This window comes from Pan troglodytes, chromosome 11 (genome assembly GCF_028858775.2).
Source record: "Pan troglodytes isolate AG18354 chromosome 11, NHGRI_mPanTro3-v2.0_pri, whole genome shotgun sequence".
Classification (NCBI taxonomy): Eukaryota; Metazoa; Chordata; class Mammalia; order Primates; family Hominidae; genus Pan; species Pan troglodytes.
In genome coordinates this window covers 68,195,530-68,772,245 of record NC_072409.2, presented here as the reverse complement: position 1 = coordinate 68,772,245, position 576,716 = coordinate 68,195,530, and the positions used below count along the sequence as shown (strand labels likewise).

General features: G+C 39.4%; 2 protein-coding genes and 3 pseudogenes across 16 annotated transcripts; 2 read left to right on the top strand and 3 right to left on the bottom strand.

Annotated features, from left to right (window-relative positions):
• Positions 1 to 10,025: 10,025 nt before the first annotated feature.
• Positions 10,026 to 55,060, bottom strand: CEP78 (centrosomal protein 78). 13 transcript variants are annotated; one of them, XM_016960991.4, is made up of 17 exons: positions 54,480 to 55,044; positions 50,876 to 51,048; positions 50,707 to 50,779; positions 49,274 to 49,377; positions 47,438 to 47,612; positions 44,301 to 44,414; positions 42,728 to 42,792; positions 42,210 to 42,321; positions 39,038 to 39,176; positions 37,805 to 37,850; positions 36,125 to 36,253; positions 28,220 to 28,297; positions 26,888 to 27,054; positions 25,653 to 25,824; positions 25,297 to 25,344; positions 24,500 to 24,761; positions 10,026 to 10,118 (listed from the first exon to the last, which is right to left on the bottom strand). In XM_016960991.4, exons 1-17 carry the CDS (start codon positions 54,730 to 54,732, stop codon positions 10,075 to 10,077), a joined length of 2,154 nt encoding a protein of 717 aa, XP_016816480.3. In that variant the 5' UTR covers positions 54,733 to 55,044; the 3' UTR covers positions 10,026 to 10,074. The 13 variants fall into 13 exon arrangements, with proteins under 13 accessions (XP_016816480.3, XP_016816482.3, XP_024201472.2 ...); XM_016960993.4 differs by lacking the exon at positions 10,026 to 10,118 and adding an exon at positions 18,834 to 20,359; XM_024345704.3 differs by lacking the exon at positions 10,026 to 10,118 and adding an exon at positions 18,834 to 20,359 and having other exon boundaries at positions 39,038 to 39,173.
• A 16,215-nt stretch (positions 55,061 to 71,275) lies between these two features.
• Positions 71,276 to 72,126, bottom strand: LOC472964 (cyclin-dependent kinases regulatory subunit 2-like; annotated as a pseudogene).
• A 39,341-nt stretch (positions 72,127 to 111,467) lies between these two features.
• On the bottom strand, positions 111,468 to 112,857 carry LOC472963 (argininosuccinate synthase-like; annotated as a pseudogene).
• A 27,138-nt stretch (positions 112,858 to 139,995) lies between these two features.
• Positions 139,996 to 141,323, top strand: LOC100608928 (putative synaptogyrin-2 like protein; annotated as a pseudogene).
• Positions 141,324 to 259,422: 118,099 nt separating this feature from the next.
• On the top strand, positions 259,423 to 571,735 carry GNAQ (G protein subunit alpha q). 3 transcript variants are annotated; one of them, XM_063787785.1, is made up of 9 exons: positions 344,110 to 346,789; positions 348,627 to 348,691; positions 359,461 to 359,558; positions 368,956 to 369,140; positions 476,257 to 476,411; positions 494,423 to 494,551; positions 497,479 to 497,608; positions 559,319 to 559,472; positions 566,488 to 571,735. In XM_063787785.1, the coding sequence occupies exons 4-9, from the start codon at positions 368,994 to 368,996 to the stop codon at positions 566,676 to 566,678; spliced, it is 906 nt and encodes a 301-aa protein (XP_063643855.1). In that variant the 5' UTR covers positions 344,110 to 346,789; positions 348,627 to 348,691; positions 359,461 to 359,558; positions 368,956 to 368,993; the 3' UTR covers positions 566,679 to 571,735. The 3 variants fall into 3 exon arrangements, with proteins under 3 accessions (XP_016816477.1, XP_054514850.1, XP_063643855.1); XM_016960988.3 differs by lacking the exons at positions 344,110 to 346,789; positions 348,627 to 348,691; positions 359,461 to 359,558 and adding an exon at positions 259,423 to 260,134; XM_054658875.2 differs by lacking the exons at positions 344,110 to 346,789; positions 348,627 to 348,691; positions 359,461 to 359,558 and adding an exon at positions 319,965 to 320,110.
• The last annotated feature ends 4,981 nt before the right edge of the window (positions 571,736 to 576,716 follow it).

Genomic DNA, 576,716 nt, shown 5'->3' with positions numbered 1-576,716 from the left:
GGGGCAGATTTCCCCCATGCTGTTCTTGTGCTAGTGAGTAAGTTCTCATGAGATCTGATGGTTTAAAAGTGTGTGGCACTTCCCCCTACCACCCACCACCACTTTGCCATATTAAGACGTGCTTGTTTTCCCCTTGCCTTCTGCCATGATTGTAAGTTTCCTGAGGCCTCCCAGCCATGCCTCCTGTACAGCCCATGGAACTCTGCATCAACTAAAACTCTTTTCTTTATAAATTACCCAGTCTCAGGTAGTTCTCAGCAGTGCGAGAGTGGACGAATACACCAAATAATTCACCTCCATTCAGCTTGCACTAGATGCAGTCACACTTATCTGAATTTGCACAACCACTCAAAGTTCATGGCAGACAATGGCAAGTTGCAGGTTGTTGAAGGGATGTATTTTGTGGAGGGAGAATAGTTAGTTAGAGAGCCAGGCCCACAGGGTAGCATATGTTTGTTTCTCAAACTCACGGAACTGGGAGGAATCTTGGAATGTCATTTAGAATCATCTACCCATGCATTCTGAGAACCAGTCTCTCCCAGCATTGTCCTGAGGCAGTGGGAAGGAGAAATTACATTGCCCTGTAAATCAGTACAAAGCCATTCCCAGATGACTGCCCAAGGATTTGGGTGGAGGTTTGCAGAACTGAGGAGTGAGATGAAAGAATTTTTAAAGTAATAACATTTATGCTGATTCTGTATATCCCAGCATACTTTAACTTTCATCGCCAAAATGGAACCCTTAGGTAACATAGAATGACTTGGTGTCCCCAGGCTGGCCCCAGTGTCTCAAGTCGTTAAACATGCATAAACTTCCTTGGACAGCCAAAGATGATTAATGAATCTTAATCAGGTATACTAACCATGTGGAATTAAGGAGCCAAAAGGAACTCTGTAAGCATTCTAAACTGTAAGGTTAGAGATCAAAGAAAATCACCAAGTGTGCTTATGACAAATAATGTCAAGAGCACCCACTCTCTTCCAGACAACACAGGGTCATTTTCATGTATGAAAATATGAAGTATTTCCAGTGTGTCTTACATACATTTTGGGGTGTTTGTGATTGAATTATCCAATTTGACTCACAAATCTCAGGAGTTTAGGCCAACTCCTTCACTTTCTGATGAGAAAAATGGTGCAAGGAGGTAAAGTGATGCTGTGAGGCTGGGCCAGTTCTTCCACCTGTGGCTTCATACATGGACGTCCTGGAACCTATTGGTAACGTATTTTTCCATTTCATAGAAAGAAAAGCCAAAACTCAGATCCAGGATTTGTCCAGGATCACCAGGAGTCTGTTCTGGGCTTTGAACCACGGAGAGAACATCAAATCACTGCATTTCCATTCCAAAGAATACAACTCTTTCTGTTAGGCACACTGCCCTATTTTAAAAATGATGTAAAGGTGTCAGTAATTTAAATTGTCCCAGAAGAGAGCAAGCTCCGAGTAATACAAGCTGAACCTGAGCAATCAGATGGGATCTAAGAAGTCAAGGGTGTGAGCCGAGAAAGCTGTTGCACAAGCGTGTGACATGCCCTGTCTTGCCCTGCTGCCTGGGGATGCTGCCGCTCCCTCAATAAAATGCTGCATCCTTTCCAAACGGGAGACAAGGGCCTCAAAGAGTGCTCCTGTGGCTTTTTGCTGGTGATGCCCTTCTATCCCTCCACCCCCAGATTTTATCCAGAGTCTCTTAAGCAGCCTGGGTTAAGGTTTTCCATTTTTCTCTGTACGTTTCCTCTTTTCATGCTCAGCTAATTCTTACCTCTCATTGCCTAACATCAAGTTAGTTGTTGCCATTGTCCTGGACTTTGATGTTTCTGCGATTGCTGAGTGCCATAGGGAAATGTCTAACCATCCTAGGGGTATGGCTCAGAGGAGAAGCTATTGGTTTGCAATAAAAATCTTGAGATGTGTTTATGTAGAAGACCCAGTGAACGGAAGAGTCTCTCTCCTTCTCTAACTGGTTGAACTTGACATGTTTATACACTGTCTAGTACCTGTTTCTTCAGGTACTAAAATACTTTGCCTTTGTTTTTCTAGATCTCCTTATGTAGGAAAAATGTTAATAGCATTTGTTGTTCCATAACTGTTTTATCCCTTTTAAGGTTTCCTGAGGCAAATGTGACACATGATCACTTTTTTTTTTTTTTTTTTTTTTTGAGACGGAGTTTTGCTCTGTCGCCCAGGCTGGAGTGCAGTGGCGCGATCTCAGCTCACTGCAACCTCCGCCTCCTGGGTTCAAATGATTCTCCTGCCTCAGCCTCCTGAGCAGCTGGGATTACAGGCGTGTGCCACCATGCCCGGCTAATTTTTGTATTTTTAGTAGAGACAGGGTTTCACCATCTTGGTCAGGCTGGTCTCGAACTCCTGATTTCGTGATCCAACCACCTCGGCCTCCCAAAATGCTGGGATTACAGGCGTGAGCCACCATGCCTGGCCACATGATCACTTTTAAATGTTCAAATACACAGAAAGTTGGAGTGTAGAAAGGGAAGAACCAGAAAGTAACTCACCCAAGATTAACCACACATTAACGGTGGGAGTGGAAACCAGATCTCTCTCGTTTGCTCTTAGTCTAGGGTTCAAGATACTTTTCGTGCTACTCCTTGTTTTCTCATGAAAAGCAGGCAATAGCCTAGTCTCCTCCACCCTATAGGAATGCTGGGTGGCCTGAGCCTAATGCCCTGAGCTGTACCCCTGGACTCTTTTAATTGAAAGTGACAGATATCCAACTCCAACCAGCTTGGGCAGAAGAGAAATGGATCCAGGCATGGAACCTGAAACCAAACCTCAGGGTGGGCGGACAAGGGTAAGTAAGGCTGCACTTCTAGGTCAACCCAAACAGAAAACCCAAATGCTGTGAGGTATGCATCTCTGTATGTCTTTATTTTCTGTTTTGTTTGTTTGTTTAGAGACAGGGTATTGCTCTGTTGCTCAGGCTGGAGTCCAGTAGCATCACCACAGCACAATGCAGCCTTGAACTCCTGGACTCAAGCAATCCTCCCACCTCAGCATTCCAACTGGCAAAGATTACAGGCACATGCCACTGCACCTGACCATCTGTGTATGTCTTTCTTTGGTTTTGTTTTTTCTCTTTTTTCTTTCCTTTTCTTTTTTTTGAAACAGGGTCTTACTCTGTTGCTCAGGCTGGAGTGCAGTGGCGCAACCTCAGCTCAATGCAAACTCCGCCTCCTGGGTTCAAGTGATTCTTCTGCCGCAGCCTCCCTAGTAGCTGGGATTACAGGCGCCCGCCACTGCACCTGGCTAATTTTTGTATTTTTAGTAGAGACAGGGTTTCACCATGTTGGCCAGGTTAGTCTTGAACTCCTGACTTCAGTGATCCGCCCGCCTTGGCCTCCCAAAGTGCAGGGACTACAGGCTTAAGCCACTTTACCCAGCCTATATCTTTCCTTTCTAACTTTGCTTCTCTCTTCACATCATTTTATCCACTCAAACTGGCATTCTCCTCAAGCCTATAACCATGGCCAGTGATTGTATCATCTTTGCTGTGAGAGAAGAAGGGACTCTCTTCCCTTGTTTCCAGGTTAAACATCATCTCTCAAGGATTTCAATGCCTTTGAGTCACACACCCATCCTGTACCCAGGAAAGCAGAGCAATCAGATTGGGACCCACTGAACCACAATACTGAAGTGAGGTAGACACAGTTCAATCCTAAAAGGGGATGCTCTTGGCAGAAGAACCACAGAGGGCTGGGAAGGCAAATGCTGTATGTACCTCCCCTTCCCTCCTCCTTTACACAGCTCTGCCCAGTGACTCCATTTCAAGGGTAAGGCTGCACTTCTGGGTCAACCCAAACAGAAAACCCAAATGCTGTGAGGTATGCATCTCTGTATGTCTTTATTTTCTGTTTTGTTTGTTTGTTTAGAGACAGGGTATTGCTCTGTTGCTCAGGCTGGAATCCAGTAGCATCACCACAGCACAATGCAGCCTTGAACTCCTGGACTCAAGCAATCCTCCCACCTCAGCATTCCAACTGGCAAAGATTACAGGCACATGCCACTGCACCTGACCATCTGTGTATGTCTTTCTTTGGTTTTGTTTTCTTTTCTCTTTTCTTTCTCTCTCTCTCTTTTTTTTTGAAACAGGGTCTTACTCTGTTGCTCAGGCTGGAGTGCAGTGGCACAATCTCAGCTCAATGCAACCTCCGCCTCCTGGGTTCCAGTGATTCTTCTGCCGCAGCCTCCCTAGTAGCTGGGATTACAGGCGCCTGCCACTGTCCTGGCTAATTTTTGTATTTTTAGTAGAGACAGGGTTTCACCATGTTGGCCAGGTTAGTCTTGAACTCCTGACTTCAGTGATCCGCCCGCCTTGGCCTCCCAAAGTGCAGGGACTACAGGCTTAAGCCACTTTACCCAGCCTATATCTTTCCTTTCTAACTTTGCTTCTCTCTTCACATCATTTTATCCACTCAAACTGGCATTCTCCTCAAGCCTATAACCATGGCCAGTGATTGTATCATCTTTGCTGTGAGAGAAGAAGGGACTCTCTTCCCTTGTTTCCAGGTTAAACATCATCTCTCAAGGATTTCAATGTTTTGAGTCACACACCCATCCTGTACCCAGGAAAGCAGAGCAATCAGATTGGGACCCACTGAACCACAATACTGAAGTGAGGTAGAAACAGTTCAACCCCAAAAGGGGATGCTCTTGGCAGAAGAACCACAGAGGGCTGGGAAGGCAAATGCTGTATGTACCTCCCCTTCCCTCCTCCTTTACACAGCTCTGCCCAGTGACTCCATCTCAATTTTCATCAATAATCTGAATCCTGAGGTGTTTTGCTGATATACACTGTCTCCCAGACAGTCCAGTTCATCATCCACACAGGAAGACTACTTAGAATGAGTTACTAGCCCAGCAGAAATCTGAGTTTCAACAGAAAATCAATGATTAACATTTTATCCCAAAGTGCTAGGTAATATTACAAAAGCAAGAAGTTTTTATTTTAAAATCACTGAATCCTTATTGCTCTGAATTGCACATGACCTCAAACGGCTGAACTCAAAAGACCATACCTCATTGAGAAATATTTACCATGCAAGAATTCTTTATCTATCCCAGAGCTTTAGCAAAAAGCCCATCTTTCCTGCACTCCCTGTCCTGTCATCTCAGATTGTACTACTGAGATTTATTAGTTTTATATCTCTGACTAGGACAACTCAAAAATAATAAATATTTCACCTCTTTCTTTTGTTAGAAAACTACAGAATTGTTACTTCTGCAGAAATCTCAATGAATCTTCACTTCCATTTATGAATTGCATTGTTACGGATATTTTTCAGCCTCAGGATTCGAGCTTCCCCACATCTCAATAGTTTCAAATTATATGAAGGTCAGCAGTAGTGAACATTCAATGCTCTTCCCTCCACATGAATGCGGGCTCCTGTGTTCTGAGCTCACTGCCTGTTGGCCACGATTGGTTGCTTCAGGATGGATCTCCTGATCCAGGGGGTGTTCATCAAAAATCTTTCCCAAGATTTTTGTTTTAATTGTGGTAATAAACACCTAACATTAAATTTACAACTTTAAACATTTTTCAAGTGTATAGATCCGTTGTGTTAAGAACATTCACATTGTTGTTCAATCAATCTCTAGAACTTGTTCATCTTGCAAAGCTGAAACTCATTAAACATTAAAGCTGAAACCCATTAAACACCTCTCCATTCTCCTTTCTCCAGCCCCTGGCAACCACCATTCTACTTTCTGTCTCTATGAATTTGACTACTCTAGGTACCTCCCATAAATGGTATCATATAGTATGTGTCTTTTTGTGACTGGCTTCTTTCACTTAGCATAAGGTCCTCAAGGTTCATCCATGTTGTAGCATGTGTCAGAACATCCTTCCTATTAAAGGCTGAAAAATATTTCATTGTATGTATTGTATATACCACATTTTAAAAATCCATTCATCCATCAGTGGACACCTTTGGGCTCTTGTGAATAATGCTGCTATCAACATGGGTGTACAAATATCTCTTCGAGCCCCTGCTTTCAATTCTTTTGGATATATACCTAAAAGTGGTATTACTGAATCATATGGTAGCTCTATTTTGATTTTTTGTTTGTTTTTGCATTTAAAGAAGTTTAAATAGACATAAGGTCTCACTTTGTTACTCAGGCTGGTCTCAAACTCCTGGCCTCAAGTAATCCTCTCAAAGTGCTACAATTATAGGAATGAGCCACCGTACCCTGTTCTATTTTATTTTAGTTTTTTAGGAAGCTTCATACTTTTTCCCACAGTGGCTACCTCATTTTACACTCTCATCAACAGTGCACAAGGATTCCAATTTCTTCATACCCTTGCTAACATTTATTGTCTGTTTTGTTTTGTTAATAGTAGCTATCCTAATAGATGTAAGACACTTTCCCAGGATTTTAAACTGGAACTGAGAAAATCAGTCTTTCCTATGACAGAAGGTATGCTGTGGAAGTGGAACTCTACAGTTAATTGTTATGTTTCTTTTTCTTTTTTTTTCTTTTTTTGAGTCAGCATCTCACTCTGTCGCCAAGGTGGTGCAATCACACACAGCTCACTGCAGCCTTGACCTCCCCAGGCTCGGGTGATCCTCCCACCTCAACCTCCCAAGCAGCTGGTGAGAGGTGAAGCTGGCTAGGCTTCTGGGTCAGGTGGGGACTTGGAGAACTTTTCTGTCTAGCTAAAGGATTGTAAACACACCAATCAGCGCTCTGTGTCTAGCTAAAGGTTTGTAAACACACCAATCAGCACTCTGTAAAAACACACCAATCAGCGCTGTGTCTAGCTAAAGGTTTGTAAATGCACCAATCAGCACTCTGTAAAAATGCACCAATCAGCACTCTGTGTCTAGCTAAAGGTTTGTAAATGCACCAATTAGCACTCTGTAAAATGGACCAATCAGCACTCTGTAAAATGGACCAATCAGCAGGACGTTGGCAGGGCCAAATAAGAGAATCAAAGCTGGCCACTGGAGCCAGCAGCAGCAACCCCACATGGGTCCCCTTCCACACTGTGGAAGTTTTGTTCTTTCGCTCTTCATAATAAATCTTGCTGCTGCTCATTCTTTGGGTCCGCACTACCTTTATGAGCTGTAACACTCACCGCGAGGGTCTGCGGCTTCATTCCTGAAGTCAGTGAGACCACAAACCCACCGGGAGGAACAAACAACTCTGAAAGAGCCACCTTTAAGAGTTGTAACACTCACTGCGAAGCTCTGCGGCTTCACTCCTGAAGTCAGCGAGACTCCTGAAGTCAGCAAGACCATGAACCCACTGGAAGGAAGAAACTCCAGACACATCTGAACAGCTGAAGGAACAAACTCCGGACACACCATCTTTAAGAACTGTAACACTCACTGTGAGGGTCTGCGGCTTCATTCCTGAAGTCAGCGAGACCATGAACCCACCGGGAGGAACAAACAACTCTGGGTGAGCCACCTTTAAGAATTGTAACACTCACTGCGAAGCTTTGTGGTTTCACTCCTGAAGTCAGTGAGACTCCTGAAGTCAGCTAGACCATGAACCCACTGGAAGGAAGAAACTCCAGACACATCTGAACAGCTGAAGGAAAAAACTCTGGACACACCATCTTTAAGAACTGTAACACTCACTGCAAGGGTCTGCAGCTTCATTCCTGAAGTCAGCAAGACCACGAACCCACTGGAAGGAAGAAACTCCAGACACATCTGAACAGCTGAAGGGACAAACTCCGGACACATCATCTTTTAGAACTGTAACACTCACCGCGAGGGTCCGCGGCTTCATTCTTGAAGTCAGCAAGACCAAGAACCCACCAGAAGGAACCAATTCCGGACACACTGGGACTATAGGTGTGTGCCACCACACCTTCCTAATTTTTGTGTTTTTTGTAGAGACGGGGTTTTGCCATGTTGCTCAGGCTGGTCTCAAACTCCTGGGCTCAAGTGATCCACCTGCCTCTGCTTCCCAAAGTGCTGGGATTACAGGAGTGAGCCACCATGCCCAGTCACTGTCATATTTCTTGACATGTGAAGGAAGATGATCCATGTTGAGTGTTTAGGGTACTAATTAATACTAATTTAGAGGGGAATTTAGGGTCCCCTCTAAAGTTCTGAATTTAACTGAAACCTGTTCACAGCAGCACAAGAGACTCAAATAAAGATGGTAATAGCAGCTTCAGTCCTTTTTAAGGTGGATTGGAGGCTGTGACTGGAAGCCAAATCCAGGTTGGTCTTCCCATTCCTCTTCCCCCAGCAAATGGAATTTACTTACAAGGCACTGACAAGTCTGTTATGTCCTGCCTTGCAACAGAGGCAGAGAAGGCCCCCATGAATCAACTACAGAAAATGAACAAGACCAAAGGGAAGACTGCATGCTACTTGGGGACAGGCAAGATCCAAAAGAGAACCAGAGGAAGGAGGCCAGTCTGCATAATGAGACTTTAGCAATCTCAGCAGCCTGAATGAGTCACTCCTTCATCCTGCAAGGATACAGGGAATCTGAAAAGAAGAAGGCTTAGTCCCCAAAACATCTGAGGAAGCCAACACTCATCTTTATGGACTTAGGCTGACGTCTGAAGAGAGAGGGAAATGTCCCTCTCCCTTGCCTCCCCAGTGTTTGGCTTATGTTTGGCTTTCTTAGTTTTTGTTTTTGTTTTGGAGATTGGGTCTCGGTCTGTTGCCCAGGCTGGAATGCAATGGTACCATCACCATTCACTGCAACCTCCACCTCCCGGGCTCAAGTGATCCTCCTACCTCAGCCTCCCAAGTAGCTAGGATTACAGGCGTGGACCACCAGGCCTGGCTAATTTTTATTTCTTATTATTTTTAAAATTTGTATTTACTTTAAGTTCGGGGACACGTGCAGAATGTGCAGGTTTGTTACACAGGTACACGTGTACATTTTTAAACTTTTTGTAGAGACAGGGTCTTGCCATGTTGCCTAGGCTGGTCTCAAACTCCTAGATACAAGCAATCCACATGCCTAAACCTCCCAAAGTGCTGAGATTCCAAGTGTGAGCCATGGAGTGTTGGTGTGCTGGCTTCGTTTGGCTTTCTTAACCCCTAGGGCGCAGCACAGCCAGATGCAGCTGTTCCCCCTGGGTAAAGGTGCTGAGTGTCCCTGAGCCTTCCCCCTCACCTGGAAGCCTGCTCCGGGCCATCATCACGACTCCTTCAGGAGTCCTCCTGAGGTCAGTGATTGGACCCTGAAGGTTCTGAAATGGGTAAGAACAGAACATTGGCTGCATTTACTGAAGGTCATAAATGCCATAGGTTGGAAATTCACTGCGTAGTCTGTTCTTCATTTTACATTTCCTCAGGTAGGACATTCAATAGAGCTCACTGGAGATTATGCAGTGAACTCAAATGAAGGCATAAAACTTCTCCAAATAATAAATGCCAGCAATATTAAAATGCCCTGATTTGAACTATATGAAATACTTCACATTATTAAATTCTCAGGGAGGTATTAAGGTCTAAAAAAAAGCATTTTTCTTGAAAATTGCAGTCTAAAGAAATTTAAAGTCCCCAAATTATTCTGTCCAATTTTTTTTTTTGGTTTGGGGTCAGCCAGAGGGCTCATTTAGCAATGGTGGTAGACTCTGACTCCTTCTGCACAGCTGCAGTCCCCTGCAGAAGAACCTTGGCTTCAGGCTCTCCAAAATGCCACTCAAGATCTTGGGCAGCTGTCCTAAGTCCCTGACTTATGAACTTAACTGGGAGAAATCCTGTCTTGTGAAGTCACTCCTGCTGCTGTGGGGCCCTCCCCAACCCTGGGAGAAGTCCAGGGCTGGCTGAGGCCTGTGTTCCTGCTGGGGTAGCTCTCCTCTGAAGCTGCGGCTTCTCAAAACCATTAAAAGTAAACCCAAGAGGCTTCTCTGCCTCTTTTGAGGTAAGACTTCCCCAGCTCTAGCAAGCACCTGCCTCATCCACGTGGGACTGTGAAGTCCTTGGAGAAATGAAGTTATTTCTCATTTCCCTGGGAGTTTCTCTTGATAGGAGGCTCACTAGTGCTTCAGCCTGCAGAGCTATGACAGATATAGGAGGCCAAGGACCAGCAAGGCCAATGCTTTCCAACTAAGGCCAAAGGCATGAGGCTTTCCTTCTAGAGAGAACAGGTGAGATAGAATAGCCAGATGGGGAAGAATCCTGTTATGGTAGAGAAAAATCACAGTTTCCTGATTACAAACATGGAGAAATCCTAAATGATTATAATCTTTGTAAACTGTGAAGATGATTTAACTCAGATTTGTGGAAAGTTTCATCATGGTCCTCTTTAAGAAAGCAATCACTTGAAAAGCATGCCAAAATCACAGGCAATTGATGGTGGTGCCCGCCACCACGGCTGGCTAATTTTTTCTATTTTTAGTAGAGACGGGGTTTCACCATGTTAGCCAGGATGGTCTCGATGTCCTGACCTCATGATCTGTCCCCCTCGGCCTCCCAAAGTGCTGGGATTACAGGCTTGAGCCACCGCGCCCGGCCCAAATCTACTCTTATTAGTGAGAGAAAACACCGCACTGTAGCTTGTCTATTATATTCAACCACTAGGCCTTAAATACTATGGACATCACATATAAGACAACTGATTTCCGGCTGGGCACAGTGGCTCACGCCTGTAATCCCAGCACTCTGGGAGGCTGAGGCAGGCAGATCACAAGGTCAAGAGATTGAGACCAGTCTGGCCAACATGGTGAAACCCCATCTCTACTAAAAATACAAAAATTAGCTGGGCGTGGTGATGTGCACCTGTAGTCCCAGCTACTCGGGAGGCTGAGGCAGGAGAATCGCTTGAATCCAGGAGGTGGAGGCTGCAGTGAGCCAGGATCATGCCACTGCACTCCAGCCTGGCCACAGAGCAAGACTGTCTCCAAAAAAAAAAAAAAAAAAAAAAAAAAAGACTGATTTCAGCGAAAAGTTATTTAATATTTTTAAATATTTAATTTTTAAAAAACAAAAATGAATGGAAAGCCATAACAAAACATTTTGAGGCATTAGCCAATTTAAACTTGTAATTGTTATACCAACTAAATTGGAATTGGAGAAGAGAGCAACTGTAGAAAGTGATATAAGCCTAGGTGTCCCTAAAGAAGAGAAAATGAATACCTTTTTTTTTTTTTTTTGAGACAGAGTCTTGCTGTCACCCAGGCTGGAGTGCAGTGGCGTGATCTCGGCTCACTGCAAGCTCTGCCTCCCGGGTTCACGCCATTATCCTGCCTCAGCCTCCCGAGTAGCTGGGACTACAGGCGCCCACCACCATGCCCGGCTAATTTTTTTGTATTTTTAGCAGAGACGGGTTTTCAGCGTGTTAGCCAGGATGGTCTCAATCTCCGGACCTCGTGATCTGCCCGCCTCGGCCTCCCAAAGTGCTGGGATGACAGGCGTGAGCCACCGCGCCCAGCCAATGAATACCATGCCTCACTTGCCATTCCAGCCAGGCATCACAAAAACGGCCTGCAGTTTACTTGACTGTGAGCAGCAGTGTGGACCTGGGTAGAACTCACTCCTGCAGCCTCTCTGATACATAGTTCTGTTCTTTTGTTATAGTCGGTGACAATAAATATTTGTGGAATAATATTTGTGTGGGAAAGATGCAAAGGCCACATGGTGAAGGAAGAAAACAGGTTTGGAAGTCAACAAATCCTGCTTCTGCCTTGTGCTACTTGAAGCCCTCAACCAAGTGAATCAATACCTCTCAGGCCTCATTCCTTCTTCTTTAAAATAATAACACCTTTTACTCCTTGTAGGTTTGCAATATTTGGAATAATATACAAAAGTGTCTCCTATCTGGTTACAATAAGGAACTCAAATCTTAAGTAAGATTTAGGTAAAGTTTGGCTTTGGTATAAAGAAATTAGAGCTGGTTATTTGGCAAACTGATTTTAGTGTTTTCAAACCCTACTCAAATTTTATCATTTAAGCTAGGATTATCGAGCTTTCAAGATTTTGTGGAGTTTTCTTAAGGAGATAAAAGCCGCCTTCACATTTCAAGGACTTTGAGGACCATCTTTCTAACACATTAAATAAACCAACTAATCTTCACTGGTCTCTCTGGAACAAGCTAATTATTATTTAATCTATAAGTGGGTCCTTATCTATTTCTAAACTACCAAGGTGGCCTTTTTTTTTTTTTTTTTCCAGTTCACAGTGGTTTAAAATGTACAAACTGTACTAAGAGAACTCGGGCATTCTCTGAGCCCTTTCAGCCCCTATCACTCACTACGTGCCTTTGTGAGCAGCCAGCCGTACCTTCTGAGCACCTCAGTCACAGGGCAAAGTCTTATTTTTTAACTTTTTGACCAAATTATATGTGAAAATTCTCAGGTAGATGTATCAGTTTGAAAACTCAGGTTTTCAGTGTCACAAAAGGGTTCTGAAAAGGGAAATCTAAAGAAAATTACCATAAGACTATAGAGAGTTAAAGAGCTCAAGGAAGGTAGGCTTTGGAAGTAATTTGCAAATGCAGAAATGACTTTTAGCCATAAAATAAAACAAATGTGGGAAAGATTTGTATTGCCCCACGAGTAGCAGTTTTGTCAGGGGTAAACAGAGCAGATGTTTGAAACACTCTAGCCAGTGTTTCCAAACAGTAGGACATGACCCATTAGTGGATTGTGAAACATACTTCATGAGTTGCCAACATAATTTTCTTTAAAGGCAAGGAATAGAACAGAACATGAATTAGTCACTAGAAGTACAATCAGAGTTGTTTGATGCAATTTTCCATTAATTATACGGGCACACAAGGAAGGTGGGGCCAGGACTACTACTTTTAACTTTGCAGAAAACTTCATTTTTACTGTGGGTTGTGGTTAAGTTAAAAACATTTGACTATGCCATGTAGGCGACTCCAACACTTCAGGAATACAAAGCTCTGAAAAGAGGTTATGTAGCAAAGCTCATTTTCATTCACATTGATAAGGAAATAGGTCAGACACATTTTTGAAGAAAAAAATGGACAGAGCGTAAAGGATAACAGAGTACACATTTTCATTTTCTATGATGAAAAGGAATTTTAAAAATTGTCTGTTGTACATAAAAACTTTTTTTTTTTAAACCAAACAACCTAGAATCAAATGGAGTAAAATGTGAGAAGCCCCCCTTTTTTCCTCCTTCAGCAGACAAAACCACTGTCAATAGCTTGGTATGTGTTATCACAGACTCTTTTCTAGGGTGCACACACACATATATGCTACGTATAGGTAAACAGGTTTTAACCATACAAATGTAAACAGGAGTGCGTGGTTACTGTGCAACTTCTTCCTCCTGTCAATGTCTTAGAAATATTTTCATGTCCACACTAGAGAGCTATTGTCTTTATCTGCTGCAGTGTTTTATGTCAGAAATTGGTATGTACTAATTCAACAATTGCTGCATTTCTGTACATTTATGCTGTTTCTAATTTTTTATTATCTCAAAAAACACTTCACACAGTCTTGTATCTGACTCTTTGGGCACTTCTGTGAATATTTCTTCAGGCTGGATGCCTAAAATTAGTCATTAGATCAAAGGCTGGAGACATTTCACATGTTGATACACACTGTCAAACTGTCCATCCAAAAGCTGTATCAATTTCTACAATGACTGAGAGTACTCCTTTCCTCACATTATCTCCAGCACTATCACCAATCTTTAATAATCTGCCATTTCAATGTATTGAAAAATAGTATCTCATTTTAACTTTAATTTTCCTGATTGCTTACGAGGTTGAATGTTTATGTTTATAGTCTGTATTTCTTATTTATAAAATATTTTTATAGCCTTTCTCCAATTTTTGTTTTGTTTGTAGGTGCTCTTCATATTATCTTAAATCTTCTGTTCTATTACATGTATTTTCCCACTCCTTTATTTATGAAATCTAATTTTATCAAAGTTTTGTAAAAAGTGAAAGGTTTTACTTTTTAAAAATGTAGTCAAATCTATCTTTTTTTTTCATGGCTACTGGGTTTTGTGTCTTGGTTGGGAATGCCTTTCTTACACATTTATTACAATTTTTTCCAGTATTTTCTTCTAGTTATTTTTAGATTTCCATGTTTAATTCATCTTGATTTTTTTCATCCATGATATGAAATAAGAAAAAGTAGTAAATAACCTCAACATCATTTACTGAATAGTTCAAACCCTTCTCTACTGACTTGTGATGCCATTTTTAAAATACATATATATATACATTGCTCTGTTCCTAGGTTCTCGGTTCTATACCTGTGATTATTCCTGTGTGAACAGCACATTTACCCTAACTCCATGGATTGTTTTGAGATGTAATCAAAATTGCTTTATGCCTGATGTCTTTCAGATTAATGTTATAATCAGGTTATTACATCCATTTAAAAAGCTTTACTGTGGTTATATGAAATTGCTTTGAATTTATAAATTAATTTGGTAGAACTATTTGTAAGTTCTACCAAATTATAAATTTGGTAGAACTTATAATTCTACCAAATTATACAAGGCATACCTCTATTTTTGTGTTTCTTTTATACCCTCTAGCATAGATTTATCATTTTATTTATATAGGCCTTACATTTCTCTTGTTAATCTTATTTCTAGATAATATTTACTTCTTGCAGCTATTGTGGATGCGAGTCTATTTCCTCATACATTTTCTAATTGTTTATTGCTGGTGTACACACTTTTCATACCGGTGTGTTGGTGTTGTGCACAGCCTCCTTACTCAGCTTTATTAGCTGTAATAGCATGCCAGTAGATCATCACAGGGGGGTTTTTGTCCAAAAAAAAAAAAGACCCCATATTTACAAATAACGAGAGCCTTGTCTCATTTCCCAAAATGTGTACTTTTTAGTACCGTTTTTATCTTAGCAAAAACTTTTCACCAAGTTTGTTTCCTGTGGATTTCTGTTAGGTATATTTAATGAAGCCAAGAAGCTAAGCTAAGGAAGTTTCCTTCTATTTCGAGATTGTTAAGAATACCAGAGGATGTTGAATTTATCACATGCTCTTTCAGCTTGTGAAGATGACTATACTTCTTTAATCTGTTAATTTAGTGAGCTACAGTGAGTTACTCTTCACTCAATCTTGCATGTTTTGGTATAAATCTTCCTTGAAAATGATATATCTTTTGCTACAATGCTGAATTCAAACTGCTAGTTTTATTTTGGATTTTTGCACCTACATTAATTGAATTTGGTTTAGTTTTCCTTGTGTTTTATTTGTGCAGTTTGCTATAAGGATTACGCTAACCGTATGGAATGAATTAGGGAGCTTTACATCTCTTTTCTATCCTCTGGAATGGTTTACAAATAAATGTGCCCCTGGAAGGTTTTTATCTTTTCTTGAGTCGGAGTCTCACTCTTGCCCAGGCTAGAGAGCAGTGGTGGCATGATCACAGCTCACTGCAGCCTCGAATCCTGGCCTCAAGCGATCCTCCTACTTCAGCCTCCTGAGTGGCTGGGACTACATGCACGCATCACCATGCCTGGCTAAGTTTTGGGTTTTTTTGTTTTGTTTTGTTTTTTAATTTTTGTAGAGATGAGGTCTTGCCCAGGCTGGTCTCAAACTGCTGGTCTCAGCAATGTTCCCACTTTGGCGTCCCAAAGTGCTGGGATTACAGACATGAGCCACCACACCTGGCCCCTTTAAAGTTTTTCTAACTGTATTTTTTTTTTTTTTTTTTTTTTGGAGACAGAGTTTCCCTCTTGTCTCCCAGGCTAGAGTGCAACGGTGTGACCTCAGCTCACTGCAACCTCTGCCTCCCAGGTTCAAGCAACACTCATGCCTCAGACTCCTGAGTAGTTGGGATTACAAGTGCCCGCCACCACGCTCGGCTAATTTTTGTATTTTTAGTAGAGACGGGGTTTCACCATGTTGGCCAGGCTGGTCTTGAACTCCTCACCTCAGGTGATCCGCCCACCTTGGCCTCCCAAAGTACTGGGATTACAGGCGTGGGCCACCGCACCTGGCCTCTTTTTAAAAATAAGTTCTTGTCCTATTTTTTCAATTTCTCCTAAGATGTTTCGTTTATTTACATTTTCTATTTTTTATCAATTTTTACAATCCATATTTTTAAACAGTCACGTTTCACCTAGTCTTTCAAATTTACTGGTTTAACACTACACAATTATTTATGGTAAATTATAAAAGTGCTCTCATAATTAAAAATATCTCTTCTAGTTGTAGGTATCCTTCTAAAATTATTCCTAATGCTGGCAATTTTTGTTAATTACTTCTTGCTTTTTTTTCTTTATCATATTTTACAAAGGTTTATCTTTCATTTTTAAAAACCTGTGTTTCACTGATCAAAATTTGCTATTTTATTCATTTCTGCTTTTACCAATTCCTCACCTTTCTTTTGGTTTATCTCTTTCTTAGCTTTAAATGTTTAATTCATCTCTTTTGTCTTCTTTCTTCCTGGAAAGTAAATCAAAATCTATACAATTTCCTCTAACACCTATTTGGTAGAATTCCTCAGCTTTAGAGAAGTTTTTATTAATTCTAAATAATTTGCAATTTGTTTTGATTTCTCCTTTAAATGAGTTATTTAGAAGATCATTTAAAAATTTCCAAGTGGACAGGCCTTTTGTTACTATTATTACATTATACAGAGCACATGATCTGTACGATCTTTGAATTTTGTAAGTTTACCTTCATAGGAATCATTTATATGAATGTTCTATTGGTTTTCCAGGAGAATATACTTTGTATTCATCATGGATACAAAATATTTATGTTCAGTGGTATCCTTCATATCCTGATCTACTGATGGGCAAGAGGGATGAATTTTTTAAGCTCTAATATTATTATACAGTAAAACTAATTTTTTTGAGAGTATGCCGTTCTATAAATTTTAACATATGTATAGACTCATGTTGCCACCACCACAATCAGGATACAGAACTGTTCATCACCAAAACAAACAAACAACAAACTCCCTTGTACAGCCTCTTTGTAATCAACTCCTCCCAACCCCAACACCTGGCAATCTCCAATCTGTTCTGTCACTATAGTTTTGTCTTTTCAAGAATGCCATATAAATGGAATCATACAGAATGTAGCCTTCCGAGACTGGCTTTTTCACTCAGCATATGATGTTGAGATTCATCCGAATTGTGGCATGTTTGCCACCATATGGATATATCTCTATCCATTCACCTGTTGGAAGACATCTTGGTCACTATGAATGGAGCTGCTATAAATATCCATGCACAGGTTTTGTGTGAACTAAGTTTTCATCTCTCTAAATACCCAGGAGTGGGACTGCTTGGTCATATGGTATGTGTATGTTAGCATTTAAAGAATCTGCCAAACTGTTTTGAGTGACTGAGTCATTTTGCATTCCTACCAGTTGTGAGGAACTCCAGTTGCTCTGCATATTTATCAGCATTTCAAAATGTTAGCCATTCTAGTGTGTGTGCAGCAGTCGATCCACTGATTCTGAAAAGAGATGTCTTAAAGCTTCTCGTTATAACTGGTTTGTCCATTTTTCCTTGTATTTCTAAATTCTTACCCTATAATTTTAAGATGAAGGTTTTTGTTTGTTTGAGACGGAGTCTCCTCTATGGCCCAGGCTGGAGTGCAGCGGTGCCATCTCAGCTCACTGCAAACTCCGCCTCCCAGGTTCAAGCGATTCTCCTGCCTCAGCCTCCCGAGTAGCTGGGATTACAGGCATGCGCCATGACACCCGGCTAATTTTTTTCTTTTTTTTCTTTTCTTTTTTTTTTGTATTTTTAGTAGAGACGGAGTTTTGCCATGTTGGCCAGGCTGGTCTTGAACTTCTGACCTCAGGTGATCCACCCACCTCGGCCTCCCAAAGTGCTAGGATTACAGGCGTGAGCCACTGCGCCCGGCCTAACATCAAGTTTTTAAATTGCAGATATATTTTTTTAAAAAATCTTCTGCAACACTGTACTTATCAGCCAAAAGAATCTTTTGTCCCCTTTACCAATTTTCACCTTGGGTTCTATTTAGTCTGCAGCTAACACAGCCACATTTACTCTTTAGCATCTGCCTGGTATATTTTTATTCATCTCTTTATAATCTATGATAGCATTTAGATTTTGCAAATAGCACACAGTGGGATTTCATGTTTTTACTCAAGCCTAAGGATTCCAGAATTTAACCTGTTCATGTTTATTATGAGTCAAAAACTTGATCTTGCTATATTGTGGATTTTTTATTTCTATGTAGCTTGTTTCTTTTTCTTTCCCGTCTTGTTGGATCTAAAAATTCCATTCCCTCTTTCCAGGTAATTTAAGTTGTTGACATATATTTGCTTCCCTCTCTTCTCATGGCAAATGGCAATTCTGCACTTCCCTGGTCTGTTGAACTCAGGCATAACCATGTGACTTTCTTTGGTCAAAGAAATGTGAACAGAAGTGACATATGTCACATCTAGACAGAAGCTTTAAGTCACAATATATGCTGCATCATACTGTCTTTCCTTGGACACTGCAACCAGCAATGTTCCAAATAGTGACGTTCCACCAGCCTCGCTTCCAGATTGAGGTTGATGTTGAATAGGGGCCTCTAGCCAATCTGCCAAAGGCAAACTGCATGGGCACAAATAAACCTATGTTGTTGAAAGTAATTAAAATTTGGGAGCTGTTAATGCAACATCACCTAACCTATCCTTACTAACATACCCTTAACTTTATATATATTTTAATATATTTTTTCAATCAACACCTAGAATCAAACACTACCTGTATCCTTCCCATGAATAAGACAATATCCAGGACAGGCTTTCACTTTCTGTGTCCTGCCATGCCTCCATTCATGTTCAAACCTAGAACTTTGGTTGGACTTTGTTTTCATGTCATTAGTATTTATTTAGACTTTTTCTGACTACAGGCACCTCTGGTGATTATAAAAGGGGATTTGCAGGTCACAAAGCTGAAGTAGTTTGTCTCATATCTTTATCAGTTTATTTGATCTAAACATCTTTCATGGGGCTGGGCACAGTGGCTCAGGTCTGTAGTCTCAGTACTTTGGGAGGCCAAGGTGGGAGGATCATTTGAGGCCAGGAGTTCAAGACCAGCCTGAGAAAGGACCCATCTTGGCCAGATGCAGTGGCTCATGCCTGTAATCCCAGCACTTTGGGAGGCCGAGGCGGGTGAATCACCTGAGGTTAGGAGTTCGAGACCAGCCTGGCCAACATGGTGAAACCCCGTCTTTACTAAAAATATAAAAATTAGCCAGGCATGGTGGTATGTGCCTGTAATCCCAGTTACTAGGGGGGCTGAGGCAGGAGGATCACTTCACAGTTGCAGTGAGCTGAGATCGAGGAGGTTGCAGTGAGCTGAGATTGTACCACTGCACTCCAGCCTGGGCAACAGAGCGAGACTCCGTCTCAAAAAAAATAAAAAAATAAAAAAAGGAAAGAAAGAACCCATCTCTACAATAATTTTTTAAAACTTCGGCATGGTGGTACACTGCAGCTACTTGGGAGGCTGAGGTGGGAAGATAATTTAAGCCCAATGGTTCATGGTTACAATAAGCTGTGATCCCATCACTACACCCCAGCCTGGGTGACATGAGTGAGACCTTGACTCAAAAAAAAAAAAAAAAACCCAAAAAACAAAACCACACGTTAATGGATTCATTGTTCATTTTGCTTAGTTACTCTGAGAAAGATTTTTTCTAAGTAATTAAGTTGCTGATGAAACGTCTAAGACCAATTAATATCTTCCATTTCATGAATTTAAGCTTCAAATGAATCCATTCTGCTGTGTAGTCCATCTTCGGAGTGTTTCAGTTTTATAATCAAATTTTTAATTTCCAGAAACTCTAAATATTTTTTTCATGGCATCCTATTCTTTATGAACACAGTATCTTTACGAATTGCTGAAGATTTTGATTCATTAATTTAAAAATTTCATGTTTCTCCTAGTAACTATCTTCTTGAACAGGTTAATTTTAATTTCATGCCTCCTTTTATGTTACTGGTTTTCTTCAAATTTGATGATTCTTGGTTGTCCATATTTATAAATGAGGGCCTAAGATTAAAGTTGGAAGTGTTGTTTTTTCATCCAAATGGGAATTCTCGTTCACTTTTAATGAACACAAATGATTACAGGCACTTATATGGTGATTATAAATGGAAGTGGCAGGTCATCATAGTTAGAGAGATCATGGGGGCAGCTTAACTTCAGTTCCTCTTCGTAGCCATTTTGGATAATTCCCTTATTCTCCGATCCCAGCATTTCTTGGGTCAGAGCTCCCACTTCAGATAGCTGCTTTCTTAGCCTGGTGGCAAACTCCAGAATCAGATGCTCCAAAGATGAGTGGAATGGCTTAGCTGTTCCACCCTTTAATTAACTGGTACTTAAATCATCTGCTTCTTATCTTCCAGAAATTTCACTGTTCAAATTTCTGGTTTTCCAACTCTGCTATTATTTTTATTTTAATATTTCTCCAGTCATTTCAATGGGATTCTAGAAGCATAAAAGAATGTGTTCAGTTATCCATGTTAATGTTCCAGCATGTAGTTTATAACCAGAATTTTTCAAAAAACCAATCATCTCCTATCATGCCGATCCTCTGAAAATCAAGTGTTACTGTCTTGAGATTAGAGATTCTGTAAATACCCATTTGAAATTGGACGAACTCATGATTGGATAGAGAACTGGATGGGCAAGCAAGAGTGATGATTTTTGACCACTAGTAATTATGTGTGAATTTAAGACAGGATGACAAGCTCTTTGCTACAGTATCACATCTGACTGTTTTCTGAAAAGGGTCCTGTTTGCATACAGATTGTATATGTGCTGGTAAGTACTCAGTAAAGGTGCATAGTAATTTCTCAGTAAAGGAACACACTTGTACCTTTCTCTAAACCAAATGAAAATACCATATTTCAAAATTAAATGATATTATTTCAGGTATATTGAAAGTTTAACAATTACTTACAGGGCTAAAATTGTATATATTAAGCAGCAAAATATCCACATTTATAACTCTTAATGTTATGGTTTTAAATGTTTGATAAAATATATGTAAAATATGGAAGAATTTTAAAACTATAATTATGTGATTGTGTGTAGGTCTTGTAAAAATCCATGGTTAAAGAAAACTGGGGTTATCAGGTATAAACTCATTTAACTTCTAACTCTTCCCATTTTTGTCTCTGTCCACACTTCCCAGGATCCCCCAACTCTACAATAACTTTTACATATTTTACAATGTGACCCCATCCCTGATTTTATTTTCTAATCCATATTTCTTTCCCAGATTCTCTAAGTTACTTATCTAACCATTTTGCACTACATGTATGGGAGTCATCTCAAGTTCATCAAGAATTCAAATATGTACATCCCCATCTGTTCAGATCTGTTTCTTTTAGTCTTAAGAACATTAAAGTATCTCATGTCCCTGCTTGTCTGAGATCCTGCTGCATAAATAAGCCTCTCCTTCTTTACTTGGTTCCTTCCGTTCACCTTACAAACATTTAAGTCCTTCTTAGTCTAAAAAATTCCTCTTCAGCTAACTCCATTTCCTCTTATCATCCAAACTCCTTCAAAGAGTAGTCCTATACCTAGTCTTCATTGTCCCCTCAGGGCATTCCTGCCCCTCAATTTACTGCAATCTGGCATTTTCATCAACCAATTCAGTGAATTGCTCTCATTAAGGTCACCTGGGACCTAACTGTCAAAATCCCGTGGACACTTATCTCTGCCGTGTGACACTGTATTCTACTTCTTCCTTCTTGACACTCTTATCACTTGTCTCTCTCAGAATCCTTTCTTTGCTTATCACTTAAACCTTGACAGTCCCCACAATTCTGTGTTCTCATCAACTTTATGATTTTAACTACTGCTTATATGTGCTGATGACTTTCAAATTCTATATTTCCATGTCTTCACATGCACATCCAATCATCTACCAGTCATTTCCTCCTGAAATCTGCAGGTGATGTATTCAACCTGCTCCAAACTAAACTCTTTTTTCCAAAGCAGTTCTTTATCCCATATTCTCAGCCTCAATGATACCACCACCCAACCTTAGTCACAGAAACACAAGTCCACCCACTGCCCCTTTTTTCCTTACTTCCCATAATCAAATCTTATTTAATTGCCAAAATAAGATTAAAACTTATTCCCTCCCTTCATCTATACCTTATTTTAGATCCCTTTCTCTTCTTGCTAAGTCGTAAGTTACCAAATTGGCATTTCATGGCACCAGTTGTTAGGCACTCCTATTAAAAAAGGATTCTATAAACAAGTATATTTGAGAAGGGCTGCATACCATATGCCTGTCTTGAAGACTCAGAATGAACATTAGCCTCTAGCACCCTTGAGAAGTACTACTGTAAAGAAACCTGCGGCCGGGCATGGTAGCTCACGCCTGTAATCCCAGCACTTTGGGAGGCCAAGGTGGGTGGATCACGAGGTCAGGAGATCAAGATCATCCTGGGTAACACGGTGAAATCCCGTCTCTACCAAAAATACAAAAAATTAGCAGGGCATGGTGGCGGGCACCTGTAGTCCCAGCTACTGGGGAGGCTGAGGCGGAGTTTGCGGTGAGCCGAGAACGCGCCACTGCACTCCAGCCTGGGCGACAGAGCAAGACTCCATCTCAAACAAAAAAAAAAGAAAAGAAAAGAAATCTGCTTAATTCTATTTATGTGAGGGTCTCCTTTATGTTTGTCTAAAAATTATTTCAGTAGGAGAGGAAGTGGGAGGATAAGTCCCATTTAAAAATTAAAGACAAACGCTCTTCAGAAGAGTGTGGAAAACTGATCTCCACACTTCTTCAATGTATCAGCCTAAAGCTAATGATCTAAAATGCAAGCCTGAGCATATAATTTCCATTCTTTACTAGCTCATTATTTACTGAAGAAAAAGAACCAGCTCCATGCAACGTGGATTATAAGACTCGATCTTGTTCCCCTAGCTGCCTCCTTGAGCGACATCTGCCAGTGCCTGATGACATTTCGGTAACTCTCAACTACTTGTGTTTGTGGTTCCTCAAACGCACATGCTCACACTCACGGCTCTGTACTTCTGTTCATGCTATTCCCTCTGCCCTGAGTATCCTTCCCCTTCACCTTCTTATTCACCAGCCTGTAACTCATTACTTTTAAGACTTAGCTTATAAATTAACATGACCTTTGGTCTCTAGTTGGCCTTTCTTGGCCCCACTGCTCTCCTCCTTCTTCCCCAAACACTGACTAAACTCCCTCAGCATTTCCACCATAGAATGTAATATACGGTATTACGACATCTGCTTGTGTATCTCCCCTTCACTCAACTGTTAAAAAGCCAAGATTACATCTTGTTCATTGTTTCATTCCCATAACAGTCAATCCATGATTAATGAACTCAGTAGTATTGTAGTAGCCCTTTTGATAACAATCAGGCAAGACCATCCAGAAGAAATCTGACACTCCAGCTTTTCTCTCATCTCATCTCTCAAGTCATAGTCTGGTTGTAGGAAAGGACTTATCTATGCATATTTTACCAGGGAGGGGTATTTACTCCAAAGATTTATATCCATACTCTTACTAACTCTGCCTTTAAAAAATTCAACCCAGGTGTGCTTTCTGATAGCCCCACTCTTTTCTACTTACAGTGTTCATTGGCTTTTTTCTCGGAATCTTCCTTAAGTGGTTCCTCTCTTAACAGTGAAACAGGATAGCTGATTAAAGTATGGGTTCTGGTTGAGATCCCAGCCCTACCACCTATTTATAGCCGTGCAACTTTGAGCAATTCACATAATCTGTCTCCTCAGACACCTCATCTATAAAATGGGCATAATAATATTAATAGTTCCCTATCTTATAGGGTTGCTATAATCCAGGAACATGCTTAAGCATCTAGACATGTTTGCTGCTCTGGTTATATATTAGAATATGTCAATGGCTTCTGGCCATGTGATATATATTTATTTCCACATTTAACCAAACGGTAAAATTATTCCATTTATTCACTCCCATCCCTTTCTATTCATCGTACTCTGCTTTGTTGTTCTGTTTTCTCCCTCCACAGAATGTTAGTTCCTTGAGATTAAAGGCTTTGTTTTGTTCACTGCTGAAAGCCATAGCACCCAGAATGATATTATACATACTAGCCCCTCAGTAAACAATTGCTGAATCAATGTTGTAAACTATCAAAGGGAAAAACAGACCAAAAATTTCACTATAATAAAAAGTATAGAGAAATCTTCCTTTAGTGGCTTCCAATCCTATATTTTAAGACACCATATGCCATAATAAAAACATAAGAAAATTTATTAAAATTTAAAGGTAAAAACATAGTTTCAAAAGATTTAGTCATATGAAAGGTGTGATAGAGAATGGATGCTTTCTTGAAATTCAAAATCACATCCAAGAGTATCACTTTCAGAATGTTCTAGTGGACTGGATTTACTTTTATTTGTCTTGGATGAAACAGTCACTATTCTATTTTCTTTCTTGACAGAAACGTATTTTTTCAAAGACCTACTTTTAATTGGTTCATTAACCAAAGAACTAGTTTCCCTAGTTCCTTTGCTTTTCTGGTTTTCAGGACAGTCAGATCAGGAATGCAGGTCCTTTCTAGGGTGTTGCTTATCAGAGTGTTTTTTGGTATATTCACCTGTTTTGGTCTTTTTCTCTGAAGAAGATCTGCTATTTCTGGACAACTCCTCTTCTTTTCTTTGACTTCCAGTTCCAGAAGTCGCATCTGGTGAAGGAGAACACATTCTAGCAATGAATCCTTCAAAAGACTCCTGCCGCTGCTCAGTAGCTGGGACTCCTAGGTTGTTGCTGGAAGTTCCTAAGCCCTCTGGAGTAGAAACTGGGACAGGAAAGGAGTCGAGAGGCAAAGGAATTCTAGCATCACCTGTAATTTTCTGAAACTAGAAGGAAAAACAAAACAAAAATTTAGTGACAAACAAAGCCATCCATTAAAAAATCAAGTTCAAAACGTCAATGTTATTCTGTGATCTTAGAAGATTTCCAGGTCATTTTTCCCCTAATTATATCTTGCCAAGTGATTGCCAACTTAACTTAGCTATAGCCAGGAGTAGGTCCAGCACATTTTCAGACTTCCGTGTTTTGTGTAATTATTACTAATTTATCTCTCCCTCATTAACAAAAATAGAACCTTATCCTATAAGAAAATTAGTATCTTTCCTATCCTCTATGCTCATGTAAGCAGTATCCAATTTATAAGTAGACTGAGTTTTCAAGTCGTCAGTTGCCAAGACCAGTCTGAGACTGGCTGAGATGGGAGATGGGGGCTCCAAGTAAGGCCAGAGGAAAAGCAGCAATGGACTCCTGTGGCAGATAGGTTTGCCCCTCCCATTCCCATAACTAGATGATGCCTATAATATACTGCCTGTTATATATGAATTACTTATTCTGAAAAATTATCTATATCAGTACTTGTACCTTCATTAGTGTTCCTTCATTGTAAGCTGACTGCATACAAATAGAAACCTAGATGAAATATGAATAGAATAGACATTTATAAAATTGAAAATCGTTTCTCTAATCTTTCATTTCTTCACTGAGGATAGTCTACTTTAAATCATAAAGTTTCAAAAGAACTTTCTTATTTTTTATTTACAACAATACAATATAATGAAATGGGCACAAACGTACTAATCTCAGTCTTGGAAAGGACCCCAAAGATGCTTCTGGTCCCTGAGCATGTGAACAGATCATTATTCTTTTCTCTCTGACTTAGTCATTCCCTTTTTTGCTAATCACTTGTAGAATCACTAAGTTCTGTTCTATTCACTTACCTGGATATTTTGCATTTGCCCTAGGGCATTCTGCTTTGGTTCTGGTTTTTCATCTTCAAGTGCCTTCTTTTCTTCTTTAGGTGGATTACTAACAGTAGAAGTCATCTGGGGATGACCTAGTAATTGAAAATCTGACTGATCTATCCCAGCCATTGTGGCAAGCTGCCCAAGCCTGGTCAAGAGAAGAAAAGGAGGAAAAGGCAAGGATTACTAGAAGCACATAAGAACAGCTTATATTTCCCCAAACCTACAATCATTAAATACTTCTAAAATCTTAAAACCCATTATCCTACTCCAGACTACACCCCCATCCCTCCCAATTTCTCAGACCTTCCCACATTTATTCTCTGAGACAAACCATATCATATCATCCAATCCTTTAAGCACTGTCTCTTCCCCCAACAATGTATTAGATACCTCTTGACTTCATTTCCTTACTTATTCCGTATTTTACATACTGTCTCAGTAGAAGCTGCAATTTCTACCACACACCTACTGCCTCTCACCTTCATCCCCACACATCTATACCACCTTTCCTCCAGTCCTCAAGAATATGTTTGTTCCTTTCCTCACCAAACCGTTCACCTACAAAACATAACTCTATCAATTATCTATGTCCAACTCTTTCTTTCAGTATATTCTTTCAGAAAAATCATTCTTGGTTGAGGACCACTGATCCATATCTATATCTGTATCTACCCTGCAGATCAATAACAATTTTAATATCTCAAAGTTAATTTTAATTCAAACTTATTTAACAAGCAAAGTGAATAAAAGAAAAATTCCTATACATTCCTGAATACTTTCAATTAAAACTACCTTCAATTTGGTCTTTAACAAGAATTACAGCTACCAATTACTCTATCTACAAGTTACTCTTTTTTTTTTTTTTTTTTTTTTTTTTTTAAGAGATGGGCTCTTGCTATGTTGCTCAGGCTAACCTTGAATTTCTGGGCTCAAGTGATCCTCCTGCCTCAGCCTCCCAAGTAGCTGGGATTACAGGTGCAAACCACCAAGCCAGATAAATTTACTCTTTCATATTGGGCCCTCAACCAAGGCAGGTTTGTCATTTTGCATTTCTTTTAAAATTAATTCCACATTTAAAAAATCAAGTGTATTACTTATAATTACACAGTAAATATGACTTCAGAAAGCTATAAAAATTGCTCAAGTTCCTCAGCAAAACACCATTAAAGTCATGGAGGGACGAATGTCATAGGGAGAAAGTAACTAACCCAGCATCTTTAAGGAGATCCAAGAAAGCATGAAACTTCTGAAAAGAATTCTCAATGCTGCCCAAAACACCTTCATCATCCAGGATCATATTTGTCAATGACTGTGCATGAAGGGCTTCAGACAAAGAGAAATTTATATTTCTTAACTGGGCATTTTCATGTTCCAGCTATAAAAGAAGATTGAAAATGTGTGACATGATTTTCTCTCATTATCACCAAAATAGTTTTTATGAAACTAAAATAAAACATTTTAAAAATGTAATTAATTTGCAGTTAATCTAACTCTCCACCAGTAAAGACAGACCATATTAAATAACAATCAAAACCTGGAGATAACTGACAAAACCTCCTACATAAATAATATAAATAGTATTTCATTAATTATCTTTCAAAAAGATCACATTTCTAACAGGTTAAATACATACCTGGATCATTCTATATTTAAAAATTAGCTGTTTAAGGTTTCCCTTAAATTAGACAATGAAATAAAGAGTAAGCATTTTACAATTTGGCTGTTAAGGACTAATTTTTGCCAGTAAAATACTTAATATATACATTTAAAAGTCCTAAATCATACCCAATTTACTAACTGTACAATTACCAATACTCCCCCTTTGCTTCTTGAAAATATGTACTCTCCTGTACACCAAATCTATTTATCTAATACTACACATAAGTCTAACTCTAGTATTTCTCAGAAAGGCCATTGTGTTCACAATGCACCTTTTGCCTTATACAATCAGGTGCTCAACCTTTACTGAATGATTAACTGTCTTTCAAACCAATGCATATACTTTCAAAAATTCCTCCTTAAACTTGCTTTGTAATAATAAATTATAGTTATGTAGAACTTTCTAGCTTATGCCCTGCTCTTATGCACATTCACCTAATTTAGTCCTCATGGTATAGATTTTTATCTTTCATTGCATTCTTACCGGTTTTCCATTATCTTTTACCTTATTTATTCATTTTCCTAATTCACCTTCAGTAGACAGTCTCATCCCCATCTTTTACGCAATTGTATATACAGTATAAGCCTAATAAATGCATTCTTGAATTGATGCATCATGAACAGAAAATAAGCTCCAGTCATATAAAAACAGAGGAAAAGAAAACAAACTACAATTTTTACATTTTTAAAAAACATGCTTTTTGGAATACAGATCACACGGTCACCAAATATAAGTAAATACAAACATTAACATACTGTGACCATTTGCAATACACTATATTTTCTCACTTTAAAGTTTATAAAGTGTGTGTATATATGACTTAAAGTTAAACCAAAACCAAAACAAAAAACTCTCAAAAGGTAAGAAAACTTTTATTTACCTCACTGACTCGTTTATCAACCTTAAGCCTTATCACTCTTTCTTCCTTTAACTGCTTTAGGCACTCCTCCAGTTTTTCCTAGTATTAAGTAATAAAGTAAATATTATAATTAATTCCCAATATGATCCCCAAAACTCTTCCAGCTGTTGAGCTCATCAAGTCTTTAGGGACAGAGCCAGAAGTGAACTCAGATATCAGGATTATAGCCTACTGCTTGTATAATATCATACCATGCTAGGGAAATTAATTACCAAAAACATCAGATTCGCACATTACAGATTTATTTCCACTCTTTCCAAAATAAATTTATGACAGCTCACCATAGAAGGCATACACATATATTTATTGAGTCAAATAAAAATTAAGGCTATGAAAAAGAAATTCTATTCTTATTTGTGGATCCCTTATAATAGGAAGCCCTAGTAACACACTTAACACACCTGAATTATGTAACAGCAAATTAAAAGTCAAGTAACCAATTAAAAGGGACAGGGCTCTTTCTGGTAAAGATTGAAATACAAAAGGAATTAGACATGATGGAGATTCTCCAATTCCCTCCAGAGTGTTGAGGGAAGGAACTCTACCATATACTTACATTAGAAAAGGAAATTGGTGCCACTTTCTGGAGTAATCTTTAGTAAATACTACCAATTCTATGTCTGGGAATTTACCTTAAGGAAATCACCAAACATGTGGACAAAGATTTATCTACCAACATAATGTCACAGGACTGTTTACAACTAAAAGCCTCCAAATTGTGATTGGTTAAAAAAAAAAAAATAGCACATCCCTATGATGAAATGCTCTATGGAGCCACTAAAAACAATGATATGGGTCTTAACCAGAGTTAATGAATGGTCGTTTTTCTTGGGAGATGGTCCATAAGCTAAGTAAGTAAGATTCTCTGATGTGGAAGAGCATTCAATGATGTGACAAAATATTTTGATATCTTTTTAAGATAAAAGGGCAAATTACAAAATATCCAGGTGTGTGTACCATGCAGAGGTGGTTTTTATTTCCCTCAATGTGTTTCACGATTTTCAAAAATTTTCTCAAAGGGCATATATTTTTATACTCAGAACACATTTGAAAAATCAGTAAATGCCCTAATAACTACAAATTCTTTAATGTTTCATTATCAGTTAAAGCCAACCAAGTTTTTATGGGAAAAAGGAAAAAGAAATTGCAAAATTCCTCTACTTATTATTTATATAATGGTTTTAATATTTAGAACTGTTATCAAAGAACTTCTAACCAAACATGGAAATAAGCAAAAAACTTATCACAATTGGAGAAAGAAGAATAAAATCCTTCATTCCTAACTAGTTCTAAAAATCACATCAAAGCACAATTACATGAAATTGTTTCTCCCTCTAGTGGAGGAAGTGAGAACATAATGTTACATATTTATGAAAGTTCCCTCCTCATTACTCCTTTAAAGAGTAATTCACGCTCCTTAAAGAAAATAAGGAAATATGAAATGAAACAATTAGAAAGTAAAATCACTTAACATTCCACTACTTAAAAATGACTAATGATAAAGTGTTGTAGTAATTTTCCTCCCTGACAGCTGCTCCCCTTCCTCCCTTCTACACATGGAAAAGTTTATATTTTTTCTGGAACACAACCCCAGAAATATCAAATGTTATCCTGTACAACAACCCTTGAATATCAAGGGCTTGAAGTATGCAGGCCCATTATATGCAGATTTTTTTCAACCAAATGCAGATCAAAAATACAGTATTCTGGCTGAGCACGGTGGCTCATGCCTGTAATCCCAGCACTTTGGGAGGCCGAGGCAGGCAGATCACAAGGTCAGGAAATTGAGGCCAACATGGTGAAACCCCGTCTCTACTAAAAATATAAAAATTAGCTGGGTGTGGTGGTGTGCACCTGTAATCCCAGCTACTCGGGAGGCGGAGGCAGGAGAATCACTTGAACCCGGGAGGCAGAGGTTGCAGTGAGCTGAGATTGCACCACTGCACTCCAGCCTGGCAACAGAGCGAGACTCCATCTCAAAACAAACAAACAAACAAACAAACAAACAAAAACAAGTATTCTCCAACGCAAAAGTTCATAAGGAGGACTGACTTTTTATATACCCTGGTTCCACAGGCCAACTGTGGGGCCTGAGCATGCCTGCATGGATTTGGGTATATGCTGGAGGATGGGGTCATGGAATAACCCGAGTATGCTGAGGGAAGACTGTATATCCAATTTTATGTTAGACATTCTTCCATTTAACACTGAATCAGAGAACTCATAACTCTGACTTTTTTTTTTTTTTTTTTTGAGACGGAGTCTCGCTCTGTCGCCTAGGCTGGAGTACAGTGGCCTGATCTCAGCTCACTGCAAGCTCCACCTCCGGGGTTCACACCATTCTCCTGCTTCAGCCTCCTGAGTAGCTGGGACTACAGGTGTCCGCCACCATGCACAGCTAATTTTTTGTATTTTTAGTAGAGACAGGGTTTCACCATGTTAGCCAGGATGGTCTCGATCTCCTGAACTCATGATCCGCCTGCCTTGGCCTCCCAAAGTGCTGGGATTACAGGCGTGAGCCATCGCGCCTGGCCAACTTTGACTTTTTTAGTGGGCTAAATAAAATATTCCACTGAGCCAGCTTACTGGTTCATGTAATCATTCCTTTATGGCTAACAAAACTGTTTCCAACTTTTCAACATTATAAGATAAAGTAACCACTTTTAAGCATGAAGGTTTTGTTCTCCCATATTTAGAATAATTTTCTTGCAATAAATAAAAAAGGAATTTTAGGTCAAAGCAAATAAACATTTTTAAGGCTCTGCAATACTTACATCCCAATTGCTTTCCAAAAGATTTCTAAGATTTTATACTGCTACTGGCAATGAAACAGTCTATCACTTGGATATATATCACCTCTACTCTAACTGTTGGCTTACCTTCCCACTTAAAGTGCAAGACATTCAAGAGAAGGAAGTATATTTTATTAAGTGTTTATCCCCAGCATTTATGTGTACCACAAAGCAGACAACCAATAAATAATTGCTGAATAAAGAAAATCCCTGCCAATATAAGATTTATGTGTGTGTTAAAGACAGAATGTGTGTTTTTCTCTAATAGATAAAAGGTTACTGTCTTCCTTAAATGTGCACTGTCTTCCTTAAATGTGCATTTCTTTGCTTACTAATTAGTACTTAAATTTCTCTTTTAGGTTATTTTTTGGAAATTCAGATCCTCTGAGGCAAAGTTCTGGCCCTACCCATCAGCTGTATAACCTTGGGCAAGTTCAGTAACTCTAGGTCTTAATTTCCTCATCTATAAAATGGAGATAAATTCATGTATCATAGGGCTCTTGAAATGAGTAAATTAATTAACACACATATAAAACTGAGAAGAGTGCCTGGTGTACAAAATATGATCAACGCAAAATGAATAAACATACGAATAGAATTAGTAGAGAAGAGCTTAAAATGAAAGTTAATCTCCTCCTCACTCACACATCCAGCTTCCCAGAGGCAACCATTTCTTTAAGCAGGTTTTTTAAAATCACAAAATATGCTATACATACTGAAAAGTGCATAAAACACACTATCAGGGAATACTCATGTAGCCATATACCCAAGTTTGCAAGTACAACCAGCTAGCATCTCTGAAATCCCCCATATCTTCTACTCATCACAAGCCCCTCTCCTTCTCCCAGAATTAAACACCATCCTCATTTTCCTAATGATCATTTCCTTTATATGCATGCATCCCTAACAATCTATAGTTTTGCCTACTTCTAACTTTATGCAAAGGGAATCATAGTGAATGCAGACTTCTGTATCTTCTGTCTTTCTTTCAACATTGTTCTTACAATTCATCTGTTGTTGCCTGTAGCTCTTGTTCATTCAATTTTATTACTTTTATAGTTTTCTCAGTGTACAAATGCAATCTAATTTTTAATTCTTAATGGACATCGGGTTGTTTTCAGGTTGGACTATTACAAATAATGCACGTGGACCCTTTTGCACCTGTTTTTCTGGTGCATATACCCTCGGATGACTTGTTGGGTCCCAAGGTATTTATATACTTTCCATTGATAGACAATGCTAAACGTTTTCCAAAGTAGGTGTGCTCACTTATACTTCCGGTGTAAGCAGGGTGGAAGATTCTTATTACACTCCAGATCTACAATACCTGCCACTATAAAATTTTATTTTTTGCCAATCTGATAGGAATGTAGTTGCATCTCATACTGATTTCAGCTCATTTTTCTCTGATTACCTATATGGCTGAACACTTTTCCATACTTATGGGCTACTTGGATTTTTTTGTGTGTGAGGTTTAAGTCAACCATTCTTCTTTTTAATCCTTCTCTAGTTCTAAATAACGTATTAGGTAACTACATGACCAGATTTTAGACATTATTTACTAACTTCCTGCTTTACTAAGTAAGAGTTTGGTTCATTCTTACTTATTTACTTGCTTATAGCCACTCCTCTCAATAAAGTTGTTATCACCATTAGTTTTTCCATTGGTCATGATCTCTTCAACTTCTAGTGATATACATTACTTAAAAATTTAAATTGTTTATCAACTCTAAATTCTCTCAATGCCCTGCTTTGTAAAATAGGGACATATATACTTTTGTCCCTTCTTTCCACCTGTGTCCACCTTCCAAACTTAGCTTTTACACTGTTAAAGTTAATATTTATATTCTGTTCTATATGCAGAGCTGTTTGTTTTTTGAGAGACAGATAGATCAGTGTTTAAGAGAACAGGCAGAAAGCTTAAGCTCAAATCCCTGATCCAACTCTAAATTTAAGTACAGCTTGGGCTTACTTAAATTTAGCTTCTTTTCTGAAAAGTAGGACTAATAGTAACACCTACCATAGGTTATTGTGAGGATCAAATGAATTAATATAAGCAAAACACTTAGAACAGTGTCCAATATGTGCTAAATCTGATACAAGTTAGTTATTATTGCTATCACATGCAAATTGATAATCAAAGCTGCAGACCACGGCAGTATTTCCATTACTACGATTAAACTAATACTGCCTACTGCAGAGTTATATTGTAACTCTTGTGTATATACAGGTTACACCGCCTTCTATACAGTTTCAGTGCCACAGCCCTTGTATAGAGTGACCACCTATCTTAAGTTGCCCTGGACTGTTCCAGTTTACAACCCTTGTCTTGATGTTAGTGTTAACAGCACCTGCTTACACTATTAAAAAGTGTTCTGGTTTGTACAACAAATTAGATAGGTGGTCACCGACTGCTGTGCCACTGAAAAGGGCGGACAAGCTCAAGTGGATTTTTTTCCCTTTTGTACATCAGTGGTAGCTCAAAAATCTGCCATAGTTTGTTTTATGTTCATGCCAACAGAACTTTCTCCTCTGGAGTTTGATTCCCTCCTTCCCTCTTTTCTTCTCTCTCTTTCCCCCTCCCTCATTCTAACAGTGCCTAATACATAGTAATATGCTTCAAGGATTTTTTAAGCTCTCAGTCACACAACCAATGGAAGCCTCTCAAATCCAGACCCGCTGCTCTCCACACTGAAACCACTGATCCCTGATATCCTATTATCTTCCTTCTTGGTTTATACCCTCATTTTGCGGGACTATGTTTTCAAATAACAAGAAAAAGTATAGCGCAGGAGGTCCAAAACGTCCTATTCAGCCCCAACTTAGATTGACAGTTTGGCTGGATGGGAATCTCCAGGTTGTCAATTATTTTAAAACTTTGGAGGTATCTTTCTAATTCCAGGATCCATGGTAGCTGATGAGAAGTATAATAAAGTCTGGTTTTTATGGTTTTTAAATGACTGGTATTTTTCTCTTGGGATTTCTTTCTTTCCTCAGTATCTTGAAATTTTACAGTGAAGACTGTCTACTTACATGTATCTATCTAAGGCAAACTTTCTTAAAAATTTTTTTTTTGTAATTTCCTTCCATCCATTTTTTTCTGTCCTCTGAGATTTCTTACAGTAACATGTTAGACCTCCTAGATGCAACCTCACTAGCATATGATTTCTGTCGTATTTTCCATTCCTGCCTTTCTGTTCTATCTACTGAGAAATTTCCTTAATTCCTACTGAATTTATTTCAACCATTATAATTTCCAAGAGACCACCCTTGCTTTCTGCTATTCCTTTTTAAACAACACCCTATTTCTTTTTTACAGGCACTGTATCTTTCTTTTGTACTTGTGCTTAACAAACCTAAGGATGTTAAGTAGAGTTTTTTTCTTAAAGTATTTTTGTTCTTTTAATCAGCTCTGGTCCTATTAGGACATATTTTTCATCTTTTATTTTCCCTGTCATGTTGTGAGTTTTACTCAACTCTCAAGTGAACCATGGTTATTTTCTATTTAAGAATAAGGGAGCAGAGGATCACTGGGAGCTGATGACTAGCTTCTCTTATGCATGAAGAAGTGGGTAGCCAGTATGGCAGGATATCCTCAGCTACCCTTTTCTAGGGTGCAAAATCCACACTATCTACCCTAGTTCTCCCCAGTTACTTTACTGTTTTTCAAAGTCAAATGATCTCATTTCAGGAGAGTGAAGGTAAGGCTAGGAGTCAACTCTTCCATATACAAACTGTCAAGGAGCTTCCTCCATGTTAGTCACATTTCTAGCTCCCTTCCTTTTTCCTATATGCATATCTGTGTATGGAGCTGTTTCTGGAGTTAGATTAGATTCCCTCTGAGCTGTAGGCTTCCCCTGTGTATATTCTAGGCGATGGTTTTCCTCTGTTCTACTGCATCGGTTTCATACTCATTTCCATCTGTCATCTCTATTTCAAAAATATGTTGAAATCTCTTCAATTATCTTGATTATTGTAGGCTTACGTATGTTAGAAATTTTGATAACATCATTTTATGGAGTTCTTAAAATAGAAAAGAGCTAAGAGAATTCTCACTGCATCTTGAATCAGAAATTCCCAAGTTATATTTCCTAACCTTCTTGGTCTCCCCAATGGCTATAATCACTTTTAGAATAAAATTTCCTAATCCCCTGGTGAAGAAAATAAATACAACACATTTAAAACAATAATGAACATGAATCAGACATTCTAGGATTTTGTTTTTCCTCTGGAACTTAGTAATAAACCACTTAGGTGCTACAAACAATAGGTGCTCATTTATAATAGGGACAATTCTACATTATCTATAGATTTTTCCCTCTAATATTCTATCATTTTTGTAATTATCTTAAAATTTCTCTATATAAATATCACTAATTTTAATTTAAAAAATGAAAATCAGGCTTCATTTTTTGAAAATCAAAAAGTGATTTCCATAGTCACATAAAAATAAGATAACTGCCCGTGGTTCCACCATGTGAGGACATGGTGAAAAGCCATCTATGAACCAGAAAGCAGGCCCTCGCCAGACACCAAACCTGCCTGAGCCTTGATCTTAGACTCTCCTGCCTCCAGAACTGTGAGACATACATTCCTGTTGTTTATAAGCTACATGTAACTATATAAAAAAGGGATAATTACTTCTATATTTGTAAGTTTCATATAAAAGAAAATTGTATTAATTTTTAAAAATTAATTGTGGACTTCCAGCACACACAAAAAGATAAGGCCTCCCAAAGAGCCCTGAATCAGCTGGTTACATTCATTCAGTGCTTAATTTCTTTGAGTTTATCTATGATTATTAAGGCCTTCCCTAAATCTAATTAATATTCTATGATTCTAAGGAAAGGAAAATATATTACTGATGACATGTTTCAATTTTTATTTCTTAGAGTGCAGACGTCCTCCCTTTTACCTTGTTCTACGATAAAGAACCATTCAAGGGATATGAGATAGAAGGAAGGCGAAAACAGAATTCCCATGCAAGCTGTCCAGTGCATAATCAAGCTTTCACCAAAAACTAACTAGAGTTTGAAATGATCTTCTCCATATCTTTAAAGTGATAGCTTTGTACCTGTAATGCTTCTTGTTTTATACTAGTTTTCTCAGGCACTTCATGAACACTCTCTGAAGAATCATCAACCTCTTCAATTTCAGAGGATGAAGGACTCTCTACTGTCACAGTCACAGGAAAACCTGGTTGCTTAAAAAAAGAGGACAAGATTGTATAATAATATAAACCGAATACCAAACACTAAAGGACATCTAATCAAAGTGATCTTTCTGAAGTGTTAAGTCATTCTCTATAAATGTCTATCACTACTCCTTAGTCTAACACAATCAATAACAAAGTAAAAAGACACTAACTTATTCTTGCTATGTCACTGAAATAATTCTCTCATGTAAGGTTTATAATTAATACTGGAATCGCCCATATTATTTTTTTTCTTTTTTACATAAAATCTTTCCGAAAATAACCCATATTATTTTATTACACTTTTTTCACATAAACCAAGTGAGGAGGCAGGACAAACATTTTTTCTCAGATCAACTGCAGATGAGAAATTTATTCTGTACCATCACACACAGTCTTAAAGACAGGATGATTTTTAGGAGAAAAATTCATCCATGGAGGCCTCACAAAGAATTGGAAGAATAATTTAAATTGTGAATAATAAACACTAGAATGGCCTGTAATCCCAGCACTATGGGAGGCCAAGGCATGAGGACTGCTTAAGGTCAGAAGTTCGAGACCAGCCTGGGCAACATAGCAAGACCCTGTCTCTACAAAATAAAATAAAAACTAGAATTAAAAAAAAAAATTAACCAAATACATGCACACAACTAAAACTGAGTCATCAAAAACCTCATCTTTTCCTCATTCTTAAGCCAAAACTACTGTAATAACAACGCAATTCTCCTGTCAAGTTTCAATGCCACTGGAATGTTGTCCAATACGTTTCCAAATATTTCAAAATTGACTGTGTCACAATCCCATAAAAAGTCCACAGATCAAAAAGAAAAGTGCCGGGATACATAACTGTACAGAAGAGAAGTCACGAGAATGCAGTATCAACTACAAGCATAAATCCTGCAGTATCTGAAAATCCTAGACGGTAGAATGAGATGCACACCCCTACTTTAGGCTATGCGAGGGGCAGTACGGACGCACAGGTGCTCCTTCATCTCAGTAGTGCTATCTTTTCCAGAGAAATTACGGTCTCTAAAAACAACTGAAAAGGAAAATCTGATACTCTGACAGAATTCACTTGCTCTAATACCATGATGCAGAATGACAGGGAATGTGTTTGATCCTGACAAGGGAGAAAGAAAAGCTCTGAGAAAGCAGAGGCTTTAGGACTGGTTGCTTTGTTTTAGCTTTAGAATCTGGAATATATATAGTATGTATCCCCCAAGAACATTTCTTTTAAACTTAAGGACATTCTTGACTATGATAGCTCCATGTGTCGGGTGAGAAATGGTGGTCAAATTTGTTTTGCTGGAGGCAACAGCTGATTTGTGGACCCAGAGAAATGACTTCCTGTCTACACAGATGAAACCACAAGGCCTCCATTGTGTGACATATCCACACGACTATACTGTGGCACTGGGAGAACCCAGAAAATTTTAAATGAATTTACTTCAGGGAGGGAAATGTTTCTTACGACTCTATTCAGTTTAAAGAGCACAGAGAATGATCTTCCACCCTTCCCATTCCAATCCCCTACATATTATAAACATGGTAACTACGTACCTGCAACTGATTACATATATCACGTGTTTTGATTAATGGGAAACCCCTAAAAAGATATCGATAAATTAAGTTATATTTTGATGTAAGTACACCACCAGTTAACACTAGGTAATAACACTTGCTAGTATTATGTATACTATCCATACATAACTGTGCATAGAGATAAATCACCTCCAAATAAGGGCCTGAAAAGCTCTGCTATGGAGAAAATTGAACAATTTAGCAGAACGGCTTTGGGATAAGACTCTGAAGATGCAGGTAGTTCTTGTGTTTAGGATGGTTCAGATTTCCAATCTAACTTCTTTAACTGGTGATATTAATTGTTCTCTAATTCACAACTCCTTGTGACCAAGATGGGACTTGAAATTAGTAAGTATCTCAAGAAGATACGAAACTGTGAAGTTATTAAATGAAAGTGTAAAGACTGGGGCCTCAGCACTATAGTTTATGCAATAATAATTCACATTACCAGTTGTGAAATAAGTATAGTCATCAGTTGCCTAATAAAGATTATACATATTCAATTTATCTGAGCAATTGAACAGATATTTGACATAGCACCTATTTCCAGTCCTATTTAAAATCAATCCTCTTTGTTTTCTTAAGCAATTGTTAATCTCCAATTTCTTGAATACTAAAAGTCAGTCATTTGAAAATAATTTATAGTAATCTAATTCATTTATTAAGCATAAAATTATAGTACAACATTTTTAAAAGACTTTTCTGACAAAAATTACTATGAATAGCTATCCCCTAGGTAACTGGCTAAAACTAGTTATATCTGGTTTGATTCACTAAAATGAGTTAGGCCAGTTGGCTGAGTTAGATTAAGTCTAATCAATACTTCCTATCATTTTGCATTGAACAATTTCCTATGCTTTACAATGCCCTTTCCCCAGTCTTAAATATCCAAATTCCTATTTCTGCCCTATAGGACTTGGTTTAACTGCACATACTTTAAACGAAACCTTTTCTCACCTGCACAATTGGAGATAATTTCAGTTTCCTCTGGACTCCTACAGGGATACAGCTTGCTGTGACACTTAATAACTTGAAACCCTACTTAGGATTATTTTTTGTTTTTCTTCCTTAAAGCATTCATGAGGCAGAAGCCACATGAGTCATTTTTACCCTACAGACATAAGCAGAGAACTCTCACATAATAGAAGCTCCAAAATAAAGAATTTTGAATCCCATTTTTATCCTAAAATATAGGAAATAAAAATACCCTACCTGTGTCTTTTTGCACGTTCTGCAGTACGCCATGGCAAGAAACCAGACACACCAGGTGGTAGAGGCGCGGGCGCATAGTATTCTTTACCAAGGGAGTGTTTTCTGCCACTACTTACAGGTTTCTTTGTAGCCAATCCTACTTGAGAAGTGTTAAAAAGAAAGAATCAAGATGCACTAAAGGTCTACAGATGAATAGGCACATGTGCATACTCTTAAAAGAATACAAATGGGCACCTAATAATGACACCAAGTCCATTAAATCAGGATCAATTTGTAAATACCTTTTTACACAGGCCAGTAATAAATATAAGAATAAATATATTTTTAATATACTTAAATATAAGTAATAAATATATAAAAATATAAGTTGTCTAGAGTAACAAGTTATCACTTTAACTAAAATATAAGTTGAATATATGAGACATGCAGAGCACGCAAAGGTAAATAAAACATGTAACCCAAAGAATGAAAGATTATACATGATACATTTCATTATGCATTATGCAGAAATTTTAAGTTATTAAATCTCAGAATATTTTTGGCATTCCTGAATCTCAAGGACAGAACATAGATACACCCATGACTCCTACCAAACAGAACCTTCTGAATTGGAAAAAAATTTCAATTTGAGATTAATTTTATCATGTAAAAACTATCCAAGTTGTAAGACTAAAGGTAGCTGGATTAATTTTATCATGTAAAAACTATCCAAGTTGTAAGACTGAAGGTAGCTGGGTGGTAGGTGAGCCAATGTTGCCGCCTATAAGTCTGTCCACCTTCAGTGTTCATTTGCTTTTATGGAACACAAAGAAAACAAATGAAACCTACTGGATAATAGAACGAAGTATAAAGTCTTATCCTACATTTCAGTTTAAAGAGTCAAGTTTTTTTAAAGAAATATTTGGTAGCAAAAGCTAGACCTACCTATTAATAAAATTCACATTTAAATATATAATTGTTTCTGATATCACTGAGAACAAATAATATAAGTTTATTAAAATGGTTATATTTATCCTTCCAATCTATTTTACTACGTAAGATCTACTTTAGCAGCTTTAGGACAGCATCTACAAGAACGTGTATTTGGTAATACAGGACAAATATTTCCCGTGGTGTAACTTATTGATAATTACCACATCGTGCTGTGCAATTTCTCTGGACAAATTTATATACGTCTTATAAATATATAGGAGCTCAGTTCATTGTGTGCTGTTTTTAATTATCCTAAAAAAAAGTTACTGTGTATTGTTTGTGGTATGTGTAGAAAGTAATGAAAATATAAATTTTTTTTTTCTTTGGAGACAGAGTCTTGCTCTGTTGCCCAGGCTGGAGTGCAGTGGCACAATCTTAGCTCACTGCAACCTCCGCCTCCCAGGTTCAAGCAATTCTTCTGCCTTAGCCTTTCGAGGAGCTTGGATTACAGGTGCACGCCGCCACGCCCGGCTAATTTTTTGTATTTTAGTAGAGACAGGGTTTTACTGTGTTGCCCAGGCTGGTCTCCAACTCCTGAGCTCAGGCAATCCACCCGCCTCAGCCTCCCAAAGTGCTGGGATTACAGGCATGAGCCACCGTGCCCGGCCGCAAATATAAATTTTAATTAAAACCAAACTAATTTACTTATCTTGTTAGACGAAAAAAATTATAAAGTTTCCTATCTTCTGTCTGTACACGTAATTGCAATATGAATGTGATATAATTTACATAAATTATATAACCCTTATACTCACTGACACCTAACTATTAAATATAAAGCCAGACACTGATTTGGCTTACCTCTGTGTCTCCAAATTACTGAGGCAAATACAAAAAAAGCCCGAGAAATAAAGTTACTCTTAAAATAGCTCAGTGAGCTTGTAAACTTCAGTCACATTTCCAATTTCTTCAATCATGCTAAGAAAAAAGATTTTTGTTTTTTATTCTCATTCAATGATGTCCAATTATACACCACTAGCTACTAAAATTATAGAATTTCTAATGTTTTATATTTTATGTTAAATTGTTTTATATCTTAGCCATTTTTAAGTGTACAGTTCAGTGATATTAAGTCAAGTGATATCCTTTAAAAATTTAAAGTAGCATCCAAATAAAAGATTATCTGGTGTTAATTGTTTGGTGATCTTAATGTACAGGGTATGAACTAAAGTCACCACAGATCTTTTTCTGGGAAACTGGCAGATTATAAACATAAAAACATTAATTTTTTTCTCTGTAGTAGTCTTCATGGTTTTACTGTTTCAAAATTCAAAGTTACTTACAAGAAAAGGTCACTTTCACATTAGATTTGGCTTAACTTATTCCACAGTCACTCATTCTTATCAGTAAGAAAAGGCTACTTATGACTAAAGATAATGTGTTCTACAAAAGTTAAAGACTCTTTAAAAAAAATGTGAAAATATCAGTAGAACTAGATTATACCAAATTTATGTATTCAGGAGAATGTGAAATTTATGCCATTAGCTGATAAACAGTTTATAAAGTCTTTTTTCATTATTCTTGGTCACAAAATTATAGACAATTTCAAAATTCTAGACTATTATTTGGCAGATTAAATAAACCATAAATAGCAAACATTTAGGGAATGTTTGTCTAAAATGTTCCATCTCTGGGTAATAAACTTACCTGCAGTATTGTTTTACAAGGATTACATATATTTTAAGGTTATTTCATCATTGAAAGAAGCAAGGTGCTACCTAATACAACAACTTTGGGTAAGAATTTGCAAGGAAGGAGGAGGAAACAAGGGAAAAAAAATGGAACTGGGAAGAAATTTTGTTTTCTATAGTATGAAAGGATAATTCTTCATTAATAACAACAACAACAAAATCATACAAAAGCACTGCTAAAACTGTCATCAAAGTGCATCCCAAATTTCAATTGCAAAGTATCAAAAGTAATCATGAATCAGAAAACATATCCAAAATGATGAATATTGTATGAAAAACAAATAAGGGTAATTTTTTAAATGGAAGCACTAGCATCCCTTTCCTAATGATTCATTTACTATTTCTACATTCCATAAATTCTCATAATCTTATCAGAACAATTACAGACCTCATAATATGCAGGGAGTCAATATTGGTTGTTACTGTCAATATCATACAATGAGAAGAGATTTTAATTTTAACACACTAGAACACTAGTAGTATTAAAAAGCCAAGACAGAAAAGGTTACCAATTCTAATAGTAGCTTTTCCTTTGTGACCACTTCCTAGAATTATAGTTCTCTTTTTCTGTTTAGCAGTTTTGGATGGTTCCTTCACTGATGGAGAAGTTATCCACTGGTACTAAAAGAGAGAGAATAAACACTATATTTCAGTTACAGATCATTTATGAGGGCTACATCTTAAATGGAAATTGTTAAGATACTCTAAGTTAATAAAAGGTTTGCAATCAGCAGTTCTGGGACCCAAAATTAAAGAATCATACGGTATTTACAAAAACAGAAAAGACATTTGATTTGACTGTAAATTTAAGATGGCAGAAAAGTGCCTTAATAGTTTCATTTTATTAAAAACAGACGAAAAGCTGGGCACAGTGATATATACCTACAGTCCTAGCTACCTAGGAAGCTGGGAAGGGGGAAGATCACTGGAGCTCAGAAGTTTGAGGCCAGGCTGGGCAGTACAGTGAGATCCCAGAAGAAAAGCAATTAAATAAGAATTCTTTCTGGAGAAATAAAACACGATATACCTCTGATTTGGCACTCCTTCCATTCTGGAGAACTTTTTTGATAACTGCTTTCATCATAGAATGATCTAAAGTAAAATAAAAATTGAAATTATAGTAATTATTTCCCAATGAGTGGCTATTCCCATTTAAAAACAAAAGCCAACCAATTATTGCTTTTTCCCATGAAATTGAATATGAATTCCATATAATGTAATTATATACCTTTTCCCCCTTTGAGTATTCTAACTTATTCCTCAAAAACAAAGTATTCCTACACAGATATTGTCCCTGATGGCTACTATTTTGGCAGCAGCAAAGATCAAATGTAAACACTTTGGAACTAAAGTAGCTTTAGATACCTCTAAATAGGAAATCAAAAGCCTAAACACTGTCCAGATACTTAGATGCTTAAAAGGCACCTAACATACCCAAATCAAAGTCATGATGCGCCCCCAAAGCTGCTCTTCTCCACAGCCTCCTTTTCTCTATAAACAGTACCACCCAGTTGTATGCAAAATCACCTAGGACTTTTTTAAAAAATTACTATTTCCTTTATACCCCACAAGTCTTGTTAGCTACACCTTGTTTCAACCACTTTTTACCACCTCCAACCTCCCACCCTAAGCAAAGCCATAGCCATCTCTAACTTGGACCAGTGTGAGTCTCCTAACTGGCCTCCCTCTTTCCCTTTTATAGCCCCCTACAAGTGTATTCTCCACACCAAGTCATCTGATTGAATTACTACTTGGAATATAACCCTTACCAGCTCAAAATCCTCCCATGGTTTTCAGCTCATTTAGAATTATCTAAGTCCTTACCGTGACCTTCAAACCTTATCAGATCAGGCCCCTGGCTAGTTGTCTGACTTTGTAGCATACCAGGCTCTTCATCACTCAGTGCGCCAACCATGTTGGCCTTCTTGCTTTTCCTTAAATACTCCATCCATCCTGCCACCTATGTACCTACATATTCATTGCTTCCTCATCCTGGAAGGTACTTTATCTGCATCTTCCATGGGTTGTTCCTCTCCTAATCAGGTCTCTGTTCAAATCTCACTTTTTTAGTGAAGCTGTCCCCTAAAAAACCTATCTAATATAGTCCCACCTGCCCCCATCTGTCTTCTTACCTTAAGGTATTTTTGCACTTCCTACTATCTAAATTACATTACCTATAACTCCCCAACTAGAATGTAAGCTCTATGAGACCAAGAATTTCTCTAGCTGGTTTACTGCTGTATGTTTAGTGCTTAAACCAGTATCTAGCAGATAGAAGTATTCAAAAATTACTTGTCAAATCAACAAACGAATGAAATACTATTTCCAAGAATTCAGAAGTTCCACAAGAAGAAAATAATGCACTTGGTGGAAGCAGATTTATTATCTAGGTTCACTCCTATTCAGAGTAGCAGCCAAGAGCAATTTAAGTATAACTCTTTTCATCAGTAAATTATCTACTAAAAACATAAGAAAGTGCAAGATTACAAAAGTGTAAGATTAGGGAAGGAAACACATTAAGTTTTCGAAACTGTCAATACATGAGAAATTCTTTTTCTTTTGCTATTTGTTAGTCAATAAAAAATATTGTAGCGACATACCAATGAGTGGATTTTTTCTTATATCCAGAACGACCAGAGTTGTATTGGTTTCAAGGGCCTCTAGCAAAGCCTTTGCTCCTTCATTGGTGAGGCCGCACTGTTGCAGGTCAAGAGCTTTCGATGAAAGACAAAGGGTCACTTGCTAATTCTATACAGATTTTTGTTTGTTTGTTTGTTTGTTTGTTTTTTGAGACGGAGTCTCACTCTGTCACCCAGGCTGGAGTGCAGTGGCACTATCTCCGCTCACTGCAAGCTCCGCCTGCCAGGTTCACGCCATTCTCCTGCCTCAGCCTCCTGAGTAGCTGGGACTACAGGTGCCCGCCACCACGCATGGCTAATTTTTTTGTATTTTTAGTAGAGACAGGGTTTCACCGTGTTAGCCAGGATGGTCTGGATCTCCTGACCTTGTGATCCGCCCACCTCAGCCTCCCAAAGTGCTGGGATTACAGGTGTGAGCCACCTCGCCCCGCCAATTCTATACAGATTTAACATACAGACAACTCCCACTTATTCATGCCTGGAAGACTCCTGCCCAAGACTACTCATGGCCAGTTTTTAATCTTGGGTATTGAAAAAATAAAAATAGAAAACCATATGCACACACATAATACAAAAAAGAAACCCTCTTCATAGATGTGTCATGATTACCCTCCCTTTAGTACCAATAAATTACCCAACATATTTTTACAATTACAGAGTTGAAAAATAACTCTACATAAAACATCACAGAATGAATATTTGTTCATAATTAACAAGGATGCTAGTGGCAGTGTAAACCTCATAGGCAAAAACTGGGTGGAGCTCAGAAATTGCACTAGATGCATCATCAAATTCAAATTCGAACTCCAAGTGACTCTCAAAAAATTACATTAAAAAAGGGAAAAGAAAATACAAAAATGTAAGAACTGTTAGTTTTAGAATAAAAATGACAAAGAACTCTAAGGAGATGGAAATAATGAATCCAAAGAATGTGTGAATAGAGATTATAGAGATTATATACTAAAAACCTATCATGAAAAAATAATGGTCAAGAACTCTCTCTCAAGTAAAAGGTCAAAGAACTAAACAAATGCTCATGAATACTAGTAATACTGAGGCTGAACAATCTACTCATTTCAACTCAAAAGGATTATCACAAAAGTACAGGCATAAAAAAAGATTACATCAGAGCAAAAGCACGTGTATACCATTACATTAAAATAACTGAAGTCTTTCAGAACCTCATTTTATGGACTACATGTCTGTATTCCCCAAAAATGTATATTGAAACCCTAATCCCCAACAGGGTAGTAGTATTAGGAAGTGGGGCCTTTGAGAGGTAATTAGGTTTAGTTGAGGTCTTGAGAGTGGAGCCATCATGGGATTAGTGTCCTTACAAGAAAAAAAAAGAGACTAGAGTTCTCTCTCGCCACCATTTAAGGATATAAAAGCCTTCCATAAGCTAGGGAGAATGCCCTCACCTGACACCTATCTACTGGCATCTGGATCTTGGGCTTCTCGGATTCCAGAACTGTGAGAAATGAATGTCTTCTCTTTAAGCCACCCAGAATATAATTCTGTTATATGCTTCCATAACGGAGTTATATAATATATACTATATATAATATAGAATATTCTATGAAGCCCTAACTAAGACACCACAAGACACACAGAAATAAGTCAGATATATGGATCTCATAGAATATGGTAAAACCTTTACAAACTCTTGCTGCAGAAGAATGAGCATAGGATGTAATTACCCAACTAGCCAAATTAATAAAAATAGCCAGTAAATCTCACTAGTAAATCAAATGAATATAAACTAAAACAATTAAATGTGATTATGCTTCTATCAGATTGGTGAAGGTCACATTTTAAAAAAACCTTTAAAATGTGCAGACTCTGTTAACACAGCAACTCTCCTTCTAAGAATTTACCAGAAGGAAATTATAAGAGACACGGGCAACAACACCTATCAAAGTACTGTTTATAACAATGAAAAACTGGAAATAGCTTATATATCTAATAGGAATGGATAAGCCAAGTGTACTATTGCATATTAACATAATGGAACCCTGAAGAGTCACTAAAAATGATATGGTAAATGTAAACTTATTGATTTAAGATATGCTAGACTGAGTGAAAAAAGTTATAAAATTCAGAGACCAATCCCATTTGCATTAAAAAAGAAAAAGCAGGGGAGTTCTCATTTTTGTAAAGTTTAAGGTTTTAAAATAGACACAATCCAGCATTTATGAGACTATAATATGGCACAGCATTTCTGGAAAGCAATTTGGTGACATGCATCAAAAGTCTTTAAGAAATATATTATACTGAGTTACTCAATTTTAGTAATTTATCCTACAGGAGTAACTTCAGGCTGGGCACAGTGGCTCATGCCTGGAATCCCAGCACTTTGGGAGGCCAAGGCAAGAGAACTGTTTGGGCCCAGGAGTTTGAAACCAGCCTGGGCAACACAGCAAGACCCTGTCTCCACAAAAATTAGCCTGGCGTGGTGGTGTGCACCTGTAGTCCCAGCTACTCGGGGGGTAAAGTGGGAGGATACTTGAGCCAGGAGTTTAAGGCTACAGTGCGGTATGATTACACCATTGCACTCCAGCCTGGGCAACAGAGAAAGACCTTGTCTCAAAAAAAAAAAAGCAACTTCAATGGACACAGAGATGTATACATAAGGAGTTTACTACAGAGTTGTTTATAACAGGGGAAAAGCACAAACTGCCTAAATATCAAATAGTAGGGAATTAAACTATTATGCCTCAATGTAATAGAGTACTACACGATACATCATTAAATAAAAAAAGCAGGGTTACAAAATGGTAAGTGCACTATAGTTCTGTTCTTGTAACTCTAAGCACACAAATGTATCTGCAGGAAAAAACAATACTGACAGTGTATACACCAAAATGAACAGTTTATCTCTAGGCATTGAGATTATATGTACTTTTTTTGTTGTTGTTACTTGGTATTTTCTATAAAGAATATATATAACTTTTATAAAGGCTTAAAAACAAAATAAAACCTATTAGAAAAAAGAGGCTTTTTAAAAAACCTTAGGACAACATTACTGTGCCAAGAGTTAAGCATATTTAATATCAAAAAATTCAATATTTTCCATCTTACAAGTTCATTTAACTTACCTCTCAGCCATAAATCCTCACTGAGAGAGTCTGCAAAAGCACTTGCACCTAGGTCACCAATAAGTGTGTTGCAATTCAGTGTGATACGTCTTAAGCCAGCCATACAGTCAAGATCAGGTCTCCTATAGCGAAGACTCTCAGCCCAGGTTTCTTCATGCCTTCTCATGGTCTGATACTTCAAAGATTTAATAAGATGAAATTAATACACTTGGATAAAGAGATAGGAACACTAAAAGGAACTAAGTACAGCTGATTACATCAGAGCTTTACACACACACCAGGTACATATGCCAGGTGGGTTAATCTGACAGACTGATTAAATAGTAGATTTTGAGTAAGGAGTCCAGTGACCCAGATACTAGTCTGTCACTGACTAGCTGTGTGACCCTAACCACTAATGACCTGTTACCGACTGCTTTATGTAAACTGACAACTTAGTTAACTTCTAAGAATTTTATTTTCTTTATATGCCAAGTGAAGGTATTGGTTCTAAATTCTATCATTGCTGAGCCTCTAAATCATATCATTCTGTCCTCCAGTGGTCTCTAAACACTTGACCGGACATCCCACAAGTAAACATTTAACATGTAAGTTATTTATTAATAAACGATATACAGGAAGTTCTATATACATATTTTATGTATATTACAAATCAAACAGAAACAATAGGTATTTTTTAAATGATATAAAAATATAGAGGTTAATATTTTCTTCTCCTAACCCAAGGGATCTCACATATTTCTTAGGGTATGCACACCAAATTTAGAGGCCTAGAATATACAAAGCAAGGTTGATACGCCTTCGGAAATTGGTGGTTTGAGTTTTAACCACAGGTATTATCTTACAGACATAATCACTTCTCTATATCCATTAAGTAAATTTTGGTAACAGGGAACACTGATTTTAAGAGAAAAAAAATCTCATTACATTCTGAAACAAAAGAGTCAAAGCTCCTATGACTCTGTCAAATGAAAACTGTCAGTGTCATTTGCTATTCATAATAACTGTATAAAAGCAATAAGAGGAAATAACAGCAAACACTTAGATAGCCAGGCACTATTTTATACACATTAGTTCATTAAATCCTAAGAATGACAGACACAGTAGGTTTTCTTATTATACACATTTTATGGATAAGAAAACTGAGGAACAGAGCGGTTAACTAATTTGCCCATGGTCACAAGTCATTAAATGGGAGAGAGCTCGGGTTTTAGCCTAGGCCATCTGGCTTCAGAATCCACATGCGTAACCATCATCTATCCCACGGAGAGTGGGCTTGCGCTGTAAAGGCCCCAAAATAAACATTTTCAGCTTTGTGGGTCATATAGTTTCTTTTGCAACTACTCAACTCTCCTAGTGTAGGGTGTAGCAATAGTTAATATGTAAACAAATGGGCATGACTATGTTTCAAAACTTTATTTACAAAAATAGATGATAGGCTAGATTTGGTCCACAGGCCATAGTTTGACTACCCCGATCTATACCATCAAATTACTAAAAAGGCTTCATGTCACATTATTACGTAATTTTATCCTAAATACAGTAGTAATAACCACTATAAAGTTGTTAAGGCACCTTTAAAATTACTGTTTTACAAACCATATTTACAGAAAAATCTAATTATTATATTTTAGGTCTTTTATTTCTAAGATTAAGCATACTACCTTTACTAAATGGTAGAACCCCAGGCTGAAAATTGGTCACATTCTTTAAACAAAACTAAAACTGCAATGCCCGTATGTATCAAAAGACAAAAATAACTGCTGTCTTGTATCAAAATATTAATGTGTGGCAATCATATAACACATTTTCATGAAAGATGGAACATAAAGTTACCTTTAAGATCTTGGCCATGTGATCTGCTCCCTGCCATGTCAGATTACATCCTGTGAAGTTGACTGTCTTAAGAGTGATAGAGCTCTTTATACCTTGACAAATAACTAAAATGGAAAAAAAACCACATACAATAAGATAAAGAGTGTATACAACCTAGTCAATCTTGATTTATTTGCTCTTCTATCTTTTCTATTTTATAGTTGTATTCTTAAAATCACTATTTACAATCTACCTAAGCAACTGATTGGTACATTCTAAAATATGTCAGTAACAAAGAGTTACTCCAGTTTATTGCAATAGTTCAATCTATTTAGATGCCAAAATTGAATAGACTGAATATTGCAAATTTACTCCCGACCACAGTAAAGTTCTATATACTTTTTGAGACATCTGAAAGAAAAACATAAAAAAAAAAAACTCTTCCTATTTTCATTTCCAAGAGCAGACCTCAATCTGTTATTAACCAACAATTCAGTGTCAACTATAAACCCAGAATTTTATTAGCTGTTATACTAGAGCACCTAATGTACCAGAACAATAGAAGACAGAGGCCTTTTAACTCTTTGCTCCCTCAAATTGAAATGCAGGTTTCCTTACCCCTCCAGACCACTATTCCACACAACGAACACAAGACTTCAGGATCCCAACCAACAGTCACCATCTGTGATTATTTCCATGATCCCAACCCTTTCCCCCCAAGTATGTCAGCCTTTTATATGCTCCTATACAGCACTTTGCTTATATTTCCTATTTTGGAACATACCACAGTGCATTAAAATTGATTGTATATATGTTTTAATTATTTAAAGTAATGATGATTTTTTTTTTTTTTTTTTGAGACGGAGTCTTGCTCTATCGCCCAGGCTGGAGTGCAGTGGTGTTATCATGGCTCACTGCAACCTCTGCCTCTCAGGTTCACACCATTCTCCTGCCTCAGCCTCCTGAGTGGCTGGGACTATAGGCACCCGCCACCACGCCTGGTGAATTTTTTTGTATTTTTTTAGTAGAGATGGGGTTTCACCATGTTAGCCAGGACAGTCTCAATCTCCTGACCTCATGATCCGCCCACGTCGGCCTCCCAAATTGCTGGGATCACAGGTGTGAGCCACCACGCCCGGCCTCTTTACATCTTGCTATTTCCTTCCCATAAATATTTCTTGAAGAAAAACTCTAAAAGATGAACAAACACAAAAAACAGAGAATACCAGATGGTATATATTTGTGTGGTCTGTGGTTTAACACAAACTTAAGTAAAGTTAGTTCAGATTACATTCAGCATGCCAAGCTTTCATGGTAGACTTGAGACTGGACCAAGGTTTGAACAAGCACATGAGGCAGTAGTAAGAAAAAGGTACAGACAGGAATTAACATGGCATGTAGGGAAACATGAAACCAGCCTGATAGGACAAGAGTTAAATGAGATTTAAACTCACTTTCTAAACCTCCATCTCCAATTGGACAATTTGCAAGAGACAGGTGCACCAAAGAAGCCGATTTATTCAATCCCTTTAATGAGGGGGAAAAGTTAAAAATGTTATTGAGGTTTTTTTTCCTCTAAAAGCAACTATCAAATGTCTACAGGCCAAATGAGACAAAGCTTACCTTTGCTAGAATAGTTAAATCCCTCTCTCTCAGAATTAGTCCATTTAGCTCCAGGTTCTTTAGCACACTTGATATACTTAAACAGCCTTTAAGAGCTTTACACAACTGGAAGGTCACATCTTTGTATCTTATCGCAGGAACACGACTTCTGCAAAATTTATTCATGTCAGAACCTAAAACAAAGATAAAAGAAAGTTAGTGACTTCAATCACACAATGTATCATTCAAAAACATCTGCTCTGTGCTAAGACATAGAAATGAGCCATGTCCTTTAAAGTCCTCTTAAGCACAGACACATGTAAACTCAAGCCACATGGGATATACCAAACTACGTACATAGAGGTTCTTATGGAAGCAAAGAAGTTGCACTGAAAGGATGGCTTCAAGATAATCCTGAAGCTGAATCTAGAAAGATGAGAATGACAACATGGGGTGAGAGTGGGTGATGCATTAACCAGAGGGAGCAGCGAGAGCAAAGGCATCTAAGCCTGACACCTGCCGGGCACTGGAAAACTGCAGGTGGATCCGACTAAAGCCCAGAGCTGTAGCGGGAAGAGTCAGAAATTTACAAAGAGGCAGGGAGAAGCAAGCCTAGGAGAGTTGACTTTTACCTCACAGGTGATGAAGACCAGGGCTACCACTGACACATTAAGGATACCCCTAGCAGGTTAGAAAAATGTACCTCACTGTTGGAGTATCAAAGAGATAAAGGAAACGAGAAAAAGCTCCCTTTCCTCAAGACCAGCTAACCCCAGGAGGCTTAAGAGAACACAGCTAAGATTTCAGTGCCTCTGTGCAGAACACAAGCAACCAATACACACTGGTCCTGCGTGGGCATGCCACTTTAAGCATGTCTTTTCCTTTTTGAAAGATCACTTGAACCAAAGTAGGCAGATGAACTGAGAAAAACCAAGCTCGGGGGCAGCAAAACTAGCTAGGAGCGTCTGCAATAGTCCAGGCAAAATGTAATTAAGGATAGACAAGCAATATGTAGGAGGTTAAAATCTACAACCTAGACCCACTGGATGCAAGAGATAAAGAAGGTTCAGTGAAGAATATCTGACGAGAATGGTCTGTAATACATTTTTCTTACATTCAGTGCAAAATATTAGGCAAGATCTAGTAGGCTAGCCTTGACTCTGAGGTCCCTCCCATCTTTAATTTATTTTGGTTCCTGGTTTTTTTATTTTTTGTGGGGGGAGGGTCATGGACAGGGTCTAGCTCTGTCACCGAGGCTGGAGTACAGTGGCAAAATCATGGCTCACTGCAGCCTCAACCTCCTGGGCTCAAGAGATCCACCAAGCCCAGCTAATATTTTTCACTTTTTGTAGAGACAGGAGTCTCACTATGTTGCCCAGGCCAGTCACAAACTCCTGGCCTCCCAAAGTGTTAGGATTACCCGCGCGAGCCACCGCACCTGGCCTGGTTCCTGATATTATTTTGGTTAAGTAAAGTCCATTCAGAGGTACAGAACAGTTCCTGCACCTGAATGAGATGTAGAGAATAATCTGACTTCTTTTCAGAAGCAGATGTGTTGAACTGTCCTTGCAGAAGAGATGGTGCTAACCCCAGAGCCTAGAAAAGGGCCGGGCACACGACAAGTGGTCAGGTTGTTTTTAAATACATCAATAATCATTTCCTCTCCCAGATCGCATACCCTCCCTCTTTCTCTCAGCTTATAAACATGTTCACGTCCATATCCACTTAAAAAACACCTTTCAGACCTACAATTATCTGGATCTTCTTTGTGGGTAATCTAGGTCCCTCCCATGCCTTCAAATACCTGTCCTCCCACAAAGCCTAAATCTTGGGCCCAGATCTGCCTAGCAGACACATTTGGATGCCCCACAGGCCCCTCTTAAAACATTAAAGACAAACTGAGATCCTCTTCCCACCCCCAATCTCATTCGAGTTAACTCGGCTGTGTGTCATGGAAAGACGCTGCTGTTGTTTCACTTACAGACGCTGCTGTAAACTGTCACCCATACTTGCTGCCCCCCTCTTCTAACTAGTCACCACGCCCCATCCATTCTCTAAGATATCTGAAATCCTACCCTTCTTTTCTTTTCTTTTTTTTTTTTTTTTTTTTTTGAGACAGAGTTTTGCTCTTGTTGCCCAGGCTGGAGTGCAACGGTGCAATCTCAGCTCACTGCAACCTCCACCTTCTGGGTTCAAGCGATTCTCGTGCCTCAGCCTCCCAAGTAGCTGGGATTACAGGTGCCCGCCACCACGCCCGGCTAATTTTTTTTTTTTTTTTTTTTTTTTTGTATTTTTAGTACAGATGGGGTTTCACCATGTTGGTGAGGCTGGTCTCGAACTCCTGACCTCAGGTGATCCACCCCCCCCCCCCCACCCCGCCCTTGGCCTCCCAAAGTGCTGGGATTACAGGCATAAGCCACGGTGCCCGGCCCCAGCCCTTCTTTTCTATACCTTAGTTTGGGCCATTAGATTACATTCACCATCCTTCCAATTTTAATTTGTCTTCCATATGGAGGCTAGACTGAGCTCCTATGGAAATTCCATCTCATCATCCTACAGCGGTTTCCCAAAACCTTCAGGATAAACATCCAACTCTATGACAGGACAAACGAGGACCCTCCCTGTTTGGCCCCCACAAGGTTTCCAGCCTCAACTCTCTCTGCTCTTTCTCAAACCTAAATTCCAGTCCTGTAACTCTCTCCTATTTCCAAAACTTTTGCACAAACTGTTCCTTCCTGTTACCTAGCTAGCTTCTATAGGAAGCTGCCTCCATTATGTACAAAATGCTAAGTGCTCAAAGGAATAACAGCATTTTGTCATATATCATAGTTGACCTAACATATTTTCCGAATAATCAGAGCGTCTGGATCCCTAATTATACCACTATACATTTACAAATGGCTTATATTTGTAAAGCACTTTACAAACTTCTTATATACACCTTAAAAAATGAAGACAGGCCGGGCGCGGTGGCTCATGCCTGTAATCCCAGCACTTTGGAAGGCCGAAGAGGGCGGATCACCTGAGGTCAGGAGTTCGAGACCAGCCTGGCTAACATGGTGAAACCCCATCTCTACTAAAAATACAAAAATTAGCCGGGCATGGTGGCGCGCGCCTGTAATCCCAGCTACTCGGGAGGTTGAGGCAGGAGAATCACTTGAACCCGGGAGGCGGAGGTTGCAGTGAGCTGAGATCTCGCCACTGCATTCCAGCCTGGGCGACAGAGTTAAAGTGTCTCAAAAAAAAAAAAAAAAAAAAAGACAAAGGCTGACATGTATTAATTTCCTACCTGCTTAGTTCTCTATCAGGCAAATCAAAGTCATTCAATAAAATAGATAACATCTGTCAAATGTTTAATGATGTCCCAAACTGTGCTAAGAGCTCTGCAGGCATCAGCAGCGCAGGGAATCCTTGCGAAGGCGCACATAACCTGGGTCTCGTTATTAAGCCCATGTTACGGATGAGCACACTGAAGCCCTAGAGACCTTAAGCCACTCACCTAGCTCGTGAGTGTCCAGGCCGCACACCCCGTCTATTGCACACATACCCCGGCAATGGACACCACTCACCTAAAAACCCACTTCGCCGCACCGACTGAGGGGCCCTGGACGCGGGAACTACAAACCTGTGTCCCCCAGCCAGGGCTGGAAGAAACTCTTGATGGAGACCAAGGGCAGGTCTTTATTGATCTTGAGGGTGCTCAGCAGAGGCGCCCAGTCCACCCCGCGGAGGCGGTCGGCGTTGAAATCCAGCACGCCCTCCCGGAGACAGGCGCGCACGGCGGGCAGCGGCACCGAGTCCTGCAGCGCGCACAGGTACTCGTAGTGGGAGAAGAAGTCCGCCGCGCTGTCGCGGCGCAGCTTCACGGAGTCGATCATGGCCCGAGGGCGGCCTCGGGGGATGCCCGCCGCGGAGACGCCGCCCGCGCCCACCCAAGAACGCTGAGTCGCAACCCGGCCGCTCCGGCACCCACGGCCAGGCGATAGCGGCAGCCCAGCACCGGGCTCAGGAGCGGCGATTCGGTCGGAAGACGCAAGGCCAGAGCCCCAAGCTAGGCCGGCCCCTCAACGCCCCGCTCCCGCGCTGCCTCCCGCCCTGCGGCCCATGCAGTTAGCGCCCGCCTCATAGTCCTCTGAGGCGCCGGGATTCAAGCCGGTGGGCGGTGCCGCGGAGCAGTGCGCCAAGACGTCAACGTGCTCGCTGTGCGTCGGCACGCAGGCCCCGCCTCCTGAGGACTGGTGAGTTGGCTGCTACCTGAGATAGTGGTCGGGAGAGTTTGAGGGTTTGCGAAAGAGTTTACTGATCGATCCGAATAAAAGTGAAATGTGTGGTCGGGCGCGGTGGCCCACGCCTGTAATCCCAGCACTCTGTGAGGCGGAGGCGAGCGGATCACCTGGGGTCAGGAGTTCGAGACCAGCCTGGCCAACATGGCGAAAACCCGTCTCAATTAAAAATACAAACATTAGCCGGGCATGGTGGCGGGAGCCTGTAATCCCAGCTGAGGAAGGAAAATCGCTAGAACCCGGGAGGCGGAGGCTGCAGTGAGCCGAGATCTTGCCATTGCACTCCAGCCTGGGCGACAATAAGCGAAACTCCGTCTCAAAAAAAGAAAGAAAAGAAAAAGTGAAATGTGGATGTAACAACGCACTTTTAAAAAAAGTCTAAACATCTGAGGAATGTGTCTGTGCTTGCAGTGTCCAGCCAGCACAGAGACTGCACTCAAGGGATGTAGGAACGGCTGATTGAACGTGAACTGCGGTCATTAAATCTTTTATGTCTGTGTTAATGTCTACAAATAAGCCTTAATCTCTGTAGTTTCTGCATATCTCACACGGTTCCTGGCAAATTGAAGAGTGTTTCATGAATTCAGGACTTTATTGTGTTTGCTGTGAATCAGTTTGTTTTGTACTGACGATGATGTTGGCTAACTCCCTTGTAACTAGTACTTACTTGAAATAATGTCCTCGGGATTATTTTAAGCACTGTTTAAGTATGAAATCATTTCATTCTCCTAACATCTCCTCAAGGAATATACTATTATATTCTACTTTACAAAAGGGGAAACTGAGGAACGGGGAAGTTAAGTGGAAGCTAAGTGGAAGAATCCAGATAATTGACCTCTCCTTCTATTGGTATGCAATTGCTAGAGCAATGATAGTCCTCCGGTAGAGCCTTAGACATTGTGTTTATTGCATTCCTCTTCCACCCACTGCATTCCGGATACTCCAACTTACTTCCAACACACACATGCAGGCGCCTCTAAAATTCCGGAGATATGGTCACCAATTATTTTTATGTGCGACATGCTCAAATCTTAATATAGTAAACGCTTGTACATTCATAAACCAGCTTAAATAATGAAACATTACCATTCCTGTTGAAGAGCCTTGTGTAACCACCTTCCCAATCACGACTACTCTCTGACTCTGAGATAACTGCTCTTCTGAACTTGGTATTCATCATTGCAATGTATGTCTTTATATTTCTGCTACATATGTAAGTAAGCAGTATATAACATTCTATATTTTCTTTTCCTACTTTACTTATCGTTACCTTTACTAGGTCCATCCGTGTTGACATATAGAGATATTCATTTATTTTCCCTGTTGTTATATGGGAGTTCCATGTAGAAACATACAGTAATGTGTCTGTTTTTCTGTTGATGGTAATTTAAATTGTTTCCAACTTTACGATTTCTTTGTTGCTCTATCCATTTTCTTTCTAGTCTCCAGCATCAATTAATTATAGTGTCCATTACCTTTTTAAAGCTCCCTCCTCCCTGTTTCCCATGAAGCCACCTGATTTCTTTTTCTTTACCTCTCGAATTTCTTCTTCTCAGTCTCATTCTTTGGCTTCTCTTGCATATCCACTCTAAATATTGCTGTTCGTCAGGTTTCTACCCTCAGCTTTCACCCCTTCTGACATTTTACAGTTTCTCTGGGTGTTCTTGTCTTCTGCTCAGCCTTAACTTCCCCACTCTAGGCAGATTACTTCTAACACAGATAGATCTCTTCGTCCATTAAATTGCCCCCTAGAAAGCCAAGATTTCTCATTGCCCTCAGTGTCAGATCTATGTCACGTAGCTTGACATACAAGCTACTTCATAATTTGACTATCTCTGTTGTCTCTCTCCTTGCTACATTCTTCTTGGCATGTCTTCTCTAGATACACAGAACTGCTTGAACTTTCTGATGTCCTATTGTTGCTGTCTGGGTCTTTTCATAGGCTGCTCCTTTATTTAGTCGGCTAACTTCCATTCTTTTCCCAGCCTTGGTTTGGGGCACCTTCCCTAGAAAGCCTGTTTCTCTCTAACCCTCATCTCTCCTCCCTTGCTTGTTTAACACCTCACTGCTGTGCTCGCTGACATCCCTGTAGCATAACACTTAGAATATCCGATGATAACATCTTTTTAGTTGGTTTTCCTTCCAGAGTCTGAAAGCCCTTTGAAGGCAAGAACCATGTCTCCCATATTCATGCTTACATTCCCTATGCCTAGCACAGTGTTAGCACAGAGAAAGTGCTGACTAATGACTAATTGTAGCAACATTCTTCCCTATTATCCCCACAAGCTATTGCCAGCACCCTGTAGCCACTGCCTATGAATGCAGCTCAGAGAAGTCTTCCTCATATTAATAATCATTTAACATATTCATTTAAAATTTATGTTTCCTGTGCTTACTTATTTTTAGTGTGGCAAGATTTCTTTCAAGGCTTGCCTGATAATCTCTTCTCTGCTTCAGTTAAATTATGACTTAATAGTTGCTTCAAAAAAAGAATGGCTCCAGTTCTCCTTTCAGCATCTGGTGGGTTCACCCACACACTTCCCTGAACACTGAATGAAAACTGTCTCTCTGTGGCACCTCTGGGATCCTCTGACAAACCAGGCTCACACCTGGCCCAAGACAAAATGCCTTGGCTTCATTGCAGATGCATGACTTGGGAGGGACGTTCTACTGGGTGGTATAAGAGATGAGCTCTCCTCCTTCAGGGGATCTGGTGAGTGAGTGTTTGAGTAGAATACAGGTAAATGGTATCATTTAAGCACTTGTTCACTGTACTCTACTCCCAGTCAATCCAGACTGTTATACCCCGACTTCCTAGCCCACTTACCTCTCCATAGAACCACAATGCCATATCATCTGCTCATCTCTAACATTCATCCTCTCTGTACTTGCTTCCAGAGCAGTGAGGTTTGATGGATCCAGGCACAGAGCAATGTCAACCTGGCCAACAACATAAGCTGTCTTATGTTAACGGACGTGTGGTCCCCATTTCTTTTTCCCATTACCTTCCTTGTGGCTACTCACAGTGGTTGTTCCAATTCCTTCTCCTTCTTTCTTTTCATGTTGCTGCTTGATATGGTTTGGCTGTGTCCCCACACAACTTTACCTAGAATTGTAATAATCCCCACATGTCAAGGGCAGAGCCAGGTGGAAATAATTGAATCATGGGGGTGGTTCCCCCCATACTGTTCTTGTGAAAGCGAATAAGTCTCACGAGACCTGATGGTTTTATAAATCAGAGTTCCCCTGCTCAAGCTCTCTTGCCTGCCGCATGTAAGACGTGCCTTTGCTTCTCCTTTGCCTTCTGCCATGATTGTGAGGCCTCCCCAGCCACGTGGAACTGTGAGTCCATTAAACCTCTTTCCTTTATAAATTATCTAGTCTCAAGTATGTCTTTATTAGCAGCATGAGAACAGACTAATACACCATAACACTTCATTCTACATCCCTGAACAGGACACCTCTTACTTCACCAGGGAAAACAGTTCCAAATGTAAACTTTCTTGTCTTCTTTCTTCTGACTTCAGCTGCCTTCCAATCCATGCTCCACACTGCAGCCACCACCACCTCCTCTGCAAATCCTTCTATGACTTCCCTTTGCTCTCGGGATAAAGACAAATTTCACAATGGTCTCAAATAGTGCTCCACTCAATGTGGAGTCCACAGACTAGCTATTGATTTTAGAACTGTTACTGTTCTTATAAGATGAGAAGCTCAATTCAGAATGTATATCACACGTGCACTAAACATACTGCTTAGACTTTTTTCATGAAAAGAGCAGTGTATTGCGTTACATTCTAGAATAAGCTCCTTATCTCATTGTCCAGTGGCACTTTGAGTAGCACTAGTCTCTAGGGTGCTGCATCCTCAGGGCATGATGGAGTATGATCTCTGCAGCTTTGTCTTGTATCCTAGTCTTTCATTCTCAGCAGTCCAGCCTATGGTAGTCTCCTTTCAGGCCTGCACACTTAGAATAAACCACTGTCCATGCTGTCTGCTCTGCATGAGATGTCCTTCCCTTCATTCTGCACCTAATTAGTGCCTCCGCATCTTCTCATCTCAGCTCATGTGTCACTTGTTGAGGAAGCATTTCCTCCCTCCCTGACTCATCACATTCCCTATTATAAGCTCTCATAATACCACGTAACTCTTGTTGATAGCCTTCATGCTATTTCGCATTCATTTTGAAATAAATGTTTACCATATGGTCCTTGAGGAAGGGATCGTGTCTGTTTTGCTTATTCTGTTGTTTTTGTTTTGTTTTTATTTTTTCCGAGACGGAGTCTTGCTCTGTCACCCAGGCTGGAGTGCAGTGGGGTGATCTCGGCTCACTGCAACCTCTGCCTCCCGGGTTCAAGCAATTCTCCTGTCTCAGCCTCTCGAGTAGCTGGGATTACAGGTGCGAGCCACCACGCTTGGCTGATTTTTGTATTTTTAGTAGAGATGGGGTTTCACCATGTTGGCCAGGCTGGTCTCGAACTCCTGGCCTCGTGATCTGCCCACCTCAGCCTTGCAAAGTGCTGGGATTACAGGTGTGAGCCACCATGCCTGGCCTGAGCCACCACACCCCGCCACTTATTCTTGCATCCCCAGTAGCTAGCCCAATTCCTGACAATATTTGTTAAATGAATAAATGGATGTATCCAACCAATGACCAAGACTTCACAGTTTATCCTTTGTAGCATCTCTCATACTCTTCTTCCCTTCCTTCTATTTGCATTGCCATTATTCAGTTTTACCATTTATTATTTTACACATGAATTAAAATTATTGCTTCAGAGAATAGCATGTCTTCCTACATTCAGGCTGTCCCTACATCCCTTATTACACCTCCCATGGTTCTTTGCTTATGCCATTCCTTTGTTCCAAACCTTCCATGACATGCACTGCCAACAGAATGTAGCCCAGATTCTTAAGATTGACATCCAAGACCCTCCATAATCCGACTTTTATTGAACTTTCCAGGCTTTTGTATCTCATGGGTCTAATTATATCTACATCTTTGTTCCCTTCCAGCTTTCTATAATACTATACATTCTTCTGGTTGCTACCCTTATATCTCATTTTCTGAAAAAATTTTACTGTGTATCCAAGCAAGATGTGGTTACCTTCTGTCTTCTGGACTTGCAAATGAGTGAGTGGAACACATCTGAAACTGCCACGAGGCATCTCTGTCTTATTTCCCTCTCTGGACTCTCAACTCCCTGAGAGGTTTGATCTCTGTGTTCTGTGCAGTCCTCAGTATGGTATTATATACATAGTCAGCCTGATTAGTAAGTATTTCATGAATGAATGAATGAATCTCTGTGAGAAGGTATTCTCTGGCTCTTTCTCTATTTTTTTTATGTTGCAGTTTCTGTAGTTCGGGCTATGTGTGGACAGTGTGCTGCTTCATAGCAACACAATGCCCAAACTCACAGACAGTTGCAAACAGCTAAGAGCATTCCTTCGCCACGTTAGAACAGCTTATTTTCCCTCTCAAGTCAAGAGAGCAAGATCCAGTATTTTTTTTTTAGCAAGATCCAAATTTTTTAAGTGCCTTTGTTCACTTGGCATTTAGAGACACCGGGTGCACCAAGGCTATACACTCAGTAAATGCCCATTTTAATTATAATTTTAAGTTATAATTATAATTATAATTTCCCCTGTGAATAACTTCTATCTACAAAGATATTCCTATACAATTTTTTTATCCTTTTAGATTTATTTTTTTAAAAAACATTTTATACAAGGAGAAACTGAATAGAAATAATTATCATATTTAACAAGAATTTATGAAGATGTTTTTATGGCACATTACCAAATTCATTTGGAGAAACCTTTAGCATATGAAATGTTGAGGAGGTGCCAAGAGTTTAAGAATTCTCAAAAGTTTAAGAATTCTCAAAATTTCTAAGTACACAGTTGCTTCACATACAGGCATGGTGGTGACAACCTATGTAATAATAATTTGGAAGATGTATTAGTTAGTCCTTGTTGCAATAATGCTGTGAAACAAACCACCCCAAAATGCAATGACATATAAACAGTAAGAATTTGTTTTTCTTAAATCTGTGGGTTAGCTGTAGTGACTCTGCTTGAGACCCCCAGATAGCTGGGTTTTGCTCCATGCTTTGGGTCTGTCTTAGTTCTGTTCGCACATCTCACTCCAGGGTCTCACTATGGGGCAACAACTCCCAGGGCATGCAGTAGCTGAACCATACTCATTAAACACAAGAGGTGAGCCCAAACATGCAAGCCCATTTAAAGCCTTTGCTGGCATTACATCTGCTCACACTCCATGGGCCAAAACCTGTCACAGATATAATTTGTATTTACAGTATGTGTGGATATTTCAAGTGGCGTGAACTAACAGAAGAATATTGTATCTTGGACAATGTTACCATAACCTTTTCAAACGTATTTGCAAACTTGACAAACTTGGTGTAAGCTTTTTCACTTTTGAAAACGTTTTGAACTTGTGGAAGAATTTCTATGGGGAAAGAGAGAAATATACTTTGGAATTCAACTATTGCTATCACAGTGTTGGGAAATTCACTGACACCAGTTTGTAACTTGAATCTACAGGAAGAAATGAAGAGAGCCAGAAATGACAATAAATGGATTAACTCAACAAACTCCATAAATATTTATTTTTTTCCTTTCTTTTCTCAGCTCCTTTAAAAGATGTAAGATGATATAAAGTAATAATAATAACAATGTACTGTTGGATATGTAAGATATATAAATGTAATAATGGCAAAAATGGTGGGAGGGTGTCAGGCGTCATGGCTCATGCCTGTAATCTCAGAACTTTGGGAGGCTCAGGCAGGCAGAACACTTGAGCCCAGGAGTTCAAGACCAGCCTAAGCCACATGGGGAGACCCTGTCTTTCCAAAAATACAAAAATTAGCCCAACATGGTGGCGTACACCAGTAGTCTCAGCTACTTGGGAGGTGGAAGGATTGCTTGAGCCTAGGAGGTTGAGGCTGCAGTTAGCCGTGATTGTGCCACTGCACTCCAACCTGGGTGACAGAGTGAGATCTTGTCTTTAAAAAAAAAATGGTGGGAGAGAATGGAGCCATATAGAATACAGTTTCTATATTTCACTGGAATGAAGTTAGTATAAATCTAAAGTAGATTCTGATAAGATGAATACCATAAGCTTTAGGGCAACTATTAACTAAAGAAATACAATTAGAGATTATTAACACAATTACATGTTACACTAGAAAATATCCACTCAATATAAAAGGAAACAGGAAAGGAAGAATACAGGAACAACAATAAAGAAACCTGTAGAAAACAAAAGGCAAATGACAGACATAAATCCTACCATATCAATAGCAAAATTAAATGTGAATGCATACACAATTGAATCAAAAGGCAGATATTGTCAAATTGGATTTTTAAAAGATCAAAATATATGTTATCTGTAGAAGACACACATTGCATTCAAAGATACAAATATATTCTAAGTAAAAGGGTGAAAAAATATATATCAGGCAAGTGGCCAAAATAAGAATGCTGGAATTGCTATACTAATACCAGAAAAACATAGATTTTAAAATGAAAAATATTATTAGCTATAAAGAGGAACATTTTATAATTAAAGAAGATCACTCCATCAGGAAGACACAAAAATTGTAAACATATATGCACATAATAAGACAGTACCAAAATACATGAAGACCACTAACAATAGAAGGATGAAATAGATAATTCAATATTAGTTGAGGACGTCAATACACCACCGTTAGGGCTAGGCATGGTAGCTCACACCTGTAATCCCAGAGATGTGAAAGGCCGATATGGGAGGGTTGCTTGAGGTCAGGATTTGGAGACCAACCTGGGCAATATAGTGTGATCTCATCTCTTAAAAAAAAAAAAAAAAAGCCGGGTGTGGTGGTGTGCACCTGTAGTCCTAGCTACTAGGAAGGCTGAGGCAGGAAGATTACTTGAGCCCAGGAGTTCAAGGCTGCCACTACACACCAGCCGGAGTGACAGAATGTGACCCTGTCTCTAAATAAATAAATAAAATAAAAATTAAAAATACACCGCTGTAAATAGATGATAGATCAAGTAGGCAGAAGATTAACAAGGTTATAAAAGACTTGAACAACACAACAAATTAACTAGACCTAGCAAACATTTATAGAACACTCAACCCAGCAATAGCAAAATATTCTTCTCAAGTGCATATAAAACTTTCTCCAGGATAGATCATATGCTAGGTCTTTAAAAAAGATATTGAAACCCTCATACATTGCTGGTGGAAATGTAAAATGGTGCAGCCATTTTGCAGACAGTTTGAGGGTTCCTCAAAATGTTAAACATAGACTTACCCTGACCCATCATTTCAACAGCTAGATTTATACTCAAGAAAAATAAAAACCTGTGTCCACACAGAAACATATACAAAGATGTTCATGGAAGTGTATTTATAATACCAAAAATGGAAATAACCCAAATGTCAATCTACTGATGAATAAACAAAATCTATCAATGAAATATTACTCAGCCATAAAAAGAAAATAAAGTATTGATATAAGTGACAGCATGGATGACTCATGAAAGCATTATGCAAAGTAAAAGAAGTCACTCACTGAAGAACATGCTATATGATTCCGTGTATATGAAATGCCCAGAATAAGCAAATTTCTAGAGACAAAAAGTAGATGAGTGGTTGTCTAGGGCTGAGAAGGTTGCGGAGAATGGGGAATGAGCGTAATGTTTTTCTTTAGGAGGAGGATAACAATCTTCTAAAATTGGATTATGGTAATGGTTGCACAGCTTTGTGGATATAGTAAAAACCATTGAATTGTATATATTAAATAAATAAAATTAAGGTATGTGAATTATAATTCAATAAAACTGTTAAAATTACAAATTTTGTGCTTTTCAATTGGAAAATTCATCCAAAATTACAAATTCTTAAAAGAATGCAACCTAGCTAGGAGTGGTGGTGGGCACCTGTAGTCCCAGCAACTTGGGAGGTTGAGGTGGGAGAATCACCTGAGGCCAGGAGGTCGAGGCTGCTGTGAGCCATGATCACATCACTGCACTCCAGCCTGGGCATCTGAGTGAGACCCCCGGCTCAAAAAAAAAAGCAACATAACAAAACTGACCCAAGGAAAAAAAAGAGTGTCTAACAATCCTATGTGTGTTCAGAAAATTGTTCGTGTGTGTGTGTGTGTGTGTGTGGATTTTTTTTTTTCAGGTAAGGTCTCACTGTTGCCCAGGTTGAAGTGCACTGGCTGATCACAGCTCACTGAAGCCTTGATCTTCTGGGATCAAGCAACCCTCCTTCCTCAATCTCCTGAGTAGCTGGGACTACAGTGCGTGCCACTACACTTGGTTAATTTGTTTGTTTGTTTTGTTTTGTTTTGTTTTGTTTTTGTAAAGACAATCTTACTATGTTCCTCTGGCTGGTCTCAAACTCCTGGGCTCAAGCAATCCTCCCGCCTCCACCTTCCAAAGTGCTAGGATTACAGGGATAAGCCATAGCACCCATCCTAAATGCTTCCTGATGAAATAATATGCCACTGTCTATAGTCTTTCTTAAGGATTAATCAAGCCTCTGGATCCAGTTGTGACTTTACAGGAAATACAGAGGACAGAGGAACGTGCTGAACTGCATCATGCATATGTATTCAGCAAAATCCCTGTTGTGGAAAACTCTACAGGTCAAATGGCCTGGATTTAGAAAACTACAGGCCAAATGATGTGACAAATTTAAGGGTAATAAAGGGATGAAGGCTGAGCTATAGATTAAAAGGAACTTGAATGTCATTATTAAAACTGGGCAAAACTAAAACATACTGTCTAGGGAGTCAAACTCAGGTGGTGCATTTATACAGAAATTTAAGGAACAGTTAATTACAAAAGTCAGGAAGTGTCATGCCTCTTGGAGGAGAGATTGGGTTATGATTGGTTTAGCACACATAGAGGGACTTCAGGCAAAGTTTTATTTCTTAACTTTGGTGGAAATGACAAGGGTGTTTGTCTTACAATACTGTTAAGCTACAAATTTGTCTTTTGTGTTTTCTGAATCTGTGTCTTATTTTACAATACGATGTTTTTTTAAATGTGGCCCAGCATGGTGGCTCACACCTGTAATCCCAGTGATTTAGGAGGCCAAAGCAGGAGGATTGCTTGAGGTTAGAAGTTCAAGACCAACTTGGGCAATATAAGAAGACTCTGTCCCTACAAAAAAATTAGCTGGGCATGCTGGCAAGCACCTGTAGTCCTAACTACTTGGGAGGCTGAGGCAGGAGGATTACTTGAGCCCAGGAGTTTGAGGGTCCAGTGAGCTATGATCATGCCACTGCACTTCAGCCTGAGTGACAGAGTGAAACCCCATCTCAAAAAAAAAAAAAAAAAAAAAGGAAGGAAGGAAAAAAGAAAGAAAAACACACCTAGGAATAAATATAACAAAGAAAACAAAAAAAATTGTTTACAAAAATTTTATACATAAAACTAAAAAATTTTTTTGAGAGAAATCAGATCAGACTTAATTAAATGGACAGATACATCATGGTCATTGATTGAATAATTCAATATTGTAAGTCAATAATCTCCAAACTTCTATTAATTCAATGAAAGAGCAATCAAAATTTCTTTAGCTCGTGTGTGTGTGTGTGTGTGAATTGACAAGCTAAATCTAAAATGTATACTAAAATTTTGAGAGAATATTAAGACATTGAGAAAAAGTAGAACAAATCTGGAGGACTTACACCATCAAACAGCAAAATTCATCAAAGCTATAATAATTTAAACAATGTGATATTGGCACAAGAATAGAAACAGAGCAATGAGACAGAATGGAAGTTTCAGACACTGACCTACACATATATAGTCACTTCATTTATGAAAAAGCTGACACTACAGTGGAGAAAGGATAGCTTTTTCAATAAACGTTATGTCGATGTTCTCATGGAAAAAATTAATTCTGATTCTTCTATTACCCTGTACACAAAAATCAATTCCAGATAGGTTGTTGATCTAAACATGAAAGGTAAAATAATAAAGCTTCTAGAAGCACACTCATGAGACATTTTAATAATCTAGGGGTAGGCAAATATTTCTCAAGCAGAAAATAAATCTTAACTATAATGGAAAATCTACATACATTGCAGTGCATTTAAAAGAAGAAATACTGGCCAGGCACAATGGCTCACGCCTGTAATAGTCCCAGCACTTTGGGATGCTTAGGTTGGCAGATCACTTGAGTCCAGGGGTTCCAGACCAGCCTGGACAACATGGTGAAAACCCATCTCTACAAAAAAATACAAAAAAAAAAAAAATTAGTCAGGCATGGTGGCATGCATCTGTAGTCCCAGCTACTTGGGAGGATAAGGTGGGGGGATTGTTTGAGCCCAGAAGGTCAAGGCTGCAGTGAGCCAAGATCGTGCCAATGCACTCCAGCCTGGGAGAAAGAACAAGATTCTGTCTCAAAAAACAAAAAAGAAGAAGAAATATTAAGCACCACTAAAGAGTAAAAAGGCAAGCCAAAGAATGACAGGAGGTCTTTTCAAAACCTATTTGTGACAAGAAATTGATTCCAGCTTATGTAAGAATCCATTAGGAAAAAAAATGACAGTCAACTCAACAGCAAAAATGGGCACAGCTTGAACAAGCACTTTGCAAAAGAGAATATCCAAAATAAAAGACATGAAAAGGTGCTAATTTGTATTTCCCTAATGAAGGAAATGCAAATTAATTAATGTAATTAATGGAAGTTTTAAATGAAAAGTAATTTATTAATCAGGGAAATGAAGATTAAAACCATAATGTCACACCACTACATCCCCACCAAAATGGTTAAAATGCAAATGCCAGAGCTAATGAGGATGTGGAGCAACTGGAACTCTCATGAACTTCTGGTGGGAGAGTAAATTGGTGTCCGCACTTTAGAAACTGCCAGCAGTGTGCATAGCCTATGATCTGGCAATCATACTTCTAGTATATGGTCAGGATATGTGTGAACATATGCATTCCAAAAGGTGCAAGGAAAAATGTGTAAAGTAGCACTAGCTATGCAACCCCAAACTAGAAAAAATTCAAATGTCTGTCAAGAAGAGAATAAATAAATAAATTGTGACAAATTCATAAAATGGAATATAATGAAAGTGAATGAACTCTTGCTATATGCAAAAATATGACTGAATCTCAAATTTAATGTTGAATAAAAGAAGCCAGACACAAGTGAGTGCATATTATAAATTAGCTATCTATTGCTCCACAACAAATTACCACATAACTTAGCATCTTAAAACAATAAACTTTGATTAACTCAGTTTCTGTGGGTCAGAAATGCAGGTGTAGGGTAGCTGGGTGTTTCAGCCTCAAGATTTCTCTCAAGGCTGTAATCAAAATGGCGGCCATAGCTGAGGTCTCATTTAAAGACTCAAACGAGGGAGGATCTGCTTGTAAGTGCACTCCTGTGGTTGCTGGCAGGATTCAGTTTCTCCCAGGCTGTTGGACTGAGGGCTTCATTTCCTCACTGGCTGTTGGCTAGTGACCTCCCTCAGTTCCTTGCCACATGGGTTTCCCTATAGGACAGCTGATGACATGGCAGCTGTCTTCCGTCAGAGCAGCAAGCAAGAGAACAAGAAAGGGGTTTTTAATAACCCAATCTTGGAAGTAACACCTTGTCACTTTTGCCACATTCTCTTTTGCAGAAGTAAATCACTAGTTCCAGCCCATACCAAGAGGAGAGGATTACACAAGGACATTAGTACTAGGAGGTAGGCATCACTGGGACTCATTTAGAACCTGCCTACTACATGACATGATTTTATTTTTGAAGTCCAGAAATAGGTAAAATAAATCCATAGTGATAGAAGTTGGGATTATAGTGAATCTTGGTGGGGCTCAGGGTTGCTGGTAATGTTCTGAGTTTGGAGTGCTAAGGTCTGGTCACACTAGTATACTTTATAAAAATTCACTGATTTAAATTACTTCAGATTTTTGTATTTTTCTGTAGGAATGCTAAATTTCTATTTAAAAGCTTACTTAAACATAGGCTGTTATGGTGGCTCATGCCTATAATTGCAGCACTTTGGGAGACTGAGGTGGGAGGACTGCTTAAGGCCAGGAGTTCAAGACCAGCCTGGACAATATAATGAGACCCCTTCTCTACAAGGAAAAACAAAACAACCAAAAAGTAAAGAATTAGCTGGGCCTGGTAGTACACACCTGTAGTCCTAACTACTGGAGAGGCTGAGGTGGAAGGATCACTTAAGCCCAGGAGTTTAAGGCTACAGTAAGGTAAGATTGTGCCACTCTTCTCAAGCCTGGGTGACAGAGAAAGACCCTGTCTCAAAAAATAAAATAAAATAAATAAAAACAAAAATTTACTTAAAAAATAAAGAGTTCACTTTGGGAGATTGAGGCGGGTAGATCACTTGAGACCAGGAATTCGAGACCAGGAATTCGAGACCAGCCTGGCCAACATGGCAAAACCCCATCTCTACTAAAAATACAAAAATTAGCCAGGCATGATGGCACACGCCTGTAATCCCAGCTACTCAGGAGGCTTTGGCTAAGTTTTGTATTTTTAAATTTAAAAAACAGCTAATGTTCTCTTGCAGAGGCCCATCCTGCTGACAAGCAACTTTCATTGCTCCTGTTCACTAGTCACTTCCCCTCTTCTGGGCCAGGCAGTGAAATCCAATCCCAATTTGTACTCTGCCTCTTAAAAATCTAATAAATTTAGCAAAAGTGCAGGCAGCACTGTTTATGTTTGGAAAAAATATGAGCTGAGGAGTGATATGTTTTGGCTGTGTCCCCACCCAAATCTCATCTTGAATTCCCACATGTTGTGAGAGGGACCCTGCAAGAGGTAATTGAATCATGGGGGCAGATCTTTTCCATGCTGTTCTCATGATAGTGAATAAGTCTCATGAGATCTGATGGCTTTATAAGGCAGAGTTTCCCTGCTCCAGCTCTCTCTTTGCCTGCTGCCATCCAGGTAAGACGTGACTTGCTCCTCCTTGCCTTCCACCATGATGGTGAGGCTTCCCCAGCCACTGGAAAATGTAAGTCCATTAAACCTCTTTTGTAAATTGCCCAGTCTCAAGTATGTCTTTATCAGCAGTGTGAAAACAGACAAATACAAGGAGTCAGACCCCGGTTCAAATCCTGGTTTTATCACCTACTGATTGTGTGGCCTTAGTTTTCATTTTCCTCATCCGTATTCTTGGTGTGATCAGAGGACAGCATGGCAAACTAACAGCTGGAAACCATACAATATACACGTATTGTAAAATAACCTGAAGTTCCCCCAAAGATTTGTACTGATTTGTAATTGCAACATCTGTTCAACCTTCATGCTCATTTTGGCCTGACTCCCAGACCTTTGTTCATCCATACCCAGACAGAATGTTCCTGAAACATTCTCTTAGGTTTAACATCGGGCAGACTGCTCTACTTATCTCTACACATCTTCATCCTAAAATAACCTTCTTTTGATTTGCCTCAGAGAATATACTCACACTAATATCTAAGGAAGTTTTTTGCTTCATTTTCTCCTCCAGTATTTTCTTTTAGAAATCAGTGTTTAATCAATAGGGAAAAGGTTAAACAAATTATGCTATCTCCATTTTATGGAATAGTATGTAGTCAATAAAACAGCAGCAGAGGATGTGGGAGGCAGATGAAAGTCTTGGCAGAGCTGGAAGGGAATTAGGATGTTCTATTTTCATTCTTGGGCAAGAAGTCTTTACAGTGACACCCAGATCACTCTCCAGCCAGGGACACAAAAATTTCCTCCTAGCCTCTGCCAGCTCACTTGACCATCCACCCATGGCAACTATGACAATAAAGAATATCTTTCTGAAAACTGTCTCTGTTTTTGTATTCTGGCAATCATAGCCGATGTGCAGTGTTCTGGTGGGCCTTGGGTGAGGGTGTGTGTTGCAGGTGGGGTGCTGTTCTGGTGTGGCTGGAAGAGCCCAGGCAAAGCCTCAGAGGAGGAGCTGTCATGTCTGGAGTTTTCATCTGTCTGGCAACCCATCTGAACTCAAGCATGAGGTCCCTGCTGGCTAGGCATCTTCTCAGAGGGGAGGCCCTCCTCACAGAGTCCTTCCATGGTGCCTGGATTGGTGACTTCATGCAGAACAAAGGGATCACCCATCTCTCTATGGTGGGAGAATTCTCAGAGCAGCCACACGGAACCTGCAGGAAAATGAGAGAGTAAGGGAAAGATTGATGGATTGAGTGGGAAAGGAAAAGAGGTGAAAAAGAGAAAGAATGAGGCAAGAGAGGGAAGGTATTAGAATGTCCCCATCACATTTAACATGTCTCCCATTGTGTCTTCCCCTGCCCACCAAACTTGATCCAGGCCACATGACTTTGTGCCTGACCCAATCAGTGTGCATCACTTGGGTGCTGTCCCGACAGGGGCGTGAATGGCTTTATATGTGAATGCAACCATAACATCTGCATGCATGGATATTGTCAGACCAAGCACTGACCTGTTTGGACAAGGTATCTTGGTGGCTTTTTCTAGCCATGCTAAATGACAGTACATCAGATCTTGTCCTGGATGCAAACTGTTTACTCATCTGGGTTGAGTCACCATCGTGTGGTCTTCGTGAACTTGGAGGAGTCACAATAAATAGCCCCCAGGACTCCTGTAGCTGATTTGAACTGTGCTGAGGGCTCGGTGGTCCTGGACTAGCCTGGGAACCCTACTCAGCAGACGCCAGAGTGTCCAAATGCATCCCAGTGCTTCCTCATCCTCATTCACAGCTGCGTTGTCTGGGACAAAGCCTTAAAGGGCTGAGTGGAGCAATATCTCTCAAAGATTTCAAAGAGGATGAGGCTACCAAAGAACAAAGCAAAGTTGGTGTGGGGGCCTCCATAAATGTGCGATGAAAGAAGCCACAGGAGCCACCTTTTGTTCTAATGCTGCCCTTTCCTCCTAGAGGGGTGAAGGAGTTAGGACAGTGTGGCCCCTCCTGTCTGCCCCCAGCCTGTCTACCTGACCTCACTCCTGCATGATAGTCCTAGAAAAAGGCACCTTTAGCTTCCACTGAGTGGGGCAGGCTTGGAGAGCAAACAAAGACTAGAGTGTAGGGAGATTAATTTCTGGCTTAATGATCTATTTAATAAAACTGAATACCCATCATTGAATTTGATTTTTCCAAATTGAAATTTAAAGTACTCAGTCACCCATTAGAAGAAAAGCCAGGACTAGAGACCTCAAGGGATGAGACTCCCAGGCTGTGGTTTTTTTCATGTACCTGAGGCTCAAGGACTTCTCACCAAAGGAGCGTTTGTGGCTTGAAAGAGCTCAGGGAATGCCCTTTGGTGACATAGACAGTCATTTCTGTATCCCATATCTTTTTTTTTCTTTACTGCAACATACAAACTTTATTGAACAAAAGTAACAGGTAAAGTCAAACAGGCACTTAAGAGAAAAACTGACTGGAAGAGCTTTTATCTTAAACATCTTACACTAACCTACTTACAGTTGCATTTAACTGAGCTCTGTTGCTGTGAAGAATACAGCTCATGCACAGGTATGGATGAAAGATTTGTACGTTTCTCAAGTGTTCACTGAATACTACCTTATATACACATATACATTAAATTTGAAAAAGATTTGACGATCCCCAGATAAACTTCATTTTTGTTGATCTTTTGGAAGAGGTCCTCTGAAGAGAAGAATATGTGGTTCTGGCTCATGAATCATGTAATGAACCCGGCCTAGACGCCATTGGACACAAGTCTCCTCCACTCCTCTTCAGACATCAGATGAGTTTCAGGTGCTTGTTTGGAAAGTTCTCTGGGTAACATAACATGCCGGTACTTGTAGTGCTCGTCGAAGTACTTGTCCGAGCAATAGATGGCTTGTGGGCTATCCTGCTGGCGCACTGCAGGAAATGAAATGAGAGAGCGAGAAGAGGGGGCGCAGCAGGCAACATGTCCCCATCCGGCCAAGGCAACGACTCGCCAGAGACTAACTGGATCCCATATCTTTGCGGATCCCCACAGATGCATAGCAGATGAAGCAATCAGACAGGATTTTTATGCTCAGGGAGCTAGTATGAGACCTGTCCCCAGTGGAGATGGGCACGTGTCCAGGAGAGTTGTTTCAGCGCTGTGCTCCCTCCACTTCCCCAATGCCTGTCCACATGGGAAAATGTAAAGGCAGAAAAGCTAACCAGCTGAATAATGGTGAGGGACGATCTTTTTACTAGGGAAACTCGTTAGTGCTTTGTGCACAAACCCAGGGCTCACAGAGGTATTAACCCAGGCGCTATCATTCAGTTTGCCAGGGTTGTGCAGAAAGCGCAGAAGTTGCACCTCAGCGGGTGTCACTGACATTGAACACAGGAATGGGACTCCCTGGAGTTCTATACCACCAAACCTCACATCTCATACTAATGTCAGGGCAACCAGTGCGTGAGTTGGCAGGCACCTTGGGAGGGAAGAGCCCTCAGCATCCTCATAGCCCAGCTTCCTCACAGCCCAGCTTCATGGACCACAGATTTATTTAACATAGCATAGGCAAGTGGATGATTGTTCTAGACTGTCACTAGTTTTATGTCAAACCATATCACTGAAGTCCATTCAAAGCTCTCTTTGTAGCAACAAACACACATGAAAAACATTTGCAGCTCTTGTTGCCTTTGGGTATATGTATTCCCAGAATAAACCCCTTCCTATGAAACTAACCTTAGCACTTAGCCTGGGCAGAAAGGAATTCTAACTCCAGTACCTTTCAACATGCAGTTAAGAATATACTAAAACTTAGACAGTTACATGCTGCATTATGACTTTTCAGCCAAAAATGGATGGCAAATATGATGATTACAATGGAACTGGAAAAGTACACAATCATGTTTTATGATTGTGTCTATGACATTACTTGTACACTACTATAGACTTTATAAACATTGTACATACACCTCACGTGTCTGTGGTGATGCTGATATAAAAAAACCCTACTGTTCTAGCTATGAATGTATAACACATACAATTACATATAGTATATAATACTTGATAATGATAGTAAATGACATGTTACTAGTTCATGTATTAACTATACTATATACTTTTTATTGTTATTTTATAGTATACTCCTATTTTTTTAAGTTAACTGTAAAACAGCCTCAGGCAGGTCCTTCAGAAAGTATCCAGAAGAAGGCATTGTTATCATAGGAGATGACAGCTCCATGCATGTTATTGACCCTGAAGACCTTCCATTAGGACAAGATGTGGAGGTAGAAGACAGTAATATTGATGATCCTGACCCTGTGTAGGCCTGGGCTAATGTGTGTGTTCATATATTTGTTTTTAACAAAAATTTTTTTAAAAATTTAAAGAAAAGTAATAAAAGAAGTTTGTAGAATAAAGATATAAAGAAAGAAAATATTCAAAGTATTTGTGGTGTTTGTTTTTTTGTTTGTTTTTGAGACAGTCTCATACTGTCACCCAGGCTGGAGAACAGTGGCTTAATCTTGGCTCACTGCAACCTCCATCTCCTGGGTTCAAGCAATTCTCCCTGCCTCAGCCTCCCAAGTAGCTGGGATTACAGGCGTGTGCCACCACGCCCCGCTAATTTTTGTATTTTTAGTAGAGATGGGGTTTTGCCATGTTGGCCAGGCTGGTCTCGAACTCCTAACCTCAGGTGGCCTGCCTGCCTTGGCCTCCCAAAATGCTGGGATTACAGGTGTGAGCCACCGTGCCCAGCCTTTTGTGTGTGTGTGTGTTTTTTTTTTTTTTTTGAGACAGAGTCTTGCTCTGTTGCCCATGCTGGAGTGCAGTGGCGCGATCTCGGCTCACTGCAAGCTCTGCCTTCCGGGTTCACGCCATTCTTCTGCCTCAGCCTCCCGAGTAGCTGGGACTACAGGCGCCCGCCACCACGCCCGGCCAATTTTTGTGTGTGTGTGTGTATTTTTAGTAGAGACGGGGTTTCACCGTGTTAGCCAGGATGGTCTTGATCTCCTTACCTCATGATCCGCCCACCTCGGCCTCCCAAAGTGCTGGGATTACAGGCGTGAGCCGCCGCGCCCGGCCGGTCCTTTGTGTTTTAAGCAAAAAATCCAAAAAATTAAAAAAAATTAAAAGTTTATAAAGTAAAAAAGTTAAAGTAAGCTAAGGTTAATTTATTATTGAAGGCATTTTAAAAATTAACAAATTTAGTGTAGCCTATGTGTACAGTGTTTATAAAGTCGGCAATAGTGTACAGTAATGTCCTAGGCCTTCTCATTCACTCACCACTCACTCACTGACTCACCCAGAGCAACTTGTAGTCCTGTAAGCTCCATTCACAGTCAGTGCCCTATACAGGTGTACCATTTTTAATCTTTTATGCCATATTTTTACTGTCACTCTTCTATGTTAGATACACAAATACCATTGTGTTACAACTGCCTATAGGATTCAGTACCGTAACATGCTGTACAGGTTTGTGGCCTAGGAGCAATCTGCTGTACCAGATAGCCTAGGTGTATAGTAGGTTTTACCATCTAGGTTGGTGTAAGTGCACTCTGTGATGTTCTAACAATGGTGAACTCACTTAATGATGCATTTCTTAGATTCGATCCCCATTGTTAAGCATGTATACATGCACACAATCATGTTTTATGTCCCAGGATATAGCCTGTATTTTCTAAAACTAACCATAGCACTATTTCCAGTTCCTCATTGTCTTCCAGAACTTTGCTACCCTCCACCAGATGTTGAAGACATATTACCTTTCCTTTAGAGTTGGGTGGAATCCATTGCTGTCTCGGTGAATAGAATGCAGCAGACATGAGTGCATTCATTTCCTAGAGCTCCTGCAACAAAGTGCCATAGATTCGGTAGCTTAAAAAAAAAACAAACGGATTCTCTTACAGTTTCTGAGGTTAGACAACTGAAATCAAGGTGTCAGCAGGGTTGGTTCCTTCTGAAGCTGCTTAGAACAACGGAAATTTATTTTCTCAGAGTTCAAGAGGCCAGTAGTGAGAAATCAAGGTGTCCACGGAGCTGGTTCCCAGCTTTCCCTGGAGGCTCCAAAGGAGAATCTTTTCCATGCCTCTCTCCTCGCTTCTGCTGGTTGCCAGTAATCCTTGGCATTCCTTGGCTTGTAGATCATCATTCCAATCTCTGCCTCTACTGCCACATGACGTTATCCCCCATGTATATTCTGTGTCCAAATTTTCCTCTTCTTATAAGGAAACCAGTCATTGGATTAAGGCCCATTCTAATGCAGTATGACCTCATTTTAACTTGATTATATCTGCAAAAATGTGATTTCCAAATAAGGTCACCTTCACAGGTTCCAGGGGTGAGATTTCTAAGGTTAGGTCATAAAAGAAAATCCCTCTTCTGCCTGAATCTCTCTCCCAATAGATGATCACCATTGGAACCCAGCTACTATTTTGTGGGGAAGCCTAGAACATATAAAGAGGCCACATATAAAAGATCCAACTGACAGCCCCAGCGAAGGCCCCAGCCCACAGCTAGACATTTAAGGGGACGGGCCTTCAGATGATTCCAACCCCAGCCAGCTGAAGCTCAGTAGAGCAGGGAGGAACCACCCCCACTCACCCCTGCCCAAAAATGCAGATTCATGAGCAAAATATATGTAGTTGCTTTTTTAATCCACTAAATTTTAGAGTGGTTTGTTATGTAACATTCAATTCCTGGAACATTACCCAATGTCCACAGACCTACCTGAGACATTTGGAATCTCCTGTGGTAGGGTCACCTTTTGTCATGCTATCACGACCTGGTGATCTTGCTATGGGTTTCTTTTGAGTTCAACCATCCTTCTCTCTGGACATAGTATGAAGCAGTTTGGCTAGATACATAGGTGTTACCAGCTTCAGCCTGGCTTAAGAAAAGATGTAGCTAAGTACTGAAAGAATTTAACTACTTCTTTTGCTGGTAAGGTAGCTCTCCGGGCCTCTGGAAGACCAACCAGTGGCACAGAAGTGTAACTCTGACACTTACTAGTTGTGTGATCTGAGCCAAATTCCTCAAATTCTCCAAACTTTATTTTCCATCTGTAAAATGGGCATAATGATACCTATCTCATTTATGTAAGCTTGTAGCTCAAGGTCTGGCTTATTTTAAGTGTTCAAGGAGTAATAGGTGACTGTTTTAATTGAAAGTTAAAATGTTCAAATTTTTTTTTCTCTTAATATGTAAAATAACCTCATTGATGGAGGTTGAATAAACTTGCAAAACACTTCCATACTTAGTAACCAACCGTAAGACTACGCTACTCTGGAATCTGGATTTTTCAGCATCAAGTAAGGGACAGTAAATATTTATAACAGCAACACAATCCTTGTTGCCACAGCTCACAAGGGCCTATTTATTAAAACAGGTGGCACTAAGCCAAGAGTGACTATTAAATTTGTAAGTTGAATTTTTTTGAATAGTGATAGCCCCCTTACTAAGCAAAAGAAGACAAAAAAAAGCCCTACTTCTAACACTTGGGAATTTCTAACTAAATAATTTCTTTTTTGTGATGGCAAGATTTATCCCTTATATTAGAAACATACGTGAGACTGTGAGACCATGAATCCATGGTATGGGTTTTAAGACTGCAGAATTAGCTGGACTTAGGGAGCACTTAGTTGATCCTCGGATCTCAAGTGGGGGCCAAATTTCATGCTTCTGAGTAAGGTTATTTTTATATATGAGATTCTATGTACTATTTACTAGTAATTTTTTTCAGCTTTGTGCATGCATCGAAAACTCAGTCATTTTACAAATTGCAACATAAATAGCAATTCCATCCACACAGTTTTTGGCAGAAAGAAGTTTCTTTCCACAAAGTCCACTCAGTTTTGCTTGTTTTATTCTCCTATTTGCCAGTATATACTAAGGAGAATCCATTCTTACTGATATTGCTGGCCTTTTAAAAAGATCCTTCCCACTTGCCTCTTACAAACTGAGGCTCTACTGACAAATGGCTTTTTCTCCCTGCATTCTGTGGAAAGCTTACAAATGCTGAATGCTAAGTGGAAGGCAACCAAAACCCAAATTCACAAACGTATGCACTTGAAAATGTGCAGTTGGAGTCAATCCTTTGTCTGGAGCCCAGAGGAAAATACTTGATTCTGTTGCTAGGTGGCAATGTTCCTTTACCAAAAGGGTGGTTATTAGCGTCTGCTCTAAAACAGAAAGGAAAACGCTGCCTTCTTGACCCATCCTTAGCAACTTTTTAATCAGACTTCTTGGTTTAAGACCACGAAGAGACATCAGTAATGTCAGAAATTCCAAGGTTGGAGTGCACAAACGAAAACTTATTCCCCTGGTCACTGTACATTGCAAAACTCTATGATATAAAGCACATGGTTGCTTCCAATGACTGTAAAAATCCTCTCTAGGCTGGGACTAGAAGTGTATTCCAGGCCTTAGTGAACAAGTGATATAATCTCACTTGTCCAATGATCAGTGGTATAGTATTAATTTTATTTATGAAAAAACAGCCCTTGCATTGAGGTTCTTTTTAAAAAAAGGAGTTTCTTCCATCCCATTATCAGTTAGGGTTACCAGATTTAGTAAATCAAAATACAGGACAGCTAGTTAAATTTGAATTGCAGATAAACAATGAATACACTTTTTAGTATAAGTATGATCCTTGCAATAATTTGCCGCTACTGATACTAAAAAAATTATTTGTTACTTATCAAAAAAAGTTCTGAATGAGTGGGCCTGGTACCTACATTTTAAAAAAATACGGTGTTTTCCGTACAGATAATTCTCAGATCACACTTTCAAATAGCAAGAGTCTGAAGCTGTGAGATCATGAATCTCCTTGAGAATCAAGTCTTTTCCCAGAAAACACTCATATAAACTCAATACTTTCACACAACTTCAGTGAAAAGAACTGAAATTCAGAATTGGCTAGAGCCTACAAACCTCATGAACCCCAAGTTAAGCACTAGCCTTAGTAATCTCATGTGATTTACTGAAAAGCTTGGCTCTTCCACAGAAGTGAGACGAGAACAGGCTCATTTTGAGCCCTCCCACTTGGCCTACTCTTTGTCCTTCCCAACACTTCTCAGCACAAGGAGAGCATTTTTTTTTTTTTTTTTTACTTTCCACAAGAAATAACCCCCTGCAACAGTATGAGTTCCCTACTTAAGTGACATGCTTTTTCTTTAGTGCCTCCCAGTTACCTCTGTAAAAGGATTGTTTGGAAATAGGGTCTGCCTGAATGAAGCCTAGAGGCTGTAAACAAAATTCATCTGTATCAAAGATGCAGGTAAACAATTCTGGGCCAAACTGAACCACAGAGAGGTCATCTTAAATGCCCATCAAGCCATAAAAGGGTAGCCAGGAGATTGAAGTTTTACACCTGTGTAAGGCAGGGAAGTAATACTGAAGTTAAAATAAAATAGCAGGCTCATACACTTAAAGATGGTTATTAAGCAGAGGTTGTCACCTTATCTCTGTGAGAACTAGTCTTGCAGATGCCTTGAGAAGAAGGAGTCCCAGCGTGGGACTCTGAGGGCCTTGGTGTGCTGACCCTGTGGCAGGGCCATTGCCCACTACACACTAGCTTTGGGTGGGAGGTGTAGAAGTTGCAGTGAAGTCCCACACTCATGGAGCAGCTGTGGTGCTGAGAAAGTGTATTAGAAGGCATAGGTTGTGTTCAGAGATAAGGCACCCATGATACCCTTCTGAAGTCCCTTTAAGGTGCTCATCCTGCCACCTGTAAAGCATCTAAGGCACCCTGGCCCCAGGTCGGGGGATGGAACCACAGTAAGGCTGTGGTATTACTGTCCCTTGGAGCTGAAATAAGTGCTGGGTAAGATGGCACTGGGACTTGGTTGGGTCACTAAGGTAGAAGTCCCAAGGCCCTCCATTAAATTTCTCCCACCTGAAAGTCCAGGCCTCATGAAGGTAAAAACTGCTACACAGGGAAGGTGTCTCTGAAGCTGCTGGAGCTCCCTGTTGGGCTGGACCAGAGCCCTTCCGTAACCTCGGCACTCTTGCAAGAGAAGGCAACCCCACTGTATTATACTCTCATGGACTGGAATAGGCCTGAGTCCCAGGCTTTAGTGCTTTGGGTTTATAGGGATAACCACTTCTCCAGAAGTACCATGGTTAATTTATTTCAATGACTCTATTGGCTAGCCTCCTACTGGCTCTCAACCTAGCCTCATGGACCTCTTTAATTCATAAAGGTAGGCTGGCCTGGGGAGAGTATTGCTCCATTTTCCTTTGGAGATGGAAGTCTTAGTATATCTTAATTACCAGACAATGGAGTCTTCATTCCTTCTTCAGATTTGCCTAACCAAGAAAACCTCAGAGTAACATTCCAAGAGCAAAGATGAACATCTATCCTGAAAACAAATAAACAAACAAGCAAAAAAGCTGCTTTCGACTACAAAGCTACAGCAGGACACTTTCTCTGCAGGGAAATGACTGAGTCAAAGGATACGGGCATTTGAAAAGCCCTCTTTTGTGTAGCCATTATGTGGAATAAAGACAGCTCATGTGATGTAACTGTAAAACAATTTCTTATTTCCCAGTGCCCCTTTAACTGTTTCGTTCTTCCTCTCTCCTGATTGAAAACTCCTATAGTCCCACACGATGATCAAAATTTTAATCTTCATTCAAAGGTCAATCATCCTGCCTTTCCCACTGTGGTACTGTTTCAGGACAAGGTCGGCTTCTCCATCCTACCCGTAGCACTTTCCCTCCATCTGCCCATCAAGGCTATGATTAGGCCACCTGTAAAAGGCTGTCTTGGCTTCCTCAGGCTGGAACTGCAAGGTGGGAAAGGAAGTGAAAAGGGCGAGGAAGTTCTTATTTGATTGATGTTGTCAGTGGATGGCTTCTGCTTGCTGGAGCGTGAAGCTGTTTTTTTCTCTTATGTGCATTTTTTATGGGTTCTCATGAAAGCTGCCATTGTTGGGGGACGCTTCTCTTTCCGTTTCTTTGATGTGGGCAAATGATGTCTCTTCTAGCTGGTCACTGGCAACTCCTCTTGCGACCTCTCACCATCCAGTGACCCACAGCTAGCTTCCTTCTGCTGATGTTCTCTTAGTCTTCAGATAGCCCTCAGAAAGATTCTTGATGCTCCCAGACTGCCTGCCTCTCAAGAGTGGTACAAACCTCTTCCTCAGGAAATACACTTTCTTTGGCCACAGCCACCTCTCCTAGATCAGCTTCTAAATACTTCTATCTCACTGTGTTTACATTTCTTAGTGGGAATCAGACACAAGTATAGTCCCCTAAATCAAGCTTGTCCAACCTGTGGCCCATGGGCTGCATGCAGCCCAGGATAGCTTTGAATGCAGCTCAACACAAATTCATAAACTTTTTAAAACATTATGATATTTGCTTGCAAATTTTTTTAAAGCTAATCAGCTGCTGTTAGTGTATTTTATGTATGGCCCAAGACAATTCTTTCAATTGTCTTTCAATTCTTTCTTTTGGTCCAGGGAAGCCAAAAGATTGGACACTACTGCCTTAAACTGAATGTAGCACATCTTGAATTCTCTATGTGGGCTCCTTAAAACCGTTAAGTGGGAAACATCTTCTATTCCTCACCCTTATTGAGGTATCCAGCACTCCAACATCTATCTCCAAAATCCTCCTCCCAGTTTCACCTTCAACCTCTATGTACTTCATCCTCTTTGTATTTTTAATGTGTGTGAGGGATGAGTTCTGTCATTGGTGTTTAGATATTTATTTTGAAAATTTGTATTTTGTTTTAGCAACTCACTTTGAAATGCAATATATATTGTATCTTGATTCCTCAGTCAAAATCTTCAAGGAACAGCCAATGGCATAAGAAAGATTTGCTCTTGTTCTCACTCATAGGTGGGAATTGAACAATGAGAACACATGGACACAGGAAGGGGAACATCACACACCAGGGACTGTTGTGGGGTGGGGGGAGGAGGGAGGGATAGCATTAGGAGATATACCTAATGCTAAATGACGAGTTAAAGGGTGCAGCACACCAACATGGCACATGTATACATATGTAACAAACCTGCACGTTGTGTACATGTACCCTAAAACTTAAAGTATAATAATAATAAAATTAAAAAAAGAAAGGTTTGCTCTTGTCACATAATCATAATTTCATATCAGGTATAAACCTGAAGGATTTGCAGGTGATATCATTGCAACTGCCATTTACTAGCCACCCGCAATATTCATTTACTCTTGAGATATTATTCATTGGTGGCCCTATGGAAACCAGATCCTCATTTGATTTCTCATTGATGTCGTCATTACTAAATCTTTGAAGGTATGGATCAGCTTTTCCACTTCTTCCATGAACTTCTTGGGCTCATCCACAGAGGCATAAAAGTACTGAGAAAACTGGTTGATATGGTTACTATTTTGCTTACACCCTCAAAAAATTAAATACAATGTGTTTGTTAAAGCAAAAGTTGATTGATGACTTACATGTAATAAAAGCCATACACATTTATCACAAAAAGCTCAAATTGCAAAGAGAATTAGAAAGTGGAAAAAAGTAATGCGTGGTCCTACCACCCAAAGAGGTAATGAGATAGTCGTTTTACTTAATTGTCTTCCTTTTTTTCATAATTGTAATAATAATGTACTGATCCCTGGGTCCCACCCCAAATATTCAGATTTATTTGGTATGGGGGCATGTTCTAGACTCAGTGTTTTTCAAAAGCTCCTTAGGTGATTGCGACATGTGGCAGTTTGAGAGCTACTGCTCTAGGCGCCTGCCATTGACTTGTTCTCCATGCTTTTTCTGTATTCTTGGTTAATTAGGCCATGCAGAATGGATCGTAGAACCCACTGAGAATCGACTGTAATCATAAGTGTGTGTCAGCATGAGAGGGAACAAGTCTTCTAATTACTAGTTCATACTGGATGGACATCTACATCTGGCCACTCATGATGAAGGATAATGATGGATGGGGATAAGTTGGTTTCCTTATCACCATGAGGATAGCCTTACTGCTTCGCCAACCCCCAACTCTCTCAAGGCTGGCATCAGAGACTAGTTAGCTTTCCATGTGGGAGGATTTACAGCGAGTGAAATCACTGTGGCAGTCTGACTCTCTAGTAGTCACAAGTCATAGTTACAAGGGTTTTTTAAATCTAGTGGCAACTTTTAGGTTGCACTGAACTGTGAGAAAGGAATTGGAAGAGTCTTGGGGCTTATTTTATGAGAAGTCTCAAGGAAACTTTTATGATTGGTTGCACCCATAAACAACTTCATAATCAAAATGACTTGCTCCATCATAGTTTCAGAGACCTTGGAGGGGAGGACAGAAATGGTCAGCACCCTTCTCAATGCTTTCTCTTCTCAGGAGTCCACATATCAGAAACAGATGTGTTAGCCCTCAGATTGATGGTGGGAAAACGTGTCAGGAGACTCAGAATGAAGGCTCACGTGCTCACATCACATACTGGTTTTGCAGATAGCTTGTATTATAATTTACAACAAAATTATGGTAGTTAGCCCAGCTGCTAGATCTTGTTATTTATTAATAAAGCAGTACATATTACATATTATTTTAATATTTTGTCAACTGTATTTCAATGTTACTGGTATAATCCTAGGTTTTTATAATGTGTTTACAAACATGAACAGGCTTTTGTTTCATATTATTTTGATAAGTGATGCATGTCATTTTCATTTTTAATTTAGAGGTGATTGTCGAATTGGGAGGAGAAAACTAGCAGAGATAACTAGGAAATTTTACATTGTTATAGCTTCTTTTTTTTAATTCTATACTTTATTTCCTGTGTTTCCAGTGTACTTTTTATCTGATATTATGGCTTACTATGCTCATTTGTTGCCACATTTTAATTACCTTTCCCAGTGATTAATTATTTGCTTCCAGATAGTGGGCTGGTACGATTCCCGCTGGTTCTATTTTGGAACCAATGATAAGGTACATTAACGAGGCTCAGAGTTGCTCCCACGAGACTGTTTTCCTTTTCCCATTGATGTGGCCTCTTCTTTTCACAGTATTAGAAATTGTAACTCAGGCACAATGCTTATTAGCTTATTCTCTTATCCCCAGATCACAGATGGAGATGCGGTTTTTAAAATATCTCATATTAAAAGTTCCAAAATCAAGAGTAGGGTGATGTACCACCACCCCCAGGTTGATATTCTAGGAATAAATGTCAAGAATAGAGATAGAAATTACCTATTACAAGCGGCCTAATCATAAACATTCTCAGGGCTGTTTTTCTTGGGTAATGTGCTGCAACCCTGCTCCTGAATGATTTTCTCAGAAGTACATAAGCGAGAATGGCATCTTAGAGCTTTGTTCTACCAGATAGAAGAGAAAATGAAATTTATATTAGCACTAGTGAAAGTTAATATTCAAAAAAATAGTGAAATATGTTTATTTTTGTACATTTTAACACCTCCCCATCTAATGGAGAAAACTGTATTTCCACCATATGCAACATCAAATGCACCACCATACACATGCATCATGATGTATTGCATCATTTTTCAGTCGTGTGTAATTTCCTTGCAATTGTCCTGGTATGATACAAGGTCAGCTCATTTCCTATTCAACACATTTGATAAAATATCTAGAGACAAAACAAAGGGTGCAGGGGCAGATTCATATGTCATGCTATGTAGCTAAATACATAGCATGCTATGTAGCTAAATACATAGTTCTTTTTTTTTTAATTATACTTTAAGTTCTGGGATACATGTGCAGAACATGCAGGTTTGTTACACAGGTATACATGTGCCATGGTGGTTTGCTGCACCCATCAACCCTTCATCTACATTAGTTATTTCTCCTAATGCTATCCCTCCCCTTGCCCCCCAACCCCTGATAGGCCCCAGTGTGTGATGTTCCCCTCCCTACGTCCAGGTGTTCTCATTGTTCAACTCCCACTTATGAGTGAGAAAATGAGGTGCTTGCTTTTCGTTCCTGTGTTTGTTGAGAATGATGGTTTCCACCTTCATCCATGTCCCTGCAAAGGACATAAACTCATTCTTTTTTATGGCTGCATAGTATTCCATGGTGTATATGTGCCACATTTTCTTTATCCAGTCTATCATTAATGGGCATTTGGGTTGGTTCCAAGTTTTTGCTATTGTGAACAGTGCTGCAATAAACATACATGTGCATGTGTCTTTATAGTAGAGTGATTTATAATCCTTTGGGTATATACCCAATAATGGGATTGCTGGGTCAAATGGTATTTCTAGTTCTAAATCCCTGAGGAATTGCCATACTGTCTTCCACAATGGTTGAACTAATTTACACTCCACCAACAGTGTAAAAGTGTTCTTATTTCTCCACATTCCAGCATCTGTTGTTTCCTTTTTAATGATCACCATTCTAACTGGCATGAGATGGGATCTCATTGTGGTTTTGATTTGCATTTCTCTAATGACCAGTGATGATGAGCTTTTTTTCATATGTTTGTTGGCCGCATAAATGTCTTCTTTTGAGAAGTGTCTGTTCATATTGTTTGCTCACTTTTTGATGGAGTTGTTTGTCTTTTTCTTGTAAATTTGTTTAAGTTCCTTGTGATTCTGGATATTAGCCCTTTGTCGGATGGACAGATTGCAAAGATTTTCTCCCATTCTGTAGGCTGCCTGTTCACTCTAATGATAGTTTCTTTTGCTTTGCAGAAGCTCTTTAGTTTAATTGGATTCCATTTGTCAATTTTGGCGTCTGTTGCCATTGCTTTTGGTGTTTTAGTCATGAAGTCTTTGCCCATGCCTGTGTCCTGAAAGGTACTGCCTAGGTTTTCTTCTAGGGTTTTTATGGTTTTAGGTCTTACATTTAAGTCTTTAATCCATCTTGAGTTAATTTTTGTATAAGGTGTAAGGAAGGGGTCCAGTTTCAGTTTTCTACAGGTGGCTAGCCAGTTTTCCCAACACCATTTATTAAATAGGGAATCCTTTCCCCACGGCTTGTTTTTGTCAGATTTGTCAAACATCAGATGGTTGTAGATGTGTGGCATTATTTCTGAGGCCTCTGTTCTGTTCCATTGGTCTAAATATCTGTTTTGGTACTAGTACCATGCTCTTTTGGTTATTGTAGCCTTGTAGTATAGTTTGAAGTCAGGTAGCATGATACCTCTTTTTGCATAGGATTGTCCTGGCTATACGGGCTCTTTTGGTTCCATATGAAATTTAAAGTAGTTTCGGCCGGATGCGGTGGCTCATGCCTGTAATCCCAGCACTTTGGGAGGCCAAGGCAGGCAGATCACAAGGTCAGGAGACAGAGACCATCCTGGCTAACATGGAGAAACCCCGTCTCTTCTAAAAATACAAAAAAAATTAGCCGGGCTTAGTGGCGGGCTCCTGTAGTCCCAGCTACTTGGGAGGCTGAGGCAGGAGAGTGGCGTGAACCAGGGAGGTGGAGCTTGCAGTGAGCCGAGATCGCACCACCGCACTCTAGCCTGGGCAACAGAGTGAGACTCTGTCTCAAAAAAAGAAAAAAAAAAGAAATTTAAATTTAAAGTAGTTTTTTCTAATTCTGTGAAGAAAGTCAGTGGTAGCTTGATGGAAATAGCATTTAATCTATAAATTACTTTGGGTAATATGGCCATTTTCATGATATTGATCCTTCCTATCCATGAGCATGGAATGTTCTTCCATTTGTTTGTGTCCTCTCTTATATCCTTGAGCAGTGGTTTGTAGTTCTCCTTGAAGAGGTTCTTCACATCCCTTGTAAATTGTATTCCTAGGTATTTTATTCTCTTTGTAGCAATTGTGAATAAGAGTTCACTCATGATTTGGCTCTCTGTTTGCCTGTTATTGGTGTACAGGAATGCTTGTGATTTTTGCACATTGATTTTGTATCCTGAGACTCTGCTGAAGTTGCTTATCAGTTTAAGGAGTTTTGGGGCTTAGATGATGGGATTTTCTGAATATACAATCATGTCATCTGCAAACAGAGACAATTTGACTCCCTGTCTTCCTATTTGAATACGCTTTATTTCTTTCTCTTGCCTGATTGCCCTGGCCAGAACTTCCAATACTATATTGAATAGGAGTGGTGAGAGAAGGCATCCTTGTCCTGTGCAGGTTTTCAAAGGGAATGCTTCTGGCTTTTGCCCATTCGTTATGATATTGGCAGTGGGTTTATCATAAACAGCTCTTATTATTTTGAGATACATTCCATCAATACCTAGTTTATTGAGTGTTTTTAGCATGAAGCAGTGTTGAATTTTATCGAAGGCCTTTTCTGCATCTATTGAGATAATAATGTGGTTTTTGTCATTGGTTTTGTTTATGTGATGGATTACGTTTATTTACCTACATATGTTGAACCAGCCTTGCATGCCAGGGATGAAGCCAACTTGATCGTGGTGGATAAGCTTTTTGATGTGCTGTTGGTTTCAGTTTGCCAGTATTTTATTGAGGATTTTTGCACTGATGCTCATCGGGGATATTGGTCTGACATTTTCTTTTTTTGTTGTGTCTTTGCCAGGTTTTGGCATCAGGATGATGCTGGCCTCATAAAATGAGTTAGAGAGGAGTCTCTCTTTTTCTGTTGTTTGGAGTAGTTTCAGAAGGAATGGTACCAGCTTCTCTTTGTACCTCAGGTAGAATTTGGCTGTGAATCCATCTGGTCCTGGGCTGTTTTTGGTTGGTAGTCTATTAATTACTACCTCAATTTCAGAATTTGTTATTGATCTATTCAGGTATTCGACTGCTTCCTGGTTAAGTCCTGGGAGGGTGTATGTGTCAAGGAATTTATCCATTTCTTCTAGATTTTCTAGTTTATTTGCATAGAGGTGTTTAAAGTGTTCTTGGATGGTAGTTTGTATTTTTGTGGGATCAGTGGTGATCTCCCTTTTATCATTTTTTATTGTGTCTATTTGATTTTTCTCTCTTTTCTTCTTTATTACTGTGTCTGGCAGTCTACTCTGTTAATCTTTTCAAAAGCCTACCTCCTGAATTCATTGATTTTTTGCAGGGTTTTTCGTGTCTCTCTCTCCTTCAGTTCTGCTTTGATCTTAGTTTTTTTCTTGTCTTCTGCTAGCTTTTGAATTTGTTTGTTCTTGCTTCTCTAGTTCTTTAATTGTGATGTTAAGGTGTCAATTTTACATCTTTCCTGCTTTCTCCTGTGGGTATTTACTGCTATAAATTTCCCTTTACACACCACTGTAAATGTGTCCCAGAGATTCTGGTACGTTGTGTCTTTGTTCTCATTGGTTTCAAAGAACTTATTTATTTCTGCCTTAATTTCATTATTTACCCAGTAGTCATTCAGGAGAAGACTGTTCAGTTTCCACGTAGTTGTGTGGTTTTGAGTGAGTTTCTTAATCCTGAGTTCTCATTTAATTGCACTGTGGTCTGAGAGACTGTTTGTTATGATTTCTATTATCTTGCATGTGCTGAGGAGTGTTTTACTTCCAATTACGTTGTCCATTTTAGAATAAGTGCCATGTAGTGCTGAGAAAAATGTATATTCTGTTGATTTGGGATGGAGAGTTCTGTAGATGTCTATTAGGTCCGCTTGGTCCAGAGCTGAGTTCAAAACCTGAATATCCTTATTAATTTTCCGTCTCATTGATCTGTCTAATATTGACAGTGGGGTGTTAAAGTCTCTCACTACTATTGTGGGGAGTCTAAGTCTCTTTGTAGGTCTCTAAGAACTTGCTTTATGAATCTGGGTGCTCCTGCATTGGGTGCATATATATTTAGGATAGTTAGCTTTTCTTGTTGCGTTGATCCCTTTACCATTATGTAATGCCCTTCTTTGTCTTTTTTGATCTTTGTTGGTTTAAAGTCTTTTTTATCAGAGACTAGGATTGCAACCCCTGCTTTTTTTTTTTTTTTTTTTTTTTTTTTGCTTTCCATTTGCTTGGTGGATGTTCCTCCATCTCTTTATTTCGAGCCTATGTGTGTCTTCACGTGCGAGATGGGTCTCCTTAATACAGCACACAGATGGGTCTTGACTCTTTATCAAATTTACCAGTCTGTGTCTTTTAATTGGGGCATTTAGCCCATTTACATTTAAAGTTAAAATTTTTATGTGTGAATTTGATCCTGTCATTATGATGCTAGCTGGTTATTTTGCACATTAATTGTTGCATTTCTTCATAGTGTCGATGGTCTTTACATTTTGGCATGTTTTTGCAGTGGCTGGTACTGGTTTTTCCTTTCCATATTTCAGTGCTTCCTTCAGGAGCTCTTGTAAGGCAGGCCTGGTGGTGACAAAATGTCTCAGCATTTGCTTGTCTGTAAAGGATTTTATTTCTTCTTCACTTATGAAGCTTAGTTTGGCTGGATATGAAATTCTGGATTGAAAATTCTTTTCTTTAAGAAAGTTGAATATTGGCCCCCACTCTCTTCTGGCTTGTAGGGTTTTTGCAAGAGATCTGCTGTTAGTCTGATGGGCTTCCCTTTGTGGGTAACCCAACCTTTCTCTCTGGCTGCCCTTAACATTTTTTCCTTCATTTCAACCTTAGTGAATCTGACGATTTTGTGTCTTGGGGTTACTCTTCTCAAGGAGTATCTTTGTGCTGTTCTCTGTATTTCCTGAATTTCAATGTTGGCCTGTCTTGCTAGGTTGAGGAAGTTCTAGATAATATCCTGATATGTGTTTTTCACTTGGTTCCATTCTCCCTGTCATTTTCAGGTACACCAATCAAACGTAGGCTTGATCTTTTCACATAATCCCATATTCTTGCAGGCTTTATTCGTTCCTTTGCATTCTTTTTTCTCTAATCTTGTCTTCACATTTTATTTCATTAAGTTGATCTTCAATCTCCGATATCCTTTCTTCTGTTTGATTGATTTAGCTATTGACACTTGTGTATGCTTCATGAAGTTCTCATGCTGTGTTTTCAGCTCCATCAGGTCATTTATGTTCTTCTCTAAACTGCTTATTCTAGTTAGCAGTTCCTATAACCTTTTATCAAGGTTCTTAGTTTCCTTGCATTGGGTTAGAACATGCTCCTTTAGTTCAGAAGAGTTTGTTATTACCCACCTTCTGAAGCCTACTTCTGTCAATTCGTCAGACTCATTCTCCGTCCAGTTTTGTTCCCTCACTGGCAAGGAGTTGTGATCCTTTGGAGGAGAAGAGACATTCCAATTTTTGGAATTTTCAGCATTTTTGCACTGTTTTTTTCTCATCTTCATGGATTTATCTACCTTTGATCTTTGCTGTTGGGGTTCAGATGGGGTTCAGATGGGGTTTTTGTGTGGGCATCCTTTTTGTTGATGTTATTGCCTTCTGTTTGTTAGTTTTCCTTCTAACAGTTAGGCCCCTCTTCTGCAGGTCTGCTGGAGTTTGTTGGAGGTCCACGCCAGACCCTGTTTGCCTGGGTATTACCAGCGGAGGCTGCAGAACAGCAATGATTGCAGAACAGCAAAGATTGTCTGTTCCTTCCTCTGGAAGCTTCATCCCAGAGGGGCATCCGCCAGATGCCAGCCAGAGCTCTCCTGTATGAGGTGTCTGTCGACCCCTGCTGGGAGGTGTCTCCCACTCAGGAGGCACGGAGGTCAGGGACCCACTTGAGGAGGCAGTCTGTCCCTTAGCAGAGCTCGAGGGCTGTGCTGGGAGATCCGCTGCTCTCTGCAGAGCCGACAGGCAGGAACGTTTAAGTCTGCTGAAGCTGTGCCCATAGCCGCCCCTTCCCCCAGGTGCTCTGTCCCAGGGAGATGCTGCCTTTCTTTCAGAGATGCCCTGCCCAGAGAGGAGGAATCTAGAGAGACAGTCTGGCTACTGCAGCTTTGCCATGCTGCGGTGGGCTCCGCCCAGTATGAACTTCCTGTAGGCTTTGTTTACACTGTGAGGGGAAAACCACCTAATCAAGCCTCAGTAATGGTGAACGCTCCTCCCCGCACCAAGCTCAAGCATCCCAGGTTGACTTCAGACTGCTGTGCTGGCAGTGAGAATTTCAAGCCAGTGGATCTTAGCTTGCTGGGCTCCGTGGGAGTGGTATCCACTGAGCAAGACCACTTGGCTCACTGGCTTCAGCCCCCTTTCCAGGGGAATGAACGGTTCTGTCTTGCTGGCATTCCAGGTGCCACTGGGGTATGAAAAAAACTCCTGCAGCTAGCTCAGTATCTGCCCAAATGGCTGCCCAGCTTTGTGCTTGAAACCCAGGGCCCTGGTGGTGTAGGCACCCAAGGGAACCTCCTGGTCTGCAGGTTGCAAAGACTATGGGAAAAGCATAGTATCTGGGCCAGATAGCACTTACAGCACAGTCCCTCACAGCTTCCCTTGGCTAGGGGAGGTAGTTCCCTGACCCCTTGCTCTTCCCAGGTGAGGTGACGCCCCACCCTGCTTCTGCTCACCCTCCATGGGCTGTACCCACTGTCTAACCAGTCCCAATGAGATGAACCGGGTACCTCAGTTGGAAATGCAGAAATCGCTCGCCTTCTGCATTGGTCTTGCTGGGAGCTGCAGACTGGAGCTCTTCCTATTTGACTGTCTTGCCAGCCCTACCCCAGTAAATAGTTCTTTACCTCACTATTCCCTTCATCTTTTCTTGGGTCTAGGACCTACAAGGAAGCTACAAACATATCCCGTCTACTGTTGGCATTAACCATGAAAAAGGATTGAGGATGACTACATGGCCAAGGTCTGGAATTTCTTCTAGGGTATATCACTCTGCTTATTTTGGAGGAGGTTATATTTCTCCCATAATCTATTTTACACCCTCTCCTTTGTAGACACAATAGGGTATTTATTTTCATTGTATTAATGCATTCAGTTTACATATGCTTAAATTTAAACAACTCCAAATTTAATGGAGAATGATCATGGTGAGGTAGTGTTTTCCATAATTTATCTTTTGTTTTCAACAAAAATAGCAAAAACAAAAACAAAAACAAAAACAAAACAACAAAAAAACCCCTCGTTTCCAAACATTTACTGAAATAACTCTTTGCACAGGATTCTATTTGAACAAACCAATTCCTTTTGGACTTCGACAGGTGATAATGTTGTGAAGAAACAATTGTGTATGTCAGTGCATATCTCTGCAAAAGGCAATATGCTACAAGCTGCAGAGTATTCAAGGATGTTTGCTGCCTTGATGACCTTCGAATCTTGTAATGGAGAAGAGATAATACAAAAACAAAACACAAAGCAGAGGGAGGTAAATGACATAAGGAAGATATATGTAAAGAACTTTGGGAGTTCCAAGGAAGATGAACCTCAAATTCCAAGCCTCACTCACAGAAGCTTATTTAGAAAGTTTGCAATGTGGCCCAAAATCTGTAATGCATTTCATAGCATCTGAGGCAGGTGGTCCTCAGACCACCCTTTGGGAAACACTGATCTAGTAGTCTTTTAACAAAGATAGCTTTTATGGGGCAGGGAAGAGTATCTTTTTATGACTCAGTTTCAGAACACTATCTTGAAGTAATTTTTAATGTTATCCAGAACACAGCACTTATATACCATGACAGAAAAAGCTGTTGCCGTACCTTAAAAATTACTTGTAGGTCCAAAATCTCTTATCTGAAAACTTTTTGGACAGATATGTGTCAGAATTCAAAACTTTTCTTAAAAAGTTCCTAAACAATTAATCTTTAATAAAAATGTTAAATTACATTCTTCTATCAGCATGAAAAATCTTCAGGATCCATAACCTCTCTCTAATCTTCCCAATACAACCCTACCCAAGCACTGCTTCCAAGACCATCCATGTTTTTCTGAAATGATGTAGAAATTTAAGTTTAGTTATCAAATTTTCTTTATATTATACTTCTATTTATATTGACATTAAGCACTCCAGGCCTAGGCAACAAAGCAGGACTCCATCTCGAAAGAAAGAAGACTGGGCATGGTGACTCATGCTTGTAATCTCAGCAATTTAGGAGGCCAAGGCGGGCAGAGTACCTAAGGTCAGGAGTTTGAGACCAGCCTGGCCAACATGGGGTGAAACCCTATCTCTACTAAAAATACAAAATTTGCCAGGCATGGTGGTGCACGCCTGTAATCCCAGCTACTTGGGAGACTGAGACAGGAGAATCGCTTGAACTTGGGGGGCGGAGGTTGCAGTGAGCCGAGATGGTGCCACTGTATAACAGGCTGGGCAACAAGAGTGAAACTCCATCTCAAAAAAAAATAAGAAAGAAGCCCCAGTTTTTTAGATATAGTGATATATTTTTGCTCACTACTGCTTCTTTTCTTCCATGTGTTACCTCTCTTTATTCTTCCTGGAGCACATTCTTTCTTAATTTTTTATGAAATAATTACGGATGATAAATTTTTTGGGAAATGTTTCTTCAGCAATCATCCGTAAATACTGCTTTAGATTAAAGAAGAACTGTGGACCACAATTCCCACAGAAATTTGAGGACATATTCCTTCTCCCTCTTGCATACTGTACTTTAAATGAGTTACAGATCAATTCGATTCTATCTCCTTTGTAATTTTTTATTCTCTCTGAGTAACATAGAATATTCATTTTGTACTTAAAATTTTACTAGGCATTTGTAGGTATTTTCACTATTTTTATAGGTATTTTTAATTATTTTTATTGCTCACCATTTAGTAGACAAACCCTTCTAATCTGAATGTTCAAGGCTTTTCCCAAGGCAGGAAGATTTTTCCATTCTTTGATTCTTTCTTTCTTTCATTCTACTCCTAAAGCTGAGACATTAGAGCACCAGGGATCTATCCTCTGAGTCTCTTATCTTTTCTCTAACATCTTTCATTTTTTATCTTTTACACATTCTGCACAAATAAGGTAGATTGACATTCCACTTTACTAATTCTGTCTTCAGCAGTGTCCTTCCTGCTACTCAGCCCTTCATCGAGTACAATTTTGTGTTTCAGCAATTATGTCTTTAATTTACAAAATTCCTGAGTGCTTATTTTTCACAATAGCCTTCTTTTCCTTGATAACATATCTTGCCAAGTTCATCTAAAGTTACTGTCTATATTCTTCATCTATTCTCCGTGTTGACTAATTCATGGAGATTCATCTAATCTCCATGAAGATTAGTTGTATTTGTTGAGTTTAGAGCCTCTTTCATGCAATCAATTTTCTCATGAGTAACTCTTTCTCTTAACTACAACTATTTCTGAGTTTGGGAATATTCCAAGGCTCTTGTAGTATTCACTTTTTTTCTCATAGGAAGTTGAGAGTTGCTTAGCTCTCATGGGTTTTGTCATCAATCTTTTCCCTCTTGGATCTTCCAGAAATCCCTGAGGGTTTTTGAAGTATTGTGGCATATCTTCAGGCCTGCACAATACACAAGTATAGGTTTATGGTTGTATATGATTCTTGCTTCTATTTATATTGACATCAAGCACTCCAGGCCTGGACAACAAAACAATAATAGAAAATTATTTTGTTTTCTATTTGGTTATTGCTTCTTGCATATATTTGGTCTGAAGTCCCACAAGGGGGAGAAGTGAGCATCCGGGAAGGACCCTTTGATTCTTGGCAGTAATGCCATCATTACAGCATACAAAATCCCTCCTTCCCAAAGCCCATACATATTGACTACCAGTGAGGGTCATGTGGATATCTACATAAGAATGAGTATTGGGGGCAAAGTATCACATAAGGAAGAATGAGGTCCTTGGTGCACCTGTGACAGCTGATACTGTAACTCAAATTAATAATAGATTTTAGGAAAAGAGACGCTTTGGAGCCAGAAAATGCTCATCTCAAAACGGAGCTTCCATATATAAGTGTTTTAGGTCTGGCAAGCGGAGTAATTTTTAAAGAATTTTTCACCAGAGCTTTTTTTCCCTTTTATTGTATTTCTCAGGCAGGATGGTGGGCCAGTATTTTAATCTGTAAAAGCCATTTCATTCCTAAGGACTAGAGAACACTAATGTGTAAAATATTTGGAATTTAAATTCTCAGTACACTAGAATGTTAGTTCCAAATCTAGTTTCTCTTTTTGCTGTTTTGAAGAGAAGTCAAGGAAAAGAAAATCACTGTGGAATTCAGCTTTGGATTCAAGTGGCTTGTCCCTAGGTCCTGAAATTTACCACCTGGCCCCTCCCCATCATGGTCTCCACCAGCATATGGTCTCGTGCCGGTTCTAACTTGTTCATTTCATAAGCTCAAATCTTAGATGTGAGTCCAGTCTGTGGGATAAATTGTGGTGGGCTGGAGCTAGGGGTTGGCATAAGGGTGATCTTGTTTTAAATAATGAATATGTAAAGAGAATTGGAAACCCATATATTAGTCAGGTTGATGTAGAGGAAAAAACTCAGTGTCATTCTTAAAAATTCAAGAGCTGAAGAGGAAATTTAAAAGCTTGTGCCCAAACACTGTGCCTCCAGGATGCAGGTTTGCTTCAAACCCCAAAATGGAATGTGATCATCTCATGAAACAGGTGTTCGTCATACAGTCAAGACAGGCAGAATCTGAAACATGTCTTCTATTTTCTCTCTCTTGTTTTCTTTGTCTACCCACCTTTCCCAAGAAAACACTGAGTGTCTGCTATGTTCTTTGACTGCCAACAGCAAGGCGGTCTGGGTTATACCATCTGCTGAAATCTAGAGAAATAACTTTGCTTGGAAGCAAACTGCTATCATGACTCCTTATTCGCTTTATTTTGTGGGCATAGGCTAACCCACTGATGTTCTTGCATGTTCTGCTGACCCTTATGAGTGTCAGAAAACCAGAGTGGTGAGACAAATGGGTTTGGATTAGTCCTGTTTTAGAGGTGTTTGAGGGAGCTCCACCCATCCCAGCGGAAGATGTTCCAGGCCACAGCTTCTGAAAAAGGAATTGAAACTCCATCTGAGTTTAGCAACTCCAGCTGAGAGCGAAGAAAATAAGAAGTGAGGATGGAGAGAATAAGAGACCATAATTTCTTTTAGATTTTAATTTCAACCAAAGGAGATAGATTCTGTTTCTCAGCTTTAATTTCTCTCTAGTGAATTAAATGGGAGAATGTTCATATTGTTTCAAGTTTGGGGCATTCTTATTGCATTACTTAGGCTTGTGGAATAAACTCCAGTGAGCCAGTCTGAACATCATGATTGTGCACAGGAAATAGAAAATAGAATAGGAGTGAATTTTTTCCCTTAAATAATCTGCAACCTTTAAGTTAACTTAATATACTGTTGTGACTCACTTCAGGGACTTCTGGGGGCAATAGTTAAACAGATTCTAGGAGGGTTCTAAGGGATAAGAGATGACATAATATAATGTCATCTAGTGGGTAGAAGCCAGGTATAATATTGGGGAAATTTCTCCAAGTCTGGTGGAACCACGCTACTTTACAATACTGTAGGGCTCTGACCAACTGATCCTGTTTGCCTGGGACTTTTTCCTTTTTTTTTTTTTTTTTTTGAGATGGAGTCTCGCTCTGTCTCCAGGCTGGAGTACAGTGACGCGGTCTTGGCTCACTGCAACCTCCGTCTCCTGGGTTCAAGAGATTCTCCTACCTCAAACTCCCAAGTAGCTGGGATTACAGGCACGCGCCACCACGCCCAGCTAATTTTTGTACTTTTTTAGTAGAGATGGGGTTTCACCATGTTGGCCAGGCTGGTCTTAAACTCCTGACCTCGTGATCCACCCACCTCGGTTTCTCAAAGTGCTGGGATTACAGGCATGAGCCACCACGCCCAGCTGCCTGGGACTTTCTTAATTTTAGTGTCCCAGGAACCCTCACCCTATCCCTGTATGAGTGGAGGATAGCCCACTGTCCATGGACCTTAATCTGTTTGCCATCCCTGGGGGATGAGAGGCAATAGGAAATGAAGATGAACGTGGAGGGGACTCTTTAGCTATCTCTGCCCACCTGTTCCCTCAGAAGGATAAAGGGAGGGGTTTTTTCATGGTCTTCTTCTTCAAATTTTTTTATTTTTATTTTTTTGAGAGAGAGAGAGAGAGACAGGGTCTTGCTCTGTCACCCAGGCTGGAGTGCAGTGACACCATAAGAGCTCACTGCAGGCTCAACCTCCTAGGCTCAAGGGATCCTCCCACCTCAGCCTACTGGGTAGCTAGGACTATAGGCATGAGCCACCGTGCCTAGCCAAGAATAGAGATTTTAGTCAACACGGTAAGACCCCCCTGGGCTTTCATCAAGTGGTGTTTTGTTTTGTTTTGTTTTGTTTTTGAGATGGAGTCTTGCTCTGTCACCCAGGCTGGAGGCTGGAGTGCAGTGCTGCAATCTTGGCTCACTGCAACCTCCACCTCCCAGGTTCAAACAATTCTCCCGATTCTCCTGCCTCAGCCTCCCAAGTAGCTGGGATTATAGGCGTGCACCATCATGCCAGCTAATTTTTATATTTTTAGTAGACACAGGGTTTCACCATATTGGCAAGGCTGGTCTCGAACTCCTGACCTCAAGTCATCTGCCCGCCACGGCCCTCCCAAAGTGCTGGGATTATAAGCATGAGCCACTGTGCCCGGCCATCATCAAGAGTCTTTTTACTTGTGGGTAGAAGTACTGCATTCTAAAAGTATGCACCCACAAAGGAACTATTCTCTTGCTTTCCTGCCTCAGAACAAAGTGGAATCTACTTCCCAGAGACCCGCCAACCATTCTGTTCTCCTCTAGTTTCCGGGGGGATTTTGGCCCCCAGGGGACATTTGTCAATGTCTAGAGATATTTTAGGTTATCACAACTGGGAGAGGTGGGTGTGCTACTGTCATTTAGTGGGTAGAAGCTAGGTATGCTGCTGAAAATCCTACACAGAACAGGTCAGTACTTCCCCACCTACCCCAACAAAGAATTATCTGCTCCAAAATGTCATTAGTGCCAATTGTGAAACACTGCTCTTCACTTTTTTCTATGCCATGAGAATATGTATGTAAGTGAACCGGGGTATGGGCCATACTTCCTTTGCAAATACACTTGAGTGTGTTGCTTACATGTGAGGAAGCAGGAAGTCTCACTTAGGTTTCCAGGTCTTAGCCATGATTTTGAACATAGGTTTTGGGAAAGCCTTGCATTGGCTATTCTGTGTAATGATTTAAGAAGGAATAACAGGTTTCCCTTTTGCTGGTTATTCTTCATATTTGGTTCCCTCTTGTTATGATATCCCAAATCTCATATTGAATTATAGCTCCCATAATTCCCATGTGTCCTGGGAGAGACCGGGTGGGAGATAATTGAATCCTGGTGGTGGTTTCCCCCATACTGTTCTTGTGGTAGTAAGTCTCACAAGATCTGATGGTTTTATAAGAGGAAACCCCTTTTTCTTGGTTCTTATTCTCTCTTGCCTTCTTCCCTGTAAGATGTACCTTTTGCCTTCTGCCATGATTGAGAGGCCTCCCCAGCCGCATAGAGCTGTGAGTCCATTAAACCTCTTTTTGTTTATAAATTACCCAGTCTCAGGTATGCTTTTATCGGTAGTGTGAAAACAGACTAATACACCTCCATTGGGAATTCTGTAGGGAAGAGTGATGAATATCAAGCTATGACATGGGTATTCCTTGTTCCTGGGCTATAGTACCATCATAATATCATGAATACTTTGCCTCCAGCCATAGCTCCTCCTCTATCCATGTAGCATCAACCTTTCTCTCTATGCAGAGTCTTTCCTACGAGTGGGAAAACATGCTCGTATTTCCTCCAACTGTTTAGCAAATAAAAAAAAATTAAAAACACAATAAAAAGCCCCTTTTCTTGATCTCACATCCTTATTCTCTTCTTCATTTAATAGTGAAGCTTTTTAAAGTTAGTTGAGAAATGGCAAATTTAACACAGCCAATAAGTGTTCCATTAGTATGTGGTGACTGATGAGGCGAGCCCGTGCTCAGACACAGACCAGATATGTGGCCACAAGCAAAGCATAGGTTATTGCTTTCATGCAGCCCACCCTTAGTAAATATTGCTAAGGATGAATAAAAAAATTAAGCGTTGAATCACCTTTCAAAGCTCTTGCTAAAATCTGGACATGAAAACATTAAGAAAGTAAGGAAAATTCAAAAGTTCAGGATCTTCTGGGTTGGGAACAGATACTTCCAACTCTGGAAGCCAGATTCTCACCTTCCCTGGTTCCTTTACAACTAGAACACAAACATTGACCTACAGCTCAGCAATCAAGTGCTCGGAGTCAGACTTTGACTCAGTAACTAGCAACACAAAGAGTCAGGAAATCAGCGACTGTGCATAGTCAATTATCAGGATTGATCCTGGGAGAGCCCCCTCCACCTTCCAGAGGCAGTAGTGATATTTTCTTTAGCCAGGTCAAAGGTCCAGAAAGGGTGATGAGACTACCACTGGCTAAGTTTCTTATCCAGTAGTGAAGGCAGTGTGGACTATGGGGGATCACTTTTGTGGACTTTGGATGTTTCTTGCTACATAGCCTCTAGATCTGCTTCTTCAGCTTTCCTGGATATGAAGAAAGCTTCCAAATATCATTTAATACATTAGTTTCTGACTCAATTGCCCAAAATGTGTTTCTATTGTTTGCCACTAAGAACTCTAATTGGTACCCAGCTGAGGCTCCTTAGCCAAGTGGCAACCAAATGTGGTATAAATATGACACTGTCAGGCCCTGTTGCAAAAAGGGCAGTCAAGCTAATTGTTGAATAGCAACACCATATTTGATTAATTCCATTTCATCCCTGATTTTTCCTTCTCTGTTCACTTCTTCCCTTTTGTGGTAGCTGTATCTGTTAGAATAAGAGTGGTATCACTCTTTTTTTTTTTTGGATCTTAGGGTGAAATTTCTTCTTGTCCCTTAAGCTATACCTAAGCCTTGGGCACACAGTAATAGATGAATAAAAAGAAAAGAAAAAAAGGCAAAAGTAATAGGAAAATAAAGGAGAAATGATAAGAAATATGGATGTAAACTGCTCAGATTTCAATATTCTATGTCAGGAGTCTACAAGCATTTATTGTAAAGGATTAGTAAAGGGTTGCTATAAATATTTTTGGCTTTGTGGGCCATAAGTTTTTGTCACAATGATTTAACTCTACCATTGTAACATACAAGCAGCCATAGATAACACACAAACAGATAGGTACTGTTGTAAATAAAACTTTATTCACGAAAGCAAGTGGTAAGCTAGATTTGGCCCCTGATCATTGTTTGTTGACCCTTGCTCAATGACATGGTAGGTGCTAGGTTTTCTTTTCTGTTTATATTTAGGGTGAATACTCTTATATTCATTCATTCATTCATTCATTCATTCATTCATTCTGGAATCACTTCTTGAACACCTATTTTGTCCCACTGTCCAAGATTTCTATAACTGAAGGAGCTCACACTCTGGGATGGATCAGGTGGCAGTAGTGCCATGTCGATGCCCTGTCCATGTTCCCTCAAGCTTAACTCTTCAGTGCATGCAGACCCAACTTCCTACTGCCAGCATCTTCATTTCTTTGCCTGGGAAATTTCTCTGGCCATGATTGTATACAGTTGTATTCCTCAAAATATTCCAGTGTACTTCTCTTGAAGGTGGATGGGCTCTGTGACTATTTTGAGCAACGGCATATACAACAATGAGTCCATGTACTATTTGGTCCCAGGCTGGAAAGGGTTAGCAGCCCATATTTCCCATTTTGGGGAACATTTGCTCTTAGAGTCTAGCCACCATATTGTAAAAAGCCCAAGCAGTTGCATCGAAAGACCCATGTGGAAAGGACTGAGTATCAACTTGCTAGCTTTGAGAATAAACCATTTGGGAAGTGGATCCTCAAGCCCTAGTCAAACCATACCAGTTAAAGCTGTGTATGAATAACAAGGGTAAATTATCCCCACTGAGCCCAACCCAACCTGCCGATTCATGAGCAACATGTATGCATAAAATGTAGTTGCTTTAAGCCTGTAAATTTTCAAAGTGTTTTAATGCAGTAAAACCCAGGACACTCACCCTAGCCTACAAGCAGTTATTATTATCAGCCCTTAACAGATGAAGGATAGGAAGTTTAGAGAAAATAAGCACACCTTTTTCCAAGTTCTTCACAACTAGTAAATTACAGATTAATTTACTAGTTAATTATTTCAAACTCAGGTCTTTCCGACCCCAAAGCTCAGACTCTTTACCCTGTTGCCTGTCTAAGCCAGAAACTAAACTGAAAAGAAATGAAATAAGATCAAATGAAAGAAAAGGAGGTAATATGAGTCAAGTCAAGGTGATGATAGGTGCTTGCCAAGCCAAGGCTGTCTGGTGCCACTTTTTTGGGAAATGTTCCAGAATGTTGCTATCCCCATACTTCAGTCCTGCCTGTGTTAACTCTATGCCCCCATTTTTAAACTGCTGTCCTAACACTTATCACATACTTTATTGTCCATCTCCACACTTGGGTAAAGCTCTTCTAGATATCTTACATCTATCACTATGCCTGGCCTCGTTGCAGATATTCAATAAATATTTTGGGGATGCATGAATGAATTCTGGAATAGATTGCGGGTGCACAAAGAACCTTATCAATTAGACTAGAGACACAACTATTAGACTTGTGCTGTCTATAACCTGGAGAACAATGCAAAGATGTTTAAAGAGTTCATAAGCTCTCCCACTCCATTCGTCCCCACCCATACCTGCCTCCCCAAGGTAATCCATGTTAATAATCTGGTTGCATCTCTCCACACCTTTCTTCACAGTCATACAAATTTATACAAACACACTGTATGATTTGGGGGGTTGTTTATTATTATTCAAATGTTAGGTTACTTTCTATTTCTCTGAAACTTGTAAGCTGGATAAAAAGCACAGGTTCTAGAGTCAAACTGATTGGGCTTAAATTCTGGGTCCTTGTTTACTAGCTCTGGTATCTTTGGCAAATTATTTAACCATCTTTGTACTCAGGTTTCTTATCTATAAAGTAAAATGGGGGAAATAATTGTTCTCACCTTATAAAACTGTAAAATGCACAACACTGCCATCAACAGGTAAGGATCTAACTCTTCTAAAATAGCTGCATAATATTCCACAGAATAGAAGTACCAACATTCGTTTGACCATTCCTAATCATGGCCATTGGTTATTTGGTTATTTCCAGTCTTGTTACTATTATAAACTTTGCTTCAGTAAACATTATTGGACTTAAATCTTAGTGCTTTTATTTCCATAGAATAGATTACTCAAAGTAGGATTGCTGTGTCAATTTAATTGAACAGATTTATACTTGGCACAGGGAGAAGTATATCTCAGGGAGAGTGATATGGTTTGGCTGTGTCCCCACCCAAATCTCAACTTGAATTGTAGCTCCCATAATTCCCACTTGTGGGAGGGACCCAGTGGGAGATAATTGAATCATGGGGGCAGTTTCCCCAATACTGTACTCATGGTAGTGAACAAGTCTCACGAGATCTAATGGTTTTATAAGGGGTTTCTGCTTTCACTTGGCTCTCGTTCTCTCTTGTCTGCTGCCATGAAAGACGTGCTTTTGCCTTCTGCCATGATTGTGAGGCCTCCCCAGCCACGTGGAACTATGAGTCCATTAAACCTCTTTTTCTTTATAAATTACCCAGTATCAGGTATGTCTTTATCAGCAGCATGAGAACAGACTGTTCGAGGAGTGTTTGAGGAGTGTGGTCAGAGACTGGGCAGTCATTGTCCACAGAAATCACATGAATTGCTATGAGTCATATATCCATCTGACTTTTGGCTTGAAGTTCATGTAAGTTCCTTTGGTCTAGGATTCATGAGAACTTTGTCTTTTTTTGGAGTAGATTTATTTTAATCACCATGCAGTTGAGAGTATTGAAGAAATGCTCAAAAACAAAATCACACTGGAGCCACCAGTTTCTCTAGCTTAGTAAAGTGGCTGTAAAAAATTTAAAACTCAGAATGAAATCATAAGCCAATCCCCTACAAATTGGGTATACCACATTACTTTAGATCTCTTGTTTTATGTGACTCAGTTTATAACTGATCTTCCACTTGGGAACCTATTGGTAATTCAAACACCTCTCAATGAAAAGGTGTGCTGCCTAATACAAGATCTGTGTCCGGTGATTCTTCAGCAGAATAGGCTCTCTTTTTTTCTAAATCGGGTTCTTTTCCTTCTGTATTTTTCATTTCCCCTTTCCTTTGTACTTAGATGTCTGATCCTTGGTAGGTTCACAGTACCAACACTAAGACTTAGAAATAGATTATTTTCAAATTGCCGTTTCTTTACCACACAAGAAGATTTTCTGATTTCTTGGGCGTTAAGCACTTCCAAATGTCCGGAGACAGAATATGCAATATTCCTTGACATGTTCCTGCTTATCACTGATCTTCCCTCCTAAATATTTTTTGGAAATACTTATTGCTCCCCCTCTGTGGGACAAAATTGATCTGGCTTCTTTCTGCTACTTTCTAATGGAAATGAATAACAATATGCCTCCCAAAATAAATAGGCCTCAGTCATCCAGGAACACAAAAAAAGCACTCAACCATACAAAGGTATTTGAATCTGTACTCAGCAGCAATTTTTTTGCCGGTGTACAAATAAAACAAAGAGGCCAAGCACAGAGTCCTGACTTACTCCTGGCTGCCTTTTGTCAAACTGAAACTGAGGACATGGGACCACACATACAAGAAGTATGAGGGAAAATGAGGGATTCTAACACACTGGTTTACTTTACTGTTTTCTATGAGAGACTTCTTTCATAGAAATATTCTTTAGTAGAGAGGCCATTTGGCATTATGGAAAGTGACTGGACACTGGCATCCAGAAGAAATATTCTTTAGTATTCTAATACCAAATACTCTTTAGTATTCTAATACCAAATACTCTTTAGTATTCTAATACCAAATACTCTTTAGTATTCTAATACCAAATACTCTTTAGCATTCTAATACTAAATACTCTTTAGTATTCTAATACTAAATACTCTTTAGTATTCTAACAAACTGGTTTACTTTAGTATTTTCTGTGAGAGACTTCAAGAACAACCATATGGCTTTCAGAAGCTTATCAGAGCCCTAAAATGGAGAACTGGTATTATTTGCAGGCATGTGCCACCACGCCCAGCTAATTTTTGTATTTTTTGTAGAGGCAGGGTTTCACCATATTGGCCAGGCAGGATTACAAGCATGAGGCACCGTGCCTGGCTGTCTTTCTTTTCTTTCTTTCTTTCTTGTTTTTTTTTTTTGTTTGTTTGTTTTTTGTTTTTTTTGTCTAAACCTCTTCTTTCCTTGACCTCCTTTGTATTCTTACTCTGACTTCAGGCTCTCCCCACATTCCCTTTACTTTTTTTTTTTTTAACCTGCTTATTCTCACTTCTGGTTTCTGGTCTTCAAGGCAGAAGGGAGGGAAGTTGGGAGGCTGCCCAGGACTCTTCCCACAGCCTGATGCGTGCCTACTGAGCACAGCTCTTCAAAAGTTCCTTAGATTAGGTCTCTTTCCGGGATGTCTTTGCCTCAGCCCAATTGTCCAAATTGTAAATGGACTTAGCAGCCCTTCTGAAATAAAGACAAATGGGCCACTTAAAACTTCTCTAATTTCTTGTGAAAAGACAAACTCTTACTTATGCCAATTTGTTTCTTCTTCTCTTTTCTGATTTCCCTGCTTTTCAAGGCCACTTTGTACAGATGTAAAGAGGAGGTGGCATTCTATAAGCAGGAAGAATAAAATGTCCATAATGAAAGTCCATACTGGCTTTCCAAAAGGGTTACATAAAAGCAAAACAAAACAGAAAGTTAAAATAAAAGGAAGGACAAAGTTATTTCGTTAGGTGAAGACTAACAAAAAACAAAATGAGTTACAATATTTAGTTAAACATATAAAAATTAAAAAGCAAAGAATTAAACTAAGAAGGGTTTATTGAGAAAAGGTAGGATCCTCCAAGAAGATAAAAGTTACAAACCTTCATGCCCCAAGTGACATAGAGCCAAAATACATAAAGGAAATACTGTTAGGAATGCTTTGAGAAAACGAAAAAGGGAGGACAAATGTGCAATTGTAGCAAACTGTAACATATCTGTCAGAAATGATCTGCTGGGTGCAGTGGCTCAGACCTGTAATCACAGCACTTTGGGAGGCCGAGGTAGGCAGATCCCCTGAGGTCAGGAGTTCAAGACCAGCCTGGTCAACATGGTGAAACCTCATCTCTACTAAAAATACAAAAATTAGCTGGGCATGGTGGCGCATGCCTGTAGTGTCAGCTACTCTACTCGGTAGGCTGAGGCAAGAGAATCGCTTCAACCAGGAGGCAGAGGTCGCAGTGAGCCGAGGTTGTGCAGCTGCACTCCAGCCTGGGTGACAGAGTGAGACTCAATCTAAAAAAAAAAAAAAAAAAGAAAAGAAAATTGATATATCAGTTTCAAGTACTCAAAATTTAAATAAGAATATAAGACATTGCAAATTAAAATATCCAATTAGTAAGAATGATTTAACAGCTATATTCTTAACTATGTTCTCAATGAACAGAAAATTATGTTTTTGTTTTTTTGTCTTTCAGCCAGAACCACCATCTTCCAGTAATTCGCCAAAATGACGAACTTCATGTGCATCCATGTGAAGAGACCACCAAACAGGCTTTGTGTGAGCAATAAAGCTTTTTAACCACCTGGGTGCAGGCGGGCTGAGTCCAAAAAGAGAGTCAGAGAAGGGAGATAGGGGTGGGGCCATTTTATAAGATTTGGGTAGGTAAAGGAAAATTACAGTCAAAGGGGTATTGTTCTCTGGCGGGCAGGAGTGGGGGTCACAAGGTGCTCAGTCGGGGAGCTTTTGAGCCAGGATGAGCCAGGAGAAGGAATTTCACAAGATAATGTCATCAGTTAAGGCAGGAATAGGCCATTTTCATTTCTTTTGTGGTGGAATGTCATCTGTTAAGGCAGGAACCGGCCATCTGGATGTGTATGTGCAGGTCACAGGGGATATGATGGCTTAGCTTGGGCTCAGAGGCCTGACATTCCTGCCTTCTTATATTAATAAGAAAAATAAAACAAAATAGTGGTAAAGTGTTTGGATGGCAAAAATTTTGGGGGATGGTTTGGAGAGATAATGGGCGATGTTCTCAGGGCTGCTTCGAGCGGGATTAGGGGCGGCGTGGGAACCGAGAGTGGGAGAGATTAAGCTGAAGGAAGATTTTGTGGTAAGGGGTGATATTGTGGGACTGTTAGAAGAAACATTTGTCATTTAGAATTATTGGTGATGGCCTGGATACGGTTTTGTATGAATTGAAAAACTAAATGGAATAAGAGAAGAAGGAAAACAGGTATTAAAGGTCTAAGAATTGGGAGGACCCAGGACATCTAATTAGAGAGTGCCTAAGGAGATTCAGCATAGTCCTGCCAGCAAAGATTATTTATTTACTTCAAGAGTTAAGAGTGGCAGTTTGGGGATAGCACCAGGAGATATCAGCTGTGATGGCTTGGAGAAACAGTGTAAACTGACGATGTAAACAAGAGCATGTATGAGTAGTTGAGAACGGTGAATAGGAGTATGACTAGACAGAAGATAGTAGGGATGACAAGTGTTTTGGGGCACAGTCCAAGTTGGTCTGGTGTCTGAAATGAGACTGGGGCCTAATAAAAAGGAGCGTCTATACAGGATCTCAAATGGGCTGTACCTTGTAGCATTCCGAGGACAGGCCTGAATTCTGAGAAGGGAAACTGGTAAAAGTATTGTCCAGTCCTTTTTAAGTTGGTGGCTGAGCTTGGTGAGGTGTGTTTTTAAAAGACCATTAGTCTGTTCTACCTTTCCTGAAGACTGAGGACTGTAAGGGATATAAAGGTTTTACTGAATACTAAGAGCCTGAAAAAATGCTTGGCTGATTTGACTAATAAAGGCTGGTCTGCTATCGGACTGTATAGAGGTGGGAAGGCCAAACCAAGGAATTATGTCTGACAGAAGGGAAGAAATGACTGTGGTGGCCTTCTTACACCCTGTGGGAAAGGCCTCTACCTATCCAGTGAAAGTGTCTACCTAGACCAAGAGGTATTTTAGTTTCCTGACTCGGGGCATGTTGAGTAAAACTAATTTGCCAGTCCTGGGTGGGGCAAATCCTCGAGCTTGATGTGTAGGGAAGGGAGGGGGCCTGAATAATCCCTGAGAAGTAATAGAATAGCAAATTTGCCAGTCCTGGGTCGGGGCAAATCCCTGAGCTTGATGTGTAGGGAAGGGAGGGGGCCTGAATAATCCCTGAGGAGTAGTAGAATAGCAGATGGAACACTGAGAAGTTATTTCCTTGAGGATAGATTTCCACGATGGAAAGCAAATGAGAGGTTCTAAGAGGCGGGCTAGTGGCTTGTACTATATAGCATAGCCTGCCTTTGCTGGTGTGTGGCGATTAGGCCTGGTGAAACTGCCATCAATAAACCAAGTGTGATCAGGGTGAGAAACAGGGAAGAAGGAAATGTGGGGAAATGGGGTGAACGTCAGGTGGATCAGAGAGATGCAGTCATGAGGGTCAGGTGTGGTATCAGGAATAATGTGGGAGGCTGGATTGAAGTCTGGGCCAGGAACAATGGTAATTGTGGGAGACTCAACAAAGAGTGAGTACAGCTGAAGGAGCCGGGGAGCAGAAAGTATATGCGTCAGGTGTTAGGAAGAAAATAGATTTTGGAAATTATGAGAGCTGTAGAGAGTGAGTTGAGCATAGTTTGTGATTTTAAGGGCCTCTAAAAGTATTAGGGTGGCAGCAGCCACTGCATGGAAACATGATGGCCAGCCTAAAACAGTAAGGTCAAGTTGTTTGGACAAAAAGGCTACAGGATGCGATCCCAGTCCTTGTGTAAGAATTCCGACTGCACAGCCCTGCGCTTCAGCTGTGTGTAATGAAAAGGGTTGGGATGAGTCAGGGAGAGCTATGGTGGGGGCAGTCTCTAAAGCTGTCTTCAAGGAATGGAAAGAGGAGTGGGGAAAGGATTTAGGATCTATGGGGTCAGCTAGGTTTCCTTTTGTGAGTTTATATAATGGTTTTGTTAGGATGGCAAAACCAGGTATCCAAAGGCAAAAATATTCAACCATGCCCAGGAAGGAAAGGAGTTGTTGTTTTGTAGAAGGGATTGGGGTTTGGGAGATTAGCCGGACATGATCAGCAGGGAGAGCACATGTGTTTTTATGATAATTATGCCAAGATAGGTAACAGATGAGGGAGAAATTTGGGCTTGACTGAAGTAATGAGGGCTGTCTGTGAAGACTTGTGGCAGTACGGCCCAGGTAATTTGCTGAGCCTGAGGGGTGTCAGGGTCAGTCTAAGTGAAAGCGAAGAGAGGCTGGGATGAAGGGTGCAAAGGAATAGTAAAGAAAGCATGTTTGAGATCCAGAACAGAATAATGGGTTGTGGAGGGAGGTATTGAGGATAGGAGAGTATATGGGTTTGGCACCATGGGGTGGATAGGCAAAACAATTTGGTTGATAAGGTACAGATCTTGAACTAATCTGTAAGACTTGTCTGGTTTTTGGACAGGTAAAATGGGGGAATTGTAAGGAGAGTTTATAGGTTTTAGAAGGCCATGCTGTAACAGGCGAGTGATAACAGGCTTTAATCCTTTTAAAGCATGCTGTGGGATGGGATATTGGCATTGAGCAGGGTAAGGGTGATTAGGTTTTAATGAGATGGTAAGAGGTGCATGATCGGTCACCAAGGAGGGAGTAGAGGTATCTTATACTTGTGGGTTAAGGTGGGGGGATACAAGAGGAGGACGCAAAGGGGGCTTTGGATTGGGAAGAAGGGTGGCAATGAGATGTAGCTATAGTCCAGGAGTAATCAGGGAAGCAGATAATTTAGTTAAAGTGTCTCAGCCTAATAAGGGAACTGGGCAGGTGGGGATAACTAAAAAGGAGTGCTTAAAAAAGTATTTTCTAAGTTGGCACCAGAGTTGGGGAGTTTTAAGAGGTTTAGAAGCCTGGCCGTCAATATCCACAACAGTTACGGAGGCAAGGGAAACAGGCCCTTGAAAAGAAGGTAATGTGGAGTGGGTAGCCTCCGTATTGATTAAGGAGGGGACGGACTTACCCTCCACTGTGAGAGTTACCTAAAGCTCGGCGTCCATGATGGTCTACGGAGCTTCCGAGGCGATCGGGCAGCGTCAGTCTTCAGCCACTAAGCCAAGAAGATCTGGGAAGGAGTCAGTCAGAGAGCCTTGGGCCAGAGTTCCAGGGGCTCTGGGAGTGGCTGCCAGGTGAGCTGAACAGTCCGATTTCCAGTGGGGTCCCGCACAGATGGGACACGGCTTAGAAGGAATCCCAGGCTGTGGGCATTCCTTGGCCTGGTGGCCAGATTTCTGGCACTTGTAGCAAGCTCCTGGGGGAGGTGGTTCTGGAGGATGCCTGGCACTGCAGTTTAGGCTTTTGGAAGTTCTCATGTGCTGGAGATGTGGCTGGGGTTTGTCTCACAGTGGAGGCAAAGAATTGCAACTCAGAAATATGTTGCTATTTGGCTGCCTCTACTCTATTATTGTACACCTTGAAGGCAAGGTTAATTAAGTCCTATTGTGGGATTTGAGGGCCAGAATTTAATTTTTGGAGTTATATTTAATGTCGAGAGCAGATTGGATAATAAAATGTATATTGAGAATAAGACGGCCTTTTGACCTTTTAGGGTCTAGGGCTGTAAAGCATCTCAGGGTTGCTGCCAAATGAGCTATGAACTGGGGTGGATTTTTTTATTTGATGAAAAAGAGCCTAAATGCTATCTGATTTGGGATAAAGAAAAAGGAGCATTAACCTTGACTATGCCTTTAGCTCCAGCCACCTTTTTAAGAGTAAATTGCTGGCAGGTGGGGGAGGGCTAGTCATGGAACGAAACGGTAAGCCGGACTGGGTGTGAGGAGGGGAGGTGATAAAAGGATTATAGGGTGGAGGAGCGGAGGCTGAGGAAGAATTGGGACCTAGCTCGGCCTGGCAAGGAGGGGAGAGGTCAAATGGGTCTGTAGAAAAGGAAGATTAGAAAGACTCAGCGACACTTGGGGTTGGGACTGAGGGGACAGGTGGGAGGGAAAGAAGGAGGATTTGGGAGGAATTGCACTGGGAACAGAGACTAGGGAGGGAACGAAGTGTGAAAAATGCCTGGACGTAAGGCACCTCAGACCATTTGCCCATTTTTTGACAAAAATTATTTAGGTCTTGTAGGATGGAGAAATCGAAAGTGCCGTTTTCTGGCCATTTACAGCCATTGTTAAGTTTGTATTGGGGTCAAGCGGCATTGCAGAAGAAAATAAGACACTTAGATTTTAGGTCAGGTGAGAGTTGAAGAGGTTTTAAGTTCTTAAGAACACAGGCTAAGGGAGAAGAAGGAGGAATGGAAAATGGAAGCTTGCCCATAGTGAAGGAGGCAAGCCCAGAGAAAAGACAGTAGAGACACGAAGGGGTGGGGGGTTCTTGCCCTCCAGAAAAGCAGAGAAGCGGTCGGGGCACAGAAATAAGGGGTTGGGGCACAGACATAAGAGGTCGGGGCATGGAAATAAGGAATTGGGGCACAGAGATAAGGGGTCAGGGCATGGAAATAAGGGATCAGGGCACAGAGATAAGGGGTCAGGGTGCAGAAATAAGGGATCGGGGCACAGAGACAAGGGGTTGAGGTGCAGAAATAAGGGATTGGGGCACAGAGATAAGAGGTCGGGGTGCGGAAATAAGGGATCGGGGCACACAGATAAGAGGTCAGGGTTCCTGCCCCTCCCCTAGAAAAGTGGGACTTGCCGCTAAGGGTGAAGGAGAAGGGGTTGAGGGGTTCTTGCCCCTCCCCCAGAAAAGTGGAGAAGGGATAGAGACATGGAGAGAAGGGCTTGGGGTTCTTGCCCTTCCCCCAGAAAAGTGGGACTTGCCGCTAAGGACCAAGGCAGGCGTCCCTGCGTGGTCTGACACCTCTGAAACCTGGGTGAATAATCAGAGAGGTGTCCCTGCAATGATTAAGCACCAAGGGAAGGCTGCCTTCCCAGTCCATGACCGGAGCTGGAGTTTGGGGTCCACGGATAAAACATGTCTCCTTTGTCTCTACCAGAAAATGAAAGTAATTGAAATTAAGAGAAGGGAGAGATAGAAGTGTGGTGCCAAGATTGAAAGGAGAAAGAGGTTGAGGGATAGTGAGGGACGTTGGAGAAGAGAGTAAAAAGAGGCTGCTTACCAGATTTGAAATTGGTGAGACGTTTCTTTGGCTGGTTGGTCTGAGGACCTGAGGTTGTAGGTGGATCTTTTTCACAGCACAAAGAGCAGGAGGACAGGGGATTGATCTCCCAAGGGAGGTCCCCTGATCCGAGTCACGGCACCAAATTTCATGTGTGTCTGTGTGAAGAGACTACCAAACAGGCTTTGTGTGAGCAATAAAGCTTTTTAATCACCTGGGTGCAGCTGGGCTGAGTCCGAAAAGAGTCAGAGAAGGGAGATAGGGGTAGGGCCATTTTATAAAATTTGGGTAGGTAAAGGAAAATTACAGTCAAAGGAGGGTTGTTCTCTGGCCGGCAGGAGTGGGGGTTACAAGGTGCTCAGTCAGGGAGGTTTTGAGCCAGGATGAGCCAGGAGAAGGAATTTCACAAGATAATGTCATCAGTTAAGGCAGGAACAGGCCATCTGGATGTGTATGTGCAGGTCACAGGGGATATGATGGCTTAGCTTGGGCTCAGAGGCCTGACAACGAACACAAAGGGAAAGAGGAGAGGCACCCGATATATGTTCTCTAGTCCTTTTAGAAAATGTGGAGTTGTTTCTTTGGCCATGTATATGTGAATCTACGAGAAAGGTGATATCGTAGACATCAAGGGAATGGGTACTGTTCAAAAAGGAATGCCCCACAAGTGTCACCATGGCTAAACTGGAAGAGTCTACAATGTTCCCCAGCATGCTGTTGGCATTGTTATAAACAAACAAGCTAAGGGCAAGATTCTTGCCGAGAGAATTAATGTGCACATTGAGCACATTAAGCACTCTAAGAGCTGAGAGAGCTCCTGAAACGCGTGAAGGAAAATGATCAGAAAAAGAAAGAAGCCAAAGAGAAGGTACCTGGGTTCAAATGAAGCGCCAGCCTGCTCCACCCAGAGAAGCACACTTTGTGAGAACCAATGGGAAGGAGCTATGAGCTGCTGGAACCTATTCCCTATGAATTCATGGCATAATAGGTGTTAAAAAAGAAAAAAAGACCTCTGGGCTGTTTTCTGAATAGCCTTGAAAAATATATAACTCTGGACCAAACACTGGGCTATTTAAAAAACTCAGTAGATTCTAGGGAAATATACTAAGTTACGTTCTTTGACAATAATCAAATATAACTTAAAAATTAATATTAAAAGGTATTATATGTCTATGTTTAAGTCAGACATACAACTGGAATTTAAAAATAGTTTTCTAAGCAAATCGTGGTTTGCAGATTTTAAAAAGCTCAATTACCAGTTAATTGTAAATAAATGATTATCAGAAGCCCATGTGCTATCAATAGGATATGGCCAAAGATACAGAGAGAAACACATTTATTACTAAATAGTAATGATTAAAAAATAAAAGCAAAACAAGGCAAAGAAAGGAAGTGATCAATAAAGATATGAGAAGAAATCAATAAAATAAAAAGGAAATTAGTAGTTCTCTTTTTCCTTTTAATTGTAATTTTATAGCTCCCCACTCCATCTGCCCCCCTCTTCCCTTCAATGATGACGTTTGCAGGTTTCAGGGGGACCAGGGAACAAAGCTGGAGCCTGGCAGCCCCACTATGCTGCCAGCCGGGGAGAGCAAGTCACAGTTACAAATTATCACAACAATTAGCGCCTGTACTTGGGGGATCTGCAAATTGAGGAGACCCCAACTCCTCATTGTACAGGGGTCTATTTGGCAGTGACCTTGCTCTGGAGACGATGATATTCCCTCAGCCTGAGGGAATTGATGTTGATGAACCTGATGGCATCAATTGGCTCATAATCATCCTGCACTTTCATGCTCACCAGCTCCTGGCTGTAGAGAGACAGTGGGTACTCCCAGCTGAGGATGTACACCTGGCCCTTGAGGACGGACACCTGCACTTTCCCTTCTACTCACTCCTGGAACTTGGCGATGCAGTGGCGGACAAATTCATACTCTGGGCTGTGCCAGAAACCGGTATACACCAGCTCAGCAAATTCCAAGCCCAGGCCTTGTTTGATTTTGCGCACTTCCAGGTCCATGGTGAAGGCCTTGATGTCTAAATGAGCATGGTAAAGGATGGTGCCTGCTGGGGTATCCTAGATACCTTGGGACTTCATTCCAATGAAGCGGTTCTCCACGATGTCAGTATGGCCATGCCCTGCTTGCCCGTGACTTCGTTTAGGTACATGAAAAGGAGGTACCAAGGTACCAAGGAGGTCTGGTGGGTGGTGCCATCCTTGATGTTGGTCACCTTCACAGGGACCCCGTTTTGGAACTCGAGAATATCAGGGGTGTTGGGGGCTTTGGCCAGGTCCTGGGTCTTCGTGTAGAGACCTGGAGGCACTTAGTTCTTGGAGTTCTCCAGGATTCCAGCCTCACAGCTGATGTGCATGAGGTTCTGTTCCATGGTCCATGGCTTCTTGGAAGTGACCAGGATGGGAATCCCGTGTAGCTTTTGTGTATTCTTCCATCAGGTCATTGAAGGCCTTGAACCAGTTGTAGAACTCGGGCATCCTCCAGGGAGCAATGACCTTTATCTGGGGGGGGGGCCAGTGAGTAGCAGGTGAGTTCAAATCAGAACTGATTGGTCCCCTTTCCTGTGGCACCGTGGGACACATACTTGGCCCCCTCCTGCTGGACAATTTCCATTTGTTTGCAGGCAATGCAGGGCCTGGCAAGAGAGGTGCCCAGGAGGCAGTGGTCCTCATACAGTGCCCTGGACTGGATGGCCGGCCAGATGAACTCCTCCACAAACTCCCTGCTGGCATCCTCAATGAACACCTTTTTGGCCCCAAGCTTCAGTGCCTTCTTCCTGGCTTCCTCGAAGTCTTCCTGCTGGCCAATGTTGGCTAGGTAGGCAATTATGTCATAGCCTTGTTCCTTCGGCCACATGAGGATGCAGGAGGTGTCCAGGCCCCACTGTAGGCCAGAACCATGAAGTCTTTGCTGGACATAGCGTCTAGGATTGGAAGCACCAGTTGCCAGCATCTGGAATCTGTCTTCATGGTGCAGTGAACCACTCAGGCTTGGGCAGCGGTGGCAGGTGACAGAGCAGTGGAAATTAATAGTTCTTAAAAGGAAACTAAATGCTTATTCTTTGAGTATAATAAAACTAAATAGACAAACTTTGTTAAGATTGATCAAGAAAAAAAGGAAGAAGGGACACACACATAAACTTATTAGGAAGGGAAATAGAATATAAATACAATCAAGAACATTTAAAAATTAAAAAGAATAATATGTTAAGCTTTATGAAAATAAATATTAAAATTTAGAGGAAACAGATGATTATCTAGAAAAATATTAATCACCAAGCAAAACAAAAGAAAGGCCACAGATAAAACTTCAAGATAGGCTGGGCGCAGTGGCTCATGCCTGTAATCCCAGCACTTGTGGAGACCAAGGTGAGTGGATCACCTGAGGTCACGAGTTCGAGACCAGCTTGGCCAACATGGTGAAACCACGTCTCTACTAAATACAAAAAGTTAGCCAGGCATGGTGGCACACGCCTGTTGTCCCAGCTACTCTGGAGGCTGAGGCAGGAGAATCACTTGAACTGGGGACAGGGAGGTTGCAGTGAGCCGAGGTTGCGCCACTGCACTCCAGCCTGGGCAACAAGAGCGAAACTCTGTCTCAAAAAAAAAAAAAAAAAAAAAAGAGAAAAGAAAACCAAAACAAAACAAAAACCTTCATGATAATCAAAACTTCATCCTCTTTCTAATAAAAGGCCCCAGACATAAATGGTTTTATAGCTGAGTGCAAACAAACATTCAGGAACCAGGTAACCTCTGTGTTTGTAAGCTCTCTCAGAACATTATTAAAAATATGAAGTTCCCCCAAATTATCCTGCAAGGCTGGCATAACCCCACTACCAAAGCTCACAAAGACAATAGAATTAAAATAAACAAACAGAAATACAGAATAGTATGACTTATGAACAGAGAGGCAAGAATTCTTAATAACTTTCTAGCAACTAAAGTATAGCAGAATATTTTTAAAAATGCTTCTAATTAAATAAGTAGATTTTCCACCAAGAATTTAAGAATGGAAATCTAACAGTATAATTCATTACATTTTTGACCAATAGAAGTGAAATTTATGATTATCTCACTAGACACCTAGTAAACATTTGATAAAATTCAGTGCGATTCTTTTTTGTTTTATAAACTCTAAACAACCTGGAGGAAAAGAAAATTTCAGCCTGCGTTATCTGAAAGCAGATGCTGAAACAGCATTCAATGTGCAAGATATTTATTAGGATTCACTCCCTGTGGAAGGGAGAAGGCAGCAGGATTTGGCAGAAAGAGAGAGCCCATCAGCGGTGTCCTGCCCTGAACCTATAAAATCTGGCTTTTATACCCCTGCCTCGATCAATAATTGGATGCCCAGCACTGCAGGAAGGGTGTACTCTTGGCTGAGGCAGCTCCCTGTAGTTGAGGAAAACCCCGAAGGAATTGTAGCAGCAAGTCATTCCTTGGAAGGGGATGGGCAGTGCATCTCCTACCCATCACAATTTGATTAAAAAAAAAAAAAAAGCAACTTAGAATCGCCTCCAGTAAAGGTAGATGTATTGATCGCTAACACCACTACTATTCATCATAGAAAATCATAGACAATGAAATAAAGCAGAAAAGAAAACTGGTATGAGGTATACACATCGGAAAATGGAGACAAAATTATTATTTGCAGGCAATATGACTGTACAGAAAACCAACCCCCCAAAAATTGAACTTTAATTTGTTCCACAAGATACACAGAATACAAAATCAACAGACAAAACTTTTCTAAGTAGCTTTTCTAAATATCCACACCCCCAATTATCATCTGAAAAAAATAATTATTAGGTGGATTAAATGAAGTTTTTCAAAAAAGCTTTAAAAACATTTTGTTAATATGGTAAATGAACTAATATGGACCCCTCTCCCTCAATCACAAGCACATTGAACTGCTGGATAAAATATGGGTTAAAAAAAATGTCAATACTTAACAGCTCAAAACAAAGAGGAAATTCTCCAGACAGCTCAGATGGAATACAGTTTCTAGAGGCTACAAGCACCCACCAGCCTAGAGGAGCTACAATATGATGTGAATGGCCACCATAGCACAACTCCCATGGGGATCAGATTTCCTTAGATTTGGGCAAGAAAACAGCCTTGTTGAGAAGGATAATTCTAGATAAAACCAGGATTCTGGAAGGGCTGCCACTTCTGGAAAAGGAGAACGGAAAAAAACTATGTACCTGGTTCTGGGTGACCAAAAGAGCACTTGACCCTATGAGCCTCCAGGTAGAAATTAAACATGTCTACTGTAAGAAATCAAAGCCCCACATTTGGACCATGCATAGGGTGGAATAAAAATGTATATTACATTTAGTATGACATTCCTCACGTTGAAATGTTAGTATAAAAACAGGTTTCAGGCCAGGCGTGGTGGATCACACCTGTAATCCCAGCACTTTGAGAGGCTGAAGCGGGTGGATCACCTGAGGTCAGGAGTTTGAGACCAGCCTGGCCAACATGGTGAAATCCCGCCTCTACTAAAAATACAAAATTAGCCGGACATTGAGGCGCACGCCTGTAGTCCCAGCTACTTGGGAAGCTGAGGCAGGAGAATCACTTAAACCTGGTAGGTGGGGGTTGCAGTGAGCGGAGATCATGCCATTGCACTCCAGCCTGGGCAACAAGAACAAAACTCCATCTCAGAAAAACAAATAAATAAAACAGGTTTTGGATTAGGGAAACCTCAGCTGAAGTAAACATTTAAACAAACATAATAAAAACACAGACCACTTTTATGGCTCTGTGCTTATAAAATTCCCACCAGGGAAAACAATTGCTATGCTCATTATAAGAAAATTACATGCCTCATGGGGAAGTGATTGACTCTGAGACAGTCAAAAGATAATGTAGGAGGATTATGACATTAAGAATATGACCCTAAGTAATAAAATAATCTGAACAATTCTTTAAAAGAAGTATTTGTTAGTATTTATATAGATTTTTCTAAAGGAATAAATGCTATAATAAATACTATTGATTGTTTACCAAACAGTTATTTCTCCCAATTTCTGGCTTATCACAGATGTTATTATACTTTTGTTTAGATTTTAAAGCAGCTAGAGCTTCAGGGGAGCCTGGGTTCCTGCCCAGTCAGAGGAGACAGATCGTGATTGGTGTAAATCCGTCATGGTAACTCCATCTCCTTATAATTTAAGAACAGTGTGTGGCACAATTGTAGTCAACAAGACATGAGGAAAAATCTGTGAAGTTTATGGAAAAGTCTTCTTGGTTCATATACAGGGACATTTGAAGTGATATCCTCTTTCCGCCACTAGACAATCTATGTGAGGATGAGGTGCTTGGAGCTGCTGCTGCAGCTATCTTGTGAACCATGAGGGGAAAGGCCCAAGGCACAGCCAAACATTAAGGATGGAGAACAGAAAGATGGAAAGACCCTGAGTCCTTGATGATATAATTGATCCACTGAATTTAACTACTCTGGAGCTGCCCTATCTTTGAAGTTTTTATTGTGTGGAGTAAACTTATGGTTTAAATAATTTGCACTTGGTCTTTTATTACTTAAAGCCCAGATCAAACCAACTGATAAATTATACCAGGAAAAAGAGGATAATGGGGGCAGGGTGGGGGGGAAAGAACCGGCAGGTTTGAAAAGAACCAAATAATACTTACAGAAATGAAAAATGTGAGGTGTTGAAGTTATAAACTTGTTGGGCAGCTTAAACATCTGATTTCTCACAACTGAAGTGACAACTAGGTAAACGGAGGACAGATCTGAGAATTCACACAAAATGCAGCCTGAAATAAAAGAAATATGAAAGACAGTCGTAAACCGACAGATAGAAGGAAAAGGTCTAATTCACATCTAGGTTCTCCAAAGGAAGAAGATAAAGAGAATAATGAGGCAATATTTGCTTATTTAATAGTGGGAAATTTTCAATAATTAATTAAATACATCCATATCCAGATGAGAGAGAAATAACGAATCCTAAGCAGGATAAAAATACTTCCTCAATGGTTACATCATAGTAAAAGGGAAAAGAGGGAAACCTTAAAAGTAACCAGAGAATAAAGTAGGATTATCTATGATGAAAAATATAATGGCCCCCTCGCCAACAAGTATCTTCCTGACTCCACATACCACTGGCCTTCTTTTGAAAAATCTCATTAGAATGCTGATTTTGTTCAGATGTTGAATGAAGGTTTCTTGATCTCAGGAAAGGTACACTTCATGTGGGAGAGGGGCTCTTGCCAATGAAACATGAGAAATTTCCAGCCATGATGAGATCATTGGTACCTAACTATACTCTCATGGTTAAAAACAAAACAAAATAAAATTTATTGTGACTGTTTTTAGACATTTTCAATAGGTATTCCAAAACTGTGATCCCTGAGAGAAGGGAAATAAATACAGTGAGACCCATAAACACCCTGGATTTCTGCACAGACACACATTCTGCATATTGGTGTGAGGATAGGTGGCCCAGACAGAGCACAGCAGTCTCAAGGAGGTGAGGAGAAAGAGGCCATAATTCAAGAACCCTGAGATGCCCAGAATTTTCCTGGAAGAAGAGAGTGGTGTTGAAAAGAAGATCCGGAAATCTGCATAGTAGGCCAGACACTGAACTGGTCATGCACAGGGTTACTGCACCTGCCCAGGAAAGAACTATTACCAGGGAAAGAATGACTGTCAGTGTGCTGTGAGATGAACAATTTCCAGGGCTAGTGAAAGGGTCAGGGACATTTGAGTCCTGACCACCCCGAGCAGAGAGAATGTACTGAACACCCAGAGCACACAATAGAGGCCTGAGAAAGGCTATAACTTAGGAAGATGGCTAATTTAGCATGAAGGAGGGAAGCACCACTTAAGACTTTCCCAAACAAATCTTATAAAGATGACTTGGAAGGATTAAACTAATTCTCAAGTAAATTGCCTGCCTTTCAGAACAGAGCTCAAAACCCTGTTGAGGAATCAACAAAATCCAGATACTCAAGAAAATAGCAGCTAAAATCCAGTATACAATGCAAAATTTCTACTTATGTGAAGAAGTAGGAATGTTTGAACCATATCTAGGACAAAAATCAATAAAGTTTGAAGAAATTGCCAAGAACAGCTCGGTCACGGAGACCCTAACCCAGTGGCGCTAGAGGAATTAAAGACACACACACAGAAAAATAGGGTGTGGAGTGGGAAATCAGGGGTCTCACAGCCTTCAGAGCTGAGGGCCTCGAACAGAGATTTACCCACATATTTATTGACAGTAAGCCAGTGATACGCATTGTTTCTATAGATTATAGATTAACTAAAAGTATTCCTTACGGGGAAACAAAGGGATGGGCCGAAATAAAGGGATGGATCTGGCTAGTTATCTGCAGCAGGAACATGTCCTTAAGGCACAGATCACTCATGCTATTGTTTGTGGTTTAGGAATGCCTTTAAGCAGTTTTCCACCCTGGCTGGGCCAGGTGTTCCTTGCCCTCATTCCGGTGAACCCACAACCTTCAGCGTGGGCGTCATGGCCATCACCAACATGTAAGCAGAGAAAACAGTTTATTTTTACTCTTTTTAAAAACATTTTACTTATTTATTTATTTATTTTGTTTACTTGACAAATAGTAACGATAGATAGATAGATAGATAGATAGATAGATAGATAGATAGATAGATATAATGGGGTATAATATGATGTTTACATATGAATATATTGTGATATGATTAAATCAGGCTAATTAATACATCTGTCACCTCACCAGCTTACTATTTTTTTGTGTGGTGAGAACATTTAAAATCTACTCTTCTAGCAATTTTGAAATATATGACACATTATTATTAACTCTAGTCACCATGCTGCATAATAGATCACTAAAATTTATTCCTTCGGTGTAACTGAAACTTTGCACTCTTTAACCAACCTCTCTCCTTTCCCCATCTTCACCCCCAGTCTCTGGTGACCACCATTCTACTCTCTGCTTCTATGAATTTGACTTTTTTTAGATTCCCCATGAAAATAAGACCAAGTATTTGTCTTTCTGTGCCTGGATTATTTCACTTATCATAATTTCCTCTAGGTTCATATGTGCTTGCAAATGACAAAATTTCTTCTTTTTAAGGCTGAATAGTATTCCATTATGTGTATATATCATATTATCTTTATCTATTCATCTGTTGGTGGGTATTTAGATTGCTTCCACATCTTGGCTATTGTGAATAATGCTGCAGAGAACATGGAACTGCAGATATCTCTTTGACATTCTAATTTCAGTTCCTTTGACTATATACCCAGAAGTGGGATTGCTGGATCACATGGTAATTCTATTGCTAGTTTTTTAAGAACGCTCATGCTGTTTTCCAAAATGGCTGCAGTAATTTACATTCTCACCAGCAGTGTACCAGGGTTCCCTTTTCTCCACATCCTTGCTAACACTTATTATCTTTCATCTTATTTATGATAGCCATTCATTCTAACAGGTGTGAGGTTATACCTCATTATGGATTTAAATTGCATTTCTCTAGTGATTAATGAAGTTGAGCATGTTTCATATATTTGTTGGCTATTTGTATGTCTTCTTTTGAGAAATGTCTATTCAGGTGTTTTGCCCATTTTTTTACTGGGTTATTTGTTTTCTTGCTATTTAATTGAGTTTCTTACATATTTTGTATATTAGTTGCTTTTTACTCTTAACAGTGTCTTTGGATGAACAGAAGTTCTTAAATTTAATAGGTCCAATCATCAATATTTTCATTTATAAATCGTAGTTTTTGCCCACCTCAAGCTCATGAAACTGTTTTGTTTTACAACAGTTATCATTTTATGTGTTATAGTTCCTGAGTGCTTGATTTTCATTCTCAATATTCTCATGTTCCCAAGATACTTGCTGGAACACCAGCAATAGTGTACACATGCCTGGTAACTGGAAGAAATGGAGTGGGAGGGACAAAATGGTATACCAAGACATCTACACATATTTGAAGCATCTGTCCCAGAAATCTCTCCTATCAATGTCTACATATAGTCTACATATAATTACATGACCATAGCAAGCAGCAAGAGAGCTTTTTAAAATTTCAGTTAAAGGTATTGCTCTCTTAAATAAAACTTGCTTCTATTATTAAAGATGGGAGAAATGAATATCGGTGGAGACTTCTGGCTGTTTACTGAAATCCAATCTTACCTTTTCCTTGGCACATGGCTGCTTAGCTAATGGCTATTTTCCTACCATATTTTATTGTTTTCTATGGCCTTGTCATTAAGTTCTGGCCATTGTAATGTGAATGGAAGTGGTGTGTGCAACATTGGCTTTACTTAGTTAAAATAAAATCTTTTACCTTGGTAGTTTCCTTTTCTTCTTCCTGTGAACTATAATATAGATATGCCTGCAACCCAGCTAAGAAGATGCATTTGAGGAAAACCCTTTAAAGATGGAAAAGAATTGAGATGAAAGGAAAATTGGTTTTCTCGTGTAATGAAATAATGCCAGATCCCTACCTCATACCATCTAAAAATATAAATGCCAGAGGGATCAAAGATGTAAAATGTGATAAAACAAAATTTCAAAGACTTTTAGAAAAAAATCTTTATGGTCTCTGGATCAGAAGAGATTTCTAAATAAAATACAGAAACAAAAGAGAAAAGATTGAAAATTTTGACAATACTGAACTTCAAAACTCCTTGATGATGGAGGAAAATATAAACAAATTTAAAAGACAAGATAGACTTGTGGCTAATCTCTAATAAGCAAACTGTTTTTACCCATTGACAAAAATTAAATTGCCTAAATAGAAATATAGACAAATATTTGCACAATTTAGAGACAAGAAAATTCTAAATGGCCAAGGAACAGAAGAAGTTAGCTTGGCCTTGCTGTTGATCAGGAAATGCCAATTAAAGCACCAAGGTATTTTTCCTCATAACAAAGATTGTAAGGACTGCAAATATCCAGTGCTGTCACAGAACAAGAAAACAACCTCACTACAAATACAGAAATCATTGCATAAATCGGCAAAGATTCATGCTACAAGATATTATGCAGTTATTAAAAGAATGAGGTAGCTTCATATTTAGAGATCTGTTTCTGATCTTTTTAAATGAAAAAAGCCTGGTACAAAATAAGAAGCATAGAATGATATTATTTTTATAAAATCAGATGACCCTCCTTCTTGTAAGCAAGCAAAACAAACCTCTGTAAATGTGTGTAAAAGAAAAACATTGGTTGATATTAAGTGGGTCCATTTACTAAGGCAATTCCTGCATTACAGTATGAGAGCTTTCAAGCAGCTGTGAGCAATGCACTTTTTGGCTATTGGCACTGCTATCCCATTTACTTGTTTTCCATTATTTATAAAACCTAATATACAAGTTTTGGCTTTTATGGTAATACCATTCCCAAGGGCACATTGATAAAGTAGATGAGGGCTTAGCCAAGCGACATGCACAGGCTTGGATGTTGTTAGTGCTTCTTTGATATTTGCATAAATGCTTCTGAAACCTTTTAGCAGAGTCAGTGGGCAAAAATGTGCTGCCTGTGCCCGTTTGTATCCAAATCTTCAAAAGTTGAATCTGCTGCGAATTTTGTTCTCAAAATCATTTTTATGTTATTCTGAAGTTGCAATAAACCAGCTTTTTGAAAAGGCTGTTAATCTATGAGGCAGAATCTGCCATGTAGCCAAATCACTTTTTTTCAGTATGTTTGACACTTGGGTAGAAACATTAACTTGTTCATGCCATTTAGGATACTATTATTTAGTGCACCAGTAATAGCTAAATGCTTCTCTGGGTAACACTTACTCCCAGGGAGATTCTTGAGAAGAACAGAATTCATTATGTTCACTGATGCTGTGACATTAGGAATCAACAGAGAAACACAGCAATCATAGGGAGATACACAAGCCAGGGAAGGACAAGGACACAGGCCACATAATACAATAGAAAATACGCTCTGCTTGCTGGGGCTGGAGACCTGTACTGTAGACCCAGCTGTGCCGTTAGTTGTCTAACTCTCTATGCTGTCATCTTCCCATCCAAGAACAGGGAGCTTGTCTTAGATTGTGGTTTTTTAGGTAATGTTTCTCTAATTCGTAGGCTTCTCGGGGGTGACTGTGGGAGATGTACGTTAGTACGTTAGAAGTACTAATGAAGATGGGGCACTAATCTCAGGCCTGGTGAAACCAGAACAGTTCTGCCTGTCTTTGCTTTTTTGTTTTGTTTTGTTTCAGACAGAGTCTCATTCTGTCATCCAGGCTGAAGTGCAGTGGCTCAATCTCGGCTCACTGCAACCTCCACCTCCTGAGTTCAAGTGATTCTTCTGCCTCAGCCTCCCGAGTAGCTGGGATTACAGGCACCCACCACAACTCCCAGCTAGTTTTTGGATTTTTAGTAGAGACGGGGTTTCACAATGTTGGCCAGCCTGGTCTCAAACTCCTGACCTCAAGCGATCCGTCCCCCACTTGGCCTCCCAAAGTGCTGGGATTACAGACGTGAGCCACCGTGTCTGGACTTTTGTTTTTTATATTAGTGTTCTATGTAACATTTGGTATGAAATAAAGTTTGAAAACCCCTACACCAGATTATTTACTTGCTCTCAAGCAGTCCTCAAAATTCTGTGGTTTTAAGTACAGATGGAAGGTATTACTGTGGACTTTCTTTAATGTACAGTCTTTACTTTGTCAACAGGAATGTTTCCCAAAGTACATTCTTTGGAACTCTGTTTGGTGTTAATAGAAAAAAAGGGGAGGGGGCTATTATGTAGACAAATATGTCTCATAAAATCTTCATCGCAGGACTTCTCAGTCCAATGTGATGGGATCCCTTAAACGCTTTTCCCCATATTTCTTTGCACTTTATGTTTTTGATCTGATTTCCACTGAGCTCCATCTTCCCACACTTTTCCACTATGATCCCAGGAAGCTGGAAGTTAGGACTTCTACTTGCGAATTTGGATGCTGGATGGGGGACCACAATTCAGTCCATGCCAGGAGTCATTTGTTACTGGGACATAGCCTAGTGTCTCCTCATATACCATCTACCTGCTTGCAGACACCAATATTTGGATATAATATATATATTTGGATACCAATATATTAGCAAGTCCTGTAATATTTATCTTTTAAAGATCTCTATAAAATGTTCAGCATCGGCTGGGTGCGGTGGCTCACACCTGTAATCCCAGCACTTTGGGAGGCCAAGGTGGGCAGATCACCTGAGGTCAGGAATTTGACACCAGCCTGGCCAACATGACAAAACCCTGTCTCTACTAAAAATACAAAAAATTAGCCAGGAGTGGTGGTGGGTGCCTGTAATCCCAGCTACTCAGGAGGCTGAGGCAGGAGAATCACTTGAACCTGGAAGGCAGAGGTTGCAGTGTGCTGAGATCACGCCACTGCACTCCAGCCTGGGGAATAGAGCAAGACTCTGTCAATAAATAAATAAATAAATAAATAAATAAATATCCTTTTCAGTGGGAACTTCCAGATCCCTGGTGAACACTGCTCTCTTGAGTATTGAGAATAGATTTGAAAAGAGTGAGGAAAGAAAAAACAAAAAAAAAACAAAAAAACAGTGCATCAAGTATAAGCCTGATCACTTCTCCAAAGTGGGCTGGACAGATTCCGCGTCAGATCACCGGGGTGGGGCTTCCCGGTATGCTAACAGGCTGCGGCACCTCAGACTATGTCAATAGAAGAACTTCAGGATTCCAACAGCCACCTGGCAACACTAGTGTTTTCTCTGGAGTAATCTGATCCTGCCATAACATAAGTAAGTAGCAACAATAACTAAAGCCAATGCAGATACAAAGACTCCAGAAGGAAACACAGCAAAATGTTAACTATTGTTTTCTCTAAGAAGTAGAACTAAGAAGGAGTTGTTGCTTCTTTTGTTTGTAAAACTTTCTGAATTGTATGACTTTTTTCTTTTTCTTTTCTTTTTTTTTTTTTGAACAATAATAGGTTTCTGTTTTAAATCAGACAAATAAAAGTGTCTCAAATTTGGAAGGCAACCACTGTCACCCAACTCAATACAGAGAATGGGTAATATGATATTTAGCTTAACCAGAAAGAAAATTTCTTGATTAGCTGGTAAATAAAAACAAAATAGAAAAGTGGGCATTAATCTGCCCATTTTACTAGCATTGATTATTAGATTTCTGTGTTTATTACAAGGCTGTACACTATAAGCTTACCACGGATATACTGAAAAGTTTCTATGGCTTCAAGGTACAGAACATCTGACTAAAATGGCTTAAATCATAGAGGTTTATTCTTACATAACCAGAATGTGCAGGTAAGTAGCACTAGCTTCAGCTTCTCTGCTATTCTTTTGGCCTGTCCTCATGGCCTCAAGATAGCTGTTGTAGTTCCAAGCCTCATGCTTTTGTCAGGGAAAAAAGCAGGAAGAAGGGGAGACCTTCTACGTTATTGAAGAAGAAAATCGTTCCTAGAAGCTTTCCTACCACATTCCTCTCAGTTCTCATTAGCCAGAATTGGGTCACTTGCCCATTCTCTGACAGCAAGGGATGCTGGGAAACAATATCTGGCATCTTCCATCTGTGGTAAAAAGCAGTCTCTTCCCACTAAGGGGCATCATGAGCACAAAGGGCAGATAACTTGGAGGAGAGAATCCAGAGATAAATATATCCAGAAATATTAAGTCCTTTATAAAATCTTTTATAAGCATCTGAAATTTCTTAGCTTGAGTAAAAGAAAACTAAAGATCAGATTAATAACATGCTTCAACAGTATGACATTTTTATGTCACAGTTATCTGCTCACTATCTATCCTATGCAAAGGATGATTCTCAATGCTTTAAAAAAAGTATGAAAGTGTGATAAGGGGAGGAAAAGTACCTACTACATGCTTACTCTAAGTCAGGCACTGTAGTAGGTGATTTAAATATATTATTTCAATTACTCCTTTAAGAGAGCTACTGGATTTATTTTATAGATGAGGAAATGGAAGCCTCAGGGAAATAGAGCATTTTTGCCACTTTCCCTTCCTGGGACTTTACACCTCATACCAATTCTACAGTTAGCAAGACCTCTTCTAGGAAAAAACAACAACAACAACAACCAGATTACACAGGTATGCACAGAATATGACTAAGTAAAACCGTGAGTTTATGCATTGATAAAAGATAGCGGAGGTAAATATGAATGATCTCAAAGCTGGTTAGGCTTTGATTATTTTCCCTTTAAATTTTCCTAATCCAGGCTGGGCACGGTGGCTCATGCCTGTAATCCCAGCATTTTGGGAGGCTGAGGCGGGCAGATCACTTGAGGTCAGGAGTTTGAGACCAGCGTGGCCAACATGGTGAAACCCTGTCTCTACTAAAAATACCAACAAACAAAAAATCAGCTGGGCATCGTGGCACACACCGGTAATCCCAGCTGCTCGGGAGGCTGAGGCAGGAGAATCACTTGAACCCAGGAATCGGAGGTTGCAGTGAGCCAAGATCATGCCGCTGCACTCCAGACTGGGTGACAGAGTGAGACTCCATCTCATAAATAAATAAATAAATATTCTTAAGATTAATGATGTTTTAAGAGCTTGTTTGGAGGTTCTAGCAAGGGAGTACAGCTACTTGTACACGCTTGACAGAAGAACAGTCCTCTTCTATGGAGGAAGGATCTGATCAATCCCAGGGCTTTGGTTAGGATGCACCTGGAGCAGTGAGGTAGAAAGGGGACACCCACCTAGCTAGCCAGATCAGCTGAATCAACCCTGCCAATCAATGAGGTGACAGATGTCACAGCCAGATTGCCCTCACATCCCTTAATGGCGTTTTGAAAGTTGAAGGAGCTTTTGAAAGTTTTTGTATAGGTCCAAGCTAAGATGTAAAAGCACTGGAATACTATGCAGCCATAAAAAAGATGAGTTCATGTCCTCTGCAGGGACATGAATGAAGCTGGAAACCATCATTCTTAGCAAACTATCACAAAGACAGAAAACCAAACACCGCATGTTCTCACTCATAGGTGGGAATTGAACAATGAGAACACTTGGACACAGGGCGGGGAACATCACACACCGGGACCTGTCAGGGAGTGGGAAGCTGGGGGAGGGATAACATTAGGAGAAATACCTGATGTAAATGACGAGTTGATGGGTGCAGCAAACCAACATGGCACATGTATACCTATGTATCAAACCTGCACGTTGTGCACTTGTACCCTAGAACTTAAAGTATAATAATTAAAAAAAAAAAAGATGTAAAAGCACTGTGTTTGGCTAACTGTGAATAGTTCATTTCCATATTTATGTTGTTTCAGTGGTTTAAAAATGGGAGTTTTCACCTTATATATATTATGTTCTTATATTCATTAGCAAGTGGTATGTCCCATTATTAATACTTTAGTTTGTTTAGTGAACAGTTTAAAGATATACTTTTTGCCCAGATAAGTAAAATACAGTTGCTTAAAAGGTTGAAGTATGTTATTTTTCCTCTTAAAAATGTATTCATGTAAGTTATAGAAACTTTGTAATTAGAAAGAAAAATAATCATCCATTTCTTACATGATATGAAGACACTGAATTTATCCAGAATTTTATTTTTATTTTTTATAAAAGACTGTTTACTTTTTTAATAAAATAAAACCTCTATAATGTTTATAAAAACGGCCATCTATTCCCCACACTTCTACTTCCCAATTTTTGTTCCCCAGGTGCAATTATTCTAAATTTAACTTTTTGTCTTCTATTTTAAAAAAAAGGTTAGATATTATCTGTTGACTTTCTCCTATGGAAGACGAAAGTTCACACCTTTGTTTCTTTCCTGCCCCTTGCCTCCCAAATATGCACTTCTCCTCCCTCAATTATCCCCACAGAATTATATCACAACTCAATACATATATTCCATAAGTATATTATTATGACTGTAAAAATAATATTCACAACTAAGCCATGAAATTAACTTTGATTACATTTTCTTTATTGTACAACTTTTTGTATTACACAGTGTAAATATTTTCCTTGATTTTCTGCTTGCTTCATGTTCTATGTTGTTATTAAAAATTCTCAAATTATCTGAAAGAAGCAAAATCTGAATTTAATTAATTACATCAGGAAAATCTATCTACTTTTTTTCCTTTACTCTTTTCTTTTCCTTATTTTGTTGTTTTTTGGAGTCACCCTTCCTGAAGCCCTTTGTCCTCCACATCCAATCTAGACTCTCTGGTCTCCTTTCAATTGACATTTGGGATGGGTATAAAATTCTAGGTTGAAAAGTCACTTCCCTTAGAATTTTGAAGCCATAGTTTTATAGTTTTCTAGCTGCCTTCTAATTCCCATTTGTATGTATGGACCTGATTTTTCTCTCTGAAAGCTTTTAGAATTGTAGTTCTACCCCTGATAATCTAAAACTTTTGATGATATCTTTTGGTGTGGAACATATTTTTCATCTATTATGCTGGGCACCCAGTTGCCCTTTCACTCTGAATTTCTATCCTTCAGTTCTGGAAATTCTTATTTGGATAATTCCTTAATAATTTTCTCCTCTTTACTTCCTCTGTTCTCTCTTTCTAGAATTTCTGTTAGATGTAAATGTCTGATCTTCCTGTCTGATCTTCTAATTTTCTTATCTTTTCTCTTCATTTCCATCTCATTGTCTTTCTGTTCTAATTTCTAGAAGATATCCTCACTTATTCTGCAGCCATTCTATTGACTTTTACATATCAGCTATTATATCTTTAAATTCAGTACAGCAACCTGACCCACTTTTGAATGTAATAACTTTTCTCATATCTCTGAGGATGTTAATGATTTGGAGTCTTCTTCTGGTTTTGGTGTTGACTACTTTTGGTGTTTCTTTTTATTTCCATTTGATCTGGTCTCTATGCTTAATTGCAGGGGTTGTTGTCAAATGGCTGGTGATTCTTGGCTTTCCAAACATGTTAATATGTGAAGGTCTCAAAAGCTGACTGGAAGCTTTTTGTGAAAGTGGGTGATGGGCTTTCCTAGAAGACAGCCTGGCTGTTCTGTGAGGGAATCTCCACTTGTCAATATCTTAGGCCTTTTTTCATAAGCCAGAATAGAGAGGAATTCAGCCTTCAGTCGTAAAAAAGTATATGATCTGACAAACTGTGTTCTTGGAGATAAGTAGAAGAAAATAAAACAGGAGTGATCTTTCAGTCACTTAACAGCTCTCTTTTTCTACTATGACCCATTCAATAAATTATCTGAATACCTTGACTTCCCCTAGTTTAACTTTCTTCTCAATAAATCTTGTCTTTTACTAGGGATTGTCTCCTGACTGTGAAGGTAGCAAGGATACATAAAGGGTCTAAATGTTTTTAAAATAGACTTTTAAGCAATTCTGAACCTCTGCCATCAAAGATGATCAGCTTTGTCAATTCCTCAGTCTTTTATAGAGTGTGGAGGCATGAACTGGCCTCCTTCTTATTTCTCCCTTATTTCCTCAGCTTTCTCTGGTTTTTCAATTCAGTTACCCTTGTGTATCTGCTTTCCAGAATCTAAAATTTAAATGAAGCCTCTCATCTTCTAGCATCTATAACCACATTTTCTTTGACTTCTTGGTTTATTGTTTGTTTGTTTTTAAACAACTATTTTATTGTTATTTTACTCTGGGTTCAGGAGGCAGCACAGGAAAATGCTCGCATTCAGTTTATAATATTTAACTGAAGTCTCGTCTAATATTCCATATGCTTTGGGTTTGGTTTACACAGTTTTAATCATATTGAGGAATACAATTTAGTGTCCTGCCTTTAAAATGTATCATTTATCATAAGCATTTCCCAAGATAATATGTCAATACTTTTTGAACACTAGGATGATATTTATAAAATTCATTCTTATTTCAAGTATATAGCTAGTCTAGTCTCTAATAAGCCACGGTGTTCTTCTCTGTGTGTGTGTGTGTGTGTGTGTGTGTGTGTTTTGCATATGCACAATGGTCTGGGAAATGCTACCAAATCATTTGAATATAGCCACTGAGTTACAGAATATCAAATAATAATCTCACATCTGTTATATAGTATCATGGAGATAATGTTCATGTTCCTTGAAGAGGGAGAAATGAATTTCAGTTCATTAAGCATTAGGGAAAAAAATGATCTCTTATCTAAGAAAAAAACCTCACACTCAGTAATTAAAATCAATCATGAACATGTCCTTAATGATATAGGAATGGCGAAAGCTACTAATTTCACTACTTTGCTCAAACACATGGAGAGCTTTCCATATATTGAACATATTTCTGAGTTTGAGCAAAAAAAATCGAAAGACAGACTAAAGGCCCTGTTTGGCTTTTAAAATATCCAAATTAGCACCTAGGATGCTTAAATATCAGTATTGATTATGTGTGTGTGGCAAGAGGTGTAAAGGTTGCTGGTCTTATGTGCTTTTTTTAAAAAAAAAAACTCCGTATTTTTGTACCCACTTTAGTTTTCTGCTCTGATAGCTTTCTGTACTCCAGTCTTCCAATCTGCCTGTCAGCATTTGGTCCTTTCACATTTGATATATAGGACACACACAACCAGATACTTTTTAATACAAATGTACACATTCCTTTTCTATAAACTTTATATACATCCCCAGAAGGAGTCAATATGTGTCTGATATAAAATTACGGTCATGGAAAATCTAATGCAGCTTTCAAATCATTAAGACTTACAAAATTCTAATCAACAATAGAAGCATGGGCCCTGTTTATATTTACCAGATGCCCAAAAACAACTGCTTCCACTCCTGTTTTCCTCCATTTACATTAACAAACCATCTTTCGTAAAGCCTGAGACTTTTTCCTCCTAATCAAGGGGGTGATGGCTGTTGGCACTGTTGTCTATATTTTGCTGCCTTACTCTTGCCACGTAATATAATAAAAGGCAAGGGTTCTGAGGAAAATAACAGATAATCATTATTCAACTATGTCTTCAATGATGACACATTGCTATCTAGAAAGAGCTTTATTCTATACTAAAGCTATTTACATATGTCTATTCCATCAGTAAACATCAGTAAAATTAATTCAGAAGCCATTTGGATGAAATTAAATAAAGAGACAAATAGGGTGAATGTTATAAGAGAATATATTTTATAAACTGCCTCAAAAATGCTTCGCTCATGCAGACGACAAAATTGGACTAGAGACAAGATATAAAAAGGATGGGGAGCTTCTCACGAGCAGATAGATGTCTGCTCAATGTCCCATTCTTCTAAAAACAGAGCACTGGTAAATTCTGCCCTGATGATCACTTTCTTTCAAAGTGTGCTGTGGAGGAAGTGAGGGCAAAGACTAACTTGGACCTAATTCTTAAGAACAAGGAAAAAATTATCGTGAAGTAGAATGATAGAATTCTGAGTACTATCAATGTGAAGAGTATCCGGATGAAGGACGGGAAAGCTGAGAAATAATCATGCGTATCCCTTAAGACTGTAAAAAAGTAGTTTTAAAAATACAGAAAAAAAGATAAAAGCCCAGAGAACAAGGGATTCTATAAATAAATTTTTTTCTCTCTAATCTGGAATGTTTTTAATGCAAAAGAAAGTTCTTAAATGTACTTGATGGTATAGAAAGCCAATTGTGAGTTTATAGTTTAAAAGAATATGTGGCCGGGCGCGGTGGCTCACGCCTGTAATCCCAGCACGTTGGGAGGCTGAGGTAGGCGGATCACGAAGTCAGGAGATCAAGACCACCCTGGCTAACACGGTGAAACCCCGTCTCTACTAAAAATACAAAAAATTAGCCGGGTATGGTGGCGGCCACCTGTAGTCCCAGCTACTCGGGAGGCTGAGGCAGGAGAATGGCATGAACCCAGGAGGCGGAGCTTGCAATGAGCCGAGATCTCACCACTGCACTCCAGTCTGGGCGACACAGCGAGACTCTGTCTCAAAAAAAAAAAAAAAAAAAAGAATATGTACAGAAGTTATGTCCCTTATAATGCTTGAATTCCAGGAAGGTGAGACATAGATTAGTACATAATTGCAGTAGCTAAACTTCTTAGGTTAGGAGTTTTTACTAGTTATTAGAATATCCTGCTCATTTTTTCTTCCAGCCATGAGGCACTAAGAGTCTGCAATTAACCTTTCATCACAAACAACTAGAAAGATGAATGAAATTTAGGAAATATCTATATTCAGACATTAAACAAAAGTAGCAATGAATTTTGATTCCTGAAAAAAGAGAAATAAAAGAAGTGAACCCTACCATTGCCTAGGTTTTTTCTCTCCTGGGATAGGTCTTGAACTGTGACACAGAAAGAGTTTGGCAATCTTCAGAAATTAAGGAGACAGAGATTATATTTCAGGCAACTAGAATTTGAACAGAGTACCCAAGAGGACAGATATACACAGAGAATAAACTCTATAAATTCACATAGATGTTTCCTCACATTTTGATAAAATATTTATCTGCAGAACTATATGATGAGAGCCCATGGAGCTGGGAAAGAACAACTCTGGAGGAAGAAACAATTACTGGGGAGCTGTTAGATGAACAATCCCCAGACTCACACATAAATTATTAGTGTTTTTTACAACCAAACTGGAGAGACACTGCTGAGTACATTTAGTACCACTCAGATGCACCTCAGAAATGGGATGAAAAAAATTATTTCCAGAAGAAGGCTCTTCTAGAGCCACTCTGAAAGAGTGGATCTTAAAACAACCTCAAAAAGTTCAAGCCAAACTGCCAATAACCTATCAGCAAGAAAATATTCAACATTTTTAAAGGAATACAACATTCAGCCTTAACAATATAAAATTTACCATGTCCAGCATCCAATCAAAATTACTAGACATATAAGGAAGCCCAAAAATGGGACCTGTGAGAAAAATTATTTACTAAAAATAGACTCATAAATGGTAGAGATAATATAATCAACAGAGTAGAAGATTAAAATAGCTATTATAAATGATCAATGTTAAAAAAGGTAACACACAAACATGATTAGGAGACAAATTGATAATACTAAAAAAAAACATGAGGCCGGGCATGGTGGCTCACACCTGTAATCCCAGCCCTTTGGGAGGCTGAGGTGGGTGGATCATCTGAGGTCTGGAGTTCAAGACTAGCCTGACCAACATAGAGAAACCCCATCTCTACTAAAAATACAAAATTAGCTGGGCATGGTGGCACATACCTGTAATCTAGTTACTCAGGAGACTGAGGCAGGAGAATCACTTGAACCCAGGAGGCAGAGGTTGCAGTGAGCCGAGATCATGCCATTACATTCTAGCTTGGGCAACAAAAGTGAAACTCCGTCTCAAAAAATAAATAAATAAATGAAACAACTATAAATAAAATCAAATAAAAAATCACATTGAAAACTATATTAGATAAAATTAACGGATTATAGACATTGCAGAAGAAAATAAAATCAGTGAACTTGAATGCAAGCAAGTTTTTTGGAGCACAGAGAGTACAGAGAAGAAAAAAGTACCAGGAAAAAAATGCACAGAGCATCAGTGAGCCCTGGAAAATATAAAAAAGATGAATATATATATATATATATATATATATATATATATATATATATATTTGAATTCCAAAAAGAAGAGGAATGGAAAAGGAAGAAAAAATATTGAAAGAAACTTTAGTCAAAATATTTCCAAACTATGAAAACTAAAAACTATAATTTTAATAAAATCAGTGGATAGCAAACAGAATAAAGAAAACTACCCTGAGGCACACCAGAATCAAATTGCTGAAAACAAATGATGAAGAAAAAAATCCAAAAAGCTGCTTTAGAAAAAAAAAGACTCTGTATGTACCAAGGATCAAAGATAAGAATGACCTCAGATATTTCCTCATATGTTTTGCAAGCCAGGAAACACTGTAGCAACATATTTCAAAGAAAGTAAAACACTGTCAACTGAGATTCTATAACCAGTGAAAATATCTTTCCAAAATGAAAACAAAATAAGGAAAGTTTCAGAAAAACAAAAGCTGAGATAATTCACTGCCATTTGTGAGGCTCTTGCTATATGCAGGAAGTTGTATGATATTTGAAGGTAAAATGTGACAAGATAAATATCGTAAACCCTAGAACAAACCTAAAAACATAAAACAAAATGTTATGTTTAATAATGCAATAGTGGAAATAAAGTGGAATCATAAAAATACTAAACAAAAATGTGCTGCCAAGAGAAGGCTGGAAAAGAGGGAAGAAATAAGGAACGTATTCAAAGAGAACACAAATAACAAGATGGTAGATTTCGATGCAATCATATAATCAAATGTAAATGATTTTAAAACTTCAGTTGCAAATCAGAGATTTTACACCCCATAAAAAAGTAATATCCAATCATAGATATCTACATAAAAACTACTTTAAGTATAAATATACAAATAAGTTAAAGGCAAAAATTTGCCAAAGGTTAACCATATAAACACTAATGAAAAGAAATTTGGAGAGGCTATATTAATATGAAAGTACATTTCCAACAAAGATAATTCTGGGGATAGGAAGGAACATTTTATAATGATAAAGGGATCTAATCAACATAAACACTTAGTAATATTAATGACTATGCACCTACAGTTAGAGCCTTAAACGATGTGAACAAGAAACTGACAGACCTGAAAGAAAAATAAACAAATCCACAATTCTGTTGGATATTTTCATAATTAAGTAATAAAACAAGCAAAATATCAAAAAGGCTATAGGAGAACACTATTAACAACTTGACTTAATTGACATTCATAGACTATTCTACTCAATGACAGGAGAATATGTATTATTTTCAAATCAGATGGAACATTCATCAGGAAATAACATTTCCTGGGCCATGACACAGGCTTAAAATTTTTTTAAAGATTGATACCATACAATGCAGATTCTCTGACTACAAAGCACTAAACTAGAAATCAATGAAAGAATGATAGCTTTAAAATTATCTGGAAATAAAACAACACCCTTTTACTAACCTATGGTTGAAAGAAGAAATCACAAGGGAAATTAGCAAATATTCTGAACTGAATATTAACAGACACAACCTACCAAAATGTATGCAATACAGTTAAGACCCTGTTAAAGGAAAATTTTAGCATGAAATATTGATATTAGAATAGAAAACAAGGTTAACATCAATTATTTAAGCCTCTACTTAAAGAAACTAGAGAAAGAAGAGCAAATTAAACCTGAAGAAAGGTTAAAAAATAATAAAGGGAAAAAAACAAATGAACTAGAAGACAGAAAAATAATAGAAAAATTGAACTAAAGCAAAAGTTGATTCCTTGAAAAATCAGTGAAATAAACATCTAGCCAGATTAATCAAAAAGAGAGAAACCACAATTGTTCAATATCGTAGATGAGAAAGGGGACATCACTACAGATGCCAACAACCTTACAATTATATTAAAGGAATATCGTGAATAATTTTATGCCAATAAATTCAATATCTTAGATGAAATGTACAAATCATTTGAAACACACAACTACTAAAGTTCACTCAAGAAAAAAAGAATAACTTCAGTAGCCCAATATTAATTAAAGATATTAAATTTATAGTTTAAAAACCTTCATACAAGAAAACTTTAGCCCCAAATTGCTTTACTGGTAAATTCTACCTAATATTTTCATTAAAAATTTCACCAACCCTACACTAACTATTCCAAAAAATAGAAGGCACACTTCCCAACTCATTTTATCAGGCTAGCATCACCCTGTTATCAAAACTAGACTGCAATATGACTAGAAAAGAAAACTACAGTCCAATATTCCTCATGATCATTCCCTAACAAAATATCAGCAAACTAAATCAAAAAAGGAAAAAATAATAGTTCATTACCAAATGAGGTTTATTCCAGGAATGCAAGGTTTATTTGATGTTTGACAATCAACCAGCGTAGTTTACCAGGTTAATAGATTTCAAAACTCATGTGATTACCTTAAGATACACAGAGAAAGTATTTGACAAAACTCAACACCCTTCATGGTAAAAACTGTCAGCTAACTAGGAATAGAAGGGAACTTCCTCAACCTGAAAAAGGACATCTACAAAACACCTATAGCTAATATTACATCTAGTGGCAAAAACTGAAAGCTTTGCACCCAAGATGGGAGAAAGGTAAAGATGTCTGCTGTTACCATTTTAATTCAATTTGATATTGGAGGTCTTAATGCCATAAAACGAGAAAAAGAAAAAAAGGCATACAACTTGGAAGGAAAGAATAAAACTGTCATTATTTGCAAATATCATGATGCTCCTAAAGAATCTTAAAAATTAAGAAAATACATTACTTAATATAAAGTATGATTTTATGTTATAAATTACAATTTATAATTGTCATATATGAGCAAAACATCATATATTATATTATAAAATTAATGTTAAATAATTATAAAAATATAACTATAATTAAAATTAATAATAGGAAATTTTTTTTAACTTTTATTTTAGGTTCGAGGGTACGTGTGCATGTTTGTTAAATAAGTAAACTTGTGTCACAGGGGTTTGTTGTACAGATTATTTCATCACCCAGATACTAAGCCTACATACCTAGCAGTTATTTTTTCTATTCCTCTTCCTCCTCCCACCCTCCACCCACAAGTACGCCCCAGAGTCTGTTGTTCCCTTCCGTGTGTTCATGAGGTCTCATCATTTAGTTCCCACTTATAAGTGGGAGAGCACGCGGTATTTGGATTCTGTTCCTGTCTCAGTTTGCTAACGATAATGGCCTCCAACTCCATCCATGTTCCCACAAAAGACATGATCTTGCTCTTTTATATGGCTGCATGGTATTCCATGATGTGTACGTACCACATTTTCTTTATTCAATCTGTCATTGATGAGCATTTAGGTTGATTTTATGTCTTTGCTATTGTGAACAGGGCTGCAATGAACATTCATGTGCATATGTCTTTATGGTAGACTGATTTATATTCCTCTGGGTATATACTCATTAATGGGATTGTTGGGTTGAATGCTAGTTCTGTTTTTAGTTCTTTGAGGAATAGCCACACTGCTTTCCATAATGGTTGAATTAATTTACTCCTGCCAATGGTGTAAAAATGTTCCCTTTTTTCCACAGCCTCACCAACATCTATTTTTTTTTTTTTTACTTTTTAATAATAGCATTCTGACTGGTGATAGATGGTATCTCACTGTGGTCTTGATTTGCATTTCTCTAATGATCAGTGATATTGAGCTTTTTTTCACATGCTTGTTGGCTATATGTATATCTTCTTTAGAAAACTATCTGTTCATGTCCTTTGCCCACTTTTTAATGGGGTTGTTTGTTTTTTTCTTGTAAATTTATTTAAGGTCCTTACAGATGCTAGGTATTAGACCTTTGTGAGATGCATAGTTTGCAAATATTTTCTCCCATTCCGTACATTGTCTGTTTACTCTATTAATAGTTACTTTTGCTCTGCAGAAGCTCTTAAGTTTAATTAGATCCCATTTGTCAATTTTTGCTTTAGTTGCAACTGCTTTTGGCATTTTCATCATAAAATCTTTGCCCATTCCTATGTCTAGGATAATATTGTCTAGGTTGTCTTCCAGGGTTTTTATCATTTTGGTTTTATATTTAAGTCTTTAATCCACCTTGAGCTGATTTTTGTATATAGTTAAGAAATGGGTCCAGTTTCAATCTTCTGCATATGGCTAGCCAGTTACCCCAGCACCATTTATTGAATAGGGAGATTTTTTTCCCCATTGCTTGCTTCTATCAGCTTTGTTGAAGATCAGATGGTCATAGGTGTGCAGCATTAGTTCTGGGCTCTCAGTTCCATTGGTCTGTGTGACTGTTTTTGTACCAGTACCATGCCGTTTTGCTTACTGTAGCCCTGTAGTAAGTTTGAAATCAGGTAACATGATGTGCCTAACTTTGTTCTTTTTGCTTAGGATTGCCTTGGCTATTCAGGTTTCTTGTTTGGTTCCATATGAATTTTTAAATGTTTTTGTTTTCTAGTTCTGTGAAGAATGTCACTGATGATTTGATAGGAATAGCACTGAATCTATAAATTGCTTTGGGCAATGTGGCCATTTTAATGATATTGATTGTTCCTATCCATGAGCATAGGGTGTTTTTCCATTTCTTTGTGATATCCCTGACTTCATTGAGCAGCGCTTTGTAATTCTCATTGTAGAGGTCTTTCACCTTCCTGATTAGCTGTAATCCTAGGTATTTTATTCTTTTTGTGGCAATTGTGAATGGGATTGTGTTCCAGATTTGGCTCTCAGCTTGACTGTTGTGAATGTATAGAAAGGTTATGACTTTTGTACATTGATTTTGTATCCTGAAACTTTGCTGAAGTTGTTTATCAGCTGCAGGAGCTTACGGGCTGAGACTATGGGGTTTTCTAGATATAGAATCATGTTGTCCACAAACAGGGATAGTTTAAGAAAAATTTTTTAAATGCACCAAAACGTATGAGTTTCACAAGGTCAGTATATGAAAATCAATATTATTTCAATATAAGATCAATGAGCAATTAGAAATTGAAATTTCTAAAAAAACAGCATTAACTATAGCACAAAAACATGAAATACTTAAAGTTAAATGTAATAAAATATGTTAAGACCTGTATACCAAAAGTTGATTCTTTGAAAAAATCAATGAAATAAATATCTAGCCAGACTGATCAAAAAGAGAGAAAGCACAATTTTTCAGTATTACAGATGAAAAAGGAGACATCACTACAGATGTTAATTACCTTAAAATCATAATAAGGGAATATTATGAATACCTTTATACCAATAAATTTAAAATCACAAAAAATTACTAAGTTAAGAGACCTTAACTTAGGAAAAGGGGAGATATACTATGTTCAGGAATCAGAAGACTCAGTATTATTAAGATGCCAATTTTCCCTAAAGTGATCAACAGATTCTCTCCAATCACAATAATAACAGCAGTAGGATTTTTGGTAGGGATATTAAGCTGGATCTAAATCTTATATGGAAACACAAAAAACAGAATAAGCAAAACAATTTTGAAAAAGAACAAAGTTGGAGATATATTACCTGGCTTAAGGCTTACTATAAAGCTTCAGTAACCAAGACAATGTGGTATTGCCATAAGGATAGACATATGTATATGTCTAAATATTTATATATCTATCTATATCTGTACATCTTCACAGACCAGAATAGTTTTCAAAGAACAGAATACATACATATCTGTCAATCAGTGTCCATCTACCTACCTACCTACCTACCTATCTGTCTACCTACTTATCTATCTATCTAACTATTCACGGAATAGAATAGAAACTCCAGAAATAGACTTATACAATTGATTTTTGGGGGGGACAAATGTTCTAAGGTAATTCAATGGGAAAAGTAGAGTTTTTCAACAAGTGGTAATAATAATTAGGCCAAAAAAAATGAGCTTCAACCCTTATCCTCACACCATATACCAAAAATAATTCCATATAGATCATAGACCTAAATATTAGAACTAAAATTATAAATATAGGCCGAGTGCAGTGGCTCATGCCTGTAATCCCAGCACTTTGGGAGGCCAAAGCAGGTGGATCACTTGAGGCCAGGAGTTTGAGACCAGCCTGGCCAACATGGTGAAATCCTGTCTCTAATAAAAACTACAAAAATTAGTTGGGTGTGGTGGTGCACACCTGTAATCCCAGCTACTCAGGAGACTGAGGCATGAGAATCACTCGAACCCAGGAGGCAAAAGTTGCAGTGAGCCAAGATCATGCCACTGCGCTATGGCCTGGGTGACAGCAAGACTCTGTCTCAAAAATAAATAAATAAATAAAATAAAATTATAAATATTCTTGAATAAACTACAGAGGGAGATTTTGTGATCTGGGGCTAGGCAAAGATTTTTGGTAGGACACAAAAAGCATAAACTTTATTAAAAAAATGGATAAGTTGAACTTCTATATGTTTGCTTCTGAAAAGACTCTGCTAAAAACATGGAAAGGCATACCACAAGCAGGCATGAAATCTTTACAAAACATATATCTGATGAAGCATCTGTATCCAGAAGTATGCAGGACTTTTATTATTCAATAACAAGAAGAAACTAGTTCAATTTTTTTGATGTACAGAAGATTTGAACATACACATCACAAAGGCTATACAAATAGCAAATGAAAAGACACTCAATTTCTTTAGTTATTAGAGAAATACAAACTAAAACCATAATGAAATACCATTACATATTCATTATAATGACTAAATTTTTTTTTTTTTTTTTTGAGATGGAGTCTCTCTCTGTCACCCAAGCTGGAGTGCAGTGGCCGATCTCGGCACACTGCAAGCTCCGCCTCCCAGGTTCAAGCCATTCTCCTGCCTCAGCCTCCTGGGTAGCTGGGACTACAGGCGCCTGCCACCATGCCCGGCTAATTTTTTGTATTTTTAGTAGAGACAGGGTTTCACCTTGTTAGCCAGGATGGTCTCAATCTCCTGACCTCGTGATCTGCCCGCCTCAGCCTCCCAAAGTGCTGAGATTACAGCCGTGAGCCACCACGCCGAGCCTATAATGACTAAAATTTAAAAGGCTGACAATAACAACATAGGCAGGAATATGGTGCAATTGGAGTTCTCAGACATGGCTGGTGGAAATGCAAAGCCACTTTAGAAAACAGATTAGTCATTTCTCATATATTTAAACACACGCTTACTACATCACCCAGCAATTTCACTATTAGGTATTGACCTGACTTAAATGCATACAGATGTTCATACAAAGAATATAAAGGTTCACAATGGGCTTTATTCATAGTAGCTCCAAACTAGAAGCACCCCAAATGTCCAACAGGCTTAATGAACAAACAAATCTTGGTTATCCACAAAATGGAATACTAGTAAACAACAACAAAAAAGAATATGATTTATGCACAAACATAAATAAATCTCAAAACCGTTAAGCGCAGTGCAAGAAGCCAGACTCAGGAGACTACATACCATATGATTCTATTTTTATGACATTCCAGAAAAGGCAAAACTGTGGTGACAGAAATCAGATCAGTGGTTGCCGAAGAGTGGAGGTGTGAAAACAGGGTCGAATGTTATGTGACAGAAGGCAATTATAGTGGGTGATGAACATATTCTATACCTTGATTGTGGTGGTGGTTACATGACTACATGCATTTGTCAAAACTCATCAAACTGTACATTTAAAACACATGAATTTGGCGGCGGCGACGGCAACATGGAGAGCGGGGCCTATGGCGCTGCCAAAGGCGGGCGGCTCCTTCCACCTGCGGGCGCTTCCTGACGCAACCGCAGGTGGTGGTGCGCGCTGCGTGCAGGGTCTTCGTCTTGATCGTGTTCTCCTGCATCTATGACAAGGGCTACAGCAAGTCTAAGCAGAGGTACTGCGTTTTCAACCATAACGAGGACGCCTTCCGCTACCGCAATGCCATCAGGGTGCTGGCCTTCCAGGCCTCGGCCTCCTTGGTGGTCGACGCTTATTTCCCCCAGATCAGCAATGCCACTGACCGCAAGTACCTGGTCGTGGGTGACCTGCTCTTCTCAGCTCTCTGAGCCTTCCTGTGGTTTGTTGGTTTCTGCTTCCTCACTAACCAGTGGGCGGCCACCCAACCGGCGGATGTGCTGGTGCGGGCCAACTCCGCGCAGGCAGCCATCACCTTCAGCTTCTTTTCCATCTTCTCCTGGGGCGTGCTGGCCTTCCTGGCCTACCGGCACTACCGGGCTGGCGTGGACTTCATCCAGAACTACGTCGACTCCACCCCGGACCCCAACACTGCCTACGCCTCCTACCCAGGTGCATCTGTGGACAACTACCAGCATCTGCCCTTCACCCAGAATGCGGAGACCACTGAGGGCTACCAGCCGCCCCCTGTGTACTGAGTGGCTGAGTGCCGTTCGGGGTGGGAAGGGGGGGCAGAGACGACCCTCCCCTCTGCCCTGGACTTTCCCACGAGCCTCCTGGAACTGCCAGCCCCCCTCCTTCGCCTGTCACGTCCTGTGCGATTGACACACAGCTAAGGAGCCTCCCAGCCTCGGGGTCTGGCAGAGCCACACCCCAAGTGCCCGCACCCAGATGGCTTCAGTCAGCCACTCACTCTTCCAGGACACTTTTAGGAAAGGGTTTTTAGCTAGTGTTTCTCCTTGCTTTTAATGACCCCGGCCCCTCCTGGAGTGGCTAGAAGCCAGCAGGCACCCATGTGCTACTGACAAGTGCCTCAGATTCCCCCCAGCCCAGGTCAGGCTGTGGGAGTCGCTGTTATCTGCGTTCTCTGCCAAAGACTCGGGAGAGCCCTCACACCTGCCCTGTGCAGTGGGGCGGGACCAGGCTCCTGCGTCCTCACTCAGGTTTGCTCCCCCTATCCCCACGGCTGTATGATCTGGGGGCCACCACCCTGTGCCAGTGGTCTCTGGGCTGCCTCCCATGGTGTGGGGGTGGGGCCGGTGCCCACAACACTTCCTCCTTGCTCCCACTCCTGGCAGCAGGGAAGAGCTTTGCCTGACAACACCCAGCTTTATGTAAATATTATGCAGTTGTTACTTAGGAAGCGTGAGGAGGGCAGGGGTGCCCCATGGCTCCCAGACTCTGTCTGTGCTGAATGTATTATAAAGCCTTGGGGGAGATGCCCCGCCCTGGGATGCTGTTTGGAGATGGAATAAATGTTTTCTCATTCAAAAAAAAAAAAAAAAAAAAAAAAAAGAACAAAAACATGAATTTTATGGTTTTTTAAATGTGTTTATACCCAATAAAGCTGATTAAAATTTCTAAAAATATTCTGTTCATTTCTACCTTTTACTCCCCTCACATTCTGTAGTAGTTATTAGTGCTGTTCATCAAAGATTCCCAGCTCCCACTTTCCAAGCACATAATGGGTTTGCACTTCTTGGTTCTCTTGTGATTGGGTGGAGCCATGTAACTAATTATGGCCATTGAGTCGTGAGAGAAGTGATATCACTTCCCTATGGGAAAGCTTATATGACCATGCAACGAGCTCCAGGACGCTCCCTATCCGTAGGCCAACAACCAGCAATTTTGAGATTATGGCTGCTCTGTCAGCATGAGCTTTGATAGACTCCAAAGTTTCCTTCTGAGCTAAATAGATATGGAACATGAATAAGAAATAAATTCTTGTTGTTTGAAGCCACTGAGATTTTAGGATTGTTTGATGCCACTGTATAATTTTTATTTTCCAGGATGATAAAGAAGATGGTACCTAGAATTGCTGGGGGTGCCATTTAAAGAATTATATACCAGTGTACGTATGTAGATAGATACTACTTACATACATGCTTAGGAGAGGCAAGGAATTTTTTTTTTTTTTTTTTTTTTACCAGAGTCTGGGAGAATGCTTTCCAGATTTATATGAGGGTGAAATATTTGGTTAACTGTTACCTAAGAAAACTTGGAAGGCAGATTTATGTTCTGAATTAGTTCATAGGCCTGGGGAAGAGGTTGAAAAACAGAAGGCATTTGTTAATTATTATTGTTATTATTATTATTTTTTTGAGATGGAGTTTCACTCTTGTCACCCAGGCTAGAGTGCAATGGTGCAATCTCGACTCACTGCAACCTCCGCCTCCCGGGTTCAAGCAATTCTCTTGCTTCAGCCTCCCCAGTAGCTGGGATTACAGGTGCCTGCCATATTAATTATTATTAAATGCATTTGAGAAACCATTAAAATAAAGGCAAGAGTTCAGTTTATGAGAAGAATAAAAGAGAATAGAGAGAGTTCAGAAATTCAGGGACTTGAAGATTTTGAAAAAGTAACTTTCTCATCCGCAATTGGCAAAAGAAGAAATCAGGAAGACCTTTGGGTGAAAGTCCAAACAAAAATTTGACGCCCCAGTTTCTTTTAACCGAACAACATTGCTCAGGAAAAAGATAATGACAGCATGACTTTCCCACCAGAGCCTGACAGACTCATGTACCCACAAGCAAATTGAGAGAGACATGAGAATGAGAAAGCCTGGGAATAGTGCAAATGTAACATGCATGTCTAGAAAATAACTTGAGTGAGGCTACTGGCACATTGGTGTTGATAGGAGTCAAACAGATAAAAAGCTTGGTACATTTTTGGAAGCATCATGAAGCAACAATCTGGGGAGGGACTTGTTCTTCACATAGAGGGCACATGGAACAGTGAGGTAGCACACACTTTGGAGTTTGCCTGTTGTGGCCGTTCTAGAATATGGCCACACATTCTTTGACCCTCTTTTTATCTGTGCTTGTTACTGTTTCAACCAATAGAGCACAACAGAAGTGACACTATGTTCCTTGTTCACTGGAACACTCATTTTTAGAGCCCCGAGCTGCCATGTAAGAGGCCCATCTTACCTGAAGAAACCCAAGTCACAGGGGAAGCTACTCATCTAGCTGTTAGGTCAACAGTGCCATCTAAGCACATCCTGCAGCCATTTCAGCCCAAGCATAGAATACATGAGTGAAGAAGCCATCTCTGAGGTGAATCCTCCAACCCAGCTCTTTATCAGCACCCCACCATTCAATCCATCCCAGCTGAGACCCAGATATCATGGAGCAGAGAAAAGAATGGCACACAGTGCTCTTTCCAAACTTCTGACCTACAGAAACCGTGAGCAGAGTAAAATTTTGTATTTTACATCATTTGTTGAGGTGATTTTTTAGGTAACAATAGATGTTATGGGCTGAAAAGTGAGTCCCCTAAATTTATATGTTGAAGCTCTAACCCCTAGTACCTCTGACTGTAACTCTATTTGGAGATAGGGCCTCTAAAGAGGTAATTAAGTTAAAATGAGGCCATTTGGGTGGGCCCTAATCCAATTTGACTGGTGTCCTTATAAGAAGGAAAGATTAGGGTGCACAGAGAGGCACCAGAGATGAGTGAATACAGAAGAAAGAGCATGTGAGGACGCATTGAGAAGGCACCCATCTGCACACCAAGGAAAGAGGCCTCAGATGAAACCAAACCTGCCAATGCTTTGATCTTGGACTTTGATATAGTTTGGATATTTATCACCTCCAAATTGCATTTTGAAGTTTGATGCCCAGCCAGCCAGCATGGTGACTCATACTTGTAATTCCAGCACTTTGGGAAGCCAAGGCAGGAGGATTGCTTGAGGCCAGGAGTTCGAGACCAGAGTGAGCAACATGGCAAGATCCCATCTTTACAGAAAAATTTAAAAATTAGCTGGTCATGGTGCCATGCACTTGTAGTCCTAGCTACTTGGGAGGCTAAGGTGGGAGGATGCTTGAGCCCAGGAGTTCAAGGCTTCCGTGAGCTATGATTGTACCACCACACTCTGGCCTGTGTGACAGAGCAACACCCTGTCTCAAAAAATAAAAAGAAAGAAATTCAGCCAGGTGCAGTGGCTCAAGCCTGTAATCCTAACACTTTGGGAGGCTGAGGCGGGTGGATCACTTGAGGTCAGGAGGAGTTCAAGTCTAGCCTGACCAATATGGCAAAACCCCATCTCTTCTAAAAATACAAAAATTAGCCAGTCATGGTGGCATGCACCTGTAATCCCAGCTACCCAGGAGGCTGAGGCACGAGAATCACTTGAACCCAGGAGGCGGAGGTTGCAGTGAACCGAGATCGAGCACCACTGCACTTCAGCCTGGGCAACAGAGCAAGACTCTGTCTCAAAGGAAAAAAAAAAAAGAAAAAAATTTTATTCCCAATGTTGGAGGTCATCATGAATGGCTTGGTGCCATTCTTGTGGGATTGAGTCCTTATTCTTAGTTCCTACAAGATATGGCTATTAGAAGGAGCCTGATATCTCCTTCTCTCATTCTCTCCCTTGCTTCTTTCCTCTCACCATGTGATGTTGGCTCCCCTTCACCTTCTGCCATGAGTGGAAACTCCCTGAGGCCCTCACCAGAAGCAGATGCTAACAACATGTTTCCCATACAGCCTGCAGAACCATAAGCCAAATAAACTCATTTTCTTTATAAATCATCCAGCCACAGGTATTCCTTTATAGCAACACAAACAGACTAAGACAGACTTCTAGCCTCCAAACTGTGAGAAATAAATTTCTAATGTTTAAGTCACTCAGTCTGTGATACTTTGTTATGGCAGCTCTAGCAAACTAACATATACAGATAACTGGAACCACTGCCAAGCTCAAGAAAAATCTTTTCTCCCCCATTTCCAGCCAACTCTGCCAAATACACTAAGTGAGACTTCAGTATCCTTTTTTTTTTTTTTTTAAACTATGTGACCCTCATCCTTAACATTTACTTAAAATCTAGGCTTGGGCTCATTACTAAAGCTTAAAGAATGGGATCCTCTCAGATGGAAATTGGTTTTAGGATTCAGAGAGAACTAGGGAATTTCCTCAATGTGGGCCCAGGAGTAGAAAAATCAGAGGTGATCTCACGGAGCAGACACTCAGGAATACGCAGGTAAAACCGACTGGGCAAGTTCTCTAAAATTTTTGCTTTTTCTAATCTAGTAGAACTTTTTTGAGGGGCAGTTATATTCAGTCTATTCTGAGAGATAGCCAAGCATCCTTATTGTAAACTCTCAATCTTGGTTAAGTTAGCTCCAGTTGGTTTCTGTGACTTGCAATCAGGAAATCCTAAATAATCCAAGTGCCAGTTTGGGCCTAATAACTGCAGACATCCATGGGATGGGGGCCTAGACAGAAACATGTGAGGGGACCCCTATTCCCAGCTCTCAACTCACCCCTAACATGCCCAGAAATGACTGGAGAGACCTTTGGGGAGGTCAAGAGGTCTTACAGGAGCACGTGGGCAAGATGGGTCAGAGAAATTTGAGTTATTACGGTAAATGTGACCTTATTTATCCTCACAGCCTTCGGAGGCCTGAGGAAATTTGAGTTACAGAGAGATAGATGAAAAAAATTGCAGGAATCTGTGACAACAGTGCCAGGCAGACTAAAACCCAGAATGAACTGGGGTTTCCAAAAAGTGCTAAAGAAAAAAGTCACTTCAGGAAGAAACACAAGACAAATTAAATCCTCTGGCAGTGTACTATGAAATGGCTGGCCACGATGAAAAATCAATAAATCCATCAAAAATTTTTCAGGAAGAAGCTTCATGAGCCAAAAAGGAAGGCCTCTGATCCAGCTGCTAATAGGAGAGGAAAAGGAAGCAGACCACAATTATTCTTTGTCGAGCCTGACCTAAGCTTAGTCAGGCTATAGCAGGCCCAGACTCCACAATGGATTGGTTCTGTGATGGGATGAGAAGGAGAAATGCTGGAAAGCCTGGCTTGGAGAGAATCCCAGAGGTCAATACACTAGCCAGCAACTCCATCCTAGCCAATGACTCAGAAGCTTCTTGTCCCTTTGCACTGACACATATATCCTGATAGAGAAGCAGACATGTCCTGATAGGCACATATACCCTGATAAAGAGCTACATATTTCCTGATAGCATCAACACATATGGTGAACTTAATGATCATCTCTGAATACTCACATCCTGGAGAGGACAATGTTTTTCTGCACCATTGATTCCAGGCCAATCCATGAGATTTGCTCTGGCCAGTGAAGTGTAAGCAGAAGTGGCATGTGTCATTTCCAGACAGTCACTTTTAGACTTGGTGTGTGGTTTGCTATTTCTCCCTTTTCTCAACCACAAGACTGGTAATGTTCTAGATAGAGGTCTATCCATCAGCCTGTGTCCCAGGGTGAAAGGAATATGAGCAGAGCTGCAACAATTTGTAATAATCATGAAATGTAGTGAGAAATAAATCTTTGTTACAAGGCATTGCAATTTGGGGGATTATTTGTTACTGAAGCATAACCTAGCGTATTAGTCCATTTTCACACTGCTATAAAGATACCACCTGAGACTGGGTAATGTACAAGTAAAAGAGGTTTAATTGACTCACAGTTCCTCATGGCTGGGGAGGCCTCAGAAAACTTAAAGTCATGGCAGAAGGCAAAGGAGAAGCAAGTACCTTCTTCACAAGGCGGCAGGAGGAGAGAGAGTGCAGGGGAAATGCCAGACACTTATCAAACAACCAGGTCTCATGAGAACTTGCTCACTACCGTGAGAACATCATGGAGGAAACCGTCCCCATGATCCAATCACCTCCCACCAGGTCCCTCCCTAGACATCTGGGGATTACAATTCAAGATGAGATTTGGGTGGGGACATAGCCAAACCATATCACCTAGCCTCTCCTGGCTCTTACAACCTGCAAAATCAATAGCACGGTGATGAGAATAGAGCACTTCTCATTACCAAGAAGAATCTACAGGCTTCAGGGGATGGCAGTGAAAGTGTATTACAGGAAGTACTGGGGCAGCCCATCAGAATTTCAGGAGTAAGATACATGTGAGAATTTGTTTGTAAAAGCACAGCCTCAGAAATCCCCTGAATAGCAAATATATTAGTTATTTTTACCCCAACTGGAAAAATAAAGGGCTGATGAAGTCAAATAAAACAGAGGTTATATTATATTACTGAAAAGGATTTGGGGAGATTTGAGATTTTGTTTGTTTTGCTTTGTTTTTTAGCTAGGTTTTGGGCCAAAAGGAGATAAAGTAAAGATTAACCTACTTAATTGAGGAAGAAGATAAATGGTGACAGATTGTGAGAAACAAACTCACCCCTTTAAAACCAAAGAATGAACTCAGAGACCCAGAGAACAGTGAAAGTGAGACTTTTAATGACAGTTTTGCAAGACTGGGTGTTTGATGGGCAGGCATACCCAGCACAGTTTTAACAAGCAATTTATCCCCTAGTGTGCAAATCCCTCCCCTGTTCCTTATAGGCTGAATACTATGGGGTCACAGTCTTCCGGACGTTGCTTACTGATTGTTGGGTAGGGGCTTTAGATGTTGTCTTTAGGGTTGTCTTGCTGCATTTTGTTGCAGCCCACAATGCATTGCAATCCTAGTTAGCTCAGGGGCTCTTTAAGTATTTGACTTATGACCTAAGTAGCTGGGCAGGCTGATAAGAACAGAAAAAGCGAGCTATTTGCAGGCTAGTAAACTTTCATCTTAGACTAAACTTTTTTGGTTCGGGTGACAGCAACTAAGGTGGGGGCTGGGGGCTGACAAACAGGCATTGGCTATGCAAGCAGGGGCCTAGTATATCCTGTTTCTTCTTTAGTTTGCTGACTTAAACTGATTTAAGGCACTTTGTCTTGGAAATGGACTACTATATGCATTATCTCCTTCACAGATGCACACACAATCCCTAAAACTACTGTTGGTTTTGGGTAAAATCTTTTGGATGTAGGACTCAGGGTATGGTACTCTGCTGATGGCCCAGGCCATAGTCCATTAGATGTGACTCCTTTTCACATACTGTTTGTGTCTCCATTATCAAAAAGCCATTTCTGGCTCCCTATTTATTTTTCTATTCTTCACAGCAGCCTTATCTTGCTTTAAGCAGCTCCCTTTCTTGGGACAGGAAATGTGTCCCTGAACCTTTGCTTGGGGGCAAGATCCCAGTTTCCATGGGTCCCAATGTCCTTTTGCTGTCTACCTGCCTCCTGGATTCTGATGTTCCACATCCAGCTTACCGCCCACTTGTGAAGACACCAGTACCATCTTGGAATCTTCTGTCTCCCATCTCCTTGCTGGCCCTTTGCCTGGAATAAAACAGAAGTGGTTGGAACCGTAGGTCATCATTCTTTCCTTGCTAACCCGAGACTCTGTATTTGTCTCTATTGGGGGAACCCACCCCCAATATTTCAACATAGGTTCTTTAAATTTTCCATAAGTGTCAGCTGGCTCAGAAATAAACAGAGACAGTACAAAGACAGGAATTTTACAGCTGGGCCACCAGGGGTGACATCACATATTGGTAGGACCATGATGCCTGCCTGAGTCTCAGAACAGCAAGTTTTTATTAAGGGTTTCAAAAGAGGAGGGGGTGTAAGAACAGGGAGTAGGTACAAAGATCACATGCTTCAAAGAGCAAACAGTAGAACCACTAATAAGCATCTAACAAAGATCGCATGCTTCTGAGGGAACAGGACAAAGGGCAAAAGCAGAACCACTGATAAGGGTCCAACAAAGATCACAGGGCAAAAGGCAAAAGCAGAACCACTGAAAAGGGTCTGTGTTCAGCGGTGCACGTATTGTCTTGATAAACATCTTAAACAACAGAAAACAGGGTTCGAGAGCAGAGAACCAGTCTGACCACAAATTTACCAGGGTGGAGTTTTCCCAACCCTAGGAAGCCTGAGGGTTCTGCAGGAGACCAGGGCTTATCTCAGTCCTTGTCTCAACTGCACAAGACAGACATTCCCAGAGCGGCCGTTTATAGACCTCCCTCCAGGAACACATTCCTTTCCGAGGGTATTAATATTAATATTCTTTGCTAGGAAAAGAATTTAGCAATATCTTTCCTACTTGCACGTCTGCTTATAGGCTCTCTGCAAGAAGAAAAATATGGCTCTTTTTGCCTGACCCTGCAGGCAGTCAGACCTTATGGTTGTCTTCCCTTGTTCCATAAAAATTGCTGTTATTCTGTTCTTTTTCAAGGTGCACTGATTTCATAGTGTTCAAATACACATGTTTTACAATCAATTTGTACAGTTAACGCAATTATCACAGTGGTCCTGAGACGACGTACATCCTCAGCTTACAAAGATAACAGGATTAAGAGATTAAAGTAAAGACAGGCATAAGAAATTATAAAAGTATTATTTGGGAACTGATAAATGTCCATATTAAGATGAACTCTTCACAATTTATGTTCCTCTGCCACAGTTCCAGCAGGTCCCTCCATTTGGGGTCCCTGACTTCCCATAACATGTCTCAACATTAAATCACCTCTGTGTTGGTCCTACCCAGTAGTAACTCTTGTGTCCAGCTCTTCTCTACCATTATGAAGCTGTGCTTGTCACAAATCAGAATGACAGCTGATATAAATTAATGGGAGACTCAGTCTTTAAAATGACTTCAACTAGTTTTCATGAGTTATCTGTGAAAACTAGCCTGCAAAATAGCTCACTTTTTCTGTTCTTATCAGCCTGCCCAGCTACTTAGGTCATAAGTCAACAGAAAAGACTCCACCTGGAAAGTTTACTCTTTTTTTTTTTTTTTTTTTTTAAAGAGATGAGGTCTCACTATGTTGCCCAGGCTGGGCTCTAACTCCTGGGTAGAAGTGGTCCTCCCACCTCAGCCTCTCCAGTAGCTGAAACTACAGGCTTGAGCCACCACACCCAGCAATGAGGAAGGTTTTGTAGGCACACTCAAAAGTGGAATGACATTACTCCATGATGGGGAAGATCCAGCTGTCTGTTGTTCATAAGAAATGGGCCTGAGGTATAATCAGATTGACCACAGGAACCAGTTGTGTAGCCGCCAAAAAGCTTTCCAAAGAAAACAGGAATTCATCTCTCTTTAAAATATTTTTGCCTATGTCTGGAAGAGGCTGCAGGCTCTTACTTGTGAGGCTGAGGTTGGGCAGAATAGCTGGATTAAAACACTAACTTGAGGCCAGGCATGGTGGCTCATGCCTGTAATCCTAGCACCTTGGGAGGCTGAGGCACTGGATTGCCTGAGCCCAGGAGTTTGAGATCAGCCTGGGTAATATGGTGAAGCCCAGTCTCTACTAAAAATACAAAAAATTAGCCGGGCATGGTGGTGCACGCCTGTACTCCCAGCTACCCAGGAGGCATGAGAATTGCTTGAATCCAGGAGGCAGAAGTTGCAGTAAGCCAAGATTGCACCACCAAACTCTAGCCAGAGTGACAGAGTGAGACCCTGTCTCCAAAAAACAAAAATAAAAAATAAACATTAACTTGAGCAATGCCATAAAATTCATACAAAGATGGAGGAACTATTCTAAATTAAAGAGTCATGAAAAACAAATGCAAATGTGAGATCCTTTATTTTATTCTAGATTTTAAAAATAGCAGAAAGCATTATTTGCATAATAGGAAAATTGTATATGGTCTGTACCTTATGTATTATTAAGTATATTAAATTACTGTTAATCTTCTTAAGTGAGATAATGATATTGTGGTTTTGAAGACAATGTCCTTGTTCTTAGAAGGCACACATTGATGTGATTTAGCATGAAATGGCATGATGTTAGCAATTTACTTTCAAATGATTCAGCAAACATTTTATATATGTGTCTTATATATGTATAAAATCTAGGTGAAGGGCATATAGGTGCTGATTGTACTAGTCTTCACATTTTTGGTAGGTTTGCAAATTTAAAGGGAAAATTTTATCTTGAGAAACCATTAAAAGAAGAGATAATTTTTGCTTAAAGAAATGAAGAATGAAAGAAGTTAAGGTTGCTCTGTCTAATTATGTGAGGAACTGCATCAGAAAAAAAGGGATGGAACTTCAGAATGTCTCCAGAGAACAGAGGTAGCATCTAGGCCTGAGAGAAACCAGAAAGTAGATTTTGGCTTAAAAGAAAGAAAACTGCGTAATAAGACTCTTGCTCCTTGGCTACAGCCAGGCACTCTAGTAGCAGAAGAGAAGACATAATTTTAAGGTGAGAATGTGTTTGTCACTAAATACGATCTTTGCATTTTTATTACCCAGGAATGACCAGAAAAATCATGGGAGCTGCGTGAGAATTAAGGGAATAATTTCCCCACTGAATAAAAGTTAAAGAAACAGTGAATATTTGATACGGTTTGGTTGTGTCCCCACTCAAATCTCATCTTGGATTGTAATCCCCATAATCCCCATGTGTCGAGGGAGGGACCTGGTGGGAAGTGATTGGACGATGGGGGCTGCTTCCTCCCTACTGTTCTCATGATACTAAGTGAGTTCTCACAAGATCTGATGGTTTTATAAGGGGCTCTTCCTCCTTTGCTTTCTCTTCTCTCTCCTGCTGCCATGTAGGACATACCTTGCTTCCCCTTCATCAACCACCATGATTGTAAGTTTCCTGAGGCTTCCCCAGCCGTGCAAAACTGTGAGTCAATTAAACCTCTTTGGTTTATAAATTACCCAGTCTCAGGTGAAAGTGTGAAAATAGACTAATACAATATTTTTAAAAATATTCTTGAGTAGAGCTTGTTCAAAATACTGAAAGCTTTTGTTCATAATTTAGTTATTGTATACTACATTAACTGATTTTCAAATGTTAAGACAACATGGCATTTATGGGATAAATGCACTTAATCATGATATATAATCACTTTTATAGTTGCTGAGACTCATTTTCTTTTTTTTTAATTATAATTTAAGTTTTAGGGTACATGTGCACAACGTGCAGGTTAGTAACGTATGTATACATGTGCCATGTTGGTGTGCTGCACCCATTAACTCGTCATTTAACTTTAGGTATATCTCCTAATGCTATCCCTCCCCCCTCCCCCCACCCCAAAACAGGCCCCAGTGTGTGATGTTCCCCTTCCTGTGTCCATGTGTTCTCATTGTTCAATTCCCATCTATGAGTGAGAACATGCGGTGTTTGGTTTTTTGTCCTTGTGATAGTTTGCTGAGAATGATGGTTTCCAGCTTCATCCATGTCCCCACAAAGGACATGAACTCATCATTTTTTATGGCTGCATAGTATTCCATGGTGTATATGTGCCACATTTTCATAATCCAGTCTATCATTGTTGGACATTTGGCTTGGTTCCAAGTCTTTGCTATTGTGAATAGTGCTGCAATAAACATATGTATGCATATGTCTTTATAGCAGCATGATTTATAATCCTTTGGGTATATACCCAGTAATGGGATGGCTGGGTCAAATGGTATTTCTAGTTCAAGATCCCTGAGGAATCGCCACACTGACTTCCACAATGGTTGAACTAGTTTACAGTCCCACCAACAGTGTAAAAGTGTTCCTATTTCTCCACATCCTCTCCAGCACCTGTTGTTTCCTGACATTTTAATGATCACCATTCTAACTGGTGTGAGATGGTGTCTCATTGTGGTTTTGATTTGCATTTCTCTGATGGCCAGTGATGATGAGAATTTTTTTCATGTGTCTTTCAGCTGCATAAATGTCTTCTTTTGAGAAGTGTCTGTTCATATCCTTCACCCACTTTTTGATGGGGTTGTTTGTTTTTTCATGTAAATTTGTTTGAGTTCATTGTAGATTCTGGATATTAGCCCTTTGTCAGATAAGTAGGTTGCAAAAATTTTCTCCCTTTCTGTAGGTTGCCTGTTCACTCTGATGGTAGTTTCTTTTGCTGTGCAGAAGCTCTTTAGTTTAATTAGATCCCATTTGTCAATTTTGGCTTTTGTTGCCATTGCTTTTGGTGTTTTAGACATGAAGTCCTTGCCCATGCCTATGTCCTGAATGGTATTGCCTAGGTTTTCTTCTAGGGTTTTTATGGTTTTAGGTCTAACATTTAAGTCTTTAATCCATCTTGAATTAATTTTTGTATAAGGTGTAAGGAAGGGATCCAGTTTCAGCTTTCTACATATGGCTAGCCAGTTTTCCCAGCACCATTTATTAAATAGGGAATCCTTTCCCCATTGCTTGTTTTTCTCAGGTTTGTCAAAGATCAGATAGTTGTAGATATGTGGCATTATTTCTGAGGGCTCTGTTCCGTTCTGTTCTGTTCTGTTCCATTGGTCTATATCTCTGTTTTGCTACCATACCATGCTGTTTTGGTTACTGTAGCCATGTAGTATAGTTTGAAGTCAGGTAGCCTGATGCCTCCAATTTGTTCTTTTGGCTTAGGATTGACTTGGCAATGCGGGCTCTTTTTTGGTTCCATATGAACTTTAAAGTAGTTTTTTCCAATTCTGTGAAGAAAGTCATTGCTAGCTTGATGGGGATGGCATTGAATCTATAAATTACCTTGGGCAGTATGGCCATTTTCACAATGTTGATTCTTCCTACCCATGAGCATGGAATGTTCTTCCATTTGTTTGTATCCTCTTTTATTTCACTGAGCAGTGGTTTGTAGTCCTCCTTGAAGAGGTCCTTCACGTCCCTTGTAAGTTGGATTCCTAGGTATTTTATTCTCTTTGAAGCAATTGTGAATGGGAGTTCACTCACAATTTGGCTCTCTGTCTGTTATTGGTGTATAAGAATGCTTGTGATTTTTGCACATTGATTTTGTATCCTGAGATTTTACTGAAGTTGCCTATCAGCTTAAGGAGATTTTGGGCTAAGACGATGGGGTTTTCTAGATATACAATCATGTCATCTGCAAACAGGGACAATTTGACTTCCTCTTTTCCTAATTGAATACCCTTTATTTCCTTCTCCTGCCTGATTGCCCTGGCCAGAACTTCCAACACTATGTTGAATAGGAGTGGTGAGAGAGGGCATCCCTGTCTTGTACCAGTTTTCAAAGGGAATGCTTCCAGTTTTTGCCCTTTGGTATGATATTGTCTGTGGGTTTGTCATAGATAGCTCTTATTATTTTGAGATACGTCCCATCAATACCTAATTTATTGAGAGTTTTTAGCATGAAGGTTGTTGAATTTGTCAATGGCCTTTTCTGCATCTGTTGAGATAATCATATGGTTTTTGTCATTGGTTCTGTTTATATGCTGGATTACGTTTATTGATTTGCATATGTTGAACCAGCCTTGCATCCCAGGGATGAAGCCCACTTGATCATGGTGGATAAGCTTCTTGATGTGCTGCTGGATTTGGTTTGCCAGTATTTTATTGAGGATTTTTGCATCAATGTTCATCAGGGATATTGGTCTAAACTTCTCTTTTTTTCTGTGTCTCTGCCAGGCTTTGGTAGCAGGATGATGCTGGCCTCATAAAATGAGTTCGGGAGGATTCCCTCTTTTTCTATTGATTGGAATAGTTTCAGAAGGAAGGGTACCAGCTCCTCCTTGTACCTCTGGTGGTATTCGGCTGTGAATCCATCTGGTCCTGGACTTTTTTTGGTTGGTAAGCTATTAATTATTGCCTCAATTTCAGAGCCTGTTATTGGTCTATTCAGAGATTCAGCTTCTTCTTGGTTTAGTCTTGGGAGGGTATGTGTGTTGAGGAATTTATCCATTTCTTCTAGATTTTCTAGTTTATTTGCATAGAGGTGTTTATAGTATTCTCTGATGGTAGTTGGTATTTCTGTGGGATCGGTGGTGATATCCCCTTTATCATTTTTTATTGCGTCTACTTGATTCTTCTCTCTTTTCTTCTTTATTAGTCTTGCTAGTGGTCTATCAATTTTGTTGATGTTTTCAAAAAACCAGCTCCTGGATTCATTGATTTTTTTGATGGGTTTTTTTGTGTCTCTTATTTCCTTCAGTTCTGCTTTGATCTTAGTTATTACTTGCCTTCTGCTAGCTTTTGAATGTGTTTGCTCTTGCTTCTCTAGTTCTTTTAATTATGATGTTAGGGTGTCAATTTTGGATCTTTCCTGCTTTCTCTTGTGGGCATTGAGTGCTGTAAATTTCCCTCTATACGCTGCTTTGAATGTGTCCCAGAGAGTCTGGTATGTTGTGTCTTTGTTCTCGTTGGTTTCAAAGAACATGTTTATTTCTGCCTTCATTTCGTTATGTACCCAGTAGTCATTCAGGAGCAGATTGTTCATTTTCCATGTAGTTGAGTGGTTTTGAGTGAGTTTCTTAATCCTGAGTTCTAGTTTGATTGCACTGTGGTCTGAGAGAGTTTGTTATAATTTCTGTTGTTTCACATTTGCTGAGGAGTGCTTTACTTCGAATTATGTGGTCAATTTTGGAACACGTGTGGTGTGGTGCTGAAAAGAACGTATGTTCTGTTGATTTGGGGTGGAGAGTTCTGTAGATGTCTATTAGGTCCGCTTGGTGCCGAGCTGAGTTCAATTCCTGCATATCCTTGTTAACTTTCTGTTGCTGAGACTCATTTTCTAATATTTTGCTAAGAATTTTTCCACCTATATGCCTGAGAGATATTGATATATTGCTTTGTTTTCTTGTCTTTATATACATATCAGTGTTTGAGTTGGAAACAACATTATATATGTGCACCTTGAGATCAGGAATACGACAGTGAATAACATAGACCTGGTTCCTACCCTCAAGAAGTTTACAGTCTGTTGGGGAAAGTTAGAGATAACAAAAGAAAATAAGTGTATGTATTTGTACATTTACAATTACAGTTGTGATAATGCTATAAAAGAAATAAATGATGTTATATGACTTTTAAAGTAATGGAACCAAGTAGGGAGGGGTAGGGGGACTTTCTTAAGGGGATGATAAGGAAGTTCTCTCCAAAGAAAACTAAAGAATGAGTCAGCTCGGGCCAGGCGCAGAGGCTCATACCTATAATCCCAGCACTTTGGGAGGCTGAGGCGGTGGATCACTTGAGGTCAGGAGTTCAAGACCAGCCTGGCCAACATGGTGAAACCCTGTTGTTTAGTAGAAATCTCTACTAAACATACAAAAAATTAGCCAGACGAGGCAGTGGGCACCTGTAATCTCAGCTATTTGGAAGGCTGAGGCAGGAGAATTGCTTGAACCCAGAGGCAAAGGTTGCAGTGAGCTAAGATTGCACTACTGCCCTCCAGCCTGAGTGGCAGAGTGAGATGCTGTCAAAAAAAAAAAAAAAAAAAAAAAGAATAGGTCAGCTGGAAAAGGAAGTAGGGGTATGAAATATTTCAAACAGAGGTAACAAAAGATACAAAGGCCCCAGGCAGGAAAAACCTTGCAAATTAGAGAAACTGAAAAAGATGTGCTTAGGGCATGATAAGTGACCTTAAGACAGATAGAGAAGGAAAGACAGCCAGCTCAGGCAGGCCATTCTAGTCCACAAAGGATTTTGTATTTTATTCTAAGTGTTATGGGAATCCATCAGTGAGTTCAGTACAGGAACATGGTTGGCAGAGTAGGTTTAATTATTTTCATCTTACAGATTGTGTTACTGAGTCTCAGAGAGGTCGATTCATTCAGGATCACACAGTAAGTGGCTGAAAACAAAAATAATTCAACTCCTAAGGTAATACTCCTTGGACTATCATATTTTGATTATTGGTCTTAACGATGACCTCCACTTGATGCTGGGGCCTCAAACTTGAATTTGTCATATCTTCTACCTGTGAGTTATTTGCTTAAAAGGCCCACATAGAGGGGAGCCTGAAAGCTGGTTTACAGTGAGGCTTGGCACCGTCTGTACATTTCTCTTACCCATTCTGCCTGAATAATAGAGAACTAAGCACTTTTCAGGGAAAGATGCAGATGGATGAAGGAGGTAATCTTTATAAAAATTAATACTAAAATACAATTTTTCCTTTAATGGTGAAATCAACTTAAGATTTATTTTCCAAAATGGTAATCCAGCACCAACATAGGAAGATAGAATTTTGAGCATTGCAGGCGTAAGTGTATTAAGGGCTGTGTGAGTTTATGGGGACTGGCAGGGGCAAGACTTGGGAAGATGAGCTATTTTTCAGACCTAAATATTAAAAAGCTCTTTATTGAGGGCACAAGAAGAGAAAACTGGATTTTACATCTAGGAAATTTAGACTTTGTCAAATACCACAAGAATGCTATGAGGGACCTGGAAGGAAGGCACCATGGTGGCTTTATAAGAAAAGTGGTGACTTGCTTCTTGGGAGGTCACAGCCTTCTCAGGAGACTGCAGGTGAAAAGCTACTGGACCAAAGGTCAGAAAACCAGGGGTCCGAGTCATCCTTCCACAAACCAAATGTGTCACCTTTGGCGAGTTTTCTGGTCTTGGCTTTCTCATTTGTGAAGCCAGAGTTTCAAAATAGTAGGTCTTTAAAGACTCTTTCAGGTCTAAGATACTACAATTTAGAACTTAGAGTTCAGTTTTCTAGCCTGTATATTCAAACCATACTGTCAAGTCTAATTTTTTTTTTTTTTTTTTTTTTTGAGACAAGAGTCTTGCTCTTTCACCCAGGCTGGAGTGCAGTGGCACGATCTCGGCTCACTGCAAGCTCTGCCTCCCGGGTTCACGCCATTCTCCTGCCTCAGCCTCCCGAGTAGCTGGGACTACAGGCACCTGTCACCACACCCGGCTAATTTTTTGTATTTTTAGTAGAGACGGGGTTTCACCGTGTTAGCCAAGATGATCTTGATCACCTGACCTCGTGATCTGCCCACCTTGGCCTCCCAAAGTGCTGGGATTACAGGCCTGAGCCACCACGCCCGGCCTGTCAAGTCTAATTTTTTAAGCAGTAGAAGAATTTAACAATTATCTAGTGATTTTGAGTGTAACTAACCCAAATAAATGATGGCAAAATAATTGACTGAGTATTTCAGACTGCCGCTAGTGCTTGCGCAGGTCCTGGTATTACTTTGGCTAAATAGTAAGTTTCAATTCAATTCAACCTCAAATTTTCAGTGTTATCCTTCTTTTTTTTTCTACTTCTTGCAAGGTCATCCCAACCTCTATAACTATTTCATTTGTAGAGAATAGAAGTGGAATTGTAAATATCTGTGGGAATTTAAAAATAGAAGTGGCACTTTGGTTTCCTTTATTTTCACATTCTTTAAGACACGAATATTTATTGCAACCCCTTCCAAAACACACAAAACGTACATCTACATACACACACATTGACCAACACCTAGATCTCTTCACATTTAGTAAAGCTTAACCTATTCAGTGGTCATTAAAGATTTCAGAGCCAAAGATATGAATGATTAATGACTGGCCAAGAGGGGATATTCGACTGAAACGTTAAAAGGCCCTACTTTGTATTCTAAAAGGTATTGAATTTTACCCTGAGAAAAATGAAAGTGAAAGTGCTAACTGAAGAAGTCAAATGGTTTCCTGGATGGAAAGATAACTTCCTATCCTGTCTTCTATATCACTGTGTAGGTTCTTAGAGGCCAAATGGGATGGTACATTGACAAACGTTGAGACTGACCTGGTCAAAAGTGACTTAACAGGTTTTTCAAACGTCGTACACACCTAAGCCCGAATAAGGGAAGCCTGCCCACTACTATTTGCTGGAAATTCTTGTATAAATAGTTCAGTGTGGCTTTTATTCTTTGATGCTTCTAAGGGTTTTTCTGGCACTTGAGGAGTTACATACCCATTCATCTGTCAAAATTGAAAGAGGAATGTTATTCAAGAGAGTGTTCACATGTCTGAATAAATGCAGCAAAATAAGACAAGTGAAAAATGGCTCAGTCCTAAGTGTCCTAAGCATTCTGGAAAGCGCATGTACATTTTAAAACTGATTGCTTTTTTAATTTTCTGTGTATCATGTTCATGGCTTTTAAAAAAAATTTACTGATTTTCTTGATGAAGAGTTTAGCAAATGCAGAAATTGAATCTTACTTTCCAAATGCTTTGATTGCTTCTAATTGCCTTTAGTTTTTTTAATGTGTGTTAGTTTAATACCACAGAAAGCTTTAGAATCATTAGCTCTAGAAACATAAGCCTGCCACTTAATCACACAATGAGTGAATCACTGGCATCCAGGCTAGCCAGAGAGCCAGATCTGGAGCTGTCTGTTCTAAGCCTCAACTGGGAGATTCATCTGTCTTAGGCTGCTCAAATCACTTCTTGTCTAGTGGAAATTTTCAGAATGCCCTCACAGCTATAAATTTCCAACATGGTATAGAAATTCATTGGCCCACCACAACGGACTATTCTAGGGAGTGGAAGAAGCTTTTAGTTATATTCATTTTCTGAAACAAAAAGAACTCTTAACGGCCTCTTGTCTATCTGTCTCCTCTCCTTTGCTACCTTACCCAACAGCAGCAATGGTATAATGCGAAGATAGCCCCCAAAATTCCATGTACCAAAGGTTATGAATTGGTCTTGTATTAAAAGCACAAACCTCAAAATTAGACCTGGATTCAAATCCAGCCTCCCCACTTTTAGTTGTGGGCCCTAGGAAAAGTTATTTACTCTCTCTTAGCCTCAGTTTTTTCATCTACGTAATGGAAGAAATAATCTCTACTTCAAGTAGTTGTTATAAGAATCAGATAAGATAATACATAAAAAACAGACAGCTCCTGGCAGGGACTAAGTGCTTTTTTTTTTTTCTTTTGAGACAGGATCTTGTTCTGTTGCCCAGGCTGGAGTTCAGTGGCATGATGACGGCTCACTGCAGCCTCGACCTCCTGAGCTTAAGCCATCCTCCCACTTCAGCCTCCCTAGTAGCTAGGACTACAGGCACGCATTACCACGCCCATATAATTTTTGTATTTTTTGTAAAGACGGGGTTTCTCCACGTTGCCCAGGCTCATCTTGAACTCCTGGGCTCAAGCAATCTGCCCGCCTCAGCCTCCCAAAGTCCTGGGATTACAGGCACGAACCACTGCGCCTAGCCATAAATGCTTATTTAATGGGAGCTGTTAATGTTGTTGATGTTGTTGCTATTGTTGTTGCTAAGTTCTATCTGCGAATTATTCTACATTCCCAATAATCAGTGGAAGTCTTTGAATCTTATCAGTGGAAAGGAGTTTAAAAATCTTATCCCCCAATCCACTTAATTTACAGATCAAGAAACTCATGTTTCTGTAAAATATTCAAGAGACCACACACTTGTCCAAGGTCACACAGAATGACCTGAAGGATGGCAAAGTCTCTTGATTTCCAGACCACAGTTTATTCTGCATGCAGTGCTCATGTACAATACTTTGATTGTTCTTTGGTACATGCAGGATTATTTCTCCTGCTTTCATATTTTTCTGATCACTTACAGTTTTAGTTCCAGCTTGCTATTATGTGGAATCTTACAATATATGCATCTGAAAAAATGTGAAAATAGTGCAATTTAATTAGAAGCCAGTAAACCTAATCAGAAGAGAAAGAATTTGAAAAAAGTGCGTAAACAGTGCAAAATAATTTAGAATACCTATCCAAAGAACTGTTGTAGGAGAATAACGACTTTGTTATGAATAATGATAAACAGTTTTCTTTTTGATTTTCTGAAGAAATATTGCCAGGAAAAATGGTGTTAGATGCAAAGTCTAATATATGTTCTCCATATATATATCTGTGTATATATTACCAAAAAAAACTACATTTAAAGTTTTGTTTTTTCTTCTAAATGTTTCAGCTAAACAAGAATGAAAGTTTTGGAGAGAGGAAGGAAGAGAAAGAGACCTAATGTTATTTTTCTCCTGCTACAGGAGGGAATTTACCAAGAAATAGAAAATAGATGCCTTATTGTTGGATTGTGGCTAAGCAGTTCTCATTGCTGGAAGGACTTCCACTGAAGCCCAAAGCAGAAGAGGGAATTAAGTAAGCGACTCTTGCTTAAGCTGAATCTCAAGTATCTTGCTGGTAGCTAGAATATAAAAGAGGGAGTCGAGGCGAAGCTATGACTCCACACTCCTCTCTTGTGCTAGCATTGGCTCAGCTTTGTTCTCTTTGGCTGGCAGCCTCCTGCCCTCAGTGCCTCTGACCCACCCCTGCCTTAGGAGGAAGGGCATTGCCAAGGATCTCTTTTAGCCCATAGGCGCCCCCTAGGAAAGCTTACTGGACCCATGACAAAAGTCATAACACCGCTGTGGTTCCTGGATCCTATTAAAAAAGATTCCTTTTATTCTTATTCATACAGCAAAATGCGCTTGTCATAAATAATATAAATAATGTGAAACATAGAGGGTAGAAAACTAAGTACTCTTTGGCCATAGTACCTAATTTTTGCTTTTTTTCACTTGACATATGTCTTGGAACACTGTTCCATAGTCAATAGAAATCTACCTCATTTTTAAAATAATTTTTTCAATACTGTATTACTTTCAATACAGTATTCCATAATATAAATAAGCGATAATTCATTTAGCCATTTCCTGATTGAGACAAATTTCTGTCCCATTCTTATTTTTCTTTACTAAAGATAAAGCTGCAATGACCATCCATGTTTATTTACTTTATAAACGTGTGAATATTTAAAATTCTTAGAAATGGAATTTAAGGACTTGAAGGATATGCTTGTTTTAAATTTGGATAGATATTTCTAAATTATTAAAAAAAGCTTGTACTGATTTACACCCTTGGAAGCTGTGTGTGAAACTGCCCATTTCCACCTGATGATACTGGTAGCAATCTATTGAATTTTTAACGAACTGATTAGTTGGTAATAAAGTATATCTCACTGTTTATTTTGCATTTTCTTTGTCACTTTTGAAATTAAACATCTTTTCATATTTTATTTCTTATTTTTTTGTGAATTGTCTCTTTGTCTCTTATGCTAATTTTATATTTTATATCTTTTCATGATAATTTTAGGTGCCTTTAGTATATTTTGTATATTATATTTGGTTTTCTATATATTACAAAGACTTTCACTGGTACCTTCTATTTTGATGTCTTTTGTCATGCAGGTCTTTTCTTTTCTTTTTTTTTTTTTTTTTGGCATGTAATCTGTTGGTCTTTTATCAATGGCTCCTGGAATTTGTGTCTTTCTTCAGAAAGCCTTTATCAACCCCCAAAATTATCAAAACTGATGTGCAATATCTTACTCTGGTTCTTTTCTGCTGTTTTTTTTTATTTGATGTTTAGAATTTAATCCATTTGGATTTTTGCTTATGGTGTGATATAGGTATCTAATTTTTTTTTCAGAAACTACAACGTTCTCAATATTGTGTGTGGGTTTTTTACTGTTGTTGTTTGTTTGTTTGTTTGTTTGAGACACAGTCTCACTCTGTCGCCCAGGCTGGAGTGCAGCCACATGATCATGGCTCACTTCAGCCTTGACCTCCCAGGCTTAAGTGATCCTCCCCTCTCAGCCTCCCAAGTAGCTGGGACTACAGGTGCGAGCCACCACACCCAGCTAATTTTGTATTTTTTGTAGAGACAGGGTTTCCCTAAGTTGAAATGCTATCTTTTTATACTCTAAATGTTCCTTTATGCATAGCTTTGTTCCTGAATTGTCCTTTTTGGTTCCATTTGTCCATGTCTTTATTCTGAGCCAATAAAATATTGCTTAATTAATATAAGCTTTGTATATTTTGATAACTGAAAAGTCAGGTTTTTCCTTGTTTTTCTTTTTTTTTGGTAAATTTTGTTGCTTGTTCTGAGGTATTCTTTCTTTTGAACTCTAAAATCAGCTTTTCAAATTCTATAAATCTCTTGTTAAGATTTTTATTAGGATTGCATTGAATTTATGGATTAATTTGAAAAGGTGACATCTTAGGAATATTGACTCTTTCATCTGGAAACATATATAGCTTTCTGTCTTTTCATGTCTTCTTTTATATCTTCAATAAGATTTTATAGTTTTCTTCATGCAGACCTTGCATAGTTCTATGGGATTGTTTTTAAGTCTCTATTGCCATTGGGAATGAGATCTCTAGAATTTACTTTTCTGAAGAGAAAGGGGTAAAAGAAGAAAAAAGAAAGCAGGAGTTGAAAGAATATGATAGAGAAGGAAAAGAGAAAGAAAAATCAAAAGGAGAAGATGGAATGGTACAAAAAAGGAAAAAGGAGAAAATTTTATTTTTATTGAACATCTATTATGTGACACACACTGTGTTAGAGGTGTTCACGTGCATCATCTTGTGTGTACTTTCAACCACCTGGCTTGTTTGACAAAACTGAAGTTTAGAAAGATCAGCAAGGGATTATGGAACAGGAAATGGAAAGAGAACAGGTTTGGAATGAGACCTGGGAACCGATCCCAGATTCTGCTCTCACCAGCTGTGTGATCTTGCTCCCTTTACCTAATTACATTCCTCATTTGTAAAACTTGGATTATATCTGCTGAGGTGACTGTGAGGACCAAGTAAAATAGTGTATCTAAAGTGCCTGCCACATAAGGAGCTCACCGTAAATGCTGGTTCCCACCCATCATCATCTCTTCTGACCCCATGGCCTTTCTGCCCCCTGCACCAGCCTGCCATGGAAATCCGAGTCTGCCCAGGACAACATGGAGCCTTAATATAAATGTGCTATGAGATGTTGATTCCATGAGTGTGTAACACCCAGGAACACATACCAACAGTTCTTAAGAAACACTATAGGAAAGACAATTGTTACGAGTTATGATTTGATTTGAAAAAAAGTCAAATAAGCCTGAAAAAAATAAATCACTCAGTACAATAGGAGGCATTGTTGAAGTGTGGATCCTTATTTAAGCCTAAATCCCCAGTGAGAAACACCCTCTATTTCTACTCAAACAATGGTTTCTTGTTTGGGAGACAATGCTGGCTGCATAGTACTGGAAAGCATCAAATCCCCATGGCAATGGCAATGGTCTCCCCTGCAACACTGAAACAGTGTCTGGAGGAGCAACTGCACCACCTGACCAGGGCCTCAGCCATTGGACAGAGGCTCCAGTCTCAGCCTGAGCTGCAGGAAAACAGAACTGGCCCAGACGTCTTGGCTACACCTTATATTTGCTGCAGGGGTCTGACCATCCAGAGGAGTTGTGCTCATGAAATGGGAGCATGAAGTAGAAAGAACGCTAAAAATAAGACATAACTGAAATGCCCCAAATGAATGTTCTCTTGGAAGCATGTAAGTTTGTTCCCAACACCTCTTGATCATGAAGGAAATTCATTAGCCAGCCTGGATTTAAATCCTCCCCCTCTGCAGCTGGAGGCTCTTGAGGAAATTTGTTCACCTCTCCGAACCTCATTTACTTCATCTGAAAAATGGGGTTAATAACACAAACTGCAGAGAATTCCTGTGAGAATTAAGTCACACAAATATAAAAATGTGCTCTGTAAAAACCAGAATTGTTCTTTCATCATATAGGGAATTGCATTCAGAGCCTATGAATGTCTTCGATGCTTCTGAGTTTCACTTTTCAGGGAGAAATTTGAGTTCTTTAGTAGCCAAATGTCATATGATCCCAGGACTAGTAAATGATGTATGTGATAAAAATTTTTTTTTTAAAGAAGTGGACTCTCTTAAATACTGAGCCTGGTTTCCATATGTGACTTGTAACGTGATCTTGACCCATTGATTCTATATTCAAATTGTATCTAGAACCCAATCACTTCTCACCACCTCTTCTGCTACCACCTGGTCATATCAAAGCCATCACCATCATATTTTTCCTGGATTATTGAAAGTAGTCCCCTAACTGATTTTCCTGCTTCAACTCTTGCCAGAAACATATTTTGAGCAATGGCAGTATCCTTGGAATAAATGTATCATCTCCCCAGAGGAGAGCCTTGGCCATCACTGATTGAATATTTATCTATTCAGCAAATATTTACAGAGCCTCAACCAGATGCCAGCATTGTTCAGGCTCTGGAAAAAAAAATACAGCAGGAAGCCCAACAGGCACATTGCGGAGCCTCACGGAGCATATATTCTTGAAGGGCACAGTGACCAATAAACAGACAAACAAGCAAAGTATACCCTGTGCCAGATGGTGATGGGTGATATGCAGGAAAATAATACAGAGTAAAGGGAGGAGAGGGGCACAGGCACAGGGGGTGGAAAGTAGGGACTGTTATTTTAAGTATAGTGGCTGGAGAAAGCCCCCTCTAACAAGCTAACATTTTGAGTAGAGACCAAAAGGAGAAGAGGGAGTGAGCCCTGTGGTCAGGTGGGAGGAGGGAGAGGGGAAGGTGTTGTAGACAGAGGAAACAGCAGGTGCAAAGGCCCGGAGGCAAAGTGAAGGGGCCAGGATGGCTGGGGCACGGTGAGTGAAGGGAGAATAGAGAGAAAGGGGCTTACGGGAATGGGAAAGGGATCACGGTGGGCCCTGTGGGCCATGAGAAAGACTGAGGATCTTACTGAAATGAGCTGGTAAAATCACTGGGAAATTTTGAGGGGAGAAATGGCCATGATCTGAAGGACTTTTTAAAAGAATTATTTGGCCACTCTATACAGCAATGGTTCTCAGACTTGAACATGTATCAGAATCATATTGGAGGGCTTATTACAACACAGATTACTGGACCCCAGAGTTTCTGATGGACTAGGTCAGGTGTGGTCCAGGAGAATTTGCATTTCTAGCAAGCTCCCAGATGATGCTGATGCTGCTGGTCTGGCGCCACCCGGTAAAGACCACTGGTGTAGATAATCATTTGTAAGGGGCAATTGTAGAAGCAGGGAAACCACTTAAGGGGCTATTTGCAATAAATCAGATGATGATGGCTTTGATAAACCAAGTGGTAGCAGAGGAGGTGGTGAGAAGTGATTGGATTCAGGATACAATTTAAATATAGAGCCAATGAGATTTGCCAAATGATCAAATATGGGGCATTATGAGAGAAAGAAATGAATCAAGAATTCTAGATTATGCAACTAGATGAATACAATTGCCATTTACTGAGATAGACAAGAAAGATGGTTGGGGTGTGGAGGAAGAATTTAGGAGTTTAGTTTGGGAAATGTTAAATTTGTTATGCCTGTTAAAGATACCCAAATGGAGGTGTCAAGTAAGCCTTTCTTTAGAGGAGTCTGGAATTCAGGGGAACGTCCTGGTCTGGAGATAGAAATGCAGGGATCGTCAGCATACAGATAGTATCAGAAAGACTGAGCTCATCAATGGAGGGAATGAAGGTAGAGAAAAGGTTCAAGGACGGAGCTCTATGGCAATCCAATGGTTAGAAGTCTGGGTGATGAAAGGAACCCGTAATGAGAGAGAAGTGGCCAGATAGGTTAGAGGAAATCCTGGACAGTGTGATGTCCTGGATGTCAAGGGAAGCAAGTATTTCAATAAGTTCAGGTTTCTTTGCTACAAAGCCAGCTTGTCATTACAATTACCACCAAGAATCCACTGTGAAGGAGGAACTACTGGCTATGATAAGCTATGCTACATTTTGACCTTATGAAGAAACAATTCCAACCAGAAAAGATGGTCACTAACATTGAGATTTATTTTCTTTTTCATATACACTTTTGAGCTGATTTTATTTTGGCAACCAAAAAATACAGCATTGACCCAATGTAATCACTGAAATGGACTGGAATATTTTCTTTCACCTTCAAGTGTTCTGTGTAATTGACATTTTTCCTTGAAGCAAATCCTCCAATTCTGAGAGATGGAGCTATAAATCTGAGTGGTTATATGTGTGGTCAGACTGCTGGGAATTTGTATGGGTAAATTTGATAAATGTTTCCAGAGGTGCAGTGCAGGCACTCTTTTTCCTACCCCTCTCCACTTATTCTCTGACAGTGGTTCTTGGAATTCTCTGTTTATTCAACAGTAAAAACAAATTAATACTTCAAATTGCTCATTCATTATCTCTGTGCAATCTGGTCTTTAATTTCTTACTTTTTCTAAGCAGGTTAGGAGCAGCCATGCCTGTAATGGCTGGGGAAGACTAGAGGTGGAGCCTGGGTGGGATTTGGGGTTGGTGACAATAGGTGGGAAGAAGAGGATCTGGATTTCTTTTGGAAGCCTGAAGCTTTGGGAGCAATCTACTATCAGGGTTGAGATAGGTTCTGCCATCCATCCACGTGGGTTGGTCTAGCCAAGTAAAGGAAATGAAGAACACATGGCCTAGAGCACCATGCTGCTCATCCTGGTGAGACACAACTGCAAGCACATCAGCTTTGCTCTCCACACTGAGTCCCCAACGTTCTCACTGCAAAGAACTGTCAGGCTTGCTTCCCTGAAAAATACAATTGCTGGCAACTCAAGATGCACAAAGCAGGACCATTTGTTGCATCTCTTATCAAGGCATATCTGATGACAAGTCAGCCTTACTCAGCAAAATCTCATTACAGGAAATTCATCTCACACAATTTTATACTGCTTCATTTTGTGAGTTACAACTTCAGAGGACTCATCTTTAAATTTAAGTAGTATATAAAAACATACACCACAGACCATGTATTGCTTCTTACTGTGAGGAAAAATACCACTTGTTAAGTCAGCATTATTTCCCCCAAGTAAATTAGGTAAATAAGACAATGCCCAAATCTGTGCATTGCAACTCTGCAGGTGATACAACTGCTGGGGACTTGACTTCAGAAGAAGTGGATGAGGACAGCACATTGCTGTACGCTATTTCTCTGGGGAAATGTAGGTGTTGGTATTCAGCACTGCTGCATGTAGAAGCTGCCCAAGCACAGGCTTCATGGAGCTATAGTTTGCTTCTCTATAAGGAGAAAACAACTGTTGGTTATTCAGGTTTTCTTCTCAAATGAGTTATTGAAATACTTATGGCTTGCAGTATAATCTCTCCATGTCTTGTTCATTCAACAAGAATTGCTTTTACATGTCAGACACTGATCTATGTGCTTGGAATATGTTACAGAAACATACAAAAATACAAAAATTCTTGCTGCCTTGGAGTTCATATTCTAGTTGGGGGAGAAAAAGTAACTAAAAATATAATAAATAGTTAAATTATATAATGTGTTGGAAAGCCATAAAATGACACAGGAAAAGTGAAGCATGATAAGAAGTTTGGTACAGAGAGAGCAACAGGTTGCAATTTGAAGTGGAGGAGACAGAGTAGCTTCATTGAGAGGGTGACATTCAAGAAAAGATTTGCAGGAGGTGAAGTAGTAAGCTAAGTGAATTTCCTGGGGAAAGTGCTCCAGGCAGATGAAAGAGCCAGTGCAGAAACAAGCCAGGCACATGTCAGGAAGAGCATGGAGACCAGTATGGCTAGAGTGGAGTGAATAAGGGAGAGAATAACAGGAGTTGAGGTCAAAGAGGTGATGGGGCCCTGCTTGTAGAAGGCCTTATTGGCCATCTGAGGGACTTGGCATTTAGTTTGAGTGAAATGGGAAGCCTTGGAAAGATTATAGGCAGAGAGATGATATGATCTGAGTTACATTTTAAGAAGATCATTCTGGTTTCTATGTTAGGAATAGTCTCTTGGAACACAAGTTTGACAGCAAAAAGACCAAAAGGAGGCTGTAGCAATACTCCGGGCGAGAGAGGGTGATGACTCAACCCAGGGAGGGAGTGGCGGCCAGCAGTATGAGTGAGAGGGTCAACAATGACACCAAAGATTTTAGTATGAGCAATTGGGAGCTTCTATCATCTGAAATGGGAAAACCCTCTAATAGAGTAGATTTGTGGGAGAAGATGAGAACCCCATTTTTGGACATGTTAAGTTTAAGGGGTCTCCGAGAAATCTCAGTGGACATATCAAGTAGGCAACTGCACATATGAATCAGGGATTCAGGAGAGATGTTAGTTACAATATAAAAAATTGGGGTTCATTGGCATATTGACAAAGGAGTTTATTAGGAAAGTGACTATAGGGAAAAGAAAACCAAGGACTGATTCTTGGGGCAATCCAAATGAACTGATCTGGGAGAAGAGGGGACTACAATCAAGACCAAGAAGGAAGAATCAGTGAGATATGAGGCAAATGAGAAAGAGTGTGGTGTCCTGGGAGCCAAGTTAAAAAAATATATTAAGGAAGAGGGTGATCAGCCATGCCATTGGATTTGCAGGTAAATTTCCTCCTCTATAAAATTCAGGTCATATGTTATTTGGATATTGGGGTATCCTGTTTAAAGAATTTCCAATTAAAAGCTTTTTATTCATTAAAAAATAAAATAAAGGCTGGGCGCAATGGCTCATGCCTGTAATCCCAGCACTTTGGGAGGCCGAGGCGGGCGGATCACCCGAGGTCAGGAGTTCAAGACCAGCCTGGTCAACATGGCAAATTAGCCGGGCATGGTGGTAGACACCTGCAATCCAAGCTATTCGGGAGGCTGAGGCAGGACAATCGCTTGAACCTGGGAGGTGGAGATTGCAGTGAGCCGAGACTGTGCCACTGCACTCAAGCCTGGACAACAAGAGTGAAACCCTGTCTCAAAAATAAAAATAAAAATAAAAATAAAGTAAAATAAAATGCAGGTAATGATAGTGTCTGCCTGATAGGCTTAAGTAAGATACTATATGTGAATTGCCAATCACAATACCTAATGCTAGTATGGGTTATTATAATAATAAATAGTATACTATTTATTATTTTTATTCCTAACATCTCTGAAAAATCACTTATCACTATAAAGCTGTTCACTCACCAAGCTAGCCCCAAGGGGGCGCTCAAAGCCTTCCCTTCTTCCCCATCACTTTTCCTACAAAAGAGAACTCAAATTTAGATGTAGGACCAAATGGACTCTCATTGGCAACTGAACCATTTTGTAGCAAAGACTGGAAAACCCAGTGCAGCGAGTGTCAAACTTCAGTGTGGATAAGAGTTACTCGAGAAGCTTGTTAAAATGCAAGACCACAGCAGGCCCAACAGATCAAATAAATCGGAAGGGAACCTGTTTTCCCACCCCAGGTGATTCGAATATATGTATTCTCATGATGCTCTAGTATGGGGCAGGAGGGTGGTAAAAATAATAACTAGCCTGGAGTAAATATTCTCTTCCTCTCTTCTTCTTGGGACCTTGAAATGAGTTTTGCTCCTCCTTTTTTCCTCTCTTCCATGTAGCCAGTGAGGTAAGCCATCCCTGATGCTTCCTTGGACTGGGAGGTCCCGGCAGGACCAAGATGTTTCTACAAAATGCACAGTGGAGAGGGCGGCTTGGGCTTGCTTTTAGTTTGTCCACATCAGAGGACACAAAGTGATGCCTGCCAGTCCACATCTGGCCCCCAGATTTGTTTTATTTGACCTGAACAGAATTGGCCTATCCAGTGCTTTAATAAAATTTGAATTTGTTTTCAACATTTAAAACTCAGGAGACTTCACATACAAACCCAGATTTCCTGCTTCTCTGGAACAATAAGAAGATGTGAAACCTGGCCCCGTGTTCCTATACGGCAAAGCTGCTTCCTTTAGATGGGTGTGGACTCTGGAATCTGCCGCCATCCCCTTCATTCTTTATTGTTCTCCCCAAAGTCAGGTGTCAGTTGCTATTTATCATCATACATACACTCCTATCTTCCTTAAAGTTGAAGAAAAAGAAGCATTTCTTTAGAAAATGAGGATATAACAAGAGGAGCTAGTGTTTTTAAAAGTAAATTTTCTTATACCAGACCCCTTTTCTCGTTTGCATTATGGGCCTGTCTTCTCTAGGCATTTAAGTTTGCTATTGCAGGTCTAGCTCTTAATCCAGAGGTGAAAAGTTGTCTTTATATTAAAGAATGATGTGGAATATCACAGCAGTAAAAAGGAGCAGAACTACTAATGCACACTAAAATTAATGAATTCCAAAAGTTAGGCTGAGCAAAAGAAGTCAGACACAAAAGCATAATACTGTATAATTCCATTTAGATGAAAAATTCTAGAAAAGTTGAAACTAAGCTATAGTAACAGAAAGCAGAGCAATTGTTTCCTAGGACAGAGGTTGGCTGCAAAGGGCATGAGAAAAAGTTTCTGGAATGATGGAAGTGCTCTATCACTTAATTGTAGTGGGACTTATATGCAGAGATATATATTTGTTAAATCTCATTGACGTGCATTGTATTTTATTTTATTATTTTTTTAGACAGAGTTTCTCTCCTGTTGCCCAGGCTGGAGTGCAATGGCCTGATTTCAGCTCACTGCAACCTCCACCTCCTGGGTTCAAGCGATTCTCCTGCCTCAGCCTCCCGAGTAGCTGGGATTACAGGCATGCACCACCACACCTGGCTAATTTTGTATTTTTAGTAGAGACAGGGTTTCTCCATGTTGGTCAGGCTGACCTCAGGTGATCCACCCACCTTGGCCTCCCAAAGTGCTGGGATTACAGGCGTAAGCCACCATGCCCAGCCTGATGTGCATTTTAAATAAATGTTTTTCTTGCATGCCTATTATACCTAATAAAGTTGATTCTTTTGTTACCTAATAGAATTGTCCAAGGAAAGAGATGAAATAAAGTGGGCCCTTGCCTGGGGCTCTTTTTTGCATATCGCTGTCTGGAATTTACTATAGTAGGTGGGAGAATAGAATAGAATAGAATTTCAAGATTCACAGGCATTGTGACCAATATTTATGTCTCCTGGAGATGTAAATAACATTTGGCAGAAGGCAACAGACCCAGTTGAGAGTTCAGTTGGTAGAGGAGGCATGGATTGTGGCACAAGTTCCTCCAGAGACTTTAAACTGCTGGAAGACCTGCTCTTCAGCCTCCTTCCATGTGAAGAGAGCCTCCTGTAGGCCCTGGGAGAGGAGCTAGTAAGCTGCATGAGGCGCTGGCAGAAATGTGGGGGCTTTTCTTTGTTCCCTTCTTTCCTTCTTCCTGCTCCTTCTTTGATAAACTCACACTCCAGAACCTCAATCTGCAAAGGCATCTTTTATTCGTGGTGGGCGACATTCCTTGGTGAGAAAGCAAAATCTGGTATGGGCGACCCTGGATATCCTCCTGGAGGACCAGGGCAGGCTCACCTCCAAATACACAGGGCTTTGGGGTGTAGGCTTTTGGCTTGGTTGTATCTGACATTGCAGGCAAATGCCCCATCTTTCCTCCTTTCTTGTGTTCCTTAGTCAGGCTTGAGAAACTGACTTGCGCTGTAAAAAATGCAAAGCAATAGAATTTTTATGGTTGACTTGGCCAACTTACAAGTACCTGACAGAGCTCTCAGTAAATTCAGAACTGAAGAACTCATTACGTGGGAGTATTAACAGATACTGTGGGTACTCCACCCATATTCTCTTGCCCTTACCACTTCCTCATAAGCTGTTTGATTTCAACAGCAGCACCTGCATTTCTTTGCCTGAGGGTTTTCCAGTGAGGTTGTACCATTGTGCATTCCCACCAGAAATATCTGAGAGTTCCAGTTGCCTCTCATCGTCAACAGCACTTGATATTATTGTCAGGTTCTTTTTTAAAGTTATTCTAGTAAGTGTAGCATTGTCTCATCATGGTTTTAACTTGCATTTCCCTAATGACTAATGATGTTGAGCACCTTCCATATGTTTATTGGCTACCAATGTATCTCCTCTGGTGAAGTATCTGTTCAAAACTTTGCTATTTAAAAAAAAAAAAACTTGGTCTTTTTTTGGTTGAGTTTTGATAGTTCTTCATATAGTCTGGCTTCAAGTTTATTGTCAGAAGAGTGCTTTACAAATATTTTTTCTCTGTGGCTTATCTTTTCTTTTCTTTTTCTTTTTCTTTTCTTTTTTTGAGACAGGGTCTCACTCTGTCACCCAGGCTGAAGTACAGTGGCACAATCTCAGCTCACTGCAACCTCCACCTCCCAGGTTCAAATGATTCTCCTGCCTCAGCCTCCCGAGTAGCTGGGACTACAGGGACTACAGGCACATGCCACCACACTAAGCTAATTTTTGTATTTTTAGTAAAGACAGGGTTTTGCCATGTTGGCCAAGCTGGTCTCAAACTCCTGAGCTCAAGTGATGTGCCTGCATCAGCCTCCCAAGGTGCTGGAATTACAGGTGGGAGCTACCATGCCTGGCCCGTCCTTTTGTAATGTCTTTCACAGAGCAAAAGTTTTGCATTTTGATGAAGTTCAACTTATTGATTGTTTTTCTTTTATGGCTGTGCTTTAGGTATCAGATCTGAAACTATTTGCCTAATTCAAGCTCACATTCAGAATCAACACCTGTTTCTGATTCATTTTGAGTTAATTTTTGTACATGGTGTGAGAAATGAATCAAAATTCATTTATTTGCCTAATTCTTCCAGTTATTTCTTGATAATATATTTCATATAAGGTCTTTTTCCAATATTACTCCACTTGTTTTTCCTTTCTTTGCTCCCCAGGCATAACCAATCTCCAGATTTTTGTGCATATCCTCCTGATGCAGCTTTTACACATTTGGGTGTAAATATGTGTCGGCCGGGCATGGTGGTTCATGCCTGTAATCCCAGCACTTTGGGAGGCTGAGGCGGTTGGATCACAAGGTCAGGAGTTCAGGACCAGCCCGGCCAAGATGGTGAAACCCCGTCTCTACTAAAAATACAAAAATTAGCCAGGTGTGGTGGCAGGCACCTGTAATCCCAGCTACTTGGGAGGCTGAGGCAGGAGAATCGCTTGAACCCGGGGGGCGGAGGTTGCAGTGAGCTCAGATCAGGCCACTGCACTCCAGCCTGGGTGACAGACTGAGACTCTGTCTCAAAAAAAAAAAAAATTGTGTCACTAAATACATACAACATAGTATTTATTTTTACATGTTTTAAGCTCTATTCATCTTGATATGCATAGATCTAGTTTATTCCTTTTAACTGCCATATAATATTGCATTATATGAGTATACTACTTCCATCTCTTAACTGATGGACATTAAGGTAGAATCAATTTTTCAGGAGTACAAATGCTGCTACAATAACCATCCTTGTACACATTCCTTGTGCTCATGTAAGAGTTTGTCTAGGGTACATAATGGAAATTCAGTGGCTAGGTAGTAGGATGTGTGTTTTTACTAAAATGGCTGAACCAACTGACAATCCCACAGCACAGTATGATTTACAGTCCCACAGCTTCACCAGATCACAAGACTCTGAAATCACTGCCAATACAATAGGTATGAAATAGATTTTTTTAGAAACTGGCATTCATCTGATTACTAGTGAGATCAAGCATCCTTTTAAATGTTTGTGGTTCATTTCTGAATTGGCCTTTTCTGTAAGTTTCTTTCTCACATAAGTTTTAAATTTTGATAGATATTTCTGAATATTTTCTATATAGAACTTTGTCTTGTTTAAGAAATACTTTTCTACTCTGAGCTCATAAAGAGATTTTCTTATTTTTTCCATATATAGTTTTTCAGTTGAGTAATTGCCCCTTAAGTTGTCTACTGAGATAAACCTTCATACAGTGAAATACACAAACCTTAAGTACAGTTTCATCAGTTTTGACAAATATATACTTATGTAATCCATACCTCACTCAAAATACAGAACATTTCCGTCACTGTAGAAATTTTCCTTGTACCCCTTCCCAGTAACCCCATTCTCTGAAGCCACAACTGTTCAGATATTTTTCTAACATATTTGCTTATTCCAGAAATTAATGTGTAGAATCATACAATATGTACTCTTTTGTGTCTGGTCCAGCTTTTTTCACTCAATGCAATAGTTTTGAGATGTATTCATATTGATGCATGTATCAGTATTTTATTCTTTATTGCTAAATTGTTCCATTGTATAGATGTATTAGTTTGTCCTTCTGATGGACATCTGGGCTGATTCCAGTTTGGGACTGTTATGAAAAAATTTACTATGAACATTCCCATACAAGGTTTCTTGTGGACTTAGTTTTTCTCTTCCCTTAGATAAATATTTAGGGGTGAAATTGCTTGGTAGCCACTTGCATTTTAAGTTCACAGGTGATGGTCACTGGGCAAATGGCTTTGACTGATAGCACTTGGTGAATAAAAACCAAGAAGTTTTCCTCTTTTTTTCTCTTCATTTTTCTCTGCCTATTCCTTCTCAGACTCCCTCCCCTTCAAGATCAACAGCTATAACAGCAATATGATTCTTAATTATGAGACATTTATTGGAGTCTGGGAACACTACTTCAACTTGGAAAACACCGTTTTATAAGGCAACAGTTTTCAAAGTTTTGCAAAGGGAGTGAAACCTACTTTCCAGATGAAATCTTCTGAGGAGCCCCAATATAAAAAAATGCTTTTTAAATATGGGGCTACTTTAGTTTTGGGAGGATGCCACTCTGCTTGTACCTACCATACCATCCTTGTTAAGCAATTCCTTAATTTCTATAGAACATATTTTGAAACACTTTGGTCTAAGGAAATTCATACTTATGCTGTGGCTAATTTTGTGTTGTTTAAATTTTATGGGTATGGGTTGTTATGATATTTTATGTGTTCAGTTGATACTGTGAACTTTTAGAAAAGTGATATGCATGAGAGACTTAAAATTGGAATTCTCTAACACTGGAGATTCTGAAAGAGCTACTTGTTTCTAATGGAAGCCCCCCCTGGCTAGAGCTGTTCCAAGAAGAAAATTTGGTGTTTAAATGGAACTCCTCTGCCTTTTGTAAAACTTTAATTTTTCTATGATAAAGAGAAATGGAATCATTAATGACATGTACGTGTGGGTGTGTTACTGAGTTATCTTAATACTATAACATCATACTCATGAATACAATGTATTGTTTTGCTATAAAATCTAATAAAGTAATTTTTTGTTATGCTTAATAGATGGGAAAGAGACTGGGGGGGCCTCCTTTGTTTAGTGCATAATATGGCTTGAAGTCCATAATGTGACTTGAAGTGAGTCACATTCGAAAGCATATTTCAGATACATTAAAGCATCATTCACATATGGACTTGAGAGCCTGAGTTGTCCAAGCCGCTGGTGTCAGATAAACAAGGAGACCGATGGTACAGGTTAGAAAAAGCTGTTCTCTTCTGACATTCAGCTGATATTCCTTTGTGGGGTAGTAGCAACCATGTCAACTCCGGTTGGTCTACAGTGCAGCTGGGTTAGTCCAGGAAAGATCAAAATAGAAGGGAACATTAGCCCCACATGCAAACCCCTAGGGAGCACTGAAAGTTTTATATCTTCCCTCACCATCTCACTATCCCCCCTAGGGGTGGATATAGGTCAAGGACAAAATATAGGTGGATATAGGTCAAGGATAAAATGGACACCAAGGATGAATTTAAGTCACTGTACTAGGGAACAGAGTTCTAGTGGAAGGAGAAAAGGGATTATAAATAAGATAGAAGTGAGGCAAACACACTCTTGGACCTCTTTGGGAGTGTTTTACCTTAGAACTCATAAAGATACATGAGTCCTTAAGCTCCTTTTTATGCTTGAAAAGATGTGCCCCACCTTTGAAACAGGGTCTGCCTTTGCTCCCACCTGGCTCCCATTCAGTTCAGCTTTTTGCCTTGGATTTGTCCTTTTCTGTTTGTCTTATTCCTTATTCCTGCTCTTTGGACTTGCTCACTTACCTTGATTTCCCTGACATTCCTCTACATTCTTGACGACTTAAGTTTGGGTTCACACTTCCGAGCCTCTCCTTTCCTTGTCAACTCAGGAAGCAACTTCAGTTCTAGTTTGTTCCCCTCTCCCTGACCTCAGACGCTGTCATGAATGCACCTGGATAAATGCCTCGCTTGGCTGACTCTTCTTGATTTAGACACCAATAGGGACTTCAAATTCCATGAATACTTGTAGCAAATTTTGAAAAATAAGCATTGTTTTTGTCCTTAAAGGATTACAATAAAATACCAAAATAAAAGATTGCGTGTGACGTCAGCAAAATCATGTAAAGCAATTTCTTTTTTCTTTTTCATGAAACCCTGCTCTAGAACATGTAAAGCAATTCTTATTCAGGGTAAATCTAACCTGGTTTGCCAATCCTAGTGTTATCTGAATTCATTTATTGCCTCGGAGTCATAAGATAGCTAAAATTAATTAAATGCTTAAGTAAACTGGCATTGTGGTAGCATTTATTAGAAAAAAATTTGATCTGTAATTTCAACACATCAATAAAAGAGTTATAGCTGTATAGCAGAAAGGATTCTTTGAAAACACTTTTAAGGAAAAGGTAATTCTCAAATTTAGATTTAAATCAGAAGAGAATGTGTATCAGCATTCAATTATCAATTTAATGAAATGACAAATATAATATTATTCGGGTTTTGTGGGGTTTTTGTTTTTGTTTTTGTTTTTGGTAGGAACAGGGTCTCACTATGTTGCCCAGGCTGATCTTGAACTCCTGGCCTCAAGTGATCTCACCTCGGCCTCCCAAAATGTTGGGATTACAGGCATGAATGAGCCACCACACCCAGCAGATAATATTATTTGTGGTTATTATTGTGGGATCAAAAAATTTTATCAAATTCATCTAGCCCTTAGATGAATCTCTTAGCCCTTACAACAGACATTGGTAATTACATGACACACTTGGTCAAAGTGAAGCTTGAACACAGGTTCTCCTCCTAAAACCAAGAAAATTAGAGCTACTAATATGGTCTGTGATGATTATTTACACAACTAGGTGCAATGAAATGAGAGAAAACCATTTGGAACTAAATTTACTGATTATTTTCGAGATGCCATCTAGCAAGGTATACTTCTCCTTCCCCTTTAGTTTCACCTAAATTAACATGCATTCTGAATTTTCGACAAAATGTCTTCTAATGATTTTCGGTAGGCCCAACTAAATAATGATAACTAACTCCAAATGTGTTATTTGAGGTGCAATATAGGCTGGGTGCAATGGCTTACACCTGTAATCTCAGCATTTTGGAAGGCCGAGATGGGCGGATCACTTAAGGCCGGGAGTTTAAGACCAGCCTGGCCAACATGGTGAAACCCTGTCTCCACTAAAGATACAAAAATTAGCCTAGTATGGTGGCAGATGCCTATAATCCCAGCCACATGGGTGGCTGAAGCACAAGAATCAAGTGAGGTGGGAGAATCATTTGAACCAGGAGACGGAGGTTGCAGTGAGCTTGAGATTGCACCACTGCACTCCAGCCTGGGCAACAGAGCACAGACCCTGTCTCAAAAGAAAAAAAATTAAAAAGGTGCAATATATTTGCTCCCAGGATACTACTAGAAGATCAGAGAGTTGAATCATAGCCTTGTGTTTAGTTCCTGAAGTGTTTCAGGTCAAAAGAACTCTAGCAGCCTATCAACCCATTTTCAACTGGTTTGTACCAGGTTATCTCTGAAAAATCTCTTCTCTATTCAGTTCTTGTTCAAGAAGACTCCTAAATAATGATTCAAGCTCAGTTGGAGGAGGAACACCATGACCATCTGAACTGGTTTTCCATTCAAACTCTCATTTAATTTCATCTTCTCCCTCACATGCTGCAGGACCTTTATTAACTGACCAAATAGACTTAAATTGTTGAACAAACATGAGGTTTAAAGTATCATAAAAGATAAATCAAGTGCTAGAAACCAGAGCATTCAATAATTTTTGCAAGCACACATTAGAAAAAACAATACACTTGCTTGTTTTTCCTTCCCATGTATTTTTTTTCACGAACTGTCTGTTTCATTGTTCATAGAAATTTGCTTATCAACTTTGATTCTAGTTAGAACAATTTATCTAAAATTTGATTAATCTTTTACATCTGCAGTGTCAACCACCCCTATTTTTCTTACAATTCAAACATTATAAAAGATACTAGCATGTGTTATCTAATTTCCTGATCTTTCTCATTGTGACATCCTGTAATAATTGCAAAATCATCGCTAAATACCAATATGATGATGCCATTTATTGCTTTACAGTTTGTTAACTTGGTGGTACAAAAAACATTTCCAAAAAAATATATTTACATACAAAACTAAAGAGCAGTCACAGGAGTGTAGAATTTTAAAGTAAGACAAGACGTTATGAAGAGCATTGAGTCCAACATCTGCATTTTACAGATGAGAAAAATGAACAGAAAGTGTAAATGACTAGTTCAAGATCTTTCAACGGTCTTTAAAATATTCTTCATTGTATCCAAGAAAGTTACAGCAGCATTTCAACATAGCCCAGCTCACTCCTCAGTTTCAGTATCTCCCCATGCCTAAGATTTAATCTATCATTAGATCTTACGCATTTCACCTATTGATATCTCCCAAATCTGTCTCTTTTTTCCATTTTCAACATCACTGTTATATTTTAGGTCATCATTGGCTTCAAGATAACATCCACACTGCTTGCCTTGGTAAGAGCCTTTTGTGGACGTAACCCTGTCAATCTCTCAACTTTTACGTCTTCACCTCCCTCTTTCATTCTATACCCCAAAAAATGATTAACTAGTTATAGTTCTTTGAGTAGGCCATGCTCTTTCTCATTTTAGTTCCTTGTACTTGTTTTTTCAACATACAGTTGCATCATCATCTTCTTTCATCCATTTATCGTTTTGATCTTAGCTGAGCTATCTCTACCCTTCAACCTATTCTCATTTGAGGCCCTTTTTATGTATTCTCATGGCACCCATATTTTTCCCTCTTACGGCATTCAGGACAGTCTATTGTAATGATCAGGTAGCTTAACAGATCTACATTTAGACAAGGACAGATTGTATCTTGTGAGTTGTTATGCCTTCAGAATCTAACCTAACCAAAAAAAGTAGATATTCAATAAAGAATAATAGCAACCACTGCTCTCTAGCTGAAACTGGATCCCTTCCTTACACCTTATACAAAAATTAATTCAAGATGTATTAAAGACTTAAACGTTAGACTTAAAACCATAAAAACCCTAGAAGAAAACCTAGGCATTACCATTCAGGACATAGGCATGGGCAAGGACTTCATGTCTAAAACACCAAAAGCAATGGCAACAAAAGCCAAAATTGACAAATGGGATATCATTAAACTAAAGAGCTTCTGCACAGCAAAAGAAACTATCATCAGGGTGAACAGGCAACCTACAAAATGGGAGAAAATTTTCACAACCTACTCATCTGACAAAGGGCTAATATCCAGAATCTACAATGAACTCAAACAAATTTACAAGGAAAAAAAAACAACCCCATCAAAAAGTGGGCGAAGGACACGAACAGACACTTCTCAAAAGAAGACATTTATGCAGCCAAAAAACACATGAAAAAATGCTCACCATCACTGGCCATCAGAGAAATGCAAATCAAAACTACAATGAGATACCATCTCACACCAGTTAGAATGGCAATCATTAAAAAGTCAGGAAACAACAGGTGCTGGAGAGGATGTGGAGAAATAGGAACACTTTTACACTGTAGGTGCGACTGTAAACTAGTTCAACCTTGTGGAAGTCAGTGTGGCGATTCCTCAGGGATCTAGAACTAGAAATACCATTTGACCCAGCCATCCCATTACTGGGTATATACCCAAAGGACTATAAATCATGCTGCTATAAAGACACATGCACACCTATGTTTATTGTGGCACTATTCACAATAGCAAAGACTTGGAACTAAGCCAAATGTCCAACAATGATAGACTGGATTAAGAAAATATGGCACATATACACCATGGAATACTATGCAGCCATAAAAAATGATGAGTTCATGTCCTTTGTAGGGACATGGATGAAATTGGAAATCATCATTTTCAGTAAACTATCACAAGAACAAAAAACCAAACACCGCATATTCTCACTCATAGGTAGGAATTGAACAATGAGAACACATGGACACAGGAAGGGGAACATCACACTCTGGGGCCTGTTGTGGGATGGGGGTAGGGGGGAGGGATAGCTTTAGGAGATATGCCTAATGCTAAATGATGAGTTAATGGGTGCAGCACACCAGCATGGCGCATGTATACATATGTAACTAACCTGCACGTTGTGCACATGTACCCTAAAACTTAAACTATAATAATAATAAAATAAAAAAATAAATAAAAAAGTAAAAGACAGTGGGGTTCCCCAAAGGGAAGAGCTTATCTACAACATGGTTTAACATGCATAGGTTAGGGAGTGGGTGTGGAGGTTCCTGCAGCTCTGAGAGCTAACTGATGCAGATCATTAACCACTATCTCCAGTGTGTTTTGGGGGTATGTTTGGAAAGGGTGGAAATTTTCATTAAAAAGTAAAAAAAATATATAATAGCAACTACATCAATAATAATAGCTAATTTTTATTATTTATTTCCCATGTTAGACACTGTGGGAAAATTGCTACCTGCATTATCAGTACTGCTTTCATGATGGTTAATTTTATGTGTATATTTGGCTAAGCCATGGTGCCCAAATATTTGGTCAAACACATCTGAATGTTGCTGGAAGGTATTCTTTAGATGACATTAACATTTAAATCAGTAGACTTTGAGTAACAAACGTGAGTTCACCTCTACAACGTGTGTTGGCCTCATCTACAGTTGAAGGCCTTAGGAAAAAGACTGATCTACCCCTAGGTAGAACTGCAACATCAGTTCTTCCATGAGTCTCCAGCCAGCTGGACTACCCTGTAGAGCTTGGACTTTTCCAACCCCATGATCATGAGAGTCAATTCCCTAATACAAATCTCTCTCTGTCTCTCTCTGCCTCTCTCTATGTCCTCTCTCTCTCTCTTTTCATGTGTATATACACACACACTATATATATACATCCTTTTGATTCTCTAGAGAAATCTAAAACACATTTCAATAGCCCTATGACGAGGATAATATTATTGTTTTCATTTAGAAATGAGAAAAGAGAGCCACAAATAGGTCAATAATTTAACTTTCCAAGGTCATTTATCTAGTGTGTGGAGAAACCAAGACTTGAATCAAAGTCTATTTGACCATAAAAGTAATGATCTTATCTACAGTAAGCTAGGAATAAATGAATTATTAAATGAATGAATCAAACACTAAATGATACTGGCTAATTCTTCATGTCAATTTCATAAATAGTTAAAAGTAATATTTCTAAATGCTGTAATGATTCACAATCTTCTATCCAAAATACATCTACAAAAAATCATCTAGTCACTCAATCTGTTGTTTTACTGATGAGAAAACTGAGGCGCACTGTTGCTATCCAGTTAGTGAGTTTCTTGAGAGTTATAAAATCCAGGTCTCTTGAGGGTCAATACTAGAATCTTTCTATTCTAGTATTGAATAGAATCATGACCTCTTGCATAATAACATTTGGTCATCAACTCCAATTTTCTATGAGAAATCAAGGATATAAGCAAATGTTCCTGGAGCAGGATCCTGGGGCCACCATGCTGCTCAAATCCAGGGAGCACCATTTCTTCTCTTCTCTCCAAAAACTACCAAACCAGAGTTCTAATACATGAGAATTCCAACATAGCCAAGGCATCCCTCAAACCACAGTATGGTTTAACATCTGGGGCAAAATAATGTCATAAAAAGGAAGAAACTTCACAATACCAAATTAGACTCACTGAATTCTTCAGCCACAGTTGATAGCTTCCCTTGTTCATTTTCCACAGACCTTAGAACAGAACTCTAAAATTTTATCCATCACAAAGGCTTTTCATCTTTTGTTGACCATTAGGGTAATGGTGCTTAATGGTGCCTGTGACATTTTCAGTCTTCACAAAATATACACTCAGTGAATATTGATTCAACAAATGCCTATTCAGAAATGATGGCTGAGACTATTTGACTGCTGGAGATTTCAGTATAGTAGGTAGTTTCACCTTAACTCCCCAAACATTTTTTTTCTCTCACAGCCATCAATATGAGTGCCTTAAAGCTGCCCAAATATTAAAGAGAGCTCATGGAGATATGCCAGAAGGAGCATCTTCCCTGCCTTCTAGAAAAACACGTTGCAATATTTTCTTCCTTGATTATTCATTACAGTGTTCATTTCTATAGTATAATGAGATCTCTGGTCTTTGTGTTTAAGAGATAATGAATGAAGAAAATCAGACTACATATTGTAGACTATATATTATTCTAATATGTAGGCTAATTTACATGACTTGTTATTGCCCCAATAACAATGTTATTAGAAATGGAAATAAACTGAAGTGGCTTATGCCTGTTGACTCACAGTAAAAAAAAAAAAAAAAAAAAAAAAAGAGATAATGTAAGTGTGGTGGGAACAATAAGATGCAGTTACAAGAAGAGGAAAACTGATAGCAGTTTAAACTCTCTGGGAAGAGAAACAGGAACTATCTCAGGGGAAATTTTATCTTTCCTTTAGAAAGATGCTTCCATGTTTCTGTTGGTGGTGAAAGAGCCGGCCCAGACTAGCAGAGTTGGAGATATGCATAAAAAAGAGGCTCAATTCCTCTCCATGATAACATAATAGTGAAATCCAGATGGGACCCTGGTACTCTGAGAGAAATAATTGGGGCAAAGGCTCACAACAGAAATGATCGGTTCCCAGCCTGAGTAACATGGCAAAAGCCCATCTCTATGCAAAATACAAAAATTAGCCAGGTGTGGTTGTGCCCACCTGTAGTCCTAGCTACTCAGGAGGCTGAGATGGGAGGAATGCTTGAGGCCAGGAGGTCAAGGTTGCAGTGAACCATGATCGTGCGACTGCACTCCAGCCCGGGTGACAGAGCGAGACCCTGAAAAAAAAGAAAAAGAAAGAAAGAGAAAGAAAGAAAGGAAGGAAGGAAGGAAGGAAGGAAGGAAGGAAGGGAGAAATGATAGTTCCCAACACATAGCCAACATAGCAGTTGACAGAGATATGAAAAGTGGCAGCCTGAAAGAGATTCTCTCTGTCAGAGAAGGGCAAGGATTTTAAGACCAGTGATGTCCACTCTCCACTGTTGGTTGTTTCTTATCCTGAGGTACAATTCATCTCCATTATCCCTACTCTTAATAAAACCTGAAGCACACAGAGTATGGTGATAGTTGTGCTTCAGGGCCTGATGGAGAGGGAATGAAAGAACATGGAAACACAGAGCTGCCCAGAAGCAAGCAGAGGGCATGAAGGGGAGGCCAGAACATCCGCTCAGAAGGAAATGTGAGTGCATCACCCTGCTAATCACTCTCCAGAATTCACAGGAGGTATGGGACATTTCACCACTACCCAGGAGATCTCAAGTATAACCAAGGGTTACTTGAGCTGCCTGGAGACCTTGAGGACTTTATATCTAGATAACACAAAGTATCATTTAAGATGGATGTATTAGTTCATTCTCACCCTGCTATAAAGACATACCTGAGACTGGGTAATTTACAGAGAAAAGAGGTTTCACTGACTCACAGTTCCACAGGCCATACAGGAAGCATGGCTGGGGAGGCCTCAGGAAACTTACAATCAGGGCAGAAGGCAAAGGGGAAGTAGGCATGGTCTTCACATGGCAAGAGCAAGAGAGAGAGAAAGTGAAGGGGGAGGTGCTGCACAACTTTCTTTTCTTTTGTTTTCTTTTTTTTTTGAGATGGAGTCACGCACTGTCACCTGAGCTGGAGTTCAATGGCATGATCTCGGCTCACTGCAACCTCCATCTCCCAGGTTCAAGTGATTCTCCTGCCTCAACCTCCCAAGTAGCTGGGATTACAGGTGCCCGCCACCACACCTGGCTAATTTTTTGTATTTTTAGTAGAGACGGAGTTTCATTATGTTGGCCAGGCTGGTCTCAAACTCTTGACGTGGTGATCTGCCCGCCACAGCCTCCCAAAGTGCTGGGATTACAAGCATGAACCACCACGCCCAGCCACAACTTTCAAACCACCAGATCTCATGATAACTCTACCGTGAAAACAGAAAGGGGGAACTCCACCCCCATGATTCAAGCACCTCTCACCAAGCCCCTCCATCAACACTGAGAATTCTGATTCGACATGAGATTCGGGGTGGGGACAAAGAGACAAATTGTATCAACGACTATTGTAATTTAAGGCAGAATTCTGGGTAATTATTTACTTGTCTCACTCCACAGCAGTGAAAAAAAAAAATCCTTCCACTGTGAAATAGAGAAATGGGGAGACTCGCAGAGAGAGACAGCTAGGGAGAGAGAGTATTCCCTCTTGGGGAGCTGGGGTGTCTCTCTTGCCACAGGCGAAACAGGGATTCCTTTCTGCCCATGGCCCTCACTTTCTACTTAATAACCAGAAAACTTCTCATCTTTCTCTCCTGTAAGAGGATAATAATACCTACAGTGCAAGATTGTTGAAAGAATTAGAGCTGAAATACCTTTCATAACGTTTGGTACAAATAGATACTCAATGAGTGCTACCTATTGTATTTTCTAGTACCATTTCTAAATAAAATAATAAAAATAGCAGTCTGGCCTTCTGAGCATGAAGAGAGCTGGAGGAATAAGAAAACTCTTTCTTTGCTTGTTTCTGGAGCCTCTTTTTGTCCTTTGGGACAATTAAGGAAAATAACAAAGAAAGGGACGGGGTGGAGGGGAGGCACTCTAGAGTAATAGGTATAATGAGTTTAGATTCTAGTCTCCAGGAGTTGCTGTGAAATACTTCTGTCCTGGGTTCACACCATCAGTCTCATATTCACTAGGACAGATCATCTCTGTTTACATAGGCATTATTCTTTTGTATTTCTGCTCTACTTCTCTCCTTGTTGGGGTTGCAATGCTGGCCAACATTTTCAATTAGCTTGAACAGCTATTAAAACTCATCCATTAAAATTCACTTCCCCACAGAGCTAAAGAGTAATTTTCTGCATAAACCTCTTAGGGTTGTTACAAGGATCAAATTAAAGAAAGTGTGAAGAAGCCTTGTGCAGGCTGCTCTGCTGAGAGGGCAGAGAAGTAGAACATGGGCTTTAGAATCAGAACTCCTTTATTCAAAGCCTTCTGATTGCTTCCTTTGTACTCTATTCCTTGATTTTCTTGCTTAAAAATAATAATGATAACTACCATTTATTGGGTGGCTTCCATCCCATTGATTAAATTCTGGCCATGCTATATGGGTCAGATATATCATTTGGCACTCACACTCTTCCTAAGAAGCATGGTTCTAATACTTTTTCAGGTTTACAAATGAAGAACTGATGGTAAGAGAGGTTAGATAACACTTAAAATCACATAGCTGTTAAGTGATATAGCCATGAGTCCAATTTGATTTGTTGGACTTCAAAATCATGCTGCTTAGTATCCTGTTGTAAAGACCAAGTGAAATAATGTATGTGAAAGACCATTTTAACCCGCAAAGCTTTATGGCCTTGATAGCAATTATTATTCTAGTTGAAATGGCTTATCCTCAAGTGAAACAAGGTGTTCAGAATCAGCCCTGCATAGGCAGAAGAAAGAAAATTCAAAATAAAAGGTCCTGTGCCTTAAGTTAGTTTACATAAAAAACAGAAGACTCTGACTTGCTGCAAGCAGGTACACTTTTTTAAAGTCATAGATTCATTATTATCCCATTGAATGAATATTCACTGTGCCGCACACTGTAGAGATAGTGTAGGAAATGGGATCTAATTAGGAGAGAAGACAAGCAAATATGAAAAAACACAGGGATATGCAAAACACAGCAAATTTTCATAACACAATGCTAAGGCACACACAGTGAGGCCGACTTTGGATGATTAATAATCAATGGTGTCTTATGGAAAATTCTGGAAGGTTTTGAACAAAGACGGCTCAGTGTGAGAAATTGTGGACAAGGCATTGGGCACACAAAATGACCCATGTCCCAACACCAGGAAGATGAAGGGAGGGAAGAAGGGAGCTGATATATAAGAGCAGCTAGGATGAGTTAAACACTGTAATATTTACTTTATTTGTGTTGTCTCATATATTCTTCACGACCACCCAGGAGGCAAATGTGTTCATTAATTCATCCATTTTCCTAACAATTATTTATTAATGTCTATTATATGCCAGGATTTGTGTGAGGTATCAAAATACATAAGATGAATAAGAAACAACTACAAGAAACAGCAAATCTAAACACATAAGATTTATTTTGATGTCTCTATTTTGATTTTCTCCATTTCCAGTGAGGAAACTGAGGCTCAGGGAAGTTGTATAATTTGCCCAAGTTCACCCAATACTGTAAATTATTACCTGAACTAGGATTAGCACTGATGCTCACATCTTCATTTTCATGAACTTAATGTGAGCAGTAACTTACCCCATGGTAAAAGGTGAGGTGCCTGCCACTTGCTTAATGGGGCAAAGTGTGAGGATTCGGCAACACTTGGTGGTGGTGAAAGAAGTCTTCCTTCCTTATTCTCAATAATTGTTCTCTGAAAGGTTACATAATGAAGAAGATATTTTTAAAAGTGTGCTTCGTAACCTCAAGTACAACCTGGAAATGTTGCCTTCATATCATGGATCAAGTAAGTTAATATCATCAGACATCTGCTGTTTAAAATAAGGAAGCATTTGGTTTCTGTTTCTGAGAGAGGATCTAGAACGATATGGCTTTAGATGGACTAGACTCAGAGTAGTTTCCTGAACGGAATGAAAAACTTGTGATCACGGGCTCTGCGGTGAAAAGAGTTCCACTGAATGCAAGTGACAGAAACTCATTTCGACATACATTAAGCAAAAAATGAAAGGTTATTTGCACACCTACTTGGACATTAGAGGTGAATCCAGGGACTCAAGTAATGTTCTCAGGACTATTTTTCTCCCCTTCTCTAGTGGGCTTTAATTTCTCAGTCTAATTTTACACAGCAGGATTTCTCTAGAGTGGGGAAAGTGGCTGCCAGCTTTCCCACGTTTTCATCATCACAGCTCTATCCACATATCAAATCTCAGGGAAGAACACTGATTAGCTATGCTAGGATCATATGCTTTCCCTTGGACCAATCACTATTATCCAAGCAATATAGCACCATGATTGATCAGGCCTGGGCATCATGCCCACCACTGTAACCATTGGTGATTGAGAGCCTCAACAAAATTTCATGGAAATCTTGTCCCAAAGAAGGAAATGATGGGAAGGCAAATGAACACAACAAAACAAAAAATCTACGATAAAATCTCTCTTTAAAATCCTATGGCCTTTGAGGCTGGGCGCTGTGGCTCACGCCTGTAATCCCAGCACTTTGGGAGGTCGAGGCGGGCAGATCACGAGGTCAGGAGATCTAGACCATCCTGGCCAACATGGTGAAACCCCGTCTCTACTAAAAATACAAAAATTAGCTGGGCATGTGGTGCGCACCTGTAGTCCCAGCTACTGGGGAAGCTGAGGCAGGAGAATCACTTGAACCTGGGAGGCAGAGGTTGCAGTGACCCAAGATCGCGCCACTGCACTCCAGCCTGGCGACAGAGTGAGACACCATCTCAAACAAACAAACAAATAAACAAACAAAAAACGATGGCCTTTGAAAGTTTGATTTAGCTAAAAGTGAGAGAAAAACTTCAGTGACTTGAGATTTACTGATTTTTAAAAATTGTGTAATGTTTATGAACTGTAGGAGGGAGACTACTATACAACTCAGGGGCACCATTCACATTATCTACAATTAGTTATATATTGACTAAAATGTGATTGGTGCCCCCTGAAGTTACGCAGTGTGATGGACCTGAACAAGAACAAAGTGATTAGAAATGGGTCCAATTGATGTTCAAAATTTTGTTTAGCTGATTGCATATACATATAAACTAAACATGCTATTTGTAGCTTTAGTGCATCTGATTGGTTGTTGACAACAGTGTTTACATCCTGAGAGAGCAGAAGAATAAACTGTTGCATAGATTGCTGTCAAGTCTGAGTTATTCTAACAGCAGAGTTATTTATTGACTATAAAAAAATCTTGCTATTTCCATCTGGCTGTCTGCTTGATGAAACATATTTCCAAATAAAATGTAAGCAGAGGAAAATCCCTTTTGTTCCACCTAAAAAACATCATTGGCTTCTAGAACATGAATACTACGCTCACAAGTAAACCTGCTCCAAGGGATACTTCTGAAGATGGTTATTTAATAGCTTTAGCTTTAGAAGAACAATTAGGGTGGCCATTAGTTTTCAATATTTCAAGCACAAATCTTTTAAATAGCATCAATCTCAAAGCAATGTAGAAACTACCCATTTTCTTGAGCTTTTGTCTCAATCAATGCTGTTTAAAATAGTTAAAAAAATAAATTTCATTGAACATGAATTAAGTCTTAAATCAAATGATTTGCAGGATATGAAGGACTTTTATCCATTTAATAACTTGCTAAGATGAGACTATGATTTACTTGGTAAAAAAAATTATAGCCCATGAATCACTGGGTTACCACTCATTAATTATTATTGACTGTGTTAGGATAGTATTTTACAGAAGAAAAATATCGTGACTTTCACAGTAAAGTAAGCATTACAATAAGAATTACAATTTGTTCATGAAAACTAGTAGCAGAATTGAAAAGGGCCTCTGGGGCAATTGAGTTTCTCCCCAAATTTGTTGACTGAATAGCTGCCATTATTCTTCAGGGCTTTCTCAACAGGTGGCTGTCAGATCCAGGTCTGCCTGTTATTTGTAACAGCATTTCTTCAACATCAGCCAGCATCAGGCCCCATTATCTTGAACTCTTTATAAGCTTTCTTTCCTTCAGCTTCAAAATTTCTTGCGTTAGTTCATAGTCTTTCTTGCTTTTATAGGAAATTCCAGATCTCTGTTTTTCTAAATCAAATTTGATCTGTTAATAACATATAGCATGTACCTATTTAGAATGTCATCTTCCCCTTGCAGACTTTCAGTAAATATTTTATTGTCAAGGTTTGCCCACATTTACTCCTATCCAAATCTGATTAATCGACTTGCTGAATGGTATTCACTATGAAAACTTGGTCCTCAATGTTGAGTCTTTAAAACAAATATATTTGTCTAGTTATTTGTCCATCGATTCACCCTTGCATTCCCTCACACACACTCAGAAATTGGCACACAAACTGCATATGCATAGCTTCTAGAGGCTTGGAGAAAGCATCAGTTAGAGCCTGCTCCCCAGAGCTGCCTTATGTTGTGATGTAGATGCACATCAAGTTTAGAATCAAGAATGTTAGAGTGAAAGTAACCAGTGAAAAACTGAGGTCCAGAACTGTTACTGTGATGTGCCTGAGCCACGACCGCACTGAGTGAAACATGATGCACCTCACCTTCTAGGTTAGTGCTTTGTCTTTCTGCCCCCCTTGTTTTCCTGTGTGAATTTGATCTTGAAAATTAGCTATGTGTGAAGCAAGCCTAAATCAACACTCCTCTGTAAAATAGACAAGGTGAATTCAAGATTACTGTGACTCAGCTCTTAAATTCTGTCATTTAACAATCAACATTTCTGTGAAGTAAATAATTACTCCTTAATTCATATTCTTTTTTTTTTTTTTTTTTTTTTTTTTTTTTTTTTTTTTTTTTGAGAGGGAGTCTCGCTCTGTTGCCAGGCTGGAGTGAAGTGACGCGATCTCAGCCCACTGCAACCTCCACTTCAAGCGATTCTCCTGCCTCAGCCTCCCGAGTAGCTGGGCACTACAGGCGTGTTCCACCACACTCAGCTAATTTTTGTATTTTTCTAGAGACGGGGTTTCACTATGTTGGCCAGGATGGTCTAGATCTCCTGACCTTGTGATCCACCCGCCTTGGCCTCCCAAAGTGCTGGGATTACAGTCATGAGCCATATATTCTTTTTTAAAAAATAGAATTTTAGTTTAGAATATCTTTCAATGTACTTAATTTTTGCAAAGATAGTACAGAGTTCTCATACACCCCACACCCAATTTCTCCTAACATTTTTTCCTGTGGTATATTTGTCACAATTAATAAACCAATATTGATATATTATTATTAATTTTATTTTATTTTGTAACATTATAGTTTGGATTTACATTAAAGGAGATGTGCTATCATTTTTTGAAGGGAGTATATAATCTTATCTGATATATTACATGAAAATTATCAGCAAGTCATAATTATTTAACGTTATTCTTCATATTTCTGACCTCGTGTCCTTTTTTCCAATGTACAAAGCTTTCATCTATTTGTTAATCAAATACTTATATTGTGTTTACTGTGTGTCAGACACTGTTCTAGGTCCTCTATAAACAGTAAGCATTTAATCCTCATAACATACCTACATATTATTATCATCCTCAATTTGGAGATGGGAAATTGATGCTCAGAGAATTTAAGTAACTTGCTCAAAGTCACACAGTGCAATCTAGCTCCAGAGTCATGTTCTTCGTCTCACATGTGCTCCTATGCTTCTCTAGGGGACAGAATCCAGGCTTACCTAGTTTATTTCTATAACCCTTCGCCAACTCCTGCACCATAACTTGCAAGTGGTGTGGTAGATGTATTACTCTGCTCAGGCTGCTGAAACAGAATGCCACACACTGGGTAGCTTACACAACAGAAATGTACTTTCTCACAGTCTTAGAGGCTGGAAGTCCAAAATTAAGGTGCCAGCAGGGCTTGTTTCTGGGAAGACCATTTTTCCTGGCTTGGAGATGGCTGCCTCCTCTCTGTATCCTCACAGGGCCTTTCCTCTGTGCATGATGACTCCTGATACCTATTCCTGTTCTTGTAAAAATGCCAGTCCAAGGCTGGGCGCGGAGGCTCACGCCTGTAATCCCAGCACTTTGGGAGGCTGAGGTGGGCGGATCACAAGGTCAGGAGTTTGAGACCAGCCTGTCCAACATAGTGAAACCCCATCTCTACTAAATATACAAAAATTAGCTGGGCATGATGGCACATGCCTGTAGTCCCAGCTACTCGGGAGGCTGAGGCAGGAGAATCACTTGAACCCAGGAGGCAGAGGTTGTGGTGAGCCGAGATTGTGCCACTGCACTCCAGCCTGGTCAACAGAGCAAAACTCCATCTCAAAAAGAAAAAAAAGAAAAAACAAGACAGCCCTTTTGAATTAGGGCCCTACACTTGAGCTCTCATTCAACCTTAATTACCTCTTTAAAGACCCTATTTCCAAACAGTCACACTGAGGGTGAGGGTTTAGGGCTTTAACATATGGATTTTGGAGGTGGGAGATGGGGGTTGGAACATAATTCAGTCCATAAAAATAGGCAATCCCAAATGTCTGCTAAATTGAATTTACATTTTGAAGCAATGCACCCAATATCCAGTCAAGCAGGCAGTTTTTGTTGTTGTTGTTGTTGTTTTAATTTCTTTTGAGACAGGGTCTCACTCTGTCACCCAGAGTGAGGCACATATCACTATGCCCAGCTAATTGTTTTTTCTTTTTTATAGAAACAAGGTCTCCTTATGTTGCCAGGCTGGTCTTGAATTCCTGGGCTTAAACCGTCCTCCCACTTCAGCCTTCCAAATTGCTGTGATTACAGGCATGAGCCACTGTGCCCAGCCAGTTGTTTTTGTTTTTAATCACCTCAGATGCACATTTGCGATAATATTACAGTTATATCCCAAGTCTTTTATTGTGCACACCATCATCTTCATAGTTTATCTCCTATTCTTTCCAAGTCATTTCCAATAAACAAGACATTTGCCATTGAAATTGTTACGACCACACGCATTTGTAATTTTTTCCTCATAAGCTTTTATAAACACATCATAGTGAGATCAAGGCAGTTAATTTATCATTATAAAAAAAATCACTGGGTGCAGTGGCTCACACCTGTACTCCCAGCACTTCGGGAAGCCAAGGCAGGTGCATCACCTGAGGTCGGGAGTTCAAGACCAGCCTGACCAATATGGTGAAACCCGGTCTCTACTAAAAATACAAAAATTAGCTGGGCTGTGGTTGTGCGCACCTGTAATCCCAGCTACTTAGGAGGCTGAGGCGGGAGAATCGCTTGAACCTGGGAGGCAGAGGTTGCAGTGAGCCGAGATCGCGCCACTGCATTCCAGCCTGGGCAACTAAGGAAGACTCTGTCTAAAAAAAAAAAAGAAATCATTATGCTGTCATTTAAAGCAATTCACTTTTGTATTTTAGATGCTAACTGATGATTTATTTACTTATTATCTTTAGGAGCCATCTTTAAATTTCAAAGGTAATGAATTGCAAACAATTCAGACAAAATAGAAATATGTAAAATAAAATATGTCATCCTTCCTCATTGTCTCCATCCCATCCTTACCAAATTCTCTCCCGTTTTAACCACTATTAGCAATTAGGTGGCATTCTTCCAGATTTTGCTATGCATGCTACATAGATAGATAGATAGATAGATAGGCAGATACATACATACATATAGTTTTGTTTTTAATCTTTTTTAAATGGTCATACTACACTTGTTGCTCTGCAGCTTTCTTTTATTAATCAATGATACATCAAAGCAATGGTCCCTGTCATCCCATAAAGATCTGCAGAGCAGGTTATCTGAACCAGCCCTAAGCACATGTCTGTGGATTCCATTGACCACACATTTCTTTTCCAAACCAGAACATCAGGACCTGTAAGGGAGGTAAAAAAAACTCTTAGAGATTAAGGTCTTCGCAAACTGAAAATAAAATCAAATTTGTTGCTTTATCCTGCTCCCCAACACCTCTTCCAAATTTTTCATGTATTTAATTATGTGTGGCTTGTGTATATATGTGTGTATTTAAGTTTCACTTGCTTCACAAATGATTTTTATGAAGCTTGTTCTCACTTATCATGGAAAGCAGACTAATTCCAGCTTCCAGAGCAATTCCACCTTCCGCACTGTGTACTGCCACAGAAGGAGGTGCAATAAGGAGCAATAGGAACCAAAAAGCATTTAATTATCACAACAATATCCCTCTTAATTTGACTGCTGCACAGCTGTCAAAGAAATTGCCTAGAAAAATAGGAAACGAATTTAGCGTAGATAGAAAGCTGAAAGGCATGAACAGATCAGGGCATCTCTTTTCTGCTTAACAGCAAGACAATGAGTCATTAGCAGCAATAACCAGCCAGTTCTCTCTCTTTTTTCCTGCCTGATGCTCACAAACCCCCTTTCTTGTGGAAATGCAGCTGTAAGGCAAATTCACGGAAGAGGAACTGATGAATAGAAATGAAAGTGGCAGCCTCCAAAAAGCAGAATACCGCCATTGACTTTGGAGTAGATGGTTATGGATTAGCAAATTGTATAGCTTGCTAAGTTCTATGAATCTACTCCAAGGTGGTGATATCAAGCCATCCCCACTCTTTTGAATGATTCTTCCGCTCTGTCAGGGGTGTATTGTGCTCTTAGACCTTGTTTTTTCTTTACTTCTACTGCAGTTCCTCTTCCCCTGTAAGTTTCCACAAAGTTCAACGTTCTGCTACAGTCTGTGTGCTTCAACTCCACTCCATCTGATGGAGGTATCTCTCTTTTCCAAATTCATAGCATAAGTTACGTATACCAAGCACTTGCCAAATATGTAAGCATTTTTGACATATATAGTTGTCTTGTAATGGGATTTAATTTTTACCAGTTTTACTTAATTACCTAACTATGATACAAACTTTCTTAAAGCTTTGCACTGTGTGTTTTAGAAAATTCTGATAGTTTCCAGTGGGCTTCCTCGAGGACCAGCTCAAAAAGTATATTTTCTGTGAAGGCTTGCTCAAGCAATAGGGTGAGATTCATGGCTTCCCATTTCACCATTGTGAACTTGAACAGTCCTTCTGAAGTTGGAAATGAGAAATAATTGCATTTTTCTTAAATGCTTAAAGATGTCAAAGTTTAAAGTTGGCAAAGTAGAATGATTCTTGGCCACAATTTAAGGCTAACACCTAGGGAAAGCATGTAGTAAATGACAAATTATGATTTAATGGGCAGCTAGTCAATGAAACACAGAGGCTTGCAGACTTGGAAGCGGGAGGTGAAGATAGAACCAATGTGTTCCATTGGCACACAGGTGGCATCCACTAAAAGAAGATCCTGCTGTTTATCTTAGGACCATGTTTCCATGAACAGCAGTCCACTTACAATTAGACACCATGATCTAGTTGGGCCATATCTCAGCTAATGCAGGAGAATTTTCTCCTTCCTATTTCTTCATGGTACATAAATATATGAGCTTAGAAATGGCCACACACACATACACTTGTGTACTTACACACATACATATATGTATACTCTATATGGTCATTCTGTGACTTAATCAAATTGAGATTGAGTTTCTGTGATAACACCACCTTTCTCCCCTCAAAGCATATTTGTTCAACCACTAAGTACAGTAAGTCATTTTCTCCCATTGCTTGACAGTTTACGTTGTTTGATTACAAAATTTCAATGATTTTCTTCTATCTCTGAAAATATGAACAATTTTATAGCTTTTTAATATGCAGCTTTCATGTAGAGTAATTCTCTATATATCATAGGCACACTAAGATAAAAGAAAGCATCCTAGATCATTTACCCTCTAAATCATGGTTTGGTTTTGTTTTATTTTGTTTTGAGATGGAGTCTCGCTCTGTTGCTCAAGCTGGAGTGCAGTGGTGCAATCTCAGCTCACTGCAACCTCTGCCTCCTGGATTCAAGCGATTCTCCTGCCTCAGCCTCCCATGTAGCTGGGACTACAGGCATGTGCCACCACGCCTGGCTAATTTTTGTATTTGTAGTAGAGACGGGGTTTCTCCATGTTGGCTAGGCTGGTCTCGAACTCCTGACCTCAGGTGATCCGCCTGCCTCAGCCTCCCAAAGCGCTAGGATCAGAGATGTGAGCCACGGCACCCAGCATTAAGTCATGTTTTTTAAAACTTCTTGTTTAAAACAAATCACAAAAAAAAAAGCAAGTGTCCCTTCTCTGAGAGCATACTGCTAAATTACACATTGAATTATAGTTCACAGGATTTAGTAGACCCTCAGTATTCAAGAATGTTAATATTTGTGGTTCTAAATACTTACAAGCTTTGGGAGGCTGAGGAGGAGGGGGTCACCTGGGGTCAAGAGTTCAAGACCAGCTTGGTCAACCTGGTGAAACCCCGTCTCTACTAAAAATACAAAAATTAGCCGGGCGTGGTGGCTCACACCTATAATCCCAGCTTCTCGGGAGGCTGAGGCAGAAGGATCTCTTGAACCTGGGAGGCAGAGGTTGCAGTGAGCCGAGATGGCACCATTGCACTCTAGGCTGGGTGACAGAGTGAGAATCCATCTCAAACAAACAAACAAACAAACAAAAACTTACAAGCAACCCTGAACCCTGAAAGTCTGTGACCTGTAACTATTTATCATTTTATCTGACACACAATTTTGACTTTTGAGAGTTATGAGCCTGGCATCCAGAATCAAATCATTTAGGTAATCAGTGAGATTAACCAATGCTCAGCACTGTTGTTTCAACATGACCTCATGGTTTTCTACTTACTACAATTGCCGTATGTGATGATTCCTATTAAGTAGGTGTCTTAGTTCATTCTGGCTGCTATAAAAAAAAATCCCATAGACTCATAGCTTATAAACAACAGAAATTTATTTCTTACAGTTTTAGAGGCTGAGAAGTCCAACATCAAGGTGGTGGCAGACTCAGTGTCTGGTGAGGGCCCTCTTCCTGGTTCATAGATGGCCATGTTTTTGCTGTGTCCTCACATGGTGGAAGGGGCAAGGGCTCTCTCTGGTGTCTCTTTTGTAAGGGCACTAATCCCATTCATGAGGGCTCCACTCTTCATGTAATCACTTCCCAAAGGCCTCATCTCCTAACACTATCCCACCAGGGATTAGGCCTTACTTGTGAATTTAGGGGAACACAAACATTCAATCTAGAGCAGTGGAATAATAATACTTCCACAGTCTAGGACATCTTAAATTCCAAGGCTCTCTTATTTCTCTTGTTATTGGAAGGTAAGTTCCTGTAGTGTAAACATATTAGGCTTTAGCGCTATGGTAACCCCTGGTGCTTAGCACGCTGCCTGGAATACACATATTAGAAAACTAACCTCAGCCTCCAAAAGACACACAGTGGTGCTCACATGCACATTCGTGCACACACACTCCCACATAATCTGTATATAATAGAACCATGATTTCAAAATAAGCTGCTCTTTTGGAATCTATGTGCCTCTGCTTTATTCCATTAGGATGGACTATTGAGAATTGATTTAATATTGCCAGGTATGATCATTTGCATTGCTTAGCATGTTATAGGGCTGTGGTTCTCAAATGTAGCTGTATGTTAGCACTACCTAGGAAGTTTTATAAAAATCAGGTGTTTAGGCTCTACCCCAGATCAAATAGTCAGGTTCTCTGGGGACAGGACCCAGACATTAGTATTTTTAATGCTTTCCAGGTGATTCCAATATGCTGCCAACATTGATCACTGCTGTAGTAGAGATTCTCTCATAACAAGTGGAAAGAAACATAAAGGCAACATCTGGTGTGCTGGAAAGAATGCTGAAGAGAACCTGGATCTAAGCTCCAATTCTACTTACAAGCTGCATGACATTAGGCAGTGATCCGGCTGCCTGCTCCAGTGTAAAAACTACCCCCAAAATCAGTAAAGTAAAACAACAACCATCTCATTATGCTCAGAAATCCCATGGTTAGGAATTCAAATAGTTCACCGTAGGCATGGCTTGTCTCTGCTCCAGAATATCTGAGGTCTTGGTTGGGAAAACTTAAATAGCTGGGACTGGAATCATCTAGAGGCTTCTTCACTTACTTGTTGGCTACCTGGGCTGGGGCTCAACTGTGAGCCCCTGGGCTGTGTACTGGTTCCTCAATGGCTTGGGCTTCTTTATGGCACGGCAGCCTCAGAATAACTGGACTTTCTACACAGCAGCTCAGGGCTTCAAAAGTGAGTACTATTTCTTTCCTTCCTTCCATTCTTTCTTCCTTCCCTCCTTCCTTCCTTCCTCCCCTCCTTCTTCCCTCCCTCCCTCTCTTTCTTCTTTCCTCTTTTTCCCTTCTCTCTCTCTCTTTCATTTTTTATTTTTTTGACAAGGTCTTGCTCTGTCACCCAGGCACAATCATGGCTCACTGCAACTTCAACCTCCCAGGCTCAAGTGATCCTCCCATTTCAGCCTCCTAAGAAGCTGGGACCACAGGCGCACACCACCACACCCAGGTAATTTTTTGTTATTATTATTTTTTGTAGAGATGAGGTCTCATTGCATTGCCAAGGCTGGTCTCAAACTTCTGCACTCAAACAATCCTCCTGCCTTGGCCTCCCAAAGTGCTGGGATTACAGGCAAAAGCCAGTATGCCTAGCCCAAAAGTGAGTATTTTAATCAAGGTAGAAGCTGAATGGCCTTCTACAACTCAGCCTTGGAAGTCACATAGCATGACTTCCAGGATAACCTATTGATGAAAGCAATAAAATGCCTGCCCAGATGCAAATAAAGGGGACATAGAACTCACTCCTGGATGGCAAGAGTGTCAAAGAATTTTTTACCGTGTTTTAATATTTCCACAGATAGGTTACACTCTGCCTCAGTTTACCTCTGGTATTACTTATCTATTGCTGCAAAACAAATTGCCACAAATTTACACATTTGTTAAATGTTTACTAAACAATAAACATTTATTATCGTGCAGTTTCTTTGGGTCATGAATCTAGGCAGGACTTAGATGGCTTCTGTACTTCAGAGTCTCCCACAAGCTGTAATCAAGTACTTGGCTGGGCTGTAGTCATCTCAAGGTTTCACTGGAGAAGGATCCACTTCTATGCTCACATGGTTGTTGGTAGCATTCAGTTCCTTGTCATGCGGGCCTCCCCAACATGGTAGCTTGCTTCCTGCAAGAATGCAAGCTGAGAAGCAATGAAGAGAATCTGCTTCTGCGATACAAAGCACAGTCTTTTCTAATCTAATCATCAAAGGGCCATCCAATCACCTTTGCTATATTCTCTTCATTAGGTATAAGTCCCTAGGCCCAGCCCACACTCAAGGGGACAGAATTACACAAGGACATAAATGCCAAAAAGTGGGCATCCCTGGGGGGACAATCTGAGAAGCTGACCTGCCAAACCCCTCTATAAAATGCAATATTAACCCTGGGCCTGCCCAACTCACGGGGTTTTTCTAAGAATCCAGTAATCTGGTATGTTTGACAGTGTTTTACAACACGTGTGTCACTATAGAAAAGTGAGTATTTTTCAACAGAGAATAGATTGTGACTGTCTCACATCAGCCTTTCATCCGAGAGGGAGGGAGTCTGTTAATGCGAACTGGCACATTCAAAGAGTGGGAAGGGGATTTAAGTCCTTTTTTAATCAGTGATTTCTGTGTGATTTACTTATAGCTACCTAACATTGTTCAAATAAAGAATATGACCTCTTATCCCCAGGAGAAATGGAATTTATTTTTTATTAAAAGCATTTACTAATGCTAAGATCCATCATATCTTGTGCATTTCCAAAGCAAATTTAGCAAAAGGTCAATGTAAATGTTCCTATGAATCAAATTCTAACGTGTTCACACCCTATAAAGGCCAATCTGGAGATAAAACTGCTGAGAAATTCTTGTTTTAAGAAGTGGTCCTTTCTAGTTCTTAAGCTAGAGAGAATTTCTGAGGTCCAGAAAATATTGACTAGTATGTTTATGTGTGTGTACCTATTTTTAAAAGGTAAATAAATGCTCCACTTTTTTTTAACCTAATAGCTCTATTTGCAGATGTCAAATACCATTAATAAAATGTTATACAGTGTATAAACTGAAGTCTTAAAAGTCAATCTTTAAAATTTTTTTTTTCTTGAGATGGAGTCTTACTTTGTTGCCCAGGGTGGAATGCAGTGGTGCAATCTCGGCTCACTACAACTTCCGCCTCTCAAATTCAACAGATTCTTCTGCCTCAGCCTCCCAAATAGCTGGGATTACAGGCATGTGCCACCACGCCCCACTGATTTTTGTATTTTTAGTAGAAATGGGGTTTCACCATGTTGACCAGGCTGGTCTCGAACTCCTGACCTCAGATGATCCGCCCACCTCGGCCTCTGAAAGGGCTGGGATTACAAGCGTGAGCCATCACGCCTGGCCTAAAAATTTTTTTAAGTGAAAATCAGCGATGATAAGGTATAAAAACAAAGTTATGCATTAAGATATACCATGTGATTCTAATTTTTTACAAAAAGTAGATATAACTTCTATCTATACATAGGCAAGATAGACACCAAAATGCTAAAAGTGATTATCTCTAAATACTATAATAAGGTGTTGGAATATTTTTATTTTATTCTCTTTGTCTTTTTGTGAGTTTTCTACAAGAAATATTTTTATTTTTATGGAGACAGAAAAGCTGTAAAAAAAATAAATGGAAAAGAGCCTATATATTTCCAATTCTAAAGTAATCATGTCTGGTCAGAGCAGTATGGTTACAGAAGGATGCAGTTTCCCCATGGTGATGGAAAGAGGAGTAGGCTCTAGGCCCAGGCCACTCCTGCCCTCCAGAAGGCCTGGAGGACCCTGGCTGTACCCTTGGGATGCTTCTCAGCACCGGTTAGAGCCCTGTGCAGGCAAACCAGAGCTAGTAAAACTGAAAAATACCACCCCCGTCCATTTTTTGGTTCTGATTTGGAAGTAGACTTCTGAAAGCACTATCACGGAAAGAACTACCTCTTGAGCCACTTCTGGTTAATACTTAAAACTTTGAGTTGCATTCATTTCAAACATCTCTGAAGTTGAAAGTGGATAAGATAGGTTTACTCCAGGTGGCTGCTGTTCCTTCTCTAGTGTCTATAGTGTTAAGGTGATTTGTTTCACATCTGCTCCCAAATCAGGCCACAGCAAAGCCTAGCCCCCTCTTAAGATTACTCCTTGCTACTGTATGGCAACTGTACTGCTAGTTTTGTTTCTCTAAAGCACAGCTCTAGATTTGAGAGGTGAGAGAGCAGAATGTGTCTGCTTCATAGAACAGGATAAACTGTCTCTCAACACCAATGGGCTGTTCTCCACCAGAGATATCTCTCCCAGGCCATGACTCTCCACCATGTTAGTCATTCTCCTCTTTCTTCTCAGCTGCCCTAGCACAACCCCCAAATGTCTATTTATTGTTTCATATAAAGCAGTGGCACCCCCAACTACCTCCCTCCCCTAGCAGCACCCCTGAGTCTAAATTGGTTTTCAGGCCCACACTCGCACATTCAAAAACTTTGTAAAATAGCAAGAGTCACTTGCTCTCTGTCCCCATCCTTAGCCATACAAAGAACCCGGAATAACTTTGAAATTAGTGGGGCATCCATTTATTTCATTCACTTTGGGTTTTTGTTGGCTCGTTTGAGATTTTTTTCACCCCAATAATGTATATACCTGGATCAAATTTGTACACAGAGCTCCCATCCCGTCTTGACTAAGAATAGATCCCAATGGTGAGGGTTTCTCATCATTGTATAAGCTTTGCCTTCTTCCCATTGCACGAGGTCTTTCTGACATATGGCTAATAAGTCAAAAACCTTTAAATAATAATAATTACAACAAGTATTTTTTGAGCAGTTACAATGTGCTAGGAATTGTGCTAATCCTGAAAACAGCCCTAGAAGTTAGACGTTACTACTTTGGGTTTCCAGATGAGGAAAATGAGAACAGAGAAGTCAATGGACTTTCAAAACCACAGAGATTCAGTAAGAAAACTTGAATCCCAGATTGTCTAGCCTCAAAGCCATCACTTTTCTATGATATCAGATTTAATTAAAAGCAATTATGGGATTGAGGGTCCAAATTGAATTCCTTTCTTCCTCCCAACGACATCTTACTGAGAGGATGTGAACCTTGTCCCTAAACGTCTCTACAGTTAATTAAACCAGTAGAACTCCACTCTTGGTGCATAAAAAATTATCCTATGGGTTCAGTCAGCAGCATGAACCCTGTACCACATCAATTAATTACCATGAGATCCTGCTCTGCACAGCAGTGTGGAATCCTGGGTTAAACTCTAGAGCTGGATTCAAGATGATTCCTTCAGGGATAACACCTTAGGATACTCAGTTAAGCCACGTGCACCTTGAGTTCCTCATCTGTAAAGCCAAGTTTCTGGATAATGTCTAAGAACTCTAGTTGGTCTTGATTTTGTGCATATCATTTGCATAATAAGTAGTTTTTCATTCTGTTTCCAAAGATCATTGTTGTGAGAGAATTCTATGTACCCCTGGGGACTTCACAAGAAAGAAATACTTTCAGTTTAAAACCCAAAAGGATTATATTGAGCGGTCCCCTTCCAATGGGACAGGACAATAAAGAAAACAAGGAGTTCAGGGCACTGTTCACAACAGTTAAAATACTAAATGTGTTAGATTGAACTATATTATATTGCTGATAGCCATTTTTTATTTACAAAAGCAGCAATTTCATATAGCTCAACCTAATAGTGAGATAATCATATCAATAATGATAATCATAATAGCTTATGTTTGCTGAGGACTTACCATGTTCTAGACTGTGATGTGACGGTGAATTCCAGCAAGACTGAAATCGCCCTGACTTGTTTTACTGAAATAGGAAATATACTTGCACAATGCTAATGCCTGCCCCAGGCATGAGTTGTTTTTGTTTTTTTTTTTGTAATTATGGGTCTGAGGAATTTGGAGCATGGCTTGTCAGCATTGTTTATTGCTAATAATGAGATAAATTATTTGTATCTGATCTTGGTGAGATACCCACCCCATCCCGCTCACCACCACTGTATTAGTCCATTTTCACACTGCTATAAAGACATACCCGAGACTGAGTAATTTGTTTACTTATTTATTTATATTATACTTTAAGTTCTAGGGTACATGTGCACAACGTGCAGGTTTGTTACATATGTATACGTGTGCCATGTTGGTGTGCTGCACCTTAACTCGTCATTTACATTAGGTATTTCTCCTAATGCTATCCCTCCCCCATCACCCCAACCCCATGACAGGCCCTGGTGTGTGATGTTCCCCACCCTGGGTCCAAGTGTTCTCATTGTTCAATTCCCACCTGTGAGTGAGAACGTGTAGTGTTTGGTTTTCTGTCCTTACGATCTTTTGCTGAGAATGATGGTTTCCAGCTTCATCCATGTCCCTCCAAAGGACATGAACTCATCATTTTTTATGGCTGTATAGTATTCTATGGTGTATATATGCCACATTTTCTTAATCCAGTCTATCATTGATGGACATTTGGGTTGGTTCCAAGTCTTTGCTATTGTGAATAGTGCCGCAATAAACATACGTGTGCATGTGTCTTTATAGTAGCATGATTTATAATCCTTTGGGTATATACCCAGTAATGGGATGGCTGGGTCAAATGGTATTTCTAGTTCTAGATCCTTGAGGAATCACCACACTGTCTTCCACAACAGTTGAACTAGCTTACGTCCCACCAATGGTGTAAAAGCATTCCTATTTCCTGACTTTTTAATGATCGCCATTCTAACTGGTATGAGATGGTATCTCATTGTGGTTTTGGTTTACATTTCTCTGGTGACCTGTGAGGATGAGCATTTTCTCATATGTCTGTTGGCTGCATAAATGTCTTCTTTTGAAAAATGTCTGTTCATATCCTTTGTCCACTTTTTGATGGGGTTGTTTGATTTTTTCTTGTAAATTTGTTTGCATTATTTGTAGATTCTGGACATTAGCCCTTTGTCAGATGAGTAGATTGCAAAAATTTTCTCCCATTCTGTAGGTTGCCTGTTCACTCTGATGGTAGTTTCTTTTGCTGTGCAGAAGCTCTTTAGTTTAATTAGATCCCATTTGTCTATTTCAGCTTCTGTTGCCATTGCTTTCGGTGTTTTAGTCATGAAGTCCTTGCCCATGCCTATGTCCTGAATGGTAATGCCTATGTTTTCTTCTAGGGTTTTTATGGTTTTAGATCTTACATTTAAGTCTTTAATCCATCTTGAATTAATTTTTGTATAAGGTGTAAGGAAGGGATCCAGTTTCAGCTTTCTACATATGGCTAGCCAGTTTTCCCAGCACCATTTATTAAAGGGGGAAACCTTTCCCCATTTCTTGTTTTTGTCAGGTTTGTCAAAGATCAGATGGTTGTAGGTGTGTGGTGTTATTTCTGAGGGCTCTCTTCTGTTCCATTGGTCTATATCTGTGTTTTGGTACCAGTACCATGCTGTTTTGGTTACTGTAGCCTTATAGTATAGTTTGAAGTCAGTTAGCTTGATGCCCTTGGCAATGCAGGCTCTTTTTTGGTTCCATATGAACTTTAAAGTAGTTTTTTCCAATTCTGTGAAGAAAGTCATTGGTAGTTTGATGGGGATGGCATTGAATCTATAAATTACCTTGGGGAGTATGGCCATTTTCACAATATTGATTCTTCCTATCCATGAGCATAGAATGTTCTTCCATTTGTTTGTGTCCTCTTTTATTTCTTTGAGCAGTGGTTTGTAGTTCTCCTTGAAGAGGTCCTTCACATCCCTTGTAAGTTGTATTCCTAGGTATTTTATTTCTTTGAAGCAATTGTGAATGGGAATTCACTCATGATTTGGCTCTCTGTTTGTCTGTTATTGGTGTGTAGGAATGCTTGTGATTTTTGCACCCTGATTTTGTACCTAAGACTTTGCTGAAGTTGCTTATCAGCTTGAGGAGATTTTGGGCTGAGACGATGGGGTTCTCTAAATATATAATCACGTCATCTGCAAACAGGACAATTTGACTTCCTCTTTTCCTAATTGAATACTGTTTATTTCTTTTTCTTGCCGGATTGCCCTGGCCAGAACTTCCAACACTATGTTGAATAGGAGCAGTGAGAGATCGTTTCCCTGTCTTGTGCTAGTTTTCAAAGGGAATGCTTCCAGTTTTTGCCCATTCAGTATGATATTGGCTGTGGGTTTGTCATAAATAGCTCTTATTATTTTGAGATATGTTCCATCAATACCTAGTTTATAGAGAGTGATATCCCCTTTATCATTTTTATTGCATCTATTTGATTCTTCTCTCTTTTATTCTTTCTTAGTCTTGCTAGCTGTCTATCAATTTTGCTGTTCTTTTCAAAAACCCAGCTCCTGGATTCATTGATTTTTTGAAGGGTTTTTTGTGTCTCTATCTCCTTCAGTTCTGGTTTTATCTTAGTTATTTCTTGCCTTCTGCTAGCTTTTGAATTTGTTTGCTCTTGATTCTCTAGTTCTTTTAATTGTGATGTTATGGTGTGGATTTTAGATCTTTCCTGCTTTTTCCTGTGGGCATTTAGTGCTATAAATTTCCCTCTACACACTGCTTTGAATGTGTCCCAGAGATTCTGGTATGTTGTGTCTTTGTTCTCACTGGTTTCAAAGAACATCTTTATTTCTGCCTTCATTTCGTTATTTACCCAGTAGTCATTCAGGAGCAGATTGTTCATTTTCCATGTAGTTGTGTGGTTTTGAGTGAGTTTCTTCATCCTGAGTTCTAATTTGATTGCACTGTGGTCTGAGAGACAGTTTGTTGTGATTTCTGTTCTTTTACATTTGCTGAGGAGTGCTTTACTTCCAACTGTGTGGTCAATTTTGGAATAAGTGTAATGTGGTGCTGAGAATAATATATATTCTGTTGATTTGGGGTGGAGAGTTCTGTAGATGTCTATTAGGTCTGCTTGGTGCAGATTTGAGTTCAAGTCCTGGTTATCCTTGTTAATTTTCTGTCTCATTGACCTGTCTTAATATTGACAGCAGGGTGTTAAAGTCTCCCAATATTATTGAGTGGGAGTCTAAGTCTCTTTGTAGGTCTCTAAGAACCTGCTTTATGAATCTGGGTGCTCCTGTATTGGGTGCATATATATTTAGGATAGTTAGCACTTCTTGTTGAATTGATCCCTTTACCATTATATAATGGCCTTCTTTGTCTCTTTTGATCTTTGTTGGTTTAAAGTCTGTTAAATCAGAGACCAGGATTGCAACCCCTGCTTTTTTTTTTTTTTTTTTTTTTTTTGGCTTTCCATTTGCGTGGTGAATGTTCCTCCATCCCTTTATTTTGAGCCTATGTGTGTCTTCACATGTGAGATGGGTCTGCTTAATACAGCACACTGATGGGTCTTGACTCTATCCAATTTGCCAGTGTGTGTCTTTTAATTGGGGCATTTAGCCCATTTACATTTAAGGTTAAAATTGTTATGTGTGAATTTGATCCTGTCATTATGATGTTAGCTGGTTATTTTGCCCATTAGGTGATGCAGTTTCTTCCTAGCATTGATGGTCTTTAAAATTTGGCATGTTTTTGCGTGGCTGGTACTGGTTGTTTCTTTCCATGCTTCCTTCAGGAGCTCTTGTAAGGCAGGCCTGGTGGTGATAAAATCTCTCAGCATTTGCTTGTCTGTAAAGTATTTTATTTCTCCTTCACTTACGAAGCTTAGTTTGGCTGGATATGAGATTCTGGGTTGAAAATTCTTTTTTTTAAGAATGTCGAATATTGGCCCCCACTCTCTTCTGACTTGTAGAGTTTCTGCCGAGAGATCAGCTATTAGTCTGATGGGCTTCCCTTTGTCAGTAACTCGATCTTTCTCTCTGGCTGCCCTTAACACTTTTTCCTTCATTTCAACCTTGGTGAATCTGACAATTATGTGTCTTGGAGTTGCTCTTCTCGAGGAGTATCTTTGTGGTGTTCTCTGTATTTCCTGAATTTGAATGTTGTCCTGCCTTGCTAGATTGGGGAAGTTCTCCTGGATAATATCTTGAAGAGTGTTTTCCAGCTTGGTTCCATTCTCCCCATCAGTTTCAGGTACACCAATCAAACGTAGATTTGGTCTTTTCACATAGTCCCATATTTCTTGGAGTCTTTGTTCATTTCTTTTCACTCTTTTTTCTCTAATCTTCTCTTCTCGCTTCATTTCATTCATTTCTCTTATCGCTTCAATCACTGATACCCTTTCTTCCACTTGACTGAATCGGCTGCTGTAGCTTGTGCATGCATCATGTTCTCGTGCCATAGTTTTCAGCTCCATCAGGTCATTTAAGGTCTTCTCTACACTGTTTATTCTAGTTAGCCATTCATCTAATATTTTTTCAAGGTTTTTAGCTTCTTTGCGATGGGTTTGGACATCTTCCTTCAGCTTGGAGAAGTTTGTTATTACTGATTTCTGAAGCCTGCTTCTGTCAACTCATCAAACTCATTCTCCATCCAGTTTTGTTCCATTGCTGGCGAGGAGCTGTGATCCTTTGGAGAAGAGGCGCTCTGTTTTTCAGAATTTTCAGATTTTCTGCTCTGGTTTCTTCCCATCTTTGTGGTTTTATCTACCTTTGGTCTTTGATGATGGTGACCTACAGATGGGGTTTTGGGGTGGATGTCCTTTTTGTTGATGTTGATTCTGTTTGTTAGTTTTCCTTCTAACAGGTCCCTCAGCTGCAGATCTGTTGGAGTTTGCTGGAGGTCCACTCCAGACCCTGTTTGCCTGGGTATCACCAGTGGAGGCTACAGAACAGCAAATATTGCAGAACAGCAAATATGGCTGCCCGATCCTTCCTCTGGAAGCTTCATCTCAGAGGGGCACTAGCTGTATGAGGTGTCAGTCTGCCCCTGCTGGGAGGTGTCTCCCAGTTAGGCTACATGGGAGTCAGGGACCCACTTCAGGAGGCAGATTGTCTGTTCTCAGAGCTCAAACACTGTGCTGGGAGAACCACTGCTCTCTTCAGAGCTGTCAGACAGGGACGTTTAAGTCTGCAGAAGTTTCTGCTGCCTTTTGTTCAGCTATGTCCTGCCCGCAGAGGTGGAGTGTACAGAGGCAGGCAGGCCTCCTTGAGCTGTGGTGGACTCCACCCAGTTCGAGCTTCCCGGCCACTTTGTTTACCTACTGAAGCCTTAGCAATGACAGACACCCTTCCCCCAGCCAGGCTGCCACCTCGCAGTTTGATCTCAGACTGCTGCAGTAGCAGTGACCAAGGCTCCATGGGCATGGGACCCACTCAGCCAGGCCCAGCATATAAACTCCTGGTGTGCCGTTTGCTAAGACCTTTGGAAAACCACTGTATTTAGGTGGCAGTGTCCTGATTTTCCCGGTACAGTCTGTCATGGCTTCCCTTGGCTAGGAAAGGGAAATCCCCTGACCTCTTGCGCTTCCTGGGTGAGGCAATGCCCCGCCCTCCTTTGGCTTGTCCTCTGTGGGCTGCACCCACTGTCCAATGAGTCCCATTGAGATGAACCGAGTACCTCAGTTGGAAATGCAGAAATCACCCATCCTCTGCGTTGATCATGCTGGGAGCTTCAGACCAGAGCTGTTCCTATTCAGCTATCTAGAGACTGAGTAATTTATAAAGGATAGAGGTTTAATTGACTCACAGTTCCGAGGAGCCCTCAGGAAACTTACAATCACAGTGGAAGGGGAAGCAGGTACCTTCTTCACAAGGTGGTAGGAGAGGGAGAGCCAAAGGAGAAGAACCCTGTATAAAACAATCAGACCTCATGAGAACTCACTCACTATCATGAGAAAAGCATGAAGAAAACCATCCCCATGATGCAGTCACCTCCCACCAGGTCCCTTCCTCAACATGCAGGGATTACAGTTCAAGATGAGATTTGGGTGGGGACACAGAGCCAAACAATATCAGCCACCCAAGAGGGCTTTGCTGTTGAATTGCTTAGTAACAAACAAAGCAAAACAAAACAAAACAAAACAAAGCCTAAGTGACCAGCAGGGTATAAGAAGACCCTGCCAGGACTCCATTTTGGTGTTCCTGTCCTCAGGGTGTTTTGTGCACATGCTAATTTTTCCTAATCAAAGAGAGAAAGAGCCTACCTTGGCTTTCATGGAGGGAGGTCAGGAGCTCACACCTGGCCTCCCCAAACCCCTCTGTGAGGTAGCCTTTGGTTGTAATGCATATCTTCAATGCTGTTGCTATGTTGTATTCTTCTATTGCAATACACTGTAGATGTGCAAGCTTGGTCATTTTGGGTCCTATGAGTCTTTTTCAGCAATTGAAACTCTCTGCTTACCACAATTAGTACATATACACTTTACATACTAATCTCTTAGCCCTCACAAAATCTCCTGAGATAGGCACTCATTATCTCCATTTTATGAGGAGAAACCTGAGGCACAAAGTGGTTAAATGACTTTTCCAAGACCATATTACTAATAAAGAATAAAGCCAGGATTTTATCCCAGGCAGTGTATATTATTCAGAGGAGGTGAAGCCAGCAAAGAAGAGGGACTAAGAAAACAAAACTTTAGAAATAAATATAAGAAGAAGAAAGAAAACAAAACTTTTATGGGGAAAATGACTATAAATAAATATAAAGGTACAGTAAGATGAATGGAGAAAGAAAAAAATTAGTTGATCAAAGTGAAGGGAATAAAAGAAAAATAAGTGACTACAGATTTTTGTAGTATATATTATAGCTAGAATGATGACAAGAAAATAATAATAATAATGTTTCATGTGTAACAGCCAACTCCCGTTTTGGGAACTGGGAACTGTGTCCATTCCTGCTGCTATAGCAAAATACTACAGACTGGGTAATTTACAAATAATATAAATTTATTTCTTATGGTTCTGGAGGCTGGGAAGTCCAAGACCAAGGCACCGATAGGTTCAGTGTCTGTCTGACGAGAGCCTGTTCTATCAGTGATGTCTTTTCATGGCAGCATCCCCACATGGCAGAAGGGGGAACAGCAAAAGGGACAAGCACTGCACCTTCACATGGCAGGAGTGGAAAGGCAAAAGGGCCTACCTAGTTCCCTCGAGCCCTTTTATAAGGCACTAATCCCTCATGAGGGCAGAGCCCTTAGGACCTAATCACCTCCTATGGCCCCACCTCTTAATATCATCATCTTGGGGTTCAACTTCGAGAACATGAATTTTAGAGGAACACGTACATTCAAACTGTAGCAGCCACTATCATAAACATACAATACAGAGCCTATATTCACTTAACACTTTCCATCCTAATGCACACCAACTCATGGCTCCTAATTACAAGCTCCTGTGACTTCGCCCAAGGACTTCCTCTGGCTTCAGGAGCCTGTCAGCCCATGCCTCACCCACAGGGTGAGCCAAAGTGCCAGGAGTTGATGTCCCTAGAAGCAGCCCTCAACCAAAACCAAAAGTGAGAATGACTACCCCAGCACTCACACCTCTAAGGTACATGTTATACAATATTTCCCAGAATTCCCCAGTGGTTGGAGCTGGGGGTACTGGGGAGACACTGTCACAGGATACAAAATTTTAGCTAGACAGAAGGAATAAGTCCAAATTATCTACTGTATATCATAGTGACTACAATTAACATATTGTATACTTGAAACATGCTGACAGAATAAATATTAAGTGTTCTTATTCAAAAAATAATGGTAAGTGTGTGAGGTAATACATACGTTATTTAGCGGTTCCACAGTGTATACATATTTTAAAACATCATGTGGTATATCATAAATATATGCAATTTTTTTTTTTGGAGACTGAGTTTCGCTCTTGTCACCCAGGCTGGAGTGCAACGGCTCAACCTCAGTTCACTGCAACCTCTGCCTCCTGTATTCAAGCAACTCTCCTGCCTCAGCTTACCAGGTAGCTGGGATTACAAGCGCCCACCACCATGCCCAGCAAATTATTGTATTTTTAGTAGAGACAGGGTTTCACCATGTTGGCCAGGCTGGTCTCGAACTCCTGACCTCAGATGATCCACCTGCCTCGGCATCCCAAAGTGCTGGGATTACAGGCATGAGCCACTGTGCCCAGCCATATATGCAATTTTTATTAGTCAGGTTTTTTTTAGTTTTTTTAAATTTTTTTTTTAATTATACTTTAAGTTTTAGGGTATATGTGCACAACATCCAGGTTAGTTACATATGTATACATGTGGCATGTTGGTGTGCTGCACCCAGTAACTCGTCATTTAACATTAGGTATATCTCCTAATGCTATCCCACCCCCCTTCCCCCACCCCACAACAGGCCCCAGTGTGTTATGTTCCCCTTCCTGTATCCATGTCTTCCCATTGTTCAATTCCCACCTATGAGTGAGAACATGCGGTGTTTGGTTTTTTGTCCTTGCGATAGTTTGCTGAGAATGATGGTTTCCAGCTTCATCCATGTCCCTACAAAGGACAGGAACTCATCCTTTTTTATGGCTGCATAGTATTCCATGGTGTATATGTGCCACCTTTTCTTAATCCAATCTATCATTGTTGGACATTTGGCTTGGTTCCAAGTCTTTGCTATTGTGAATAGTGCCGCAATAAACATACGTGTGCATGTGTCTTTATAGCAGCATGATTTATAATCCTTTGGGTACATATCCAGTAATGGGATGGCTGGGTCAAATGGTATTTCTAGTTCTAGATCCCTGAGGAATCGCCACAATGACTTCCATAATGGTTGAACTAGTTTACAGTCCCACCAACAGTGTAAAAGTGTTCCTGTTTCTCCACATCCTCTCCAGCACCTGTTGTTTCCTGACATTTTAATGATTGCCATTCTAACTGGTGTGAGATGGTATCTCATTGTGGTTTTGATTTGCATTTCTCTGATGGCCAGTGATGGTGAGCATTTTTTCATGTGTCTGTTGGCTGCATGAATGTCTTCTTTTGAGAAGTGTCTATTCATATCCTTAGCCCACTTTTTGATGGGGTTGTTTGTTTTTTTCTTGTAAATTTGTTTGAGTTCATTGTAGATTCTGGATATTAGCCCTTTGTCAGATGAGTAGGTTGCAAAAATTTTCTCCCATTCTGTAGGTTGCCTGTTCACTCTGATGGTAGTTTCTTTTGCTGTGCAGAAGCTCTTTAGTTTAATGATATCCCATTTGTCAATTTTGGCTTTTGTTGCCATTGCTTTTGGTGTTTTAGACATGAAGTCCTTGCCCATGCCTATGTCCTGAATGGTATTGCCTAGGTTTTCTTATAGGGTTTTTATGGTTTTAGGTCTCACATTTAAGTCTTTAATCCATCTTGAATTAATTTTTGTATAAAGTGTAAGGAAGGGATCCAGTTTCAGCTTTCTACATATGGCTAGCCAGTTTTCCCAGCACCATTTATTAAATAGGGAATCGTTTCCCCATTTCTTGATTTTGTCAGGTTTGTCAAAGACCAGATGATTGTAGATGTGTGGCATTATTTCTGAGGGCTCTGTTCTGTTCTGTTCTGTTCTGTTCTGTTCTGTTCTGTTCCATTGGTCTATATCTCTGATTTGGTACCAGTACCATGCCGTTTTGGTTACTGCAGCCTTGTAGTATAGTTTGAAGTCAGGTAGCGTGATGCCTCCAGCTTTGTTCTTTTGGCTTAGAATTGACTTGGCAATGCAGGCTCTTTTTTGGTCCCATATGAACTTTAAAGTAGTTTTTTCCAATTCTATGAAGAAAGTCATTTGTAGCTTGATGGGGGTGGCATTGAATCTATAAATTACCTTGGGCAGTATGGCCATTTTCACAATATTGATTCTTCCTACCCATGAGCATGGAATGTTCTTCCATTTGTTTGTGTCCTCTTTTATTTCATTGAGCAGTGGTTTGTAGTTCTCCTTGAAGAGGTCCTTCACGTCTCTTGAAAGTTGGATTCCTAGGTATTTTATTCTCTTTGAAGCAATTGTGAATGGGAATTCACTCATGATTTGGCTCTCTGTTTGTCTGTTATTGGTGTATAAGAATGCCTGTGATTTTTGCACATTGATTTTGTATCCTGAGGCTTTGCTGAAGTTGCCTATCAGCTTAAGGAGATTTTGGGCTGAGAAGATGGGGTTTTCTAGATATACAATCATGTCATCTGCAAACAGGGACAATTTGACTTTCTCTTTTCCTAATTGAATACCCTTTATTTCCTTCTCCTGCCTGATTGCCCTGGCCAGAATTTCCAACACTATGTTGAATAGGAGTGGTGAGAGAGGGCATCCCTGTCTTGTGCCAGTTTTCATAGGGAATGCTTCCAGTTTTTGCCCATTCAATATGATATTGGCGGTGGGTTTGTCATAGATAGCTCTTATTATTTTGAGATACATCCCATCAATACCTAATTTATTGAGAGTTTTTAGCATGAGCGTTGTTGAATTTTGTCAAAGGCCTTTTCTGCATCTATTGAGATAATCATATGGTTTTTGTCATTGGTTCTGTTTATATGCTGGATTATGTTTATTGATTTGCATATGTTGAACCAGCCTTGCATTCCAGGGATGAAGCCCACTTGATCATGGTGGATAGGCTTTTTGATGCGCTGCTGGATTCGGTTTGCCAGTATTTTATTGAGGATTTTTGCATTGATGTTCATCAGGGATATTGGTCTAAAATTCTCTTTTTTTGTTGTGTCTCTGCCAGGCTTTGGTATCAGGATGATGCTGGCCTCATAAAATGAGTTCGGGAGGATTTCCTCTTTTTCTATTGATTGGAATAGTTTCAGAAGGAATGGTATCAGCTCCTCCTTATACCTCTGGTAGAATTTGGCTGTGAATCCATCTGATCCTGGACTTTTTTTGGTTGGTAAGCTATTAATTATTGCCTCAATTTCAGAGCCTGTTATTGGCCTATTTAGAGACTCAACTTCTTCCTGGTTTAGTCTTGGGAGGGTGTGTGTGTTGAGGAATTTATCCATTTCTTCTAGATTTTCTAGTTTATTTGCATAGAGGTGTTTATAGCATTCTCTGATGGTAGTTTGTATTTCTGTGGGATTGGTGGTGATATCCCCTTTATCATTTTTTATTCCATCTATTTGATTCTTCTCTCTTTTCTTCTTTATTAGTCTTGCTAGTATCTATCAATTTTGTTGATATTTTCAAAAAAACCAGCTCCTGGATTCATTGATTTTTTTGAAGGGTTTTTTATGTCTCTATTTCCTTCAGTTCTGCTCTGATCGTAGTTATTTCTTGCCTTCTGCTAGCTTTTGAATGTGTTTGCTCTTGCTTCTCTAGTTCTTTTAATTGTGATGTTAGGGTGTCAATTTTAGATCTTTCCTGCTTTCTCTTGTGGGCATTGAGTGCTATAAATTTCCCTCTACACACTGCTTTGAATGTGTCCCAGAGATTCTGCTATGTTGTGTCTTTTTTCTCATTGGCTTCAAAGAACATCTTTATTTCTGCCTTCATTTTGTTATGTACCCAGTAGTCATTCAGGAGCAGGTTGTTCAGTTTCCATGTAGTTGAGCGGTTTTGAGTGAGTTTCTTCATCCTGAGTTCTAATTTGATTGCACTGTGGTCTGAGAGACAGTTTGTTATAATTTCTGATCTTTTACATTTGCTGAGGAGTGCTTTACTTCCAACTATGTGGTCAATTTTGGAATAAGTGCAGTGTGGTGCTGAGAAGAATGTATATTCTGTTGATTTGGGGTGGAGAGTTCTGTAAATGTCTATTGGTGCCGAGCTGAGTTCAATTCCTGGATATCCTTGTTAACTTTCTGTCTCATTGATCTGTCTAATGTTGACAGTGGGGTGTTAAAGTCTCCCATTATTATTGTGTGGGAGTCTAAGTCTCTTTCTAGGTCTCTAAGGACTTGCTTTATGAATCTGGGTGCTCCTGTGTTGGGTGCATATATATTTAGGATAGTTAGCTCTTCTTGTTGAATTGATCCCTTTTTCCATTATGTAATGGCCTTGTTTGTCTCTTTTGATCTTTGTTGGTTTAAAGTCTGTTTTATCAGAGACTAGGATTGCAACACCTGCCTTTTTTTGTTTTCCATTTGCTTGGTAGATCTTCCTCCATCCCTTTATTTTGAGCCTATGTGTGTCTCTGCACATGAGATGGGTTTCCTGAATACAGCACACTGATGGGTCTTGACTCTTTATCCAATTTGCCAGTGTGTGTCTTTTAATTGGATCATTTAGCCCATTTACATTGAAGGTTAATATTGTTATGTGTGAATTTTATCCTGTCATTATGATGTTAGCTGGTTATTTTGCTCGTGAATTGATGCAGTTTCTTCCTAGCCTCAATGGTCTTTACAATTTGGCATGTTTTTGCAGTGGCTGGTACCGGTTGTTCCTTTCCATGTTTAGTGCTTCCTTCAGGAGCTCTTGTAGGGCAGGCCTGGTGGTGACAAAATCTCTCAGCATTTGCTTGTCTGTAAAGTATTTTATTTCTCCTTCACTTATGAAGCTTATTTTGGCTGGATATGAAATTCTGGGTTGAAAATTCTTTTCTTTAAGAATGTTGAATATCGGTCCCCACTTTCTTCTGGCTTGTAGAGTTTCTGCCGAGAGATCAGCTCTTAGTCTGATGGGCTTCCCTTTGTGGGTAACCTGACCTTTCTCTCTGGCTGCCTTTAACATTTTTTCCGTCATTTCAACTTTGGTGAATCTGACAATTATGTGTCTTGGAGTTGCTCTTCTCGAGGAGTATCTTTGTGGTGTTCTCTGTATTTCCTGAATTTGAATGTTGTCCTGCCTTGCTAGATTGGGGAAGTTCTCCTGGATTATATCCTGCAGAGTGTTTTCCAACTTGGTTCCATTCTCCCCATCACTTTCAGGTACACCAATCAGATGTAGATTTGGTCTTTTCTCATAGTCCCATATTTCTTGGAGGCTTTGTTTGTTTCTTTTTTCTCTTTTTTCTCTAAACTTCTCTTCTCGCTTCATTTCATTCACTTGATCTTCCATCACTGATACCCTTTCTTCCAGTTGATTGTATCGGCTACTGAGTCTTGTGCATTCGTCATGTAGTTCTCATGCCTTGGTTTTCAGCTGCATGAGGTCCTTTAAGGACTTCTCTGCATTGGTTATTCTAGTTAGCCATTCGTCTAATTTTTTTTCAAGGTTTTTAACTTCTTTGCCATGGGTTCGAACTTCCTCCTTTAGCTCAGAGTAGTTTGATCATCTGAAGCCTTCTTCTCTCAACTCGTCAAAGTCATTCTCCATCCAGCTTTGTTCCGTTGCTGGTGAGGAGCTGTGTTCCTTTGAAGGAGGAGAGGCACTCTGATTTTTAGAGTTTCCGGTTTTTCTGCTCTGTTTTTTCCCCAGCTTTGTGGTTTTATCTACCTTTGGTCTTTGATGATGGTGACGTACAGATGGGGTTTTGGTGTGGATGTCCTTTCTGTTTGTTAGTTTTCCTTCTAACAGTCAGGACCCTGAGCTGCAGGTCTGTTGGAATTTGCTGGAGGTCCACTCCAGACCCTGTTTGCCTGGGTATCAGCAGGGGAGGCTACAGAACAGTGGATATTGGTGAACAGCAAATGTTGCTGCCTGATCGTTCCTCTGGAAGTTTTGTCTCAGAGGAGTACCCGGCCGTGTGAGGTGTCAGTCTGCCCCTATTGGGGGGTGCCTCCCAGTTAGGCTACTCGGGGGTCAGGGTCCCACTTGAGAAGGCAGCCTGTCCATTCTCAGATCTCAAGCTGCGTGCTGGGAGAACCACTACTCTCTTCAAAGCTCAGTTGGAAATGCAGAAATCACCCATCTTCTGCATCACTCACGCTGGGAGCCGTAGACTGGAGCTGTTCCTATTCGGCCATCTTGGCTCCACCTATAGTCAGTTTTTTAAAAAAGGAATCCCCCAGTGAGATTTCACATCAGATGGCCACAAGTTACATAGTCGGCCCTTTTTTTTTTTTTTTTTTTTTTGCTTCCTTCCCTTAACTGTCTCACTTTCTCACTCCCTTACTGATGGATCCTGGAATCACCTCAAACAGACTACCTGAAATCACATCCCATGACAGCACTTTTTCTGGGAGACAAAAACCTAAAATAGAAAACTAAAGGAACAAAGCACTCCTACCAATGGGTGCGGCAAAACGTTTCTAAAGCACTGGCTTAGAGAAAGGATGCTTAGCAAAAGTTTGCTTTAAAGTTTGAAAAGTATATTCAGCACTAAATAGATGCTCCCACAACTGATATGGCTGCCTATTGCAGCCAGTAGTCCTCTATTTTGCAGCCACATCAGTTGCCTTGGATTACGTCATCTGTGGTGATTGAGGCTGCAGCCATTAGGTTACGCTGTCCATGTGGCTTAACTAATGTAAAGGGATCCAAATCCCAGGCCATTGCTGTCTGGTTAAATTTTTCTTTTTAATCAACAATTGTTCCGAAACAAAAGACAAAGACCAGCAAAGGAAATAAGATAACAAACAGTTATGTGGGTTTTTGTGACAGGAAGAGGGCAAGAGAAAAGTGTCTTTGAAAGGAAGATTCAAAGCATGATTCATATCTCTAAGCTAAGTAGATGATGCAGCTCCTGGCAAGTGACTTCCATTTAGGACAACTCCACGAATGTTTGCTGAGTGAGTGAGTGAATGGATGAGGGGATGTGTGAATTCATAAATAAGTGAATGGATGTTTGCTCTGCCAAAGAAATCCTCTTATTGCCCATTTCTGGAAGATGAAGAGAGGAGGAAAGAACATGGTTACCTTCACAGTTAAAGTCATGTAGGAAGCTTTATGAGTATCTCAGGGCAGGGTGGAGTTGAAAGCTCTCTCTCATCTTGATAAGGCCAGGGTCAATGTTCACAGAGAATAGAGCCAAACTTCTGAAAATTAAAAAAAAGTTGAAAATGTAAACCTGACTAGACATGGGAACAGGTTGTAAGAAAACCTTGAGAAATGAGTGGTGCATGACTTCAGATGTTCTAGGGAAACTTTATGGACTTCTGGACAGTGAAGAGCTATAGCTGGAGACATAATCTTTTTGATCCTCTGATCTACCCATAGAGAAACCAGCCTCACAGATTACACTTAAAATAGTCTTTATCCCCCAACCTAAACTATTTCTCTCCACCTTTCCTCCCTCCCTGCTTCCCACCCAGCTTCCTTCTTTCCCTCCCCACTTCCTTCCGCCTGTTGTTCCAGTTCCCCTCTTACCATCCCCCCTGCTTTCTTCCTTCCTTCTTGCAAATAGTTGAATTACAGTTAAGAAAAATGCCTGTTGACTTAAGTGAGATGTCAAAAGAAGAAGAAATCGGGCTTTAGAGAGGAGCAGTAGACCAGGAAAGAACAATTTGTAGAAAAGTCATTTGAGGGGATCATCAAATAAAAGTTCTAAAGGGAAGACCGAGGAAGAGAATTGCAGAAGGAAGTGCTGAGTGTGCGAAGGAATGGAGGAGCTGTCCAGGGCACAGGCTGCTCCACGTGGTGAGAGTAAACGATGAGCGTGGGTAGGCGCAGAGGATGATGTCAGAGAGTTTACAGGAGCCAGATTTTAAAAAGGCTCACGCCTGACACCATCAATAGCTGTTCCCAAATGTGAACAACTCCTGACCCACACCCCACCAAATTCTCTTGTAAGTGTACAAACACATGGACTGGCACACCCTTGTTTCAATATGACCGATACAAATTCATATACTATTCCTGATGTCAGGGCACCTTGAACTATACCGTCTATGGTGATTGAGGCTGCAGCCATTAGGTGAGCTGTCCATGTAGCTTAACTAATGTAAAGGGATCCACATCCCAGACTATGACCCAGCAGTGCCCCTCAGGTCACATGTTTATATGTCGGGGAAGAAGGGCCGTGGAATGTCTCTCCACTGGGGATGGGGTTGGCCTTTTGATCCATCTATTGTCCCTTGTAATTTCTGGCAATGACATCAAAGATCAGCAGCTCAGTCAATGGAAGGATTTTATACAGGAATTTGATGTAATCAGATTTGCATTCCAGACAGAAAATTTCAGACAGTTGAGAGAACAGCAACTTTAGTTTAATTTACGCTCAGACTTTAGAACTGAATCCCCTTGTAAGATGTGACTTCTTAATCCTTACAACCACAACAAGAAAGAAAAAAAATCTCTTAGCATGCATTAAAGGTACAGAGGTTTAATATTAATGAAACCAAATAAACACTTTGGAACTCCCCACCTATTCACCATCAACACACGGGAATTGAGAGTCATCTTAAAGCTAGCCTGGCATGACCACTCGGACATATGGACTTTCTTTTTCTTCCTGCTTTGATGTTAGCTCAGTAGTTCTCAAACTTTCATGTTTAGTTAGATTGCATATGCGAAACCATATATGCTGTGCTAGGTGGGAAATGTTTGAGTCATTTTGACTCTTTGAGACCTTTGCATTATATACTCTCTAGCCTCTCCACCTAAGTTTAAGATTCTCATCTCTAGTCTTGAGCAATGGTCCAGGAAAGAGATAAGAACAGCAGAACTCAAGGTAATGGCTGCAGGAATGTGAAAAACATCTATTCAGGAAACTGGAGCTTTGCTTCCTAACTCTGTCTCCGGATCTCTGGTCTCATCAATCCCACTTCTTGCTTTTGACCTACATTCCCTGTGCCTTCACTCTGCCCCACACTTCCTAGCTGTTAGGTTAGATTATGAGCCCTGATGTGGATACACGTTCATTTTTCTCTCCCTTCTCTCTGTGGAAACCTGGTGCCTATGGCAAATTCCTGATCTCAGTGGGTTGACTCATCTCACACAGATTAAACTAAACTGGAATGGATCTCCTACAATGAGTATAATCTTTTTAAAATTTATTTTCCAATTTCCTCATCGATGAGCTGGGCATAATAATAATACAGACTTCATGGTTGTCAAAGGATTCAACTGGATAATGAAAAGTAAAATTTTCGGCATACTAACCAGATAGTAAGTTCTCAATACATCTTAGCTACTTCTTCTGCCCTAATGTCTATGAGTTTTTAGAGAATAATACACTTATTATTTTTCTTTAAAATTTTTATAGATACATAATAGTCACACTGCACTTATCTTTAAGTTTATGCAGAAGAGTAATATTTTCAGACAATGAGTATAGATACACTTATGTTGACTTCTGCCTTGATATTCTGCCAAAATTTGCTCTTTGGCTCTGGTTTCAATCTTTGCCTTTGGAAAGCTAAAAAGCTGATTGCTCTTTTCACTCTCATTCCTCATATTTTTAACGACGTCAATGACCAATGATCATATATTCAGGTACTTCACCATCACACATAACCAGCATAACAACTTCAGTTATGCCAATAAGACCTACCACTCAGATTTTTTTATGACTGTCTAAATATTTTCTTTCATTCAACATGTAACTTAAAGTGAAAATTACCCTTATGTGCTTTATATATTGGAGTTTTATTAGTTGAAATAAATGCATATTTATTACAGTAAGTTACCATGCTATGAGAATTAAAGACAACTGTTAATGTCACTAAAATTATATACAAAAGCACAAAACAATTTTTAAATACTTAGATGAACAGGAATATAGATTGATGCTTAAGAATATTAAGAGAGGAAAATAGCTGGAAACATCCAAGAAGAGTATCATACTTTTTGAGCCAATATATCTTATAAAAATTTAAATAATAAAGAGCATGTTATTCAAGATTAGATTAGACCATAATTGTAATATCTGCAAAATTGTTTGATATACTTTTGTTTATAACTTTACAGAAAATAACGTTAAGTTATTACATTCTTAAATTCTTAAGAATTTGATGTAATCCGATCCATTGTCATTTGGGCCATGAATATATATACAGGGAGATTCTTGTTTATGAATTCTCATCTTATAGGGGAAACTAAAAGTAGAATACTGACTTTACACTTCAACATTTCACAGATAGGAATATTTTTAAATTATATATAATAACACCCATGATGAGCCAACTTTAATTCCAGAGGTAATAAAGAATATAAAGAAGGCTGAGCATGAGTGGTTCACGCCTGTAATCCCAGAACTTTGGGAAGCCGAGGCAGGTGAATCACCTGAGGTCAGGAGTTTGAGACTAGCCTGGCCAACATGGTGAAACCCCGTCTCTACTAAAAACACAAAGCCGGATGTGGTGGCAGGCATCTATAATCCCAGCTACTTGGGAAGCTGAGGCAGGGGAATCACTTGAACCCAGGAGGTAGAGGTGGCAGTGAGCCAAGATCATGCCATTGCACTCCAGCCTGGGCAACAAGAGTGAAACTCCATCTCAAAAAACAAAAAAGAATATTAAGAAGAGAAGAAAGCAACAGAGAAAATGCCTATTTACAGACCCCACATAGTGAATGGCACTACTAGTATTGTGTAGTGTATAACCTGTGCAACTGTATATGGTGGTCATATATGTTCAGAGTCAAAAATGCAGACAAGTGACAGGCTGGCAGTGCTGAGAAACTTTCATTCCTACACTGTAATGTCAAACATTTTGATTACTAAGATTGTTTAAAACAAAATTTTCGTAATAATGACTTTTAAGTTAATATTCTTGGATTCATTTTTAGAGGCCAGAGGTTCATCCTGAAATATGATTGCTGTCCTCAGCAGAATATCTATTTTACCCCATGGCCATTTGGCAATTAGCCAAAATGTGTATTCAGCATATCTCTAACTACATGAGGATTTATTTTCTGTACTCTTTTTCTTGTTACCATGATGATAATCATCTTAATGCAATATACACGTGCAAAAATGTGATTCTTTATTTTTCTCCAATCAAACTGAGCCCAACTCATATGAGCTTTAATTACTTCTAATAGAAGAAAAGGTAATCTGACCAATTCAAAGCAAACACAACTCCTTGTAGGTTAAAATTTCAGCTTCTTCCAAGAAAGTGATTGGTCCAGTTGCAGGCTTCTACACTCTCTCCTCTCCTTTTCTTCCTAGGAAAGATCTGAGATCTAGTGTACCATTTGGCAATGCTCAGGACTAGCCAATTGTCAGCACTAGGACTCAGGGTTGCCCAGTCATCTCATATAATGAGAGAAGGTGGAGATCTAGAATTTTATATAAAAATGCTTGCGGCTGGGCGCAGTGGCTCACACCTGTAATCCCAACACTTTGGGAGGCTGAGGCAGGTAGATCACCTGAGGTCAGGAGTTCGAGACCAGCCTGACCAATATGGTGAAACCCTGTCTCTACTAAAAATACAAAAATTAGCTGGGTGTTGTGGTGGGTGCCTGTAGTCCCAGGTATTGGGGAGGCTGAGACAGGAGAACTGCTTGAACCTGGGAGGGAGAGGTTGCAATGAGCCAAGATCGTGCCATTGGACTGCAGCCTGGACAACAGAGCGAGACTCCGTCCCAAAACAAAACAAAACAAAAAACAAAACTTGCATTTGTAATTCTGGATCTGTTTCTGCTCCAGCTCTGTGTCGAGAGGCTGGCTTTTAGGGATGGCATCAATGGACTTCTTTGCCTCCTGGCTTCCTGTTGGGCTTCTCCTGTGGGAGTCATCAGTCATGGGTCATGCAAGGGTAGAGGACACTGAAGCAGGACCCTCTCTGCAAGGCATTGGATTGGACTGGGCTGGCCATGACTGTCTCCTCTACCAAAGGCTTCTGTCCAAAGCCCTTCCAGACATGGAGGTTGTGACTGCTCTTGGCAGTTACAAGCACCAAAGTGTTTTTGCCATACTTTGTTGTCTTCTCTTAACTCTGTTCAAACCTTTAGGAAAAGCTTGTTTGAGAGTGTCATCTGTTTCCCACCAAAACCCAGATTGATTCATAGACTACTTAATATTTTCTTTTTTTTTCAACTCTATGGGTCAAATAAAACATAAAAGACTGGGTGGGCCAAGTAAAACCATGTCTATAGATCAGATTTAGCCCATGGATTATAAATATTTTATTTAGAACACCTCCTAAGATATATTCTTGCCTTAAAAATTAATCTGAATTCAATCAGAATGTAAATCTACATTCTAGTTTAGGGGAAATAAGAGAGATAGAGGAACAAGTTAAGTGACATTATCCGGAATATGGGACATTGCTCTACAGGGCAGATGACTCAGCTTCTCCAACAAACCCAGGACATGGGAAAAGGAAAGCTGGGCAAGAATAAACTATAGAATAAAAGAAATTTCAGCAACAAAACTACCAAAATCAACATGTGATTCTTGTTTGGATCTGAACCAATGCCTTTGAGATTATCATGGAATTTTAATATAAACTTAGTGTAACATAACATTAAATATCATTGTTAATTCTTCAACTTACTTATTAATTAGAGATACTTCATAAAGTACCAGCTAAAGATGCATGATGAAGACTATGAAATGCCTGATGTCTGCGGTGAGCTTTAAAATACCCCAGCAAGAATAATAGATGAATAAGTATGCGCAAGATAAATGAAAGAAGAATGGCAGAATTGTGACAATTGTTGAAGCGAGGTGATGATACATGGGGGTTATCATTTTCTTCCCCCTACTGTTCTGAGTGTTTGAAAATTTTCAAAATAAAATGTTTTTGGAAATGGGAAACAAAGATTTACTTGTTTTTACTCAAGCAAAATTCTGCTAGAGAACAATGTCATAATCCACACTCTGTGCCAGCTTTCGCTCTTTCTAAGAAAAGTCCCTATGGGCCCCACAGCTCAAAGAAGCCTCTCCTCCTTCCATGCAGCTTCCATTCAAAATTTGCTTGCTCAATTCTGATGTCCCATATCATATTCTTTTGTTTGCTACCTTGCTTTCACTTCTCTGCCCAACTCACTGAACTGACCTTTCTCTCTGTCTCGCTTGATGCTGGGCTTATCCCTAGATATTGGGTCTTCCTACACCTTGACCTCTACTATTTGGGGCAGGAGTTGGAAAATACCATGTAACCTAAGAGGCTATCAAGTTAGCAAGAGGCCATCAAGTCTTTTCTTTCTGGGATGATGGAATTCCTATGTAAGACTTCCACATCAATTTTTATGACACATTCATTTTCTTGTATTAGCGTGCAAAAATCAGTATCATCTTCATTTTATAATTGGAAAACTGAGAAATATAGCAAAAAATAATAAAAAGCTTGACTGAAGACAACAAATAAATCTTTAGAAATGTTGATACTATAAGTCAAGATGCTTTAACCATCAGGCATTATTTATAATCCAATTTTAAAAATCAGTAAAAGCCCAGATCTACGCCTTAAGGCCACTTACTGCCCAGTAAAATTTAAAGCTGCGCAGTTTTATACACACACATGCATACACACACACACATGCATGCACACACACACATGCATGCACACACAGATGCATGCGTGCACACACACACACATCTTTTACCCTCCCTTCTAGTTCAAGTAGCCTTTTTAAGGATTTATTTTTACTCTTTGAAATATACCATTTTAAAATTATCTATGCATAGGTCATGTTATTTGTAAAATATTATTTCCACAAAGGCAACCTGATATGGTTTGGCTCTGTGTTCCCACCCAAATCTCATGTCAAATTGTAAACCCCAATGTTGGGGGAGGAACATGGTGGGTTGGATCATGGGAGCAAATTTCCCCCTTGCTGTTCTCGTGATAGTGAGTTCTCACAAGATCTGGTTCTTTGAAAGTGTGTAGAACTTCCCCTCCCAGCCCCGACTGCTGGCCATGTGAAGATGTGCCTGCTTCCTTTTTGCCTTCTGCCATGATTGTAAGTTTCGTGGGGCCTCCCCAAAAGTGGAAGCCTGTACAGCTCTCAGAACTGTGAGTAAATTTAACCTCTTTTCTTTATAGATTACTAAGTCTCAGGTAGTTCTTTATAGCAATGTAAGAATGAACTAATACAGAAAATTGGTACAAGGAGAGTGGGGCATTGCTATAAAGATATCTGAAAATCTGGAAGCAGCTTTGGAACTGGGTAATGAGCAGAGGTTGGAACAGTTTGGAGGGCTCAGAAGAAGACAGGAAGATAAGAGAAAGTTTGGAACTTCCTAGAGACTTGTTGTATGTTTGTGACTATTAACCCAAAATATCTGACATGGGTCCCAGTCAATTTAGAAGGTTTATTTTGCCAAAGTTAAGGACGCTCCTGTGACGCAGCCTCAGGAGGTCCTGATGACATGTGTCCAAGGTTGTCAGAGCACAGCTTGGTTGTATACATTTTAGGGAGACATGAGACATTAATCAATATATGTAAGATGTACGCTGGTTTGGGCCAGAAAGGCAGGACAACTCGAAGTTGGGAGGGGGTTTCCAGGACATAGGTAGACAAGAGACAAACAGTTGCATTGTTTTGAGTTTCTGATTAGCCTTTCCAAAGGAAGCAATCAGATATGCATTTATCTCAGTGATCAGAGAGATGACTTTAAATAGAATGGGAGGCACGTTTGCCCTAAGCAGTTCCCAGCTTGACTTTTGCCTTTAGCTTAGTGATTTTGGGGTCCCAAGATTTATTCTCCTTTCACATGACCAAAATGCTGATAGTGATATGGACAGTGAAGTCCAGGCTGAGGAGGTCTCAGATGGAGATGAGGAACTTATTAGGAACTGGAGTGAAGGTCACTCTTTACTATGCTTTAGCAAACTGGCTGCATTGTGCCCCTGCTCTAGAGATCTCTGGAACTTTGAACTTGAGATGATTTAGGGTATCTGGCAGATGAAATTTCTAAGTAGCAAAGCATTCAAGATGTGGCCTGGCTCCTTCTAACATGTTAGCTCATGTGTGTTCAAAGAGATTATCTGAAACTGGAACTTATATTTAAAAGGGAAGCAGAGCATAAAAGTTTGGAAAATTTGCAGCCTGACTATGTGGTAGAAAAGAAAAATCCATTTTCTGGGGAGGAATTCAAGCCAGCTGCAGAAATTTGCATAAGTAAAGAGGAGCTGAATGTTAATAGCCACGACAATGGGGAAAATGCCTCCAAGGCATTTCAGAGACCTTTGTGGCAGCTCCTCCCATTACAGGCCTGGAGGCCTAGAAGGGATGAATGGTTTTGTGCATCAGGTCCAAGGTATAGCTCAAGCTATGGCTTCAGAGGGTGCAAGCCCCAAGCCTTGGTGGCTTCCATGTGGTGTTAAGCCCATGGGCAGAGGGCAAGAGTTGAGGCTTAGGGGCCTCTGCCTAGATTTCAGAGCATGTATGGAAATGCCTTGATGTCCAAGCAGGGGCTCTGCTGCAGGGGCAGAGCCCTTAATGGAGAACCTCTGCTAGGGCAGCATGAAGGGAGCATGTGGGGGACTATGCTCTCTGGATTTAGTCATGCTTTGCCACATTACTATATTTGATAATACTCTACAAAAGTCATTTGACTTGGGTCAGAAGAATTCAAGCTTTGGTTTTGCTGATTAGCAAATATGAAATAGCCCATGCCTGTGATATGACCTCAGGCATCTTCTTTGACCAATTTTTCTTAGTTTCTACATCTATAAAATGCAAGTATAATATAATATGTCCAACATTTAGTTAAAATACAAAAGGTGTTTGGCACATTGGAAACATTCTCCTGTGTAACTCTCAGCTATTATTATATATATATGAGCTAGTCTTTTCTTTGAATCTCATTTTTCATCATGGCAATGAAGACAACACCTCCTTTACTTGTTAAGAACTAAATGAAATAACACATAGGAAAGTATGCCATAAACTATATTTGCTTTGAAAATGTGGGTTATCATTTTGATCACATGCCAAGATTCATGCCCAAACATGTCTTTGACAGTATTTTCTGCTCTGAGGAAAGAGAGATGTAGAAATTGAGAAGGAGGATTTTTTAACCAAACACTCGAAACACCTTTTGTAAACTAAGCCTAAAAAATGACCAGCCATATTGTCTCTTAAGTGATGAGTGCTTCTAAAGCAATGCCTTGCTGGAAGATACATATATATATATATACACACACATACAAGGGAGGTGGGGACTGGTTTTGGTGGGGAAGGGTTGAGTTGGTCTGTCTGAGTCAAAGAGTTTACAGAGGAAATAAGTGAGCCCATTGATAACATCAATATGTGCTTTGAGTATGTACATTAAACATGACTCTTTCAATTGCAAGTGGCACAAGCCTACCTAGCTCAAATTGGCTTCAACAAAAGGAATTTTTTTGGCTTATGTAACTGAAAAAGGCTAGGGTTAGCTTATCTCTAAGCATGACTAAATCAAGAGAGAATTGTTTCCCCAAGGAAAATCAGCAATCTGGGCACCAGAAGATTGATGAACAAACACTGGGGAACCAAAGCAATATACATCCATGACAATAAGAATTCCAGAAATGGTTTAGAATGAGAACAGTGGAACTTATACTCTATCAATATATTTGATGGACACACTGATATTTAAGTCTTGAAGCCATATCAAAGTTCTCATAGAGGACATAGATTCCATGATGATATCATTGGGCCAATTTTTATTTTAGAAGACACAACTATTCTCAGGATAATAAGTACAAATCGACTAGTATGAGACTTGGTGCATCATTATATAATAGTATATTATCTTCCTTGCTCACCCTCTTCTATGCTCACTGGAAAGAGATTTACTCTAAAAAAATCAATGAGAATACTTTTGGTTACAAGCATCAGAAAACCAACATGGCTAAAGATAATTGTGCCACAGCTCCCAATAATTTTCATCTCCCCAACTCAAGAGGCCATTTCAGTCCTGAAATGGAAATTTCAGCCCCTATTGCAAATGATCAGGAAAGCCTCTGACTGGCTCTGTATGTACAGAAGCTAACAACAATCCACCAAGCAGTGATGGCCAGGGAGACTGGGTCACATGCTATGAAAATGACATACATGCCCACCTTTAGGCCTCTGAGTGGAAAAGAGCAGATATATTCAGAGAAGTGGAAATCACTGTGAGAAGGAAACACACCCAAAAGTGTCTGTGGGAGACTATTTTTAAATGCTAATGAAAGACTCCTCTAATGAGGCCCTGTCACTTTAATACTTTGGACATATCAATGGATTCAAAACAGGGGCTGGCAAGGATACCATCAGCATTTCTCCTCCATTTAGCTACGGAAATCTTCAGGCTGTGAATTGGCCTGGGAGAGTTAGCAATCTGCCATATCCAGGATGGCAGCCAATTCACTGGTCAAAGGCAACTGAATGCCAAAGAGCCAGAGAAACAACACGACAAGAGAAAACGTAGCATTGTATCCAGGGGACCTGTAAATACTCCATCTGCTGTACACAGGAACTCTTTTACTGCAGTGACCAATCTTATAAACTAGAAATAGATGACAAATAACCTTTTTCTACCTAGTAAAGGGCAAAATAATATAAAAACAAATGGAAAACAAAAGCAAATCACCTCCTTTCCTAAGTCCTAGCTTTTTAAAAAATGAACTTTTTGTTTTAGAATAGTTTTAGATGGATGAAGCTGGAAACCATCATTCTCAGCAAACTAACACAAGAACAGAAAATTAAACACCGCATGTTCTCACTCATAAGTGGGAGTTGAACAATGAGAACACATGGACACAGGGAGGGGAACATCACACACCTGGGCCTGTCGCGGGATGGGGGCTAGGGGAGGGGTAGCATTAGGAGAAATACCTAATGTAGGTGACAGGTTGATGGTACAGCAAACCACCATAGCACGTGTATACCTATGTAACAAAACTGCACATTCTGCACATGTACCCCAGAACTTAAAGTATAATAAAAAAAATTTAACTTCAAAAATAAAAAAGAATTGTTTAAATGTACAGAAAAATTGAAAAATAATAGACAATTTTCATGTACTCTGTATCTAGTTTCTCTTATTGTTAACGTCTTACATTAGGATGCTATGTACTGAATGAAGTCCATATTTTATTCACATTTCCTTAGTTTTTATTTCATGTTCTTTGTCTTAGGATCCCACCAAGGATACCACATTACATTTACTTGTTATATTTTCTCAGGGTTTCCAAGACAGACAGTTTTTCCAACTTTCCTTATTTTTGATGACTTTGACAGTCTTGAGAAGTTCTGGTGACAGATGATGTAGGATGTCTATTTTGTGGTTTGTCTGATGTTTTTCTCATGGCTAAAATGAGGTTAGGGTTTGGGAGAGGAAGACCACAGAGGTAATGTAGCATTCTTATCACATCATGTCAAGGGTTCATACTATCAACATGGCTTATCACTCATGATATGAAAGTTGTTCGTATGGCTGAAGTAGTGTCTGTCAGGTGTCTCTACTCTAAAGTTACTCTTTTTTGCCTCTTTTTTCTTCACCTTTTGGAAGGATGTCACTCTGTGCAGCCTATAGTAAAGGGATGGAGAATTAAGCTATCCTTTCTTGAAAGGGCAGTATCTACATAAATTATTGGGAATTCTTCTGTACGAGAGATTTAATTATTCTCCTTATTTGTTTATTCATTCATTCAAACATTTATTTTGATGAGTATGGACTCCTGGGTATTTATTTTATAGTCTGGGTTGGATTGTGTAATAATCCAACACTACCTTATTTATTTTGTTGCACAAATTGTTCCAACCTTGGCTATTGGGAGTTCTTTCAGTTGGCTTCTACGTTCCTTTGACATACCCCCATCATTTTGTTGTTGTTTTTGGTACTTCCTTACTTTCTGGCACTGCAAGATGCTTCAGGCTTATCTTGTATATTCTCTGCCCCAGCCCTAGAATCAGTAATTTCTACAAGGAGCCCTGGTTATTGGAAAATGGTATTAGAAACCAAGACCTGGCTAGTAGATGTGCTTGTTGCTATTGGGGTGTTATTTCTAGGCCCTTCAAGTGAACAGAGCTTGAAAATACATATGTGTGTCCTAACTTGTGTATACACACATATCTATAGTTACTTCTATATTTATCCATCTGTATGTTACACTAAGCTAAATGTGAGTTCATGCTGATGTCTTCAACTCTAATTCAATACCATATGGTTTATTCTAGCCTCCTCTATGTGAGATGCCTAGCTACCACTATTTATTATTCATTTACTTATTGTTTAATCCCAGGTTTGCATTTGAAAATTAAAAATATATAAATATACACTCAGATGGGAGATGAATATTGGCCCAAATAGGCCTCGGAAAAGTCTGTCCTGAGGAAGTTTATTTGTTCTCTCATTCTTATTGCTTAATCTGAAATTTTCACAGTTCTTTTTTTTTTTTTTTTTTGAGATGGAGTCTTGCTCTGTCACCCAGGCTCGAGTGCAGTGACATGATCTCTGCTCACTGTAACCTCCACCTCCTGGGTTCAAGTCATTCTCCTGCCTCAGCCTCCTGAGTAGCTGGGATTACAGGCACACACCACCATGCCTGGCTAATTTTTGTATTTTTAGTAGAGATGGAGTTTTGCCATGTTAGTCAGGCTGGTCCTGAACTCCTCACTTCAGGAGGCCTGCCTTGGCCTCCCAAAGTGCTAGGATTACAGGCATGAGTGAAGGCGCTTGGCCAGAAATTTTCATAATTCTTGACCTCCCAAAATGTGTTGTGGAAACAAATGCTTAATCAGAGGGCAACTGGTTATCTGATGATACTCTCAGTTTTTAATGGGAATAGAGTTGAAATTGAGCATACTTACTTCTTGTTTTGTTTTGTTTTGTTTTGTTTTGTTTTGTTTGTTGCTGTTGTTGTTTTGAGACAGGGTCTTGCTCTGTCACCCAGGCTGAAGTGCAGTGGTATGATCATGGCTCAGTGCAGCCTCAATGTCCTGGATTCAAGCAATCCTCCCACCTCAGCCTCCTGGGTAGCTGGTACTATAGACACACACCACCACAGCTAATTTTTGTATTTTGTATTTTTATTTTTGGTAGAGATGGAGTTTCGCCATGTTGCCCATGGTGGTCTTGAACTCCTGGGATCAAGTGATCCACCTGCCTCAGCCTCACAAAATGCTGGTATTACAGGCGTGAGCCACCGTGAAGAGCCCATAGTTACTTCTAATTGGACCTTATAGGGCAGCCAGGAAATCAGTAAATGTGCATTCTAGAGATATCTTTGCCACTACTTATACGACTATGATAGTCACTTTACCTGTCGAGGCCTTAGTTTTTCCATCTGTAATTCATTCACTTAACAGACATTTACTAGGTGACTATTCTTAGTCATTAACTGTGTAAGAAGCTCTGCAGAGAAATGTAATGGAAGGCCCAGTAAGGTGGCACTCAAGAGGTTTAAGCTAGGAAATTGCCATTTGAATCTTGTTAGCAAAAATATTGAAGAAATAATGTCCCATGAACCCATCAATTTCACTTCAAGGTATCTGCCCTAGAGAAGCTCTTCAAGGACATCCACTGCAGAATTGGTTGCGAGAGGAAAAAAAAATTAAAACAACATAATTATTTAATTTTAAAGTACCAGATAAACAGACGTTTAACTGTGCAGTAGGTTACTATACAGGAGGTAAAATGAATGAAATATATAGATATATATGAACATGGCTATATCTTAAAAACATAAAATTGAAAGGAAAAAACCATTTTCAGAACAATACATACAGCACAATGGTATTTCTGTAAATGGTAAAACACATAGAACACCACTATAGATGGTTTATGAAATCATACATTTGTCATAAAAGTATAAAACTCTGGATAGGGAGAATACAGATCAAGTCCATCTCAGTGGTTACCTCTGGGGAGAGAAGAGAATGAATTCAGGAAAGAGAACAGAGGGGTTCTCACTAGCTCTGTAAAAAGGTATATATTAAAATGATTAAAAGTTCAGAATAATATAGAATTAGATGTTGATAGCTGTTAATTCCGGGTTGTGCAGGTACATGTATATTTAATGCTCTTCTCTACACTTTATTCATTTGCTATGTTGAAATATTATTTTCCAAAAAGTGGCATACAGTTTGCATCAAGCAATGGGAATTCAAGTCACCATGGAGACAATTTTTTTGTGGACATCTGAGGTCAGCCATGAAGATCATCTCATTGTCCCATCATCTCAAGAAGTGCCCATTTTCTGCCACCTGTTTGGCTCCTCTCTCTGGACTCTCCTATCTGCTCCCTCTTCCTCAAGACCTAAAAACAAATTTCTCTCCCTTTTTCTTTTTTTATTATACTTTAAGTTCTAGAGTACATATGCACAACATGCAGGTTTGTTACATAGGTATACATGTGCCATGTTGGTTTGCTGCACCCATCAACTCATCATCTACATTAGGTACTTCTCCTAATACTATCCCTCCCTCAGTCCCCCACCCCTTGACAGGCCCCAGTGTGTTATGTTCCCTGCCCTGTGTCCATGTGTTCTCATAGTTCAACTCCACCTATGAGTGAGAACATGCGGTGTTTGGCTTTCTGTCCTTGTGACAGTTTGCTGAGAATGATAGTTTCCAGCTTCATCCATGTCCCAACAAAGGACATGAACTCAGCCTTTTTTATGGCTGCATAGTATTCCATGGTGTATATGTGCCACATTTTCTTAATCCCATCTATCATTGATGGACATTTGGGTTGGTTCCAAGTCTTTGCTATTGTGAATAGTGCTGCAATAAACATAAATGTGCATGTGTCTTTGTAGTAGAATGATTTATAATCTTTTGGGTACATACCCAGTAATGGGACTGCTGGGTCAAATGGTATTTCTAGTTTTAACTCCTTGAGGAATCGCCACACTGTCTTCCACAATGGTTGAACTAATTTACACTCCCACCAACAGTGTAAAAGCTTTCCTATTTCTCCACATCCTCTCCAGCATCTGTTGTTCCCTGACTTTTTAATGATCATCGTTCTAACTGGTGTGAGATGGTATGTCATTGCGGTTTTGATTTGCATTTCTCTGATGACCAGTGATGATAAGCATTTTTTCATGTGTCTGTTGGCTGCATAAATGTCTTCTTTTGAGAAGTGTCTGTTCATATACTTTGCCCAGTTTTTGATGGGGTTGTTTTTCTCTTGTAACTTTGTTTAAGTTCTTTGTAGATTCTGGATATTAGCCCTTTGTCAGATGGGTAGATTGCAAAAATTTTCTGCTGTTCTGTAGGCTGCCTGTTCACTCTGACAATAGTTTCTTTTGCCGTGCAGAAGCTCTTTATTTTAATTAGATCCCATTTGGGTATTCTGGCTTTTGTTGCAATTGCTTTTGGTGCTTTAGTCATGAAATCTTTGACCATGCCTATGTCCTGAATGGTATTGCCTAGGTTTTCCTCTAGGGTTTTTACGGTTTTAGGTCTTACATTTAAGCCTTTAATCTATCTTGAGTTAATTTTTGTATAAGGTGTAAGGAAGGGATCCAGTTTCAGCTTTCTGCATGTGGCTAGCCAGCTTTCCCAGCACCATTTATTAAATAGGGAATCCTTTCCCTATTTCTTGTTTTTGCCAGGTTTATCAAAGATCAGATGGTGGTAGATGTGTGGTGTTATTTCTGAGGACTCCGTTCTGTTCCATTGGTCTATATATCTGTTTTGGAACCAGTACCATGCTGTTTTGGTTACTGTAGCCTTGTAGTATAGTTTGAAGTCAGGTAGCGTGATGCCTCCAGCTTTGTTTTTGTGTTTAGGATTGTCTTGGCAATGCATGCTCTTTTTTGGTTCCATATGAAATTTAAAGTAGTTTTTTCCAATTCTGTGAAGAAAGTCATTGGTAGCTTGATGAGGATGGCATTGAATCTATAAATTGCCTTGGGCAGTATGGCCATTTTCACAATATTGATTCTTCCTATCCATGAGCATGGAATGTTCTTCCATTTGTTTGTGTCCTCTTTTATTTCTTTGAGCAGTGGTTTGTAGTTCTCCTTGAAGAGGTCCTTTGCATCCCTTGTAAGTTGTATTCCTAGGTATTTTATTCGCTATGTAGCAATTGTGAATGGGAGTTTACTCATGATTTGGCTCTCTGTATGTTATTGGTGTATAGGAATGCTTGATTTTTGCACATTGATTTTGTATCCTGAGAGTTTGCTGAAGTTGCTTATTAGCCTAAGGAAATTTTGGGCTGAGACGATGGGGTTTTCTAAATATACAATCATGACATCTGCAAACAGGGACACTTTGACTTCCTCTTTTTCCTAATTGAATACCGTTTATTTCTTTTTCTTGCCTGATTGCCCTGGCCAGAACTTCCAACACTATGTTGAATAGGAGTGGTGAGAGAGGGCATCCTTGTCTTGTGCTGATTTTCAAAGGGAATGCTTCCAGTTTTTGCCCATTCAATATGATATTGGCGGTGGGTTTGTCATAAATAGCTCTTAATATTTTGAGATACATTCCATGAATACCTGGTTATTGAGAGTTTTTAGCATGAAAGGGCTGTTGAATTTTGTCATAGGCCTTTTCTCCATCTATTGTGATAATCATGTAGTTTTTTGTCATTGGTTCTGTTTATGTGATGGATTACATTTATTGATTTGTGTATGTTGAATGAGCCTTGCATCTGAGGGATGAAGCCAACTTGATCTTGGTGGATAAGCTTTTTGATGTGCTGCTGGATTCGGTTTGCCAGTATTTTATTGAGGATTTTTGCATCAATGTTCATCAGGGATATTAGTCTAAAATTCTCTTTTTCTGTTGTATGTCTGCCAGGCTTTGGTATCAGGATGATGCCGGCCTCATAAAATGAGTTAGGGAGGATTCCCTCTTTTTCTATTGATCGGAATAGCTTCAGAAGGAATGGTACCAGCCCCTCTTTGTACCTCTGGTAGAATTCGGCTGTGAATCTATCTGGTCCTGGACATTTTTTGGTTGGTAGGCTGTTAATTATTGCCTCAATTTCAGAACCTGTTATTGGTCTAATTGGAGACTCAACTTCTTCCTGGTTTAGTCTTGAGAGGGTGTATGTGTCCAGGAATTTATCCATTTCTTCCAGATTTTCTAGTTTATTTCCACAGAGATGTTTATAGTATTCTCTGATGGAAGTTTATATTTCTGTAGGATTGGTGGTGATATCCCCTTTATCATTTTTTATTGAATCTATATGATTCTTATCTCTTTTCTTCTTTATTAGTCTTGCTAGTGGTCTATCAATTTTGTTGATCTTTTCAAAAAACCAGCTCCTGGATTCATTGATTTTTTGAAGGGTTTTTTGTGTCTCTATCTCCTTCAGTTCTGCTCTGATCTTAGTTATTTCTTGCCTTCTGCTAGCTTCTGAATTTGTTTGCTCTTGATTCTCTAGTTCTTTTAATTGTGATGTTACACTGTCGATTTTAGATCTTTCCTGCTTTCTCTTGTGGGCATTTAGTGCTATAAATTTCCCTCTACACACTGCTTTGAATGTGTCCCAGAGATTCTGGTACATTGTGGCTTTGTTCTCATTGGTTTCAAAGAACATCTTTATTTCTGCCTTCATTTCGTTATTTACCCAGTAGTCATTCAAGACCAGGTTGTTCAGTTTCTGTGTAGTTGTGTGGTTTTGAATGAATTTCTTCATCCTGAGTTCTAATTTGATTGCACTGTGGTCTGAGAGACAGTTTGTTGTGATTTCTGTTCTTTTACATTTGCTGAGGAGTGTTTTACTTCCAATTATGTAGTCAATTTTAGAATAACAGTGATGTGGTGCTGAGAAGAATGTATATTCTGTTGATTTGGGGTGGAGAGTTCTGTAGATATCTATTAGGTCTGCTTGATGCAGAGCTGAGTTCAAGTCCTGGATATCCTTGTAAACCTTTGTCTCATTGATCTGTCTAATATTGACAGTGGGGTGTTAAAGTCTCCCATTATTATTGTGTGGGAGTCTAGGTCTCTTTGTAGGTCTCTGAGGACTTGCTTTATGAATCTGGATGCTCCTGTATTGGGTGCATATATATTTAGGATAGTTAGCTCTTCTTGTTGAATTGATCCCTTTACCATTATGTAATGGCCTTGTTTGTCTCTTTTGATCTTTGTTGGTTTAAAGTCTCTTTTATCAGAGAGTAGGATTGCAACCTCTGCTTTCTTTGTTTGCCATTTGCTTGGTAGATCTTCCTCCATCCCTTTATTTTGAGCCTCTGTGTGTCTCTGCATGTGAGATGAGTCTCCTGAATACAGCACACTGATGGGTCTTGGCTCTTTATCCAATTTGCCATCTGTGTCATTTAAATTGGGGCATTTAGCCCATTTACATTAAAGGTTAATAGTGTTATGTGTGAATTTGATCTTATCATTATGATGTTAGCTGGTTATTGTGCCCATTAATTGATGCAGTTTCTTCATAGCATTGAAGGTCTTTAAAATTTGTCATGTTTTTGCAGCGGCTAGTACCAGTTGTTCCTTTCCATATTTAAGTGCTTCCTTCAGGAGCTCTTGTGAGACACGCTTGTTGATGACAGAATCACTCAGCATTTGCTTGTCTGTAAAGGACTTTATTTCTCCTTCACTTATGAAGCTTAGTTTGGCTGGATATGAAATTCTGGGTTGAAAATTCTTTAAGAATGTTGAATATTGGCCCCCACTCCCTTCTGGCTTGTAGGGTTTCTGCTGAGAGACCCACTGTGAGTCTGATGGGCTTCCCTTTGTGGGTAACTCGACCTTTCTCTCTGGCTGCCCTTAACATTTTTTCCTTCATTTCAACCTTGGTGAATCTGAAAATTATGTGTCTTGGGGTTGCTCTTCTCAAGGAGTATCTTTGTGGTGTTCTCTGTATTTCCTAAATTTGAATGTTGGCCTGCCTTGCTAGGTTGGGGAAGTTCTCCTAGATAATATCCTGAAGAGTGTTTTCTAACTTGGTTCCATTCTCCCTATCACTTTCAGGTACACCAATCAAACGTAGATTTGGTCTTTTCACTTAGTCCCATATTTCTTGGATGCTTTGTTTGTTGCTTTTCACTCTTTTTTCTCTAATCTTGTCTGCTCGCTTTATTTCATTAATTTGATCTTCAATCACTGGTATCCTTTCTTCCACTTGACCAAATCGGCTACTGAAGCTTGTGCATGCATCACAAAGTTCTCATGCTGTGGTTTTCAGCTCCATCAGATCATTTAAGGTCTTCTCTACACTGTTTATTCTAGTTAGCTATTTGTCTATCCTTTTTTCAAGGTTTTTAGCTTCCTTGCGATGGGTTAAAACATGCTCCTTTAGCTCGGAGAAGTTTGTTATTACTGACCTTCTGAAGCCTACTTCTGTCAACTCGTCAAATTCATTCTCTGTCCAGTTTTGTTCCATTGCTGGCAAGGAGCTGCAATCCTTTGGAGGAGAAGAGGCTCTCTGGTTTTTGGAATTTTCCACTTTTCTGCTCTGGTTTCTTCCCATCTTTGTGGTTTTATCTACCTTTGGTCTTTGATGTTGGTGAACTACAGATGGGGTTTTGGTGTGGACATCCTTTTTGTTGATGTTGATGCTATTCCTGTTTGTTAGTTTTCCTTCTAACAGTCAGGACCCTCAGCTGCAGGTCTGTTGGAGTTTGCTGGAGGTCCACTACAGACCCTGTTTCCCTGGGTATCACCAGTGGAGGCTACAGAGCAGTAAATATTGCAGAACAGCAAATATGGCTGCCTGATCCTTCCTCTGGAAGTTTTGTCCCAGAGGGGCACCCGCCTGTATGAGGGGTCTGTTGGCCCCTACTGGGAGATGTCTCCCAGTCAGGCTACATGGGGGTCAGGGACCCACTTGAGGAGGCAGTCTGTCTGTTCTCAGAACTCGAACACCATGCTGGGAGAACCACTGCTCTCTTCAGAGTTGTCGGACAGGGATGTTTGAGTCTGCAGAAATTCCTGCTGCCTTTTGTTCAGCTATGCCCTGCCCACTGAGGTGGAGTCTATAGAGCCAGTAGGCCTTGCTGAGCTGTGGTGGGCTTCGCCCAGTTCGAGCTTCCTGGCCGCTTTGTTTACCTACTCAAGCCTCAGCAATGGCAGATCACCTTCCCCTGCCAGGCTACAGCCTTGCAGGTCGATCTCAGACTGCTGCATTAGCAGTGAGCAAGGCTCTGTGGGTGTGGGACCCACTGAGCCAGGCACAGGAGGGAATCCCCTGGTGTGCTGGTTGCAAAGACTATGGGAAAAGTGCAGTATTTGGGCAGGAATGTACCATTTCTCCAGATACAGTCTGTCACGGCTTCCCTTGGCTAGGAAAGGGAAATCCCCTGACCACTTGCACTTCCTGGTTGAGGCGATGCCCCACCCTGCTTTGGCTCACCCTGCATGGGCTGCACCCACTGTCTAGCCAGTCAGAGATGAACCACGTACCTCAGTTGGAAATGCAGAAATCACCTGTCTTCTGCATCAGTCTCACTAGGAGCTGCACACCAGAGTTGTTCCTATATGGCCGTCTTCTCTCTCCCTTTTTCATGCCCTGCAATTCAGCCATCTCCTCTATACCCTTGACCCTAGCTCTCAGTGTCTTGCCATTAACCCAACAGATTTTCATCAGATTTTTTTCCATGACAATTTTCCTCCTATGAGGAATTTTGGTCCAAACTGTGAAATAATAAAAATTTCGCCAGCTTTGCATTTGCATAAGAAAATTCACCAGAAGGAGCAGTTTTTAATATGTAGGTGTGCGTACAGTCACTGCTCTGGGGGAAGGAAATATCCAGAACTGTTCTGCCATAGCAAGTGCCCCAGGTGGCAGCTCAGAGAGGGAGCTGTGGTAGCCAGGATGAGGCACTACCCAGTCCTTCTCAAGGAAAGACTTGCTGCTCAGCTTCTGAGAGTGCTGTTGTCAGTGTTCTGCTGTCAGCTCCTTCAGAGACTGCATCAGCCACAAAAAGCCACCTCACCCAAGGTCACACCCTTTCTGAGGGAGCTCTCACCCACTGACTGATAATGGCAAGTGTATAAAGGCCTGGTCATTTGGCCAAATGTGGAACATTACTTATGACCCATTTTATCTCTAGAGCTCCCAGGAAGTCAGCTGAGGCTGTTGTCAGGCTGGCATTTTAGTTTCACCTTTTTCCCACACCCAATCCTGCTTCCTTATCTCCTATCCACAGGTATTGGTTCCCAAGGGAACTCTAATAAGCATCTTGCACACTAAGCTCCATCAGGTACCTTCCTCTCTTTCCTCCATACTCACTAGTTATGGAGTGCATTGGTCAGCTATTGCTGCACTAATGTTGAGTAACAAACAACTCCAAACATCTCAGTGGCATATAACAACAGACATTTATTTATTGTCATCAGTCTGGAGATCAATTTGCCTTTGCTAGGATTGTTGATCTTGATTGGGTTTAGCTGGACTTGGTTCCAGGCCACAGTTAAGTTTCAAGTCTACTCCACTGATCTTTCATTCTAAAAGCTAACCTAAAGGAGTAACAGCTACTTAGGACATGTCCCTATGAATGGATGGCATAGCTGTTGGAGGAGTCATAAGACGTCAGCTCAGGCTGGGCGTGGTGCTCACACCTGTAATCCCAGCACTTTGGGAGGCCAAGCCAGGAGGATCACTTGAGGTCAGGAGTTAGATACTAGCCTGGCCAGCATGGCAAAATCCCATCTCAACTAAAAATACAAAAATTGGCTGGGCATGGTGGCATGTGCCTGTAGTCCCAGCTACTTGGGAGGCTGAGTCAGGAGAATCACTTGAACCTGGCAGACAGAGGTTGCAGTGACCTGTGGCACTACACTCCAGCCTGGGCAACAGAGAAAGACTCTATCTCAAAAAAAAAAAAAAAAAAAAAAAAAAAAAACCAAAAAAAAAAAACCTCAGCTCAGAGCTGAAACTGTCACTACTACTTTTGTTCCACTGGCCAAAACAAGTTATGGCCAAGCTCAGCATCCTTAAGGATGGGGAGATATATTCCACACATAGCAAAGGAAGGCAGGGACAAAGGACTGTGAGCAAAGAATGCTGTCCACCACAAGGAGCCTGAGAGATGGGCAGATTTTCCTAAAACCAAGGAGCTTTCTGGGAAAAGAGGGGTTGCGAGTCAGGCTTCTTTACTTGGAGATTCAGAATTACTAAAGCACTATTGGAATGAACTTGGATGGTCCTAATGAAGGCCAGGTGTAAGAAGGGACAAAAAGCCCCCTTATATAAAAGACCATAAGAATAGAAATAGATGAGATTAGTGGAAGCTAATTCTATGTACACATTTGGCTACTACTAGAACACTTCCTGAACATCTTGGGGGGACTGATTCTTTCTATGTTATAAACTGTCCCTAAATTAGCTTTCACATTGGGAGTCCCAGCCCATCTTCTGCATCCCAGCACCTGTGGAGAACCAGGCAAGGCTAGTGTGATTAATGGTGATGTGGGCATCATGTACCCTCGGTGACACCACTGGGCAATGAAAAGACCCATGGAGATCTGGCTGATTTTCCCTTTCTACTTTCTGAGGCAATAGTAAGCTAAATTGACCCTTTAGCATAGTAAGCACCACAACCCTAGAGTCTTTGGCCTTAGCATGAAGTACTTGGGGAGCAAAGACATGCTTACAAAACAAGAGAGTTTCCTTCTCAGAGGGGTTACAATGTAAAGAGTCTAAGTTATTTTGCCTGCCAAGTACAAAGAAGCAAGTCCTATTGATTAGGTTAAAATAAGTAAGACATTATCCCTGCCCTCTAGTATTTTACAGTCTTTATAGAAAATAAGAGTGCAAGTATATATATTTAGCATCTCTTCCAGCTCTACAATTCTATAATCTTAAGATATGCTGCATCTTCTCTGTATAATACTTGTTTAGCAGGCCAAATGTGCGGCGGAGTGCCACATTTAACAAGCTTCATGCCAATGTCAGCACTCCCTATAGGATAAAGATTTGAGTATCTACTGATCTAAAACATCAACTACCTGATTGCAACATCAAAGAGCAAGCTGGAAGACTTGCCAGCTTCTATGAGAAAGTACCTGACATTTCAAAATGTATAGCTCTGGGCAAGGCTGAATCCAAGGACTGACATCTAATGGGATTAATTGCTCTTATGACAGTAGACAAGTCCCTGTTTTACTCTATCGACTAAATTAGTATTTTAACACCAGAAAAAGAGGTGTGTGAAAACAAAGGCAATATTATTATCAGTCCTCTGCTTCTTGGCATTGTCAGTGCTCACTCAGCCAAGCCCCATGCAGTCCCTAAGTTGTTTGGGAGCACAACAGTGAATTCACTACAGTCACCATCCATATCAACAGTGGGCCCATGAGCTACTGTGTTTGCTATACAGAAAGGTCTGACTTTCCATTACTTTTATTACTTGATTCCACTCTAGGTCCTCTGAGGGGACTTGGATCTTAGGCTTAAGTCCATGCCATTTGCTTGGTGCCCAGCTCTGTCCAGCTTCCTTTCTTCAAAAGTTAGCTCCAACTGTCATAGTTCCAGGTGATGAATAATATTCTGCTGAAATTCAGAAGCTTCGTGAGCCCATGTATCTTTGAGTAATAGTACTGCCAGGATGCCCCTTCTGTAATATTCTTCTACTACCTGAGCAGATCCCTTGGAGGGAGAAAGTCTGAATCAATACTGAATTAGCCACATCACTCTTGACTCTTCTATCCAATAATAGGGGCAAATAGTATGAATAGCAGAGTCCTTCCTAGTCTCAGGGCCAATACTGAAGTCCCAGCATGCTTCCAAGCAAACCCATTCAAGTTGGGAAAACCACATCTGCATGTGTCTTCACAAAGAATAATAAATATACTCATGTTAAGTAAATACAATACTATTGGCATCTTATTTTTTCTTTTTCCTAATGCTGTGTTATCATCAGAAATGACAGAACTCTTAAGGTTTATGCATGTGACTGTTTTTGCCCCTGGATTCTACTGAAACATTTATTGGAATCTTGAGAAGTTAGATCCCCAAAATGCATATGGATTATTTATTAGGATGGTGAAATTATTTAATCAAAATGTAAAAATGTAAAAATGATGAGACTTGGGACTTTTACTGAATCAGTGATCAAATTACTGTTACATAATATGAAAATGATCTGCTTGAAAATTTCTAGAGGTTGCTGTCAGGCACTTCATGCAGCATGGAGTAACCAAGGGGTAATTGTGGAAATGAATATTTCAAAAGCAGGACTGTGGCTGGGAACAATGACCTTTGTTTTGGTTAATAAATATATTTTTTCAGGATAATATTTTAATCTATTTTTTTCTGTGTTTTAAGAATGAGCCAATAGCTGAGCACAGTGGCTCACATCTGTAATCCCAGCACTTCAGGAGGCCGAGGCAAGGGGATCACTTGAGGTCGGGAGTTCAAGACCAGTCTGACCAACATGGTGAAACCCTGCTTCTACTAAAAATACAGTAATTAGCCGAGCGTGGTGGTGGGCGCCTGTAGTCCCAGCTACTCAGGAGGCTGAGGCAGAAGAATCACTTGAGCCCAGGAGATGGAGGCTGCAGTGAGCCAAGATTGCAGCCACTGCACTCCAGACTGGGTGACAGAGTGAGACTCTGTCTAAAAAAAAAAAAAAAAAGAGCTAACATTGATATAGTATTATTAACTAAAGTCCATAGCTTACATTAGGGCTCATTCTTTGCATTGCACATTTTGTGGGTTTTGACAAATGTATAATGACATCTTTCTCCATCCTTACAGTATCATACAGAAAATTACATTAACCTAAAAATACCCTGTGCTCCACGTATTCATCCCTCCCTTCCTCCCCTGAATCCCTAGCAGCCACTGATCTTTTTACTATCTCCATGATACTGACTTTTCTGGAATGCCATATACTTGGAATCATATAGTATGTAGCCTTTACAGGTTGGCTTCTTTCACTTAACAATATGCATTTAAATTTCCTTCATGTCTTTTCATGGCTTCATAGCTCATTTCTTCTTAGTGCTGAATAATATTCTATTGTCTGGAGGTAGCAGAGTTTGTTTATCCATTCACCTGCTGAAAGACATCTTGCTCACTTCCCAGTTCTGGCAATTATGAACAAGGCTGCTATAAACAGTCATGTGCCGGTTTTTGTGTGTACGTAACTTCTCAACTCATTTGGATAAATACCAAGGAGAGCAATTTCTGGAAATAGTAAGACTGTTGTTAGTTTGAGTTAGTTTTGTAAGAAACTGCCAAGCTGTCTTCCAAAGTGACTGGACCATTTTGCGTTCCCACCAGCAATGAATTAGAGTTTGTATTACTCTGCATCCTCGCCAGCATTTGGCATTGTCAGCATTCTGGATTTTGGCCGTTCTAAGAGGTGTGTATCATCTCATTGTTTTATTTTGTGTTTTTCTGATGACATAGGATGTGGAGCATCATTTCGTATGCTTGTTTGCATCTATATATCTTCTTTGGTAAGGTGTCTGTTCAGATCTTTTGCCCAGAGTTTTCTTTTTGCTTATTCTTAAGAGTTCTTTATATATTTTTGGATACCAGTCCTTTATCAGATATGGGTTTTGTAAATGTTTTCTCTCAATTTGTGGTTCTTCTCTTCTCTTCTCTTCTTTTCTCTTCTCTTCTCTTCTTCTTCTTCTCTCTCTTTTTGAGATGAAGTCTCGCCCTGTCGCCCAGGCTGGGGTGCAGTGGCGTGATCTCAGCTCATGCAACCTCTGCCTCCTGGGTTCAAGTGATTCTCGTGTCTCAGCCTCCCAAGTAGCTGGGATTACAGATATACACCACCAAGCCCGGCTAATTTTTTGTATTTTTAGTAGAGACGGGGTTTCACCATGTTGGCCAGGCTGGTCTCAAACTCCCGACCTCAGGTGATCCACCCTCCTCAGCCTCCCAAAGTGCTGGGATTACAGGTGTGAGCCACTGTGCCTGGCCTGTGGTTTGTCTTTTCATCTCTCAACAGTGTCTTCTTCACAGGAGAAGTTTTTAATTTTAGTGAAGTCCATTTTTTTCTTTTATGGACCGCACTTTTGGTGTTGTATCTAAAAAATAATCACCAAACCCAATAAGGCCACTTAGATTTTCTAATAAATGTCTTTTTATTGTGATAAATATATATGAATGGTTACCGTTTTAACCATTCTTAAATGTACAGTTCTATAGCATTCAGTGCATTCACCTTGTTGTGCATCTAATAAATGTTTTTGGGTTTTTTTTTTTTTTTTTTTTGAGACGGAGTCTTGCTCTGTCACCCAGGCTGGAGTGCAGTGGCACGATCTTGGCTCACTGCAACTTCTGCCTCCTGGGTTCAAGCGATTCTCTGCCTCAGCCTCCTGAGTAGCTGGGACTACAGGCGCGTGCCACCATGCCCAGCTAATTTTTTGTATTTTTAGTAGAGACAGGTTTCACCATGTTAGCCAGGATGGTCTCAATCTCCTGACCTCGTGATCTGCCTGCCTTGGCCTCCCAAAGTGCTGGGATTACAGGCGTGAGCCACCATGCCTGGACAAATATATTTTAAAAAATTTATTCGGGGGGGTGGGCACGGTGGCTCACGCGTGTAATCCCAGCACTTTGGGAGGCCGAGATGGGTGGATCACCTGAGGTCAGGAGTTCGAGAGCAGCCTGGCCAACATGGCCAAATCATTTCTCTACTAAAAATACAAAAATTAACTGGGTGTGGTGGCGTGCGCCTGTAATCCCAGCTACTTGGGAGGCTGAGGCAGGAGAATTGTTTGAACCCAGGAGGCAGAGGTTGCAGTGAGCCTAGATCGCACCACTGCACACCAGCCTGGGTGACAGAGTGGGACTCCATCTCAAAAAAAAAAAAAAATTATTGGAGTATTTTTCAAATTTCAAAAGTAAAATGGTTTTATTTTGAAAATAAAAATACAGACGAGCAAAAAATATGAAGTAAAAATTACCCACAATCCCCCTCCTGAGAAATACAGCGGCTGATATTTGATGCACAGCCATCTAAGCACATGTATGTACTCCTATTATGTATATGTGTATATACAAATTTTTAGAACATAATTAGGATCATTCTTTCACATCATTTGACACCTACTTTTTTATTTAACAAAGAATTTTATCTGATATTACTTTTTCCACTATCATTAGGTATTTTTTATGTGGCATGATAATTACTTCATATTCCATCATATGGATATGGTATAATGTATTTAGTCTGTTCTCTAATATTTAACTCCTGGGTTGTTTCCATATTTTGTGTAATCTGTTTTAATTGTGATAAACACTCCATAAATAAATATTTGTTCACATCCTGATTATATCCTTCAGATAAATTTCTAGAAATGTCGCTGGTAGGTCAATGGATATGTGTATTTTTCAGGCTTTATTTTTCTGTTGCCAAATTTCTCTCCAGAAAAGGAATGCCAATTTATAAGACAAGAGCATGCCCATTTCTTCATACTATCACTAATGCTTGACAATTAATTTAAAACGAAAAATAAATCTCCACCAAAGAATATGAATTGATACAGTTTGCAAGATGAGAATAGGAGGACGGGAGATTATATCCAGGAACCGAGAGATCAAAATTAAAATAAACATCTTCTAAAAGCACCAAAAACATGGAAGAAATTAAAAACCTCAGCTGAGAATATGCAAAATAAGAACTATCCCCTTTAAATAATAACATATTTTTAAGGAAAGCCTTACTGCATCAGTCTGTTAAATGTACTCAATTTTTAATTTCTTGGCTATAATTAGCCCATATTTTTAAATCTCCAATGTTTTAAGCTGTATCTTTTTCAACAAACCACTGAGCCATTAAAGTACAGAGCCATGAAAAATGTTAGTGCTTTTTGAACTTGTTGATGCTCCTAACTACAACTACATTTTCAATGAATTGGGCATACGGGTGTGACACATAAAACAAGATTTCATTGTCTCCAATTTTGCAACAATTACTATGAGATGGCTGTATCATCATTTTCAGTCCCTGCTTGAGAATAAATGATGCCAGAATTGTTTTTCTAGTATGAACAATATTTGTTACATGAAGATACAATGTCACCAAAGTAAATTATAAAGTATAAGACTTTCTACTTTTGGTCAAATTAACTCAATTGACCATTGACAAGTAGAAAAAGGCCTCTGAGGGCATTTTCTTCCCTTTTAAAGACTTCCTAAGATTTGCAAGAAATTCATCACAAAAGTTTTTCTGGAAATACATTTGTATTTCTTCAAATTTTTAATAAATGTCAAATATTTCATTTATATCATATACATCTTGTTTTGAAAGGATAAAATTTATAAACAGTTCTTATAGCTGAGCAAGAAAGGGAATAAAACATTTTAAAGAACAAAGTGCATTTCTAGGGCTCTTCATTTTCTCACACTTTGTTAAAATATGCAAACACTTATTACTTGGCTCACAGTTAATTAAATGATCCCATGCAGACAGAAACTGAACCACATACTTACTCTGGTGAAGCAGTTCACCACAATCTATTCAAGAAAAAAGTGTAGTGTTGACCATGAAGCCTGTTTTCATAACCCTAACCTTTTGCAAATCAGTTAAGAAGCTTGACTTGTAGACTGTATACTGTTAATTAGCCAAAATACATCCCATGTTGGAGAATGTTTATAGCTCATACTTTCTGCTGGCACTGACATGACATTTGCATGGTGCTATAGTAAAATAAATAATTTCTGCAGAATTTACTTGATTCTTCCCCTCCCCTCTCTTTAGATTGGATGAACTACATTTAAGTTAGAAATCTCTTCATTTAGAAAAGCTTATTAAGGAGAGAAAAGCCACAAGCTTCTTTCTTGTTAACAGGAATGTGAAACCAGCATTTTTCTGAAACTTCCTGAGATCCTCCAAATTTGAACTATGTTTAAAATAAATGCCTTGGTAAGTGAGCACTTACTTTCTCTTGTCATTTTGCTGGTATGACTGCGTAATTGCTGAAGGTCAGGAGCTGCACCCTGCACAGTCCCAGGAGCACAGCAGATGCCCTACAAATATTTGGGCATTATAAAGTGCCCAAGAAGCCCCTCCAGAAATGAAGAGTCTGTGGTTTTGTCATTGTCACCAGGAAGAGTTGACAGGGTGGCTTTTTACTTACCTTACTTAAAACTAAATTTCCCAAATTCATCTGAGATAAACATGCCTTTTGATATCATTCAGCTGTTTGACATTATTATGTATTTGAATGCACGCAAATGATTTTATCCCCCAGGAGAGCTAAATTATAATAACCCTGCTTGGGGAGTGTCAGTTCGCCAACAAGTATCTAAAAGTACGAGTTTGAAGAAGAGGTAAGGTGACCACCCTAACAGCCAAGGCATGCTTAGAATTCCTTGGATTCAGTCATGAGCTCAAGGTGCCACTGCCGTGGAGCTTCTGTAATGACATCATGCCACAGAATCAGCCCTGTCATGTCCGTGCTCCTCCTTCTCAAGCTCTCAGTTGGAACAGGACTCCCAGTCTGCTGAAAATTAAGCCCCACCAGAATTTCCAGAGAAATAGAAGTTTGGACTCCAGGTAAGCTATAGTTAAATGTCTTGAATTTTCTCCCCTTTACAGCATCTCCTCTTTAGAATTTAACATTTGTCATTACCTGGTAGCCACTGCTAATGCTCATGGAAATTCCCATTTCTCATTTCTCCCATTTCCAGTCACATGGTCCACTGAAGTTAAGCATGGCCATGTGACTTGCTTTGGCCAAGGAAATGTGAGTGAAAGTGAATGCATCCCTTCCAACTAGAGCATTTAAGTGTTGGTGCTGCACTATCCAGTCCCCTCATTGCCCTTTCCCTCAACTGTAGATGATGTAGATCATTAACCTGGGATTCCAGGGTGAGGACAATGTGGTTTGGAGCCCTTCTGTGACATGCGGTGGCCAGGCAGCGGAGGAAGAAGTACAATTTTGTTGTAAGACATTTAGATTTCAGGATTATTTATTACTGCAGCATAGCCTAGCCCAATCTAACTGATACGCCTCCCCCTAACCGAGATTTGTGCTCCAGGTCATTTCTTCATTTACGTGAGCCCCAAGTCAGCACTTTTTCTCATTCGGTAAGAGTGGTCCCAGGCCTGAACCTGTTTCCTTGCTTCCGTGTCTAACTCTAGCCACTTCCTGTTTGTACAGGCTGGCTCCCTGCTTCTGAACTCTAGCCTCAGCTAACCCTATGGACGATCTTATGTATAATTCCTGTCTACCTATTCCTTCCAGAGTACTCATTCTTGATTCCGCCCAGCCGGCTCCTTCCTTTTGCTAGAGTAATGCTACCTTTACTTAATTAAGCTCCTGTTCCCTCCCATAGCCCTGTATGGTCACAGCTCCTGCTGTGCCCGGGGGATGCTGAATCTGATCACAGCTGTGCCTTTATGCTCAGTCCTGCAGCTGGAACGGCTCCTGCAGTGCACACCTAGTGTCCTTCAGTGGTTGTAGGTCTGGGCCTTGGCTTCCTCTGCTGTTTGCCCTGTGCTACCAGGTGGCATTTCTTCCAGAGTAAACACCATAAGCACAGCAGTGGCCAGGTGGGAGGAATGAGACATGAAGACCAACACAGCAAGCCATGGCAGATGGTAAGAATCAAGGAGTTTGTTTAAGATGAAGAAACAGGACTATGCCCTCTGTTTTGGTAAATTTCCAGTTTTGAAATAAATCTATAAAAGTATTCTATATTATGATGAGAATCCTCCATCCTACTCTTTACAGTTCTGACTGGAATATCAATTCGGGGATGCTCACAAAGATTTAAGACAAGGGGCTGGGTGCAGTGGCTCACGCCTGTAATACCAACACTTTGGAAAGTTGAGCCAAGAAGGTGACTTGAGCCTGGGTGTTTGAGGCCACCCTGGACAACACAGTGAAACTCCACATCTACAAAAACTAAAAGTAAAATCTAGCTGGGCACGGCATATACATATAGTCCCAGCTACTCTGGAGGCTGAGGTGGGAGGGTAGCCTGGGCCTGGGAGGCCAAGGCTGCACTGAGCTGTAATCGAGCCACTGCACTCCAGCCTGTGTGAGGAAGCAAGACCCTGTCTCAAAAAAAAGATTTACGACAAAGGATGTTCATGATAGTGTGTGCTACTTATAATAGTGAGAAGAGGAAGGGCACGGTGGCTCACATCCCAGCACTTTGGGAGGCCGAGGCAGGCAGACCACCTGAGGTCGGGAGTTTGAGACCAGCCTGACCAACATGATGAAACCCTGTCTCTACTAAAAATACAAAATTAGCCAGGCGTGGTGGTGCATGCCTGTAATCCCAGCTACTCGGGAGGCTGAGGCAGGAGAATCGCTTGAACCTGGGAGAAGGAGGTTGAAGTGAGCCAAGATCACGCTGTTGCACTCCAGCCTGGGCAACAAGAGTGAAACTCCATCTCAAAAAAAAAAAAAAAAAAAAAAAAAAAAGGTGAGAAGAATAAGTCAATGTGCACCAAAGGGAGAAAGGTAAATATAGATTATTAAATGCTCATATGATGAAATAACATCATGTTATAAAATATGGATAGATAAGAAAAAAATGTTAGATTACTGAGTAAAAAGAGCAGAAATTCAAAATATGTATTTAATTATATTTTTAAAAATTCATGTTTACTTTGTAAGCATAGAACAAGATAGACAAGTGATATATATATAGCAAAATACTGACCATGATGGTCTTCAGTGTATTTTATTTCCTCCTTAATACTTCCATATTTCCCAAAGTTTGTGTAATTAGCATGTGCCATTTCTAATCAGAAAATCCTGTTATGCAATATGATAAGAAATATGGTATTTACTTTGGATATGGTCTCCACTATTATGCTGAGACTTATTCCCCGTCTGCCTTTCCTTTACAATCGAGTATCATCAGATTTTCTAACAGGTTCCTTTCCTTTTTTTTTTTTTTTTTTTTGTCTTGCTCCACTTTTCACAAGAAAATTTTTAAAAATTATTACATACTAACAATTATCATACAGAATAAAATATGGAGAGTTCCAGGAATGTTTTTCTGGGGTTGCATTTTATATCCTGGAAGCAATATCAATACTTTTGAAACTTCATGGTTTTTTTAAAAAAACTCACTTATGAGTAAAGCTTTGGAACAATATATCCATTTGGGTTTGGTATTTTTTTAGTTCAGAAAAGTCTTTATTTGGAGAATAAACAAAAGGTGAGGACCAGGCACGGTGGCTTATGACTGTTATCCCAGCACTTTGGGAGTCAGAGGCGGGTGGATCACTTGAGGTCAGGAGTTCGAGACCAGCCTGGCCAACATGGTGAAGCCCTGTCTCTACTAAAAATACAAAAATTAGCCGGGCACGGTCGCGCATGCCTGTAGTCCCAGCTACTCAGGAGGCTGAGGCAGGAGAATCCTGAATCCCTTGAACCCAGGAGGTGGAGGCTGCCATGAGCTGAGATCGCACCACTGCACACCAGCCTGGGCAACAGAGTGAGATTTCGTCTCAAAAAAAAAATTATAAATGTTTAATATTGAACAAATCTAAAGTCTTTGGAAACTTGTTTTAAGTCAATCCAGAACTGGTAATTACTAAGCTGACCGTGCTTGCAAAGGGAAGAAAAGAATTGTCAAGCACAGATCCTTCTGCCAGCTTCCTCCAAATAGCACATGGGGCCATTTGGTGCCCAGTGCAGGTATGGCCCGTCTCCAGCTCCCATGACCAATTCAGGACTGGCTGACTCTAGCCCTATTTTCTGGGGATCAGCATCAGATTCACTGTGATGTATCTCAGCTCTGAGGTAGTACACCAGATTTGGCCCCTACCTGTGAGTTCTATTCTGCTAACCTGCCTTGAACTTAATCTCCTAGGGAATTTGGCTTGTCCCAGGAAATAGAGCCAGGTTCCAACCTTTTTGTCTTGTGGCCAACCTTTTTTTTTTTTTTTTTTTTTTTTTTTTTTTGAGACAGAGTCTCGCTCTGTTGCCCAGGCTGGAGTGCCGTGGCACAATCTCAGCTCACTGCAAGCTCTGCCTCCCAGGTTCACGCCATTCTCCTGCCTCAGTCTCCTGAGTAGCTGGGACAGCAGGTGCCTGCCACCATGTCTGGTTAATTTTTTGTATTTTTAGTAGAGATGGGGCTTCACTGTGTTAACCAGGATGGTCTCGATCTCCTGACCTCGTGATCCGCCCGCCTTGGACTCCTAAAGTGCTGCGATTACAGGCGTGAGCCACCACGCCCGGCCATGCTCAACTTTCTTGATACTACTTGAGTCCTTCCAATCACAGACTTCTTCCTCTTTCTATGTTCTGACCTGTTATAAAATGGGTGAGTATATATATGAATAAAATGACTTTATACATGCATAATAAAAAGAATGAATGGGGTTATTTGAGCTGTAAGCTCATATGGTTGTAATTCTTACACACTGTGTAATACTGAACTGCCATGGGCAGAATCTACAGCAGGATCTATCTTGTTATGCCTCAGTGGGCAAACTAGCATGATCCCTGACTCCCGTTGAACTCTCTCCCATTATCTTGATACTAAGTCTACGGGGTCCTAGTAATCCCATAGTTAGGTCAAAGAGGTTGAGGTTCCTTTGCAAAGAAATGTCTATTTTAGTCTAAGTTGACAAATGTGGCCTGAGAATAAATAACATTAAATCATTTGAATATGCTGCACTGGGGAGACACAAGTTATTTCCATTTTACCAATATTCGGCCTTCTATATAGTCAGGGCACCAACCTCCTGCAGATCAACCCGACATTGAGGTATTTCTCATGAAGAGAAGAGAATGATCCTGGAATCCTCAGATAACCTTTCTTTTTCTACTCCTGCCTTGAAGAAGTTTAGAATCTGTAGTCCTGGAATTGCAGTTAGTGGAAATGGCAGCCTTGCACCCATCCCTGCAGAAAGATGTACACTGAAATAAATACCTTTGGCACAATGACATGGCTTAGATGGCATTTCAGAGCTAACAACAGGCATCTGAGCAATCTGCCATCTCATTGACATTCCACCACATGCCTCGAAATTCTTCAGACAGGCCCTACTAAAAAATCTTGCAAGACATGTACTTCAGGTAAATTCTAACCATAATTTAGGTGCATTTGAGTGGTTCCAAATCTTCAGATATTCATCACTTGGCAGGACAAAATGTCCAGAAGAAATGGTGTGTGATGACTTTTAGAAGACTTGAACAGTGAACGGTCAGAAAGAGTTCCCAGGAAATTGCTTTACTCTTACTTAATCCAGCTCCTAGTTTTTAAAATTAATTCAAATGTACTATATTTGAAGATTTCCCCTACAAGTACAGTAGTAGCAAATGCACAGCATGTAACCTGTGACAATAATAAGATAGATATTAAAGAGGACTCTATATCTTCCTGGGGAGCAATTTTTCCCCCAAGTAATTGGTAACATCCTTTTCTTGATCTCTGCAAGATGTCACCATTGAGGTTTAATCTTCATGAAGCTGAGCACTTTTCTTGAATTGCCTGTGAATGAATGAAAGGGAAGGTTTAGCCAGTAGAATTTTTATTTGCTTTGGGCAAGCTACACTCTTAGATGCAAAGAGTTAAAAGGGTATATGGGGCATCTGCAGAATAAAGTTTTGGAAATGCCTGCAGAACAAGCTCAAGGTTTTCCTAAACTATAGGGTCTGGTGGATTTGTGTTAAAAGAAAGCCTGGAATATTTTGGATTGTACTGTCAAGCAGACTTTTCACTGAATTATGGGTTTTATTAGAACTCCCCAAAATAAAGAGCAGCTCATGCTTTAGACTTCCAGCTTTTAAAAACTCAGCTTTAGACATATGGTTTACTATTTAGTTATAATAAAATCCTGGTCACAATGATTTGTAGATAGACACATAGATTTATTAAAGTCTCTGAAATTATTAAAGCCACAGAGTAGTTTATAATGATGGAAAAACCTCCCAAAATTAGTTAGAAAAAAATCACAAGCATTTTGACACAAACCCATTCATAATTTTACAATCAGTACTTGTATTTTAGCAAAGATGGGGGAATGAGAGCTTTTATATGTTGCTGGTGGGTATAAATTGCTACCAACTTTCTGGAGAACAACTGGCATTATATACCAAAAGCCTTAAAAAAGTGCATGTTCTTTGGCCCAATAATTCTACTCTGTGGAATTCATTCTAGGGACATGAAGATACACACAGATTGATATACAAGTATTGTTCATTGCAGCATCATTCATAATGAAAAAGAATTGGAAACAACATAAATGTCTAGCAATGCAGTATTGTTTGAACAGATTATTATAAATTCAAACAATGGAACACCAAGCAGGCACTAAAATAATCTTGGAAGCATATTTAATAAATAAAAAAAAATCATGGGAAGAACAAAGGACTAAATGCATAAATATTTACTATAAAAGTACCATAATACTCGAAACAAATATCTATCAATAATGGACTGGTTGGGCCCAGAAGTTTGAGGCTTGAGCCCAGGGGTTTGGAGGCTACAGTGAGCTATGATTGCACCACTGCACTCCAGCCTAGGAAAAAGAGCAAGACCTTATCTTAATAATAATAATAATAACAATTATTATTATTATTATTAACCATGGACTGGTTAAGAAATTGTGGGGAATCTGTAATAGAATACTACGTAGTGTCAAAAAGAATGTATATGATATGGACCCATCTCTGATACATTGTGAGTAGGAACAGTAAATTACAGAATAGGTTGTATAGTATGCAACGATTTCTGTAACTAAAAGATATAGTTATATCTATCTATGCACAGGAATTTCTGGAAGTCTGCCAAAGAAACTAGTCACACTGGCTGCCTCTGGGGAAGTGAGAGGTGGGTTGGGGGTGGGAGGGAGACTTACTTCTTGTGTAAAATTGAAAAAAAATGGAAAAAAATAATGCAGAGGGGGAAAGCACATAAAAAATGTCTCAAGGTCTAATGGGACAGCAGGTGGGGAAGGGGAGCTAGCTTGGTTCCAGTGAGCACTGAGCCTAGTACTGGCCTAGTCCTAAACGGGACTGCCTTTACTTCCCTGTCTGAATGTGTAATTATGGCTACATCATCCGCTTCCTGGCTGAGGCGCGCACATGTAATTAGTTTTATTGCTGTAACTCAGTTGTTCTTAATCTTGCTTGCATACTGGAATACCTGGAGGCATAAAAAAATACTAAAAACATACCAAGCTCTACCCCAGACCAATTAAATCCAAGTATCTGGGGTAAGAATCTGGCATCCAGTATGGTTTAAAGGCTCCCCAGGTGATGCTAATGTGCAGCCAGGGGTCAGAACCATTGTTTTAATCTGGGGCCTTGATTTGATTGAAATTGCAAATGCTCCTACAAGGGCAGTGTAATTTATTATCAGTAAGTTACGGACTTCCTGAGAATAGGTAAAAAGTTAAGTGAACATTGATCTTTTCAAAAAGATGAATACAAATGTGGAGGTCAGGAAAGCTGGAGACCAAGGAAGGAGCATCAGGAAAAGAAAATTCAGAGTGAGATAACCCATGTCCTAGTCCAACGTCTGGCACTTCTTTTTATTTTTATTTTTTTCGAGACAAGGTCTCACTCTGTCATCCAGGCTGGAGTGTGGTGGTGTGATCTCAGCTCCCTGCAGCCTTGATCTCTCAAGTTCAAGCAATCCTCTCCCCTCAGCCTCCTGGGGAGTTGGGACTATAGGCACACGCTGCCATGCCTGGCTGATTTAATTTTTTTTTTTTTTTTTTTTTGTAGGGATGAGGTCTATGTTTCCCAGGCTGATCTCAAACTCCTGGGCTCAAGGGATCCTCCCACCTCAGCCTCCCAAAGTGCTGAGATTACAGTGTGAGCCACCACACCTAGCCTCTGCCACTTCTTGGCTGCATGGCCTATATCAATTTATAGACCCTCTAAGTGTGATCCTCTGTGGCAGCCGGATTAGTGCAGAGGTTTTGAAAATGGCCTCAGAGAAGAGGAAAGAGGAAAGACATGGGGATTCCATGTCACCTTTACCCTTTTATAGACTGGCTTTTCAGTAGGCTTTATTTTTAATAAATGATTGCCAGATTAAAAAAATTCCCAAATCACATAGCCTCTGACGTCTCTTTAGTCTAAGATCTTTGCTTCTTAATGTAAGCCAAATAGTGAGCCTAAATGTAATGCTTTCTATATTTTTCTCATCATTTTCTTTTGAGTGTTAGAGAGACTGTGGAAACTTCTACTGCTTTCATTTGGACAACCAATGGCTTTTCAACCCAGTTCTTTTGCTCTAGTTCCACAGGCAGCAATAATATATATTTTTAAGCTGTAAAGAATAAATAATCCCCCACTGCTCATTCCTTCCCTAGAGTGAGAAGTTCTCCAGTTTGTAGGCCTATTCATGCATGACTTCTATACCAGAGCTGGGACTGGGTGAGGTATTTGCCTTGGGTGCAAAATTTAAGTGGCATCAAAAATCTCAGTAATCAGGATAGGTAATATTTTAATGCAATACTTTAAAAATCTATATTAATGCAAAAACCCCGTGATGAACAAATAATCAACATTTTATTTATTTATTTTTTTGAGACAGGGTCTCTACCTGCCCAGGCTGGAGGCACGATCTCGTCTCTCTGCAATCCCTGCTTCCTAGGCTCAAGCAATCCTACTGCCTCAGGCTCCAGAGTAGCTGGGACTACAGACATGTGCCACTACACCTGGCTAATTTTTAAATTTTCTGTAGAGACGGGGTTTCACTACGTTGCCCAGGCTGGTCTTGAACTCTTAGGCTCACGTGATCCACCCACCTCAGCCTCCCAACATGCTCGCATTACAGGCGTGAGCCACCATGCCCAGTCCAGCATTTTAAATAGAGACAAGATCACTAACAGTTCTGTGCCATAACAGACAAAGCCTAAGCCAAAAAAAAAAAAAAAAAATCCTCACTCATCTCATCTTCTTCCAGGCCCTATTCCATATTGTCCAATGCACTCATCTCAAATCCGATGCTTAGGAATTTGTATAAGAATGGAAAGCTGGAAAACATCAACAAGTTTGGAAGAAGTATTTGGAAATTTTGTGGCTCAAATTGATTTTGGTAGGCCTAAGAGATAGAAAAGGACAAGAGAAAAAATAAGGCAATAAAGAACACTTTAATATCTAAATTTGTGGTTAGGAGAGGATATTTCATATTTATCTTAAAGTTAAAAGCGATTACCTTTTTTAACATCTTGATAAAATTCAGAATGGGAGGTTGAAAAATTTACAAGGATAACAAATTGAAAAAATTCATATGAAGACCATTTCAATCATTGAGAAGGCAGAACGGGCACTTTAATTACTTACGTGTTTTCCATCAGCAAGTGCTGTGTTTCATTAACTTATCACACAATGAGCAATTAACAACTCTGACTATATGTCTTGTCAAGATCTTCAATGTATAACCTGCATGTGGTCTGAAATGAATTGGTAATAGGAATATCAACTCTCCTATAAAGTTGATTTAGGTGGAATTAATATAGGCTTCCATCTGGGTTTTGAACAAAAATACTGCTTCCCAACTTTCTGAATACTCTAGTGATGGCTAATTTTCCTTGGTGAACGCATTGGAGGCAAGATTTTGAAGCACAGGGTGGAAGAACATTTTACAGAGGGAGCCAAGCTTTGGTGCACACAATCTGGCTAAGGAAAAAAAAAAAGAGAGAGAGAGAGAGACTGTCATGTGGTCAACATGTGGCTTCTTTCACTGGAAGATCTAATTTTCATTCATTTAACAAATGTTTATTAAGCATCTATTATACTCCTGGCATTGTTCTAGGTGCTGGATTCAGGAGTGAACAAAACAGACAAAAATCTCAGCCTTATTGAGCTTTACATGAGAAATCATCAAAAGGAAATGAACGTAATGGGTTCATTTGCTTATTCATTCATCAAACATTAGCTTCTCTGACTGAAACACTATTCTACTCAGCTTTAAATGAGCTCCCATCTGACAAGCCTTTTAGAGTCTTCCAGTCTACCGGGACTTTGGTGGCCTTCAAACTGTAAAGTACAGTACTTCCCTTGATATTGCTAACCCTGGATAAGCACAAGGTAGACACATTTGATTGGAATCAGAGTATTACCCGGGTACGTTTTTTGAGCTTGGTAAAGGAAAGATGTCACTGAGGTACTACGCTTCGTTTAGATTCTAGAATATCTGCTATATGATTTGTAATGTGGGTATTTTCTCTTTTAGAAGATGTGCTTCGTGCCTAGTTTTTCATCTTCAACATGTTGGCCCTGCTCTTCTTTCAACAGGACAGTTCCAATTAAGAATCTCAGTTTTTCTGCTGTTATAAGAATGTTCCTGTAGGTGGCGCCATTTGCAGCTCTCAGCGTCTCACTGGGTCGGCTTCTTTTTCTTCCCCACGAGCAAGTCCACTTTATTACTTGGCCAGACATCACTTTCCCAGCTCTTGTAGGATCTGCGATGCTCTTCAGGCTGATTTCTAAAAGGTCTTCTGGGTGACCAGCGTGTGCTTCCTCATACTCTGGGTTAATTTGAATGGCAGCTTAGGGAAGTTCAGCTTCTCTTGAACTTTGTTAGCAATCCGTTTTCCATACTGTATGTTAGCAACGAGTGTTTCTCATTTTGTATTGTTTATTCTTTGAAACACATGGCCTGTCTCACCAAATAGATTATGAAGCCTTTAAGGGCTTTGTATGCCTCAGGCATCTGGCATAATACACTGCCTGGGACAGGCAGTCTGTAAGTGTGTGTTTGTTGATGATGTAGGTGGTAGCATTCTTTTGTTTATTCATTATTTACTGAGTAGCTGTTCTAGGCTAGGCTGTCTTTCTGGTGCCTTGAAAACAGTTATGAAAAACATGGTCCCTGCTCTCAAGAAGCTCCTAATTCACAGGGGGAGGGGGTAGAGAGAAAGAGAACACAGAGAATGACAGTAGTATGGTGCATATGAAGCAGCCATGCTAAGTGACTGGGAATAAGAGAGGTACTGTATATTGCCTGTGTCTGATGACCTCTATGGGCCTTTCCTTCCCCAGGAGATCCTTTTAGAAGAGCATGGCCTTTTCATTCTTTGACTGCAGAACCACTTCTTAAGACTAAACTATGCCTTTTACTGTTTTTCTTTTCCAGTCCCCAAAGGACAGGGTGATATGATTGTGGGGTTGGAGATCCATCTCAGGATACCATAGAAAAGGTGACAGTCTTCCTATTTTTCTCTGAAGTTCAATTTTCCTTGGGTATTGCAATTTGCTTTTCAGCTCATTAGTAATTGTCCTTGAATTCTCAAAATGGTTTATCATCTTACTCTCTGTGTGGGGTGACTTGGAATTGCTGATTTACTTTGAGGTGATGTAGGTACCTATTTATTGAAAACCTTTTCATTCTTTAACATGCATGTCAATGCCCCTTTTCCTGCCATATCTTTTCCAGTTCTCCCCTTCCTTTTTATACCTTTATGTTGTTACTTCCACCCCAAATTTTATACAAATTGATTTTAGTCTTTTATTATAGCTGCTTAGAGCCTCATTATAAGACTATAAGCCTATGGAGGGTAAGGACTGTATTTTATTCATTTTAGTATCTCTCTTATCCTGCACCTTCACCTGTTATTTACACATAGTAGGCAATGAATAAATGCTTGTTGACTGAATGAACTGGGATTTTGTAACATAATCCCTGTTTAGTTGCATGTTTTAGAGTATGTGCTTGTAGAACATGGTCAACTATCAGTTGTTTCTGCATGGGTTCTATTTGTTTGACTTAGTCTCTAGGAATATTTGCTTGGCAAATGCTCTCCAGATAATATGAAAAGGTTTTTGGATAGATCTGGGCTCAGACTTGGAATTTCTTTTCCTGTTTCCTTCTTGACACCCATATATGGCTTTATCACTGTAGAGTGTTGGTTTTTCTTACTGCCTGATTTCTCCCCAATACTTGAAACATTCTCCTATTGATTCATTGCATCCATTTAAGTATCTAAGTTGCCAGGGAGTGTTCATGATGTTGGGGGGATACAGGGGGGACAGAACAGACTCTGACTGTATCTATAGCCCGCTGAAACAGATGAATTCATCAAATAATAGGACAATTCAGTCAAAACATATTACCTGATAGCCTGATGGCTCATTTTAAAAGACATTTTTAAAAGTCTCAGAGGATCCCTGGGTAGGTAACCAGAGACTTCAAGCTTTCTGTCATTTGGTTTTCCAGTGTTCTGTGTCTCTCCAAAGCTCATATACATACATATATTCGGAGGATGCAAACTTAAAATTTTTTCTCCTGAAGCCACTTTCTATTTTTGCATACTGAATTTCAATCTTTAATTTCTTTAGTCACTTGATTTTAAATTTTAATTTCATAGCAAGTCTAGCTGTTCTCTGTAGGCATTCACATAAAAGGGCTGAGGTTTGCCCTCTCTGCTCTCCAGGGCAAGGTGAAATTTAATTATTTTCTAGGTTTTAAACAGAGAACCTAAAATATACATTTATATCTTGACTTGCTTGATTTAAATCGTGGTTTAGAGTGTATGTGTGTGAAACGGTGGAGTAATGGCAAATGAAAGAAAGAAGGAAGTTACACACCTGTTGTCTAAGAACTCTATATGAGTTCTTGATCTGTAGCAAAAGCAGAGTCATGACCGTACCTTACACTCTGGATCAGCAGGTTGCACCAGGGACACTTCAGAGAACACATGAAACGTGAAAAAGCGGTTCTCTTCATAAAAGACAATTTTCTTTGAAGACCTCAGGTTCCTTTAAGGCAGGAAGCAATATGAGTTTCATCTCCTGGGCCTGATTAAACAAGATTATTTTCGTGTGCTATTTATCAGTAGACGATCACAATGAAATGTGCATACGACAGTTTACTGCCTCAATCACATATTGCAAATCAAAAAAACTAGAATGCCGTTTTGCTGGGGCCGCCTTAGTTTCTCTTTTATTTCATTCTTTCCTTTCCTTTTATTCCACATTATTTTACATTTTCCCATAAGTCATCCATAATTCAATCTCAGTCTAGAAGAGTAAATTCGATTACTCGGCGGCTAAACATCGTGTGCCTTGTCAGAAACAAGAGAACTTGTAAAACAAAAACAAAAACAACTTAAAAAAACAAAAACAACCAACAACCACCAAAAAAACAAAGGCATGAAAAGTTGGAACCTATCGGGAGGCTCTTGGAAACTTGGGCAGCTTCCTTTCTCTGCTCAGGATTTAGATTTCTATCTCACGTTACTTTGCGAACAGCTTCGCCTGTGAATCTCCCCCTACACCTCTGGGCACCGGTGCCAATTCCTTCCCTTCCCCAGTAGCCCCACATAGTATAGAGGAGCTTATTTTCTAAGACTGCACCGGTGTCAGAGGTGACGTGAGAGTTTCTAACCGAATGGCGTTTTAGAAATAGGAACGGGAAACACACAAACGTCTGAGGAGCGACCCCGTGGAGCAGACAGGCACAGCCCGGGAGCGGCGGACGCCAGCGCCGGCGCCGCAGGGAGCGCGTGCGGGGCTCCGCGGGGCCGCCTCCCGCGACTTCAGCAGGGGCCGCGGCCGCGCTCCCGGGCCGGTGGGCTGAGGCAGGCAGAGGCCGCCATATTCCTGTCTCACCACGCCCGGCCGGACGGCAGCCGCAGGTCGGCTGCGGCCCTGGCACGCAACGGCGGCCGCCGGCTCGGGCTGCGCGTCGGCGGCCGGGTCCGGCCCCGACTTCGGCCGGGGGCGGCCGTGACTGCTGCGCCCGCGGACTCTGCCGAGGGTGCGGGAGCAGTAGGCGTCCGCAGAGCCCGCGGGGGCCGGCCCAGCCCGGGAGCCGCGCGGGCGAGGCGAGAGCCGCACTGGGAGGCGCGCCGCGGCGGCCGCGAGCCCAGGAAAGCCTTCCAGGAGGGGCCGGGCGGCACCGCCTCCCGGCTCCCTCCTCCCGCGCCCGTCCCCTCCGCCTCTTCCCCCTCCTCCTTTCGCCGCCGCCTCCTCCCTCCCGGATCTGTGCTCCAGTTCAGAGAAAGAAGAAAATGTGTGTGTGTGGCGAGGGGGAGGGCGCGCACTGAGCAGCCGCTCCGCGCCTGGCAATCGGGGCAGGGGGTGGGCGTCTGGCGGGGGCGGGGGCGGAGGCGGAGGCGGAGGAGCGCGCGGTTGCCGGGCGGGACGGGAACCGGGTCTGCGCGCGAGCCGGGCGGTGGGCGCGGACAGGGCCGAGGGCGCCCGAGAGCCGTGTCAGGCGGCGGCGAGGAGCGGGCGCGCCGGGCGCGGGGAGCCGTCGGCGGCCGCTCGCTGCGGGGACACCCCGGTGGATGAGCTCTCGCCGCCAGGCGCACGGCGTAGGGGAGCCTCGCAGGCGGCGGTGGCGGCGGCGGCTCGGGGGGCGAGGCGGGCCGCCTGTTCCCGGGGAAGGAGGCGCGGGCGTCTGAGCGAGGCCGGGCGCGGCGGCCTTCTCTCACGCGCCCCCCGAGCCAGCGCCCGCCTCCCGCGCCCGCCTCTCTTCTCCCGTCGGCCCAGACCATCCGCTCCCACCGCGCCCCCGGCCCACCTGGTGGCCCCGGCCCTGGCCGCCGCCCCCGCGGCGGTTCCCGGAGCTCGTCCCGGACGCGCGCCCGGGCGGCGGGGGCTCGGCGGCCACCGCTGCCTCGGGGGAGCGAGGGCGGGAGGGTGTGTGTGCGCGCTGTGAGCAGGGGGTGCCGGCGGGGCTGCAGCGGAGGCACTTTGGAAGAATGACTCTGGAGTCCATCATGGCGTGCTGCCTGAGCGAGGAGGCCAAGGAAGCCCGGCGGATCAACGACGAGATCGAGCGGCAGCTCCGCAGGGACAAGCGGGACGCCCGCCGGGAGCTCAAGCTGCTGCTGCTCGGTGAGTACCGTCCGGGGCCCCGCCGGGCCTCTGCGCCCCCAGCCCACCATCCTTGGCCCTGCGGGGCAGCTGCCTTCGGCGCCCCCGCCCCCCGGCGCCCGCGGTTCGCCCCTACCCTCCCGGGCGCGCCCCCGGCCACTGCCTTCACCCGCGCGGGCACGTTACACACAGACACACAGACACACACACACACAACGACAACACACGCAGCACAGGGGTCGGGGCTGCCCTGCCCGGTGCCTTGGCTTGTTCCTTTTCGTGTCCCTGAGGGCTGTGCTTTATCTGCTGTGCATCTGCTAAATGGCAGATCACTCCGACCAGAGGCGCGGGGGTGGAAAGGTGGGCAGAGGGGTTGAACTTCCAGTGTCGTGGCCGCGGCACCCCATGGGGTGGTGGCGTGGGGAGCCGTGTGTGTGGCCCAGCGGGTGGCGAGCGGAGCCGGGGCACGTTGGGGGATGGCCTGCGGTGGAGTGGCCGGTGTGCATCCATTATCAGTGCCCTATGGGGTCAGGAGGGAATGGGGGAACGGTGGGCAGACTCGCAGCTGGATTCCCGGAGCACTCATGGTGAGGTAGCCAAGTGGTTGGCCCTCCAAGGAAAGGGTCTGTGTACTGGGGGCGAGGCGGGAGGGCAAGCCCAAATGTGTCACACAAGTGCTGTTCTCTAGCCACCAGACCATCGAAAGGAGGGAGCCTAGAAGAGTTTCTTGGCCAGTGGATGGTGACAGGCGTTATTCTCGTCTGCACCATTCCTTCTAGATAAAGATGAGGGTAGGGGAGCGTTGTGCTGTGTGGTTGTTGACAGCGACCGGTATCTTTTGTTTAATGAGGCAACCTAGATGTAGGCCTCAATTCACAATAGTTACTACCGAAAACCAGTGCAGTCTCTCAGTTACTCTCTTGGCAATAGAAACCTTTTGTTTAACACAGATAGCATTTTAATATCTTTGGAATCTGGGCTAGAAGGAAAAACGGGAAGCATACAGGAAAAATTTCCCTCTAGTCTTGAAAAAAAAAATTCTGCTTCAACACTAAGTTAGCAAGAAAATGCCATTTCTCAAATAGAAATTTATTGATGATTATCTCTGGGAGGATGTTCAGAATCAAGCGATCAGGGTTCATATACAAGCCACAGTGACAGAACCCTGAGCTATTGTGGCAGGAAGAGCAAACAGCTTTGCAGTAACAGGCCTGAAAAATGTCTGCACTTGTGTTCTGGGTATTTGCATGTATAATAAATGTGTTTCTCAAACATTTCTGTAAGAAAAGAATATTGTACTGTTAGTTGGTGTTTGTGAGAAGCATGCATTTTCTTTCTTATCTTGAGCATTCCATTTGCTGGCTCAAGGAACCAATTGCCTTTGGGAATGAACTGCTTATGTACTGGATCATTTACAAGCAGGAACAAAATATACTGATCACACACATAGTTACTAATAGTTAATTCACATGACATGCTTTCTTTATGTCTTCATTTTGAAACTCAATTAGATAAATGTGCACATGTTTATAAAGAGCAGAAGGCAAAGCACTAGATGAAAGAGTTGGGCTTAGGGGAATGAAGCCAGGGAGGAGGCAAACTGCAATTGGAAAGTAAAGATTTTTTTTTTTTAATTCTCATTTTGAGCTACTTCTAATGGCTGAAAACAGGCAGTTGAATGTTTTCTGAGTTCTCAAGGTTGAGAAGAAAATAAAGAACAAAAGAAATACATAGAGTGTTTTAAGTGTATAATTAAGGGGAAACGCACGTATTTTAGAGAGACTTGTTTTAAGAATTGTGTTTTTTTTTTTTATTTCATTGCCCTGTTGACAGTCTTTGTTTCTGTTTAATTGTGAACTGGGCAGTTGAGGTCTCTCCAGCCAACCCTATTTGCCTGAAAAGTGACAGCTCTGAGTTTCCCAGCAGCTAAGAGTTAAAGCCCAGGGAGTTTCTCAGTGGGCCTAGGTTTGAATGTCTAAGGGAAATACACTTACATGGATGCTTAATTCCATACTGTGTATTTAAATAACACTGTGCTTTTAAAAATGAACTTGGAGATAATTTTCTGAGAAAAAGTGTAAACCAATTTTACTGCTAAAGTGGTGGTAGTGTGGAGAACTTTTTTTTCCTCTTATTAGCGGAACATCATGCAAGAATTGCTACTGCTTCATGTTCTTGGTATATTGCTTTTGCAACATGAATACTACAATACTTACACTATTTCTGTAGTAATATACGCTAAATGTGGATTTGTGCGTGCGTGTATGTGTATGAGTGTGATTTCAGGAGTTTTTGAATCCAGGACGGTTGATTTCAACAAGGAAGATATTAGGGAGGGATTTCATTTGAGGAATTCCTGATTTGCTGCTTTGATGAGTACACTGAATGTTCTGGTTCCTTCTATCATTTAAACAAACCTATCTAGAGGAGATTATAAGATGTATCCATTCATAGTTTAAAGATCTACTAATATTTTTAACTAGTTTATGGAGGAATAAGTATTTTGAAATGAAAATCAATGTAAAATTGTTTTCAAAGTAAATTTTAGTTCAAGGCTTGATACCATTTTAATGGAAGAGGATTTGTTTGACAGGGATAAAAGTGGGTACCCTTGCATTTGCTCATGTAATTATTTACTTTTGTATATTAATAATATGGAGACATTTAAAAAGACAATTAGTGGGTACCTGACTAGATGAAAGTATGACAGTAAAATTTGGGCTATTTTGATTTATATTCGGCAACTATGCCAGTCTTCCAAATTTATTCCGTATGCTTATATATTATATATTTTTATTTTAACTTTAGAAACGTGAACCCTGAAATCTACCACTATAAGAATATTACATTAAATTTTGAATTATTTTCTTGTTGTCTTTTAACTTATTCATTCTTTGAATTCATTTAAAGTTTGACACTCAAAACTTACTCTTTGTATTCTATGTAGATATACAAGAGCATACTTCATTTTAACTTGGTTAATGTTTTTATATATTTTGTAGGTATAAAGCACATATTTTCTTTAATTGATTAATTTTCATGAATATTCACTAAATATTTCTGTTGGTGGTACATAGATAACCTCATTTAATATAATTTGTAAGTCTGTGTAATACAAGTGGCCTTGAATGCCTGCTTCATGTTACATATAGTTATCCTGAAATTTTTTTCAGTTCCTAGAAGAAACATTTTTTTCCTGTTAACCTGTTCTTATTTTACACGTTTTTGAAGTCTTTTACTCTTTAGATCTTAATTATCAAATAGGAAGATTTAGTAAACCCCTTTAATTGATTGAATTATCGCTGTTGAAACAGGCAAAGTTTAGGCCAGTCTTTTTTTTTTTTTTTGAGATGGAGTTTTGCTCTTGTTGCCCAAGCTGGAGTGCAATGGTGCGACCTCACTTCACTGCAACCTCCGCCTCCTAGGTACAAGCGATTCTCCTGTCTCAGCCTCCCAGGTAGCTTGGATTACAGGCATGCACCACCACGCCCGGCTATTTTTTTTGCATTTAGTAGAGCTGGGGTTTCAACATGTTAGTCAGGCTGGTCGCGACAGGCCAGTCTTAAATGGAAGACCTTAAATGGTCTTGGTCTTCAGAACTGAATTTTATATATGAGCACAGATTTTCTTCCTGTTGTACACTGCAAACATATGAGAGTAGGGGTTGTGTCTGTTTTGCTCACTATTAAATCCCAGCTTCAAGCACAGTATCTAACTCGTAGAATGCTCTCAATAAATATTGGCTGAGTAAATGAATTTATTTATTACCCTCCTGCTGGAAATTAGACCAGACAATAATGAATAAATGTATAGAAACATAGGAATATATGATGTTTTTATCTGTGGCAGATAAAATCAGGATCTTAAAAAAATTGTGTGTAACTCTTTGAGCCAACTGATTATAAATGCATTTCAGGATAGGAAGTGTTAATGTAAGATGTTGCATCACACATTGAACCAGTGTATTACAGTTCTATACTGGATGTGTTTGAGAATGGTAACAGTCATGCTTAAAGTATGAAAGTTTAAAGAAAAGAAAAACCATTCTATATTTTTATTACTTTTTATTGTGTAGAGGCTAGTTTAACCCTCTCATCTTTTTACCATACATTTTTCTCCATGGTACAGGGCTCAGTGAATTTTTAATACTCTGTAGAGCACAGGTGATGACTAAATGGGTGTTTGTGATTGACTTATACAATAACGTGAGGAAAACCACCATAATTAAATACAGAATTTCAGGAATTGCAGTTAGAACATTTTTAATATGAAGGATATGCATTTGTACTGAAAGCTATACAGTTTTAGACCAAGAAGGGGCTTGGAAGGCTGGAAGTGCTGTAGCCAATTTAAGCTGTATGGGAAGTTAATTTCTACACATCTGGAAAAGAGCACGCTTCCCACTGCTCCTCAGTAGGGTTCACTGGAGTGGGTATGTTGATTGCCTGAATTAACCTAGAGGTCAGTGCCGTCTAGGATGGTGACTCAGAACCATTGAGTGAAAGCCTTGGTCTAAGTAACCTCAATAACAGCAGCTCCCTAAAAATAGCAAAATATGGTGTTTATGAGACTGCTTTAAGGACCAACAGGTTTTATTTTTTGCTACTCTTTTAGCTTCCAAGTGTTGAATATGTTTCTGAATGTCAGGATTTATTTGGATACAGTTCCGTTTTTTGTTGTTGTTGAAACAAAGTACTTATAGTTTATATCAGAAGAACAGAGTGGGAACATCCCTCATAAAAATCAAAACTGTGGCTCTGACTGTATAACAAAGCCTTCGGAGTAAGATTTTTGCATTGAACTACGTAGATTCATCGTCTGGATCTCCATATAATGTCCCATCCTTACCCCTATATGCTATTTCTTCATATGGCAAATCTGACACAAATTAAAACCCTGCTGAACAGTGAAAATATTGCAGGTTTATCTATTCACATATTCTAAAGTAAGTTTAGAAAGGAGAACCAGAAGACTAATTTAGTAGCCATTTTAATATAAATAAATTTGATAGAATCTTTTTCATTAAAAAAGAAAACCATCTCAGCTCTACTTTAGGAGAAATGGCTTATGTTCAGTTTTCAGAAGTGCCTATTAAAAACAGTTACGATTTTTATTACCCATGAATTTTTTAGGACCTGAAACAGCCTTTGCAGTTGTGAGGCTGCGTGCTATGCTAAACTTAGCAGAAAAAAGGAACAGATTTTTCTTTATGATCCAGGCACACTTACACTTGAAAAGAAATTAACAAGATTCTCTAAGGAAGGTTTTGATTCCAGCATTCATATTAATTTTTCTTTAAGGGGAGTTATTCTACTAATATTCTGTTAATATTAATAGAAATGTTGATTGGATGTTGTAGAGGGAAAATAGGGAGCTCAAAGGGTACATCTTGGAAGAGACAGAAGCCATTTTATAAGGAGGTTAGGATTGGTTTCTCCCTGAGAAGGTGGAGGGAATCTGTTTCCTCTGTATTGGGTTGAGGAAAATACAAGTTTGTGAAGCAACAAATTTAAAAGTCAAATTTCCTGGTTGGAACGGGAGGCAGTCACATTTTTCAAAGGAAAACTTTTGTAATGCCTTTTAAGTTATGTTAAGATCTCTGCAGACTTAATCCTAGTGAAGTGTGAAATAGCAATAGAAGGTAAAATGTGCGATTGTTGGTAATTAAATCTGTGGCAATAACTGACTACAGTAAACCGTGAACGTTTACTCTTGTTCTGCCGAATGGAGTAACATTAAAGAAAGAGCTGCTCTCAGACCCAAACACTATTTTGTGTGAATAGCTGTTACTGATAAAATTATAGGAAGTTGTTCAACAATCACCTTTGATTTGTTACATTACCGATATGTAAAAAATAAAATTATAGGAAGTTGTTCAACAATCACCTTTGATTTGTTACATTACCGATATGTAAAAATCTGTCTGATTTCTCATCTAACATGTAGTAAAAAGGACCTAGGCATACTGATGAAATGAGTTAACACATCCTAGGTGGTCATGAATTTGGGCTTTACAAACAAAAATAAATGTCCATGTTGCAGTGCCGAGAATCCCAAATTGGATTAACTATACAGCTCTGTTGTTAACCTTTATACATAGCCATAATCAGTGCAGAATATTTTGTTAAAAGCCTTTATGGTTAATTTTAAAGAACAAAATTAGTATTATTTAAAAATCAAATTATGAAGATATCTCAAATCCATTTTTTCAACATATACTTGTCAGTTATTAAAAAATATTTCCTCTAATTTTTTTTTTTTTACCAGGCATAACTTAAGAAGGAACAGTTTCATGCAGAATGCTAGTCAAATGAACAAATATGAGCACCTCCTATGTGCCAAATAATGTGCTGTGTGAGATGCTCCTTATGTCTTATTTGCCGACAGGAAAGACTAAGCACTTTGCACAGTTCTTGTATTGTAGCTGATGTCCTCGTACTGACATGCCCTTCTGACTTTATCCTTCCTGGCTTTGGCTTTTCTATTGGGTTTTCATACACAGAAAGAGACAAAATAATCTGAAGGCCATTGTAGGAGCTTCCTGGGGATCACAGGACTGGGGAATGTGGATGATTTTACCTTGTGTTTCTAAGTGGATTGGAAGTTCCGTGAAGGCAAAGATCCTTGCTCTTGTGTCTTTATCGCAATTCCCGATGATTCTATTATCAGTAACTAGGGATGTGTGTGGAAAGCTGGATTCCAAAAAGAATGGAGGGTAATCGGAAGAAGTGAATTTAAATTCCCTGCTTTCTTCTAATAGGCATCATCCATATGTTCTCCATTTTCCACTCCTCTTTGCTGTTTTGTGGGCCACCGGGCGCACAGTGAAAGGAATTCCGTTTTAAAGATGGAACAGTTTTTGCCTTCTTGCCTTCCTCTCATTTGTTCTCTTGGGACAACGTTTCGGTTGAACATTCTCATATTGTTTCCAGTTAAAAGCCAATAGCAATTGATCCAGCTGTTCCAATGGAAAGCTGTTACACACACAAGTTCTTTGAAATTTGACAATCTGTGCACCTTTATTACAGGATTAATCATGGATTGTGAACAATATGTCTGCTTTAGAAATAAAATAGTTGTTTTCAAGTAGTGGATTGTGGTGCAGTTGGGAACGAAAATGTTACTAATGCCATTATAGTGTGTGTGTGTATATACACACACACATATACAATATGTGTGTGTATATACACACACACATATACAATATGTGTGTGTGTATATACACACACATACAATATGTGTGTGTGTATATACACACACATACAATATGTGTGTGTGTATATACACACACATACAATATGTGTGTGTGTATATACACACACATAATTGACCCACAAATTAAAGAAAAAGAGATCTAGCCAGACTTTTTGGCTCTGTTACCGGAAGTGAACAGTGATGTTTAGACACATAGTTACATATATTTCTAGGAGATAGCCTCATTTTTTTTCCCTTTGGAAAACTAAAATCATGAATTAATTGTGCTTTCCAAGAATTTTTTTTTTTTAATCAGCATCACTTGCTAAAAAATAGAAATAGAATTTTTTTGTTTCTTTTTTATGTTGAAAAATTTTTTTCATTTTTATTGTTTCTTTTCTACATTTTCTTTTATTGTAGGGGTAACAGGGTGATTGGTGAGATCTTCTACCACCATGTATTTACTGGTAACTGCAGGCATCTAGTTGCTTCTAAAGAGGAATGCTTCTGTGATTTACCCAGTCACTTTTCAGTCTACCAGTGATTTCTGTAGCCCCCCTACCCATCCCTTTCATGTGAATACCACCCACCCATTTAATTCCTCATCACATCTTTCTTAAACAGATGCTAAAGAGGTTCCTCAGATTCTCTGACTTGCACATTTCCTTACGATTTAGAGAACTTCCAAGTTGGTGCTTCTGTGAGACATCATGTGGCTGTGAGCTGGTGAGAGGGGAAGTTGGGTGCTTTAATATATTCAAAGGAAGGAATTTGTGAGTGTGTGTTTAGGCGATGATTAACTTTCTTTTGCAATACTTACTCTGGTCCGTAAAGCAAAAATAAATTGTTACTGAACACAATGTAAAATCCTCCTTCCTTTTCCAGAGGGCAGGGACTTGAGATTGGTTCATGATTACCAGCAGAGAGTTAGTGAGCCAGTGCTGGATAATCTATCACGGACCAGTGGGTTTCAGAATCGGATGCAGTGCGTATGCTGGAAGGGGAGAAGGTGCTGTAGGCATGTGTAGGCATCTTCCTCACTTAATGATTTGAAAACCCTCTTCTCAGTGACTTGCAAGCCTTAACATCTTTTTCTGATTGTATTTCCATACAGATAGTTAAGGGTGATGGCAATAGCAGTGGCCTTTACTTTTGTTATACCCAATCAGCCTGAGTACATTTTTGTGGAGGGTTTGTTTTGGTATTTTCTTGCCATGTGAATTGATATTTAGGACCTGTGCTTTGCAGAGCTCCTTCATTATAGTATGCGTTCTTTCTGCAGATGGCAAATGCAATTTTCCTCTTGTCCTAGAGAGATGACCCATTTCCTGTGACTTGTTCTAATAATACAAGATGACTTTAATTTTTGTTCAGTTTGCCTTTAAAAGTTTGCCAGGTTTAACTCTCTTGTCTCTGTAACTCTTGTGATATATTTTTGAGCATTGGTAAGACATGTAATAATTTAAAAACAATGGCAGACTAATTTTGTGAAAGTTTTTTATTTTTTATTTTTGGCTAAATAAGCACCTTTTATGGCTGTGCATTTTGGATTCGTTACATATGTCTTTTCTAAAATCTGTGACTGAAAGTGGGGTGAAGTATTCCTGCCCTGCTTACTGAATCTTTTTTTCCCACATAACTAACCTCAGGGTATTTTGATCATTTGCTTTTTCTATAAAAACCTGTAGAATGAGGAGATTGCACCAGATGATCTCTAAGGACCATTTGAACTTTGAATTTTTTTCTCCTTCCCCTTTGCAGCTTTGGCGTCTCGGCCACTTTCTGCCCAAACTCACCCCTGGATGAGGGGTCTAAGCTTGCTGCCGTCTCCAGCAGTGATGGGCTCTACTAGGAGGCATTGCCAGGTCTGGTGGGCTCCTTCGGGCTGGCCTGGCTCTTCTCTTTGACCTCTGTAATAACTCTGAGTGCCCTGCAGTGGGGAGCACTTTGAGGGGGGCCTGTGAATGAAGCCTTAGCAAGTCTGTCCAGAGCTCCCCTGGTGCCGCCTGGCATGCTGCTGATAGTTTGCAATGTCTTCACAAGAAATGGTATCAGAAACCTCCTGTCATATCAGCATGGGTCTCTTGCTTCCTGCAGGAAGGGCGATATCCTGGGAGGCACAGAGGTGGAGCCCGAGAGACGCAGTGTTCCAGCGCTGCTCGGCTCAGGACTGGGTCTTTTCTTCCGTATCCTCAAGCAGCTTCCTTTGACTTACTACTTCTTTTTGTTTGTTTTTTCTTCATTGGGCTTTAAGCGTTGCTTCTCTTTAGTGTATGTGTGACTGAAGCCAAACACAACATTGCTTTCCCTTTGCCTGCAAATAATCTTGTTGCCCAAGCCCATCTCTGCCATTTTCAGTGACAGCTGGCTGGCCAATGAGCCTGAGCACTGGGAATGCCCAGCAGGGCACATCGAGGGGGCTGCTTTATATTTGGAGCTAGCAGGTCTCTTTTCTAGGGCTTTCCAGGAAAGATTTAGAATTAAACATTGGATGGATTTTGTGTGTTCATTTCTTTTTCCATCACTGTGCCTTTATTTTCTTGGGGCTTTCATTAAAACCAGAAAAACAGATAATGGTAGAAACATCTATAGCATGCATACAAAGAAGTAAAATATTTTTATAATTTTTTGCCTTAAAATATATCTAATGCTATGGCCTCTGAGCCATTCTCAGTTGGTATGACCATGATCAGAGAAACCTTAAGAAATCAGCTTTGCCAGGTGTAGTGGTTCACGCGTGTAATCCCAGCATTTTGGGAAGCCAAGGCAGGCAGATTGCTTGAGCCCAAGAGTTCGAGACCAGCCTGGGCAACATGGTGAGACCTGGTCTCTACCAAAAATACAAAAATTAGCTGGGCGTGGGTGCCCATGCCTGTGGTCCCAGTTACTTAGGAGCCTGGGTGGTCAGGGCTGCAGTGAGTTGTGATCGTGCCACTGCACTCCAGCTTGGGTAACAGAGTGAGACCTTGTCTCAAAAAGAAAAAAAAAAAAAAAAAAGCAGCTTCCTGTGTTCCTCGTTTGCATTCTGGACAAAGACTCTGTGACCAAAGAAAGAGCAGCTGGACTCTCATGCTAGTTCTGGAGAAATGTAAGAAAAGCTTAATTCCACTGGAGGTGCCAGGCAGGCAGTTGGCATTCCTAGGCCCACTTTACTCCTGGCCCAGGGCCTTCTCCTCATCAACTTATCAGCGTTGGGCTTCCTTACCTTGACCTCACATTTGCAGTTGAATGAGTGCCAGGGAAAAGAACAGACATAGGGTAAAGTAGAGTAATAGGGAGTCCCGTGGGGCTTGGAAGGGCAGAGGGTGTTGTTGCCAATAGGGGTAGCGCCGTTGTGTCTTTGCTGGGCTCTGGAGAGAAGGAGAGAAGAGCAAAGGAGAGGTGCCTGATGCCTTGGATTGATGTTCTCAATCAGGAAGAGCCAGACCAATGCTGTCTCTTCTGGCTGCCTCCACCATCCTACCACGTGTTTTCATCCTCATTGTCACATCCACTGTGCCCTTCCTCACCCAGATGGTGGGTTGGGAGATGAGCAAGTAAGTGTAGACGCCTTGGTGGAATGGGAGTAGTTTGTGTTGCATGTACTCATTCCTGTCCTTTTGTTCCCAGAGGTGGTTAAATAGGTGAGCATAGAACTCTCATGAAGCTGTGTCCCGAGAAAAACCCTTGACAGAGTATAAAGAAAATTTGCAACATGTTTCCTCCATGTTTTTTTTTCTGTCAGCTGTTTCAGGTGATAGAAATGCATCTATTACTGTTTTGAGAACTCTGCTAATCCTTTGATGTGTTATGAGATGTCTCTTGAGACATCCTTGCTCAGGAAATCTGCTTTTGCTTGGCTTGCATCTCCTATAGTAAAATGGCTCTCAGTTTCCCACGGCAATAAATAAATAAGCAACTTGCCAGGTAGATTCATGCAAAGTGGAGGCATGTAATGTAGAAATAACACCTTTTAGCTGAGAAAAGGCACCTGTCAATTGGATGTATTCTCTTGTGTCTTTTTCATGTTCTGGGCCATTACATCCAAGCCTAAGAGCAGACTTTTTCCCTAGGATTTTTAAAGGTTCCTAAAGTCTCTTTTCTTTCTTTTTTTTTTTTTTTTTTTGAGACGGAGTCTCACTCTGTCACCCAGGCTGGAGTGCAGTGGCGCGATCTCAGCTCACTGCACCCTCTGCCTCCCAGGTTCAAGTGATTCTCCTTCCTCAGCCTCCCAAGTAGCTGGGATTACAGGCGCCTGCCACCATGCCTGGCTAATTTTTTGTGTTTTCAGTAGAGACGGGGTTTCACCATGTTGGTCAGGCTCGTCTCAAACTCCTGACCTCAGGTGATCCACCCATCTCGGCCTCCCAAAGTGTTGGGATTATAGGCTTGAGCCACCGCACCTGGCCTAAAGGTTCCTAAAGTCTCTAATTATGACTGACATTAAAAATGAAGCTGCATATGTTTTGGTTAATTTGAATAATTTTTAATAATTTGAGAGAAAAACTCAGTAGTGCAGAAACAAAAGGTACTTGAAATGAACCTTTATATTTTTATTTATCAATTACTTCCTAATGGTCCAAGAATTAATGAATTGGCAAGCACTATCTCCTATTGGAGTCAAGTTTGGCTCTGACATGGAGTCTGGAGGTGGAAGGTTCTTGCTGTCTTTCAGAGCTAACGAATGGGTGTCCTCTGAACATTCTACCTTCTCCTGTTTTGCCATGGGTTACCATCTAAGATGTTATCCAGATCACGTTAGAAACGATTACAAATTTTGGGCACATACCACTTCTTGTAGTAATGAGTCCCATGCATTTTCTCATCTTATATGGGAGAAAATACCTGTATATTGCTTTATCATTTTCAGAGAAACAGTTTGTGTTTCCTTATCCAATACATCTTGGTAAAGAGTGGCATTTTAATGGAGGAAATTATAGGACTTCATCAATATTTCTTTAGGGAAATCCTGATTCAAAGTATATTTTCATGAAAATCACTAGCTCTGTCCTTTGAGAAACGTATTTTTTGTAGGGCTTTCTACTCTAGGCCATGCTTGTTATGAGAACAGATTCTTCTGCAGCGGGTGGGAGGATGTTTCTAAACCCCTGGAGTCTACCTATGAATTGCTACTCAAATTACAGTGTATCCATCTCAGAATTAATGTGTTGTGCATGCCTAGTCCTTACTTGTGGGTTGACACAATGATTTCTATTAAAAATATTCTTTATGTTTTATACTATAATGTATCCTTAAGCAGTATGCTGTGGCCTGAATTTACGTTGTCTTTTATTCTCTTTTTGGAATGAAATAAGAGCACTTGAGATACTGTCATTTGGTGGTTTGGTTGTTTGTAAAATAGTAAAAAAAAAAAGTTTGGTAAGGAGAAAAGCTATTGTGCTTAATAGACAGTCCAAGTTTGAGTCGAGAAGAAATGTTTATTTTCTTCCACTTAATGTTCTGACATTCTTAAGAAATACATTATGTTGTTTTCATGCTAGTCTTTGAAAGAATGACAACCCACATTCTGTTATTTAATTACATTATTTTTTATAGCCTGTTTTTCAGTGATTTTGAAATTTTACAAATAATGCAAGTTTTTTTGCACAAAATTTAATAAAACTTTTAAAAATATTCATAAATTTATCAAAAATACACCAGTCTAAACTAAGAACCATGCTCTCTTCTTGCACATTCCTTTATAGTCTGTTTTATTTTTATGTTTTTTACATAGATGTGATCATACTGTACAACTTAACATTAGGTTGTAAGCATTTTTTATGTGGCTATGTAGACTTCATATTAACATTTGAAAAGACTGTATAAGATTCTTTTGAGAGGATGTATATTGTTTACTTGTTTACTCTTTTTTTTTTGTACATTTAGGTTTCTCCCAATGATTTCATTTTTAAAATAATGCTGTGATGAAGTTCTTGGTGGAGATAGCTTTTTAAAACATGCACACACATAATTTTGTTAGAATAGATTCATGGAAATGTTATTTCTAGGTCTGAGGATATGAAAAATTTTACAACCTTGGTTATACACACCCAAAACATATTCTGAAACGATTGTATACAGTTTCCAGCATCATGAACAATATTATTAGAATATCCGTAAGTTAGGAGGCAAAAATGGTACATAATTCTAAACTTTTCATTGATCATTAGTGAGAATGATCATTTCCCCATGTTTGTTTCTAGTTGAATTGCTTCTTTTGTGAATTGTTTCTTCATTTCCTTTGCCTATTTTTGAACTCCAAACCTACAAATGAAATTAGCCTTTTGTCATTTTTATTGCCAAAAACTTAACCCCAGTCTGTTGTTTTCCTTTTGTTTTGTATTATTTGATACAGAAGTTTTCAATTACTATCAAGCCAAAACTGTTGATCTTTTGCTATTCTGTTTTAAAATAAAAATCATGATCTGCTTTAGATATTCCATGAAAGCTAGATTTACTGCCATTGTTATGGGCAAAACTAGATTGAATGTAGTGTGTTATACATCTCTGATGTATGGTTCTTTTTCTTTCAAAATGAAGGTGAAATGTACATACAAGTTTCAGTGTCACAGATGACACAGCATAAGCTGTTCTATGTGTAATTGGATTTTTTTCATTCAGTAATATGTAGGATGTCTTGCCATGTTAATATAAATCTTTTGGATCATATTTATGGCTTTTTAGTGTTTCCTCCGTGCATTTTGAATCATACAGTGCTGTGATGCAGCTAGTTTGTACCTGCTCACGAAAGCCAGTTTTGATCATTTTTTTGTCTCAACTTTACATTTAGCGACCGAACTTTGGTAGCTTGAAATCAGACATGTTGCTAGGGTTTACACCACAGAAATTGGCAGATATAGATTAGGTCTTACTCCCATCTCTGGAAGAACTAATTGTTAAATATCAGCACAGTACCATTTATACCTGATACCTTTTAATGAATATTTACTTTGATTCTATTAAGAAGATGTTATAATCAGTGCTACAGTGAACATTGTTGGGTATTTTTGCATGCTGTATGATTCTTTTCATGCACATTTTTTAGAGTTTGATTATCAGCCGTTTTGGTCCGTAACGTAACGTAACGTAACGTAACGTAACACAACACATAACAGTTTTAGCTGTCCTTGGATTATGTCTATTTAATGGGTAAAAAAAAGACATGTCTTTGTTGTGTTTATTTGCATTTCATTGAATCAATATTCATTTTACAGTTTTTATTTTCTAAACTGCTTACAAAATATACTAACAAAATTACAAAACATGCCTACAAAAATAATTAACAGATGCCTGAACTTATCATTTGAATTAGATTTTCTATCACTTTTAGCTTTCACTTTATTTCTGTATTTCTTTTCTTTTTTTGAGACAGAGTCTTGCTCTGTCGCCCAGGCCGGAGTGCAGTGGCGTGATCTTGGCTCACTGCAACCTCCGCCTCCCGGGTTCAATCAGTTCTCCTGCCTCAGCCCTCCCGAGTAGCTGGGACTACAGTAGCTGGGACGCCTGGCTAATTTTTCGTATTTTTAGTAGAGACAGGGCTTCACTGTGTTAGCCAGGATGGTCTCGATCTCCTGGCCTCGTGATCCGCCCACCTTGGCCTCCCAAAGTGCTGGGATTACAGGTGTGGGCCACTGTGCCTGGCCTAATTTATATATTTCTAAAACTTTGATGGTTTTCTTTATGGAAGGATGGAGTGCCCTAGGACAAATGTCTCCAAGGGGGAAAAGAACAGAACTGATAAGATTAAATGATAGGTTTGGCTATATGCAGAATTGTTCTGAAGCGCAACAGTTTTAAATGGTGATGAAGTCCAGTTTATCTATAAGAATTGCTTCTGCTTTTTGGTCTCATATGGAAGAAACCATTGGAAAAATCCAAGGTCACAAAAATTTACGTCTCTTTTCTACTAAGAGTTTTGTAGTTTTAGGTCTTACACTTTGAGTTGATTTTTGTATGTGGTGTGATGTGGGGTTTCAACATAATCCTTTGCGTGTGAATATCCAGTTGTGCCAGCACCATTTGTTGAAAAAAACGTATTCTTTTCTCATTGAGTTGTCTTGACATTCTTGTTAATTTTTCTTATCTTTATTACTTTTTTCTTGCAATTTTTCTAAGTTTATTTTTTACTTTTTCTTGAATCAAAATTCTTAGATTATTTTAAAAAATACTTTCTCAATTTGAATTAGTAGTGTTTAAGGCTTTGCATTTTATTACATGTCCCTATGTAGCATTCTTAACCTTTTACAGATATTCTAAAATTACAATTTTTATTTTTGTTTTTGAACCAAGATTGTTCAATATAGTTTACATTTTTCAAGTGGTTGTGGTTTTTTTTCAACCTTAGTTATTTATTCTGAGGTCATTTTGATAGAATGTGGTCTGTACTGTTTCTACTTTTTGGAATTTATTGTAGTCTAATATATATAGTCAATTTTTGTTTTATGGGTACATAAAATGCATATGTGTGTATGTCTTAAAACCATAAATATATGTGTATTATTTAATTTTATGACTGATATTTGCTGCTAATCTGCTTCCTTATATTGTGTGTGAATCTGCCAAGTACTGAGAATTCTGCAGAAGTCTTCCATGACTCTGGTGTTTGTGGCAATTTCTCCTATTCCAGAAATTTTGCTCTATGTAAGTACAGTTATGTGTTGCTTAACAATGGGGATACCTTCTGAGAAATTTGTGGCCAGATGATGTTGTTATTGTGTGAGCCTTGTAGAGTGTACTTACACAAATCTAGATTGTATAGCCTACAACACACATATAGGCTATGTGGTAAAGCCTATTGTTCCCAGGCTGCAAACCTGTAAAGCATGTTATTGTACTGAACACTGCGGGCTTTTGTAGCACAGTGGTAAGTATTTGTGTATCCAAACATATCTTAACATAGAAAAGGTTCAGTAATAAAAGATAAAATATGATACACATAGAGCGCACTTACCATGAATGGAGCTTGCAGGCTGGAAATTGCTCTGGGTGTCAGTGAGTGGTGAGTGAATGTGAGGGTCTAGGACATGACTGTACACTTTTGTACAACTGGCAGCTTGGTAGGTTTGTTACACAAGTATTACCACAAACATGTGAGTAATGTGTTGCATTATGATAGCTACGATGTCAGTAGGCGATAGGAATTTTTCAGCTCCATTATAATCTTGTGGGACCACAGTTATTTACGTGGTCTGTTGTTGACTGAAACATTGTTAATGTGGTGTAGGACTGTACTCTTTTATGAGGTACCTAAAAAATGTCGATGAGAATTAAAATTTTGTCATTACTGCATTACCTTTTATGTAAGTTAATGCTATTATATCTTGAACTCAGCATTGTTATTAATATTGTTCTGTTGTTTACATTTACTTGATGTATGTCTCTCATTTATTTTCAACTATTCTTTGTTTTAGCTACCCTCACAAGTTTGTTTTGTTTTGTTTTGAGACGGAGTTTGGCTCTGTCACCCAGGCTGGAGTGCAGTGGCGCTATCTCGGCTCACAGCAACCTCTGCTTCCCGGGTTCAAGCAATTCTCCTGCCTCAGCCTCCTAAGTAGCTGGGATTATAGGCGTGCGCCACCAAGCCCAGCTAATTTTTGTATTTTTAGTAGGGGGGTTTCACCATGTTGGTCGGGCTGGTCTCGTGATCTGCCCGTCTCGGCCTGCCAAAATGTTGGGATTACAGGAGTGAGCCACCATGCCTGGCCTAAAGTTTTTGTTTTTTTAAACCTCAGCCTGAGTGAATCTTTTCTTAAAATAGTTGAGTTTGTTCTTGTTACACTTGATGTATGATGAATAATGTTAGGGTGTATTGGCGTCTGATTTCTGTTTTCTGATTCTTTCTTGATTTCTTGCAGCTACCCCTATTCCTCCTCCATTATTTCCTTTTCTCTTTCTCACTCCTTTGGAATTTGTATTGGGTTTGTTGTGCTTTCCACACTGATAATTTGAAAGGTATGTACTCTGCTTTTAATTTTACTGTTGGTAGCCTATATAACTTTTAGTAGTCATATTCAATTTATGTTTCTCAGTTTATCATCTTCAGAGATCAAATGGTATTTTATGTCCCTCCCCTGCATGGGAGGGAAATTTTTTTCACCTATACCAGGGATCATCAGCAAACTTTAAGGGTTAGATAGTAAACATTTTTGGCTTTTGGGCTATATGGCTTCTATTAGAACTACTCAACTCTGCCACAAACAGTTTGTTAATAAATGAGTATGGCTATGTTCAAATACAATTTTATTTACAAAAACAAACAGAAGCAGGATTTGGCATTCTGGCAGGTATTTGCCAACCTCTGATTACTCCATTTTCTGCTTTTTGTGGTATTTTATTTGCGTGTATTAACTTTTTTATTCCTGTCTGTTATAGACAAATTAGCAATACCAGACTTAGAATGGTTCTCTAAATCTTCGTGGTTAGTAATAACATCAACACATTTTATTTTATATATTTATTTTCTTAATAGTCTTCTCAGAGGCAACATTGGATATATCAAATGATAAAAGTCTTGTTAGAAATGAGAACACATGGACGCAGGAAGGGGAACATCACACACCGGGGCCTGTTGTGGGGTGGGGGGAGCGGGGAGGGATAGCATTAGGAGATATACCTAATGTTAAATAACGAGTTAATGGGTGCAGCACACCAACATGGTACATGTATACATATGGAACTAACCTGCACGTTGTGCACATGTACCCTAAAACTTAAAGTATAATAAAAAAAAAAAAGTCTTGTAAGAAAAACATAAAATTGTCAATGGCTAAGGGCATCTTTCTGAAGTCTAGGATTTATTGATGGTTATTAAAAGGCTAAGCATAAAATTGAAATTACCTTAATTTCAATATAATATGGGTATTTGTGTCAGATGGAAGGAGAGGTGTTTATGGTGTTCAGATCACTGCCACGTTCATTGCTCTAACTTACATTTCCTTTATTCTGTTCTTCCTCCTGATTACAGATTCCTAGCAATTCACCTATTTCTGCCCTCTTAATCCTGAAGTAGTTTACTCTTCTTTCCACTTACACCCCCTTTCTTCACTGTCTTTTGTCCATCTCTGCTAGCATCAAGTTAATATTTGATCTTGCAGCCAATGTGATCTTTAATGTTTTGAAAGTGATTCTGTAGTAGTTTCTCAAATTTCATACCTAGAGTTTATTTATTTTCACACTTTCTAAAACTCTTAGCCCTTTGATTTCATATTGAATATCAGGGATGATCACAGGGAATCATTATAATTAAACCTAAGGAACCTCATTTAAGTATATTGTCATTTATCACTTATTCTGTTTTCCTTGAGAAATTGTGTACATATATGTATATATATATTTGTGTCTGCAATTAAGATGCATATTTAGCATTAGTTCTGTGTTTAAATGCTTATCACCAAATATTTCTTCTCTCAATTTAATTATATGCTTTTATTTATTTTTATCTATGAGTTGGCTAGATTATACCTTCAGATAGGTTTTTAAATGATGGGTCCATGGGTGATATATTTCCTGAATTCTTGGGTATTTGAAAGTGCGTTTCCGAGGCCAGGTGAGGTGGTTTACACCTGTAATCCCAGCATTTTGGGAGGCCAAGGCGGGTGGATTACAAGGTCAGGAGTTCGAGACCAACCTGGCCAACATGGTGAAACTGTATGGCGCGCACCTGTAATCCCAGCCACTTGCAAGGCTAAGGCAGGAGAGTCACTTGAACCTGGGAGGTGGAGGTTGCAGTGAGCTGAGATTGTGCCATTGCACTCCAGCCTGGGTGACAAGGTGAGACTCCGTCTCAAAAAAAAAAAAAAAGAAAATGCCTTTCTGTGGCATGCACGTATTAATAACAACTTGCATGGGTATAGAATTCTTGGATTAGACCTCTTTTTTACCTACCTTGCTTGCCACGTAGTAGATTTTTCTCCATTGTTTCCCAGCAGATAGATTTGATAAGTCTGTGGCCAGCCTGAATATTTTTTGTGATTTGCTTTTTTAAAAATTTGGTTATTTGTTTCTATAACATGAAAGCTTAACAACGTATCCAGGTTATGCTTCAGTGTTTTATAATTTTTGTTATTTATCTTGAAGCACTGAACCCACTCCATCTCTATAATATTCTTTCATTTCAAGGATCTTGCCTATTTTATCATTGAATTTTTTTTAATATTCCACAGGAATTGTTTTTCTTCTTTAGGTACACCAATCATTCATAATTGAATTTTTGTTGTTTCTCTGCCAAAGCTGTTAGCTTCCCTCTAATTGCTGTATCTCTCCATTATTTGTGTGGTTTGCCCAACTCTCTTGTCTGCAATGCTGATTTGGCAGTGTTTTGAATATAAATGTCAAGTGCCAGTAAGTAGGTGTTAAATGAATGAAGTACCTGCTATCTCTTTGATGCTTCAGATTCATTTTTAAGTTCTGCAGTATTATTGTTTTTTCTCCTTATTTCCTTTCTTAGTTCTAACAATTTTTGTTTCACCTTATTTTTTAGAATGTCCTATTTCAACAATGCACATTTTGTTAACATTTTCTTGATATAGTGCAAAGCAATTATAGTCCATTTTTTTCTTCTGTTTTCTAGAGTAAACCTTTCAAAGCATTCTCTTCATTTTTCTTTTGCATGTCCTTTGCCTTGTCTTCATTTGTGCTTAGGAATGTTCCAAATTTTGTCTGGCCCTAGTATTTGTCCAAAAATAGGGTGGGTGGAATCTCATTGACTTCCTTCCCTATTTGTCTTGGGTCTGTTTGTATCTTTCCCTTAGCACTTGAGCTGGAGGACTGGAAGATGATGGTATATATTCTATTTTTAGCTGTTCAGTTGTCTGAGTAGAGTGGTAGGGAGTGCTCTCTGGCAGTGGCTACTGTGAACTTTGCTTCGTCTCACAACTAATTCTGTTTGTCCTTCTCTTTTGAGTGAGCCAGCCACTTTGATGAGAAGTCATTCAGAATGGAGCCTTGCTGTTTTTGGGATTTTCTTGCTGTGCATCTATAGGGTCTTTTTCTCTGCGTTTCTAGACCACTTTGCAAAGTAGTCTTGCTTTTAGCCCTCAACTTTTCCAGTAAATATGTCAAGTCAGAGGGGAAAACAGATCTGTTGGCTATGTTGTTCCTCTTTAGCCCCTTCATGGCTAGAATAGGTAGGAATGTGAGTTCTAATTAGACATTACATGTTCCTTGAAGTTGGGGGACATAAGGGAGTCTTTGAGAACCTTTGTCACTTATTTCCCTCAACATTGTACTGTTTTTACAAGCAGAAGAGCTGTGTGTAGACTCAGCCGCTTCTGTTTGGTCCATTTGTGTTACTTCTGGTTGATAGGTCCGTTGCTATTATTAATGTAGATAAGGTTTTTCTTTCTACATTTTTTTTCTTCTTCTTCATCTTGAGGGATAGAAAGGAAGTTGCTGTTTTTAGAGGGCTGCCATCTTTCCAGGAAGTGTGCTTTATGAGTCTTGATGACTGTAATTAACACATGTGAAGTCTTTCATAGAGAGTTATAATTATAGAATCTCAGTTAAGAATGTGCTTTAAAGTCCAAGCATGCACCCCATACTTGAGTGGCCTCTGTGACATCCCCAATTTGTCATTAAGTCTGTTCCCCTCTAAATTCAGTGATGAGAACATCATCCCCCAATTAATTCCATCTTCAGTCATCTGTTTATTAGAAATCTTTCATTGAGCTGAAATCTGTCCTGTAACTAGCTTCAGATTCTATTCCTGGGGAACACGGAGAGACTGGAACCCACTGGAACACATCTGTTTCTCCCAGTAATTGAAGTTGGCCTCATGACACCCTTGGGGATGGCTTTCTTCCTTTTATGAACCATCATGAGTTCTTGCCATCATTTCTCATAAAGCAGGAATGAAATCTTGTTCCTTAATATCCTGATTGTTCTCATCTTTTAAAAATTACCTGTAATGAAACCCAGCACTTGATGTGTGCCTTGATGAAGTCAGAGTAGATAATTCTGTCTTTCCTCCCTGACATTCGTGTGACTCTAGAAATCTTTGTCTTTTTGTCTAAATAAATTATCCCAACAATTACAGCAATTTTAGTGCAAAGGGCACTCAATAACTTTCTCTACCAGTACCAGTTCATGTTTGTTTCATTTTTCTTGATACAGCATTGCACTGCTAGTCCTGTTTTTGATCTGTGGTCATCTGTGATGTGTACATAGTCTTCTGCATTTTTCCTTTTCCCTTTATCATGTATTTGCTTGGAATTTTTTTCAATTCTGAGAGTTTTTACTCCTATTGAATTTCATCCTAATTCTAGGAACATCCTTCCAAGATCAGATTCATTTAAACTTTATTCCCAATTTCTAGCATTTGTAATTCTACCCTGTTCATTCTCTAAAGGAAAGTAGAGGGACCTGTTACAATAAGATTTGTAGTTAGATCAGGGAAAAACAACTATTTTTGTTAATACTGTCAGTAAAGATAGGGAAGTTTTTAGATTTCAAGACAGATTGCCATAGTCTGTCATTCTGTATCTCCAGTTGATTCCAAGTCTTTATTACTTTGTTGTTTACTTACTTAATGAGCATGAAGCCAATAATAGGCTACCCACATTTGACTTCACCACTTGTGTTGGTATAAAAGGGAATAGAGAAATCAAGAGAGAGGGACGTCTGCTCTTCCTTGACTATGGCACACTCTCCTGTCGTAGGAGGAAATCAGATTGGCCTTCTGGAGTGGGCTTCTCACATGTCACAGCTGTGGTGGTGGTGGTGGTGGCAGGTGGGGGGTGGCACCCCTGGCAGTGCACATTGTTGGTGAACTGTTTTAATCTCTCCCGATAACCTGAAGTTTAGGTTGCCAACCAATTGATAATAGCCATTATTGTTAAGGAGAGAAGGAGTATTTTCTTTTTCCTTGTTTTCTGTGAATATTAATTTCCATGTAGAAGTAAAAGGATATTTAGGAAAAGCAAACTTCATTTGGTACCTATTTACTTTACAGCCAAATAGATTTAATCTCCCTTTACCCTCCTCCTAAGGCAGGTGGTTCTTAAAGAGAGAAAGCCAACTTAGAAATCTGTATACTTTATTTGACAGTATGCCCACATTTTTAGCAATAACATTAGCTAGTGTCAATGTTTAAATTTCTTCTTTAAGAAATTCGATAGTTGGCTGGGCTCAGTGGCTCACGCCTGTAATCCCAACACTTTGGGAGGCCGAGGTGGGCGGATCACGAGGTCAGGAAATCTAGACCATCCTGGCTAACACGGTGAAACCCTGTCTCTACTAAAATACAAAAAATTAGCTGGCTGTTGTGGCATGTGCCTGTAGTCCCAGCTACTTGAAAGGCTGAGGTGGGAGAATCGCTTGAACCCAGGAGGCGGAGGTTGCGGTGAGCTGAGATCATGCCACTGTACTCCAGCCTGGGCAACAGAGCGAGACTCCGTCTCAAAAAATAAAATAAAATAAAATAAATTCTATAGTTAAGTGAAAGTTGCATTATTCAGTGTATATGTATGATTATTTAATGTAAAATAAACTCAGTTTTTCCAGTTGGATGGTGGGAGTGGTAGCAGGGGAGGAGTTGATAGTAAATAATACTGGATATTCAGCAAGAAATTGAGAAGGGATCTTGCCCTCCCTCCTTTTATCCCACTCCCTTGCCCCCATTTCTTAATTGAGTCTGGCCTGAGCCCATGTGGCTGGCCAGCACAGATGAAAGGCCCTTCTTCACAGCAGATGTATGATGATTCCTGGACAGTGGTCAGGATATTGCCTTTTTGTGGAACTTTTAACAGAAAAGGTGACTGAAGGTTTGAGCATGTCCCCTTTACAGGGGCCATCTTTCCCCCACCTGTGTAGATGTACATGGGTCTTTCAGCAGCTCAAACAACACACCTAAGTGTCCTTGAGTCTCACCTTATTGTGAGTGTTGCTTGTAAGCAGTGTTGTCACTAAATTTATTTCTTCTTTAATTTGGTAATTTACCAGAATATCTTCTTTTCTAGCCTCGATGATTATAGCTCGTTGAAATGCCTGAAGTCATTTTTGATTTCTTCTCTCTTGCTCATGAGAATTATTCCAAAAAAAATTTTGGCCTTCACACCAGTGTTTAAAAATTGTTCTGTACCTAGGTTTACAGTGGGGATACGCCGTCTTAAATCTAGTTAAGGTTAACAAGATTTATATTCTTTTCTGGAGAGTTCAGTCTTGGAAGCCAACCTGAGTTTTTAAAATGTGCTGACTGCATGTGGATAAATTACAGCCCTGTTCCCAGATGTGTGGGATCTCACAAGATAGGGATTGGATGGAGAAGTATCCCTGATTTGTCAAAGTGCTAGTCTAAGAGAGCTGCCTTTGTTGTAAGTATACTGCTTGTGTAATTTCAATGATCAAGATTCCCTTTGAGAAAAAATGTGGTTGTACTGACATTTACTTTGAGCAAATGAAGCATAATTCATGTCTGTTGAAATTGAAATTAATAATGCATGGCCATGGCTATGTGAGTACTTTTTTCAACCTTCTTTGTATGTTCTTGCATATAAATTTTTAGAACCCGTGGTAAATCAGATGGTGCAGAGGCTGTTTGATTTTTTTTTTTTTCTTCCTTCTTTTCTAGTGGGTGGCTTGCTTGAGCAAGGGAATGCAGTGAATAAGTTTATCAGCGTTAGAATCTGTGTTTATGAAATTATATCACTTATTAAAAATTAAATATTTTAGTCAAGGTTTTTAAGTGTCCTTTGCAAAAAAAAAAAAAGCTTTTAGATTGCTCTTTACTTGTACTTTCCCAGCTGAAAATGAAAGATAAGGGACAAATATTAGTATCAATTCTTTTATTTGCATGCCTTTTCTCTAATGGTTGTTCCTTGCCTTTTAGTCCTTGTGTAATGAATACGTTAGAGGCAAATGTCACCTATCTTGAAACCATAAAGACTTAGTTTCTGTACTACTACTTTTTAGGTACAAGTGCAGTCTGACTTCTGAATGTAGAACCAGTCATCAGAATAGCCCTAGATTGCACAGTAGGAAGAACCTGCATTGGCTAAGTACTCTGGTGAAGCTGAACAATTCCAGGTTGCAAAGAATACTTGGCTCATCTCTCATTTTCATGAGGACTAACATCACACACAATGCTAAACCTCACTAGCAAAGAACTGAAATGAACTCCTGACAGGCCAAGAAATGCATCCAGTAACCTCATGTGATCTTTTACCCCATCAAGCCAAGGCCATATCTCTGAGGTTAAGAAAATTGTGCATTACATTGCAAAATCTTCTATTTGTGAGTTAGAAGTCTCAAACTCGACTTTGTTACATTTAGACAGTTCTAAGCACACATAGGAAAACAACTCAATTTCCATCATAACTTTGCAGTAAATTTCCAAAAGGCGTATTTCAGGAGACCTTAAGATAAGCATTGTTTCTGAAAGCATGATCAAATGAAGGAAATGAAGGAACAAACACTATCCTAGTTTGAATGATGCTTGGAAAGGTTTTAGTCCTGGGATTACAGATAATTTATTTTTTTTTGGTAGTACCAATTAGGGATATGCTGAGAACAGTGGGGAAAGCAACAGTAGGTTTACTTCTTACTGCCTGATAGAGTATTTTTCTCTAAGATTTTTTGGTATGTGTGTACAAGACAGTGTTTTTGGTTGATCCTATGTCTCAGTTGAAGACAGTCATACTGAATTGAGATCTTATGGGGCAGGGGGCAGTATATTTCTTTTTTATTGACATAATTGCAGCCAGATAGAAATAGGTAATTATATTTCTTATCACACACATAATGGATTTGTTTTATGTTGTGTTATTCTCTGAAATTAACTGACAGATTAGAACAAATTGCATGTATATTTCACATACCCAACCTGCACTAAGTCCCTCAAATTCCTATTTATGACAGTTTACTTCTGGGAATTAGCTAGGGCATTTAAATCAATAGCATTATTAGAACTCACATTCCAGGAATCCATTTGTGACCCCGTACAGGAAAGAGTTAACATAGTAAGCCTGCGTGCAATAACTTAAGACATTTCATGTTTATTGTCACAACTGGTTGTTGGCAGCATTAAATGTGACCCCACTTGGAGAGGACCCATGGAAGCTTGTGTCTAGTTTCTTCCAGACTTCATCCCATACCCTTTTCCGCTGGCCGATTTTGCATTTTGCTTTCTTGTAATACATTGTAGCCATGATACAACTATATGCTGAGACGGGTGAGTCTTCCAGGTGAATCATTGAGCCTGGGGAGTAGTCGTGGGGATGCCTAACACATACCCATCATCAACTGCTGAAGGCCTCTACTTGGTTAAGGTGGAGTGCTCTGGGCTAGAGTATTGGCACTGCAACCTTGACCCATGCACTACTGCACCAAGTTTGTTGGGAGGATCACATGGGATGGTGTTGGTAAAAGTTCCTTGAAAACAGATCACTATCCAGATGCACACTGATGTGATTATTATGTTGCTTCTTCCGTGATATGTTTTGGTAACTACTGTGAGTAAGACATTATTATGAACACATAGAACGCTCAGTTATTTACCCTTTGGTTAGTATTGGGCCTCCTTCTTCACATGAGGCAAGGCAAACTCCCACTTCCCCAGACAATGGGGAGCACTCTAGACACTAATTCCCCACCCTTCCTACATTTTTCACATTGCTCTCAGGTTACTTTTCTTAACCCATGTTAATTACAGTTGGGTGGGTACAGTGGCTCATGCCTATAATCCCAGCACTTTGGGAGGCCAAGGCGGGCAGACTGCTTGAGCCCAGGAGTTCAAGACCAGCCTGGGCAACATGAAGAACACCATCTCTACAAATAATACAAAAATTAGCTGGGTGTGGTGGTGCACACCTGTGGTCCCAGCTACATGGGGTGTGGGAGGATCGCTTGAGCCCGTGAGGTGAGGGCTGCAGTGAGTCATGATTGCCCCACTGCACCCCAGCCTGGGTGATAGAGCAAGAGCCTGTCTCAGAAAAAGAGAAAAATTGTAGTTTTGTCATCTCTCCAAACCATTAATTACATTGCATTCATTGTGAAATAAAGGCCAGATATCTTTATCTGTCAGTCAAGTTTATCTGATCCCACCCCCTCTTCTAGCCTTATTCCTTACTGCTTGCCTTGAGGTATTTGACAGTTTAGCCAAATGAGGACACTAACCCTTTTCCTTCCCCTCCTCAGATATTTGTTGCTTTCCTCTTTTCTCTCCCACCCCTAGGGTGCTTTTTCCTCCGTCGCTCTCTGTGCAAATCCTACCGTGTTTCAAAACCCATGTTAAATGGTGCCTCTTTCTCATTGCCTTTTCTGATCCCTCTAGTGGTCAAAGTTTCTGTTGACTCCTATGACGTTTTATGTTTGTTTATGTCTGAGTTTTTTTGATATGTGCAGGAGGTATTGGTATGCAAGTGGAGAAGTGAGATAGCTAAGGGAAGGCAGCCAATAAAGGTGCATTATTAAACCACTAATGGCAATGGGCAGTTGGAGGTCAAGCCTGGGGAGAAGCTCTGGGAGATGATGTCACGCAGGACTTCTCAAACTTTCACGTTCATGAGAATCTCCTGGGGACCTTGTTAAAATGCAGGTTCAGACTCAGGTCTGGGGTGAGACCTGAGAGTCTGAATTTCTCATGAGCACCTGGTGATAATGATGCTGTTGGCATGGGTCCAGAGACCCCACTTTGGAGAATGGTGATGCTGTAAAGTTGTCCCACCTGAAGAGTAAGGTAGCTGGAGCATTTAACTTAATTTAATTAATTTTTTTTTTTTTTTTGAGACAGAGTCTTACTCTGTCATCCAGGCTGCAGTTCAGTGGCTCAGTCATAGCCAACTGGAGTATTTATATACCAACTTTGGATGGTCATTAGTTGGGGGCTGTCAATTCCTGCCACCTTTGGCTTCTCGGGTGGCCATCCCTACCTTGGAGAAAAGTCCTCAGGCAGCGAGGTGCAGATACCTGTAGTTGGAGGTCAGCTTTGGGTGGCTAGGGCAAATTCAGCCCCATCTTGTAATTGTGATGATTTATACACATTTGTTCCTCCATAGCAACCTGTCAGATCCCTGAAGGCAGGATATGTAATTTGTCTTGTGTTTTAGTAGCATTTAGTGCATATTATGCTTTTTTGTTTGTTCAATGAGTGAGTTGATTGTTGGTACTTTCCACTTTGGCAAAGTGTTACAAGTGCAGTTTATGGTGCAGTTCAGACTCCAGCTTTTTTTCTTCTTCTTTTTTTTTAGACAGTCTTGCTCTAAAGCCCAGAATGGAGTGCAATGACGCTATCTAGGCTGACTGCAACCTCTGCCTCCCCGGTTCAAGTGATTCTCGTGCCTCAGCCTCCCCAGTAGCTGGGATTACAGGCGTGCATTACCACACCCAGTTTATTTTTTGTATTTTTAGTAAACAAGGGGTTTCGCCATGTTGCCCAGGCTGGTCTTGAACTCCAGGTCTCAAATGATCTGCCCGCCTCGGCCTCCCAAAATGCTGGGATTACAGGTGTGAGCCACTGTGTCCGGCCGCAGCTTGTCATTTTTAGTCTCAGTGTCTAAGATAAAGATTCTGTAACACAAAAGCCTTCTTCCTGGTTCATCATCTCTGAAGGTATCAGTGGCCTTGTCCTCACTGGTCAGTGCTAACAGGTACAAGAGAGAAGAATACTATGGAAGACAGCAAAAATTACCCCATCAAGGACTTCTGGGTTCTGTTTATTTTTAAGATGAAGATAGAGAATACGGCTCAAGAGAAAGAATTCTGGTGAGAAACTTTGGAGATAGCTAGTGCTCTCTCATCTAATTTTCCCTCTTGAAGGCACTTTTCATTCCTTGAGGGATTTCTCTTCTTTCTTTTTTCTTTTTGGACATGCTCCTTTATATTTGGATGGATTTCCCGTAATACAGACACAAATTTGGTTTTGAATTATAAGGCTAAAACAAATCTTTTAACTTGGTTGCTAAATTTCCTCTACATTATCAAAGCTCTTTTTATTTTGAATACTGTTTTCCAAATTTCATTTTTTCTTTGACTCATAAAATCTAGTGTTTTGAAAACTTCTTATGTGGAGCTTTCTTTTGATTTTTAATATGAAATAACTACTATGTATTTATTTGAGACCTCCTGTGTATCTCGTTCTGTACTAGATGCTATGGTAGACTGAAAGGAAATGTGACATTTTCTACTGGCCCTCAAAGAATTAGTCATTTAGGTGGGGAGAAAAGGTAGTTGATATGATGATAGAAAACCAATTGTAAGTATTAAGGGATATTCAATGACAGTTGGATGTCTTTGATTTTTTTCCATTCAGTCCTAATTTCATGTATTCCTTCATGCTATCATATTGTATAAGTTGTGGGTTCAGATTCCTAGTTGAAAAGATGCAGTCCCTGTCAGATGTAGAAATTTACCTGCGGGTAAGATTGTGGGTCAATGTGGTTAGGGAATATCACAGAGAATGTACAGTTTTCTAGGTCATCCTTTGAAAAGTCAGCTGACTTAGAAAAGGCCACGCGGAGATCAAGGACCTTGTAGACATTGTTTGGCTCTGTACCCAAGGGCTGGTTTGGTGTCTGGAGGGGCCCTGAAGTTAATGGGAGAGGCCACTGTCTGCTAGTAAAACTAGCAACCAGATGAGAATTCTTGATTCTTTTTCAGCGTATCTTTCTTGTGGTTGTGTGTCTCTGTGTGGGGGTGTGTTCTTCTCTTTGTGTCTGTAAATATTTTAAATATTAATTTCACAATCCTCCTGACTTTGACTCCTTTCAATCTTTGACAACTGGTATAATCTCTGTGCATAGATTCTTTCTGTGAGGTGGCTTAGGGGAGTAAATGATAAGGGGGTTATTTCTCAGTTCACATGGGGAGGAAATATGTCTTCCTCTGATTAATTCACATCACTTAACTGAATAATATTATGTGGAATGGTTGACTGCTAATGTCAAAGGAATGCAAAGAAAAAAGTGCAAATCACAGAAAAATGGCATCAAGTTTTTTCATTAATGGCCTTATATTGACAAATCTTTATCTTCTGGATAAATTTACAACCTTTTTACTTTATGATGCCCTTTCACAAGTGTGACTTCATTTGAAATAGAAAATTGTGATGAAATAAGCATACAGTCCTCATCTAGAGTGACCTGGAGAGGCTATATGAGCTTGTAAGTAGAATCCTCTTAGAACTTGTGTAGTAGAATACTCCTAGTTGAAATCTTAGTCCTATTACTTATCAATCTTGGAATGTTGGTTAAATTTAAGGCCTTGAAACACAGCTTCTTTATTTGTAAACTAAGGAAAATAATACCTTCTTTTATGGGTTGTAAAAAACAAGACAGTGAGGCTGAACTCATGAGAGGGTCTCGGTAAATGTTCCTTCTCCTCTGATCTGAGATTCCAAGTACTAGAATCTGAAGCCAGAGGAAATCGGTGTTTCAACTCAATCCATGACTTCTTAAAAAAAAAAAAGTACAAAGAAGTATGAAAATTCAAAGTAACATTTATTTTTATAATTCTGCTGACTGAGAGTATCCTGTGATCATTGGTAGAATCTGTACTTATTAAATGCTTTCTAATGATCCACCATTTGGGGATATATCTTGGTGCTGTAGCCAAACTTAGAGGCACTACTTTCTATTTCTATTTTTTTTTTTTTTGAGATGGAGTGTCGCTCTGTCACCCAGGCTGGAGTGTGCAGTGGCGCGATCTCAGCTTACTGCAGCCTCTGCCTCCCAGGTTAAAGCAATCCTCCCACCTCAGCCTCCTGAGTAGCTGGGATTACAGGCATGCACTACCACGCCTGGCAATTTTTTTTTGTATTTTTAGTAGAGATGGGGTTTCATCATGTTGGCCAGGCTGGTCTCTAACTCCTGACCTCAAGTGATCTGCCTGCCTCGACCTCCCAGAGTGTTAGGATTTACAGGCGTGAGCCACCGTACCTGGCCTTTCTATTTCTTACCAAAACCCAAGGCCCTTAGTTCCTTGTTTTATAGAAGTTGTTGTCAAGACAGAAATGCCTTTGTTTAATTTCTTTATTTGCTGTTTTCTGTCAGATTTGCGTGCTGCTCTGATACCCAGCTAGTCACAAAGTTACTGCAAAGTTATGTTTTTGATTTTTAATCTTGTGCTTATTGTGATTGGTTGGTGCATTTGTTCTGTTTGGTTATTAAATATTTTGAATCTCACTGGGGATTACATACTTTTAAACATTTTTTTCTGTGAGGGTTTTGGATGTGCCATTTAAGAGAAAAGGTTATTTTAGTAAGTTCTACCAAATTAAAAGATGAATAGTAAGAACTTGCTAGTATCCTGTTTATGGCTGAATCTGAGCAGGCATTTACAGTTATTTTCTAAAATAATCTTGAGTTAACGTTAATGGAACTATGTATTATCAGTCCCACACTGGAAAGCTAATTATTGGTATGTAATCTTAGCAGAATTATTATGCTTGTTGGTGTAATCCATGTCAGCAAGGTGACACATTATAATTATATATTCATTTTCCACTTACTTTTCTCACCTTCTGCATGTATCATCAGACAAGCTTTCTTTATTACAGATGTGGTTATTTTAGGGGCAACCACTTTTACTTGAATCGACATAAAAACCATCCCTCATCTCTGGGCCACATGGTCTTTCCTGAGACGTAAATGTGATGTAGCATCTGCCACATAATCTTTCTTAATGATAAGTGTGTAGACACCTGAAAGCTCCTTTTGTTTCTGTGTCTGAACTGTTAGGTCATCAGCCTACTTACCAGAGGACTGATGTGTTTCTTCAGGTTCTGCTGGCATAACATTTGGGGCCTATTTTTCACCGCTCTACATTTGATTTCCCTATAGTTTTAAATTCAGGAAAAAAAATTGAATTTTTGATGCTAATTACCCTCTTTTTAATTCTATCATTTGTAATTTAAGATGATAGATTAGATTTTGGACATTTATAGTTTATGTTCTCTAATATTTTAACCTTTATTAGATGGCTTTCTGAAACAAGTGTCTCGTACAAGTAAATTTCTCTTTTAATGTGTGGTTTTAGTACTTTCTAAGCATATTAACTTCATATTTTCTTAAGTTATGGTCTAAAACTGATGAGAAATTAACCTGTTTTGGCTCAAGGAAGCCTAGATACTCCCTAAATGTTACCCTAACTTAGAGCTTTAATAACATTTTTTCCTACTAGGGAACTAATACTGTTATAGGAAGTTGTTCTTTCCTCATTTTTATTGGCCTCCAGTTTTCCATATTTGGTGATTTTTGGCAGGGTAATATATGAAATTTGATTTTAGTGTTGGCTTAGAGATTCAGTAAGAACAAATCATTTCTTTGTTAATCCTGTTCATCCATGTATCATCAGCTCCTAGCACAGTCCTAGGCCCAGCATAGATGGTCAGTAAATGTTTGTTGAAATAAGTAGCTTCCCAGAGGCTTGCTTGAATCTTTCCCTTGTCCAGTCACCTGGGAAGAGAATGAGATCTTTATACTGATTTTATCTTAGGAGGCCTAATTCCTTAGTTCTTGTGCAGATCGGCATTATGTAATCTTTCCACTATTAGATAACATTTTCTGTGACAGCTGACTCCTTTGGGTGACTGAATTTCTCTATCAGCTTTTAAAGTACTGAGTTTGGTTTAGAAGAATGTAGAAACATTTGCCCATCAAGCCTAAAGAGATTGTTTAGCAGAAGAGAGGGGAAGTATTTAAATAATAAAAATTTGCTTTCTATTTCAGATTCTTCTTAGCCCTCCAGGCTGGCCATAACTTCCCGGATGGAGTAAATTCTTTTGTTAGATGACTAGAATTGAATCATGTAAGCCAAAGTTATTTTGCGTGCTGATTCTGTTTGCATTTTAGAAGAGAGGATAATTCTAAACATTTATAGGTAATCTACAGTTGTGCCAGATTGACCCTCTATTACAAATTCAACTTTTTCTGTAAGTCTTTTTTTTTTTTTTTTTGAGACAGAGTTTCACTCTTGTTGCCCAGGCTGGAGTGCAGTGGCGTGATCTCGGCTCTCTGCAACCTCTGCCTCCTGGGTTCAAGTGATTCTCCTGCCTCAGCCTCCCGAAGTAGCTGGGATTACAGGTGCCCGCCACCACACCTGGCTAATTTTTTTTGTAGTTTTAGTAGAGACGGGGTTTCACCATGTTGGCCAGGCTGGTCTTGAACTCCTGACCTCAGGTAATCTGCCCGCCTTGGCCTTCTAAAGTGCTGGGATTATAGGCTTGAGCCACCGTGCCCGGCCCTTTTAAGTCTTATTGCAGTGGTTATTAAATACAGTTAGTAAATACATTTGTCTTTGGTTTCACATAGTATAAAAAATACTAATAGTTTTATTCATCAGTAGTTCTGTGAGCCTCATTAATATTTTGGTTTATTTTATCTTATGTAGTGTTTACTTTTTGTTCATAGATATTGAAGCAATGGGAAATAATTTCTAAGTAACTACATGTATCAGGTAATTTGAAGACTTATTGATAATGAAAGTGGTATATGTGTACCTTTTATAAAATCAGATTCAGCTGTTTGCAGTGACAGTCCAGATGTGAAGTAAAATGGAACATGGAGAACAGGGATGTTGTTACCTTTTTCTTGCATAAGAACTGGAGTATAGATTTAGGAAGAATCGAGGAGTGCTGTTCAGCATTAGGCAATGGTTTATGCAGTTCATTTTTGGGTATTTCATAGAAACCATATTCTTACTTCAAATCTGTTTGAAAAAGTAGGTATCATGTAAATTATATTTTTAAAAATGCTGCAGACAAAAAAGGCAGCATGAGAGGTGCCGTTGCCCTATCTCTCCTCATTTGTTGTCTGCTCTTGCGGGTGAACTGTGAGTGTATCCTGATCAGTTAGTGGGAATGCCTGAGGCGGACTTCAACAGGAAGCCGAGCAGCTTGACCCTGCCCTTCCTGCACATGGGCATTGGAGGGCTTGGTGCTCTGGTCCTGGGCCCTCGCCAGCGTGTGTGTACATGCGCGCGTGTGCGTGTGTGTGTGTATGAGAAGTGGGGAAGAAAGGAGGAGGAGAGAGAGCAGTTGATGGATTAATTCTGCTGGCTGTTGTCAGTGCCTTCAGTTAAGGAAATATAGCAGTTCTTTCCGCCAGCTCCTTGGCCCAAGGCACCTGATGTGGCTCATCCTCTTTCTGATGAAGTCACTAACCATATTTATTAGTAGTGTAATGATCATTTACATGAAACTCTGCAAAACTCTCTTGAGATGCCCTTTGGGACGAGACACAGTGGTGCCTAGGGACTGCCCTTGCCCGCCGGGTGCCTGTGATTAATGGCTTGGAACGATTACACTGTGAATCTGGGTCTCCAGGGAGGATCTAGGCCAATTCCAGCCTTGAGCTGCAGACTGCTTCTTCAGGTCCTACATTTATTGATGTGGCGGAGCAGCCTCCTGCTTGGGTCCCTTGTACAGAGAATCAGGCTGGCGTGGCTCTTGACCACAGGAAGGGGATCCCGTTCTGATCACCTCACCTGACTTACCGGCACCTGTACCTGACTTTACTTTCACCTGTACCTTACCTGCTAAGGTGTGGATGCCAAGCCCTGATGGGGAAAAAGCACAGCAGCATCAGGTAGAAAGCAAGAAGCAATTGGAGACAGAGAATTCGATGGCAGAGGAAGTTGGAGCTGGAGGTCACAGAGCGGCAGTTAAGCCCTGAAAAATCTCTGGAGATATGAGAGTGGGTGGGAGGGCAGGCATGCTGACTGAATGTAGGAGGGGGCTGAAGACCTTCTAATTGACATTTTATAGAAAAGGGTGACTGTACAGTATGGAGGCCTTGAGAATACTCATAGAAGTTACCTCCATGTTACTGTTAAAATGCTTGCTGGGGCAGCTCACAAATGACATTTTAGGATGAATGAAGTATGATGGCTAAAGCTATGGGCATGCGCATCACCTAGCCTGGGTTTGAATCTTGACTTCAACATTGTTTTCTCTGTGATAAAAGATAGAAGTAACTTTCCAAGCTCAGCTGCCTTATCTGTAAAATGGGAGATAAATCACAGTGATTGTTACAAAGAATAAATGAGATAATACGTAGTGAATATTTTGCACAGGGCCTAGGAGTAGTAAATACTCAGTAAAACCTAGCTGTTGTTGATCTTTAATGCTATGTATGTCTGACTAATGTCCGTAGAAGGGAAGAACCAGTAACAATTGTGGCAGATACTGCTTATTTGTTAGTTTAATGAGATCAGAACAGTGTAGACTTCAGCCTGGATCCTGTGAAATATAAGGGTTACAAAATTAAATTTTATGTGTGTAAGCAAAGAAAAAGACATCTTAAAATCTTAATTTATCTGACTATTGCATTTTTTTTTCTTTTTTTCTTTTTTCTTTTTTTTTTTTTTTTTTGAGACGGAGTCTCGCTCTGTTGTCCGGGCTGGAATGCAGTGGCGCAATCTCAGCTCACTGCAAGCTCCACCTCCCGGGTTCAAATGATTCTTCTGCCTCAGCCTCCTGAGTACCTGGGATTACAGGCCTGTGCCACCATGCCTGGCTAACTTCTGTATTTTTTGTAGGGATAGGGTTTCACCATGTTGATCAGGCTGGTCTCGAATTCCTGACCTCGTGATCTGCCCGCCTCGGCTTCCCAAAGTGCTGGGATTACAGGCGTGAGCCACCGCGCCTAGCCAATTGCATATTTTTGATAGCTGGGTATAAATGACTTCAGTGACAGTATTTGTGCTTGTCATCAAGTTTGTAGTGAAAACCAGTGCATTTTTGCTTATACTACACTCCCATCAAGTTTTAAACTTACCAAAAGATGAAATTAAATAAAATAAAGCTCTAAGCCACCTCTAGCCTCAGTTAATTCAAGATAAGTAGGTAGAAAGTGGTCCTGGGAACAGCAAAGCATTTTTAGGTGCATGTTGAGGAGCTTTGCTGTCCTGACCATTGGCAGTTCTGCAGCCTCCCAAGCCCTGTGTACTCTGCTCCTCTGGATGGTGCCGTTTTGTGTGGGTTCCTGATTCTGTGGTGAAGAGGAATTGCTAGATGTGAATAAGGGGACACCCCTCCTTTATAAGTAAGTTCTTTCTATACGCAGTCTTCTTTCTATGTGCAAATAGAATGTATAGCAAAGACTTGGCTTTGTGTATTCCTTAGTTTTTTACTTCCAGAGAATTTAATTTATCAAGTTGCGTCTTCTAAATGAAAACAAATTTTCATTTTATGAAACTGAAGTGTCTAATGAATTCTAAAAATGAAAATTCTCTGTAGCCTGACAAGTTTAGAACTTTATTTAAGAATGTTATGTTGGGTCAGGCGTGGTCATGCTTGTAATCCCAGCACCTTGGGAGGCTGAGATGGGAAGATTGCTTGAGCCAGGAGTTTGAGACCAGCCTAGGCAACATAGTGAGACCCCATTTCTACAAAAAGTTTAAAAAAAAATTAGCCAAGTAGTTAGCTCCCAACTACATGGGAGGCTAAGGTGGAAGGGTCACTTGAGTCCAGGAGTTTGAGGCTGCAGTGAGCTATGATCCCACCACTGCACTCAAGCCTGGGCAACATGACACCCTGTCTGGAAGAAAAAATATATATGTTAATAAGCTTCTGCCCTCACCCTCTCACCTTAATATTCTACCCTGAATTGCTGAAGATTTTTTTTGATGCCTTTCCTCATCCTCTTCCCTCACCTCTACCCCCAGTTGTACCAATTGTAATTCTTGGTCATTAATACTCTTTGGATTGTAAAAATTAAGAGAAGTAGTGTAAGACAGTGGTTAAAGTGTGGATCTTACAGTGATAGAACCAGAGTTTGAATGTGAGTTTGCCATTTAATAACTGTAGCATCTTTGAGGCTGCAAGGCTTCTCTTTGCCCCAATTTCTTCATCTATAAATGGGGGTATTATTAATAATAGTGCTATCTCATACATTCATATATGTAGAGTACTTAGAATTTGGCACATGGTAAGGATTATGTAAATGTTAACTTCGATTTTAGAACACTGTAATAGGGTAATATGAGCTGCTATAGCACACATAGCCCATATATCAGTGACTTGATTCACTAGATTATTTCTCACTTTGTAAAGTCTAAAATGGATATTCTCGATAGGTAGGTGCTTACCAACCCAAGTGACACTTTTTACTATTAAGATGTTAGAATATCTACCTAGAAAGTGGAGAAACTTAAGCTGATCCTAGCATTAGTCATATATGGCCCATATTTAGGCCTAGAACAAAAAAGCTGCTAATAAAGACTTACAATATAGGAATGTTTTGAATTTTCAAGTAGAGGTTTAGGCTTTATAGGAGGTAACTAATTACTTTTAACAGGGCGAATGAAGTAAAAGTAAGCTCAGAGGCAGCAAAACATAGAAGTAACTCAGGCTAGATAGGAAGGGAAAATTGGTTCATATTAAGCACAGGGAGAAAGAATACCTTTGAGTGTGGAGCATTGTTAGTGATTGAGGTGGATCATAAGTGAATATAGCAGTAGGAGTTGATGAAAGTTAAATTAATATGGCTGCCGGAAACCAGTAATACACCATGAAATGGATGAATCTGAGATACTAGTAACCCAGTAGGAAGGATGGATAAAGTGTTCCACAAAGTTCTGAAGGAATAGTAACAGATTCATAAAGCAAATAGAACGATAGGGCTAATTAAAGAACATTCACATATTCCTGGTATCAAAAAATAACTATAGATATATCTTGTTTGTTTAAAATACACGTGGCTAGATGAGGTGGCTCACGCTTGTTATCCCAGCACTTTGGGAGGCCAAGGTGGGAGGATCACTTGAGCCCAGGAGTTAGAGACCAGCCTGGACAACATAGTGACACCCCATCTCCACAAAACATTTTAAAAGAATTAGCTTGGCAAAAAAAGTTAGCTGGGCATGGTGATGTGCACCTGTAGTCCCAGCTACTCTGGAGGTAGAGGTGGGAGGATCACTTGAGCCCAGGAGATCAAAGCTGCAGTGAGCTATGATCGTGCCACTACACTCCAGCCTGGGCAACAGAGTAAGACCTTGTCTCAAAAACAAACAGACAAACAAAAAACCCAAAGCCCCTCAATATATTTGGGTTTACAAAGCAGCTTCAGTAAGGGAAAATTATGAGATGGTTTTTCATTTCTTAAGGATTTTACTCTAGATTTTTTTATACCTGACTAGTTAAAACATGATTTTATTACCTATTTTAGCTCTATATAAATCATTTCAAAATGATATTTTACAGTTATGTGTTCATATATTTAAAGTAGTCTTGAAATGTCATTTTTTATTTTTCCTTTTGGAAGATTTCAAGCAATATTGTGAGTACCTTTATAATAAATTATAATGTAGCTGCACCTTTTTTTTTTCTTCCCCTGAGATGGAGTCTTGCTCTGTTGCCCAGGCTGGAGTGCAGTGGCCCGATCTTGGTTTACTGAAACCTCTGCCTCCCGGGTTTAAGCAATTCTCCTGCCTCAGCCTCCGGAGTAGCTGGGATTACAGGCACGTGTCACCATGCCTGGCTCCTTTTTTTTGTATTTTTGGTAGAGACAGGGTTTCACAATTGTTGGCCAGGCTGGTCTTGAACTTCTGACCTCGTGATCTGCCCGCCTCAGCCTCCCAAAGTGTTGGGATTACAGGCGTGAGCCACCGCGCCTGGCCTATCTGCACTTTTATATTCTTTTTTCTCCTTAGATTAGTACACATAAATCAACAATGTGTTTATATTCCATTTGTTTGCTTTGCTTTACTTATACTGAAGACAAATGCTGAAATATCTGATATAGTCTATATATATTATATATCAACTGTTAATATTTTCTGACAGCTAATTAAAAAATTGAATACCAAAGCATATTTCTCCATTAGAGAGAAGGCATACCATAAATGTTGTGGTTTAGACCTTTAGAGCCTATTTAAAGCTGAATTAAGTTGACTTGCACTGAATTTAATTAGTTTCTAATCCAAAACAAAGGTGCTGTGTTTTATATATAAGGTTACCATTAAGATAGATATTTTAGCTAACAATATTGGAATGTGTTTTGTAGAGGATAGGGAATGTTCTGATATTACAATAGAAAAATAATAAAAATTAATTCCTCCTAATATCTGCATCTTTCCTTTTTTTTTTTTTTTTTTGAGATAGAGTCTTGCTCCTGTTGCACAGGCTGGAGAATAGTGGCTTGATCTCGGCTCGCTGCAACCTCCACCTCCCGGGTTCGAGCAATTCTTCTTCCTCAGCCTCCCAAGTAGCTGGGATTACAGGCGTGTACCACCACACTTGGCTAATTTTTGTATTTTTAGTAGAGAAGGGGTTTTGCCATGTTGGCCAGGCTGGTCTCAAACTCTTGACCTCAGGTGATCCACCTGCCTTCAGCCTCCCAAAGTGCTAAGATTACAGGCACGAGCCACCATGCCTGGACATCGTTCCTCTTTTGTTTCAAATCTGCTAGCTTTTCAAAAATTATGTAGAAAACCTAAGTTATTTCATACCTTTTATAAAGGTTACTTGGATCAATAATTTTCTGCCTTTATTTTTGAGGAATTTTTTTTTTTATACTTTTGGGTCTTTAGAGAGATCCCTGTCCTTCTGTCTCTCAAAAGTCCAAGAAGGTTTAAAAAATTAAAAAAACAAATTTCACTATTTTGTGTTCATCTTTTTCAGAATAAAAATCCTGCATATAAGGCATTATAACATTTGGTGACTTTAATCTTTCCAGTCTACGGTTAACTTGCAAGTGATGTAAATGCCAAAAGTTGAATCGAAAACTTTTCTGTTACGGAAATTAAGGTAGTTGACTAGCCAATTTTAAATGTTTCTTGCATGGTTCCATTTACAGGGAAATGACAGAAAAATGCAAAGAGAGAGGTAAAACAAGAGGGAACACTCTTAAACACTGCCGGTGGGAAGGTAAACTAGTACAACCACTATGGAAAACAGTATGGAGATTTCTTAGAGAACTAAAAGTAGAACTACCATTCGATCCAGCAGTCACACTACTGGGTGTCTACCCAGAGGAGGAGAAGTCACTGTATGAAAAAGATGCATGTACATGCATGCTTATAGCTGCACAATTTGCAATTGCAAAAATATGGAACCAGCCTTAATGCCCATTAGCTAACAAGTGGATAAAGAAAATGTGGCATATATACACCATGGAATACTACTCTGCCATAAAATGGAACAAAGTAATGGCCTTTGCAGCAACTTGGATGGAGCTGGAGGCTGTTATTCTAAGTGAAGTAACTCAGGAATGGAAAACTAAATATCATATGTTCTCACTTTTAAGTGGGAACTAAGCTGTGAGGATACAAAGGCATAAGAATTATATAATGGACTTAGGGGACTTGGAGGGAAGCATGGGACGGGGGTGAGGGATAAAAGACTGCATATTGGGTACGGTGTACACTGCTTGGGTGATGGGTGCACCAAAATCTCAGAAATCACCTCTAAAGAACTTACCTACATCACCAAAAACCATCTGTACCCCCAAAACTATTGAAATTAAAAAAAGATTTTTAAGAAGGAGGGAGGGGAATACTGAAAGGAGTTGAAAAAGGAATGAGCAGGGCCATGGAGATGTGGAGGTAGAATATTAGAAAAGACAATCTCGTAGTCTTCCTGTTTCCTGGTGTGGGTTAGCATACTGGTTCTAATTAAGGACTCTGGTATTTATTGTTGAAACGTGACCAACATTAGGCCTTTTCTGGTATTTGTGGCCATTCCACGGTGGTTTGTATCTCTTAAATACATTCTGTATGCTAAGGTGAAGAACATCACTGAAAGGACACTAATAAAGAGGAAAGGCCAACTGATAGTGTTGGATCAGTTTAGTTTGATGTTACCACACGAGCTGTCTGTACATCTAAATTCCTTTTAAACCCACCTGCTTTGCTTTGAAGGATTCTCTGAGTGAACAAATGATATGTCAATTGTAAATGGCAAATATGCTCAAACTGGTATAGAAACAGTTTTGTCAGTAAGGTTTATTGTTTCACTTTGTGCACCTTCTGTCATGCATACTTGAAAGCAATTTCTCTAGTTGGAGTATATAAGTTGCCTTGAAATCCGAAGTTAAAAGTGACTCTATTAAATACATTTTGAGGGAATTTTATTTGGCATTGTGATAAGTGACTCCAGTAGAGATTTTCTTTCGTATGTATAAATAAGGTCAACACAGAGTTACACAAGGAATGCATTCTTAGGTCATGTGTGTATGAGAGGGCAGGCAAATAAACATCTCCTTGTTTGCTGAGAGGGAGAAATTGCTGTTTATTGGCTTACCATAACTACACTCTACTTTCATGAAAGCATTTTGTAGGAAAGCAGTCTAAAGAAATGGTTAGGCCAAATTTTCGATTCCAACACCCTTTTATACTTACGCTATTGTCTCTGATAACATTAGATTCACATACATGTGTGCTTGTATATATACATGTATACACATACATGTATTCAAATATGCACACATATCCACCCCACAGGGTTCTTGAGATACTAATGGAGGGTAAAGTGTGAAAAACCTGGAGCCTTTGACAAGAACTCTGGAAAAGGCTTAAAAGAGGTTGGATGTTGTGGCTCATGCCTGTAATCCCAGCACTTGGAAAAGGCTGAGGCATGAGGATCACTTGAGCTAAGGAGTTCAGGACTCCTCCAGGCAACATAGTGAGACCTGTCTCTACAAAAAAATTTTTTAAAATTAATGGGCCATAATGGCATGCTCATTTGGTGGCCCAGCTACTTAGGAGGCTAAGGCAGGAAGATTGAACCCAGGAGTTCAAGGTTGCTATTATTGTGCCACTGCATTCCAGCCTGGGCAACAGAGTGAGAGCATGTCTCTAAAAAATTAAAGAAATAAATACAATAAAATAAAAGATCAATTTTCAACAAGAATCCTCCAATTCCATGAGGCACTGAATACCTACAGAATGAAAGCACAGCTCAGAGGTTGCAATAAATCTTTCCAACCTTCTTCTTATCAAGAATACTATGGGCTTATGTAGTCATGGAGTTTTCTTTAGCTTTTGTAAATAACTGCCAAACCAGAGTAGATGTAAGTTTAATAAAAATGAAGACACTAGTTTTTGGAAATCTCAGACTTTAGTCAGTTCATTTATGAAATTTAAAAGTGATTTTTCAGAAGGGAGTATATATTACACTTATGATGAAAAGGAGTAAATAAAAGGGGAAAGGTCATCTGTTTATTCATTTGTGCAAATGTGATGTCATTTATCAAAATAAATTTTCAGCTGTAATACTAGATTGAAATAAAATTAATAATCATCTATGAAACAGTGTTTCAGCAGGCTGCTGGTAGCAGAAACACCCAATTTAATTGGTTTCAGCAAGAAGAAAATGCATTCCTTCATGTATGGAGCAGTCCAGTGGTAGGGAAGGCTCCAGATGTCAGCTCAGGGCCCTGGCTGCAGCCTCTTTGGGATCCTGTTGCCTTAGGCCCTTAGCAAGCCCGCCACAGGGCTTCCAGCTCCACAGCCATATGCAGCCAGACTAGAGACAAAAAGGTCTCTCTCTTGCAGTGTTTTCTTCTTGGGAGCAAGGAAAACTTCCCCAGAGCCCTTCTAACAGGCTCCCAATATCACATGGCCACCTCCAATATCAGTTCTTCCCTGAGTCTCACAGTCAGAACTGCTTCACAGGCTCAGCTCAGTCACTAGGGAATTTGGACTTGCAGCAATGGTCCAATTCAGGATTCAACATTCAAGTCTGAACTGAGGGCCACCATCCCTTGATGCACGTGAGGGGATGGGTGCACTAACTGATTTGGGCCTTTGCTGGCAAATGTTTAATGGAGAGGGGATGTTGGGTAGGCAGCCAGAGGTACTTGCTTTTATAAACAGAAAATGACGGATGAGAATGGGTTTTTGAAAAGATCATAAAACGTGTCTGTCAAATAAAACATTTGGTTTTCAAGATTTTTAAAAAACATACTTCATTTCTGTAAAGAGAATGTTGCTAATAAGAACTAAAGATAATTTTACTAAAAAAAAGTTTTGCCAGCAGAGAATTTATTTAAAAAAAATAAACAAAATAGTTATCCAGGAATTCTTGTGTAATCTCTGGCATGGGGCTTGAATTGAACAGCGTTTTATCTTTAGGAATAATGGAGTTCTAAGTCCATAGCTGACACTCATCTCTGATCATCTTAGGAGTTAGTGCCATCCTTACTAAATCTTATGAAGTAATAGTCTGATGAAATATGAGTATTTAGACTTGCATTAGCTTTCAAAAAAGTCCCCAGTATTTGAAGAGGGTACTTCCTGTGGCTGGTTTGGCAATTGAGATTAGTAAATTAGGAAGATGCTACTGTCTTCACTGACCTTTTATAACATGTGTTTGACAAAGCCTTGAGTCTTCTATAATAACAACAATGGTAATAGCCATTCTTTATTTGTCACTTGCACACACTGCCAGGCCCTGTGCTTCACAGGTAGTATGTTAATCATATGTTTATTTATTTTAAGGGGAAAACCTAATATGTACCATGCTTCCTATCCCATAAGTGGTGCAAGATGAGATTTGGAATCAGATCTGTCTGTCCCCTGAATCCTGTTTTCGATATACTTCTTCAAAAGAAGAAAGATGAGAAAACAGCAATTACGTGCTCCATTGATGGAAGATACCAGATCAAATCCTTTGGCAGATTAATCAACATGATCCCACATCCTTTTAGGTTGCAGTGTAGGACCCAACCTATACTATTTCCAGTGTAGCAAGTACTGAAGGAAGTTCTGGTGTCCAGCCGTTTTCCTGGTATTCTTTCTGCAGCAGTCAGTTATCCTGCTAAAGCATAAAGCGACTGTGTTATTCCTCTGTGGAGAACCTTCTATCTCTCTGAGCTGAAGCTAAAATGTTAGAGGGCCTGCTGGCCTTGTACTTTCTCTTACTGTTTCCTTCCATTCTCTGACATCATCTCCTTCTTCTCCTCTCTTTATTGACTCCACTCTCTGCTCTGTCCTCATTGCTGTTCCTTGAACCTACTAACCTCTTTTCTGTCTCAGGGACTTTGACCTTGAGGTGCGACTGTCTGGATTGCTTTTCCCACCAGGAATCAGCATAGCTCATTCCCGTCTCTCTTTTCAGCCTTGACTTAAGTTGTCTCAGTGAGGACTTGCTGACCACAACACCACCCCCCACTCATGGGATACTCTAACTTCTTTCTTCCTAGGTGTTTTTAGTATTTTCTTTCTTTTTTAGAGATGGGGGTCTCACTGTGCTGCCCACACTGGACTTGAATGTCTGGGCTTAAGTGATCCTCCTGCCTCAGCCACCCAAATAGCTGGGACTGCAGGTGGATGCCACTGTGCCCAGCTGTTTTCCATATTTTATGTACTGTACATTTATTTTCCGAATACTAGAAGCTCCCTGAGAGATTTTGTCTATATTGTGTATTGCTAGATCCTAAGTACCTAGAACGGGACCTGGTACGATGTTGCTTAGTAAATATTGCGGACCGGATGAATGAGTGAATGACTCATGCATAGATTAGAACTCTGGCTGTGATCAAGCAGGTGGACTGCCGAGAGATATTCACAAGGACATAGTGTTACTTAATTGCAAAACCATTTAGATGCTTCTATTAGATTAGTGGTGTCCAGTCCTTTTCTGTCATCAAAAGAGTGAATCAGAGTGTCTGGTTTTATTCAGCATATGTTACTCTGATATGCCTCAAAACATGGGAATTATATGTAATTCTCAACTGCAAGGATTTTTTTTTTCGGTCTAACTGACTCCTACCATTTCAGAAGTCCTTGAAAGCAAGCACCCAGAGGCTTTCATGTGCCAATGACTCTGCAGACCCAAAGAGATACTCAAGATAATATTGACACTTTTATAGTCTGCATGGTGCTGCTTGCAGATGATAAGCCTACAAGCCATAAAGCAGAACTTCATATGGAATTAGTATTGTTTTTGCTTTCCCAACAGCATGACGACAGGCAAAGAAAAGAAAAGGAAGAACAAGTGGCCCTCAAATGCCAGACCAGACTGAAGATGCATGTAGTGATGGTAGTAACCAGTTTGCACCTTTAATATCTTGAATTGTTTCCATCACTTAGGAACCATTTCTTTCATATGTATGATATGCAGGTGGTGTGCTAAGCATTATCAATATAATGATAAATAAAAGAATAAAATCTTTATCCTCATGGAGCTTCCAAACAAGTAGAGAACAGTTACTAATACACACATATGTAAATAATTTAAAAACCCTTATCAAAACTCTGAAGAAAAGGTTAAAAAAAAAAAAAAAGGGCCAGGTGCCATGGCTCACTCTTGTAATCCCAGCACTTTGGGAGGCCAAGGTGAGAAGATTGAGCCCAGGAGTTCGAGACCAGCTTGGGCAACATAGTGAGACCCTCATCTCTACAGAAGTAAAAAAAATTAGCTGGACATGTTGATGCACACCTGTAGTCCCAGCTACTTGGGAGGCTGAGGAGGAAGGATCATTTGAGCCCAGTATGTCGAGCCTACAGTGAGCTGTTATCGTGCCACTGCACTCTAGCCTGGGCGACAGAACGAGACCCTGTCCCAAAACAAAGAAACAAACAGAAACTTAACAGGCACTGCAAGAAAGAATGATGGTAGGAGGAGCCAGGGTAGACCTCTCTTAGAAACTGAGGCTTAAGGTTTGAGCTTTGATTAGGTTTGAGGGTTGCTGCTTTTATAGAGATTATTTTGGTTTCATTAGCAATAGTCACAGTTAGCCTCAAATGTCAAATCTGAATCTGGACCAGGGTGCACAATAGTGTGAAGCTCAGTAAGATTCAAAGGTTACTTAGAAAGAGAATGGCTGTTTCTGTTAGGCTAATAGTGTTGCTTAGAGCAACAGGATTCTGTTGGATGGGAAACCTGTATGTAAACAGCAGGTATGAGCCAGATATCTTGCAGCAGCTATGTGGCAAGGGAAAGGTGGTGGTGGCTATAATCTGCATGGCTGGAGAATAAACAAATATTGATGTGGGACTTTAAACTATGACAATGCTAGGACATTCTAGGAAGAAGCAACAGTAGAGGTGGATTGTACTTTCTAGTTAGGGTATCTTTCTGACTGCTTCGAATATTAAGGCTGTATACAGTCAAACTGTCCAGAAAAAGGAAAAAAAAGTCTTTGTGTCAAGAAGATCAAAGTTCATTTAAATTTGAATGACAGCTGTTTTAAAAAATCATACTTAGGCCAGGTGCGGTGGCTCATGCCTGTAATCCCAGCACTTTGGGAGGCTGAAGCGGGTGGATCACCTGAGGTCAGGAGTTCGAGACCAGCCTGACCAACACAGTGAAACCCCATCTCTACTAAAAATCCAAAAAATTAGCCGGGCGTGGTGGTGCATGCCTGTAATCCCAGCTACTCAGGAGGCTGAGGCAGGAGAATCGCTTGAACCCGGGAGGCGGAGAGATTGCAGTAAGCCGAGATCATGCCACTGCACTCCAGCCTGAGCCACAGAGCGAGACTCTGTCTCAAAAAAAATAAAAATAGAAAAATAAAAAATTGTACTAATCTAAAAACACATAATCAGTTACTGTGTTTTAAGCTGTGAAGCTTAACACCTTGTACTTTTATAGGGTATGTAATATTTGAATGACATACAACTATCCTCTACTTGGGGAGTAGGAATTTCTGCAACAATGACTGCTCACAATTAATGTCTTCAGTCTCCTCCATTATATGATGTGATGTGGATCTCTGTAAAAGGAAAACCAAAACAAAACAAAACTCTACAAACTCTTTTGTTTGTTTGTTTGTTTTTCTGAGATGGAGTCTCTCTCTGTCGCCCAGATTGGAGTGCAGTGGCGAGATCTCAGCTCACTGCAAGCTCTGCCTCCTGGGTTCATGCCATTCTTCTGCCTCAGCCTCCCAGCCTATAGCTGGGACTACAGGCACCTACCACCATGCCCGGCTAATTTTTTGTATTTTTAGTAGAGACGGAGTTTCACCATGTTAGCCAGGATGGTCTCGATCTCCTCACCTTGTGATCTGCCTGCCTTGGCCTCCCAAAGTGCTGGGATTACAGGTGTGAGTCACCGCACCTGGCCCACAAACTCTTGAAAACCATGTAGGGGGAACTAGTGTATGTCCATGCCATAAAATTGCCATTTCCTTGCCATAGTATCAGGATCCTCAAATGGTAGTCCATTTTGATTTTGTAATTCTCTGCTTTCTCCTCTCACCTCTTAAATACCTGAATAGATGTTGGAGGATTGCTCCATTCTTCACTCGGGAGCCTGGTCCCTTTGTCAGTTATAATAAGTGAATCAGGGAGTTTCTCTCTCTGGCTCTGCTCTGTGCATTGTAAAGCAGAGTTTCTCAAAATGTGGAATGAACCCCTGCGTTAGAGCACCTGCACTGAATCCCTGGGTATACTTCTCTTAAAACTGCAGGTTTCTGGTTATATAATGTTATACCAAGGGAATTTTTTAAAAGAGAATGTTTAAAAAAGGTACTTCAAGACAATAAGGAGCTACTTGTTTGTAAGAGTTCTACAGAAACCAAAAATTATGCGAATTCATACTTTTGGGAATCTTATCTTTTCCAAGGACTTTGTTAACTATTTCATCAACTCTAAGGCAGTTAAGAATAAACACAGTTAAACAGGTACTTCAGGCTGGATGTGGTGGCTCACGCCTGTAATCCCAGCACTTTGGGAGGCCGAATTGCTTGAGTCCAGGAGTTCGAGACCAGCCTGGGCAACATGGCAAGACCCCACCTCTACAAAGAATACAAAAAATTAGCCACGTGGTGGTGCATGCCAGTAGTCCCAGCTACTCAGGAGGCTGAGGTGGGAGGATCACTTGAGCCCAGGAGGTCGAGGCTGCAGTGAGCTGAGATCATGCCACTGCACTCCAGCCTGGGTGACAGTGAGGCCCTGTCTCAAAAAAAAAAAAAAAAAAAAAAAAAAGCAAAAAAATCCCAGAAATCTACGTACTTCAACTAAAATTCAAAAACTTTCTGCTTGTGCCCTACCTGCCTAGATGACCAACTTCATCTAGGTGATTTTTTTTTTTTTTTTTTTTTTTTTTTTTTTTTGCTCTCTAAAATTCTACTTGCATATGCTGCAAAAACCCAGGATGACTTTTGAGGAGAGAGAGAGAGTCTTTGAATAAAAGCACAACGTGTTAGATCTTTTATTTCTGTATCCCTCAGTTCTGAGCAAAATGCCCACACAGTAGGATCTCGGTAAATCTTCCTGTCTCTTGGAGTGGACTTCCTTTAGGATACAGCAAGTTCTGACCGTGACTTCCTAGGAAAGAGTCCTCCCCACTAAAAGAGTGGAATAGAGTCAGTGGTCATTTCAGTCACTAAATTCTCCTGCTGGTGATGCCAAAGGCAAGACTAGATCTGCTAGTGATGCTGATTTTAAGTGCATAGATACTTTGCTGTGTTTCCATAAAATGCCAGAAAATGAGCTGCTCAGCCAAACCCTGTGCCACAGTAAGGGGAACCTTGAAAGAAAGAGGCAAAAGGCAACATACACCAACTATGAGGAATAAGGAATACACCAATCTTGAAAGAAAGAAGTAAAAGACATACACCAACTATGAGGAATAAGGCAAATGGCTCTTCGAAGAGCCTCAAGGCCATACCAGTCCTCTCAGTTCCAGAGGGGAGGGGCCCAGAGGAGTCATCTCCCAGCAGGGTGAGAACCAAAAGGTTGGTGAGGTACTGAGGCTACCCATGGAGGAATTTGGGAGGGAATAAACACCTACATCCACACAAGTCCTTTAGAAGATTTTTAGCAGCAAGAGTTGGCTACTAATAGGTCAGCCCTCTTACCTAAAATGACGCAGTTGCTTTCTATGAAAGCATGATTTTGATGTTCAGCACTCCACAGATATATACTATGTAAATGTTATCACCATGCACGAGTTCATACTGTTGCATAGAACTAGCTGGCAAGTGAGAAACAAAGTGCCAGTTTCTATGTAGGCAGTGTTTCCACAGTTACTTCAGCCCTTTCTACCCCAGTACAGCAGAATTCTGGGTAATGTAAATAATTGATGAATTCAAGCATTGGTACATTATATAGGGGCCAGTTAGAGACCCATGTAGGTATTTTCTCTGTTATGGTTCTTCTAAAAAAGTTTTTATCTTGTTAATACTGGTTTTGACTTTTTTTTTTTTTATTATTATACTTTAAGTTCTAGTGTACATGTGCACAACGTGCATTTTTGTTACATATGTATACATGTGCCATGTTGGTGTGCTGCACCCATTAACTCGTCATTTACATTAGGTATATCTCCTAATGCTATCCCTCCCCACTCTCCCCACTCCACGACAGGCCCTGGTGTGTGATGTTCCCCTTCCTGTGGTTTTGACTTTTTTTTTTTTTTTTTTTAAACATAGAATCAACAGTTGGATACAGGTAGAGGATTCATTAATGAGAATGCATCTTTCACTACTGTGCAATGAATATTTGATGGCATTTTTATTCCCCTGAAATGTTCAGGTGCTGTAAATACTTCTGAAAAAGCTTTTCAGGGAGTTCACATTACTTCTCAGAATAGGCTAATGTTTGTTTGTATCATACTTCTAAGATAGGATGGTGGTCTCCCTGTCCCCCATGTCATATGTCTCTCTCATAACCCCATGAAAAGGTGTAGAAGAGATTCTCCATGTGGAAAATTTCTGTGAGGTTTCAGAAGCCTATAACATTATTCCCATAATTGACTGATCTTTAACTTGCCATTCTTAAGTAAGAGGATTCAATTAAAAAAAAATTTTTTTTTTACTTCGCCAACATCAGTGGTCAAGTGTTTCTCTAATTTGTTTTGAACTGCGTGGCAGGAGTGGAATTTGAGCCCACACCTCCCTATAAAGACCAGAATCATTTCTTTTTTATAAAACTCTGAGAATAGTGATACTGCTTTGCCAAAAATGAAAAGACTTTCTATAAGCACATAGACAAACATGATGAGTGGGTATGAAATGCTTACCAGTAATGGTAGTCATAGGTTGTATAATCTTTCTGTGCTAAGAATTAACAGTAGGTTGGCTAGTCATTGGCCTGGGATGGCTTGATGTGACCCAGCTTCCAGGTAGGAACCTAAATGAGATACCAAGAGACTTTTCTACCTCAGGAACCTAAACACAGAACAGAGCACCCTCCTCAAATCTATCAAGTCAGTTAATTGTTAAATTCATCATTCCACAGTTTGTAATCACTCTTATGGTTGGTTAGGCAGTTAACTAGCCATATGGAAGTGATACGGAATTCCAATCAAGGTAAAATTGAGCAGCAGAGTGAAAATGCAAAAGCTTTCTAGTTTTTATTCTATATGGGAAGATGAGTTCTGGAGCTGCGAAGAACACCTGGTTAATGAGTTCTTGAGACATGTCTAATAGCTTTTCCCTAAGGCTAGGGACATGAGAAATGATCATGAAATTTGAGAGAAAGGAGATTTAAGATAAGGTTGTCAAAAGGGATAAGTATTTTAAAGACACCTCAGCCTACTGGACTTTTGGTTGCATGCAAAATGGAGTATACAGCCTGGGAGTGCACAGCCAGCTATGAACTTCCTGATTCACAGTGAATGTTATTTTTTGCCTCTGCATGCACCTCCCTCGCTCTGACTTGCCCTGCTGTGCCGTGGCCATCCACACCTTCTGCATGACTGGACTTTGCCTTCAGCGTCTTCACATGGCCTGTAGGGCACAGCCTCTTGCAAAGGAAGTGCTCAGAAGGTATATTTAGAAATGAATTTCCTCAACAATTGAAAGTATCCTTCATAAACAAAAGGACTGATTATATTTTTCCTCTCTTTTTTTGATGATTAAAAGCATTTTAAATACTATTTTTTTGTCTTGATTGATTAAAGGAAATACTATGTATGGCAGAATATTGGCAGTGAGTAGAAATTCAAAGCAGGCTTAATATTGACTTTATGGAGAGATAGGGAAAGGCCAATTAAATAATGAAAGTAAAGGCTTACATAATATTGTATACTAATGTAATTAAATAAATGTGGAAAAATCCATGTATTTAAATGGGGGGTCTAAATCTAACACCTCACCACTCACTTTCTAATAGAAGCTATTTTTGTAAGTGTGTGGGAGTCTGGCAATATCCTTTCGGATAGAAATCACTGTAGGTTTAAATCACTGATATAGCATGGATTAAGCAGATGAAAGCAATGAAGGAAGAGCCTGTTTAGATTCCAGAGAATAAAATTCATAGAACTGTGAGAGGTGGAGCTTGAAATACTGCCACAGTTTTGAAGTTGTTTTAGTGACATCATGTTTCTATGCATGATTCTTACATATGTATCAAAGTGTGGGAGTATTCATCTTCCAGAATTCTAGAATTCATGATTTTGTAATCTAGCCTATCAAGTGATTCACATACAAAGCCTTTCTTTTTTCCTGAACTGTTGAATTTGGATAAATTGTGAATTGTGGATTTTTTTTTAAACTAGTAAAGTGGTATCTTTTGGAATTGCTTCTTAATTGTCTATGGTAAGGCATAAGGCATGTTGCATGTTGCTTTTCAAAATATCTTGATATGATAAAGTGCAGTTCAGAACTGTAATAAAAGGGGCTATTTTTTAATATCCCGGAGAGTTTAATTATAAAATAATTTTGTAGTAACATGATCTTTGACCAAATTTCCATCTAGCATTGTAGATCTTCATTTTGTATATTTTCTTTAGTTTTATGACAAGAATAATAATACTCATTCCCCTCCTCATATTTTCTTAGGACCTGAGTAAGTACTACAGCTTGATGCTCAGTCCTCACTTACTATGGCTAATTCGAGAGACACTTGATACTGAAATGCAAGATCTGGTGTTACTCAGCAGTGGTTTATGAGCACCAGGGGCTATGCTTTTTGCTATATACACATCACAGTCTGCCTTCATAGTACCCCTGCAGAGGAGGTGGTATTGTGCCTGTTGTACAGGGTAAGAAACAAAGGTTCAGAAAACTTCAGTAACTCTTTCAAGGCTTGAGGTCACACCACAAAGAAAGTAGTTTATCCAGGATTTGAACTCAGCATTCTATTACCCCACAGCCGTTGCTCTTTCTGTTGTGCAGCATTGCTTCTCTTGTAACTTTGTCTATTTTCATAAATTAATTTGTCTCTAGGAACAAGCAGCTTTCTCTCTTCTAGATGTTATGACCTATTTTCTGTCTCATAACATGGCCAAGTACATAATTTGAGACTGTGTTTTTTATTGTTTGTCTTAACGTTGTTTTTCAGCAAATAAACATTAACCAAAATCAGGTAGCCAAGATGCCAAATCATGTAGCAAACCTACACATAGGGGGAACAAAGAAAAACTGAACATGCTAAGTAAGCCATCTTTTCACCTAGCGTCTTAATTGTGAGGCATATATGTTGCATGTTGCTTGTGAAAGTATCTTAGTATCATAAGATGCAGTTCAGAATTGTAATCAAAGAAGGGGCTATTTTTTAATCTTCCAGAGAGTTCAGTCTCCCCCTCCTTGGGCATGCACCTTGGGGCTTTGGGACCTCAGAGGTTCTTTTTATTAGCTTAATTGTTTAGCTCGATAACTGTTCCCTTGTGCTTTCCTAGTAATGGGCACTTCCCTACTAGAAGGGGATGAACTCCAGATGGTATTGAGGTCATATGAGTGTAGTTTTGATTGAAAAAAAGAACAACATGGACACAAATATTGGCCATGACAGGTAGATATCAAATAGTTCTTTCATATATTTTAATTTTAATTTAATTTAATTTAATTTTTTTTTTTTTGAGACAGAGTCTTGCTCTTGTTGCCCAGGCTGGAGTGCAATGGCGCCATCTCGGCTCACTGCAACCTCTACCTCCTGTGTTCAAGCGATTCTCCAGCCTCAGCGTCCCGAGTAACTGGGATTACAGGCATCCGCCACCGTACCTGGTTAATTTTTGGATTTTTAGTAGAGATAGGGTTTCACCATGATGGCCAGGCTGGTCTTGAACTCCTGACCTCAGGTGATCTGCCCACCTCGGCCTCCCAAAGCACTGGAATTACAGGCATGAGCCACCACCCAGCCGAATTTTTATTTCATTTTTCTGAGACTGAGACTTACTCTGTCACTCAGGCTGGAGTACAGTGGCACAATCTAGGCAGAGGCAACCTCTGCCTCCCAGTTTCAAGCGATTCTCGTGACTCAGTCTCCTGAGTAGCTGGGATTACAGGTCTGTGCCACCACGCCCGGCTGATTTTTGTGTTTTTAGTAGAGACATGGTTTTACCATGTTGTCCAGGCTGGTCTTGAACTCCTGACCTCAATTGATCCATTCGCCTCGCCTCCCAAAGTGCTGGGATTATAGGCGTGAGCCACTGTACCTGGCCCATTTTTTTTAAAAGTGAAAAAGCAAACTAAAGTGTGATAATAGTTTTGAACATTTAGTGGAGTGTAAGAAAAGAGAACCCATTTGACTCAGGTTCACTGATAAAGGGTTCTATTTCCTTTTCTAGGAGTTGAGCATTGCTGTTGGTTTTGTGGGAGGTAATATTTACACAATCATACTGCTGTGGATGTAGCTAAATAGTTTATTGGTTAATCCCCACACAAGACAGGAAAGATGTAATTATAACTACAGAGAGAAAACAATCACCAAGGTTTTAAAATCTAGCAATGCGAAGGGAGTGAAAGAGCAGACAGAAGCCTGAGGCTAGAAGGCAGGAAAGGAGGCAGGAAGGAGAGGGACCTTGGTACTCATTTTCTTCTTTTACATGGTGGGATGTAGAGAAATACTGTGTAATACTGCTGAAACAGGAAACAGAGCTAACCAATTGAAGGACTAAAAATAGTATAATCAAGAAAACTAGAGACAAAATAGAGGTGAAGTAAGTGTGAATGAGTTAGATACGGGGGAGGCGGTAAGTCAGTAGATTCTGTCTGAAGTTGTCACATCAGGGATAGAAGCCTGTCATTTCGTTAAGCTGATCACCATAGAAGGACTGTAAAAGCAATAATGGAAGGGAGTGGAAATGGGGAGTATGGGCCCAGAGACACTTACTTTCCACTTTTTACCATGCTTCTGTTTAGGAAAAGTTACCTGCACATGTATTACTTTTCATATAATTTAAGAAAAAGGAAGAATTTCAGCAAATTGTAGATGTACAGTGTCAGGAATAATTTTCCACGCATACTATGACATTACTGTTATTACTAGGGTACCAGGGACTGCTGTTGCCACTGGTGGAGGGTTCTGGTTTCCAAAGAATCAGGACAAGGGGGTTAAGTTGGGGCAAGGTGACAGATAACTACACCCATGATCCCATTCAGGTATTCAACTGGTTCCATGGTTGCATCCTGATCAAAATATGGCAGAAGTCTTTAGATAGAAGAAACATAAAGGAAAGAACCCCACTAGCCTTCTTCAGACTTGCAAAGTGAAAAGGTTCCTCCTATAAGGGGCTGCTGGGAAGCCCAGCACCCTGGCTAATGCTCCAGGGTTGCAGAACCCCGCTTCTTGTTCTGGGTTGCCATGGCCATTCTGGAGAGTGCGTGTCTGCGTTGCCTTTGTTTTCTCTAGTCTGAGGAGTGGCTGAGCTTCAGGGCACTGACTTCCTCCCAGGAACTTCCTGAAAGGGGAAATTTCGACTTTGCTGTATGAACACTCTGAATGCCTGTGGGTTGAACAATGGTAGCTGCTGTTGTTTTTTTTTCAAGAGGGAGCTCAATTTTGTTTTGACCTTGGGAAGTGTGGATAGTTGTGTTCATGGCGCCTCCAGGTGGGCGGTCAAGGAAGAAAGTCTTGGGGTAGGAGCCCTTGGAGAATGAGGACTTGATTTTGCCATTTTTGCTTTTGGCCTTAATCTGTGTTGTTGTGGAGACAGTAGTACTGAGATGGGGTTAGGGTGGGGAATGGAGTGTGGAGAAGGGCCAGGGAAGGAGCTAACTAGAGGGTTAGCGCCAATAGCTGAAGGAAGCGCTCTGCCTTAGGAGGCTTTATAAATAGTTGCCTTTATCCAGTGTGTCTTATTTTGCCTCTCTCAGGCCTAATTTCTAAATAATCCCATTTTTCAAGATAAAGGAGATAAAAAGGGGTACTCTGAGATTCTCCCAGCAGGTGTGAAATCCTGCCTAATAATTGTAGCTGCAGATTTCTCTATCAGGAATTGATTTGCTGTTAATATAGTCTAGTGCTTGATGCTTGCAAAGTCATATGCCTTTGGGATTCAGGCAGGTGGTTTTAAATGAGTGACACTGGGTGGGACCTCTGGCCAACTAAAACCTTATGGCTCATTGAAGCTGTTGTTCAGCTTTGAATGTTGCCATGTATGGAGAGCAGGTTTTTAGGGTTGCCAGAGCTTCCAGTTTTTCCAGGTAAATAAAGTATCTGCTTTTTATGTGAAATCTCTTGGATTTTAAATGTTGCCAACTAATCGAAAAGCTTAAAACTATTGTCTAGAATTAAAAAACAAGCCTGGGCCGGGCGTGTTGGCTCACGCCTGTAATCCCAGCACTTTGGGAGGCTGAGGTGGGTGGATCACGAGGTCAGGAGTTTGAGACCAGCCTGGCCAATATGGTGAAACCCCATCTCTGCTAAAAATGCAAAAATTAGCCAGCGTGGCAGCGCGTGCCTGTAATCCCAGCTACTTGGGAGGCTGAGGCGGGAGAATCACCTGAACCTGGGAGGCGGAGGTTGCACTGAGTTGAGATCGTGCCACTGCACTCCAGCCTGGGCAACAGAGCGAGACTCTGTCTCAAAAAAAAACAAAAACAAACAAACAAACAAAAAAAAAACAAAAACCAAAAAACAAAAACCAAGCCTGTTGAGTGGATAGTTTTTGGCTGCCAATTTTTACCACTGGTTAGGACTGTTAACACCTGACCCCAATTGTTCTTCAGCCTTGATTGTTGAAAATGAGCTGAACATTTACTGGGCACTTTACTTTGTGTTCTACCTTTTTCTAAAAGCATTTAAAGATGCTTTTGTTAAATATAAACTAATATAAATTAGAAGCAGGTGGAAGACAAAAAGTTAAAACAACTGCAGGATAGTAAATGGAATCAGAATGAAATGATACACATAATGTCAGTGAACCTCAAACTGGGCATGGAGCTTGCTAGCAACTGGCATAACATAGAAGCCTTATCAGTTATACCACTTGTAGTATCTTTAAAACAAACTGTTTAACAGTGACATGGCTCTTCCCGATGCCAGGATCAGAAGGACAGCTCTCAGAAGGGTCTTCAAAAGAACACACTGAATCCTATGACTCTCATTGCAGTGAGAGCTTTATAGGATTGTTCTTCCTGTTGCTCTCCATTAAAAGGCCGATAACGGGGCTGAGCGCGGTGGCTCACGCCTGTAATCCCAGCAGTTTGGGAGGCTGAGGCGGGTGGATCATGAGGTCAAGAGATCAACCATCCTGGCCAACATGGTGAAACCCCGTCTCTACTAAAAATACAGAAATTAGCTGGGCATGGTGGTGTGCGCTTGTAATCCCAACTACTCGGGAAGCTGAGGCAGGAGAATTGCTTGAACCTGGGAGGCGGAGGTTGCAGTGAACCGAGATCGCGCCACTGCCCTCCAGCCTGCTGAGAGAGCGAGACCTCGTCTCAAAAAAAAAAAAAAAAGGGGGGGGGGCTGATAACAGTAAAAGTATAGTTTGGGAAATGAGATACTAGCAATGGGACCTTGGGTAAGTTGCCCTATTTTTCTAAACCTGTTTCCTTATCTGTTTAATGAAGATAATTATATTAATACAAAGCAACCACTCTCAAAGGACCGTTGTGAGGCTTAGCTGGTACAGTTTGAATAAAGCACTTATTGCAGTTCTTGGTACCCAGTAAGCATTCTGTAAAAGTTGGCTGTGGTGAGTTAGAGAATTGCTAGCAGTGAGAGCTTAGTTGTCAGAATGATTTAAATGTGACTGTCCAAGATTTATTTACGGCACTTAAATGTTTTCGTTTGCTGCAATACAATTTTTTATCCCACTTAATCCTGGGTCACCAAAAAAGTGTTGAGTTACTTATGTACAGAGGATTTTGCAAGGCTCTAGGGGATGGGCCCTGTAGGGAACTTGTATTTTGGCTAACTAGGTAAAGACACAATACAAGACAGGGAGCACCAAGGGCCATCTGAGCAAGGCTGAGTCGATCCATTGAGGGGTTGTCACAGTGGGCTGATACCAAACTAAGACTTCACAGTGATCCACTTTATTATTTGGCAGGTAGAATTTTATAGTTTGAATCATTCCAAACACTGTACAAGAATATTTCAAGCTATGCAACAAAGTAAAATGAGGATTTACCTGAGTATTTTGTATGAATCATTATAGGAGCAAGGTGAACAGCAGCAATCCATCATGCTTTGCAGTTTGTATTAATTAAACCTTAGAACGTCGGGTAGTTAGGTTGAGCCATCCTTTGCATATTTTTTCATTACAGAGAGTCTTCTCAGCTGGCCTTGGGGCATGCAGAGAGGTGGAGATCTGTGTGAGCAGCTATAGCACTAGGCAGCCTTGCATCCTGGGTGTTGAAAGTGCAGGCCATTATCCTCCCCTCTGACCTCCAAGATGTTAGGTGGCCTTTCTGTGCCTCAGTTTTATCATCTGTAAATTGGGTATGATTGTACTAGTGCCTAGTACATAAGGAGTGCTGCAAAGATTACATGAGTGTCTTTAAGGTCCTTACAACAGTATCTCACACATAGTAAGCATGGCATGTGGTAGTTACTATCATTAGTCCCTCTTGGAGCAAAGTATATTAAAATTTTAAAGACAGCTGTCTGGTCAGGATTGGACATGCAGCCTGTAGTTTCAGAACAGAATGCAGCTGACTGTGTACATGGGGATAACTTTATGATGCCCTGGACCTCATTAGCTCATGGCTGTGGAATGGATGGGGGCATCTGGAGGGTCCCTGTTTCAGACCCAGAAATTGAAAGCTCAGCCCCAGCCTCAGCTCCAGCTTACTTGCTCTGTTGATATATGGCGAGTTCTTCAGTGTCTTAAAGTTTCTTTGTGCCTACAAAACAGGCTTAACCTTTCATTCTTGGTGTGTGCTGAATTTTCATAAGAAATTCAGGAATATAATGGTTGGATGAATGAGTTATATTTTAAAGATTATTAAAAATTAAAGGAGATGCAAATATAACAGCTAAATATTATTGCTTTGACTTCTAGGTTTTTGTAAGAATCTAAGTATATAGTATTCACCATATGAGAAAATTAAGTTTTACCTTATTATGTAATAACCCAGTAAGGACTTTAGTTAATTGTTCAATTTTTTAAAAAAAATTTCCTGGAAATCTCTAAGATTGAACATGAAGACCCAGAAAATGACTTCATTGCCCCCTACTTTGAGTCTCACTCTGTCGCCCAGGCTGGAGTGCAGTGGCACAATCTCAGCTCACTGCAGCCTTTGCCTCCCACATTCAAGTGATTCTCCTGCCTCAGGCTCCCAAGTGGCTAAAGATCATAGGCACACGCCACCATGCCCGGCTAATTTTTGTATTTTTAGTAGAGACAGGGTTTCATCATGTTGGCCAGGCAGGTCTTGAACTCCTGACTGCAAGTGATCTGCCTGCTTTGGCCTCCCAAAGTGCTGGGATTACAGGTGTGAGCCACTGCACCTGGCCATTGCTTCCTATTTCTATGTTTCCCTCAAAGAATTGACTTGAATCTCAGTGTGGTTGTGAACTCTTCCTAATGAATTTCTGCTCCTTCTGCTGACAGCATTTTCCATACACGTTAGACCTGCTTTTTTGGGAGAGTTGTTCTGAAGTGAGTGGTTCACAGAAATGAGGGCATACACCAGCTGCGTGTAAAAATATGCCCCTGCCCTTACTGCTGCACATGCAGGGGCAAGGACTGGGGAGCCTTGCAGTAGAGCCAGGTAGCTCAGCCTACTTGTGTCTGAAGATGTGGGGCTGATGTCGTGAGTTCTGTTTAGGAGTAGTTCATTTCATGTTTTCCTTAAAGGATAATTTTTGGCCATTCCCACACATTTATTCTTCATATAAAATTTAGAATCATTTGTTAACCTCTAAAAAAACCCCATTGGTTTGAATGTGATCACACTAAACATATAGATTGATTTTGGGAAAATTTATGCTTAAAGTCCAGTAATGTGGTATGTCTTGTTTTTTTTGTTTTTTTTTTCCTTTCTTTTTTAAATGTCTTCTCCTTTTTACTTAAGTAAAGGAATTTTTTTTTTTTTTGAGATGGAGTCTTGCTGTTGTCACCCAGGCTGGAGTACAATGGTACGATCTCGGCTCACTGCAAACTCCACCACCCGGGTTCCAGCAATTCTCCTGCCTCAACCTCTTGAGTAGCTGAGATTACAGGTGCCCACCACCACGCCCGGCTAATTTTTGTATTTTTAGTAGAGATGGGGTTTCCCCATGTTGGCCAGGCTGGTCTCGAACTCCTCAGGTGATCCACCCGCCTCGGCCTCCCAAAGTGCTGTGATTACAGGTGTGAGCTACCGTGACTGGCCAGTAAATGAAATCTTGTCCTTTTATTTATATGGGTCCTACGTTTCCTGTTAAATTTATTCCTAGTTATTTTATATTTTGTTTTTGATTGTTGTAGTGAATAGACTATTCTTAAATTGTATCTTGTAACTAGTACTTACTTATTATGGAAAAGCTGTTGGGTTTTTCACATTTATTAGTGGGCTTATGAAGCCCATTTACTGAATTGCCTCAAAATGGAACCGATGTTACTTGCATTTGTTTTGTGAACAAAGGAAAAAAAAACAGTATGAGAAACTTATATTTTAATTTTATTCTCTGTTAGACTCTACAGTGCATCCTGGGTCCCTCTTTTTACTCACTGTTGTGTCCCTAGTACCTGCCTCAGGATTTGCCATGGTGCATGCACGATTAATATTTGTAGAATATTTCTTAACTTTCTTAATTCTATAATAGTTTTTTCTCTTGGGTTTTTTAAAGAAAAGCAATTATATCATCCCCAAATACTAATGATTTTGTTTCTAGTATTTTTTTCATTTTAATTGTTATTATTTTGGCTAGAACTTTCCTTGTAATATTCAATGATAGTCACCCTGTTGCAGATGACATGATTGTACATTTAGAAAACCCCATCATCTCAGCCCAAAATCTCCTTAAGCTGATAAGCAACTTCACCAAAGTCTCAGGATACAAAATCATTGTGCAAAAATCACAAGCATTCCTATACACCAATAACACACAGAGAGTCAAGTCATGAGTGAACTCCCATTCACAATTGCTACTAAGAGAATAAATACCTAGGAATACAACATACAACTTACAAGGGATGTGAAGGACCTCTTCAAGGAGAACTACAAACCACTGCTCAGGAATAAGAGAGGACACAAACAAATGGAAAAACATTCCATGCCCTGGCCAGAACTTCCAATACTATATTGAATAGGAGTGGTGAGAGAGGGCATTCTTGTCTTATGCCAGTTTTCAAAGGTAATGCTTCCAGTTTTTGCCCATTCAGTATGATATTGGCGGTGTGTCTGTCATAAATAGCTCTTATTATTTTGAGATACGTTCCATTGATACCTAGTTTATTGAGAGTTTTTAGCATGAAATGCTGTTGAATTTTGTCGAAGGCCTTTTCTGCATCTATTGAGACAATCATGTGGTTTTTGTCGTTGGTTCTGTTCATGTGATGGATTACGTTTATTGATTTGCGTATGTTGAACCAGCCTTGCATCCCAGGGATGAAGCCCTCTTAATTGTGGTAGATAAGCTTTTTGATGTGCTGCTGGATTTGGTTTGCCAGTATTTTATTGAGGATTTTTGCATCGATGTTCATCAGGGATATTGGCCTAAAATTCTCTTTTTTTGTTGTGTCTCTGCTAGGCTTTGGTGTCAGGATGATGCTGGCCTCATAAAATGAGTTCGGGTGGATTCCCTCTTTTTCTGTTGATTGAAATAGTTTCAGAAGGAATGGTATCAGCTCCTCTTTGTACCTCTGGTAGAATTCGGCTGTGAATCCGTCTGGTCCTGGACTTCTTTTTGGTTGGTATGCTATTAATTATTGCCTCAATTTCAGAACCTGTTATTGGTCTATTCAGGGATTCAACTTCTTCCTGGTTTAGTCTTGGGAGGGTGTGTGTATCCAGGAATTTATCCATTTCTTTTAGACTTTCTAGTTTATTTGTGTAGAGGGGTTTATGGTATTCTCTGATGGTGGTTTGTATTTCTGTGGGATCGGTGGTGATATCCCCTTTATCATTTTTTGTTGCGTCGATTTGGTTCTTCTCTCTTTTCTTCTTTATTAGGGGTCTATTTTGTTGATCTTTTCAAAAAACCAGCTCCTGGATTCATTGATTTTTTTTGAAAGGTTTTTTATGTCTGTATCTCCTTCAGTTCTGCTCTGATCTTAATTATTTCTTGTCTTCTGCTAGCTTTTGAATTTGTTTTCTCTTGAGTCTATAGTTCTTTTAATTGTGATGTTACGGTGTTGATTTTAGATCTTTCCTGCTTTCTCTTGTGGGCATTTAGTGCTATAAATTTCCCTCTACACACTGCATTAAATGTGTCCCAGAGATTCTGGTACGCTGTGTCTTTGTTCTCATTGGTTTCAAAGAACATCTTTATTTCTGCCTTCAAATCTTAGTCTATGTTTTTAAAGGTAATGTTTTAAGGATGAATAGGCAGAATGGGAAGAGGACTGCCCCTGCCTTCAACCCCAGATTTTGATTATAGCCCACCATACTGCCTTTGAAAAGCCCTAAGTGCCTCTCTTCCTGATGTGTGTGTGCAGTTGGGCCGTTGGTAACTTTTTGATAACACTGAATCAAGTTGGGAAGAAAACTTGTGTCCAGGGCAGATGTGATGCAGGTTTGCAATGTGGAACTGAGCAGGAGCACGGGGCAGAGTAGAGAGGAGGAGTTTGTGACTCAGTCAGATTTTTTTTGTGTGTGTGGAGATGGAGTCTTGCTCTGTTGCCTAGGCTGGAGTGGAGTGGCATAAATCTGGGCTCACTGCAACCTCCATCTCCCGGGTTCAAGCGATTCTTCTGTCTCAGCCTCCCAAGTAGCTGGGATTACAGGTGTGCACCACTGCACCTGGCTAATTTTTGTGTTTTTGGTAGAGACAGCGTTTCAGCATGTTGGCGAGGCTGGTATCAAACTCCTGACCTCAGGTGATCTGCCCGCCTCGGCCTCCCAGAGTGCTGGGATTACAGGCATGAGCCATCACTTTTGTAACAAGGTTCAGATCTTTGGCTCATGAAGTTGCTCATGAAGAATTTGGTGGTGAGTTAGCGAAATGGGTACTGGTCTCTGTGTCTACGGAATGCATGCCTGAAATTAAGACAACACTTTGCTCCTTTTGCCTTACATTTAGTAGGCATGCATTACATGCCTGATGGATATATGAATTTGATGCCTTCACATATTTAAAGAAAGAGCTGCCCCCAATTTCCTGGAAAATCCATAGTGTTGAACTGTTGATGTGGCTAGAAAGTAAGCTGGGTTGTTTTCCAGTGCTCTTCAAACTACTGAAGATTTTGCTGTGCGATATTTAAAACTGTTAGTGTATTAGTAAAATTCATAGTATGTACTTATATAAAACATACATTAGTATAATCTGTATTATATATAATGTAACCTCTCTTCCATCATCTACATTTTATGGCTTTTTGTTTCTAAGTTGGCCTTAATTGTATTCTTCCATGTCAGGAAATGTTAAATTGGCTGTCGCATCAGGCTAATTGTATAGGGAGGCAAGATCTTGGGCAGTAAAGCTAATTCCTGAGTTTAAATTGGAAACTTTGATGATTGCATTAACTTTCAGTCCAGCAAAAATTCTTAAATTGATGCTTTAGGGCGCTGGATGGTAATTCGGGTGTGTTAGAAAATTACAGGGAATCACAGGAGTGTGAAATCATTAAGAAAACCACAGTTGTATTTACCACCTGCCAGGTGGAAAGGCCAGAGGGAGAATTGGGGTGTTGAATAAGACTGAATGGGCTGCTTGGCTGCATTGTGAAGGAGTTACTGTATCTCCCTGGATTAGCAATAACAGACCTGGGGGTGCATGCAGACCAACGGCAAACCTCAAAGAGTAAATATACTTTAATTTCTTCAGGGAGAAAGTGAAGTCCTACCATGATTGGTTGAAAATATTTTTATCTGGAGTAAGCTCTTGGCTCCGCCATCACGCCTCACTAGGGAGAAGAGCACTGTCCATTAAGGTGCCCTCACCTGGGTGCATTCGCTGGTGGCATCACTTCCCCCAGACTCTCTGGGAGCAGAATCACCTTGCCACAGGAGGTGATTTCCCATAAAATCCCCATACTTAGGGGTTACTTAGCCAGTGAATTCTGGCTCTGGTATTCTCTCTGAGTTCCTCTTTAAGAGCCCCGGCATAATTGTGTCTCTGTTTTGGCAAACGGCACTGTCTTGCCTTTGGTTTGGTACACTTACGAAAATTAATTTGGAATGAAATGTAATTGAAGGCCATTTACATCTGATGGCCAGATCTATTAGAACAGAGCAGTGTTGTGGATTGGGAAATGGAAAGCATTTGAGATAGTGTCTGGGAAATACATTCAATACATAGAATGTCACTGCCTTGTCTAATAGCCTAATTTAAATTACTTTTTTGCTTTGCTATTGCATTAGGTTGTTCCAGATAAACTTTGTAGTTCAAGAGGAAGGAAACTGTATGGTAAATAAACACTTAGGCATCCTGATACATCTATTATCATTTGTATAAGAATTGGAAAACACTTAAAGGAAATCTTTAGTTTTTGATTCCTCTAATGAAAAAAGGAATATAATTCACCTTTTGAATTTATTGATTCATTTAGCCTGTAGGGATTTAATTTCATCTGAAGTGGTCCTGAAATATTTTATTCTAAGCAGACAACATCCTTGGTATTTTTGTTTCTGCCTTTCTACCGTTTCAGTTCTTTATCTTTTAAAAAAAATTTGACATATAATTTACATAATATAAAATTCACCATTTTAAGTATACTCAGTGGTTTTTTAAAGTATACTTATCACTGAATTATAAAGTGATTATAATGTATACAATTCAGTGGATAGTATACTCGCAGAGTTGTGCAACCATTACCACCATCTAATTGCAGAATATTCCTATCATCCCAAAGGGAAACCTAAACATGTTTTTTTGTTGTTGTTTATTATTATTTTTTTTTAGATGGAGTTTCATTCTTGTTGCCCAGGCTGGAGTGCAATGGTATGATCTCGTTTCACTGCAACCTCCGCCTCCCAAGTTCAAGCGATTCTCCTGCCTCAGCCTCCCGAGTAGCAGGGATTACAGGCATGTGCCACCATGCCCGGCTCATTTTGTATTTTTAGTAGACATGAGGTTTCACCATGTTGACCAGGCTGGTTTCGAACTGCTGACCTCAGGTGATCCATCCGCCTCAGCCTCCCAAAGTGCTGGGATTACAGGAGAGAGCCACCGCGCCCAGTAGACCTGAACATTTTAACAGTCACTCCCCATTCTTCCTTCCCCCACCTCTGATAACCACTAATCTACCTAATATGCCTATAGATTTGCCTATTTTGGACTTTTCAAATAAATGGAATCATATGTGGCATTTTGTGGCTGGCTTCCTTGAGTCACCATGATATTTTTAAGGGTTATCCATGTTGTAGTATGTGTCAGTACTTGAATTCCTTTTGTTGGTCTTCGAGTGGCTAAGGAGGGGAAACTAAACACAAGAAGAGGGCACTTTGAGCACAGAGAAGGCTGGACCCGAAATCTACCAACAAGAGCAGAACCTAAATATTGATGAAGAGGTCCTGATTCTAGGCACAGCAGGTGGTGGAAGCCTAATAGTTGTGCAGGTGATTTTATAATGTTAAAAGCATGGAGTGGCCACAGTTGGATCTGACCTAGGGAACTGAATCTTTTCCTCCATGTGAGAGCTGTTGTCAGCCCAACAGGGGTATACATGTACCTGGGACAGGGCAGCTTCCCATTCTGCAATAGTGGCATGATACCCTTTTCCTGAGATGCATTCAGGGTTAAAGAAGATAGTTCACCTACACGTTAGATTTCCCGTGAAGATAAAAAGTCCCAAGTTTTGAAAAGCAGAAGGAATTCTAAAAAGAACTGAAAAACAAAAGCCCATGGGGAGAGTGATGAAATGAGTTTCTGAGAAAGACTGTGAAGAGGGGTTCAAAGCGGCAGCTGACAGACTGCCCGAACCTAGGGCAGTGAAAGACCTGGGGCAGGAATTGATGTTGACCGTGGCAGAGGCAGTGGACCTGGTGGGCAGCCCAGAGGAAAAGGCCTTTGGCTTGCTGAGAAAGCTCTTCCAGACGCTGAGCAAGAGCATGGTATGTTGAAGAATGGAGAGGTCCACAGTCCATCTCCTGTGCCAAGGATTAGTATTTCATTTCAAGAAGCGATTTGGTAGTCACAGAGTGAATATTATTATTTTTCCACAAATTCATTACCTCTTTCCCCTCATGAGTATCTTAGCATTGAATTTCCTGACTTTATGATGAATAAACTTTGTTTTAGTGTTTATCAATGCCCTATTTACTTTCCCCTGGGTGAAGTTTTGGCTAGTAATAAGATTTTGTGTCTCTGCTGTAGTGAGGCATTGCTGTAGAAAGCCAGGTCTAAGAAAAATGAATTTTGTTCCTTTGGGGAAGCATAATTACCTTAAAAAAGTTTAAAGTGTGGCTTTCAATTTAGTAAAATCCTATTGTAAAGAAAAACGTATATAGCAAAAATTTTGCTTGTAGGTAATACGATCCTAGTAAAATAGAATTTACATGGTCTCTTATAGTTTGTTGTAATAACATTTTGTAATAACAGTTTTTTTGCGATGTAATTGATACTCAGTAAGCTGCACATATTTAATATGTAGAATTTGATGTTTTGTCACTTACATGTGTCTGTGAAATCATCACCACCATGAAGATAACGAATATATTCATCAAACCTCAAGGTTGCCTGTGCCTCTTTTTTATCCTCCCTCTCACCTATCTCCCCCTCCAAACACTGATCTGATTCCTGTCACTGCAGACTTACTTGTATTTAGTTAAGTTTTACACCTGAGGGAACATACAGTATGTCCACTTTTGCTTGCCTTTTTCCACTCAGTCATTTTTAGATTCAATTATGTTGTTGTGTGTCAGTAGTTCGCTCCTTTTTGCTAAGACATATTTTGTTGTATGGATGTACTACATTTTCTTTATCCATTCATCTACTGATGGAGACTTGGATTGTTTCCAGTGTTTGGCTACGACAAATAAAGCTGCTGTGAACATTCATGCATAGGTTATTGATAGATACGTGCCTTTTTTTTTTTTTTTTTTGCTCGGAGTAAATCCAAGGACTGGAATGGCTGGAACACATTACCAGGGGTATGTTTTACTTTTTAAGAAACTGCCAAGCTGTTTTCCAAAGTGATTTTTAATATTGTGCAGTGTATGAGAGTTCCATATCCTTGCTAGCACTTGGTATAGTCAGTCTTTTAAAAAAATGTTGCCATTTTAAATGGGTGTGAAGTATCTAATTGTGGTTTTAATATGCCTAATGACTAATGTTGTTGAGTAGTTTCTCATGTGCTTTGCCATCTGTATAACTTTTTCGATAAAGTGTGAAACCTTTTACTGATTTTTTTTCCTTTGGATTACTTGATTTCTTATTTTTTTGTGTATTAATATTTTCTGGATACAAGTCTGTATGTATGCTTTGCAAGTATTTTCTCCTTGTCTGTGGTTTGTCTTTTTATTCTTTCAGTGTCTTTTGACAAGCAGTTTTTAATTTTGATGAAATTCAGTTTTGGTGTTAATTTGATGGATAGCTGAGTATGATGGGCTGGTGGTCGTAGTTAATTTTAATTGTATGGGAAGTTGAATGATTTTTGAGGGTGAGGGGACAGGGTTGATTCGTGAGGATTCTGTGGGTGTGGGTGCTTTATATAATTATGGGTGTTGATTGGTGGTAGTTGCTGGTTGAACATTGTTGGTGTTTATGTTGTGATTGAAATTACTCAGGGTAACAGGTTAGTTAATTAAAAGTAAAGTAAAAAAGGGTGGAATAAAAAAAGAGGAAATAAAATTTAATTAGGCCTTTTTGAGTAGTTACAGTAATGGAGGCTGTGATCTGGGTTTGTGAAATTGTTTTTGGTATAGACTTTTCTAGTCACATTAGGTCTAATAGAAGTGATACCAGGTTTTGGCTTGTGGATAGGCTTGAGTGAAGGGTTGTACAGTGAATTGTAATTGAGTAAAAGCCCAGTATATTAGAGAAGTTGAGTGTTTGTAATGGGTATTTTATCTTAAGATTATTAGTTATAAAAATGAGTTCTATATTTTTAAATACAGGTGTCTGGTACTACCTATTTACCTCTAAGTACAAGTCAGTGGTATTTCACACTTAATATGTTGTTTTCATTATTAGTTTCTAATACTTTCTAATATCTATTTGATTTTTTTCTTATGTGTTACTTAGAAGTGGTTTTTCTTGTTGTTGTTTTTGTTTTATTTTTAGTTTGCAGATATTTGGAGATTTTTCTAGGTATCTTTCTGTTACTGATCTCTAATTCCATTGTAGTCTGAGACCATATTTTATATGACTCTTCTAAAATTTATTGAGACTGGTTTTATAGCCCAGAATATAGTTTATCTTGATAAATGCTTCAGGTGCACTTGAAAATAATGTTTTTCATTGTTGTTGGGAAAGCAGCCTATGTCAGTTTGGTTAAGTGGTTAACAGGGTTGTTAAAGTCCTCTATTATCTTTGATGTATTTCTCTCTACTTGGTTTATTGCTTTTCTTTCTACTTGATCTATTAAGTATTGAGAAAGGGGTATTAAAATCTCTGAGTATAATTGTAGACTTGTCTGTTTCTCTCTGCAGTTCCATCATTGTTTGCTTCTCATATTTTGAAGCTTTGTTATTGGATACATAAACATTTAGGATTGTTATGTCCTTTCGATAAGTTAACCGGTTTATCATTATGAAATGATTGTTTTTATTTCTGATAATATTATTTGCATTAAAATCTGTGTCTGTTATTAATATGAGATGACTTCAGAAATTTTGTGGAAAAATTGATTAAAAGATAAAAAGTATTAACTTCATTTCCCAACATAAGCCCCATCAAGTTCGAGACACTTTTGTAAGCAATGATACTAGCCATGTAGTCCATTCCTAAAGAATTGAGGGTCCTGATGATTTAACCATGTCAAGGCAGTCTTTTTTACATTATTAACTGTAGAAAAATGGGCGCGTTTTAAATTTTTTTTTAAGATTAGAAAACAAAAATAAGTCAGAAGAAGCCAAATTAGGACCATAAGGTGGATGCCTAATAATTTTCTGTAAAAATTCTCACAGAATTATCTTTTTTTTGATGAGAGGGAACGAGTAGGAACATTGTTGTGGTGAAGCTTTCCCAGGCATTTTTCTGTTAAAGTTTTGACTTTCTCAAACCACTCTCATAATAAGCAGGTGTTGGTGTTCTTTGGCCCTTCAGAAAGTCAGTGAGCAAAATGCCTTCAGTGTCCCCAAAACCTTTTGTCATGACCTTTGCTCTTGACCCTTCTGCTGCATTTGCTTTGACTTCCACCTCTTCGTAGCCATTGCTTTGATTGTGCTTTTTTTCCAGGATCGTACTGCTAAGGCCATGTTTCATTTCTTGTTATAGTTCTTCAAAGAAATGCTTCAGGCTCTTGATCTTACTTGTTTAAAATTTCCACGGAAAGCTCCGCTCTTGACTGTAGCTGACCTGGGCACCCACTGAGTGAAAAGTTTGCTAAACTTTAATTTTTCAGTCAGAATTATGTAAGTTGAACCAATTGAGATTTCTGTGGTGTTGACTGTTTCTACTGTTAATTGTCAGTGCTTTTCAATTAGGGCAAGATTAATTTTTTCCTCACAAATTGATGTGGATGGTCTGCTGTTGTGGGCCTTATCTTCAGCATCATTTCATCCGTTCTTAAAATGAGCTATCCACTTATAAACTGCTGATTTCTTTGGGGCATTGTCCTCATAAACTTTTTGTAAAGCATCAGTGATTTCACCGTTCTTCCACGTGAGTTTCACTATAAATTTGGCATTTGTTCTTACTTCAATTTTAGCAGAATTCATGTTGCTCTGATAGTGGCGTTTTTCAAACCAGTATCTTCTTATTCTTAGTGCCTCAAACTAGATCCTGTTCAGATATGTTATAACAAGTCTGTATTTTGGTACAAACATTTTTGAAATCCATGCATAGTTTTTTCATAATACACATTTTCCATGCACTTTTTTTTTTTTTTTTGAGACTAAGTTTCACTATTGTTGCCCAGGCTGGAGTGCAATGGCGTGATCTTGGCTCACTGCAACCTCTGCCTCCCGGGTTCAAGCAATTCTCTTGCCTCAGCCTCCCGAGTAGCTGGGATTACAAGTGCCTGCCACCATACCCGGCTAACTTTTTGTATTTTTTATTAGACACGGGGTTTCACCATGTTGACCAGGCTGGCTTCACACTCCTGACCTCAAGTGATCCGCCCGCCTCGGCCTCCCAAAGTTCTGGGATTACAGGTGTGAGTCTCTGTGCCTGGCCTTCCATGCACTTTTTGAAGACCTCTTGTATATATCCACCATAGTTTTCTTCTAATTAGCGTTAGCATGGTGTATCTTTTCCCCTTCTTTTATTTTTAAACCATTTTTATCTTCATATTGAAAGTGTTTTTTGTAAGCAGTAAATAGTTGTGTCTTTACATGTAAAGTGTCTTTCTCTCTCTGGCTGCTTTTAGGATTTTCTCTCTGTTACTGGTTTTCAGCAGGATGATTATGAACTGCTTCATGTAGTTTTCTTTCTGTTTCTACTGCTTGATGTTTGTTGAGGGTCTTAGATCAATAGTGTTATAGTTTTCATTTGATTTGGAAGATTTTCAGATGCTGTTTCTTCAAATATTTTTCCTTTTGTATTCCCACCTTTCTCTCTTCTTCTAGTACTCAAATTCCAAGTATATTAGATAACTCGATTTTGTTCCACACTGAGACTGCTCGTTTTTTTCTGTCTTTTTTTCCCTTTGTGCTTCATTTTTGATAATTTCTATTTTTGTGTCATCAGGTTCACATATGTTTTCTTTTCAGTCTCATCTGCTCTTATTTCCATCTGTTGTATTTTTCATTTTAGATACTGTATTTTTAATTGCCAGAAGTTCATTTGGGACTTTGAAAATATATTCCTTTCTCTTTTCTTCATGTTTATGTTTTCCTCTACATTCTTGAGGTGGTGGAACCTAACTAGTACTGCTTTTTTAAAAACATCCTTGTCTTCTGGATCTAAATGTATTGAGTTTTCTTGGAGTTATGGGTCACCTTTTCCTGTTTCTTTATTTGCGTGATAGTTTTGGGTAAGATGCCAGACATTGTGAATCTTACATTGTTGATTGCTGGATATTTTGGATTCCTTTGAAAAGTGGTGGACTTTGTTCTGTCATGCAGCTGATTTACTTGGGATCACTTCAGTAATTTTTAATCTTGCTTTTAGGCTTTGTTAGGGTAAGTTTAGAGCAGCCTCTCTTTCATAGTTACTTAAACTTCACTATTATGTTGATACCCTTATGAAAACTCACTGATTACTTCTTTGTAGTGCAGTGAACCTGTGTGAACCTTGGGAATTGTTCAGACTATGTGTTCCCATGTTTCTTTCTCACCCCACTCATGTGTAGATCATTATTATTGAGCTTCAGGTTCAAGGGCACCCTTCTGCACATCTCAAGAGCTTTCTCTCTGTTCAGCTCTTTCCTTTCCAGCATTCTGTCATGCACATTCTAGGATTCTAAGCCTTTCTCGATTCTGATCTCTGCTTTTCAACCCAGTGAGAGCACTGGGTTCTTTTTGGGATCCTCCTTGCCATGTTGTTGTGTGGAAACTGAAGCCATGTGGTTATGTGGAGGCAGTCCTAGGATTTACCTTATTTGTATCCCTGTGCTCCTTGTTGTCGTGTGTTAAAACAATTGTATATTTTATTTGACTTCCTGGGCTTTTCCCCCCATTTTATAAGTGAATGAGTATAAATTCAAAGTCTGGTAATATCCATTAGGTTCTAAAAGCATCTACTTTTGTTATTTTAATTTTAAATATAAAAGTGTTACCAGACATTACTTTTAAAGGAAAGAGTAAATGGCTAGAATTTGAACTGTTCTGTTTGTTGGAATCCAAACTATGTGTTTCAAATAATGAAATGTATTAAAGATATGTCATACAGGGAATGATCTCATATATCATTTATGAAATGGTTGCTTGTACAAAGTGATTTCCAGGCCTCCTGTGCTCGTTAGTATTTCATTTTAAAGATAGCCATGAAAAATACAGGAAAGGATGTAAACTCTTAAGTTTCTTATTTTTCTGTTTATTCTAGTGCTAGTGAATAGATCATTTTTTTTAGGTTAAAGTGATACTTTAGATTCTTTGTGGTTTTAATTTAGCTAGTTTTTCCCATCTTTTGTAAATGATATTTTGTATTGACTGTATTTTCTTATTTTCTGTATTATTGATGATCCAGCATTTGGGGCTTTGCTAATCCTAAAGACTCTGCCCTCTCTGGGCTAGCTAATTCCTAGAGTTAACAAGTGACTCCCTGCAGCATGCCTTTCCTGTGCAAACCAATCAGTCCAGAGCACACAGCCACCAACCACCTCCTTTAGCTCTCAGAGATTGAGCCGGGATCTCTCTTCTGTAATATCACTCCAGGGCCAGGGGTAACAGGGCAACTAAGGGCAATCCCTACATACCACAGTCCACTGAAAATATTCAAATTTGCCAATTCTAATTCTGCCTACCTCGCTTTGCCTGTTTCTTTCTGGAAAAACTACAATAAAGGACCTGACCCATGCCTTCCCCTCACTCCCTCTGCCTCCTGACCCATTCTGGTGTGATGACCAAACAATATCAGTCCTTTTGTCAATTTCTTACTTTCTGAGGTGGCTGGAAGAGAAGGAAATAAAGAGAGCAGAAAAAATGCAATACAAAAATAAAACACAATAAAAGAAAGATGAGCAGGATGATTCCAGTGAGCATAGAATTAAAGCAAGTAGAATTAAAGTTTCCTTACCCCTAATAACAAAACTAAAGCTGTACCCATTCTCTTGGTTAAAGAGAATTATATGAATAAAAAAGAAAATAAATGGTGTTGAGTGAAGAGGCAAGGAATCCATTTATCATCCACTGTCATCCTTCTTTCAGAGGATAGAGGTGATATAGCAGGTCCAAATTAGCTTCCACAATTTAGGTTTTACAATCCAAGGGGCTGACGCATGGGTGGAACATGGAGGATTCCTAGAAGCATGGTGCCACCTTTTTGGGGGGCCTGAATCTTGACATCCTTAGTTTCCAAAATTTTGCTGTAGAAAAACTGATTGGCATATAGATTTGTAGCAGTCGTTTGGAAAGGAGACTCTTCTGATTTTTTTTATACTTTACTTTGAATAATGGTAAAATATTAAATATTGTGCAAGGTAGGAAGAGAAAAACTCAATGATTTTTAGCAATTATAGAGATAAAAATAATTGAAGGAATAAAACAGTGAGTGAACGAAATATACTGTGCTATAATGTTTTGATAAAAATATTCAAAACTGACTTGTTATTTCCCAAAAAATATACTTTCATGCAGATTGAAATTTGGAAATGATAGTTTAGAAAATTTATCTACAGAATTATTTCTATAAAATCCTGACTTGCAATGGCAGTCTGTTTTTATTTAAAGATTTATTTGTATTTTATGGAGATTTAGAATATCACACATTTACTACTTATAAATTTCACATTATCTCTAAGTATGAAGGATGAACTAAAACATATAAAAATAAAAGTTATATATGGAAACAGATGATTGCAAACTAATGATTCTTTGGATTAAAATACACCAGAAGAAAAGAAAATATTTTATCATAGACTGAAAGTTGGGATATGTAAATGAAGCAAGAGACTTTGGAATGACAGGACAATGTGAGTAGAACAGAAAAACTTTACAAGGTAAATTAATTATTTTAGGGAGAAATGGGTTCTCTTTAATGCGTGAAGAATCACCTGGAAGCTTACTAAATATTGAACTCTGGGGCCCTCTCCTTGCGTGATAATCTAATGGAGAAGTTTATATACCACACCTTTCAAATGGACCACACCTTTGAAGAACAGTGATATTGAGGCTTATATGCACAATAAAATGCTCATTTCTTCCTTTATCTCCTTTTCAATGAATTGTCTTAGTACTAAGTATTATACTAATAACAGTTTGGGGTACCTCTGAGTTGGGAAAAGGGGAAAATCATGAAAGAATTGAGGAGTTTGCCAAGGGTTGCAAACTGCTAGTTTTGCGGTTGAGATCAGTCTGCAAATGTATTTTGTTTTGCATAGCTGGTGGTACCCCCCAACCCCCATTGCATTTGATTGGCCACAGTCGGTACTGCTCCCTGTTACCCTGTACTGCACCCATGGCTTCATGGATTTGCTTCACCTGCCCGTTTGTTAATGGCATTAAATTGTGGCTGACCATAGAGGACCTCAGTGACGGATATCTTGGCAAAGAAATGATGGCCCAGTTAAAATAATATATCACTAACCTTAACAAATAATTTAACCTAAACTGGTTTCTTGAAAAATATTTGTCAGTTTTATGTATAACAATTCTTACATTCTGTCAATTTTCTAACTTTCAAAGGAAGTCCTAAATTTTCCCATTAGTGAATAGGACAGAGTAATTCACAATATTGCAGAATATGAAAGTCATTTATTGTTATTTTAGCAGCGCATTTCATGGCTGGCAGCTATAGATGTACTTTTCTACTTCCTTTTTTTTTTCTTTTCTGGTCAGTTGTTAAAACTAATCTTTATTCTGTTCGTATTGCCAATAGGATACAATGGAGACACAGCCCATAACTGATCATGGAAAAAGTACATCTATATATAGAGTTTTAAGTTCTAGTCCTTGAAGGGATTTTGAGAAATAATGAAAAATAGAAAGCAAAGCCAGCATTTACTGATAATTTACGCCATTCCAGACACCAAACTGAACACAGTATTTGTGTTTTAACCCTCCCAACAGATTTATCAGTTAATAGCTACTCTACTATTCCTGTAGATGAGGAAACTAATGCTCAGAAATGTTAAGTAATTTGTCCACATTGCCTTTATAAAGGCAAAATTTGTATTTTAAGAAACCTTCGTAAAGGTGACCATAGATGAATAATATAGTATTTGATCTTGTAAGAAAAATGCCTGCCATTTAAAATGTGTCTTTTCTTTAAGTTGCCACACTATGTAAGTTGCCAGGAGATAGACATACCACATAGGCCACGTGGCCAGCAGAAATGATTAGTAGCGACAAGCATGTGCCTAAACATATCCTGCCCTCTCCCTTTCTGACTAGACTTGCCTCTGCACTTCCACAGTTCCCTCCCTCCAGCAGATGCAGAATGGCCTGTTTCTCCTTCATCCTATGATGCTAGTGGCCTTCATCCTATGATGTTAAATAAGATGGACTCCCTTTTGCCTGTAGCCTCCTCCTTCAGCTTGCAGATATATCTGACCTTTCTTTCACTCAAATTACTCATGAAATCCCATTGCCTCTGTGAATCTGACCTAGTTGGAAAAAACAAGCAAATTCCCCTTGCTTTTCTCCTGCTGTTGGAGCATTCACTTCTCATCAGTTGCTTTCCATGCAAAGGTGATTCTGCGCCTTCCTGTGTGTAGTGCAAAGTTACGTAATGAATGCCTCCAGGGATAGGGGCAAGCAAGAGCTGTAACTGATGTGGATATTATTATTAAGGGTTTTTTTGTTTGTTTGTTTTGTTTTTGTTTTTGTTTTTTTGTTTTTTTTTTTTTTGAGACTGAGTCTTGCACTGTCGCCTGGGCTGGAGTGCAATGGCGCAATCTCGGCTCACTGCAACTTCCACCTCCCGTGTTCATGCAATTCTCCTGTCTCAGCCTCCTGAGTAGCTGGGATTACAGGCACACACCACCACACCTGGCTAATTTTTTTATTTTTAGTAGAGAAGGGGTTTCACTATGTTGGCCAGACTGGTCTCGAATTTCTGACCTCGTGACCGCCTGCCTCGGCCTCCCCAAGTGCTAGGATGACAGGCGTGAGCCACCGCACCCAGCCTATTATTAAGTTTTTACATTGCCAGCATTTATTTCTATCATTCTGTTCCGGGCTGTACTCTTAAATGAGGCTACTTTATTAGTTATCCTAAGTACTGCTTCAGAATATTCTTACATGGTCCCTTTGCTTGTCCATCAGGATCACCTAGACACATTACTATTTCAAACCCCAAATAAATGATGCTTCCTTGAATTTGGCTTTTTGTATCATTCAGGTGTTATAGAACTCTCTCACCTGCTGTCTTTAAGTAAAGAGACAGTGTGTCCCTGGAGCCCCGCAGTGCACAGGAAGGGCTCTCATTCAATGTTGAGTACATATTGCATATGCAGAGGAAATGGTCCCCTCCACCTCCATGCCCCTACAGTTAGTTTACTCAAGTTCTCTTCCTTTAGCTGAGTTGGGAGCAGGTATTTTCCCTCCTCCCCCTTCCTGGGGCTCTGTACTCACCATTGAAGAGAGGCTATATATTAGAATTTGGAATGCTGAGAAGAGACTCGATGACTGAGGCAGTGCTAATCCAAGAGGGTTGCAGTGCCCTGGGATTCATGTTCCTTCCCGTAGGATATATGGCTTTGAAAGTGAGGGATCCTATACTAAAAGGGTAATATTAGTCTTCTGGATTTGGAAGCCATTTTCCTAGCTCTTCCTGCATTCCAAGGACATGAAAAAGGAAGCTGGGCATTTGTAGTGAATAACAGGATCACAACAGGGTCATAACACGATAGCTAGGAATCTTAAATTTGTACAAGTAATCAAGAATTGTTTTTCTAGTAGTTCCCTTCAAATTCCCTCTCTTTAGGGCCTATACATTTCGGCTTCAATTTTGGGGTCTAATTAGTGTAAGATGAAATGATACTGGATTTCTATGTAAAATAGTAATATTATCTAACTTTATAAGGTTCTGGGGAGGGTTACACTAATTAACATATATAAAACACTTTAGAATAAGTCCTGGTAAATAGAAAGTGCTCAGTACACATATTATTGCTATTACTATTTCATAACAAAAAAGACAATATTTCTTTTAAAAAAATAAATCAAAAATGTTTCACATGTAGGGTTTTATTTATTATGTATGTGCCCTATTCATAGACCCACTAAGATAGCCAAGAAATTGCCGTGGCAGGAATTGCCATCGGAAGAGAAACATCACCTCTTGGTCTTGAAATGAGTGATTCCTGTCATCAGTGTGTCAGACAGTTTTATGTGATAATGATTTTGGACAAACCTAATGCAGAAAGTCTGCTGAATATTTAGTCAGAGTTATACTAGAGAGCACTTGAAGTCCTGTAAATCTAAAGGTTTAGAGTTAATGTTCCTGTAAAGCTAAAGGTTTATAATAGCTATCAAAAGAGTTTAGATTAATTCATAAAATTAATCTACTAAGTGATTTCAAGTAGGCAAATTAAATACCTATTTTGATCTTTCATATTTATACTAGTCAAATTTTAATGAATTGAGCTTTTTGAGAATTACTGAGCAAAATTCTTGGTTTACCAAATTTTGCATTAATAGAACTCTTAATGTTACTATCACTGAAATTTGTTTCGCATAGGAGTAGACACAAAGTATAGCATTATGTATAAAAAGTGCTTAAATGCAGTTATATAACTTTCCTATTTTCTTTCATGATTTCACTAAGGAGTAAACATTCTTGGCTGGGCGCAGTGGCTCACGCCTGTAATCCCAGCACTTTGGGAGGCCGAGGCAGGTGGATCACAAGGTCAGGAGTTCAAAACCAGCCTGGCCAAGATGGTGAAATCCCGTCTCTCTTAAAAATACAAAAATTAGCTGGGCGCAGTGGCAGGCACCTGTAATCCCAGCTACTCGGGAGGCTGAGGCAGGAGAATTGCTTGAACCTGGGCGGCAGGGGTTGCAGTGAGCCAAGATCGTGCCACCGCACTCCAGCCTGGGCAACAGAGTGAGACTCCATCTCAAAAAAACAAAAAAAAGATTCTTGAAAGCCTCCCCACTCCCACTTATCTTGGAGCAACTGCTGTGGAGTTCGAACATTCTTAGCTTTGCCAATGTAAAGTGTGTCATACGTGTATCTTAAACTACTTCAGGCTTATGATCTGGCCAGTTACTATTCGGTGGTTATGCAGGAGAGGCCTGGTTTAACAGAAATCATGCAGTGGTCAAGAACAAAGTTAATGAAAATTGAACATGTTACCCAGAGTGCTAATATGGAATTTTCTCTGGTGACTACTATTGCCTTCCTCAGAAGGTTTTTGTTATTGTGTTGGTGGTTAACACAGGAATGACTGGTGATGTTTTGTCAGCTTAATAGCGCCGTTGCAAGATTCAGGAGACCCTTTTGCCAGGCCATTAGCCAGCTCTGTGGGTGTAGTCTGATCTCTTAATAGCTCTGTGCCTTAGCTTATGTCTTTAATAAATGAGGAATTCAGGTAGAGGATCTTGAAGACCTTTTGCAGCTCTGGAATCTCAATTTTGTGTCATTAAACTCTCACATTCTTTGAAATATAGCATGCTTTGTTGAGTGCTGATCTGAATTAATTAAGATTTGATGTTAAACTGGCCAGGAAATTATGAGGCATGGAGGAGGTGACACAGTGGGTGTGCCCAACAGCGTGACTCTTTGTATCGTTCTCCTGTTTTATCAAGCATCAAGATGCTTCTGAAACACAAATCTAAAAATTGTAGTGCTCTCAGTTCTTCTGTTCCTTAAGCCGTACTATGGTGGTGCTGTGCCTAGGTTGACATCGTATTAGCACACCTTCTTTTGCTTTGACACTTACTATGTGAAAGGAAGATGACTTCTCCTTAACAGGAATTCTCTAACACCATTTGGCACATGGTTGAGCTGAACAAATTAGGAAGGAAAAATAGTCCAAAATATTCCAGAGAGCATAGTCATCTAGTTACAGTGCCTCTTGCAGTGAAACTCAGCTGAATGCTGTGTACGTGATGGCATTACTTACTTCCCAGTATCAAATGTGTGCAAAGGGTGAAATTGGACTTTTCAGGATCACGTGATAAACAGAGATGATAAGGAAATGAAACAGTTTTCATGGTGGAGTTTCAAAGACATCTTAAACCTTTTTCTGGAAGAAAATATAATGTTTTTATGCCACTTGGTAAAGTGGGATACAAAATATTTGTGACTTGATTTTTTAATTTGATAGGAATAGATAATTAAATATTTGGTCAATGAAGGAAGATAACAGTGTTGGGGATGATAAATTTTAGGGGCCAAATTGTCTGTGCTGGCAGCAGGCAGAAGGCTGGGTCAGTCACCTGTGCAGAGTTCTTTGTAACTGTTACTTGGTTCTCATTGCCAGCAGCTGTATTTGATTTACTTCCTTAGTTTTGATAGCCACAACATTTATGATCTGTTCAAACACTGGCAGATTAAATACCGTAAGAGGATTACTTAACAAAGCAGTCACAGATGAAGTATCTGTTCATATTTTGTTTTTGTGTTAAGAAAGAAGGCCTGCCACTAGGTTTGGGTGTGCAGGGATTCACTGCCTGGTAGTGCCTTTTGGGAGACCTTCGCCGGGCCCTTGAAGCCATTTCTAATTCCAGCTCATCCCCTTCATATGTGTATACTGCAAGGCTTGCCTTCATTAGATTTTGTTCTGGGAAAGGTCCAAGGGGAAAACACACCTCTCCTCCATGCAATTTTGTAATCCAGTTTACACCAACTTTTAGATACTGTCTTAAAGACACTGAATGATTTTCAAAGCATACAAATCATTTTCTTTGTATCATAAACATGAAAATAACATAAACACCCAGAGATGATTTTGTTGAGAGACATGAACTAATTAGGGGTTCTTGCACTTAAATGCACTTTCACATCATCTCAAGAACTTGTGTAAATAGACCTGGTCCTACATTTCCTGGGATGGGCTATGCTGAGGGCACCTTTCAGATAGGCTGGGTGTAACTCCCAGACCAGCAGCAGCAGCTTAGGAGCACTTGGCCTTACCTAACCTCTTGGGACCTCTGTTTCTCCACGTCCAAATTGTTAGCAACGATTTCCAGCCTGGTAGGCTTCACAGAGCTGCTGTACTTGGAACTGAACACAACATGATACTTTATTGGAGTGTATTATTTTATCAATAATGTAGCTTGAAAACAAGTTTTCTGTGTTTATTCAAACCTCTGTGTAGTGAATTAACGACAACAATTGCTGATGTTTATAGGATTCTCAAAAACATACTTAATATTTCCCTGCTTTCTTTTTTGGAAGTGTTTTTCATGTTTTCCCAGTTTCATTCTTGTCTTGATATGAGTCACTAGCATGAAACCTGATATTTTGTTTTATTATTTATTAATGGGCTTCTTAGACATTTACCAATGAATAATTAAGCAATACAAGGAGTGAAACAGATGTTGGGTTTAGTAGTCAACTGACACTTTCTGATTTAGCATGGTAAACTGAATTTGGAAGATGCTAGATAAATGCCTAATGGCTATTTTGCATTGAAATTTAATAAATAAGGAGTAACTTGATGAAAGTTAAAACTTAACTTTTTTCTACAATTCTTAATTTTTCTTCATTTCTTAACTGTTCTAAGGCAATCATTTGAAAACAAAATGTAATAAACTTAAGAATAAAGTTTGGAGTAACAGCACAGTTGGATACTGCTAACATACTTATTTACTTTTTTATTATTTGTGTCATCAATATTTTTGTTATAGAATGACTAAAAGTTGGAAGATAGAAGTGACAACTTCTTATAAAACAAGTATTCTTTGTACTGTTTTAATATTATGGATTCGACATACGCAGGGAAAAATTTTGAAGGTACAATTAAAAAGGTTTCTTCCATTTCTTTTCTGTTTTGTAGAACTGTTGGGTCATATTCCACTCCAGTGTAACTTTAGAACAACAACAACAACAACAATGTTATTTTAAATATAAAAACTGAGTATATTTCCTGCTTCAAATCAACCCACCTTTGGGCATATTTTCTCACTTTGTTAAGTGGGTTAGAGAAATAGAAAATACAGATACTACCCAAACCTCAATTTCAGGCTTCCCAGGAAATGTTTTTTAAGAACAGGGAATTGAATATGAGTTTTGTCTTTTTGCCCACTCATGATTATCCTGCTGGTCATCAGAATGCCTTTCGGCTGAAGCTAGACGGAATGAGGGTAAGGAGCAGACATTCCCTGTAATTGAAGGCCTGAGATTCATGGGAATGGATGCTGTGTTCCATGTCCTAGGTCTGTGGACCTGCTTTGCGTCACATGCACTGATCCTAGGGACAGAGTGAATATTGAACAAGCTTATTTAGGAAAATTTGAAATGTGAACTTTGAGATCATTCACATCTCTTGAATCTGATAACTCATCGAGATGACCCCCTTCACCACCTTCCCGCAAATGGAACAGAGAGAATCGTAAGGTTGGGTGGTGGAAAGGCCTTGGAGCTCATCTATGCAACCTCTCCTCCTTAAAGTAACCCCTTCTGTGGTGTTCAGGTTGAGGGACCTATTCCAACCATGGACTGAGAACAAATCAGACTTTACAAAGAGAGGTTGACCATTTATATGATTACATTTTTAGGTACACAGCTAAGTAAATAAACTATAAAGTTGACTAATTTGTCTTGTAAAAACAAACTAAATAAGTAAATAAACTATAAAGCTTGACTGATTTTCACAAATACCTGTGGCATTTGTGAAAGATGAGTCCAAACATATCTTTAGCAATAACTGATTTATTAAAATAAGTGAATGGGCTGGATGAAGTGGCTCACACCTGTAATCCCAGCAGTTTGGGAGGCCAAGGCGGGCAGATCACTTGAGACCAGGAGTTCAAGACCAGCCTGGCCAACATGGAGAAACCCCGTCTCTACTAAAAATAGAAAAATTAGCCGGGCATGGTGGCGTGAGCCTGTAATTCCAGCTACTAGGGAGGCTGAGGCAGGAGAATCGCTTGAACCCAGGAGGCGGAGGTTGAAGTGAGCTGAGATTACACCACTGCACTCCAGCCTAGGTGACAGAGTGAGATTCTGTCTCAAAAAAAAAAAAAAAAATGAACACTTAACTGCGTTCAGTATTCATATTTTATAAATGTGCCCTAAACAAAGTATACTGGGGTGAAGATACAGGATATACATCTTGGCCTCATAGTGTTTTTAATCTTATCTAAAGAATGTAGCTTTTTTTAAATTAAAAAGTTATTTTATAACCTTTTTAAATATAGATGTTTTCAATGACAATATAGTATTTTTAGCAGCTCTGCAGTATTATGTTTTATAGATGTGTCTTATTTATTACATCAAGGCCGTATTTATTGATTGATTTATGTGTTTCTGCTTTCTACCTATTATTTTCTACCCTGTTTTATTCCCCCAGCCATGAGAACATTGTAGTGATTATCCTTGTACCTGTGTTTTTAATACTAACTGGTTTCTTTCATAAAAAGTGTTTAGTGAAAAACAAATGCTGTGCGTGCTCATTAAAATTTCAGATGGCACAGAAATAAATGAAATGAGAAGTGAAGCTTCCTTCCCCTTCCCCATTTCCTCCCTAGAGATAACTACCTGTAAACATTTTCTTGTTTATCAGTACAGATGTTTTTGTTTTTCATTAATGAGAAAGCAGATATTGGAACTTTAGTAGATGGGCAATAGGTTGCAGAAACGAGCATGGGAAGGTAGCTGTATTCTGAATGGGGAAGGCTTGTGGGAGCAAACGGCTGCTGGTGTGTGTGTTCAAGGATGGGACAAAAATGTGTTGTAACCTGTTTTCCTGCATCAGGTAGTGACAGCCATGTAGCGTGGAGGCACAGAAGCAAATCAGGGAAGAATCAGCACTAAGAAGTGAGCAAGCTTAATAATATACCGCAGCTAGAAAATGAGTTACTTCCCCCAAATGGGAAATTCCCTTTGTAAGGAATTGAGAATTTGATGATGAGTTTAGAGCTGACCAGCACATGAATATGAGCTTAATGGAATCATTTCTAATTGCCTCCAGAGAAGCAAAGTTTCAGGAAGGGAACCCGGTAAGAACATTATAGTATGTAGTTTAACCCAGATATGATAAGTTTTTTGATAAGAGAAGAGTCAGGGTAAATAGGAAGGTTCATCTGTGAGAAATAAAGTACAGGAAGAGGGAATGGAGCTGGAGGAGGGGGGATTATGTGAGGGTTGTTTTACACCAGATGGAGCAAGACTTGGCTGCATGGATCGGGAATCTTTTTTGAGGATAGCTTCTTCCAAGGATTCAAGACAAAAACCAGATTGCAGGAAATTCAAGGGGGAATTGGAGAATAGGATTCTGAACCAAGGTGGAGCTTTCATTGAGTTAGAATATGAATAAAGATACGGGAAATATGGAAAAGTTTCCTGCCCACAAGGAGAATCTGCATGTGAATCTCTAATATTTCCCTTTAAAAATAAAATGAAGCTCCCAGCTCTGGTAGACCTGGTGTTAGCCCCACATCTTTTCCTGCAGACAGAGCAATAGGTCTTTCCCTTCCTCTAGCTCACCTATGCCAATTTTCCAGAGCTCTCGGGTCTAGGGCTGAGATACTGGTTGTGGCTCCGCCCCAGCTGCTGCCGTTCCCTCATTAACTCCAACCAAGGGCTTTGGGACTTGTGTGGCCGGCACTACTGCTCACTCGTGTTGGGGTCCATGCTAACCAAGTTCATATTTGCTGGGAGCCCTCTCTCAGCCCCAGGAGTATTCCGAAGCCCCTGTTTCTCCCAAGAGATTCAGAATTTGAATTCTGCTTTGGTTCCCATTGTGGAATACTGCTGTGACAATCTGTCTCACCCCCCAGTGGCCTCTGAGCCTTGTGTTGCCACCACATTCATTTCTGCCCCTAAGGACTGAAGTTCCATCCTTGAACTTGCCTCTGCACCAGGGCTGAGCTATCTTTGCTTCTAGCCTCATGGCGTGTGGCTGTTGCTCTACAGCCTGGTGGTGTCCTGGGTTCACATACCAGTCTTGCCGCTTAGTATTTCTTTGGGTTCAGGCCAGGTATTTAACCTCTCAGTGTCAGTGTCCTCATTTTGTATTTTAATAATATGAATTTTCTGTCTGTTATCATAAGAAGGTGGCTGCTTCAGTAAATGCAAGGGAATTGATTGAACACAGGCCTCAAGGCATGTGTGAGATCCTCTTGGGGAGACCCTGGGGCACCTGAAAGGAGTTACAGTCTTGTGGGAGAAGTGGGCTGTCTGTATCAAGACATTGTGGGCGGAGGAACCGACACCAAGTTCCAATGTGACTCCCAAATGGAAAGTATCTAGGGGCAGATGCTTCACACGGAGCTGTTGGTTCTTGGTCAGGTGTTTGTCTGTTCATGTCCTGAGGGTCCAGGTTCAGTGGCTGTAGGAATATTCATTTAAAAAGGATAATAAATCTCCTAAACAATGCTAGGGAGGCTTCCCAGGCTGCAGAATCAGGAAAATAAAATTTACCTCGCAGGGTTATTTATAGGATGAATGGCATGATTTGGGCCTAACGAATAATGGATGTTCAGTCAACAGTAGCGGTTGTTCTTTCTGCTGTGCTCTGCCCACTTCTTAGGACGCTGTGTTAATTCTCGCATGCACAGGCCTAGGCTGCCCTCCTGGCTGGACCCCACAGTCATCTGCCCCCACTCTGTGTCCTCCTCCATCCATGTCCTCCTCCATCCCTACCGCTAGGTCCCCCGCTTTCTGAGTAGTCCCATGTCAGGCCTCAGTCTCCCTTTCTTTGCTGGAAAAGGGTAAAAGGCCATCTCTGACTGATGAGTGCTAGCAGTTTGTGTCCTGTGTTGGGATAGTGAGCCTGCAGTCCAGTGAGGTTTCTGCGAGGAGCAAGATTTGGATGCAATTCTTCATCGGTTTAAAATGACTATAGTTTTAAATATTACCTATCTTTTACTACATTTAGGCCCTCTGAGGATTTAATATAGGCACTATTTTGTTAATTGTTTATACTATCTTATAAACATGTTAATTCACAAATAACATTATTTTATTCAAAAACATTTATGCCGTTTTGAATTGTTCCTTTGTATGATAGGTATAGGAGATATTCAGAAATAAATATTAATAACAATAGTTAACACCTATCTAACACTTTCTTGTGCCACGTATTCTTCTAGCTACCTTCACACATGTTCATTCATTTAATCCTCAAGAACCACCCTATGAAGTAGGTGCTCCTGTTTTCTTCTTTTTATGGGTGGTGGAAAAAGAGGCCCAGAGATTTTAAGTAAGTTGCTCTAGGTCCCACAGCTGTTAAGTAGCTGGGCTGTGAACAGAGGCCTTATGGCTCTGACACCTGTGCTCTGAGACCAGGCTGCTTCCATGGCGCTGAAGTCTTGGCATCATCTGGCCCCTGGTTAGACATGCAGAATCTCATGCTCCACCCCAGAACTGCAGAATCAGAATGTGTGTTTTAATAATGTTCCCAGGACATTCGAATGCACAGTCAAGCTTCAGAAGCACTGTTCTAAACCATTCTGCCTACTTACTGTCTCTCCAGCCATGGGAATTTCATTGTTGTGGGGGAAATAAAGGGGCGTGTATGGGTAATAGCTGCCCTTCTAACATTTTGGTGAAACAGATTGAACACCAGTTGAGTGCTTTAGACATTTCAGATTCCTTCCCAGATAGCCTCGTGTCACACACTTCTGTTTCTTGTACCCACACATGCATACACAACCAGTCACACATGGCTTTTGTGAAGTTTAGTAAATTTAGAGATAACATGGGATGGCACTGGCATAGGGCAGAGTCATGCTTATGGTGTTTTTGAAAACTTGTCCTCTCTTCATTTTAAGTTGGGGCCCTCCCCACAGCCTGTGCCCCTGGGAAGTACAGTCCAGCCCAGGGCTCACTGCTTGCCTCCTTGTGGAAATAGCCTGGATAGGCTGGTCCCCGCCCTTCCCCCTCATTCCAGTAAATAAATGTCTTTCTTGTTACATAAGTAATTATAATCCAAATGTAATCACATAATAGACATAGAAGGAGCAGCCAGCTGGCCTCTGGGGAGTTGGCCAACTTAAAGGACAAGAATGGGGGAGGTTTTGCCCAGCAGAGAAGGATATTTGGGGAAAGGGAAGTAAAAAGCCTGAAGGTCTGAAAGAACATAGCTTGTTACTCGGGAGAAGTTGGGCGTAGCCCGGAGAGGGCAAATGAGGCTTTATTGTGAATGGCTTTATTTGCCATAATATTAAGTTACAGAATTTATTTTGTGGCAGTCACTGCTAAGGGCTCTACCTGTATTTTTTGCAAACAAACCCTGGGAGCTAGGCATCATTATCCTCATTTTGCAGATGAAGAAAGTGACAGGTCCCTTAACTTGCTCAAAGCTACCTAGCTAGTGGTAGTACCTGAATCTGAGACCCTGGGCTTTAACCCATGTGTTACTGTTGATCAGTATAGCAACTGCTTTAAGGCATCATAAATACACTGTTACTGTGTAAAATAAAGTCTGCAGTTAACAACAATACAGAGAAGGTTTCATTTTATTTTATTTTATTTTTGTCTTATTCTGCATTGCCTATTTGAAGAGACTGGTTTTTCCAGCAGTCAGTGGTGGAGCACGACTGCTGGGTCATACGCCCAGGTTTTGCACGTTGGTTTGTGGGGTGCAGGCACTGACTGACTAGTGCTAAGACGTAATGTGCTTTTGATGGAGTTTCCTTTGCCTGGGTGTTTTTGGGGTTTTTGGAAATGTGGAATCTTAAGAGGAAGAAAACATATTATTTATAGAGCTGGAAAATGTTCTGCTTATTCTCAATCCTTTATTGACATAGTGGTTACTCTGCTGTTTTGGTTGGCGGTGTGATTCTCTTAGTTTAAGCAAAAATTTCTTTTGTCAACAGGTAGATTACTAATAAGGATATTTTACTCACCAAGAAATTCCTAGGAACCCTTTTTCTGGACACATCAGACTTCACAAAATGTTTCTGTTTTTCTTTAGTTCCTGTTGCTTCCCTCTTCTTGCAGTATCCACTAGCAGCATGGTGGTTGTTCTGTAGGTAGTGATGTTACCACTTCACCATTTGGTCCTCTCTCCTCTGCGTCAGTTAACTTCCCATCTAATATTTTGTTCTGTGAACTATTCCAGGAATGATTATCAAGCTCTCGTCCTCCACTTAAAGTAGCAAGGCATGCTAGCATTTTCTGTTTAGGACTGAAGAAATGCCTGCAATTCAGGAAGTGTGGCAACCTTATAAGTAGTGGGAAAGTTAGAGGATGTAAACTTGGGTGATTCGCATAACTTCAGTAGACCTCAGTTTCCTCATTTATAAACGAGGAGGCAGTCTAGAGCCTTTAGATGCGGCCTCTAAGGGTCCCTTGGATGAGGTGTAAAGTTCATGTTCTTAGGGAACTTCACCACTAGTACTTGGCTGCCTTTAATAGGTCTTAATGCTCCTATAAATTTAACTATATTATCCCTTTTGCCCATTTATGATTTATTAATAGCTTTAATGAATTGTGAATGACAGTTTAATTAGATCATCCATGTATAATTAGGGCAACCGGGTTTTTTTCCCTAAGAGGATATATTTTTCATCCGTGAGTATGTAACTTACCTCTAACCTAGGTAATTAAGCATTTTAAGGCATTTTCCAAAATAAGAAGGCTTTTTCTGTTTTCCTAATAAACACTTTATTGAAAAGCCACATGCATAAAATAATGGAGGGCCGTTTTGGCCTAGGTTTTGCATGTAATCATAACCCAGACAGACACAACCTGAGGCAGTACATTTAGTTTAGTGGTAACAAAGCAGTGTGGAATTTAAGAAATCTCTCTCTCTCTTTTTTTTTTTAAACTACTTATTTTCTTACTTTTTGAGTAAAGCAACTTTATAGCTACTTCATATCTGTTTCGAGTGCTACATTTTCAAAGCTGGCAAATAGATTTTTAAAGTGTTATCTCTTTTGTGAAGGTGCCACATTAAACACTTAAAGAAGAAAATCAGCCTTATCTGATGGTTGATCCCCAATTAATAGCCCAAGAACCAATTTGTATTTGGCTTTGCGATGTGTTTTTCTACTTACATTTGAGTATGGGTGTGCCTGATATTCTCGGAATTTACAATACTTCAAACAAATAAGGAAGTTGCACTGTGAAGACAGACTCAGAAGGAACTGGAAAGCTGACAGACCTTTGTGCTTCCCCAGCCGCCTTGCTGAATTCTCTGGGGTGGGTTGAGACCCCTGGTGTTCTTGGATGGGACAGCCCACATGAGCAGAGTGGCTCTCCCTTGTTTCCTTTGCTCTCTTTGGATTTATATCCTTCCAGAACTAGCTGTTTCGTAAAGTATTTAGACTCTGAATACCTGAATTATTCAGATCTTCTTGTCACTCCAGTCACAAACAGGTAATTATGGAATCACAGCTGCTTTAAAGAGGCAGTGTGTCATCTTGTGTTCACTGAATATTTTACTGTACTTTACACAGTTAATTTCACACTGGGCAAGCTAAGTTAGTGTCAAAGTGGCAGACCAGATTTCTCTTGCGTTACAATGAGTGACAGAGGTTGGAGCAATGCCTCAGTGGAAGAAATGGTGGTTCACAGAGTTATGTGAGGGGTCCCATGAACTTCCACCTACTCCCAAACATATTTTCTATTGGTCCTGACCAGAGGGGCCTCAGAGATTGCTGAATGGTAAGTTTGGTGGAGGAGGGAATAGGAATAGTTTGGTTTCTGGTCTAAAGAGGATATATGGGGTGAGGCAGCTTGATGGTGCAAGGATGATTGAGTGTTTTAAATGAATGGTTTAAGTGACAACCTGCATCTTGTATACACAGCTTCATAAAACAGCCTCTATTGGTTGGTTGATGGAGCCAGGTGATCTGGTATGGCGGAAGATTTGTGAGCCCCACTGGAATAATTCTAAAATGCTTTTATTATAGTTTTTGATTATAAAAGTAATTTATTTTCAAATGTACCAAATTTTTGAAATAGTGAAAAGATTAAGAAAAAAAGTACTAGTATTGCCATTAGCCAGATATCCTATTGTTAATATTATGTATGTATTCTGAATGAATCAGTAGATTTTGAACAGGTATCATTCGTTCATACTGCCTGCCTGTTTTCTCCTCTACTATATGAGGAACATATTTTCTCACTATTGAATGTTCTTCTAAAGCAGTATTCTGGTAGTTGCCTAACACCACATGGGACAATTTTAAAATAAGAAGTTAGTCACTGGCTAGGCACTGTGTCTCACGCCTGTAATCCCAGCACCTTGGGAGGCTGAGGTGGGTGGATCACCTGAGGTAGGGAGTTGGAGACCAGCCTGGCCATCATGGCAAAACCACATTTCTACTAAAAATACAACAATTAGCCAGGCGTGGTGGTGTGTACCTGTAAATCCCAGCTACTCTTGGGAGGCTGAGGCAGGAGAATTGCTTGAACCCAGGAGGCAGAGGTTGCAGTGAGCCAAGATCACGCCACTGCACTCCAGCCTGGGCAACAGAGCAAGACTTCGTCTCAAAAAAAAAAAAAAAAAAAAGTTAGTTACTTCTAGGATAAAGGTACTTTATTTATTTTTCCAATTTGTGTAGTAGAGGAAATCAAGCTTTAATTAAGAGTGGTCTCACATGAATGTGCATACTAGAGATTTATATCATTATAGAAAGAGAGGACACTTTTGAGTTTATCCAGTCTGACTCTCTTGTAAATATGGGAGAATTGTGACCCATATTATTCCTGTGACTACTGAAAGTCAAGCATTTTAATCGCAGAAAAGGGACTAACATTCCCAGTGTTCTTGCCCATGTCATGTTACATTTGCAAATCTGATACAACATATTTTTCCTTTTCTCAAGACACGTTGAACATGTGTCAGTATATACTGTAGTTAATATCTCTTAAGTTTCTTTTGTGGTTTGTAGCTTGGCTTTAAAATGATCTTGAGGCTCAAATTTTACTCAGGAACCAAAACCCCTAAGGGGAGCCCTTTCCTTGGTTCCCTGGGTTAGAATAATCTTTAAATCTATGTTGACCTGAGAGCTTTTGAGGTCAGAAATGGGTTCTGCAATGCCCAACATCTGCCTTGTGAGGTTATTAGTCTTAAGTGCTAACTGGGACTAGTGGAACTTCTAAAAATAGTACTCTTTTTTCATGGATTTTGTTTCTGTCCATTAAGAAGTCATCATTCCCAGCCCATTTAATGATAAATGAAAACCAGAAAGGTAAATTCACTCATTTACAGTCACATAACCAGTTGGTTAATTATTGGATCCAAGTGCAGCAGATTTGCAAGGATTGCAAAGATTGCTTAAAATTTAATTTGTAAATGCTTGTTAGAAATTTGTAAAATACAGACAAAAAGATAATATAACCTGTATTTTTACAAGCCAGACACAGGTATTGATCATATTCTGGTAGATTTCAAGTGTCTTTATTTTTAAAAGTTTTCTACATGTGGATATTTGAAGGGGTGCAGTTGAGATAATTATGTATTACCCTTTTTTCTTTGATCCTCTACTGTGTTTAGGGTCCTGAGGTCAAGGACTATGAGGAATATATGTGGTGGGGTGTTGATTGATTTTCTACTTTTTGGTGAGTTTCCCAGGAAATCTATTGGGAATGCCTTATTATTTTTTGTTTCCATTGATTAGGACAAGGGTTACTAATGTAAAGGCTGTGGTTTTCATCCAGCATGCCAGTTCTGTTTCTGCTCTGTCCAGCCAACCATTTTGCAAGTATATCACAGTACTCACAAAGCAGAGTGATGGATCACTGCAGAATTAAGAAAAACAACTCAACCCAAAACATGTTCTGCTAATGGCTCACTAGTAAAATCATTCCATTATATAATATTCAAATTCCTTCATATAATACTTGACCACTCTCTGACATTTTCTTGTATATTTTATCTCAGTTTTATCTTCACAAGGCTGGTCTTAGAGGAATTCCAAGTACAGCCCCAAACTACCTCACCTTCCACATCTTCTGACTTAAAGAACATGATCTTTTAACTCTGTTACCAGTTCTGTTACATCTTTGACGTAAAGTCCTTGTAAGGGGATAGACCTTTTTTTTTGTCTCCCAGTTTCTTAACAACTGTTTTATTTTTACAAAATATACCATTTTAATTTGTTAAATTGGGAAAATATAAGTTAGCAATAGGAAAAAGAGAAGTTACTCATCCTACCACCCAGAGATAATCACTTTCAACACTTTATTATAGATTTTTCTACCCTACCTCTTTCTATATAATACTCTGTGTGTGTGTGTGTGTGTGTGTGTGTGTGTGTATGTGTATATGTATGTTGTATGTAAGTGCACATTTTCCAGAACTGGTATGAGGTTTACATATGAATTTGCAGTCCACTCTTTGCATTTGGCAATATATTATCAACAGTTTTATTTAGTTAAACGTAATAAAACATTGTTTCTCCTAGTTGCGTAGTCTCTCATCATATGGATGGACTGTTATTTATTTTACCCATTCCTTATTGTTGAATGTTTAGGTTTTGATTTTTTGATGCTTTTAATCAACTATGAATACACATCCAATAGCTAATATTTGCAACATACATGAGCATTTCCTTGGGGAAAGTTGCTAAAAGTGGCATCACTGGAGCAGAAATATATACAATATTTTAAGATATGGTAGCTATTGGCCAGGCATGGTGGCTCACGCCAGTAATCCCAGCACTTTGGGAGGCCGAGGCAGGCGGATCACGAGGTCAGGAGATCGAGACCATCCTGGCTAACATGGTGAAACCCCGTCTCTACTAAAAATACAAAAAATTAGCCGGGTGTGGTGGTGAGTGCCTGTAGTCCCAGCTACTTGGGAGGCTGAGGCAGGAGAATGGCGTGAACCCGGGAGGCAGAGCTTGTACTGAGCCAAGATTGTGCCACTGCACTCCAGCCTGGGTGACAGAGCGAGACTCTGTCTCAAAAAAAAAAAAAAAAAAAAAAAAAGATATGGTAGCTATTGTTGAGTTTTTTTAGAAAGCTTTGTGGCTGTTTGTATTTCTCACACTGGTGTATAGAATTCCAATTTTGCCTTAGATTTCCAAATCCTAAATATGAGCATTTAAAAACATCTTTGCCAATTTAATACTTGAAAAATATTATGTCATTGCCATTTGAATTTGTTAATTCTTTTAATACTTGTGAAGCTAAATTATTTTTTAGTTGTTACTTTTTTTTCCAATTGCCCTTTTCTTTATTGGGAGATTTAAAAAAATGACTTGCAAATTTTTTTTTTTTTTGAGACGGAGTCTCGCTCTGTCGCCCAGGCCGGAGTGCAGTGGTGTGATCTCGGCTCACTGCAAGCTCCTCCTGGGTTCACGCCATTCTCCTGCCTCAGTCTCCCAAGTAGCTGGGACTACAGGCGTCTGCCACCACGCCTGGCTAATTTTTTGTATTTTTAGTAGAGATGGGGTTTCACCGTGTTAGCCAGGATGGTCTCGATCTCCTGACCTCGTGATCCGCCTGCCTCGGCCTCCCAAAGTGCTGGGATTACAGGCGTGAGCCACCACGCGCAGCCGACTTGCAAATTTTAAAATACATCACTATTAACTCTTTGTAGTATTTTGCAGATACTTTCTCCCAATGTGTTAGATCCTTTTTAAAATTTAATTTAATTTTTCTTTTTTAAGAGACAGGATCTCTGTCGCTCAGGCTGGAGTGCAGTGGTGTGATCTCTGCTCACTGCAGCCTTGACCTCCCAGGCTCAAGTGATCCTCTCCCCTCAGCCTTCCAAGTAGCTAGGACCACAGGTGCCCACCATGCCCAGCTAATTTTTGTATTTCTTTGTAGAGGTGGGGCTTTGCCGTGTTGCCCAAGCTGATCTCAAACTCCTGAGCTTAGGCAGTCCACTCGCTTTGGCCTCCTAAAAGTGCTGGGACTACAGATGTGAGCCGCTGTGCCCAACCTAGGTCCTATTTTTAAAGGATTGTTTGTTATGGGAGTTCATACACTTTTTATAATCTGTAATATGCACTATAAGGGATATTAGGACTGTGTACTACTGCTAATATTCAGATTTTTTCCATGCCCTATATTCTTCACCTTTATAACTTCTCTTCAGCTTTTTAGATGCTCTTTTACAACCTTCTTCTATTCCAGAATACTTTTAATAGGATCGTATGTATGTCCCAGTTTGCCTAGGACTATTGTGGTTTACACATATTGTCTAGTATAATTTTAATAGTACCCCTTTTACTCTTAGAAATTATTGTTTTAGGATGATAAATTATATGATCACCCTAATCATTAAGTGTCAGGACATCAGCAAGTACATAACTGTGAGGTAACCCAATCAGAACTACTTTCTTGGATTTGGTTTAAAAGGGGAGGGTGCAGAAATCAGGCTTGCCACACAGTCTTATATTTTTAATATGCAAAAGAGTTCAATGGCCATGTTTCAAAACACCCAACATATTATGATTATAAAATATTCTGTATATGGCATTATCTGTTTGATTCTTGCTAATTCTTGTTGGACAGAATAATTACTTACTCTAAAATTAGGTTGAAATCAAAGTTCCAGAATGAGTTTTTTCACCCAGTTGATTATCTGTTATGGCTATTGACTTGTGGTTTGGATTTTTTCTATTTTTTTCTGTGCTTTCTGTATTATTCATTTCTGGAGATGAATTGGGAGAGAAAAGGGGGGAAGTTATTTAGTATTTTAGAATTATTCATGCTTTATACTATCTCAAGGTGGTGAAATTTATGAGTTTATAGTCAGCAATAGGTTGGGACATCAACTGTACTCTTCAGTTTTAGTAAAAATAAATGAGTTTTCAATAAGGTGACTAAAATATTCCTAGTGAGGTTTGAGTAAACATATTTAGTTCTTCATGCTGCAGGATCAGAATTTTCTTATCAAACTGAAGGCACATGACTCATGCGTAGCCGTTGCATGCATTAATAGAATTTGGAAATTTACTTTTGGCCCAGTGGAGGCTCTGAGGTAGAGTTTCATGGCCATTGCTATAAAAGACTGTAAATGTGTGTATTTATTCAACATTTTTAGAACCTTCCTTGCCCCTCATTCCATATCCTTAGGAAGGTCATGGGGATACACCTGATATAGGAGAACAGTGGGAAAGAAGTGACACTGGAAGGTGGGATAAACTTGATTTGTACCGGTGTCTCTCCCAGGTCAGCCTGGGCAGACCCTCACACCCAGAGAACCCTCAAGGCTGCCCTCTCCTCCTTCATGCAGCCATTTGCTACATTGCAGAGGGGCAGGGGGCCCTGTCAGTCCCATCTGCTTAGTTCCACTGGTCCTCCCACCACATCTAAAACCTTCCATCAACCAGTATCCAGATGATTTTGTCTCCTGCTTTGAATATTCAGTTGTGCATACTTAGCAGCGTTTCCCTTCCAAAGCCCCAGGAAGAAGCTTTCCAGAATTGCGCTTCTAGCCTGTGTGCCCTGGAAATGCGTTTGACAACGTAACACAGCTAAAAGTGACCTATCAGCTTCACCCTTCGCCAGTTTTCCTTCTGGACCTTCCAGTAGTGCTAAAGGTGCTCCCATTTTCTCGGATTCCCAGGTTCAAGCCGTGCTTCTTTCTTGGTCTCCTCTTTCTCTCACTGCAGCACAGACTACAGCCACAACCTGCCTGTTCTATCTTTTCAATATTAAGTCCTTCCTTCTTGCCCATTTTCACCACACAATTTCAGGCACTTACCTCCTGTGTGGGCCTTGCGGTAGCTTGCTTTGGTCCCATTTATTTGTTGTGTTTCTTCCCTGTAAAATTGAACTGTTTGTGCCATGCCAGTGTCTTCTTCATGAGTCCTATGTTGAAGTTCTTACCTGCTCAGAACTTTTCAATAGCATCTCATAGGCTGTTGGATCCGATCCAAACTCTGTCATGTGTTACATAGAGAAAGAACAAAGCGGTTACATCAGAGCCCACATATAAATATATATAGTTGATCTTCTGAATCCATAGGCTGTGTGGATTCAACCAACCTCAGATGCAAAATACTTAAAAATAAGTAACAATAAAAATAACCTAAATAACAATACAGTATAACAACTATTAACATAGCATTTACATTGTATTAGGTATTATAAGTAATGTAGAGATCATTTAAAGTATACAGGAGGATGTGTGTAGTTTGTATGCAGATGCTATACCATTTTATATATGGGGCCCCTAAGCATCTGCAGATTTTGGTATCAGTGGAGGGGTGAGGTTGTCCTGGAACCAATCCCCTTGATACCAAGGGACAACTGTACTTGAAAGCCAAAACAAGAAGGAATGCATTTAGCAGCAAGCTTTTCTATCTTTTTTTAATTTTATTTATTTATTTATTTTGAGACAGAGTTTCACTCTTGTTGCCCAGACTGGAGTGCAATGGCGCAATCTCAGCTCACCGCAACCTCCACCTCGCAGGTTCAAAGGATTCTCCTGCCTCAGCCTCCCGAGTAGCTGGGACTACAGGCATGCCCCACCACGCCTGGCTGATTTTGTATTTTTAGTAGAGACAGGGTTTCACCATGTTGGTCAGACGGATTTCGAACTCCTGACCTCTGGTGATCCGCCTGCCTTGGCCTCCCAAAGTGCTGGGATTACAGGCGTGAGCCACTGTGCCCGGCCAAGCTTTTCTAAGTAGTGTGATGTTTTGAGTAGTTAGGTATTTGACAACTCCTTAAAAGTCTCATTACCCAAATGGAAATGTTCTAAAATGGATTGTGATGATGCTTGCACATATCTGTGTATATACTAAAAATCATTGAACTCTACATTTTATTTATTTATTTATTTATTTTGAGATGTAGTCTTTCTCTGTCTCCCAGGCTGGAATGCAGTGGCGCGATCTTGGCTCACTGCAACCTCCTCATCCTGGGTTCAAGCAATTCTCCTGCCTCAACCTCCCAAGTAGCTGGGATTACAGGCATGCACCGCCACTCCCAGATAATTTTTGTATTTTTAGTAGAGACAGGATTTCACTATGTTGGCCAGGCTGGTGTCAAACTCGACCTCAAGTGATCTGCCCCTTTGGCCTCCCAAAGTGCTGGGATTATAGGTGTGAGGCACCACGTCCGGCCAGAACTCTACATTTTAAATGGCTGAGTTGTAGGGTATATATGTGATATCAACAAAGCCGTTATTTAGAAAAAAATTAATTACCTGTACTTTATAAAATTCCTGTGGCACCTGTTATAGTACAAAACAAGCAATAAGTAATGACTTAATTGCCTCAGCAGTAATATTTATTAAGAAGAATATATGGAAAAGAAAGAAGAATACTTCATCATTGGAAATTTTCCCACCTCTATATTCTTAACTGTAGTTTGTGGAAGATCTAGAATATTGTAGCAGTCATTCATTTAATATGTAGTATATTGACAGGCTCTAAAAAAAAGTTGATGGTGAGTATACTTGGGAAAGCCTTAAGTACACAACAGGACAAGAAAGGAATCATTCTAGGGTCAGCGTTAGGCTACAGCTTTTGGTTTTTGAAGCCCTGCCCCAACTCATGTGTGGTGTGAGTGTGGGGGTATGGGTGTGATTTCACAAACTCCTGGAAATATCACCCAACTTAGTGATGCCTAGTGATTCAATATTTTCTTTTTTTGATTTGTTAAAGTGTTTTGCATTTAGTTGGTTTAATTTCTGTTAACTTCCTTACTGGTTCAAGTAAGCAAGTACAGTCTATGTGAGGCACTGTTTTCACTAGATGCCTTAATGACTTTTTTACCTTTTCTATGATGAAACATTTCAGGGGGAAGGTTGCATATAAGACAGTTGGTTTCTGATCGTTTTTTTAAAGACTAAAACCATGTTTATTATGCTTCCTCCAATGTTATTTTTATGTATTATTGGGTCAGTGTATTAAAAATAATGTCTGAGTATATACTGCTATAATTCAGACAGCATTTGTTGGGTCATGAGGCCTAAACCAAGAACTAATCCAAGAGCCATACATTATATCTTGGATTATGATATCTCTTCCCCTTTAACTCTAGTTTTTGCTTCTTGGATCACTTCATGGGTTGTAGAACAAGAGGAGAGGCTCAATTTAAATTAAGAGGCAAATTGGTTTCACTTCCTCGTTTTTCAGGCAAATGGTAAGAAGTCATCATATGTGCAGGCTTTACTAAACATTAATAAAATGCACCAATGTACTTTCTTTAACTTTACTTTCTCAAGGAGTAATTCTGGTTGTAAGAGTGTCCTTTCTTATTTCCTGCCTGCTTGTTATACATTTCAAGGTGTGATACTTCCGAGCAAAGAGATCCTTCCCTTTGCAGGAAGAAGGCATATTTCCATGTGCAATTTACTTAGTAGTAAGGAAACCCGCATTTATTTATTTTAGGCTTAGGTTGACTATTGCTGTTTCTGAAGAAACTGAAGGGGAAAGATGGGAAGAGAGACTCCTGCTCTGTTACCATTTTGTTGCACGTCTGTTCCTGTCACTGGATTGAATACTGGAGGAACATAGGGCAATCAGGTGAAATAAATTAGAGGACAAAATTTAAATTAATGAAACAGACCATAGGGTACCTTTTTTAACTGGCTGGTGAAATCGTCTTGACATCAAAATTGGTGGTACCAGATGTTGCGCCTGTCTTTTGGACAGCACATGTGAACACACAAGAAGCATCTTTGGACTGCTTTGGAGTAATTATAACCTAAAAGAACAGGGACATTGCATGTACCTATCTTCGAAGTTCTCTGAGCATTCGCTACCAAGGGGCAACTTCCTATCTCCAATGGCAAATGTATTGGCTTTTTACAAAAGCTGAATCTTAAAAATTTTTTTGTTTTAGGAGAAGTGAGAACCCAACTGATTTCCTAATGCATCTCTTTATGACGTAGTTGGATTCTCCCAAATAGCCATTTGGAAATGATTACTTTCAAGAGTCCTTGCTGGGTGGTTTAATACCAATAATGAGACCCCCCAGCAGGTACTATGGTTTTTGATCAACATCAACATTTCCCCCCAAGAGAGAATTTTAAACTTTAAAATGTGAACAATGCACAGGTTTGGCTTGCTTGTACGTGTGTGTTTTAATCATGCTCTTTTTCTTCCTTTAAGAAAAGGGAAATATTTCTTTGGGTATAATTTTCTTATTTTTTTGAGACAGCATCTCACTCTGTCGTCCAGGTTGGAGTGCAGTGGTGCAATCTTGGCTCACTGCAACCTCTGCCTCCCGAGTTCAAGTGATTCTCCTGCCTCAGCTTCCGGAGTAGCTAGGACTACAGGCCCACACCACCATACCCTGCTAATTTTTGTATTTTTAGTATTGACGGGATTCCACCATGTTGATCAGGCTGGTCTTGAACTCTTGACCTCATGATCCACCCGCCTCAGCCTCCCAAAGTGCTGGGATTACAGGCGTGAGCCACCGCACCCGGCCCTAATTTTCCTTTTAACTGACTATTAGATGCCACATGAACAGTGGACTTCTAAAAGTCCTTAAAGGTCAGTAACTGCTCTGCATGTGCAGATTCAGTAACTTTTGTTTTCCATGATACTTTCTGTCTTCCAGATCCTTTTGTGGTTGTATGCGTATTAGGCACACTTGGAACATATATAAGTCCTTCTTAGTATTCTCAATGTCATTATTTGAAATTACTGGGATAATATTAGCCCAGAAAGCATGCCATGTTCTGCAATCTGAAAATCTGCATATTTTTTGAGACTTCCTAGATCATTGCTTCTCTTAACTGGGGCAGTACTTGGCTGGCTCCCTCTAGCACCTTAATTCCCCTACCTTGAAAGATAATTATTTTTAGAGGCTCAAAGTGAAGAGCCACGTGAGTAAAAGCAAAAAAAAACTTGACATATTAACCTTGAAAGAAGACTACTGTAGTTTTTAGTCAACTTATTTGAATTATTATTTGAATATATACTAAATACTAGGTGACGTTCTCGTGAGAAATGTAATAGTTGTTAATGCTGTTTAACAATATACAGAGAGGGAAAATGATCATAAAATCCAATGCTGGAGAGAACCCTTGAGGTTATCCAGGCCAATTCGCTCATCCTCAGCTCTCATTGGCCAAGTGGCTATGTGCGGATCGTTGTCTCCTGTGGGCGGGCTGGGAGGGCCCCTGACTTCAGCTGATGTTCTTTCTGTGCTGCACCTCTGCCTGTAGCTGATCTCTTGATGAATATGCAATAAGGTGGAAAATGGCATTTCAAATCCATCTTAGGCCTTTTCCTCTGTTATAAATGTAATTCGTTGTTCTCTTTTGAGGAGGGCCACATGAGCTGTTCTATCCTGAGGAAGTATTTGCAGGGTTAATAAGGAAATTCAGAGTGCTTTTCAAAAGAGCGTCCCATAATTTCCCAGCCACTGCATTTTTAAAGTGTGCAATTTATCTTTATGTGTGACCTAATAATCTGGATTGCGTGTGTCACGTTTTTTATTATCTGGAAAAAAAATGTTAAATTCTGTGGGTGGTATATTAAGTTTGAAGGGTCCTCGCCGCTTAAAATCTGTTATTATTATGACTTTATATTTTTATATCTTCCTGCTTCCCAAATAATGTTCAGGGAAGTCCCGGTTTTCTCTAAAAGAAGTGTGCATGTAGCAATGGTGCCACTTTTTTTTTTTTGAGACAGGGTCGTACTCTGTCACCCAGGAGTGCAGTGGTACAATCTCAGGTCACTGCAACCTCTGCCTCCTGAGCTCAAGTGATCCTCCCACCTCAGCCTCCCGAGTGTCTGGGACCACAGGCGTGCACCACCCCGTCTGGCTAATTTTTGTATTTTTAGTAGAGATGGGGTTTCAACATGGGCTGGTCTCAAGCAGTTCACCCACCTTGGCCTCCCAAAGTGCTGGGATTATAGGCATGAGCCACCGCTCCTGGCCAGATGATGCCACTTTATAAATGTGTGTGTGTGTGTTTGTGTGTCTGTGTGTGGAACTTAGAGACCAACAAGTTTCTTACCTTTTCTTTAGCTAAGGAGATTTATCTCATAGGAAGTGAAATTGCAACTCAGGTTTTGCAGCCTGCTCTGACTCACACATTAGCAGAAGATGGTCAGTCATGTCTGTGTCCTTGCCTTTGAGGCCCAGAGAATGTAGGACACAAATCGCATCCTCTGTTTCATCCTCCGTGGGTAGTCTCCATGTCGATGCAGTGAACCTTCTAGGTGTACGAGAGTGCTTTTCATTGGGATGAATACACATTTCAAACTTAACCTCCTCTCTTTGCAAACTCTTTCCTCTTCAGGCTTCTCTAAGAATCTAGTGCCTCCATCCATCAAGCCAGAAATCAACGAGTTCTCCCTATGTCATCTCCTCCCTTTTTCACTTCATCCATCTCCAAACTATCCCTCCCCTTGTCAGCCCCACACAGACTTTTTTAGGATTTTTTTTTGTTTTCATTGTTGGAATACCCTACTAATTTGTTCTTAACAGTCATCCGTTCTTTACTTAGCATAAATCAAGGCCTGTTACTTCGCTGGTTCAGACTTTCCAAGGCTGTCCAGTGCACTTAGAATAAAATCCAACTTGTTTCCTAAAATATAATGCTCCAGGTGACTTGGCCATTGCAACTGTAGCCTGTGCTCCCGCCTTGCCTCCTACCTCTGCCATCCAGCTGCTGTGCCACAACCACACTGACCCTCTTGTACCTGCAACATGCCAGCTAAATATGTTCCCACCTCAGCCTCCAAGTCAGCTGGTCAACTGCTTGGAATGCTGTTTCCTTCTAATTTTCTTGTTGCTGGTTCTTGAATATTAGTTTTAGTGTACCTTCTTAAGAGGGTCTCTCAAAGCAGCAGTCAGGTCACTCTGTATTTCATTGTCGTTTAATTCTTTAGCGCATAGCACTCATCTCCATTAGATATTTTATTATTCATCTATCAATAAATCATCTGCTCACACTTGCATGTTACCTTTGTGACAGTAATGACTGTGTCCTGCATCCTTGATACTGGAAGAATGTCTGATAGGCAATCTATATCCAATAAAATTAAGAATAAACAATTCAAGCTAAAAATCTCCAAACACTATGAATTTAAATACTGAAATGCTGTGATGGTTATCTCAGTTATTTTGGGAATGGAGAATTTGAGTCAGGGCTGAGACTAGATAAGGTGAATAAAAGCACTTGCCACTGGATCAAAACCAAAGGCAGCTTCTTAGGTGCCAATATGGTGCAACATAGTTCTGTTAATGATCCTGTCTTTATTTTATTCTTTGTGAATTTGGGGTATTAATTTTGACTTTTAAAAATATTGCATTAAAATATTATTTCTCTTGACTACTGACGTTTTGTTGTCCCCCCACCCAACCCTGCCCTATAGCCTTTTATCAGACTATTCTCTCATTTTTGCACTTGATTTTGCATTGTAAATTATAGCTAACATTTATTGTCTATTTCCTACCAGGTACTGCTTTACTTGGATTAACTAATGGAAAACTCAGAGCTGAGCTGTAAACTAGGTGGTGGTATTTGCAGATGAGGAAGCGGGCTTAGAGAGGACAGGTAATTTACCCAAGGCCACAAGGCTATTAAGAGGAGGAACTGGAATAGGTAGCATATGCATAATATGTAGGTAGGAATAGATGTATAAAGTGGAAGAGAGATTAGAGTCTTTAACTTCCTGGAATATTTTCACTACTGTTCTTGAGAGTTCTTTTTTTTTTTTTGAGACGGAGTCTCACTCGCTCTGTCACCCAGGCTGGAGTGCAGTGGCATGATCTCGGCTCACTGTATACTCCGTCTCCTGGGCTCACGCCATTCTCCTGCCTCAGCCTCCTGAGTAGCTGGGACCACAGGTGCTTGCCACCATGCCTGGCTAATTTTTGTATTTTTAGTAGAGACGGGGTTTCACTGTGTTAACCAGGATGGTCTCGATCTCCTGACCTCGTGATCTGCCCGCCTCGGCCTCCCAAAGTGCTGGGATTATAGGCGTGAGCCACCGCACCCAGTGAGAGTTCTTTAAATAAACTGGCAGTGAGCAAAAGTCTAATGCTTAGGGATGGAAATGCGGACCTGCTGGTTGTGTAAGGAAGAGAAAAAGAGGGAACAGAATGAATGTCATTGAGATGCTTGTAGGACAGGGACCGCTGTCCTACAAGCATCTCAATGACATTCATTCTGTTCCCTCTTCCCATTTTGGCAATAGGGACCAGTTTTTTGGGCAATTTTTCCAGGGATGGGGGTCGGGTCGGGGGGTTGGTTTCGGGATAAGACTGTTCCACCTCAAATCATCAGGCATTAAATTCTTATAAGGAACATGTAACCTAGATCCTTCGCATGCACAGTTCCCAGTAGGGTTCATGCTCCTATGAGAATCTAAGGCACAGGAGGGCATAGCTCAGGCAGTAATGCCTGCCACTCACTTGCTGTGCGGCCCAGTTCCTAACAGTCCAGTGACTGGTGCTGGGCTGTGGTCCTGGGGGTTGGGACTGCTGCTTTAGGACACTTAATATGCTTCATATATTTTTTTGATCACCATTTAGCAGCACATTAGAGGATATGAAAAAAATTTCCTATTGAGGCCAAACACTCCTGAGACCCTGTGACCTTAAAGTATGTAATGACTTTGAGAAAAAGTTTTTTAGTAAAAAAATCACTGCACACCACACATCAAAATATGTATGTTTATTTTGTTAGTTAATTGTAAAAGGTAAAACTTTGAAACCTAGAATAAAATATATATGTTTGAGCCTTTTTAAAGACATAAATGAAAGAAATCACTAAAGGAAAGCTTATATGAATGACCGTAATCGTTTCTTTCATAGTGCAAATTTATGCATCAGTTTTGTCAACAAATGAAAATAAAATGACAAGTTGGGGAAATATTTGTAAATGAGCATTAATTTTGTGTTTAAAAACTACATTGTTTTAAAAAACAAGTAGGAAAAACAGCAAGTCCTTAAATAATTAAAATGAAAGGGCAAGTTCATAGAAGAAATAGAAATGGACAAGAAAAGTATGAAGCATGTTTCTTCTCAAAAGTAAAGATGTAAATTAAATTTAGTTCAGTCTCTCAAATTTGTAGGGGTTAAAAATATATAGTCTTTTCAAAAGTGAGGTGGGGGATGGGTCTGTGGATGTGTCAGCTGGTACAGTTACAGGACTGCCAGATCCTGCACAAAGATTACATCCTTGGTCTAATCACATTTCTATGATACTCTCCTAAGGAAGTGGAGATTCAGGCAGAGATTTTTGTTCAGGGGTGTTTATCAGAGCATTATTTACAAAAAAAAAAAATTAGAATTGCTCAAAATGTGTTATGACAGGGTAATTTTTAAGTTATCACACATCTTTATGTTGTTTTTCAGATAATCATTATTAACCATTTCTGAAGAATAATTAGTATCAGAGAATAATTGTCATAGTATGTTAAGCGAAAAATAACAATAAAGTATTGTTGCAGGTTTTAAAAAAAATTTTGTGTGTGTGTGACAGGGTCTTGCTTTGTCACCCAGGCCAGAGTGCAGTGATGTGATCTCTGTTCACTGCAGCTTTCGCCTCTTGGGTTCAAGTGATTCTTCCACCTCAGCCTCCCGAAGGGACTACAGGCGCACATCACCACACCGGGCTAATTTTTTTTTGTATTTTTAGTAGAGACAGGGTTTCACCATGTGGCCCAGGCTGGTCTTGAACACCTGACCTCAAATGTTCCACCCACCTCGGCGTCCCACAGGCGTGAGCCACCGCACCCAGCCTGTTGCAGTTTTATTTTAGAACAAGAACAGGAAAAAGTACATTTACCTAGAAAAAAAAGACTGGAAAGAAATATATCAAAATGTTCAAGTTTTAAAATAATTTTCTATAACAAATATTTGTAAGTTTTATTAATAGAAAAAATGTTTAGTGTATGAGGACACAAGATCAGGAGCTCTGAACAGATAAGAGACCTTGGTAGGTTCCAGTCTTATCTTCTCCCTCATTAGCTGTCAACCAGCAGAGTCTTTGAATGAGTCGGTTCCCTCCTTAATGAAATCAGTGGGTTCAGGGCTTCTCACACCTTTTCTCCAAAATACATCCAGAGGCAGAGAGAGTGAACATGTACTCTTAGGGGGAAAGAATAGGAATAAGTTGAGCAGATTGGCTCAAAGTAACTTGCTGAACAAGTTCTAGCATGAAAATTCACATAAACTTCCTGTTTTCCAAATTATACTGATGCTAGTTTAAAAAAATTTTTAAATTGAGATATTTATATACCATAATTTACCATTTTATTTTTATTTATTTATTTAGAGACAGAGTCTCACTCTTGCCCAGGATGAAGTGCAATGATGCGATCTCAGCTCACTGTGATGTCCGCCTCCCTGGTTCAAGTGATTCTCCTGCCTCAGCCTCCTGAGTAACTGAGATTATAGGTGCCTCACCACGTCTAGCTAATTTTTGTATTTTTAGTAGAGATGGGGTTTCACCATGTTGGCCAGGCTGGTCTCGAACTCCTGACCTCAAGTGATCTGCCCACCTTGGCCTCCCAAAGTGCTGGGATTACAGGTGTGAGCCACCATGCCGGACCTAAAATTTACCATTTTAAAGTGTACAAACTTATGTTTTTTAGTATATTCAGGAAGTTCTGCAACCAACTGATGTTAGTTTTTAATACACAAATGTTTACTACGGGCACTCCAAGAAAATGCTCTTGTACCTTTGAATAACCTTGGATGATCAAGTGACTCTTCTGGGAGGATTTTACCACACTGAGAAGTCCAGGACTGACATGACCTTCTAATACTTTCAGTGAATGAATTTTCAATGTGTTTTGCCTGTCTTTTCCTTTAAAACAACTTAACTGGATTAGTTATTATTAATAGTCCTGGTTACCACTAAATTACATGTCCAGTTTCCACTTGTAGTTGGTTATACTAAATTCAGTTCTGTTCTGTGTTAAATTTTAAAAATTGTCTGGGATCTTCTGCACGACCATGCTGGGGACAAATGGTTAATTGTATTCAACTCTTGCCCTCAACAGACAGTCATGAAAAGATGGGAAGTTATGGCAACTTTGGTCTTAGAGCTGCTGTGTTTCAAATGCAGGATTTTAATCTAAGTAGAGGAAAATGTGCAGAAAACAGAATACACATATTTTAAAGTAGATATAGCCTGGAATGTGGACAACACATGGATTGAGTTTTGACTCAGTGTTATTGAATACTTTTTTTCTTTGCAGGTGTGGATTGATGATGTGCTTATTGGTAGAAAATTTCTCCTTAAAATTTCTAGTTCTACTTCATCCAAGTGTATGTGAAAGTAGCCCAAGTTCAGATGAGGTGGTGCTGAGATTTCATGTTTCAAACTCTTAGCTTAAACCAGTGGACCTGAAGTACAGTTACTCTATAATTCAGCTCCATGAGTCTTGGGTTTTGTTCTTGGCTGTTGTTTATCTGGGTGCTGACCAATTAAGAGAATGGGGTGGGGGCATTCATCCTAAGCCTTCCCATTCATTAAGATCTTCAGATTAGACTTCTGATAGTTTGACAATATCTCCAGATACAGTCATGAAAGGCCCTGGCAGTGTGAAATAAATATATTCATTGTATAACTTTAAATGCCACAGTTTTGGTAACTGTTTTGGCATAACAGAGACCCTTGGAAAAAAAAAGTAGAAGTGGTATGGGCTTCCCTCAGTCTGTGAGAGGCCCTGGTAAGGTGTGTTTTCCGCCCCCACCCACTTTTTTTTCTTCAGAGTAAAGATGATAAACCGTGTAGACCCTTGAAGTTCCTGGTAGTATTCAGTGATTTTTTTCCAGAGCCCTTGTATGGAAATGGGCACCACCATCCTTCAGAGCAGTGGCAGTAATAACTGACATTTTTTAAGCATTGAGCAATGCTTCTGTATATGTGGTTTGGCCTTGGCAGCTCTTTTGATAACATAATAGCCCAAGAAGCCAGTTTAAGTGAGAGAAGGAACCAATGAGTCCACGATTGCTTTCAACAATAAATGCTAATTTATTACCATTAAGAAGGTACATATGATTGGATTTAAAATGGTCATTTTACTATTTGCAGACTATATCATGCAAATAGGCAAAATAATCAGTGTAAACATATATATGGCTTATGTGAATCAGACACATAGAGTAAATACAGATTTTTGGCAGAACTTGTATGTGGGAATCCTGTTGTGCTGAAAAGATCTGGGGGGAAAAAAAGGCCTAAAATGGAAGCATCAGATTGTGTGAGAGTGTGTGTCTAATGTGATGTATTCTAACAGCTTACAAAGTGATGCACTGTATCATAGTATATTGAGTTTGTGTTTGATGTTTGTTCTGATGGAAGGAGATGTGAATGAACTGGAGATTGCTCTCTGTGCTTTATCCTGATCTAGCGAATAGGGAAGAAAAATTAGTATTCCTTATAGCCAATTACGCACACTGGATGAAGTGGCCTTTTCATAGCATGGTTCTTAAATAGTCTCATTTCTGGGTAATCTCATTTCTGGGTATTTAGATGAGCTGAGATAAGAAAAGGCAGAGTACTTGCCTGAAGGTACAAATAACTTTTATGGGGATATTTTCAAGTCATATTTATATAGGCCATTGAAAGAGCAGGGTTTTTTTCTGGGACTCACACCCTTGTGTGTGTTCATTTGTTTGTTAAAGTTAATAAATGACTTGATTGGAGATATATTTAAATTAGCAAAAATGAGATCCTTATCCCTCCCCTAGATATTTTATGTAAGGGCTTGTCACCAGATTTTATAGTACCAGTGGTCTTGGAAGCAGAGTCATATTTCTTTAGATTGGTCAGAGTTATTTGTGCTTTTCATTGCCCTATGCTGTGAAAAGACATTAGTCATCACTGCATTCTTGAAATAATCTACTAGTAGAAAAGTCTGCTTTTTTTCATTCAGAGATAGAGAATTGTGAAGTCTCTTACAGTTTTCATTTTCATGTGGCCTTAGGAAACAACATAATTTTATGTAATTTGGGAACAGCTGTTTTTTTATTTTACCAAAATTTTTCATACTAATCAGGACTAGATTGTTAAAATGTCCATTTCAAACTCAGAGAGTATGGTATAATTCTATAAAAATAGGAGAATGACACATGAAATTTGGCTTACACATTTGTTAGAAATAATTCATTTGTCTCTGTCATAGAACTGTATGGAACAAAGAAGCTGAGTTTTTTTCTTTGTTGATGGTTTAGTCCATATGCATTTGGCCTTCCCTATTCGCGGGTTCCATATCCATGGATTCAACCAACATTGGATAGAAAATATTTTTTAAAAGCCATAAAAACAATACAACAGTAAAAATAATACAAATGACAATACAGTATGACAACTATTTACATAGCATTTACATTGTATTAGGTATTATAATTTAGAGATGTTTTAAAGTATATGGGGGATGTGTATAGGTTATATGCAAATATTATACCATTTTATATCAGGTACTTGAGCATCCTTGGGTTTTGGTGTCCAAAGAGGGAAATCCTGGAACCAGTCCCTTGTGGATACCAATGTATGACTCTGCTTTTTTGGCTGAATTCTGTTCTAGTGCCAAATAATACCTTAATTTCCTACTTTTATTATTCTGCCTACAATATTTGCATCATACAGATTTTTCTTATGTGAAACTTTGCCTTCACTTTGAATTCACAACATTTGTATAATAAAATGAAAATGTGAACATTAAGTTCTTGAGTGAAATTTACCTGGAATTTAGGGCTGGTCAATTGGAAGATGGCACCAAGATTCAAAATGGGTCCCTTTAATTGAAATAACATTCAGAAATTCAAAATTAGCTTAAAGGGAGAAAAACTGGGTGTAGTCAAAGCCCAGATGAGATATTTTTAAATTGTGGGCAATAGAAGTGAATTATCATGGATTTAGGATAATTGTGAAAATCATGCCCAGCCCTGTTTCTTTATCATGATTGGCTTCCAGAAGTGTGTCATGAGAATGAGTTACTGAATAGAAAACACTTTATAAATAAAAGATTTATAGAGAACAGGACAGAGGAGAAAGAGAGGACGCCCTCCATTCCCTTGTATTCCTTGTCCTTCATTTGATTGGTATTTGTACTAGTCAGAGCTCCAGAAGGAAACGAACAGCACACTCCAGTGTGGGGATTGAGGAGTGGACCAGGTGTAAGTAACTTGTAAGAGCTGATGCAGTAACCTGGGGCCAAGCAATAGCTGGACAAGGCAAGGGAGCAGTTGTTGGAACCCAGAGAGGGCAGCAGTATGGAGAGGGCCACCCAGCAGGAGCTGGGAGCTTTTGAAGGCAACATAGCACACCTGTGCTGCCACTGCAGAGAGGAAGCTAGGAGAATAAATGCCTCTTCCTGTTTGTCCCGCTCTCTGGTTTCCTCTTGGCTAAGCCCAAGCAGAAGACAGAATATAACAAAGCTGTTGAAATCCCTATTGGTCAGCCTCGTGGGGGTACCCAGCAAGATGAGATGGTTGAGAAAGGATCCCTGGGTGTGTTTCTGGCCAAAAGGAAAATATCTTAGAGTTGATACTTTTACTGTTTTTTCTTTCCTCTTAATTTATCCCAATTCATTCATCAGTCACATGTTTGGCCCCTACTTGGAGTCTACATTAGTGTGATATCCAGTGTGTGGACAGTGCCCAGGGGCTTGGTGACTAGATCCAAAGAAGTGCCAAATGTTGACTGCTCTTGCCCAACGTGATTTCATTTAAACACATGCCAGTGTGCTTATACTTCATATGATACTTTCTCTTTTTTGGTGGGGGCGTAGGGTAGTGATAAGTATATAAAAATTTCTCAGGTAACCAGGAGAAAAAAGGTCCTGTTGCCTGATATTAACCTCACAAATTAGGATTTCTTCTGTTTTTATTGTGAATTAATGATTGTTTACACTTAGGCCTTCAGAGCAAGCCTTTGGCTCTGGGATCGTGATAATAAAGAAGCAATCGGGATTTTTTTGTCTTACATACTTTTAATTGCTTGGGAGAGTAAAAATACTAGTTTCTATAAATCGTTGGTTGATAATGAGAAAAAATTTTGTAGCTTTATTTCTACTAGAGAGATGGTAGTTTTCAGCCACTTTATGCTTTTGTCCAGTATTCATGGTTGGGATTATAAAATACTCATTTTAAACTTTTTGGATTAATCCTGTTAAACTGGGGTGATAGCATTCACATTACAGCTGTTAATTTGTATTTCTAGGAGTTCCAGATCACTTTACTAAAAGTAATAGGAAAATTATTATAAAGGAATCAGCCACTGCAGGACTCTGTGGCTAGAAATACCTTTCATTGTAACTGTGTGAGGGCTATGTATTTACCAAGACATCTGCAGTCATTTAAGAGGCTTCTATGAAAACTGTAATACTTAATTGAAATTTTGTGATTGTTTATAAAGATAGTAATGAAATCCAACCATCAGAAAAACAAAATGAATTTAGGACAGATGGCGTATTACTAGCTTTTATTTTTTTTCTCCCTCCTTCCTTCCCTCCCTCTCTTCCTTCTTTCCTTCCTTTCCCTCTCTCTTCTTTTCCTTCCCTTTCTTTCTTTGTTTTTCTCAGCTTTGTAGTGAGGAAATGGCATTAGGGACCCTGATGATACGGACATTCTGTGTTTCATTCTGTTATTCCGTCTTTAATATCCAAATTGGCACTTTTATTTTCTTCACATTTTTGGGGTAAGATAAAGACAGTTATTGTTTTGGAGATCTCAAGGAAATTTGAGAGGGAGTGAGAAACAGGCCCTGAGAAAGGACACATGAAAATAACCACTCATATTTAGAAAAATGAAGCTTTTAGATTTGAATTCATTGTAGGAGAAATATGCTGTCATTTTGTGAAGTGATCCCATTTTTCTGTCTTGTCTTCTTCCCAGGGACATATATAGCTCTGTTAGGGATTACCTTCAGGCTTATGGTAACAGAAAAGTAATATTGAAGATGTGAAAAAGGAGATAGCACAGAAGGAAAAAAAGCTAATCACAGTAAATTACTATATAATGTTACTAGTCAAGAATCGGGAGAGGGAAGAACCACCGTTGCTTTCCTGAATTAGGTGATTCCTTGGAATAACTCAGTCAACCAACCTCCCACCAGAAATAAATTCAGGGGATATGTGTTATCTAAAAAAATGATTCTTCTTGTCCTATCAGGATACTGTGTTCTTATGCCACATTTTAAAATTGGAGAAAATGGGCTGGGTGTTGGAAGGCAAGGCTGATGCACCCCTTGAGGCTAGGAGTTCACAGCCAGCCTAGTCAATCTAGTGAGAACCTGTCTCTACAGAAATTAAAAAAAAAAAAAATTAGCTGGGCATGGTAGTGCATGCCTGTAGTTCCAGCTATGGGGAGGCTGAGGTGGGAGGATCAAGAGACTCAGATGGGATTTCTTTATCTCAGGAGTTCAGGGCTGTAGTGAGCTATGATCACACCACTGCGTTCCAGCCTGCATTACAGAGCAAGGCGCTGTGTCTAAAAAAAATAAAATAGGGAACATGTCTAGAAATTTTCAGACCTTTTTTTCTTATCTCTGTCTGAATACCGTTTGTGTAAGTACACTGTCATTTCCAGATCCAAATCCTGGCTAATCAACCCAGTGTCCTGGAAGCGTTTCAGATATTCTCCAGGGAACAGAGCTTTATCAAGTTTTATCATGTTCAAAAGATGCTGTTGCCATTGTTTCTTGCAAGATACATGGTTACAAATCACTATCAAAATTCAGTGCTGAGTGGTTTCCAAAGAGGTGACGGGTTTGGGTTTTTCGTTGTTGTTATTTGAGGTCATCTGCCTTTGAAATAGATTCTCTCCCTCTAATTTTACTAAATGTTCACCATAGCTAGTGTTTCCGATTCTAGAGTTGCTCCTCTCAGCAGGCCATCTGGGGATGTTAAATCCAAGGCATGGTATTTGCTTTAGTTATCTGAGAGACTGAGATGGCACTGTGGTCTGATGAGCTGCTATTGTTCATCTTTCAGGGACAGGAGAGAGTGGCAAGAGTACGTTTATCAAGCAGATGAGAATCATCCATGGGTCAGGATACTCTGATGAAGATAAAAGGGGCTTCACCAAGCTGGTGTATCAGAACATCTTCACGGCCATGCAGGCCATGATCAGAGCCATGGACACACTCAAGATCCCATACAAGTATGAGCACAATAAGGTAGGTGCGACTCTTCATTGGAGCAGTCGGCTGAATGTTCCAGGTGTTCACAATAATGTGACAACACGAGTAGCCTCTTGACATGTCTGGAGTGCATAGGGGGGTTTGGAAATACACATTTTCCATCCCATCATAAATGAGACTTTTAATAGATAATAAGTTATTGATAAGTGTCTTTTTCTTAAACCTCTAAATTTATACCTATAAAAAAACAGATTTGTATTTTTAGTGATATCAATGAAAGGCATATTTGGATGTTCAGCAATAAATATTTTCAGGTTTAAAATTTGGAGAAGCACATTATGTTAAGGAGACAGTTTGTAAGTATCATAAATTGGCCAAAATAGGGGATTTCAAAGAGGTGGTGGCCTTGCTTTTTAATACATTGAAAAAAGAGTGAAAACAACCTAAAACTATTCTGTCTGGTTTAATTTTGAATTTTGTGATTTTCTTTCAGTAGTACCACAGGCTTCATTTGATTTCAAAATAGGTCCATCTGTCACTTCCAATAACCTTTCCAACGCATTTCCCTGCAACTGTGTTAAAGTAACAGAAACTTCTAAAACCACTTGAAAAAGGATTGGGGGAAGAAACCCTAAAATTATTTTAGCTTTTTACAAAATAAGCACACTTCCAGTATCCTCTAGCATTATTTCTTGGTTGAAGTAGAATACCATCCCCCTTCTCCCCTGCGTGAAAATAAATGCTATGATTGCTCATCCTCTAAATATTAAAGAGATGTAATACCAGACAAGATTGGTATACCTGAGCGTTGTCCCATGTTTGAATTTATGCTGCAGTTGTCCTACATAAAGCTTGTAGGCAGGAACTGGACCTGCACCCAGGGTGTGACTGTCTGTGCTGAGGCTACCAGGCCGAGGGGAGGGATATCTATTTGGAATTTGTTAGAAATGTCTTTGTTGTCTTCAAAAGACTTTGTTGCCTTCCCGTTAATCAATACATCCCCCATGGATGCAGTCTTTGCTCCTCAGGGATTTTAGATATGCTGATCCTATAAGTGAGCCTTGCCTTTTGTTGATAAAACACTGCATTTATACCTATAATTATTTTAGAGCCTTCAATAAGAAATTTTCATTCTCTCAGTACTTTTGATAAATCTACTGTGAAGGATATTTCCATTTTCCAAGATCAGTAAGCAATAGCAAGAAGTTGGGATGTCCAGTGGGACTCACAGATTTAACTCACAAAATGAACCCACTGCTAAAATAAGGCACTTCTGTATACCTTTGCCTCTGTTACCATCCCAAGGCTTCTATAATAAAATACCAAATCATCTTAAAATCAGGCATTTGTTTTTCTTAGATGGTTCCTTGAAATTAACACTGGTTTCTTACCTAATTGATACTTTCATACCTGGTTTTCCAGTGGCAACAGGAATCTTTCCACAAATAACAAAGAGACCCTCCACAAATAATTCCTCCTGCTTTTATTTTCAAGGGTGAAAAAGAACTGCGCAAGTTTGTGAGCCCAGGAACATGGTAATTGAGCCAGAGTAAGCTGCATGGATATATCTAAGTAGTCTGAATTTGAAAGGATCAGGGTTCTCCCCGCCCCAAGAAATCTCAGTGGTTTCTGAAATCGTTAGCATGCTTGTTTCCTTGTAGTTGTAATTGTGTTGAGTTTGTTTGTTGTTTATTTTTTTAATACCAGCGAGTTTTCCAGTTTACAGTCAGTTAATAATATGGTGATCTGATGAATTCTGCCTGACTTACCATGTGTGTGCTATTTGTTTTTTATATATACACACCACACTGCCAGTTTACACACTAAAATATAATCTCCCTGAATTTTATCCCCCCAAATCTTATTTCTTAGATGTTCCAGAAGAATCCTTCAGGACCGCCCTGTTGGTAGATTTTCATATGAAGATCATTTATTGTACAGTCATGTAGATGTTAAAGATGGGGTGGAATTTATGCCTTATTCATGTAACACATTGAAGAATATTTAACAAGTTATTTGAACTTTTCATGTCAATTCTTTTTTTTTTTTTGAGACAGAGTCTTGCTCTGTCGTCAGACTGGAGTGCAGTGGCGCGATCTCAGCTCACTGCAATCTGCGCCTCTCAGGTTCAAGCGATTCTCCTGCCTCAGCATCCCAAGTAGCTGGGACTACAGGCACGCACCACCATGCCCAGCTAATTTTTATATTTTTAGTAGAGACGGGGTTTCACCATGTTGACCACGTGATCTTGATCTCTTGACTTCATGATCCGCCTGCTTCGGCCTCCCAAAGTGTTGGGATTACAGGCGTGAGCCACCTCGCCCGGCCTCATGTCAATTCTAATTGAGTGGACATTACTGTGTTGAATACTATTCAGTTATAAATTGACATCATAAAAAGTTACAATATATGAGTTTTCCTCAGATACCATAATTATCCTCATAAATCCTCCTACATATCATGACTTTAGTGTGATGACCTCCCAGTTTCCCATGTTTAACCCCCTTTCATTCATATTACAAATGACTTTCACGTTTGTTTCTTTTTCTCTATATCATACACATGTTCTAAAGCGTCATTTTCACCTTGCTTCATCCATTAACTTTCTGAACTCTGCCCACTTGTTGCCTTTGTTTATGCTTGTTAAGGACATCATGTCTACTCCTTCCTGTTCAGCTCAGCTGCCTCTTCTTCCAGGAGTTCTCTGATCGCTTCCCAGCCCCTCATAGTGCTAAGTAATCCGACTCTTCTTTAGCATATCCATAGCGAAGTGTTTGTAATTGCCTAGCTTGTATTGATTATGGTGACTTGGATGTTGATCTTATTTTCCTCACTAGATTATGAGCTCCTTGAAAGTCAGTCTTCTTCAGTTCCATCTTTGCATTCATTCTTCATTGTCCCTGGCATTATATCTTGTACATAGTAAGTGCTCAAAAAATACATCTTTTTGAATAGGTAAATTATTTGTGGCCAGGTATGGTGACTCATACCTGTAATCCTAGCACTTATGGAGGCTAAGGCGGGCGGGTAGCCTGAGGTCAGGAGTTTGAGACCAGCCTGGCTAGCATGGTGAAACCCTGTCTCTACTAAAAATACAAAAATTAGCCAGGCGTGGTGGCACATGCCTGTAATCCCAGCTACTTGGGAGGCTGAGGCAGGAGAATCGCTTGAACCCTGGAGGTGGAGGTTGCAGTGAGCTGAGATCATGCCGCTACACTGCAGCCTGGGCAACAGAGCAAGACTCCATCTCAAACAAAAAAAATTATTTGTGAGCTTAACAATTGAGAGTCTCCTCATCTGCCCTAAACTTGTCGAAATGATTATTCTTATCAACAAATAACTCTTGAAATCTGTATGCATAAGGGAATAAAAGCTATATACTGTCAGGGATACAGAAAAGTTTAATCAGGGCTGGGCAGAAATTTACAATCCAGAAAGGGAGAAGGGCAGATCTGAGGGAGGGGCACATTGGGGAGAAGAAATGGCTATAATAAATGATCAGAAGAAGGAATTTGCATGGGATGTAGAAATCTGCCAATTTAGCTTGAGTGGAATTCTTATAGAGGAGGACTAGAAAATGGTTTAGGATGTTTCATGAAAGATTTCACATGCAGGCTAAATTTGGATTTTATTTTCTTGTGTTTATTATCTTAATAATAATATTTTATGTTTTGGTTAGAGTTTTCTATGGTTACAAAGGTATATACTTTATAGTTTATAAATAGTCTAAAGAATTTGGTGTATATTTGATTAACAGTTACATGGAGGTATCACATTCTGATTTATATTATTGTGACACTAAAGATATAAAATAAATAACTATTTTGGAAATTTGGCTTAAAAACATAACCATTTGGTTTTTAGTAAAGCTTCTCTGCACCCACCATCACATTGGCCATAATCTATAGTAGCATAAATAAAGATACTTTCTAATATTGTCCAGCCTAACTTTGTACTTGCTTTTGAGCTCCTGTATTTTATAAAGCAAAACATGGCCTGTACATTATATGAGCTCTTCTGAACTGGGAAAGTGTTCAGTTTTGTTTGCTGTGAAATTGGTTCTGGCTTTTGGAATGCCACCCCAGAGTAACCGAGGTTTCTGTTGCTCCTGCTTACTTGTTATTGCTTGAACCGAGAGTCCTGCCTGGTTAGCTGGCCGGAGGGTGCTGTGGTCAGGGGGAGTCCAGTTCACAGTCTCTGGACCAAATGGTGTGACATTGCATGCCCTTTGTCAACAGATTGCATAATTAGTAAGGAGCTTGTAATTGCACATTTTACCAAAAGAAAGATGAATTCTTCCCCGAGTGTGTATCTGTTGTCCTGTTCTTGTACTTTTTGCCAAACAAGCACTGTTTATAGGTGAGCTGCTTGGACTCAGCCCAGGTGAGAGAAGACATACGTCTTAGGACTTCTGAATAGTCTGTGAACTAGGGTTTGTTTATTCCTAAATATTATTTTGCATTTTCCCTGAACACAAATATTGATAACTAGTGATAAAAAGGGATTAAGTATTTGTCACTCGGTCAAATCAAAAGCCATATTTAAGGCTCCACTAGGTGCAAGGGCATTTGACTGTGAGATAACTGTGTCATTTCTTAGTTTCCAAAAGAAAGAATTTTTATCCCTATTATTTTATGGCTTCCTTTTTTTTTTAAGTTTATTATTTTAAAACTTTTACTTTAGGTTCAGGGGCACATGTGCAGGTTTGTTTATAGGTAAACTCGTGTCACGGGGGTTTGGTGTACAGATTGTCACTCAGGTACTAAGCCTAGTACCCAGTAGTTATTTTTTCTTACCTTCTTCCCCTCCCACCCTCCTTCCACCCTCTTTATACCGATGTGCTTTTCTGATGGATCTTTGCTTTGGTGTTGAAATCAGCTCTTAATTAAAAAGGAAAGGATATAAAGTGCCTGTGTTTATGTGGCCGAGGAACTGTCTTTGAGTTACAGCTGAGGGAGTGGATCTCAGGGTTTGGAATCCTTGATTTTTTACTGTCTGAACTTGGCAGTTGGGGTTCTTCCTGCGTTGCCTGTTACTAGTTATTTCATATTTGTTTGCCTTATTTTCTCAATCAGATTGAAAATTATCTTACAGTAAGCAAGCTTCTTCCTTTATAATTCTTTATCTCCTCCGTAACATGCCAGACATGTTGTAGAAGCTTTTGTTTATTGAGTGAATTACTCCAGATAGCGGATCATAGTATCCTTTGATAGTTGGCTTATAATCTCTATGAACTGTGAAATAAGGGTGGTGTTGTGGCAATTTCAAAGTATTGATAGGCCATTGCTCCCTTTGCCAGTCCTGGGAAGAGAAAAGAATCTGATACAATGCTTCTTCATGTAGTGAATTTTTAGACAGTTGTCTAAGAGAACTCCGCCTCACCTTGGGCGAATGTTGACTGGACAGTTGCACCTTTTTTTTTTTTTGTAAACCAGTTTTTCCTTTTCGACTTGAAAGTCCTGATAACCAGGGCTTATTTAGCACCTTGGCTGCAGCTGTCTCTGACAAACTAGCCAGGCATTTTGAGGCCTGACACCTGTGTTTCCCTTTCGCCTAGCATGGAGGGCTTATGAGAGGATGTATTGCTACAGTGCCTTTTGTCCTCTCTAAGCAATTCTGAGAAAGAACTTGTCACAGGAAAGTACCTCGTTAAACACATTTGACACTTTCTGTATTTTCTGTACTTCCTGAATAATCCAAGGTCCCAGAAGCCATTTTTCATTTTCCTGAAAAATGTAGCCAGGATTCTGGAAAACTTGCCAACTTATTGTTGCCCTTGATCAAGGAATAAAACATTACTACTTTGTGCAACATGAGTGAATTTTCTTAGTTTACAAAATGCCAAAAGGCTGGTTTCATTTTAATATTTCCCACCTAGATAATAAATACGTAATAGAGGCAGAATTAATAAATACATATTCTTATCTACCCCTCTGAAGAGCTCTATCAGTCAAGGTTCTCTGCTTGCAAGCAACAGAAACCAACACTGGCTAACTTAAGCAGAAAATGAATTTATCTGAAAATGGACTCACTGGGAGAAGGGAGTAGAAGCTGAAGGATGGCCTCTAGAAACTAGGGCAGGCTCAGGGAACTCATCTGTGAAATGGATGAACTCTGGCCATTTCCAATCTTCTGTCACCCACCTAAGATTCAGATTTCTGGGAAAAAGTGCCGATTTGGAGCAGCCTGGATTCTGTGCTAAGTCTTTAGACAGGGGAAGGCTCAACAATATGATTGACAGCCCCTGAGGGAAATCTGGGTACAGTTGGTGGAAGAAGGGGAATGATGGTGTTACAAATTACACATCTTCACTGCAAAAATACACAGCGTGAAAAATAAAATGACACATGGATTCTCCATAGAAGCAAGCCCTCTGATTTTACTGTTTGCTAAGTCTTTGTTAAAATAAAATTTCTTATTCTGGAGTGGAAAGAAGTAAAGGGGTTAGTGACTTAGTTATATATGAAGTAGCTAGCTGAATTTGACTCTAAGGATTGAATATAATAAGCTTGGGATTATCCCATTTCCGCACCCCCCCCCCCCCCGCCAGCTTCAATTGTTTTAACTCTCTAAGCCATGAATTTCTCCATCTGTGACAAATAGTAATAGGATTATTTCAAGGGTTAAATAGATAATGTATGTGAAAATGTCTCATAAATGGTTTTTGAAAGTTTTGAAGTTATAAGAGGAATTGTCATTATGTGGAGAATGAATACTACTAACCTTCCATCTTTTTAAAGAATAAAACAAAAAAACAATGTGACCAGATTTAGGAGGTTTTTAAGGAAAACCTCAGAGTCACTTCAGAGTGACAGTCATTGAAATGGGATACTAAAAGAGGTAAGAAATAAAGAATAAAACAAAGAATAAAACAAACAAACAATGTGACCAGATTTAGGAGGTATTTAAGGAAAACCTCAGAGTCACTTCAGAGTGACAGTCATTGAAATGGGATACTAAAAGAGGTACAGAAATCTCCTTATCTGGCTGTGTTCAAAATAGAATGTATTTTTAACATGTGAATTTCTTTAAAGCACTTTTGCTAAAATAAAGCTAGGAATGTACTAGACAACCTCTAAAATTCTTCTCAACACTGTTTTTCTTCATGTTGATTTTCTAATTCTAAAACTCTAAAAAAGAGATGACGCTGTTATTAAAATTATTTTCTTATATTTTGAAGCTTTTGCCTTTCTTGAACTTTGTCCATTCTACAGCACCTATGAAAAATTTTTAAAAAGACAATAAACAACAGATTTGCTTTGATAATGGTCTCCAGCCCAATAGAGATTTTTTTTCTTTATATCTAAATCCCATACGTGATTGTAATGATTACATCTGTGTTGATTTTTTTTTTTTTTTTTTTTTTTTTTTTAGTGTTCAAAAGTAAAATACCAGATGAAGGTTTTTGTGGGTGACAGTGATTTTAATTGGATTCTTGGCCACAGGGTACCAAAACAGCCTATGCTGTTTCATAGGGAAACTTTCTACTCCTGCTTCTATAAATCTTTGAGAGTTTTCTCATCTTTTTTTTTTTTTGAGACGGAGTTTTGCTCTTGTTGTCCAGGCTGGAGTGCAATGGCGCAATCTCGGCTCACCGCAACCTCCGCCTCCTGGGTTCAAGCGATTCTCCTGCCTCAGCCTCCCAAGTAGCTGGGATTACAGGCATGCGCCACCATGCCTGTCTCATTTTTTGTATTTTTTAATAGAGACAAGGTTTCTCCATGTTGGTCAGGCTAAATCTCAAACTCCCAACCTCAGGTGGTCCGCCCGCCTCGGCCTCCCAAAGTGCTGGGATTACAGGCATGAGCCACTGTGCCTCTTGGCTTTTTAATAGTCTAAAGGAATCTATGGACTTTTCCTGGCCAATTTGATGAGTCAGCCACCTCTTTTTCTAAGATTGGTTTACTGCTTTCTCCCTTCTCTCCAGGACTCTTGGGAGTTGAATCACCATGGAGTCTCTGGTAACTATATCAACTTTCAAAATCCCTTTCTATAATTTCTTTTCTCTTTTAATATCTTGCAGATACTTCCTAGCCACATTTTCTTCTCCTCCCTTTATCTTTGCAGTTCTTTATTCATTTTATACCCATGATGGCCATGTAAAAATAGCAGATGAATATGAGATTTTTAAAATTCCTTGTTTTCTTGGCTAAAGTTAATTCGTAATCCCAAGGCATGCCATATTGCCTATCTAGGATGTACATCTAAGTTCATTTTCATCAGAGGAGGGTTCTGAAACAAAGGAAGACTTCAGCAGTGGACTGAGACTGATATTTTTTTCTTTTTCAATAATAAAAATTTCAAAAAAATACAGAAGAGTGCACACAACATCAGTATTGAGTCTTGTGTGTTTTTCCGTTGTCAATACATGTATATCTGGATTTTTTGATCTGGGTCAATATAACCATAACCTCAGAAGATTCTTCATGCTCCCTTCCAGTCAATACTCCCAAGTTCCGAAGGATGACCACTATCCTGACTTCTGGTAACGTAGATTAGTTTTGTTAGTATTTGATCTTGGTATGAATGAAGGCATACAAAATATGTATTCCTTTGTCTCTGGTTTATTTTACTCAACATTGTGTTTGTGGAATTCACCCACGTTCTTAACTTGTAATTCCTTTATTCTCATTGCTATGTAATAGCAGTGCCTCACAGAACTTTCTGTGGTGATTAAAATGCTTTCTATCTCTTCTGTCCAATACAGTCGCCACTAGCTGCATGTGACTATTGAGTTGTGAAATGTGCCTAGTGTAACTGAGGAACTGAATTTTTACTTTCATTTAATTTTATTAATTTACATTTAAATTTACATGTGACCAGCAGCTACTGTACTGGACAGTACATTGTATGACATTTTATTTTATAAATATGCTATAATTTGTTATAATTATATATATATAATTATATCCTATTATAAATTTGGGCATTTCTGGCTGATAAAAATACTGCAAATATAAACGTTCCTGTACCTGTCTTTGGTGAACATAAGTCTGCATTTCTTTGGAGTATGTATCTAGCATTTGGAATTCCTGAGTCAGAAAGTATGCATATAATCAGTTTTAGTACGTAGATACTGCCAAAGAGTTTTCCAGAGTGATCATACCAGTTTACATTCCCACAAGCTGTAAGAGTTCTAGTTGCTCCACATCCTTGACAACAGCATTTGGTATTCTTTTTGTTTTAGTTATTCTCATGGCTGGTATTACTAGTTTTGGTTTGTTTTTGAGACTGGGTCTCAGCTATGTTGCCCAGGCTGGTCGAGAACTCCTGGGCTCAAGCAGTCCTTTCACCACAGCTGGGATTACAGGGGTGTACCACCTCACCCAGTAGTCTTTTTAATTTAGCTATTCTGATGGCTGGATAGTGGTATCACATTGTTGTTTGAATTTGCATTTCTTTGATAACTAAGCATCCTGAGCACTTTTTTATATGTTTACTGGCTATTTGGTTATCTCTTATAAAATACATTAATTTTTTACCCTTTTTCCATTGGCTTGTCTGATTTCTCATTGTTTTGTAGGAGTTCCTTTTATATTAAGGACATACATCTTTGTTGAGTAAATGGCTTACAAATGTCTATTTTGTGGCTTTTTGTTTTCTTAATGGTTCTTTCAGTGAAAGTTCTCAATGGTAAGATAGCCCAGTTTATAATTTTTTGCCCTTCTAATAATTGCTTTTTTGTGTCCTTTTAAAGTAATCTTTGCCTACTTAAGGTCATGTAGATAATTTGCTGGATTTTCTTCGAAGTTCTTTATTGTTTTACGTTTTGCATTCAGATCTAAAATCCATTTCAGGTGGATTATAGAGTATGGTATAAGGTAAAGGCCAAGTTTTTATGTTTTTTATCTGGATATCTAATTAACCCAATTCATTTATTGAAATGACCATCCTTTACCCAGAGCAATACAGTGTCACCTTTGTCACAAATCAAGTGAATGTATATGTTTGAGTTTGTTTCGGGACTCTCTATTCTGTTCTATTGATCTATTTTGTATATCTTTGTGCCACTACTGTGCTCTATTAATGACTGAGCTTTGCAATGTTTTAATATTGGGCAGCAGTAGAAGTCACTCAGTGTTGTTTTTCTTCATTGGGATTGCACAAGAGCTGAATTTATTCCTGTGTACTTTTAAAGAAGAGCATTTTTTTAACTGGCAGGTAGATTTCCTAGGGTTAATCCAAATGTGTTAATTGTTCTCTCTAATGCAGACATCTTCCTTTTTCTTGAGGCCTCAGTTTATTTCGTTATCCAGACTGTGTTAGCTGCATAGCTTAGTAAAAGGACTTGTATTTTTCCTAGTTTGATAATATGGTTTTCTTTTTTAGATCAGTGTCCTTATTTATGAATGGTGATGGTGGCTTCATTATTATTCAGTGATGTTCTTTCTCACTTTAAGCATTTCCTCTAACAAGAGTTGGAGCTGGACACGGAGTGCAATGGAGTTCTACCAAATTCCCCTTCCACAAATGGCTTTTTGGGCCAACATGGCTCTACAGCACCGGATTTTGCATCAGAATCCCTTCGAGTTTCTTATCTTCACCATCTGTAGCATTTAGATTGAAAAGGCTTACCTGGGTTTTCTTTTTTTGTGTTTTATGATCTCAAGCTATTGGAAGTAGACCAATTCGTGTGGCTCAATATGAGAGTTAAAGTTACGTCAGAAGGTAATGAAAGCTGATTTTGCCCTTTTATTAACTATAGTATTTTAATCCTGGTATGTAAAATTGTTACTCATTTGTGCCTAATGCAGATAATGGGAAGCAGCTCACTGTGGTAAAGTAGGGGCATTAAGCACAGGTGCAACTGTAAACATGTATTCACATACACATGTATACACACACTCATATATGCCAGCAATGACCTTTGGACACTACATTGTATATGTATGTGGGAATAAAACTGATGGACGTCCAGCATTATCTCTAAATTGTACACATGCAGTGACTGTCTTTGCATAATGTTCCCCCAGCTTATGCTTGGTGGCCTATCTGCATTGTTTTTCATCTCATCTCAAAGTAACCTAGCTCAGCTTGCTTCAGCTCATGCACAGCTTCCACAGCCACAGCTCAGTTCATCTTTAGCTAATCCAAATCGTTTAAAATTGGATGAAAGGAAGAAAATTAACACTTGAGGGCAGAGATTGGGCCTTAATTACTTAAACCTAGTTCAGTATTTGACATATGGTTCTACTCTGTTGAATGAATTAACAAGTGAACACTTGTTGACTGTGATGGGTTTTGTGTACTGTGTGGTATACACACAAGAACACAACTACTGGAGTCATACACAACTTGGTTTGAAACATACTCTACGACAAAACTGTTGTGTGGTGTTAAGCAAATTAATGTCTCTGAATTCCAGTTTTCTTATTTCTAAAATAGTGGTGATTCTAATGCCTAGTTCACAATGTGTTTTGAGAATTACATAGTCTGGAAAAGTTGAAAGTGTTGTCCATTGTTAAATGGAGATGATGTTCTTTAGTCATTCAACAAATGTTTGCTAAGTGCCTCCTATGTTGTAGTCAACAGAAACTGATATGGCTGATTAAAAAAAAAAAAAAAAGCACTCTAAGGAACATTACTGATTGGTCGAAACACATGAGTGAACTCTGCTTTAGCAGCCTGTCTCTAAACTGCTCTCAGCTGCTTAGACAAACCTGCGCAGAATGACCAGGAATTGACAGCCACCATATAAAACACATGTGGCATAGTTTAACGCATTTTAGTAGGAAGTTGTGAAGCTGGTCATTTGGCTGTTCTTGGTTAACCCCTGGCAAAGCATCAGATGAATACTTTCCTTGTTCTTTTAAACCAAGTAATGTATTGTTTTCCCTTCTTAATTTTAAAACAATGCATCTATTTTCAGTTAGGCAGAATATATTTGTTGGAGCCAAGGAAAGTGAATGCCTGAATGGAGGTCGAGGGAGGATATGAGAAATGCTGGGGCATTTCCTTCTCATTTTTACGCCACTGGAGAAGTCATCTCAGTGATGCACTTAGTTTTTCCTATTGTAGAAAATCAGGGTAGTGCTTACTTAATATTTAGCAAAGCAATAGTTTCCTTCATTTTAATAGCATGTATCAAAACCTAAAAACTTGTTGCTTCTCAGGAATTGTAGTCTTATTCTTTATTATATTGTTTTGCCCTAAATTACTTATACCTGCTATGCAATTATGTTTTTAAATAGTATGTTGTTAACCTACTCATGATTTTCATTAGTACAAGCATGTATATCCAAACATGAATATCAGCAAGAAATGCACTTTAAAAAATGACTTTTTGTGTCATTTCATGTTATATTATGATGCTTTTCCTTTCAGGAGAGAAAAAATAAGCTCTTCATTAATAGCTGCAGTTACTCATTTTGGCTTTTCCCTTATAAATGTATACTTTTACCACCTTTATTTTCCTGATTTTATGTTTCTTAAAGTGAATTTGTTAAGAAGATACCTTTAAGTTGTTGCTACCACTTTGTAAGATGCATATGCAGTTTTTTTTTTTTTACTATCTTGTGTTATTTGTTAAAACTGAAATGTAACTGAAAGGAGTGGCATATATCAAGAAATGTGATATCCCCGCTGAGATGAGCAGTAGTATTGGATTGGCTGGTAGGTTATCTGCTTCTGTCAATGTGCACACTTCCTTTGTGGTAAAAAGTATAACGGTTTTGAACTAAAAAGAAGACTGTACTGAGTGTTGTCGATATTGGCCTCCCTGTGAGGTGGTGAAACGTCCTTAAAGACAGTGCTTCTGTGGTAAGAGTTCAGCTAATTAGGTGATTGTGTGTGCATTCTCTAAGGCACTAGCCTCGTCTTTCGTCTCTTGACCGTCTTCTAGCCATTTTACTATCTACCGGGCAGCTGGTGGATGGCAACAGGATGAGATCGTGTAGCTGTTTGATTGTATTAATGGAACACTGCAGTCAAAGTACCTCACTAAAGTTGGGGATTAAAATACTTTTAGATTCACCTTTCAGTTGACCTTGATCCTTGGCATAAAATAATCAATACCATATGCTTTGTGGGTGGCGTGTATCAGTGTTGTGCAGTTTTTGCCAGCCATGGAGGAGAATGGTGGCCCAGAGGAAGGGGTGCCTTTTTCTCTCTACAGCACTCTCTTTTTGCCAGACTCTATACACAGAAAGTGGAGAGGTGGGTACATTATTCTCATATGCACAGAAGTGCCACATATTCCAGAGATGACGGCTTTGGGTCTTCCTAACTGAATGTGAGGTTGAGAACATTGATTTTGTGTTCTAGAGTATTGCTTCTCGAACTTGAATATGTATACAAATCATGTGAGGCTCTCATTAAAATGCATATTTGTATTTCAGTAGATCCAGGGTGGGCCTGAGATTCTGCTTTCCTCACAAGCTGATGCTGAAGCAGCCCAAAGTAAAGGCCTCTTGGAAGTAACTGACTCTTTGCCACCAGAGGCAATATGAAATCACCAGTAGGCTACCTTTTGGAGAGAAGATCCCAGAAAATACTTCAATAGGATTTTGGCCATGAGACATTCAGCAAATTATTTAAACTCTCCATGCTATGCCTTGTCGGAAATCTGAGGAGATAATAGTATTCACTTTGTATGGTTAGTGTGAGCATTAATGACAATATATAGATGCAAAACTTTTGGGACAGTAACATCAACATGGTCAGTGACTACTAAATGGTTGTTGAATTCTTCCCAGAAAGTGCTAGGTCAGGAGAAATGTATATCTGTTTGGGGAAAGTGCACAATATTTGAGAAGAAATTGCTTATTGTTTAAAGACATACAAGAGGCTATGATCCAAGAATGAGACTTGGGTTCCATGATCCGGTGCAACAGTGGTTTCTTGGGAGCAGTGGCTGGCCTCTGGTAGGATTTAAGGCATCAGAATGTCGATGAAAGTAGGGGCCCTTCTGAAGGGGTTCATGGATTTCTGTCACTGCTGAGATAAAGGAGTCTTAACTTTTTTCCCTTGACTGCAGGGTGTTTGTAAGGTAAGGAAGGAGGCAGATAGTCAAATAACGAAAGAGGCAAAGGGACAGAAGAAAAAGGGAGAGAAATAACTTTAGCCAACCACTTCTGGGCCTTTTTCATTTAATATGCTCCAAAATGTGAGGTAAGTAGTAGCGTTCTAATTCTACAGATGAAAAATGTTTAAAATACATGCCCCAAATAACTCAATTTTTAAGTTTATGGGGCTGGATTAAGCCCAACCCAGAATTAGGCTTAATTCCCTAAAGGCAGCTCGTATACTTGACTCCATAAACACCTTTGGCACCTAGGACACATGTATTTAATTTTCTTGTGCAAAAGAGTAAATGCAGTTACCTGTGGCCACTCCAGCTGTCTTTCCACCACTTCAGCCAGCTAAAGTTACTGCTGTGTCCCCAGGACCTAGCAAAGGGCCTGACCCACAGTTAGGCTCAGTAAATACTGTGGAATGAATGAGTCAGTATTTAATCAGAGAGCCGATTACATGATACCACTATTATTATGGATCTTTTAAACTTTTAACTCTGATACCACCTATTTGATTTCTGCTTCTTGACTGTACACTCTTTTTACTTGTTCTTCATGTTTTTTGTTAATCCACACAATTCACATTGACTTAAATAATTTTTAAAATGCCACCAAGTATTTTTCATTTCTCTTCGAGCCAGAGGAAGTGTAAGACATGTACTTTGCTTATGGGGACTTGCAGTCTCATTGGAGAGGCAAGATACTTAACAAAATTATTTAGTTCTTTAATGTGCAGTCAAGGCAGAGTTTCTATAGGAAAGCTCATATATTCTTTCTTTCTTTCCTTATTTCCCTTTCTTTGCCTCCTTTCCTGCTATTCTGGGTTGGTGCATGTAGTGATGCATCTGGCAGTGCTGGGTGTTTGTCCTTTCTGACCATTTCCCTTGGCAATATCTTTGTTAGGAGCCAGGGAAGGCATCTTAATTACCGCTGCAGTCTTGGGATAATGAAATGCACAACTCTATGAAAAACTTGGTCACAAATCAAGAAAGTGATTGGAAAGCTTATGCAGCAGAAAAATAACTTGCCCATGAATTATGAAACACCTCTGGTATGTGAACATAGCTGTACACTTGAAATTAAGAAGCTTGTTTCCATAAATACTAGATCCTTTTTTCTTTTTCTCAAATAGAAAAACATTTTATAAATATAAAGATACATATGTTCATTGTAAAAATTCAGATAACATAGAAAAGCAAAAGAAGAAGGAAAAAATCACTTGTAATCTCACTGTGTGAGAAAGCCACTGGATTTTATGGTATATTCACATACTGAGATTTAACTTTGCACATACAAATGTAGGTTCACTGTCCCACATCTAAAACTTCTGGGACAGTTTTCTTAGATTGTAGAAAGATAATGTGAGAAAACCCCCATTGAGGTTTGGAGTTGTACCGTGTAATCAAATACATTAACATTTCAGCAGCAAAGTATGTTAATATTTGCAATTAGTGGAACAAATGAAGATTGTAAATAGCTTTGCAGCAGGTTACATTTCCCATAAATTAATTACAAAAAAAGTCTTTTCAGTTCTTGAAAATTTGGAGATTTCAGTTAATAAGTAAGAGAGTATGGACTTATATACAAAATAGTGATTTTTTTTTATCGAGTACATATCACAAGTACTTTTTTCTGAGTTGTTTTCTCACTTGTGCCATAATGAACATCCTTGCAGGATAAACTGCTAGCAATGGAATTGCTGGGTCAGAAAATACACACATTTTTGAGGCTTTTGATAAAGATTATTAAATTGCCATCCAGAAAGATCATACCAGATTACTGTGTGGCATCTGAACTTGCCTGTTTTTACCACGTCGTTACCAACTCAGTTTTATTAGTGTTTTAGGTCTTTCCAATCTAACTGGTGAAAGTGATACTTTAATCTACATTTTTGAATACTGATGATGTACTTCATTTCATAAACGTTTGGCTGTAAAATTTCCTCTAGATTCATTCCAGAGATTAAGATATTTTCAAATCATTAAACTGGGGCTGTTGTCTTAGGTTGTTCTGGAGATACTAATTACATGTCAGGTAATATCAGTTGCATTGGTTATTTTATTTAGAAATTATTATTTTTTTAACTTTAAGTTCCGGGATACATGTGCAGAATGTGCAGGTTTGTTACATAGGTATACATGTGCCATGGTGGTTTGCTGCACCAATCAACCTGTCATCTAGGTTTTAAGCCCCATATGCATTAGGTATTTGTCCTAATGCTCTTCTTCCCCTTGTCTCCCACCCCCTGACAGCTCCCAGTTTGTGATGTTCCCCTTCCTGTGTCCATGTGTTCTCATTGTTCAACTCCTACTTATGAGAGAGAACATGCGGTGCTTGGTTTTCTGTTCCTGTGTTAGTTTGCTGAGGATGATGGCTTCCAGCTTAGAAAGTAAGTTTTGATGAAGAGCAAATGTTTCCGTAAGTGCTGGCAGTCCTGAAGGACTCTTTCAAGAATCATTTGGACAGAATTTTTCTGAATATGAAAGCAGTATTTAATGGCATTGACAGCTAAAGGCTTCAGGTTGAATTATCTCCAAGTGTATGATCAACTTTTAAGTGAGAATAAGCAAGTTTATGCCCCGTGTTCCTGTGCAGTTATCTCATGCAGTTTTCTGACAGTGTAAAATATTACAGCCCCACTGCATGCTTTCAAAGAGAAATTTTGAAATTTTATTCTTTCATTTTGTAGAGTCTGAAAAGATTTCCCCTAAGCCTGAAGCAGTGGTAAGCTTTGGAATCACCTGGGGGGCTTAATTACCATGCAGACACCTGAGCCCAGCCACCAGAGACTCTAATCCAGTAAGCCTTAGACTGTCTTTTGAGAAAGGTAGCCCAGCTCTGATTTTAATCAGATTATTAGAACAATAGTAATACTCATAGGCGTGGTTTTGTAGTTGTAAAAACAGGAATTGTTACTATAATAGCAGTACTAATAATTGTAAAAATTTCTATTAATGGTAATGTTATGAATCTTTTAAGTATATCTGATAACTCCGCGATGTTCCAAGTTCCACATTCAATGAATGGGCAACTTTTGGATTTGCCTTTCTTAACATCTAACTTAATTTTATTTCTTGGTAATAGAGGATGAGTACTTGAAATTAGGGCCATTCTTCTGAACACAGAGAAAACTTTTTTATCACAAAAAGTCATTTTGGGAGGGAGGAATTAGTTTTCTTTAGTTGAACAATAGACTATTACAGACAAACCAGAAATTTTCTTATTGCCATTTCACTTTTGTATAATTTATTATATTTTGTATTTTCTTCCTGTGTGTGTGTGTGTTTCTTCGTGTGTCTCCTTTAAAATGATCCCATATAGAATCTAGCTGTTGTAAGCATTGTTCTGACCAATTTATACAAAAAATAATAGCTGCATCGTTTTCAAACATGTTGATGTGGTTCAGCATTTTGGAGTCAAAGAAACTGAAAAGAATGTTAGGCTACACCAGCTTTAATTTGGATCAACCCAAAAGACTTGCTAATTATTTTACCTAAGCACTAATTATTATGTGAACTTTATTCTTAAAACATAAACAGGGCCGGGCACGGTGACTCACACCTGTAATCCCAGCACTTTGGGAGGCCGAGGCGGGCAGATCATGAGGTCAGGAGATCGAGACCATCCTGGTCAACATGGTGAAACCTTGTCTCTACTAAAAATATAAAAAATTAGCCAGGCGTGGTGGTAGACACCTGTAGTCCCAGCTACTCGGGAGGCTGAGGCAGGAGAATGGGGTGAACCCGGGAGGCGGAGCTTGCAGTGAGCCAAGATCGTACCACTGCACTCCAGCCTGGGCAACAGAGCGAGACTCTGTCTCAAAAAAAAAAAAAAAAAAAAAAGCCGGTGTGAACTTCTGTTAACTCCACTGCCCATATCTCTTTTGTTCTAGAAATTGATTATTTACAGTTTCCACAGTCAGCTTTTTGCTAAACTAAAAGTGTAAGTATGCCAAAATGTGGTACAAGAGAGCAAGCTTATCATCCAAGTAGATGCAGGATAGATCATTAATCTTCCACACACTTGCTCTAGCAAGTGTTCAGCCTACCAGGCAAAAGGGCTGGGCTTTATCTAAGATCAGCAAGTCTGATCCAGCTTGCCAGAAAGCCAAATTATCCAAGTTGATATGGAAATTCCAAAAGGCATCCCATCACATCCTTGTAAGGGCATTTACATTTTGCCTGTTTTGAGAGTGATTTCACAAGATTTTTTTGTGTGTTTTGTTTTAGGGTTTCCCTAAAATATGGAAAGTATGTGTAGCCTGGCTGTCAGGTATGAGGAAACAGGCACGGGTTTTAGGTGACCTCCCAGAAGTCACACACAGCCCTGGAGTGGCAGTTAGAAAACTGACAGTTCACTTTTGAGCATTTTTTTTCTCTCCATTTAAAATAAGGTGTGTATATATATGTGTGTGTGTATATATGTATATATACACACATACATACACACACTTGTGCTTTAATGAAAGGTTTGGACTAGAAATGCTAGTGTCAGAAATTATTTTGCTTCTCACCCTTTTTACTCTCAGCTTCCCACAGGAGAATCACTTGCCTGCCTATCAACCAGATAGAGCCTGCCTGGAAGGAGTCACCTTTAGCCCCTGGGGAAAGGAAGGGAATTATCATTTAGTGAGAGCTCACCCTTACTGGGCTGTCTGTTCCCACTGAGATGTTCTAGGATCTTCCTTTAAACACTTAAACATTTTCCATTTTCCTCCTTACAGTCCCTGCTTCTATCCTCTCCCTTCCATAAGTAAGGAAACTGAGGCTTTGTGAGGTGAGATACAATTCAGGTTGCAGAGTGAGGATGAGGCATCTGTAGCGTCCAACACCCATGCTGCCTTCTCTAGGGAATAGCTTCCATCAGGCAGCTGGGCATTCAGGTCCATCCTTGCAGCCTGAGTCTGTGACAAAGTCCACTTATGGAGTGGGAGGGATCTGGGGCTCCTCAAACTTTAATCTTGTGTATCTAGTCTGCTTCTCCTCCACAAGTACAGATCCTGCCATTCTGGGCTGACCTCTTCTAACGACTTGTGTTGCTCATGAGATCTTCCCACCCCTGCCCTGATTAGCTGAGATACCAGGCACTTCTTCCAGGCTTTGCTCACCTCTTCATCTAACAGACCATTGACACCTGCTTGGAGATTGATGACAGCTACAAATTTTACTTACTCCTAAGATTATAAGTTCCCTGTGATACTAAGGCCTGGCCCAAATTGCAAAATTGTTAAAGCAGAAACTCCAACTTGCATGTTGAAGGAATACGTGAAGTAAAAGAAAGCTGTGAAATAGGCTAACTCAGTTACCATAGCTTATGGTTAAGAAAGCTGCACTGGCTGATTGGGAAGCAGTTGCACACTCTCTAGGACCATTAAGGTCAAACTTGGGTGAAATTTTGCAGCCTCCATTCAAATTTATCCTGTTTTGTACAAAAACAAATTGGCGTTCATTTTTCTAACTTGGGTTAGGTTTTGTAAACCCTGTTCTGAAGACTAACACCAGAACTCATTATCAATAACAGTTTGTGGATTCCTGATTTTATGAAAACCATCTTGATCTTTCTTTATTATTTTTAGCATTCTTGTTTTCCTTTTTAGTATTTTAAAACTAAATATTTTAGCTGATATTCCATGTCAAACCAAGTATCTCATCTTGTAATGTCATAATCTGTTAAGACATTCCTCTCAACTTTGTAAGCAAGGCTTTTATTATGTAAGTCAGCAACAAAGGTGGGATTTTAGATTAAGGAGGATGCTAGTGCTAATTGCCAAAGTAATCATACTGAAAAGCATTCTTGTTGAAACTCAGACATATACCACAAGTAAGAGAAAATGATATTCTTCATCAGATGAAATATTTGGAAATTAATTATGATGATAACAAGTGAAAAGCAAACAAATTACTCCTTACAAATATATTTTTACAAATTTATAACTTGTTTAAGGTGTCAGAACATTCTGAAAGTTTCATTTTGCATCAGCCAGTGAGTTTTAATGTAATGCTAAGAGGTGGAGGCATTAGTAACCCTATTTATGATAAATATAAATTCAGAAGAGTTAAGTAACTTGTTATGGTGTGAATGTATGTCCCATCAAAATTTGTATGTTGAGATCCTAACCCCTAAGGTGATGGTATTGGGAGGCGGGGCCTTTGGGAGGTGATTCAGTCATGAAGGTGGAGCCCTCATGAATGGGATTAGTCCTCCTATAAAATAGGCCGAAGGAAGCTTGTTCCCTTCTACTCAGTGAGGACACAGCAAGAAGCTGCCATCAATTAATTAAGAAACTGGCTCTCAGCAGACACTGAGTGTGCCTGTGCCTTGATCATGAACTTCCTAGCCTCCAGGACTGTGAGAAATAAATGTTTGTTGTTTATAAGCCACCCAGTTTATGGAATTTTTAAATAGCAACCCAGAAGGACTGAGACTGTAACTAGACCGAAACTGTAAAAGTATAGGATGGTAGCGTTCAAACCAGGATTTCTAGGGTAGCTGTGTGAGGAATGCAGAGGAGAGTAAGGTTCTCTGCCCCCAAGGTATGTGCCATTTTGTGAGGGCACAGACACTTACAAGACATTGAGGGAGCCTAAGAGGAAGAGTAGCTCCAGCTCGGCCTAAGGAGGAAGAGGCAGGACGGCTCTGCCAGGTGATGGTATCTGTGCTGCTCTTGAAGATGGGAGGGTTTGGACAGATGAATGAGAGTGGGAGCAGAGTGAAGGCAGAGAGTAAGAAAGTACAGGAACAGTCCCAGGAAAGTTGAGTAATTTAGGGACTGAATACACAGATGGGCCAGGTTTTGTGGTGAGAGATAAGGCTGTAAAGGTGTAGGGGAATTGTATTGTAAAGAGCCTCCAATTCCACATCCTGGAGATTGATTCTAACCACTGTGGAGGCTGCCCAAGAGCCATTGGGCAGGAAACAGATGTGATAGGAGTTTGTGTTTTTGGAATACAGGTGGCATGAGAGTGTGACAGTGTGGTACTACTGTCGGGTACTACACAGGTGGTGTGAGAGTGTGGTACTTTCTGGAAGCAAGATCGTGACCAGGAGTGAGGAGCCGGAGTGAAAGGATGGACATGGAAGAGAAATGGCAGCTTGAGGATTCAAGCAAGTATTTTTATTTTGGTTTGCTTGTTTGGTTCTTTAACTTCAGGAGAGAACCGAGTGTGTTTGTTGGTCAGTGGAAATTTGCTGGTAAAGAGGGAAACTATTTGACAGTATACAAGCAATATAAAATACAAAGATCTGGAGAAGCAGGACACTCATTGCTTTGAAACTGTTGGGAGCAAGCAGAGAATTGGTGAAGTTTAAAGTTTTGAGAAGAAGGCGGCTTTTAACAGACAGTGCTAGTCAATTTTGTCTGAACTGGTACGGTCTTCTGCCACGAAAGAGGGGTAAGTAAGTGGAGAATGGGAGTAAGGATTGTGGGAAAACATGAAGGAAAAAAACTGCATGGAGAAGCCAGGTGTGGTAGCACACACCTGTAATCCCAATACTTTGGGAAGCTGAGGCAGGAGGATAGTTTGATCCTAGAAATTGGAGTCCAGCCTGGGCAACATAGCGAGGCCCCATCTCCACTGCATGGAGTGTAGATAATTAGGAATTAGTGAAAGGGAGTGAACCTGAGATGAATAAAAGAATTGTCTGTGCACCCAGTATCTAACCACAAGTAGATATTATCAGCCTGCCCTACTGGTAGTGAGATTCCATATAGTTATCCCACAGTTTTCCATGAAAATGGAGAACATTGATAACATGAATAATTAAAATCTCCAGATGAGCTCTAAATCTCATTTTAGCAATAAGCTTCTATTGCAGTAAAATATCTTAGTGTCTCCTGATGGAGTGCCAGAAGGATCTTTTTTGACTGTGTTATTCGTACATGTGTTTCTGTTAGAATGTGGAATGCCTCTGGCCTCCACATTCTAAATTTCCTACTTATTGAAACTTAGACGTATACCACAAGTATGAGACATATACCACAAGTATGAGAACAGCTCAGCAGTCTTAGATATCTCAAAGACTCCAGGATTACTGATTGACTTAGTAAGTAACTGTGTCGGGCCAAGGAGACCTGATTGAGTCAAGAAATAGCTTTGAGTACTCTGTTAACTTGGTGAACAGGTGGACTCTGGAAGGGCTGAGTACATCCCAGAGTGGACAGGTTGGCAGCAGGTAACAAAATTTAAAGGGCATATTGTCTTTCCTGTAGCAATTCCACCCTGCGGAATTTGCTCTGCTAGAATGCAAGCTTTGAGGTGGCAGGGATCATGTCTTTGTTCTTGCTGAATCAGCAGCACCTAGCACAGTTCCGTGCATTTGATATGTGCTTAATACATATTTGTTAAATATGTGATTGAAACACTCATAAAAGTGCAGAGGCGCCATTCTCTGCCCAAGTTCTCTGAGGTCCAGCCAGATGGTCTTTTGCCTCTGACCTCTGCTGTCTTTCTCCTCTGACCTCTGCTGTCTTTCCTCCTGCACTGCCTTTGCACGTGCCACCCACCTCTTCATTCTTCCAGATTATTTTATGAGATGCTTTCATATGATTATATTCCTTTTTTTTCCTAGTCATGTAGTCCATTTTTTGATTATATTTTTGTTAATGTGATTCTTTGAATAATGCCTGTGTCTCTCATTAAGTGTGGGATAGTATCCACTCACTCTTATATCCCTAGAACAGTGCCTGGTAAAAAGAAGAGTACACAGACACACAGACACACACACAGACAAACACATGCACACATTAGTGAATGAGACCGGGCACAGTAGCTCATGCCTGTAGTCCCAGCACTTTGGGAGGCTGAGGCAGGTGGATCGCTTGTGACCAGGAGTTTGAGACCAACCTTGCCAAGATGGTGAAACCCCATCTCTACTAAAAATAAAAAAAATTGGCTGGGTGTGGTGGTGCATGCCTGTAATCCTAGCTACTCGGGAGGCTGAGGCAGGAGAATAGCTTGAACCTGGGAGGTGGAGGCTGCAGTGAGCCCATATTGCACTACAACACTCCAGCCTGGGCGACAGAACAAGACCTTGTCTCAAAACAAAACAAAACAAAAAAACGGGTGAGTGAGATTTGGTTGGTACAGCGTTGTTTATAATAGTGAAAATTTGGAAACAAGCCAAATATCTATCAATAAGGAAGTAAATTATAGTACAGCTACTCTTTGGAATTCTTTTCAGCTGAAATAAACAATGAAGTAGAACTATATGTCCTGATCTAGAAAGTAATGCATGATATATTATGTCTTTTATAAAGCAAGTTGCAAACTATCAGGTATAATGTAATCCTGTTTTAATAACAATATATGCAAGAAAGAAACAACCTCAAAATGTATATGTTGTAAAAAATACTAGATGGATATAATAAATACTTAATAGCAGTTTATTTCTGAGTTGTAGAATCAAGGATCAATTTTTATTTTGTTTCCCATTTGTTTGAAAAAACTCACTTTTTCCTGCTATAAATTGTATTCTCTACTCTTTTCACTTGTTCTTGCATCTGTCCATCCATCCATCCATCCATTTATTCATTCATTCATCAATCCATCCATTAAATCCAGATATTTAAGGAGCACCCATATGCCATGCATTGTGCTAAGCAGTGCATCTATAACTAACAGATAGGTTGCTCTTGAATTGCTAACCTGCTAGCTGGGTTACAAGCAAGTCCATGGGCAATTTATAATACAGTGCAGTAAGTGTTACAGTAGGAGAAACTATAGCATACTCTGAACAGGCGATAGCCTAGATGGGAGGGACAGAATGGCTCCCTAAGACTTTTTATTATTTTAATTAAAGGTGATATTTATTGAGCATCTATTCTGTCAAAGCTTTGGGTTGATTTAAGCCCAGTCACTGTCACCCAAGAGCCCAAAAGCTATTGGAGAGGGATGATGGCAAGCTGGTAATATATTGTGCCTTTTATTAGCATTAAGTAACAGTAATGCACAGCATGTGGGATAATGACTTCAGATTGTAGAGAAAGAGGGAGAAGAGCCTGGATTATCCAGTGACAGAACAGTTGGCCTCTTGGTAATTAAGAGTGGTTCTATCATTTCTACAGATATTACTCTTCCATAGACTAAGGGTATATGATAATCCTGAATAAATTTTGTCATCTCGCTTTCTTGGCCCTTCTTACAATTCACTTTCTTTATTTTAAATGAAGGATTTCTTGCATTGCTTTTTTTTTTTTTTTTTTTCAGGGAAAGTGTTTTAAAAGTTAGTGAACAAAAGTTCACTAACTTTTGTTGTTGTTGATAGTAGTAATTTCTGAACTAAAATAATGGGTTGGAATGACTGATGTGGGGGAGCAGGGAGTGGGGCAGGGGAAGTCCCAGTGCCTTCCAGCCTCACATTGTGGCCCCTGGCCATCTTGGCACTTAGCAGCTGCTCAGATCCTGAGTGGCCTCCCTTCACTCAAACATACGTTTTTTTGGTGTTTCAATTTGTAGACTATAAACCAGGAGCATAAGAAGGAGACAGTCTTAATGAGAATCTCAGGGGACACCCCCACCCGAAGTTTTGCCCGGGTCCTGCTTTGGAGGCTCATCAGCCCATGGCAGGAGCCCAGTGCTGAAGGGCAAGCCGGCTGAGGGCAGGCCAGGGAGAAGCTGCATCCTATGAAAGCAGAGACCATTCCAGCATTGTGCTGCCCCTGGTGGCTTCACTGTGAGATTAAATTGAATTTGCCATTCGAAGTTGGCCACCTCTCACTTTTTTTTCTGTAGACAGTCCTTGTTCGTTACAAAAAGCCCTGGCTCCCTCATTGTACTCTCAGCAAAGATTTAATAGCTGTGCTCTGCTGCAGTAAGGATTCATGTTACTAAGACTTCATTATTATTACAAAACATTCAATAGAGCTTCATCATAAATAATTTTAAAATCCCTGACAAAGAAAATAAGCTGAGCACATTCTGTGATCCAGCAAACTGATTTTCCCCTGCATCATAGTCGTCTGTTAGCCTACTAATTCCCCAAACTCCATAATTAACAGTGGGCAGCTCTGTTCTGCAGAGAATTACCCCGGTCTGGCACGGGTGCCTCCTTTGTAATGGGGCAAAGGGGCGGGTTGGCAGAGTTCCTACCAGTCTCTCAAATGGGACTTAAGTGTGTTTCCCTTTATAATTAAGTATCATTGTAATAACAGACATGCTTAGTCCTTAGTAGTGTAGATAACTTCTGGAGGACAAAACACAGCTGCCCATGCAATGTGTCATATGTTGTCATTTTCCTCTTTTATGACAAATAGTAAAGGAACAGAAATAAGTATTTGAAGCTAGAAGGTGTCAGCCAGATCCACTATGTTCTGAAGTGCATAGTAAATAATTAGGGTCATGAAATGAATGAAAATGGTTTGTAAAATTGAGCTAGTGCCTTCATTGAGCTAATGGCATGATAAAAGGGGAAGTTGAGGAGGAGCTGTTCTGTATTAAAATCTAGAAGAGACAAAATGTTGTTAGTGCATGTCCTTTGTTTGTATCCTGATTGGAACAAAGAAATGAGAAAAAAGAAAAGAAAGATAATTTTTAGGTAATTGGTGAAATGTGAATATGGACCAGGCTTGATACCAAGAAATTATTCTTTCTTTTGTTAGGCATGACAGTGGCATTGTCGTTGTATAAAAAAAGTCTTTTTATTTTATTGCTGCATATTAAAGCAGGTAGGGATGAGTGACAGCTTTAGGACAGATAGGACTTCCTCTGAAATACTTCAGCAAAACAGTTTTAAAACGTAGAATAAGTGAAGCAAATAGTATAGTAGGTAAAGTCTTGGTGATTTTTGAAAGGTTTATGGGAGTTTATTTTATAATTCTCCAAACTTTTATGTATGTTTGAAATTATTCCTGGTGTTTTAAAGTAACTGAGTTCTAGAAGGAAATAGCTACTGAAGTTTATTAAGTAATTCACAAGTGTTCCAATTTAGCTCCTTTTGTTGTAAATTTCTACTTTTAACAATGGGGATCATGTATTAACTAGGTAAGTGCTAATAAACTGCCCCCTGCCCCCAGATTTGTAAATAAAATCTGTGATCAGGCTTCTATCCAGCATGTCTTCTACCACTTTGTAACTAAATGCAAAATTTTAGGTATTTTCTAATTTAGGAATTGTATGAGTCCATTTTCATGCTGCTGGTAAAGACATACCCGAGACTGGGCAATTTACAAAAGAAAGAGCTTTTATTGGACTCGGTTCCACGTGACTGGGGAGGCCTCACAATCGTGGCGGAAGGCAAGGAGAAGCAAATCATATCTTACGTGGATGGCAGCAGACAAAGAGAGCTTGTGCAGGGCAACTCCTGTTTTTTAAAATGGTCAGATCTCATGAGACCCATTCACTATTATGCAAACAGCACCGGAAAGATCCATCCTCATAATTCAGTCATCTCCCACCAGGTCCCTCCTGCAACACATGGGAATTATGGGAGCTACAAGATGAGATTTGGGTGGGGACACCGAGCCAAACTGTATCAGGAATTTTCTGTTTGCCATTTTCCAGTCCGTTTCTTGTCATCTCTCACAAGGAGGAAGAGAGGGTATCAAGAGCTGTAATCCAACTTCAAGGCCGTGTTGGATTCTTCTGAGGGCCTCAAACCCTGCACACCAAGAGAAGGTTCTCTCTAGAGTGTCTCCACCTCCCTCCTCAGCTCTGAGGCTTCCTCTAACCATCTGTGTAACTAACAGCAGGATAGTACAGTGCCTAACACTGCAGTCAGATTCCCCTCACCAAGACTGGATCTGAGCACCACCACTTACTAGCTGTGATCTTGGGCAGATCAGTTACATTCTGTGTGCTTGATATTCTCCTCTGTTAAAGGGGAATGATGAAAATAAATAGCTAAGTCACGGGGTGGATATTAAATGAACTAACACATGTGAAGCAATGACCAGAGTGCCTTGCACAGAGTCGATGTTTGCTGCCATTCTTTTTTTTTTTTTTTTTGAGATGGAGTCTCGCTCTGTCACCCAGGCTGGAGTGCAGTGGTGTGATCTTGGCTCACTGCAAGCTCCACCTCCCAGGTTCACGCCATTCTCCTGCCTCATCCTCCCAAGCAGCTGGGACTACAGGCGCCTGCCACCACGCCCAACTAATTTTTTTTGTGTGTGTATTTTTAGTAGAGACAGGGGTTTCACCATGTTAGCCAGGATGGTCTCAATCTCCTGACCTCGTGATCCGCCTGCCTTGGCCTCCCAAAGTGCTGGGATTACAGGCGTGAGTGCCTGGCCACTGCCATTCTTTCTTTAGTTGATTGTTATTTTATTTAAGAGAAAATATTATATTGAGGTATAATTAGCATTCTTCTTAAGTTTATTATATAAATAAACACTTCTGGAAAATAATTCTCTTGATCAATGAAAACAATAATATTTATTCTCACCACTTTATCACAAGCAAATCCCTTAAAAAATATTCCATTAAAGGCTGGGGCAGTGGCTCATGCTTGTAATCCCAGCACTTTGGGAGGCTGAGGCAGATGGATCACAAGGTCAAGGGATCTAGACCTTCCTGGTCAACATGGTGAAACCTTGTCTCTACTAAAAATACAAAAATTAGCTGGGCATGGTGACGTGCACCTGTAGTCCCAGCTACTCGGGAGGCTGAGGCAGGAGAATTGCTTGAACCTGGGAGGCAGAGGTTGCAGTGAGCCTAGATCACAGCACTGCATTCCAGCCTGGTGACATAGTGAGACTGTCTCCAAAAAACATATATATATATTTTTTCTATTAAATATATATATAATATATATATTTTCTATTAAATACAGATATAATATATATATTTTCTATTAAATACAGATATAATATATATATTTTCTATTAAATACAGATATAATATATATATTTTCTATTAAATACAGATATAATATATATATTTTCTATTAAATACATATATAATATATATATTTTCTATTAAATACATATATAATATATATATTTTCTATTAAATACATATATAATATATATATTTTCTATTAAATACATATATAATATATATTTTCTATTAAATACATATATAATATATATATTTCTATTAAATACATATATAATATATATATTTCTATTAAATACATATATAATATATATATTTCTATTAAATACATATATAATATATATATTTCTATTAAATACATATATAATATATATATTTTCTATTAAATATATATATTATATATATTTTCTATTAAATATATATATTATATATATTTTCTATTAAATATATATATTATATATTTTTTCTATTAAATATATATAATATATATTTTCTATTAAATATATAATATATATTTTGTATTAAATATATAATATATATTTTCTATTAAATATATAATATATATTTTGTATTAAATATATAATATATATTTTCTATTAAATATATATTATATATTTTCTATTAAATATATATATTTTCTATTAAATATTATATATTTTCTATTAAATATTATATATTTTCTATTAAATATATATAATATATATTTTCTATTAAATATATATTATATATATTCTATTAAAACAGTGTATTATTAGCAATACTGCTTCTTTTATGACTTAAATGAAACCTTTTAAAATTTAATTATATTTTAAGAATACTGTAATACCCTTATCTATGTAGTACAGATAACAGAGAAATAACATGAAAGACATGGCATTCTGGAAAGAAGAGTTTACAAACCAGACATCTCGACTGGAATGCTAGCTTTGTTACTTATTTGCCATGTGAGATAATTTCTCTAGGCCACATTTTCCTCACCTCTAAAATGGGGGACACTAGAAGAGCCCTGAAGTCCTCAAGCAGTGCCTGGTATGCCGGAGCCATTCTGAAATCATCTCAGAGAAAATGTATTTCGAGAGTTTAGCATGGTGTCCGCAGGTGAGAGTGGGGAGGAAGAAGGTGTCAGACAAGACTGGGGCCCCTGCAGGGAGAGCAGACTTCACCTCTAATGGATGCTGAGGCTGTACCCTCTAATGGCTTAGTTGCAAGGACCTGATTTCCTTGAATTCTTCTTCAGGTGCCAAATAGACAAGAATCCATAAATTTACTTAAAGCTTGTACTATAAGTACTTGTATGACCTACTAGTTCATCTGTTTTCCTTACAACCCAGCTTTTCCTCATTGTTACCAGAAAGGGATCCCCATCCAGACGCCAAGAGAGGGTTCTTGGAGCTCGAGGAAGAAAGAATTCAGAGTGAGTCCATAGAGTAAAGTGAAAGCAAATTTATTAAGAAAGTAAAGGTGTAAAGAATGGCTACTCCATAGGCAGAGCAGCAGCATGGGCTGCTCAACTGAGTATGCTTATAGTTATTTCTTGATTCTGTGCTAAACAAGGGGTAGATTATTTATGAGTTTTCCGGGAAAAGGGTGGGCAATTCCCAGAACTGAGGGGTCCTCCCCTTTTCAGACCATATAAGTTAACTTCTGAACATTGCCATGGCATCTGTAAACTGTCATGATGCTGGTGGGAGTGTCTTTTAGCATGCTAATGTATGATAATTGAGCAATGAGGATGACCAGAGCTCACTTTCATGGACATCTTAGTTTTGGTGGGTTTTGGCTGGCTTCTTTACCACAACCTGCTTTATCAGCAAGGTCTTTATGACCTGTATCTTGTGCTGACCTACTGTCTCATCCTGTGGCTTGAAATGCCTAATCTGGGAATGCAGCCCAGTAGTCTCAGCCTCATTTTACCCAGTGACTTCAAGATGGAGTCGCTCTGGTTTGAAACCCTTTGACATCATGACCCTGTTGAAGCTTTCCAAGCCTAGTAGATTATCCATAAAGTGGGCAGTTTACCCTTAGATAATTAAGTAATGGATGGAACAATAAAACCCTTTGACATTTTGATAGAGTTATCTTACCTACTACATTCAAATATGCATATATTCCACCCATTGTTTCTTAATTTTATTCCTATTCAAGAGGTGAAGGAAAAACTTTGAGGAGCTTCTTGTTTACCAAACATGACAAGGGATTTTCTTTCTTTTCAAAGTATGTATTATTTACTAGTTTCCAGAAAGGATCATTCAGTGTTTTTAATCTCCTCATAGATTCTTATCTGTGCCCTATAAATGAAGCTTTTTTCAAGTGAGAATGAGTAGCATATGTTTGATTTCCACGTCATTTATGCCACAGAATAAAGCCCAGGTCATGTTAATATTCAATAATGCTCTTCAGCTTCTATTTTTAACAAAACATTGCTTATGACTGTTGTTAAAGATCACTCGCAGCACCGAGGATTTCACATCTCTGAATGAACTTTTTATGAAATTCACTCTTGTAAGATAGAACATCATATATATATTCTGAACACTGTCCATGAAAGTGGGCATTGACCTAGAAGAAACCAGTGTGGGTGTGATAGAAACCAGTATTGAACCTATGAGAAATCCAAGACAGTGTCCTTCTTTGTGTTTATTTTGTGTTTGATAATCAGTTGCAGTGGTTGTGGGCAGAGCTGGGAGCCTACTTAATGCATTTACATGGCATAGGGAGTGATAGAAGGTACTTGTGAAAGGGGAAGAGCTGCAGAGGAGTGAGGAGGATGGGTTCCACCCTAGGGCTGGAAAGCCCCATGAAGACAAAGCAGGGGAGAGAGGCCCCACTGTGACAGATAACGTTTCAGAAGAGCTCAGTGGACTCAAAATCCATACACTAGGCTAGATTTAAGAATCCCTAGATGCCATAGAAGGACAACTGAAACTAGAACCTAGTATGTTTTAAAATAATAATATAATTTGCTGCTAAGACCTATTAGCAAACAAACAAAAAAACAATCTGGGGGGTGCTTTCTGGTTACAGAATCTTGGCTTTTGAAAAAAGGCAGGGTTTGGTGAAATTAGTATTTAAAGGCTTATTTCTCATCTTGTTTCATGCCTGGGGCGATGACCTGGCTTCAAAGCTGTAGTTCAAAGGGGTTTGTCCACAAGGATCAGTTGCTTAGAGTCTAAAATGTGCTTGAAGGGGAAAAAGAAAAAGCTTAGACACTAAAGGAATACATGCTAATGAAATCACACTGGAAGAGTGAACAGCAAGCACTGCACACAGTTGTTTGGTCTGTGTTATTGATATGGAGGCCTTGCTAATGAGAACTAGTACGGCTTTCAAAGCTCTGACCTCACATATCTAATAGGGCAAGCAAAATGGAAAGACAGCGTATACTTGGGGGCAGTGAGTGGGCCTCAAAGAAGTGGCAAAGGCAGGGCCCTCAGGCTGGGGTGTTGATGAAGTCCTAGATGACAATCGTATAATATATTCCTATAAAGACAGAGCAATAGCAACATGTCCTCAGCCTTACAAAAGGAACTTAAACGTGAAATTTTCTTCCAAATTATGTGGTGGCAAGGTCAGTAAATTGCTTTATTTTTAAGATGTAAAATTAAAATAACCATTTCCCGATCTCCTACTTCCTCCCTTCCCCAAAAAACAACCTATTTTAGGTATAGGAAATAATTCAACAAAAATATACAGAAACTATTTAAACGTGCAGAGAAAAGATAAGAACTGCTGCTACGAAAGAGAGCAAGAGATGGAGAGGAGAACGTGTGATAGGGCTGGCTACTGAGAATAGGCAAGAGAAAGAATAATTTAGATGAGAATATGTATGAGGATATATAAATGGCAAAATGGATACAGTAAAAAAATCAAAATAAGGAAAACTAAAGGTTCTCATTTTTGCTTAAGTGCTGACTTCAGTGCATTTTATATTTGAATATTATGTTAATGAATTAGAAAGTTAAGCCCTGAAACAAGGATACATAAAGTAAGAAACAGATTATGGAAATTTAAAACACTCTCTTGCTATACCATATCTTTTGCATTTCTTCCTTCTCCTACTCCTCCAGGGAGACAGAGTCTCACTAGCTTGCACATGTTGGTTTAGAACTCCTGGCCTCAAGTGATCCTCCTACTGGGATTGTAGGCATGAGCAACCAAACGTGCCCCACCTATACCATGACTTTTGAGTAAGATACTACCATCTGACGAGTCTCTGGGCAAATGATTGAAAACTAAGTATCCTGATCATGTCTCCTCAATGCATTTTTGATGGAATTTTTGTTACTAGAGCTATGCTGTTGTTTTTTTAGATAGAGTTTCACTCTTGTTGCCCAGCCTGGAGTGCAATGGTGTGATCTCGGCTCACCGCAACCTCCGCCTCCTGGGTTCAAGCGATTCTCCTGCCTCAGCCTCCCGAGTAGCTGGGATTACAGGCATGCGCCACCACGCCCAGCTAATTTTGTATTTTTAGTAGAGACGGGGTTTCTCCATGTTGGTCAGGCTGATCTCGAACTCCCAACCACAGGTGATCCTCCCACCTCGGCCTCCCAAAGTGCTAGGATTACAGGCATGCCCAGCCTTGCAATGCGGTTTTATGACACGTTTCTAATTCTCATATTTCTATGCCCCCTCCATTTTCAGGATGAAATAAGAACATTTAGAAAATGAATGCTACTAAAGCTTTCTTAGGCACAGCTTAAGTAATGCCAGATGGCTTCGATAAATTATTATGAAGTCTTTCAGTCAAACTCTCAAGTTTTTTAGGGGTCTGGAAGAGGTACTGTGGAGGATTCTAAGAGTATGGTATGCCAACCCAAATAACCAATACAAAGATATGTGCGATTCAGCAATTACATTGGGAACAGAATTAAGATACATCATAACTAAGATAAATTATTTCAAAATTTAAACATTTAAAATAATTTTTAATAAAGAATAAAGTAGAAAACTTACAAACCCATGTCTATTTGAAGGATTAGCTATTATGTGTTTTGTAAGCGAGTAGATAAAAGGAGTAACTAACTTGTAGTTTTACTTGTTTTTAGTATGCATATTATAGAATGTTTGCATGTAAAATTAATACAATTTGACTTTGACAAACATTTCGGATAACTGGAAAGATGGAGGCAAAAGCTTCATTTGGGATGAAATGTCAGTTTATTAAAATTTCTAGGCCATGATAATTTAAGAGTTTGGGAAAAAACCAAAAGAACAGGTATAAAGATAGTTGTGCGTTTGGTTAGAAATAAGCGGTGACGTATTTTGACAAAGAGAAGCATACTAATTGAATACAGTGGGCAGGACTCATTAGAGACTGTGATAATAAAGGGAAGAGAAAAAACAAGAAACATTTCTGCCTGGTATCAAGAAGGACTTAACACAGCAAATTGGAAATGAACTTGCAGCATCACTAGGGATCTGGAAGGATCAACATGTGTCCAATAAGCATTGGACAGTTGATCCTTCTTTGAGAATATTCTGAAAACCCTGCAATTTACAGACAAAAGCAAGATGCTAGAAACAGATCAGAAATGAATAAACATCATAATGAGACATTAAACAGGATTAAGGATTTTTTTTTTTTTTTTTTGAGACAGGGTCTGGCTTTGTCGCCCAGGCTGGAATGTAGTGGCAGGATCTTGGCTCACTGCACCCTACGCCTCCCAGGCTCACGCAGTCCTCCCACCTCAACCTCCTGATGAGTAGCTGGGACTACAGGCATGCACCACCACACCCGGCTAATTTTTTTTTTAAAAGATGGGATTTTGCCATGTTGCTTAGGCTGGTCTAATTCCTGAGCTCAAGCAATCTTCCTGCCTTGGCCTCCCAAAGTGCTGGGATTACAGGTGTGAGCCAACATGCCCAGCCTCAGGATTAAGGAATTTTTTTGAAATGTTTAATTCAGTAGGTATGGCATGACTAAGTAAAGTGAAGGAATCAAAAGTTGTTTTGAGGTGTATTTAAAAGATGATATATGGTGCTTCAAAGGAAACTGGGCATTCAAGTTGTAGAATGACAAAGAAGAGTTCAAGCTTATGGGAAGAATGAAAAATTTTTTGATTTTCTAATTTGATTCTAAATGTCATGCTGAAAATGGAATCTCTTCTGTGTCCTCTCCCCTACTCTGAGGGAGCAAATGGCTTTAGTGCTTTGATGCGTCAGACACTCAAGGGACTTTGCTAGACTAATTGTTAGTGAATAATCCAGAGGCTCCCATTCTGCTGCTCTGATTTATAGGAATGATTATTTTCCTCATCTTTCTCATAAACCTCACTTTTTTTTCCAAAAGCTGACACTCTTCTCAGCCAGCGTTCCACGTGAAGAATAAACAGACTCAGTCTGGATTTTTCAAGATTCAGAGTACTTTTTTTAAGGCAAGCAGAACTCCAACCTTAGGATAACTCAAAATAAGGTTTAAATGGTAAAGGTTCATCTTGTCCTGAGGCATTAGGGGATTGCGGCAATGAGTAGACATTTTAAATATTTTCACTCTTATAGCAAGCCACTTTTCTCCTTGCTGCATTTACCCCACTCTGCTCAGGAAAGTTGTTTAGTGAGCTATTACTGCTATACTTTCCTATTAGATGTTTTCTCTGGGAACACTAATTTTGAAGGTCAAGAATTCCAGAAGTCATTCAAGAATTAGTATTCTGAAATCTGTGTAGTAGCAGGAGGAATTATTGCCAGTGATCTAGAATGAGGATTCTCAAATGTTTTAATCTTAGCACCTCTTTACATACTTAAAAAGTTATCGTGGATTCCAATAATGAGCTTTTATTTATATTTATTTTATTTTAATGTCTATTGATATTTATGTTATTGGAAATTAAAATTGGGACCCCATCAAAGCAAGTGTGTGCAAACACCCATTCAATTAGCCATCAGAAAGATGTCATCATTGCATGTCTTGAAACCGCATTGTGCAGTCATGAGAGAATGTGAGCAGTAAAGGCACAAAATGTCTTAGTGTTAGTGTGAAGGTAATTAGGCATCCCGTACCCCCTTCAAGGGTCTCAGCAGTCTCCAGGAGCATCCCAATTACACTTTGAGAACTACTGATCTAGAATAATTGCTAAAAGAATTATTCATGTGCCAGTACTTGGCTCATAATGTCTTTAGTAAATATTGAAAGGGTGTGGACAAAATGATAAAAGTAAGAGTGCAACAGAAGCCTTGGGGAATAATAGTGTGTGTGTATATGTATATTAAAAACATGTTATATGTAGCATGTGATATGTTATATATTAATATAACATCTAACATGATTTATAGTCTTAATATTTATTTCTAAGAATATATGGTAGAACAATAATATGAACATTCTGCTTTAACTGGGGGGATTAGAAGATTAATATTCTCTGAATCACAAGCAGGCACTGCTGGAAGTTCACTAATAGTGCACTCCAGCAAAATGCCCACAGTTTATCTGGTGTTCCTTACCTATGTCCATGGACACAAAACTACATATAGAACTGCAGAACCTCTTATTGTCTTTTGAGATAGAAATGTATGGAGTAAAGCAAGCAAATAGTAAAGCAAGCCTAATAGGCTGGGGCTTGGCCCTAAAAACTATTTCCTTATTTTCTTTGATAAATGAAGGTAAAAGGAGTATTAAATCCAGTTTGGGTTTGAAATTACAGACTAAAAGAATAGGTAAATTTGCTTTACTGTCTTCACCCTCAAGTATAGAAAATGAATCTTCAGTTTTTAGTAACGTCGAATGTATCTGCCATTATTCAGGAATCTTGATTCATTAAATCATCAGTCAAAGCAAGCTCAGAGCTGTTTCTCAAACATGGGAGACCCTGCTCAGCTTCTCTAAGCAACTGCCTATTTTATTTTACTTTATTTTATTTTAGAGACAGAGTCTCTCTGTGTCATCCACGCTGGAGTGCAGTGGCGCAAACTTGGCTCACTACAACTTCCACCTCCCAGGTTCAAGAGATTCTCCTGCCTTAGCCTTCAAAATAACTGGGACCACAGGCACCCGCCACCACGCCCAGCTAATTTTTTTTTTTTTTGTATTTTTTTAGTAGAGATGGGGTTTCACTGTGTTGGCCAGGCTGGTCTTGAACCCCTGACCTCATGATCCCCCTGCCTCAGCCTCCCAAAGTGCTGGGATTACTGCCATGAGCCACCGTGCCCGGCTGCGTATTTTTTTTTTTTGGATGGCTAACATGCTAAGCTGTATCCATAGACAGATAGATAAAAGGTTCATGGGCCAGTAGCTTTTCTTTACAGCGTTTTTTTTGTTTATTTGTTTGATTGCTTTTATTGTTGTGATTGTACAGCCAAAGATGATATTCAGTTCACAATAAAGTTTATTTTACATCATTTTCTCTTTCATTTGTCTTGTAAATACTGTATTGTCAAGTGATAGAAATTTGTCCTACTAACCAAAATATTTCCTGCTAGCCAGCCCCCTTTGTTTTAAGCCAATAGAATCCTCTTTTTTAAAAAATTCAAAGCTCATTCCAGGAGTCTGTGGGGCGTTCTTTCTGAACTGTAGCAATTCATAATGCTCCCACTTTCTGGGGAGAAATGGTTGGAACACTAGAGATTAACCACTAAGATGCTTTTTTTTTTTTTTAAGAGCATAGCTCTAAATTTAAGAAATCAATTTAATAAAATGTGTAAATATATTTTCTGACAGATTTCTCCAGATTTGTTTAATTTTACAAATTAAAAAATGGCTGTGACCGGGCGTGGTGGCTCACACCTGTAACCCCAGCACCAGAACTTTAGGAGGCTGAGGCTGGTGGATCACCAGAGGTTAAGAGTTCAAGATCAGCCTGGCCAGCATGGTGAAACCCCATCTCTACTAAAAATACAAAAATTAGCCAGGCGTGCCTGTAATTCCAGCTACTCAGGAGGCTGAGGCAGGAGAGTCACTTGAACCCAGGAGGTGGAGGTTGCAGTGAACCGAGATCGTGCCACTGCACTCCAGCCTGGGTGACAGAGCAAGACTCTGTCTCAAAAAAAAAGGTCCTGCCTTTCTTTTTAAATGCCGGGGAGACTGTATTAGAGCATTTAATAGATCACTGAATTATATTACAATTTTAAACCTTAAGGGGAAGGCTTTTATTTTTATATCAGCATTTATTGAATTTGAATGTAGTTTCAACAAAAGACAAATTTTCACGTTGATAATAACACTTTTTTTTTTTTGGTCCTTGTCCTTGTTCTTTCTCTTCCTAGTTTTCTCTTTCAGTCTCATTAAAAAAGAAAAAGTTTTAGGGAAATATAAGTTGTCCAAAATTATGAGTGATTTTTAGTGAATTTGGAAAGAGGCTTTTCTTTCCATCCGTACTGAGACAGTAACCTCAGATTTGGGGCCTGGTATTTCAAAATCATAAAAGCAAAGGATTGTTTTTGTGGGCTGTAAATGTAGAATGCTGTAGCTACTGGGAAAGTTAAACAGAAATCTAATTTATACTTTTCTCCCTTTCTGAACTCAGTTGCTAAAGCACAGTTAACTCTCGGAGAGTTGTGCTGGACAGGCACGACCCTGTTGGTATGTGTTGCTTTTTTCTCCCCTTAACAAATAGAAAGAAAATAGTTCATTAAAACCTACTGGACCCTCACTTTTCAGCAAAGCTCACTTAGAATTCCAGTTTGTTCTTGGAGTTTTGCTTGCATCCTCATTTTCACCTGGCTGTGTGCCTGGCTGGTCTCAGCCTTCCCCGGCTCCTTGAGCTTGCTGACTTCCTGAGCTTGAGTAGAGTTTAGGCCTCTGTCAGGGTACTCCTGCATCATGAGGCACTGGAAGTTTCCAAAAAAGACCACAACTTTGGGCACATTTCTTCATTGCCCTTACCTCTGGTTTTCTTAGCTACAAAATGAAGGTATGAGACAAATATCTCTAAAACCCATCCGAAACTCTGTTATTACTGTAACAGTAATAGTCCCTCACTTTGGACAGCTTGGTATAGGCCAGGAATCTGTGTAGTCTTATTTAGTCTTTAGAAACCCAGCAGGTGGGTTCCATTATTTTCTCCATTTTACAGATAAAGCTTTGAGAAATGGGTGTATTTCCGCAAGATCACAAAGCTACAAAGGAGAATAGTACTTTCTTTTCAAAATCTCCCTCTCTGAACTCTGACACCTACAAGGGATTGCTGATTCTTGACCAGTTTCTTAACTCACAGTGCCCTTGGGGCATTGACCTCTCCCAGGTAAAATGAGACATTTATAGTTAAGGGAATGCTGATTGAAACTTAGACTATGATGGGGTAGATGGGTGTACTGAGATGCAAACTATACTTCCTGAGTGAACAGCCACAGCCTGTCCTCCTTAGGAAAGAATGACCTTATTAAGAGCAGCCACCAATGATGACAACAGGTATAGGTGGAGTTTTAGCTTCAGTTTGAGGGGGTGGGGTGGAGAACTTATTCTCCAGGCATCTCTGGCTTTGCAGCTAGGATTCCTAACTCAGATTCCTAACTCCTTATTCACCATTATGGGAAGTCGCACTTTTGTTGCAGCTTGCTTCGTTCATTGTTTTCTTTCATGCTTTAAAATTTTTTCCCGCTTGAAATAAGCTTTCTTTTGGTTTCCTAATAATCGTTTGCATTTTCTCTTCCTCTGAAATATAGCAGAACAGAGAAGTCAGGCAAAATGGCCAGCAGACTGATTAGAGACAACTGGCACATAGTGGTCCTCAAGGCAGCTGGCTCAGCAGGCAGATTGGATTAGAACAAGCCTTCACACCCCCACAGGGGCTTGCCAGAAGCAAGTGCTGGAGGAGTCACCTACACAGCTTCAGAGAGAATCTTTTTTCTCCTCCCAGTTCCAACCCTGAGAGTGTTTCTGAAGCTATAGAAATGCTAGTAGCTCTGAGCATCTTCTTGGGCTGGCTGTCTCTTTTTGTCAGTTGTTGTATTATTTGCTTCTCACCCAGAGCAGCCACCCATCCTGAGATTTTATCTGCAGTTAGAGAATTCTCCCTGCATTTCTGTTTTGAGAGCATACTTGTTGGTCAAAGACATCCTCTTGTCTTCAGTTAAACCTGTTTTTCTGAAATACCAAAATCTTGAGAAGAATTTGAGAGCCTGTGACAGTGTTAAATAAACTTGGCAGTTTCTATTTCATGAATTATCAAAACTACTTTGGTGGGCAATGAACAGGGAGCAGAGACTAGACAGTTTGGATTTGGAGTAAGTGGAGGAAGCAAAGATAGGGTGTGACCACATGGGACAGAGCACATTTTCCTAGAGACCAAAAACTGATTGTACCCTGGTCCACAGACTCAGTGCAGAAGCAGGTATATTAAAACCCAAGCCTTATAATAGACACTGGGAATGCCAAAAGCGAGGAGAGTGGGCGGGGGGCAAGGGTTGAAAAATTACCTATAGGTTCAATGTTCACTAGCTGGGGAATGGATACACTAGAAGCCCAGTCCCCACCAGTATGCCATATACCCATGTAAAAACATGCACATGTACTGCCTGAGTCTAAAATTAAAACAACAACAACACAGAACCTAAGGTTTGGGAAAAAAAAAAAACTACCCCTCTTTTTCTCTGTCAGAAGTAACCACTGTTCCTCAGCCTACCTAGAAAAGCACTCTACTCTGATTCATAAGTTTCTTTTCTCTAAATCAGGCAATGAGAATGAAGGTACATGAGGTGTCTGGATGTTTTTGATGCTGCTGTAACCATCTGGAGACTCTCATATAGGGCACAGTGTCACTTCCCTGGCCACTGGCAGAGGCTAGGCTAGCTGGGGACACACTGGAGAGAGTCAGGGTAAAGACTTATTTATAGAGAGAAATGGAGAGATGGGACATCAGTTATATTTCAGTTAACTGCTGGAACATGTCCCTAGTTAAACTTCCAGCGACTATGTTTTTCCCCGTAACTTAAACAATTTATTTCACTAATCACATCTGTTCTCTTGTAAGATGGTTTCTTGGGTTAGTAAGCTGTGAACTGAAGTGTTTGCATTTTGATTTTAAGAATTTGCTTTTTTTCTCAGAAGGGTGCTAACTCTTTTAGACATGGCTTTGATATATGTGTATGGTAACAACAATAGACTTATTGGTATGGAAATCATGAGAATAAGTTAAATGCTCAGATAGTTTCCCTCAGAATCAGTAACATATTCCTGTGTATCTCATCTGCACAAGGGCACTTTAAAAATAGTTTATTACAAAAATAATTTAGACAATACAGACAAGTGAAAACGAAAAAAAAAAATCCCATCAAGTGTCATTTCCTGATAGGCTTGTGAATACTTCTAAAATAGTATCTTTCTAGTTTTTTTCCTATGCTTTTTTTCTATCTCACCAAAAATTGGATCTCAACACATCATTTTCAGGAACCTCGTCGTGAATACCATTCCATGTCATTTGGCCATCTTCTCTAGCCCTGTGTTAGTGGCTGTGGACTTTCCCATTGTATATCTTTAAACAGCTCGCATAATCAACCCAGGTTGTTGGACATTTAGATTATCTCTGGTTGTTCACCAGTATAAGCAGTGATGCGGTGAAATTCTTGAAAACCTTTTATCTTGCTTGTTTGCAACCTTTAGTTAAATTCTTAGAAGTGTAATTTGCTGGGTCAAAGGTTTTGCCAAACTGCCGTCCAGATGGCTTATTTTTTTAAGCTTCTGGGTTCAATTTGGGTTATTTAAATACAAGATCTGGAACAGTAATTCTCATCTCCCATTTTATTTACCACTTTTCCTATGTTTGGGGAAAGAGAAAAGAACCTCAAATCAACTCATATATCAGCAGGGTCTTCTGGTTTTCATAAAATTATGTATAAAGCTATGGCCATAAACTCATACTGCCGTTTTTTTATTTGTTTGTGTTTGTTTGTTTGAGGGGAAGGGAGTCTTGCTCTGTCTCCCGGGCTGGAGTGCAGTGGCTCCATCTCAGCTCACTGCAACTTCCGCCTTCTGGGTTCAAGCAGTTCTCCTGCCGCAGCCTCTCAAGTAACTGGGACTACAGGCGCCCGCCACCATGCCCAGCTGATTTTTGTACTTTTAGTAGAGATGGGGTTTCACTATGTTGGCCAAGATGGTCTCGAACTCCTGACCTCAAGTGATCCGCCTGCCACGGCCTCCCAGAGTACTGGGATTATAGGCGTAGGCCACCATGCCCGGCCCATAATGCCATTTAGAAGAATTCTTGGCAACTGATTCAGTCAGCAGCAGTTTTCAGACTTTGATCCTCTGTACACCTTTGGTTAATACCCATAAAAACTCAATGAAGGACAAGAATTGGGCAGAACACAGATTGACTGAAAACACAGCTGTTCTGTTAAAAAATAATCAGCCAGCCAGGCATGGTGGCTCATGCCTGTAATCCCAGTGCTTCGGGAGGCCAAGGCTGAGGGACAGATTGAAGTCAGGAGTTCAAGGCCAGCCTGGGCAATATGCTATAGCAAGCCCCTGTCTCTACAAAGAAACAGAAAAATTAGCTGAGCATGGTGGCATGTGCCTGTAGTCCCAGCTACACGGGGGGCTGAGGTGGGAGGATCACTCAAGCCCAGGAGTTCAAGGCTGCAGTGAGCTATGATAGCGTCACTGTACTCCAGTATGGACAACAGAGCAAGACCCTGTCTCTTAAAATAATAATAATAATATTCAACCAATGGGACACTTTTCATTTATTCACCAGTGAGCTTTTGGCCCTGGCCACGTGCCAGGCAGTGTTCGGGGTGCTTGGGTTCATTGTCAGTGAACAAACCAGACAATGGCTCCCTGCCGTTGTGCAGCTGACATTGTAATGTGTGTTTGTGTAGGTGTGACTATATTGCCCGTTTTGGGGGGGGGGATGCGGCATAAAATAAATGGTAAACATAATTTGTGTAGAAAAAGGTCTATATTATGGGAACAAAATAGATAGCAGTGTCAGGGGCTTGGGACATATACAGAATGAAGTAAGATGTCAGCCTCACTGAGATACTAGCATTTGGGCCAAGACCTGTAGGTAGAGAGGGAGCATGCTAACTCCTATGGTGAGCCTGGCAGGGACGTGCTGTGGTCCAGAACTTCAAGGTCTTCAAGCTATTTTTGCACACCCATAAGCATAAGCCCAGAATATATTCAGTCCCAGTTCCTACTTCGCTCGTGGTCCTCTAAAGCACTGTCTTCAGCCTCAAACCTGTCATGCAGGGACAGACCCTGGGAAGCATGTCCTTTCCATGCAGTGAAAAATGCAAAACACACTCCAGGCATAATCCGTATCAGCAGGGGCAAACTAACAGAAAATAAGTTGTTCCAGAAGGAACAAAACATACTTCATGATGAAGGCAAATTGTTTTTCACACTTAGCTAAATAGAATTTGGGATGTGGGGTGCCATGTGCAATTAATGAAGTAGGCTTTCTCAAATGAAAATATGCCACCCTGGGCAACATAATGAGACCCTGTCTCAAAAAAAAAAAAAAAAAAAAAAAACCAGAAAAAATCATCCAGGTGTGGGGCACATATCTGTAGTCCCAGCCATTCAGAAGGCTGAGGTGGGAGGGTCGCTTGATCCCAGGAGTTCAAGGCTAAAGTGAGCTAGGATCACAACACTGCACTCCAGCCTTCCAGTTTAGGTGACAGAGTGAGACTCTGTTTCTAAAAAAGAAAAGAAAATACGGTCCACCAAGATATCTTGACTTACTGGCTGTCTTACCTGTGTGAGAAAAGGTATAAATAATTCCACTGGAGAGTGGAACTATAAACATTATTACAAATTCCTAAATACTAAAGAATCAGACAGGACATGTTTCTGAGCTCTTTCCTTTTTTATGGTGGGGAAACTAAGGCCCAGGGAGTTTAGTGAACAGTTCAGCTGCTTCTCACAGCAGGTCCCTCCTGGGGCCACGGTATTGCCATCAAGCTTCCTTGTTCATTAGAAGAGCTGATTGATTAATACATTTCTAAATACCATCAATTATGAGATAATTTCCTATCACCTTTCCTTGATGTGATAATTGATTTTCTACTCACTAATGTGCTGTGTGGCATGCTTGGACACTAAACAAATTACTGAACTTTGTAATTTTCTTGAAGGAAATGTAATGCACACATAATGAAAACCAGACAGGGGCTGTAAAATACAGCTAACTGGGATTTTCAAGCCTCGCCACATTTCAGAACCCAAAGGGCAGAATTTACTTTTAACCTTAGTGAACTGGTTAGGTGAGATTTTTCAGATATGGTCTGTTTTCTTTCTAGTCACAGTCTAAGTCTTTCGGTTGAATCTCACCGTATCATATCTGCCTCTCAAGGGACTACTTTGCAGTACTTTGCAAAGGCATTAGGTATAATTTTAAAAATATTTTAGGCCTTATTCACAAATACCCATTAGATATCAAGTGATTGCCAAGAAAGTAATCAACAAAACTAGAAGATATGCCTTTGTAGTAAGTCTGGACAGATATTACTCATACGTCCAGTAAGAAAAATCCAGCATCGGCTGGGCATGGTAGCTCATGCCTGTAATCCCAGCACTTTGGGAAGCCAAGGTGGGCGGATCACTTGAGGTCAGGAGTTCGAGGCCAACATGGTGAAACCCAGTCTGTACTAAAAATACAAAGCTGGACGTGGTGGCGGGTGCCTCTAATCCCAGCTACACTGGAGGCTGAGGCAGGAGAATCATTTGAACCCGGGAGGCGGAGGTTGCAGTGAGCTTAGATGGCACCACTGCACTCCAGCCTGGGCCACAGAGCAAAAACTCCATCTCAAAAAAAGAAAAAAACTAAAAAAGAAAAATCCAGCATCCAGTAAGAACAATTTCTGGGTGACAGACAATTTTTTAAAAAATAGTCCTTTAAAAAATTACAATTAAAACTGCAGTATTTTCCTGTATTTTTTTCTATTTTTCAGATGCTCTTAGTTCGTTTTTACTTTCCATGCTCATTTTCCTCATCTTATTTTTTTATTTTTTGGTTTTTTAAATTTGTTTGTTTTGTTTTTTTGAGACACAGTCTTGCTCTGTCACCCAGGCTGGAGTGCAGTGGTACAATCTTGGCTCACTACAACTTCCTCCTCCTGAGTTCAAGCGATTCTCTTGCCTCAGCCTCTTGAGTAGCTGGGATTACAGGCATGTACCAGCACGCTCGACTAATTTTTGTATTTTTGGTAGAGATGGGGTTTCATCATGTAGGCCAGGCTGGTCTCGAATTCCTGACCTCAAGTGACCCACCCACCTTGGCCTCCCAAAGTGCTGGAATTACAGTTGTGAGCCACCCTGCCTGGCCATTTTCTTCATCTTAACTGAAAATCTTATCCCAAATATCTTACCTTTAAAATGTCTATCTCAAATATTTAGTTTAAAAGCACCAAAACACATCTTAATTTTTACCCTCTTCTCTTTTTTTTTTTTCAGGAACCTTATTACCCGGTTTTCTTTAAATCAAATAATTAGGGGTTGAAATAATCAAATAATTAGAGGTTGAAAAGTGCACCAACATATTAGGTGCATTTTATGGCCCAGGAAGTGCGTTGGCATTTTATATACAATGCAGTTCAATTTCAAAAATCCTATTTATTAGGTGTTATTAGGTGATATGATCGTCTTAGAGATAAAGAATCCAGCCCAAGAAGATGAAATTGCCCAAGTCGCAGATTTGTAAGGCACAGAGGTGTCATGTAAACCTTGGCTATTTTGAATTCAATCCTTTCTTTCTCCTCCCCTTTCTGCCATTACCCTGGGCCATTTTCCCTAGGCTGAGTTTTAAAATTTTTGGTTGGATTGTAGGTTTTTTGTGTTTGGAAGGGTTTCAAAAAAAAAAAAAAAAAACACCAAATACCTCTTCCACTTTTTTGCGTAACTCCTACCAGAGAGCCATCTCATATTCCTGGGAACTGGCAGTCAAGTTAGGGACTAAACAAAAACAGTAATTCATTCAACAATTACTTGTTGAACGTAATGCAACTAAAAACTCTGCCAGTTGCCAGCAGAATGAGACCTATCCTGTTCTATCTTCATGGAACACCCAGGCTAGTGGGAAAGAGGGACATGGTAATTAAAATTGTGGTGTACAGTTCAAAGGGGAAGCAAATGGTGTTAGGGAAGAGGGCTAGACATTAAGTTTTAGTCAGTGGAGTGGACTGAAAATGCATTGGGCATTCGGGAATGGGAGTAGTTGGGGCAAACTTGTTGGAGGTACTAGAACTTGAACTGCAGGGCCATAAATAATTACAGTAACAGAGAAATGAGCATTGCAGATGGGTCTGCGTTGTTTGCAATGCAATTTAAACCCATTTTCTCCTGCCCTTGTCTCATAAAAATGGGTCATTCCTGTTAGCCAAGAAGAGATTATACTATTCAATCAAATTCTTATGAATTTGTTATTTTAAGTACAGAATGGGATCATATACTTGTACGTGAAAGTCAGTAATTAAAGTAGGTTACGGTAATTGTTTTCACACTCCTCCTCAAATAAAAAGCATAATTTGGTGGAAGATATACATTTATTACCCACCTATATTTTTTCCCTAATTTGAAAAATAATACAGGAGTCTCAATAAATGTGCAGAATCTATGTTTGAAAATACGTGAACTTGTCTGTCAGCAATTCAGCTTCGATTTTCAAGTGTCCTTGAAAAGAACTGATGAGTTTTTACCTATTCTCATCATTACATGAGGTGGTGAAGGAGCTACTTCTGTTTCTGAGACTACGATACTTAGTATTTATAATGCTAAAACAAAGTTCATGAAAAACCAATGATACCCTTATAATGATAGTTTCTATGACATGGAATAGGGATTATAAACAAATTATATGAGTACAGAATATTTGAATATTCTTTGGGGACAGTTGGTTTACAAGACAAGCATTGGAACCATTATTAGGTGTAGAAAAATGTGACAGAGTAATTGCAGCTGCCCATTCATTCGTAGGACTTTCTAATCATTCTTGGGAACATCCCTATTGAAAATGGCTAGTCTCAAATGACTCCAAATATGAGTTTTTTGGCTACTATGTTGAAAATCAATCTAGTTGAATGGATTTGTTATATTATATTTAATTGATGATAATAATAGATATGGCCATCTGTTTTAATTGATTTTTCCTCAGTTACTCTGTGTGGAGAATTTTGACCTTTTAAGGTTCTATTTTGTGGCTAAGAGATAAAGAAAGTCAAGTTGAGACTATCGCTGTTGTAGATAGCTCACACTCCTACAGCTCTCCAGTTTTTAAATGCTTTCTCAGAGACTGGAGTTGAAGCCAGCTCACTGATTTATTACTGAGTGACCTGGGGCAAGTCCCGCCTTCTTCTTTTGTAAGTAGGGATCCTAATAATACTTATCATATAGGTTATTAGGAGGCTCAAAGAGATAAGGATCAAATGAGAATTAATGTCCAGTGCTTAGCATAATGCCTGGCACCTAGGAAGCAAATCCCTTAATAAACAGTGGCTGGAAACAATGGGTTTAAGGCAATCCTGTAAAGGAGATATGTTTGCTTATCCTCATTTTAGGGTTAAAACAGCAGCAACAACAATTATAATAAGTCCCTTTTATCCAGCAGGTAAAGTGCCAAGTGCTCTATGTACATTACTCTATTTCATTTGCTCTCTACAACTACTGTAAAAAGGAAATTTGTTGTCATTCTGTGGAATAGAGTGATTAAGCAGCTTGCCTAAACTCCCCCAGACAGGGATGCAGTTGGTGCTAGAAAGTTAACTGAGGCCTGGCTGACAAGGCCTCATTCTCCATCAGCTGGTCAAAGGAACAGGAGCTCTGCATCCTGTCCTGCTCAGTAGAGGAGGAAAGGAGACAGCTCCTCCGGGAAATCTAGAGGAATTTGCATTCTCTGCCTGAGCTGGCGTGGGGCCAGCTTTGTGGAATCCTGGTGCCAGTTCTTTTTCTGCTTCAGGGGCTATTTTTTAAAAAAATCAGTAGTTATATTTTATGTTTACCAATAGATTTATATAGCAAATGATATTTGTTTTTTATTTAAAGCCACAATATCAAGTGTCTTTTTAAAAATATAAATAATCCTCATGGTATGCAGATGTAGCAGAAAATTGTGCAGGTGGTATGTGGGCAACCGGATTTGGGGAAATGCTGCTGCATGTCATGCACCTCTCCATAGGTAGGTTTTTCACCTTTATTTTCTCCCTCTTTTCAGCAAAACTCTCCCCTCTACTTTCCCACTGAAAAATAGCAATGGTGAGTTAAACTAGTTAGTCTGATCATGGTGTGGGCAATGGGTGGTTGGGTTAAGATTCTTATTTCATTTGACTTGTCCCTCAAGGCCTTCTTGTTATGTCACTGACTTTGAGCAATTCCCATTGGGTGCATGATTGAAGTATAAAGGGATGCCTTTAGGATTGTGGCTTCTGTGATTCTCCTAATTTCCAGGAAAAGGGCGACCAACTCATGAGCTCAAATTCTGAAGCTCTTTAGTGGCATTAAACCTGGCTCTGATCTATGAAAGTTGACATTCCCAAGGTGTTTTTCCCATTCCTGAGAGCTCTGCAGAGATCTTATTTGCGTGAAGCAAATCCATAAAGTCATTAGCAGATAAGTAGATGGACCTGCCTGTGGTGAACACCCAGGCTTTCAACCTAATAGTTTGTTGGCCTGGCTGGTGGTTCCTGCTGAAAATCTTTGGGGATAATTAGCACAGCTGACTGTTGCTGAGCCAGGTAAAAAGTTAAATTATATTTATGTTTACACTTATTCCAGTGGCAAAGATGTGGACTCATGTAACTTCTTGCCTTTGACTAAAGAGGTTCATTTAGTTTGTGTAAAGGATTTAATTTCTTAAAAAATTGTGTTGTTTAATTTCATTCTATTAGTTCTAGGATGCAGGGTGACCAGCCGACCATCTTTAGATTTGAGGAGTATGACGAAGTTAGTTATCAGAAGCAATGATGAAGTCATCTCTTACATTCTCCTTTGCATTTAGCATGCTGTTTACTCAAGCCTAACCAGAGAATTTGGTTTTCAGAATCTCAGTGGGTCAAATAAATTACACTGAACCAGTTAGAGGTGGGAGGGTTCTTCACTGTCTCATCACCAACCCCAACCCCTTCTGCTTGGTCATGACCTTTCCTTCATCTGAGAGGGTTATTTTAAACTTTAGGTAAGGCCATGTGAGGTGGCTCACATGTGTAATCCCAGTACTTTAGGTGGCCAAGGCAGGAACATTGCTTGAGTGCAGGAGTTCAAGACTAGCCTGTCCAACATGGTGAAACCTCTACTAAAAATTCAAAAAATTAGTCAGGCATGGTGGCACACACCTGTATTCCCAGCTACTTGGGAGGCTGAGGTGGGAGGATCACTTAAGCCCGAGTGGTGGAGGTTGCGGTGAGCCATGATCACGCTATGACACTCCAACCTAGATGACAGAGTGAGACTGTGTCTCAGAAAAAGAAAAAAAATTTAGTTGAGGTGCTTAGCCTAGTTGTCCTGAATGTAAGTAGACATGGCAGCTTCCAGAATTCAAGGGATTTTGAGGGACATAGGGAAGGATTGTTGCCCCAAATTCTCTCTCTAGACTCCTTGAAATGACCAGTTCCTTTCTTTTGAAGCTCCTGGTATCTAATTGTATCTGCAAATTCCTAGGCTAGTGGGTTAAAATGGAACAGATTGAGATGGGGTGGGAGATATGAGGAGGTGGAAGGAAGAATATCTTGGAACGCGGGCCAGTGCCCCAAGAGTTCATGTCTAGGCCAGAAATAGGTAGGAGGTTTCATAGAAGACAAGTTGGACCAGGAGGAAAGACTCGTTTTACCTTTTTTATGGACTTACCCAAGGGAAGCCCAAGCCTAATAAGCTGTGTGAAGTACCTGTCACAGACTACCTGTGTTCTGTACTTATGAAAAAGGAATGACACGAAGGCTTTAGATATATTTTTTTCTTTCTTGTTTTTTTGTTTTTTTTTTTTGAGATGGAGTTTCGCTCTTGTTGCCCAGGTGGAGTGCAATGGTGCGATCTCAGCTCACTGCAACCTCTACCTCCCAGGTTCAAGTGATTCTCCTACCTCAGCCTCCCGAGTAGCTGGGATTACAGGCATGCACCACCATGCCTGACTAATTTTATATTTCTAGTAGAGACGGGATTTCTCCGTGTTGGCCAGGCTGGTCTGGAACTCCCAACCTCAGGTGATTCCTCCGCCTCGGCCTCCCAAAGTGCTGGGATTACAGGCATGAGCCACCGCGCCCGGCAAAGGCTTTAGATATATTGAGAACTACCACGATCATGAAATCTGAATGCAAATGCAATAGGTGTTTCATTTGTGTGCTTAATTTACTCATTGCCTATGCACAGAGCTGCTTTTGTATATCTTGCTTCCCCTCGTTGCCTGGCCCAGAAGCAGTGTTGTGGCCAACTTTTGCTGTCTTTCTCCAGGAATCATTTCTTCTTCCCTGGCTACGCACTGCCAGTCTTTCCCATCCCTTCCTCCCCCTTTTTACTTCTTCCTACCCCTTCCTTATTATTTCTCAGGAGATGTCACTGAAACAAGGACACCTGCCACAAATGCCTAAATACATTGTTTACAGTAAGGAGATCAGCTTATTGATTGGATTCCTATATATGCTTTCATGCGGGGTCAAATTTTCAACTCCTGAGAGCACTGCAAGTAAATATAAAACAAATAGGCATTTTTGCTATTAGCCCTATTAGAGAATACATAAGCATTTATTTCCCTTGGGGGTAAAGTTAAGCCTAAAAAATGATAATAAATATAATAATGTAATGAGGTTCGTTTCCTTTTTGTGCCCAACCACCTAGTAGGTATTGGCTGTTCTACCTTGCATGTGCAAACAGATAAAGATATTTCATTGTGCTAGTAAACATCTGTTTGCCACCATTATTACAGTTCTGTTTCTATTCTTCAGCTAGCTTCAGCTAAGTGGGTTGTTTGAATGTTGTAACATCTTCAAGATTAGACCCCAGGGGATGAATACAAAATCTTATTGTATTATACTTTCCAGTACATTCTCTTCCCAGCGAAACAAATTCGCTTGCTAATCCTTCCCTCTAGTGTCTTTGTGGGAACATTCTCATGACCTAGAATATCCTCTTATTTACCTCCAAGCCAGATCTTCCTTCTGCCAGACTCCACCTTGGAGTTTCTGTTTTTCCTTTCAAATTGGTCCTTACCGAGGGAGAGTGCACTATCAGTTTGTAAAACCTTCAGGTGTATTGTGTTGGTTTCTATGTGTACTTAAGCCCCTGTCATGTGTCTGTGTATTGTATCCCTAAAGAGGCTGGTATGCTATTAAAAATACAGAAACAGGAGTCAGAAACCCTGAGAGTCTTGGTGTGTGAACTTGGACTTTGTCTTTGTTTCTCTGGGCTTCAGCGTTTACATCTGTGAAATGGAAGATAATCTCTTCCATGCCAGTCACACACATTCATGGTCAAGAACTATGTGCTGAGATGTGTTAAAATCTGCTTTGTATTCTACACCCTGTTATGAAATATATGTTTGTATTATGGGTTTCTTGGAGGCAGGAACAGTTTTTTATACAGTAGAGCTGTATATTACAAATTTGTATGTATATTAATTATAATTTAGCACATGGTAAATTTAGTTTACACATTGTGTTCCCTCTGAAGCTAAACCTTGGCTTCCATTGCCCCAGGGAAGGGAAAGCCACAGTTGAGATGCTAACAGAAACAAAAGAAATGATTATTTTTTTTGCTTCTAAGCTTCCAAGAACTCAGATCCTAGTAGTTTAATGGTAATTTGACAGTGATGTTAGGAATTTTCACATAATGGTAATTTGACCATATGTAATTTTTAAGTGCTGCTTTACAACCAAACAACAATACATTTGCAACGCATATTGCGTAGTTGCAATTACTTAGCTCATTGCTGAGTGGATGTTCAAGAAATATTGAATAGCATATAATAAAATATGGTAGGAAGGTATAAGAATTCAGCAAACAAATGATAGCATTTGCCATTCAGGAAATTTTGGATGCACATGCTACCTATTATTTGATTTGGAAGAACTGCTAAAACATGTATCTTATTAGCCCTGGAATAAGAGTTTGAATTCCATACACATGAGATAATAATTTAGGGCATAGCAATGTTTTGTCCAAAGTTTCAGTCTCTACCCTTATGCCCTTGCATGTGGTCATTTATGAAACCATACCTCTCCCTCACCCCATGAAAATCCAAGTGCTACACAATCAAAAGAATATCAAGTTGTCATATAGGAAGATTTTTCTGTTAATGCCGCTTGTCCACTTAGGTAGTAAAATTCTGCAATTCTATTATAGATCAGAAAAAAGTGATGTTTTTATAGTACACTTTGAGCAACTGACACATCCTTATTGCTCCATCTGGGAGCTGCTGTTGGAACAAAGCATGGTGAGGATATGGGGAGGAAGCCACCAAGAGGCAGCATTTAAATACCTGGCCTTTGAAGGGATTAAAAGGGATATTAAAAAGGATATTAAAAGGGATCAGAAAAGCCCACCACTGTTGAGGATCTCTCCGAGATTTCATAACAAATCATCCCACCTTTCTACCCCTAAAAAACAAAACACAAACCATGTCTGTGATTTAGAGAAGCAAGGAGTAATTTAAACCAGTCTGGGTGTTTTGAAAATCACCTTTCTCAGCTCTGTATTTAATCTGTCTCACCTGAGTAGACTCCTGGGCTGGCTACTCTTATCCCTGGATCCTAAGTAATGAGTAGTAATTGTGATTTGGAAAGAGTTCAGTGCTGAGTAAAGGACTATTTATCTTCTGGAGAATCCAGAGGACTATACCTTAAGAAAATAGTCCTATAGACTACATCTTAAGAAAATTGTCAACTAGATTTTAGTTTCCTTAGCTACCATATGTAATTGTAATATGGATTATGTTAGAGGCAGTCATAACTAACTTTTAAAAATGTTAAATTAACTTTATTTGAAATATAATTTGCATTGGATAAAATGTTGCCTTTTCCAGTGTACACTGTGAGGTGTTATGACAAATGTATGAACCATGCACCCACCACTACCATTAGCATGTAGAACATTTCTATAACCCTAAAAAGTTCCCATGTTCATTACAGTTAGTCTCCCATCCCTAGACAACTAATTGCTTTCTGTGATGACAGATTCATTTTGCCTGATCTCAAATTCCATAGGAATGGAATCTCATAGTATCTATCATTTGTGTTTGGCTTCTTATATTCAACATAGTGTTTTTGAGGTTTTTTTTTTAATGTGCTTGTATCAGTTTATTTTCCTTTTTTATTGGTTAGTAGTATTTTATTTGGAATGTACCACAGTTTATCCATTCACCTCTTGATGGACATTTGAGTTGTTTATCATTTTTGGCAAAACAAGTATTTATCTCAAGAGGAATGTGACTGGAGTGAGACCTAGCCATTGGTGGGTAAAAAACTAGCACCAAAGGCGGGGCGCGGTGGCTCAAGCCTGTAATCCCAGCACTTTGGGAGGCAAGGCGGGCGGATCACGAGACCAGGAGATCGAGACCATCCTGGCTAACACGGTAAAACCCCATCTCTACTAAAAATACAAAAAATTAGCTAGGGCGCCTTGGCAGGCGCCTGTTATCCCAGCTACAGGCTGAGGCAGGAGAATGACGTGAATCCGGGAGGCGGAGCTTGCAGTGAGCTGAGATCGCGCCACTGCACTCCAGCCTGGGTGACAGAGCAAAACTCCATCTCAAAAAAACAAAAACAAAAACTAGCACCAAAAAAAGGCATCAAGCTTTCTTGAGGTTTCAAACTGCTTCCTGTAACCTCATTTATATGTAACAAATATCAATATCGCATAACTAAATTATCCCCAAAAGAAATTACTCAAAGATTCTCTATTAGCTGATAAAGCTCCCATAGCCTTCTCAATGCAGAAGATCACTTTTTGTCTCAGTGTTGAAAACTGTTAGATCAGCATACTCGTTTATTACCTTATTTAAAAGAACCAGGTGATAAATGGAAGCAATTATTTTTCCTATTATTCTAGCTGTATTTCTGATTGCAGGTGATTCAAAGACCTCAAAGAGAAAGTCCCTATTATGAAGGCATTATCTAGAAGAGAATCTATGTCTATACACATGTAGATATAAACATTATGAATTTTTCACATACTCATCCATTTACTTATCAAATTAAAAATTCTAAATATTGTCAGAGTTCAGTGTAGCTGCATGGCCAGAAACGGCTAGTAGCAAAGGGGACCTTGTGTCAGGCTTTTGAGGACTGGGGAGTGGGGAAGGCATTCCCAGAAGGAGATGGGTTTGACTATAGGCAGGGCAATGAGGACTGCTTAGAGGAGAGTAAATCAGGGTAGCAGATCATAAAATTATGTAGGTAGGAAGTGGCCAAATTAAGGAGTATTTTATAGGCTGCATTTTGAAGTTTGGATTTTATCCTAGAAGCATTTGAGACTAGCTACGAATTTTTCTAGAGAATGATGATGTTATTAGAGTAGTATTTAGGAAGGTCTCATTCCTGTCCTCTTTACATTTATATATAGCAAATATGGTTGTTTACCAATTCTGGTAACTAAATTATCCCAAGAAGGAATAATTCAAAATTCTGCATAAGCTGATTACATTTATTTAACCTTTTTAACACAAAAGATTGTTTTCCTATACACCCAGTAAGCGTAGGAAACCGTGACTTATTAATTTCATCAATATTCTTCTGATATTTTCTCCTTATGCACTGAGGTTGGGGCTAGTTTTTTCCACTGAAATGAAAATGGCTCAAAATTGAAGAAGCAGAGAAAACATAATCTTTTTATTTCATTTAATCAGTTTTGTCCTACTAATTAGACAGCTAAATTTCCCCTCTAGAATGTCAATTTTTTGTTTTTTCCTATTGAAATGATGATAAAATGAATAATTACTTACATGGTTAGTGTATTTAGAGATCAAAATTTTATATAAATAAATATTGACAAAGACAGTGGAGCGACAGTTGAAATAATGTTGTTCATAATATGAAATATATTGACTGAGTCCCTAAATATAACTTGTCCCCTGGTATTTAGCATTTATATTTCTTCCCCCCTCCCCCCGCAAGACAGAGTCTTGCTCTGTTGCCCAGGCTAAAGTGCAGTGGCATGATCTCAGCTCACTGCAACTTCTGTCTGCCAGATTCAAGCAATTCTCTTGCCTCAGCCTCCCAAGTAGCTGGGATTACAGGCATGCACCACCACGCCTGGCTGATTTTTGTTGTCTTTTTCTTTTTTGGTTTTTTGTTTGTTTGTTTGTTTTGAGATGGAGTCTCGCTCTGTCACCAGGCTGGAGTGCAGTGGCCGGATCTCGGCTCACCGCAATCTCTGCCTCCCAGGTTCAAGTGATCCTCCTGCCTCAGCCTCCTGAGTAGCTGGATTACAGGCACGTGCCACCACACCCAGCTAATTTTTGTATTTTTAGTGGAGACAGGACTTCACTATGTTGGCCAGGATGGTCTTGATCTCTTGACCTCATGATCAGCCCGCCTCTGCCTCCCAAAGTGCTGGGATTACAGGCATAAACCACTGCTCCTGGCCAAGCATTCCTATTTCTCAAAGAATTAAATTTTATATTTAAAGCTGATTTTGGGAAATGTCATCATTCCAGAAGAAATTTAATAAACTGCTTCCTTATTAAAGGTAAGTCCATTAATCAAACCATGCCACAGATCATTAAATATCCTCTTATTCATGATTCATAATGTTTGGTCTATTTCAACAAAGGTTGGCCTTTTGCTTGAAAAGGATTATTGCACATGTACAAAATGTGACCATTAATATTGAACACCAAGAATGTTTGTATTGGATGGAGTAGGTTATTTTGAAAAGTGTAACCATTTGCTATTATTTCTATTACTAAGTATATGTCTGTTGTTTAGCATACACAGAGGAATACTATATTCATATGCTATATGCTGTGATATACACATGTACTTATAAAGTCTGAAGTATATTCCAGTATATGCTGATGCTTCTCCTTATTGCATCTATGACAAGGGATGATCACAGATGCATATAATTGACTACTCTTAAGCAAAATTGGCTCTACTGAGGTCAGGGAGGGCTGATATGGTAAATTTTACATTGCAAAGCTAAATTATTTGTCAAGTTTGATAAGTTGTTTTGCTCATAGCATATTTGAGTTCTTCTAAAGGGGATTAATGATGATGTGGCCTTTGAAAAGCTTTATTCCTGCATGTCCTTTTACACCTGTCTCTAGTCCTCTTCCATAATACTATGATTGGGAATAATCCATATTGGATGGGCCAGCTCTTAATGGTGTGCAACCTCACTTCTTAGAAAGGACTGCAATTGAGAGTCTGGATTGTTCTCCTGCACATATGTACTTGCATGTGATGCTTCCATACACAGTTACTGTTGCTCTTCCTGAGGGCTGCATACAGAAGGATTGGTGCCTGGGTTAAGCCCAAGCATGCTCTCCTTCTGCTTGACTTTACTTCATTCACACACTTTGGAGTTTGTTTCAGATGAGTGTATAATCTTAATAAATTATGATTTGACTGCAAAATTTTAAATCAATCACTTAATAATGTTTTATTAAGACTCTACCATATATTTAGGGCACAGCCCTGGTCCTTTTTGGAAATCTTTAATTTTGTTTTTCTACTTTGCCTTGATCCAAGAGGATTTTAAGTGGTTTACAAGGAGCAAAGTAATATAAATTGGAAGTATTACAGTTTAGAAAAGGAAAACAGTAATTTGGGGATCTGGTCCAGGCTTCTATATAATTTTTCATTTAGTTGAGGGAATACAAATGAATTTTTCAAACAGTAAAAAAAGTCCTCTGTTGATTGGCTCCAGTGAGTAGCACAGTGAGCACTCTTTGAGAGTCCAGGAGAGTTCCCAAGGCGGGGGGAAGTGGGGGCCAGGGGCATTGTAGCTGGGATGCTCAGGCAAAGAGATGGAGTTTGAGCTGCTTCTTAAAGTGAAGGGTAGGGAAGATGATGCAGTTGATCTCTGAACAGTGATAAATGTAGAAAGGATGTTCAGAACACACTCTGTCTTACTAAAGGAGCTCTCTTTTCAACTGGTACATTTTTCATGCTCAGTAACTACCTACTTTAAAATTCAGTAGGGAAACATCTTTTTAATTCTCAGTTTAAGATGCAAAGCATAAATATATTTCTTTAATGACAGTACGTTAACTAACTATAGAAAATAATAAACTCCAGATGACGACTGTCTTTTAATAAAAATCATAACTTTATATACCTTCATTTAAAAAGTTTGTATTTTAATTTAGACAAAATATTGGCCAAATTTTATAACAGCTAATTTCCAAGCTTACATTCATTTTCAACTCAAGATAGTGATGTTTAATTTGCATTTCAAGAACTACTCAGTTGTTATTTTTATATTCTTTTTATAACTCATTGCTGTATGCATCTAAAGTTACTGTGTGAAATTTCTAGAGAAGTACTCCTGATTGGGTTATTTTGTCCATCAGTATGATTAGTACATGCAACTGATAATTTGGTAATTTACTCAGCTATAGCTTTTGGTAAAGACTGACAAGATATCACAAGTAACCGTCTTAGCTGTGATGATTTGGTTTAGTTTTAATTTTTAATTTTTTATTTTTTATTTATTTTTTGAGACAGTACTCAGCTTACTGCAACCTCCGCCTCCTGGGTTCAAGCCATTCTCTTGCCTCAGCCTCCCAAGTAGCTGGGATTACAGGCACCTGCCACCACACCCAGCTATCTTTTGTATTTTAATAGAGATGGGGCTTCACCATGTTGGCCAGGCTGGTCTCGAGCTCCTGACCTCAAATGATCTGCCCGCCTTGGCCTACCAAAGTGCTGGGATTACAGGTGTGAGCCACCACACCCGGCCTAAATTTTTGTTTTTTTTAAATCACTGCCCAACTTTATTCTACCAGCTAGTGATAAATATTATGAAGCAGAATTCATCAAGTATGGTTGCTTCTTTCTTTCTAGGAGTATTAGAATGAAACACAATTGTCTGTGTCCTCACTGAACTTCATGTAAACATCTATTATAGCAACTTTCTCAGTTTAATATCTGTTCCTCTTCTTAACAGTAAGTTCTTCAAGGATAGGGTTACTGTATCTTAATCATTAGGTATCTTAATCATTATATTCCTAGCACTGGAAACTGTAGCCAGCACAGAGTAAATCTTTAGTAACCATTGACTCAGTGAAAGCTTTAGTGAGCATTGCTACAACTAATTATAATCAGCCTCACCTAACTCTGTATTACCATTTTGCAGCACTTGCCAACTCAGTACTTCATAGACTCATACAACACGAGAGATGGAGTGATTTTTAAGGAGACCTAATTTCCTTTTTTACGGGTGGAAGAAAGCTGAGATCCAGAGAAAGGATTGACCTGCCACGGGACAGAGAGGCTGTGACTGGCAGAGCTGGGCCTGGAACTCTGAACACCTTGTGGTCAGGCCTGTTCCTAGCCACTCCTTGCTACTGCTTACTGACCACTCAGCCACCTCTCTCCAGCAATTAAATTTGTCACGTGGTTGGTGATGCTGCTCTTTACATATAACAGCTCCATGGACTTTGCTCCTTGGTATTTACAATGTTTAATTGGGTTGCTTTGAAATAACATTTTTCTGACAAAGGCTGATATCTAACCTAGTCAGAAATTTCCTAAAGTTTCAGGATACAGATTATGTGATACAGATAGCTTTCTTACTGCATGAGTTTAGTAATTTCATAAAATCACATAGGTAAGGATGAGAAAAATGACTCTTTATTCCCATAATACTGTAAGTCACATGTAGTTTCTTGAAATGATATTCTGAAAAAAGTATTCACCAAATGTCGTCATTTCGAACTCACTTTATACTGACTCTTGATCTGATGATTGGCCTCAGTGGCCTTTCAGGTAGGAAAAGAAGTATGGAAGAGCGGAGTGAGCTGTTTGTTAAGTTAAAAGAAATTCATAGATTACTGACAAATGTGGAGTCATTCTAGGTTTTAATAAATTTGGCTCCGTTTGCAGCTTAGGGTGAAAAGGGGTTAATTTTCTTTTAGTAGGTGAAAAGGTGTTAATTTTCTTTTTGATGGGGAAAAAGCCAAATGATAAGGTAGGAGGGATACATGATTCCAAATTCCAACAAGGGCACACTCAAAATACTCTAGAGTAGGGTTTAAAGAAGCTGTCTCCGGCCGGGCGCGGTGGCTCACGCCTGTAATCCCAGCACTTTGGGAGGCCGAGGCGGGTGGATCACGAGGTCAGGAGATCGAGACCATCCTGGCTAACACGGTGAAACCCCGTCTCTACTAAAAATACAAAAAATTAGCCGGGCGTGGTAGCGGGCGCCTGTAGTCCCAGCTACTCGGGAGGCTGAGGCAGGAGAATGGCGTGAACCCGGGAGGCGGAGCTTGCAGTGAGCTGAGATCACGCCACTGCACTCCAGCCTGGGCGACAGAGCGAGACTCTGTCTCAAAAAAAAAAAAAAAAAAAGAAGCTGTCTCCAAAGGCATGGGTATGGAAACCACCAAGGAGATTTCATGATGTGGTAGAAGACAGTTTGTTTCCTCCCCAGGCCTGAAAGGAGAACAGTGAGCAGAACCAGAAAAGAGTGTGTTCATTTCCTATTGCTGCTGTAACGTATTACCACAAGTTTAGTAACTTAAACCATTGGAGACATCTGGAGGTCAGAAGTATGAACTGGTCTTACTGGTCAAAACCCAAGTGTCACTGGGGCTACATTCTTTTCTTGGAGGCTCTAGGGGAGTGTCCGTTTTCTTGTCTTTTCCAGGATGGTCCCACATGCATTCCTTGGCTTGTGTCCTGTTACTCCATCCTCCCAGGCAGCAGCAGGGATCAGGTCCATCTCACTTTGCATCACTCTGACCTCCTCTGCCTCCTTCAACTTTAAGGACACTTGTGATTACATTGGGCCCACTTGGATAATCCAGGCTAATCTCCTTATCTTAAAGTCCGCTGATCAGCCACAATAATTTCATCTGCAACCTTCCCTTTGCTATGTAAAGCAACTGCTATGGTTTGGATATGGTTTGTTTGGCCTTGCCAAGTCTCATGTTGAAATTTGACCCCAAGTGTTGGAGGTGGAGCCTAATGGGAGGTGTTTGGGTCATGGGAGCAGATCCCTTATGAATGGCCTGGTTTCCTCCTCCAGTAATGAGTGCATTCGCGCTCTGTTAGTCCCTGAGAGAACTAATTGTTTAAAAAAAAAAAAAGCCTGGCACCTTCCTCCCCTCTTTTTTCCTTCCTCTCTTGCCATGTGGTGCCTGCTTCCCTTTGCCTTCTGCCATGAGCAGAAGCAGCCTGAGGTCCTCCCCAGATACAGGTGCAGGTGCCATGCTTCTTGTACAGTCTGCAGAACTATGAGCCAAATAAACCTCTTTTCTTTATAAATTACCCAGTGATGTGGTTTGGCTGTGTCCCCACCCAAATCTCATCTTGAATTCCTACGTGTTGTGGGAGGGACCCAGTGGTAGGTAATTGAATCATGGCGGCAGGTCTTTCCCTTGCTATTCTCGTGATCATGAATAAGTCTCATGAGATCTGATGATTTTAAATACTGGAGTTTCCCCTGCACAAGCTCTCTCTTTGCCTGCTGCCAGCCATGTAAGACATGACTTGCTCCTCCTTGCCTTCCATCATGATTGTGAGGCCTCCCCAGCCACGTGGAACTGTAAGTCCATTAAACCTCTTTTTTTAATAAATGGCCAAGTCTCAAATATGTCTTTATCAGCAGCATGAAATGGACTAGTACGGTAAATTGGTACCAATAGAGTGGGGGCACTGCTGAAAAGATACCCGAAAATGTGAAAGCGACTTTGGAACTGGGTAATAGGCAGAGGTAGGAACAGTTTGGAGGGCCCAGAATTAGACAGGAAAATGTAGGAAAGTTTGGAACTCCCTGGAGACTTGTTGAATGACTGACCAAAATGCAGATAATTATATGGACAATGAAATCCACGCTGAGGTGGTCTCAGATGGAGATGAGGAACTTGTTGAGAACTGGAGCAAAGGTGACTCTTGTTATGTTTTAACAAAGAGCCTGGCAACGTTTTGCCCCTGCCCTAGAGATTTGTGGAACTTTGAACTTGAGAGAGATGATTTAGAGTATCTGGTGGAAGAAATTTCTTTCTTTCTCTCCCTCCCTCCCTCCCTCCCTTCCATCCTTCCTTCCTTCCTTCCTTCCTTTCTTCCATACGGAGTTTCGTTCTTGTTGCCCAGGCTGGAGAACAATGGTTCAGTCTCAGCTCACTGCAACTTCTGCCTCCCGGGTTCAAGCAATTCTCCTGCCTCTACCTCCCAAGTAGCTGGGATTACAGGCATGTGCCACCACACCTGGCTAATTTTGTTTTTAGTAGATGGGGTTTCTCCACCTTGGTCAGGCTGGTCTCAAACTCCTGACCTCAGGTGATCCTCGTGCTTCAGCCTCCCAAAGTGCTGGGATTACAGGCATGAGCCACCGTGTCTGGCGAAAGAAATTTCTAAGCAGCAAAGCCTTCAAGAAGTGACTTGGGTCCTGTTAAAGGCATTCAGTTTTATAAGGGAAGCAGAGTATAAAAGTTCAGAAAATTTATAGTCTGACAATGTGATAGAAAAGAAAATTCCATTTTATGAGGGGAAATTCAAGCCAGCTGCAGAAATTTGCATAAGTAACGAGGAACCAAATGTTAATCCCCAAGACAATGGGGAAAATGTTTCCAGGGCATGTCAGAGACCTTTTCAGCACCCTCTCCTATAACAAACCTGGAGGTTTAGGAGGGAAAAATGGTTCCATGGGCCTGGCCCAGGGTCCTTCTGCTGTTTGCACCCTAGGAACTTGGTGCCGTGTGGCCCAGCTGCTCCACTAGTAGCTGAAAGGGGCCAAGGTACCGCTTGGGATGTGGCTTCAGAGGGTGACAGCCCCAAACCTTGGCAGCTTCCACATAGTATTAGCCTGCATGTGCACAGAAGTCAAGAATTGAGGTTTGGGAACCTCCACCTAGATTTCAGAGGATGTATGGAAATGCCTGAATGCTGAGGCAGAAATTTGCTGCAGGGGTGGGGCCCTCATGGAGAACCTCTCCTAGGGCAGGGCGGAAGGGAAATGTGAGGTCAGAGCCCCCACACAGAATCCTTCCTGGGGCATTGCCTAGTGGAGCTGTGAGAAGAGATCCTAGTGGAGTGACAAGAGATCCTCCAGATCCCAGAGTGGTAGATTCACCCAGAGCTTGCACCATGCACCTGGAAAAGCTGCAGACACTCAACGCGTGCCTGTGAAAGCAGCCAGGAGGGGGGTATACCCTGCAAAGCTACAGGGGCAGAACTGCCCAAGACCATGGGAGTCCACCTCTTTTTTTTTTTTTTTTACCCCAGACAGAGTCTTGCTCTGTCCCCCAGGCTGGAGTGCAGTGGCATGATCTCAGCTCACCGCAACCTCCACCTCCCAGGTTCAAGCAGTTCCCCTGCCTCAGCCTCCTGAGTAGCTGGGATTACAGGTGTGTGCCATGCCACCACGCCCGGCTAATTTTTGTATTTTTAGTAGAGATGGGGTTTCACCATCTTGGCCAGGCTGGTCTCGAACTCCTGACCTCGTGACCCCCTGCCTCAGCCTCCCAAAGTGCGGGGATTATAGGCGTGAGCCACCATGCCTGACCTCATGCATCACGCATCAGTGTGACCGGGATGTGAGACATGGAGTCAAAGGAGATCATTTTGGACCTTTAAGATTTGACTGCCCTACTGGATTTTGGACTTGTATGGGGCCTGTAGCCCTTTGTTTTGGCCAATTTCTCCCATTTGGAATGGCTGTGTTTACCCAATGCCTGTACCCGCATTGTATCTAGGAAGTAACTAACTTGCTTTTGATTTTACAGGCTCATAAGCGGAAGGGACTTGCCTTCTCTCAGATGAGACTTTGGACTGTCTGAGTTAATGCTGAAATCAGTTAAGACTTTGGGGGACTGTTGGGAAGGCATCATTGGTTTTGAAATATGAGGACATGCAATTTGGGAGTGGCAAGGGGCAGAATAATAATGGTTTGGCTGTTTCCCCACCCAAATCTCACCTTGAATTCCCATGTGTTGTGGGAAGGACCTGGCCGGAGGCAATTGAATCATGGAGGCAGGTCTTTCCTGGGCTATTCTTGTGATAGTGAATAAGACTCATGAGAACTGATGGTTGTAAACACTGGAGTTTCCCTGCTCAAGCTCTCTCTCTTTGCCTGCTGCCATCCATGTAAGACATGACTTGCTCCTCCTTGCCTTCCATCATGATTGTGAGGCCTCCCCAGCCACATGGAACTGTAAGTCCATTAAACCTCTTTCTTTTGTAAATTGCCAAGTCTTGAGTATGTCTTCATCAGCAGCATGAAAATGGACTAATACATCCAGCCTCGGGTATTCTTTTATAGCAGTGAAAATTGACTTTAGACAGTAATATGTTCACAAATTCTGGGGAGTAGGATGGTGGATATCTTTGAGGGGCCATTATTCTTCTTACCACAGAGAGTGAGAGATAAGGAGAGTTTGTTGCCTTAAGTGGAGTCATGAACTTCAGCTGGGAGTACATCTAGCCTGAGGCAACCTCCACGGAAGAGCCAGGGAAATAAATGCTCTGCCTTCCAGTCCTGTGGGGACTGTTCAGTGTGTTATGGAAGGGGTCCCGAACATCCCAGGCCATGGACCAGTGAGCTGCGGGCGAACTAGCACTCACTGCCTGAGTATTACTGCCTGAGCTTCGCCTCCTGTCAGATCAGTGGTGGCATCAGATTCTCACAAAAGTGCAAACCCTATTGTGAACTGTGCATGTGCAGGAGGGATCTAGGTTGCACGCTCCTTATGAGAATATAACTAATGCTTGATGATTTGAGGTGTAACAGTTTCATCCCCAAACAATCCCCCCGCCGCCTCACCTACTCAATCTCTGTAGCATTCCACAGTCTTTATAGCAACAGAATACCCCCTGGGGTGGGGTAGTGCAGTCAGCCTTTTTTTGAGAACCACTGGCAGTGAGATGAGGTCATCTTTAGAGTCATACCAACCTCCTCAGGGCATTGTCTAGCAGGGAAACTAGTCAGAAAGATGGGCTGTCTGAACAGGACTAAGAGAGCACAGAGAAACCAAACACTAATGAGCTACCTTCACTCTCTAACCCAGCCATAAGCTCCAGCTAACCCCCACTCAGCCGCCTGCAGATGCCCAGGTGGCCATGGGCCATGCTACTAAGGAATAGCGAGTCTGTTCTAGGGCAGCTTTAATATGAAATCTCAGTTTAGGAGTATTTTATGGCTTCTATTAAATGGAGACGTTAGACTCCTTTGAAAAATTTTGCATGAAACACACTGAATCATTTCTTTCCTTTCTGTTATAAATTATAGACGTCTGTGCATTTATGTAGGGATTTTTTTCTTTGCCTAAGAAGAAGTTAAACATTTTTTTACTAAATCCAGCACAAAAAGTTGTAATTTTGCTAGCTTACTAGTAGCTTGCCAGGACCAATAAGACCTTCACTTTTTTGAGACCAAGAATAACTGTAAGGTAGGGTCAAGCAATTACTCTTCATCCTACATAGCCAGCCTCATATTTTACTGCATTCTGTATGGCTGATGCTAGTCTAAAGGTACTTTAAAATACCATGTTAAAATCTTGGCTTCCATTGAAAAGCTGCTGTTATGCAGTCTGTCCAAATCTATAAACAAATGAACATCCTGAATGGAGCTAATTTTCTTGAGCTTCAGATCTTCTTACAACTCCGGGTCTTATGGTTACCAGGGCTTAGAGTTGGTGTGTTTAAGTTGAAAGGCAACCGTTGTTTCTTTACTTTAAAGCAAAAATTCCAATTTATGCTAATGGAGATAATTCTTTTTAAATCATATTTTCAGGTTTCATACTAATGGCTTATTAAGCTTCATATGCTTTTTGCTATACATAGTGTATCCAAACAGATATGTGGATCTAAATGTAGGATTGATTTAATGAAATTATTAAATTTATCATTATTTCACATCTATCTCCTTCTGTAGTTAAAGCAAAACAAATCCATTAAGGGAGTGAATAGGATAATTCTTCTAAATGTACTGTAAGAATATACTTTCATTAGCTCTTCGTTTCTGGGTTTCGTTTTGTTATTCATCAGCAGCGTATGAGGTGTCACAATTACGTTATAGAATAGTACTGGAAAGAATAGAGTTCTTGCATTCAAAGGAGACCAGAGAAAATTTCCAGGAGTTAGCACTTAGAGCAGGTATTGGTACTCCCACAGGCGATGTGAAATTGGGGGTGTCAACATGGGAAGATCATTTTAGGTAGGAACGGCAGGACTCTGCTCCTGTGTTTGATGTGTTAGGCAAAGAAGTAAAAACAGTCCAAGAAGCTGACATTTATAGCTAGTGTGATGGGGCCTAAGTATGGAGATGGAAAGACACGAATGGAAACAGGAAAGTACAGAGGCACCAACGGAAGGAGTGAATTGAGGTGAGGTGCCTTCAGGCCATTACAAAACTCAAGTGCTTTGAAGAGGGCCTGAGTTAGGGAAGGAAGAGACTTGGCTGTTAGTTGTGTACAGGTGATAGCTGCAGCTCAGAGAATGGCCAAGATGATCAATGGGCTAATATGAAGAGAGAAGTAGTGGGCTGGGCATGGAATTCCGGCAGATGATTGCACGTGGGATCAGTAAAAGGAAAGAAAGAGCCAAGCAGAGAAAGGAAGCATGGCTGGAGAGGCTGGTGGAGAACTAGGCAGCATTTCCAAGAAGAAGGGGGTGACTGATGGCGTCAGACACTACAGAGGAGGGTGAAGACTGAGAAGAAGCCACACGTAGGCTTTTGGAGACCTCTGAAAGAGTTGTTTCCATGTCCACTGAGAGCAGAAGATTGATTGAGAGAGGGTGATTAAGGGAATAGGGAGAAGTAAAGACAACAACTTATGATCTGGCAGTGAAATGAAGGTAGTAGTGGTCACTCTAAATGGTTGAGGGGGGCTGATTGGGGCAACAAAAAACCCTCCCTTCTTTGATTCACTCATTCCTATGGATTTAGAGCAATGGTCTTCAACTAGGTCAGACTACGTATTGTATTGAAAAGATCTCCCTGGTTACGTGGTCAAAGTCCTGTCTCTGCGTTGGAATCCCAGTGCTGGAGGATAAAGCACAGAACCCACACTGCTGCTGGGTCTGGAGACTCAATCTCATGATTGCGCCAGTGCTGAAAACCATCTCCTGCCCTGAAATCCTAGATACTCCTCATGCCAGGGTTGGGGTGAGCAGAGAGAGCTGCTGTGGAAAGCAGGAAGGGGAGATTGAAAAGCACGGTTTGTAATGGAAATGCTGCAGTAACTTTCCTACTTGGTACTTGCTCTCATCCATGGGCGCTTTGTAAATCAGGGACTGGAACAAACAGAGCTGACAGCTCTGTTTAAAAAAGCTTTTGGGGAGTTTGTAAGGAAATAAAAAGAAGCCTGATGCTATGTGAAACATGTAACCTCAATTCAGAACTGGAAAAAAAACCTTTATTGCCTTCTCAAAATGTTTTACCTATGAATTGTTTTTTCATTAAGGTAAACAGGAGAAAAGAAAATGGCCTTGAAAAAAAAAGAGTGTGAAAGTCTTCCCTCTTATTATTAACAGGCATTAACATTCAGAGTAGAAATTTAGGTAGACTCTTTTCCTCCCTTTCCTGTCTTCCTTTCTCTCCTTCCCCTCCTTCCCTCCTTCCCCCCTTTCCGTCCTTCCTTTTCTTCCCCACCTTCCTCTCCTTTCCTTCCCTACCCTTCTCTCTTTTCTACCCTTCCTTCCTTCCCTCCCTCCCTCCCTTCCTTCCTTCCTTCTTCCCTTCCTTCCTTCCTGCATCTCTTCCTCTCTTCCTCTCTTTCCCTTCCTTCCCTTCCTGCTCCCTCCCCATCCTTTTAGATTGGAATACAGTGTGTACTACATATGATCTGGATCCCTGCAAGTTAAACAAAGATCTAGATAAGAAGTGTAATGTTAAAAATGGTATTTCAGGGAGCTGTACACCGCTGATCTTAACAAAGCTAAGAGATGTAGGTCGAGTTCTAGATGCCTGTTGAAAGTGATTGAATTTCACAACAGAGTAATCCATGTTTGGTAAAGAAATGGGCCCGCGGTTGCAAGATGCTAATACCAACGGTGATGAAGAGAATCTGGTCAATTCCATGTTTGGGTTTTTCACCCACTTGAGCCTTGACAGGTTTGAATTTCACTCCGCTGCCTTGCCTAGCATGTCTTGCTGAACCTCTCAGCCTTGCTGTAGTTTTAGAGGTGATGGTGATTAGAATGCTAAGAAAGTCAGCTCACTGTTTTCCTTGAGGAAGAGGAGGGCATGGTGACAGAGGGAATTTGGAAGAGAGTGGGTCCAGATGGCACTAACACCTCTTGGTTTCACAGACTATTTCCACCCTCTTTACAAATTCCCTTTCAGCTAAACAAACAAATATTTAAGAGAACTGCTGGTACCAGGTCATGTTAAATATTTCTCTTACTTATTTCTTGATACTGCTTTGCAAGGTTAAACAATGAAAAGTAATAACGGCTTAATACAGCCTAACTGATTTTTCCTGGATGAATCATTAATTTCCTGCTAAACAGATGCATTTAGAAAGTATGCACAGTATATATTATAAAAATAATTTTAAAGTAATTACTTATAAAGAAGTTTCCTTAAATTTGCTAGGTAGTCTTTCTCAGTCTTTTCTCTTCTGCTATAGTCATGTTGAAATTCTAAAGTTCGGGGCAAGGCTTAGTCTCCTTAAGAGGATCTCCGTCAGAAAAGAATCACTTAGATGTTACCTGCTGCCAATTGTAAATTATTGTGTATGAAATACTGATATTATTCACTTACTCTAGAAGAAAATCCTAGTTTCCCCAGTTTATTAAAAAGTTGAGTTAATCCATGTGTAATAGTTAAAAACACATCCACCCCATGCCTTCCTTCCTATAGAAATATATATATATTTTGAAATTTTCCAATTCTTTCTATATACAATACATCAATCATTTGCATATAAAATGTTCATCTCCCCTGCTCTGGGGTATTGCACTTGGCTTTCATAGGAACCAGCTAAGTCTGAAATCACAAGGTGGAGAACCTAGATACTTTTCAGTTCCTCCAGAGTTAGAGAATCACTTACAGGGTAAACCACACCCATAAATCAGCCTGTACCCCCATCAGTCAGATAATGACTGTATTTGTGTAGGCCCAAGAATGCCTTTCATTGAAAAGCCAGCACTACCCATGCCAAAATATAAAACACATGTAAATGATGTGTAGATTATTATTCATTCAGCAAATAGTTGGTAAGCAAGATCTATGAGCTGAGCCTAATGTCAGCAGTTTAGCTATAGTCTGTGTTACGTTCCTTATTCTTTTGACTAGAAGGTTTATTGTGTTATGTATATCTATAGATACATATACATTAACCAAAGTGTGTATAAAATATAAGAACTAAATTAAAATATTTTCAATGAAATTATAAAATAACAATAGATGCTTCTGTTAGAGTCACTTTTTTGGTTATATTATAGCCAGTCATGACTTTTATAGCAAATGGCAGAGGGCTTTTTTTTTTTTTGAGAGTTCATTTTATTGCATTTTTATTGGTAGGTAGTGAAACTGACTTTCACTAGGAAATTAAATCTCAGCATCTTTGCCTTGAAATACTTTAATAGATTAACATGAGTGATGGTATTTGTTTTCTTGCTGTGGGTAATCATATTTATTTCTGCATGTTTAATTACAAGGTTTTTATTCCATCATAGATATGGGCTGTGTTTTCATATAAAACAGACCTTATTTCAAAGAGCTCAAAGAGGGCGAAAAAAAGATGATATAATTAGGCTAGTAGTATAGATATACCATGCAAAATCAAAGTATAAACCTGCAAAGTCATTTTTTGGGGAACTGCGATTTAAAACACAGCTTATATCTCTAGCCAGGAAGCCACAGGTTCTTTCGTTTGCTTTTATTGATTTTTATTTCTTACAAGGGACTTTAAAAAAAATAACTGCTCGTTGGCCTTTAACTAGGATCTCTGCCTTTCTTTTAATTTATTTATATCCTCTGTAATTACTTTTCCTTTCTTTATCCTAATTTTTCTTGATTCTGCTGCATTACACCAATTTTCATGTCTCCTCTTGTTTCCCTTCTAAATTTTCATTTATGTTTTCAGATAAATTTATTCACTATGATGCCATCTGACCATTCTTGTGATACAAGGTAATGCAGTTTCTTTCAGGCTTGAAACAAGGGCACACTAGGGCACACTATTGATACTGTCATATGTTGCCACTGACGTCATTTCTGGGGTAAGAGACAGTTGTAACCAGTAAAATATCTGCAGAGCTTTATTAAATATTCTCTTCTCCTACTTTTGAAGTGCCCATTTCCCAGAAAGACTGGTTATTTGTTCTTTGAAAATGTAAGCTTTTTTCAGTTAAACTTTTCCATTCCACACGAAACCCTGAACTTCTAGGTGAGCAAATCTTATTGTAATTATCCTCTCTTAATAGAAAAGCAGGATCAATACCATTGTCCTGCATAGCATGCCAACCTATAAATTATACTGTCTGTCCTTTGGTCCCTGTAGATTGCATTAGGTACACTGCTCCAGCAGAGTTTGAACTTTGTGGTTGTGCTGGTTATAGTATATGGAGAGAGGAAATAAGCTTGCCTTGGCCTTAGCTTCTTAAACGGCATTCACACGTTTGTTTATGAATGAGTAGGGCAGACCAGGGCAGAGAAAATAAGGCATTTGTACATCTTGCTGATTTGTTTCTGGCTTTAGGGGCCATTTAAAGAGAAAGAGTAAGCATGAACAGACCAAACCTGAAGCAATTAATGAGCAGGTAACTTCCCAAGCATGAGCATCACTGCCACTTAACCTGTGTTTAGTCTTGCCCCATGACAAATCTTTCCTGTTTTCCTTCCTTTTTAACATTTCCTGACAATAGCACATATTTTCAGAATTTTGATTTTGAAATTGATGTGACCTATAATTCCTAAGCAGTAAGTAGGGGTATCAGTTGCATTAGGTCAAACCTCAAAGTTGATCAATTCTTATTTCTCATAAGACATTGTTCTTTAGCCATTGTATCTTTAATAGTCTTTTAAACACATTCATCTCTGGGCTAAAAATGCTTTTTAAAAAAACCAAAAAGAGTACTTTTCCAGAAGCAAACTTCATAGTCCTCTATATTATGTACTTATGGATCTTCATGTTAGAGTTATAAAAATATACAGGATGTAAGAGAGGCATGTGACCCATATGAAATAATGGATCTATATTTGGGTTGTAGGATAAAAATCAGAGGTTCTTCCAACTTAGGATCAAAAATAGTTTGAGCCCCTAACTCATTTTTTCCTATAGCAGTGGCTTGTCATCATATCAACAGATTTCAGGAACCTCTGTCCTCTCGCCTGGAGGCACTCCAAAATTCATTTAGGTGGTTTATGTAATAGTGGAACGATTCTTAGAAATGGGACAGGGTGGATATAAGGTAATTGCTTTTTTTTTCTGATGAAATAGTGCCTGTGGGGTTTTTTTTTTTTTTTTTTTTTTGGTAGTAATTTCACAAAGATCCTTAATTGAAATCCGCTGGAATAATAGGACACACAGGAGTAGCCGCTGTTCTCTATTACGTACAGCATGACTGTATCTGTGACCTATGGTTGTACATATTGTAGGTTTATTTTTCACACTGCCAGTTAAGATTTCCCAGAGTTTGACACAAAATCTACAATCACTGAGCCTCTACTGATATATTTGTATTGTCTGGAAGGCTGTCGAGTTCTTGGTCAAGTGAATGGCTTCCATGGTTTTCTTTCATAGTGAATGGTTTTGGAAATAAAATTTTATGCTCATACTTACTGAGGTCAGAATCCTGAAATTTCGTCCAGTGGTATAAATAATAATAATATGTCACAAGGTATATTAACCATTTGCCTTGTACTAGGCCCTGTTACTACTATTTATATACATCATTTCATGTAGCCCTGTAACATCCCTTTGAGATAACTACTCTTACATCCTTATTTTCAGATGAGGAACTAAGAAGTTAAAAATATGCCCAAAGAGCCACATAGTAGCATTAACTCCAGCTCAGAGCTGACTCTTGACAGCTGCCAACAAATTCTCTTTGTTCTTCTGGGTGGAAGACCATGAAACAGGAAAATATTAATAACATGTAGTGTACTCTTTTCTAAAATTTTCTTCCCGTTATCATAGTTTGGTTGGTAACAATTCTTACCCACTTTTATCTGTCTCTTTTCCTTTTCTAAAATACTATCCATTTTTATAGAAAGAGACAAAGGAAAAATGGATGGTCTTTTCTCCATCTGGACGTTCTTGAAGGTTTATGCTGAGAGAACCATTATTCTGTAGTGTGCCTTACCACTGACAGCCTGGGTGTATATTCTTCAGCCTATTTTGTTTGTTTCTCCACTGGAAAAATGAAGATGAAATCACTGTGCCTTGCTATCAAAGTAGGGATGAAGGAGTAATGTCCTTCATAATTACAGACAGTATAATTATAAATAGTAGGCCAGGGATATAACTGTAAATATGAAAATGTGAGGTTTCCTCATGAGATACTGAGTGATCTCAGCAGCCTGCAAAAGGTGCTATGTGTCAAAGGACATAAAACAGTAGGAGGAGAAAGAGCACTGAGCGATCACGTAGTCCCAAAGTTAGCAGGGATGCTTTCGGGGAGGCATACCTGGAAAGAGGATGTAAATTCACCTTGCTGTGAAGGACTGGAGGAGCCAACCTTTTCAATCCTGTGGCTAGTGGAGGGTCTTGAGTGTGCCTTTGGGGCATGAAAGCCAGGAGGAAGCACACCCTGTTTAGCAGATATGTGACTTCAGGGCCTTGGCAGGCAGAACAGGTTGATTATGCATTGCCATGGTTATTCTGCCACTGAACAGTTATACTCCAGCACCCTTCTTCATTGCTCTGCCAAAGCACTTATGCCTTGGAGCTCTGAGTCCAGGCACAGAAGGGACTGTCCTCAGTGAGTGAAGTGGTCAGGACGTCACTGCAGGCACTGAGAATTTATTAAAATGAGGTTGAGGCAGAATGGAGAGTTTTATTCTCTGTATTTGTGAGAGCTTTCTTCCGATGCAAGAAGGAAACCCCATCTAGTTTCATGAAAACATGAGCCTTGCCTAACCGACTTGGCTGCAGGCAAACCAACCCTGCCCCCGTGTTTTGAAATTTGGGCTCTTTCCTCTTTCATGTTCTTTTTCATCAAGTGTGAACTCCTGATTCTATGTCAGCAGTTGATCCCCATTACAAATAATCTTCAGCAGAATCTTGTTTTCCATATCCTATTGACTTTGGCACCTGCTCTGTTTACTTAAGCACTCAATTGATAAGAACTGGAATCTTTGCTGATTTTTACCTAAAGCTAGAAAAGAAAACCTTTCAAGCCAGCAAAAATAACCTTCCTCTGAAACAATACATCAAAGGAGTGGTGCCAGCTCAGTTGGTATTAGGTTGTGCATTGCATGGGTTGGAAACGATGGAGTGTAAAGAAAAGGGGTCTTTGCAGCAGGCAGAAGTAAAGCAACAACAATTAAAGTAAACAGAGCAAACTTTCCATGACATGCTGCTACCAGCATTTGTAGTAACCCCCAGGATAGGACCCTACTGGAAGACGGGTTAGCTAGTGGGAAACTGACAGGAGGGATCAGGAGTGGGGAGGCAGGACACAGTTACTAGAGCAGAGATACGTAATAAAGGCTTGGAGATAGAAACAAAAGCAAAACATTTAGAATGGTTAAGACTCACTTGATGTCACTTACCTGTCCCAGTGATTGGGTTCTTTTCAGTGCCCTCTGTGAAGACAAGAATGACATCAGAGCATACGTCCAGCTCTACTTTCTCAGGAGCCACAGATTTTGGCTCTTCATGCAGAAATACTCAGAATATCCAGATAATGACACATATCAGAAACCTTATCACTGAACATTTTAAATTCCATGGTGGAGGAAGGAGGCATGTCCTACACAATAGGCATCCTGTTTTGGGGGAGGTTTATCACAAAAAATTTTTATTGATCACTGAGGGGAAAAAAATGGGGTTTTCATCTGAAACCTTGGGTGTCTCAGTCTTTTTCTCTCTGATTTTGTGCAAGCTATACAACTATGTTGGATTTACTTTCTCCATCTTCAGTGGAAGAAATGACCTTGTTGAGTAAAACAAGTATGTTAAGTGTCTATTCATAAACACAGGTTTGTATGGAAAGAGAGGATATGAAATTAGACACACCTGTGAAGATCTGGGGATGGGTGACACCTTTTTTTCCAGTAAACATTTATTGATCCTTTATGAGGTACCAAGCACTTTAGTAAGAGCTGGGGAGAGGAGAAAAGAGCAATGGTGGTCCTTCTTCCCCAGGAGCTCTCAGACCCTGTGTGAGACAGATGTGGGGGTGGAGATGTGCCATGGCGGTGAGCAGGCAGGAGTGATGGTGCCTGGGAAGAGGCAGGCAAGGGTCACGAGAGCCTGCAGAGAAAAGGAGGCATTTGAGTCGGTCATGAAGGACACCAGCAGTTTTTACAGGTGGACAAAAGACATGTAAGGCAAAGAGAACCTCAAAGAGAGAAAGTGTGGACATCTGGATGGGTTTGCCAGGTCTGGGGAACTGAAAGGAGGTCTGAGTGGCTGCTAAGATTAAAGGCACAGAGTGGGAGGTGAGGAGGCTAGGAAGTTCTAGAGGGTTCAAATCAGAAATGCTTTGTCCTATAAATCATGTGGAGCTGTGGAAAGGCTTTAAGCAGGTGAGTGATGTGATTAGGTTTATGTTCCCGAGAAATCATTCCATCACACTGTGGAGAACAGACTGGAAAAAGATCTTCGTGGATGCAGAAGATGAGCATAGACACTGTTGCTGTGGCCCGAGCAGGAGAGAATGAGGCCCAGACCCAGGGCAGTAGAGGTGGAGGTGGAGAGGAGGGACACAGTGAGAGAGAGAGATGGAGGAGACTGAAGAACACTGAGTGAGTAAACTGGAAGTGGTGGATGCAGGAGACCAGGAGGAGCCAGGGTTGTCCAGGATTTCTGGCAGAGGTGACTTGGTGAGTGAGGGCATTATTGACTCTGACAGATAAATGAGAAGAAAACCAGCTTCTGAGGGGTAGTGGAAGCAGATAGGGGCATGTGGGGCATGTTGGGATGTGTTGGGACATGCTGCGATTGAAGGGGCCTGCGGCCATCAGGTGAAGTGTATAGCCGACATTTGGAAGTACTGGCCTAGAGCTTAGGTGAAAGCCTGGCTGAATAGGTAAGGCGCCACTGGTATCATAGAATGAGGAGAAAATAGTATCAGAAAATCACAGAAGAACGTAGTTTTAGACAGAGTGGTCAGTACAGCATTATCAAATACTGTCAAGGGCTGGGCAAGGTGACTCATGCCTGTAATCCCAGCACTTTGGGAGGCCAGGAGTTTGAGACCAACCTGGGCAGCATGATGAGACTCCATCTCTACAGAAAATTTAAAAATTAGCCAGGCATGGTGGCGCACCTGTAGTCCCCAGCCACTCAGGAGGCTGAGGTGAGAGGATCGCTTGAGCCTAGGAGGTTGAGGTTGCAGTGAGCCATGATTGTGCCACTGCTCTCCAGCCTGGGCATCAGAGAAGGCAAGTAAGAGAAGAGCTGAAAGGGGCCCCTTGGATTCGATCATCTCCTGCCAGCTCTTGCTTTGTGGAACTGTGGTGGAGGTGGAAAACAGATTACAACAGGCTGGGGGCAGCAGGGTAGGAAGCAGGTTGAAAAGCCAGTACGGATGACCAGATGACCATTTTCCTTCACTTTAGCTGGGAGAGGATTCAGAAAGCACTGGCTGGTAAGGTACCCATGGGGTCAGGTTTAAATCATCATTCTAGTTGTAGACCCCACATGGCTCCACATTGAACTCCTGTCCCCACTCCAATATCAAGGCTTTGTCTCGATATTGTCTGTGGCTGAGAAGTAGTGCACTATCAGGTCTATAAAATCTCTGGTAAAAAAAAAAAAAACAAAAAAAACCCTCTTATTATTTCTATTTTTTAGATAGTTTTAGGATGCTTGAGAGTCATGTTTTAATTCCCCCATCCCTGCAGTGAGATGTTATGTTCCTTTCTGGAAAACCTTTGGGAGTCATCAGTTATCCTCTTCCACGGTTAAATAATCGACGTCCTTTGCTGTCGGCTGGAGCAGGGGGTGCTGTCCTGTGACTCATGTGTTCTCATTCACAGCATGTTGAGCAATGCACTTGGTGCTAGTGCCTAATAAAGCATGCTGAGGATGTTGTCACTGAGCTCGAATTTTCCTCAGTGGGGCTAGGTTTCTGTCACCACACAGTTTTCTTCTTGCTACGCTCTGAGACACTTCTCAATGAAACATTTGTCCTTTTTTCCTTTATTATGTCTAGAACGGTGTCTTCTCTAACTTAGTATTGCATTTTGCAGTCGGGTATTTATCTCTGATTCTGAATTGTATTTTTAGTGTTGCTTGTGTTCTTTCCTTTTTCTTTTTCCCCAACAAAGAACTTCTTGGAAGGTCTTCCATCCCTGTCTCCCTCCAGACTGCCTTAGGGAAGCCAGAAGCCATGCACAGTGAGACTTATGATGCGGACGTTGGCTCTGATGAGAGGCCAATACCACAGCCCTCAGAAGGGCAAAGGCTCAGCTCCCTGGATAGACCACTCCTTATTCCCACCACACTAATTAATTGTCATCTCAGAAGGCAATGAGACCAATTGTTCCGGCATTGCCCTGGCCAAGCCAACTCTGGAAGAGGCAGTGAGCTGCCAGCTTTTCTGCTGTTGGCCAGGAATCTGTATCCCAGCAGTCTGTCAGGGGAAACAGGCCAATTTGGGGTTTGAATTGCTGCCTCAGAGATGCCAGCAATGGGGTTGCTTGTTAAGAGAGTTGCACCCTAAGACTCTAGTGAAATAGCTTGAAGATCTGTGAGAGTGGTTTGAATTCCGACACGTGAAAGTATGTGCTTTGCTTGTGAAGTGGAAATTGCCCTATTCAAGTGGGCTTATGAGTCCCCTTTGTCACTTAGCTTGTCACTGAACTTAAAATCTTTGTTCTTTACTTTCAACTTTACTGAAGGGGAAGAATTTGGTGTTAATAGATGTGAAAGCTCTGTAGAAGATGTTACTGGACACATCAGAGAAAGAACTGTGATTTTTAGACTCTTGGCAGTGGCTTCACAGTGGCCCCAAGGAGACAGGGGTAGGTGGGACTGTTCTCATTGATCGTGATAGAGAAAGTGAAGCAGAAAACCACTTATGTGATTTGTCTGAGGTCCTACCTAGCTGGCTGAAATCCAGAGCATCCAACACGACTACATCACCTAACATCTAAAATGACATTGCCTTGAAGGGAGAGAAACTGAAATGGACAGATACTCACTTAAGTGCAGGTCTGCTGCTATCATAGAGTGCCTTTGTGCAAATGGAAAAGGCATCTCTAGGCCCCATGGGCAGGCAGATTACACAAAGGTGCTTCTTACTGACTAACCAAGGCACACAGCTTGGTGAGCAGAATGCTGACTGGTTCCAGGCCCCAGGTTGATCTCCACCACATGTCCCTTTGCACAAGGCCCAAAATGCACAACCACACAGGGAGGCCCTGCATAGACGTTTGCCTTGACAGTGGACTAGTTCATAGATATTTGTAGCCAGTTGACCAAATCCTTATTTTATCTCCCCACTTTTCATTCCCAAGGTAAAAAATAAAGTTCATCTATTAAAAAACTAATTGTAAGTGCCCCACCTTAACAGTATTCTTAAGGAGCTCTATTTTTTTAACTACTTTTCTCTCCCTGTAAATTATACTACCCACCCTTCCTTTTTGATATCTGCTGTAGCAAATTGTAAGGCAGCACTCTGCCCACAGGACGTGGTCTTTAAAGGAGTCATTTCCTCTTCCATCTCCTCCAGGCCATTCCCATCGTGTTTTTCGTGGCACTGGCAACAGGAAGGCACACTGAATAGCAGTGCTGAAAAGGCACTTTGTTGTTTATGTTATTACTGTGGGTTTGTCTCTGCCTAATAATTAGCGTTTCCGGCTTTCTGAATTTATTTGCCAAAATATTTGCAGGACTTTCGTGAACAAATAAGGGATGTTTCTTGACATAACTGACCACTGCCTTGCAAGGCTGAGCAAGAGATGTTTCTAGACATAATAGACCACTGCCTTGCAAGGCTTAGCAAACTTCTGGCTGTCGGAGTTTTTTAAGATGGATTTGCTCAGGGAAAGATTATCCTAGTAAGGCAAACACCTTCTAAATCACTAATCTGGCATTGATGCTATCTCAGCGACCACAGTTCAGGAAGTTCGAAGTATTCCAGTGTTCCTTTCAGGACAGGGTAGGTCATTACTGAGGGGTGGCGAGTTCTTGGGTCCCAGGGGCAAAAGTCTAGTCCTGTCTGAGTTCCCTCCCAGTGAAGTTCGTGAGCCTCAGCTTCCTCATCTGTAATGTGAGATAATCATATTTGTCTTGTCTGGCTCATAGAATTGTAGTTGAGGGTTAAATGAAAGAAAATATATGTAGAAGTGCTTTGCTAACTCTAAAACATTACAAAAATGTTATTTATATTAGACTCTAAGGATACTGTTCTCTGAGGGAGGATTAACCAAGGAGAGAGCCTTATTCACTATATTTAGGTTAAAAGGGACGTGCTTTACTCTCTGCTGCATTTTCTCCTCACGTAAAGGAGAAAATAAGATGATAAACAGTTCGGCCATCTCCCTGGCCCCCTCCCGACCTACCTTACCCATCTAACTGGTTCCTTCTCTGTCTTGTTCTTTTGAAGAGGTCTTCTTGGCCTACCAGGATTGCCCACGTTTCTTTGGACCCATTGCACACCCATAAGGACCACCCCCTTCATTCTTTTTTCCTATCATAATCAGCCTCTCCTAACCAGCTTGTTTTTCTAGCTGGGCAACAATAACTCAAATCCCTACAAGTGTGCAGGTGAATGGAGCAGGCAGGGTGAGGAATTGATGGCATTGAAGCAGGCGGAAAGCGCTTGCCCCTCCCAAGGGGCAGCCGCAGCTTGGCTGCAGCCAGCTCTTACCTTGTGGAGTTGAGGGCCCTGACTTGCCACACATCTCCTGATTTTTCAAGAGAAGGCAGAAATCAGGATTTTTAAGGGAAATTTCCTCATTTTTAATGTTGGAAGCTATTTCAATATTTTTTAAATTATATTACGCAAATCAACAGACCGTGGCCGAACAGCACGTTTGTGAACTGTGTTTTGCCCACAGACGGCTGGTTTGTGACCATCTTCAGGTCTTTGAGCACAAGTGTGCCTTGTTTCCTCAAGGATAATACACATGAATGCAGTGCTCAGCTAGAGCATCACCTCCTGGCCTACCTCTGACTCTCTGTAGTTTCACTTGGTCACATTTCTCTTTGATCTGCTGTGACATGACTCCCACTTTAAGCAACAACTCTTTCTTTAGTTGACGGTGACATTTTTTAGGACCCTCTTATCTATACTAGCCCTCAGGGTCCCTGTGCTAGACCCTCCAAGATACCACCCTTTCTTCAAGCCCAGTGATGATTGCCCATGTCAGTCACTTTCCATCTGTTGCAGATTGTTTATACTGTGTAAAGTTTTACAGTAGGTGTCTTTGCTGCTTTCAGTGTTTCTGGATGAGGTGGTCGTCTTTCTGATTATAAAGAGATGGTTGTGAGATGCTGAGGAAGGATAGATACAAGCCTTATAGTGAACTTGGAATTGTGTTCTTTATGTACTTATGGAATTGTGTTCTTTAAAGTAACTTTGGGGGTTCATATGAGAATATAACCCTGCTCAGAAGAAATTACTTTTAAAATAATATCCACAAAGGAACTGGTTAGATTTTCTAATGTGTTCTGCAGATATTTACCAATGTAACCTACATTTTTTCTTGATGCCAGATAGATTGTAAGGAATTTCCATTATTCCATCTCAAGTGTATAATGAAATAATACACTGAAGCAATTCACCACCAAGAGTTTTGTTTAAAAAAGGAAGTTCCAGCTCCAACTCAGGTTCAACAATTGCTTCTGACACTTGCCAGTGGCTCATTGTAAGAAACAAACAATAAACATTACCAGTGGAGAGAGAAATGTAATACCATTTTAGATTTTCTGACAAGAAGTAGTGCCAAGGACCCCTGCAAAAAATGGATTGCTTTTAAAATCTCCAGTTCTTTGAGTTATATTTCCAATGAGTTACAGTTTTGAAATGCTTAAAAAAAAAAACTAATTTCATGTTAGAGTAGTACTTTGCAGTTTAGAAACTTTCATATATAGTATTTAACTTCATCCCCATAGTTTTGTAATAAGTAAGATAGTTTTTAAAAAGATTTCTAATTTTGTTTTATGCATTAAAAATAGGCAGATTCCCAGTACTTGGGAGGCCGAGGCAGGCAGATCACCCGAGGTCAGGAGTTCGAGACCAGCCTGGCCAACATGGTGAAACCCTATCTGTACTAAAAATACAAAAAATTAGCTGGGCATGGTGGCAGGCACCTGTAATCCCAGCTACTCGGGAGGCTGAGGTGGGAGAATCACTTGAACCCGGGAGGTAGAGGTTGCAGTAAGCCGAGATCATGCCATTGCACTCCAGCCTCAGTGACAAGAGCGAAACTCCATCTCAAAAAAAAAATAACAAAATAAATAAAAAATGTAAAAAGGCAGATTCAGAGATGTTAAATAATTTTCTCAAGGACACACAGCAGGTAGTATATTGAAATTCTGATTCACGTCTTCCATTTTTAATTTCTTCCAATTTGTGATTTTCAGAATCTTAGGGACCCATCTTATACTTAGCAGCTCGTTGAAGCCTGGAATCTTCTGATCAGAATTTTTTCTGATGGTTTATTTTATTCCTATGTGTTTGTCTCTGGTTATATAGAGAAATAATATAAAGAAAAATCCTTTAAGCCAATATAATGGATTTTTCATTTCTAGACATGATTTTAATGGAGGAATGGCCCAGAGTGGATGGGGTTGTTGAGGAAGAGAACAGTGGGCCCCTTCATGGCCTCTTTCAATTTGACGTGGTCTTGTCCTCTTGCCCAGGAGTGGGATCATTATTTTAGATGTGAAGCCCTTGGTAGTTTCCATTGTTTTCTGCTAGATGAAGGCTTAAAGGGACCAATTAGTGTACCACAACCTTCTTGGAAGTCCACTGTCATGATAACTTGAGATTAGTATTCTGTTTCAAATCCCAGGAACTCCAAACCTGGAATTTTGTAAATTACCCCAAAAAGAAATTGAGGCCAGTCCTGGGAGAAGTGTCTTTTACTGTCTCCGTGGCAGATTGCATTAGAGTAATTTGGCACTTATTGGATTCTGCCAGAATGGTGGGGTGTGGTCAGCATAAGAAGTTTGTGAGTTATAAGGACCTGATATGATAATGAACCCAGACCCAACCCTCTGAGCCACAGACCCATCCAGGCCCTCAATTAAGGGCCTTGAGATGGAACTGCAAATGGGCTTTAGGTGGCTTAGTCTGATGAGTAAGCCATGACTGACCCCATGCAGAAAACATGCCCAGGAATAGCTGTTTAAATTGTGTTACAAAGAAATTACATCCCCATGTTTGTGTGTTCATTATATTTCCAAAGAAACCTTTAGGTTCCCTGTAGACTTCCTTTTACTTCCACCTCGAAAGCCAATTTCAGAATAAATGGTTCACCTGACACCAGTTTCCTCTGACTTCGTAGGGCAAATGTGCCAAACTACTCTATCCAAGGGGTCAGCATCCATCCCACCCATGCTTCTGCACAAAGCAGAAGCTAGTGATTCTTATCTAGGAAGAATGACAGCTGGCATGCCCTCCATAAACAATAAATCATCACTCAATTATCTGGAATCACTTTGGTGGGCTCTGTGAAAGGAATAAAGAAATTATTTTACTGGGCCTTGACCAGTAAAACCAGGCCAGCTCTATAAGGGCTGTGTCTCTCACCTTAGCACTCTTCTGCTCGCTTCCTCTGTCCCTGCCTCTGCAGCCTCCTTGCTGTCTCTAGGACAGTTTAGCCTCCCTCCCGCCTAATGCTCCACCCATCTGCCTGTCTTCCCCCCAGATATCCGCATGGCTCAAGGTGGAGGAAGCAGGCCAGAGGGAGGAGCAGGGAGATGATCACATGCTTTGTTTCAGTGCCACATAAATGTTTAAGGATGGGTTAGATTGATCTTAGATAATGATATCTAACTTTTGTAAGATCCAGTTAAGTCTTTCAAATTGTATTATTAAGAAGGCAATAATGCATTAAATAAAATACAATCAGATTACGCATACCTTAGTCTGTGTGTTCTTTTATTTCTATATATTTCTTTCTGCAGATATCCAAAATAAAAGGTTTGAGCTCAAAGACTTTATGGTCTGTCATTTGAGCCCTTTCAGTAGGGATGGAAAGACTGGGATTGAGGGACTGTGGATCATGTGCCTCTATTAATGAGTATCTTTGCATTGAGATTGTATCTAGAATTCTAGGAGCCTGGCAGAAGGTACACGTACCCATTGGAACCTTGTAAAAGATGCATATGTTCATCAAAGTATCCCAAGGTTCCAAAGCCATCTCAGCTTGGGTTGGGCCATATGCCTGGAGGTCCCTGATGCTGCAGAGGTGCTATTCATCCAAGACTGAGAGAATCCCAGCATGGGAAACCAGGGGAATCTCTCAGTGTCTCAGCATCCTCAGCCTTGGAAAGCATGCTGTAAGCAAGATGACCTGTGTTTCTCCACGATTCTGTCTCTCTAGGCAGTCTTCAACAAAGCACCTCCAAAACATAGCAAATAGAAATCAGAATTCAACAAGTATCTTTTCTCTAAAACAAGGTTGTTTTTCATTCCTAAATATTGAGGTTCCCCCTACATTCCACCCAATAGCATGTCTGAACTGGTTTTGATGAAAACCAATTTATTTTCTCAGCCAAGGAATGTTGTTTGTCAATTCTGTGCCCTTCTGCTCACATGGTACTGTCAGGATTGATCAGACCGTAAAGAGGGAGCCTGGTTGATGGTTTCAGTTCAGCTTTTCTTACTACAGTTAGAGCCTTGAAGCCCAAGTGGTAGTTTCCATGCCAGTGCAAGGCAGTAGTTACTCTCATCCTTTCCTAATAATAGCTAGGGTTAGAGGAAAGCCAGAATAGGGGATGGGAGTTGTAGCTCTGATGACAGCTCTCTGTGAGGGGAAGACAGTCAAGGAGTTCACCTTAATATAATTTCTTAAGGCAGAGAACTCCCCCTAGAGGGATTTGATTTATTGAAAACTAAACTTCTAGGTCACGTAGTTATTAACTAATTTCTAAGCTATACACCTGCAGAGGAGTGAAAAGGCTATTCTCATTTTTAATATTTTGGCATAGATCATACAAAATTTTGTGATAACCAAAACTGAAGCCATGCTTTTGGGCAGTAGAGGGCACTCCCAACTTGAAGACACAGAATAGAAGCGCTTTACCTTACCAAGAAACCACTGAGCCTCCCTACTAAGAACTTATGACTCAGTTTCTCCTTGTTTTTAAGAATAAAACTTGAGTATTAAGGATGGTGCCTAGTCAGAGTCTTCCATATAATGAACGTAATCCTGTGTCAGAGGAGTTTGACCAGTGCCAAACTGTGCATTGCATAGTTTACATGTTATTTGTTTCACTTACTCATTTATGTGTTTACATATAATAATTGGGCACAACCCTTGATAAATCTAAAATAATAATGATTCTTGTAGCTTCATTTGATATACAAATTCTAGGATGCAGCTAAGTTGGAGGCAAAGGGGGAAGAAGAACCTTAGAATAAAATATAATTCCTGAAAGGAACATTTATACCAAATTGCAGTGATTTTGTCCAATTTATTGTGAGAAAATTGCCGAATACTGATTGTTCCATTGCCAATCATTTCTCTGTGGCCATGCTGGTTTAAATATATACTGAGAGCTTTGGGCTTTTTTCCTCCCATTTGCCCTTGCAGGAAATGTCAATGTAAAATTTGACTCCAGTGTGAGATGCTGGATAATTGTTTATTTAAATGCTTCCAATGTCTATTTTTACTGCAAGCCTCTCACCACAAAGCAGTTAAGAAAGCTTCTCTAATATATGTGTTATACATTCAGAGTTTTCTTTTTTTCTTTTATAGGTAAGCATAAACTCCCATGGGGGCAGAAAATATTACTGAAAATTCTTTGTGTGTGTGTCTGTGCTTCAATACAATTTGGTTGGGCTGGGGTTTTTTTGTTTGTTTGTTTTTTTAACATGAATACATGAGGCGTGATATCTGGGCTTCACGTGTAACAGCATGAGCTCAGCAGTGACTGGTAGAGGGAGTGCTGTTTCTTCTACCATGTGTCTTCCCCAGAGTCCAGTTAATACTCCTTGTATAGTGCTCAGGAGTGGCCTATCGGTCTGCTTTCCCTACCTGTGTCCCTTTCATCTCTCTCCAGTGCTCTCCCTGAAGGGAAGAGTATGAATTGTGACCCTCGGCTCAGATAAAGGAACTGCCCCACGAACTTAAGGTCTATGCCCAAATCATCATCTTCTCACCCCTTCCCTAGAGACAAACACATTGTCATGATCTAGACTATAAAATCAACAATGGAAGACTGATAATTCATTTATTCTTTTTTTCTTTTTTGTTTTAAAGTATTTGATTCAGGTGTAAGACCAAACGTGTTATATATGTTATAAAACAATCAAATGCAGCCAGGTGCAGTGGCTCACTCCTGTAATCCCAGCACTTTGGGAGGCTGAGGCAAACGATTCACCTGAGGTCAGGAGTTCCAGACCAGCCTGGCCAACATGGTGAAACCCCATCTCTACTAAAAATACAAAAGTTAGCCAGGCGTGGTGGCGCATGCCTGTAATCCCAGCTACTTGGGAGGCTGAGGCAGGAGAATTGCTTGAACCTGGGAGACAGAGGTTGCAGTGAGCCAAGATCATGCCACTGTACTCCGACTCCGACTCCGTCTAAAAAAAAAAAAAACAAAAAGTAATCAAATGCACACATCTGCACCAAATACCCATTTGAGAATGAGGACAGAGATAATAAACTTGCATCTATCTACATGCTAATTCATTCATTGTTTTTTGAAGGAGGTAATGTTCTATTTAGAAGTATACAAATTATTTCATGTCACCAGACTGTATCTTTAGAAAAGCCATTATTCAATCATCCATTTACTGAATACACTATGCATCCAAAATGGCAGAGGAAGAACTGTAACATTTTCTTAAAAAATGAAACATGTACTTTGGAGCATTTGCAGAGGAAAACGCACGGGTTCCCAGACAGGAAAAATGAATTAAAGATGAATCACTGAGTCATTTGGAAAGGTTATACTCTCCATTTGCCTGTGAAGAAAATAAAACAGTCAAAAGTTGAACTTGGCTCTAAGAAGTCTCAGAAGTGTTAAGAAACAAAGCTCTCTGTCATCATAACTTGGCACAGGAATGCTAAAGTATTAGGGAAGGCATTTTTGGGTTAATGTTCTAATTAGATACATAGTTCTTATGTATTTTTCAGCACTTAACCCACTATGGAGTAAGGTACTTTTTCTTAAATAGAAAGCTTCCACCCACCTAAATTTAATACAGTGTTTCCTCCAAGTTAAAGTATAGCCACTCTAGTGATCAACCCATACCTTCTTGCCCTTCTGGTTATCTCCAGTTCTTGGAGCCTTGTTCAAGTTATGGCCCATGTGATGCTTCAGGGCAGGCAGCCCATGCTGCTGCTCTATCACTGGCAGTGCCATGAGGATTTCAGTACCACAGGGAAGCACATACTGGAATGCAGAACGTTACCTTTTTCGGGAAACCTGTATTTAAAATCAAATGAGGAATCTGAAGGCTATAATTTGGAAGTTTGAAATTTCTTACCCTTCTCTCCCCAGTATACTTAGCCCAGGAATTTGGATTCCTGGTACCAGTCTCTGGATAAAGTTGAGAGATGTAATGATTTATGGATAGTGGAAATTATCATATCAACCCTACTTTAATTATCTTAGTCTCAAACAAGCTAATGAAGGGTTGTCTGAAATAAAGTAGTTTTTGAATGGCCATCCCATTTTACTGTAAAAATTGAAGCTCTTGATCAGTCAAGTCTAACTTCTAGTTTTGATTAACACATGATTCAGTAAGAACTTTGATTATTCACCAGCTGCTGTAGCAGCTAACAACATATTGCTGTTCACTACGAGGCCTGGGGGAAAAAGAGAGATGGAGTCTGAGAACTAGAAGTGAAGGGTTCTACTGGAGGCATCAGGGAAGGGAAAGAGGCAGTTCCCAGCCCAGCCAGTATGGACCCCAAAGAAGAAGATGGTGAAGAGGGTACCATATGACTACTCTTCTCTTAATGAAGAGTCAGCTCTCAGAAACTAAAGTTTTGGGAGTTTTTTTACAGTAGATTTTTTTTTTCCTCATCGGAGTCACAAAGACTATCTAGAAATCATCTTCTCTTCAGAATTGCCACTAAAAATCTCAGCAGCATCCAAGTAAAAATTGTTAGGGTTCTCTTTTTAATGTATACATTTATATATATATATATTAAATTGTACAAGTAATGTAGCTCTTTGTAGACAAATCAGAAAATGCTGCAGCAAGTATCAATTTAAAAATTCTTGTGGCCAGGCACGGTGGCTCACCCCTGTAATCCCAGCACTTTGCAAGGCCGAGGTGGGTGGATCACCTGAGGTCAGGAGTTTGAGACCAGCCTAGCTAACATGGTGAAACCCCGATTCTACCCCATTTCTACTTGGGTTCTATTTCCCATCATGAGGCAGAAATATAGTTGCTTCCCACCCAGAAAACGAATTATATATTTTGGATTGTTTGGGCACACAGATTTCATAACACAAAACTGAAAATACATGAGCAACGACGTTTTACTTTAAGGATCTTGGCTGGGCGTGGTGGCTCATGCCTGTAATCCCAGCACTTTGGGAGGCAAGGTGGGCGGATCACCTGAGGTCGGGAGTTCGCGACCAGCCTGACCAACGTGGAGAAACCCCATCTCTACTAAAAATGCAAAATTAGCTGGGCATGGTGGTGCGTGCCTATAATCCCAGCTACTCGGAAGGCTGAGGCAGGAGAAACACTTGAACCCAGGAGGTGGAGGTTGCAGTGACTCGAGATTGCGCCATTGCACTCCAGCTTGGGCAACAAGAGTGAAACTCCTTCTCAAAAAAAAAAAAAAAAATTAATGCCTGTAATCCCAGGACTTTGCAAGGCTGAGGTTGGTGGATCACCTGAGGTCAGGAGTTCAAGACCAGCCTGACCAACATGGTGAAACCCTGTCTCTACTAAAAATTAGCTGGGCGTGGTGGTGCATACCTGTAGTTCCAGCTACTCAGGAGGCTGAGGCAGGAGGATCACTTGAACTTGGGAGGCAGAGGTTGCAGTGGTTGCAGTGAGCCGAGATCACACCACTGCACTCCAGCCCAGGCAACAGAGCAAGACTCCATCTCAAAAAAAAAAAAAAAAAAAAAAAATTTAAATCACTCAGTATCTCACTGGGTATAATCACTCTTAATATTTTGCTGTATTTCTTTTAGGAATTTATGCACATAGATTTAAAAATAAAAGAGGTGTTTTACTATTTTACAATCTACTTTTTAGTTCCAGTATTCATTTTAGCATCTTTTCATGCCAATATATTTAGAAGTCATTTTGATTTTTTTTTTTTAGAATAATTTTATTCCCTTTTTGGAAAATGGTACACTGTTGTTTTTTTAAAAAATCAATCATATGATGAAACAGCTTTTTTTTAAAAAATCTATTTTTTGAGACAGAGTCTCACTCTGTCACCCAGGCTAGAGTGCAGTGGCATAATCTCAGCTCATTGCAACCTCCACCTCCCGGATTCAGGCGATTCTCCTGCTTCAGCCTCCCCAGTAGCTGGGATTACAGGTGAGCACCACCTCACCCAGCTAATTTTTTTTGTTTCTAGTAGAGAAGGGGGTCTCACCATGTTGGCCAGCCTGGTCTTGAACTCCTGACCTCAGGTGATCCGCCTGCCTCGGCCTCCCAAAGTGCTGAGATTAGAGGCATGAGCCACCAGCCTGCCAGAAACAACTTTTAAAAGTCACTCAGAATTCCACTTCTGAGAAACAGCTGTCATCAACATCAGGCTAATATCATTCTAGATGAATAGAGAGAAAGACTGATTAACATATGTCTTTCCATGTAAATATATATATGTTACTTAATTTTACTTGAACTAAGAAGTAGTAGAAAGAAATTCAGGAGACCCTGAAGAAGAGCCACTGAATTTCATATGTCCATTTATTCTCACAGGAAATTAATTCCTAAAGGTTCCTCCTACAAGATTATAGAGAACATCATAATTTTGAAGTTATTTCTTTAAACTGTACATTTCAGCTGAAGACTCATTTCTTTACTCACTGCCATGAAAGATAGAAAAATAGAAAACTTTTATGTCCTATCTCTCCTCCACCTGTCCTTCAGTATATGATGGTTATATTAATATTTTTACACTGTCAACTATTTAAACATAATTTTCACAATTTTAGTTGTATAGATATAGGATTTAATACTAATTTAAATGGATATAGTTTAATAGTAATAATTATCTGTGATATAAATATATGATAGTTTGGATACTACTAGATTCAGCAGATACAGGATTTAGTACTATTCTTTTCTCCATTTTTAAACATCTTGTGGTTTTGTTTTTGTTGTTTTAAGAATGGTTGATGCCTTCTTGCCTGTTGAGAATCTTTGCTGAGTTCCGTCCTTACTTGTACTCCAGTGTCTTCCAGCATTGGTAATTAGAAGACAAGGGGCAATAAGATTTTTCTTCCCTAGAACCTGGTTTGCTTTTATGCCTAGAGGTTTGGTGTATAATTTAAAAGAAGAAATAGATTATTTCAAACCGAATAAGATTACCTAAACAGTGGTGTTTTTTCTGCTCTAAAGAATCTTTTGCAAGCATATCTACATTTTCAGACGGGAAAGTTCACTGCTAAGGAAAGAAATCTTACAACTTTCTTACTCCTGCTGGGCATTGACCAAGTAGCACAGTTAGGGAATACCTGAAAGGATATTGGGTTTTCTTGGAATTGGAGGAGAGAGCTTGGACAGATCCAGGGGGGGCTTTTAATCATAGGGAGTTGGAAATAAGGGTATTTTGAGGAAAAAAAAATAGGAGAAGGCTTGCAGGCCTAATTTACTACAGCCGATGACTTCCATCCAGTCCATGTCTTCAGTCATAGTTTCTTAAGTATACTTGTCTGGATTGGTTATTTTGGCCATAAGTTTAGTGCATATTCAGTGAATAGTGAATGTTCAAATTTCAGATTTTTTTTCTTTCTTCTTCGCTTTTCTCAAGATCTTAAAATCATCTTACTAGAAAGCCTATTTTGCAGTCACTTTTGGAAACATTCCCACTGCACCAATAACCTAGAATTGCTATCTTCAGCTTTTTAATACAAAATACACACACAAATAACTTCTGCTGTATCTCCATTATTGGTGTATTGTTATGAGGTAGGCACTGTGGACCAGCCTTACTGGGTTAAATCTTGGCTCTGCAATTCCTAGGCAAGTTATTTATCAGTCCTCCTATGCCCCACTTCAGTTTTCTGAGCTATAAATGGGTCTAATAGTATTACCTACCTTAAATGGGGGCTGTATAGATTAAATGCATACTCTGTGTTAACTGCTTAGAATGGTGCCTGCCTGGTACACAGTCCATGCTCAATCAAAGATAGCTATTTTTTTCTGTCTTTACTATATATGATTTTACATATATGATTTTATGCTACATAAAATTTTTCTCTACTTGGTTCAAGATAGCCCTATGAAAGTTATATTCTTAGCCAAGTATTTTTAAATCGTTAGATTTAAAGTATTAGATTTCCTTTCCTCACTAGCCTCTGCCTTCTAGTCTGAAGAGTTAGTAGCAGCTGCATAAATATAAGGTCATTATTTTTTGTCTTGGTTGAAGTTTAGCCATTGCTTAACTTGAAAAAGAAATACCATCACCCCGAACAGTAGATCCCTTATCTAGTAGGGCCTTATCTGTGGTTTCTCTCTCCATTATTTCAGTTACTCATGGTCAAACATATTAAATGGAGAAATCCAGAAATAAACGGTTTATAAGTTTTAAATTGCATGCTGTTCTGTGTATTGTGATAAAGTCTTGCCCTATCGCACCTCACCCTGCCCAGGGTGTGAATCAGCCCTTTGCCTAGTGTGTCCATGCTGCACAGTTATGTATGTATAGGAAAAAATGTATACTAGGATTCAGTACTGTCTGTGATTTCAGGCATCCACTGGGGGCCTTGAAATGCATCTCCCTCAGGTAAGGAGGGAAGTACTGTAATATGTTGTGCTGATCAAAAGTTGAAAACTCAACCAGTATGGTGACAGCCCTTGGCTATGTAGTTCTCTTGAAACTCATTGAATTCAGAGACCTGAAAGTAGATCTTCACTATTTTCCTTTCCATAAATTTTTTTAAAAGACAGATTGGGAGTGGGGCATAGGGTTTTGTCTCTTTGGAGAACTGTTCTTACTGCCATGTACACAGGAAGAAAGTTCTTGATAATCTTATGGAAATGTCAGAAGTCACTACCTTTCTGGTACCTACAGGCAGCTCTTGCTCCCACCAGCATCCAGGCTGGGAATCTGATTGTTTCAGGACATTTTAAACAACTGCAGGCAAGGCTTTGTCCTCAAATAAGGCTTGCAGTTCCTTCTAAAATCAATCAGGTTTATAGAATATGATACATTAAATTTGGCTAATTACATAGAACTCTGAAGTATTCTGTTAAAAAAAAGAAAGAATAGTGTATTTGAAAGAACAGTCCCCAATTTTAAAAATTCTTTAACAAAAACCATTCAAGCCCTAGAATCTCAATTCAGGTTGGCCTAAAGATATAAAATCATATCTGCTCAAGACTCACAAACCTTAAACAAATGAGTAAAAAGGCAATATGCTACTTCATTTAACAGTTCGTGTTGTTTGTCATAATTAATCTCTCAGTAGCCAGGGTTTCTTGAAAATGGTTGTAAACTACAAGAGAACAAAGATGAGGAAGTGCAAAATATTGTAACTGAGCTCCCTCCATCAAAGCCCACCTGCTGGGTCAAGACTAAAATCTCAAACTGCTGTATTTCAGCATTCACAAATAAATATTTGTAGTGTGACACTAAATCATTGTTGTGTAATTATTATTACTTATTTCCTATTTTAATACTGAGAAATTTAGACATTGAATTTCTAAAACTCATACTATTTATTGGTACACAATACCCAATTTCTAGCTGTATGATTACATATTTAAAACATTTTTTCTCTATGTTAAAAAAAAAAACACCATTTTCCATGTGGTTTTAATTTTATCAGACTGTAGGAATTTTGGAAACTGTCTTTGCCTACATGTTGGAAGAAAATATTTTTTCCAGAATAGCCAAGTCTTTCGTACTTTAACTATTGGATCAGCTTCTTCTTGTGTAGAGTGTGTATTTCTATGAAAGAAAGGGTGGCAACTGTAAGATTTACATAAAACAAGTATAAGAATAAAAAAAAGGTGTGTATATGACCAGACTAATTTCCTAGAGAGGAAGTGGAGCATGCTTGCTTCCTTGCTCTCCAAGGCCGCTCTTATATCATATGCAAGATATTTTACAGGAAAACTTGTCAGTTCTCACTTTATCTTCAGCACAAGCATCTGAACAAATGGAAACTAAACTTTAAGCCTAGGATACATTTGTCTTTTCAAGAATGGTTTAGTGTCTACACATAGCCAAAGGCAAAGATATGAACTGGACAACCCTAGAAAGCAACAAGAAGTTTTTCCCACTTACCCTGGGGACTTGTCATTAACCTAAAGTGACTGAGTGCCAACTTACCAGTTGTTTACTTTGTACTTTGGAGCCACACTGGTACCTGAAACACAGGCATTCAGAACTAGCTAAGGGAGTCCCTTTAGGGAATTGGACTGCCCAAGGGAGAGAGGTGCTACTACCCTTTGGGGAAAGTCTAGCTAGTAGATGATATTTTAAAAACTAAAATAGGCCAGGTGCGGGGTGGCTCACGCCTGTAATCCCAGCACTTTGGGAGGCTGAGGCAGGTGGATCACTTGAGGTCAGGAGTTTGAGACCAGCCTGGCCAACATGGTGAATCCCCGTCTCTACAAAAAAATACAAAAATTAGCCGGGTGTGGTGGTGCATGCCTGTAGTCCCAACTACTTGGGAGCCTGAGGCAGGAGAATTGCTTGAACCCGGGAGGCAGAGGTTGCAGTGAGCCGAGATCGTGCCTTTGCATTCCAGCCTGGGAGATAGAGCGAGAATCCATCTCAATAAAAAATAAAATAAAAAATAAAAAATAAAGTGCCTTTCCTTCAGGCCTGCAGTTAGTCTGAGCAGTGTCTTCCTGTGAAATTGAAAAGGCCAACCTGTGAGTGGACGCAGCTTGTGTGTGTCTGGCCAGTGGCCTACAGCTGGGGGTGTAGCTCCCCCCTCTCCTCTTGGATTAGGGCCTTGTGCAGTGAATAATCTGACAACCGTACAACGTAACCACACTAACCCAGCTTCCTTCTCCGAGGCATCGTAGGTTTAAGTGTTCAGATGGACATGTGAATTGCTCCCAGAAGGATTCGCATAGATCCCTGGTGTATACACTGGGAAATATGCATTCAGTTAACCTTAATGAGAAGGGGGACAGATGATACTTACTTGTTATAGTTTTGAGTACTACCAAGGTCATGTTTTTAGGGATTTCTTTGGTGCTTTTCTAAATACACAATTTAATGTTAAGTTTATGGATGCTGTGGTTTCTCACCCAGATAAAATATTATGCTGCCATACACTTTGACTCCAAGCATCTCCTTCCTCCATCCTCTTCCAAGTGCACCACATCAGTTTGTTCCCACCCTGTAGTGTAGGAGCTCAGCATAGTACATGTGGCTCTGCAGAGCCGGATATCTACTTTGTATCATAACATTCAAACCAGACCACTTTGTGAATAATTGAAGCAAGAACTTTGTTACTGGACATCTGGATTTAAGGAAAAATACAGCGTCCTTGTAGATGAAACTTAGCCTGGATTTACTTTTTTCATTTTCCAGCTCCTCTCCATTATCAGTTAGCAAGCAGGGAGCAAGTCATTTCCAGTACATTGTGTAGAAGAGTTGTATGTGATGGGTACAGTATGGAGAACATTAAAAAAAGTGTTGGAAAAGCCAAAAAAAAAAAAGTGCTCTAATCTCTCCAAAGGATGTCTTTGACCTACATGTGCTATATCCTGAGAGTTACCCAGAGCAGAGGCACCTCAGGTGAGACGAGCACATGACACTGAGCCAGTGGAGGATTCTTCTGCTGGTTAATGCATTATGAGAAGGAGCTGGCGAGGGCAATTACATACAACTAGTTTAGGTCACATGAGACTCTGATAGTCTTAGAAAACTGAAGGCAGGTATATAGATACATAAAAGTGTTCATGAATACTTATTACCTGCAGCTCATCCATTTTCCTTAAAGATTTTCATTTAAGGGTAAAATTTCACAAAATCATGAACAGTATTTCTGTGATCAGATAAGATGTATTCTCTATATAGCAGTGTCCATTATATCACGTGGGCATTTTTACAGGCACAGTAATATTAAGGTCAAGATGTTTAGTGATTCTAGCAACAAAACCAAATATTAATACACAGAGTATGAAACAGATAATTCTGTCACATTGAAAGCGTATGTCATCTGGTCCTCAGAATGCTGTCTAGTAGTTTTCCACTGTATTATATTTAACAGAGGCTTTTTATAAATACAGTCATACCAATTAATAATTTTTCCACTTCTGGTGGGTGGCCATCGTAGATACTAGAACACATTATCAATGATATGAATGATGGTTTTAAATTGCATGGGTGGAAATTGATCCTCCTGATTTTGGTGTGGGATACTACTGAATGCCCAGTGTAGACTGCCTTTTAAACTGCATATGGTCCTAATTTTTAAAATCATGCACTCCATCATTAAAAGTTATTTTGGCTTTTCTTAAAATTCTATGTGATGAAAATTTTTAATCCTGTGTGATATAAAACATTTTAATTCTTTTTTAAATAATGATTAATTTGTGACACATTAATCCAGTGGTCTGGTGGTAAGTTCTGCTTAAGTCACTACTTACTTTTAATGTCTCATAAATAAAAGAAAACCACACAAGATATGTAGTTATAAATGGAAGGAATGTTACTAGCTGTGCTTACATCATGATTCTTTCTCAATCTTATTCACCAATTATGCAAAGGGTTTTAATTGAAATTTTGCTAGTAAGTGTCCATCTTCACTGATGTCAGCTGTTCTTTCAAACTAACTGAAAGATGTTGCATTATTCATGTTTAACAAATGGGTTAAAAACTCCACTGAAACTCTTTCTTTAAAGGACTTTTTCTCAAGTTTTACAAGTTCACACACAGATTGATTGTGTGTGTGTGTGTGTGTGTGTGTGTGTGTGGTAAAACACCTTAACGGTGGTTTTGACAGCAAAATCATACCACAATGGAAACATATCCAAATATCCATTTTCAAAATGCTTTTTTTGCGGCACAAGTTTTCTAGCAGTTGTTTTCACACTCATTGTTGAAATGCTCTTTGGCCTTGAAGGAATAGATGAAATATGTTCATACAAAAATATCTGCCAGATAGGCTGCCACTTCAGCCCCTTGTGATGACAACAACAAAAAAGGTCAGCATATTTGGAAGACTTAACATTTTGTAAAAGAAAAACGTGTTTTTAAGTTATCTTTAAGTTATTCAGGTCTTTCAAAACATAAGAAACCGCTTGTGTTTTAACAAAGATACTTAGTAACGACTCCTTAGAACTCCTGGTTACCACACAGGGACATCAGACAAGTCCTGGCGCCATTGTTACTCCATACATTAAATATGACAAAACTTACTATCTTTGTCTTCCTCAGGTTATACGCGTAGGTTTTGATATTTTCTCTCTGTGCCCCATGGATGATGTGTGCCCCATACTTCAGATACCAAGGTCTCTACCAGTGTAGACCACTTGCGGGGCATTAGAAAACCTTGGCCAGGCCAACCACAGTGGCTCACACCTGTAATCCCAGCACTTTGAGAGACCAAGATAGAAGGATGGCTTGAGCATGGGAATTCACAACCTGGGAATCTAGGGAGATCTTGTCTCAACAAAAAAATTCAGAAATTAGTCAGCCATGGTGGCGCATGCTTGTAGTCCCAGCTACTTGAAAGGCTAAGATGGGAACATCACCTGAACCCTGGAGATCAAGGCTGTAGTGAGCTATGATCGTGCCCTGTACTCACTTCAGCCTGGCAAAAGAGTAAGACCCTGTCTCAAAAAGAAAAAAAAAATTGGTCATGTCTCAGACCAATTAAATCACAATGTTCAATGGTGGGATCTAGACATCAGAGTCTTTTTTTTAAGCTCCCCAGGTGATGCTGATGTTCAACCCAGTTTGAGAAGCACTGATCAGCACTTTCCAAACTTTAATGTGCACACAGATCACCTGGGGATATTGTTAACCTGGAGATCCCTATACAGTGGATCTGTGGAGAGGCCTAGAGGTCTGCATTTCTTATAAGCTCTAAGGCGATGCAGAAGCTGCTTGTGGGTGGACCACTTTGAGTCCAAGAGCTACATCAGCCCTCCCCTCTGTTCTCTGATTCATTCTCTTGGGCTCTCAAGGCTGCGGGTGGGCCACAAAGCTGCAGCTGTGTCGAGAGGAGCTTCAAGCCGCAGTCATTGCTGCTTCATGTCACAGGGAATTTTATTGTGAACACTAAATAACACTTTTCTCATCTGTAAAAGCAGGATAGTAGTCAGATGTGTCCTTGGCTTTTCCACTTTATTTATTTATTGAAGAAAGCAGGGAACATAGTATGGTTTTGGGCTCCTCATTGCAAGATGAGCTTAACACTACTATGGAGAAGCCAGGAATTATTACTTGGCTGCCTCAAAAAATGTTGAATTATAAAGATGTGAAGAAGAACAATAAAAAAGATTATTGGTAGCATTGGTGGGAATTTGTTTTTATTTTCAGATCTGTAAGCATTCGTAGCTTTCATGTAAGAATAAAAACCTTCAAATAAAGTAATACTTAGGACTCTAAGGTGTTACTTATATGTTGGGTTAGTATTCAGCCCCTACTATTGATAACACCATACCTGTGTTAAAATGTCTGAAAAAGTATAATATTATAGCTGCTTCCCCAAGTTCCATGAATGGCCCCAGCAGCTCTTGTCCCACCCCAGGACATCCTGGCCTTTTTGTGATCCAGCACCTAAAAGGCTGATGTGAGGCATGACGAGGAAAGTCCAGGGCCTTGCTCTGTTCTGTTTGGCTGGTGCCCATGCCATACCACTGGTTAAATATTTTAATTTCACTTTAGCCATGTTTGAATGTGTAATCGTAAGGGCAAGGTGTCTCAGCCATTATCTAATCCAATATTCCAGTTATAGAAGTCAACCCTTAACATATAAAGGTTAAGAGACTGGTCCTAGACCATAACAGAGGCTCCCCCAGGCCTTCCAACTACTTTTTCTATCCTGTACTGGTCATTGTATCATCTTTTCCTCAGTCTTGTTAGATCACATTTCTGGACAAATACATAAGAAGGCAAGACAGCTCAGCTCCATTGTAGAAATATTTATTGATCTAACATGAAAATTGTGCTAGACTGCAAGAAATATTAGTCTCTGACTTAAGTAATTTACTGCATTGTTGGAAATTCTTTATGTACAAAACATGATCAGTTAAATAGCAGTGACAGGCACGATACAGCTTGGTGCCCAACAATTGTGCTGTGAAGATTGTGAATGGCCCAAAAGAAAAAAGTAATTAGGAAAGGCTTAATTACAGGAGGATGGGTAGGATTCTGGAAAGTCTGAGGCCCTACTATATACACATCCATTCTTCACCAGATCTGTAGGTTAGCACCTGCTGTGCAGTGTTTACTGGCAACACACTCAGATTGTTTCTGATTAAAATTTTGAATACATTTGCTTGAAATTGTCCATTTTTACAAAAAAAAATTTTAATTGCTATATAATTCATCTATCTTAAATCTGCTATTAATGAATAGAAAATAAAAGAGAAGAACATTTTCATGAAATGATAATTAACCCAGGTAAAGGATTCAGAAATTTCTGTCTATATCTGCAGTGGTTTGTCACCTCATACCACCATACCAGCTCTGTTTTCACTGGCCCTTCTTTTTTTTTTTTTTTTTTTTTTTTTTTGAGAAGGAATCTCACTCTGTCGCCCAGGCTGGAGTGCAGTGGCACGATCTCGGCTCACTGCAAGCTCTGCCTCCCGGGTTCACACCATTCTCCTGCCTCAGCCTCCCAAGTAGCTGGGACTACAGGTGCCTGCCACCACGCCCGGCTAATTTTTTGTATTTTTAGTAGAGACAGGGTTTGTTTTCTTTCTCCTGCCTTAGGTTAAAAGAGATGAATTTCTTCCTCTAACTCATATATTTTTTAACAAGAGATTGGTTTAATAAAAAATGTTGATGCTCTAGAAAGATTGATATTTCTACCAACAAGTAAAGGGAATTTTTAAATATTTAAAATGTATGTAAGTGGTGCCCCTAGAAATGAGAGAGAAGAATGAAGCGGTCATTATATACTATCCAGTACACTCCTTGTTTGCAAACACAGAAGAGGTTAGTAAGAGGTTATCTTTGCTCTGAAAGGCAGTTTCTGTATAGGTTCCTCCGAGTGAAGATCAGAATGTTATCAGACACTGGCTGTAGCTCAGATGACACAGTAAAAAGGAAGTAGGGGCTAAATTTAGAAATTACATGAAAGCGTTTCAAAAATAGATATATAGCTAAGAACACATAAAAGAGGCAATATGCATTTTTATCTCCTTGAAAAAGCAATGCAAGTTGCTCAGTTTTGTTTTGTTTTGTTTTGTTTTTTGAGTTATTTAAACATGGATTTGGTTTGATTTCATGACCATTGCTACATCACCAATCGCTTTAGCTTTTCATGGGAAGCTCATCAGAATTCAAGCAGAAGAGCATGCGTGGATATGCTGTCTGGTAAAGTCTTCACGCACATGTATTTCCATATCTTAGACAAGGTTTTATTCAGGTTGTGGTCTTTGCCTGTTTTAAAAACTCAACATTGAGATGAATGCAATATAATGAAATTCGGCCTTTTCTAGAGAGAAAAAAAAACCTTTTCTATGTCACTTTAAGTCAACATGCTTCCAGTTGCAAAACAGTTATGACTATAAAATAATCACTATAATTATTATATGTAACCCATATCTTGAGAATTTAAAATGGCATTTTCTTAAGATATAAAACTGATAGTGCTACAGCATGTTGGTAAGAACTGTAGAAATGATTGTTTTTGTAACAGATCCCCCTCTTACACCCAAAAGGGTTGTTTTACTGAATACAAAAAAAGGGTTGTGTGAGGACATTTCAGTATCATTCCTCCTGAGTCATATCTGAGGTACAAACCAAGGATTGTTTCTGTTTACTGACCCGTTAATGTGTGCCTATTACTATACTGTTTTGTATATATTATTACATTTAAACTTTATAACAGTGCTGTGACATAGTCATCATTACCTCATTGGAGGGATAAGGAAATTGAGGCTTGGAGAGATCCCAAAGCAAGTAAATGGGAACATGGTTTGATTCAATGTGTTTGACTCCAAAGCCGTAGGCCCTTATAGCACTGTGCATATGACCACCCCTGACAACCCAAACCATGTGGTACCATTTGGCACTTAAGGCGTGCCTCAGTTCCCTTGTTTAGACTTGTGTGTGTTGGAACTCATAACACAAGCATCTAGGGCATAAATTAAAGGGATAATGGGGAAAGAACATTAGAAGATCCCAGGTGCACGTTTTTTAATGGATTCTACCCAGGAAGCTGAGAAAATGCCCACTGGTAGGAGTCAGATTCAACATAATTCTCAGTTCTATGGAGAGTTCACAAGCTTCCTTATCACACAAAGCACACAACAACGACACCAGCCTTCTGGGGAGTTGGGCCTGGGGGTAGGGTGCAAACTCAGATTATTTCAGGGTCAGGCAGGTAATGAGAAGCTGGCCAGGTTCTATTCTTTGGCATAGCATTGTTTGTTTTTGCATTATAGAACACAGAATATTTTTCACCTTCATAAAAATATATGTACTCTCTCATTATTCTTGACAATAGTGGGAAGCTATTGGCAGCCTTCTTAGCTACAGCCTGTTGTCCTCTTGGAATATGGGTGCAGTATTGCTGGGACTTCTAATTTGTCAAGAGAATTAGGACATCTGTTTTTTGGGTGTGTTTTTTGTTTTTGTTGTTTTTAATGCTAAAGCTCTTAATTTTAGATATTGACCCTTTTACAAAATTTTGCTTTATCAGGTAGATGTGCAGACTGTTATCTCACATTTAGGCCTCTTATATCTAACCCAAGTCTTCCCCATGCATAGGTTGATCATAAGTCCTAGTTTTCCTGAGATACTTGTGTTTGCACCTGTTGTCCCAGCCTCCCGCCTGTTTAGCATTTATTCCAGTTTTTTAATTTTTTTAATGAAGCATTCTTATTAATAGCTGCATTAAAATAATCCAGGATGTTTTTAACAGACATTCACTTTGTATTTCTAGATTCTGCCTTTGCAGTTAAACAGATTTCTCACTTTACACTTGGTTGAGTCTGATATCCCTTCCCAGATGCACTGTTAACTGCATCTCTCTTTCAAAGACAGCATGTGGGCATTCCTGCTAATATGGAGTAAGCTGGGACAAAAGTGACTAGGGGCAGCCAAACTCTTCCAGTCTGAAAGATGGTGGAGAAGCATGTGGTGCTGCTGCCTTTACCGTCTGCTTGAATCAGCCAGTCATGCTATGGTCTGGTGTGCAGGCTGCCAGGTCCACGAAGACACCACACTTCTGTGAGTAGGGTCAGTGGGCAGTTGCTAGGTGTATGTGAAATGTGTGTGGAAAATGAAGGCTGAAGCAGTCTTACTGTGGAGGTATGAAAGATTTTGCTTTATCATTTATTGTTTGGTATAAATCTGTTTTATTGTTTGATAATGCTTTTATTTTGCAGCAGATCTTTTTGGCCATAATAAGTTTTTTTTAGAAACTTGAAAATGCATGTTTAACAAAAAATTAAGTACTGTATTTTTGTTTCTAAAGAAAGTTGATAATGTGTAATTCATATAAAATTACTTATCAATACTTAACATTCACCATTGTAGCCATGAATATAATCAACCACACAAAATACGAAAGACACAAATCTTCTGCTTCAAGAGTTCGCTGTTATTTTCAGAAGACTGTGCCCAAAGATGACATTTTAGCATGTGCAGCAGCAGAGAATGCATTTTTATATCACTCTGTGAAGCATGACTTCTTGTTTAGATCAAATGACTTTCTTTCCGAGTTAATTTAGCTCATTTTTATTCCAGGTTTTCTTATGCATGTACAAAAAAATGAAGCAATAGCAATTAATTGTTAATTCTCTTAGCAGAAGAAAAACTTTGCAGGTAATTGATGGTTTGTTTTTTTCTTCATTAATTCATGGAATCGAGATGAAGCTTTTAGAAGTTCATGCTGATAAAGTGAAATATCCAACATGGTTTTGATTGCTACAGTAAATGCTTTTGCTTCTTTAAAAAAATTTAAAAGTCAGTGTTCAAAGTAATGTGTATTTTGTGGTGATGATACGAGTATAATTTTTCATGGAGCATAGTGTCATGGTAAAATACTCTATGTATTAAATTAATAAACTAGTGGACCAGAAATATTCTTAGAATAGTTATGGCTCACACATAAATCACAGTTGTATCCAAACAAGCTGCAATAGTCTATTTATGAGTTTCATCTCCTAAATGTATTTGTGAAATAATACTATTCTGAACTAATACCAAAAGATAGTTCTATGAAAATATTTGAACTGAGATATTTATGTCTTTCCATTTGAAAAACATAATAGAGTGAGATTACTTGTTCTAAGCTTACCAAGTATCTTAACCAACAAGAGAGACCGTTTCTGAATTAAAACTATTAAGGTCTACCAAGAAGAGCATGATTGAAAATGTTAACAGTTTCAAATTTATTGACCTAAAATAGTTAAGGCAATTTTTAAGAATGTTACAAACAATTCTATGAAATAGTTAAATATACAATATGTCAATATTGAAAAAATATAGTTCTCTGAAGGATGTTAGGGACATGATGTTAGAAAGAGATACGGCTAAGAACATGACTAAAGTACATGAAGGTACCAAGAAAAGTATTTCTGCTCATTTTTTACTTTAAAATCTACATTGATTTATCAAAAGTTTATATTTTAGGAAGATTTTATATTTGAAAAAATTTTTAATGTGCACACTTCCTTGAATAATATCAATGTAATAAAATAGATTTGCTGGTCAATAAATACTTTAAAGACATGCAACATTGATATGGTTTGGCTCTGTGTCCCCACCCAAATCTCATCTTAAATTGTAATCCCCACTTGTTGGGGGAAGGGCCTCATGGGAGGTGATTGAATCGTGGGGACAGATTTCCCCTTTGCTGTTCTCATGATAGTGAGTGAGTTCTCATGAGATCTGATCGTTTAAAAGTGTGTGGCACCTCCCGCTTCTCTGTCTCTCCTGCTCTACCACGGTAAGACGTGCTTGCTTCCCCTTCACCTTCCACCATGATTGTAAGTTTCCTGAGGCCTCCTATTCATGCTTCCTATACAGCCTGCAGAACCGTGAGTCAGTTAACCTCTTTTCTTCATAAATTATCCAGTCTCAGGTAGTTCTCTATAGCAGTGTGAGAACAGGTTAATACAAACATTAACTGTTTTGGTAGCCTTTTTAATACTCAAAAGTGTTAGTAGACTATAACTATATTATTATACTCTCAATGGAAAGTTAACAGTTTCTCAGCAGTGGTCCAGGTAACTTTTTACACTTCTTATCTATAATATTTTCAAAATTTGGGTCTTTATTTAAAGTGACAAATTATATAACTTACTACAAAAAAACCAGGCCTTGTAGGATGTGAGTTATTTTCCTTCCCTTCTTCCTACTTAAATTCTAGGCCAGGCGTGGTGGCTCACGCCTGTAATCCCAGCACTTTGGGAGGCTGAGATGGGCAGATCATGAGGTCAGGAGATTGAGACCATCCTGGCTAACATGGTGAAACCCCATCTCTACTAAAAATACAAAAAATCAGCCGGGCGTTGTGGCAGACGCCTGTAGTCCCAGCTACTCAGGAGGCTGAGGCAGGAGAATGGCATGAACCCGGGAGGCGGAGCTTGCAGTGAGCCGAGATTTGCCACTGCACTCCAGCCTGCCAGCCTGGGTGACAGACCAAGACTCCTTCTCAAAGAAAAAAAAAAAACAACTTCTAAATGCTTCATTACTGTTTCTCATAGGATAAAGAGGTATTGTTTTTGTTTCTTTATTTTTATTAATGGAACAGTTTCTGGCTCTGTTAAAGGGGCATTTAAGCAAGGTATTCTAAAAGCTCCATTCCTTCCCCAAGATTCTAGGAAAGTGAGCCTTTCACTTTCAGTTTTTCCTAACACAATTTCTTGAATGTCTGAAGCTTCAGTGGTCAGATTTCACAGGGGATGTTCCAGAAAGATGATATTCCCTATGTAAGACTCTGAAATTCTTGGGAGCATTTGGGCCTTTTTTTTTTTTTTTTAATCAAAGCTTGTTCTTTTTATTTTTTCACCTGTCTGAATTCTACCAACTGAACAGGGAAATCTTCTTTATCTGTTTTTCCTGTTGTCAAATAAAATAAAATTCCAAACCAGCAGCAACATACTCCTCTGGTTAATGAGATTGTAGGAGCACAGACATTACAAAGGACTAAAATGATTAGGCTTTTTCTGAGGTATAATATCAGGAAATGAACCACATAACATTATGTGATCTCAAAAGCAGGCATTAACCTATTATGCCAGAGTGGGGAGAAATCAGTCAATGAGTTGTTTTGTTTGTGTAAAATCAACCTACAGTTGGTTGTTAGGGGTCTCTAGTCAGTGTTTTCAAAACATGATTTAATGCACCAACAGTCTCGTCAACAGATCTGGAGGCAAAAAAAGCTTCCATGGTCAAACAAGTTTGGAAAATTCAATAATATCCCCAATGCTAGGCTCATGGATTTATAGCACCTTTCTAGGTAAGGGCCATTGCCTTTTTATAACTTCTGTGTTCTGCAGCACAGACCTCTGTTTGACTATTTATAACCATTATTCTCCCCATTCTCTTACTTTGACTTCAGAATCCATTTGTCAAATACCTGTTAACATTCCAACTAACTTAATTTTCCATTAACTTAATTTTCCATTAATTAATGTTCCTCGAATATTCTTTGAAAGTAGTCATACAGACCATACCCTAATTGTTTTGAATTTTAATGAATATGCATATCTTTAATCTCTCTTTTCAATTTTTGTAAATCAACTGTGACTTTGTATAAACTCTCTGAAGATAAACTAGTTTTTTTGGTGGTATTAATAATGCATACATACAGACACACACACACACACACACACACACACACACCCATACTAGGATAGTACATCATAATTGTGAAGATAATAGTAGAACTTTAGAGAGTGCAAAATTTTAAATTGTACCCCAAGATTTTATAGACCTGAAGGCAATGTTCTTTGTAATGGGATTATGTAATTATATCAATCAACATACTCTGGAAGTGTTTGATGTAGGTTTTGCCATGCTGCATCAAGCATCTGACCTACAATGTCATTGATACTGATAATTATGACATTACAGACAAACATGAAAAAGGAAAATGTTAAGCAAAGAACCAAATAGAAGAATATTTACATGGAAAATGGTAGTGGTAGGGCCAAGAAAGAGATTGAGTTCTCTGAAAAGAAAAAAAATATATTTTAAACAATAAAGGAGGAGTATTTCCTCTACCCAAGAAGGAATCCCCATTCTATGTTAGAATGAGCAAATAAAGCCTATAGGCCAGCAAAACCAAAAGGAGAATTGTAGTTCCAGCAGATATTTTTTGGGAAAGACAGTATAACTTATAGTCATTGATTACCTTGGTGACCATAATGGAGATTAAAAATAAAAATCTAATGATAGAAGAACAAACTTAATAATGAGTTAATAAATCAATCTGTGAAGTCTTAATGAAAGGATATGTGGCAGTTTAATAAACTTTCTTCTCTAACATTGTAATCTAGAACATCGTATTTAACATACATTCTCTATTTTTCCTTTTCATCATTGTCTTGTGTATTGTCTAACACATGAGCGATAAATATTTGTTGAAATAATTATTAATGGTACTTTTGAGATACCACAAGATTTCATAGTAATTATAATATTTGTACTAGGCATTTTAGAAACATCTCTTTTACTTTTCCTGACAGCCCTACAACAAATTGTTCCATCTTATAGATGAAGAAACTGAGGTTCAGGAAGGTTGAGTGACTTGTCTAAAGACACAGGGCTGGTACCTGACAGAGTTATTATTGATACCTGATTTGGTCTCAGGCTGTTCAAGTTCTTCGTCTTTGCTACTGTGGTTCCCAGAATTACTAATTTGAGATTCAGTAGTCTCCATCTAATGCTAAGTTTAAGAAGGACATGGAAGCTTAGCAAAGAAGAATCAGTAGATCCTTACCACTTAAAGACTCCACACAGAAGATCTTTCGTTTTCATGAGGGGCTTCAAAAGGCTGTGTCATGTAGTAATTTCTAATTTTGCTGAGCCACATGTTGAATCATAAGTGTGGAGAGGCTGTTTTATGGGAGTGAATCACTCACAATGAGAACCCAGCCAGCAGCAGTTCAGTATGACTTTGCTGTTCTTTGTCATTTATGCAGTAATGCTCAGAAAAAGATAAAACAACAACTGTCACTCTGCGTATAATGCACCTGAAAGGTCAGCGTTCAGGTTCTAATGAAGTCAGAAAACGTGGAACAGTCTGATAAATACAGTTCATGTCCAGGTTTTCTGCAGGAGATTTTATGCTAAGCAGTATTTGCAAATTTGAGAACTCAGAGATCTATTATCCAGTCAGGGCCTCCAGACTGTAATTTCACATTTGAGCAGATTTAGGCTTCAGTGACTTTCCCAATGTCAGAAGAATCTAGTAGGTATTTGTACCATGGTTTATATTTTTTGTACTATTTTTCCTTTTTTTTTTTTTTTTGCATTTTAAATAACTAGTAGCCTTAGATGTCTGGCTCTTCCTTCAAGAATTTTATATGCATTCTGTAATTTATCCCTCTAAAATAAGTGCTATTATTACCTCCATTTAATGGATTATGAGAGGGAGGTAATTAGGAAGCAGGTTGAGGATGTTAAATAGCTTGTACAAGATGACAGTCAGCTAGTACTGGGTGGAAGTAGAATTACAACACCAGCAGTCTTGTCTCAGCATCCATCATTTCACTCTGTACTTCCTTTGAGCAGAAGAAAACAAAACCAAAAAGGCTGAGGGTTTTTTTTTTTTCCACAGTCCATTTAGGAGTTGGTGATTTTTTTCTTTAGAGTCAAGTGCCAAAAGGAAATAAGCACTTAGAAAAAAAGTAGGAAGATGTGTGCTGCAGTTCAGAATTGAGATGAACTCTGATGCCGGCTTGCACTTTTTCTGATTTTGAGGTCCTCTGTGTGTGTTGGGCATCCCTTCAGACAGAGCAGGCCTAATAAGCTGGATATTTGTGTCTAAGAGCTTCCACAAATGTGGAAGTTACCATTTGGCTTTCTACTTCTGGGTAGGTGTGACATTCCAGTCTAAAGCCGCCTTCAGCCGTTAATGAGATTTTGAAAATCCTTCCAAAGTGACTATGAGGTCTTTTTCATTTCACCTAAAGGCTTGGCCTGCTGTGGGCTGGGTAAGACCCACTTTGGTAGGACCTCAGTTCCTCCTTCCCTTTGCAGAAGCAAACATGGAAACATCAACACATCTAAGATTTACCTGAATTTTACGACGACTGAATTCTGAAAACAAGACGTTACCACTTTGACACATCTTGCGGTTTCCATGTGGTCTTTCCCTAGAATTCTGCCAGAGTTCCTGAGAGTAGCTACTTAGTTCTCACAACGTTCCCTCTAAGCCTTGCCACCAGCTTGCTAAGAATTCTGAAAGCTAGCATTCATCATTATTTCCACCCAGTATATTTTAACTGTAACTTAAAATGAAATAGAATTATATTTTACATTTTGTTTATGTGATTCATTAAATCATACTAGGTATTTTTGGGTGCTTTTTTTTTTTTTTTTTTTTTTTTTTTTTGGAGAGATGGTATTTCTCTCTGTTACCTAGGCTGGAATGCCGTGGCGCTATCATAGCTCACTGTAACCTTGAACTCCTGGGCTCAAGTGATCCTGCTGCCTTAGCCTCCCAAGTAGCTGGGACTACAGGCACATACCACCACGCTCAGCTAATTTTTCTGTTTTTTATAGAGATGGGGTCTTGCCATGTTGCCCAGGCTGGTCTTGAACTCCTGGCCTCAAGTGATCCTTCTGCCTCTGCCTCCCAAAGTGCTAGGATTACAGGCATGAGCCAGCATGGCTGGCCCTCCCTTGCTTTTCTGTGCACAATGTTCAAAATAAACAGGATAGTCTGTTGTAATTGACTTGTTACTTGTAATATTTGAGGTGAGTTTTTTCCTTTTCATCATTGTCTTTTTCATTAATAATTGTTTAATTTAGCTTAACTACTTATAATTTTTACTACTATTTCACATTCGACATTTGGACAAATAGAAAAAAGTATCTAATTTATCTTCCTACTCTAACATACTAGAAAATATTGTTTCCACATACAGAACTTTTTTTTTTTTTTTACAAAAAATTGAGAGTATTGCATTTCCATTGGGAACGTTTATATGCACAATTTTAAAAATCTGTATATATTTTGTAAAATGCTGTCATACTTTTAAATAACTTAGAGAATCTGAGATGAAAGCTCTTACATAAATGCAAATTATGGTTGATTATATTTGAATGTCATTTTCCAAAACAGCAAGGATGGAATGAAACAACAAAGCTTAGGAGGCAGTAAAAGTGACTTAGAAATTCCAACCTAGGTGAAGGCAACATGGTGATTGCTCTGTTTTTGAGGGCAATATTCTCTCTCAGTTTTCATGGAGGTTGACTTCTGAGTAATGGGTTTATAGCAGAGACAAATATAACTTACACTGTAGAGGTTAATTTGAATTCAGAGTCAACATGAAACTTTCTCACAAGACAGTTTTTGTTTTGTTTTGTTTTTGTTTTTGTTTGTTTTTTGCAGTCAAAAGAAAGTAGCTTCTTTTAACTGTGAACAGCAGTCACAGTTTTAAAAAAGTGCCATGTTTATTTTGTCCATGCTGCTTTTCCTTGGAGGGATCGTTCATCTTCATCTTCACCCGCCAGCTAAATCCCACCTTCTCTCTGACACCTCATTTGACCTCCTTGGTCCATACACAGTTGCACTTAACGCCATCCCCATGCAGCATCGCTCATGTGCATATGTAACTGCATTCTGTTCTGTATTCTCAGTTATTGTGTGACATAGTAAGTTCTTGTTTTGCTCAGTGGTACTGGGTGCTCCCAGAGGGACAGTGTCTTAACATTTTGGTGCTCTGTGCGTTGTAGATGTATTCATTATATATTTACAATCATACAGCTTATGGCTAGATGAGCTCTTTGGTGATTTGGTTTAATTGCCTTTTCTTATGAACACAGAAAATTAAGTTATAAAGAGGAAAAGTAGTTTCTCCTAAAGGTTATGACCAGTGTTATGGGTAAAGCCAGAATTAGAAGTTAGAATTCCTAATTTCTAGCGTAGTTCAGTTCCTCCCTCCCTCCCTCCCTCCTTCCCTTCCTTCCTTCTTTCCTTTGTTCCTTCCAACCAACCAACAAATATTTATTGAACATCTACCACTTGCCAGGCACCTTGCTAGGCCCTGATTATGCGGTGTTGAGCCTATCTTGGAACTTGGAACTTAAACCATGATTAGAGAGAAAGACAACAAATATTACACTGCCTAAGAGGCAGAGCACAGCAGTGGGGATTCATTGAGGAGCCAGTGATGCTCTGTTTTCAAAGGGCGAGTCTCAGAGGGGAACGATGATTGAGGTGGGCCCCACCTGGCCTGGGATTCAGGAACAGGACTCCAGGCTGGTAAGATCGTGGGTGGGATAACACGGAAGATTGCCTACACAGGGACTCAGTACAGAAAGCAGCTACAGGGATTCATTTTCCAAAATCAGAATAGCAGCAAGAGCTAGGGCTTCTCAGTTACTAGATCCGATTGTCACAGTCAGAACAGAACAAATAAGAAAGGTGATTTCTTCAGTCTTAGTGTGTTGAGCTTCCTAAAACCTTAAGTCAAGATTAGTCTATTGGCATGGGGCCCTTCTCACACAAGAGAAAGGAAGGAAGGTAAAGATTGGGAACCAGACAGGGCCTAACATGGATCACATTTATTAAAATTCTATCTGCTTAATACTCTGTGAAATGAATAGTTTGGCCATGATGTCATCATGATAGCCATTCACTAACCTTGTTTAGAAGTTTGTATTTCTATACAAAATCAGGATTGTTTCAGTAATTATCAACCATCTGTATCCAGTGTACAACACAATTAGTTATTTGTGCTTAGTTGCATATTTATGATATATACTTTGTGTGTGTGTGTATGTGTGTGTGTGTATATATATATATATAGCATTCCATAAACCTTAGTTTGATTTTGATTTGGATTGTTAGGCAGTCATGTATTCCGGCTAATTTGAGGGTTGACCATAAAATATTTTCATTGCAATCTTATTTTTAAAACATTTTAATCTCTTTATCTCTTTCCTGCTAAATGAATATAGCCAAGTTATTTTACATTGTTAAAAAATTGAATAGGGGGTACTCAATCTGGTAATATAGATAAGGCAGATACAAAACAAATATTTTGAAAGTTTGGGTGCATAAGAGTGGAGGGGTAATTGTCATTGTTGTCCAGATTAAATTATTACTATTAATTGTTCTTCTAATGGTTTTACGCCCTGTCCTAAAAGTAAACTAGAGAAGCTAATCCTGATTAGTTGAGGATTCTGATTGAGTTTCTGCTTAGACATACAACACCCATAAGCTGGCTATATTATATGTTTGATTATAATAAACTATAAACATAGAGGGGATAATTACTCCTGCCTCCTTTTCTTTTAATAATAATATTTTAGGATTATGATAATATGTGAAAATAGTGGTATGTGTAAGCATAACATTCTTATTGTTCTGATGGGAGAGCTGAATACGCCACCTTCCTCTAGTTTCCTCTAATCAGTTCTAAGTAGCATCAAGGTTTACTCTAGAGGGAAAGATTTGGGACTGAGTTCTCTCTAAGAAAAACAAAAAATATGAAACATGACTTTATTGTAAACCAGTGTTTAAAGACCAGTATATGAAGGAAGGTGTTACCTGAATTGTATGTAATGTAATATGCAAAGCAAAGAAAATTTGGAAAGTAATAGGGTATTAAAACTGCCTTTTTTTATTTAAACAGGCTCATGCACAATTAGTTCGAGAAGTTGATGTGGAGAAGGTGTCTGCTTTTGAGAATCCATATGTAGATGCAATAAAGAGTTTATGGAATGATCCTGGAATCCAGGAATGCTATGATAGACGACGAGAATATCAATTATCTGACTCTACCAAATAGTGAGTATCTTTCCAGGTGGCCCTATGGATTTTTCTCTTTACTTCCATGTGGAGGTTTTATGATTATCATAACTTCTTTATTCTGTCCTGTATATGTCATATATGATTAAAACTTTAAAAGTTAGGGAATATAGATATTGAACTTATGCCAACCTCATTAAATCTAAATTAGATTATAAAGGACTGGTATCATGAGTCAAGGAGAATATTTCTTTTACTGTTTTCTGTTTGAAAAACAAACTGAAGACTCTAGGAATCTGATTTCACCAACCTGCCTCCTCCCCCAAATTGCAAACTAGCAATTCTCACATATGCCATTGTGATTTGAAATCTTGTAATAATAATTTTTGATAGAAAATCCAATCTTATTCATGTGCTAGAAAACACCTACACACATTAGAAACTGCAAACAAAAAATATGTTTGATTATGGCTTCTTAAAACATCAGACTTCCTGATTTCCAGTTTTCAGACCCAGAACTTGACTGCTTTCTGAGAGCCACTATTATGTTGATGGATAGGTTTTCCTTTGCGTGAAAATTGCATGTGAGTCTAATTTTGCATACATTCCAGAATTATTTTGTGAGCTGTCAGTCAGACTCATGTCCTGGGAAAGATTTGCATCCTAGAAATCTGTTACTTCTCTAGAATTAAATCTCACCTAACAGAAAGGAAGTAAAGATTTGGCAATCATTGGATTAATGTGATCAATGTAGTCAGCAATGTAGATAACCAGGCACCTGAATAGTGAGTTTTCTTTTGGTAGTATTTAGCCAGGTTTCTGTCTACATTAGTTATATTAATACAGCATCTGCCTCTTGTTTTGGATCTGGGCAGACAGAAGAATGGGTAGAAAATAATCAGTAACCTTATGCCAGTTCATATGATAAAGTGATCCACTGGATGAGAGTGGGCCCTTGGGGAAAATAAGAGGCCCTGATAGGCTGCTTGACATCACTGAAAAGTGCATGGAAGATCTAAGAGCTATATGACTCTGTTTTTTCAGTAAAATTGTCACGCTTTTACTCTAATTCTAGGCATTTGTATAAGATATGATTCACATCAGCCACAGAAATGTTGCCTGATCAAACTATTTCTTATATTCTTATGGTAAATTTGAATTATGCCATTCTGAAATGTGACACAGTGCTCATGAGCACCATTTTTGTAGTATTTAATATTTTAACTAGCATTAACCCCCTTGTGTGCCTCTGAAATGTGTGCTTTCTTCATTCTTCCTTTCATCATCCTTCTTCCATACCTTCATATAGTTCTTCTCATTTCTGGTCTTTCTCTTCTGCTGTCCTGCATGCCTGCCTTCCATTCTGCCATTCTCCCTCCCTCTGTCCTTCGTCCCTTTGTTCCTTCCTCCTGGGCTCCCACTGTATAAGTTTCTGTGAGTACAGAGATGAAAAAGATGCATTCAGCTCTTGCATGTTCTAAATTCTGCCCCCTCACCCTTTGACCAGCTGTCTTTTTTACTCCTGCCCCCTCTGTCCTTCTGTTTCTTTTGCCATTTCAGATTCCATCTATCTCCCCATGTTGCTGCTGTCTCATCCATCATTCCCTGTTCCCATTCATTATGTCTCTCCTGTCTGCTTATTTACCCTCCATCCTCAGTTTTGAATCTCTCTGGCTCTCTCTTAACTCCTCTCTGCTTCTTACTTTGCTACTGTGATGTCTTGCCCTAGCCTTTAAAACTAACTCATCCTCCATTATAAAGTTACATTTACTGATAAATTCTTCACCTTGCATCATTTTTCTTCTAACCTCTATCTTTTAACTTTTAGTTTCAGTCTTATCTCCTCCCCTCCCTACCTGGTCTACTCTTTACCTGTCAACTGTAACTGTTCTCCCTACGGAGAGTCCTGCTACTGGGTAGTCAGAGGCCCCCATTATCTAGTAATTATGTGCTTACTAGGGTTACGTCTCCCCCTTAGGGTTTGCCTCCTCCTCCTGGGATAGACCCTCTGAGAGAGTCCTCTTTGCACCTAGGACACCTGTATTGGACTATGGATATGTTCTTGAGACAAGACTTCATCATATCTCTGATGACATACCCTCAGTTTAGATTTGCAGATTTCTAGACATGGACCCATTAGTTAGTATGAGGATTGGATGCTGCCATATCTAACTTGCTTAGGGCAAGAGCTCTCCTAGACAGTTTCTCTAGACCTGTCAGTGCTGTGATCCTGGGAAAAGCTGCTATCTTAGAGTTCTGTCAGTGCAGGCTTAGTCTGCCATAGAAACGGGCACACTCCTTATGATAAAGCAAGACCAAAACATGGAGCCCTCTAGCACAGGCTGATCTAAACTCCTTCAAATGATTATTCTTTAAATAGTTCTACATTTCCCTAGTGGGAATGAGGATAAATTGATTTTCTAAATTATATATATGTGGACCAGGTATGGTGGCTTACGCCTGTAATCCCAGCACTTTGGGAGGCTGAGGTGGGTGGATCACTTGAGGTCAGGAGTTCGAGACCACCCTGACCAATAGACAGGTGAAACCCTGTCTCTACTAAAAATACAAAAAAAGTAGCCAGGCGTGGTGGGGTGCGCCTGTAGTCCTAGCTACTCAGGAGGCTGAAACAGGAGAATTGGTTGAACCCGGGAGGCAGAGGTTGCAGTGAGCCAAGATCGAGATCAATCATGCCCCTGCACTCCAGCCTGGGTGACAGAGGAAGACTCCATCTCCAAAAAAAAATAAAAAATAAAAATAAATTATTCTTATATATATGTATATATATATAGACATACGTCACCTAAATCTTTTTTAATCACATTTTATGCTGAAGTAATAAAGTGAATTCTAACAACATGTACTTACATCCTTAGACATCACTATGTATCTCTTTTTTTAAAAAGTAGGACATTTTCCTACCTAAATAATAATACATTATTATACCTAAAATTAATTAAGTTCTTTTTATCATTCTATACCCAGTTCATATTCAGATTTCCCAAATTCTTCCAAAATGTCCTCTAGAGGTGGTTGATTTCAGGACTTCACATTGCATCTGGTTGTTATGTCCCATAAGGTTCTTTTAATCTAGTAGAGACCCATTTTGCATTTCACTGGCACATTCAAGAGATTGGCCTAGATTTGCCTGATTGCTTCTCATAGTATGATTTAGCTTGCTCCTGGATCTCATTGATTTACTCTAAACTAGAAGTTACATTTAAAGTCTTTATTAGATTCAAGTTAAACGTTGTGACTAGAATGTATTATAAGTGATGTTGTACACTTGTTTACCCATGGTGGATGAAGGTAAGATTTACCATGGCGTTAGGGTAGTGGCACCCTCCATTATAAAGTTGTATTTTACTTGTCTCTTGTTGTGTTAGTTTGTCATTGAGCAATCTCTAGTTCTTCATCAGCTCTTCCTCTGATAGTTTTATTTCCAACTGATAATTTTTGCCAGATTTAATAATTCCATTGGGATTTGTAAAATAATTATTTTCCTCTTTTATCAGTTGGTCTATCAGTTGGTCTACACTGGCATTCTTCTGCATAGAAGATTTTATCTCTTCAGCTATTTGATTAATCATCTGAACCAGGACACATTGAGAAAGAGGAGGCTGTATTAATAATTATAGTGAAACAGCGACTCTCCAGGACAGGCAGGGACCTGTCACCTTTGGTCACCTTAGCTAAGTGAAACTGGGGGAGGGAGGTTTGTTTCCTTCATTTTTTGTAGAATACTCTCTTTACTTCAAAGGGAGTAGAATCAATTTATTCCTGCCAGTTATGTAAGGGGTTGTGTGTATAAACCAGAGTTAACTGGACCCACATTTCAGGTCTCCTCCAGGGATGTTTTGGCACCACCTATACATCAGTGCCCAAGCAGCCTGCCTGGCTTGCCTTAATCCCACTGTGCCAGGAGGCCCGAGTGTTACTTACTTTATTCTTCACCGTCTTAGTAGTGAGCACTTTACATTTTCCTTAGCCAGGTAAACCTCTCAACAGAAATAGGACCTGGGCATCATAGAGTCACTCATTTGCTGCTGTGTTCCACATGTTTCTCCAGTGTAATCACTGCAGATGCTCCAGGAACTGGCAAATATGACAGCACTGGCAAAGATGTAGGTCCCATATGTTAAACATCGCTGATTTCCCAGTACTAAAAATCATGTTCACAAATAACTCAGAATAATTCCTTTCTCTGTGTTTGAGATAATTGTTAGCCCTTTTCCTTTCTGACTTTTTTGTGTATATTCCCCTAGTGCATCTTCAGTATGTTATATTGCCTCCTTTTTTCATATCTTTATATATAATATATCTTTATATATATATCTTTATATATAATATATCTTTATAAAGATATCTTCATATCTTTATAATTGTTCCTATCTTTATAATTGAAACATACTTCATTGTTATTCTGGACCTAATTTCTTATTCATTATCACCTTACAGAAAAATATTCATCTTACAGAAATATTTCTGAGCTTAGGACCAACTTCTTTTGGTGCTGCCTGTCTCTAGTGGTAGGTCTTCAGAGTAGATTTAGGAAATACTTAACATCTACGTTTCTGGTATTAGGAGAATCTCCCTGCCAAACACACCTACTTAAAGGTTGTAGTGTAGTAGCAGTTCTCTCCACAACTCTAGTGGTTGTGAGATTCAGTGCAAGCGACTTAAAAAAATACTGGGAGCAGAGGCCAAGCATGCCTGTCTTCTTTTCTCTCTGATGAACTCCTATTCATCCTTTAAGACCCGACTCAAGAGTCACCCTTTCTGAAAGCCTTGCCCAACACCAGTAACAGTAAGTCACTATGTCTTCTATCTTAACACTGTGTACCTATCTCTTTTATTTCCGTCATCACATTTACTAAAGTGCCTCTCCCCTCTACCCTCTGTTCCTGACAGCAGTGCTCATGTTTGACTTTCACAAGTGATTGTTTCATGAAATAATAGAGGTGATTGTTTCACGAAATAATAGATGGGTAATTTCTACTATTTTAATGACCATGGTATAAGCACCAGTCTCTCTTTGGCTGTTAAATATTATGAAGCTTCAGAGCCGAAGGCATTCAAGTCTTTTTTCCTGCTGTTGTTGAAGGTCTGGGATCTGAAAAGCCTTATCAAAGACAATAATAGCTGCTATTTACTGAATATTTAATATATGTTAGATTCTGTGCTTGGTCATTTACATGTGTTATTTCATTTAATCCTCAAAGTCACCTACAATGGTACATAGTTATTAGCATCCCCGTCTAACATAAGAGGAAACTAGGATTCAGACTGAATAATTTGTTCAAGGCCACATACTTAGTAAATGAATGGAGTAGGAGTTGAATTCAAATTTGCTTATTCCAGATCCCAAGCTTTTAACCACTGAAATACAGCCTCACAGGATGGATGGATGGCTGACAGATAGATAGATAGATAGATAGATAGATAGATAGATAGATAGATACATAGATACATAGATAGATAGATGATTGACAGTTTTTAGATAAGATAGATGGATAGATAGGTAGATAGATGAATCAGTAGATACATACCTATGATTAGGTGTTTTATAAATCACTTACCATGAAGAACAGATTATTAATCTTTATCAACATTGTCTACAGATAGTTTCATATTTATAAAGTCAAGAAGGAAAATTATATAAAATTGACTGGAAAACAAACCCAATAGGTTTTTGGTTATCATTATGAAAACTTAGCCATGTTTAGCTAAGCAGCAATTATCCATACTAACATGGAAGATGTTCTAAGTTACAGATAATTCAGGAATGTTATTTCTTTGTTTTAACCTACAGTCTTTATCTCTCAACCCCTCTCCCCCAAAATCCAGCCAATCACTTTTTACTGGAACCAGTAAGAAGGACACTATAAAATGATTTGAGCTTCCCTTCTACTTTGATTAGCCAACTTGCCTATCATAGTAAGTAATCAGATGACTCAAAGGACAAGCAGCAATGATAGAACCACAGAGATAGGAAATTCCAGATAATGGATAAGCAGTTGTGGATACATTTGCAATTGGCCTTAATTTGGTGAATTCTTCCATTTCTATTTAATGAAAGAATAAAAAGCATTCTAAGATCCTAGGGAGTTTTGTAGATTACTTTATTAACTTTTTCATTATTGATAAAAAGCCTGAAGGCTCTGAAAATGATTAAAGAGCACAAAAAACAGATGGTTGTAGGTTCACTTTTTTTCCCCTAGATTTCACCACCTGCTTTAATATACTGAGACACCAGGTCAAATGAGTTCACTGCCTACAGTACCAAAAGCTCCCTGACATTAGCCAGAAGACACAAGTCTCAATCACATTGGCATATAGTGAGAAAAGGCCTCATCTGCAGGCTTTGGCTAGTCTACTGTAGCTGTGTTTGCCTTAAGAGACCAAATAATTTCTAATCTTACTTCACCGAATTCCCCTCCAGGGAGTTGGGTAGATCAGACACCTTCTTGAAATTTCCACATGATCCGGAGCCCGTAAAGAACATGAGTAGATTGGCTTTTTGGCATAAGTCAGCATTGGAGTTTGACCTTCTAAACGCATGCCTACATTTTTTGAGTCTGATGATGAACTAGCACCAATATATTATGTGCCATGTTGAATTTAACAAAAGGCATTTCAGAGATAGGGTAACACATCCACCTAACTTAGGTCCAGTCCTTCTTGAAGAGGAAGTACCTTGCTAAGAAGTTGCTGACTGATGAGTCAAATACTTGTACTCCACGGTATATTGGTTTGGCCATTGTATCCATCCTCACTTTCCTCTGATAGTTTTTTTTTTTTTTTTTTTTTCAAGTTTAAGCCTACTCCAGGCTTTTGAAGGCAGATAAGACCATTGTATGGTGAAAATATTAGGTCGAGGTCCAGCTGGAATTCCCTTTAGGTTGAGGTCCAGCTGGAATTCCCTCTGCTACTCACTACCTCGGGGGCATTGACTAAGCGTCACTTTCCTCATAGATTACATGTGATACGTAATCCTTAAATTCTCCTCCTAAATTCTGAAGTCCTTTGATTCTGTTGGAGTTGACTCCCTTTATCTGAGAAGTCATTATCCTATGCAGTCAAATGAAAACCTGGCACCTTAAAATTTACCTGGAAATGTAATGAACAGAGAAATTATTCTCTACATGATTAAATTACTAAAAATGCTATCTTTAGCCAGCTCAGAAGAGGACATTGATCTTGCATATGTTTGCTCTTCTTCAGAGTGTCAATAATAACACAAAGTGTCATTCTTTTCACTTGAGTGACATATTTAATTCTCTTCCTGTTTTGTTATCTAGTGGGCCACATTTTCCAATCTTTGGTAAAACAATAAACAAAAAGCCCTGCATTTGTCTTCCTCGGTGAATGCTGATGATTCTAAGATGTGGTCTTTATTATTCCCCTTTCAGAAAGTTCTTAAAGATAAAAAGATAAGGCTTAGATATGCTTAACTCTACTCTAACCTTCATTACAGAGAAGGAACAGGAAAAAGGGCTGGGTTTAGCCCCAGTTGATCATTTTTTCACTCTGCCTAAAGGGCAGAGTGGATGTGGGCAAGTCAGTTTGCTGTTTGCTCACATTTTATCAGGACATTTATTTGGACTTTGAGTAGTTTGGCCTCTTCTTTGTAGGCCTTTCCACAGTCTTTACTCAGGATGATGATGTGCATAGCTAAAGCCTATTACCGTAGAACAGGGATTAGCAAACCTGCAGGCCAAATTTGGCCTGCTGCCTATTTTTATAAATAAAGTTTGGTTGGAACATAGCCATGTTCGTTTGTTTATGTATTGTGTATAGCTGCTTTGGACCCAACGGGAGAGTCAGATAGTTGTAACAGAGATCATATGGTCCAAAAGTCCTAAAATATTTATATTTACTATCTGATTTTCATTCTCACACACACACAAATTCAAACCCCTCTTAGAGGTGAAGAATAACTATTAAAACACAGTGGCATTCTGCTTATGCTATTTAGATAAAAGCTAGTTTAAGACTCTGATGCTCTGAATTAACCCAGAGATATCTTTTAGAGTACTGAGTGAAGCAATGGCCTGCATTCCTTCAGCAGTCCTCTAGAGATACTGCTTTGCACAATGAAACGTTTGGTAGGAAGTGAGCAACAGAAAGTTCTAGATCATATTTCCTGGACGTACCACTAAATGCCACACAAAGAATGTCTGGCATAAAAATGGCATGAATGACCAGAAATGTTCATTGAGTTGATTTGGCTTCTGAGTGCAAGGATTATGTGTCATGTGAGCTTGACTCGTAGTGTCTGGTATGGTATGGTGGTATGTTGCAGCTGATGAGAGAGTTTCATAGGATTTAGCTATCAATTGAAGCAGAGATAGGAGTGACAGTCTTTTGTAAGAGGGCTAATAGAACATGCACATGATTATAAGACAACCCCATCCCACTTCCAGTCACAGGGGAGCCAAAGGATCTTGCTGTCTTTATGTAACCCATAAGATCATTCAGCACCTTTTTTGACTCCCCACTTCCCAAGAAGCCTTGCTGACTGGTATTCTTGAGTTCATTATCAGGTTAAAGTCTTTTCAGTTTAAAATAATGAATTGAATTTTGATTTATAATTAGTTTACGTTAACTCATGTTAGCATGACCAGCTCTCCAGGCCTTATCATCCTTGTCAAAATGAAAGTTCTAATCTCACAGAACCAATATCCAAATTAAGGTGACATAACTGACATGACCATGGGAGACCCACTTAAATCAGTATGACCTATTTATTGCTCATTGCTCTTGGCTGCAATCACTGGAAGCTCTGTTTTGACCCATATTACATCTGCATTGTATTATGGTTATTTATAACACGTTTTTCTTCATTGCCAGACTATAATCTCCTTGAGGACATGATTTGTGTCCTTTTTTCTTTGTAGTTCACGCTCAGCCTAAGCCTAGTGCCTAGCTTATAGTAGACTTTCCGTAAAAGTTGTTGAATGAATGAGTGATAGAGGAAAAAGGAAGTTCTGTACCTTTCCTAATTTCTTCTCATCTGTCGTCTGTCCTGTTCTGCCTGTTCAAATCCCATTCTGTCTGCACGGAGTAACCCATCCCCACCTCTACTGCACACTATTCTCCAGTGACTACAGTTCATAATCATCTCTCCCTTCCTATTGCATTCATCATTAGCAGCTCACAATTTGGCACTTAATTGTTTCTTAATTGATTCATCGGTGCTCTCTTTGCTTCACAGGTAGCCTGAAATCCCTAAAGGCAAAGAAGGTATTTTAACGTATATTGTACCAGTTCTCTGTGCCAGTCTCCCTCCATCTAACACACTGCATTAGAAATTAATGTATAACAGATTCCCAATAAATATGTGTAAATTAACTGAATTAAGCATCGCCATCCAATTTCAAGGCAGGCAGACCAGAATTAAAAAGTAATCTTCAGCTATTTCTTGATATGTTTTAGAATTGTGTCAAAATTAACCAATAGCTTGGAAAGTTATCATATATAAAAGATGAATAAATTAACAAAGCCAAATAGGCAAATTGAAAAAGACTTCCTTCTTTCTTTTCTCTCTTTCTCTCTCATTGCTATTGTTGTTTTGTTTTCGTTTTCAATTACAAAGTTGATTTATTTTTTTGAGCACTACACCTGAGAATCTATTGCTGTGAGCCCAGCCCTGGCATCTGTCTGGCAGACACTTAGTTGCCTGGCCCTTTTCCTATTTGGCACTAGTGCTCTTTACGTCAGACTTTCAGATTCATAAGATAATGAAACTATTTACCAAATGCAGTGATACAATCTTTTTAGGAGATATTTAGTTTTAAAAATCTTATTTTTCTAGATTGGGTTAGTTCTTTGGTAGAGGAAAATTGAAATGCATAATCTCGAAGCCTTCTCTTTTATCCTCCAGAATGGTCTCCCTTGAACAGCATTCATAAATGGTAGGATTATAACCCACCTGCTACCGAGTGATCTTTGTTTTGAACCTGCCACTTTGTATTAAAAGCAAACTTTTTGGCCGGGTGCGGTGGCTCATGCCTGTAATCCCTGCACTTTGGGAGGCTGAGGTGGGCAGAATGACGAGGTCAGGAGTTCGAGACCAGCCTGACCAACAAGGTGAAACCCCATCTCTACTAAAAATACAAAAAATTAGCCGAGCATGGTGGTGCGTGCGTGTAATCCCAGCTACTCGGGAGGCTGAGGCAGGAGAATCGCTTGAACCCAGGAGGCAGAGGTTGCAGTGAGCCAAGATCATGCCATTGCACTCCAGCCTGGGCGACAGAGCGAGACTCCGTCTCAAAAAAAAAAGAAAAAAAGTAAACTTCTTATGAACAAAATGCGTGTTAATAAATGCTGCACATCCTTGAACTCTAACATGTATGTCAGGTATCAAAAAGGAAAAAGGAAAGTTGATTTGCTCTCTGCAAAATGAGCTTTTTAGGAGATGGAAGTGTTTGTGGAGTGAGCAATCTTGTGCCACTAACCATCCTAACCAGATTACCAGCCAGGCTCCTGTCAGCCACAGGATTTGCCAGATGAGGAAGGGACTAGAGTAGGTTATGCTACCAAAACCTCTCCTTGACTCTCCCCTCAGGATACCAGTTTTGCAGAACTGTTACTTCTTCATTTGTTTTTGCAGGTCACTTTACAATTTTTTTTTTCACTTTTTTCCTTTGGACCTTTGTGGTCATATAGCACCTTCACGATAACTGTGTGTTTCTGATTTCTCTTTAGCTTCCAGTGCTTTTGACAGTGTCAAACACCATCTCATGACATGATCTAGCTTTCAACTCCCCAAAGACTGTTCCTCTCACAATGAGGTCTTCTTAATTTTTTTAAATGAAGTCGACCTCGTTTTTCTAACCTTCTTTTCAATAATTAAAAATGTGAAGACCTACCCAGAATCATTTTCTGTGCCATAACTTCATCTTAGTATTTGACGTGAACTGCAAATTTGTTATAAATGCAGCCTCTCTATAGGAGGTCCTTACATAGGGGTCAAAGAGCTCCCCAACCTCCAACACACACCCCGTGTCATGCTACATTGAAAGTCCCAAGATGCGATTTCATTTATCCTATTGTGTCTGGTTGGATTTGCATGAAATTTCAGAGATTTCTGTTCCTACTTAACTATCCACAGGTACTTTTTGCCTTTTGGTGTAATTACTGAGGGTTGTATGCCTCTAACTTTAATATGTGTATTTAGAGTCAGGGTCTTACTATGTTGCCCAAGCTGGAGTGCAGTGGTTACACCCTGAAACTCCTGGGTTCAAGCAATCTTTCTGCCTCACAGCCTTCCAAGTAGCTGGGACTGTAGGCACATGCCACCACACCTGGCTTATAAAATTTATTAGCCCTAGCTATAATGTGATATGTTTTACCTGCCAGCTCATATCTCTAAATTTTAATTTTTTGTTTCCTTCATTTAAGAGAAAACAAAGCACTTGAATTTTTAATTTCTGTGCTATTCTTGGTCTAGATTTCAGTTACTCTTCCAGTCATAGGTGGGGGGAGGGGGTGGTTCTTTTTAATCTTAAAAAGAGACTTTTAAAAATCAGTTTGCATTCATGTCAAATGGGAGCATAAATTAATTTGAAGGTCACCTCAAAACTGTTATTGATAAAATGTCAAAATTAAGGAACAATTGGAATCTCTTTTTAAAACATATTCAAGAGAGAAAGTGTTGTATGTAATATTGATTTGGGCATATTATTTTAGAGAAGTTGAAGCTTCTGTCATATATTTTAATCATTTAAAGTAGTGGATTATGTCCTGTTTCTGAATTTATTTTTCTTCAGCCAGAGATTATCCTGACATTCAGCGTGTAAAGAATTTATCTGTTACAAGGTGTAAACTAGTGGGAATGATTTCTGTTAGGTCTTTCATGCAGTGCAGCCATGCTACACAGAAGAATGTTTTGAGGATTATCACCAAGGGCTAGAGATTGTTCGAACAGGTTCCCAGAAAGTGACTGTATCCAAAATATACAAAGGTTCATTTCATCTCTATAAATCTCACCATTCTTGTTTTTATGTAACCCTTATTTCCCCACAAATTGATAAACTCCTTGCAGGTAAGGATCATATCCAATGAATCTTCCTATCTGTAGCATCTACCATAATGTCATGGCCAAAATATGTTGTTTAATTCCAGATGACTCTGCATTTTGCTTATGGTCAGAAAGGAACATTGAAACATTAATACGCAAGTGTCTTTGTTCCCTCACTTTTCACTGAAAACCATCAAAAACCTTTTTTCCATCAAGAAGATTGTGTCAGAAATGTCTTGTTGATAAAGTCCCACCTCCTCAGTTTGCACTGTGTTAGACAGAATGCTAAGGCCTGAAAGCTTGAAACAGGTATAAAATGGACGTAAACTTTTTGTCATTCTCTAGCCAGGACCTAAAGAATAGCAGGAAGCAAATCTACTAAATGAAGTTAAACAAATAATGCTTTTTCTTTCTGTGTTGTCTTTGTCAGAGACATTTTTATTCAGAACTTGGTTATTACATGATGCAGGCCAGTAATAGCCGAGAGAAGTAATTTCGTAAGGATGGATAGCTAACAACCTCCCCTCTCCTGTGTTTTTGCCTTTGTAACCACTACAGCACTTCCCATAAAATAGTTTTAATTTGGGTCCATGCTGAGCACCTGCTGTGCTCCAGGCGCTTGGCTAAGTGTTGTTGATATAGCCGTGGACAAAGGCACTTGTGGGCCCTGACCACCGAGTGTGAGGGCCATAGCTAACTGGGCAAACATGTGGAAGAATATTGAGTTCGGGGTTTCTTTTTTTAAAAAAAATTATAAATTAATAATTTATAATATCTCAGCACAGTGAAAAGTCATTAAATCCCCATGGAGGGATTGGAGTAAGGTGGGTTTAAGCAGCTAAATCTCCCATTTTCTAACATGAATAGCTTGTCTCCTAGACACTTAACAAGCCTTATGTAAAACATGGGAGCTTCCTCTCCCTGACATCAGGAGAGAGTCACTACCAGATACTTGTTACACATACATTGCCTTGGAAATGTACCTGTGCCTGGCACCATGGCAACACCCTTGAGAATGACCTCAACAGCCACTCAGAATCATTCCTACAAAACAAATTATGGCTATAATTAACTCTGAATTTACAGTATAAATTTGTTCAGACCTCAGTGTGGTTTTTTTTTTAAAAGGTCGAATGAATGGAATAATTTAACATGAACCCATCCCTCATATTCCACCAATTTTTTTTTTTTTTCAGAATAGAAAATGCTTCAATGGAAAGTACAATTCAATTAAGAGATTATTTTATTACCTTTTCTCAGTATGTGACGAGGACCATCAAATGATGATGTTCTACTCTTACCATGCTAGAACTCCATTTCTAGGGGAACAAAGTTCCCTTTTTCCCTGGCAAATGTGAAATACAGAGTGTGCTGAATCCCTCCTCTGAGTCCTGTGAGCCGAGAGTGAGGGGGGTTGCATGGGATTGGGGGTTATGCGGGCAGCAGCTCTTTGATCCCTTCTTGGCAATGAAAAATGCAGGGTTTTTTTGTTTTTTGTTTTGTTTTTGTTTTTGTTTTTTTGAGACAGAGTCTCACTCTGTTGCCCAGGCTGGAGTACAGTGGTGCAGTGGTGGCTCACTGCAACCTCTGCCTCCCAGGTTCAAGCGATTCTCATGCCTAAGCCTCCGATGTAGCTGGCATTTCAGGTATGCGTCACCACACCCAGTTAATTTTTGTATTTTTAGTAGAGATGGGGTTTCGCCATGTTGTCCAGGCTGGTCTCAAACTCCTGGCCTCAAGTGATCTGGGCTTCCCAAAGTGCTAGGATTACAGGTGTGAGCCACTGCGCCCAGCCAAAAATGTCGTTCGTGGTCTATAAATTTTACCTGCTTCACAAATTGTCTGTAACATATCTTCAATCCTGGGTAGCTTCCCAGATTTTACTCTAGGAGCAAATAGTTTGTATGTCTTTTGTTTAGTTGGAGGTTTTGTTGTTTTTCTTTGCCTTGTTTTGGGTTTTTGTTTGGTTTGGTTTTTGGTTCTAGATGATGTATGTTGCAACTAGCAGAGCTAGATACAGTTCCTCTTAGTCTTGTCTTTTGTTAAGCTAGATTAATTTAACTCTTTCACCCCAAGCAAAGTGAGCCTTTCTTTCTATTATTCAACTGAGGCAAAGCATAAAGAATGGCAAGCAAAAACTGCAGCTTCCTTTTAAGTTAACCAGAAATTTATGAAGCGTCTTTAATGGCCATTTCTTTGCTGTGAACTGTGTTGATACCTGGGCAATGAACAGGCAGAACAGAGCCTGGCAGGCATCAGGTGCTCAGTGTTATTTGTTGTTATGCTGTTGTTGTCATTCTCTGTGATCTATACTGCCATTGAAAAGATGAAGAGGAAAAAATATTCTTGCAAGTATGAGTGTCTTGGATATTCATTTCAGTACCCTGAACTTAGGAGTGATACCACTGACAATTTTTTAAGGGTAGCCTCTAACCCCTTGTAAGTGGAAAGTTTTCTAGTGGCAGGTATGTGCCTGATTCCATCTTATCCAAGCAATGTGACAGGTAATTTCCCACTTCATGTGCTGGTTCTTTAAATTCTCCTGTGCTAACACTCATCTGTGCTTTACTATGGAGTGGCAATGAGTAATCTGTTAGGTTCATCTCCAGAAAACAGAAAACCACACTTTCCCTTTACCTCAGGAACACCACAGCACCTTCCATTACAAGAATTAACAGCCCTCTGTTCTGACCTCTGTGTATGGCATTAAGCGAGTAGAGATGGTTTATCAGGCAATATATTTCTGAGCAGCCTTGCCAGTGGAAATTTAAAGTTATTTGATTCCTCTGAAATAAGTTTTTGTATACAGTAGTTAAATGGTGAACTTGTAGATTTCAAAATGTACATTCAGGTTTTTCAAATCAAGAAGCTGATAAATTAGAAAACCCCATCCATGCAGAGTAGCTATCTGATTTTTTTTGTTGTTTTGAATTACTTGATTTATTTATTTTTTCTTTTTTAAATTTATTTATTATTATACTTTAAGTTTTAGGGTACATGTGCACAATGTGCAGGTTAGTTACATATGTATACATGTGCCATGCTGGTGCGCTGCACCCACTAACTCGTCATCTAGCATTAGGTATATCTCCCAATGCTATCCCTCCCCCCACAACAGTCCCCAGAGTGTGATGTTCCCCTTCCTGTGTCCATGTGTTCTCATTGTTCAATTCCCACCTATGAGTGAGAATATGCGGTGTTTGGTTTTTTGTTCTTGCGATAGTTTACTGAGAATGATGATTTCCAATTTCATCCATGTCCCTACAAAGGACATGAACTCATCATTTTTTATGGCTGCATAGTATTCCATGGTGTATATGTGCCACATTTTCTTAATCCAGTCTATCATTGTTGGACATTTGGGTTGGTTCCAAGTCTTTGCTATTGTGAATAGTGCCGCAGTAAACATACGTGTGCATGTGTCTTTATAGCAGCATGATTTATAGTCCTTTGGGTATATACCCCGTAATGGGATGGCTGGGTCTAATGGTATTTCTAGTTCTAGATCCCTGAGGAATCGCCACACTGACTTCCACAATGGTTGAACTAGTTTACAGTCTCACCAACAGTGTAAAAGTGTTCCTATTTTTTATTTATGATGTGATGAGCTGGTTTATCAGTAGAGTGAAATACAGATCACTTCCCAGAACATGGGCTCGTCTAACTCTTATCAGAGGACTCCATGGTCATGGCAAGATATTTACTAAAATTCTGGGTCTAGTCCATTTTTACGTTTCCTTTCTGTGTTTCACACCAGTATTCTCCCAGCCTCCCTCTATTTGTCTTCCAGCCAGTTTTATAATAATTGGAGCTATCAGGCTGGTTCCTGTTACTCAATAGAGAGCTGATTGCCAGCTAGAGAATCATCAATGTATCAGGGATAAGGCCCCTGGAATACTAATTAATTGATTTGCAATAGGAATTTCTGGGCTGATACTTTTTTTGCCTTAAAGAATTGATAACACACCTCCAAAGAAGCAGTAATTTTATTTCTTTGTTAAAGTCAGACTTAACTCTTTGTTAAACTCAGATTTAATCCTCCTACTTGATGATTCCAGGAATCTTGTAGATTTAACTTTTTTTTTACATTCAGTTTCAAATTTAAGGGTATCATTCATACAGAAATACCACTGGTAAGAATGCTATTTAAATAATGCTAAAACTAAATCTCAGCATAGGAAATCCATCAATCCATCCAACACATATTCATTAAGTTCTATTTGTCTGGCATTCTTTTAGGTACTAAGGCAGAAATAAAGATGAGTGTGTCAGAGTCCCTACCCTGGGTAGGTCATGTCCACTGAGTATTTGTTATTGCTCAATTATAACATGCTATGCACAAGGCATTCCTTGTTATGTATCTTAGAACTCACCTCTTGTTTGTGGGTATACAGAGTTGAAGATCTAACCCTTTCCATTTCTATTAAAGGTCCCACCTTTTCTTTAATCTGGCTCGTAAGTTAGTTACTTTGTGCATATACTTTGTAGTTGTGTGTTTTGAAGCCATGTCTGTGCCCCATCCTTTCCAGGACAAAGGAGAACACAGTTTCTCTTTGAAATCATGAAGATACCACTCAATTCTATCATATTATGTCATTCTCAACATTTCAGATTATTTTTTACACTTTGAGAAAATGAAACATGAATAAAAGATTCTTGACATGGCAGAATTACATTGATGAAGAACATATGTGTGACTGCCAGGGATAACACAGGTAGTGATAGAACAATTCTGTGTCCTGATTGTGGTGTTATTACACAAATCTCTACATATAAAATCTCATAGAACTAGATACCCCCCCATAATACAGTCAGCCCTATGTATCTATGGGTTCTGCATTTGTGAACTCAACAACTTATGGATCAAAAATATTCAGAGAAAAATTGTATCTTTACTGAACATGTACAGACTTTTCTTGTCATTATTCCCTACACACTACAGTATAACAGCTAATCACATACCATTTACATTGTTAAGTAACCTAGGGATGATTTAAACTATAGGAGAGGACTATGCATACATTATATGCAAATACTGTTCCATTTTATATGGAGGACTTGAGCATCCAGGGATTTTGGTATGTGCAGGAGGTCCTGGATCCAGTTGCTCACAGATACTGAGGGATGACTGTATACATACATACAATATATAGCATATGAGTATATAACAACTGATAAAATTCAGTAAGGTCTGTAGTTTTGTTAATAGTATTTGTGTCAGTGTCATTTCCCTGGTTTTGATCATGTACTATGATTATGTAAGATGTTATTGTTTGGGGAAGCTGGGTAAAGGGTACAGGGAAATGTTCTGTAATATTTTTGCAACTTCTTGTGAGTCTAAAGTTATTTCAAAAGAAAAATTCTTTTAAGGGAAGGGAAAAGTATCAAGTATCATATAACCAGATAAATGTAAAGTTAAGGTGTAGTGACTCCAAACATTGGGAATATCTGACCTCAGACACATTATTACTGCAGTAACTAGAAATGTCATGGCTTCACATTAATCATGAATGACTTAGGCTCTGGACAGAATTTAGGACACTGTAGCCTGCTTTCTTCTCTTAGGGGAATAGTGAAATTCATTCCAGGAAGACTCTGATGTTCTGCAAAAAAAAGAAAAAGAAAAAAAAAGGCATTCTGACCTTATGTGCAACTCTCTGTTATCTTAAACACTATTTGTTTTAAACTCCTGCTTTGACAACCAAACCTACTAAACAAGTAGAGAATAGGAAACTAATTTGAATTTCTTTTTCTCCCACCCCTTGCCTCTGGGGAGTATGAGTTCTAATTGATAATAAGAGAAGAAATGAGAATTATGGTGTGTATGTAATCCATAGATGGATAACCTTCCAGTAATGGAAGGTTGACTTTATCTTTCTTTTCCACAGACTCCTCTACCACTTTCTGATATTTTTCTTTCTCTTCTTTACTTCTCTGTTAGGACTCATTTTTGTCCTTCCCTTTCCGTAGACAGCTTTGGTGTGATGGTGTCACTGACATTCTCATTGTGTCTTCCCTCCTCTAGCTATCTTAATGACTTGGACCGCGTAGCTGACCCTGCCTACCTGCCTACGCAACAAGATGTGCTTAGAGTTCGAGTCCCCACCACAGGGATCATCGAATACCCCTTTGACTTACAAAGTGTCATTTTCAGGTAGTAACTGAGTCCATGAAACCTGTTTCCCAGCTTTTATGCCTTGAGTACATTTGGTAAACTCTATAAATACTGGAATCATGTGTAGGCTTTAAAACAAGATAGGCTTTATACCAATTATTATCATTAGTTATACAAATAAAATGACATATCCCTGAAGGAGGAAATAACAGAAAGATGTACTGGAGGCCGGGCGCGGTGGCTCACGCCTGTTATCCCAGCACTTTGGGAGGATAAGGTGGGTGGATTACCTGAAGTCAGGAGTTTGAGAACAGCCAGGCCAACATGGTGAAACCCCTTCTTTACTAAAAATACAAAAATTAGCCGGGCATGCTGGCGGGCACCTGTAATCCCAGCTGCTTGGGAGGCTGAGGTGAGAGAATCACTTGAACCCAGGAGGTGAAGGTTGCAATGAGACGAGATTGCGCCACTGCCCTCCAGCCTGGGTTACGAAGCGAGACTCCATCTCAAGAAAAAAAAAAAGAGAGAAATGTACTTGTACTGGAACATTTGGCATTTCAATTTAAATCACTAAGAAATCAATAAAATCTTAGTTTTGCTTGTGGTTGAGTAAAATCGGTTAGTAAACCATTGGTCTTAACTGTAATTTTTTGGGCAATCATTTTAACTGTAAGGACAATGGATATGTTTTTAGAATTATGTAAGCTATGAATGGTCATATGATGCTGTCAATCACAGAAATTAAGTAGTGTCAGAAGTTTTCATGCTGGTGTTTTCCCCACGTCCTCTGGTACCAATGCAAAATTTTTCAGTAGCAAGAAAAATATGTGATATTTTGTATTCATAAAATATGTTGCTTGAAAAATTTTGAAATACATGATTTTGAAAATGGGTTAATTAACCTAGTCTGTATTTACCTAGCAAAATAGAATGAAAATTTATTACCTCATCTCTCACTGCTGCTGTTCTGTCTGGATAATACTTCAGCAGAAGCATTCTGTTGTTTTGTTTTTAGGATGAGAAAAAATAAACAATACTGATGTACTTTCATTCAATCTCTTATTATGCAATCACTCAGTTGTACTTTTAGTTAGAATACAAACTACATGGTGCTTTGAGAAATGAGAATGTGTCTTGGAGTGTGGAGAGTTGATTTTCTGGGAGCGCCCACCCCATTGAAGATGGATGTGTGCAATATTGGTTATGAAGCAGAAGTTATTATCTCCTGTGTCACTCTGCCAAGTGATTCTGATTAGCAGGCCCACCTTCATTCCTTGCCGTGACACTGTGTTTTCTTCTAATCGGCCTCTGTACCTGAGGTCAAATCTGGCTGCCATACATTGTTCTAATAGATATTGCCACAAAGTAGGTGGCATTTTGAAACTATTTCTGAGCCTCAGTTTTTTAATCTATAAAATGGTTGTATTGCATTAGATGATCCTCAGGGTTCCTTGTAGCTCCAGCATTCTATATTACTTACGTTTTAAGTCTATGGTATTTAGAAATCTTTAATTTGAGACACCCAGATTTCCTTCCTCCATGTTACAAAATATTTTTAGAAAACATAGCATTTCATGGGGATTTTCATCTCCTTATTGCTTCGCAATTAGTAGATTCTGAAACCAGATTACAATTACATGTTGTTTTTTCCACGTTTTGTACACTGGCTTTTGAAGTACATTTTTTGCCACTACAGTAAAAGTAATGACTTAGAAGTATAATTTTCCACCACCATCAGAAGCATCTTTTAGGGCCCAGTGTGACAGAGTTTCATGGAATGAGGATTTCACGTAAATTAGTAGCATATTATTCACACCTTGGCATCAGGGAAGAGCCAGCATTTTAATACTTCTGAAGATCTAAGAATTCTGGCTTTGATATCCATAGTACGTGGATCTCCCTGAATCCATTGTTTTGCCCCTTAGATCTCTCTCCTGTGCCTTACTAGGCTTACGAGTAGTCACTTAGAAGATCTTAGTTCTTGTTTAGGTTTAATGTCAGGAGGCAGGAAAACACCAGGAGCAACTGCAATTTTAAACAAATGTTTAAAGAGCCCTACTTTCAAATTTTTGTACCTAAACCGCTCATTCTCTGAGACTATTTTTTTCCTGTGAACATTGTATACATTTCATTCAAGATACAGATTCAACAATTTGGAGAAACTTTGACTCAGTGCCAAGCATTGCTAGATATCTTCAGACATACATTGTCACTCAAATTAATTGATGTCAGTGTTGGTTTCTGAGCAGTAATTCAGCACAGAATTGATGTGTTAAAAACAAATGATTGAAATGGTTCACATGATGGCCTCCGTCTTGTACCTTGTAGTATCTTCATTCACTCACACTTTATTTCAAGTAAGTGACCTGACATGACTGGACCTGTGCCAAATTCTTATCAATATTGGGAAGAAAAAAATGCCCAACATGCCTACCCTGCTGATAAAGGATGAGTGGGGTCGTATCTGCATTTAGTGGAAGCATCATACCACCCATATTGAATTGTATAGCATCTCACATATTTTAAGTGTACTTGTAGTCATATCTAGCATCCATAAGAAATACATGAGGATCTTTTTTCCGATTTTATAGGAAAAGAAACTGAAGTTCAGTATTTGCCAGTAGGGCTTAACACAAAACTCATTCAGTTTTGGACTCTTCAGTGCTTCATTAAATAAAATACCATTTTGCTTGGCACAGATAAGGATGTTTTTTACAGTGTTACAGTTTTCGTACACACTGGTAACTTTCTTAAAACCATCATGATGTGTTACCCAGAATGTCTTAACTTTGAATATTAGGTAATAAGAAATTAGTAATTATTCAATAAGTATTAATTGAATTGACTTGGATGATCATCGTCATTCAAGAGAATATTTTCCCTAAGTTTGTAAGTAGTGCTATATTTATGTTGAATTTTTAGTTTTACTTTATATGTTATTAATATGAGTATTGTTAACCTTGCAGAATGGTCGATGTAGGGGGCCAAAGGTCAGAGAGAAGAAAATGGATACACTGCTTTGAAAATGTCACCTCTATCATGTTTCTAGTAGCGCTTAGTGAATATGATCAAGTTCTCGTGGAGTCAGACAATGAGGTAAGTGTTCTTTAGACAGGCAATGGATTATCATTTTATTATCTGATACAAGTAAATGATAGAAAGTAGGGTATGGGGAATGGAGTGAACTTACTTCTTTGCTTTCTTGAAATTTGATTTTAGGACTTTTAAAATAACCAAAAATAATCCTGTGGTAAGCTCTTCTGTCAGATGTATGAGCAGGTCTTTGTGTTCAAATCTAATTAGAGCCTATTTGATACTTTTTAACACTATGCAGAGGTTCTAAAAATGAAAATAACATGGAAATCCTAGGCTAATCATCAGATCATTTTATAGTCTTCCTCCTACAGGATAGAACTGGGAGTGTTGGAGTGAGTCATCCTGTTTTGTTTTGTTTTCATTTTGTTTAAATCATTGTTTGTGTGATGGGTGTGTCCCAAAGAGTACTCAAAATCTCTCTTGGCAAATGTGAATGACTTCGCAGCTGGGCTCTAAATCAGTTCATTATGAACCATGGAATATCTTGGTGATGCGGCCTTTCTGCTCTTATAGAATTCTCTAGGCTGTTGCATAATTTTGTCTCTATTAAGCAGTGAGCAGTTGAAGAAGTATCCTTAATATGCCTGTCTGGAGAACAATTTCAGTATTGTTATCTCCTCCCTGTTGCAGGGAAACTTAATAGGTGTAAATGTGGATTTTCAGGATGGTAAAGACCTGACGATGAATCAATTGATTATGGAATATATTAAGGGATGTAGAAATCTGTGCTTCTGAGCTGTAGTTGTGTGCATGTGTATGTGTGTGTTGGGGGAACGGGGAAGACACCATTGATATCCTGTTAGAGGCAGAGATTGCAGTGTGGTAGGTTAATAATAAATATTAAATATCCTAATAATAGGGTAGAAAAAAAGAAGGAAGTGAGAGATCCCCATTTGCTGACTAAAATAGGATCTAGCATATTATGCTTTTAATACAGTACATTTTTTAGGTACACAAGAATTCCTAACTGGTTCTTTTAAATATTTTTCTGCCAGTATTAATATCTCCATTAAAATGAATATCCAAGCTCCTATAGTATTTCTTTTATGTATAGGATTGATAAAGTTTCCATGAACCAATGTCCATATAGAACCGAGAGTTACCTGTTCATGCGTTTCGGAATCATTCCTGAGTTACAAGTATATTGGCTTTGGAGTTAACCAAATAACTTCTGTTTAAGAATGAGGCTTGTTTATCAATCAGTTGCCCCCAATAACTCTAAAGCAAAGTGCCTAAAAGCATGCTACAATATATGACAGTAAGTTACCAAGATACAAGGCAGTTACTGTCAGAATTTTAGCTATGATATCTTTATCTGTATATCTTTATGTCTGTGCTTGTTTGTTACATAATCCCTAGATGTAGTATTTTAAACATACTGCATATTTTGGGAGCAGATCTATTCTGACACTTCTGATTTTTTTGAATGTTGTGTCAAGACAAAAAAATATTTTGAGGGCTTCCTTGCTATATGCTGGGTACCAGAGTATCTAAAAAGACACAAAAATGGGGGAAAAAATCAACTCTGCCCTAGAAGACCTTATAAACAAGATATGCTTTTGGTCAGAATAAGCCATAGGGGGAAAGGTAAGCCTTTGTTATGTAGGTTGTCATTTCTCTTCTTTAATTTGCCATCCAGTAAAATAAAATTTGCATTTATCAATTACACAAGAGATGTAAGAAGCAAATGTGAATTTATTTCTGATGTTTACATTATAGCTAGAGGAGGACAAGTGTTTATCAATACACATTTTCCACAAGATAAATGCATTATATATATGAAGAAGTATATGTCATGATGTAATGCTTATCAATTTACCACTTCAAAATTATCAAAATAGAAAAGAAAGTAGAATCCTTTGGCAACTCATCAGCTAATTCAGTTCAACCGAATTGAATCTGGTTCTTCAGTTATCTGAACATTACAGATCATTTATTCCATTTTTCCTCAGACATAGCTAATAGTGACTAGATTTTTATATAAAAGTATATTATGTTAATTAGAATAAAATGGCATCGTTTTTATTATCATGTGTCATAATTAAAGCCCACAGTAACTTGACATTCAATGTACAGGTACTAAGAACGTCTAAAAATATTGTCCCAGTTCCTTTGATTCCTATGGTGATGTCTTATGCTACTTTTAAATAATTACAAATTAAAATAATAAAGCTATCATTTTTTCATTAGGACTCCCTAATCACATGTGAATCTTTTGAAAGTCTAGGTAATTCTATAAGATGAAAGTCAACTTGTATGGTGTTCCTTTCTGAGACCTCTAGTCAAGCCTGATGATAGTATGGGATCATGAGAAAAGTGCTGTTCATTAATTCCTTCATCCATATTAGCCACAGCTATCACTGTCTGTAATTAGGAAGTACTGTCAAAAAATATTTTTTAATGTTGGGATGTAGTCGCATTACCCCTTTTTTTCCCCAGTTGTACTAATGTATGATAATGTCATTGCCTCTCAGCTTCCTTAATCATTAAGAAAATTCAGAACTACAGAATTCTAGTTTCCCCAGATTTTTTGGTTTTGGTGAGACAAAACTGAAATAAACTCCAGAAACATTTTGTTCTTGGTTTAGAAGTCTGATGTTCATAACTTTAATCCAAAGCAGACTTTGTTGTGCCTCCCTCCCTTGGTATATATTTGTGAGAAAAACCTAGGAATGGATTCTGACAGCTTTTCTTTCTATCCCAGGAAACTGTGGAAAATGCATTGCAGACCACAGACAAAAGCAGCTAAGGGAAGCATTTTAGATTATTGCTTTTGCTTTTTAATATTTCTAAAACCTTATACATTAATCTTCATAATTTTATGTAGGTCTGCTTTTGTCTGCCTAGATTCTCAGCCTTTCTATTGTTTGGGGAATGAATTTCTTTTTTCCTTCAAAGAAGGAAATACATTATCAAATAGTGGCTAGAATACCCAGGGTGGTAGAGCTGTGTTGATTTGTATATTCCCTTTACTGTCTTATTGATTTGTGTATTCCCTTTGCTGTCTTATTTTCCCTGTGATAACACACCAGCATGGATTCCACTATTCTGCTGTAATCCTTTCATGGGTATGTTATTTCAGTGCTCCTGAAAGCCCAAAGCACACAATAAGACATGCTTATAACATATTTTAGTTTATCAGTGTGTATCCAAACACTGCCTTTTAATCTTTATTTTTCTGATTTTCTGTTTCATGAATATCTGAGCACTACTACAAAGATGTTTTCTCAGACATTGTCTCAATGACTGTCTTCCAGGCTAAGCTCTTTATAGAATCTCAAAGACTGAGACCTTTTTCTCCTCCATGTCCTCTTTGAATGTGAGCTTTGAATTTATTAATCATCTTGAAATGGTCATGAGGAATTATGTTATCATTTTATTAAAACGTCAAGATAGTTCTCCCTACCCTAGGCCCTCCTTGATCAAGGTGGATTCCCTGAACTTGGTTTCCATAAACATGTATTCATCCTACAAACCTGATTTTTGAAGTTGCTCAATTGATAAAAGGAAAGCATAGACGTTTATAATACCTTAGCACTTTATACCCAAAACTTGCTGATGCTGTTACTCATCAGAATCTACCAGCTGACCTCACCGTGGGGGGGACAGATCAGGTTTGCTGGTGTGCGTCATAATGATGAGGTTACAGGAATGAAGAGATGAAGGCCTGTGGCCAAGGTCACTGAAGGCCAGGTCCCCTGCCCTTCCAGACCAGCTTTCTTTCCCTTCCCTCACAGTGTCTTCTAGATGTTAGAGACAAACTTAAAGAAAAAGCAAGAGGAGCTATAAGGCAGCAAAGAGGGTGGAAGTAGAATGAAAATCCTGCCCTTTCATGAAGGAGTTGAAATAACTCTCCTCTACCTCTAAGCTCTTCTTACACCAATTGGTAGTAGTAGACCAGCCAGAGATCCTTTACCAGTAATTTAGAGTTCCTGTATTGCTCATTTGATTTTGAACTATCTTTAAACAATTAGTCTAAAATATGCATTTCCTTTGGATCTGTCTCTTCTGGTAGGTTTTAAAATGAAGCCATTTTGAAGTTACTCAGCTGCAATCAAAATTTCAACATTTTCCTTAAAAGTGTGAAACATGTACTTTGTTCTGCTCTAAAAATTGTTGAGTGAGCTTTTGCGAATTTTCTTCAGATAACATTCAGCTTTGCGGGGAAAACCTGACTAAAAATTGAGGAGAAAAAAACTCAGATCGCAAAGGAAAGACCTAAAGAACATTTATAAGTAGTTAAAAGTAAAAGGTTAAGATATCTGGTCTCTGATCGTTAATTGAATTGAATCAAGCCCACCTTTATCGAATCTTAATCAAATTAGGCCTTTGGTACACTTGGCTTGGATTCATGACCTGATTCATAAGGCTATTCCTGAAAGATGCCTAGCATTTTAATATTTAACCTCTTTCCTCTTTCCTCATTACTTTGTTCATTTTCAGTCACTTGTCCCTTTTTAAAACTCCTTCTCTCACCTTTCATTCTTTGGCTTTTTTTTCTTCCCTCATTATTGTACTCCTTCTTCATCTCTTTGTTCTCCTTGCTTCCCTTACGCTAGAAGGAAGTTTTCTGATTACCCAATTATGAGTTTGAACCAGAGACCTGGAGTTAGTACTGATCCGGGTATAGGGAAGCAGACACACATGAACACTTTTTGTATGCATATAAATTGGAAAGGTTTTAAAGAATTTACATTGAATTTATACAGTATAATCTATGCAATAGCTTTTTTTAAAAGATGAATTATGTGAAAAAGGCCGATTGTGGAATAGTGTATTTAATATAATGCAATATTTGTAATTACAACTAATTATGAATATAAAATTATTATTTGGATGATTATTCACCCCTCTGCAAAAAAGAAAAGAATTTGGAAGATTTTCTACCAAGGCTAAGGTGTAAACAGTGATTGTCATTGTCACTAGGTAATAGCATTAGAAATAATAATTTAAATGATACTTTTTTTAAGGTAAAATAAAATAAGCCTTCAGTTTGAGAATTTTAGCTCTACCATTTACCAACTTTGTCCATTTTTCCTTTGGGTTATCTTTTTCTTACTAATTTATAGGGGTTTCTTATTTTCTTTGGATGTGAGCCTTTTGTATATGTATACAAATATCTTCTTCCACTTTGTAGCTTGCCATTTATTCTCATATCTTTTGATGAACTGAAGTTATAAGTTTTAATGTAATTAAATTTGTCAAAATTTATTTTTATGGTTATATGTTATTTTGTGTGTAGCCATATATTCCATGCCCAGTGGGATAAAATAAATCACATGAAAAATCTGGATGAAAGGACAGTAAGGATTGGATGGTGAGATTAAGAATTAAAATAAGAACCATACAATTGTGTACCTTTCCTAATGGTAGGCCACAGATTTAATCAAGCATCTCTTAGCAACCAATGAAAGGAGATAATCACGGCCTATTGCAAGAGTCACTGTGTCCTTAACATAAAAAAGAAATAGTTACTCAAATTAGCTTCTTCAGGTACTGAGCCCCAAGTGACTTCTCCTGCAGCTTGAGAAGGAGATGCCATGGAAGGAAGTAAATCAGATTCATGATAATATCCCTCGAGGGAACCAAGTGTTAGAATTCATAAGGGCTGTTTCTTTAGCTTCCCTCAGTGACAGTGCCATAACATGAAAGCGTGTGATAGGCTTATACCGTGTGGTCTAAATACACAGTTTGAAACAAGAATAAAACTTAGAATAGCTTGGAAAATGGGTTTTGTTTACTTCTATTTCTATAAACGGTTTGAGTGAGAGAAGAGTATATAATTATAGAGAACTTAAAATATTGACCTACCTGCTTCCAATTTTCATTTTTCACACAAGTAAAATGATACAGATAAAATTAAAGACTATGTGTAGCCCTCCCTGATTCATTTCTCTCCTTCCCCAGAAGCCACTGGCCTCACGTTGGCATTTATCATTCCTAGGCATAGTTTTTCACTCTTTTACTACATGTGTATGTGTCACTGAGCAATACTGGATTCTAAATATTATGCATGATTATACATTTTATTAAAATGGTTTCATTTTGCAATTTGGTCTTTTTTCACTTAGCATTGTTGTTGAGATTTTTTTTCATGTTGCTACACATGATTCTGTTTCATTTATTTAAACTACCATATCACTCTATTACGTGACTATTCCCTGCTGTGTTTCACATGCCCCTTAGCCAGTTGGGTTGTTTGTAATGCACATTACCTTTTCCTACTCTTGCTTGGTCTCCCTCTCACCCCAACCCCTAAGGAGTTTTCTTTTTGTTTTTGATATATACACAATTGAAAATGTCTTCTGGAAATACTGTTACACATATGGAAATTATCTGTCACTACATGGTTTGTCGTTTTCATTTTGTTTATTTTGCAGAAGGGTTTTGGGTTTGTTTTGTTTTGTCTTGTTTTGCTTTTTGAGACAGAGTTTCACTCTTGTTGCCCAGGCTGGAGTGCGGTGGCATGATCTTGTCTCACTTGCAGCCTCTGCCTCCCGGGTTCGAGCGACTCTCCTGTCTCAGTCTCCCAAGTAGCTGGGATTACAGGCACGCGCCACCATGCCCGGCTAATTTTTGTATTTTTAGTAGAGGCGGGGTTTCACCATGTTGGCCAGGCTGGTCTTGAACACCTGACCTCAGGTCATCCCCCTGCCTCGGCCTCCCAAAGTGCTGGGATAACAGGCGTGAGCCACGATGCCTGGCCAGCAGAAGCGTTTTAATTTAATGTGATCAACTCACTCATTTCTTTTATTGGTTATATTTCTGTGTTTTCTTCAAGAATTCTTTTTCTTCCCTAAGAATATGAAGATATAATCTCTTATTTTCTAGTAAAATTTATAAGGTTTTGCTTTTCATAGGCTTCCTGCATACATATAATTGATTTTGTGCATGGTAGGAAGTAAGGATTTAATATTTCCTTGCTATTCTTCTATCAGTTGTGCCAATACCATTTATTGAATGGTAAGTTCATCCATCTTTTCTCCACTTTTTTTACCTTTTTAATTGTGAAATACACACACATAAAGAAGAGTACACAAAAAATATACAGCAGTGGTTTATCACAAAAGCAAACATCTGTTTAACACCCCTGTCAAGAAACAGAACTTTGCCAAGACCATTGATGCCTGCAAGTGCCCTCTCCTACCAGGTAGCCACTATTCACTCAGGTAATTATTTTCCTTTTCTTGTTAGTTTTTTCCCCTCCCCGTTCTTTTCAGTTTTAACACTTAAATATGCTTCCCTAAATACCATTGTTTAGTTTTAACTTGTGTTTAACTTTTATACAAAGAGAATCAAGTAGTGTATTTTTTTAACCTTGCATAGACAGTATGTTATTTTAAACTTTTTTATAAAGGATAGCAAAGAGTGTATTTTCTTTTGTGTCTAGATTCTTTTGCTCAATATTATGTCTGTAAGGTATATGCATTCTATGTAATTCATTCATTTATACTGTCATGTAGTATTCTGTTGCATGAAAATTCCACAATTTACTTACCCATTTTACTATTTATGGACTTTTTGGATGTGTTTCCAATTTGGGGCTATTACAAATAATGCTGATGTGAATACTCAGTTGTGTGTCTCTTGTTGCACATAGGTGTACATATCTGGTGTATATGTACCTAGTAGTAGTATTACAAGCACATAGAGTAAGCATACCTTCAGATTTAATAGATAAAACCAAAGTATTTTTCCACAATAAGTGAGCAAATTTACCCTCTCAGCAATGTCTGAAAGTTCCTCTCATTTCACATCTTTGTCAACCCTTGGCATTATCCGTCTGTTCCATTTTAGCCTTCTGGTGACTAGGTAGCTGAGCTGTGCCTGTTTACTCAGGCATATCTTCCTGGTGAATAGCTATAGTGCAATGCAAAGATGCTTCACTAGAGTCCCATCCCTTCAGCCTCTCAGCTGCTGCTTCCAGAATCAGCAAATATCTCCATGGGAAAATTGACCCCAAATACTGGGCTCACTTCTCTAGACCTGTTCTTTCCCAAACCTTGGCCTGATAATTCTTCACTACCTCTTAGTTCTCTGAGGCCTTTAAGCAGATGTATTTTTTAATTTGTTAACTCTTCTTTTTTTTTTTTTTTGAGACAGAGTCTTACTCTGTCACCATCTCGGCTCGCTGCTAGCTCTGCCTTCCGGGTTCACGCCATTCTCCTGCCTCAGCTTGCCAAGTAGCTGGGACTACAGGCACCCGCCACCACGCCCAGCTAATTTTTTTGTATTTTTAGTAGAGACTGGGTTTCACCGTGTTAGCCAGGATGGTCTCGATCTCATGACCTCGCGATCTGCCCGCCTTAGCCTCCCAAAGTGCTAGGATTACAGGCGTGAGCCACCGCGCCTGGCTTGTTAACTCTTCTAATTGTGCTCCTTCCCATTGATATTAATGACACATGTGACATGTATCAAGTTTTATTATATGCACGAGTCTTTCTCTGGGCTATTTGGTTGATCTGCTTCTGCTATACCAGTATAAAAGTTATCAAATCACTAGTTACAATAATCTTAATATCTAGTAGATGAAATCTGTCCATCTGTTCTTTGGAGTTCTCTTGGTTATTGTCTGTCCTTTACTCTTCTATTTGAATTTTAAGATCAGCCCATCAAATAAGTACTTCACAATTGCTTCAAATTGTGATTTCATATTTTGGGGTACAAAATTCTGTATTATGTCTTTTATAACAAACTATCTAATTGAATGATTTAAATTTTAATTTATTGTCTGCATGATCAGTTAACTGACAGGAACTGTCAGATACTGACAGTATTGTTATTGTTTTTAATAATGTTTTTATTGGCATATACATGTATAGAAAAGTATACAGATTATAAGTATTCAGCTTGATGAATTGTCACAAAGTGAACACATGCATGTAGTCACCATCTGCCACAATAAATAGATATTATCAGCAGCTCCCTCTGATGGTTCACAGGCAATACATATGTTCAACTGTGGTAGATACTGCCTGTATTAGCTTCCTAGGACTCTTGAAACAAAGCACCAGAAACACTGTGGGTTACAACAGAAACTTATTCTCCCCGGTTCTGGAGGTTAGAAGTCTGAAATCAAGGTGTTGGCAGGGCTAAAATTCCTCCGAAGGCTCTAGGGGAGAATCTCTTCTTTTTCTCTTCCAGCTTCTGGTGACTGTTGGCATTCCTTGTGGCTGCACAACTCCTATCTCTGACTCTGTCTTCACATGGCCTTCTCCTCTGTATCCACCTTCTCCTCTTTTGTGTCTTCTAAGGACTTGTCCTACAAGTGTGGGTGAGATTTAAGGCCCACCCACATAATCTAAGATGATTTCATCTCAAGATCCTTACAGCAAAGACCCTCTTGATAAATAAGATTGCATTCACAAGTTCTGGGGTTAGGGCATAGACATACCTTTCTCAGAGTCACTATTCAGCCCAATGACACTGCCAAACAGTTTAAACATTGGAAGAGTTGGCACTCCCACCAACAATGTGTATGTGTTCTATTTGATCCATACCTTAGACAGCGTAGATCAGCTTTTAAATTTCAGACATTCAGGTGGGTGTATAATAGCATATCATTGTGGTGTGAATTTGTTTTTCCCTAATTAAAATCAGATTGAGTACTTTGCCATGGGAAATATTTTTGAAGTGCTTATTTAATTCTATGTCAGTTTTCTGTTGATCTGCCTTTTTATTATTAATATAGAGGAATTCTTTATAAATCAGTGATGCACGTCCGTTGTTAAGTTCACTGTTTTCAAATAACTTCTGCTCCTTCATGACTTGCCTTTTCACTACATTGAATTTATCAGTCTTTTAAAATTTGTCTTTTATCATGTCCTCCTTAAGGAATCTTTCCCCCCAATTGTAGTGTATAACATTTATATTTTATAAGTGGATATTTTAGCATGCAGATTTTTTGTTTTTCAATTATATTATCTGCATAGTTTCACGTTTTATAAAGTTTGTCAATTCTGAATACACTGAAAAAATAATACCAACATTTTAACATCATAAACATTTGTACCTAACCACGGACATAAAATTTTTTGTCAATACTGAGATCACTTGGGTAGGAATAACCCGTTTATGTAATTTGGGAATTCTGGGGAAAATTGAAATATATTAAACTTTTATTTTAAGGTACACATTTATCTTAAATAGAATAAAATAAAAATACATGTAAAATATAAATTGTATACACTGTGTAATATATTATCAAATTACCTTACCAATCTCGTGTCATAAAAGTATTTTGTATAGCTTGGTTGGCTCATGAAAATATACCAAAATGGATCTCTGGCAGGGGAACAAAGGAAGAACCATCCACTCACTTTTTTGTAGGAAAAAAAACAAAAATTTCAGAGGAAAAACAAAATGTGCATTTGTTTTCCCCTCAATGACTTATTTTTATATCTCCCACTGTGATTGTAAACTTATGTATTTCTTCTTTTAATTCCATACTTCTACTCTATTTTTGAGGCTTCATTATTATGTGTTATTAGTGTGAATTTTTTATATATTTCTGATAATTTATTCCTTTTGTCATCAAGAATTTTTTTTAAGAGACAGGGTCTTGCTATGTTGCCCACATTGTCCTTAAACTCCTAGGCTCCAGCGATCCTCTCTCTTCAGCCTCCAAGTAGCTGGGAGCTGGGACTACAGCCATGAGCCACCATATCTGGCTCAAAAATAATTCTTTTTTAAAGTCAGAAGTGCTCTGTGCCAAAATAATGCGGTTATACAGGAAGCAAACTAGAAGTGCTAGTATCCTGCCTCTCAGCCCTAGGTTAGAAGACGGAACAAGATCCATGTTTTCCTAAGTAGTAATAACTGAGCAGTGGGAAGGTAGGCGGTGGCAGCAGCAAGGTCAGAGCAGCAGTGGGAGCCCGCACAGGCAGGCAGTGACTTGAAGAGGTTGGAACCAACGTGAGAAGGAAAGATGATATGAAAGAAGCAGAGTCTGTAGAGACAGAAGAGCCAGCTATAAAGGAAGTAGAAAATATTAAATTGAGTTTTAAAAAATAACGGCTTATTGACATATATTCATATACCAAAAAAGTACCATTTTAAAATGAACAATTCAGTGACTTTACTGTGTTCACAGAAATGTACAGTCATTACCACTATTTAATTTTTTATACACACACATACTTTATGTTGTAGAGGAATTTTAGGTTCACAGCAAAATTGAACAGAAAGTACAGAGATTTTCCCCTTATCTTCTACCCCACATGCAGGAATAGCCTTCCCCACTATCAGCATCTGGAACCAGAGTGACAAATTTGTTACAATTCATGAAACTACATATATACATCATTATCACCCAGTTTACATTTGGATTTACCCTTTAGGTTGTATGATTGATGGGTTTGGACAAATGTAAAATGTTATATATTCACCATTATAGTGTTGTACAAAATGGTTTCACTGCCCTAAAAATGCTCTGTGCTCTGCCTATTTATTTCTCCCTTCCCCCTGCCATTTGGCAACCACCAATCTTTCTGCTGTCTTCATGGTTTTCCCTTTTCTAGAATGCCAGTAGTTAGAATCATACAGTTTGTAGCCTTTTCAGATTGGCTTCTTCCATCTGGCTTCTCCTGATATGTGTTTGAAGTTCCTCCATGTCTTTTCATGGCCTCATCATTACTTTTTGGTACTGAAATAGTTCATTGTCTAGATGTAATACAATTTATCCATTCACCTGCTGAAGACATCTTGGTTGCTTCCAAGTTTTGGCAGTTTTATGAATGAAGCTATAAACATTTATGTGCATGTTTTTGTGTGGGCATGTTTTCAGCTCCTTTGGTTAAATACCAGGGAGCATGATTGCTGGATTATATGGTAAGAGTATGTTTAGTTTTTTTAAGGGAAACTGCCAAACTGTCTTCCAAAATGGCTGTACCAGTTTTCATTCCCACCAGTGATGAATGAGAGTTCTGTTGCTCTACATGGCCACCAGCATCTGATGTGGTCAGTGTTTGGGATTTTGGCCATTCTAATAGGTGTGTAGTAGTACTTCATTGTGGTTTTTATTTGCATTTCCCTAATGACTTATGATACAGAACATCTTTTTATATTTGTTTGCCTTCTATGTATCTACTTTAGTGAAGTGAACAGATGTACAAGTCTTCGGCACATTAGAAAATTTTGGAGCATTTTTGATTGAGTTGTTCATTTTTTAATTGTTACATTTTAAAAGTTCTTTGTATGTTTTGAATAATAATCTGGCTATAATCACTTAATATTTCCAGGAGATTTTTTTTTAAGTTTTTCTTTTATTATTATACTTTAAGTTTTAGGGTACATGTGCACATTGTGCAGGTTAGTTACATATGTATACATGTGCCAGGAGATTTTAAGTTAGTTTTTTTCAGATGAGAACAGAGACAGTTTTCTTCCTTCTCAATCTGTGTACCTTTTATTTCCTTTTCTTATTTTATTACATTTGCTAGGACTTCCAGTTCAGTGCTGAAAAGGAGTGTTGAGAGGAGACATCCTCACCTTGTTCCTGATCTTAGAGAGAAAGCTTCTAGTTTCTCACCATTAAATATGATATTAGCTGTAGATTTTTTAATAGATGTTCTTTATGAAGTTGAGGAAGTTCCCTTCTATTCCTAATTTCATGCAAGTTTTTATCATGAATGGGTGTTGGATTTTGTCAAACATTTCTTCTGCATCTGTTGATGTGACCCTATGATTTTTTTCTTAGCCTGTTGACCTGTGGATTTCATTAATTGATTTCCAAATGTTGTACCTAGGTATCCCATTGCATACCTAGGATAAATCCCACTTGGCTATGGTGTATAATTATTTTTATACATTGTTAGATGTGATTTGCTAATATTTTGTTGGGAATTTTATATCTGTGTTTATCAGAGATACTGGTCTGTAGCTTTCTCAGAATGACTTTGTCTGGTTTTGGTATTAAGTTAATGCTGGCCTCATAATGAGTTAGGAGGTATTCCCTCCCTCTGCTTCTATCTTCTTAAAGGAATTGTAGATAATTGCTAAGACTTCTTTCTTAAATCTTTGACAGAAGTGACAGTAACCCCTATATCTATAGCCAACTGATTTTTGACAAAGTTCCAAGAACATACATTGGGGAAAGGACAGTCTTTTCAATAAATGGTGTTGTGAAAGCTAGATATCCACATGCAAAAGAATGAAACAAGACCCCCACGTCCCACCCTTTACGAAAATCAACGCAAAGTGTATCAAAGACCTAAATATAAGACACAAAACTACTAGAGGAAAACATAGGGGAAACATCAGGACATAGGTCTGGGAAAAGATTTTTTGAATAAGATTTCAAAAGCACAGGCAACAAAAGCAAAAATAAATGAGATTATATCAAACTAAAGAGTTTCTGTGCAGCAATGGAAACAACAGAGTAGAAAGAACCTACTGGATAGGAGAAAATATCCGTATTCATCCAACAGGGGGTTAATATATATCTAGAATATACAAAGAATTCAAACATCTCAATGCAAAAAAAAAATCCAATTAATACATGAGCAAATGATCTGAAGAGACATTTCTCAAAGGAAGACACACAGTCAACAAATACATGAAAAGATACTCAACATTACTAATCATCAGGCAAATGCAAATTAAAACCACAATAAAGTATCATCTCACCCCAGTTAGGAAGGCCATTATCAAAAAGACAAAAAATAGCAAATGCTGGTGAGGATGTGGAAAAAAAGGAACTTCGTACACTATTGGTGAGAACGTAAACTAATATAGCTGCTGTGGAGAACAGTACAAAGGTTCCTCAAAAAACTACAAATAGAACCACAATATAGTCCAGTAATCTCACTATAGGGCCTTTATCCAAAGCAAAGAGAAGTTATTATATCAGAGAGATCTGCACCCCCATGTTGACTGCAGCACTATTCACAGTAGCCAATGTATCAGTCTAGGTGCCTATCAACAGATGAATAGATAAAGAAAATGTAGTATGTATATACACAGTGGAGTACCGTCCAGCCATAAAAAAAAAAAAAATGAAATCCTATCATTTGCAGCAACATGGATAGAATTGGAGGATATTACATTAAGTGGAATAAGCCAGAAACAGAAAGTTAAACACTGCATATGCTTATATGTGAAAAAAAATTGTAGATCTCGTAGAAGTAAAAAGTGGAACAGAGGGTACTAAAGGCTGAGAAGGGTATGGGGAGGGAGAGATTTGTTAAATGATACAAAATTACAGGTAAATAGGTAGAATAAGTTCTAATGTCCAGTAGCACTATTTTATTGTAGTTCACAATAAAATGTTATATATTTTGAAATACCTAGAAGGAGGATATTGAATGTTCCCAACACAAAGAAATGATACACATTTGAGATGATGGATATGCTGATTACTCTCATCTGATCACTATGCATTATACATATTGCTATATTACTATGTACCCATAAATATGTATGGTTATTATGTGCCAATTTTAAAACATTGTTTTATAGGAAAAAAGAGATCACCAGCGATTCCATCTGGGCCTGTTTACTGTTCGGGAAGGTTAATTGTTGTTCCGTTTCGGTTACTGAATATAGGCCTATTCAGATTGTCTGTTTTATTTTATAGGAGTTTTGGCAAATTGTGTTTCAAAGAATTGGTCTGTTTTATCTAGGTTGTCAAATTTTGGGCATAGAGTTTTTCTAGTGTTCCTTGATTGTCTTTTTAATGTCCATGTGATCTATAGTGATCACTCTTTGATTTCTGATACTAGTAATTTGTGCCTTCTCTTTTTTTTTTTTTTTTTTTTTTGTTTCTTAGTTAACCTGGCTAGAGGCGTATTTGTTTTGTTGATCTTTTTGAAGAATCAGCTTTGGTTTCATTAATTTTCTTCTGTTGATTTCCTGTTTTCAATTTCATAGATTTCTGTTCTAAATTTTATTACTTATTTTCTTCTGCATACTTCGGATTTACTTTGCTCTTCTATTTCTAGTTTCCTGAGGTGGAAATGTAGATATCGATTTTAGATCTTTCTTCTTTTCTAATATTTGCATTTAATACTATAAATTTGTCTCTAAGCGTGGATTTTGTTGTATTCCACAAATTTTGATAAGTTGTATTTTAATTTTTTGTTTAGTTCAAAACACTTCTTAACTTCTTTGACTACCCATGTGTTATGTAGAAGTGTATTGTTTAATTTCCATGTATTTGGGGATTTCCCAGTTATCTTTTGGTTATTTGTTTCTAGTTTCATTTCATTGTGATATGAAAACAGATGTTGTATGATTTTCATTCTTTTAAATTTGTTAAGGTGTCTTTTATGGCCCATAGTGTGGTCTGTCTTGGTGACTGTTACGTGTGAGCTTGAGAAGAATGTGCATTCTGCTGTTGCTGGATAAAGTAATCAACAGCTGGCCATTATATCTAATTGATTGATGGCATTATTGAATTCAGCTATGTTCTTGATTTTCTGCATGCTGGATCTGTTCATTTCTGATAGATGGATGTTGAAGTTTCTAACTGTAATAGCGGATTTATCTGTTTTCCTTCTATCAGTTTTTGCCTCATGTTTTGTGATGCTCTTTTGTTAGGGACATACACATTAAGGATTGTTAGAGTTTTTTGGAGAATTAACTTTCCTTACTTTGAAGCCTGCTTTGTCTGAAATTAATACAGCTACTTGGGTATAACTACTTGTCTTTTCATTAGTGTTAGCATCATATATGTTCATTCATTTGTTTTTTATTCTATTTATATCTTTATGTTAAAGTGGGTTTATTATAGACAATGTATGTGGTTGTGGTTTTTTTAATCCATTCTGGCCATCTCTGTCTTTTAATTGGTGTATGTAGACCATTCACATTTAAAGTGTTTAGTGATATATTGCAATAATATCTACCGTGATCATTATTGTTTTCTAGTTTGCCCTTGTTCTTTATTCCTATTTTTGTCTTCCACTCTCTTTCTGCCTCTTATGGTTTTAACTGACCATTTTATATTTCATTTTCTCTGCTGTCTTAGCATATTTGTTATACTTCTTTTATTTTAGTCGTTGCCCTTGAGTTTGCAATGTACATTTACAACTAACCCAGGTCCACACTCAAAGAATACTATACTGCTTCATGGGTAGCACAAGTACCTTGTAATAACAAAATACTTTTAATTCCTTCTTTCCATCCCTTGTATTACTGTCATTCATTTCCCTTATATAGAGGAATACGTGTGTGTGTGTGTGTGTGTGTGTTTGTAAACATGTGTAAAACTATGTATATATAAAAACATACATAATTGAACACTTGCTATTAGAGCTGTTATCTGTTAGATCAAATAAGTAAGAAAAATAAAAGTTTTTATTTACCTTCACTTATTGATGGATACTTGAGTTGATTATACTTTTTGGCTATTACAAATAATGTTGCTGTGAACATTCATGTACAATTTTTTCTGTGAACATAGAATTCAAATTATTCAAATGATTTTCTCTTCTCTTGGGTGTATTCCTGGGAGTAGAATTCCTGGATCATTTGGTAGTTCTATGATTAACATTTTCAGGACGTACCAAACTGTTCTTAATGTGGCTATACCATTTTACAATCCTACCAGCAATGTGTTAGCGTTCCAGTTTCTCCTTATGCTAGCCAACACTTGTTATTGTTTTTGTTTTTTATTTTAGCCATCCTAGTGGTTATAAGATGGTATCTCATTGTGATTTTTATTTCCCTAAAGGCTAATGGGGTTTTCAGGTGTTTATTAGGCATTTGTATCTCTTCTTTGGAGAAATGTCTATTTAGATCCTCTGCCTATTTTTAATAGACTTGTGTTTTTATTGTTGAGTTGTCAGAGTCCTTTATATATAAGGAGACTAGACTTTTATCAGAAATATGATTTGCAAATACATTATATTCTGTAGGGATTTCACTTTCTTTATAGTGTCCTTTGAAGCACAAAGGCTTTTAATTTTGGTGAAGTTCAGGTTGTCTATTTTTTATTTGGGTCTTGTGCTTTAGGTGTTATATCTAAGAAACTTGCCTAATCCGGGGTGACAAAGATTTACACCTATGTTTTCTCCCAATAGTTTTGGTAGTTTCAGCTCTTACATTTTAGTATATTGTTCATTTTGAGTTGGTTTTTATACAGATGCTCTTGATTTACAATGGTATTACAGTTTCTAATGAATATATATTACATTTGCACTATCATAATGTTGAAAAATCTTAAATTGAACCATTGTAAGTTAGGACCATCTTTATATGGTATAAGAAAAGGCCCAACTTTATTCTTTTGCATGTGGTTTTCCAGTTGTCCCAGAACCATTTACTATAAGACTGCTCTTTCCACACTGGATTGTCTTGGCCCCCATGTTGAAAACCAGGTGATCGTGAACATAAAGTTTTATTTCTGAATTCTCAGTTCTATTACACTGATGCACATGTCTATTTTTAAGTCAATACCACACTGTCTTTTGTAGTAAGCTTTGAAATTAGAAAGTATGGGTCCTTCACCTATATTCTTCTTTAAGATTGTTTTGACTATTTGAGTCCTTTACATTTCCACATAAATTTTAAGATCAGCTTGTGAGTTTCTGCCAAAAAAAAAAAAAAAGGCACCTGGGATTTGATAGGGATGATGTTGACTATGTAGATCAGTTTGGGGAATACTGCCACCTGAACATGCGAGAAGATGTATATTCTGCTGTTGTTCAGTAGCATGTTCTATTGATATATGTTAGCTGTAGTTGGATTACAGTATTTTTCATTGTGTTTTTGTTTGTGGATATTCTGCCTTTTTGTTCTATACATTATTGAAAGCGAATCTTGAAGTCTCAAACTGTTGTTGAATTGTCTGTTTCTTCTTTCAGTTTTGTCAATTTTTGCTTCATGTGTTTTGGGGCTCTGTTGTTCAGTGCACACATTGTTATTGCACTATTATTGCACATAAGCATACAATTGTTATGCCTACTTGATTGACTTAACCTTTATTATATGTACTTATTTGTCTCTAGTAATAATTTTTACCCTGAAGTCTGTTTTGTCTGATATTAGTCTAGCTCTCTTTTGGTTACTGTTTGCATGGTACGTCATCTTCTGTCCTTTTTCTTTCAATGTGTCTTTTAATCTAAATTGTGTCTCTTGTAGCCAGCATGTAGTTTGGTCATTTTCTAATTCATTTTGCCTATCTCTGTCTATTGACTAACGTATTTAGTTCATTTACATTTAATATGTTACTTTTGGTTTTCACAGCTACTGTGGCTGAGAAGCTGTTGGTTTTCTAGGCTATTGTAGAGCTGGAAAAGGGAGATGGGAGGAACACAAGTTGCACAAAACAAGCTATTGTCACCTAGATTCAGCTGTTTTTCTTGAATAAATGTTATGTTGTTGCAAGCCTGTGGTTAATTTCCAGATATCTGAAAAAGTTGATATTGACAATTTTTGCCACTTTTGTGGAAAGATAGATTTTTAGAGGTCCTTATTCCACCATTCCATAAGTTTGTCTCTAAATTGAATTTTTTTCTTTTTCTTTTCTTTTATTTTTTATTTGTTTGATACAGAGTCGTGCTCTGTCACCCAGGTTGGAGTGCAGTGGCACATTCTCGGCTCACTGCAGGTTCCATCTGCTGGGTTCAAGTGATTCTTGTGCCTCAGCGCCCCAAGTATCTAAACTGAATTTTAAAAGTAAATCTCAGCATGCCATAATTACGGAAACACAATTGATGAGTGAAAGTGCCTTTTTACTTGCTAGAATGGCAAAGATAAAAAGAGAGATGAGGAGGCTGGGCGTGGTGGCTCACGCCTGTAATCCCAGCACTTTGGGAGGCCGAGGCAGGCTGATCACGAGGTCAAGAGATCGAGACCATGGTGAAACCCCGTCTCTACTAAAAATACAAAAAAAAATTTAGCTGGGCGTGGTGGCGGGCGCCTATAGTCCCAGCTACTCGGGAGGCTGAGGCAGGAGAATGGCGTGAACCCGGGAGGCGGAGCTTGCAGTGAGCTGATATCACACCACTGTACTCCAGCCTGGGTGATAGAGCGAGACTGTGTCTCAAAAAAAAAAAAAAAAAGAGATGAGGAGAAGTGAACATTCTTAGATACTGTTAATAGGAGGATAAATTGGTACAATCTGCCAGTAGTATGACAATATATAAAATCTTTTGAGGTGTTTATACCCTTTGATCCAGTAATGCCACTGGTAGAAATGTTATTGCTAATTGTAGTTAGTAGGTTACATGTCCCAAAGACAACATTGCTCAAAGTTGTTAACAATGAAAATAATTAAATTATCCAATTGTAGGAAATCGATTAACAAATTCAGAGTACACCTAAAAAATAAAATACTATGCAGATGCTAAAAATGGTAATATAGATGTATAATTAATATTGGACAGAAAGTCGCTCATGATATATTGATGTAAATAATTTCAAAACAGCACGTACAGCATGCATCTGATTTTTAAAGACGTATAATACAGATATTTATTATAGGTGCATACATAAATGCCTGGAAGATTAATTCAGACTGTTAGCAGGGATTATTTCTGAATAGTTGGGGTAAAGGTCATTTTGTTTTTAAGTTTTATTTATTTTACTTACCTGCATTTTAAAATTTTTACATGAACAATCCATTTTACATGGATTAAAGAAATAATGATTATCTTAAAAGATAAATTAAGAAATCTTAAAGATTAAAATGTAATAAAATAAAAGTAAGCTGAGCTGGGCATGGTGGCTCAAACCTGTAATGCCAGCACTTTTGGAGGCCAAGGCAGAAAGATGACTTCAGGCTAGGAGTTGGAGTCCAGCCTGGACAACAGAGTGAGACCCTGTCTCTACAAAAAATATAAAGAAATTTGCTGGACATGTGGCACACACCTGTAGTCTTAGCTACTAGGGAGGCCAAAGCCAGAGGGTCACTTGAGCCCAGGAGTTTGAGGCTGCAGTGAGCTATGATTGTGCCACTACACTCCAGCCTGGGTGACAGAGCAAGAACCTGTCTCTCTATTTTTTCTTTTCTTTTATTTTTTTAAAAGGCATTTTAGGCAGCTTTCTCTTTTTCTGATTGGTTTCAGAAAGATAAGATGCAGTTACAAGCAGATGGAGAAATTAAGTACAAATGTCTGGTCAAAGAAGCTTAGCAAACGTAGCAGCATTAGAAAACATCCATTTTCTGTCAATTTATTGAAAATATCTTCAAAACTGATACATCTTTTAGAAGTAATACAAATTAAAGAGTTCATTGAAATAAAGGAGATAGTTTTATGACACCAAGATTTATCTCCACGCTTGTTCCTTCATCTTAGATGGAACAAATGCAGAGAGTGTAAAGCTTAAAATAACTATATGCTCTACATTGTAGATAATCAAATGAAAATGCTGTGGTCTCAAAGCCAGAGGAATGTGGACCACTTTGGTGGCCAAATTTAACCAGCTGAGGTCTTTCTTGAGTACCATCTGAGTCTTCCTTTTTAAAAAAAAAAAAAAAAAAAAAAAGAAGAATTTGTCTTTTAGCAGGGAACCTACATTTTATAAAACTTTAAATCATTAGCTGTGGCTTTGTTATTCTATAATATCACTTTGGTTGGGACACCAAGCTCAATAATTAATAAAGGGTCTGGATTTCATGAAATGTTCTTCAGAGAGCCTAGATTAAGATCCAGGGGCAGGATAATATATCTGCCATTCTTCAGGTCTTATTCTCCTCAGTTAAATCTCCTACAGTAACATCTCTAACATGTTTTCACACGGGAACCTATGAAGAAAAGCAGCATATTTTTGAATTGCCAATGAATATAATGTGAATCGTCACTTTAAAATGGGAACAAGAAAAAAGTGTAGTGTCTTTTGTGGAACATTAGTCAACTGTGATGTACGAATCCAAGGCAGTCCCTGAAGAGACAACAGGGAAATAGAATCAGACTATCTTGGATTAAATCACAGCTTCACTCATTTCAGGCTGGTTAATCTTGCACAGGTTAATATCACTGTGCCTCCCTTATAATGTGAAGAATGAGGATATCATTACTCTTAAAGTGCTGTGAGGATTATTAAAATAGATAACATACAAACTTCCTGAAACACACATATGTTCAGTAAATTATAGTTCATACTATCAATTTTAAGGTACTGTTATTACTGTTGGTGCTAAGTTAGTGTTATAACTTTCATTTGGAAACATTATCATCTATGGCTAATTCTGTCTTAAGAGAACTCTTTGATTTGACATTTATGCCTCACAGCCAGAGTCATAAGCTTAATTATTATTTGTTAAATAAGATTAAAATATGGGGGAAAGTATTATTTGTATAAGTGCTGAAAAATAAGGAAGCTTTGGTTTAAGAAAATTTCTTTTACAATAAGAGAATGAAAAGGTTTAACATGCCCAAAAAAAGGGACTGAAAACAATATTTTTAAGATACAGCTACTAATATTTATAACAAGCTTGTCCAACCCGTAGCCTGTGGGCCTCACGTGGCCCAGGACGGCTTTGAATGCAGCCCAACACAAATTTGTAAACTTTCTTAAAACATGAGATTTTTTTTGGCGTGTTTCTGTGGTTTTTTTGTTTTTGTTTAGCTCATCAGCTATCTTTAGCATTAGCTTATTTTACATGTGGCCCAAGACAGTTCCTTCTCTTCCATTGTGGCCCAGGGAAGTCAAGAGCTTGGACACCCTTGATCTATAACATATATTTGTTATCTGTTTACATGTTCTATTACAGTGTTTGTATTAGTCATGGCTTTGTTGTTGAAAAAAGACAAAAATTCTCACAGACTAGCTGAAGTAACCAGGAAGAACCAGGGTGAAGATGCTTTATTGGTACCTTGAACCAGGAGTTTGGTTGGGAATCTCTTTCTCTCTTCTGATTTTTGTTTTGTTTCTCCTCAAACAGTCCTGAATTGTACCTGCTCAGCCTTGCAACCCAAGAGAAAAGGGAGTTTCTATTCCACTCCAAAATGGAAAATCCCAGCAAAAGGGGATGTAGTACTAGGTTTGTCTCAGTGTAAATTAATATTGACCCCAGTGGTCACAGGCAGAATGTATTCCAGGAAGATTGGGGGCAGGGAGCAGAGCACACTTGGTGGAGAAAAACAATGGCCAGGTACCAATCTTTTCCAACCTGGGAGTTTCCGCACAGCAGTGAATTGGAACCATTATTGGGCAGTGAATTCCATATGATGGGGTCATGAGCAGCATCTTTAAAAAAGTGAAATAAACACATTTAAATGAAATTGAATAGAAAATGTTAAAGGATATCACAGTCAGGTGAATTATTGTTTCATGAAACTTTCGTTTCCATTATATTTACATGTGTGTGGGTGGGGGGACTAGGTACAATATAAAACATAGTTGTTAATATGGGTCATAATTTTTAAAGTTCACAGGTCTACACTGTACAGTGCTCTTCAATTGTAAACTACTGTTGTCAATGGGAAGGTAATCTGCTTGCTACTAGGATCTTATTCTTCACTCCAGTCCAGGCATTGGGCGGAAGAGTGAATGCAGAGTGGCACACAGCAGCAGATGGGAATTAGGTGGCTCCTCAACCTTCCAGGGTGGGTTTTTTTTGTTGTTGTTTTTGATTGGAGAGTCCAGGTGGGTAGTTGCTGTTTTTCCCCCTTTCTGTGACACAATTTAAGGTAAAGTAATTTTCAGAAACAACCATAGCCATAAATTCAGCTCAATTTGTGTGTTTCAGTATGCAACATTTCTTCCACTAACAGGGCCAGCTTCACAGACATGCAACCTCATGCAGTTCCACAGGGCCCTGCACTTGGTTTAATACTCTTCTGTCTGTGGCCATCTTAAACAAGGACCCCACATTTTTATTTTGCAGTGGGACCTGCAGATTCTGTAGCCAGTCCTGTCCACTAAACACTAAAATGAGAGATTGGTAGTCCAGAATCATTTTTTTCCCATACCCAGAGAGCTGCAGACATCCTTGTCTTTGCCTGTGCTCACAGAGCACGTGATACTTAACAGGAGGAATATATCTCTCATTTTCTGTTAAATTTAGTTTCACCTGATGCCTCTTAATTTTAATTCTCGTTTAGAAAATGACACTAAACGTGCTCTTCCTGATTAATTTGCAGCATGTTAATATATACTCTAATTAGCAGCTGATTTCCTGCCTCACTTCCCCAGTGGTACCAGGCTGATGTGCCCAATGAGGGCATTCAGAACTAATCATTGAATCCATGGCAGCCCAAACTTATAGTTTAATATATGCCCCACTTCTCCCATCCCCTTATGGCCCCCACATCCCTTAAATAGACTGTCAGCTTACTAAAAGGAAAGAGATAGCATAGAATTTAAAAGAGCTTGCATTCAGGTTATGTGTTCATTAAACTGAGTTTCTAAAGTAGGTGTTAGTGATACCAGTGATTCCTCCTCTTCTCATCTTAGAGTTGCCCATTGAACTGGGATAATGGATAGACCCACTTATCCTCCAAAAACCGACTTACTAAAAACTATGTAAGAACTGGGTGAAATGTTTTATTTTTCATGATCTGAAAATATTTTTCAGAAAATGAAAAATGTTTTATTTTTCATGATCTGAAAAATAAAAATCTTAAGCAGTGTTATCTTTGCTTTGTGATTAAATTTCCAAATCGCATTAAGAATTCCTGTGGCACAGATACAAAACATATACAGTCTTTTTGTTTTGTTTTAATTCAGCACTCACTAAAGTGACCAGAGGTCCATGATGTTCAATTTTTCTCCCACTGAATAGCAAGGTCTTGCCCGAGTTCTTGCTCTGGGACTGGTTAAGCCAAGAGGAAAAGCTTATAAAATGTTTGAGGTAATTTAGGGCAGTCTGAGCCATCTGACTAAATGATTCACCGGTTGGAATTTCAGATGCTAGTTCACATAGAAGTAGAGCTGCTTCCGAAGGGAAAGACAGTAACGAGAAAACACTAGTGGGAGGATCTTTTCCGACAAAGGCCTGTTGTTGACACTAATAATAAGCTTCCTGTGTTTTGTTGTTGTTTTTTATTCTGGCAGGCACTGGTCTCGAGTTTTCTGGTTTCAGCTGAGATTGTGTTTTTTGGGGTCTTGGGATGGGAAGTGAAGCCTTTACCTGTCTTTCCACAAATCTTGCAAGCACTGGGCACATTATAAACTAACCAGCATCTAACTGGATAAAAGTTCTGTTGATTATCAGACTGAATAAATGTTCATCATTACATGTTGTGTTCTTTCTCCTCTTATCCACAGAGAAAAAACCCTATAATTGTAAACCTAACTTTGTTGAATTATATACACATACATATAACACTCGAAACCCTGAAATTCATTTAGAATTCTTAATATCCTAGACCATATGCTAAATTCTCAAACCTGAAATTTCTCAAGTTATACCAATCATTTCACTAATTATTCAGTACCATTCACCAGTGTGCATCATTATGAGGAAAAGCTGCTACTTGTTGTTATTTCATTACCCAAATACACAATCCCCATTAAGAGTTCTTGTCTTGGCCAGGCGCGGTGGCTCACGTCTGTAATCCCAGCACTTTGGGAGGCAGAGGCGGGCAGATCACGAGGTCAGGAGATCGAGACCATCCTGGCTAACACAGTGAAACCCCGTCTCTACTAAAAATACAAAAAGAATTAGCCAGACATTGTGGCAGGCGCGTGTAATCGCAGCTACTTGGGAGGCTGAGGCAGGAGAATGGCATGAACCCAGGAGGCAGAGCTTGCAGTGAGCGGAGATCGCGCCACTGCACTCCAGCCTGGGTGACAGAGCGAGACTCCATCCCAAAAAAAAAAAAAAAGAGTTCTTGTCTTTTTCTACTAAAGAAAAGGGTCATTCTTGTTGGAATTATTACAGTCTGCATTCGTTTTCTTTTCAACAGAGTAGCATAGTCTCAGTAGATAAGAAACACGTGCATTCTTACCTCACCTTCTTCCTGCCTGTGTTACAGAATTATGTGAATATTGAATGGAGTTTGCAGTTCCCATTTCCTTCCTCCAGCAGCTGTGCCCACCCTTTCAATAATGTTTGGCAGATTAGTTCTTCTTCCTTTTATATTTTTTTAAGGTAGTCTTGCGCTGTCACCCAGGCTGGAGTGCAGTGGCGCAATCTCTCAGCTCACTGCAACCTCCATTTCCCAGGTTCAAGTGATCCTCCCACCTCAGCCTCCCAAGTAGTTGGGATTACAGGTGCATGCCACCACCCCTGGCTAGTATTTTTATGTTTTGGTAGAGATGGGGATTCACCATGTTGGCCAGGCTGGTCTCAAACTCCTGACCTCAAGTAATCCACCCACCTCAACCTCCCAAAGTGCTGGAATTACAGGCAGGAGTCACCGCACCAGGCCGATGTGTTTTTCTAACAGTTGCTTAGCTGTCTAACATGAGGTGCTACTTCAGTGGGGTTCAAGGAGCAAAGGTTTACCTTGCCCTCTGTCTTCCCAGGCAACACAGTTCCTCCTTTTTATTGGTGTCTGCATATCACTGGCAGAATCAAGGAATTCTCAGTGCTAGCCATCTCATTCTACTTTGTTATCAGAGTGAGTTTATTCAGAATTTACTACTCAGTCATAAACTCCACTCAGAACATTTTGGAGTCATAAATAATGTTACAGGAGAAATCTTTATGATGCCAACACCAAGAGTGCCCTGGAACATCTTCAGTAGCCCAGTCTAAGACTACTGCTAACCGAGAGGTCTCTCCAAGCTTCAAAATCCACCAGGTTGCTTTAGAACTCCTGAGTGGTTTAGCAGTGTTGAAGTAGAACCTGTAGAAGAACTAGTTCTTAAACAAAAGTCCCAAGACAGATTTCTTCAGAAAACACCTCTCAAAATAAAGGGATGCTTCAACTGCTTTTCTGCTTGCCATTAAAGTTAACCAGTCCATTGTCTTAGAGTGAAACTCAAGATGGTAGTGCATCTTGTGGCAAGAAGGGGAAAGCCTTTGAACCCATGCTTTCAAGTCCCAAGCTCAGTGTTTCTTCCACAGTATCTCACTTGAACATCAAGCTTAGGTGGAGACATTCCTGTCTCTGAGTTGAATATCACATGGCAGAAAATTCCAGGGCTAAATATTTATTGAGCATTTATCATGATCTAGGCACAGAAAGGGTCTTAATAAATCATCTAGTTCAGTCATCTTTTACAGTTGAGAGAATTGAGGCCCAAAGAGATTAGAGTATTTGGGGTTATTCAGAGTTAACTTCCCACTAGCAGTTTTAGCAAAAAGTGCATAGAATTCTTCTAAAAGGCAGTTTTGTGTGGTGGTTAAGAGCTCAGACTCTATAGCCAGACTGCGTGGATTCAAATCCCAGACCTGCCACTGTCTAGCTGTTTGACCTTGAGGCTCTCAGCGCCTTAGTTTTATCACCTGTCTTTGGGTTATTGTAAAGATTCAATAACTTAATATATGTGAAATATTTAGCACAGTCCCTGACATATAGTAAATGCATGATTATTTTAATAATATAATGATTTCTAATCTAAAAGTCTAAATATAATTTCCTTTGATAATTTGCTACTTATTTGGGGCTCAGACCATAAACACTAAAACCTCAAAACATTAAAAATAAACTCCTTGTATTTGGAGGGTATATTAGGGTACTCTTGCAGAAGGGGCAGGTTGTAGGTGGGCACCATGACTTCAAGATTTACCTGTGTTAAGTGTCAGGATGGGCTGAGAGGACATAAAGGTGGGGGAGGATGTGCATATAAAATCCTACGAAGACAGACCAAATTGAGATCTAAATTATTCTTTAAGTAGTTTTATCACCTTTTAAGAGTTTTTTTACAAGAGGCTTTTCTTCAGGTATCAATAGTCTCATTCCATTTTATCGAATTGCACTAGGAGCTTCTTGTAGAAATCTAAAAAGTTACACTCATTGTTTGCACTTTCAAGTGCTTAGTCTTATACCCTGGCTTGTATTACTTGCTGATAATTTCAGTGTAGATCTGAGTGCCTTAGTGAGATTATAAGCTCCTTGACAAGAGTAGCTAGTGATGCATACTACCAGAGCAGCTGACTGCCCACCCCCATGGTATGTTTAGAGCAGTGGTTCTCAGCAGAGTTAGGGGGAGGCTAATTTGTCCGCCCATCCTGCCCCTCAATGTGTGGAGACATTTGGGTTCTCACAATTAGGGGGTGCTCCTGGCATCTAGTAGGAGAAGTCAGGGATGCTGCTGAACCTCTTGCAGCACACAGGACAGCCTCTCACAACACATAATCATCCAGCCCAAATGTCAGTAGTGTTGAGGTTGAAAAACCCTGCTTTGGGGGAACCTAGAGGGCCGCCATACCTTTCTCCCAACCCTTCCCCTTGCCAACTCATTGACATCAAGAATTATGAAGTTAGAGGTTCATTTATTTGGTTTATGACAGACCCTTTTAAAGTGCCAGTACACACTAAACGTTCCCTGACATTTATGTGTTAGGGTAATTTAGTTTGTCCAAAATCTCTTTCCAAATGTAGGTTTTATAGAGATTAAGAACATGAGGTCAGAGAGTATTTCAGAAGGGAAAAAAGCACTGGACAGGGCTTATTAAAACCTAATTAATTTCTGCTAAGGACAGCCATACCTTTCGTAACCCCCCAGAGAGGTCCCACATAGCCACCTTGTTCAAAACAAGAGCAAAGGGCATTCACTCAGAACCAGTCTTTCCTTATAGACTGTCCTTCCCTTCTGGCAAAGGCAGCTCCAGTTGTCACTAGTTTAACACCCACACTTGGACTGCAGACTGTGGTAGCAAAAAACGGTGCATAACAGCAACCCAGGCATCTGAACACTATTGTCTGACATCCCCAGCCTCCCACCCTACAACCCCACCACACTCCTCCTGCCCTGGTGTTGAGCCCAGCCTGGAACACAGCAAACATCTTCATTTAAAATAAGCTCATTTCTCTTCTGGATCAAACTCAAAGAAAATCAGAGACACCCAGAAGTCTCATCAAATGAGCATTATTTTTTAGTCAAAAATCACAAGGGACAAAGGAGTTTATTTTCTTTCTCCTGGATTCTTAAAAGTACATATTCCCCATCTGAAAGTTTTTCAGAAGTTATCAAGAACAATTCACTTTCTAATATATACTTTATAAGCTAATTATTACATGTGAACTATAAATCACTGAAAAATAACAAGGAAACGTTGAAACAGAATGTTGATGAAACGAAGAGCTTTCTCTAAAAACAGACTTCATTTTACACTTCACACTGATAAAAATTTTTTATTGTAAAATATACATATATAAAATTTACTATTTAATTTTTGTGTTAGATACAGTTCAGTGATACTAAAAACATTCACATTATTGTGCAGGTATCACTACATGGATCTTCAGAACTTTCATCTTCTCAAACTGAAACTCCATACCCATTACACAGTAATTCTGTCCATCCCCCACAACCACCATTCTATCTCTATGAATTTGACTACTCTGTGTACCTCATATAACTGGAATCATACAGTATTTGTTCTTTTTTTGACTGGCTTATTTTACTTAGCATAATGTCATCAAGATTTATTCATGTAGCATGCATGTGTCAAGATTTCATTCCTTTTCAAGGTTGAATAATATTCCATTGTATGTGTAAACCACATTTTGTTTATCTAGTCATCCACCAATGGACACTTGGGTCCCTTCCACCTTTTGGCTGTCATGAATTGTGCTACTCAAATTCCTACTTTCCGTTCTGTTGGGTATACACCCAGAAGTGGAATTGCTGGAGCATATGGTGATTGTATTTTTCACTTTTTGATGAATTGCCTTACTGTTTTTCATAGCAGCTGTATCTTTTTATGTTCCCACCAGCAGTGTACAAGAGTTCCAGTTTCTCTGCATCCTTGCCAACACTTATTTCCTGTTTTTCTTTTAAAAATAGTTATTCTAATGAATGTGGTATCTCATCGTGGTTTGATTTTCCCTAATGATTAGTTTTGTCGAACGGCTTTTCATGTGTTCGTTGGCCGTTTATATAACTTCCTTGAAGAAATGTCTATTCATGTCCATTGCCCATTTTTGATTCAGGTAGTTTTTTGTTGTTGCTGTTGTTATTGAGTTGTAGGAGTCTTTATATGTTCTGGATATTAAACCCGTATCAGATATGTAATTTTCAGATATTTTATTTCATTCCATAGGTGATATCCGTTTTTAAATTATTATTTTCTTTAGTTTACCAAGTAATGGCATTCAGTCTTAATAAGAGGATAGATTCTCATATGTTGATAATAGTTATTTTTTGGCCCTTCCTCAATTCATGGAGAATGTCCTTTAGATTTCCTTTCAGTTCTGATTTTTTTTTTTAAGTAAGTTCTTTCCAGCGCTTCTGTAAACTGAATTTTTGTACTGCTCTTAACTGCTCAAGTTAGCCAAATGTCCACTAGGTGGTACTCTCACTATGGCATGAAGTACTTGCATAAAACCGAAGACAAATTCCCAGGTTATCCCGACAGGACTTTACTTCACAAAAATATGAGATGTATGTTAATTTGAAAAAACTAATCACATTTATAGAATGTTAACACGGAAGAGTCTGTTGGTTTCAACCTTCTCCTTGTAAAATGAGAAAACTGTGATCCAGTGAGGGCAAATGACTTCCCCAAGATCACACACTGGTTCCTGTTGAAGCCAGGATTTGATGCAGGGGTTTTATTCCTCATGTGGTTCTTGATTTGCATGTTGCCACTGCTTAACTATTAGCAAGTCTTTTCGGCTGGGCGCGGTGGCTCACACCTGTAATCCCAGCACTTTAGGAGGCCAAGGCTGGCGGATCACGAGGTCAGGAGATCAAGACCATCCTGGCTAACACGGTGAAACCCCGTCTCTACTAAAAATACAAAAAATTAGCCGGGCATGGTGGCGGGCACCTGTAGTCCCAGTTACTCGGGAGGCTGAGGCAGGAGAATGGCGTGAACCCGGGAGGCAGAGCTTGCAGTGAGCTGAGATCGCGCCACTGCATTCCAGCCTGGGTGACAGAGAGAGACTCCATCTCAAAAAAAAAAAAAAAAAAAAGTATTCTCAGAGAATCATAGAGTATGCTAGAGTCCAGCTTAGTATAGCTTTATCCACGATACAGGAAACTGCAGATGTAGGCAAGGTATTATATTGCCCTTGTGAAAGATCTTTGGATTACAGATTAGGAAAACAAAATTTCACTAATCTACCCATTGACCTTAGGGAAATAATTTAATATCTGTGATTTGGTGCCTTTATCTTTAAATTAAGAGATTGCATTCAGAGATGATCCCTGAGTTTCATAGTATCATATAGAAATTCAGTCCTTCAACTCTGAGACTAGAAGCCTGAAATTCACCTGACTCAATCTCACTTTCTTGTTTAGGAGTATAGGTTTGTATTTCGTTTTTGATCATAAAATGAATGGAAGTTCCTATTAACCTTTTCTCATGGCAAGGGATAAAATCTATGTACCAGCTCACTGCTTTAAAACTTTTTGCAACTCTTATTTCACTATTGTTAGTACTAAACATTCCCCAAAATCCAAGCCTTCGAAGAAAACAAAACAACTAACAAAACACAACTATTTTGTAGCCATGTATTGCCGAAAGAACAAGAAAAGCTCTTTTGTGGGATATTTATATAGGCTTCCTCGAGCAGCTTGCCATGCTAATCATTTACAGACTTTCACAAACTGTTTCTCACCTGTCTTCTCCCTGAGTAAACTGCCTCTGCATTACCAGTGTGCTTTGCTTCTTGCTCCATGTTTGTTTACAGAATCATCCCACCAGACAGGACATTTTTGACTTTGTGTTTGTACAGCTCAGTCGTATTCACAGTAACAGTTTTTATTTACCCTTGTAATGAATGTAAATAATATCTCTTCACACTTGATCCATCGCAATACAATAATCCCTCACCAAATTCATAGTTATCTTCCTGAAAAGTACAGCAGTTAGCAAAATCGCAAATGGCAAGATCTTTGTCTCACAGAAAACAGGGGTGGGGTGAGGACAATTGAAAAGGCTTCACACATACAGTATTAATTATTTTTGTGGAGATGGGGGTCTTGCTATGTTGCCCAGCTGGTCTTGAATTCCTGGCCGCATGTGATCCTCCAGTCTTGATCTCCCAAAGTGCTTTACACAAAAAATATTATCATCACAACATATAATAGTTGTGGAAGGCAAAGCGATGTTAAAATCCTGCTCCCTTTTCATGGGTTACCTTAATACTACACACATTGCAATCTTGAGATTTGTTTTATAGATCATATCCTTTAAAATTTTTCCAGCCAGCTCCTGGGCCTCTGGCACTTACCTTTTCCTTTGTTTTTGTTCTTCCAGATATCAACAGAATATCTCTGTTCTTGTCTGGCCTTTTCACAAGTTATCTAGGGTGTAGGGCATGGTTTCCTAAGTTATGTATTGAAGGAGGAGAGCATAAGTCAGTCCAAACTCTACACTGTTCCATAGACCTGCCACATGGTCCACAGTAGAGGGAGCAGTACTTACAGTCACGTGCTGTAGTTGTTGATGAAGGAAACTGAACATTGGTTTTTAAATGTTTCGCATATAAGTAGAAGAACATATTATCTCAGAATTCTGCTTGGCAAAGGATTATCCCATTTTTGTTTCCAGAAAAAAATGCCTTATGAAAAGTCATTTTGATATGATTGAATTTAGCAAAAACATAAAGATTTTGGATTTGTCATGTTCATTTAACATCCAGCTGTTTTCTAATTCTTAAATGAAAGACCAAAAAATAATAGTTTGCTAAAATGTTTAAGGATATTAGAGAACTGTAACGTTATTTTTGCATTGGGTAGTATTATAATGGCATTCAGTTCAGGTTAACAATATTGATAGTCACAATTTGCCAGGATGGTTTGGAATGCCATTTTTACATTGCTTATGGTGATCTGTGAAATCAGAAATATTTCTTTTCACATGAATCTACAGAAATTCTGCTAAGAAACTGTGTCTTTAGAGACTCGTACATATTCAAATTGTTTAATATCCTAAGAATACTCTATGGAGTTCATTTGTTTATTCTTATCTGTATGTTTAGTTTAATAGGCTGCTTTTAATTTTTATAAACAGGATGATTTTTTTTAAACATACAGCAGACTCTTGAGAATAAGTTTGGATTATCTTTCAAATTTTTAAATATATATGTTATTTGCCTTTGCATTTGTACTTATTTGTGTACATTTGTACAGAAACTTACGTGCAGAGATGGAAAAGACTAGAAAAAATGAACATCAAGCAGAAAATTACTCAAGCTCTTTAAAAATATATAAGCTACCTTTACATGTGCTGACATAGAACAGTTTTAAAAGCATGTTAATTGAAAAAAGCAAAGTATAGGCAATACATGTGCTACCATTTATCTAAAATTATATATACATAAGTACATATGTTTATTTGTAAATTAAATTTTTCTGAAATGATACAGGAGAAAATAGGAAACATGGATCTGAGGTAGAAGATCCTCATATATTTTGTTTGTATATATTTTGATGTTGAAATTTTCTACTATATACATGCATTTTTCATTTTTAAAATTAGCAATTTAGTTTAGAAATTAGTAACCACTAAAACACAAGTATGTCATCTATATCATTTGTGCCATTTAAATATACATCTAGTTTTTCTTATTAATACTGTGTCAGTGTATTATTTGATGATGTTTTAGAATATTTGTGATGTTGTACAAGGCTTTCAATTTAGTTGTTGTTTCAACCTTTATATGTTGATGCCTGTGTTGAGTAACCTTGAGGAAAATCATGTCAAAAACACAGGCAGCCTGTATTAGAAGGTTAATTTGAGGAAAGACTAATTTGAAAATGGGTAAAAATAAAACTGAAAGCAAATGTAAGACAAATGTCTTTGCGTGGCGCAGCACACAGAGAATTAAAGATGGTCCCACCACTGGAGAAAGCAATCCTTTGTACTTGAGGTTTCCAGATAAACTTTTTTCTGACTTCGACTTAGCTTAAATTCATATAATATTTTTAGACTTTAGTGTTTAATCAAGAAGCATTATATTAATAGTTGGGATGATTGATGTACCTGTTAGAATTTTCTTTTTGCTCATAGGAGCATATCTGGATTTAGCAGGCTTTAAAATTTCAAAGCAGTTAAAATGTGCATGATATTCATATGTTAGGGAGGAGTTAAATTCTCTCAATTGGGAGAAACTAAAGAAGGACTTTCCATGTTACTAGAACTAGATATTGGACTGCTGAAAATTGAAAGACCAATTGATATACCAATGGGAGGTTTGTGTACAGTCAGTGAAATTGAAGAACATTTATGTCATTAATGGACTTACATAGCTATTGGAAGCCAGAAAGTTATGGTAGATGTGGTTCTTACAGAGTTGATAGGCAAGACTTATTGGGAGCACTATCGTGATAGCTGATGGTTTGGTAACATTAATAATAGTAAAAGCATGTTATAGTGGGTATTTTTTATGTTGGCACAAATTGGAGACCTGAGCCAGTAAAAGCAGACGCTGGGCTCTAAGAGATACAGATGTGAAGGACATATTCGTAGTTTTCTTTCTAACAGGAAGCATTAATAAGCTAGGGGGAAGAAGGAGGGGAGAGAGCGAATGACTTAGTCAATTTGAGCGTAATGGTGGAAATACAGGTGGAGATTTTTAAGCTAGTAGAAAGTTAATGATTATTTGCAGATCTGGTGAAGGGTAGATATGAGGCTAGCTGAAAGTGAGATAAATGAGTATAGTCATCATAGGTTTTTAAGGATGGTTGCCTTGCCGATTTAGAAAAAAAGTTGGGGCCTTGTTTGTAGTGCTTATGGGGATAGATTCTTATCTATTTGGAAGACAGTTATAACAGATTTTCAGCAGTTTATGTTTTAATACAAGCAGGGCTTAACTCGAAAGTTCTATTTCACAGGAATAATTTCATGAGACATCTTTGCCTTTCCAGAATCTCATCAACTCAGGCACCTGAACTTTCAAATATGAACTCAATCCTTTAATTTAAGGATTTGATCCCTAGTAAATGCCAAAGGCTCCAAGTAGCGATAACAAGCTGTTATCAGTGTAAATGGAAGCTATGGAGCAGGCTTTGAGAAGGCACAATGAAAGCAAACCTGAAGAAACAGAGTGCTTATTAGGGTGGGTTTGGATAGGTCTCATGGGAACAAGAATAACAATGAATCATAGCATTTTAGAGCCAGAAAGGATTTTAGTTACCCTTCTCATTTTACAGATAAGGAAACCTGAAGTTCAGAAACATGGAGAAATGAGGCTACCATATCCTTCTAAGTAAAATGTTTGCTTAAAGAATGTATTAGTCAGGGGACAACTCAGCTACTATAACAAAGAGTCCTGAAAATACAGTGGTTTCAAGAATGCAGATGTGCATTTCTCTGTTAAGGAAGCAATCCAGTTCAGCAGAGCAACTCTGCCCCTCGTGGCCAGTCAGGAACCCAGGTTCTCTCAAGTCATTGTGCCAGCATTCCCTAGGCCATGGTTATCACCTTGCTCATATTCCATTTGTAAGAACTTACTAACCTGCCCACCTATAACTTCAAAGAATGCTTCCACGTGGAGTCTAGCTGGAAGTCATTTCTCTGGCTATAATTCTCTTAGAGGACAAAGGAGAAACACATCTGGATGGACAGTGAATAGTCTGTGCCATAGGGGCAGACCAGACTTTCAGTCAGGTTGCTGTCTGCAGTTATGGCTTTTCAGAAATCCACAACCATACCACGTGGTTCCCACCCAGCTTGTAATATGTTGTAGTAGGGTTCTCTAGAGGGACAGAATTAATAGGATAGATGTATACATAACGGGGAGTTTATTAAGGAGTATTAACACAGTCACAAGGTGAGGTCCTACAGTAGGCCACCTGCAAGCTGAGGAGCAAGGAAGCCAGTCCGAGTCCCAAAGCTGAAGAATTTGGAGTCTGATGTTCAAAGGCAGGAAGCATCCAGCACAGGAGAAAGATGGAGGCTGGGAGGCTAAGCCAGTCTAGTCTTTCCATGTTCTTCTGCCTGCTTTGATTCCGGCTGCACTGGCAGTTGATTAGATTGTGCCTCAGTCACCCAGACTGAGGAAGGGTCTGCCTTTCCCGTTCCGCTGACTCAAATGTTAATCTCCTTTGGCAACACCATCACAGACACACCCAAGAACAGTACTTTGCATCCTTCAATCCAATCAAGTTGACAGTATTAACCGTCACAAATCCACCCCTTGTCAACTTGAACCCATACACATCTCCTGAAATCATACATAATCTTCAAATAAAGACAATAATAAGGTCATAATTATGCCTAACATAATACAACTCTCCTTCATACAACCGGAAATGCACCAATCCTCAACCCAAATGCTGTTACATAAAGTTAACGATACTTAAATGCTGTTATGAAGTCAATAAATCTTATGTCACATGATAAAGGAAAAAGGAAATAAAATGAAGATAATTTCTTAGTACAGGTGTATACATGCACAAACATGTTCTTACCAAAATAAGGAGGAAATATTCATGACATATGTCCTTGAAGTTTCTTTTTTTAAAAAAATTATGAGTACATGGCATATATATTTATAGGGTACATGACACATTTTGATAGAGGCATGCAGTGTGTAATAATCACATCAGGGTAAGTGGGATATCCACCTCAAGCATTTAATGATTTTCAAAGATTCCAGTTATACCTTTAGTTATCTTAAAATGTACAATAAACTTAACTGTAATCACCCTGATGTGCTATCAAATACTAGATCTTATTCGTTTTATCTAACTATATTTTTGTACCCATTAACCACTTCCCCCAGCCCCACTACCCTTTCCAGCCTCTAATAGCCATCATTCTGCTCTCTATCTGCATGAATTTGTTTCAATTTTTAGCTCTTACAAATGAATGAGAATATGCAAAGTGTGTCTTTCTATGCCTGGCTTATTTTAGTTAATATAATGTCCTCCAGTTCCATCCATGTTGTTGCAAATGACAGGATCTCATTCTTTTTTAAGGCACAGTAGTACTCCATTGTGTATATGTATCACATTTTCTTTATCCATTTGTCTGTTAAGAGAGACTTAAGTTGCTTCCACATCTTGGCTGTTGTGAATAGTGCTGCAGTAAACATGGAAGTGAAGATATCTTTTTGATACACTGATTTTCCTTCTTTTGGGTATATACCTAGGAGTTGCATTGCTGGATCATATGGTAGCTCTATTTTTAGTTTTTTGAGGAACCGCCATACTGGTTATATCTCCATAGTGGCTGTGCTAATTTACATTCCTACCAATAGCGCATGAGGGTTCTCCACATCCTCGCCAGCATTTGTTATTGTCTGTCTGGGTCTCTTAAGTTGATGTACTTGGCAGGTCTTGGAACCATCTTTCCTATTAATGACTCCTCTTGATCCCCAGCTCCTGTGCAGAACACTTACATAACAAAATACATCACTTACCTGGTCATGACAGGATCACATTATATCTGCCATTGATATTCTGTTAATACACCTAAGGAAGAGTGTGATTATGACAGAACAAGGGAATCTGCAGCTCATAAATGCCTTTTTGCTCTGTTTACTGGAATCATTAAAAGAAACAGCTGTTATGATGTGGGAACTTGTTATGAGTGTTAAATGAGATAATACATATAAAACACCTACTTATTTTGTCAAGAAGTACAGATGGAGTGTCCCAGGAACTATGTTAGATGCTTGGGATGCTAGTGAACAGGGTATTGCCCCTGTTCTTAAGAAGCCCCTGGCCCACTCAGGGAGACACTAAAATGGCAGTCAGAATGCAGTGTGGCAGGAAAGCATTTTCATAGCAGTTAAGTACAGGTGCTGTGGGGACAGAAACAAAAGGCACCAAACCTGTCTTGGGAGAGAACCAGTCCTGAGGAAGGCCTGCCTATGTGATGCCTAACAGAAGCAGCAGAGACTCCAGGGTGCCATCCACGCTGAGGCTAACTCAGAGAGGCCTTGAGTGCTCCTTTTAATTTGGTTTCTTTACACTTCTCCAGCATCACTTTCAACAGTCCCATCATCAAAGCTTACAGGGAAAAGACTCAGATTTTGCTTTCAAGAGAAGTTTTTTCCCTCAACTTTATCCCAACACACAAACAAGAGAAAGTGATTTTAAAGATGGCTTCCTGACAGGCAAGCAAGTACACAGGGTAATTTAATGTTGTTAAATATCCCACTGTCTTATGAGCTTTTTAATTAATTCAAGTATATGGGTTTTTCAAGGGCGACTATACAGTGCCTTTTCTGTTATTCATATTGTACAATAATGGGCTTAGGTAGCATGCTGGAGAATAATACTCATGATCCACAGGTAGATACCAAATTAGTATTTCGAGACCTCTCTAGGGAAAACGGAGGAATGTTTTTTACATCATGTTTTTTAAATTATCATGCTATACTTCCTCTTTCCGTCACCCTCAATCATATCAACACATGCCTAAGGATTCTTAGGAATATGTTTATGGGCCTAATTTCAGACATCCTTGACTCTGTGAAAGGTTATTCGTTCACTAACTAAAAAGAAGCTCTTAGTCTTACTCTTCATCATTCCAAAGGCAGTGGTATCCATAGAGTTATCTAGAAGGAAAGCAAGCATGACTACTTCACAAAAGGACTGTTTATCATCTTAAACCTCAGAAAACATGTTAGATGCTGATAGACGTAAATGCTAAGATGTGCCTTCTGCAGCTATTTCATATCTTACCCTGAACCTTTTTCTTCAGGGGGTGGGTGGGGGTGTGTGTGTGTGTGTGCGTGCGCACGCGCATGTGTATGTGTGTTTGTGAATGAGTATACCACCTCCCGATGATCATACTGAAGAACATGTGCCTCAGGTATGTGTCTGAGCCATGTGTCTTCAAAATTGGACTTATATCCCATTTATGAAAAAAGATTATCAATGAAGCCAACTAAATCTTTTTTTTTCCTTTTTCTTTTTTTTTTTTTTTTTTTTTTTTTTGAGACAGAGTCTTGCTCTGTCTCCCAGGCTGGAGTGCAGTGGCGCGATCTCGGCTCACTGCAAGCTCCACCTCCCGGGTTCACGCCATTCTCCTGCCTCAGCCTCCCGAGTAGCTGGAACTACAGGCGCCTGCCACCACACCCGGCTACTTTTTTTGTATTTTTAGTAGAGACAGGGTTTCACCATGTTAGCCAGGATGGCCTCAATCTCCTGACTTCATGATCCACCTGCCTTGGCCTCCCAAAGTGCTGGGATTGAAGCCAACTAAATCTTTATCTAAAAGAATGCTAATTTTGAAATTGCTCCAAATTTAAAGTCACTTGGGGAGAAATAAGATAAAATTTACATGCAGAATAACATCTGTAGAAACCCAGTGACTTTGCACAAATACTTCAGTGTTGAGGTGTAATAACAGACACAGGCATTTCCATCTAAGAACACAAGGAGACAAAAGAGCCTTGGAATGAAGGTTGAGAAAACCGAGTTCTAGTCTTGGCTTCACCAGAAATAACTTTGTGGGTTTGGGAGCAAGTTACTTAACCTCTGCAGGTTGCAGTTAGATCAGCTGTAAAAAGAGGAGATTGGATGTGAATGAACTCCATATTCCCTTCTAGCTTCATTTCTGAGTCCTTGAGGGGAAGTGTGAAGCACACATTCAGTACCTACTCTACCTCCCGGTGCAAGTGAACAAGACACTTTTTAGTCAGTATAGACTCAGATAGAGTAGTCACTTCCTAATAAGGATCTAAATGAAACATTAGAACTCATCTTAACCTTTTTCAGCTTTTCAAGTTTTCACATTTCTGTAATACTTTGGAATACTCCTGCCATTTTTACTAAGGTACATTAACTGCAGTTTTGCCTAGAGACCTCTCTACACCATGTTTATTTTGTTTTATTATCTGTTTGACAATTCAACTGCAAACAGAAATACTTGTCAGAGTGATTAACTTAAAGTGACTACAGGTTTTAAAAAATGAATTTTTCCTTCCCACTGCGTGCATACTGAGATAAAGTTGTTTTGTCATCTAATTCCAAGGGAAGCATTTACAAGCACTCTTTGATAGATGAGTCTATCACACAGCCTGAACATGAGCACTGTGTACCTGCAACCATCATTTTTCAGGACAATGGCACCTCATTTTAGATTCAGTTTCGCATTTCCCTTGGCAGGGCCACTGTTCCTGTGTTCCTGTTAGAAGTTAGAATTAATATAGTAACTTCACTTCAGTGACCTGTTTTTTTGTTTGTTTTTTTTGTTTTTTTGTTTGTTTGTTTGTTTGTTTTTTGGAGGTCTGTCTGTTCCTTGCCTCGTTTCCTAGTTGTCCTAGCAACAGCCATCAAATTGAAATTACAGGAAGTGGAAGGTCTTATTACTAAGGAGAATAAAGAGCTGTTGACTGAGTTACAGATTCTAATTTTTGGTGTCCACATGGGGGCAGCATTGCTTTCAGTGAGGTTGTAGCTCTTTCCACGTCTCTGTCCGTCCCCAGCCCACCTACCCACCCCATTATAAAATTTCTGTCCGCTTCTAGGCTAACCGCACTTATTCATGTCTTTTCTCTACTGGGCTTTCTGAAGTACACTCAACTATCTTAAGAGATTGCATATGAATTTATTACGTGAAAATTACAGCATCTGCTTTTCATTTTACTGGTTACATGCCATGTATATAGAGTTAGTTTCAATACAGGAGTGTTTCAGGCCCATGTATTCAATTAGGGAAACCACCCAGCCCATTCTAGGATATTTTTATTCTTTTAGCAATACTTTCAGAGAAAATATGAAATTCTTGCAGATCTTAGCAAGGAAAGACCACAAAGCAGGTTCGGCAAAATCTTCCAGAAATCAAGGCATTAGGCAGTGGTTTGAGGGAAAAGGCAGGTCATTACTAATTTCCCATGCCTGGAATAATATTGAAAGCAGATGCCTGATAGCTCTTGTAATCACCTTTAATTGCTAAATGGGATTCACTGACTTAACATGATGGATGCTATTTAGTCTATAAAGCGGGGAAAGATTTGTAAAGGAATACACCAAAAGGGAAAAACTTGAAAAGGCCAAGCAATGCTGGGTCTCCACTTATTAGACTCATGAGTTGGTATGTATTTAAAGCACTGTACAGTAGCACCATCTTCACAGGTTAGATAAATGCCTATTTTCACTGTTGTTCAAAATGTTCATTTTAGCCAACAAAAATTTATTGATCACCTGCCACAGCAAGGTGTTGTTTGGGTGTTGGGAGAGTGTATAGAAATAAGTATGATACAGAGTTGAGCTGCAAGAAGCTCAGTCAGTCAGGGTTGGTATAATATTTACATGACCAATTACAAAGAAAGGCCCAGGGAGGTTAATATAGCAAGTGTTCTTAACAAGCCATACGTGATTTCAGGGGAGGGAGGGATTTTTTTTCCAGCTTGATGACTGGGAAGACTTCAACAAAGAGTTAGAAATAAAGGTAATAAAACAAAAAATATGTAAGCATATTCAGGAAGTTTGAGCTGTGCCATTTGGCTGGAATGGAGGTTATGAGGTCGACTTCTGTATACCATCTTGAAAATGACTTTCACTGACTCATAAATTTTCTAAATTACATGATGATAACATGATCATTACTAGTGGGATTATATTGTCACAAAAACCTCTTACATTTAAAATGTTCTTATTAAGGCCCCATCTGTATTTGCTAATTAAGTAAAACTGTATTATGATTAAAACTGCATGGAAGAGGCAGAATGCTTTATTTGCTTGGTTTTCATATTTTACATTTAAGAAAGATTGAATATCAAAAACATCTGTTTCTGATAATCCTATAACAGAGTTTTTAGTCCATGCATTAGAAATCTTTTGGTATTGGTAGAAAGGAATTGCAAGATTTCTTCTTTAATATTAATTTGGTATTTATAAAAGAAAATATGTTTATAGCTGATTTTCAGTGGAAATAATATTTTTTAAAGATGTACCTTATGTGACTAATCAAATGTTCTTTGCCAATCAGCACATCTGCAGCCAGATTTCAAAACTATATATTCATTTGGCCACAGAGACTTTTTAGCCCAATCTTGCAAAATATTTGCTATTGTAGTATAATTGAGAATAAAACGGTCTAAATTAGTGAAGAAATACAGAATATGAACAATTACAATGTATGAAAAAAATATACACAATATTTTTTTCATCACATCAAAACCCATTTACTGGGTCGTAAAATCAATTTAATAGGTCTTGTTAGCATTTTTTTATAGGGAGGATGGGATGGAATTGAGAATAGAGTACATTGCATGTTGTAAGGAAAAGTATGGTTTCATGAAATGTTAGTTTTATATGTCTGTGTTTCTGTGTGTGAATATACTGGATTGCTGTGTAAACTGTATTTCTTACTGTGGATTGTTATCATTAGTTTGAAAACATTATTTTAGAGAAATACCAATTTGTGTATAGTATGTGGAATTAACCCTTCACCTATTGTCCTGGAAGACCCATCCAAGTCCCAGTATTAGCAACTAGAGAAAAATTGTATGCATTTAGTATATTATTTATGGAAATAAATGTTTCTGAAGTCCTCAGTTCTCAGCAAAAACTTGTTCCTGTACAAGACATTCCTGGGAAACCTAAACAAAGAGAAAAGGAAGGATAGAAGGATCTGCTAACATATTTAAAGCCTTCTGCCTGTTTTCCTGAATAACGTTCTACCACCTGGTTAAGGGTGTTTATTTATAGTAAGGAGTACACGGGGGTGAAATGCCCAAGACCCCTCACTTTATAAGGTCTTAACTGGCATCAGCTCGTTGCTTCTGTACAGTGGAGCCTCATTCCTCACAAGGTATTGGTTTAAGTGGGATGTTTTGACTTAGACCCAAAGCAAGAATGGGGCCGTGGCAGCCAGGGAGAGAGAGAAAATGCCAAAACTATGGAAAGGATTGAGAACCTGGTGACAGTGAAGAGTGAAGACCCCACAGCCTTCCCAAATGCTAAGGTCGAGAACATGGGGCAGGGAGGTAGGTCTAGAGCCAAAGCTTGAAGCCTGAAGTGTTGGATGCAGTCAACCACTGGAAATCTGTCAGAAGCCAGTGTCCCCGTCAGAAATATGGCCTTCCTTCAGAACTCCCCCTTTCCCTTTCTTACCCTGAGGAGTCATTCCATCCCTGTGTTCAACTTTTTTATACTGGTGGAATCTGGCTTATAACAGGACCAGTCCGATACAACATCTGGACTGGCTCCAGTACCTGGATCATACCTCACTTGTGGGCCAAAATCCAATTATTAAACACTTGTCATTTATATTTACTTTGTAATTTATTAAACATTTGTCATGTTCTTGCTGTGCTACCTATTTTCATATTCTATCTGACAATAACAGTTGACATTTTCTCTCAAGAAGTGGAGAGAGCTGGAAAATTCAGCAAAGAAGGGTTAAATAACTTTTCCTTTAGCCAGTGCTTTCAAAGATGCCCCAACCCTAGAATTACAGATACCACTTAGGCTACTAAGCTAGGCTGTTGTTTGAAACTGACCTACTTCTGTCATCCTCCACAGTTGTCTTAATGGGAGGCAATTTATGCCCCACATTTACTGTAGTGCTTGCAGAAGGCATCAAGCTCTACAAAGCTTCATGCTTGTCCTTAAAAGTTAATTGGGAGCATCAGGGGAGGAGCGAGTGCTGGGAACAGCTATTTCCGTTTCCCAGAACAGTAGTGAATCCTCTCATCTTTCCAGGGTAATTTTAGGAAAACCTCAGTCATTTACTCTACTTTCATTGCCTAGATTTTAGGTTTTCAGTACTTTGAAATGACAGCTTTTCAAAAAGATACTACCTAAAGAGAAATGAGATGTAGATTTAAAGAAAAGATGAATATTGAAGTAATCCATTTAAGATAATAGCTGAAAATATTTATTCTGTTATTATGTCTTTCACTGGATTTTATTTCATCTGAAAATGTTAGATAGAGGACACTCTGGATTTGGAAACTGGACCCCAGAGTGGTGAAAGGAGTTCCCAAGAGGTGGCCTTGGGACCAGGCTAAGAACTCAGTTCTCCTGACCACCCCTCTCTATGCTACATTGTCCTGCTAGATCTAAACATGAGGAATGTTCACATGGATGATGTCACCAATTGACACCATCCAACATGGCTTAATAGAAAAACCATGGACTTGTAGCCAGGGAAATTCAAACTTAAGTCTTTATCTCACAAGGTTGCATGAACTAATTGAGGTAGCATGTGAAGCACCTAGCGCAGAGCAGATGTTCAAGAAATTAGGTCCCACACGGGAATTACAACCTGAAGACACATTCTAAAGGTAGGAAAGTTTGTCACTAATTCTTTCTCGCCTTCTCTTCCTGTTGTCTAGCGGGTGCTATGGGTGGGTGCATGGAGTCTTCAGGCTGCCCTCAGAATACCTAAAGTTTTCTCAGTACAGTGTATGTCAAACTTCATTCCATGCATCATCCCATTCTGTGCCTGTTTTTCATTTAAATTAAGGGTCTTTGGACCATTCCTGCTGGCTTTGCTAATCTTATAAACTGATGTTTATGAAAATGGTAATAACTAAAGCTAGATAATGTCTTAGAATGTCAAGTCTCCAGTTAAAGATACTTGATCTCATTAGAGTAGTCTTCCCAGTCTTACTTTTTACTGATCTCCTCTACCTTTTTCAGTATGAAAAGTCTTCTTCATAACAGGGTATTCAGGATCAAAAGTAGGAGTTAAAAGGTTCTGGTTTTCTCTGTGACATTTATCAAACTCTGCACCATGAGTCACTCCCAGCAATGAGCTTGTCTGCTGCTTTGTTGTCTTGCCTTTTGATGTTTCTGTTACATTTAAAATATAAAATAAATGTATTATTTTCTTAGAATATATTTATTATTTTAATAACTAAGGTAATATATGTTCATTATTTAAAATTCCACATACATAGAAGGCTACAGAAGAGAGTGAAAACTCTCCTGTGTTTCCACTCTACCTCCCCCATTTTAAAATTTGGGTAACTACCACCAGCTGTTTCATATGTATCTTCTTCCCAGAACTGTATTTTACACCTGAACCAGTATATCTTTTTTTAAGTTTAAAAATCAATCAGTTTGTATTTTTATCAAATAATGGTTTACAAAGCCAAACAACTAAAAAAGACAAAATTTTTTAAAGAGCACTTTCTCAGTCACCATCACCACCACCTCCTGATAGCCAGAGGGACTGCCCTTAACTCCTAACTCTTAGTTTCTGTTATTGTCTTCGTGTCTCAAAATGGTGTGCTTTTACTCTTTTTTTCTTGATTTGTCGATTGTATTATCTTCTATTATGGTAGGTAAAAATCATGCTGTCTTAACATTCCCACATCATTTTTCTCCCATCCTTTCAACAGTTATATAACCCAATTTTTTGATAATTTACTGTTTACACTATTTAACAATGTAAATGTTGTTCATTGATGAGCTAAGTAGTAAGCTGTAATTTCGTTTATTTTTTTGGTCAACTTTTTTTCCCATGAGTTAATTGCCTTACATTTTAATTTTCTTTGTTTCTTTGTGTGTGTATATCTCTAGCTGATTCTTTTCTAATTCACTGACAGATCTATGAAATCTTTCAAAACACGGTCAACATATAAGATAATATATCAGTTCCATTTTGTTCATTTTAAAATCAGAGATCTCCCTTTTGGCTTTGTCTTTTCTAATCAGGACTGGTTGTTCCGTTGCATTTTATACAGTTGTCATCCTGGGACCTTGCTTCACTGCTGCCCCAGGAGTTCATTTACATCTTTCTTGTGTTGAGTTCCCTGTTTCTGGATCCTATGTTGTTTTCTTCCTTGGCTTATTTCCTTGTTTTACTGGGACATATCCTTCTGTAGCTTTCTGAGTAAGGATCCAAGGAACCCTTGGAATAATTTTTAAATTCCATTCATGTCTAAAAATATCCCTATTCTGCCCTCTAACTTAATTGATATTTTGGCTGGGTATAGACTCAGATATAAATCATTCTGAAAACACTATTTCATAGTCTTCCAATGATCCCTTTCAAAAATCCATGGCTCTTCAGCTTCCTTATTCTTTATATGTGACCTATTTTCTATGAAAAGTTTTTAGAATCTTTTATTTATCTAAGATAATTCTGAAATTTAAGGAAGGATCTCTTTTGGTAGAGGTATTCTTTCTTCTTTTTCCACCCCCAGCCCTTCTGGGGCCCTTTAACCTAGAGATTTGATTACAAGAAATGCTCATTTAGTATTCATTTGAAAGTTTCCTCCTCTCCATTTTCTCTGTGTTCTGTTACTATAACGTCTTTTAGCTGAAGAGGAAACTACTTTGACTAATTCTTTTTTTATTTTTCTGAAATGTTTTAAATATTTTTTTAAATTTTTTTATTTTTCTCTCCAGTTTTCTATTGCTTTTTCTACTTCCTGAGAAATTTTCTAGAATTATCTTTCAAATTATCTTTCTTTGTTTTTTGGCTTTCATAGATTTTTGTGTGTGTGTGTGCATGACCTGCTGAATCATAAGTTTTTTTTTGAAACCCTAAGAGATCTTCTTTTTATTCTCCAAACATTTTCTTTCTTAAGTCAGTATCAGTATCCTATTTTTCTTTCAGAAAGATCTGAGGATTTTTTTTTTTCCACTTTAAAGTATTTTAAGTTTTTGCATTGATCTCTTTACAGTGATCTCTGTTTACTTCTTCCCCTTCCCTACTCACTGCGGTGTGTTTGCTTAGGTCTCAGTATTTTCTGCTGGAGATCTTCTTCAAAGGTTTGGTATTCCTAGGTGTTTTACAGCACTGAAGCACTAAACAGCTTTCCTCCCTGCCTCCTCTCCAGGCAGTTTCCTGGGTTAGGAGTCTGGGTGTTGGAGAGTGTAAAGATGGCAGAACCCAGCTGTTTCTCCCGTCTGTCCTGCCTCTTGTTCAGCCCAGTTACAGAACTAGGTGCCTACTCGACTTTTCCCTGCCTCTCACAGAACTGAACCAGTTCAGTCCTCCACTCCTCTGTGTTAGTAAACATTACCACTTGAATGTTTCCAGAGCCTATCATTTACTCACACAAATCTCAGCCTGATTGAAATATGGAAAGGTGATTAATAGTTTTCAGCATCCTTTCTGGGTTCACTGCAGATACCATATATTTGGCAGACATCCTTCCACATCTGTGGCTTGAATTATTTCCCAGTTTCTTCATTAGGTTTTGTTGTTGTTATTGTTGTTTCATTTTCTTGGGGTCTCGGGGAACAGAATGAAGTAAATAGTGTTTTCCTGGAAGTTCCTGGAGATTTTATTTAAATCCAAGTTGCCCTGGGCATTTTTCAGAAGTGTTGAGTCATTTTCAGTTTTTACCTTTAGTTATTTAACAAGTTTTGAGTACCTACTAATAGTAGCATACAGCAAGATGGTAATTCTTACAAGTCATTATATTACCTAATTATCCTTGATTATGTAATTTTCTTCATAATCCTCTACCCACCCCATTTTGTCCTTTTAAAAGTTTAAATCATTGGAAAGCTTCCTTTGTAGTCACAATGATTTTGGAAATTCCCTTTCACCTTTATCAGAATGCATTGGATTAAGCAAACCAAATAATCTCTTTCAGACTGTCTAAATCTTTTACGGCTGGTGTTACTTTTAGAGACACATGGCTATGTAATTACACAGTAGAGTCACATTGCGTATTTGTAAGAATATAGTTATAAGTGCCCAGGAAAAAGGGGTTGGGGGAGAATTAAGAGGGAGTAAATTATCCAAAAGGCTCTGGGCTGCCTTCATCAAATGAAGGCATGCAGTCAAATAATGTGATGGAGAAGTCGGATCCATTCTTCCCACAGTTAGTCCCGGTTCCTGGATGCCTCATGTAGTGTGAGCACTTCTCAGTGCAAAGTGCGAGCCTAGTTCAGTGACACTAATTCTTGTTCAGCAAGGCCCCTAACTGCAAACACAAGACAAAACCAAACTTCATCCTTCACTACAGTAACTATAACTTTCCTACCACTAAGAGAATGGCAGTCTGTATCCGAAATATGGAATGGCAAGATGGTCTCATGGTCACCATGGGGTGCATTCAAAATGTACTTTTAAGGGTAATTTAGACTATGTATGATTTCTTCCTTGCACTCTGATCCGAATTGCTATTACCTTCCTAAAGTCAGAGGAAATATATAAATCTGTGTACCTTTTATTTTATGCCAGCTGTTATGAGCACATGGTCACTGCCAGAATTCCTTCTACTTTGAGTTTCTGACTTCCAGTGGGAAGCCGAGAGTTAGACCAGAAGCAGCAGTTCCTTAATCACTTATTCAAACCTTAAGGAAGATATTGGTGGAGGGTGGCAGAAACAGTTTGGGGAATTTCAGATGTTTTTGTAGTTGAATAAAACCGTACAGCTTATAAACTTACAAAACCTCAGAAATGTACTATTTAACAAGTATGGCATAGCTATCAGTCAGTTTAAAAAAAAAAGATCAGCCAATCCAAATGGATATTAGCCATAAACTGAATGTCAGCCAGCTCATAACACACATTGTTCCTGAATAGTTGAACTCTTACTGCCTCACTCTGCCTCTGTGGCAGCTTTGAGATCTTCAGTGCTCATTTCCCTCATCTGGTCTATTTCAGCAATAGAATTGGTTCTGATCCCTTCTCCCTTAATCCTTATTTAAATACTCCACTTTTCAAAACACTTGTAAGTTCAAAAATTTTCCCACCTATTTCCATTCTCTGGATACCTGAAGAGTTACTTCACCCCAGAAGTTTTAAGTGTGATACACTCTTTCATGGCTCTGTGCCGACTGTGGACCCTCTCCTGCTGATGTTTTTTGTTTTTTGTTTGTTTGTTTGTTTTTTTGTTTTTTGTTTTTTGTTTGAGATGGAGTCTCACTCTGTCATGAGGCTGGAGTGCAGTGGCATGATCTTGGCTCACTGCAACCTCCGCCTCCTGGGTTCAAGCTATTCTCCTGCCTCAGCCTCCTGAGTAGCTGGGACTACAGGCTCATGCCCCTACGCCCGGCTAATTTTTGTATTTTTAGTAGAGACGGGGTTTCACCGTGTTAGCCAGGGTGGTCTCGATCTCTTGACCTTGTGATCCACCCACCTTGGCCTCCCAAAGTGCTGGGATTACAGGCGTGAGCCACGGTGCCCAGCCTCCTGCTGATCTTTCTAGTAGCACCTGCTATAGTCTATGATTCTGTACTGGTGACTGTGGGACAACTCTCCCTCATCTTTTACCCAGCATTTTTTCCCAACAGAATCACTGGCATTTGTGCATGTATTCATCTCTCCAGGTTTTCCCTCAGGTCTTTCAACGTTGTCTGCTTTCTTCATGATGCTTGAATGATCTTCCATCCCACCCCACAGTCCTTCATTATAGAAGGAGCTGATTGTGTCTGATTTGTATGTTTCTGTTAGTTGTATTTAAAGATGTGTTTTTGTGTTGGATCTATCACCCATCGCACTTGTTTAATAGCTACTGGAAGAGATCTTTTAACTTCCTAACACAGTACAATTTTCTTACCTAGTGGAACATTGGGTTTTTTTTTTTCTTTTTTGTCTTCTGACTGCGTAACTTAGTAATAGGTCATAATGCAAATTTTTTTAAAACACTTTATTTAAAATGTTGAAAAATTATTCTGCAAACTTTTCTTAAAAGAGTAAAGAGAAGAAGAAAACTCTTATTTGGGGCAAAATATTGAAACCTTCAACCTTAACACTTTACAGCCATTTCTCAGTTTTTCATGGGTGTAATTAATACTTTTTGTCAAAAAATGCGTAGTTCTTCCTAAATTCTATACCATTTTTGCCTTCCATATTAGTTAGTCACATGTGCATTATATGGAATGCTGCGTTTAAAAAGGAGGTACAGAGAAAAAGCCCATTTTTTTCTCAAAGCTTGTTAGTGCAAAGCTGATCAAGCACTTTACAGTTTGCAGGGAAGGGGGTCCTTTTCAGTAAACCCACATGTATTTGAGTGAATTTGTTGTACCTACAAGTAAGTCAACGTAGTGACACTGATTTTTCAAGCAGACAGTAAACATTACTTTTAAAGGTGCCAGGGCCTTGCTCTGGTGTGCACTGTCAAAAGCACTGGTAATAGAACATGGACAAAATAAATCACTGAAGTCTACAGATAATATATACAATATGTAACAGGATTTTAGCCAAGAGTTTGCCCAAAAAATCTCATAACCATACCTTTTAGTAGATACAGAAACCAAAGCTGAGAGGTTTATTGTCCCTGCCCTCCTTAACTTGTCAGTCATTCTCCTGGAAGAATCAAGAGGAAAAGCAGGGATGGAGTAAATCCATATGCAGACTATTATTAGTCTCTCATTAACAAAGAATGTTTATAGAATTTTTTAAAGCTGCTTGAAGTATTATGAAAAGTTTACCTGTGTCTTCAAATGAGCACTGTTTTACAGTAATTTTACTGGTTTAAAATGCCAGATATATGGCATTAGAACATCTGGAAAGGCATTTTTTACATGTGTGCAACATCTGGCTAAATATACTGCCCTGACACTAAAAGTTCAGTGAATGAATTAAAACACTGATTGCCTTTCCTGTGTTGCATCCTCTGTGCCGTGGGAAGAAAGAAAATGGATGCTTTTTGGGGAAATAAAAAGGAAAGTAAGAAACCTAATATCTTAACCAAGAACTATGAGGAAAAAAAGACAAGGACAGAATTAAGGCTCAAAGATATAATGACAGATTTATCGGGGGAGACCTTACTTTTGCTTTTATTTCCATATATGTGCTTTGTTGTACATAATAAATTGTACAAACATAAATTATAAGTAAATATGCTCAGACTTTTAAAATATATAAAATTGGAATGTTACTAATAATTCAAGTGGCTGTGATAATTATTTACCTTCCTTCTACATGTGTTACTCAACTTCCTTTTTATCAGTCTTCTCATGCCATATGAGTATTCAACGCTGTTTTACACCAAGAGTCAGTAAACTCTATGGCCCACAGGCCAGATCCAGCCCACTGTCTGTTATTGTACACTTAGCCAACTAAAATTGGTTTTTACATTTTAAAATGGTTGAAAAAAATCAAAGTAAGAATTTTTATGACACATGAAAATTACTTGAAATTTAAAGTTCAGCATCCAAACAAAGTTTTATTGGAACCCAGCCACACTCATTTGTTGTGTATTGTCTAGAGGTGCTTTCCTGGTACATGGGCAGAGTTGAGTAGTTATGACAGACAGTATGGCCAACAAACTGGAATATTTACTATCTGACCCTTTATAGAAATGCTTGCCAGTGCCTTTTACACACTAAAATGCTCTTAGCATTGTCTAGTGTATATTTGTACTAAACAATGCTAGTTATCATTAATATTAAGCTTCATAAAAAGTAATAACATTCATATAGCCAAAAATACATATCAGAGTCTAAAAAATTTCATCCTGTATTGTTCCTGAAAATGAAAAGACTAAAAAGAAAACCAACTATTAATTATATAACAAATTCATTATTATTTAAAAATAATATAACATGGCCTTAGAAATATAATGCACTAAGCTCATTTTAAAAGGACTTATATTCAGAATATTTTATGTATTTTGTATGCAAAAACTTTGAAGCCAATAAGTTACACCTGCTTTCTTGTCATTTGATCAATGTATCTGCTTATTACTGTCCTTCAGTTCCAAACTTACTCTGATTGCCTATGTTATTTCTCTATTTTTACCTACTGTCTGATTTTTCTTAATGGAAATGCTCACCATATGCTTACAGTCTTTGGTGGGTAGACAAAGGGAAGAGAGAAAACTTAGAAACCAAAAGATAAAGAAAAGAACTTCAGTGTGGACATAGTCATGGGCACATCAGGACACTGGCACCTCACTGAGCAGGGCTCAGGTGTCATACAGGCCCTTTGAACTTATCTCTTTGGACACAAGGCAGACCAAATTCTTATCCACTGATACCACCCTATCATGTTGGACAAAGAATCAGGCAACCACGTGTGTTTCTGGGCCAGACTGACCCATCCATAAAAATATTTTGAGACAATGAAGGAAATACTTTACTGAATTGTTTTGGGTTATTTATTTCATCCTATTTCCCCCCAAATGTAGATTTTCCTGGCCTAACACACTGAGAATTTGTTCAGATTCTGTCTGATGCGCTGATGTGTGCCTTGTTGGTTTATTAGCTAGATCAAATCTTCCTGGGACATTACCAAGGTATTTAGTGTTTCTTAGCTCAGTTGTGTCATCTAAGCCTGCTTTCTGTTTAGTCTCTTACCTCTGCATCCTCACAGTGTAGTTCCATTTCTCTTTATCCAAAATCTCCTGTAATTTGGCCAAGTCACTGTTCATCAACTGTAAGATCAGAAAGTGGACAAGTGCAATAAAGGAAGCTGACATCCAAACACACTTTGCTCCTGCGAACAACTCTCCTACAGTTTGCAAAATGCTATTTCAGGATGGGCAGTGGCTTATATTCAGCAAGTTAGGTGGTGCCATAAACTGAGCTGACTTTAAGGAAAACACCCATTGGGAAATTGACATTTGATTTTTGTAAAAGTAGAACTGTTTTCTAAGTTAGGAAAGGTCAATCTTAGAAATATCAAAGCTGTTTTAATCTTATTTCAAACATTCTCCTAATAACTTCTTTGAAACACTCAAAATTCAAAATGACAAGTTAGTAAGAAACATTAAAATCATGGTTAATGACTTCAGTATATAAAGACTACATACAAATTTATAACAAAACATTAAGAGCAAAAAAACCTGAGCAGACTGATTTTCATGGACAAAAAGACAGGAGCAGACAATTCTCGAAAAGAGAAAATACTACATGTTAGTAAGTAATCTGTTGGAAAATCTTCAGCCTCACTGCTGTTCAAAGAAATTCCAACCAAGACAGCAAGCTATCATTTTTTCACCTTGATGTGTCATTTCATGCCACATGTAATTTGATATGAAAAAGATTCTAAAAGGGTAGCTCTCCCGCTTAAGAGGAAACAATCAAACGAGTAAGTTCACACATCACTACGAGATGAATAAGTTTGTTCACCCCCTGCGGAAAGTTATTTGGTAGCCTGTAACCAAGAGCCTTAAAATTTGCAATATGCTTTCATAGGCTGTTACATAGAAAATTTCAACCATGAAAATTCCTGTGTACAAGGTTATAAATTGTAGTGTTATTTATAATAGTACACAAAAAAACTAAATATTTCACAGTAGAAGTACAGTTAAGCCCACTATAACTTAAGAATTTGACAAAAAAAAATGCTTAGACTAGAATGTTGAGAGCAAAATATAGAACATAAGATTTTACATCTAGGGTTCACAGTCCTTTAAAACTGCACTAATATAGTAGCTGCAGACCCCATGTAACTTTAAATTTTAGTTTTAGTTAGTTGAAGTTAAATAAATTTAAAACTCATTTTTTCAGTTGCATTAGCCACATTTTAAGTGCTCAGTAGCCACATGTAGCTAGTGGCTTCTGAGTGAGACAACAATGGTACAAAAATGGCTTTTCGTTATCTCAAAGTTATTTTGGATATACTGCCATAAAATAACCTCCAAAATTATGCATAGCTCAAAGACTGGAAGAAAACAAAAATTAACAAAAATACAATAGTTTTATGTGGGCAATTCAACTATGGGAACTTTTTTCTTTTCCTACTGTTATTTTTAAAGTGTTCTATCATGACCACATATTAATTTTATGATAGAAAAAAATTGAATTATTTCAAATAATTTTTTAATGTAGAAATGAATACAAGTATAGCTTGGGAAAAGCCAATTAAAATTTACTCTCCACAGTTGAGTGTGTGTGTGTGTGTGTGTGGTTTGTAGCGTGCTATTAACATTCAAGTAGTATCAGAACTTCAGAAACTCACATTCTTAGGGAGTGGAGCGCTATTGAATTGGAAAGCACTCTTGCAGGTGTTTGCACACAACCGTGTATACATGCAAATACATTCTACATGTTACAAATTGAATAAAAACTGACTATAGTATATTTACATTAAATTTAAAATGACCACACCACCACGTCCTCTGTTTACTGTTCTTCACAATTCCAAACAGATAGGTTACAAATGCATTCTTTTGGCCTTCACTTGTGCCCTGGAGCCAACATTAAATGCTCACTGTGCCTCACTAGTGATACTCAAAAAAAAGAAGAGTCACTAGTGTCTACAGGAATAATCTGTGTTGTCTGTTATAAGTTCATTTGTGTCTGCTTCTGGCTAAATCTGGCAAAGAGGTACTAAGCGGACCTGAGCAAATGAGCTATTTCTATAAGCAAATGACCTAGGATGCAATAGGAACAGATGCCTGTTCAGCCAAGTTGTACCTTTGTGCTCTTGACACAGTGCTAATGGGTCCGTTGAAGTTCAAAATTAGAGTCCACCCATTCAAGTAGCCACTTACTATAGGTCTGTCTAGTTGTCTCCTTGGCTCTTTTGATGACTGGTTTGGTGCAATATCCCAAGGCTGCTCTGTTGATTATTGCTGAAATATTGTTTTATGTGAATGGGGACATAACCCAAGGAGTTGGAATACGTTGGAGTGCTGAATAAGTTATTGTTCTGACTAAAGTGTGAAGGTAAATCTGTATCCTAATTATGCAAAAAAAAGGAATGTCTTTTCCAATAGCTTGTGGGAAACAAATTATAGCCATCAACTCAGACAAGTTTGTAAAGTAGGAAGCATTGATCATCATGAGATTCAGGCTGGAAGGAATGCCTGTTACACCAGCTAATGGCAATTACCCATCTCCTAGATACTTAGTAGAGGGAAACGTCACTTACAACATCACTTACAATGACAGTGACAGCACATAGGATTTGAGTTTGCAGTGCAATAGAGCAGTTTTTAAAAGGCAGTGGTGGCAGTTGCTTTGGCCATCAGACATTACATCAGAGAGCAACGAGAAGGTGATCTCTCTTGAGCTGTTAGTGGCACTGCCACGAGATGATAGCACAGAATAATGGGTGTAGAGAGAGTACTGGAAGGAGGAAAGTTCAGTGAATTGAAAAGTCAGTGTCATGAATACACAAACCGTTAAATACCTGACTCTCAGCTCAGTAAGTAACCCTTATGAGAAAAGGAAAGGAAAGAGTTAAGGATAGACTGCATGTAAGTTAAGGATAGACTTCGGATCCCTGACATCTAAGCATAAAGTAAAAAAATAAGCGTAAAGTATGGCACATAGGATAATTGGTAAATAGATCAGTGTGCTGTGCAGTAGACTTTGAAAGGAGGTGGTTGGTCACTTAACTGAAATACTAGGAAATATTAATCCATTCATCTCTGTTAGTCCTACCTCTGTAAGTTTTAGGACTGTAGGCTTCCACATCGGAAAGGGTTACACATTTGTCCTGTTTCCTGTCACTCACGTTCTGGCTCTCTACTCTCCTTTGCCTCTCCTTGAGCCCCAGTCTCTCATTCTGTCTTCCTTTTTTCCTCCTACACTTTTCTCCTACAACACACTCTGATTTGCAGCAGTTCACTTTACAAGGGCCTGACATGTGACCGCGCCTTATTGCTTAGTAACCTTAGACCTGGAGGTAATAGGCAAATATGTTCTATTTCTTTTCTTCTCTAAACATCCTATGCAGGTAGAATACATTGATGCATATGCAGAAACTATAACATTAAAACCTTCGCCAAATTTGATCTCAAATAATTGCTTGCAAAGATTTGCCTAGACTAAGAAAATTATCAAGGAAATAATATCTATTCAGCTGAGTTTGACGTTCTTATTTCTATCCCGGCTGTGTGATTTGGATAGCAAAAGTGCAATGGCTAGGAACCTGTCTTTAATTATTTCTCACTCCACCTACTCCATTTGTATATTGTATCTGTTGTTTTCTTGGTTTGCTCTGGGGTTGAGCGTATTGAGCATCTTTAGAGATTTTGAAGATCCTCCCCTTTAACGGGTGGAGAATCTTAGGAAGAAACATTCTCTACGTAAGGAAAATTGGCAGAAACCTGGATGACTTTCCAGTTTTCTATAAATCAGATGTGCCTGGATTTGATAACGTGGATAAATTAACTAGGTGCAGTTCCAGGGAACGGAAATATTTCACTGGGTTTAGTTTGGTCAGAGATTTGAGAGGAGCAAATTGCCTAACCAGGAGGTTCTTATGTAGCAATTTTGCCATCAGTGATAGAAGGCTACTGTGTGCTCAGGCCACAGCTAGGGGCTTGGATGCATTGTCTCATCTATCCTCACAAACCATGGGAGATACATGAGGAGACCAAGGCTCAGAGATATTTAGCCACTTGCCCAAGGACACGGAGAGTATTTGAAACAGAGCCGTGTTTCCACTGAGGTCCCTAGCTCACAGCCCTGGCCTGTCACCACTGGGCCACATTGCCATGTCAGCGTACTCTCCCTGCCAGATCGTCTGGAGCACATTTCCATACAGCAGATTCATGTGAATTCCTGTACTTTTTTCCTCTTCCCACCTCCCTCCCCAACAACAGGAGTTTGGCCCAGAATGTGTTTTGAATTCTCAAAGCGTTGACATCAGATAGGACACATAACAATGTGATCCTGCTGGAGATACAAAGTCAGACACAGCAAGCTTTTCCCTAAACAATCAAGGGAGGAAAGAAATATGCAGAAGACTAGGCTTGCAAATTTTTTTTCATACAGCTTTGGAGTTATTTGTCTTCTGGGTTGTTGCATTTATTTACCCAGTAGACACAGACAAATGAGATAAATACCTGAGAGAGTATGTTCAGATTTTTCAAATTCTTCAACATTTGGTAAGCTACAAATGACAATATTGATTCAAATTTTACATTATGGGTCATTACATAGAAAGTAAATCAACTGGTCTTGCTTTTTAAAAGTAATAATGACCTTTAATAATCTGTAAGGTGTTCTTTAGTGAGTTATGTCTTAGAAGAAATAGTGAAGCTGTTATAGCAATTAAAAGTGAAGAGTATAGGTTTGGAATGTCTTATTTAAAAAAGAGAGTGAAGAGTGTTATTTAAAACGGTCTTGTATGAATTCTGGAGCATAAAATTCCTATATTCTGACAGTCTTTTTTTCTTATCAATTTCATAAGCAGAAGTGGTGCCAATAAAAATGGTACCTGGTATCAGCGTGTTTCGTCATGTACAGTGTATGGAATGAGGCCCTGTGAGCTACTTGGTATAAAAATTTAGAGTGTAGGTGTACCCAGCAGATGTTGTCTTAACCTGTAACTTTGAAGATCTGTGTTAAAAATATCATAAAGCAACATAAACTGTGTGTTTTCCCCTTTTACTGAGCAGTCGACTTTATAGACATGCTCATGTATTCATTCTGTGTCTGTATATCTGGACTTCACTCATTTAAGTAAAGGGCATGATGGCTCTGGCCTTCTTTTTTAGCAGAAAGCTTAGGGGACACAGAATCCCAGAATCGTGAACACAGAAATTATCATCACAGAATCACAGTCACCTGACTGGCTCCTGGCATCAATTAGTGAGTCTGTAGATCACTCAAGGTCACTCAACACCTTCTGTGTCTCCCTGAGACTCAAGAGCATCTGCACCCTGGAAAGTTTTATCACAGTTTCTCTGGGGTCCATCCTACCTCAGGTCAGCTGAGAACAGCTCATAGATGCATAGATGACTGTCAGGCCCTCAGTGATGATTGTTATGAATGCCCTCATGACATTCTGCATGCTTATTTCTTAACTGTCTTGTTTGCATTTAAGGATGTATTTTAGACTTTATGGGAAATGTAATTCAATATGGTTTATCAATGTATTGATGGGAGAAAAAAATACCACCCGGGAGAGACAGGTGGATAACTTGTATCAGGTAAAAGAATTGAGGATCTTAGCCTAAATTTGTCTTTGCTAAGAAAAGAAGTGCGTTTTGTGAGAATATGTTCTTATTGGCAAGATAATGATAATGAGGCAAGATAATGAGGAGTTGCAAAAGTTATTAAAATGGATACTCAAATCTCTAGTTTAATGCTGACTTTTGACAGAGGGAAGCACCAATATGGTGGAGAGGGATAAGGAAAGCCAGCCTGCTGAGTAAATGTTGACTTCGATGACAGCAGGGATGCAAAGTGTAGACACGAAATATTGTCCCTTTAGGCCCTTTGGTAATTGTTATGCAGAGATTTGTGCCAGCCAGTAGCCTGAAGAAAGCTAGCTTCCAGCTGGGGTCTTGGGCCATGTCCACTGGATCCAACCTTCTCCTTAATCAGAGGAATGTTTGCTCTCTTTTCCTCCTTGCAAGCTCTGATTCATCTACAAAGATTTCAGTTTGAAACTACCTTTCCTTTTAAACCTTCCCTGATCTACTGCACAGCAAACCTTTCCTTCTGTGTCACCCCAGCATCTCCTACTTATCACTGCTTTGGGCCTACCATGTGGGCCTGTGATGATGCATTGCATGCTTGTCTTCTTCAGTCTTCCAGGACAAGGGCTGTGTCTGCAGCATGCTCATGCCCAGCATCTCAGAAGCTCTCTTATGTGTCCACTGAACCGTTGGCAAACTAGGGATAGGACATCCTGTGCTGGGGATGGGAGGAAGGAGCAAGTCCAATGGGGCTCGGGAAAGAACTGCTTGGGGAAGTTGGGTTGACCTGGATATTGAAGGATAAGAAGTGGGGACAGCATTGTGGGCCACAAGTCAGGAACATGCAGTCATGTGGCAGTGGTGACATGGAATCTGTTTATCAGGAAAAAAGACCATTTGTATAGGGGCTCAGATTAAAGACAGTGCCAAGCTGTGAATGCCAGGCCAGAATTTGTAGCTTCACCCTGTAGGCAGCCTTAGTCAATTACATGTTAACAGGGAAATGCATTAAATAGCAATGTGTTCAGGATATCAGAGATCTTGAGAATTGATTTGAGATGTTAAATAAATATTAGAGGTATGAGACCCTTTGCTGATGGCTCAAACAGGGCTTTCACAGATAACTGGTCAGGGTAGAACACTCAGGGATCACACCATCCTGCTTGCAATTACAAAGCAGGGAGCAGGTACCCTATCTTTCTCCCTCAGGGCCAAGGATTGGAGTGAATGTTTCCCAGTTTAGTGTTCTACCCTTTGGCTAGTTCCAGCCCATAGAAGGAATGACTTACCTATCAGTGTGGTCTAGGCGAGTCTGACATTTCCATGGCTTCATGTACCTGAAGCAGAGACCAACCAGGACACACACCATGGTCACTAGCTTACAGCCTGTCCTCAGCCTTTGTGGCCTCTTTGGTCCTCCCTTCTCTGTGGAAGTGGAGCCCAGGCAGGACCTACTTCTGGCAGCCCACCCTGTCCCTGTTCTCCCTGATCCAGCTCTCTCACCTGCACCAAAGCCACCCTTCATTGAGAGGGACAGTTGTTTCCAGCTCAAGAGAAGTGGTGGGTGAGGACAACTGGCAGTTGGAAGCCTCCTAGAGCCTCACACAGAGTCTAGGCCCAACCTGTTAACAAGGAGCCCTGTGTTAGGGGTAGTAAAACCTTTACTAGTATCCTGCCGGGTGCAGCGGCTCATGCCTGTAATCCCAGCACTTTGGGAGGCCAAGGCAGGCAGATCACTTGAGGTCAGGAGTTCATTACCAGCCTGGCCAACATGGTGAAACCCTGTCTCTACTAAAAATACAAAAATTAGCCAGGTGTGGTGGCGGACACCTGTAGTCCCAGCCACTAGGGAGGCTGAGGCAGGAGAATCGCTTGAACTCAGGAGGCAGAGGTTGCAGTGAGCTGAGATCACGCAACTGCACTCCAGCCTGGGCAAGAGTGAGACACCATCTCGGTGGGGGTGGGCAGGGAGGGGGACCTTTACTAGTATCCTCTTTGTACATTTCCCAACTGGTCAAAACCCCAAGAAAAAGAGGGCGTGATTACCACCACCCCCCAGACTGCCTTTAAACCTGTCTTCAGAGTAAACAAAACCTCCTTGTTTTATATTATGGGTCATACACGTGGCTCGTACATTGATCCCTCTTGAAACGTCATGCTCTGGCAGATTACTGCAAAGCAGGTGCCACAAAGTCTCCTGGGACGTGCTGTTCCCTCATAGATTTCAATTTTTACTGAGCAAAGTGGATTATGCCTCACACTCTGCACGTTCCACTACCTTATGAGTCATTGTGAAAATCTCATTTAGTCCATTTAGGATTTAGTCCAGGGCTTGATAACAGAGCATGTCGGTTTGTAACTGTTCTTCCATAAAGGAAAAATAAAGGCATAAGGAATTTTTACTATGGAAAACATCATATAGCATAGCATAAAGAATCTTAATTGGGGGGAAAAAAAGAAGTCTGCACAGAATCAGACTCTCGGCTGTATGTTTTGACTTGCACTTCTTATCATGAAAATGGGATAGAGCATCACCTCCCTTGTTGTCCTGGGCTTGGCAAGCTTTCTGTACCTTCCAGCTCAATGCGGTCTTGTTAGAAATGCAGACCCTCGGGCTCCACCCCATGCTGAAGTAGAAGCCTTGTTTTAAGACGACCCCATGTGATTCATAGCGACACTAACAGTGCTTCACAAAGTTGAGTGTGCATTCAAATCACCTGGAGGGCTTGTAAGAAGCAGATTCCTGGAGTGTCCCCTCAGAGATTCAATTTGGCAGGCCTGGTTGAAAGTTGATCTCATCTGCCAGTCATCTGCCCATTTTAGCTTTCCCCTGAGCTAGAAGCGCAGGCTTCAGTCCACATGGCACCTGGTGAATGGAGGTATGTCCTTGAGCAGCCCCAGACTGCATGCATGGGTGAGCTTCAGCAGGACCTGCTTCCAGAGCAGCCCCAGTGCAGCAGTACTGGGTGCAGATGGGCAGCACCCTGGGCAAGTTGTCTCTGGAACACAATGCTGGGCTCAGTCGGGCTCCAGTCCAGTCTGGAAATTGTTAATCAGAGAGACATGGTACACCTTCTTCTATATCAATGCAAAGTCAGGCTCACCCTCCCTGTCTCTGTGCACAGTCTAGTCACTTCCCCTCCCTGTCTCTGCGCATAGTCTAGTCACTTCCCCTTAACGTCTCCAGCCAGAAAAGGCTCTACTAGGACCCCTTCCCTTGGAGCCCATCACGCCCCTTCTCAAGAATGCTAAATATAATAAGGCTTTCTAATGGAGACTTGCTGGGTTGATGCCCAGGTGAACATACCTCTTTAGACAGGGCTCCTCTGAAGACCACAGCATGACTTTCTAGAATTTCTCTAGTTATAAGTAAGGGGTTGAAAAGAAAAACACCACTCTCCCATCAGGGATGTCACTATCTAATTAACTTTCTTTAAATTTTTTTTTAATTATTTCAGTTCTTATTAAAGAACTATTCAGTCATTCTCATTCACTTCCTTGTATAAGTTTGGAGGGAGGATATATCCAGGTTTACCAACTGAGAGTATTTTGTATAATAAAAACCAGAAAAGTACAGCCCCAACTAGTTGAAAAAACAAAAGGTTCTTTTGACTGATGTTCCTGACAAATCTAAAGGCATGACCAAGCTTAGCCCTGGTTGGAGCAAGAGGTTAAAAACCAGGTGAGCAGGACCCAATTTGTTTTTCACTCACTTTTCAAGATGGCTGCTAAAAGCTCCATGATTCCTTTTCCACACTCTGCATGAAAGCAAGGTTCTCTGTTCCAGAGTTCCCAGCAAAAGTGCTCAAGTTAATTGGCCTAGTTGAATTGCTTGGCTAAACTAATTACCATAAATGAGGGAAGGGAAGCTTCAAGTGATTTGGGGCCTGGATCAGAGCCCAGCCCCAAGCCAGCTCACATGGCAGGAAACTAGGATGCTCTGGTGTAAACCACCAAACCACCCCGTAGCAGCAGAGGTGGGCACAATCCCAGGCAGCCCTTTCCATTGCCACAAACCCAGTCATAACATGGAGAACTAAGAAGGGAGGTTGGAAAGTGTGTGCAGGATGAAGCATGCCCATACATCCTGGCTTTTATCTCCTCATGGGAAGGAGAATTCCCAAATCTGCTGCCTTCATCTGTAACCCAAGTGTAGGAATGATTTAGAGAGGTGAGTCTATGGGAGAAAGAATGGTAAGGAGAGACGAAAGAAGCTCTGAGGCCCTCTAGCTTTTGGCTGATATGTTTTTTTTTTTTTTTCCAGAGGAATGATTTAACTCAGGAACAGCCTCAAATAGCATCTTCATTTATAGTAGCAAGCTGACTAATTTTCTTCAGAATCCATTTAGGGTTTCTGTTACCAAGGTAGGCTTGAAAGTGTAGCTTCAGGTGAGAACACTTACTCACAGATGCTGAAAGTGAGAAATATTACATTTTTATCTCCACATAATTACTGTGTGTATCTCCACAATTCTATATTAATAGTATAGTGAAACATAGGGAGAAAACATGCACTCATGAACAGGAAATGTTTGATCTTACAACATTTTCCATGTGTTTATAAAGGGGGTGTGTGTGTGTGTGTGTGTGTGTGTGTGTGTGTAGAGTAATAACTCTAGAAAACATCTAGAAATATAGATATGCTTTTGACAAAGAAGTAACTGTTTTGATTGCTTAGAATAGAGTTAATTGTGAGGCCCCAAATAAATATAGCTTAAGAAATACAAAATGAAGCCATATCTAGTCCTTAGTTCAGATCTCAAGTATTTAGTCATTAATGAATGATTTTTGATGGGAATTTATGACAGTGTTCCAGATTGACAACATGATTCTCTAGGCTTTCAATTATTTTCTCTTTCAACCGTAAGAGCTATTTTAGCTGATTTTTATTATTATTACTCTCTTCTGCTTGTCAGCCTGAGAGTTTGCATAATGAAAACAGCCAATGTGTGTCATGAATCATTTGCATATAAATCCTGACAAATCCAACACAGGGCTACAAAAACTGGTCGTATACAAAAGATGGGTTGGACTTATAAAATAAACACAATTCACAAATTAAGTAATCATGTAATTCACTCCTTGTTTTTTCTGATTTTTTTTTTTCCAGAACCGAATGGAGGAAAGCAAGGCTCTCTTTAGAACAATTATCACATATCCCTGGTTCCAGAACTCCTCGGTTATTCTGTTCTTAAACAAGAAAGATCTTCTAGAGGAGAAAATCATGTATTCCCATCTAGTCGACTACTTCCCAGAATATGATGGTAAGTCAGCACTCATACCACAGCTCAGTAGCTGTGAATAGGTTTTGTCTGCAAACCCCAGTGTGGGAGTTAACGCACTACAGTGCACCATTGCTGCCCTTGCCCTGTGCAGCCTGCATGTTGAAACTGATACAGTAGGAATTGTTGTTTGCCCTGTCTTTTAGTGACACAAAACATTGCATTCCTTAACAATGCTAGAAGTCATAGAAAAAGAAACTCATGGCTGGGCACAGTGGCGAGCGCCTGTAATCCCAGCACTTTGGGAGGCCGAGGCAGGCGGATCACGAGGTCAAGCGATCGAGACCATCCTGGTCAACATGGTGAAACCCCGTTTCTACTAAAAATATAAAAATTAGCTGGGCGTGGTGGCAGGCACCTGTAGTCCCAGCTTCTCGGGAGGCTGAGGCAGGAGAATTGCTTGAACCTGGGAGGCGGAGGTTGCAGTGAGCCAAGATCGCGCCACTGCACTCCAGCCTGGCAACAGAGCAAGACTGTCTAAAAAAAAAAGAAAAGAAACTCATCTGCTTTGAAATAGCAGATCAGAAAAAGGAACAATCCAGTAGTTTTGACCAATTGTGTATTAACTCTTATAGTCCCCTCTGTGTCTCCCTTTCATTTGGTTACAGTCCACCTCTGCCTCTCCTCTCTCTGGGGAGGAACACAATTTTGAAGTTAAGAGCCCACCACTGAAATCAGTCTATCAAGGTTGAGATCCCAGTTCTGACACTTCCTATTTGTAGAACTACCATCAAGTCACTTGATTTTTCTGGGCCTTACGACCAAACTCATAGGATTGTTTTGTGCACTGTAGTATATAACATATGTGTACGTTTAGCATGATGCCTGACACGTAGGACACTTACTGAATACTCAGGAAATACTTCCTTTTTTGAAACGTCATAGCCCAATGAAGTCCCACCACCATTACTAATAGTAACCCAGTGTTAAGCTCTTTGTGCAGCACTTAGAATCTATAGCATCCACTTCACTACTCCTATGGCTCTGCATTATTTGCTTTGTTCTTAGAAAAGGATCTTACCCTCCCCAACTAGACTGTGAAATCCTGGACAACTAGACACCCAACCCATTCTGAGAAACACTTGAACACTTGGTGATTGGTAACAAAATGCATCCACATGTAGCCACTATGTAAAACAAGTGAGAGTCACGACTGCTGCCCTATAAGAGTCTATGTGGCCAGGTGTGGTGATTCACACCTATAATCCCAGCACTTTGGGAGACTGAGGTGAGAGGATCACTTGAGCATAGGAGTTCAAGCCCAGCCTGGGCAATGTAATGAGACCTCTATCTACAAAAAATGAGGCAGGAGTTGGGAGGCAAGAGGTCAAGACTGCAATGAGCCATGATCCTGCCACTATACTCCTGCCTGGGTGATGGGAGACCCTGTCTCAAAAAAAAAAAAAAAAAAAAAGTTTATTTATTTGGCAAGATAATCACATCTCTCCCTTATGGCCCACCACCTGGTATTATGAATAAAGTTTTATTGAGACATAGCCACACCCATTCATTATACACTGTCTATGGCTGCTTTCACACCATAACAGCAGAATTGGATAATTGTGACAGAGATAGAATTGTTTGCAAAGCCTAAATTACTCTGTGGCCCTTTACAGAGAAAGTTTGCCAAGCCGTGGTCTAGATAGTTAAGAGCACAAGCTCTGAAAAGTTCCACTTTGCCACTCACTGTCTGTGTTGCCTCAGACAAATTTATTTAGCTACTCAGTTTATCCCTGGGCAAGAAAGAATTGAATGGAATCATATGTATATCACATAGCAGAAACCCAAAAGTATCTACCATAGAGGTGATGTAACAACAAGAGAAGAGACTATTTTTAAAATTACATTGTCAACATATGATATCCAGGATGGATATCATTCCACAGTGTTTTTGTACTTACTAAAAGCTTCCTCAGAAAAGTAATTACTTTAAAAACCAAGATTAAATTTAGCTTCATAGCTTTCTATGATGATACAAACACATCAGGGATGGAGGTTTAGTCATCTTTTCATCCCACATGGAATGTGGTACAGTCCTGGCTCGTGAAAGGGAAATGTTACATGTTAAATGAATTGAAGTTCCCTTCTCAAATACATGTAAGATCCTGAAGGTTGGTGAATTGAAAATATAAACATTTGTGGATGTCACCAGATGTTAGAAATGGTACCTTTTGTTAGCATTGTGTTCATATCCTCTCTTCAAGTACATTTTCCTTTGTGCTTTGCTGTTCTTTGAAAAACACTTTCTCAGTCTAAACAGTGTTTTCTCTTTCACTCCTTTTAATTTGCACTAGCCCGGAAACAAATCATCAATGCCTGAGACTGCACTTCTCAGTGTTGCTCAGAAAACTATGGAAGGAAGTGACTGTGTGGGTAGTTAACTTGCTTTCCCACCTCAAGCTTCAAACACATCTACCTGAATACAGTAGGCATGAAACATCTGGCTTAGATCTAAACACGCTTGCCTGCCACACACACACACACACACACTCGAGGTTCTTCTTAATTTTTCTTGGAACTTGGTAAGAATCAGCGTGTGAGAAATTGCCACACCATACACAACACCCCATCTTGTGGGCTGGCACGTTTTCATGATGTGCTTGCATAAGGGAGGATGCAGAACAGATAGATAGAGCATGGTGCCCACGGAGGTGAACCCTTCTGAGGGGTTCATTCAAACTTCTCAGATGCAGCATACCTAGCCACACTTCACAGTTGCTGATTTTTCCGCAATAAAAGACTTAGTTTGTGATCAGTGCTTGCAGTGCTGTTTTTTGATCTCTGCACCATCTTCCTAATCTCTTCACATACCTCCTTTCTCCAATAATTTCCCCAGATTCCCCACCACTACAAGCATTTTCCTTCCAGCATGTGCCCATTGTGAATATTCTGAAATCTGAAGACTTTTTTTTTTTTACTGTTACCTTACCCCAGTATACATATAATGCACAGAGGAAACTTGGCCACAGAAAAAGAAAAAAGACATTGATTTTGTTATTACAAAGCCAGTGCAGCAGTCATTACATGAAACTCCAAGCCCTTGTAAGATGAGCAAACACTGAAAAAATTGAGGCCCACTCTGCAGTGATGTTTTTGTAATAAGCATGTTTATAGTATTATAAATTTCATACTTCCACATTTCTGTACTTACAAGGTCTTAATCATAATGAATGCCATTTCTGTATTTCTCTTCAAGAAAGGAAATTACCATTTCCACATGGACTTGAATTGCAAGATTGTTCATAGAGACTGTGGAATTCTGCTCCTGCTGTGATGGCTGTAATGAGTTCTTTGTAGTGTATGTTTATTCAGATAACAATTTATGCTTAAAAACATAACACTTTTCAAGTACACTTCAGTGAACTTGGATCTAGTTCTTATATTCTGTAGGGTAAATAAAAAAGAAAAAAAAAGGTATAGTCCCTTCCTTCCCAAATAGAGTTTAAGTACAAAATCATACAGAAGTTCATTCAGAAGCCAGAAATATAATGTTCTTTTTATGAAATGAGAGACTTCTCCAGCTCTGGTAATCTGTTACTTTCTGGTTTTGAATAGTTTTTATTACTTCTCTGGAGTTAATAAGTTAATAGTACATTGAAAAAGATGGAACATTAATTATATATATATTTGCTTGTATATATACTTTACATATTGTTTTTAATTGTACTTTTTATCTATTAAATATGATGCCAGCCCTCTTAGTCATTAAAAAAATTGAATTCTGGGCACCTACATCAAAAATTCAACATTACTTTTTTAAATTGTACAAATGAGGATAGTCTATTTGTTTTTATAATTCTTTCCTCCCATCTTCTGGCATTATCAGATATAAGTTTATTGGAGTAATCTCCAATTTACAAAAAGGTTGGTTTGAGAATAATTCAAGTCAGCTGTCTGAAGCTCAGGGTGCATTTTGTTAGAAATGGTGGTCAAGCCCTCAATAGAGTTCTGCAAGATCTCTTTATCCCTACTAGTAGGTAACAAGAATATTGATGATAGAAAAAAACCTGCTGGGTGTGGTGGCTCACGCCTGTAATCTCAGCACTTTGGGAGGCCAAGGTGGGCAGATCCCTTGAGGCCAGGAGTTGAAGACCAGCCTGGTCAACATGGCAAAACCCTGTCTCTTCTCTTCTAAAAATACAAAAATTAGCTGGCCATGGTGGTGCATGCCTGTAGTCCCAGCTACCCACGAGGCTGAGGCAGGAGATTCGCTTGAACCCAGGAGGTGGAGGTTGCAGTGAGCCAAGATCATGCCACTGCACTCCAGCCTGGGCAACACAGTGAAACTCTGTCTCAAGGAAAAAAAAAGTTTCTTATTGTTTGGTATAGAACTAACTTGAAAAAATAGGAGGAAATGCATATATAAAGCAACACAAAGACAGATATATGATACGTATCCAATACTTGAAAGGTGATGGTGTTTTGATGTTATTTACACTAAGTTTTAAATTAATATATCAGTACCTATTAAATACACTTTTAAAACAGCTTTATTGAGATTATTTATATACCATGTAATTCACTTATTTAAAGTGTACAATTCAGTGGGTTTTGATATAGTACTTTTTTTAATTATAAAATTTGCCATTTTAACATTTTTAAGTGCACAATTCATAAAAGGCATTAATTACACTCACAATACTGTGCAGCCATCACCAGTATTTTCAAAATATTTTCACCACCCCAATTAAGCAGCAACACCCCATTTCCTTCCTCCCCCTAACCCTTGGAACCCTCTAATCTACTTTCTGTCTTTATGAGTTTACCAATTCTAAGCACCTCATATGTGTGCAAGCATACAATATTTGTTATTTTATGTTGGGTTTATTTATTATAATGTTCTCACAGTTCATGCATATTACAGCATCTGTCAGAGCTTTACTCTTTTTTATGGCTGAATAATATTCTTTTTGTTTCTGATATTCTAATATTCTGTTTGGTTTTGTTTTGTTTCTCCATGTATCTGTTGATGGACACTTGGATTGTTTTCGCCTTTTGGCTGTTGTTAACAATGCTGCTATTAAAATTGATGTACATTGCTTCTTGCCCTTTTGACTAAGATCAAGTGTCTATCAGAGCCCCTGCTCTCAATTCCTTTAGATATATACATTGGAGTAGACTAGCAGGGTCGGTCATATGGTTATTCTATGTTTAGCTTTTTGAGGAACCACCAAACTGTTTTCACAGCAGCTGCACCTTTGTACATTCCCAACAGTGCACAAGAGTACAAATCTCTCCCTATTTTCCCAAACCCTTGTTATTTTTATAGCCATGCTAGTAGATGTGGAGAGGTCTGTCACTGTGGTTTTGATATGCATTTTTCTAAATGATTACCATTATTGAGCATCTTTTCCTGTGCTTATTGACCATTTGTATATCTTCTTTAGAGAAATGTCTGTTCAAGTCTTTTGCCTATTTTTTAATTGGGTTTTTTGTTATTGAATTGTAGGAGCTCTTTATATATTCTGGATACTACACGCCTATCAGATGACATGATTTGTAAATATTTTCTCCCATTCTATAGATTGGCTTTTCACTTTCTTAATAATGGCCTTGGCCAGGTGTGGTAGCTCATGCTTATAATCCCAGCACTTTGGGAGGCTGAGGTGGGAGGATTGCTTGAGGCCAGAAGTTCAAGACAACATAGTGATACCCCCATCTTTACAAAAAGTTTAAAAATTAGCCAGGCTTGGTGGCACCTATAGTTTCAGCTATTCAGGAGGCTGAGGCAAGAGGATCACTTGAACCCAGAAGGTTGAGGCTGCAGTGAGCCATGATCATTCCACTACACTGTAGCCTGGGTAGCAGAGCAAGACCCTGTCTCAAAAAAAAAAAAAAAAAAACAAGTCCTTAGATACATAAAGTTTTTAATTTTGATGAAGTCCAATTTATTTTTTCTTTTGTGAAAAATATGACCTGTGCTGTGATGTCATATCTAAGAATCCATTGCAAAATTACATTTTTAGTTTATCTTGCTAGATATGTCACAATCCTTTTTCAAAGCATCTAGGACAATTCTTGGTACATAAGAGACTCCTTCTTAAATCAATGTAAGAAAATATAGGTTGGGCACAGTGGCTCACACCTGTAATCCCAGCACTTTGGGAGGCCAAGGCGGGTGGATCACCTGAGATTAGGAGTTTGAGAACAGCCTGGCCAACATGGCAAAACCTTGTCTCTACTAAAAATACAAAAATTAGCCAAGCATGATGGCAGGCACCAGTAATCCCAGCTGCTCAGGAGGCTGAGGCAAGAGAATCGCTTGAACCTGGGAGGCAGAGGTTGCAGTGAGCTGAGTTCTTATCACTGCACTCTTACCTGGGCAACAGAATGAGACTCCATCTCAAAAAAAAAAAAAAAAAAGAAAAGAAAAGAAAATATAAACCAATTGTTTTATCATCACACATGAACTGAATGCTACACAAATGTAGTGTGCTCAGAAATACCAGACATCTATGGAAGTGAGACTGTTAGAGAGGCCCATTGTAGATAGACCTGGCCTTACAAACAGGTGTTCTAAGAGAGATGTCAGTCTGGAAGATGTAAAATGATCCATAATGTTGGGTCGTTTGGAGGACAGATTGACAGGAGAGCCCGAGGCAGCTGTGTCTTTGTGCACACTTATTATATAGCTGAAACAAGCATAATTAACTCAGTTGAACAGAAGTAAGCTATCACTCCCCTGATGAAGAGCCTACAGTGGCTCCCAATCACTCAGGGAATCAGAGTGAAAGGCCAAGCTAAGAAATAAACTTAGCCTTGGCTTTCAGGTCATCTGTCTGCTTTCACCTATCCACATTTTGTGAATGGGTGGGTGCCTGGGTGGGTGGATGGATGGTCAGACATAGCAGTGTTAGGGAAAATGATTATAACAGATCAAATCTGCAGTGCAGATGTAGGCTTCATGAGCAATGACACAGTATTTATTGAACCAATGATGATTGAATACATTAGCAGATTAGGTAACAAAGTGTCCCTCTTGTCTCTTGGCCGAAAGGACCCCAGAGAGATGCCCAGGCAGCCCGAGAATTCATTCTGAAGATGTTCGTGGACCTGAACCCAGACAGTGACAAAATTATCTACTCCCACTTCACGTGCGCCACAGACACCGAGAATATCCGCTTTGTCTTTGCTGCCGTCAAGGACACCATCCTCCAGTTGAACCTGAAGGAGTACAATCTGGTCTAATTGTGCCTCCTAGACACCCGCCCTTCCCTTCCCTGGTGGGCTATTGAAGATACACAAGAGGGACTGTATTTCTGTGGAAAACAATTTGCATAATACTAATTTATTGCCGTCCTGGACTCTGTGTGAGCGTGTCCACAGAGTTTGTAGTAAATATTATGATTTTATTTAAACTATTCAGAGGAAAAACAGAGGATGCTGAAGTACAGTCCCAGCACATTTCCTCTCTATCTTTTTTTTAGGCAAAACCTTGTGACTCAGTGTATTTTAAATTCTCAGTCATGCACTCACAAAGATAAGACTTGTTTCTCTCTCTCTCTCTTTTTCTTTTCTATGGAGCAAAACAAAGCTGATTTCCCCTTTTTTTTCCCCCTCTAATTCATACCTCCCTCCTGATGTTTTTCCCAGGTTACAATGGCCTTTATCCTAGTTCCATTCTTGGTCAAGTTTTTCTCTCAAATGATACAGTCAGGACACATCGTTCGATTTAAGCCATCATCAGCTTAATTTAAGTTTGTAGTTTTTGCTGAAGGATTACATGTATTAATACTTATGGTTTTAAATGTGTTGCTTTGGATACACACATAGTTTCTTTTTTAATAGAATATACTGTCTTGTCTCACTTTGGACTGGGACAGTGGATGCCCATCTAACAGTTAAGTGTCATTTCTTTTAGATGTTTACCTTCAGCCATAGCTTGATTGCTCAGAGAAATATGCAGAAGGCAGGATCAGAGACACACAGGAGTCCTTTCTTTTGAAATGCCACGTGCCATTGTCTTTCCTCCCTTCTTTGCTTCTTTTTCTTACCCTCTCTTTCAATTGCAGATGCCAAAAAAGATGCCAACAGACACTACATTACCCTAATGGCTGCTACCCAGGACCTTTTTATAGGTTGTTCTTAATTTTTTTGTTGTTGTTGTTCAAGCTTTTCCTTTCTTTTTTTTCTTAGTGTTTGGGCCACAATTTTAAAATGACTTTTATTATGGGTATGTGTTGCCAAAGCTGGCTTTTTGTCAAATAAAATGAATACGAACTTAAAAAATAAAAGCTGGTATCTTAAAATGTAAGAGAGTAAGACTGTGAAGCCTAAAATGACTGGCTGAGAATGAACCAGAAATGCCATTTGCCAAACAGTTGTAACTAGAAATTTGATTCTCACGGTCCATTCTTTTCTTTGTCCTTAAGATGACATTGTTAGTGTTCACGTCCCATGTTCAGTGTCCAAACCGGCAATGTAAAAAGTATCCTGTGTGGTTTAACAGGAAATCTGTTTATGCCTCTTTATTTGAAACCAGTTTTACTCTCAGTGGTTCTTTAAGTTCAATGAAGTCTGCCAGGAACATTGGTTGGTAGTATTATTCCGACACCTTTAATTTCCAAAATCTGAAGTTCCTGCTAGTTTACCACCTTCAAGATCTTCTTGAACTGGTAACTGATTAGGTTGAACTTATGGAAGATTTGTGGACTTAACTCAAAAGTAACCTCTCAGTGTTCTATAGAACATGTATTTGTGTAACTGAACCTACCAGGAGAAATGTTTGGAATTCTATATGTGCAATTTTTCAACAAATGCAAAAAAAATACAGCACATGTATTGACAAGCTTCTGTCAAGCAGCTTGAGTTGAAATTTGATTTAAGAAAATGAATCATGATTGTTCAAAGCTGCTGGGACGTTAGAATTAGGCCATGATACTGGTCTCATTTTAACTATAGTGGTATTTGGCACTAGTCTAAACTTCCATATAAATCACTCTTTTGGAACAACAAAGGGGGAGGGAGAAAAATCACGGCCTGTTAAATGAGTACCAAAGCCACCCAACAGTAATGAGATGTTCTCATCCTTGATCCTCCCAGCCTCAAACAACACAGGTTACTTTTTTTTTTTCCCTTGCTCAGAAAGCACCTGTAATTTAACAAACAGACTGCCTGTAGGTATAGTGCAATTACAAATGCTCTAATCATTGTACATACATCTCTCTTGATATTGCAGCATCCATACTGGCTTTGTAATCATTAATTTTTTGGCAGATTGAATGTGCTGTATTGATATGTATCTATGTAATTGTATTGTATGTCTATAGCTAATTCACATTTTGAATAATGTTATTTTATTTACTTTTTTAAGAGAGGAGAATGTAAATTTGTCAGTTTATTTCTGACTAGGGATATTTTCTTTCCATTTAGAAAAGAAGAAAAAAAAAAAAACCTTACTGTCGTACAGAGCGGTACTAGCGTCGTGCTGTATAAAATCATTTGCACATTCCTGAGTAGAGGTATACTGATTATAAGACCCAAAGGTAATTTCATAGCAAAATACATAAAATCAGTCAGAGCTTTTATACAAACATGGAAACCAACTTTGTAGAACTTTTGCCATTTGATCTAGGATTGGAATATGAGCTTTTATACAATTCATATTCTTATTTGGCAAATGCACAGTTTAGTATTACCTCTCTGATGGCCTTTACTAGAAAGGCAGTTTTAGAAGCTATTGTGATCCACTAAGGAAATGTTTTAACAGCTAGAGACCACTGCTTGCCTGAAAGGGCGTTCTTAAATTTGGTGCAGCAAAAAAAAAAAAAAAAAAAAAAAAAAATTAAACAACAACATTTGAAGGCCTACAGTGTGTATAGAGAAAACCTCATCACGAGATCATAAGTGTTACAGTTTTAGGGAATCAAGATATTCTATTTAATAGAGCTATAGTAGATGTAGTCAATTAAACCTGATCTCAAAGCTTGAAGAAGCTGAGCAAAACAGGGAAAGATTGTTATATTTGTCTTTATGAAATTGGGATGGAATTTGCTATGCAGAATTGAGGTTTGTGGCTTCACTGTTCCTGTAGGGTGCATGACAAGATCCCTTCTCTTGAGAAAGGAAAAAATTGATCACCCTAGCAGCAGTGATGCATAGAAACCTAATTTTAGCCACACCAGTCAATCGAAGCTAAAGGATTTTCTTTTTTGTTTCTTCGGGGTTTTATTGAAGGGGCTAGGGGCGGGACGGGATTCTTTTCAGTTTTGTATAAAAACAAAGTTTACTCATGCTTTATATTATATTGTGATTGCAAGCGTTATAAGCGTGTGCCACTGGCCTCCTATTGTTGATGCTTAGGTAATGGAGGCCTGTGGTGAGTTTTATGGTGACTTGGGCATGTCTTATTCAAAAACAAAAACATAAAACACAGAAACCTTTCTTCAGCATACCAAGGCAAGCAGCCATTTCATGACTCACTTAACACATTGCAGTGTACCAGTTTACAGATGATTTTTCCCTTTTTGCGTGACATGGCAGTTCTAACCCCCAGAGAATTCCTTATTTGTAAATTGGAAGTTTCTACTATGCCTTACAGAGCTTAAATTCAGAAGTTTGTGCCTCATATCTGAAACAAAGGGAAATAACACACCCATTCAAAAGTAAATAAATCTCTAGAAGTTTTTGTTTTTAACATTTCCATATAAAGAGCTCTGTTGAATGTCATGAATAGACTGGAAAAAAAAATTTTAAGAACCTGCATATGTTGTTTACTAGCAGATGACAACTACAAAAGGAATTTGAAGAACACGTAAAACTTGTATTTTTTTTTTTTTTTTTTGGTAGATTAACTAGCAGGCCTATTTTAAAAAGGTAATTCAGCTAAAGGGCAATTTACTTTTTTGTACTTCAGACTATCTTGATTGTCAAAGTGTACGAACTGTAATTTTAAAATTTATACTGCCACATGATTGTAAATTTTAGTTGTCTTAAGTTAGGAATTGGTGAAAAGCTATTTATGCTGGATTTGGGTCAAAATGACTTATTTGCAAAAAAAAATAAATAAATAATGGGAAGAAAGGGCTGTATAATGAAATACTGCAAGACTCACATATTGGTTGGAAATTTCCCTCAAATCACCTACCGATTACCCTTGATTTCCCTTTGTTTTCAGTTTCTCAAAACGAATGAAATGAAATATAGCAGAATGTTAACCCATATAAAAATAAAGTGTACCCAAATATTGTAATGTATATTGCTGCTCTTCTTCAAATTAAATAAGGGTTTAAAACCACTTAATTGGTAATCAACATCTCAATTGATACAAATAAGGTGTGCTTGGTATACATTAATATTTTCTTCCAAAGATATATCTTTGGTTAGAAACACAAAAAAATAAAACTAGTAATATTGTATGTTTATCTATCTCTACATATTTCCAGCATATGTAGCGTTAATAGATCTGTCCTGGTAACTGTGTCTTTGGGATTTCATTTTGGTTCCATCAAATTAGGAAAAGAAATGGCTTAGTTGTATATGATTAGCTAGAGATTTTTGGAGCCAGACACCTGCTGTTTAGTAGATAACTTAGTACAGACCCTAAACTTGTCATTTGTTTTTCTCACAGAATAGCCATTTCCTGCTGTCTTCCCAATGATCACTGCCCTTTCAATAACACTCTTGCCTCTAGAATATGTTCAAAGTATGAATACACACCTAGCACATAGTAGGTGCTCAAATATTAATTTCCTCCTTGCCTTCCTTATCTACCCTGTGTCCTCCATTTCCCTGTATGATTCCAACCCAATATAGCAAATGACATTTACATGTTATGAAAACATCTATTGGGTAAAATCAGATCTTGGATAAAGAAATTCTGACTTTTATATAAGCTTTTGGTAGACAGAAAAAACAGGAAGGTATTCGTTGGTAGAACATTTTTAAGTTCAGGAAAGAAAGCTGGAATAATACTATGTAACTTTGTCCAGGTTACTTTGACTGAAACACGTTTTTGGTGGATTTCTTTTCCTCAAAGAACTCTCTAAATGCAACTCCTTGCTGGATTCCTCACCCATCATCCTGTTGGAAACCCTTACTTAGACCTATGTATTTAGGGAGTTTTGTCAGAAAACATTTTTAACTTGCAGTATTTAAAAGAATATTTACTGTTCCTAAAATGTCATTCAAATGCATGTATTGTCTATTGTTTGGGGATGGGAACTAGTTTTGCAAAAAACACCTAATGTTGTATAATAATGCCCCAATGATCTTGCTGGTTAAAAATACAGTATTTTTGGCCATAATTTTGTACTATAGTATTCTTCATTGTTGAGTTTTGCTTCCGTTAAAGTTGCCCGAGCCCCTCTCAGAATGTTTTGTATTAACAGGAGTACTGAAATACATCTTTCCTTCCTTAACACACCTTGTTGTGCATATTGCATTTTCCAAAATAAACAAGTTTAATGGTTTCAAAAAAAAAAAAAAAACACCAAAAAACCTTTTCCCTTCTGTGTATAATCAGAAATAAGAGTCTCCTGTAGTGGAAATACACATATTGGTAGCATTTATCAAATTTGCTCTTTTAAAAAACTTGCCTTAATTTAGGTTATAATTAACTGGTTAAAAAAAAGTAAATACCTGTCCAATAAAGACTTGAAAGGAGCCAGCAATCTTCAACCTGAGGCAGTCTCCCAATCAGTAAAAAGAATCCACACATCTGCCCTGGTTTGCTGGGTAGCACACTGTACTCAGGCCAATGGCTGGCTTAAGAGTTTTGCCCATTTGAACACTGGCAGTGAATAGGTAGACTCCACATGGGAAAAATGACCTGTCACAGGTGTCCTCTGTGAGTTTTAGAAACACATCCAGGCTTTCGAGGTCAGCTAAAAATCAGCTGCTTCTGGGAGTTTTATTAAGTGGAGGTGATGGTGGCAAGTGGCTTTCTGGAAAATAGGTACTTTTGTGGGGACTTTAAGCCACAGCAAAAGCAAAACCTGTTCCTGTTACTCCAACTGGCAGCCAGCCCTTGCTTATGGATTTTTGTTTTTCAGAATATGTCCCCTCTAAATACTAAGAGATGAGAGTGTCATTTTTGCTTAAAGGCCTTCAGCTCTCCTTGTGTGATTTAGAGACCATTTCCAGTAGATGGTATTCTCTCTCTCTGTCTTAACTGTTCAAGGAATGGCGTGGCACTGACTGTCATCTAGCACAGGCCTGGAGTGATGGTTCCCACACCCTAGTTCTGCAGAGACACTGGAGTGTTAAGCTATACAGGAGCACTCCCCTCTCTTTGGCCTTCTAACCTGAGTTTGACCCCTTCAGGACCATGATCTATTTGTACCATCATTCCAAAGACCCCCACCCAGAGGAAAAAACACAAACTCACTGAACAGTCATTGGGCCAAATATTTAACTTGACTTTTTGGCTCATAGAGCAAGCCTACACCATCAGATTGTCTTCTGTCCTGTCTTTCTGGAAACGGTAACAAAACAGTTGGCTTGAAAGCTTCTCTGCTTTACTCCCCATCTTTCCTGCCTTCTCACATTTTTCTCTCAGGTTGTGATGCCCTGAGTCCTGCCTCTTGAGAGACAATTAAGCCATAGCAAAAAGGTGGAACTTGATGCTAAGGAACAACCAGGTACACTGCATAATGTGTGCAGAGCAATTTCAGATGGTAAACTAGCCAGTTTCTTGCTTTTTTGTCTAATTTCAAATGATTGTCATACTCGTGAGTTTCTCCATATTTGAAGCTCTTATTGAAATTTGATCAGGGGTGGAGAGTGAAAGGCAGTGGTTAGAAGTGGCTTTCTGGCTGATTTGTTTTAAATTACGCATTATCATTATTTTTTTTTTGTTTCATTGCCATGGCTAACTAAAACATGGATCCAGCTATTACAAGGAGCTATACCCAGTCTGTTTTAAGGGAGTCCCATAGATTCCTGCAAAACAAGGCCCTGGTTATAAAATGTAGGTCTCTTTAAAATCTAAGATGCATAGAGAGTACTGAAAAGATTATTTTCCCTTTGAATTCTTATGCCTCAAGACTATTGAAATTTGATCTCTGTTGATTTTTCTCTCTCCCTGTTTTCCTCAAGAATGCAAAGGCCAGAATATGTTTCTGTCTCATAAGCCTGTGGATAAAATAAGGCAACTTACCCTCTTTAATTAAGAGTAATCACACTGAACCATACTAACAGAGAGCTGGAAGGCAGGGCTCCCAGGTTTCAGCCCTTTCGTAGCCCTAGAGATGTTTTTGCAACTCAGGAGACTAGGCCTGTCCCACAGAGATAGACTGCTTAAAGGGCCCTGGGGACTCTCCATCTGTTTCCAGTTTGCTCCGTGTGCTTATATGTTGGGTCTTAAAAGCATCTTAAAAGGACCAGGAAGAGACAAGGTCTGCAAATGGAGATTCCACACTGTGTCCAGCTGCCAGGACGCTAACGTAGCTGCTGCTAAGACTGTGTCTGCCCTGAGGCAGACCTCACCTAGGAGGGCATATCTGTTAGGAATCCTGGCACTGCCTGCCAACCTACTGTCCAGTCAGGGCACCAGCCAGTCATGCCTGAAGTACAGGTGCCATGTCAGGGGTTATAGCATCAATGGTTATATTCTAGGAATCTGAGCAGTCTTAGCAAAAGGGGCTGGCTTGCTTTTGTCACTGAACTTGGAGTTGAGAAGAGATGCTGACACCTGGCTCTCAAAGTGCCCTGCATGCCATCCTCAGGTGCTTTAGGTGATGCCTTTCTGTAAACCTGGAGAGTGTCAGCAGGAAAGACCACCCTGGCTTACTGCACCAGAAACATATGCATTCCCTCCCCTGTGACTCAGACCCAATGACCAAAAAGCAAACTGGCCCCATACCCATGATGGGCTCTGACAAGTGGCGGCTCTGCTGGAAATACAAAATATTTAAACTCAAAAGGAATCAGTTTGGGTAGCAAATTTAACTAATACGTGTGTGTGCGTGTGCGTGTGTGTGTGTGTGTGTGTTTAATGTCTCAGCATCTCCAACCAACTCAATCATTGCTGAATAAAGAGGAAAACCCCACACAAATGTTTATGTCAATTGGGTAAAATCAATCCTAATATTTTTAAAAACATAGTCTCTACACATACGTGGGTACACATGTAAAATCTCAAAATGGTTTTATCTTGACGCTGTGTACACAGATACATGCGTACAAATATCCGCACATCTATACAGTGAGGCTTGCTTATCCCTATGGTTATAAGCATTTTATCTCATGGAAGGTAATTCTTCATATTGACATGATTGAGACTAAAAGTATCATAAAATCCACAGCTCACATTTTCTTTTTTAAAAAACTGTTCTCTCGCCACTCTTTTCAAAACTCTGCCTTAATCTAGGAAAGAATACCTAATTATTGCACTTTTTTTTTTTAAATTGTTTTAGGAGAGTTGAACTTAGACTGGGGTTTCTCTGTCTCTGGGCAATGAGGGGATGTATTTCCAGCAGACAGGAAGAGTCTCAGACCAGGTACAAAAACTGGATGAAATGTCTGTCTCATTATGAAAGCCACACTTTAGGTGCACATTCCTGTAGATGTTATCGTTTCCATTCCTGAGTTAAGTCTTCTCTGTGTAGATTGCTCACTTCCTACTACAGATGATGAATTGCCAGAACACCAGGCACATACCACACAGCTTGTACAGAACTACAAACTCAAAACAGACAGTTTGGGGACTGTGTTCTTCTATAATTATTCTTCAACCTGCTGGAGGTGGCTCACTGCACGTTCCATACCCACTGGTCCACCCAGGGGGTTGCTGCAGGCAGTTCAGGGCAGGAGCCCCCTGCACCCTTCTAGCATTCCCTGGCCACCAGCCAAAAACCAGGAGTTGATGCCTCAGGAGTGACATGACCAGTGGGGGACAGGAGTCCATGGATACACGCTTCTGCTGTTGGCCCTCAGTAGATAAACCTGAGTTTCATCCTACAGGTCTCTCTAGGGCCCCCAGAGCAGGACTCAGCCCCAGCTGTTATCAGTGAAACTTGCTCGCGAATGTACCCTTTATTGGCTTCTCTCTCCTGGTGGTCTTGCTTGTGCACTCTCTTGTGGTTCTTTATGACATCACTTCTCAAATTCATTGCACCCAAACTCCTAACACAGGACCTACTCTGGGGGAAATCTCAACTAAGACAGGATCAACGGATGGCTTTCATTGTCAAAGACAATGGAATAATCAACAGGCCATAACTGAGACTAGTAAACACTTTGCCTTGAATGGACTACCAGCTGCAGCTGATGGTTAAGGTTCACGATTAGTACCTGGAACCCTAGCATAACATGAATTTGCCACAAAGGCCCACAGTGGGAGATTCTGTGGTGAGAGATATGTAGATACACAGACACACACCTGTACTAATATAATCTATACAATATGACACAACTTATTCAATACAAATTTATACAATAATATACTTATGAAAAAATTTATGTTTCTTAGAAGTTACATGTAGAGACCGGGCATGGTGACTCATGCCTGTAATCCCAGCACTTTGGGAGGCCAAGGCAGGTGGATCATTTGAGGTCAGGAGTTCGAGATGAGCCTGGCCAACATGATGAAACTTTGTCTCTACTAAAAATACAAAATTAGCCGGGTGTGGTGGCTCACACCTGTAATCCCAGCTACTAGGGAGGCTAAAGTAGGAGAATTGCCTGAACCCGGGAGGCAGAGGTTGCATTAAGCCAAGATCACTCCACTGCACTTCACTCCAGCCTGGGCGACAGAGTAAGACTCTCTCAAAAAAAAAAAAAAGAAAAGAAAAAAAGTTACTTCTACAGCATTTTAAAGAGATAATAGTTAATAATCATTATTTTAGAGGTAGAGATGGGGGTCTTACCATGTTGCCTAGGCTGGTCTTGAACTCCTGGCCTCAAGCGATCTCCCCAGGAACTTGGTCTCCCCAGTAGCTGGGACTACAGGCATGCACCACCTCACCCAACTAATAGTAACTTTTAATTGTTGAAGAAAAGTGACTTAGACATTTTTATTTTACTTTCATCTGTTAAGAGGGACCCTGTACTCCCTTCCTCCACCTGCCCAGCACTGTCTATTGACTCCCAGGATGAGCATCCACACCAGCCCTGAGTAATTGATTCCAGATGCTCAGATCGGCTGCCTCCTGGGAGACACCCATGGACTTTTGTTCTTGCTCCTCAGGCCAGAGGATGGTGCTGACATAGAGGCAGAAAGGAAAGAGGAAAGAATCTTCCATCAGAGAATTGGCACATATGGTGACATTTAATCATTGGGAGAAA

Bases quoted from the DNA above. Each gene is read 5' to 3' on its own strand.
- CEP78 (XM_016960999.3), bottom strand. From the start codon at position 54,732: ATGATCGACTCCGTGAAGCTGCGCCGCGACAGCGCGGCGGACTTCTTC. The intron at 27,055-28,219 runs GTAAATAAAAGT...CTTCTTTTATAG, and splicing joins TTGATAAACGAGTCAGTGAG to CTGGAACATGAAAATGCCCA. The intron at 25,825-26,887 runs GTTAGTTACTTT...TCTCTTGACCAG, and splicing joins GATCTCCTTAAAGATGCTGG to GCTTGGGCAGCTTGCCACAA.
- GNAQ (XM_016960988.3), top strand. From the start codon at position 259,999: ATGACTCTGGAGTCCATCATGGCGTGCTGCCTGAGCGAGGAGGCCAAG. The intron at 369,141-476,256 runs GTAGGTGCGACT...TTATTTAAACAG, and splicing joins ACAAGTATGAGCACAATAAG to GCTCATGCACAATTAGTTCG. The intron at 559,473-566,487 runs GTAAGTCAGCAC...CTTGGCCGAAAG, and splicing joins CTACTTCCCAGAATATGATG to GACCCCAGAGAGATGCCCAG.